The sequence below is a fragment of the Phasianus colchicus genome, chromosome 32 (genome assembly GCF_987193195.1).
Source record: "Phasianus colchicus chromosome 32, bPhaCol1.hap1.1, whole genome shotgun sequence".
In the NCBI taxonomy this organism is placed as follows: Eukaryota; Metazoa; Chordata; class Aves; order Galliformes; family Phasianidae; genus Phasianus; species Phasianus colchicus.
This window is the reverse complement of record NC_143467.1, coordinates 1,373,816-1,842,919: the sequence shown is the minus strand read 5'-3', so window position 1 is coordinate 1,842,919 and position 469,104 is coordinate 1,373,816. Positions and strand designations below refer to the sequence as shown.

At 59.4% G+C, this 469,104-nt stretch overlaps 9 protein-coding genes and 1 long non-coding RNA gene across 17 annotated transcripts in view; 7 read left to right on the top strand and 3 right to left on the bottom strand.

Moving 5' to 3' along the window:
• The first annotated feature begins 18,241 nt into the window (after nt 1-18,241).
• Nucleotides 18,242-58,914, top strand: LOC116241845 (cell adhesion molecule CEACAM5-like). Its single transcript, XM_090128073.1, has 8 exons — nt 18,242-18,506; nt 26,714-26,989; nt 30,709-30,966; nt 37,352-37,627; nt 45,560-45,820; nt 47,216-47,315; nt 53,028-53,091; nt 58,819-58,914. Exons 1-8 carry the CDS (start codon nt 18,353-18,355, stop codon nt 58,912-58,914), a joined length of 1,485 nt encoding a protein of 494 aa, XP_089984199.1. The 5' UTR covers nt 18,242-18,352.
• A 5,478-nt stretch (nt 58,915-64,392) lies between these two features.
• On the top strand, nt 64,393-106,551 carry BCL3 (BCL3 transcription coactivator). Its single transcript, XM_090128227.1, has 8 exons — nt 64,393-64,740; nt 67,743-67,938; nt 81,631-81,739; nt 89,075-89,282; nt 93,347-93,435; nt 94,283-94,360; nt 104,263-104,430; nt 106,301-106,551. The coding sequence occupies exons 1-8, from the start codon at nt 64,698-64,700 to the stop codon at nt 106,499-106,501; spliced, it is 1,092 nt and encodes a 363-aa protein (XP_089984353.1). The 5' UTR covers nt 64,393-64,697; the 3' UTR covers nt 106,502-106,551.
• A 3,218-nt stretch (nt 106,552-109,769) lies between these two features.
• Nucleotides 109,770-170,860, bottom strand: LOC116241116 (uncharacterized). The gene is made up of 22 exons (XM_090128072.1): nt 170,601-170,860; nt 167,214-167,538; nt 165,750-165,882; nt 163,260-163,426; nt 162,040-162,102; nt 160,595-160,728; nt 158,122-158,329; nt 152,476-152,638; nt 150,849-151,003; nt 148,672-148,816; nt 145,439-145,559; nt 143,014-143,056; nt 141,828-141,861; nt 138,272-138,372; nt 134,148-134,409; nt 132,126-132,207; nt 130,097-130,160; nt 125,700-125,873; nt 123,027-123,157; nt 118,533-118,650; nt 111,613-115,830; nt 109,770-110,255 (listed from the first exon to the last, which is right to left on the bottom strand). Exons 2-22 carry the CDS (start codon nt 167,250-167,252, stop codon nt 109,770-109,772), a joined length of 7,041 nt encoding a protein of 2,346 aa, XP_089984198.1. The 5' UTR covers nt 167,253-167,538; nt 170,601-170,860.
• An 18,514-nt stretch (nt 170,861-189,374) lies between these two features.
• On the bottom strand, nt 189,375-245,558 carry MEGF8 (multiple EGF like domains 8). Of its 3 annotated transcripts, none has more exons than XM_090128158.1 (18): nt 245,444-245,558; nt 243,325-243,593; nt 240,469-240,632; nt 236,380-236,586; nt 232,854-233,034; nt 228,774-228,862; nt 224,644-224,854; nt 222,402-222,582; nt 219,480-219,628; nt 216,235-216,348; nt 212,416-212,573; nt 209,976-210,080; nt 207,169-207,304; nt 205,176-205,339; nt 202,523-202,750; nt 199,229-199,444; nt 196,760-197,065; nt 189,375-191,887 (listed from the first exon to the last, which is right to left on the bottom strand). In XM_090128158.1, exons 2-18 carry the CDS (start codon nt 243,488-243,490, stop codon nt 191,516-191,518), a joined length of 3,147 nt encoding a protein of 1,048 aa, XP_089984284.1. In that variant the 5' UTR covers nt 243,491-243,593; nt 245,444-245,558; the 3' UTR covers nt 189,375-191,515. The 3 variants fall into 3 exon arrangements, with proteins under 3 accessions (XP_089984284.1, XP_089984285.1, XP_089984286.1); XM_090128159.1 differs by lacking the exon at nt 189,375-191,887 and adding an exon at nt 191,894-192,817; XM_090128160.1 differs by lacking the exon at nt 189,375-191,887 and adding an exon at nt 191,894-192,817 and having other exon boundaries at nt 196,793-197,065.
• Nucleotides 245,559-247,925: 2,367 nt separating this feature from the next.
• Nucleotides 247,926-326,984, bottom strand: NPHS1 (NPHS1 adhesion molecule, nephrin). Of its 6 annotated transcripts, none has more exons than XM_090128156.1 (24): nt 326,924-326,984; nt 318,973-319,006; nt 317,404-317,477; nt 316,174-316,290; nt 315,083-315,211; nt 314,415-314,499; nt 311,907-312,010; nt 309,415-309,536; nt 304,349-304,529; nt 300,282-300,439; nt 295,717-295,855; nt 293,866-293,990; nt 288,598-288,760; nt 271,836-271,973; nt 269,599-269,736; nt 266,596-266,717; nt 260,193-260,376; nt 256,874-257,021; nt 255,133-255,350; nt 253,094-253,205; nt 251,974-252,137; nt 250,429-250,649; nt 248,540-248,700; nt 247,926-247,995 (listed from the first exon to the last, which is right to left on the bottom strand). In XM_090128156.1, exons 1-24 carry the CDS (start codon nt 326,958-326,960, stop codon nt 247,938-247,940), a joined length of 3,132 nt encoding a protein of 1,043 aa, XP_089984282.1. In that variant the 5' UTR covers nt 326,961-326,984; the 3' UTR covers nt 247,926-247,937. The 6 variants fall into 6 exon arrangements, with proteins under 6 accessions (XP_089984282.1, XP_089984278.1, XP_089984283.1 ...); XM_090128152.1 differs by having other exon boundaries at nt 317,298-317,477; nt 326,924-326,974; XM_090128157.1 differs by lacking the exon at nt 326,924-326,984 and adding an exon at nt 326,208-326,405 and having other exon boundaries at nt 317,298-317,477.
• LOC149914030 (uncharacterized) lies at nt 296,455-301,358 on the top strand. Its single transcript, XR_016460762.1, has 2 exons — nt 296,455-299,242; nt 299,388-301,358. It is a non-coding gene; the product is annotated as an uncharacterized LOC149914030 (long non-coding RNA).
• Nucleotides 301,983-304,230, top strand: LOC149914029 (uncharacterized). Its single transcript, XM_090128052.1, has 3 exons — nt 301,983-302,010; nt 302,951-303,717; nt 303,771-304,230. Exons 1-3 carry the CDS (start codon nt 301,983-301,985, stop codon nt 304,191-304,193), a joined length of 1,218 nt encoding a protein of 405 aa, XP_089984178.1. The 3' UTR covers nt 304,194-304,230.
• A 782-nt stretch (nt 326,985-327,766) lies between the features above and the next one.
• LOC149914027 (uncharacterized) lies at nt 327,767-344,148 on the top strand. The gene is made up of 4 exons (XM_090128071.1): nt 327,767-328,027; nt 335,003-335,060; nt 338,022-339,539; nt 343,958-344,148. The coding sequence occupies exons 1-4, from the start codon at nt 327,782-327,784 to the stop codon at nt 344,146-344,148; spliced, it is 2,013 nt and encodes a 670-aa protein (XP_089984197.1). The 5' UTR covers nt 327,767-327,781.
• Nucleotides 344,149-345,238: 1,090 nt separating this feature from the next.
• On the top strand, nt 345,239-451,659 carry KMT2B (lysine methyltransferase 2B). Its single transcript, XM_090128070.1, has 34 exons — nt 345,239-345,949; nt 347,672-347,731; nt 349,997-350,132; nt 351,901-352,147; nt 355,639-355,694; nt 368,002-368,205; nt 370,175-370,266; nt 371,929-372,030; nt 376,677-376,790; nt 380,085-380,231; nt 385,564-385,659; nt 387,685-387,802; nt 391,124-391,252; nt 398,691-398,872; nt 400,673-400,762; nt 402,833-402,928; nt 404,123-404,202; nt 406,073-406,161; nt 409,134-409,222; nt 410,419-410,556; nt 412,714-412,872; nt 417,346-417,466; nt 420,029-420,107; nt 421,612-421,874; nt 426,197-429,200; nt 431,161-431,235; nt 433,267-433,334; nt 433,987-434,070; nt 435,419-435,493; nt 440,989-441,166; nt 442,809-442,916; nt 445,034-445,117; nt 446,336-446,465; nt 448,745-451,659. The coding sequence occupies exons 1-34, from the start codon at nt 345,593-345,595 to the stop codon at nt 449,018-449,020; spliced, it is 7,326 nt and encodes a 2,441-aa protein (XP_089984196.1). The 5' UTR covers nt 345,239-345,592; the 3' UTR covers nt 449,021-451,659.
• A 7,396-nt stretch (nt 451,660-459,055) lies between these two features.
• The window catches only part of LOC116240188 (myosin-7), a 22,949-nt gene continuing 12,900 nt past the window's right edge, over nt 459,056-469,104 (top strand). Inside the window, exons 1-16 of the mRNA XM_090128098.1 lie at nt 459,056-459,262; nt 463,831-463,974; nt 465,386-465,542; nt 465,676-465,703; nt 465,786-465,897; nt 465,975-466,067; nt 466,147-466,210; nt 466,631-466,729; nt 466,811-466,914; nt 467,001-467,139; nt 467,220-467,338; nt 467,412-467,561; nt 468,142-468,312; nt 468,417-468,726; nt 468,818-468,885; nt 468,959-469,046. Of these exons, the coding sequence (XP_089984224.1) occupies nt 459,056-459,262; nt 463,831-463,974; nt 465,386-465,542; nt 465,676-465,703; nt 465,786-465,897; nt 465,975-466,067; nt 466,147-466,210; nt 466,631-466,729; nt 466,811-466,914; nt 467,001-467,139; nt 467,220-467,338; nt 467,412-467,561; nt 468,142-468,312; nt 468,417-468,726; nt 468,818-468,885; nt 468,959-469,046 (2,053 nt within the window). The remainder of the gene's footprint in view (nt 459,263-463,830; nt 463,975-465,385; nt 465,543-465,675; nt 465,704-465,785; nt 465,898-465,974; nt 466,068-466,146; nt 466,211-466,630; nt 466,730-466,810; nt 466,915-467,000; nt 467,140-467,219; nt 467,339-467,411; nt 467,562-468,141; nt 468,313-468,416; nt 468,727-468,817; nt 468,886-468,958; nt 469,047-469,104) is intronic.

Genomic DNA, 469,104 nt, shown 5'->3' with positions numbered 1-469,104 from the left:
GGGGAGATATGGGGGGAGAGATGGGGCTGGGGGGTCAGAGATGGGGGGAGAGATGGGGCTGGGGGGTCAGAGATGGGGGTGGGGGGGAGAGATGGGGGGAGAGGTGGGGCTGGGGGGGGAGATGGGGGGAGAGATGGGGCTGGGGGGGTCAGAGTGGGGCTGGGGGGTCAGAGATGGGGGGAGAGATGGGGCTGGGGGGTCAGAGATGGGGCTGGGGGGGAGATATGGGGGGAGAGATGGGGCTGGGGGGTCAGAGATGGGGGGTGGGGGGGTCAGAGATGGGGGGAGAGACGGGGTGAGATATGGGGCTGGGGGGGCTGATATGGGGTGAGAGGTGGGGGGGTGAGAGGTGGGGGCACAGATGGGGTTGGGGGAGGTGAGATATGGGGTGAGAGGTGGGGGCTGATATGGGGCTGGGGGGGGGGATATGGGGTCAGAGATGGGGTTGGGGGGGAGATATGGGGTGAGATATGGGGCTGGGGGGGGGAGATATGGGGTGAGATATGGGGGCTGATATGGGGTTGTGGGATCAGGTATGGGGTGAGAGATGGGGTGAGATATGGGGCTGGGGGGGGAGATATGGGGTCAGATATGGGGGTGTGGGGTGAGAGGTGGGGCACGGGGAGAGAAGTGGGGGCTGATATGGGGCTGGGGGGGGAGATGTGGGGTGAGAGGTGGGGCTGGGGGGGGAGATGTGGGGTGAGATGTGGGGTGAGATATGGGGCTGGGGGTCAGATATGGGGTGAGAAATGGGGTTGTGGGGGGAGATATGGGTCAGAGATGGGGGCTGTAGGGCAGGCTATGGGGCAGGCTATGGGGCAGGCTATGGGGCAGATGATGGAGCTATGGGGCTGGGATGCAGTAATGAGGCACCCTGGGAGATCTATGGGGCTGGAATCTATGGGGCCGGGATTTATGGGGCCGGGATCTATGGGGCTGAGATCTATGGGGCAGGAGGGGGGGGTTGTGGGGCTCAGGGGCTGCAGTTATAAACCTCCCCCCCCCCCCCACCACCCCGCCCCAAAGGTGGGGCAATAAATGTGGGGCGGGGCTGGGGGGGCTGCAGGGGGGATGTGGGGCAGGGAACTGGGATCTATGGGGCAGGGAATGGGGATCTATGGGGCAGGGAATGGGGATTCTATGGGGCAGGGAATGGGGGTGTACTGGGGGATCTATGGGGCAGAGAACAGGGATCTATGGGGCAGGGAATGGGGATCTATGGGGCAGGGAATGGGGGGGAACGGGGGAATCTATGGGGCAGGGAATGGGGAAGCACTGGGGGATCTATGGGGCAGGGGACGGGGATCTATGGGGCAGGGAATGGGGGAGTAGTGGGGGATCTGTGGGGCAGGGATGGGGGAATCTATGGTGCAGGGAACAGGGATCTATGGGGCAGGGAATGGGGATCTATGGGGCAGGGAATGGGGGGGAACGGGGGAATCTATGGGGCAGGGAATGGGGAAGCACTGGGGGATCTATGGGGCAGGGGACGGGGATCTATGGGGCAGGGAATGGGGGAGTAGTGGGGGATCTGTGGGGCAGGGATGGGGGAATCTATGGTGCAGGGAACAGGGATCTATGGGGCAGGGAATGGGGATCTATGGGGCAGGGAATGGGGATCTATGGGGCAGGGGGTGTGGAAGTAGTGGGGGATCTATGGGGCAAAGGATGGAGATCTATGGGGCAGGGAACGGGGATCTATGGGGCAGGGGGTGGGAGCGTGGGGGTTCCATGGAAATGGATCTATGGGGCAGGGGGTGGGGGATCTGTGGGGCAGGGGGTGGGGAATGTATAGGGCAGGGGGTGGGGGATCTATGGGGCAAGGGGTGGGGGATCTGTGGGGCAAGGGGGAGGGGGATCTGTGGGGCAGGGAGTGGGGATCTATGGGGCAGGGAGTGGGGGATCTATGGGGGTTCCATGGAAATGGATCTATGGGGCAGAGGGTGGGGGATCTATGGGGCAGGGGGTGGGGGATCTGTGGGGCAGGGGGTGGGGAATGTATAGGGCAGGGGGTGGGGGATCTATGGGGCAAGGGATGGGGGATCTGTGGGGCAAGGGATGGGGGATCTATGGGGCAGGGAGTGGGGGATCTATGGGGCAGGGGGTGGGGGATCTATGGGGCAGGGGGTGGGGGATCTGTGGGGCAGGGGGTGGGGGATCCTGGGGGTTCCATGGAAATGGATCTATGGGGCAGAGGGTGGGGGATCTGTGGGGCAGGGGGGTGGGGGATCTATGGGGCAGGGGATGGGGGATCTATGGGGCAGGAGGTGGGGGATCTATGGGGCAGGAGGTGGGGGATCTATGGGGCAGGGGGTGGAGGATCTATGGGGCAGGGGGTGGAGGATCCTGGGGGTTCCATGGAAATGGATCTATGGGGCAGGGGGTGGGGGATCTGTGGGGCAGGGGGTGGGGGATCTATGGGGCAGGGAGTGGGGGATCCTGGGGGTTCCATGGAAATTGATCTATGGGGCAGGGGGTGGGGGATCTGTGGGGCAGGGGGTGGGGGATCTATGGGGGTTCCATGGAAATGGATCTATGGGGCAGAGGGTGGGGGATCTATGGGGCAGGGGGTGGGGGATCTATGGGGCAGGATTTGACTCCTGGGAACCCCCCTATGGGGCCCCCATAGTGCAATCTATGGGGCGGGGCACGGGGGGTCCCAGGGGATGTGGGGCAGAGGCAGTTTGGGCAATGAAGTGGGGCAGGGGGCAGTGGGGTGTGGGGCAGGGGGGTGTGGGGCAGGATGGCGTCCAATAGGGCCGAGGGGAGGAGGCTGTGGGGCGGCTATGGGGCAGTTGTGGGGCACAGGGATGGGGAAAGGAATCTATGGGGCAGGAGGTGGGTCTGGGGGGCTGTGGGGGAATCTATGGGGCAGGAAACAGGTGTGGGGGGCTATAGGGCAGTTGTGGGGCACAGGGATGGGGAGGAATCTATGGGGCAGGGAGATAGGGCTGGGGGCTGTGGGGCGGCTATGGGGCACAGGGATGGGGGGAGGGGATCTATGGGGCAGCTGTGGGGCGGAGGGATGGGGGAAGGAATCTATGGGGCAGGAGATGGGGCTGGGGGGTTGTGGGGCAGCTATGGGGCACAGGGATGGGGAGGAATCTATGGGGCAGGGAGATGGGGCTGGGGGCTGTGGGGCGGCTATGGGGCACAGGGATGGGGGGAGGGGATCTATGGGGCAGGAGGTGGGTCTGGGGGGCTGTGGGGCGGCTATGGGGCACAGGGATGGGGGGAAATCTATGGGGCAGGGAGATGGGGCTGGGGGGCTGTGGGGCAGCTATGGGGCACAGGGATGGGGAGGAATCTATGGGGCAGTTGTGGGGGAATCTATGGGGCAGGGAGATGGCGCTGGGGGCTGGGGGGCAGCTAAGGGGCATAGCAATGGGGGGGGAGGGGATCTATGGGGCAGTTGTGGGGCACAGGGATGGGGGAGAGGAGGATCTATGGGGCAGGAGATGGGTCTGGCTGTCTGTGGGGCAGCTATGGGGCACAGGGATGGGGGGAATCTATGGGGCAGTTGTGGGGCACAGGGATGGGGGGAGGAATCTATGGGGCAGGGAGATGGGGCTGGGGGCTGTGGGGCGGCTATGGGGCACAGCAATGGGGGGGAGGGGATCTATGGGGCAGTTGTGGGGCACAGGGATGGGGAGAGGAATCTATGGGGCAGGAGATGGGGCTGGGGGCTGTGGGGCAGCTATGGGGCACAGGGATGGGGAGGAATCTATGGGGCAGGGAGATGGGGCTGGGGGCTGTGGGGCGGCTATGGGGCACAGGGATGGGGGGAGGGGATCTATGGGGCAGGAGGTGGGTCTGGGGGGCTGTGGGGCGGCTATGGGGCACAGGGATGGGGGGAAATCTATGGGGCAGGGAGATGGGGCTGGGGGGCTGTGGGGCAGCTATGGGGCACAGGGATGGGGAGGAATCTATGGGGCAGTTGTGGGGGAATCTATGGGGCAGGGAGATGGCGCTGGGGGCTGGGGGGCAGCTAAGGGGCATAGCAATGGGGGGGGAGGGGATCTATGGGGCAGTTGTGGGGCACAGGGATGGGGGAGAGGAGGATCTATGGGGCAGGAGATGGGTCTGGCTGTCTGTGGGGCAGCTATGGGGCACAGGGATGGGGGGAATCTATGGGGCAGTTGTGGGGCACAGGGATGGGGGGAGGAATCTATGGGGCAGGGAGATGGGGCTGGGGGCTGTGGGGCGGCTATGGGGCACAGCAATGGGGGGGAGGGGATCTATGGGGCAGTTGTGGGGCACAGGGATGGGGAGAGGAATCTATGGGGCAGGAGATGGGGCTGGGGGCTGTGGGGCAGCTATGGGGCACAGGGATGGGGAGGAATCTATGGGGCAGGGAGATGGGGCTGGGGGCTGTGGGGCGGCTATGGGGCACAGGGATGGGGGGAGGGGATCTATGGGGCAGGAGGTGGGTCTGGGGGGCTGTGGGGCGGCTATGGGGCACAGGGATGGGGGGAAATCTATGGGGCAGGGAGATGGGGCTGGGGGGCTGTGGGGCAGCTATGGGGCACAGGGATGGGGAGGAATCTATGGGGCAGTTGTGGGGGAATCTATGGGGCAGGGAGATGGCGCTGGGGGCTGGGGGGCAGCTAAGGGGCATAGCAATGGGGGGGGAGGGGATCTATGGGGCAGTTGTGGGGCACAGGGATGGGGGAGAGGAGGATCTATGGGGCAGGAGATGGGTCTGGCTGTCTGTGGGGCAGCTATGGGGCACAGGGATGGGGGGAATCTATGGGGCAGTTGTGGGGCACAGGGATGGGGGGAGGAATCTATGGGGCAGGGAGATGGGGCTGGGGGCTGTGGGGCGGCTATGGGGCACAGCAATGGGGGGGAGGGGATCTATGGGGCAGTTGTGGGGCACAGGGATGGGGAGAGGAATCTATGGGGCAGGAGATGGGGCTGGGGGCTGTGGGGCAGCTATGGGGCACAGGGATGGGGAGGAATCTATGGGGCAGGGAGATGGGGCTGGGGGCTGTGGGGCGGCTATGGGGCACAGGGATGGGGGGAGGGGATCTATGGGGCAGGAGGTGGGTCTGGGGGGCTGTGGGGCGGCTATGGGGCACAGGGATGGGGGGAAATCTATGGGGCAGGGAGATGGGGCTGGGGGGCTGTGGGGCAGCTATGGGGCACAGGGATGGGGGCAATCTATGGGGCAGTTGTGGGGGAATCTATGGGGCAGGGAGATGGGGCTGGGGGTTGTGGGGCAGCTATGGGGCACAGGGATGGGGGGAGGGGATCTATGGGGCAGTTGTGGGGCACAGCGATGGGGGGAGGAATCTATGGGGCAGGAGGTGGGGCTGGGGGGCATCTGTGGGGCAGCTATGGGGCAGCTATGGGGCAGGTCTGGCTGTCTGTGGGACAGCTATGGGGCACAAACAACTGGCGTGTCTATGGGGCAGGTTGGGGTGTCTATGGGGCAGCTATGGGGCAGCTATGGGGCACAAAGAATTGGTCTGGGTGTCTATGGGGAGGACATAAAGTGTCTATGGGGCAGCTGTGGGGCAGCTGTGGGGCACAAACAACTGGTGTGTCCATGGGGCTGATATGGGGCACGTCTGGGTGTCTATGGGGCAGCTATGGGGCAGAACTGGGTGTCTATGGGGCAGCTATGGGGCACAAACAGTTGGGGTGTCTATGGGGCAGCTATGGGGCAGAAACAATTAGTGCGGCTATGGGGCAGCTATGGGGCAGAACTGGGTGTCTATGGGGCAGCTATGGGGCACAAACAGTTGGGGTATCTATGGGGCTGATATGAGGCAGCTATGGGGCAGAACTGGGGATCTATGCGGGGGCTATGGGGCAGCTATGGGGCAGCTATGGGGCACAAATAATTAGGACATCTATGGGGCAGCTATGGGGCAGCTATGGGGCACAAATAATTAGGACGTCTATAGGGCAGCTATGGGGCAGCTATGGGGCAGCTATGGGGCAGCTATGGGGCACAAATAATTAGGACGTCTATGGGGCAGCTATGGGGCAGCTATGGGGCAGAACTGGGTGGCTATGGGGCAGCTATGGGGCACAAACAACTCAGGTGTCTATGGGGCATCTATGGGGCAGCTATGGGGCAGCTGTGGGGCAGCTGTGGGGCACAAACAACTCAGGTGTCTATGGGGCAGCTATGGGGCAGCTATGGGGCAGCTATGGGGCACAAACAACTCAGGTGTCTATGGGGCAGCTATGGGGCAGCTATGGGGCAGCTATGGGGCAGCTATGGGGCACAAACAACTCAGGTGTCTATGGGGCAGCTATGGGGCAGCTATGGGGCAGCTATGGGGCAGCTATGGGGCACAAACAACTCAGGTGTCTATGGGGCAGCTATGGGGCAGCTATGGGGCACAAACAATTAGGATGCCTATGGGGCAGCTATGGGGCAGGACTGGGGGGCAATGGGGCAGCTATGGGGCAGCTATGGGGCATAGAACCCCTGTAGGGCCCCTATAGGACCCCGATACGGCCCCATAGATCCCCTATGGGACCCCATAGGGCCCATAGAATCCTATAGGGCCCCTATAAGACCCCACAGGACCCCCATAGGGCCCCATAGAAGCCTATAGAGCCCCATAGAACCACTATAGGGCCCCCTATAGGACCCCATAGGCCCCATAGAACCCCTACAGGACCCCACAGGACCCCTATAGGACCCCCACAGAGCCCCATAGAACCCCTATAGGGCCCCATAGGCCCCACAGAACCCCATAGGCCCCATAGAACCCCCATAGGGCCCTATAGAACCCCTATAAGACTCCACAGAACCCGAAAGGCCCCATAGAACCCCAATAGGGCCCCATAGGACCCCATAGAACTCCTATAGGACCCCATAGGCCGCATAGAACCCCTATAAGACCCATAGAACCCCTATAGGGCCCCATAGGCCCCATAGAACCCCTATAGCACCCCACAGGACCCCATAGGCTCCATAGAACCCCCATAGTACCCCATAGAACCCCTATAGGACCCCATAGAACCCCCATAGACCCCATAGAACCCCCATAGGGCCCCATAGAACCCCTATAGGACCCCATAGAACCCCCATAGGCCCCATAGAACCCCTATAGAGCCCCATAGAACCCCTATAAGACTCCACAGAACCCTATAGGCCCCATAGAGCCCCTATAGGACCCCACAGGACCCCACAGAACTCCTGTAAGACCCCATAGAACCCCTATAAGACCCATAGAACCCCTATAGGACCCCACAGAGCCCCATAGAACGCCTATAGGACCCCATAGGACCCCATAGAATCCTATAGGGCCCCATAGGCCCCATAGAACCCCCATAGGGCCCTATAGATCCCCTATAGGACCCCATTGAACCCCTATAGAACCCCACAGATCCCCATAGAACCCGTATAGGACCCCATAGAACCCCTATAGGACCCCATAGAACCCCTATAGAACCCCACAGAGCCCCATAGAACTCCTATATGACCCCATAGGCCCCACAGAACCCCCATAGGGCCCTATAGAACCCCTATAGGACCCCACAGGACCCCATAAAACTCCTATAAGACCCCATAGAACCCCCATAGGACCCCATAGAACCCCTATAGGACCCCATAGAACCCCTATAGGACCCCACAGAGCCCCATAGAACTCCTATATGACCCCATAGGCCCCACAGAACCCCCATAGGGCCCTATAGAACCCCTATAGGACCCCACAGGACCCCATAAAACTCCTATAAGACCCCATAGAACCCCTATAGGACCCATAGAACCCCTATAGGACCCCATAGAACCCCTATAGGACCCCACAGAGCCCCATAGAACTCCTATAGGACCCCATAGGTCCCACAGAACCCCCATAGGGCCCCACAGAACCCCTATAGGACCCCACAGGACCCCATAAAACTCCTATAAGACCCCATAGAACCCCTATAGGACCCATAGAACCCCTATAGGACCCCACAGAGCCCCATAGAACCCGTATAGGACCCCATAAGCCCCATAGAACCCCCATAGGGCCCTATAGAACCCCTATAGGACCCCATAGGACCCCATAGAATCCTATAGGGCCCCACAGAACCCCTGTAGGACCCCATAGAACCCCTATAGAACCCCACAGAGCCCCATAGAACTCCTATAGGACCCCACAGAACCCCTATAGGACCCCACAGGACCTCACAGGCCCCATAGACCCCTATAGGGCCCCATAGAACCCCTATAGGCCCCTATAGGACCCCCAGCCCCTCCCCCACCCCGTCCCGCTCCCACCTCTCCGCTCCACTCGGCTCCGCCCCCCTCCCCCCTCAAGCTACTTCCGGCCACGTGACGCCCTTCGCCCAATCCCCGCGCCGCAACCCGCCCCCCTCCCCGGTCCCGCCCCTCCTCCTCGCGCCGATTGGGGGAGAGGAGGGCGGAGAGGCACGTGACATCGCGTCGCCCAATGGCGGCCGGGCTACGCGCGTCGCCACGGCAACGGAGCCGGAAGTAAGGCGCCGAGCGCTGATTGGCGGAAAAGGGTCACGTGATGGGAGTTTTGGGGGGCTTTTAAGGGGTTTTGGGGCAATCTGGGGGCTTTGGGGCAATTCTTGCATTTTTGTAAGGGGGGCTTTTGGGGGATTTGAGGACATTTGAGGGGATTGGGGCCGTGTCCCATTGTGACCCCATAAGGACCCCTTGATGACCCCATAAAGGCCCCATAATGGCCCCATAAAGGCCCCATAATGGCCCCATAATGGCCCCATAATGGCCCCATAATGACCTCATAAAGGCCCCATAATGGCCCCATAATGACCCCATAATGACCCCATAATGGCCCCATAATGACCCGATAATGGCCCCACAATGACCCCATAACGGCCCCATAATGACCCCATAATGGCCCCATAATGAACCCATAATGACCCCATGATGTCCCCATAATGACCCCATAATGGCCCCATAATGGCCCCATAATGGCCCCATAATGGCCCCATAATGACCCCAAAATGACCCCAAAATGTCCCCATGATGACCCCATAAAGGCCCCATAATGACCCCATAATGACCCCATGATGACCCCATAGAATCCCCATAAAGTTCCCATAAAATCCCCATGATGTCCCCAGAAAGTCCCCATAAGGACCCCATAATTTCCTTAATGACCCCATAATGACCCCATAATGTCACCATGATGACGCCATAAAGACCCCATAAAGTCCCCATAATGTTCCCATAATGACCCAATGATGACCCCATAATGACCCCATAAAGTCCCCATAATGTTCCCATAATGACCCAATGATGACCTCATAATGACCCCATAAAGTCCCCATAATGATCCCAACGATGACCCCATAATGACCCCATAAAGTTCCCATAAAGTTCCCATAATAACCCCATAATGACCCAATGATGACCCTATAAAGTTCCCATAATGATCCCATAATGTCCCCATAATGACCCCACAGTGTTCCCATAAAATCCCCATCATGTCCCCATGATGACCCCATAAAATCCCTTTACTGCCCCCATAATATCGCCATAACATCCCCATAATGACCCCATAATGACCCCATTGTGTCCCCAAAAGTCCCCACCTATTTCCCCTATATTTCCCATATAACCACACAGAACCCCACATAACCCCATAGATTTCCCACAAAACCCCATATATTCCCATATAACCCCACACAACCCCATACATTTCCCATATAACCCCACAAAACCCCCTATATTTCCCATATAACCCCATACAACATCCTATATTTCCCATATAACTCCACATAACCCCATACATTTCCCATATAACCCCATATAACCCCCTATATTTCCCATACAGCCCCCTATATTTCCCATATAACCCCACATAACCCCACACAACCCCATACATTCCCCACATAACCCCATACAACCCCATACATTTCCCATATAACCCCATACAACATCCTATATTTCCCATATAACCCCATATAACCCCAGACAACCCCCTATATTTCCCATATAACCCCACATATTTCCCATATAACCCCACAGATTTCCCATATAACCCCACAGATTTCCCATATAAACCCATACAACCCCCTATAATTCCCATATAACCCCACATAACCCCATACAACCCCATATATTTCCCATATAACCCCCTATATTTCCCATATAACCCCCTATATTTCCCATATAACCCACCTATTTCCCATATAACCCCATACAACCCCCTATATTTCCCATATAACCCCATGTATTTCCCATATAACCCCATCTACTTCCCATACAACCCCATATAACCCCATACATTTCCCATATAACCCCACATAACCCCATATATTTCCCATATAACCCCACATATTTCCCATATAACCCCACACAACCCCATATATTTCCCATATAACCCCATACATTTCCCATATAACCCCATACATTTCCCATATAACCCCATCTATTTCCCGTATAACCCCATACAACCCCACATATTTCCCATATAACCCCCTATATTTCCCACACAACCCCCTATATTTCCCATACAACCCCACATATTTCCCATACAACCCCCTATAACCCCATACATTTCCCATATAACCCCATATAACCCCACATAATCCCTTATAACCCCCTATGTTTCCCATATAACCCCCTATATTTCCCATACAACCCGATACAACCCCATCTATTTCCCATATAACCCCCTATAACCCCATAGATTTCCCATACATTTCCCATATAACCCCACATAACCGCATACAATCCCATACATTTCCCATACAACCCCATACATTTCCCATATAACCCCACACAACCCCACATAACCCCATATAACCGCACATAATGCCTTATAACCCCGTACATTTCCCATATAACCCCACACAACCCCATACAACCCCCTATATTTCCCATACAACCCCCTATATTTCCCATACAACCCCCTATATTTCCCATATAACCCCCTATATTTCCCATATAACCCCACACAACCCCATACAACCCCATCTATTTCCTATATAACCCCCTATATTTCCCATACAACCCCACATAATCCCATACAACCCCACATATTTCCTATATAACCCCATAGATTTCCCATATAACCCCCTATAACCCCATACAACCCCATGTATTTCCCATATAACCCCACATAACCCCCTATAACCCCCTATATTTCCCATACAACCCCCTATATTTCCCATACAACCCCATATATTTCCCATATAACCCCACAGATTTCCCATATAACCCCACAGATTTCCCATATAACCCCGTATAACCCCATACATTTCCCACATAACCCCACATAACCCCACATAATCCCTTATAACCCCATAGATTTCCCATATAACCCCCTATATTTCCCATATAACCCCACATAACCCCATACAACCGCACATATTTCCCATATAACCCCATATAACCCCATACATTTCCCATATAACCCCCTATATTTCCCATATAACCCCATACAACCCCATATATTTCCCATATAACCCCACATAACCCCATATAACCCCACATATTTCCCATATAACCCCACAGATTTCCCATATAACCTCACATAACCCCACATAACCCCATACAACCCCACATATTTCCCATATAACCCCACATATTTCCCATATAACCCCCTATAACCCCATACAGTTCCCATATAACCCCACATAACCCCATACAACCCCACATATTTCCCATATAACCCCACATAACCCCATACAACCCCATAGATTTCCCATATAACCCCATAGATTTCCCATATAACCCCACAGATTTCCCATATAACCCCACAGATTTCCCATATAACCCCCTATAACCCCATACAGTTCCCATATAACCCCACATAACCCCACATAACCCCATACAACCCCACATATTTCCCATATAACCCCACATAACCCAATACAACCCCACATATTTCCCATATAACCCCCTATATTTCCCATATAACCCCATACAACCCCACATATTTCCCATATAACCCCACATAACCCCATATAACCCCATACAACCCCACATAATCCCATACAACCCCACATATTTCCCATATAACCCCATACAACCCCATATATTTCCCATATAACCCCACATAACCCCATATAACCCCATATAACCCCACAGATTTCCCATATAACCCCATATAACCCCACATAACCCCATATAACCCCACATAATCCCATATAACCCCACATATTTCCCATATAACCCCACATATTTCCCATATAACCCCACATATTTCCCATATTACCCCCTATAACCCCATACAGTTCCCATATAACCCCACATAACCCCTTACAACCCCACATATTTCCCATATAACCCCACATATTTCCCATATAACCCCCTATAACCCCATACAGTTCCCATATAACCCCATATAACCCCTTACAACCCCACATATTTCCCATATAACCCCACATAACCCCATACAACCCCCTATAATTCCCCTATAACCCCCTATATTTCCCATATAACCCCACATATTTCCCATATAACCCCACATAACCCCATACAACCCCACATATTTCCCCTATAACCCCCTGTATTTCCCATATAACCCCATACAACCCCATATATTTCCCATATAACCGCACATAACCCCATATAACCCCATATAACCCCACAGATTTCCCATATAACCCCACAGATTTCCCATATAACCCCCTATTATCCCATACAGTTCCCATATAACCCCATATAACCCCACATAACCCCATACAACCCCACATAATCCCATACAACCCCACATATTTCCCATATAACCCCACATAACCCCATATATTTCCCATATAACCCCACATAACCCCATACAACCCCCTATATTTCCCCTATAACCCCCTATATTTCCCATATAACCCCACATATTTCCCATATAACCCCACATAACCCCATACAACCCCACATATTTCCCCTATAACCCCCTGTATTTCCCATATAACCCCATACAACCCCATATATTTCCCATATAACCCCACATAACCCCATATAACCCCATATAACCCCATATAACCCCACAGATTTCCCATGTAACCCCACAGATTTCCCATATAACCCCTATAACCCCATACAGTTCCCATATAACCCCATACAACCCCACATATTTCCCATATAAACCCATGTATTTCCCATACAACCCCACATATTTCCCATATAACCCCCTATAACCCCATACAGTTCCCATATAACCCCACATAACCCCACATAACCCCATACAACCCCATAGATTTCCCATATAACCCCATAGATTTCCCATATAACCCCACAGATTTCCCATATAACCCCCTATAACCGCATACAGTTCCCATATAACCCCACATAACCCCACATAACCCCATACAATCCCACATATTTCCCATAAAACCCCACATAACCCCATACAACCCCACATATTTCCCATATAACCCCCTATATTTCCCATATAACCCCATACAACCCCACATATTTCCCATATAACCCCACATATTTCCCATATAACCCCCTATAACCCCATACAGTTCCCATATAACCCCACATAACCCCATATAACCCCATATAACCCCACATAATCCCATACAACCCCACATATTTCCCATATAACCCCATACAACCCCACATAATCCCATACAACCCCACATATTTCCCATATAACCCCACATATTTCCCATATAACCCCCTATAACCCCATACAGTTCCCATATAACCCCACATAACCCCTTACAACCCCACATATTTCCCATATAACCCCACATATTTCCCATATAACCCCACATATTTCCCATATAACCCCCTATAACCCCATACAGTTCCCATATAACCCCACATAACCCCTTACAACCCCACATATTTCCCATATAACCCCACATAACCCCATATAACCCCACATATTTCCCATATAACCCCACATATTTCCCATATAACCCCATACAACCCCATACAGTTCCCATATAACCCCACATAACCCCATATAACCCCATATAACCCAACATAATCCCATACAACCCCACATATTTCCCATATAACCCCACATAACCCCATACAACCCCACATATTTCCCATATAACCCCATACATTTCCCACGTAACCCCATACAACCCCATATATTTCCCATATAACCCCACATAACCCCATACAACCCCATATAACCCCACATATTTCCCATATAACCCCACATATTTCCCATATAACCCCCTATATTTCCCATATAACCCCACAGATTTCCCATATAACCCCACATAACCCCACATAACCCCATACAACCCCCTATATTTCCCCTATAACCCCCTATATTTCCCATATAACCCCACATATTTCCCATATAACCCCACATAACCCCATACAACCCCACATAGTTCCCCTATAACCCCCTGTATTTCCCATATAACCCCATACAACCCCATATATTTCCCATATAACCCCACCTATTTCCCATATAACCCCACACAACCCCATACAACCCCATGTATTTCCCATATTTCCCCCTATAACCCCCCCAACCCCCCCCCCCCATTTCCCATCACCCCCCTCTTCCCCCCCCCCCCCCCCCAAAGGTGCGGGGTGGGGGCGGGGCTCACCTTTGTCCCCTGGGTGGGGAGGGGGTGGGGGTTGGGGGGGGGGAGGGGGAGGGGCGGCCCGTGACCGGAAGTAGAGGAGGGACGGCGGCCATGGGGCAGCGTGCGGCTCACGGGGGGCCGGGGGGGGGCGTGGGGGGCGCAGGTGAGGGGGGGGGGGGGCTTTTTGGGTGGGGGGGGTGAGGGGTGTGGGGGGGGGCTTCTATGGGAGGGGTTGGATATGGGGGGGGTTATGGGGGGGTCTCCATTTGGGGGGGGAAATTGGGGGGGGGTCTCCTTTTGGGGGGGGAAAATGGGGGGGTCTCCATTTGGGGGGGTGGAAATTGGGGGGGGGTCTCCTTTTGGGGGGGAAATTGGGGGGTCTCCATTTGGGGGGGGATTTGGGGGGGTCGTCGTGGGGGGGGTGAAATGGGGGGGTATGGGGGGGTCTTCTATGGGAGGGGGGGATATGGGGGGGTTGTGGGGGGGGGTCTCCATTTGGGGGGGGGAAATTGGGGGGGGTCTCCTTTTGGGGGGGGAAATTGGGGGGTCTCCATTTGGGGGGGGATTTGGGGGGGTCGTCGTGGGGGGGGTGAAATGGGGGGGTATGGGGGGGTCTTCTATGGGAGGGGGGGATATGGGGGGGTTGTGGGGGGGGGTCTCCATTTGGGGGGGGAAATTGGGGGGGGTCTCCTTTTGGGGGGGGAAATTGGGGGGTCTCCATTTGGGGGGGGATTTGGGGGGGTCTTCGTGGGGGGGGGATGGGGGGTATTGGGGGGCTTCTATGGGAGGGGGGGATATGGGGGGGTTGTGGGGGGGGGTCTCCATTTGGGGGGGGAAATTTGGGGGGGTCTCCTTTTGGAGGGGGAAATTGGGGGGTCTCCATTTGGGGGGGGATTTGGGGGGGTCGTCGTGGGGGGGGGAAATGGGGGGGTATGGGGGGGCTTCTATGGGAGGGGGGATATGGGGGGGTTATGGGGGGAGTCTCCATTTGGGGGGGGCAATGGGGGGTCTTCTTGGGGGGGGAAATTGGGGGGTCTCCATTTGGGGGGGTTATGGGGGGGGTCTCCATTTGGGGGGGGTCTTTTGGGGGGGCGGAAATGGGGGGATATGGGGGGGTTATGGGGGGGTCTCCATTTGGGGGGGGATTTGGGGGGGTTGTTGTGGGGGGGGGAAATGGGGGGTATGGGGAGGGGGCTTCTATGGGAGGGGGGGATATGGGGGGGTCTCCATTTGAGGGGGGAGATTTGGGGGGTGATTTGGGGGGGTCTCCATTTGGGGAGGGGATTTGGGGGGGTCTTCGTGGGGGGGGGGAATGGGGGGGTATTGGGGGGCTTCTATGGGAAGGGGGGATATGGGGGGGTTATGGGGGGGGGTTCCACTTGGGGGGGGAAATGGGGGGGGTCTCCTTTTGGGGGGGGATTTGGGGGGGTCGTCGTGGGGGGGGGAAATGGGGGGTATGGGGAGGGGGCTTCTATGGGGGGGAGGATATGGGGGGGGTCTCCATTTGGGGGGGGATTTGGGGGGGGGATTTGGGGGAGTCTCTATTTGGGGGGGGGATTTGGGGGGGTCTTCGTGGGGGGGGGGAATGGGGGGGTATGGGGGGTTTCTCCATTTGGGGGGTGGAAATGGGGGGGATTCTCCATTTGGGGGGGGTCTTTGTGGGGGAGGGGTATTGGGGGGTACAGGGAGGGGTCCTCCAATGGGGGGGGGGGATTCTCCGTGGGGGGGGGGGGATATGGGAGGGGTCCCCAAGTTGGGGGGGGGTTCTCCGTTGGGGGGGAGATATGGGGAGTGGTCCTCCATCGGGGGGGATATGGGGGGGGGGGGACATGGGGGGGAATATGGGGAGGGGTCCTCCACGGGGGGGGGGGGGCTTCTCTGTGGGGGGGGGGGATATTGGGGGGGGTCCTCCATGGGAAGGGGGGTATATGGGGGGGGGAATATGGGGGGGAGATTTGGGGGGGGGCTATGGGGGGGGGGGTCCTCCAAAGGGGGAGGGATATTGGGGGGGGGGGGGGGATTTGGGGGGGGGTCCTCTATGGGAGGTGGGGAAATGGGGGGGGGGGTCCTCAGTGGGTTTGAGGTCATTGTGGGGATGTTGTGGGGTCCCCATTCACCCCCCCCCCATTTACCCAGCCTTCTACCCCCCCCCCATTTACTCCCCCAATTAACGCCCCCCATTTACCCCCCCCATTCAACCCCCATTTAGCCCCCTCCCCCAATTAACCCCCCCAATTAACCCCCCTCCCCTCCATTTACCTCCCATTCCCTCCCCAATTCCCCCCCCCACACGATTTCCCCCCCCCCTCCTCCCAATTTACCCCCCCAATTAACCCCCCCAATTAACCCCCCCAATTACCCCCCAATTAACCCCCCTCCCCCCAATTAACTCCCTTCCCCCTATTGCCCCCCATTCACCCCCCCAATTACCCCCCCAATTAACTCCCCTCCCCCCAATTGCCCCCCCCAATTAACCCCTATTCCCCATCATTTTCACCCCAATTAACCTCCCCCCCATTTACTCCCCAATTAACCCCCCACCCCCCAATTACCCCCTCAATTAACCCCCCCTCCCCCATTCCCCCCATTCACCCCCCAATTAACCCCCCTCCCCCTATTCCCCCCCATTCAGCCCCCAATTAACCCCCCAATCAACCCCCCATTCACCCCCCAATTACCCCGCTTATTAACCCCCCAATTAACCCCCCAATTAACCTCCCTCTCCCAATTACCGCCCCAATTAACCCCCCATTCACCCCCCAATTAGCCCCCCTGCCCCCAAATTAACCCCCCCAATTAACTCCCCAATGACCCCCTCCCTCTCCCAATTACCGCCCCAATTAACCCCCCATTCACCCCCCAATTAGCCCCCCTGCCCCCAAATTAACCCCCCCAATTAACCCCCCAATGACCCCCCAATTAACCCCCCTCCCCCAATTCCCAACCAATTAACCCCCCTCCCCCATTCACCCCCCAATTAACCCCCTCCCCCTACTCCCCCCCCCAAATTTACCCCACCAATTAACCCCTCAATTCCCCCCCCAATTAACCCCCCAATTAACCCCCTCCCCCCATTTACCCTCGCAATTAACCCCCCCGTCCCCCCCAATTAACCCCCCATTCACCCCCCATTCAGCCCCCAATTTACCCCCCAATTAACCCCCCACCTCCCAATTACCCCCCCATTCACCTCCCAATTAACCCCCCTCCCCCAATTCCCCCCAATTAACCCCCATTTACCCCCCAGTTAACCCCCCCCAATTAACCCCCCCAATTAACCCCCCAATTAACCCCCTCCCCCATTTACCCCCGCAATTAACCCCCCCTTCCCCCCAATTAAGCCCCCATTTACCCCCCAATTAACCCCCCAATTCCCCCCCCAATTAACCCCCCAATTAACCCCCTCCCCCCATTTACCCCCGCAATTAACCCCCCTTCCCCCCAATTAAGCCCACATTTACCCCCCAATTAACCCCCCAATTAACCCCCTCCCCCCATTTACCCCCGCAATTAACCCCCCTTCCCCCCAATTAACCCCCATTTACCCCCCCATTCACCCCCCAATTCCCCCCCCATTTACCCCCAATTAACCCCCCCATCCCCCCCCCAATTAACCCCCCAATTAACCCCCTCCCCCTTCCATCTCTCCACAGCCTCCCTCCTCCTCCTCCTCCTCCTCCTCACCCCCTCCCTCTCCCCCTCCCCCCCCACCACCACCACCTCCTCCTCCCCCCTCCCCCAATCCATCCTCCAGTCCCCCCCCGTCACCCAATCGGGTCAATCCGTCACCTTCACCCCCCACCCCCCACCCCCCCCCTCCTTCACCCTGTGTTCGTGGTTCCGTGCCGACGACACCGACGTCCCCAACGAGATCGGCACGCTCATCGCGGGTGACGCCGCCATGGTCCCCGGTCCGGCCTACAGTCGGAGGGAGGAGATGGAGTCCGACTGTTCCCTCAGCATCCGGGGGTTGGTGGGGGCCGACAGCGGGATTTACACCCTGCTCATCCGGGAACCGCAGATCAGAACGGCCAAAATCAACCTCGTCGTCTACGGTGGGTGCGAGTCTGGGTGTCAGCTCCCATGGGTGTCACCTGTATTGGGTGTCACCTCCCTTGGGTATCACATCTATTGGGTGTCAGCTCCCATGGGTGTCACCTGTATTGGGTGTCACCTCTACTGGGTGTCAACTCCCATGGGTGTCACCTCCGCTGGGTGTAACCTCTGTTGGGTGTCACCCCTATTGGGTGTCACTTCCCCTGGGTGTCAGCTCCCATGGGTGTCACCTGTATTGGGTGTCACCTCTACTGGGTGTCAGCTCCCATGGGTGTCACCTGTATTGGGTGTCACCTCTACTGGGTGTCAGCTCCCCTGGGTGTCACCTCTATTGGGTGTCACCTCTACTGGGTGTCAGCTCCCCTGGGTGTCACCTCTACTGGGTGTCACCTCCCCTGGGTGTCACCTCCCCTGGGTGTCACTGAGGCTGGGTGTCAGCTCCCCTGGGTGTCGTGGGGGCCGACAGCGGGATTTACACCCTGCTCATCCGGGAACCCCAGATCAGAACGGCCAAAATCAACCTCACCGTCTACGGTGGGTGCGAGTCTGGGTGTCACCTCCCATGGGTGTCACCTCTACTGGGTGTCACCTGTATTGGGTGTCACCTCTACTGCGTGTCAGCTCCCTTGGGTATCACATCTATTGGGTGTCAGCTCCCATGGGTGTCACCTGTATTGGGTGTCACCTCTACTGGGTGTCAGCTCCCATGGGTGTCACCTCCCCTGGGTGTCACCTCCCCTGGGTGTCACCGAGGCTGGGTGTCAGCTCCCATGGGTGTCACCTCTATTGGGTGTCACCTCCCCTGGGTGTCCCATCCCATGGCTGTCACCCCTATTGGGTGTCACCTGCGTTCGGTGTTACCTCCCATGGGAGTCACCTCCCCTGGGTGTCCCATCCCATGGGTGTCAGCTCCCCTGGGTGTCAGCTCTATTGGGTGTCAGCTCCCCTGGGTGTCGTGGGGGCCAACAGCGGGATTTACACCCTGCTCATCCGGGAACCGCAGATCAGAACGGCCAAAATCAACCTCGTCGTCTACGGTGGGTGCGAGTCCGGGTGTCAGCTCCCATGGGTGTCACCTGTATTGGGTGTCACCTCTACTGGGTGTCAGCTCCCATGGGTGTCACCTGTATTGGGTGTCAGCTCCCATGGATGTCACCTCCCCTGGGTGTCACCTCCCTTGGGTGTCACATCTATTGGGTGTCAGCTCCCATGGGTGTCACCTGTATTGGGTGTCACCTGTATTGGGTGTCACCTCCCCTGGGTGTCAGCTCCCCTGCGTGTCAGCTCCCATGGGTGTCACCTATATTGGGTGTCACCTCTATTGGGTGTCACCTCTATTGGGTGTCACCTGTATTGGGTGTCACCGAGCCTGGGTGTCAGCTCCCCTGGGTGTCAACTCTATTGGGTGTCACCTCTACTGGGTGTCAGCTCCCCTGGGTGTCATCTCTATTGGGTGTCACCTCCCCTGGGTGTCACCGAGCCTGGGTGTCAGCTCCCATGGGTGACACCTGTATTGGGTGTCAGCTCCCATGGGTGTCACCTCCCCTGGGTGTCATCGAGCCTGGGTGTCACCTGTATTGGGTGTCATCAAGCCTGGGTGTCAGCTCCCCTGGGTGACAGCTCCCCTGGGTGTCACCCCTATTGGGTGTCACCTCTCCTGGGTGTCCCATCCCATGGGTGTCAGCTCCCCTGGGTGTCAGCTCCCCTGGGTGTCGTGGGGGCCGACAGCGGGATTTACACCCTGCTCATCCGGGAACCCCAGATCAGAACGGCCAAAATCAACCTCGTCGTCTACGGTGGGTGCGAGTCTGGGTGTCACCTCCCATGGGTGTCACCTCTACTGGGTGTCACCTGTATTGGGTGTCACCTCTACTGCGTGTCAGCTCCCTTGGGTATCACATCTATTGGGTGTCAGCTCCCATGGGTGTCACCTGTATTGGGTGTCACCTCTACTGGGTGTCAGCTCCCATGGGTGTCACCTGTATTGGGTGTCACCTCTACTGGGTGTCAGCTCCCATGGGTGTCACCTCCCCTGGGTGTCACCTCTGTTGGCTGTCAGCTCCCATGGGTGTCAGCTCCCCTGGGTGTGGTGGGGGCCAACAGCGGGATTTACACCCTGCTCATCCGGGAACCCCAGATCAGAACGGCCAAAATCAACCTCGTCGTCTACGGTGGGTGCGAGTCTGGGTGTCACCTCCCATGGGTGTCACCTCTACTGGGTGTCACCTGTATTGGGTGTCACCTCTACTGCGTGTCAGCTCCCTTGGGTATCACATCTATTGGGTGTCAGCTCCCATGGGTGTCACCTGTATTGGGTGTCACCTCTACTGGGTGTCAGCTCCCATGGGTGTCACCTGTATTGGGTGTCACCTCTACTGGGTGTCAGCTCCCATGGGTGTCACCTCCCCTGGGTGTCACCTCTGTTGGCTGTCAGCTCCCATGGGTGTCAGCTCCCCTGGGTGTGGTGGGGGCCAACAGCGGGATTTACACCCTGCTCATCCGGGAACCCCAGATCAGAACGGCCAAAATCAACCTCGTCGTCTACGGTGGGTGCGAGTCTGGGTGTCACCTCCCATGGGTGTCACCTCTACTGGGTGTCACCTGTATTGGGTGTCACCTCTACTGCGTGTCAGCTCCCTTGGGTATCACATCTATTGGGTGTCAGCTCCCATGGGTGTCACCTGTATTGGGTGTCACCTCTACTGGGTGTCAGCTCCCATGGGTGTCACCTGTATTGGGTGTCACCTCTACTGGGTGTCAGCTCCCATGGGTGTCACCTCCCCTGGGTGTCACCTCTGTTGGCTGTCAGCTCCCATGGGTGTCAGCTCCCCTGGGTGTGGTGGGGGCCAACAGCGGGATTTACACCCTGCTCATCCGGGAACCCCAGATCAGAACGGCCAAAATCAACCTCACCGTCTACGGTGGGTGCGAGTCTGGGTGTCACCTCCCATGGGTGTCACCTCTACTGGGTGTCACCTGTATTGGGTGTCACCTCTACTGCGTGTCAGCTCCCTTGGGTATCACATCTATTGGGTGTCAGCTCCCATGGGTGTCACCTGTATTGGGTGTCACCTCCCCTGGGTGTCACCGAACCTGAGTGTCAGCTCCCATGGGTGTCACCTCTACTGGGTGTCAGCTCCCATGGGTGTCACCTGTATTGGGTGTCAGCTCCCATGGGTGTCACCTGTATTGGGTGTCACCGAGCCTGGGTGTCAGCTCCTCTGGGTGTCACCTCCCCTGGGTGTCACCCCTATTGGGTGTCACCTCTACTGGGTGTCAGCTCCCATGGGTGTCACCTCTATTGGGTGTCCCAACCCATGGGTGTCACCTCCCCTGGGTGTCAGCCCCCATGGGTGTTAGCTCCCCTGGGTGTCACCTCTGCTGGGTGTCACCTCTATTGGGTGTCAGCTCCCCTGGGTGTCAGCTCTCATGGGTGTCACCCCTGTTGGGTGTCACCCCTATTGGGTGTCACCGAGCCTGGATGTCAGCTCCCATGGGTGTCACCACCCCTGGGTGGCACCGAGCCTGGGTGTCACCTCCATTGGTGTCACCTCCCCTGGGTGTCAGCTCTCATGGATGTCACCCTTATTGGGTGTCACCTCTATTGGGTGTCCCATCCCATGGGTTCCACCTCTACTGGGTGTCACCTCCCATGGGTGTCACTTCCTTTGGGAGTCCCCTCCGCTGGGTGTCACCTCCGCTGGGTGTCACCTCTATTGGGTGTCAGCTCCACTGGGTGTCACCTCCATTGGGTGTCACCTCCCATGGGTGTCACCTCTATTGGGTGTCCCATCCCATGGTTGTCACCTCCAATGGGTGTGTAACCTCTATTGGGTGTCACCTCCACTGGGTGTCACCTCCCATGCGTGTCACCTCCACTGGGTATCCCATCCCATGGTTGTCACCTGCATTGGGTGTCACCTCCATTGGGTGTGTCGCCTCCACTGGGTGTCCCATCCCATGGGTGTCCACCTCTATTGGCTGTCACCTCCCATGGGTGTCACCTCCATTGGGTGTCCCATCCCATGGGTGTCACCTACTTTCGGTGTCACCTCCATTGGGTGTCACCTCTATTGGGTGTGTCATCTCTGTTGGGTGTCCCATCCCATGGGTGTCCACCTCCCCTGGGTGTCACCTCCCCTGGGTGTCACCTCCTTTGGGTGTCACCTCCATTGCGTGTCATCTCTATTGGGTGTCACCTACAACGGGTGTCGCCTCTATTGGGTGTCACCTCCCTTGGGTGTCACCTGCAATGGGTGTCGCCTCCACTGAGTGTCACCTCCCTTGGGTGTCACTTCCCTTGGGTGTCACCTCCGCTGGGTGTCACCTCCTCTAGGTGTCACCTCTACTGGGTGTCACCTCCATTGCATATCACCTCCATTGGGTGTCACCTCCCATGGGTGTCACTTCCAATGGTTGTCACCTGCCTTGGTGACATCGTGGTCACGGTGACTTATCAAGGTGACACAGAGGTCAGGGTGACGCTGTGTTCAGGGTGATGTCACCACTGGTGGTGATGTTGCGTTCAGGGTGACATTGTAGCCAGGGTGACAATGTCCCCACCCTGGTGACATCCTTATCGTGGTGACATATCAGGGTGACGTGGTGGTCATGGTGACATTGAGGTCAGGGTGACATCGTGGTCATGGTGGCACTCTTATCGTGGTGACATGGTGGCTGGGGTGACATGGTGGCCATGGTGACACTGGTCAGGGTGACATCATGGTCAGGGTGACGTGGTGGCTGTGGTGGCACCATGGTCAGGGTGATGTGGTCATTGTGACATTGTGGCCACGGTGACACTGTGGTCAGGGTGACATGGTGGTCATGGTGACATTATGGCCGTGGTGACACTGTGGTCAGGGTGACATGGTGGCTGTGGTGACATGGTGGCCATGGTGACGTGGTGGCCATGGTGACGTGGTGGCCGTGGTGACGCTGGTCAGGGTGACACTGTGGTCAGGGTGACATGGTGGTCATTGTGACATTATGGCTGTGGTGACACTGGTCAGGGTGACACTGTGGTCAGGGTGACATGGTGGCTGTGCTGACATGATGGCCATGGTGACATTATGGCCATGGTGACACTGTGGTCAGGGTGACACTGTGGTCAGGGTGACATGGTGGCCGTGGTGACATTATGGCCATGGTGACACTGGTCAGGGTGACACTGTGGTCAGGGTGACATGGTTGCCATGGTGACATGGTGGCCATGGTGACATTATGGCCATGGTGACACTGTGGTCAGGGTGACACTGTGGTCAGGGTGACATGGTGGCCGTGGTGACATTATGGCCATGGTGACACTGGTCAGGGTGACACTGTGGTCAGGGTGACATGGTTGCCATGGTGACATGGTGGCCATGGTGACATTATGGCCATGGTGACACTGTGGTCAGGGTGACACTGTGGTCAGGGTGACATGGTGGCCGTGGTGACATTATGGCCATGGTGGCACCGTGATCAGGGTGACATTGGTCAGGGTGACACTGTGGTCAGGGTGACATGGTGGCTGTGGTGACATGGTGGCCATGGTGACATTATGGCCATGGTGACACTGTGGTCAGGGTGACATGGTGGTCATTGTGACATTATGGCCATGGTGACACTGGTCACGGTGACACGGTGGCTGTGGTGACATGGTGGTTATGGTGACGCTGTGGTCAGGGTGACACTGTGGTCAGGGTGACATGGTGGCCGTGGTGACATTATGGCCATGGTGGCATCGTGATCAGGGTGACATTGGTCAGGGTGACACTGTGGTCATGGTGACATGGTGGCTGTGGTGACATGGTGGTCATGGTGACGTGGTGGCCATGGTGACACTGTGGTCAGGGTGACATGGTGGACATGGTGACATGGTGGTCATGGTGAAGTTGTGGCCATGGTGACGTGGTGGCCGTGGTGACGCTGTGGTCAGGGTGACATGGTGGTCATTGTGACATTATGGCTGTGGTGACACTGGTCAGGGTGACACTTTGGTCAGGGTGACATGGTGGCTGTGGTGAAATGGTGGCCATGGTGACATTGTGGCCATGGTGACGCTGTGGTCAGGGTGACATTGGTCAGGGTGACATGGTGGCCGTGGTGACATTATGGCCATGGTGGCACCGTGATCAGGGTGACATTGGTCAGGGTGACACTGTGGTCAGGGTGACATGGTGGCTGTGGTGACATGGTGGCCATGGTGACATTATGGCCATGGTGACAGTGTGGTCAGGGTGACACTTTGGTCAGGGTGACATGGTGGTCATTGTGACATTATGGCCATGGTGACACCGTGGTCAGGGTGACATGGTGGACATGGTGACATGGTGGTCATGGTGATGTTGTAGCCATGGTGACGTGGTGGCCATGGTGACACTGGTCAGGGTGACACTGTGGTCAGGGTGACATGGTGGGCGTGGTGACACCGTGGTCAGGGTGACATGGTGGCCATGGTGGCACTGGTCAGGGTGACACTGTGGTTAGGGTGACATGGTGGCCGTGATGACATTATGGCCATGGTGACACCGTGGCCAGGGTGGCATGGTGGCCATGGTGACATTGTGACCATGGTGACATTGTGACCATGGTGACATGGTGGCCATGGTGGCCACTTTGACCCACCATCCCTGTGGTGGTGACACCACGGTCGCAGTGACAGCCCTCCGTGTTGACACTCAGGTGCTGACGGTGACACCCAGGTGACGGTGACACAGAGGTGACAGTGACACGTAGGTAACGGTGACGCCCTCGGGGCGGGTGACACCCAGGGCACGGTGACACAACCCACATGATGGTGGTGACACCCAGGGACTTTGTCCCCAGCGATGTCCCTGTTGTCCCCTCCCAGTGATTGTTAACCCCAACGTCACCGTGTGGGTGTGGGGACAGTGGGAACAATGGGGACAATGGGGACAATGGAGACAACGACATGGGACAATGGGAAGTTGGGGACAAGGGTGACAGTGGGGCAGTGGGGTTATGGGGACAATGGGACATGGGGGCAGTGGGGACAATGGGGACAGTGGGGTTATGGGGACAATGGGGACAACGACATGGGGACAATGGGAAGTTGGGGACAAGGGTGACAGTGGGGCAGTGGGGTTATGGGGACAATGGGACATGGGGGCAGTGGGGACAATGGGGACAGTGGGGTTATGGGGACAATGGGGACAACGACATGGGGACAATGGGAAGTTGGGGACAAGGGTGACAGTGGGGCAGTGGGGTTATGGGGACAATGGTGACAATGGGGACAGTGGGGTTATGGGGACAAAGGTGACTATGGGGTTATGGGGTTATGGGGTTATGGGGACAATGGGACATGGGGACATTGGGACAGTGGTGACAGTGGTGACAATAGGGCGTGGGGACATTGGGGACAATGGGACATGGGGACAAAGGTGACAACGTGGACAATGGGGACAGTGGGACATTGGGGTTATGAGAACTATGGGACAATGGGGACAATGGGACATGGAGAATGTGAGACAATGGGATGTGGGGACAATGGGGACAGTGGGGTTATGGGGACAATGGGGACAACGGGACATGGGGACACTGGGGACAATGGGGACAATAGAGCATGGGGACATTGGGGACAACGGGACATGGGGACAATGGGGTTGTGGGGTTATGGGGACAATGGGACATGGGGACAGTGGGACGGTGGGACAATGGGGACAATGGGAGATGGGGACATGGATACAAAGGTGACAAGGGGGACAATGGGGACATTGGGGACAATGGAGACAATGGGATATAGGGACAGTGGAGACAATGGGACAATGGGGTACAAAGGTGACAGTGGGGTTATAGGGACAATGGGGACATTGGGACTATGGTGACAAGAGGGCATGGGGACATTGGGGACATCTGGACATGGGGACAGTGGGACAATGGGGACAATGGTGACAATGGGACATGGAGACAATGAGACAACGGGACACGGGGACAGCGGGGACAACGTGACAATGGGGTTATGGGGACAATGGTGACAATAAGGCATAGGGACATTGGGGACATCTGGACATAGGGACAATGGGACATGGAGGCAATGAGACGACGGGACACGGGGACAGTGGGGACAACGTGACAATGGGGTTACGGGAAAAACGAGACACGGGGACACGGGTACAAAGGTGACAACGGGTGACAATGGCGACACCCCCCCCCCCCGTGGCGGTGACCCCTTGGCACTGACAGCTCCGTGTCACCCCAGAGCTGCTGGTGATGCCGGAGGTGACGCCGGACGCGGTGTTGGTGGTGGAGGAAGACAACGTCACCCTGCAGTGCCACCCCCCCCCCGGCACCGTCACCACCTGGTGGCAGCGCGGTGACGCGCCGCTGTCCCCCGGCGGCCGCCTGTCGTTGTCCCCCGACAACCTGACGCTGACGGTGACGGCGGCGCGGCGCGGTGACGCCGGGTTGTACGGCTGCCACGTGGCCAACCCCGTCAGCAACAACCGCAGCCGCGATGTCAACGTCACCGTCGCCTGTGAGTGGGCTGATGTGGCACCGCTGTGGAGTTGTGGCACTGCCTGAGTGTGCTGTTGTGTCGTCGTGCTGCTGTGTCACTGTGTTGTTATGTCTTTGTGTCACTGTGTCGTTGTGTCATTGTGCCGTTGTGTTGTTGTGTCATTGTGTTGTTGTGTCATTGAGTTGTTGTGTCGTTGTGTTGTTGTGTCGTGGTGTCGTGGTGTTGTGCTGTTGTGTCATTGTGTCGTGTTGCTGTGCTGTTGAGTCGTCGTGTCATTGTGTCGTGCGGTTGTGTCATTGTGTTGTTGTGTCGCTGTGTTGTTGTGTCGTTGTGTTGTTGTGTCGTGGTGTCGTGTCGTTGTACCGTTGTGCCGTTGTGTCGTGTCGCTGTGCTGTTGAGTCGTTGTGTCATTGTGTCGTTGTGCCATTGTGTCATTGTGTTGTTGTGTCGTTGAGTTGTTGTGTCGTTGTGTTGTTGTGTCGTGGTGTCGTGTCGTTGTACCGTTGTGCCGTTGTGTCGTGTCGCTGTGCTGTTGAGTCGTTGTGTCATTGTGTCGTTGTGCCGTTGTGTCATTGTGTTGTTGTGTCATTGAGTTGTTGTGTCGTTGTGTTGTTGTGTCGTGGTGTCGTGTTGTTGTGCCATTGTGTCGTTGTGTCGTGGTGTTGTGTCATTGTGTCATTGTGTCATTGTGTTGTCGTGTCGTCGTGTTGTTGTGTCGTGCTGCTGTGTCACTGTGTTGTTATGTCTTTGTGTCACTGTGTCTTTGTGCCGTTGTGTTGTTGTGCTGTTATGTCATTGTGTTGTTGTGTCATAGTGTTGTTGTGTCGTTGAGTTGTTGTGTTGTGTTGTTGTGTTGTTGTGTCGTGGTGTCGTGTCGTTGTACCGTTGTGCCGTTGTGTCGTGTCGCTGTGCTGTTGAGTCGTTGTGTCATTGTGTCGTTGTGCCATTGTGTCATTGTGTTCTTGTGTTGTTGAGTTGTTGTGTCGTTGTGTTGTTGTGTCGTGGTGTCGTGGTGTTGTGCTGTTGTGTCATTGTGTCGTGTTGCTGTGCTGTTGAGTCGTTGTGTCATTGTGTCGTTGTGCCGTTGTGTCGTTGTGTTGTTGTGTCGTGGTGTCGTGTTGTTGTGCCATTGTGTCGTTGTGTCGTGGTGTTGTGTCATTGTGTCATTGTGTTGTCGTGTTGTCGTGTTGTCGTGTTGTCGTGTCGTGTCGTTGCGCTGCTGTGTCACTGTGATGTTATGCCGTTGTGCCGTTGTGCTGTTGTGTCATTGTGTCATTGTGTCATGGTGTTGTGTCGTTGTGTTGTTGTGTCGTTGCGCTGCTGTGTCACTGTGCCGTTGTGTTGTTGTGCCGTTGTGTCGTTGTGTCGTTGTGTCGTTGTGTCATTGTGTTGTGTCATTGTGTTGTCGTGTCGTTGTGTTGTTGTGTCATTGTGCTGCAGTGTCACTGTGTTGTTATGCCGTTGTGCCGTTGTGTCGTTGTATCATTGTGTTGTGTTGTTGTGTCGTTGCGCTGCTGTGTCACTGTGCCGTTGTGTTGTTGTGCCGTTGTGTCGTTGTGTCGTTGTGTCATTGTGTTGTGTCATTGTGTTGTCGTGTCGTTGTGTTGTTGTGTCATTGTGCTGCAGTGTCACTGTGTTGTTATGCCGTTGTGCCGTTGTGTCGTTGTATCATTGTGTTGTGTTGTTGTGTCGTTGCGCTGCAGTGTCGCTGTGTTGTTATGTCGTTGTGTCGTTGTGTCGTTGTGTCATTGTGTTGTGTTGTTGTGTTGTTGTGTCGTTGCGCTGCAGTGTCGCTGTGTTGTTATGCCGTTGTGCCGTTGTGTTGTGTTGCTGTGCCATTGAGTCATTTTGCTGTTGTGTCATTGTGTCGTTGAGTCGTTGCGTTGTGTCGTTGTGTCGTTGTGTTGTGGTGTCGTGTTGTTGTGCCGTTGTGTCGTTGCTTTGTGTTGTTGTGCTGTTGTGTCGTTGCGCTGCTGTGTCACTGTGTTGTTATGCCGTTGTGCTGCTGTGCTGTTGTGCTGTTGTTGTGTTGTGTCATTGTGTCGTTGTGTTGTTGTACCGTTGTGGTGGTGTTGTGTTGTGTCATTGTGTCATTGTGTCGTTGTACCGTTGTGGTGGTGTTGTGTTGTGTCATTGTGTCATTGTACCGTTGTGGTGTTGTGTTGTGTCGTTGTGTCATTGTGTCGTTATACCGTTGTGGTTGTTGTGTTGTGTCATTGTGTCATTGTGTCGTTGTACCGTTGTGGTGTTGTTGTGTTGTGTCATTGTGTCATTCTGTCATCGTGTCGTTGTACCGTTGTGGTGTTGTTGTGTTGTGTCATTGTGTCATTGTGTCGTTGTACCGTTGTGGTGGTGTTATGTTGTGTCGTTGTGTCATTGTGTCATTGTGTCATTGTGTCGTTGTACCGTTGTGGTGGTGTTATGTTGTGTCGTTGTGTCATTGTGTCATTGTGTCGTTGTACCGTTGTGGTGTTGTGTTGTGTCGTTGTGTCATTGTGTCGTTGTGTCGTTGTGGTGTTGTTGTGTTGTTGTGTTGTGTCATTGTGTCATTGTGTCGTTGTGTCGTTGTGGTGTTGTTGTGTTGTTGTGTTGTGTCATTGTGTCATTGTGTCATTGTGTCGTTGTGTCGTTGTGGTGTTGTTGTGTTGTGTCATTGTGTCATTCTGTTATCGTGTTGTCGTGTTGTGTCGTTGCGTTGTTGTGTTGTCGTGTCGTGTCGTGTTGTGTTGTTGTGTCATTGTGTTGTGCCGTTGTGCCGTAGTGCCCCCATGACCCCAATGTCCCCATTGCCCCCAATTCCCCCATTGCCCCCATTGACCCCATTGACCCCATCGCCCCCATTGCCCCCAATGACCCCATCACCCCCAATGTCCCTATTGACCTTCATGACCCCAATGCCCCCATTGCCCCCAATGACCCCATTGCCCCCAGTGTCCCCATTGACCTCCATGACCCCAATGTCCCCATTGACCCCATTGCCCCCGTTGCCCCCAATGTCCCCATCGCCCCCATTGCCCCCATTGCCCCCAATGTCCCCATTGACCTCCATGACCCCAATGTCCCCATTGTCCCCATTGACTCCATTGCCCCCAATGTCCCTATTGACCTCCATGACCCCATTGCCCCCATTGCCCCCAATGTCCCCATTGCCCCCAATGTCCCCATTGCCCCCAATGTCCTCATTGACCTGCATGACCCCATTGACCCCATTGACCCCATTGACCCCATCGCCCCCATTGCCCCCAATGACCCCATTGCCCCCAATGTCCTCATTGACCTCCATGAGCCCATTGCCCCCATTGCCCCCAATGACCCCATTGCCCCCAGTGTCCCCATTGACCTCCATGACCCCAATGTCCCCATTGCCCCCGTTGCCCCCATTGCCCCCATTGCCCCCATTGCCCCCATTGCCCCCAATGTCCCCATTGACCTCCATGACCCCAATGTCCCCATTGCCCCCGTTGCCCCCATTGCCCCCATTGACCCCATTGCCCCCATTGCCCCCAATGTCCTCATTGACCTCCATGACCCCAATGCCCCCAATGACCCCATTGCCCCCAATGTCCCCATTGACCTCCATGACCCCAATGCCCCCATTGACCCCATTACCCCCAATGTCCCTATTGACCTCCATGACCCCAATGACCCCATTGCCCCCAATGACCCCATTGCCCCCAATGTCCTCATTGACCTCCATGACCCCAATGTCCCCACCGTCTCCCCCCCTCCCCTGGCAGTCGGACCCGACGACGTCACCGTCACCCCCCCTGGTCCCCACCACGTCCCCGTTGGTGCCACCCTCACCCTGCTCTGCTCCGCCTCGGCCGCCCCCCCCCCCACCTTCTCGTGGCTGGGCGCCGCCGGCCGCCATGACGGCCCCAGCTGGGCCCTGGGTCCCCTGTCCCCAAACGAGGGGGGTGACATCGTGTGCCAGGCGCTCAACCCCTACAGCAACCACAGCCGCAACAGCTCCAGCGTCAGCGTCTGGGTTTGGGGTGAGTGTGGGGTCAGCGGGTCTTTGGGGTGCCTTTGGGGTGCCTTTAGGGTGCCTTTGGGGTGCCTTTAGGGCAGCATTTGCTCAAATGGGTTTGGGGTCCCTATGGGGTCATTGGCGCCTTTAGGGCAGTTTTAGGGGGTGATTATGGGGTCATTGGCACTTTTAGGGCACCTTTAGGGCATCTTTGGGGCATCTTTGGGGCACCATCTGGTCCAATGGGTTTGGGGTGAGTGTGGGGTCACCGGGTCTTTGGGGTGCCTTTGGGGCACCTTTAGGGCAGCATTTGCTCAAATGGGTTTGGGGTCCCTATGGGGTCATTGGCACCTTTAGGGCATCTTTGGGGCACAGTTTGGTCCAATGGGTTTGGGGTCCCTATGGGGTCATTGGCGCCTTTAGGGCAGTTTTAGGGGGTGATTATGGGGTCATTGGCACTTTTAGGGCACCTTTAGGGCATCTTTGGGGCATCTTTGGGGCACCATCTGGTCCAATGGGTTTGGGGTGAGTGTGGGGTCACCGGGTCTTTGGGGTGCCTTTGGGGTGCCTTTGGGGTGCCTTTGGGGCGCCTTTAGGGCAGCATTTGCTCAAATGGGTTTGGGATCCCTATGGGGTCATTGGCACCTTTAAGGCATCTTTGGGGCACCTTTAGGGCATCTTTGGGGCACAGTTTGGTCCAATGGGTTTGGGGTCCCTATGGGGTCATTGGCACCTTTAGGGCATCTTCAGGGCATCTTTGGGGCACCATTTGGTCCAATGGGTTTGGGGTCAGTATGGGGTCACCTGGTCTTTGGGGGGCCTATGGGGTGCCTTTAGGGCATCTTTGGGGCACCTTTAGGGCATCTTTGGGGCACCATTTGGTCCAATGGGTTTGGGGTGAGTGTGGGGTCACCGGGTCTTTGGGGGGCCTATGGGGTGCCTTTGGGGCACCTTTGGGGCACCTTTAGGGCATCTTTGGGGCACAGTTTGGTCCAATGGGTTTGAGGTCAGTATGGGGTCATTGGCACCTTTAGGGCAGTTTTAGGGCACCTTTGGGGCATCTTTGGGGCACCATTTGGTCACATGGGTTTGGGGTCGGTATGGGGTCACAGGAACCTTTAGGGCACTTTTAGGGCATCTTCAGGGCACCTTTAGGGCATCTTTGGGGCACTTCTGGGGCACTTTTGGGACAGCATTTGGTCCAATGCGTTTGGGGTCAGTATGGGGTCATTGGCACCTTTGGGGCATCTTTGGGGTGCCTTTAGGGCATCTTTGGGGCACCATTTGGTCCAATGGGTTTGGGGTGAGTGTGGGATCATTGGCACCTTTGGGGCAGCATTTGTTGTACTAGATTTGGGGTTTGGGGTCAGTATGGGATCACAGGATCCTTTAGGGCATCTTAAGGGCACCTTTAGGGCATCTTTGGGGCACAGTTTGGTCACATGGGTTTGGGGTCAGTAGGGGGTCATTGGCACCTTTAGGGCATCTTTGGGGCACCTTTAGGGCATCTTTGGGGCACAGTTTGGTCCAATGGGTTTTGGGGTCAGTATGGGGTCATTGGCACTTTTAGGGCACCTTTGGGGCACCTTTAGGGCTCTTTTGGGGCACCATCTGGTCCAATGGGTTTGGGGTGAGTGTGGGGTCACCGGGCCTTTGGGGTGCCTTTGGGGTGCCTTTGGGGCACCTTTAGGGTGCCTTTGGGGTGCCTTTGGGGCACCTTTGGGGCACCATTTGGTCACATGGGTTTGGAGTCAGTATGGGGTCATTGGCACCTTTAGGGCATTTTCAGGGCATCTTTGGGGCACCTTTAGGGCATCTTTAGGGCACCATTTGGTCCAATGGGTTTGGGGTGAGTGTGGGGTCACCGGGTCTTTGGGGGGCCTATGGGGTGCCTTTAGGGCATCTTTGGGGCACCTTTAGGGCATCTTTGGGGCACAGTTTGGTCCAATGGGATTGGGGTCAGTATGGGGTCATTGGCACCTTTAGGGCAGTTTTAGGGCACCTTTGGGGCATCTTTGGGGCACCTTTAGGGCACCTTTGGGGCATCTTTGGGTCACCTTTAGGGCATCTTTGGGGCATCTTTGGGGCACCTTTAGGGCATCTTTGGGGCACAGTTTGGTCATATGGTTTTGGGGTCAGTATGGGGTCATTGGCACCTTTAGGGCAGCTTTAGGGCATCTTTAGGGCAGCATTTGGTCAAATGGGATTGGGGTCAGTATGGGGTCACAGGAACCTTTGGGGCACCTTTAGGGCATCTTTAGGGCAGCATTAGGATACAGTTGGTCAAATGGGTTTGGGGTTTGGGGCGAGTTTGGGGTCACCAGCACCTTTAGGGCAGCTTTGGGGCACCATAAGTGCAGCATTTGGTCAAACGGATTTGGGGTTTGGGGTGACTATGGGGTCACAGGAACCTTTAGGGCAGCTTTAGGGCAGCATTTGGTGAAATGGCTTTGGGGTTTGGGTTCAGTTTGGGGTCACCAGCACCTTTAGGGCACCTTTGGGGCACCTTTAGGGCAGCGTTTGTTGTAATGGATTTGGGGTTTGGGGTGAGTATGGGGTCACAGGAACCTTTGGGGCACCTTTAGGGCACCTTTAGGGCAGCATTAGGATACATTTGGTCAAATGGCTTTGGGGTTTGGGGTGAGTTTGGCGTCACCAGCACCTTTAGGGCACCTTTGGGGCACCTTTAGGGCAGCATTTGGTCAAACGGATTTGGGGTTTGGGGTGACTATGGGGTCACTGGAACCTTTAGGGCACCTTTGGGGCACCTTGAATGCAGCATTTGTTGTAATGGATTTGGGGTTTGGGATGATTATGGGGTCACAGGAACCTTTGGGGCACCTTTGGGGCACCTTTGGGGCAGCGTTTGTTGTAATGGATTTGGGGTTTGGGGTCAGTATGGGGTCACAGAAACCTTTGGGGCACTTTTAGGGCATCTTTAGGGCAGCATTTGGTCAAATAGGTTTGGGGTTTGGGGTGATTATGGGGTCACTGGCACCTTTAGGGCACCTTTGGGGCACCTTTAGGGCAGCGTTTGTTGTAATGGATTTGGGGTTTGGGGTCAGTATAGGGTCACAGGAACCTTTGGGGCACCTTTAGGGCAGCATTAGGGTACATTTGCTCAAAAGGGTTTGGGGTTTGGGGCGAGTTTGGGGTCACCAGCACCTTTAGGGCAGCTTTGGGGCACCTTTAGGGCAGCATTTGGTCAAACGGATTTGGGGTTTGGGGTGACTATGGGGTCACAGGAACCTTTAGGGCAGCTTTAGGGCAGCATTTGGTGAAATGGCTTTGGGGTTTGGGTTGAGTTTGGGGTCACCAGCACCTTTAGGGCACCTTTGGGGCACCTTTAGGGCAGCGTTTGTTGTAATGGATTTGGGGTTTGGGGTGAGTATGGGGTCACAGGAACCTTTGGGGCACCTTTAGGGCACCTTTGGGGCACCTTTAGGGCAGCATTTGGTTCAATGGATTTGGGGTTTGGGGTGATTATGGGGTCACAGGAACCTTTAGGGCAGCTTTAGGGCAGCATTTGGTCAAATGGCTTTGGGGTTTGGGGTGATTATGGGGTCACTGGCACCTTTAGGGCACCTTTAGGGCAGCTTTGGGGCAGCATTTGGTCACCATTTGGTCAAATAGGTTTGGGGTTTGGGGTTTGGGGTGCCTATGGGGTCACAGAGCCTCTTTGCCCCATTTGGTCCCCGTCTGGTCGCCATTTTGTCCCCATTTTGTCCCCATCTGATCACAGTTTGGTCACCACTGGGTCACCATTCTGGCCCCATTTCCTCCCCCTTTTGCCCCCATTCTGACCCCATTTGCTCCCCACTTTTTCCCCACTTTCTCCCCATTTCTTCCCCATTTTCTCCCCATTTTCTCCCCATTCTGTCCCTATTGTCTCCCCATTTCCTCCCTATTCTTTTCCCCACTTCCTCCCCAATCTTTCCCCACTTCCTCCCCATTCTTTCCCCACTTCCTCCCCATTCTTTCCCCACTTCCTCCCCATTTTCTCCCCATCCTTTCCCCACTTTTTCCCCATTTCCTCCCCACTTTCTCCCCACTTTCTCCCCATTCTTCCCCCATTTTCTCCCCATTCTTCCCCTATTTTCTCCCCACTTTCTCCCCATTCATTCCCCATTTCCTCCCCTTTCTTTCCCCACTTTCTCCCCATTTTCTCCCCACTTCCTTCCCACTTCCTCCCCATTCTTTTCCCACTTTCTCCCCATTCTTTCTCCATTTCTTCCCCATTCTTTCCCCATTTCCCCATTCTTTCCGCATTTATTCCAAATTCTTTCTCCACTTTCTCCCCAATCTTTCCCCACTTCCTCCCCATCCTTTTCCCACTTCCTCCCCATTCTTTCCCCATTTCTTCCCCATCCTTTCCCCATTCTTTCCGCATTTTCTCCCCACTTTCTCCACATCCTTTCCCCATCGTCTCTCCACTTCCTCCCCACCCTTTCTCCACTTCCTCCCCATTCTTTTCCCACTTTCTCCCCACTTTCTCCCCATCCTTTCCCCATTTCCTCCCCATTCTTTCCCCATTTCCTCCCCATTCTTTCCCCACTTTCTCCCCATCCTTTCTCCACTTCCTCCCCATTCTTTCCCCACTTCCTCCCCACTTCCTCCCCATTCTTTCCCCACTTTCTCCCCATCCTTTCCCCACTTCCTCCCCATTCTCTCCCCACTTCCTCCCCACTTCCTCCCCATTCTTTCCCCACTTCCTCCCCACTTCCTCCCCATTCTTTCCCCTCTTCCTCCCCACTTCCTCCCCATTCTTTCCCCACTTCCTCCCCATTCTTTCCCCACTTCCTCCCCACTTCCTCCCCATTCTTTCCCCTCTTCCTCCCCACTTTCTCTTCATCCTTTCCCCATTTCTTCCCCATTTCCTCCCCACTTTTTCTCCATCCTTTCCCCACTTCCTCCCCATTCTTTCCCCACTTCCTCCCCACTTTCTCCCCATCCTTTCCCCATTTCCTCCCCATTCTTTCCCCATTTCCTTCCCACTTCCTCCCCATTTCCTCCCCACTTCCTCCCCATCCTTTCCCCATTTTCTCCCCATTCTTTCCCCACTTTCTCCCCACTTTCTCCCAATTCTTTCCTCTCTTCTTCCCCACTTCCTCCCCATTCTTTCCCCACTTCCTCCCCACTTCCTCCCCATTCTTTCCCCTCTTCCTCCCCACTTTCTCTCCATCCTTTCCCCATTCTCTCCCCACTTCCTCCCCATTCTTTCCCCACTTTCTCCCCATTCTTTCCCCATTTCCTCCCCATTCTTTCCCCATTTCCTCCCCACTTCCTCCCCATTCTTTCCCCTCTTCCTCCCCACTTTTTCTCCATCCTTTCCCCATTTCCTCCCCATTCTCTCCCTACTTCCTCCCCACTTCCTCCCCATTCTTTCCCCACTTCCTCCCCATTCTTTCCCCACTTCCTCCCCACTTCCTCCCCATTCTTTCCCCTCTTCCTCCCCACTTTCTCTTCATCCTTTCCCCATTTCTTCCCCATTTCCTCCCCACTTTTTCTCCATCCTTTCCCCACTTCCTCCCCATTCTTTCCCCACTTCCTCCCCACTTTCTCCCCATCCTTTCCCCATTTCCTCCCCATTCTTTCCCCATTTCCTTCCCACTTCCTCCCCATTTCCTCCCCACTTCCTCCCCATCCTTTCCCCATTTTCTCCCCATTCTTTCCCCACTTTCTCCCCACTTTCTCCCAATTCTTTCCTCTCTTCTTCCCCACTTCCTCCCCATTCTTTCCCCACTTCCTCCCCACTTCCTCCCCATTCTTTCCCCTCTTCCTCCCCACTTTCTCTCCATCCTTTCCCCATTCTCTCCCCACTTCCTCCCCATTCTTTCCCCACTTTCTCCCCATTCTTTCCCCATTTCCTCCCCATTCTTTCCCCATTTCCTCCCCACTTCCTCCCCATTCTTTCCCCTCTTCCTCCCCACTTTTTCTCCATCCTTTCCCCATTTCCTCCCCATTCTCTCCCCACTTCCTCCCCACTTTCTCCCCATTCTTTCCCCATTTCCTCCCCATTCTTTCCCCACTTTCTCCCCATTTCCTCCCCACTTTCTCCCCATCCTTTCCCCATTTTCTCCCCATTCTTTCCCCACTTCCTCCCCACTTTCTCCCCATTCTTTCCCCTCTTCCTCCCCATTCTTTCCCCACTTTCTCCCCATTTCCTCCCCACTTCCTCCCCATCCTTTCCCTACTTCCTCCCCATTCTTTCCCCACTTCCTCCCCATCCTTTCCCCACTTCCTCCCCACTTTCTCCCCATTCTTTCCCCACTTCCTCCCCGTTCTTTCCCCACTTCCTCCCCATCCTTTCCCCACTCCCTCCCCCCTCCCTCCCCACTCTCCCCCCTCTCCCTCCCCCCATTTCCCCCCTTCCCCCCCCACCTCACCACCCCCCACTCTCTGCCCCCCAGCCCTCCTCTCCACGCCATCCGTCGCCCCCCCGGCGGTTTCCCTGCGGGAGGAAGACAACGTCACCCTGCAGTGCCACCCCCCCCCCGGCACCGTCACCACCTGGTGGCAGCGCGGTGACGCGCCGCTGTCCCCCGGCGGCCGCCTGTCGTTGTCCCCCGACAACCTGACGCTGACGGTGACGGCGGCGCGGCGCGGTGACGCCGGGTTGTACGGCTGCCACGTGGCCAACCCCGTCAGCAACAACCGCAGCCGCGATGTCAACGTCACCGTGCTGTGTGAGTCGGGGCGGAGCCGCACCCCAGTGGGACCCTATAACCCCATTGGGACCCTATAACCCCATTGGGACCCCATAGGGACCCTATAACCCCATTGGGACCCTATAAGCCCATTGGGACCCCATAGGGACCCCAGAACCGAGTGGTGACCCTATAACCCCATTGGGACCCCATAGGGACCCTATAACCCCATAGGGACCCCATAGGGACCCCAGAACCGAGTGGTGACCCTATAACCCCGTTGGGACCCCATAGGGACCCTATAACCCCATAGGGACCCTATAACCCCATTGGGACCCTATAAGCCCATTGGGACCCCATAGGGACCCCAGAACCGAGTGGTGACCCTATAACCCCATTGGGACCCCATAGGGACCCTATAACCCCATAGGGACCCCATAGGGACCCCAGAACCGAGTGGTGACCCTATAACCCCATTGGGACCCCATAGGGACCCCAGACCCCATTGGAACCCCAGATCCCATAGTGACCCCATTGGGACCCTATAACCCCATAGGGACCCCATGACCCCATAGTGACCCCATAGGGACCCCAGACCCCATTGGGACCCCAGATCCCATAGTGACCCCATTGGGACCCAATAACCCCATTGGGACCCCATAGGGACCCTATAACTCCATAGGGACCCCATAACCCCATAGGGACCCCATAGGGACCCCAGAACCGAGTGGTGACCCTATAACCCCATTGGGACCCCATAGGGACCCTATAACCCCATAGGGACCCCATAACCCCATAGGCACCCCATAGGGACCCCAGAACCGAGTGGTGACCCTATAACCCCATTGGGACCCCATAGGGACCCTATAACCCCATTGGGACCCTATAAGCCCATTGGGACCCCATAGGGACATCAGAACCGAGTGGTGACCCTATAACCCCATTGGGACCCCAGACCCCATAGTGACCCTAGATCCCATAGTGACCCCATTGGGACCCTATAACCCCATTGGGACCCCATAGGGACCCCATTGGGACCCTATAACCTCATTGGGACCTCATAGGGACCCCATGACCCCATAGTGACCCCATAGGGACCCCAGACCCCATTGGGAACTCAGACCCTATTGGGAACACGTGGTGACCCCATAGTGACCCCATTGTAACCCAGACCCCATTGGGACCTCATAGGGACCCTATAACCCCATTGGGACCCCATAGGGACCCCAGAACCGAGTGGTGACCACATGACCCCAGAGGGACCCCATAGGGACCCCATGACCCCATAGTGACCACATAGGGACCCCAGACCCCATTGGGACCTAAGATCCCATAGGGACCCCATAGGGACCCTATAACCCCATAGGGACACCATAGAGACCCCATAGTGACCCCATAGGGACCCTATAACCCCATAGGGACCCCAGACCCAGTAGGGGCCCCATAGTGACCCCATTGGGACCCTATAACCCCATTGGGACCCCATAGGGACCCCATGACCCCATAGTGACCCCATAGGGACCCTATAACCCCATTGGGACCCTATAAGCCCATTGGGACCCCATAGGGACCCCAGAACCAAGTGGTGACCCTATAACCCCGTTGGGACCCCATAGGGACCCTATAACCCCATAGGGACCCCATAGGGACCCCAGAACCGAGTGGTGACCCTATAACCCCATAGGGACCCCATAGGGACCCCATGACCCCATAGTGACCCCATAGGGACCCCATAGTGACCCCATTGGGACCCTATAACCCCATAGGGACCCCAGACCCAGTAGGGACCCCATAGTGACCCCATTGGGACCCTGTAACCCCATAGTGACCCCATAGGGACCCTATAACCCCATTGGGACCCCATAGGGACCCCAGAACCGAGTGGTGACCCTATAACCCCATTGGGACCCCATAGGGACCCCATGACCCCATAGTGACCCCATAGGGACCCCAGACCCCATTGGGACCCCAGATCCCATAGTGACCCCATTGGGACCCAATAACCCCATAGGGACCCCATAGGGACCCCAGAACCGAGTGGTGACCCTATAACCCCATTGGGACCCCATAGGGACCCTATAACCCCATAGGGACCCCATAACCCCATAGGCACCCCATAGGGACCCTATAACCCCATTGGGACCCTATAAGCCCATTGGGACCCCATAGGGACCCCAGAACCGAGTGGTGACCCTATAACCCCATTGGGACCCCATAGGGACCCCATGACCCCATAGTGACCCCATAGGGACCCCAGACCCCATTGGGACCCCAGATCCCATAGTGACCCCATTGGGACCCAATAACCCCATTGGGACCCCATAGGGACCCTATAACTCCATAGGGACCCCATAACCCCATAGGGACCCCATAGGGACCCCAGAACCGAGTGGTGACCCTATAACCCCATTGGGACCCCATAGGGACCCTATAACCCCATAGGGACCCCATAACCCCATAGGCACCCCATAGGGACCCCAGAACCGAGTGGTGACCCTATAACCCCATTGGGACCCCATAGGGACCCTATAACCCCATTGGGACCCTATAAGCCCATTGGGACCCCATAGGGACATCAGAACCGAGTGGTGACCCTATAACCCCATTGGGACCCCAGACCCCATAGTGACCCTAGATCCCATAGTGACCCCATTGGGACCCTATAACCCCATTGGGACCCCATAGGGACCCCATTGGGACCCTATAACCTCATTGGGACCTCATAGGGACCCCATGACCCCATAGTGACCCCATAGGGACCCCAGACCCCATTGGGAACTCAGACCCTATTGGGAACACGTGGTGACCCCATAGTGACCCCATTGTAACCCAGACCCCATTGGGACCTCATAGGGACCCTATAACCCCATTGGGACCCCATAGGGACCCCAGAACCGAGTGGTGACCACATGACCCCAGAGGGACCCCATAGGGACCCCATGACCCCATAGTGACCACATAGGGACCCCAGACCCCATTGGGACCTAAGATCCCATAGGGACCCCATAGGGACCCTATAACCCCATAGGGACACCATAGGGACCCCATAGTGACCCCATAGGGACCCTATAACCCCATAGGGACCCCAGACCCAGTAGGGGCCCCATAGTGACCCCATTGGGACCCTATAACCCCATTGGGACCCCATAGGGACCCCATGACCCCATAGTGACCCCATAGGGACCCTATAACCCCATTGGGACCCTATAAGCCCATTGGGACCCCATAGGGACCCCAGAACCAAGTGGTGACCCTATAACCCCGTTGGGACCCCATAGGGACCCTATAACCCCATAGGGACCCCATAGGGACCCCAGAACCGAGTGGTGACCCTATAACCCCATAGGGACCCCATAGGGACCCCATGACCCCATAGTGACCCCATAGGGACCCCATAGTGACCCCATTGGGACCCTATAACCCCATAGGGACCCCAGACCCAGTAGGGACCCCATAGTGACCCCATTGGGACCCTGTAACCCCATAGTGACCCCATAGGGACCCTATAACCCCATTGGGACCCCATAGGGACCCCAGAACCGAGTGGTGACCCTATAACCCCATTGGGACCCCATAGGGACCCCATGACCCCATAGTGACCCCATAGGGACCCCAGACCCCATTGGGACCCCAGATCCCATAGTGACCCCATTGGGACCCAATAACCCCATAGGGACCCCATAGGGACCCCAGAACCGAGTGGTGACCCTATAACCCCATTGGGACCCCATAGGGACCCTATAACCCCATAGGGACCCCATAACCCCATAGGCACCCCATAGGGACCCTATAACCCCATTGGGACCCTATAAGCCCATTGGGACCCCATAGGGACCCCAGAACCGAGTGGTGACCCTATAACCCCATTGGGACCCCATAGGGACCCCATGACCCCATAGTGACCCCATAGGGACCCCAGACCCCATTGGGACCCCAGATCCCATAGTGACCCCATTGGGACCCAATAACCCCATTGGGACCCCATAGGGACCCTATAACCCCATTGGGACCCCATAACCCCATAGGGACCCCATAGGGACCCCAGAACTGAGTGGTGACCCTATAACCCCATTGGGACCCCATAGGGACCCTATAACCCCATAGGGACCCCATAACCCCATAGGCACCCCATAGGGACCCCAGAACCGAGTGGTGACCCTATAACCCCATTGGGACCCCATAGGGACCCTATAACCCCATTGGGACCCTATAAGCCCATTGGGACCCCATAGGGACCCCAGAACCGAGTGGTGACCCTATAACCCCATTGGGACCCCAGACCCCATAGTGACCCTAGATCCCATAGTGACCCCATTGGGACCCTATAACCCCATTGGGACCCCATAGGGACCCCATTGGGACCCTATAACCTCATTGGGACCTCATAGGGACCCCATGACCCCATAGTGACCCCATAGGGACCCCAGACCCCATTGGGAACTCAGACCCTATTGGGAACACGTGGTGACCCCATAGTGACCCCATTGTAACCCAGACCCCATTGGGACCTCATAGGGACCCTATAACCCCATTGGGACCCCATAGGGACCCCAGAACCGAGTGGTGACCACATGACCCCAGAGGGACCCCATAGGGACCCCATGACCCCATAGTGACCACATAGGGACCCCAGACCCCATTGGGACCTAAGATCCCATAGGGACCCCATAGGGACCCTATAACCCCATAGGGACACCATAGGGACCCCATAGTGACCCCATAGGGACCCTATAACCCCATAGGGACCCCAGACCCAGTAGGGGCCCCATAGTGACCCCATTGGGACCCTATAACCCCATAGTGACCCCATAGGGACCCTATAACCCCATTGGGACCCCATAGGGACCCCATGACCCCATAGTGACCCCATAGGGACCCTATAACCCCATTGGGACCCCAGACCCCATTGGGAACACGTGGTGACCCAATAGGGACCCCATAGGGACCCTATAATCCTGTGGTGACCCCATCACCCCATAGTGACCCCATGGTGACCCTATAACCCCATTGGGACCCCATAAGGACCCCATGACCCCATTGGGACCCCATAGGGACCCTATAACCCCATTGGGAACCCATGGTGACCCTGTAGGGACCCCATTGGGTCCCCATAATCCCATGGTGACCCCATGACCCCATAGTGACCCCATTGGGACCCCATAGAGACCCCATAACCACATGGAGACCTTATAACCCCATTGGGACCCCATCGAGACCCCATAAGGACCCTATAACCATGTGGTGACCCTATAACCCCATTGGGACCCCATAGGGACTCCACGACCCCATTGAGACCCCATGGTGACCCCATAGGGACCCCATAACTGTGTGGTGACCCTATAACCGCATAGGAACCCCATAGGGACCCCATAATTCCATGGTGACCCCATTGGGACCCCATAGTAACCCCATAGAGACCCCATAACCACATGGTGACCCTATCACCCCATAGTGACCCCATAGGGACCCCATAATCCCATGGTGACCCTATAACCCCATAGTGACCCCATGGTGACCCCATAACCACGTGGTGACCCCATGACCCCATAGTGACCCCATTGGGACCCCATAGGGATGCCATGCTGATCCCATAACCTCACGGTGACCCCATAGTGACCCCATAACCCCATAGTGACTCCATGACCCCATGGTGACCCCATAACCTCATGGTGACCTCATAGTGACCCCATAACCCTGTGTTGACTCCACGACCCTCTAGTGACCCCATAACCATATGGTGACCCTATAGTGACCCCATAATGATTCCATGACCCCATACTGGCCCCATAACCCCATGGTGACCCCTGGACCCCCCTTCCGTGACCCCATATCCTCACAGTGACCCCATAGGGATCCCATAACCCCATAGTGACTCCATGACCTCATAGTGACCCCGTAACCCCAAGGGGACCCCATGGTGACCCCTTGACCCCTTTTGTGTGACCCCATAACCACATGGAGACCCCATAACCACCTGGTGATCCTATAACCCCATTGTGACCCCATAGGAACCCCATAACCCCATGGTGACCCCATAGGGACCCCATAGGGACCACATAGGGACCCCATAACCACATGGTGACCCCATAACCCCATAGTGACCCTACAGCCCCATGCTGACCCCATATTTTCCCCCATGACCCACTGTAACCCCATGACCCCACATGACCCCATGACCCCAAGACCCCTTGAAATCTCATGACCCCACATGACCCCTCATGACCTCCCATGACCCGATGACCCCCCATAACCCCAAGATCGCACATGACCCCATGACCCCACATGACCCTACATGACCTCATGACCCCCCGTAACCCCATGACCCCAAATGACACCATGACCCCCTGTAACCTCATGACCGATTGTAACCCCATGACCTCAAATGACCCATGACCCCTTGTAACCCCATGACCCCACCTGACTTCATGACCTCACATGACTCCATGACCCCCTGTAACCCCGTGACCCCACATGACCCCAAATGACCCCATGACCCCCTGTAACCCCATGACACTCCATAACCCCATGACACCACATGACCCATGACCCCCAGTAACCCCAGGACCTCACATGACCCCATGACCCCCAGTAACCCCATGACCCCCATAACCCTATGACCCCACATGACCCCATGACCCCCAGTAACCCCATGACCCCCTGTAACCCCATGACCCCACGTGACCCCACATGACCCCATGACCCCCAGTAACCCCAAGACCCCACATGACCCCATGACCCCACATGACCCCATGACCCCCAGTAACCCCATGACCCCCAGTAACCTCAGGACCCCACATGACCCCATGACCCCCAGTAACCCCAAGACCCCACATGACCCCATGACCCCACATGACCCCATGACCCCCTGTAAACCCCAAGACCCCCCATAACCCCATGAACCCAAGACCCCATGACACCCTGTAACCCCATGACCCCACGTGACCCCACATGACCCCATGACCCCCAGTAACCTCAGGACCCCACATGACCCCATGACCCCCAGTAACCCCAAGACCCCACATGACCCCATGACCCCACATGACCCCATGACCCCCTGTAAACCCCAAGACCCCCCATAACCCCATGAACCCAAGACCCCATGACACCCTGTAACCCCATGACCCCACGTGACCCCACATGACCCCATGACCCCACATGACCCTATGACCCCACATGACCCCATGACCGCCTGTAACCCCATGACCCCCCATAACCCCATGAACCCAAGACCCCACATGACCCCCTGTATCCCCATGACCCCACGTGACCCCACATGACCCCATGACCCCCAGTAACCTCAGGACCCCACATGACCCCACATGACCCCATGACCCCCTGTAACCCCAAGACCCCCGATAACCCCATGAACCCAAGACCCCATGACCCCCTTTGGCCCCATGACCCCACGTGACCCCACATGATCCCATGACCCCCAGTAACCCCAGGACCCCACATGACCCCATGACCCCACATGACCCCATGACCCCCCATAACCCTGTGGCCCCACATGACCCCATGACCCCCTGTAACCCCAAGACCCCCGATAACCCCATGAACCCAAGACCCCATGACCCCCTGTAACCCCATGACCCCACGTGACCCCACATGACCCCATGAGCCCCAGTAACCCCAGGACCCCACGTGACCCCACATGACCCCATGACCCCCAGTAACCCCATAACCCCACATGACCCCATGACCCCCTGTAACCCTGTGACCCCCCATAACCCCGTGACCCCACATGACCCCCTGTAACCCCATGACCCTACGTGACCCCCCATGACCCCATGACCCCCAGTAACCCCATGACCCCCAGTAACCCCATGACCCCACATGACCCCATGACCCCCTGTAACTCCGTGACCCCCCATAACCCCGTGACCCCACATGACCCCCTGTAACCTCATGACCCCACGTGACCCCACGTGACCCCATGACCTCAGGTAACCCCAGCCTCCCCTCCCCCCGCAGACGGCCCGGACTCGGCCTCCATCTCCCCCCCCGGCCCACTATGGCTGCCGTTGGGGGCGGAGCTTACCCTGCATTGCTCCGCCCCTTCCGTCCCGCCCTCTGACGTCACTTGGAGGCGGGGCAACGAAACCTTGGGGGCGGGGCCGGAGCTGCACCTCGTCCTCTCTGACTCCGCCCACTTTGGGACCGTCAGCTGCCGGGCGACCAATCCCGCGCTGCAGCGATCGGCCGACGCCCACGTGGAGCTGCGAATGGGGGCGGGTCCGGGGCGGGGCTAAGCGGGGGGGGCGGGGCTTAACGAGGGGGCGGGGCTATGAGGGATGGGGAGGGATTTGGGGAGGGGCGGGGCTTAGCGAGGGGGAGGGGCTATGAGGGGCTTAGAGCGGGGGCGGGGTGAAGCGAGGGGGCGGAGCTAAGGGACGGGGCGGAGCTAAGGGAGGGGGCGGGGCTATGAGGAATGGGGAGGGACTTAGGAAAGGGGCGGGGCTAAACGAGGGGGTGGGGATTTGAGGAATGGGGAGGGACTTAGAGAGGGGGCGGAGCTTAGCGAGGGGGTGGGGCTATGAGAGATGGGGAGGGATTTGGGGAGGGGCGGGGCTAAGGTTGGGGGCGGGGCTATGAGGGATGGGAAGGGACTTAGGTAAGGGGCGGGGCTAAGAAAAGGGGCGGGGCTAAGCGAGGGAGGGGCTCAACGAGGGGGCGGGGCTTAGCCATGGGCGGAGCTATGAGGGATTGGGGGCTAAGAAAGGGGGCGGGGCTTAGCGGGGGGCGGGGCCTTCTGGGAGGGGGCGGGGCTATGCGGGACGAGGAGGGGCTTAGCGGGGGGGCGGGCGTAATGAGGAGGCGGGGCTTAGGGTGGGATGGGTGTAGCCAGGGGGCGGGGCTATGAGGGATGCGGAGCGATTTGGGGAGGGGGCGGGGCTTAATTAGGGGGCGGGACTTGGCGGGGGCGGGGACATTAGGGATGAGGAGGGGTTTAGCGATGGGCGGGGCTTAAACCGGGGGCGGGGCTTAGCCATGGGCGGGGCTATGAGGGATTGGGGCTAAGGAAGGGGGCGGGGCTTAGCGAGAGGGCGGGGCTTAGTTGGTGGTGGGCGGGGCGGGGCTATGAGGGAGTGGGGTCTCTGAAAAGGGGCGGGGCTTGGGGAGGGGGCGGGGCTATAAGGGATGGGGGCTTAAGGAGGGGTGGGGTCAGTAGGGATGGGAAGGACTTAGGGAGGGGGCGGGGCTTAGCGGGGAGGAATCCTCAGGGAGGGGGCGGGGCTATGCTGAACGGGGCGGGGCTTAGGGAGGGGCGGGGCTTAGCGGGGGGCGGGGCTTAGGGAAGAGTCGGGGCTATGAGGGATGGGGGGCTTAGGGAGGGGGCTAATGTGGCTATGTGGGAAGAGGCGTGGCTTTATGCCGAAGTGGGCGTGGCTAATGTAAAGGGAGGGGCGGGGCTTATGCGGAAGTGGGCGGCGTTATTGGAAAGGGGCGGGGCCTTAGGGGTGGGGTTTATTCAAAAGTGGGCGGGGCTTTTGGGTGATAGAATGGGAGGTGTTGTGAGAGGGGGCGGGGCTATGAGCGGAAGGGGCGGGGCTTGGTGTAAAGGGGGCGTGGCTTTGTGCTGTCACCCCCCCTCCCCTTTTCCTCATTTCCCCCCCATTTTTCTGCCAGGTCTGTCCGGGGGGGCGGTGGCTGGGATCGTACTGGGAGCACTGGTGGGACTGGGGCTGATTGTGGCCGGGGGGTTCCTGATATGGAAACGCCTGCACAGGTGATGATGGGGTGAAACGTGGCCCCAAATTGTCCCAAAATGGCCAAAAATGGCCCCTAAATGGCCCCAAATGTCACAAACCCATCAAAGATGGCCCCAAAAAGGCCACAGGTGGCCCCAAATGGCACCAGAATGGCCTGCAGTGCTCTGAAAATGGCCCCTTGTTGCCCAAAAATGGCCACAAAACATCCCAAAATGGCCCGAAAAAAGGCAGCAAATGTCTCAAAGCCGACCGAATTGGTCTCAAAATGAGCAAAAAAGGTCTGAAAATGGCTTCAAAATGGCCACAAATGGCCACAAATTGTCCCCAAAATGGCCACAAATGTCTAGAATCCACAAAAAAAGTGGCTCCAACTGTCCATAAAATGTCCACCAATGGCCCCAAATGGCCACAAAACATCCAAAAATGGCCACAAAACATCCAAAAATGGCCCCAAAATGAGCAGAAAAGTTCTGAAAATGGCTCCAAAGTGGCCCAAAATGGCCCAAAATGCCCCCAAAATGGCCACAAATGTCCCGAATGCGCTGAAAATGGCCCCCAAATGGCATCCAATGTCTCGAAGCTACAAAAAAAGCGGCTCCAGCTGTCCATAAAATGTCCATCAATGGCCCCAAATGGCCCCAAAACGTCCAAAAATGGCCCCCAAATGTCTCAAAACCGACCAAATCGGCCCCCAAATGACCACAAATTGTCTGAAAATGGCTTCAAAATGGCCCCAAAGGTCACAAAACCACAAAAAAATGGCACCAGAAAGGGCACAAATGGACCCAAATGGGCTCCAGGTGTCAGAAAATCATCAAAAATTGCCCCAAAACATCAACAGATGGCCCCCAAATGGCCCAACTCCACCCAAAATGGCCCCAAAATGTCTAACAATGGCCCCAGGTGGCCACAAATGGCCCCAATGTGGCCACAAATGTCACGAAGCCAGAAAAAAATGAGCTCAGAATGGCCACAAATGTCACAAATCCACCCCAAATGGCCCCAAAATGTCAAAAAATGCCCCAAAATGGCCACAAATGTCCCGAATGCACTGAAAATGGCCCCAAAATGGCACCCAATGTCTCAAAGCCCCCCAAAATTGTCTCCAACTGTCCATAAAATGTCCATCAATGGCCCCAAAACATCCAAAAATGGCCCCAAAATGGCCCCAAAAGTCTCAAAACCGACCAAAATGGCCCCAAAATGATCACAAAAGTTCTGAAAATGGCTCCAAAATGCTCCCAAAATGGCCCCAAAATGGCCACAAATGTCTCAAAACCGACCAAATTGGCCCCAAAATGACCACAATTTGTCTGAAAATGGCTTCAAAATGCACCCAAATGTCACAAAAGCACAAAAAAAATGGCACCAGAAAGGGCACAAATGGACCCAAATGGCCCCCAAACGTCCGAAAATTGCACCAAAATGGCCCCAAATGTCTCAACTCCACCCAAAATGGCCCCAAATGTCCACAAATTATCCCAAAACTGATACACATTTCCCCCAATTCCACCCCAATTTCCCCACTTCTCCCCATATTCCCCCTATTTCCCCCCAAATTTGCCCCAAATTCCCCAAATTTTCCCAATTATCCCCAAATCTTCCCTCATTTCACTGGATTTTCCCCACATTTCCCCCAAATGTGCCCCAATTTTCCCAATTTTTCCCTAATTCCCCCTATTTTCCCCCAATTGTCTCCAAATCCACCCCAGATTCCCCCAAATCTTCCCCCAGTTACCCCAAATCTGCCCCCCTGATTTTCCCTTAATTTTCCCCCAAAATTCCCCCCCAATTCTGCCCAGTTTCCTCCAAATCCATCCCAATTTCCCCCCCAGTTTTTCCAAATCCACACCAAATTTTCCCATTTCCCCCCCAAATCCCCTCTAATTTTCCCTAAATCCACCCTAATTCCCCCCAAATCCCCCCTAATTTTCCCTAAATCCACACTAATTCCCCCCAAATCCCCCCTAATTTTCCCCAAATCCACCCTAATTTCCCAAATCCCCCCTAATTTTCCCCAAATCCCCCCTAATTCCCCCCAAATCCACCCTAATTCCCCCCAAATCCACCCTAATTCCCCCCAAATCCCCCCTAATTTTCCCCAAATCCCCCCCAATTCCCCCCAAATCCACCCTAATTCCCCCCAAATCCCCCCTAATTTTCCCTAAATCCACCCTAATTCCCCCCAAATCCCCCCTAATTTTCCCCAAATCCACCCTAATTCCCCCCAAATCCCCCCTAATTTTCCCCAAATCCACCCTAATTCCCCCCAAATCCCCCCTAATTTTCCCCAAATCCCCCCTAATTTTCCCCAAATCCACCCTAATTCCCCCCAAATCCACCCTAATTTTCCCCAAATCCACCCTAATTCCCCCCAAATCCCCCCTAATTCCCCCCAAATCCACCCTAATTCCCCCCAAATCCCCCCTAATTTTCCCCAAATCCACCCTAATTCCCCCCAAATCCCCCCTAATTTTCCCCAAATCCACCCTAATTCCCCCCAAATCCCCCCCAATTCCCCCCAAATCCACCCTAATTCCCCCCAAATCCCCCCCAATTCCCCCCAAATCCACCCTAATTCCCCCCAAATCCCCCCTAATTTTCCCTAAATCCACCCTAATTCCCCCCAAATTCCCCCTAATTTTCCCCAAATCCCCCCTAATTTTCCCCAAATCCCCCCCAATTCCCCCCAAATCCACCCTAATTCCCCCCAAATCCCCCCTAATTTTCCCCAAATCCACCCTAATTTCCCCAAATCCCCCCTAATTTTCCCCAAATCCCCCCTAATTCCCCCCAAATCCACCCTAATTTTCCCCAAATCCACCCTAATTCCCCCCAAATCCCCCCTAATTTTCCCCAAATCCACCCTAATTCCCCCCAAATCCCCCCTAATTTTCCCTAAATCCACCCTAATTTCCCCAAATCCCCCCTAATTTTCCCCAAATCCCCCCCAATTCCCCCCAAATCCACCCTAATTCCCCCCAAATCCCCCCTAATTTTCCCCAAATCCACCCTAATTTCCCCAAATCCCCCCTAATTTTCCCCAAATCCACCCTAATTCACCCCCAAATCCACCCTAATTTTCCCCAAAACCACCCTAATTCCCCCCAAATCCCCCCCAATTCCCCCCAAATCCACCCTAATTCCCCCCAAATCCCCCCTAATTTTCCCCAAATCCACCCTAATTCCCCCAAATCCCCCCTAATTTTCCCCAAATCCACCCTAATTCCCCCCAAATCCCCCCTAATTCCCCCCAAATCCCCCCTAATTTTCCCTAAATCCACCCTAATTCCCCCCAAATCCACCCTAATTTTCCCTAAATCCCCCCTAATTCCCCCCAAATCCCCCCCAAATCCACCCTAATTCCCCCGAAATCCCCCCTAATTTTCCCCAAATCCACCCTAATTCCCCCCAAATCCCCCCTAATTTCCCCAAATCCCCCCCAATTCCCCCCAAATCCCCCCTAATTTTCCCCAAATCCACCCTAATTCCCCCAAATCCCCCCTAATTTTCCCCAAATCCCCCCTAATTCCCCCCAAATCCCCCCTAATTTTCCCTAAATCCACCCTAATTCCCCCCAAATCCCCCCTAATTTTCCCTAAATCCCCCCTAATTCCCCCCAAATCCCCCCCAAATCCACCCTAATTCCCCCCAAATCCCCCCTAATTTTCCCCAAATCCACCCTAATTCCCCCCAAATCCCCCCTAATTATCCCCAAATCCCCCCTAATTTTCCCCAAATCCACCCTAATTCTCCCCAAATCCCCCCTAATTTTCCCCAAATCCACCCTAATTCCCCCCAAATCCCCCCTAATTTTCCCCAAATCCACCCTAATTCCCCCAAATCCCCCCCAATTCCCCCCAAATCCCCCCTAATTTTCCCCAAATCCACCCTAATTCCCCCCAAATCCCCCCTAATTTTCCCCAAATCCCCCCTAATTCCCCCCAAATCCCCCCTAATTTTCCCTAAATCCACCCTAATTCCCCCCAAATTCCCCCTAATTTTCCCCAAATCCACCCTAATTTTCCCCAAATCCCCCCCAATTCCCCCCAAATCCACCCTAATTCCCCCCAAATCCCCCCTAATTTTCCCCAAATCCACCCTAATTCCCCCCAAATCCCCCCTAATTTTCCCTAAATCCCCCCTAATTCCCCCCAAATCCCCCCTAATTTTCCCCAAATCCCCCCTATTGTCCCCAAATCCCCCCCAATTCCCCCCAAATCCCCCCTGATTTTCCCCAAATCCACCCTAATTCCCCCCAAATCCCCCCCAATTCCCCCCAAATCCCCCCTGATTTTCCCCAAATCCACCCTAATTCTCCCCAAATCCCCCCTAATTTTCCCCAAATCCACCCTAATTCCCCCCAAATCCCCCCCAATTCCCCCCAAATCCACCCCAATTCCCCCCAAATCCCCCCTAATTTCCCCAAATCCCCCCCAATTCCCCCCAAATCCACCCTAATTCCCCCCAAATCCCCCCTAATTTTCCCCAAATCCCCCCTAATTCCCCCCAAATCCCCCCTAATTTTCCCCAAATCCCCCCTATTTTCCCCAAATCCCCCCCAATTCCCCCCAAATCCCCCCTGATTTTCCCCAAATCCACCCTAATTCCCCCCAAATCCCCCCTAATTTTCCCCAAATCCCCCCTAATTCCCCCCAAATCCCCCCCAATTCCCCCCAAATCCACCCTAATTTTCCCCAAATCCCCCCTGATTTTCCCCAAATCCACCCTAATTCCCCCCAAATCACCCCCAATTCCCCCCAAATCCCCCCTAATTTTCCCCAAATCCACCCTAATTCCCCCAAATCCCCCCTAATTCCCCCAAATCCCCCCTAATTTTCCCCAAATCCCCCCAATTCCCCCCAAATCCCCCCTATTTTCCCCAAATCCCCCCCAATTCCCCCCAAATCCCCCCTGATTTTCCCCAAATCCCCCCCAATTCCCCCCAAATCCACCCTAATTCCCCCCAAATCCCCCCCAATTACTCCCAAATCCACCCTAATTCCCCCCAAATCCCCCCTAATTTTCCCCAAATCCACCCTAATTCCCCCAAATCCCCCCTCATTTTCCCCAAATCCACCCTAATTCCCCCCAAATCCCCCCTAATTTTCCCCAAATCCCCCCCAATTCCCCCCAAATCCCCCCTAATTTTCCCCAAATCCCCCCTAATTCCCCCCAAATCCCCCCTAATTTTCCCCAAATCCACCCTAATTCCCCCAAATCCCCCCTAATTTTCCCCAAATCCCCCCTCATTTTCCCCAAATCCACCCTAATTCCCCCCAAATCCCCCCTAATTTTCCCCAAATCCCCCCCAATTCCCCCCAAATCCACCCTAATTCCCCCCAAATCCCCCCTAATTTCCCGAAATCCCCCCCAATTCCCCCCAAATCCACCCTAATTCTCCCCAAATCCCCCCTAATTTTCCCCAAATCCACCCTAATTCCCCCCAAATCCCCCCTGATTTTCCCCAAATCCACCCTAATTCCCCCCAAATCCCCCCAATTCCCCCCAGTTTCCCTCAATTCGCCCCCAATTCCCCCCAAATCCCCCCCAATTTCCCCCAAATCCCCCCAACTTCCCCCAACTCCCCCCAAATCCCCCCTATTTCCCCCAGTTCTCCCCCAAATCCCCCCCAACTTCCCCCCAAACCCCCAAATCTCCCCCAAATCCCCCCCCCCCCAATTTCCCTCCCCCCAATCCCCCCTCATTAACTCGATGCCCCCCCCCAGACCCCCACCTTCCCCGAAGACCCCCATGGGATCAGCTGCCACCAATGGGACCAGCGCTGCCACTGTGAGGAGCCCCCAAATCCCCCATTTTTACCCCAAATTTCCCCCGTATTTCCCCCTTACATCCCATTATCCTCCCCCCCCCCCTCAATTCCCCATTATTTCCCATTATCCCCCCCCCCAAAACCCCCACATCCCCCCAATTTCCCCCCATTTCCCCCCAGTGCCCCATCATTTCCCATTATCCCCCCCAATTTCCCCCATATTTCCCCCATATTTCCCCCAATTCCCCCATTATTTCCCATTATCCCCCTTCAATATCCCCAAATTCCCCGCAATTTCCCCATTATTTCCCCCACATTTTCCCAAATTTCCCCAGTTTCCCCTGTTTCCCCCAATTTCCCCATCATTTCCCATTATCCCCCCCAATTTCCCCCATATTTCCCCCATATTTCCCCCAATTCCCCCATTATTTCCCATTATCCCCCTTCAATATCCCCAAATTCCCCATTATTTCCCATTATTTCCCCCACAATTTCCCAAATTTCCCCAATTTCCCCTCAGTTTCCCCCAATTTCCCCATCATTTCCCATTATCCCCCCCCAATTCCCCCATATTTCCCCCATATTTCCCCCAATTCCCCCATTATTTCCCATTATCCCCCTTCAATATCCCCAAATTCCCCATTATTTCCCATTATTTCCCCCACAATTTCCCAAATTTCCCCAATTTCCCCTCAGTTTCCCCCAATTCCCCCATCATTTCCCATTATCCCCCCCAATTCCCCCATATTTCCCCCATATTTCCCCCATATTTCCCCCGATTCCCCCATTATTTCCCATTATCCCCCTTCAATATCCCCAAATTCCCCCCAATTTCCCCATTATTTCCCCCACAATTTCCCAAATTTCCCCAATTTCCCCTCAGTTTCCCCCAATTCTCCCATCATTTCCCATTATCCCCCCCCAATTTCCCCAATTTCCCCCATATTTCCCCTATTATTTCCCATTATCCCCCCATTTCCCCCCCATTTCCCCCATATTTCCCCCAATTCCCCCATTATTTCCCATTATCTCCCCCAATTTCCCCCATATTTCCCCCATTATTTCCCATTATCCCCCCATTTCCCCCCCTTTCTCCCATATTTCCCCCAATTCCCCCATCATTTCCCATTATCCCCCCCCAAATTCCCCCAATTTTCCCATTATTTTCCATATTTCCCTCACCTCCCTCAACTTCCCCGATTTCCCTCATATTTTCCCCAATTTCCCCATTATTTCCCCATATTTCCTCCTCAATATCTCTAATTTCCCCCAATTTCACCCCGATTTCCCCCGTATTTCCCCCCAATATCCTCAATTTCCCCCATTTCCCCATATTTCCCCATTACTTCCCCATCATTTCCCATATTTCCCCATTACTTCCCCAATTTCCCCCATATTTTCCCCAATTTCCCTCCATTTCCCCCAAATTTCCCCGTATTTCCCCCCCAATATCTCCAATTTTCCCCAATTTTCGCCCCAATATCCCCCATTTCCCCCAATTTTCACCCAAATTTCCCCCATTTCCCCATTATTTCCCATATTTCCCCCACCCCCCTCAACCTCCCCAACTTCCCTCATATTTTCCCCAATTTCCCCATATTCCCCCCCCAATATCCCCAATTTCCCCCATATTTCCCCCAAATTTCCTCCCCGTATCCCCGATATTTCCACCCCCACCCCCCAACCCCCCCAATTCCCCCATTATTTCCCATTATCCCCCCCATTCCCCCCATATTTCCCCAATTCCCCCATTATTTCCCCTTCCCCCCCAATTTCCCCCCAATTCCCCCATTATTTCCCATTACCCCCCCCAAAACCCTCAATTCCTCCCATTATTTTTCAGTTCCCCCATTATTTCCCATTATCCCCCCCCATTCCCCCCAAGCCCCCCCCAATTCCCCCATTATTTCCCAATTCCCCCCCCAATGTCCCCCAACGTCCCCATTGTTCCCCATTCCCCCCCAAGACCCCCCAATTTCCCCAATTTCACCCCAATTCCCCCCACTTTCCCCCCAATTCTCCATTATTCCCCATTCCCCCCCCCAAACCCCCCAATTTCCCCCCAATTTCCCCATTATTTCCCCCCAAAACCCCCAATTTCCCCCATTATTTCCCAATTCCCCCATTATTTCCCATTCCCCCCAATTCCCCCATTATTTCCCCTTCCCCCCTGAAACCCTCGAATTTCCCCAATTTCCCCCCCACTCCCCTCACTTTCCCCACCATTCCCCCCCCCAATTCCCCCATTATTTCCCATTCCCCCCCAAACCCCACAACGCCCCCAATTTCCCCCCAGTTTCCCCATTATTTCCTCCCAAAACCCCCAATTTCCCCCATTATTTCCCAGTTCCCCCATTATTTCCCCTTCCCCCCTGAAACCCTCGAATTTCCCCAATTTCACCCCAATTCCCCCATTATTTCCCATTTCCCCCCCCCAAACCCCCCCAATTCCCCCATTATTTCCCATTCCCCCCCCCTCAAACCCCCCAATTTCCCCACTATTTCCTCCCAAACCCCCAATTTCCTCATTATTTCCCCCCCAATTCCCCCATTATTTCCAGTCCCTCCCCCAATTTCCCCCCAATTCCCCCATTATTTCCCAATTCCCCCCAACCCCCCCCCAATTCCCCCATTATTTCCCAACCCCCCCCCAATTTCCCCCCAATTCCCCCATTATTTCCCAATTCCCCCCAACCCCCCCCAATTCCCCCATTATTTCCCAACCCCCCCCAATTTCCCCCCAATTCCCTCATTATTTCCCTTTCCCCCATTATTTCCCCCCAGTTCCCCCATTATTTCCCCTTCCCCCCAGAAACCCTCGAATTTCCCCAATTTCACCCCAATTCCCCCATTATTTCCCAATACCCCCCCAACCCCCCCCCAATTCCCCCATTATTTCCCCCCCAGTTCCCCCATTATTTCCCATTCCCCCCCAAACCCCCCAATTTCCCCACTATTTCCCCCCAACCCCCCCCAATTCCCCCATTATTTTCCAGTTCCCCCCCCAACCCCCCCCAGTTCCCCCATTATTTCCCATTCCCCCCCCCTCAAACTCCCCAATTTCCCCACTATTTCCTCCCAAACCCCCAATTTCCTCATTATTTCCCCCCCAATTCCCCCATTATTTCCAGTCCCTCCCCCAATTTCCCCCCAATTCCCCCATTATTTCCCAATTCCCCCCAACCCCCCCCCAATTCCCCCATTATTTCCCAACCCCCCCCAATTTCCCCCCAATTCCCCCATTATTTCCCTTTCCCCCATTATTTCCCCCCAGTTCCCCCATTATTTCCCCTTCCCCCCTGAAACCCTCGAATTTCCCCAATTTCACCCCAATTCCCCCATTATTTCCCAATACCCCCCCAACCCCCCCCCAATTCCCCCATTATTTCCCCCCCAGTTCCCCCATTATTTCCCAGTTCCCCCCCCAACCCCCCCAATTTCCCCACTATTTCCCCCCAATCCCCCAATTCCCCCATTACTTCCTCCCCAATTCCCCCATTATTTCCCTTCCTTCCCCCAATTTCCCCCCATTTCCCCCATTATTTCCCCTTCCCCCCAGAAACCCTCGAATTTCCCCAATTTCACCCCAATTCCCCCATTATTTCCCAATACCCCCCCAACCCCCCCCCAATTCCCCCATTATTTCCCCCCCAGTTCCCCCATTATTTCCCAGTTCCCCCCCCAGCCCCCCCAATTTCCCCACTATTTCCCCCCAATCCCCCAATTCCCCCATTACTTCCTCCCCAATTCCCCCATTATTTCCCTTCCTTCCCCCAATTTCCCCCCAATTCCCCCATTATTTCCCCTTCCCCCCAGAAACCCTCGAATTTCCCCAATTTCACCCCAATTCCCCCATTATTTCCCAATACACCCCCCGACCCCCCCAATTTCCCCACTATTTCCCCCCAATCCCCCCCAATTCCCCCATTATTTCCCATTCCCCCCCCAAACCTCCCATTTCTCCCCCATTCCCCCCCCCAATTCCCCCATTATTTCCCAATTCCCCCCCCCCAAACCCCCCCAATTTCCCCACTATTTCCCCCCACTCCCCCCAATTTCCCCATTATTTCCCATTCCCCCCCCACCCCCCCCAATTCCCCCATTATTTCCCCCCCAATTCCCCATTATTTCCCATCCCCCCCCCAATTTCCCCACTATTCCCCCCCCCCCAATTCCCCCCTTATTTCCCAATTCCCCCCTTATTTCCCATCCCCCCCCAATCCCCCCAATCCCCCCCAATTCCCCCATTATTTCCCATTCCCCCCCCCAAACCCCCCCAATTTCCCCAGTATTTTCCCCCACCCCCCCCAATTCCCCCATTATTTCCCATTCCCCCCCCACCCCCCCCAATTCCCCCATTATTTCCTATTCCCCCCCCCAATTTCCCCCATTATTTCCCCCCCAATTCCCCATTATTTCCCATCCCCCCCCCAATTTCCCCACTATTCCCCCCACCCCCCCCCAATTCCCCCCTTATTTCCCATCCCCCCCCCAATCCCCCCAATCCCCCCCAATTCCCCCATTATTTCCTATTCCCCCCCCAATTTCCCCCATTATTTCCCCCCCAATTCCCCATTATTTCCCATCCCCCCCCCGAATTTCCCCACTATTCCCCCCACCCCCCCCCAATTCCCCCCTTATTTCCCAATTCCCCCCTTATTTCCAATCCCCCCCCCAATCCCCCCAATCCCCCCCAATTCCCCCATTATTTCCCAATTCCCCCCCCCAAACCCCCCCAATTTCCCCACTATTTCCCCCCACTCCCCCCAATTCCCCCATTATTTCCCATTCCCCCCCCACCCCCCCCAATACCCCCATTATTTCCCATTCCCCCCCCACCCCCCCCAATTTCCCCCATTATTTCCCCCCCAATTCCCCATTATTTCCCATTCCCCCCCCACCCCCCCCAATTCCCCCATTATTTCCCATTCCCCCCTCACCCCCCCCAATTCCCCCATTATTTCCCCCCAATTCCCCATTATTTCCCATCCCCCCCCAATTTCCCCACTATTCCCCCCACCCCCCCCAATTCCCCCCTTATTTCCCATCCCCCCCCAATCCCCCCAATCCCCCCCAATTCCCCCATTATTTCCCAATTCCCCCCCCCCAAACCCCCCCAATTTCCCCAGTATTTCCCCCCACCCCCCCCAATTCCCCCATTATTTCCCAATTCCCCCCCCCAAACCCCCCCAATTTCCCCAGTATTTCCCCCCACCCCCCCCAGTTCCCCCATTATTTCCCAATTCCCCCCCCCAAACCCCCCCAATTTCCCGAGTATTTCCCCCCACCCCCCCCAATTCCCCCATTATTTCCCATTCCCCCCCCACCCCCCCCAATTCCCCCATTATTTCCCAATTCCCCCCCCCCAAACCCCCCCAATTTCCCCACTATTTCCCCCCACCCCCCCCCAATTCCCCCCTTATTTCCCAATTCCCCCCTTATTTCCCATCCCCCCCCAAACCCCCCCAATTTCCCCACTATTTCCCCCCACTCCCCCCAATTCCCCCATTATTTCCCATTCCCCCCCCACTCCCCCCAATTCCCCCATTATTTCCCATTCCCCCCCCACCCCCCCCAATTTCCCCCATTATTTCCCCCCCAATTCCCCATTATTTCCCATCCCCCCCCCAATTTCCCCACTATTTCCCCCCCCCCCAACTCCCCCCTTATTTCCCAATTCCCCCCTTATTTCCCACCCCTCCCCCCCCCAATTTCCCCCCTATTCACCCCAATTTCCCCCCCCCCAGGCGGACCCTCAATACTCCACCATCGTTTTCCCCCCGGGGGGGGCTCAGCCCCCCGCCCCCCCCCTCCCCCCCCCTCCTCCGTATACGCCGAAGTGAAAACCCGGTGACCCAATGGGGGGGTCCACACCGACCCCCCCCCCTCCCCTCCCCCACCCCATAGATTGTTTTTTTGTGGGGGGGGGGGGTGGGGTTATGAGGGTGCAGCTCTACACCCCCCCCCCCCCCCCACCCCCCATTTCTGGGCTGGCCCTGGATTTGGGTAGGGGGGATGTAGGAGGGGGGGGGGGGCACAATAAAATGAGGACATTTCTATGGGAGTGTGAATGGGTGTTGATTCCCCCCCCCCCCCCACAAACAGAGACCCCAAAATGGGACCCCCCCCCCTCCAATGTGACCCCCTTTATGCCCCCAAAACGGGACTCCCCCCCCCTCCCCACATTGGGACCTCCATATTGGACCCCCCCGCCCATCCTTGGGACCCCCTTTGTGTCCCCAAAATCGGACCCCCCCACTTGAGACCCCTCATATTGGGGACCCCCCCCCCCCCATGGGACCCCCTTTTCATTCCCATTTTGGGATCCCCCCTCATCAAAGCCCCCCCCCTTGGGACCCTCTTTGTGTCCCCAAAATGAGACCCCCCCCCCTTGAGACCGCCTTTGTGTCCCCAAAATGGAGCCCCCCCTTTCAGACCCCCATATTGGGAACCCCCCCCCAAAGGGACCCCCTTTGTGTCCCCAAAATGGGACCCCCCCTTGAGACCCCCTTTAAGTCCCCAAAATTGGACCCCCCCCATTTGGGACCCCTCATATTGAGGATCCCCCCCCACTGGGATCCCCTTGGTGCCCCCAGAATGGGACGCCCCCCCTTTGGGACCCCCTTTGTGTCCCCAAAATCGGACCCCCCCACTTGAGACCCCTCATATTGGGGACCTCCCCCCCCCCCCCCCCCATGGGACCCCCTTTTCATTCCCGTTTTGGGATCCCCCTCATCAAAGCCCCCCCCCTTGGGACCCTTTTTGTGTCCCCAAAATGAGACCCCCCCCCATTTGGGACCCCTCATATTGAGGATCCCCCCCCAATAGGACCCCCTTTGTGTCCCCAAAATGGGACCCCCCCACTTGGGACCCTAAACTGGGATCCCAAATTTGGACCCCCCCCCCACTCGGGACCCCCTTTGTGTCCCCAAAATGGGACCCCCCCTTTCAGATCCCTCATATTGGGAACCCCCCCGCCAAAGGGACCCCCTTTGTGTCCCCAAAATGGGACCCCCCCACTTGGGACCCCAAAATGGGACCCCCCCCAAACTGGGGACCGCCTTTGGGACCCTAAAATGGGACCCCCCCCTCCTTTCAGACTCCTCATATTGAGGATCCCCCCCCCCACCAATGGGACGCCCTTTGTGTCCCCAAAATGAGACCCCCCCCCCTGCAGACCACCTTTGGGACCCCAAAATGGGACTCCCCCACTTGGGACCCCCTTTAAGACCCCAAAATGGGACCCCCCCCCATTTGGGTCCCCTCATATTGAGGATCCCCCCCCACTGGGATCCCCTTGGTGCCCCCAGAATGGGACCCCCCCAATTTGGGACCCCCTTTGTGTCCCCAAAATCGGACCCCCCCACTTGAGACCCCTCATATTGGGGACCTCCCCCCCCACCCCCCCATGGGACCCCCTTTTCATTCCCGTTTTGGGATCCCCCTCATCAAAGCCCCCCCCCTTGGGACCCTCTTTGTGTCCCCAAAATGAGACCCCCCCCCTTGAGACCGCCTTTGTGTCCCCAAAATGGGACCCCCCCCCATTTGGGACCCCTCATATTGAGGATCCCCCCCCAATAGGACCCCCTTTGTGTCCCCAAAATGGGACCCCCCCACTTGGGACCCTAAACTGGGATCCCAAATTTGGACCCCCCCCCCCCACTCGGGACCCCCTTTGTGTCCCCAAAATGGGACCCCCCCTTTCAGATCCCTCATATTGGGAACCCCCCCCCAAAGGGACCCCCTTTGTGTCCCCAAAATGGGACCCCCCCACTAGGGACCCCAAAATGGGACCCCCCCCAAACTGGGGACCCCCTTTGATACCCCAAAATGGGACCCCCCCCCCCATTTGGGATCCCTTTCTGTCCCCATATTGAGACCCCCCCCCACCATTGGGACTCCCATATTGGGGACCCCCCATCGGGACCCCAAAATTTAACCCCCTCCCCCCTTTGGGACCCCCTTTGTGTCTCCATTTTGAGGACCCCCCCCTTCACAAGACCCCCTTTGACACCCCACAATAGGACCCCCCCCATTTGGGATCCCTTTGTGTTGCAATATTGAGACCCCCCCCCACCATTGGGACCCCCATATTGGGGACCCCCATCGGGACCCCAAAATGGGACCCCCCCCAATTTGGGATCCCTTTCTGTCCCCATATTGAGACCCCCCCCCATTTGGGACCCCCATATTGGGGACCCCCATCGGGACCCCAAAATTTGACCCCCCCCCACAATTTGGGACCCTGTCTGTGTACCACACCTTTGGGATCCTAAAATGGGACCCCCCCCATTTGGGACCCCCTTCGTGTCCCCATATTGAGGACCCCCCCCTTCACAAGACCCCCTTTGATACCCCAAAATGGGACCCCCCCCCCCCATTTGGGATCCCTTTCTGTCCCCATATTGAGACCCCCCCCCACCATTGGGACCCCCATATTGGGGACCCCCATCGGGACCCCAAAATGGGACCCCCCCCCCATTTGGGATCCCTTTCTGTCCCCATATTGAGACCCCCCCCCATTTGGGACCCCGATATTGGGGACCCCCATCGGGACCACAAAATTTGACCCCCCCCCCAATTTGGGACCCTCTCTGTGTACCACACCTTTGGGACCCTAAAATGGGACCCCCCCCCCCTTTGGGACCCCCTTTGTGTCTCCATTTTGAGGACCCCCCCTTCACAAGACCCCCTTTGATACCCCAAAATGGGACCCCCCGCCATTTGGGATCCCTTTGTGTTGCAATATTGAGACCCCCCCCCACCATTGGGACCCCCATATTGGGGACCCCCATCGGGACCCCAAAATGGGACCCCCCCCCAATTTGGGATCCCTTTATGCCCCCATATTGAGGACCCCCCCACCATTGGGACCCCCCCATTTGGGGGAAAATCCCCTGATTTTGGTGAAATTTCCCCAATTTTGGGAGGAAATCACCAATTTTCTTAAATTTTCCCCCAATTTCTGATCAAAAATCCCCAATTTTCAATCAAAATTGCACCAATTTGGGGACAAAATGCCCCAATTTCATCAAAAATGCCCCAACTTCGGGGGGAAAATCCCAAATTTCGAGGAAAAAGCCCCATTTTAGGGGACAAAACCCCTCATTTTGGTGAAATTCTCCCAATTTGGGGGAGAAAATCCCCAAATTTTGTTGAAAATCCCAAAATCAGAGGAAATTGCTCCAAATTTCTGAGGACAAAGCCCCCGAATTGGGTAGAAATTGCAGCAGTTTGTGGTGAAGAACCCAAATTTAGAGGAAAATCCCCAATTGTGGGGGGAAAAAACACCAATTTTTGGTGAAATTTCCCCAATTTGGGGAGAAAATCACCAATTTTCTTGAATTTTCCCCCAATTTCTGGTCAAAAATCCCCAATTTTCAATCAAAATTTCTTCCGTTTGGGGACAAAATGCCCCAATTTCATCAAAAATGCCCCAATTTGGGGGAGAAAATCCCAAATTTTGAGGAAAAAGCCCCATTTTAGGGAACAAAACCCCTCATTTTGGTGAAATTCTCCCAATTTGGGGGAGAAAATCCCCAAATTTTGTTGAAAATCCCAAAATCAGAGGAAATTGCTCCACATTTCTGAGGACAAAACCCCCGAATTGGGTTGAAATTGCAGCATTTTGGGGTGAATAACTCAAATTTAGAGGAAAAAATCCTCAATTTTGGGGGAAAAACCCAGTTTTGGTGAATTTCCCACAATTTGGGGGCAAAAAATACCCAATTTTGGGGGCAAAAAACACAAATTTGGTTGAATTTCTCCCAATTTTTGGTCAAGAATTCACAATTTTCAATCAAAGTTCTCCATATTTTAGGGAGAAAAACCCCAAATTTCATTGAATTTCCCTTAAATTTTCAGGAAAAAAAAACCCAATATTCAATAAAATCTCCCCAGTTTGGGGGAAAAGCCCCAAATTTTGTTGAAAATCCCCCAATTTTGAGGAAAATCCCCCAATTTTAGGAAGGCAAAGCTCCAAATTTGGGTGAAATTCCCCCAATTTGGGGGAGAAAATCCCCAATTTCGTTGCAAATTCCACAATTAAAGGGAATTGTCCCAATTTTGTGTCGGGAAAAAAACCAAACTCCCTGAAATCCCCCCAGTTTTGGGGAGAAATCCCAAATTTCATCAAAACCCCCCAAATGAGAGGAAATTGCCCCAAATTTCTGAGCTCAAAAACCCCCAAATTTCTTTCAAATTCCCACAATTTTGGGGGAAAATCCCCCAAGTTCGAGGAAAATTCCTCAATTTTTATAAAGAAAACCAACAAATTTCATTGAAAACCCCCCAATTTTGGTGAAATTCCCCCAATTTTGGGGCAAAATCCCCAAATTTCTTTGAAAATCCCCAAATTAGAGGAAATTGGCCCAAATTTCTGAGCTCAAAACCCCCAGATGGGGTTGAAATTGCAGCAGCTTGGGGTGAAAAACCCGAATTCAGAGGAAAAACCTCAATTTTCAGGGGAAAATCCCGCAGTTTTGGTGAAATTCCCCCAATTTTGGGGCAAAACCCCAAATTTTGTCAAAAATCCCCAAATCAGAGGAAACTGCCCCAAATTTCTGAGCTCAGAAACCCCCAAATTTCTTCCATATTCTCCCAATTTTGGGGGGGAAATCCCCAAATTTCAAGGAAAATTCCTCAATTCTCTGGAGAAAGAAAGAAAAAAACAAACCGAATTTCATTGAAATTCCTCCAATTTTGGGGCAAAATCCCCAAATTCTGTCAAAACCCCCAAATTTAACGAGAAATTCCCACCCATAGGGGAAAACGCCCCGAAATTTTGTAAAAAATCCCCAATTTTCGATGAAAACGGGATGAATTCGAGCCCCCGCCCCCGATTCCCGTTGGGGATCCCCGACCCCGTTGGTCCTCCGCCCATTTTTGGGTGGAAATCCCCCAAATTCGGGGAAATCCCCCCCATTTCCGCCGGGGATTCCCCTGCCGAGCCACGAGGCCACGCCCCCTCCCGCAAGCCACACCCCTTTCCTCTCCAAACCACGCCCACCACCCGGAAGCCACGCCTCTTAGCCGAAGCCACGCCCGCTTTACCGTCTCCACCAATCGGAAGCGGCGCCGTGCGCTCAAACCACGCCCACCTTCGCTTCGGCTCCGCCTCCAAAATGGGCGTGGCTCCGCCCCCGCCCCGCCCCCTCCCGGATTCCCCGTTTCGGTATTGGGGCGGAAAGAAATTCGGGCCCCCCCCCCCTCCTCTTCCTCCCCCCCCGCCCGGGAGAAAAACCAAAAAAACCCCATAAACCCCCTTAAAGGGGTCCGGGAGAATTGGGGGGGGGGGTGGGGGTCTGAAAGTGGGGGGGGGGGGGGCACTGCGGGGTCGCACCCATCGAGGCGCGGTGGGGGGAAGGGTGGGGGGGGGTCCCTATGGCGGAGGAGGGACCCATGGATCTGCGCTGCGCCCCCCCCCGGGGACCCCCCCACCCCGAAAGGTCTCTGCCTCTCCGGAAACGACGTTCGGCATTGAGGGGACCCCCCCCCGAAACCCCCGGTTCGCATTTTCCGACCCCCCCCATCACCCCTGGAAAGAAACATAAAGGGGGTGGGGGGGGGGACGGGGAATCGAACCCCCCCCCCCGAAGGGACCCCCACCGCTTCCGGGAGTCCTCCGATGGGGGGGGGAGGAGGAAGGACCCCCCCCACATTCTGCACAGGTGAGGAACCGTCGGGACTCCCATGACCCCCCCCCATAACCACCCCTCTATGGAACCCCCCTATAAGACCCCCCCCCCACTTGCGCCCCCCCCCCCCTTGGGACCCCTCCATACAGTAACCCCCCCCCCCCCCAAAAACCACCCCCTATAGGGATCCCCCCCCCCTTGGGACCCCCCCGGAACCCCCCTTATGGGACCCCCCCCTTGGGACACCCCCCATTGGTCCCCTCTATTGGACCCCCCCTTTAACCCCCCTATAGGAATGCCCCCCCCTTGGGACCTCCCCCCCCTTGGGACACCACTTTTTGGACCCCCCCCCCCTATGGGAACCCACTTCCCCCCCCTTTAGACCCCCCCCGGAACCCCCCCTTGGGACCCCCTCCTTAGGACCCCCCTTATGGGACCCCCCCTTCAACCCCCCTATAGGAATCCCCCCCCTTTAGACCCCCCCCCTTGAGACCCCCCCTTGGGACCCCCCCTATGGGACCCCCCGTTCAACCCCCCTATAGGAATCCTCCCCCTTGGGACCCCCCCTGGACACCCCCCCTTGGAACCCCCCCCAGAACCCCCCCCATGGGACCCCCCCTTCAACCCCCCTATAGGAATCCCCCCCTTTAAACCCCCCCCTGGACACCCACCCTTGGCCCCCCCCACGTGGGACCCCCCCCTATGGGACTCCCCCCTTCAACCCCCCTATAGGAATCCCCCCCCTTTAGACCCCCCCCTTGGGACCCCCCCCCATGGGACCCCCTCTTCACCCCCCCTATAGGAATCCCCCCCTTGGGACCCCCCCTGGACACCCCCCCTTGGAACCCCCCCCAGAACCCCCCCCATGGGACCCCCCCCATGGGACCCCCCCCCATGTGACCCCCCCTTGAATCCCCCCCTGTGGCCCCCCCCCCCTCGCAGGACCCCCCCCTTGAATCCCCCATTGTCACAACGTCCCATAACCCCCCCTTAGCCCCCCCCCCCATCCCCTACATCCCCCACTGCCCCCCCCCTTAAGCCCCCCCATGTGACCCCCCCCAATGGAACCCCCCCCCCCAAGGGACCCCCAACCCCATAGAACCCCCAGTGACCCCCATAACCCCCCCTCGACCCCCCCATGACCCCCCCCGAATTCCCTTTTCCCCCCCCCAGACCCTCATCCTCCCCCCATCCCCCCCCAAGACCCCCTCACAACCCCCCTTTTCCCTATGACCCCCCCCATAGACCCCCCCACGACCCCCCCCATATCCCTCATACCCCCCCCATAACCCCCAAAGACCCCCAGGACCCCCCCAAAGACCCCCCCCAAACCCCTATAGACTCCCATGCCCCCCCATGGCCCCCCCATAACTCCCTTATCCCCCCATAGACCCCCATGACCCCCCCCCACGACCCCCCCCACGACCCCCCACACCCCCCTTATCCCCCCCATAGACCAATATGACCCCCCCACGACCCCCCCATATCCCTCATCCCCCCCCATAACCCCCATAGAACCCCAGGACCCCCCCCACGACCCCCCCAAGCCCACATAGACCCTACAGACCCCCCCCACGACCCCCCCACACCCCCCTTATCCCCCCCATAGACCAATATGACCCCCCCACGACCCCCCCATATCCCTCATACCCCCCCCATGACCCCCATGACCCCCCCCACGACCCCCCCAAGCCCCCATAGACCCCCATGACCCCCCCCACGAGTCCCCCACACCCCCCTTATCCCCCCCATAGACCAATATGACCCCCCCACGACCCCCCCATATCCCCCTTCCCCCCCCCATAACCCCCATAGACCCCCATGACCCCCCCAAGACCCCCCCCAAGCCCCCATAGACCCCCATGACCCCCACATGGCCCCCCCATAACTCCCTTATGCCCCCATAGACCCCCATGACCCCCCCCACGACCCCCCCCACGACCCCCCACACCCCCCTTATCCCCCCCATAGACCAATATGACCCCCCCACGACCCCCCCATATCCCTCATCCCCCCCCCATAACCCCCATAGACCCCCGTGACCCCCCCACGACCCCCCCACATCCCCCTTATCCCCCCATAGACCCCATGACCCCCCCCAAGACCCCCCCCAAGCCCCTATAGACCCCCATGACCCCCCCATGGCCCCCCCATAACTCCCTTAACCCCCCATAGACCCCATGACCCCCCCACGACCCCCCCCACGACCCCCCCACACCCCCCTTATCCCCCCCATAGACCAATATGACCCCCCCACGACCCCCCATATCCCTCATACCCCCCCCCATAACCCCCATAGACCCCCGTGACCCCCCGCAAGACCCCCCCACATCCCCCATATCCCCCCATAGACCCCATGACCCCCCCCATGACCCCCCCCACGACCCCCCCACACCCCCCTTATCCCCCCCATAGACCAATATGACCCCCCCACGACCCCCCCATATCCCTTATACCCCCCCCGTAACCCCCATAGACCCCCATGACCCCTCCATATCCCCCATCCCCCCCCATAACCCCCATAGACCCCCATGACCCCCCCCACGACCCCCCCCAAGCCCCCATAGACCCCCATGACCCCCCCCCCACGACCCCCCCACACCCCCCTTATCCCCCCCATAGACCAATATGACCCCCCCACGACCCCCCCACATCCCCCTTATCCCCCCATAGACCCCATGACCCCCCGCACGACCCCCCCCACGACCCCCCACACCCCCCTCATCTCCCCCGTAGACCCCCATGACCCCCCCACGACCCCCCCATATCCCTCATCCCCCCCCCATAACCCCCATAGACCCCCATGACCCCCCCACGACCCCCCCAAGCCCCCATAGACCCCCATGACCCCCCCCAAGGCCCCCCCGTAACTCCCTTATCCCCCCCACAGACCCTCATGACCCCCCCACGACCCCCCCCATATCCCCCATAACCCCCCCATAGCCCCCCCCCCCAAATAATGGACCCCCCCTTCCATGAGACCCCCCCCTCCCCCCCAAAATTTAACCCCCCCCCCCTCCCCTCCCGAATTCCAGGCCTCCTGGAGGACTTCCCTCTGCCTCTGTTGCCGGGGGGGCCGTTGGCTTTCGCCCCCCCCCACCTTTTATCGTTGGGGGGGGGTCTCGATCTTCCCCCCCCCCCCATGATGGCGGCGTTGCCCCCCCCCCTCCCCGGTACCCAACTGGCCGCTGCCATCGCCGCCGCCACCAGGCAGGACGAGGATGGGGACACGTGAGTGGGACCCCCCCCCAAATAATGGACCCCCCCCCTTAATGAGACCCCCCCAATAATGGCACATCCCTGTGGACCCCCCCATAAACCCCCCCCCCCAAATAATGGACCCCCCTTAATGAGCCCCCCCGAAATAACAGCACATCACTATGGACCCCCCCAATAAACCCCCCCCCAAATAATGGACCCCCCTTAATGAGCCCCCCCGAAATAACAGCACATCCCTATGGACCCCCCCCATAAACCCCCCCCCCCCAAATAATGGAATCTCCCTATGGACCCCCCCCCAAACCCCCCCTCCCAAATAATGGGACCCTCCCCAATAATGGCACATCCCTATGGACCCCCCCATAAACCCCCCCCCAGATAATGGACCCCCCCCTTAATGAGACCCCCCCAATAATGGCACATCCCTATGGACACCCCCATAAACCCCCCCCCCAAATAATGGAATCTCCCTATGGACCCCCCCCAAACCCCCCCCCCAAATAATGGGACCCTCCCCAATAATGGCACATCCTTATGGACCCCCCCATAAACCCCTCCCCCCCCCAAATAATGGACCCCCCCCTTAATGAGAAGCCCCCAATAATGGCACATCCCTATGGACCCCCCCGTAGCCCCCCCCCAAATAATGGACCCCCCTTTAATGAGACCCCCCCCCCCCAATAACAGCACATCCCTATGGACCCCCCATAAACCCCCCCTCCCCAAATAATGAGACCCCCCCCCAATAATGGCACATCCCCATGGACCCCCCCATAAACCCCCCCCCCAATAATGGACCCCCCATAATGAGACCCCCCCCAAAAACAGCACATCCCTATGGACCCCCCATAAACCCCCCCTCCCCAAATAATGAGACCCCCCCCCAATAATGGCACATCCCTATGGACCCCCCCATAACCCCCCCCCCCAAATAATGGACCCCCCATAATGAGACCCCCCCCAAATAACAGCACATCACTATGGACCCCCCATAAACCCCCCCTCCCCAAATAATGAGACCCCCCCCCAATAATGGCACATCCCTATGGACCCCCCCATAACCCCCCCCCCCAAATAATGGACCCCCCATAATGAGACCCCCCCCAAAAACAGCACATCCCTATGGACCCCCCCATAACCCCCCCCAAATAATGGACCCCCCCCAATAATGGCACATCCCTATAGACCCCCCCCATAAACCCCCCCCCCCAAATAATGGACCCCCCCTTAATGAGACCCCCCAACAACAGCACATCCCTATGGACACCCCCATAAACCCCCCCCCCAAATAATGGACCCCCCCCCAATAATGGCACATCCCTATGGACCCCCCCGTAGCCCCCCCCCAAATAATGGACCCCCCCTTAATGAGACCCCCCCCCAAATAACAGCACATCCCTATGGACCCCCCCCAACCCCCCCCCCCAAATAATGGGACCCCCCCCCAATAATGGCACATCCCTATGGACCCCCCCATAAACCCCCCCCTGAAATAATGGACCCCCCCCTTAATGAGACCCCCCCCAAATAACAGCACATCCCTATGGACCCCCCATAAACCCCCCCTCCCCAAATAATGAGACCCCCCCCCAATAATGGCACATCCCTATGGACCCCCCCATAACCCCCCCCAAATAATGGACCCCCCCTTAATGAGACGCCCCCCCCAATAATGGCACATCCCTGTGGACCCCCCCATAAACCCCCCCCCCCAAATAATGGACCCCCCTTAATGAGCCCCCCCGAAATAACAGCACATCCCTATGGACCCCCCCCATAAACCCCCCCCCCCAAATAATGGAATCTCCCTATGGACCCCCCCCCAAACCCCCCCTCCCAAATAATGGGACCCTCCCCAATAATGGCACATCCCTATGGACCCCCCCATAAACCCCCCCCCAGATAATGGACCCCCCCCTTAATGAGACCCCCCCAATAATGGCACATCCCTATGGACACCCCCATAAACCCCCCCCCCAAATAATGGAATCTCCCTATGGACCCCCCCCAAACCCCCCCCCCAAATAATGGGACCCTCCCCAATAATGGCACATCCTTATGGACCCCCCCATAAACCCCTCCCCCCCCCAAATAATGGACCCCCCCCTTAATGAGAAGCCCCCAATAATGGCACATCCCTATGGACCCCCCCGTAGCCCCCCCCCAAATAATGGACCCCCCTTTAATGAGACCCCCCCCCCCAATAACAGCACATCCCTATGGACCCCCCATAAACCCCCCCTCCCCAAATAATGAGACCCCCCCCCAATAATGGCACATCCCTATGGACCCCCCCATAACCCCCCCCCCCAAATAATGGACCCCCCATAATGAGACCCCCCCCAAAAACAGCACATCCCTATGGACCCCCCCATAACCCCCCCCAAATAATGGACCCCCCCCAATAATGGCACATCCCTATGGACCCCCCCGTAGCCCCCCCCCAAATAATGGACCCCCCCTTAATGAGACCCCCCCCCAAATAACAGCACATCCCTATGGACCCCCCCCAACCCCCCCCCCCCAAATAATGGGACCCCCCCCCAATAATGGCACATCCCTATGGACCCCCCCATAGCCCCCCCCCAAATAATGGACCCCCCATAATGAGACCCCCCCCAAAAACAGCACATCCCTATGGACCCCCCCATAACCCCCCCACCCAAATAATGGACCCCCCCCTTAATGAGACCCCCCCCAATAATGGCACATCGCTATGGACCCCCCCATAACCCCCCCCCCCCAAATAATGGACCCCCCCCTTAATGAGACCCCCCCCAAATAATGGCACATCCCTATGGACCCCCCCATAACCCCCCCCCCAAATAATGGGATCTCCCGATGGACCCCCCATAAACCCCCCCTCCCCAAATAATGAGACCCCCCCCAATAATGGCACATCCCTATAGACCCCCCCCAAACCCCCCCCCCAAATAATGGACCCCCCCCTTAATGAGACCCCCCCCAATAATGGCACATCCCTATGGACCCCCCCAATAAACCCCCCCCCCAAATAATGGACCCCCCCTTAATGAGACCCCCCCCAACAACAGCACATCCCTATGGACCCCCCCCAAACCCCCCCCCAAATAATGGGATCTCCCTATAGACCCCCCCCAACCCCCCCCCCCAAATTATGGGACCCCCCCCCCAATAATGGCACATCCCTATGGACCCCCCCAATAAACCCCCCCCCCAAATAATGGACCCCCCCTTAATGAGACCCCCCCAATAATGGCACATCCCTATGGACCCCCCCATAACCCCCCCCCCAAATAATGGGATCTCCCTATAGACCCCCCCCAACCCCCCCCCCAAATTATGGGACCCCCCCCCCAATAATGGCACATCCCTATGGACCCCCCCATAGCCCCCCCCCCAAATAATGGACCCCCCCCTTAATGAGACCCCCCCCAAATAACAGCACATCCCTATGGACCCCCCCATAACCCCCCCCCCCAAATAATGGACCCCCCCCTTAATGAGACCCCTCCCATTAATGACCCATTAATGACCCCCACTGACCCCATTAATGACCCCATTAATTTCCCCCATTAATGACCCTATTAATGTCCCCCATTAACGACCCCATCAAGGACCCCATTAATTTGCCCCATTAATGACCCTATCAATGACCCCATTAATTTCTCCATTAACGACCCCATTAATGACCTCCACTGACCCCATTAATGATCCTATTAATTTCCCCCATCAAGGACCCCATTAATTTCCCCCATTAATGACCAGATCAAGGACCCCCATTAATGACCAGATCAAGGACCCCATTAATGACCCCATTAATGACCAGATCAAGGACCCCATTAATTTCCCCCATTAATGACCAGATCAAGGACCCCATTAATGACCCCATTAATGACCCCCACTGACCCCATTGATTTCCCCCATCAATGACCCCATTAATGACCCCATTAACGACCCCATTAATGACCCCATTAATGACCCCATTAACGACCCCATTAATGTCCCCCACTGATCCCATTAATGATCCTATTAATTTCCCCCATTAATGACCCCATTAATTCCCCCATTAACGGCCCCATTAATGTCCCCCATTATCGACCCCATTAATGATCCTATTAATTTCCCCCATTAACGACCCCATTAATTTCCCCCATTAACGACCCCATTAATGACCCTATTAATTTCCCCCATTAATGAACCCATACAGACCCCTTTAACGATCCCAATAATTTCCCCCATTAATTTCCCATTAACTTCCCCCCCATTAATTTCCCATTAATTTCCCCCATTAATTTCCCATTAATTCCCCCATTAATTCCCCCATTAATTTCCCATTAATTTCCTATTAATTTCCCCCATTAGTTTCCCATTAATTTCCCCCATTAATTTCCCATTATTTTCCCATTATTTTCCCCCACTAATTTCCCATTAACCTCCCCCATTAATTTCCCATTAATTTCCCCCCATTAATTTCCCACTAATTTCCTATTAATTTCCCATTAATTTCCCGTTAATTCCCCCCATTAATTTCCCACTAATTTCCCCCATTAATTTCCCATTAATTCCCTCCATTAATTCCCCCATTAATTTTCCATTAATCCCCTCATTAACCCCCCATGAACCCCCTCATTAATTAACCCCCCATTAATCCCCTCATTAATTAACCCCCATTAACCCTCATTAACGCCCTCATTAATTAACTCCCCATTAACCCCCTCATTAATTAACCCTCATTAACCCCCATTAATCCCCTCATTAATTAACCCCCCATTAACCCCCATGAACCCCCTCATTAATTAACCCCCCATTAATCCCCTCATTAATTAACCCCCATTAACCCTCATTAACGCCCTCATTAATTAACTCCCCATTAACCCCCTCATTAATTAACCCTCATTAACCCCCATTAATCCCCTCATTAATTAACCCCCCATCAACCCCCCATTAACTCCCTCATTAATTAACCCCCATTAACGCCCTCATTAATTAACCCCCATTAACCCCCATTAACGCCCTCATTAATTAACCCCCATTAACCCCCATTAATCCCCTCATTAATTAACCCCCCATTAACCTCCATTAACCCCCATTAATCCCCTCATTAATTAACCCCCCATTAACCCCCATTAACCCCCTCATTTATTAACCCCCCATTAACCCCCTCATTCATTAACCCCCATCAACGCCCCCATTAATTAACCCCCATTAATTACCCCCCATTAATTCCCCGTCCGTCGCTTCTCCCCGGCCGCCCGTCGCGCCCCCCCTGCTGCCCCCCCTCCCCCCCCCCCCCCGCGGGGAATCCCCGTTCCTTGGCGGGAACTCCCCACCCCGCGGCCCCGCCCCCATTGGCGGCCGCTTCGTGACGTCACCGCCGAGGCCACGCCCCTTACGGGAACTGCTCCGGAGTGGGCGGGGCTTCGGCGTGACCGGGAGTGACCCCGGGCGGACTCGGCGTCCCTATTGATTCCATTGTCCCCATTGATCCCGTTGTCCCCTACTGCCCCCAATGTCCCCAGTGTCCCCACTGATCCCACTGACCCCATTGTCCCCCTTGACCCCATTGTTCCCCAGCCTCCCCAATGTCCCCCAATGTCCCCCAATGTCCCCATTGTCCCCTACTGTCCCCAGTGTCCCCATTGATCCCATCGTCCCCATTGTCCCCCTTGACCCCATTGTTCCCCAGCCTCCCCAATGTCCCCCAATGTCCCCATTATCCCCTGCTGCCCCCAATGTCCCCAATGTCCCCATTGTCCCCAGTTCCCCATTGTTCCCATTGATCCCATTGTCCCCCATGCCCCCAATGCCCCCAATGTCCCCATTGTCCCCTACTGCCCCGAATGTCCCCAGTGTCCCCACTGATCCCACTGACCCCATTGTCCCCCTTGACCCCATTGTCCCCCTTGACCCCATTGTTCCCCAGTCTCCCCAATGTCCCCCAATGTCCCCATTGGCCCCTGCTGCCCCCAATGTCCCCATTGTCCCCACTGATCCCACTGACCCCATTGTCCCCCTTGACCCCATTGTTCCCCAGCCTCCCCAATGTCCCCCAATGTCCCCCAATGTCCCCATTATCCCCTGCTGCCCCCAATGTCCCCAATGTCCCCATTGTCCCCATTGTCCCCATTGTTCCCATTGATCCCATTGTCCCCCATGCCCCCAATGACCCCAATGTCCCCATTGTCCCCTACTGCCCCGAATGTCCCCAGTGTCCCCACTGATCCCACTGACCCCATTGTCCCCCTTGACCCCATTGTTCCCCAGCCTCCCCAATGTCCCCCAATGTCCCCATTATCCCCTGCTGCCCCCAATGTCCCCAATGTCCCCATTGTCCCCATTGTTCCCATTGACCCCATTGTCCCCCAGTGCCCCCAATGCCCCCCAATGTCCCCATTGTTCCCTACTGCCCCCAATGTCCCCAGTGTCCCCACTGATCCCACTGACCCCATTGTCCCCCTTGACCCCATTGTCCCCCTTGACCCCATTGTTCCCATTGACCCCATTGTTCCCCAGCCTCCCCAATGTCCCCCAATGTCCCCATTATCCCCTGCTGCCCCCAATGTCCCCAATGTCCCCATTGTCCCCATTGTCCCCATTGTTCCCATTGATCCCATTGTCCCCCATGCCCCCAATGCCCCCAATGTCCCCATGGTCCCCACTGATCCCACTGACCCCATTGTCCCCCTTGACCCCATTGTCCCCCTTGACCCCATTGTTCCTCAGTGCTCCCAATGTCCCCCAATGCCCCCCAATGTCCCCATTGTCCCCTGCTGCCCCCAATGTCCCCAATGTCCCCATTGTCCCCATTGTTCCCATTGACCCCATTGTCCCCCAGTGCCCCCAATGCCCCCACTGATCCCATTGATCCCATTGTCCCCTACTGCCCCCAATCTCCCCAGTGTCCCCACTGATCCCACTGACCCCATTTTCCCCCTTGACCCCATTGTCCCCCGTGTCCCCATTGTTCCCATTGCCCCCTGTGTCCCCACCGCCCACCACATCCCCCCCACATCCACCCCCATGTCCCCAATATCCCCCAATGTCCCTCAGGGTCCCCATGTGCCCCCAGGCCCCCCCCAATATCCCCCCATATCCTCCCAATCCCCCATACCCCCCCATACCCCCCAATATCCCCCCATATCCCCCAGTATCCCCCATATCCCCCAGTATCCCCCATATCCCCCAGTATCCCCCCAAATCCCCCAATATGCCCTCACATCACCCCATATCCTCTCAAATATCCCCCAATATTCCCCCACATCCCCCCCATATCCCCCCAATATCCCCCAATATCCCCCCATGTCCCCCCATATCCCCCACATCCCCCTATATCCCCCCAATATCCCCCAATATTCCCCCATATCCCCCCATGTCCCCCCAATATCCGCTCAATATCCCCCCATATCCCCCATATCCCCACAATATCCCCCCAATATCCCCCAATATTCCCCAACATCTCCTCCATATCACTCAATAACCCCCATATCCCCCCAGTATTCCCCCATATCTCCCCCATATCCCCCCATAACCCCCATATCCCCCCATATCCCTCCAATATCCCCCCATATCCCCCCAATATCCCCTCAATATCCCACCATATCCCCCCATATCCCCCATATCTCCCCCCATATCCCCCATATCCCCCTATATCACCCCGTATCCCCCCAAATCCCCCCATATCCCCCAACATCCCCCATATCCCCTCAATAACCCCCCATATCCCCCCAATATTTCCCTATATCTCCCCCCATATCCCCCAATATCCCCCCAGTATCCCCCAGTATCCCCCATATCCCCCCCTAATCCCCCAATATCCCCCAATATTCCCCAACATCGCCCCATATCACTGAATAACCCCCCATATCTCCCATATTCCCCATATCCCCCCATATCCCTCATATCCCCCCAATATTCCCCCATATCTCCCCCATATCCCCCATATCTCCCATATCCCCCCATATCCCCCATATCCCCCCAATATTCCCCCATATCTCCCCAATATCCCCCACATCTCCTCCCATTTTCACCCATATCCCCCCAATATCCCCCCAGTATCCCCCAACATCCTCCCATATCACTCAATAATCCCCCGTATTCCCCCCATATCCCCACAATATCCCCTCATGTACCCCCATATCCCCCCATATCCTCCCATATCCCCCATATCCCCCAATATCCCCCCTTGTAACCCCCATATCACCCCATATCCCCCCAATATCCCCCAGTATCCCTCGATATCCCCCCCATATCCCTCCCACATCCCCCAATATCCCCCCTTGTACCCCCATATCCCCCCATATCCCCCCATATCTCCCAATATCCCCCCTTGTACCCCCATATCCCCCCATATCCCTCAATATCCCCCCAGATCCCTCAATATCCCCCCAGATCCCCCAATATCCCCCAATATCCCCCCAGATCCCCCAATATCCCCCAATATCCCCCAATATCCCTCAATATCCCCCATATCCCCCAATACCCCCCAATATCCCCCAATATCCCCCCTTGTACCCCCATATCCCCCCATATCCCTCAATATCCCCCCATATCCCCCCCACATCCCCCCAATATCCCCCAATATCCCCCCAGATCCCCCCATATCCCTCAATATCCCCCCATGTAACCCCCATATCACCCCATATCCCCCCAATATCCCCCAGTATCCCTCGATATCCCCCCAAGATCCCTCCCACATCCCCCAATATCCCCCAATATCCCCCCTTGTACCCCCATATCCCCCCATATCCCTCAATATCCCCCCTTGTAACCCCCATATCCCCCCATATACCCTAATATCCCCCAATATCCCCCCTTGTACCCCCACATCCCCCAATATCCCCCAATATCCCCCCAGATCCCCCCCATATCCCTCAATATCCCCCCTTGTAACCCCTATATCACCCCATATCCCCCCAATATCCCCCCAGATCCCCCAATATCCCCCAATATCCCCCAATATCCCTCAATATCCCCCATATCCCCCAATACCCCCCAATATCCCCCAATATCCCCCCTTGTACCCCCATATCCCCCCATATCCCTCAATATCCCCCCAGATCCCTCAATATCCCCCCAGATCCCCCCCACATCCCCCCAATATCCCCCAATATCCCCCCAGATCCCCCAATATCCCCCAATATCCCCCAATATCCCCCAATATCCCTCAATATCCCCCATATCCCCCAATACCCCCCAATATCCCCCAATATCCCCCCTTGTACCCCCATATCCCCCATATCCCTCAATATCCCCCCAGATCCCCTCCACATCCCCCCAATATCCCCCAATATCCCCCCAGATCCCCCCCATATCCCTCAATATCCCCCCATGTAACCCCCATATCACCCCATATCCCCCCAATATCCCCCAGTATCCCTCGATATCCCCCCAAGATCCCTCCCACATCCCCCAATATCCCTCAATATCCCCCCAATATCCCCCCTTGTACCCCCATATCCCCCCATATCCCTCAATATCCCCCCTTGTAACCCCCATATCACCTCATATCCCCCAATAACCCCCAATAACCCCCAATATCCCCCCCAGATCCCCCCCAGATCCCCCCATATCCCCCAATATCCCCCAATATCCCCCCATATCCCCCCAGTATCCCTCCATATTCCCCCAGTACCCCCCATAACCCCTCAAGGATTCCCCCATATGCCCCCAATATCCCCCATGTGACCCCATGACCCCACGTGACCCCACAACCCCACGTAACCCCCTGACCCCACATGACCCCCTCTCCCCCCGTCCCCATTCCCCCCAATCTCCCCATATCCCCATAACCTCGTATCCCCACCTGACCCCATGACCCCTGTGTCCCCTGACCCCACGTGACCCCATGACCCCACGTGGCCCCATGACCCCACGTGACCCCTGACCCCACGTGACCCCCTGACCCAAGCTCCCATTCCACCCAATCTCCCCGTATCCCCATAACTTCGTGTCCCCACCTGACCCCATGACCCCGTGACCCTGTGTCCCTTGACCCAACGTGACCCCATGACCCCACGTGACTTCATGACCCCACATGACCACCTGACCCATGTCCCCATTCCCCCCAATCCCCATAACTTTGTGTCCCCACCTGACCCCATGACCCCATAACCCTGTGTCCCTTGACCCCACGTGACCCTATGACCCCACATGACCCTGTGACCCCACATGACCCCCTTAACCCCACGTCCCCATTCCCCCCAATCCACCTCTATCCCCATAACTCCCTGTCCCCCACACGAATCCCGACCCTGTGACCCTCGTGACCCTCGTGACCCTGTGACCTCTGACCCCCGATCCCATGACCCCTGTGTCCCCTGATCCCACGTGACCCCCTGACTCCACGTCCCCATTCCCCCAATCCCCCCGTATCCCCATAACTCCATGTCCCCATGTGACCCCCAACCCCATGACCCTCGTGACCCTGTGACCTCTGATCCCCGACCCCGTGACCCCTGTGTCCCCAGGCCCCACGTGACCCCATGACCCCCCGACCCCCTGTGTCCCCTGACCCCACGTGACCCCCTGACCCCTGTGTCCCCATTCCCCCAATCCCCCTCTATCCCCATAACTTAGTGTCCCCCACATGACCCCTGACCCCGTGACCCTCGTGACCCTGACCCCACGTGACCCCATGACTCCCTGACCCCACATAACCCCATGACCCCACGATCCCATGTGACCCCTTAACCCCATTCCCCCCAATCTCCCCGTATCCCCATAACTCCGTGTCCCCCACATGACCCCCGACCCCGTGACCCTCGTGACCCCGTGACCTCTGATCCCCGACCCCGTGACCCCTGTGTCCCCTGACCCCACGTGACCCCATGACCCCACATAACCCCACGTCCCCATTCCCCCCAATCCCCCCGTATCCCCATAACGTCGTGTCCCCACATGACCCCGACCCCGTGACCCCCGAGACCCCCCGTGACCTCTGACCCCGTGACCTCTGTGTCCCCTGACCCCACGTGACCCCACGACCCCACGTAACCCCACGTCCCCATTCCCCCCAATCCCCCCGTATCCCCATAACGTCGTGTCCCCACGTGACCCCGACCCCGTGACCCCCGTGACCCCCCGTGACCTCTGACCCCGTGACCCCTGTGTCCCCTGACCCCAAGTGACCCCATGACCCCACGTGACCCCACGTCCCCATGTTCCCCCCAATCCACCCGTATCCCCATAACGTCGTGTCCCCAACTGACCCCGACACCGTGACCCCATGTGACCCCTCGTGACCTCTGACCCCGTGGCCTCTGTGTCCCCTGACCCCACGTGACCCCATGACCCCACATAACCCCACGTCCCCATTCCCCCCAATCCCCCCGTATCCCCATAACGTCGTGTCCCCACGTGACCCCGACCCCGTGACCCCCCGTGACCCCCCGTGACCTCTGACCCCGTGACCTCTGTGTCCCCTGATCCCACGTGACCCCATGACCCCACGTGACCCCACGTCCCCATGTTCCCCCCAATCCCCCTGTATCCCCATAACGTCGTGTCCCCACGTGACCCCGACCCCGTGACCCCCCGTGACCCCCCGTGACCTCTGACCCCGTGACCTCTGTGTCCCCTGACCCCACGTGACCCCATGACCCCACGTAACCCCACGTCCCCATTCCCCCAATCCCCCCGTATCCCCATAACGTCGTGTCCCCACGTGACCCCGACCCCGTGACCCCCCGTGACCCCCCGTGACCTCTGACCCCGTGACCCCTGTGTCCCCTGACCCCACGTGACCCCATGACCCCACGTGACCCCACGTCCCCATGTTCCCCCCAATCCCCCCGTATCCCCATAACGTCGTGTCCCCAAGTGACCCCGACACCGTGACCCCATGTGACCCCTCGTGACCTCTGACCCCGTGGCCTCTGTGTCCCCTGACCCCACGTGACCCCAAGACCCCACATAACCCCACGTCCCCATTCCCCCCAATCCCCTCGTATCCCCATAACGTCGTGTCCCCCACATGACCCCCAACCCCGTGACCCCCCGTGACCCCCCGTGACCTCTGACCCCGTGACCTCTGTGTCCCCTGATCCCACGTGACCCTATGACCCCACGTGACCCCACGTCCCCATTCCAATCCCCCCGTATCCCCATAACGTCGTGTCCCCAAGTGACCCTGACACCGTGACCCCATGTGACCCCTCGTGACCTCTGACCCCGTGACCTCTGTGTCCCCTGACCCCACGTGACCCCATGACCCCACGTAACCCCACATCCCCATTCCCCCCAATCCCCCCGTATCCCCATAACGTCGTGTCCCCACCTGACCCCGACCCCGTGACCCCCGTGACCCCCCGTGACCTCTGACCCCGTGACCTCTGTGTCCCCTGACCCCAAGTGACCCCATGACCCCACGTGACCCCACGTCCCCATGTTCCCCCCAATCCACCCGTATCCCCATAACGTCGTGTCCCCAAGTGACCCCGACACCGTGACCCCATGTGACCCCTCGTGACCTCTGACCCCGTGACCTCTGTGTCCCCTGACCCCACGTGACCCCATGACCCCACGTAACCCCACGTCCCCATGTTCCCCCCAATCCCCCCGTATCCCCATAACATTGTGTCCCCACGTGACCCCAACCCCGTGCCCCCCCGTGACCCCCCGTGACCTCTGACCCCGTGACCTCTGTGTCCCCTGACCCCACGTGACCCCATGACCCCACGTCCCCATTCCCCCCAATCCCCCCATATCCCCATAACGTCGTGTCCCCACGTGACCCCGACCCCGTGACCCCCCGTGACCCCTCGTGACCTCTGACCCCGTGACCTCTGTGTCCCCTGACCCCACGTGACCCCATGACCCCACATAACCCCACGTCCCCATTCCCCCCAATCCCCCCGTATCCCCATAACGTCGTCTCCCCCACATGACCCCCAACCCCGTGACCCCCCGTGACCCCCGTGACCTCTGACCACGTGACCTCTGTGTCCCCTGACCCCACGTGACCCCATGACCCCACGTAACCCCACGTCCCCATGTTCCCCCCAATCCCCCCGTATCCCCATAACATCGTGTCCCCACGTGACCCCAACCCCATGCCCCCCCGTGACCCCCGTGACCTCTGACCCCGTGGCCTCTGTGTCCCCTGACCCCACGTGACCCCATGACCCCACATAACCCCACGTCCCCATTCCCCCCAATCCCCCCGTATCCCCATAACGTCGTGTCCCCACGTGACCCCGACCCCGTGACCCCCCGTGACACCCCGTGACCTCTGACCCCGTGACCCCTGTGTCCCCTGACCCCACGTGACCCCATGACCCCACGTAACCCCACGTCCCCATTGCCCCCAATCCCCCCGTATCCCCATAACGTCGTGTCCCCAAGTGACCCCGACACCGTGACCCCATGTGACCCCTCGTGACCTCTGACCCCGTGACCTCTGTGTCCCCTGACCCCACGTGACCCCATGACCCCACGTGACCCCACGTCCCCATTTTCCCCCCAATCCCCCCGTATCCCCATAACGTCGTGTCCCCACGTGACCCCGACCCCGTGCCCCCCCGTGACCCCCCGTGACCTCTGACCCCGTGACCCCTGTGTCCCCTGACCCCACGTGACCCCATGACCCCACGTAACCCCACATCCCCATTCCCCCCAATCCCCCCGTATCCCCATAATGTCGTGTCCCCACGTGACCCCGACCCCGTGCCCCCCCGTGACCCCCGTGACCTCTGACCCCGTGACCTCTGACCCGGCGCCGCGCAGGGCGCTGCACATCGCTGTAGCTCACGGCTCGGTCCCGGCCGCCCGGCTGCTCATCGCTCTGTTCCTGCGCGGCCGCTGCGCCATCGACGTCTACAACCGCCTGCGCCAGGTGGGCGCCGCATCGTGGGGGACGCAGAGGGACCTATAGGGGCCTATGGGGACACACTGGAACATATAGGGGCCTATAGGGACACACAGGGACACAGAGGGACATATAGGGGCCTATAGGGACATCTAGAGACCCATAGGGACGCACTGGGACCTATAGGGACACAGAGGGACACAGAGGGACATATAGGGGCCTATAGGGACGCACTGGGACCTATAGGGACACACAGGGACACAGAGGGACATATAGGGGCCTATAGGGACGCAGAGGGACATATAGGGGCCTATAGGGACATCTAGAGACCCATAGGGACGCACTGGGACCTATAGGGACACACAGGGACACAGAGGGACATATAGGGACCCATAAGGACGTGGAGGGACATATAGGGGACTATAGGGACGCACTGGGACATATAGGGGACTATAGGGACATCTAGAGAACCATAGGGACGCACTGGGACATATAGGGACACAGAGGGTCATATAGGGGCCTATAGGGACGCGGAGGGTCATATAGGGGACTATAGGGACGCACTGGGACATATAGGGACACATAGGGACACAGAGGGACATCTAGGGACACATAGGGACGCACTGGGACCTATATGGACATCTAGGGACACAGAAGGACATATAGGGGCCTATAGGGATGCACTGGGACATCTAGAGACCCATAGGGACGCAGAGGGACATATAGGGACCCATAAGGACGCACTGGGACATATAGGGGCATATAGGGACACAGAGGGACATATAGGGGCCTATAGGGACACAGAGGGACATATAGGGGCCTATGGGGACACGGAGGGACATATAGGGACACATAGGGATGTATAGGGACATCTAGAGACCCATAGGGACGCACTGGGACCTATAGGGACACACAGGGACACAGAGGGACATATAGGGGCCTATAGGGACACGGAGGGACATATAGCGGACTATAGGGACACAGAGGGACATATAGGGACACATAGGGATGTATAGGGACATCTAGAGACCCATAGGGACGCACTGGGACCTATAGGGACACATTGGGACACAGAGGGACATATAGGGACCCATAGGGATGCGGAGGGACATATAGGGGCCTATAGGGAAACAGAGGGACATATAGGGGCCTATAGGGACACAGAGGGACATATAGGGGACTATAGGGACACAGAGGGACATATAGGGGCCTATAGGGACATCTAGAGACCCATAGGGACGCACTGGGACCTATAGGGACACACAGGGACACAGAGGGACATATAGGGACCCATAAGGACGTGGAGGGACATATAGGGGACTATAGGGACGCACTGGGACATATAGGGGCCTATAGGGACACAGAGGGACATATAGGGGACTATAGGGACGCACTGGGACCTATAGGGACACACAGGGACACAGAGGGACATCTAGAGAACCATAGGGACGCACTGGGACATATAGGGACACATAGGGACACAGAGGGTCATATAGGGGCCTATAGGGACACAGAGGGACATATAGGGGACTATAGGGACGCACTGGGACATATAGGGACACATAGGGACACAGAGGGACATCTAGGGGCCTATAGGGACGCACTGGGACCTATATGGACATCTAGGGACACAGAAGGACATATAGGGGCCTATAGGGATGCACTGGGACATCTAGAGACCCATAGGGACGCAGAGGGACATATAGGGACCCATAAGGACGCACTGGGACATATAGGGGCATATAGGGACACAGAGGGACATATAGGGGACTATAGGGACACAGAGGGACATATAGGGGACTATAGGGACGCACTGGGACATATAGGGGCCTATAGGGACACAGAGGGACATATAGGGACACATAGGGATGTATAGGGACATCTAGAGACCCATAGGGACGCACTGGGACCTATAGGGACACACAGGGACACAGAGGGACATATAGGGGCCTATAGGGACACGGAGGGACATATAGGGGCCTATGGGGACACGGAGGGACATATAGGGACCTATAGGGACACACAGGGACACAGAGGGACATATAGGGACCTATAGGGACACGGAGGGACATATAGGGACACATAGGGATGTATAGGGACATCTACAGAACCATAGGGACGCACTGGGACCTATAGGGACACATTGGGACACAGAGGGACATATAGGGACCCATAGGGATGCGGAGGGACATATAGGGGCCTATAGGGAAACAGAGGGACATATAGGGGCCTATAGGGACACAGAGGGACATATAGGGGACTATAGGGACACACTGGAACATATAGGGGCCTATAGGGACACACTGGGACATATAGGGACACAGAGGGACATATAGGGGCCTATAGGGACATCTAGAGACCCATAGGGACGCACTGGGACCTATAGGGACACACAGGGACACAGAGGGACATATAGGGGCCTATAGGGACGCACTGGGACCTATAGGGACACACAGGGACACAGAGGGACATATAGGGGCCTATAGGGACGCAGAGGGACCTATAGGGGCCTATAGGGACACGGAGGGACATATAGGGGCCTATAGGGACACAGAGGGACATATAGGGGCCTATAGGGACGCGGAGGGTCATATAGGGGACTATAGGGACGCACTGGGACATATAGGGACACATAGGGACACAGAGGGACATCTAGGGACACATAGGGACGCGGAGGGTCATATAGGGGACTATAGGGACGCACTGGGACATATAGGGACACATAGGGACACAGAGGGACATCTAGGGACACATAGGGACGCACTGGGACCTATATGGACATCTAGGGACACAGAAGGACATATAGGGGCCTATAGGGATGCACTGGGACATATAGGGGCCTATAGGGACACAGAGGGACATATAGGGACACATAGGGATGTATAGGGACATCTAGAGACCCATAGGGACGCACTGGGACCTATAGGGACACACAGGGACACAGAGGGACATATAGGGGCCTATAGGGATGTATAGGGACATCTAGAGACCCATAGGGACACACTGGGACATATAGGGACACATTGGGACACAGAGGGACATATAGGGACCCATAGGGATGCGGAGGGACATATAGGGGTGTATAGGGACACAGAGGGACATATAGGGACCCCTAAGGACGCATTGGGACATATAGGGACACATAGGGACGCACTGGGACATATAGGGATGTATAGGGACACGGAGGGACATATAGGGACACATAGGGATGTATAGGGACATCTAGAGACCCATAGGGACGCACTGGGACCTATAGGGGCACACAGGGACACAGAGGGACATATAGGGACCCATAGGGACGCACTGGGAACTATAGGGACACATAGGGACACAGAGGGTCATATAGGGGCATATAAAGACGTGGAGGGACATATAGGGGCCTATAGGGACATATAGGGACATCTAGAGACCCATAGGGACGCAGTGGGACATATAGGGACACATAGGGACACAGAGGGACATATAGGGGCCCATAGGGACACACTAGGACATATAGGGGCCTATAAGGACGTGGAGGGACATATAGGGGCCTATAAGGACACAGAGGGACATATAGGGGCCTATAGGGACACACTGGGACATATAGGGACCCATAAGGACACACTGGGACCTATAGGGACGTATAGGGACATGGAGGGACATATAGGGGCGTATAGGGACACAGAGAGACATATAGGGACCCATAAGGACGCACTGGGATATATAGGGGCGTATAGGGACGCGGAGGGACATATAGGGGACTATAGGGACACAGAGGGACATATAGGGGACTATAGGGACGCACTGGGACATATAGGGGACTATAGGGACATCTAGAGAACCATAGGGACACACTGGGACCTATAGGGACACACAGGGACAAATAGGGACATATAGGGACACAGAGGGACACAGAGGGACATATAGGGGCCTATAAGGATGTGGAGGGACATATAGGGGCCTATAGGGACGCACTGGGACATATAGGGACCCATAAGGACACACTGGGACCTATAGGGACGTATAGGGACACACTGGGACATATTGGGGCCTATAGGGACGCGGAGGGACATATAGGGACCCATAGGGACGCACTGGGAACTATAGGGACACATAGGGACACAGAGGGTCATATAGGGGCGTATAAAGACGTGGAGGGACATATAGGGGCCTATAGGGACATATAGGGACATCTAGAGACCCATAGGGACGCACTGGGAACTATAGGGACACATAGGGACACAGAGGGACATATAGGGGACTATAGTGACGTATAGGGACATCTGGAAACCCATAGGGACACAGAGGGACATATAGGGACCCCTAAGGACGCATTGGGACATATAGGGACACATAGGGACGCACTGGGACCTATAGGGACACACAGGGACACAGAGGTACATATAGGGACCCATAAGGACACACTGGGACCTATAGGGACGTATAGGGACACACTGGGACATATAGGGGCCTATAGGGACACAGAGGGACATATAGGGGCCTATAGGGACGCACTGGGACATATAGGGGCCTATAAGGACGTGGAGGGACATATAGGGACACATAGGGACATATAGGGACATCTAGAGACCCATAGGGACGCACTGGGACATATAGGGACACATAGGGACACAGAGGGACACAGAGGGACCTATAGGGGTGTATAGGGACACAGAGGGACACATAGGGACACACTGGGACATATAGGGACACAGAGGGACATCTAGAGACCCATAGGGACACACTGGGACCTATAGGGGCCTATAGGGACACAGAGGGACACACTGGGACCTATAGGGGCATATGTATAGGGACATCTAGAGACCCATAGGGACACACTGGGACCTATAGGGACACAGAGGGACACATAGGGACACATAGGGACATTTAGAGACCCATAGGGACACATAGGGACATACAGGGACATACTGGGACCTTCAGGGACCTATAGGGACACATAGGGACATATAAGGACACGCTGGGACCTATTAGGGCATATAGGGACATAGAGGGACACATAGGGACGTATAGGGACACACAGGGACATATAGGGGTATATAGAGACATACAGAGACACATAGGGACGTATAGGGACATAGAGGGACATACTGGGACCTATAGGGGCATATAGGGACACATGGGGATGTATAGGGACATTTAGAGACCCATAGGGACATACTGGGATGCACTGGGACCTATAGGGATGTATGGGGACACATAGGGACATATAGGGACACACTGGGACCTATAGAGACGTATAGGGACACGTAGGGACGTATAGGGACATTTAGAGACCCATAGGAACATACTGGGACATTCTGGGACCTATGGGGACGTATAGGGACACCTAGGGACACACGTAGGGACACATAGGGACATACTGGGACATATAGGGACATATAGGGACCCATAGGGACTCATAGATACCCATAGAGATCCATAGGGACCTATAGGGACATATAGGGACCCATAGGGACATACTGGGACGTATAGGGACACATAGGGCCATATAGGGACACATAGTGACCTATAGGGACATTTAGAAACCCATGGGGAGACAAAGGGATCCATAGGGACCCATAGAGACCCATAGAGACATATAGAGACCCGTAGGGACTCATAGGGACACATAGGGACACACAGTGCCCTCTAGGGACCCATAGACCCATACCCCCCACATCCCCCTCTATCAGTCCCCAACCCCCCCATATCCCCCCATAACCCCTCATAGACCCCCCATATCCCCTTCTATTACCCCCCATATCTCCCCCATATCCTCGCATATCCCCCCATATTCCCCCCTAACCCCCCCCTAACCCCCCATATTCCCCCATAGACCCCCCCAAACCCCCCATATCCCCCTCTATCCCCTCCCAACCCCCCCATGTCCCCCCATATCCCCCCATTGCCCCCTCTATCACCCCCCACAACCCCCCATAGACCCCCCATATCCCCTTCTATTACCCCCCATATCCCCCCCATATCCTCCCATATCCCCCCATATCCCCCCATAGACCCTCCCATACCCCCCATATCCCCCTCTATCACCCCCCCAACCCCCCCATATCCCCCCATACCCCCCATAGCCCCCTCCATAACCCCCCATAACCCCCCACAATCCCCCATAGACCCCCCATATCCCCTTCTATTAGCCCCCATATCCCCCCATAGACCCTCCCATACCCCCATATCCCCCTCTATCCCCCCCCATATTCCCCCATATCCCCCCTCATTCCCCCTTTTCCCCCCATAGACCCCCCTTATCACCCCCCATATCCCCCTCTATTACCCCATATCCCCCCATAGACCCCCCATACCCCCCCCTATAACCCCCCCATACCCCCCCATATCCCCCCATTGCCCCCTCTATCACCCCCCACAATCCCCCATAGACGACCCATATCCCCTTCTAATACCCCCCATACCCCCCCATATCCCCCCATAGACCCCCCTAACCCCCCCCATGTCCCCCCCCCGCAGACCCCCCTGCACCCGGCAGTGATCACGTGCCACCCGCTGCTGGTTCGGCTGCTGCTGACCCACAGCTCTGCCCCACGGAGCCCACAGACCCCTGATATCCCCCCATAGCCCCCCTTATCTCCCCATAGACCCCCATAGACCCCCATATCCCCCCCATGGACCCCTATGGAGCCCCATAGCACCCCTATACCCCCCATATCCCCCCATATCCCCCTCTATCACCGCCCCCAACCCCCCCATATCCCCCATATCCCCCCATAACCCCCCACAACCCCCCATAGACCCCCCATATCCCCCCATATTCCCCCATATTCCGCCATGTCCCCCTCTATTACCCCATATCCCCCCATAGACCCCCCCAAACCCCCCATATCCCCCTCTATCACCCCCCCATATCCCCCCATATTCCCCCATATTCCCCCATATCCCCCCATATCCCCCCATGTCCCCCTCTATTACCCCATATCCCCCCATAGACCCCCCCAAACCCCCCATATCCCCCTCTATCACCCCCCCAACCCCCCCATATCCCCCCATATCCCCCCACTGCCCCCTCTATCACCCCCCACAACCCCCCATAGACCCCCCATATCCCCTTCTATTACCCCCCATACCCCCCCATATCCTCCCATAGACCCCCCCATACCCCCATATCCCCCTCTATCGCCCCCCATATGCCCCCATATCCCCCCATATCCCCCCATATTCCCCCATATCCCCCCATAGACCCCCCCATACCCCCCCATATCCCCCTCTATTACCTCCCGTATCCCCCCTATAACCCCCCATACCCCCCCATATCCCCCCATAGACCCCCCATACACCCCCTATAACCCCCCCATACCCCCCCATACCCCCCCATAGACCCCCCTAACCCCCCCATGTCCCCCCCCCCCCCCGCAGACCCCCCTGCACCTGGCGGTGATCACGTGCCACCCGCTGCTGGTTCGGCTGCTGCTGTCTCACGGCTCCTGCCCTTCCCTCCCCGACCGCTTGGGGCGCTGTGCCGCACACCTGGCCTGCGAGGGGGGGGCCGGGGGGGCGCGCTGCCTCCGGGAGCTGCTAAGGGGGGGGGGCGGCCCCGAAATGCTGAGGGCCAGGGATTACGAGGGTGAGGGGGCTTGGGGGGAGGGGCGGGGGGGGGGGGAAGTGGGGAGGGGGGGCAGTAATGGGGTGGGGGGGCAGTGGGGAGGGGCGGAGTAATGGGGTGGGGGGGGTGGGGGGGAGAATGGGGCTGGGGGGGCAGTGGGGAGGGGGGGGAGTATTAGGGTGGGGGGGGGAAGTGGGGAGGGGGGGAGTAATAGGGTGGGGGGGGATGGGATTGGGGGGGGGAGTAATGGGGTGGGGGGGGTGGGGGGGAGAATGGGGCTGGGGGGGGGGAGTGGGGGGGAGTAATGGGGTGGGGGGGGTGGGGGGGAGTAATGGGGCTGGGGGGGGCAGTGGGGGGGAGTAACGGGGTGGGGGGGCAGTGGGGGGGGGGAGTGGAGAGGAGGGGTAATGGGGTGGGGGGGGGAAGTGGGGAGGGGGGGAGTAATGGGGCTGGGGGGGCAGTGGGGAGGGGGGGGAGTAATAGGGTGGGGGGGGGAAGTGGGGAGGGGGGGAGTAATGGGGTGGGGGGGGTGGGGGGGAGAATGGGGCTGGGGGGGGCAGTGGGGAGGGGGGGGAGTAATAGGGTGGGGGGGGGAAGTGGGGAGGGGGGGTAATGGGGTGGGGGGGCAGTGGGGAGGGGGGGAGTAATGGGGGGGGAAGTGGGGAGGGGGGAGAATGGGGCTGGGGGGGGCAGTGGGGAGGGGGGGGAGTAATGGGGTGTGGGGGGGAAGTGGGGAGGGGGGGGTAATGGGGTGGGGGGGGAATGGGATGGGGGGGAGTAATGGGATGGGGGGAGTAATGAGGTGGGGGGGTGGTTTGGGGGGGGAAATGGGATTGGGGGGGGAGTAATGGGGTGGGGGAGAGTAATGGGGTGTGGGGGGGAAATGGGGAGGGGGTGAGTAATGGGGTGGGGGGGCAGTGGGGAGGGGGGGGGAGTAACGGGGTGGGGGGGCAGTGGGGAGGGGGGGAGTAATGGGATGGGGGGAGTGGGGGGGAGTAATGGGGCTGGGGGGGGCAGTGAGGAGGGGGGGGAGTAATGGGGTGGGGGGGGAAATGGGGAGGGGGGGTAATGGGGTGGGGGGGGAATGGGTTAGGGGGAGAGTAATGGGGTGGGGGGGGGAAGTGGGGAGGGGGGGAGTAATAGGGTGGGGGGGGATGGGATTGGTGGGGGGAGTAATGGGGTGGGGGGGAGAATGGGGCTGGGGGGGCAGTGGGAAGGGGGGGGAGTAATGGGGTGGGGGGGGGAAGTGGGGAGGGGGGGAGTAATAGGGTGGGGGGGGATGGGATTGGGGGGGGGAGTAGTGGGGTGGGGGGGGTGGGGGGGAGAATGGGGCTGGGGGGGGGAGTGGGGGGGAGTAATGGGGTGGGGGGGGTGGGGGGGAGTAATGGGGCTGGGGGGGGCAGTGGGGGGGAGTAATGGGGTGGGGGGGGTGGGGGGGAGTAATGGGGCTGGGGGGGGCAGTGGGGGGGAGTAACGGGGTGGGGGGGCAGTGGGGGGGGAAGTGGAGAGGAGGGGTAATGGGGTGGGGGGGGGAAGTGGGGAGGGGGGGAGTAATGGGGCTGGGGGGGCAGTGGGGAGGGGGGGGAGTAATAGGGTGGAGGGGGGAAGTGGGGAGGGGGGGAGTAATGGGACGGGGGGGGTGGGGGGCAGAATGGGGCTGGGGGGGGCAGTGGGGAGGGGGGGGAGTAATGGGGTGGGGGGGGGAAGTGGGGATGGGGGTAATGGGGTGGGGGGGGCAGTGGGGAGGGGGGGAGTAATGGGGGGGGGAAGTGGGGAGGGGGGGTGGTTTGGGGGGGGAAATGGGATTGGGGGGGGAGTAATGGGGTGGGGGAGAGTAATGGGGTGGGGGGGGTGGGGTGGGAGAATGGGGCTGGGGGGGGCAGTGGGGAGGGGGGGGGAGTAATGGGGTGTGGGGGGGAAGTGGGGAGGGGGGGGTAATGGGGTGGGGGGGAAGTGGGGAGGGGGGGTGGTTTGGGGGGGGAAATGGGATTGGGGGGGGAGTAATGGGGTGGGGGAGAGTAATGGGGTGGGGGGGTTGGGGGGGAGAATGGGGCTGGGGGGGGCAGTGGCGGGGAGTAATGGGTTCGGGGGGGTGGGGGGGAATGGGATTGGGGGTCAGTAATGGGGTGGGGGGAGTAATGGGGTGGGTGGGAAGTGGGGAGGGGGGGAGTAATGGGGTGGGGGGGGATGGGATTGGGGGGGAGTGATGGGGTGGGGGCGGTGGGGGGGGAGAATGGGACTGGGGGGGGCAGTGGGGGGGAGTAATGGGGTGGGGGGCGATAATGGGGTTGTTGGGGGAGAAGTGTGGGGGGAGTAATGGGGAGGGGGAGTAATGGGGTGGGGGGAGGAAGTGGGGGGGGGGAGTAATGGGGTGGGGGGGGAATGGGATTGGGGGGACAGTGGGGGGGAGTAATGGGGTGGGGGGTGGGGGGGGAATGGGGTTGGGGGGGAGTAATGGGGTGGGGGGGGTGGTTTGTGGGGGGGATGGGATTGGGGGGGGAAGTGGGGAGGGGGGAGTAATGGGGTGGGGGGGGAGTGGGGAGGGGGGGTAATGGGGTGGGGGGGGAGAATGGGACTTGGGGGGGCAGTGGGGGGGAGTAATGTGGTGGGGGGTGGTTTGGGGGGTGGGATTGGGGGGGGAGTAATGGGGTGGGGGGGGAAGTGGGGAGGGGGGGAGTAATGGGGTGGTTTGTGGGGGGGAATGGGGTTGGGGGGGAGTAATGGGGTGGGGGGGGAATGGGACTGAGGGGGGCAGTGGGGGGGTAATGGGGTGGGGGGGGAAGTGGGGAGGGGGGGGAGTAATGGGGTGGCGTTGAGGGGTGGTTTGGGGGGGTTAATGTATTTGGGGTGGGCTGTAGGGGGGGTAATGGGGTTGGGGGGGCATTGGGGGGGTTAATGGGGTATGGGGGGGATGGGGGGAAGATGAGGGATGTGGGAGGTGGGGGGGGCAGTGGGGGGGACGTGGGGTGTGGGGGGGGCAGTGGGTTGTGGGGGGGCTGTGGGGGGGTGTTAATGGGGTTTTGGGGGGGGTAGGGGGGGTGTGGGGGGGGGCAGTGGGTTGTGGGGGGCAGCGGGGGGGTTAATGGGGTTTGGGGGGGGCAGTAGGGTGTGGGGGGGGCGGTGGGGTGTTGGTGGGGGCTGTGGGGGGGGTGATGATGGGGTTTGGGGGAGGTAGTGGGGGTGTGGGGGGGCGGTGGGGTTGTGGGGGGGGCTGTGGGGGGGTGCTAATGGGGTTTGGGGGGGGTAGTGGGGGTGTGGGGGGGGGGCAGTGGGTTGTGGGGGCAGCGGGGGGGTTAATGGGGTTTGGGGGGGGCAGTAGGGTGTGGGGGGGGCGGTGGGGTGTTGGGGGGGGCTGTGGGGGGGGTGATGATGGGGTTTGGGGGAGGTAGTGGGGGTGTGGGGGGGCGGTGGGGTTGTGGGGGGGGCTGTGGGGGGGTGCTAATGGGGTTTGGGGGGGGTAGTGGGGGTGTGGGGGGGGGGCAGTGGGTTGTGGGGGGGCAGCGGGGGGGTTAATGGGGTTTGGGGGGGGCAGTAGGGTGTGGGGGGGCGGTGGGGTTGTGGGGGGGGCTGTGGGGGGGTGTTAATGGCGTTTGGGGGGGGTAGTGGGGCTGTGGGGGGAGGCAGTGGGTTGTGGGGGCAGCGGGGGTGTTAATGGCGTTTGGGGGGGTAGTGGGGGTGTGGGGGGGCAGTGGGGGGGTTAATGGGGGTTGGGGGGGCTGTGGGGTGTGGGGGGGCGGTGGGGTGTTGGGGGGGGCTGTGGGGGGGTGTTAATGGGGTTTTGGGGGGGTAGTGGGGGTGTGGGGGGGGGCAGTGGGTTGTGGGGTGGCAGTGGGGGGATTAATGGGGTTTGGGGGGGCTGTGGGGTGTGGGGGGCGGTGGGGTGTTGGGGGGGGCTGTGGGGGGGTGGTGTTAATGGGGTTTGGGGGGGGTAGTGGGGGGGTTAATGGGGGTTGGGGGGTTAATGGGGTGCCGTGGGGGGGGGGGGGGAAGGGGGGGCTGTGGGAAGATGAGGGATGAGGTCTGACTGACCCCCCCCCCCACTGCTGACCCCCACCCACCATTTTCGCCCCCCCCCCCCCCCCCAGGGCTGACCCCCCTGCACGTGGCTGTGAGCGCCGGCTCCCGCGAGAGCGCGGAGCTGCTGCTGCTGCACGGCGCCGACGTGGATGCGCCCGTAAGCGGGGGGCGGGGCTTCGCGGGAGGGGGGGGGCGGGGCTTTGTGATAGCTGGGGCGTGGATTGGGCGGGCCTTAGGGGGCGTGGCCTGAAAGGGGGTGGAGCCTTGTGGTAGGTGGGTGGGCCGTGGATTGGGAGGGGCTTAGGGGGGCGGGGTCTTGTGGTGGGTGGGGCGGGGATTGGGAGGGGCTTAGGGGGGCGGGGTCTTGTGGTGGGTGGGGCGGGGATTGGGCGAGGCTGAATGGGGGGCGGGGCCTTGTGGTGGGAGCGGCGTGGGTTGGGCGGGGCATGGATGGGGGCGGGGCCTGGCGTGGGCGGGGCTTAGGGGGCAGGGCGTGAATGGGGGCGGCGCCTTGAGGTGGGAGGGGCGTGGATTGGGCGGGACCTGGATGGGGGCGGGGCCTTCTGGTGGGAGAGGCGTGGATTGGGCGAGGCTGAATGGGGGGCGGGGCCTTGTGGTGGGAGGGGCGTGGATTGGGTGGTGCTTCGCGGGGGCGGGGCCTGGAGGAGGCGGGGCTTTGTGGCGGGAGGGGCCTGGAGGGGGGCGTGGCCTGGAGGGGGCGGGGATTCGTGGTGGGCGCCTGGGTGGGGGCGTGGCCTGTGTGGTCTGACGATGGATCTGATTGGGTGATGCCTGGGTGTGGGCGTGGCCTAAGTGTGGGCGCCGTCTGATTGGGCGTTGCCAAGGATGGGCGGGGCCTGTGGGGTGGGCGTGGTCAGGTTAGGGGCGTGGTCTAAAAAGGGGGCGGGGGCTTGAAGGGGGCGTGGCCTAGGGGACGTGCTGTGATTGGTGGGTGCGTTTTGGGGTAATTTTGTGAGGATTTGGGGTTTTTTGTTCCCCTGCAGGACACGAAGAGCGGCAGAACGGCGCTGCTGAGGGCCGTGGAGAGCAACAGCCTGGAGATGGCGGAGCTGCTGCTCAGGGTGGGGCATTTTGGGGCAAAATCCGGGGAAATTGGGGCTTTGGGGTCAGTTTGGGGTGAAATTCGGGCTTTTTGGGGTCAGTTTGGGGTGGATTTGGGGCTTTTTGGGGTCAGTTTGGGGTGGAATTGGGGCTTTTTGGGGTCAGTTTGGGGTGGATTTGGGGCTTTTTGGGGTCAGTTTTGGGTGGATTTGGGGCTTTTTGGGGTCAGTTTGGGGTGAAATTGGGGCTTTTTGGGGTCATGTTGGGGTGTAATTGGGATTTTTTGGGGTCATTTTGGGCTGAAATTGGGGCTTTTTGGGGTCTGTTTGGGGTGAAATTGGGGTTTTTTGGGGTCATTTTGGGTGAAATTGGGGCTTTTTGGGGTCATTTTGGGGTGAAATTGGGATTTTTTGTGGTCATTTTGGGTGAAATTGGGGCTTTTTGGGGTCATTTTGGGGTGGAATTGGGGCTTTTTGGGGTCATGTTGGGGTGAAATTGGGATTTTTTGGGGTCATTTTGGGCTGAAATTGGGGCTTTTTGGGGTCAGTTTGGGGTGGATTTGGGGCTTTTTGGGGTCAGTTTGGGGTGAAATTGGGATTTTTTGGGGTCATTTTGGGTGAAATTGGGGCTTTTTGGGGTCATTTTGGGGTGAAATTGGGATTTTTTGGGGTCATTTTGGGTGAAATTGGGGCTTTTTGGGGTCATTTTGGGGTGGAATTGGGGCTTTTTGGGGTCATGTTGGGGTGAAATTGGGATTTTTGGGGGTCATTTTGGGGTGAAATTGGGGCTTTTTGGGGTCAGTTTGGGGTGGATTTGGGGCTTTTGGGGGTCAGTTTGGGGTGAAATTCGGGCTTTTTGGGGTCAGTTTGGGGTGAAATTGGGATTTTTTGGGGTCATTTTGGGGTGGAATTGGGGCTTTTTGGGGTCAGTTTGGGGTGGAATTGGGGCTTTTTGGTGTCATTTTGGGCTGAAATTGGGGCTTTTTGGGGTCATTTTGGGGTGGAATTGGGGCTTTTTGGGGTCAGTTTGGGGTGGATTTGGGGCTTTTTGGGGTCATTTTGGGGTGGAAATTCGGGCTTTTTGGGGTCATTTTGGGGTGGATTTGGGGCTTTTTGGGGTCAGTTTGGGGTGAAATTGGGGCTTTTTGGGGTCATTTTGGGGTGGATTTGGGGCTTTTTGGGGTCAGTTTGGGGTGGAATTCGGGCTTTTTGGGGTCATTTTGGGGGGGATTTGGGGCTTTTTGGGGTCATTTTGGGGTGGAATTCGGGCTTTTTGGGGTCATTTTGGGGTGGATTTGGGGCTTTTTGGGGTCAGTTTGGGGTGGATTTGGTGCTTTTTGGGGTCATTTTGGGGTGGAATTGGGGCTTTTGGGGGTCAGTTTGGGGTGAAATTGGGATTTTTTGGGGGCTTTTTGGGTGAAATTGGGGCTTTTTGGGGTCAGTTTGGGCTGAAATTGGGGCTTTTTGGGGTCAGTTTGGGGTGAAATTGGGATTTTTTGGGGTCAGTTTGGGCTGAAATTGGGGCTTTTTGGGGTCACGTTGGGGTGAGATTGGGGTATTTTGGGGTCATTTTGGGGTGAGATTGGGGCTTTTTGGGGTCAGTTTGGGGTGTAATTGGGATTTTTTGGGGTCATTTTGGGCTGAAATTGGGGCTTTTTGGGGTCAGTTTGGGGTGGATTTGGGGCTTTTTGGGGTCAGTTTGGGGTGAAATTGGGATTTTTTGTGGTCATTTTGGGTGAAATTGGGGCTTTTTGGGGTCATTTTGGGGTGGAATTGGGGCTTTTTGGGGTCATTTTGGGCTGAAATTGGGGCTTTTGGGGGTCAGTTTGGGGTGGATTGGGGGTTTTTGGGGTCAGTTTGGGGTGGATTTGGGGCTTTTGGGGGTCAGTTTGGGGTGAAATTCGGGCTTTTTGGGGTCAGTTTGGGGTGGATTTGGGGCTTTTTGGGGTCATTTTGGGGTGGAATTGGGGCTTTTTGGGGTCAGTTTGGGGTGAAATTCGGGCTTTTTGGGGTCAGTTTGGGGTGGATTTGGGGCTTTTTGGGGTCAGTTTGGGGTGAAATTGGGGCTTTTTGGGGTCATTTTGGGGTGGATTTGGGGCTTTTGGGGGTCAGTTTGGGGTGGAATTCGGGCTTTTTGGGGTCATTTTGGGGTGGATTTGGGGCTTTTTGGGGTCAGTTTGGGGTGTAATTGGGATTTTTTGGGGTCAGTTTGGGGTGGATTTGGGGCTTTTTGGGGTCAGTTTGGGGTGGAATTGGGGCTTTTTGGGGTCACGTTGGGGTGAGATTGGGGTATTTTGGGGTCATTTTGGGGTGAGATTGGGGCTTTTTGGGGTCATGTTGGGGTGTAATTGGGATTTTTTGGGGTCATTTTGGGCTGAAATTGGGGCTTTTGGGGGTCAGTTTGGGGTGGATTGGGGGTTTTTGGGGTCAGTTTGGGGTGGATTTGGGGCTTTTTGGGGTCATTTTGGGGTGGATTTGGGGCTTTTTGGGGTCAGTTTGGGGTGGAATTCGGGCTTTTTGGGGTCATTTTGGGGTGGATTTGGGGCTTTTTGGGGTCAGTTTGGGGTGGATTTGGGGCTTTTTGGGGTCATTTTGGGGTGGAATTGGGGCTTTTTGGGGTCACGTTGGGGTGAGATTGGGGTATTTTGGGGTCATTTTGGGGTGAGATTGGGGCTTTTTGGGGTCATGTTGGGGTGTAATTGGGATTTTTTGGGGTCATTTTGGGCTGAAATTGGGGCTTTTTGGGGTCAGTTTGGGGTGGATTGGGGGCTTTTTGGGGTCATTTTGGGGTGGAATTGGGGCTTTTTGGCGTCAGTTTGGGGTGGATTTGGGGCTTTTTGGGGTCAGTTTGGGGTGGATTTGGGGCTTTTTGGGGTCATTTTGGGCTGAAATTGGGATTTTTTGGGGTCATTTTGGGGTGGAAATTCGGGCTTTTTGAGGTCATGTTGGGGTGGATTTGGGGCTTTTTGGGGTCAGTTTGTGGTGAAATTCGGGCTTTTTGGGGTCATTTTGGGCTGAAATTGGGGCTTTTTGGGGTCATTTTGGGGTGGAATTGGGGCTTTTTGGGGTCAGTTTGGGGTGGATTTGGGGCTTTTTGGGGTCATTTTGGGGTGAAATTGGGGCTTTTTGGGGTCAGTTTGGGGTGGAATTGGGGCTTTTTGGGGTCAGTTTGGGGTGGATTTGGGGCTTTTTGGGGTCAGTTTGGGGTGGAATTGGGGCTTTTTGGGGTCACGTTGGGGTGAGATTGGGGTATTTTGGGGTCATTTTGGGGTGAGATTGGGGCTTTTTGGGGTCATGTTGGGGTGTATTTGGGATTTTTTGGGGTCATTTTGGGCTGAAATTGGGGCTTTTTGGGGTCATTTTGGGGTGGAATTGGGGCTTTTTGGGGTCATTTTGGGGTGGAATTGGGGCTTTTGGGGGTCAGTTTGGGGTGAAATTGGGATTTTTTTGGGGCTTTTTGGGTGAAATTGGGGCTTTTTGGGGTCAGTTTGGGCTGAAATTGGGGCTTTTTGGGGTCATTTTGGGTGAAATTGGGATTTTTTGGGGTCAGTTTGGGCTGAAATTGGGGCTTTTTGGGGTCACGTTGGGGTGAGATTGGGGTATTTTGGGGTCATTTTTGGGTGAGATTGGGGCTTTTTGGGGTCAGTTTGGGGTGTAATTGCGATTTTTTGGGGTCATTTTGGGCTGAAATTGGGGCTTTTTGGGGTCAGTTTGGGGTGGATTTGGGGCTTTTTGGGGTCATTTTGGGGTGAAATTCGGGCTTTTTGGGGTCAGTTTGGGGTGGATTTGGGGCTTTTTGGGGTCAGTTTGGGGTGAGATTGGGGCTTTTTGGGGTCAGTTTGGGGTGGATTTGGGGCTTTTTGGGGTCAGTTTGGGGTGAAATTGGGGCTTTTTGGGGTCATTTTGGGGTGGATTTGGGGCTTTTTGGGGTCAATTTGGGGTGAAATTCGGGCTTTTTGGCGTCAGTTTGGGGTGGATTTGGGGCTTTTTGGGGTCAGTTTGGGGTGAAATTGGGGCTTTTTGGGGTCATTTTGGGGTGGATTTGGGGCTTTTTGGGGTCAGTTTGGGGTGGATTTGGGGCTTTTTGGGGTCAGTTTGGGGTGGAATTGGGGCTTTTTGGGGTCACGTTGGGGTGAGATTGGGGTATTTTGGGGTCATTTTGTGGTGAGATTGGGGCTTTTTGGGGTCATGTTGGGGTGTATTTGGGATTTTTTGGGGTCAGTTTGGGCTGAAATTGGGGCTTTTTGGGGTCATTTTGGGGTGGAATTGGGGGCTTTTTGGGGTCAGTTTGGGCTGAAATTGGGGCTTTTTGGGGTCAGTTTGGGGTGGATTTGGGGCTTTTTGGGGTCAGTTTGGGCTTAAATTGGGGCTTTTTGGGGTCAGTTTGGGGTGTAATTGGGATTTTTTGGGGTCATTTTGGGGTGGAAATTCGGGCTTTTTGGGGTCATTTTGGGGTGGATTTGGGGCTTTTTGGGGTCACGTTGGGGTGAGATTGGGGTATTTTGGGGTCATTTTGGGGTGAGATTGGGGCTTTTTGGGGTCAGTTTGGGGTGTAATTGGGATTTTTTGGGGTCATTTTGGGGTGGAAATTCGGGCTTTTTGGGGTCAGTTTGGGCTGAAATTGGGGCTTTTTGGGGTCACGTTGGGGTGAGATTGGGGTATTTTGGGGTCATTTTGGGGTGAGATTGGGGCTTTTTGGGGTCAGTTTGGGGTGTAATTGGGATTTTTTGGGGTCATTTTGGGCTGAAATTGGGGCTTTTTGGGGTCAGTTTGGGGTGGATTTGGGGCTTTTTGGGGTCATTTTGGGGTGAAATTCGGGCTTTTTGGGGTCAGTTTGGGGTGGATTTGGGGCTTTTTGGGGTCATTTTGGGGTGAGATTGGGGCTTTTTGGGGTCAGTTTGGGGTGGATTTGGGGCTTTTTGGGGTCAGTTTGGGGTGAAATTGGGGCTTTTTGGGGTCATTTTGGGGTGGATTTGGGGCTTTTTGGGGTCAATTTGGGGTGAAATTCGGGCTTTTTGGCGTCAGTTTGGGGTGGATTTGGGGCTTTTTGGGGTCAGTTTGGGGTGAAATTGGGATTTTTTGGGGTCATTTTGGGCTGAAATTGGGGCTTTTTGGGGTCAGTTTGGGGTGGAATTCGGGCTTTTTGGGGTCATTTTGGGGTGGATTTGGGGCTTTTTGGGGTCAGTTTGGGGTGGAATTCGGGCTTTTTGGGGTCAGTTTGGGGTGGATTTGGGGCTTTTTGGGGTCAGTTTGGGGTGGATTTGGGGCTTTTTGGGGTCATTTTGGGGTGGAATTGGGGCTTTTTGGGGTCACGTTGGGGTGAGATTGGGGTATTTTGGGGTCATTTTGGGGTGAGATTGGGGCTTTTTGGGGTCATGTTGGGGTGTAATTGGGATTTTTTGGGGTCAGTTTGGGCTGAAATTGGGGCTTTTTGGGGTCATTTTGGGGTGGAATTGGGGGCTTTTTGGGGTCAGTTTGGGCTGAAATTGGGGCTTTTTGGGGTCAGTTTGGGGTGGATTTGGGGCTTTTTGGGGTCAGTTTGGGCTTAAATTGGGGCTTTTTGGGGTCAGTTTGGGGTGTAATTGGGATTTTTTGGGGTCATTTTGGGGTGGAAATTCGGGCTTTTTGGGGTCATTTTGGGGTGGATTTGGGGCTTTTTGGGGTCACGTTGGGGTGAGATTGGGGTATTTTGGGGTCACGTTGGGGTGAGATTGGGGCTTTTTGGGGTCAGTTTGGGGTGGATTTGGGGCTTTTTGGGGTCATTTTGGGGTGGAATTGGGGCTTTTTGGGGTCACGTTGGGGTGAGATTGGGGTATTTTGGGGTCATTTTGGGGTGAGATTGGGGCTTTTTGGGGTCATGTTGGGGTGTAATTGGGATTTTTTGGGGTCAGTTTGGGGTGAAATTGGGGCTTTTTGGGGTCATTTTGGGGTGGATTTGGGGCTTTTTGGGGTCAGTTTGGGGTGGAATTCGGGCTTTTTGGGGCCATTTTGGGGTGGATTTGGGGCTTTTTGGGGTCAGTTTGGGGTGGAATTCGGGCTTTTTGGGGTCATTTTGGGGTGGATTTGGTGCTTTTTGGGGTCAGTTTGGGGTGGAATTCGGGCTTTTTGGGGTCATTTTGGGGTGGATTTGGGGCTTTTTGGGGTCAGTTTGGGGTGGATTTGGGGCTTTTTGGGGTCATTTTGGGGTGGAATTGGGGCTTTTTGGGGTCACGTTGGGGTGAGATTGGGGTATTTTGGGGTCATTTTGGGGTGAGATTGGGGCTTTTTGGGGTCATGTTGGGGTGTAATTGGGATTTTTTGGGGGCTTTTTGGGTGAAATTGGGGCTTTTTGGGGTCAGTTTGGGCTGAAATTGGGGCTTTTTGGGGTCAGTTTGGGGTGAAATTGGGATTTTTTGGGGTCAGTTTGGGCTGAAATTGGGGCTTTTTGGGGTCAGTTTGGGGTGTAATTGGGATTTTTTGGGGTCATTTTGGGGTGGAAATTCGGGCTTTTTGGGGTCATTTTGGGGTGGATTTGGGGCTTTTTGGGGTCAGTTTGGGGTGGATTTGGGGCTTTTTGGGGTCATTTTGGGGTGGAATTCGGGCTTTTTGGGGTCATTTTGGGGTGGATTTGGGGCTTTTTGGGGTCAGTTTGGGGTGGATTTGGGGCTTTTTGGGGTCATTTTGGGGTGGAATTGGGGCTTTTTGGGGTCACGTTGGGGTGAGATTGGGGCTTTTTGGGGTCATTTTGGGGTGAGATTGGTGCTTTTTGGGGTCAGTTTGGGGTGTAATTGGGATTTTTTGGGGTCATTTTGGGCTGAAATTGGGGCTTTTTGGGGTCCGTTTGGGGTGGAATTGGGGCTTTTTGGGGTCACGTTGGGGTGAGATTGGGGTATTTTGGGGTCAGTTTGGGGTGGATTTGGGGCTTTTTGGGGTCAGTTTGGGGTGAAATTGGGGCTTTTTGGGGTCATTTTGGGTGAAATTGGGGCTTTTTGGGGTCAGTTTGGGCTGAAATTGGGGCTTTTTGGGGTCAGTTTGGGGTGAAATTGGGATTTTTTGGGGTCAGTTTGGGCTGAAATTGGGGCTTTTTGGGGTCAGTTTGGGGTGTAATTGGGATTTTTTGGGGTCATTTTGGGGTGGAAATTCGGGCTTTTTGGGGTCATTTTGGGGTGGATTTGGGGCTTTTTGGGGTCACGTTGGGGTGAGATTGGGGTATTTTGGGGTCATTTTGGGGTGAGATTGGGGCTTTTTGGGGTCAGTTTGGGGTGTAATTGGGATTTTTTGGGGTCATTTTGGGCTGAAATTGGGATTTTTTGGGGTCATTTTGGGTGAAATTGGGATTTTTTGGGGTCATTTTGGGTGAAATTGGGGCTTTTTGAGGTCATGTTGGGGTGGATTTGGGGCTTTTGGGGGTCACGTTGGGGTGGAAATGGGGCTTTTGGGGTCAGTTTGGGGTGGATTTGGGGCTTTTTGGGGTCAGTTTGGGGTGAAATTGGGTCTTCTTGGGCTCCCTCACTACCCTCCTCTGTTCCCCGTTGCCCCATACCGACCCCCATTGACCCCCATTGACCCCATTGACCCCCATTGCCCCTTACCGACCCCCATTGACCCTCATTGACCCCCACTGTCCCATACCGACCCCCATTGACGCCATTGACCCCCATTGTCCCATACAGACCCCCATTGACCCCCATTGACCCCCATTGACCCCCATTGGCCCCCACTAGACCATACCGACCCCCATTGACCCCACTGACCCCATTGACCCCCATTAACCCCCATTGTCCCATATCGACCCCCACTGACCCCCATTGACCCCATTGGTCCCCATTGACCCCCATTGACCCCCATTGCCCCATACTGACCCCCATTGCCCCATATCGACCCCCACTGACCCCCATTGACCCCATTGACCCCCATTGTCCATACCGACCCCCATTGATCCCCACTGTCCCATACTGACCTTCATTGACCCCCATTGCCCCATACCGACCCCCATTGACCCCCATTGTCCCATACTGACCCCCACTGACCCCCATTGACCCCATTAACCCCCATTGATTCCCATTGCCCCATACTGACCCCCACTGACCCCATTGTCCATACCGACCCCCATTGGCCCCCACTGACCCCCATTGACCCCCATTGTCCCATACCGATCCCTATTGACCCCAATGACCCCATTGACTCCCATTGTCCCATACCGACCCCAATGACCCCCATTGATCCCCATTGAACCCCATTGCCCCATACCGACCCCCACTGACCCCCATTGTCCCCATTGACCCACATTGACCCCCATTGACCCCCATTGTCCCATACCGACCCCAATGACCCCCATTGATCCCCATTGTCCCATACCGACCCCCATTGACCCCCATTGACCCCATTGACCCCCATTGATCTCCATTGACCCCATTGACCCCCATTGTCCCATACTGACCCCCATTGACCCCCATTGTCCCATACCGATCCCTATTGACCCCAATGACCCCATTGACTCCCATTGTCCCATACCTTCCCCAAATGATCCCCAATGACCTCCATTGACCTCCATTGACCCCATTGACCCCCATTGCCCCATACCGACCCCCATTGACCCCCATTGTCCCATACCGACCCCAATGACCCCCATTGATCCCCATTGACCCCCATTGCCCCATACCGACCCCAAATGACCCCATTGACTCCCATTGACCCCCATTGTCCCATACCGACCCCAAATGACCCCATTGACCTCCATTGACCCCCATTGTCCCATACCGACCCCCATTGACCCCCATTGTCCCATACCGATCCCTATTGACCCCAATGACCCCATTGACCCCCATTGCCCCATACCGACCCCAAATGACACCATTGACCCCCATTGACCCCCATTGTCCCATACCGACCCCAATGACCCCCATTGATCCCCATTGACCCCCATTGTCCCATACCGACCCCCATTGACCCCATTGGTCCCCATTGATCCCCATTGACCCCCATTGTCCCATACCGACCCCCATTGACCCCCATTGGCCCCCCATTGACCCCCATTGGCCCATACCGACCCCCATTGACCCCCATTGACCCCATTGACCCCCATTGACCTCCATTGACCCCATTGACCCCCATTGTCCCATACCGACTCCCATTGACCCCATTGACCTCCATTGACCCCCATTGCCCCATACCGACCCCCATTGACCCCCATTGATCCCATTGACCCCCATTGTCCCATACCGACCCCCATTGACCCCCATTGACCCCATTGACCCCCATTGTCCCATACCGACCCCAAATGACCCCATTGACCTCCATTGACCCCCATTGCCCCATACCGACCCCCATTGACCCCCATTGACCCCATTGACCCCCATTGACCTCCATTGACCCCATTGACCCCCATTGTCCCATACCGACCCCCATTGACCCCCATTGACCCCATTGACCCCCATTGACCTCCATTGACCCCATTGAACCCCATTGCCCCATACCGACCCCCATTGACCCCCATTGACCCCATTGACCCCCATTGACCTCCATTGACCCCATTGACCCCCATTGCCCCATACCGACCCCAAATGACCCCATTGATCCCCATTGACCCCCATTGTCCCATACCGACCCCCATTGACCCCCATTGGCCCCCCATTGACCCCCATTATCCCATACCGACCCCCATTGACCCCCATTGACCCCATTGACCCCCATTGACCTCCATTGACCCCATTGACCCCCATTGCCCCATACCGACCCCCATTGACCCCCATTGACCCCATTGACCCCCATTGACCTCCATTGACCCCATTGACCCCCACTGACCCCCATTGACCTCCATTGACCCCATTGACCTCCATTGCCCCATAGCGACCCCCAATGACCCCATTGTCCCATACCGACCCCCATTGACCCCCATTGACCCCAATGACCCCACTGTCCCCCATGCTGACCCCCCCTTCCAGCACGGAGCCTCGGTGAACGCCCAGTCGTACGCCGGCTGCACGGCGCTGCACGCAGCTGCGGGGCGCGGCCTGGTGGGGGCGCTGCGGCTCCTCCTGCGAAACGGCGCGGATCTGGGGCTGAGGAACAACCACCACGAAACCGCGCTGGCGCTGGCGAGCAGCCGGCAGGTGGGGGGGGGGAGGGGAGGGGAGGGGAGGGGGAGGGGAAGGGGAAGGGAGAGGGGGTGAGGGAGAGGAGGTGGGGAAGGGGAAGGGGAAGGGGAAGGGGAAGGGGAAGGGGAAGGGGAAGGGGAAGGGGAAGGGGAAGGGGAAGGGAAATAGAAGGGGGAGGGGAAGGGGGAGGGGAAGGGGAAGGGGAAGGGGAAGGGGAAGGGGAATGGAAAGAGAAGGGGGAGGGGAAGGGGGAGGGGGAGGGGAAGGGAAGGGGAAGGGGGAGGGGGAGGGGATGGGGGAGGGGGAGGGGAAGGGAAGGGGAAGGGGGAGGGGGAGGAGGGGGGGAGGGGAGGGGGTGGGAAAGGGGGAGGGGGAGGGGAAGGGGAAGGGGATGGAGGGGGAAGGAGGAGGGGAAGGGTAAGGGGGAGGGTAAGGGGGAGAGGAAGGGAAGGGAAGGGGGAGGGGGAGGAGGAGGGGGAGGGGAGGGGGTGGAAAGGGAAAGGGGAAGGGGGAGGGGAAAGGAAGGGAAGGGGAAGGGGGAGGGGAAGGAACGGTAGGGAAGGGGAAGGGGGAGGAGGAGGGGGAGGGGAGGGGGTGGGAAAGGGGAAGGGGAAGGGGGAGGGGAAGGGGAAGGGGAAGGGAGAGGGGGTGAGGGAGAGGAGGTGGGGAAGGGGAAGGGGAAGGGGAAGGGGAAGGGGAAGGGGAAGGGGAAGGGGAAGAGAAGGGGGAGGGGAAGGGGGAGGGGAAGGGGGAGGGGAAGGGAAGGGGAAGGAAGGGAAGGGGAAGGGGAAGGGGAAGGGGAAGGGAAGGGGAAGGGGAAGGGGAAGGGGAAGGGGAAGGAGAAGGGGGAGGGGAAGGGGGAGGGGGAGGGGAATGGAAAGAGAAGGGGGAGGGGAAGGGGGAGGAGAAGGGAAGGGGAAGGGAAGGGGAAGGGGAAGGGGAAGGGGAAGGGGAAGGGGAAGGGGAAGGGGAAGGGGAAGGGGAAGGGGAAGGGGAAGGGGAAGGGGAAGGGGAGGAGAAGGGAAGGGGAAGGGGAAGGGGGAGGGGGAGGGGGACGGAAAGGGTAGGGGGAGGGGGTGGGGAAGGGGAAGGGGAAGGGAAGGGGAAGGGAAAGGAAAGGAAGAGAAGGGGAAGCGAAGGGGAAGGGGAAGGGAAAGGAAAGGAAAGGAAGGGGAAGGGGGAGGGGAAGGGGAAGGGGAAGGGGAAGGGGAAGGGGAAGGGGAAGGGGAAGGGGAAGGGGAAGGGGAAGGGGAAGGGGAAGGGGGAGGGGGAGGGGGAGGGGGAGGGGAGGGAGGGGATGCAAAAGGACCGGGGGAGCTGCAGTGTTCCTCGGGGTTGCAACGGGGGGGGTTGTGGGGGAGGGGTTTTTGGGGTGCGATGCAAAAGTTTGGGGGGGTGGGGGGACGTGGGGGGGTTGGGGTGTAGGGGGGGTGGGGAGCTTTGATGTGCAAAAGGTTTGGGGTTGCAAAGGTGGATTTTGGGCATGCAACGGGGGGAACTGAGTAGGAGGGGTTTTGGGGTGCAATGGGGGTTTTTGTGGGGGAGGATTTTGGGGTGCAATGCAAAAGTTTGGGGGGGCGGGGGGATGTGGTGGAGGTGGGGGTTAGGAGGGGTGGGGAGCATTAAAGTGCAAAAGGTTTGGGGTTGAAAGGTGCAATTTTGGGCGTGCAATGGGGGTTTTTGTGGGGGAGGATTTTGGGCTGAAATGCAGAAGTTTTGGGTTCGTTGGGATTTTGGTTCCGGGGGCTGCAGGGGGGCTGCAGGGGGGTTCGGATACGTGAGGTTTGGGGGTGCAATGAGACGCTGTGGGGCTGCAGTCGAGGCTTTTCTTCGCATGTCATTTTGGGGTAAAAACCCCCGATTTCCGATTTCCCCCCCCCCCCAGGTGATCGACATCCTCCGCGGCAAAGCGGCGGCCAATCAGAGCGCGGAACAAAGCAGCGCGCCCCGCCCCCTGCCGCGGGCTGACCAATGGGAGGAGGAGAAAGAGGAAGGGGGCGTGGCCGAGGGCTTCCAGCCCAAATCAGCCAAGCTCCGCCCCCGGGAGGGGCGTGGCCTCGTAGCCCCGCCCACCGCCAAGCATTAACCCCGCCCCTTCCGCCCCATAATAAAGAGATTTTGGGGTTATTTTGGGAAGTTTTGGGGTCGTTTGTGGTTTTGGGGGCCTCCCAATGGGGTCTCTATGGGTCTCTCTATGGGGGTCTCTATGGGATCTCTATGGGGTCTCTATGGGGCAGTTATGGGGTCTCTGTGGGTCTCTATGGGGTTTCTATGGGTCTCTCTATGGGTTTCTCTACGGGGTCTCTATGGGGTCTCTCAATGGGGTCTCTATGGGGGTCTCTCTATGGGGGTCTCTCTATAGGGTCTCTATGGGTCCCTATAGGGTCCCAATGGGGTCTCTATGTGTCCCTATAGGGTCTCTATGGGGTCTCTATGGGTCTCTATGGGGTTCCCGTGTGTCTCTATGGGTCTCTGTGGGGTCTCTATGGGTCTCTATGGGGGTCTCTCTATGGGGTCTCTATGGGTCCCTATAGGGTCCCTATGGGGTCTCCGTGGGGTCTCTATGAGGTTTCTATGGGGGTCTCTATGGGGTCCCCATGGGTCTCTATGGAGGTCTCTATGGGTCTCTATGGGGTCCCTATGGGGCAGTTATGGGGTCTCTATGGGTCCCTATGTGTCTCTATGGGGTCTCTATGGGGTCTCGCTAAGGGTCCCTATGGGGTCCCTTTGGGGTCTCTATGGGGGTCTCTCTATGGGGTCTCTATGGGTCTCTATGGGTCTCTCTTTGGGGTCTCTATGGGGCTCTCTATGGGGTCTCTATGGGGTCTCTATGGATCTCTATGGGGTCTCCCTATGGGGTCTCTATGGGGCTCTATGGGTTGCTATAGGGCAGTTATGGGGTCTCCATGGGGTCTCCATGGGGTTTCTCTATGGGGGCTCTATGGCTATGGGGTCGCTATGGGGTCTCTCTATGGGTCTCTATGGGGTCTCTATGGGTCTCTATGGGGTTCCCGTGTGTCTCTATGGGGTCTCTGTGGGGTCCAATGAGGTTTCTATGGGGGTCTCTATGGGTCTCTCTATGGGGTCTCTCTGGGGTCTATGGGGGTCTCTATGGGGTCTCTATGGGGTCCCCATGGGTCTCTATGGAGGTCTCTATGGGTCTCTATGGGGTCCCTATGGGGCAGTTATGGGGTCTCTATGGGTCCCTATGTGTCTCTATGGGGTTCCTATGGGGTCTCGCTAAGGGTCCCTATGGGGTCTCTATGGATCTCTATGGGGTCTCCCTATGGGGTCTCTATGGGGCTCTATGGGTTGCTATAGGGCAGTTATGGGGTCTCCATGGGGTCTCCATGGGGTTTCTCTATGGGGGGCTCTATGGCTATGGGCCTCTATGGGGTCTCTATGGGGTCTCTATGAGTCTCTATGGGGTCTCTATGGGGTCTCTATGGGTCTCTATGGGGTCTCTATGGATCTCGATGGGGTCTCTATGGGTCCCTATGGGGTCCCTATGGGGTCTCTATGCATCTCTATGCGTCTCTATGGGTCTATGGGGTCTCTATGGGGTCTCTATGGGGTCTCTATGGGTCTCTATGGGGTCTTTCTATGGGGTTCTATGGATCACTATGGAGCAGTTATGGGGTCTCTATGGGATCTCTCTATGGGTCTCTATTGGCCCCTATGGGTCTTGATGGGTCTCCTTTTGCTCTCTATGGGTCCCTATGGGTCCCTGTGGGGCTCTATAGGGTCTCTATGCATCTCTATGCATCTCTATGGGTCAATGGGGTCTCTATGGTGTCTGTATGGGGTCTCTCTATGGGGTCCCTATGGGTCTCTATGGGGTCTCTCTCTAGGTCTCTCTGGGTCTCTCTGGGGCAGTTATGGGGCCTCTCTATGGGGTCTCTATGGGTCCCTATGGGATCTCTATGGGGTTTTTCTATGGGGTGTCTGTGGGGTCTCTATGGGTCCCTATGGGTCTCTCTGGGTCTCTATGGGGTCTCTATGGGGCTCTATAGGGTTTCTATGTGTCTCTATGCATCTCTATGGGTCTATGGGGTCTCTGTGGGTCTCTCTGGGGTCTCTTTGGGGTCTCCCTATGGGTCTTATAGGGCAGTTATGGGGTCCCTATGGGTCCCTGTGGGTCTCTATGGGTCTCTATGGGTCCCTATGGGGTCCCTATGTGTCTCTCTGGATCTCCATGGGTCTCTATGGGTCCCTGTGTGTCTCTATGAAGTCTCTATGGGTCGCTATGGGGCAGTTATGGGGTCTCTGTGGGTCCCTATGGATCTCTATGGGGTCTCTATGAGGCGCTATTGGGTCTCTATGGGTCTCTATGGGGCAGTTATGGGGTCTCTATGGGATCTCTCTATGGGTCTCTATTGGCCCCTATGGGTCTTGATGGGTCTCCTTTTGCTCTCTATGGGTCCCTATGGGTCCCTATGGGTCCCTGTGGGGCTCTATAGGGTCTCTCTGCGTCTCTATGCATCTCTATGGGTCTATGGGGTCTCTCTCTGGGTCTCTATGGGTCTCTATGGGGCAGTTATGGGGCCTCTCTATGGGGTCTCTATGTGTCTAGAGATGGGGTCCCTATGGGTCTTATGGGGCAGTTATGGGGTCCCTATGGGTCTCTATGGGTCCCTATGGGTCTCTATGGGGCAGTTATGGGGTCTCTATGGGGTCTCTGTGAGTCTCTATGGAGTCTCTATGGGTCTCTATCGGGTCTCTCTGTCGGGCTGTATGGGTCGCTATGGGGCAGTTATGGGGTCTCTATGGGTCTCTCTATGGGTCTCTATGGGTCTATGGGGTCTCTGTGAGTCTCTATGGGGTCTCTATGGGGCTCTATTGGTCTCTATGGGTCTCTGTGGCCTCTATGGATCTCTATGGGTCTCTGTGGGGTTTCTATGGGGTCCCTATGGGGTCTCTATGGGTCCCTATGGGTCTCTATGGGTCCCTATGGGGTCCCTATGGGGTCTCTGTGGGGTCTCCATCTCCCCATATTCCCCATATCTCCCAATGACACCGCACTCTCCGCCCTCTTTTATTACTCTTTATTTATTACTTTATTCCCCCCCCCTCCCCTCATCTCATCGCTTTCCCCCCCCCTCCCCCACCCCCACCCCCACCCCCAGCCCCACCCCCAGCCCCCCTCCTCACCGTGACCAACGCCGACCCCAAAGCCGCCCTATGAGCCGCCCCTCCCCCCCCCGGCAGCTGCACCAAGACGGTCAGCACCGCGGCCACCCCGTCCTCCGTGGGCTCCAAGGTCACCGCCCCCACCCCGACCCCCACCCCGACCCCCCGCCTTTGGGGGGGGACCCCCACGGGACCCCCGCTGCGACCCCTGGAGGACCACGGCCCTACAACTCCTCCAACACCGACACCGAGACTTCCGCCAACACCTCCGACACCACCCAGACCTCCAACAGCTCCACCAACACCTCCAACACCACCCAGACCTCCAACAGCTCCACCAACACCTCCAACACCACCCAGACCTCCAACAGCTCCACCAACACCTCCGACACCACCCAGACCTCCAACAGCTCCACCAACACCTCCGACGCCACCCAGACCTCCAACAGCTCCACCAACACCTCCAACACCACCCAGACCTCCAACAGCTCCACCAACACCTCCGACACCACCCAGACCTCCAACAGCTCCACCAACACCTCCAACACCACCCAGACCTCCAACAGCTCCACCAACACCTCCGACACCACCCAGACCTCCAACAGCTCCACCAACACCTCCGACGCCACCCAGACCTCCAAGACCTCCAACACCTCCACCGAGACCTCCACCAACACCTCCAATAACTCCAACACCACCAACAGCTCCACCTACACCTCCAACAACACCTCCACCAACACCTCCAATACCTCCAACACCGACACCAAGGCCTCCACCAACACCTCCAACACCAGTACTGCCTCCTACACAACCAACAGCACCACCAACACCACCAACAGCTGCACCAACAGCTCCACCGCCTCCAAGACCTCCAGCACCACCAACACCGAGACCTCCGACACCAACCCCACCAACAACACCTCCACCAACACCTCCACCAACACCCCCAGCCCCACCAACACCTCCACCAGCTCCAGCACCACCAACCCCACCACCAGCACCACCACCACCTCCGGTCCCACCACCGCCAGAAGTCCCCACACCACCACCGGTCCCTCCAGCAACCCAACCACCACCAGTCACACCAGTCCCACCACCACCAGTCCCACCAACACCACCACCACCAGTCCCAGTCACACCAGTCCCACCACCACCAGTCCCACCAACACCACCACCACCAGTCCCAGTCACACCAGTCCCACCACCACCAGTCCCACCAACACCACCACCACCAGTCCCAGTCACACCAGTCCCAGTCACACCAGTCCCACCAGTCCCACCAGTCATCCCACCATCACCGCCAGTCCCACCAACCCAACCACCACCACCAGTCCCACCAGTCCCACCAGTCATCCCACCATCACCACCAGTCCCACCAACCCAACCACCACCAGTCCCACCAGTCCCAGTCCCACCAGTCCCAGTCCCACCAACCCAACCACCACCAGTCCCACCAGTCCCAGTCCCACCAGTCCCACCAGTCCCACCAGTCCCACCAACCCAACCACCAGTCCCACCAGTCCCACCACTCATCCCACCAGTCCCACCAGTCCCACCAACCCAACCGCCACCAGTCCCACCAACACCTCCAACCCAACCACCACCAGTCCCACCACTCATCCCACCATTCCCACCAGTCCCACCAGTCCCAGTCCCACCAGTCCCACCAGTCCCACCAACCCAACCACCACCACCAGTCCCACCAGTCCCACCAGTCCCACCAGTCCCAGTCCCACCAACCCAACCACCACCACCAGTCCCACCAGTCCCACCAACCCAACCACCACCAGTCCCACCAGTCCCACCAGTCCCACCAGTCCCAGTCCCACCAGTCCCACCAGTCCCAGTCCCACCAACCCAACCACCACCAGTCCCACCAGTCCCACCAGTCCCACCAGTCCCACCAGTCCCAGTCCCACCAACCCAACCACCACCAGTCCCACCAGTCCCACCAGTCCCACCAGTCCCACCAGTCCCAGCCCCACCAACCCAACCGCCACCAGTCCCACCAACGCCTCCAACCCCACCGCTCCCAATCCCACCACCCGCACCCCTACCGCCACCCACCCCCCCCAGCCCCCCAACCCCAACCCCGCCCCCCCAGCCCCCAACCCCACGCTCGAAGGCCACGGTGACGGTGGCGAAGGGCCGGGAAGCCATTTGTGTCATCTCCTGCAGATGCCGGCGCTGCTGCCGCCTGGCGTCCCAACCCTGCTTGGCCTTCCAGAGCAACACGCAAAGAGCCAGGAAGAGGAAAAAACACGAGAAGAAAACCGAGAAGAAGACAAAGAGGTCGATGTGGGCCTGATCCTGTCTGAAAAACAGCAATCCCTGAGCCGGGCCGTCGGAACCGGCCAACACCACCAGGTAGAAACGGGTGGATTTCAGAGGGTGAAGCTGGTGGGGGTAGGTGAGAACCAGGCGGTCCCGGATGTCACGGATCACCAGCGCCGGCCACGGGTCGCGCACCGTCACGTAGGTGACCAGGCCTGAAGCGCGTTCCTCGCGAAGGTAGGGGGCCGGGGGGGTGGGGGAAGGGGGCGGGGAGGGGGTGGTGGGGTCTGGAGATCGGAGGTGCCAGGGGTCGGGGGAGTCAGCGGTGGGGTGGTCGTAGACGTCGGGGGGGTCATCGTAGGGTTGGTCGTAGATTTTGGGGTGGTCAACGTCGGGGTGGTCGTCGTTGGGGGGGTCGTAGATGTTGGGGTGGTCAACGTCGGGGTGGTCGTCGTTGGGGGGGTCGTAGATGTTGGGGTGGTCAACGTTGGGTTGGTAGATGTTGGGTTGGTAGATGTTGGGGTGGTCAACGTCGGGTTGGTCGTAGATTTTGGGGTGGTCAACGTTGGGTTGGGCACCATTGGGGTGGTTGTAGATGTTGGGGTGGTCAACGTTGGGTTGGTGATCGTTGGGGTGGTCAACATTGGGTTGGTGATCGTTGGGGTGGTCGTAGGTGTTGGGGTGGTCAACGTTGGGTTGGTCGTCGTTGGGATGGTTGTAGATGTTGGGGGGGTCATTGTAGGGTTGGTAGATGTTGGGGTGGTCAACGTTGGGTCTGTAGGTGTTGGGTTGGTCACCGTTGGGGTGGAAGATGTTGGGTTGGCCACCGTTGGGGTGATTGTAGATGTTGGGGTGGTCGTAGATGTTGGGTTGGTCATCGTTGGGGTGGTCATAAATGTTGGGGTGGGCATCGTAGGGTTGGTAGATGTTGGGTTCAACACTGGGGTGGTCATCGTTGGGGTGGCCGTAGATGTTGGGTTGGTCTTTGAGGGGGGGGGCAGTGTTGGGTTGGTCATCGTTGGGTCTGTAGGTGTTGGGTTGGTCAACGTTGGGGTGGTAGATGTTGGGGTGGTCGTAGATGCTGGGTTGGTGATCATTGAGGTGGTCATAAATGTTGGGGTGGGCATTGTAGGGTTGGTAGATGTTGGGTTGGCCATCGTTGGGGTGATCAATATTGGGGTGGTCATGGTTGAGGTGGTCATAAATGTTGGGTTGGCCATCGTTGGGGTGGTCAACGTTGGGGTGGTCATCGTTGGGGTGGCCGTAGATGTTGGGTTGGTCTTTGAGGGGGGGGTCAGTGTTGGGTTGTTCGTCGTTGGGTCTGTAGGTGTTGGGTTGGTCATCGTTGGGTCGGTAGATTTGGGGCTGGTTGATTTTGGGGGGGTGAAGGTCGAGGGTCTGGTAGTCCGGAGAACGAAGGTCGGGGTGGTGGTGGTGGTCCCAGGAGTCGGGTTGGTCAAATTTGGGGGGGTGAACGTTGGGTTGGTCACCGTTGGGTTGGTCAACGTTGGGTTTGTAGACGTTGGGAGGGTCAGTAGTGGGGGGGTCGGTAATTGGGGGGTGGATGTTGGGGGGCTGGGGGTCCAGGGAGGCGACGTCGGGGCGGGTGGCGGTGGGAGAGGTGAAATGGGGAGATTTGGTGGTGGGAGAGGCGAAATGGGGAGATTTGGGGGTGGAAGGAGAACCAAAATGGGGAGATCTGGTGGAGGAAGAATCAAAGTCGGGAGATCTGATGGAAGAAGAGCCAGAACTGGGAGATCTGGTGGCAGAAGAACCAAAAGTGGGAGATCTGGTGACGGAAGAGCCAAAATTCGGCGATTTGGTGGTGGAAGAGTCAGAATTGGGCAATTTGATGGAAGAAGAAGAACCGAAATTGGGAGATCTGGTGGCAGGAGAGTCAGAATCGGGAGATCCGGTGATGGAAGAAGAACCAAAACTGGGAGATTTGATGGAAGAAGAACCAAAATTCGGAGATCCGGTGGTGGAAGAACCGAAATTGGGAGATTTGGTGGTGGAAGAAGAACCAAAATTCGGAGATCCGGTGATGGAAGAACCAAAAATTGGAGATTTGGTGGTGGAGGATCCAACGGTCGGGGGGGGAATGGTGGGAAGGTGGAGGTGCAGGAGGAGCTCATCAGGAAACTCCTCGGCGTCGGGATAATTAGCGGCCTCGGGGTAATTATAATCATTAGGAGAGCCGGTGTCGGGGTAATCGGTGCCAGGATAGTCGGGGTAATCAATATCGGGGTAATTAACATCGGGGTAATCAGCGGCAGCAGTCGGACGGGCGGCGCTGGGGGATCCGCTCCCAAATCCAACTTTTGGTGGCACAACGTTGGGAGACCCAGCCCCAAAACTGGGAGATCCAGCCCCAAATCTGGGAGATCCAGCCCCAAAATTCGGAGATCCAGCCCCAAAATTCGGAGATCCAGCTCCAAAATTCGGAGATCCAGCCCCAAAATTGGGAGCTCCACCATTTGGTGACCCAACGTTGGCAGATCCACTTCCAATGTTTGGAGATCCACCTCCAACGTTGCCAGATCCACCATTTGGTGACCCAACATTTGGAGCTCCACCACTTGGCGACCCACCATGGGCAGATCCACCATTTGGTGACCCAACGTTGGCAGAGCCAACATTTGGTGACCCAACATTGGCAGATCCAATATTTGGTGACCCAAAGCTGGAAGATCCACCATTCGGTGACCCAACATTCGGAGCTCCACCATTTGGTGACCCCACGTTGGCAGATCCAATATTTGGTGACCCAAAGCTGGAAGATCCACCATTTGGTGACCCAACGTTGGCAGATTCACCATTTGGTGACCCAACATTTGGAGCTCCACCATTCGATGACCCAAAGCTGGAAGATCCACCCTTCGATGACCCAACGTTGCCAGATCCACCATTTGGTGACCCAACATTCGGAGCTCCACCATTTGGTGACCCACCATGGGCAGATCCACCACTTGGTGACCCAACGTTGGCAGACCCGGCACCAAAACCAGGAGCTCTGCCATTCGGTGACCCAACATTCGGAGCTCCACCATTTGGTGACCCAACGCTGGCAGACCCGGCTCCGCCATTGGCTTCTCCCCCATCCCGAGACCCCCAGCCACCATCAGAACCACCTCCACTGTTATGGGCCGAACCAGAACCACCACCAGCACCACCATCAGCACCACCGTTACGGGCCGAACCGGCACCACCACCCCCATTATGGTCAGAACCAGCACCACCAGAACCACCAGTACCACCGTTACGGTCCGAACCAGCACCAACTCCACCATTATGGTCCAAACCAGCACCAGCACCATCAGAACCACCAGCACCACCGTTATGGACCGAACCAGCACCACCAGTACCCCCATTATGGACCGAACCACCACCAGCACCACCATTATGGACCGAACCACCACCAACTCCCCCATCATGACCCAAACCAGCACCAACTCCACCATTATGGTCCCAACCAGCACCAGCACCACCATTATGGACCGAACCAGCACCAACTCCACCATCATGGTCCCAACCAGCACCATCACCACCATTTTGGTCCCAACCAGCACCAGCACCCCCGTTATGCACCGAACCACCACCAACTCCACCGTTATCATCCAAACCACCACCGGCACCACCATTATGGACCGAACCGGCACCACCCCCATCGGACCCCCCCTCCTGACCCCCTCCCACCCCCCGGACCCTCACCAGGTGCCTCCCGGTGCCCGGCTCCACGTCCACCACAAAAGTATCGTAAGAGGTGGACACGTAAAGATCCACGGAACCGAAAGTGACGTCCAAAGTCACCCGGATGTCGACGTTGGTGAATTTGGGTTGGACCCCGAAAAATAAAGTTCGGGAAGCCCCCAAAGGGCGGCCGTGGGGGGGTGGGAAGCAGGCGTTGTGCGGGGAGGGGTCCAGGCAGTATTCCTGCTCCACCGCCAGCAGGCGGTAACACTGCCGGCCGCCGACCGGGTGGCCGTGGAAGGAATCGCGGCACTTGGAGCACTGCAAGGGGGGAAATGGGGGTTATGGGGGGGTTGTAAGGGGGCTATGGGGTGGGTATGGGGTCAGTGGGGGGTATGGGGTGGGTATGGGGTCAGGGGGGGGGATGGGGGGGGATGGGGTGGGTATGGGGTGGGGGATGGCCGTGGAAGGAATGGCGGCACTTGGAGCACTGCAGGGGGGGAGATGGGGGTTATGGGGGGGCTATGGGGTGGGTTTGGGGTTGGGGGAGGGGTATGGGGTGGGGATGGGGTCAGGGGGGGATATAGGATGGGTATGAGGTGGGTATGGGGTGGGGGGTGGCCGTGGAAGGAATGGTGGCACTTGGAGCACTGCAAGGGGGGAGATGGGGGTTATGGGGGGGTTATGGGGTCGGGGGGGGGTATGGGGTGGGTTTGGGGGCAGATATGGGGTGGGGGGTGGCCGTGGAAGGAATAGCGGCACTTGGAGCACTGCAAGGGGGGGAGATGGGGGTTATGGGGGGGCTATGGGGGGGCTATGGGGTGGGTTTGGGGTCGGGGGAGGGGTATGGGGTGGGTATGGGGTCAGGGGGGGGTATAGGGGCGGTATGGGGTGGGTAGGGGAATGGGGTGGGGATGGGGGCAGATATGGGGTGGGGGATGGCCGTGAAAGGAATGGCGGCACTTGGAGCACTGCAAGGGGGGAGATGGGGGTTATGGGGGGGCTATGGGGGGCTATGGGGTGGGTATGGGGTGGGTATGGGGTGGGTATGGGGTCGGGGGGTGGGTATGGGGTGGGTTATATGGGGTGGGGGATGGGGTGGGTATGGGGCGGGGGATGGCCATGGAAGGAATGGCGGCACTTGGAGCACTGCAAGGGGGGAGATGGGGGTTATGGGGGGGCTATGGGGGGGCTATGGGGTCGGAGGGTGGGTATGGGGTGGGTATGGGGTCAGGGGGGGGGATGGGGGGGGATGGGGTGGGTATGGGGTGGGGGGTGGCCGTGGAAGGAATGGCGGCACTTGGAGCACTGCAGGGGGGGAAATGGGGGTTATGGGGGGGCTACGGGGTCGGGCGGGGGGGTATGGGGTGGGTTTGGGGTCAGGGGGAGGTATGGAGGCGGTATGGGGTGGGTATGGGGTGGGTATGGGGTGGGGGGTGGCCGTGGAAGGAATGGTGGCACTTGGAGCACTGCAAGGGGGGAGATGGGGGTTATGGGGGGGCTATGGGGTCGGGGGGGGGGGTATGGGGTGGGTTTGGGGTCAGGGGGGTTATGGGGTGGGGATGGGGGCGGATATGGGGTGGGGGGTGGAAGGAATGGCGGCACTTGGAGCCCTGGGGGGGGAGATGGGGGTTATGGGGAGTTTGGGGGGGGTTCTGGGGTCAGGGGGCATGGGGGGGTCACAACCCCACAACAACACAAGTACACAACACAACAATACAGGCACACAACCACACCACACAACAACACAACACAACCACACAACCACACACAACACAACACAACAACACAAGCACACAACACAACCAACCACACAACACAACAACATGACACAACCACACAACACAACACGACACAACCACACAACACAACAACACAACACAACAACACAACACAACCAACCACACAACGGCACAACACGACACAACCACACAACTCCCCCCAGCCCCCCGGTTCCCACCTGGTTCCAGTAGCAGTCCCACAAACACGCAACCACACAACACGACACAACACAACCACACAACAACACAACACAATGATACGACACAACACAACCACACGACACAACCACACAACACAACCAACCACACAACCACACAACAACACAACACAATGATACGACACAACACAACCACACGACACAACCACACAACACAACCAACCACACAACCACACAACAACACAACACAGCGACACGACACAACACAACCACACGACACAACCACACAACACAACCAACCACACAACCACACAACCACACAACAACACAACACAGCGACACGACACAACACAACCACACGACACAACCACACAACACAACCAACCACACAACCACACAACACAACCACACAAGGACACAATGACACAACCACACAACGCCCGGTTCCCACCTGGTTGCGGTAGCAGTCCCACAACCACACAACACAACACAACCACACAAGGACACAACCACACAAGGACACAAGGACACAACGACACAACAACACAACCTGGTTGCGGTAGCAGTCCCACAACCACACAACAACACAACCACACAAGGACACAACAACACAACAACACAACAACACAACGACACAACCTGGTTGTGGTAGCAGTCCCACAACCACACAACACAACACAACCACACAAGGACACAAGGACACAACCACACAAGGACACAAGGACACAACCACACAACACAACCACACAAGGACACAAGGACACAAGGACACAACAACACAACGACAAAACCTGGTTGCGGTAGCAGTCCCACAACCACACAAGGACACAACCACACAAGGACACAAGGACACAACCTGGTTGCGGTAGCAGTCCCACAACCACACAACCACATAAGGGCAGAACAACACAAGGACACAAGGACACAACAACACAAGGACACAACCACACAAGGACACAAGGACACAACCTGGTTGCGGTAGCAGTCCCACAACCACACAACACAACACAACCACACAAGGACACAAGGACACAACAACACAAGGACACAACAACACAACCACACAACAACACAAGGACACAACCTGGTTGCGGTAGCAGTCCCGCCGCTCCCCGGCGCAGGCCGCGCTCTCGGTGTTGTTTTGGCACTGGCAGCCCGAGCCGTCGGCGCTGCAGGTGGCGGCGTGGCCGTTGCACTGACAGCTGGGGGGGGCACGGCCCTGTCAGCGGGCGGGGGGGGGGGGGGAGGGGGCGGGGGGGGGAGGGGGGGGATATTGGGGGGGTTTTGTGGGGATATGGGGGGTGGGGGGGGCATTGGGGAGCGATGTGGGGACGGGGGGGGGCATTGGAAGATGTTGGGGGGGGTGGGGGGACACGGGGGGCTGGGGGGGGATATTGGGGGGATGTTGGGGGGCATTGGGGGCTGGGGGGGGGTATTGGGGGTGGGGGGACATGGGGGGGATATTGGGGGGCATTGGGTGGGTGGGGGGATATGGGGGGGGTATTGGGGGGATGTGGGGGGGACATGGGGGGATATTGGGGGGCCTGGGGGGTGGGGGGGGGATATTGGGGGGATATTGGGGGGATATTGGGGGGTGGGGGGATGTGGGGGGGGCATTGGGGGGCATTGGGGGGGGTGGGGGGATGTGGGAGGGAGATGGGGGGATATTGGTGGGCCTGGGGGGCTGGGGGGGGATATTGGGGGGATATTGGGGGGCGGGGGGATGTGGGGGGGTATTGGGGGGCATTATGGGGGTGGGGGGACATGGGGGGGATATTGGGGGGATATGGGGGGGGTACTGGGGAGATGGGGGGGGATATTGGGGGGATATTGGGAGGTGGGGGACGTGGGGGGGGCATTGGGGGGCATTGGGTGGGTGGGGGGATATGGGGGGGGTATTGGGGGGATGTGGGGGGGACATGGGGGGATATTGGGGGGCCTGGGGGGCTGGGGGGGGGATATTGGGGGAATATTGGGGGGTGGGGGGATGTGGGGGGGGTATTGGGGGGCATTATGGGGGTGGGGGGACATGGGGGGGATATTGGGGGGATATTGGTGGGCCTGGGGGGCTGGGGGGGGATATTGGGGGGATATTGGGGGGTGGGGGGATGTGGGGGGGACATGGGGGGATATTGGGGGGCCTGGGGGGCGGGGGGGGGATATTGAGGGAATATTGGGGGGCATTGGGGGATGTGGGGGGGTATTGGGGGGCATTGGGGGGGGTTGGGGGGATATTGGGGGGGCTTTGGGGGGATATTGGGGGGCCTGGGGGGCTGGGGGGGGATATTGGGGGGCATTGGGGGGATGGGGGGATGTGGGGGGGATATGGGGGGACATGGGGGGCATGGGGGGCATTGGGGAGGATGGGGGGATACTGGGGGGGTTGGGGGGACATTGGGGGGGCTTTGGGGGGATACAGAGACATGGGGGAGACATTGGGGGGGATATTGGGGGGCATTGGGGGGGGGAGGATATGGGGAGGATTGGGGAACATTGGGGGGACATGGGGGGACATTGGGGGGCATTGGGGGTGGGGGGATGTGGGGGGGCTTTGGGGGGATACGGAGACAGGGGGGGACATGTGGGGGGGGCACTGGGGGGATATGGGGGGCCGGGGGGCCGGGGGGGGGCATTGGGGAGCGATGTGGGGACGGGGGTGGGCATTGGAAGATGTTGGGGGGGGTGGGGGGATGTGGGGGGGATGTTGGGGGGCATTGGGGGCTGGGGGGGGTATTGGGGGTGGGGGGACATGGGGGGGATATTGGGGGGCATTGGGTGAGTGGGGGGATATGGGGGGGAGATGGGGGGATATTGGGGGGCGTGGGGGGCTGGGGGGGGATATTGGGGGGATATTGGGGGGCCTGGGGGGTGGGGGGGGGATATTGGGGGACATGAGGGGATATTGGGGGAGGGGTTTGAGGGACAGGGGGGTGGGGGGGGGCATTGGGGGGATTTTGGGGGATCTGGGGGGCTGGGGGGGGATATTGGGGGGCATTGGGGGATATGGGGGGGAGATAGGGGGGATTTTGGGGGGGATATGGGGGAATATTGGGGGACATGGGGGGGCATGGGGGGCATTGGGGAGGATGGGGGGGGATTGGGGGGGCTTTGGGGGGATACGGAGACATGGGGGGGACGTGGGGGGGGCATCGGGGGGATATGGGGGGTGGGGGGGGGGCATTTGGGAGCGATGTGGGGACGGGAGGGGGATTGGATGATGTTGGGGGGGGTGGGGGGACACGGGGGGCTGGGGGGACGTGGGGGGGATGTTGGGGGGCATTGGGGGGGTGGGGGGATGTGGGGGGGATATGGGGGGATATTGGGGGAGATGGGGGGGACAAGGGGGCATGGGGGGCATTGGGGAGGATGGGGGGGGATTGGGGGGGCATGGAGACATGGGGGACATGGGGGGGACTTTGGGGGACATGGGGGGGTGGGGGATATGGGGGGGTGTGGGGGGATATTGGGGGGAATGGGGGGGTTGGGGGGGCTTTGGGGGGATATGGAGACATGGGGGGCATTGGGGGGACATTGGGGGGCACTGGGGGGGTGGGGGGACGTGGGGGGATATTGGGGGGATATGGGGGGGCATGGGGGGCATTGGGGAGGATGGGGGGGTACTGGGGGGGTGGGGGGGGATTGGGGGGGCTTTGAGGGGATATGGGGACATGGGGGGACATTGGGGAGCATTGGGGGGTGGGGGGATATTGGGGGGATATTGGGGGGCATTGGGTGGGTGGGGGGATGTGGGGGGGATGTGGGGGGGCATTGGGGGGATATGGGGGGGGTACTGGGGAGATGGGGGGGGATTGGGGGGGCTTTGAGGGGATATGGGGACATGGGGGGACATTGGGGGGCATTGGGTGGGTGGGGGGATATTGGGGGGATATTGGGGGAGGTGGGGGGGACATGGGGGGGATATTGGGGGGCATTGGGTGGGTGGGGGGATGTGGGGGGGATATTGGGGGGCACTGGGGGGATATGGGGGGATATGGGGGGGACATGGGGGGGACATAGGGGGGACATTTGGGGGGCATTTGGGGGATATTGAGTGGATATTGGGGGATATGGGGGGGATTGGGGGGGCTTTGGGGGATGGGGGGCATTGGGGGCAGTGGGGGGGTGGGGGGATGTGGGGGGATGTGGGGGGCACATTTGGGGGGCACTGGGGGATATCGGGGGATACTGGGGGAAGTGGGGGGCATGGGGGGCTTTGGGGGGATATGGGGGGAGGTGAGGGCGGCTATGGGGCGGCTGTGGGGCAGCTGTGGGGCAGCAAAGGGGCAGCTATGGGGCGGCTATGGGGCTGTTGTAGGGCAGCTATGGGGCGGCTGTGGGGCGGCTATTGGGCAGCTATGGGGCTGTTGTAGGGCAGCTATGGGGCAGCCGTGGGGCGGCCATGGGGCAGTTATAGGGTAGTTATGGGGCGGCTATGGGGCGGCTATGGGGCGGCTGTGGGGTGGCTATGGGGCAGCTATGGGGCGGCTATGGGGCGGCTATGGGGCAGCTATGGGGCAGCTATGGGGCGGCTATGGGGCGGCTATGGGGCAGTTGTGGGGCGGCTATGGGGCAGTTATAGGGTAGTTATGGGGCGGCTATGGGGCAGTTATAGGGCTGCTATGGGGCAGCTATGGGGCAGCCATGGGGCAGCCGTGGGGCGGCCATGGGGCAGTTATAGGGTAGTTATAGGGCAGCTATGGGGCAGCCATGGGGCAGTTATAGGGCAGCTATGGGGCAGTTATAGGGCAGCTATGGGGCAGCTATGGGGCAGTTATAGGGCAGTTATGGGGCAGCTATGGGGCAGCCGTGGGGCGGCTATGGGGCGGCTGTGAGGCGGCTGTGGGGCAGTTATAGGGCAGTTATAGGGCGGCTATGGGGCAGCCGTGGGGCGGCCATGGGGCAGTTATAGGGCAGCCATGGGGCGGCTGTGGGGTGGCTATGGGGCGGCTGTGGGGCAGCTATGGGGCAGCCGTGGGGCGGCTATGGGGCGGCTGTGGGGCGGCTGTGGGGCAGTTATAGGGCAGTTATAGGGTGGCTATGGGGCAGCCGTGGGGCGGCCATGGGGCAGTTATAGGGCAGCCATGGGGCGGCTGTGGGGTGGCTATGGGGCGGCTATGGGGCAGCTATGGGGCGGCTGTGGGGCAGTTATAGGGTAGTTATGGGGCAGCTATGGGGCAGCTATGGGGCGGCTATGGGGCGGCTATGGGGCAGCTATGGGGCGGCTATGGGGCGGCTATGGGGCGGCTATGGGGCAGCCGTGGGGCGGCTATGGGGCGGCTATGGGGGAGCCATGGGGTGGCTATGGGGCAGTTATAGGGCAGTTATAGGGTAGTTATAGGGCAGCTATGGGGCGGCTATGGGGCAGCTGTGGGGCAGTTATAGGGTAGTTATGGGGCGGCTATGGGGCAGCTATGGGGCGGCTATGGGGCGGCTATGGGGCGGCTATGGGGCAGCCATGGGGCAGCGATGGTGCGGCTATGGGGCAGGTATGGGGCAGCTATGGGGCAGTTATAGGGTAGTTATGGGGTAGTTATGGGGCAGCTATGGGGCAGCCATGGGGCGGCCGTGGGGCGCTCACCGCACGCAGCGGCCGTGCAGGAGGAAGAAGCCGTCCCTGCAGCTCTGGCAGCGCCGCCCCACGGAGCCCCGCGCGCAGCCCACGCAAACGGCCTCCGCCTCCAACGGGCCGAAACGCAGCCAGCGCCGCGCCTGCGCGGCACAGCGTGGGGACAGCGGGGACACGTGGGGACACAGAGGGACCATAGGAACCATAGGGACACACAGAGACACACAGGGACACACAGGGACCATAGGGACACATACGGACACATGGGGACACAGAGGGACCATGGAGACACATAGGGACACGTGGGGACAGATGGGGACACATAGGGACACGTGGGGACAGATGGGGACACATAGGGACACATGGGGACACGTGGGGACACATAGGGACACATGGGGACCATAGGGACACGTGGGGACACATGGGGACCATAGGGACACATACGGACACATGGGGACACAGACGGACCATAGGGACCATAGGGACACATGGGGACACATAGGGACCGTAGGGACACATGGGGACACGTGGGGACACGTGGGGACACATGGGGACACAGAGGGACACAGAGGGACACATGGGGACACATGGGGACACATGGGGACCATAGGGACACAGAGGGACCATGGGGACACATGGGGACACATGGGGACACGTGGGGACACATGGGGACACAGAGGGACCATAGGGACACATGGGGACACAGAGGGACACATACGGACACATAGGGACACATGGGGACACAGAGGGACACATGGGGACACAGAGGGACCATAGGGACCATAGGGACACATGGGGACACATAGGGACCGTAGGGACACATGGGGACACGTGGGGACACGTGGGGACACATGGGGACACAGAGGGACACAGAGGGACACATGGGGACACATGGGGACACATGGGGACCATAGGGACACAGAGGGACCATGGGGACACATGGGGACACGTGGGGACACATGGGGACACAGAGGGACCATAGGGACACATGGGGACACAGAGGGACACATACGGACACATAGGGACACATGGGGACACAGAGGGACACATGGGGACACAGAGGGACCATAGGGACCATGGGGACACATAGGGACACATGGGGACACGTGGGGACACGTGGGGACCAGAGGGACCACAGGGACCATAGGGACACAGAGGGACACGTGGGGACACATGGGGACACAGAGGGACACAGAGGGACACGTGGGGACACATGGGGACACAGAGGGACACATGGGGACACATAGGGACACAGAGGGACACATAGGGACCATAGGGACCATGGGGACCATGGGGACACATGGAGACACATAGGGACACATGGGGACACATGGGGACACAGAGGGACACATGGGGACACATAGGGACACAGAGGGACACAGAGGGACCATAGGGACCATAGGGACACATAGGGACCGTAGGGACACATGGGGACACATGGGGACACGTGGGGACACGTGGGGACACAGAGGGACACAGAGGGACACAGAGGGACACATGGGGACACATGGGGACACATGGGGACCATAGGGACACGTGGGGACACGTGGGGACACGTGGGGACACATGGGGACCATAGGGACACGTGGGGACACGTGGGGACACAGAGGGACACATGGGGACACAGAGGGACACATAGGGACACATGGGGACACATGGGGACCATAGGGACCATAGGGACACATAGGGACACGTGGGGACACAGAGGGACCATAGGGACACCATAGGGACCATGGGGACACATAGGGACCGTGGGGACCATGGGGACACGTGGGGACACATAGGGACACAGAGGGACCATAGGGACCATAGGGACACATGGGGACACATAGGGACACAGAGGGACCATAGGGACCATAGGGACCATGGGGACACAGAGGGACACGTGGGGACACATGGGGACAAATAAAGACCCATAGGGACCCATAGGGACCCCATAGAGACCCCATAGAGACCCATAGAGACCCCATAGAGCCCCACAGACCCCACAGAGATCCCATAGAGACCCACTGAGACCCCACAGACCACACAGACCCCATAGAGCCCCATAGAGCCCCACAGAGACCCCATAGAGACCCCATAGAGACCCATAGAGACCCCATAGACCCCATAGAGACCCCATAGAGACCCATAGAGACCCATAGAGACCCCATAGAGCCCCATAGAGACCCCATAGAGCCCCATAGAGACCCCATAGAGACCCCACAGACCCCACAGACCCCATAGAGCCCCATAGAGACCCATAGAGACCCATAGAGCCCCATAGAGACCCCATAGAGACCCCACAGACCCCACAGACCCCATAGAGCCCCATAGAGACCCATAGAGACCCATAGAGCCCCATAGACACCCACAGAGACCCCACAGACCCCACAGACCCCATAGAGCCCCATAGAGACCCATAGAGACCCATAGAGACCCCATAGAGCCCCATAGAGACCCATAGAGACCCCACAGACCCCATAGAGCCCCATAGAGACCCATAGAGACCCCACAGACCCCACAGAGCCCCATAGAGACCCATAGAGACCCATAGAGCCCCACAGACCCCACAGACCCCATAGAGCCCCATAGAGCCCCATAGAGCCCCATAGAGACCCATAGAGCCCCACAGACACCCACAGAGACCCCACAGACCCCACAGACCCCACAGGGACCCCATAGCGACCCCCAACCCCCCCGTACCCCGCTGGTGCTGAGCGGGAACCTGCCGGGGTCCTTTTGGGATCGCAGCAGCTCGGCGCGCCCCACGCAGACCCCGCTGCGCCCCATACAGAAGGAGCGGCACGGCCGGCACTGCGGGGCCGACCCCAAAATCGGCCCCACAAACAGCGGGCGGCAGCGGGAGCAGCGCGGGCCCTATAGGGGCAGAGAGCAAAGGGGAGGGTCATATAGGGCCGTGTAGGGTCTTATAGGGCCCTATAGGGGCAGAGAGGAAGGGTAGGGTCTTATAGGGCCATGTAGGATCGTATAGGGCCCTATAGGGGCAGAGAGCAAAGGGGAGGGTCATATAGGGCCGTGTAGGGTCTTATAGGTCCCTATAGGGGCAAAGAGCAAAGGATACGGTCATATAGGGCCGTGTAGGATCTTATAGGGCCCTATAGGGGCAAAGAGCAAAGGATACGGTCATATAGGGCCGTGTAGGATCTTATAGGGCCCTATAGGGGCAAAGAGCAAGGCATAGGGTCATATAGGGCCGTGTAGGATCTTATAGGGCCCTATAGGGGCAGAGAGGGGAGGGGAGGGTCATATAGGGCCCTATAGGGGCAGAGAGCAAAGGGGAGGGTCATATAGGGCCGTGTAGGGTCTTATAGGTCCCTATAGGGGCAAAGAGCAAAGGATACGGTCATATAGGGCCGTGTAGGATCTTATAGGGCCCTATAGGGGCAAAGAGCAAAGGATACGGTCATATAGGGCCGTGTAGGATCTTATAGGGCCCTATAGGGGCAAAGAGCAAGGGATAGGGTCATATAGGGCCGTGTAGGATCTTATAGGGCCCTATAGGGGCAGAGAGGGGAGGGGAGGGTCATATAGGGCCCTATAGGGGCAGAGAGCAAAGGGGAGGGTCATATAGGGCCGTGTAGGATCTTATAGGTCCCTATAGGGGCAAAGAGCAAAGGATACGGTCATATAGGGCCGTGTAGGATCTTATAGGGCCCTATAGGGGCAAAGAGCAAAGGATACGGTCATATAGGGCCGTGAAGGATCTTATAGGGCCCTATAGGGGCAAAGAGCAAAGGATAGGGTCCTATAGGGCCGTGTAGGATCTTATAGGTCCCTATAGGGGCAAAGAGCAAAGGATACGGTCATATAGGGCCGTGTAGGATCTTATAGGGCCCTATAGGGGCAAAGAGCAAAGGATACGGTCATATGGGGCCGTGTAGGATCTTATAGGGCCCTATAGGGGCAAAGAGCAAGGGATAGGGTCATATAGGGCCGTGTAGGATCTTATAGGTCCCTATAGGGGCAAAGAGCAAAGGATACGGTCATATAGGGCCGTGTAGGATCTTATAGGGCCCTATAGGGGCAAAGAGCAAGGGATAGGGTCATATAGGGCCGTGTAGGATCTTATAGGGCCCTATAGGGGCAGAAAGGGGAGGGTAGGGTCTTATAGGGCCCTATAGGGGCAGAGAGGGGAGGGTAGGGTCTTATAGGGCCGCATATGGGTGGATAGGGGCATATAGGGCCGTATAGGGGTGTATAGGGCCGGATAGGGGCATATAGGGCCGTATAGGGTCACATAGGGCCGGAAAGGGGTGTATAGGGGTGTATAGGGGCGGGTAGGGTCATATAGGGGTGTATAGGGTCATATAGGGGTGTATAGGGTTGTATAGGGGCATATAGGGCCGGATAGGGACGTATAGGGTCATATAGGAATGAATAGGGTCGGATACGGACATATAGGGTCATATAGGGTCATATAAGGGCATATAGGGACGTGTAGGGTCATATAGGGCCGTATAGAGGTGGATAGGGGCGGATAGGGTCATATAGGGCCGTATAGGGTCGTATAGGGTCGTATAGGGTCATATAGGGATGTATAGGGTCGTATGGGGTCATATAGGGCCATATAGGGGTGTACAGGGGCGGATAGGGTCGAATAGGGTCATATAAGGATGTATAGGGTCATATAGGGATGTATGGGGGTGTATAGGGGCGGATAGGGTCATATAGGGATGTATAGGGTCGGATAGGGGTGGATAGGGTCATATAGGGTTGTATAGGGTCATATAGGGATGTATAGGGTCATATAGGGGTGTATAGGATCATATAGGGGCGGGTAGGGCCGTATAGGGTCATATAGGGGTGTATAGGGTCGTATAGGGGCGGATAGGGACGTATAGGGTCATACAGGGACTTATAGGGCCACAGGGGGCCTTATAGGGTCATATAGGGATATATAGGAGCATATAGGGACGTATAGGGACGTATAGGGCCAAAGGGGGCATTATAGGGTCATGTAAGGTCATATAGGGACGTATAGGGCCATAGAGAGCCTTATAGGGTCATATAGGGCTTTATAGAGCCGTATAAGGGCACATAGGGCCATATAGGGTCATATAGGGATGTATAGGGTCATATAGGGGCGGATAGGGGCAGATAGGGGCATATAGGGTCATATAGGGACGTATAGGACCCTATAGGGGTGGGTAGGGCCATACTGGGTCATATAGGGCTGTATAGGGTCATATAGGGATGTATGGGGCCGTATAGGGGCAGATACGGATGTATAGGGTCATATAGGGGCGGATAGGCACCTATAGGGTCGTATAGGGGTGTATAGGGGTGTATAGGGGCATATAGGGTCATATAGGGACATATAGGGCCATAGGGGCCTTATAGGGTCATGTAGGATCATACAGGGACATATATGGGCATATAGGAGCATATAGGGCTATAGGGAGCCTTATAGGGTCATATAGGGGCATATAGGGTCCTGTAGGGCTATGGGGAGCCTTATAGGGTCATATAGGGTCATATAGGGTCCTGTAGGGCTATGGGGGGCCTTATAGGGTCATATAGGGTCATATAGGGTCCTGTAGGGCTATGGGGGGCCTTATAGGGTCATATAGGGTCATATAGGGTCCTGTAGGGCTATGGGGGGCCTTATAGGGTCATATAGGGTCATATAGGGTCCTGTAGGGCTATGGGGAGCCTTATAGGGTCATATAGGGTCATATAGGGTCCTGTAGGGCTATGGGGGGCCTTATAGGGTCATATAGGGTCATATAGGGTCCTGTAGGGCTATGGGGAGCCTTATAGGGTCATATAGGGTCATATAGGGTCCTGTAGGGCTATGGGGGGCCTTATAGGGTCATATAGGGTCATATAGGGTCCTGTAGGGCTATGGGGGGCCTTATAGGGTCATATAGGGGCATATAGGGACACATAGGGGCATAAAGGGGCACGCAGAGAAACCCCACAGATCCGCAGAGCCCCACAGCCACCCCACAGCTGCCCCACAGATCCCACAGCCGGACCCACAGCTGCCCCACAGCACCCCACAAATTCCTGCCCCACACCCCACCCCATATCCCCCCACACCCTGCCCTATAGCAGCCCCACAGCCGCCCCAAACCCTGCCCCACAGCACCCAGCCCCACACCTGCCCCATAGCTGCACCCATCAGACCCACATCCAGCCCCATAGCTGCCCCACAACTGCCCCATAGCTGCCCCAAATCAGACCCACATTCCCCCCATAGCTGCCCCATAGCTGCCCCAAATCAGACCCACATCCAGCCCCACAACTGCCCCACACCTGCCCCATAGCACCCAGCCCCACACCTGCCCCACACCTGCCCCCCATCAGACCCACATCCAGCCCCATAGCTGCACCCATCAGACCCACTTCCAGCCCCATAGCTGCCCCACACCTGCCCCATAGCACCCAGCCCCACACCCTGCCCCATAGCTGCCCCACACCTGCCCCCCATCAGACCCACATCCAGCCCCATAGCTGCACCCATCAGACCCACATCCGGCCCCATAGCTGCCCCACGCCTGCCCCATAGCTGCCCCATAGCTGCCCCCCATCAGACCCACATCCAGCCCCATAGCTGCCCCACACCTGCCCCATAGCACCCAGCCCCACACCCTGCCCCATAGCTGCCCCACACCTGCCCCCCATCAGACCCACATCCAGCCCCATAGCTGCCCCATAACTGCCCCACAGTGCCCAGCCCCACACCTGCCCCATAACTGCCCCACAGCTGCCCCCATCACACCCCATCCAGCCCCATAGCTGCCCCCCATCAGCCCTACATCCAGCCCCATAGCTTCCCCACACCTGCCCCATAGCTGCCCCAAATCCTGCCCCATAGCGCCCAGCCCCACAGCTGCCCCATAGCTGCCCCACATCCAGCCCCATAGCTGCCCCACAGCTGCCCCATAGCTGCCCCAAATCAGACCCACATCTGCCCCATAGCTGCCCCAAATCAGACCCACATCCAGCCCCACAGCTGCCCCACATCTGCCCCATAGCTGCCCCAAATCAGACCCACGTCCAGCCCCACAATTGCCCCATAGCTGCCCCCCACCAGCCCCACACCCAGCCCCACAGCTGCCCCACAGCTGCCCCACCTGAGTGTTATCAGCACAGCGCCTGCAGCGTCCATTGCGGTCACAGCGGCCAGGGCAGGGAGAGCTGAGGGACAGACACAGACCCATAGCGACCCATAGCGACCCACAGCGACCCACAGCGACCCATAGCGACCCACAGAGACCCATAGCGACCCATAGCGACCCACAGTGACCCATAGAGACCCATAGAGACCCACAGCGACCCATAGAGACCCATAGAGACCCACAGAGATCCATAGCGACCCATAGCGACACACAGCGACCCATAGAGACCCAAAGAGACCTCATAGGGTCCCCATTGAGAAACCCCATAGAGACCCCAAAGAGAAACCCCATAGAGAGACCCCACAGAGACCCCACAGAGACCCCACAGAGACCCCATAGAGACCCATAGGGACCCACAGAGATCCATAGAGACCCCATAGAGACCCATAGAGACCCACAGAATCCCATATGGACCCCGAAGAGACCCCATAGAGACCCATAGAGAGACACATAGATCCCCATAAAACCCCATATGGACCCCACACACCCCATAGAGACCCATAGAGACACATAGGGACCCCATATCTGCCCCATAGCGACCCATAGAGCCCCACTGAGACCGGGAGAGACCCCATAAAAACCCCATAGAGACCCATAGAGACCCCATAGAGACACATAGGGACCCACAGGAACCCCATAGACCCCATAGAGACCCCATAGAGAGACCCATAGATCCCCTTAGAACCCCAGATGGACTCCACTGACCCCATAGAGACCATAGGGACCCATAGGGACCCCATATCTACCCCATTGCGACCCATAGAGCCCCATTCCCATTAAGACCCAGAGAGACCCCATAAAAACCCCATAGAGACCCATAGAGACCCATAGAGACACATAGGGACACATAGGGACCCACAGGAACCCCATAACTGCCCCATAGAGACCCACAGAGACCCCATAGAGACCCATAGAGACCCCATAGAGACCCCATAGAGACCCATAAAGACGCCATAGAGACCCCATAGAGACCCATAGAGACACATAGGGACACACAGGGACCCACAGGAACCCCATAACTGCCCCATAGAGACCCATAGAGACCCCATAGAGACCCATAGAGACCCATAGAGACCCCATAGAGACCCACAGAGACCCATAGAGACCCCATAGAGACCCATAGAGACCCATAGAGACCCCATAGGGACCCACAGAGACCCATAGGGACCCCATATCTACCCCATAGCGACCCATAGAGCCCCATTCCCATTAAGACCCAGAGAGACCCCATAAAAACCCCATAGAGACCCATAGAGACCCATAGAGACACATAGGGACACATAGGGACCCACAGGAACCCCATAACTGCCCCATAGAGACCCACAGAGACCCCATAGAGCCCCATAGAGGCCCATAGAGACCCCATAGAGACCCACAGAGACCCCATAGAGACCCATAGAGACCCCATAGAGACCCATAGAGACACATAGGGACCCACAGGAACCCCATAACTGCCCCACAGAGACCCACAGAGACCCCATAGAGACCCATAGAGATCCACAGAGACACATAGGGACCCACAAGAACCCCATAACTGCCCCATAGAGACCCACAGAGACCCCACAGAGACCCATAGAGACCCATAGAGACCCACAGAGACCCATAGAGAGACCCCAAAGAGACCCATAGAAACCCATAGGGACACATAGGAACACATAGGGACCCACAGGAACCCCATAACTGCCCCATAGAGACCCACAGAGACCCCATAGAGCCCCATAGAAACCCACAGAGACCCCATAGAGACCCACAGAGAGCCACAGAGCCCCATAGAGCCCCATAGAGACCCATAGAGACCCCATAGAGCCACATAGAGACCCACAAAACCCCATAGAGCCCCATAGAGCCCATAGAGACCCACAGAGACCCCATAGAGACCCACAGAGCCCCATAGAGCCCCATAGAGCCCCATAGAGACCCCATAGAGCCCCATAGAGCCCCACAGAACCCCATAGAGCCCCATAGAGCCCCCAGGCCCCCTCACCTTGCCCCCTCCCCACACGTCCCCCCCCCCTCCTGGGGGCAGCGCAGGAATTTCCATTCTCTTCCCCCGTCGCAGCTCAGCCCTGTTTTGGGTGGGGGGTGGGAGGTGGGGGGGGGGGGGTGGGGTGGTGATGACGTCATCAGCGGGGTCCCAGACCCTTCATCACCCCCCCATCCCACCCCAAAAACCCCCTACAGCCCCCAAATCCCGGCCCCCGATCCCAGCCACCCCCCCGTCCCTCCCTTAAGCCCCGCCCCTTCCTTTAAGCCCCGCCCATTCCTCAAGCTCCACCCACTCCGTAACAGCCCTTCCTTTAAACCACGCCCCCTCTCTAAGCCACTCCCCTTCCTCAAGCCCCGCCCACTCCGCAGCACAACCCGACCTTTAAGCCCCGCCCCTTCCTCAAGCCCCGCCCACTCAAAAATCCCTCCTGTTAAGCCCCGCCCACTATACAACAGTTCGTTTAAGCCCCGCCCACTCCATAGAACAGCCCTTCCTTTAAGCCCCGCCCACTCCTTCAGCCCCGCCCACTCCATAGCACAGCCCTTCCTTTAAGCCACGCCCCCTCTTTATGCCCCGCCCACTCACAAACCCTGCCCTTAAGCCCCGCCTCTTCCTTAAGCCCCGCCCACTTCATAACCCAGCCCTTCCTCTTAGCCCCGCCCCTTCCTTAAGCCCCGCCCACTCCCTAACACAGCCCTTCAAGCCCCGCCCATTCGTCAAGCTCCGCCCACTCCATAGCACAGCCCTTCCTTTAAGCCACGCCCCTCCCTTAACACTGCCTTTCCTTTAAGCCACGCCCACTGTCCATAAGCCCCGCCCACTCCCTAACACAATCCTTCCCTTAAGCCCCGCCCCTTCCTTAGGCCCCGCCCCTTCCTCAATCCTTCCCCTTTTGCTTAAGCCCCGCCCACTCCAACGCACTGCACTTCCTTTAAGCCCCGCCCCCTTCCTTAAGCCCCGCCCCTCTACAGCAAAACCATTCCGTTAAGCCCCGCCCACTCTTAAACACAGCACTTCCTTTAAGCCCCGCCCCTTTATCAAGCCGCGCCCACTTCCAAAGCCCTTCCTTTAAGCCCCGCCCACTCAATAACACAGGCCTTCCTTTAAGCCCCGCCCCTTATATAAGCTCCGCCCACTCCTAAACGAAGCCCTTCCTTTAAGCCCCGCCTCCTTTCCTTAAGCCCCGCCCACTCCTTAACACAACCCTTTAAACTCCGCCCCACTCCTTTTGCCCCGCCCACTCCAGTTAACACTCCATCCTTAAGACCCGCCCCCACGCATAAGCCCCGCCCACTCCGCCATATCACTCCAAGCCACGCCCCTTCCATTAAGCCCCTCCCATTCTCCTAAGCCCCGCCCCCTCAAGCCCCCTATCCATTTAGCCCCGCCCACTCCAATCCAACGCCGCTCCCTGAAACCCCGCCCCCTTCCTTAAGCCCCACCCTCTCCTGTTTACACCCCCGCAAGCCCCGCCCACACTCATAAGCCCCGCCCACAGCCTCACACCTCATTTAAGCCCCTCCCCCTCCTTTAGCTCCTCCCATTCCGTTAAGCCCCGCCCCCCGCCTTAAGACCCGCCCTCTCCCTTATAAAACCATCAATTAAGCCCCCACCTCATTTAGCCCCTCCCATTCGGTTAAGCCCCGCCCCCCGACTCAAGCCCCGCCCTCACCCTTATACAACCGCCATTTAAGCCCCGCCCACTCTATTAGACCCTCCCATTCCGTTAAGCCCCGCCCCCATCCTTAAGCCCCGCCCATCCATACCACCCTCATTTAAGCCCCGCCCCACATTTTAGCCCCTCCCACTCCTTTAAGCACCGCCCCCTGCCTTAAGCCCCGCCTACTCTCACACAGCCCTCATTAAAGCCCCCCTCCTTTTAGCCCCTCCCCCTCCATTAAGCCCCGCCCCCTGCCTTAAGCCCCGCCTACTCTCACACAACCCTCATTTAAGCCTCCCTACTTTTAGCCCCTCCCCCTCCTTTAAGCCCCGCCCCCTGCCTTAAGCCCCGCCCCTCACCTGCCGCCGGCCCTGCCGGCCCGCCCTCCAAGCACCGCCCCCGTTGGCCCCGCCCCCCGGGCGGAGCGCACCAACCACAGCCCGGTATCCGCAGACAGGCGGCGCAATGCCCCGCCCCCTGGCAGCCGGCGGCACAAAGCTCCGCCCCGCGGCGCTCCGTTGGCTCCGCCCCCTGTCGATCATTCGGCTCCACCAATCGCCGCAGCCGACCGCAGCCCCCGCCCCCGGCGCAGCGCCACGGGGTGAAGGCGGGGCTCAGGCACTGAGGGGGCGGGGCCACAGGGAAGGGGGCGGGGTTTGAGAGGAGGGGGGAGTGAGGCAAAGGGGGCGGGGTTTGAGAGGAGGGGGCGGGGTTTGAGAGGAGGGGGCGGGGTTTGCGGAGAAGGAGGCGGGATTTGAGGGGAGGGGGGCGGGGTTTGAGAGCAGGGGGCGGGGTTTGAGGCGAAGGGGCGGGGTTTGAGGAAAGGGGCGCGGCCAGAGCGAAGGGGTGGGGCAAATAGGATGGGCGTGGTCAAAGCAGATGGGGCGGGGCCAGAAAGGAAGGGGGTGGAGCCAGGGAGGGGGGCGTGGTCAAAGAGGGGTGGGTTTGTGACGGAGGGGGCGGGGCCATTGAGAAGGGGGCGGGGTTTGAGAGAGGGGGCGTGGTTAGAGAAAGGGGCGGGGCCAAGGGCCCCATAGCCGCCCCACAGACCCCATAACCGCCCCATAGCCGCCCCATAACCATCCTACAAACCCCATAACTGCCCCATAGCCGCCCCATAACCACCCCATAACTCCCCCCAGACCCCATAACCGCCCCATAGCCGCCCCACACCCCCATAACCGCCCCATATTTCCCCCACAGACCCCATAGCTGCCCCATAACTCCCCCCCTCACCCCATAACCACCCCATAACCGTCCCCCAACCGCCCCATAACCACCCCCCAGACCCCATAGCCACCCCATAGCCCCATAGCTGCCCCATAGCCCCATACCCACCCCATAGCCGCCCCATAGCCATCCCACAAACCCCATAACCGCCCCATATTTCCCCAACAGACCCCATAACTGCCCCATAACTCCCCCCGACCCCATAACCACCCATAACTGCCCCATAGTCACCCCATAGCCAGCCCACAACCCCATAGCTGCCCCATAGCCACCCCATAACTCCCCCCAGACCCCATACCCACCCCATAACCACCCCATAACTGCCCCATAACCGCCACATAGCCACCCCACAACCACCCCCAGATCCCACAGCCGCCCCATAACCACCCCATAGCCACCCCATAACTGCCCCATAGCTGCCCCACAGCCATCCCACACACCCCATAACCACCCCATAACCACCCCCCAGACCCCATAGCCGCCCCATAACCACCCCATAACCACCCCATAACCGCCCCATAGCCACCCCACAACCACCCCACAACCACCCCATAGCCGCTCCATAGCTGCCCCATAGCCACCCCCCAGACCCCATAACTGCCCCATAACCACCCCACATCCGCCCCATAACCACCCCCAGACCCCACAACCACCCCATAACCACCCCATAGCCACCCCACACACCCCATAGCCACCCCATAGTCACCCCCAGACCCCATAACCACCCCATAACCACCCCATAGCCGCCCCACACACCCCATAACCACCCCATAACCACCCCCAGACCCCATAACCACCCCATAGCCGCCCCATAACCACCCCATAGCCACCCCACACACCCCATAGCCACCCCCTAACTACCCCACACACCCCATAACCACCCCACAACCACCCCCAGATCCCACACACCCCACAACCACCCCATAACCACCCCCCCAGACCCCATAGCCGCCCCATAACTGCCCCCCAGACCCTACATCCGCCCCACATCCGCCCCACACCCGCCCCACATCCACCCCACACCCACCCCACACCCGCCCCACAGCTGCCCCACATCCGCCCCACATCCGCCCCACATCCGCCCCACAGCTGCCCCACCTCCGCCCCACACCCACCCCACACTCGCCCCACACTCGCCCCACATCCGCCCCACACCCGCCCCACACCCGCCCCACATCCGCCCCACATCCGCCCCACATCCGCGCCACATCCGCGCCACATCCGCCCCACATCCGCCCCACATCCGCCCCACAGCTGCCCCACCTCCGCCCCACACCCACCCCACACTCGCCCCACACTCGCCCCACATCCACCCCACACCCGCCCCACACCCGCCCCACATCCGCCCCACATCCGCGCCACATCCACCCCACATCCGCGCCACATCTGCCCCACATCCACCCCACATCCGCCCCACATCTGCCCCACATCCACCCCACATCCGCCCCACACCCGCCCCACACCCGCCCCACACCCGCCCCACACCTGCCCCACACCCGCCCCACCTCCGCCCCACATCTGCCCCACCTCCGCCCCACATCCACCCCACATCCGCCCCATAGCTGCCCCACATCTGCCCCACATCCACCCCACACCCGCCCCACATCCGCCCCACCTCCGCCCCACAGCCGCCCCACATCCGCCCCACAGCTGCCCCACACCCGCCCCACATCTGCCCCACACCCGCCCCACATCTGCCCCACACCCGCCCCACATCCGCCCCACACCCGCCCCACATCTGCCCCACACCCGCCCCACATCTGCCTCACACCCGCCCCACACCCGCCCCACATCCGCCCCACACCCACCCCACCTCCGCCCCACCTCCGCCCCACATCCGCCCCACACCCGCCCCACATCTGCCCCACACCCGCCCCACATCTGCCTCACACCCGCCCCACATCCGCCCCACACCCACCCCACATCCACCCCACCTCCGCCCCACCTCCGCCCCACATCCGCCCCACACCCGCCCCACATCCACCCCACACCCGCCCCACCTCCGCCCCACACGCGCCCCACCTCCGCCCCACACCCGCCCCACACCCGCCCCACCTCCGCCCCACATCCACCCCACATCCGCCCCATAGCTGCCCCACATCTGCCCTACATCCACCCCACACCCGCCCCACATCCGCCCCACCTCCGCCCCACAGCCGCCCCACATCCGCCCCACAGCTGCCCCACACCCGCCCCACATCTGCCCCACACCCGCCCCACATCTGCCTCACACCCGCCCCACATCCGCCCCACACCCGCCCCACATCCGCCCCACACCCGCCCCACACCCGCCCCACACCTGCCCCACACCCGCCCCACCTCCGCCCCACACCCGCCCCACAGCTGCCCCACCTCCGCCCCACATCCACCCCACATCCGCCCCATAGCTGCCCCACATCTGCCCCACATCCACCCCACACCCGCCCCACATCCGCCCCACCTCCGCCCCACAGCTGCCCCACATCCGCCCCACAGCTGCCCCACACCCGCCCCACATCTGCCTCACACCCGCCCCACATCCGCCTCACACCCGCCCCACATCCGCCCCACACCCGCCCCACATCCGCCCCACACCCGCCCCACATCTGCCTCACACCCGCCCCACATCCGCCCCACACCCACCCCACATCCACCCCACCTCCGCCCCACCTCCGCCCCACACCCGCCCCACATCCGCCCCACCTCCGCCCCACAGCCGCCCCACATCCACCCCACAGCTGCCCCACACCCGCCCCACATCCACCCCACACCCGCCCCACCTCCGCCCCACACCCGCCCCACATCCGCCCCACACCCGCCCCACATCTGCCCCACACCCGCCCCACATCTGCCTCACACCCGCCCCACCTCCGCCCCACACCCGCCCCACATCTGCCCCACACCCGCCCCACATCTGCCTCACACCCGCCCCACATCCGCCCCACACCCACCCCACATCCACCCCACACCCGCCCCACCTCCGCCCCACACCCGCCCCACAGCTGCCCCACATCTGCCCCACATCCACCCCACACCCGCCCCACATCCGCCCCACCTCCGCCCCACAGCCGCCCCACATCCGCCCCACAGCTGCCCCACACCCGCCCCACATCTGCCCCACACCCGCCCCACATCTGCCTCACACCCGCCCCACACCCGCCCCACACCCACCCCACATCCGCCCCACACCCGCCCCACATCCACCCCACCTCCGCCCCACCTCCGCCCCACATCCGCCCCACACCCGCCCCACCTCCGCCCCACACGCGCCCACCTGCTGCAGGCCGTCGCTCCAGACGCAGGCGCCCTCCGCCCCATAGGAGCGCAGGCAGGAGGCGCAGGAGCGGCGCTGGGGGCACCGGGACGGGGGGGCGGCTGGGGGGCAGTTTGGGGTCACTTGTGGGGTGGGGCAGTTTGGGGGCACTTATGGGGCGGGACACTTGTGGGGTGGTGGGAGAGTTATGGGGTGGGACACTTGTGGGGTGGGACATTTGTGGGGTGAGAGACTTATGGGGTGGGACACTTGTGGGGTGAGTTATGGGGTGGAGAGTTATGGGGTGGGAGAGTTATGGGGTAACTTATGGGGTGGGGCAGTTTGGGGGCACTTATGGGGTGGGACACTTGTGGGGCGACTTATGGGGTGGAGAGTTATGGGGTGGGAGAGTTATGGGGTGGGACACTTATGGGGTGGGAGAGTTATGGGGTGAGAGACTTATGGGGTGGGACACTTGTGGGGCAACTTATGGGGTGGGACACTTGTGGGGTGGGACAGTTATGGGGTGGGACACTTGTGGGGCGACTTATGGGGTGGGAGAGTTATGGGGTGAGAGACTTATGGGGTGGGACACTTGTGGGGCGACTTATGGGGTGGGACACGTGGGGTGGGACAGTTATGGGGTAGGACAGTTATGGGGTGGGACACTTGTGGGGTGACTTATGGGGTGACTTATGGGGTGAGAGAGTTTGGGGTGGGACAGTTATGGGGTGGGACAGTTATGGGGTGAGAGACTTATGGGGTGGGACACTTGTGGGGTGGGACAGTTATGGGGTGGGACACTTGTGGGGCGACTTATGGGGTGGGACAGTTGTGGGGTGGGAGAGTTATGGGGTAACTTATGGGGTGGGACATTTGTGGGGCGACTTATGGGGTGGGAGAGTTATGGGGTGAGAGACTTATGGGGTGGGACACTTGTGGGGCAACTTATGGGGTGGGACAGTTGTGGGGAGGGAGAGTTATGGGGTAACTTATGGGGTGGGACAGTTATGGGGCGACTTATGGGGTGGGACACTTGTGGGGTGGGACAGTTATGGGGTGAGAGACTTATGGGGTGGGACACTTGTGGGGCGACTTATGGGGTGACTTATGGGGTGAGAGAGTTTGGGGTGGGACAGTTATGGGGTGGGACAGTTATGGGGTGGGACAGTTATGGGGTGAGAGACTTATGGGGTGGGACACTTGTGGGGTGGGACACTTGTGGGGCGACTTATGGGGTGGGACAGTTGTGGGGTGGGAGAGTTATGGGGTAACTTATGGGGTGGGACATTTGTGGGGCGACTTATGGGGTGGGAGAGTTATGGGGTGAGAGACTTATGGGGTGGGACACTTGTGGGGCAACTTATGGGGTGGGACAGTTGTGGGGAGGGAAAGTTATGGGGTAACTTATGGGGTGGGACAGTTATGGGGCGACTTATGGGGTGGGACACTTGTGGGGTGGGACAGTTATGGGGTAGGACAGTTATGGGGTGGGACACTTGTGGGGTGACTTATGGGGTGACTTATGGGGTGAGAGAGTTTGGGGTGGGACAGTTATGGGGTGGGACAGTTATGGGGTGAGAGACTTATGGGGTGGGACACTTGTGGGGCGACTTATGGGGTGGGACAGTTGTGGGGTGGGAGAGTTATGGGGTAACTTATGGGGTGGGGCAGTTTGGGGGCACTTATGGGGTGGGACACTTGTGGGGCGACTTATGGGGTGGGACACTTGTGGGGTGGGAGAGTTATGGGGTAACTTATGGGGTGGGAGAGTTATGGGGCGACTTATGGGGTGGGACACTTGTGGGGTGAGTTATGGGGTGACTTATGGGGTGGGACACTTGTGGGGTGAGTTATGGGGTGACTTATGGGGTGGGACACTTGTGGGGTGGGACAGTTATGGGGTGGGAGACTTGTGGGGTGGAAGAGTTATGGGGTGAGTGACTTATGGGGTGGGACACTTGTGGAGCGACTTATGGGGTGACTTATGGGGTGGGAGAGTTTGGGGTGGGAAAATTGTGGGGTGGGACACTTGGGTAGGACAGTTTGGGGTCACTTGTGGGGTGGGACACTTGTGGGGTGGGAGAGTTATGGGTTGAGTTATGGGGTGGGACACTTGTGGGGTGACTTATGGGGTGAGAGAGTTATGGGGTGACTTATGGGGTCAACTGGGGGGTGAGAGAGTTATGGGGTGGGACACTTGTGGGGTGGGACAGTTATGGGGTGGGAGAGGTATGGGGTGAGTTATGGGGTGAACTGTGGGGTGAGTGATGGGGTGAGTTATGGGGTGAACTGTGGGGTGAGTGATGGGGTGAGTTATGGGGTGAACTGTGGGGTGAGTTATGGGGTGAGTTATGGGGTGAGCTGTGGGGTGAGTGATGGGGTGGGACACTTGTGGGGTGGGACAGTTGTGGGGTGAGTGATGGGGTCAGCTATGGGGTCAGCTGGGCGGTGAGTTATGGGGTGAGATGTGGGGGACCCCATAAAACCCCATAGCACCCCATAGGGACCCCATAGTGCCCCATAGGGAACCATAGCACCCCATAGCGCCCCATAGTGCCCCATAGGGACCCCATAGCACCCAACAGGGACCCCATAGCGCCCCATAGGGACCCCTTAGCACCCCACAGCACCCCACTGTGCCCCACAGGGACCCTATAAGGACCCCATAGCACCCCATAGGGACCCCATAGGGACCCCATAGCACCTCATAGGGACCCCATAACACCCTATAGCACCCCAGAGCACCCCATAGGGACCCATAGCACCCCATAGGGACCCCATAGCACCCTATAGGGACCCCATAGCACCCTATAGCACCCCATAACGCCCCATAGGGACCCCATAGCACCCCATAGGGCCCCACAGCTCCCCATACAGACCCCATAGCGCCCCATAGCACCCCATAGGGACCCCATAGCACCCCATAGCGCCCCATAGAGACCCCATATCAACCTATAGCACCCCATAGCACCCTATAGCGCCCCATAGCACCCCATAGGGACCCCATAGCACCCTATAGCGCCCCATAGGATCCCAAAGGGACCACAAAGGGACCCCATAGCACCCCATAGTGCCCCACAGGGACCCCATAGCACCCCATAAGGACCCCATAGCGCCCCATAGCGCCCCATAGGGACCCCATAGCACCCCATAGGATCCCATAGAACCCCATAGCGCCCCATAGGAACCCCATAACACCCCATAAGGACCCCATAGCGCCCCATAGGGACCCCATAGCACCCCATAGGATCCCATAGCACCCCATAGGGACCCCATAGCGCCCCATAGCGCCCCATAGCGCCCCATAGGGACCCCATAGCACCCCATAGGATCCCATAGCACCCCATAGGGACCCCATAGCGCCCCATAGCGCCCCATAGCGCCCCATAGGGACCCCATAGCACCCCATAGGATCCCATAGCACCCCATAAGGACCCCATAGCGCCCCATAGAGCCCCATAGTGCCCCATAGGGACCCCATAGCATCCCATAGGATCCCATAGCACCCCATAGGGACCCATAGGGACCCCATAGAGACCCCATAGCGCCCCATAGCGCCCCCCAGCTCCCTCACCGTCCCGTCGCTGCTTCGGAGCCTCCATGGGTGCCTGGAATTGGGGTCAGAAACCCCAAAATCGGTCAACGAAGGAACAGAGCTCAGCGCCAAAACCCCACAAACCACCCCAAAACCACAAAACCCCACAAACAGCCCCAAAACCCACAGCCCCAAAACCGCACAAAGTTCCCAAAACCCCACAAACCGCCCCCAAATGCCAAAACCTGCCCCAAACCCCACAAAGTGCCCCAAAACCCCACAAATCGCCCCCAAACCCCACAAACTGCCCCAAGACCCACAAACTGCCCCCAAATCCCACAAACCGCCCCCAAACCCCAAAACCTGCCCCAAACCCCACAGACCCAAACCCCACAAACTGCCCCAAAACCCCAAAACCCCACAAACCGCCCCAAAACCCCACAAACCGCCCCAAAACCCCAAAACACCACAAGCAGCCCCTAAACCCACAAACCTGCCCCCAAAACCCCAAAACCGCCCCAAAACCCCACAAGCAGCCCCAAAACCCCACAAACCGCCCCAAATCCGCTCCAAAACCCCACAAAATTCCCCCGAATCCCAAAACATTCCTCCAACCGTCCCTCACCCCACAGATCCCCCTCACCCCATAACTCCTCCCCACCCCACAACCGTCCCTCACCCCATAGATCCGGCCCGCCCCATAGATCTCTCACCCCACAGATCCCCTCACCCCACAGATCCCTCACCCCATAGACCTCCCACCCCATAGATCTCTCACCCCATAACTCCTCCCCACCCCACAACTGTCCCTCGCCCCATAGATCTCCCACCCCACAGATCTCCCACCCCATAACTTTTACCCCACCCCATAACCGTTCCCCACCCCACAGATCTCCCACCCCATAGCTGTGCATCACCCCATAGATCTCTCACCCCATAGATTGCCCTCACCCCATAACCATCCCTCACCCCATAGATCTCTCACCCCATAACTCCTCCCCACCCCATATCCATGCCTCACCCCATAGATCCGGCCCGCCCCATAGATCCCGCTCACCCCATAGATCTCCCACCCCACAGATCCCCCTCACCCCACAGATCTCCCGCCCCATAACCACGCCTCACCCCACAGATTTCTGTCCCTGGCCCCACAGCTCCCCCACCCCACACCCGCGTCCCCCCCGCCCCACACTTATGGGGCGCCCCACACGTTTTGCCCACTCACCCCATTGGGGTCAGGGATTGGGGTCGGCCCGGCGCTGCAGTTCCTGTGGGGCAGAGCGGCTCATTTGCATCCCATTTGCATCTCATTTGCATCTCATTTGCATCTCATTTGCATCTCATTTGCATCTCATTTGCATCCCATTTGCATCTCATTTGCATCCAGCATCCCCATAGCGAGCCCCACAGCTCCTCCTGCCCCACAGATTGCCCCATAAGTCCCCAGCCCCATAGATTGCCCCATAAGTCCCCAGCCCCACAGATTGCCCCATATGTCTCCTGCCCCACAGATTGCCCCACAGCTCCCCCTGCCCCACACATCCCCAGCCCCACAGATCACCCCACACATCACCCCATATCTCCTCCTGCCCCACACATCACCCCATAGCCCCACAAGTCACCCCACAGCTCCCCCAGCCCCACACATCACCCACACATCGACCCCCAACCCCCCCAGCCCCACACATCGCCCCACACATCGCCTCCCCCCCCAGCCCCACACATTCCCCCGTACGTCCCCCAGCCCCACACATTGACCCACACATCATCCAACCCCTCTGCCCCACACATTGACCCCCAACTCCCCCAGCCCCACACATCGCCCCACGTATCCAACTCCCTCTGCCCCACACCTCACCCCACACATTGACCCCCAACCCCTTCTGCCCCACACATTCCCCTGTATCTCCCCCCCAGCCCCACGCATCACCCCACAGCTCCCCCTGCCCCACACGTCGCCCCATATCTTCCCAGCCCCACACATCACCCCATAGCTCCTCCTGCCCCACACCAACCCCACACATCACCCCATATGAACCCCAACTCCCCCAGCCCCACACATCCCCAAACGCCCCCCAGCCCCACACATCACCCCACACATTGACCCCCATCTCCCCCTGCCTCACACTTTGCCCCACAGCTCCCCCAGCCCCACACATCACCCCATAGCTCCTCCTGCCCCACACATCACCCCACAGCCCCATAAGTCACCCCACAGCTCCCCCCGCCCCACACATCCCCCAAATGCCTTCCAGCCCCACGCATCACCCCATAACTCCCCCTGCCCCACACTTTGCCCCATAGCTCCCCCAGCCCCACAGCTCACCCCACACATCACTGCCGCCCCACACATCACCCCACAGCTCCCCCTGCCCCACACATTGCCCCATATCTCCCCCAGCCCCCCAACTCACCCCACACATCCCCAAATGCCCCCCAGCCCCACACATCGCCCCATATCCCCCCCAGCCCCACAGCTCCCCCAGCCCCACAGATCGCCCCACACATCCCCACACATCTCCCCCTGCCCCACAGCTCCCCAGCCCCACACATCACCTCATAGCCCCATAACTCACCCCATATCTCCCCCTGCCCCACACTTCGCCCCACAGCTCCCCCAGCCCCACACATCACCCAACTCCTCTGCCCCACACATTCCCCAAAAGCCCCCCCAGCCCCACACATTGACCCCCAAACCTCCCAGCCCCACACATCGCCCCACACATCCCCCCATATCTCCCCTGCCCCACAGCTCCCCCAGCCCCACACATCGCCCCACACATCACCCACCCACCCCTGCCCCACACTTTGCCCCACAGCTCCCCCAGCCCCACAACTCACCCCACACATCCCCCAAATGTCCCCCAGCCCCACACATCGCCCCATATCCCCCCCAGCCCCACACATCGCCCCACACATCACCCCACACATCACCCACCCACCCCTGCCCCACACTTTGCCCCATATCCCCCCCAGCCCCACAGCTCCCCCAGCCCCACACATCGCCCCACACATCACTGCTGCCCCACACATCCCCCAAGTGCCCCCCAGCCCCACACATCACCCCACAGCTCCCCCTGCCCCACACTTTGCCCCACACATTCCACCAAAGCCCCCAGCCCCACACATCGCCCCACACATCCCCACACATCTCCCCCTGCCCCACAGCTCCCCAGCCCCACACATCACCCCATAGCTCCTCCTGCCCCACACATCACCCCACACTTCACCCCTGCCCCACACATCCCCCAAACGCCCCCCAGCCCCACGCTTTGCCCCATATCTCACCCAGCCCCACACATCACCCCACACATCCCCCAAACCCCACGGCCCCACTCATCGCCCCATAGCTCCTCCTGCCCCACACATCACCCCACACATTGACCCCCATCTCCCCCAGCCCCACACATCCCTCAAATGCCCTCAGCCCCACACATCGCCCCACACATCCCCACACATCTCCCCCTGCCCCACAGCTCCCCAGCCCCACACTTTGCCCCATATCTCCCCCAGCCCCACAACTCACCCCACACATCCCCCAAACGCCCCCCAGCCCCACACATCGCCCCATATCCCCCCCAGCCCCACAGCTTCCCCAGCCCCACACATCGCCCCATTCGACCCCCTCCCCACCCCCTCCCACTCCTCACCTGAGGGCGTGGCTTCGCTGTGGGCGGAGCTTCCGTAGCCCCGCCCCCTCCAGACCTCCGCAAACAAAGATGGCGCCGCCCAGCGCCGCCGCCGCCGCCGCCATGGGGGGAAACGGGGGGGCTGCGGGAAGGGGGCGGGGTCAGGAGGCCACGCCCCCACCAGAGGCCACGCCCCCACTCAGACCACGCCCTCCTACAAAGACGTCGCCCCCATCGGAGGCCACGCCCCCATCAGAGGCCAAGCCCCTCGTAGGCCACGCCCCCTGTGTGCCACGCCCTCACCAGAGGCCACGCCCCCAGCAGAGGCCTCGCCCCTCGTAGGCCACGCCCCCCGTGGGCCACGCCCTCACCAGAGGCCACGCCCCCAGCAGAGGCCTCACCCCTCGTAGGCCACGCCCCCTCATAGGCCACGCCTCCATCCGAGACCACGCCTTCCTCGTAGGGCACGCCCCCTATAGGCCACGCCCCCTATAGGCCACGCCCCCTACAGGACACCCCCTCTACCCCATAGGGATCCTTACCCATAGGACCCCCAACCCCATAAGAGCCCCCACCCCACAGGACCCCCGACCCCATAGAGATCCTTACCCCATAAGATCCCCCACCCCCTAAGACCGCCAACCCCATAGGGATCCCGACCCCATAGGGATCCTCACCCCATAAGACCCCCGACCCCATAGGGATCCTCACCCCATAAGACCCCTGACCCCATAGGGATCCTCACCCCATAAGACCCCCGACCCCATAGGGATCCTCACCCCATAAGACCCCTGACCCCATAGGGATCCTCACCCCATAAGACCCCAACCCCATAGGAACCCCCACCCCACAGGACCCCCATCCCATACGGCCCCTGACCCCATAGGGATCCTCACCCCATAAGACCCCACCCCATAAGACCCCACCCCACAGGACCCCTGGCCCCATAGGACTCCTGGCCCCATAAGACCCCCGACCCCATAGGACCCCCATCCCATAGCCCCCCCCACCCCACAGGACCACCACCCCATAGGGATCCTCACGTCATAGGACCCCTGACCCCAAAGGGATCCTCACCCCATAGGGATCCTCGGCCCCCACCCCATAGGGATCCTTACCCCATACGACCCCTGACCCCATAAGACCCCGACCCCATAGGGATCCTCACCCCATAAGACCCCCGACCCCACAGGACCCCCATCCTATAGGACCCCTGACCCCATAGGGATCCCCACCTCATAGGGATCCTCACCCCATAAGACCCCAACCCCAAAGGGATCCTCACCCTATAGAACCCCTGACCCCATAGGGATCCTCACTCCATAAGACCCCGACCCCATAGGGATCCTCACCCCATAGGACCCCCGACCCCATAGGGATCCTCACCCCATAGGGATCCTCACCCCATAAGGCCCCCGACCCCCCAGGACCCCCATCCCTTAAGACCGCGACCCCATAAGAATCCTTACCCCATAGGACCCCTGACCCCATAGGAGCCCCGACCCCATAAGACCCCGACCCCATAGGGATCCTCACCCCATAGGGATCCTCATCCCATAAGACCCCCGACCCCATAGGGATCCTCACCCCATAGGACCCCCGACCCCATAGGGATCCTCACCCCATAGGGATCCTCACCCCATAGGACCCCTGACCCCATAGGGATCCTCACCCCATAGGGATCCTCACCCCATAGGGATCCTCACCCCATAGGACCCCCGACCCCATAGGGATCCTCACCCCATAGGGATCCTCACCCCATAGGACCCCCGACCCCATAGGAATCCTCACCCCATAAAACCCCAGACTCCATAAGACCCCCGACCCCATAGGACCCCCGACCCCATAGGGATCCTCACCCCATAGGGATCCTCACCCCATAGGACCCCTGACCCCATAGGGATCCTCACCCCATAAGACCCCGGACCCCATAAGACCCCCGACCCCATAGGACCCCCGACCCCATAGGACCCCCGACCCCATAGGGATCCTCACCCCATACGACCCCCGACCCCATAGGGATCCTCACCCCATAGGGATCCTCACCCCATAGGACCCCTGACCCCATAGGGATCCTCACCCCATAAGACCCCCGACCCCATAAGACCCCCGACCCCATAGGACCCCCGACCCCATAGGACCCGTGACCCCATAAGACCCCCGACCCCATAGGGATCCTCACCCCATAAGACCCCTGACCCCATAGGGATCCTCACCCCATAAGACCCCTGACCCCATAGGACCCCTGACCCCATAGGGATCCTCACCCCATAAGACCCCGACCCCCAGGACCCCCACCCCATAGGACCCCTGACCCCATAGGGATCCTCAACCCATAGGACCTCTGACTCCATAAGACCCCGGCCCCATAGGGATCCTCACCCCATAGGGATCCTCACCCCATAAGACCCCTGACCCCATAGGGATCCTCACCCCATAGGACCCCTGACCCCATAAGACCCCCGACCCCATAGGGATCCTCACCCCATAGGACCCCTGACCCCATAGGACCCCCGACCCCATAGGACCCGTGACCCCATAGGGATCCTCACCCCATAGGGATCCTCACCCCATAGGACCCCCGACCCCATAGGACCCCTGACCCCATAGGGATCCTCACCCCATAGGGATCCTCACCCCATAGGACCCCTGACCCCATAGGACCCCTGACCCCATAGGGATCCTCACCCCATAGGACCCCCGACCCCATAGGGATCCTGACCCCATAAGACCCCCCACCCCATAGGGATCCTCACCCCATAGGACCCCTGACCCCATAAGACCCCCCACCCCATAGGGATCCCCACCCCATAGGGATCCTCACCCCATAGGACCCCTGACCCCATAGGGATCCTCACCCCATAAGACCCCTGACCCCATAGGGATCCTCACCCCATAGGACCCCTGACCCCATAGGGATCCTCACCCCATAGGACCCCTGACCCCATAGGGATCCTCATCCCATAGGGATCCTCATCCCATAAGACCCCTGACCCCATAGGAATCCTCACCCCATAGGACCCCCGACCACCACAGGACCCCCACCCCATAGGACCCCCGACCCCATAGGGATCCTCACCCCATAAGACCCCGACCAAAAAGGGATCCTCAACCCATAGGGATCCTTACCCCATAAGACCCCGGACCCCATAGGAATCCTCACCCCATAGGGATCCTCACCCCATAGGACCCCCGACCCCATAGGACCCGTGACCCCATAAGGCCCCGCCCCCCCGGCCCCCGTCCCCACTCACCGCCGCGCAGCGGCTGCCAGCGGCGCTGCCGGCCTCCCAGCAGCAGGGGGCGCTCACTGCGATCCTCCCCGAAGGCGCCGCGCCCGCCGAAGACGAGCAGCGTCCCGTCCGACGGCACGGCGGCGTGCAGCGCCAGCGGGGGCGCCTGCGGGACACGGCGGGTGGGCGGGGCGGCGCGGGGACCGCGGGGACCATAGGGAACATAGGGACCATAGGGGCACATGGGGACCATAGGGATCATAGGGACCATAGGGGCACATGGGGACCATAGGGAACATAGGGACCATAGGGATCATAGGGACACATAGGGACACATAGGGACACATGGGGACCATAGGGACCATAGGGATCATAGGGACACATGGGGACACATAGGGGCACATGGGGACCATAGGGACCATAGGGACCATAGGGACACATGGGGACCATAGGGGCACATGGGGACCATAGGGACCATAGGGACCATAGGGGCACATGGGGACCATAGGGACCATAGGGATCATAGGGACACATAGGGACACATAGGGGCACATGGGGACCATAGGGACCATAGGGACCATAGGGACACATGGGGACCATAGGGGCACATGGGGACCATAGGGACCATAGGGACCATAGGGGCACATGGGGACCATAGGGACCATAGGGATCATAGGGACACATAGGGACACATAGGGGCACATGGGGACCATAGGGACCATAGGGACCATAGGGACACATGGGGACCATAGGGGCACATGGGGACCATAGGGACCATAGGGACCATAGGGGCACATGGGGACCATAGGGACCATAGGGGCACATGGGGACCATAGGGACCATAGGGACCATAGGGGCACATGGGGACCATAGGGACACATGGGGACCATAGGGACCATAGGGATCATAGGGACACATGGGGACCATAGGGGCACATGGGGACCATAGGGACCATAGGGACCATAGGGACACATGGGGACCATAGGGGCACATGGGGACCATAGGGACCATAGGGACCATAGGGACACATGGGGACCATAGGGGCACAGAGGGACCATAAGGACCATAGGGACCATAGGGACACACAGGGACACAGAGGGAATAGGGACACACAGGGACCATAGGGACACATAGGGACCATAGGGGCACATTGGGACCATAGGGACACACAGGGACACATAGGGACCATAGGGACCATAGGGACCCAGAGAGACCCATAGGGACCCATAGGGACCATACGGACACTTAGGGACACATAGGGACCATAGGGACCCATAGGGGCACATAGGGACACATAGGACCCGTAGGGACCCATAGATACCCACAGAGACCCATAGAGAGACCCCATAGAAACCCATAGAGACCCCATAGAGACCCATAGAGACCCCATAGGCAGACCCCATAGGGACCCACTGGGACCCATAGGGACCCACAGGGACCCATAGGGACACACAGGGACCAATAGGGACACATAGGGACCCATAGAGACCCATGGAGACCCCATAGAGACCCCATAGGGACCCATAGGGACCCTATAGGGACCCATAGAGACCCCATAGAGACCCCAAGGACCCCATAGAGGCCCACAGACACACATAGGGACCCATAGGGACCATAGGGACCCATAGAGACCTCATAGAGACCCATAGGGACCCATAGGGACACGTAGAGACACATAGGGACATGTAGGGACCCATAGGGACCATAGGGGCACATAGGGACCACAGGGACCATAGAGACCCATAGAGACCCCATCAAGACCCATAGGGACCCACAGAGACCCATAGAGACCCATAGAGAGACCCATAGGGACCCCATAGGGACCCATAGAGACCCATAGGGACGCATAGGGACGCATAGGGAGACCCATAAAAACCCCATAGAGACACATAGGGACCCATAGGAACCCCATAGAGACCCATGGAGACCCCATAGAAACCCATAGAGACCCATAGAGACCCATAGGAGCCGATAGAGACACATAAAGACCCAGAGAGACCCATAGGGACTCCATAGAGACCCATAGAGACCCCATCGAGAGACCCCATAGAGACACCCCATAGAGACTCTTAGAGACCCCATAGAGACCCATAGAGAGACCCCATAGGAACCCGTAGAGACCCATAGAGAGACCCCATAGAGACACCCATACAGACCCCATAGAAACCCCATAGCTGCCCCCCCCCCCGACCCCATACCCGGCATCCCGGCTCCTGCAGTACCGCCTCCCACCGCAGGGGGGCGCAGTGCAGGCGGTGCAGCTCCCCGGAAGCGCCCAGCAGGGGCCGCCATCCGCCATAGACGAACACGGACCGCGAGGGGGCGTCGTAAACAGCCACGTGACCCAGGAGCGCTGCGGGGGGCGGGGCCAAGTCAGGGGGCGGGGCTATCAGAATGGGGCGGGGCTTCGTGTGTGGGGGCGGGGCCATAGAAGTGGGCGGGGTTTGTAAAGCGGCAATATCATGGGGCGTGGCTTTCGGCAAGGGGGCGTGGTCACGCAGGGGGCGTGGTCTAGTGAAAAAGGAGGGGTCTGGAGAAGGGGCGGGGCTTCAGTGGTGGGCGGATTAATGCAAATGAGGACTTCGAATGGAACGGGACTGTCGGAATGGGCGGAGCTTCATAAAGGGGCGTGGCTTGGTTGGGGGCGTGGCTTCGACAAGGGGCGGTGCTCCGATGGGCGGGGCCATGCAAATGAATGGCTTCCAAATGGGGCGGGGCCAGAACAAATGGCTGTGGCTTCAATAAGGGGGCGGGGCATCGTTGGGCGGGGCTATGCAAATGAAGGGCTTTAAATGGGGATGGGGCGTGGAAATGGGCGGGGCTTCCTAAGGAGGGGGCGTGGCCTGGAGTTGGGGTGGGGCTATTGTTGGGGGCGTGGTTTTCTGTAATGGTGGGGCTATAGGGGGCGGGGCTAGTTGGGGTGGGCGGAGCGACACCTGGGCGGGGCCTCATCAGGAGGCGGGGCCACGTGAAAGGGGCGTGACTACAGTGGTCCCCATAGAGAGACCCATAGAGACCCATAGAGGGACCCCACAGAGATCCCATAGAGACCCATAGAGACCCATAGGGACCCCATAGGGACCCCATAGGGACCCAATAGAGAAACCCCATAGAGACCCATAGAGAGATCCCACAGAGATCCCTCAGAAAGACCCATAGAGACCCCATAGACGCCATAGAGACCCATAGAGACCCCATAGAGATCCCATAGACACCCCATAGAGACCCATAGAGAACCCATAGACCCCATAGAGACCCATAGAGACCCATAGAGAGACCCCATAGAGAGACCCCATAGGGACCCATAGAGACCCCATAGAGACCCAGAGAGACCCCATAGAGCCCCATAGAGACCCCATAGGGACCCATAGAGACCCCATAGAGACCCAGAGAGACCCCATAGAGACCCCATAGGGACCCCATAGGGACCCCACAGGGACCCATAGAGACACCCCATAAAAACCCCATAGAGACCCATAGAGACCCAGAGAGACCCAGAGAGACCCAGAGAGATACCCCATAGAGACCCCACAGAGACCCATAGGGAGCCCATAGGGACCCCATAGGGACCCCACAGAGACCCATAGGGACCCCATAGAGAGACCCCATAGAGACCCAGAGAGAGACCCCATAGAGACCCATGGACAGACCCATAGAGAGACCCATAGAGACCCCATAAAAACCCCATAGAGACCCAGAGAGAGACCCCATAGAGACCCCATAGGACCCCATAGGGACCCATAGAGACCCATAGAGACCCATAGAGACCCCATAGGGACCCCACAGAGACCCACAGCACCCCACGCAGCCCCACAGAGCCCCCACCTGTAGGGCCGGGTCCCGGTGCCCACAGCTCTGCCCACTGCCCGCCCCGCAGGGCCCACAGCCGGCGGTTGACCCCCAGCTGTGGGTTGAAGCCCCCCAGCAGCAGCAGCCCCACGGCGCCCGCGGGGGTCAGCGTGTGGCCCAGCAGGGGGGGGGGCGGATCCTAGAGGGGGAGATTTGGGGTCACGGGGGGTCACGGGGGGTCGTGACCCCAAGGGATCCCAGTGTGCCCCATCGGACCCCCGTGGGACACCCAGAAACCCCACAGGACCCATAGGACACCAGAAGAACCCCACAGGACCCCCCTAGACCCCATAAACCCCATAGGACCCATAGGACCCCCATGGGACACCCAGAAACCCCACACGACCCATAGGACCCCCCACGAGCCCCATAGGACACCCATGGGACCCCCATAAACCCCACAGGACCCATAGGACCCCCCACGAGCCCCATAGGACCCCCATGGGACCCCCATAAACCCCACAGGACCCATAGGACCCCCCACGAGCCCCATAGGACACCCATGGGACCCCTATAAACCCCACAGGACCCATAGGACACCAGAAGAACCCCACAGGACCCCCATGGGACCCCCATAAACCACACAGGACCCATAGGACCCCCGTGGGACCCCCAGAAACCCCATAGGACCCATAGGACCCCCATGGGACCCCCAGAAACCCCACAGGACCCATAGGACACCAGAAGAACCCCACAGGACCCCCCTAGACCCCATAAACCCCATAGGACCCATAGGACACCCATGGGACCCCCATAAACCCCACAGGACCCATAGGACACCAGAAGAACCCCACAGGACCCCCATGGTACCCCCATAAACCCCATAGGACCCATAGGACCCCCATGGGACCCCCATAAACCCCACAGGACCCATAGGACACCAGAAGAACCCCACAGGACCCCCCCTACACCCCTTAAACCCCATAGGACCCATAGGACCCCCGTGGGACACCCAGAAACCGCACAGGACCCATAGGACCCCCCACGAGCCCCATAGGACACCCATGGGACCCCTATAAAACCCACAGGACCCATAGGACCCCCCACGAGCCCCATAGGACACCCATGGGACCCCTATAAACCCCACAGGACCCATAGGACACCAGAAGAACCCCACAGGACCCCCCCTGGACCCCATAAACCCCATAGGACCCATAGGACCCCCATGGGACCCCCATAAACCCCACAGGACCCATAGGACCCCCCACGAGCCCCATAGGACACCCATGGGACCCCCATAAACCCCACAGGACCCATAGGACACCAGAAGAACCCCACAGGACCCCCCCTAGACCCCATAAACCCCATAGGACCCATAGGACCCCCATGGGACCCCTATAAACCCCACAGGACCCATAGGACCCCCCACGAGCCCCATAGGACACCCATGGGACCCCCATAAACCCCATAGGACCCATAGGACACCAGAAGAACCCCACAGGACCCCCCCTAGACCCCATAAACCCCATAGGACCCATAGGACCCCCATGGGACCCCTATAAACCCCACAGGACCCATAGGACCCCCCACGAGCCCCATAGGACACCCATGGGACCCCCATAAACCCCACAGGACCCATAGGACACCAGAAGAACCCCACAGGACCCCCCCTAGACCCCATAAACCCCATAGGACCAATAGGACCCCCATGGGACACCCAGAAACCACACAGGACCCTTAGGACCCCCCACGAGCCCCATAGGACCCCCATGGGACCCCCATAAACCACACAGGACCCATAGGACCCCCATGGGATCCCCATAAACCCCACAGGACCCACAGGACACCAGAAGAACCCCACAGGACCCCCCCTACACCCCTTAAACCCCATAGGACCCATAGGACCCCCATGGGACACCCAGAAACCCCACAGGACCCATAGGACCCCCCACGAGCCCCATAGGACCCATAGGACCCCCATAAACCCCACAGGACCCATGGGACCCCCATGGGACCCCCATAAACCCCACAGGACCCATAGGACACCAGAAGAACCCCACAGGACCCCCCTAGACCCCATAAACCCCATAGGACCCATAGGACCCCCATGGGACCCCCATAAACCCCACAGGACACTTAGGACCCCCCACGAGCCCCATAGGACACCCATGGGACCCCTATAAACCACACAGGACCCATAGGACCCCACCAAATACCCCATAGGATCGTCATAAACCCCATAGGACCCATAGGACCCCATAGGACCCCCATGGGATCCCCATAAACCCCACAGGCCCCATAGGACCACAATACCCCCGCAGGACCCCCGCAAAACCCCCATGGGACCCCCATAAACCCCACAGGACCCATAGGACCCCCCCAAATACCCCATAGGATGCCCATAAACCCCATAGGACCCATAGGACCCCCATGGGACCCCCATAAACACCACAGGACCCATAGGACCCCCCCAAATACCCCATAGGATGCCCATAAACCCCACAGGACCCATAGGACCCCCATGGGACCCCCATGGGATCCCCAGAAACCTCACAGGACCCATAGGACACCAGAAGACCCCCCCCAGGACCCTCATAGGATCCCTATAAACCCCACAGGACCCATAGGACCCCCCACGAGCCCCATAGAACCCCATTGGACCCCCATGGGACACCCAGAAACCCCACAGGACCCACAGGACACCAGAAGAACCCCACAGGACCCCCCCTAGACCCCATAAACCCCATAGGACCAATAGGACACCTATGGGACCCCCAGAAACCCCATAGGACCCATAGGACCCCTATGGGACCCCCAGAAACCCCACAGACTCCCATAGGATCACAAAACCCCCCAGGACCCCCGCAGGACCCCCACGGGACCCCCCCAAATACCCCATAGGATCCCCAAAAACCCCATTGGAACCCCATGGGACACCCAGAAACCCCCCAGGACCCATAGGACACCAGAAGACCCCCCCAAGGACCCCCCCTAGACCCCATAAACTCCACAGGACCCCCACAGGACCCCCATAACCCCCCTACAGGACCATTTATGACCCCATAACCCCCACAGCACCCCTTCAAGGCCCCATAGAACCCCACACAACCCCATAACCCCCATACAGGACCCTTTTATGACCCCATAACCTCCACAGCACCCCTTCAAGACCCTATAGAACCCCACAGGACCCCATAACCCCCACAAGACCCCTCTAAGACCCCACAGAATCCCACAGGACCCCCATAGGACCCCCATAGTCCCCCTACAGGACCATTTATGACCCCATAGCCCCCCTACAGGACCCCTTCAAGACCCCATAGAGCCCCATGGGACCCCACACGACCCCATAACCCCCACAAGACCCCTCCAAGACCCCACAGAACCCCATGGGACCCCACACGACCCAATAACCCCCAAAAGACCCCTCTAAGACCCCATAGGACCCCCCAAAACCCCCATAGGCCCCCCATAGGACCCCACAGCCCCCCCTGAAGACCCCATAGAACCCCACAGGACCCCCATAACCCCCCGACAGGACCCTTTTATGACCCCATAGCCCCCCGCAGCATCCCTTCAAGACCCCATAGAACCCCACACGACCCCATAACCCCCACAAGACCCCTCTAAGACCCCATAGGACCCCACAGCCCCCCCTGAAGACCCCATAGAACCCCACAGGACCCCCATAACCCTCTACAAGACCCTTTTATGACCCCATAGCCCCCCATAGCACCCCTTCAAGATCCTATAGAACCCCACAGGACCCCATAACCCCCACAAGACCCCTCTAAGACCCCACAGAATCCCACAGGACCCCCATAAGACCCCCATAGTCCCCCTACAGGACCATTTATGACCCCATAGCCCCCCTACAGGACCCCTTCAAGACCCCATAGAGCCCCACACAACCCCATAACCCCCACAAGACCCCTCTAAGACCCCATAGGACCCCCCAAAACCCCCATAGGCCTCCCATAGAACCACACAGCCCCCCCTGAAGACCCCATAGAACCCCACAGTACCCCCATAACCCACCGACAGGACCCTTTTATGACCCCATAGCCCCCCGCAGCACCCCTTCAAGACCCCATAGAACCCCACACGACCCCATAACCCCCACAAGACCCCTCTAAGACCCCATAGGACCCCACAGCCCCCCCTGAAGACCCCATAGAACCCCACAGGACCCCCATAACCCCCCTACAGGACCCTTTTATGACCCCATAGCCCCCCACAGCACCCCTTCAAGACCCCATAGAACCCCACACGACCCCAAGACCGCCATAGGACCACTCTAAAACCCCATAGAACCCCACAGAATCCCATAACCCCCCCCAAGACCCCTCTAAGGCCCCATAGGACCCCACAGGACCCCCTTGAAGACCCCATAGAACCCCACAAGATCCCCATAACCCCCCTACAGGACCCTTTTATGACCCCATAGCCCCTCTACAGGATCCCTTCAAGACCCCATAGAACCCCACACGATCCCATAACCCCCACAAGACCCCTCTAAAACCCCATAGAACCCCACAGGACCCCCATAACCCCCACAAGACCCCTCTAAGACCCCACAGAATCCCACAGGACCCCCACAGGACCTCCATAGTCCCCCTACAGGACCATTTATGACCCCATAGTCCCCCTACAGGACCCCTTCAAGACCCCATAGAGCCCCACACAACCCCATAACCCCCACAAGACCCCTCTAAGACCCCATAGGACCCCCCAAAACCCCCATAGGCCTCCCATAGAACCACACAGCCCCCCCTGAAGACCCCATAGAACCCCACAGTACCCCCATAACCCCCCGACAGGACCCTTTTATGACCCCATAGCCCCCCACAGCACCCCTTCAAGACCCCATAGAACCCCACACGACCCCATAACCCCCACAAGACCCCTCTAAGACCCCACAGAATCCCCACAGGACCCCCATAGCCCCCCTACAGCACCCCTTCAAGACCCTATAGAACCTCACAGGACCCCATAACCCCCACAAGACCCCTCTAAGACCCCACAGAATCCCACAGGACCCCCATAAGACCCCCATAGTCCCCCTACAGGACCCCTTCAAGACCCCATAGAGCCCCACACAACCCCATAACCCCCACAAGACCCCTCCAAGACTCCACAGAACCCCATGGGACCCCACACGACCCCATAACCCCCACAAGACCCCTCTAAGACCCCATAGGACCCCACAGCCCCCCCTGAAGACCCCATAGAACCCCACAGGACCCCCATAACCCCCCTACAGGACCATTTACGACCCCATTGCCCCCCACAGCAACCCTTCAAGACCCCACAGAACCCCCCAAGACCCCCATAGGACCCCTCTAAGACCCCACAGAACCCCACAGGATCCCATAACCCCCACAAGACCCCTCTAAGACCCCACAGAATCCCCCAGGACCCCCATAGGACCCCTCTTAGACCCCACAGAACCCCACAGGACCCCCATAGGACCCCTCTAAGACCCCACAGAACCCCCCAGGACCCCCATAGGACCCGTTCAAGACCCCACAGAACCCCCCAGGACCCCCATAGGACCCCTCTAAGACCCCACAGAACCCCACAGGACCCCCATAGGACCCCTCTAAGACCCCACAGAACCCCCCAGGACCCCCATAGGACCCCACAGGACCCCCACAACTCCCCCCCCCCCCCCCAGCTCACACGGTGCTGCCGCCATTGCAGGCTGTGAAGGTGCAGCTCCCAGGAATCCCCCCCCACGTCCCCCCCCAGCAGCAGCCCCCCATGGATCACCATGGGGCCGCCGGGGGGCAGCAGGGCGGCAGCATGGAAGGCTCTGGGTGGGGGTCCAGGACCCCCCGTCGGACCCCCGGCCAACACCTGCGTCCAGCGCTGCGACCCTATGGAGAACCTATGGGGCAGCAAAGGGGAGGGGGAATGGGGGCAATAAGGGGGCGGGGCTACACGTTGGCCACGCCCCTTTATTGTGGCCACGCCCACAAGAACCCCCCCCACACGACCCCACAAGATCCCCCTCCCATATCCCCACCCCATAGACCCCCCCCCCCACAGATCCCATAGGGCCCCATATGACCCACAGACCCTATGGAGGATCTATGGGGCAGGAGGGTGGGTGTGGTCAATCAGGGGGCGGGGCTACACGTTGGCCACGCCCCCTATCGACATGGACACGCCCACAAGACCCCCCCCACGGCCCCCCTCTATAGAACCCCAATGGCCCCATATGACCCACAGACCCCATGGAGAACCTATGGGGCAGCAAAGGAGAGAGAGGGACAACAAGGGGGCGGGGCTACACGTTGGCCACGCCCCCATTTTAAAATGGCCACGCCCACAAGATCCCCCTCCCATATCCCCACCCCATAGACCTCCCCCCCCCCCAACAGATCCCATAGGGCCCCATATGACCCACAGACCCTATGGAGGATCTATGGGGCAGGAGGGTGGGTGTGGTCAATCAAGGGGAGGGGCTACACGTTGGACACGCCCCCTATCGACACGGCCACGCCCACAAGACCACCCCCCCACGACCCCCCTCTATAGAACCCCAATGGCCCCATATGACCCACAGACCCCATGGAGAACCTATGGGGCAGCAAAGGAGGGGGGGGGCAATAAGGGGGCGGGACTACACGTTGGCCACGCCCCTTTATTGTGGCCACGCCCACAAGAACCCCCCCACACACGACCCCTCCCCATAAACCCCCCTGCAGGGCCCCATATGACCCACAGACCCCATGGAGAATCAATGGGGCAGCAAAGGAGGCGGGGAATGGGGGCAATAAGGGGGCGGGGCTACACGTTGGCTACGCCCCCTATCGACATGGCCACGCCCACAAGACCCCCCCCCACGGCCCCCCTCTATAGAATCCCAATGGCCCCATATGACCCACAGACCCCATGGAGAACCTATGGGGCAGCAAAGGAGGGGGGGAATGGGGGCAATAAGGGGGCGGGGCTACACGTTGGCCACGCCCCTTTATCGTGGCCACGCCCACAAGTACCCCACCCACGTGACCCCTCCCCATAAACCCCCCTGCAGGGCCCCATATGACCCACAGACCCCATGGAGAATCAATGGGGCAGCAAAGGAGGCGGGGAATGGGGGCGACAAGGGGGCGGGGCTACACGTTGGCCACGCCCCCTATCGACATGGCCACGCCTACAATATCCCCCTCCCATATCCCCACCCCATAGACCCCCCCCCCCCACAGATCCCATAGGGCCCCATATGACCCACAGACCCCATGGAGGATCTATGGGGCAGGAGGGTGGGTGTGGTCAATCAGGGGGCGGGGCTACACGTTGGACACGCCCCCTATCGACATAGCCACGCCCACAAGACCCCCCCCACGGCCCCCCCATATAGAACCCCAATGGCCCCATATGACCCACAGACCCCATGGAGAACCTATGGGGCAGCAAAGGAGGGGGGGGGGGCCAATAAGGGGGCGGGGCTACACGTTGGCCACGCCCCTTTATCGTGGCCACGCCCACAAGTACCCCCCCCACACGACCCCTCCCCATAAACCCCCCTGCAGGGCCCCATAGGGCCCACAGACCCCATGGAGAACCTATGGGGCAGCAAAGGAGAGGGGGGGACAACAAGGGGGCGGGGCTACACGTTGGCCACGCCCCCTATCGACATGGCCACGCCCACAAGACCCCCCCACGACCCCAGCCCCATAAAAGGCCGGGTCTAAAAGTGGGCGTGGCCCCGAGAAAGGGGTGGGGCTACGAGGGGGCGGGGCTTTTCGTGAGGAGGCGGGGTCACTTAAGGGGTGTGGCTACAAATGGGCGGGGTTTTGTAAGAAGGTGAGCAGAGCTGTGGGGGGCGGGGCTATGAGGAAAAGGGGGCATGGCCAACAAAGGGGGCGGGGCTACTAGGGGTGTGTGGCATAAATGGGTGGGGTCTAAAATTGGGGGCGTGGTTTGAAAATAGGGGGCGTGGCCTAACAAAAGGAGAAAGGGAGGGAAGGGGTGGGGCAATGGGGGGTGGGCGGAGCCTGGCAGAAGGGCGGGGCATAGAAGAGGAACGTGGCCAATCACAAGGGGTGAGCCCAGGAGGGGGCGGGGCTAAAAAGTTTTAATAAAGGAATGGCCGAGGAAAGGGGCGTGGCTTCGAGTGGGGGGGCAGGAAGGGGGCGTGTCCTACCTGTATAGCGTTCCCAGCATGCCTTGCTGCAGAGACACGCCCCCAAAGAGCCAGAGGGCGGGGCCAAAGGGGGCGGGGCCAAGAGCCGGCAGCAGCGAATGGCCGAAGCGCTGCAGGAAGGGGGCGGGGCCAGGCTGGGGAAAAGGGGCGGGGTCACAGAGAGACACGGAGACATTGGGACACATAGGGACCCACAGCGACCCCATAGAGACCCATAGGGACCCATACAGACCCCATAGAGAGACCCCATAGAACCCCGTAGAGACCCATAGAGACCCCATAGAGCCCCATAGAGACCCCATAGAGACCCCATAGAGACCCATAGAGAGACGCCATAGAGACCTCACAGACCCCATAGAGACCCATAGAACTCCATAGAGACCCATAGAGACCCATAGAGACCCCAGAGAACCCCATACAGACCCATAGGGACTCATAGGGACCCATAGAGACCCCATAGAGACCCATAGGGACCCATAGAGACCCCATAGAGACCCCATAGAGACCCATAGAGACCCATAGAGCCCCATAGAGACCCATAGGGACCCATAGAGACCCATAGAGACCCATAGAAACCCATAGAGACCCATAGAGACCCATAGAAACCCATAGAACCCCATAGAGACCCATAGAGACCCACAGAGACCCCATAGAACCCCATAGAACCCCATAGAGACCCCATAGAGACCCCATAGAACCCCATAGAGACCCATAGAGACCCCAGAGAGACCCACAGAGACCCCACAGAGACCCATATAGGTCCCATAGAGACCCATAGAGAGACGCCATAGAGAGACCCATAGAAACCCCATAGAGACCCCATAGAGACCCATAGAGACCCCACAGAGACCCATAGAGACCCTGTAGAGATCCATAGAGACCCCATAGAAACCCCATAGAGACCCCACAGAGACCCATAGAGGTCCCATAGAGACCCATAGAGAGACGCCATAGAGAGACCCATAGAACCCCATAGAGACCCATAGAGCCCCGTAGAGACCCATAGGGACCCATAGAATCCCCATAGAGACCCATAGAAACCCACAGAACCCCATAGAGACCCATAGAGACCCATACAGACCCCATAGAGACCCCATAGAGACCCATAGAGACCCATAGAGACCCACAGAACCCCATAGAGACCCATAGAGACCCCATAGAGACCCCATAGAGACCCATAGAGCCCCGTAGAGACCCATAGGGACCCATAGGGACCCATAGAGACCCCATAGAGACCCATAGGGACCCATAGAGACCCATAGGGACCCATAGAGACCCCATAGAGCCCCATAGGGACCCATAGGGACCCCATAGAGCCCCATAGGGACCCATAGAGACCCATAGAGCCCCATAGAGACCCCATAGGGACCCATAGGGAGACCCCCCGCAGCCCTCCTTGCCCTGAGGCCGCACAGCGCCCCCCCGCGGCTCCTCCCCCCACTCACGGCTGCGTTTGCCTCCGCCCCCATTTCCTCCCATTCCAGGCTCCAATGCTCAGCGCAATCCGTCTGGGGGCGGGGCCGGAAGTGGGCGGGACCGGAAGTAGGCGGGACCGGAAGTGGGTGGGGGCGACAGCGGGGCGGGGTCAGGGCGGAGCCGCCCCATAACCGCACAGCTCCACCCCACAGCCGCTCCCCATAACCCCACCCCATAACCCCACCCCATAACCCACCCCATATCCCCACAACACTGCCCCATAGGTGGTCCCATAGATGCCCCCGTAGCCCCACCCCATAACCTACCCCATATCCTACCCCATATCCCACCCCATAGAGCCCCCCCATATCCCACCCCATAAACTCACCCCATAACCCAACCCCGTAACCCCACCCCATAACCCAACAAAAAACCCTGCCCCATAACCCCACCCCATATCCCACCCTATAATCCCACCTCACAACCCTGCCCCATAGCTCACCCCATAACCCTGCCCCATAGATGACCCCATAACCCCACCCCATATCCCACCCCATAACCCTGCCCCATGTCCCACCCACAACCCACCCCATAAGCCCCCCCATATCTCTGCCCCATATCCCGCCCCATATCCCACCCCATAAACCTGCCCCATATCTCACCCCATATCCCCCCATATATCCCACCCCATACCCCTGCCCCATAACCCCACCCATATCCCACCCAATAACCCCGCCCCATAACCCTGCCCCATATATCCCACCCCATAACCATGCCCCAAATCCCACCCCATATCCCCCCCATTGACCCTACCCCATAACCCCACCCCAAATCCCACCCCATATTCCCCCCATTGACCCCACCCCATAACCCCGCCCCATATCCCACCCCATAACCCCATCCCATAACCCCATATCTCACCCCATATCCTGTCCTATATCCTCGCCCCATATCCCACCCCATAACCCTGCCCCAAATCCCACCCCATACCCCACCCCATATCCCACCCCATAACCCTGCCCCAAATCCCACCCCATATCTCCCCCATTGACCCCACCCCATAATCCCACCCCACAACCCATCCCATAACCCCTCCATATCCCAACCCATATCCCCCCCATTGACCCCACCCCACATCCCACCCCATATCCCGCCCCATAACCCCACCCCAAATCCCCCCGTAACCCCCATTGACCCCGCCCACTTTTAAACCCCGCCCCCCTTCCCCCCCCAGGCCCCGCCCCCTCACCTCATTACACCCCTCCTCCTCCTCCCATTGGTCGGGGATGGGCGGTGGGGGCGTGGTCACGTCGGGCCACGCCCCGCAGTCGGCCCCGCCCCCCGGCCCCGCCCCGCAGAGCCGCACGGTGACGTTGAGCCCCGGGTCGGGAGCCTCGCTGTACACAGCCAGCAGCCCTGCGGGGACCCATAGGGAACAATAGGGACCCATAGAGACCCATAGAGACCCATAGAGACCCATAGAGACCCATAGAGACCCCATAGAGACCCATAGAGACCAATAGAGACCCATAGAGACCCCATAGAGACCCATAGAGACCAATAGAGACCCATAGAGACCCCATAGAGACCCATAGGGACCCATAGAGACCCATAGGGACCAATAGAGACCCATAGGGACCCAGAGAGCCCCATAGAGCCCCATAGAGACCCATAGAGACCAATAGAGACCCATAGAGACCCCATACAGAGCCCCATAGAGACCCAACAGAGACCCCATAGAGAGACCCCATAGAGACCCCATAGAGACACATAGAGAGCCCCATAGAGACCCCATAGAGACCCCATAGGGACCAATAGAGACCCATAGAGACCCCATAGAGAGACCCCACAGAAACCCATAGAAACCCATAGAGACCCATAGAAACCCATAGAGACCCCATAGAGACCCATAGAGAGCCCCATAGAGACCCCATAGAGACCCCATAGGGACCCCGTAGAGACCCCATAGGGACCCCGTAGAGACCCATAGAGAGCCCCATAGAGACCCCATAGAGACCCCATAGAGACCCATAGAGACCCATAGAGACCCCATAGAGACCCATAGAGACCCCATAGAGAGACCCCATAGAGACCCCATAGAGACCCCATAGGGACCAATAGAGACCCATAGAGACCCATAGAGACCCCATAGAGACCCCATAGGGACCAATAGAGACCCATAGAGACCCCATAGAGACCCATAGAGACCCATAGAGACCCATAGAGACCCCATAGGGACCCCATAGGGACCAATAGAGACCCATAGAGACCCATAGAGACCCCATAGAGACCCCATAGAGACACATAGAGACCCATAGAGACCCATAGAGACCCATAGAGAGACCCATAGAGACCCATAGAGACCCATAGAGACCCATAGAGACCCCATAGAGACCAATAGAGACCCATAGAGACCCCATAGAGACCCCATAGGGACCAATAGAGACCCATAGAGAGACCCCATAGAGAGCCCCATAGAGACCCCATAGAGACCCCATAGAGACCCCATAGAGACCCCATAGAGACCCACTGGGACCCACTGGGACCCACTGGGACCCACTGGGACACATAGGGACACATAGGGACACATAGGCAGACCCCATAGAGACCCACTGGGACCCACTGGGACACATAGGGACACATAGGGACACATAGGCAGACCCCATAGGGACCCACTGGGACACATAGGGACCCACTGGGACACAGAGGGACCCATAGGGACCCCATAGAGACCCCATAGGCAGACACCATAGGGACCCACTGGGACACATAGGGACCTACAGAGATCCGTAGAGATCCATAGGGACCCATAGAGACCCATAGAGACCAATAGAGACCCATAGAGACCCATAGAGAGACCCCATAGAGAGCCCCATAGAGAGACCTCATAGAGAGACCCCATAGAGAGCCATAGAGAGACCCCATAGAGAGACCCATAGAGAGACCCATAGAGACCCCATAGAGACCCCATAGAGACCAATAGAGACCCATAGAGACCCCATACAGAGCCCCATACAGAGCCCCATAGAGACCCAACAGAGACCCCATAGAGACCCAACAGAGACCCCATAGAGAGACCCCATAGAGACCCAAAGAGACCCATAGAGACCCCATACAGACCCATAGAGAGCCCACATAGACACCCCGTAGAGACCCATAATGACCCCATAGAGACCCCATAGAGAGACTCCACAGAAACCCATAGAAACCCATAAAGACCCATAGAGACCCATAGAGACCCCATAGAGACCCCATAGAGACCCATAGAGACCCCATAGAGATCCATAGAGACCCCATAGAGACCCATAGAGAGACCCCATAGAGACCCCATAGAGACCCATAGAAACCCCATAGAGACCCCATAGAGAGACCCATAGAGACCCCATAGAGACCCATAGAGACCCCATAGAGACCCCATAGAGACCCACAGAGACCCCATAGAGACCCATAGAAACCCCATAGAGACCCCATAGAGAGACCCATAGAGACCCCATAAAGACCCAGAGATACCCCATAAAGAGACCCCATAGAGAGACCCCACAGAGACCAATAGAGAGACCCCACAGAAACCCATAGGGACCCCATAGAGAGACACAGAGAGACCCCACAGAGAGAGACCATAGCGACCCCATAGAGACCCCCCAGAGACCCCATTGGGACCCCACAGAGACCCATAGCGACCCCATAGAGCCCCCACACCGCCACCCCACAGCCCCCCCCCCCCCCCCCCAGCGCTCACCTGAGCGTGCCACCAACATTTGGGGTCGGGTTGGCCCCCCCCCACAAAACGCCCCCAGCACTTTGGGGTCGCCCCGCAGCCCCCCCCCGAGCAGCGACGCTGGGATCCCATCGAAGAGGAAGGTGTAAACATCCTGGGGGGGGAACCCACAGCGTCAGCCCCACTGCGACCCACTGACCCCATAGGGACGCCATACAGCCCCATAGGGACCCACAGACCCCACTGGGACCCCATAGAGCCATATAGGGACCCATAAAAACCCACTGACCCCATAGGGACCCCATAGAGTCCCACAGACCCCATAGGGCCCCATAGGGACCCACAGACCCCATAGGGACCCCATAGAGTCCCACAGACCCCATAGAGCCCCATAGGGACCCACAGACCCCACTGGGACCCCATAGAGCCCCACAGACCCCATAGAGCCCCATAGAGACCCACAGACGCCATAGGGACCCCATAAAGCCCCATAGGGACCCATAAAAACCCACAGACCCCATAGGGACCCCATAAAGCCCCATAGGGACCCACAGACCCCATAGGGATCCCATAGAGACCCACAGACCCCATAGAGCCCCATAGGGTCCCACAGACCCCAAAGAGACCCTATAGAGCCCCATAGACCCCATAGAGCCCCATAGGGACCCACAGACCCCATAGGGACCCCATATGGACCCATAGGGACCCACAGACCCCAATGGAACCCCATATAGCCCTATAGGGACCCACAGACCACATAGGGACCCCATAGAGCCCCACAGACCCCACAGAGCCCCATAAATACCCACAGTCTCCATGGGGACCCCATAGGGACCCATAGGGACCCACAGACCCCACTGGGACCCCATAGAGCCCCACAGACCCCATAGAGCCCCATAGAGACCCACAGACCCCATAGGGACCCCATAAAGCCCCATAGGGACCCATAAAAACCCACAGACCCCATAGGGACCCCATAGAGCCCCACAGAGCCCCATAAAAACCCACAGACCCCATAGGGACCCCATTTGGACCCATAGGGACCCAATGACCCCATACGGACCCCATAGAGCCTTACAGAGCCCCATAGGAACCCACAGACCCCATACAGCCCCCATAGAGACCCCATAGAGACCCCATAGAGACCCCATAGGGACCCATAGGGACCCATAGAGACCCATAGAGTCCCATAGGGACCCCATAGGGACCCATAGGGACCCATAGAGACCCATAGAGACCCATAGAGACCCCATAGGGACCCCATAGGGACCCATAGGGACCCACAGGGACCCATAGAGACCCATAGAGACCCCATAGGGACCCCATAGGGACCCATAGGGACCCATAGGGACCCATAGGGACCCATAGAGACCCATAGAGACCCCATAGGGACCCCATAGGGACCCATAGGGACCCACAGGGACCCCGCAGAGACCCTTCCCCCCCCAATCCCCATAATGAGCCCAATTAATCCCCATTAATTACCTGACAGCCGCCGCCACCTTGGGGGCGGGGCAGCACCATGATGGACAGCGAGGGGCAGGGCGGGGGGGCGGGGCCAGGCGAGGGGGCGGGGCCAACGGAAGGGGCGGGGCCAACGGAAGGGGCGGGGCCAACATGAGAGGCGTTGTCCGAGGAGGGGGCGTGGCCAGGCGAGGGGGCGGGGCTACACGGCCTGTCCCCGCCCACCACCACCCATAGGCAGTGGGCGGGGCCGGGGGGCGGGGCCGAGCTGAGTGACAGCAGTTGGTCCCGCCCCCTCAGCCACAGCACCTTCCGGCCCGGGCAGATCCGGAAGCAGGGGGCGGGGCTAAGGGAGGGGTCAGAGGTCAGGGGGGGCGGGGCAACGGGGCACGGACACGCCCACAAAGCCCCGCCCCTTCCTCATTGGGGCCCCGGACCCCATAGGGCCCCGGACCCCATAGGGCCCCGAACCCCACACCCCATACGTCCTCCTTACCCCATAACCCCCCGTACCCACCCCATAACCCCCCATAACCCCTCCACACCCCATAACCCGCAATACCCCATAACCCGCAATACCCCATAACCCCCCATACCCCATAACACCCATAATCCCACACCCCACATAACCCCCCATAACCCCATACCCCATACCATCCCATATCCCACAACAATTCATACCCCATAACTCCCCATAACCCCCCCCAACCCATAACCCACAATACCCCATAACCACCCCATAACCCCCCATAACCCATAACACCTCATACCCACCCCATATCCCATACCACCCCATAACCCCCCACACCCCATAACCCACAATACCCCATAACCACCCCATAACCCCCCATAACCCCTCCACACCCTATATCCCATAACACCTCATACCCACCCCATATCCCCTAACACCCCATAACCCCTCCACACCCCATAACCCACAATATTTCCCATATATTTCCCACATACCCCCATATAACCCCATACAACCCCATACACTTCCCATACAACCCTGTATAAGCCCATATATTTCCCATATAACCCCATATAACCCCACACAAGCCCATATATTTCCCATATAACCCCATAACCCCAAACATTCCCCATAACCCCATACAACCCACATAACCCCACATGACCCCATACCTTTCCCAGGACCCCACATGACCCCATAACCCCACATAACCCCATATGATCCCACATAACCCCATACAATCCCATACAACCCCAAACAACTCCATATAACCCCATATAACCCCATACAACCCCGCATAACCCCACATGACCCCATACATTTCCCATAACCCCATAACCCCATATGACCCCCCATAACCCCATAACCCCACATGACCCCACATAACCCCATAACCCCACATGACCCCACATGACCCCATGGCTCCATATAACCCCCCATGACCCCATAACCCCATACATTTCCCATGACCCCACATGACCCCCCATAACCCCCCATCACCCCATAATCCCACATGACCCCATGACCCCCTATGACCCCCCATAACCCCATAACCCCACATGACCCCCAATAACCCGACACGACCCCATAACCCCACAAAACCCTATAAACCATGACCCCCATAATGCCATGACCCCATATGACCCCCAGAACCCCCCATGACCCCACATGACCCCATAACCCCACATGACCCCCCATGACCCCCCATGACCCCACGTGACCCCACACAACCCCATAACCCCGTATGATCCCACATGACCCCATAACCCCACATAACCCCATAACCCCACAGGACCCCACATGACCCCATGACCCCCCATAACCCCATGACCCCATAACCCCCCATAACCCCACATGACCCCATTACCCCACATAACCCCATAACCCCCCATAACCCCACATGACCCCATGACCCTCCATAACCCCATAACCCCACATCACCCCATAACCCACAACCCCCCATGACCCCCAATAACCCCATAACCTCACGTGTCCCCCACGACCCCATGTGACCCCCTACGTGACCCCACGTGACCCGCATGACCCCATAACCCCACATCACCCCATAACCCATAACCCCCCATGGCCCCCAATAACCCCATAACCCCCCATGACCCCATAACCCCACATAACCCCATAACCCCACATAACCCCACATGACCTCATAACCCCACATGACCCCACATGACCCAACATGACCCCATAACCCCCCATGACCCCCAATAACCCCATAACCCCCAACGACCCCACGTGACCCCACATGACCCCACATAACCCCCCATAACCCCATGACCCCCCATGACCCCCCATGACCCCATGACCCCCCATGACCCCACGTGACCCCACGTGACCCCATAACCCCATATGACCCCACATGACCCCACATAACCACATAACCCCACATAACCCCATAACCCATGACCCTGCATGACCTCACGACCCCACGTGATCCCACATGACCCCACATAACCCCCCATAACCCCATGACCCCCCATGATCCCCCATGACCCCCCACAACCCCGTATGACCCCCCATAACCCCATAACCCATAACCCCCCATGACCCCCAACAACCCCATAACGCCCCATGACCCCCAATAACCCCATAACCCCACGTGACCCCCCACGTGACCCCACGTGACCCCGCATGACCCCATAACCCCACATCACCCCATAACCCCCCATGACCCCCAATAACCCCATAACCCCCCATGACCCCACGACCCCACGTGACCCCACGTGACCCCATGACCCCCCATGAGCCCCCATGACCCCACACAACCCCATATGACACCACATCACCCCATAACCCCCCATGACCCCCAATAACCCCATAACCCCCTATGACCCTCCACGACCCCACGTGACCCCACGTGACCCCACATAACCCCCCATAACCCCATGACCTCACATGACCCTCCATAACTCCATAACCCCACATCACCCCATAAGCCCCCATGACCCCCAATAACCCCATAACCCCCCACGACCCCACAACCCCACATGACCCCACATAACCCCCCATGACCCATGACCCCATGTGACCCCACACAACCCCATAACCCCATATGACCCCACATGACCCCACATAACCCCATAACCCATGACCCCGCATGACCCCACGACCCCACATAACCCCCCATAACCCCATGACCTTCCATGACCCTCCATAACCCCATAACCCCACATCACCCCATAACCCCCCATGACCCCCAATAACCCCATAACCCCCCATGACCCCACGACCCCACAACCCCACATGACCCCACATAACCCCCCATAACCCCATGACTCCCCATGACCCCATAACCCCACATCACCCCATAACCCACAACCCTCCATGACCCCCAATAACCCCATAACCCCCCATGACCCTCCACGACCCCACGTGACCCCCCCACGTGACCTCCCCCCCCCCCGCCCCACGTGACCCCTCACCCGCTCCCCCTGCGGAATCCCGGCACGCAGCGCTGGCAGCGCGTCCCGCCCAGCGGGGGGGGGCAGCGGCACTTCCCGCTCAGCGGATGGCAGCGCTGCCCCCCCCAGCAGCGGCACCGCCGGCAGCCGCCAGGGGGCAGAGCGGAGCCGAAGTGGCGCGGGGAGCAGCGCTCGCAGCGGGGGCCCCACGTGCCGTCTGCAATTAATTACCGGGGTCATTAATTAATTAATGGATGGGGTTATGGGGTGATATGGGGTGATATGGGGTGATATGGGGTGATATGGGGTTATGGGGTCAATAGGGGCAGAGCGGAGCCGAAGTGGCGCGGGGAGCAGCGCTCGCAGCGGGGGCCCCACGTGCCGTCTGCAAGTCATTAATGGAGTCATTAATTAACGGACGGGGTGACTAATTAACGGGTTATGGGGTTATATGGGGTGATATGGGGTTATGGGGTCAATAGGGGCAGAATGGAGCCAAAGAGATGCAGGGAGCAGCGCTCGCAGCGGGGCCCCACGTGCCGACTGCAAGTCATTAACGGGGTCATTAATTAATGGATGGGGTGACTAATTAACGGGTTATGGGGTTATATGGGATTATATGGGGTGATATGGGGTGATATGGGGTTATATGGGGTTATGGGGTCAATAGGGGCAGAGCGGAGCCAAAGAGACGCAGGGAGCAGCACAGCGGGGGCCCCACGTGCCATCTGCAAGTCATTAATGGGGTCATTAATTAACGGACGGGATGACTAATTAACGGGTTATGGGGTGATATGGGGTGATATGGGGTGATATGGGGTTATGGGGTTGTGGGGTCAATAGGGGCAGAGCTGAGCTGAGGTGATGCAGGGGAGCAGCGCTCGCAGCGGGGGCCCCACGTGCCGACTGCAATTCATTACCGGGGTCATTAATTAATGGATGGGGTGACTAATTAACGGGTTATGGGGTGATATGGGGTGATATGGGGTGATATGGGGTGATATGGGGTTATGGGGTCAATAGGGGCAGAGCGGAGCCGAGGTGATGCAGGGAGCAGCACAGCGGGGCCCCACGTGCCGACTGCAAGTCATTAACGGGGTCATTAATTAACACGGTGATTAATTAATGGGTTATGGGGTTGTATGGGGTTCTACGGGGTTGTGTGGGGTTATGGGGTTGTATGGGGTTCTGTGGGGTTATGGGGTTGTATGGGGTTCTGTGGGGTTATGGGGTTCTATGGGGTTCTGTGGGGTTTTATATGGGATTTTATGGGGTTCTATGAGGTTGTGTGGGGTTTCTATAGGGTTGTGTGGGGTTATGGGGTTCTATGGGGTTCTGTGGGGTTATGGGGTTGTGTGGGGTTGTGTGGGGTTATGGGGTTCTATGGGGTTGTGTGGGGTTATGGGGTTCTATGGGGTTCTGTGGGGTTATGGGGTTCTATGGGGTTGTGTGGGGTTATGGGGTTCTATGGGGTTCTGTGGGGTTATGGGGTTCTATGGGGTTGTGTGGGGTTATGGGGTTCTATGGGGTTGTGTGGGGTTATGGGGTTCTATGGGGTTCTGTGGGGTTTTATATGGGATTTTATGGGGTTCTATGAGGTTGTGTGGGGTTTCTATAGGGTTGTGTGGGGTTATGGGGTTCTATGGGGTTCTGTGGGGTTATGGGGTTGTGTGGGGTTGTGTGGGGTTCTATAGGGTTATATGGGGTTGTGGGGGGTTATATGGGGTTATATGGGGTTATGGGGTTATATGGAATTATATGGGGTTGTGTGGGCTTGTGTGGCATTATATGGGGTTGTATGGGGTTATATGGGATTGTATGGGGTTGTATGGGGTTGTATGGGGTTGTATGGGGTTATATGGGATTGTATGGGGTTGTATGGGGTTGTATGGGGTTATATGGGATTGTATGGGGTTGTATGGGGTTAATGGGGTTATACGGGGTCATGAGGTTGTATGGGGTTGTATGGGGTTATATGGGATTGTATGGGGTTGTGTGGGGTTGTGTGGGGTTGTATGGGGTTGTGTGGGGTTGTATGGGGTTGTTATGTGGTTATGGGGTTGTATGGGGTTGTATGGGGTTCTATGGGGTTGTATGGGGTTGTATGGGGTTGTATGGGGTTGTGTGGGTTATGGCAGTGCCCTGGGTCACCAATAGGGTCAGTAATGGGGTCGGTATTGGGGTCACTAGTAGGGTCACTAATAGGGACATTAATAGGGTCACTAATAAAGTCACTAATGGGGTCACTAATAGGATCCCTAATAGGGTCAGTAATAGGGCCACTAATAGGGCCACTAATGGGGTCACTAATGGGGTCACTAAGAGGCTAATTAACGGGGCCGTTAATTAACACTCACGCAGACAGCGGTCGCAGTGCCCTGGGTCAGTAATGGGGTCGGTATTGGGGTCAGTAATGGGGTCAGTAATGGGATCACTAATGGGATCACTAATAGGGCCACTAATAGGGCCACTAATAGGGCCACTAATAATGGGGTCGTTATTGGGATCATTAATAGGATCACTAATAGTGTCACTAATGGGGTCACTAATACGATCACTAATAGGATCACTAATAGGGTCAGTAATGGGGTCAGTAATGGGGTCGGTATTGGGGTCATTAATAGGGCCACTAAGAGGCTAATTAACGGGGCCGTTAATTAACACTCACGCAGACAGCGGTCGCAGTGCCCTGGGTCAGTAATGGGGTCGGTATTGGGGTCATTAATAGGATCGCTAATAGTGTCACTAATGGGGTCACTAATAGGGCCACTAATAGGGTCACTAATGGGGCCACTAAGCGACTAATTAACGGGGCCGTTAATTAACACTCACGCAGACAGCGGTCGCAGTGCCCGGGGCCCCGCAGCGCACAGGAGCTGTGTGAGTGACAGCCGCACTGCAGGGAGCAGGGGGGCAGCGGAGGGCGGGCATCTCCATCTCCAGTAGCATTGTCGCGATTATCGCCGTTGGTGTCGCGATTATCGCCGTTGGTGTAGCGATTATCGCCGTTGTTCTCGCGATTACCGCCGCTATTGTCGCGATTATCGCCGTTGTTCTCACGATTATCGCCGCTGTTGTCGCGATTATCGCCGCTGTTGTCGCGATAGTTGCGAGCAGCTGGGGACAGCCAGCCCAGGCTGCAGACGCAGCTGTAATGGGGGGGGCCGCTGCAGCTGCCATGGCCGCAGCGCTGGGAGCAGCTGGGGGGGGATAAGTAATTAATCGGGGAGATAATTAATGAATGCGGGGAGATAATTAATGAATGGGCGGGGAGATAACTAGTGGTGGGTTGGGGGAGATAATTAGTGGTGGGGTGGGGGGAGATAATTAGTGGTGGGGGGGAGATAATTAGTGGTGGGGTGGGGGGGAGATAATTAGCGATGGGTTTGGGGGAGATAATTAATGGGCAGAGAGATAATTAGTGATGGGTTGGGGGGAGATAATTAGTGATGGAGGGGGAGATAATTAGTGATGGGGGGAGATAATTAGTGGTGGGTTGGGGGGGAGATAATTAGTGGTGGGGTGGGGGAGATAATTAGTGGTGGGGTGGGGGAGATAATTAGTGGTGGGGTGAGGGGAGATAATTAGTGATGGGTTTGGGGGAGATAATTAATGGGCAGAGAGATAATTAGTGATGGGTTGGGGGGAGATAATTAGTGATGGAGGGGGAGATAATTAGTGATGGGGGGAGATAATTAGTGGTGGGTTGGGGGGGAGATAATTAGTGGTGGGGTGGGGGAGATAATTAGTGGTGGGGTGAGGGGAGATAATTAGTGATGGGGTGGGGGAGATAATTAGTGGTGGGGGGGGAGATAATTAGTGGTGGGTTGGGGGGGAGATAATTAGTGATGGGGGGAGATAATTAGTGGTGGGTTTTGGGGGAGATAATTAGTGATGGGGGGGAGATAATTAGTGGTGGGTTGGGGGGGAGATAATTAGTGATGGGGGGAGATAATTAGTGGTGGGTTTTGGGGGAGATAATTAGTGATGGGGGGGAGATAATTAGTGGTGGGGTGGAGGAGATAATTAGTGATGGGGGGGGAGATAATTAGTGATGGGGGGAGATAATTAGTGGTGGGGTGGGGGGGAGATAATTAGCGATGGGTTTGGGGGAGATAATTAATGGGCAGAGAGATAATTAGTGATGGGTTGGGGGGAGATAATTAGTGGTGGGGTGGGGGGAGATAATTAGTGGTGGGGGGGGAGATAATTAGAGATGGGGGGGGAGATAATTAGTGATGGGGGGGAGATAATTAGTGGTGGGGTTGGGGGGAGATAATTAGTGGTGGGGTGGGGGAGATAATTAGTGGTGGGGTGGGGGGGAGATAATTAGTGGTGGGGTGGGGGAGATAATTAGTGAAGGGGTGGGGGAGATAATTAGTGGTGGGTTGGGGGAGATAATTAGTGGTGGGGTGGGGGGGAGATAATTAGTGATGGGTTGGGGGGAGATAATTAGTGATGGGTTGGGGGGAGATAATTAGTGATGGAGGAGGAGATAATTAGTGGTGGGTTGGGGGGGAGATAATTAGTGATGGGGAGGAGATAATTAGTGGTGGGGAGGGAGATAATTAGTGGTGGGTTGGGGGAGATAATTAGTGGTGGGGTGGGGGGAGATAATTAGTGGTGGGGGGGAGATAATTAGTGATGGGGGGGAGATAATTAGTGATGGGGTGGGGGAGATAATTAGTGATGGGGGGAAGATAATTAGTGGTGGGGTGGGGGGGAGATAATTAGCGATGGGTTTGGGGGAGATAATTAATGGGCAGAGAGATAATTAGTGATGGGTTGGGGGGAGATAATTAGTGATGGAGGGGGAGATAATTAGTGGTGGGGTGGGGGAGATAATTAGTGGTGGGTTGGGGGGGAGATAATTAGTGGTGGGGTGAGGGGAGATAATTAGTGATGGGGTGGGGGGGAGATAATTAGTGGTGGGTTGGGGGAGATAATTAATGGTGGGTTGGGGGAGATAATTAGTGGTGGGGGAGATAATTAATGGTGGGTTGGGGGGAAGATAATTAGTGGTGGGGTGAGGGGAGATAATTAGTGGTGGGGTGGGGGAGATAATTAGTGGTGGGTTGGGGGGGAGATAATTAGTGGTGGGGTGGGGGAGATAATTAGTGATGGGATGGGGGAGATAATTAGTGGTGGGGGGGGAGATAATTAGTGGTGGGTTGGGGGGGAGATAATTAGTGATGGGGGGGGGGATAATTAGTGATGGGGGGGAGATAATTAGTGGTGGGTTGGGGGGGAGATAATTAGTGATGGGGGGGAGATAATTAGTGGTGGGATGGGGGAGATAATTAGTGGTGGGTTGGGGGAGATAATTAGTGGTGGGGTGGGGGGGAGATAATTAGTGGTGGGGTGGGGGAGATAATTAGTGATGGGGGGGAGATAATTAGTGATGGGGGGAGATAATTAGTGGTGGGGTGGGGGGGAGATAATTAGCGATGGGTTTGGGGGAGATAATTAATGGGCAGAGAGATAATTAGTGATGGGTTGGGGGGAGATAATTAGTGGTGGGGTGGGGGAGATAATTAGTGGTGGGGTGGGGGGAGATAATTAGTGGTGGGGGGGGAGATAATTAGAGATGGGTTGGGGGGAGATAATTAGTGGTGGGGTGGGGGAGATAATTAGTGATCGGGGGGGGGGGGGGGGGGGGAGATAATTAGTGATGGGGGGGGAGATAATTAGTGATGGGGGGGGGATAATTAGTGGTGGGGGGGGAATGTCCCCATTGACCCCAGTGACCCCATTCACACCAATGACCCCAAAGTCCCCCTTGGCCCCAGTGACCCCAAAGACCCCAAAGACCCCAAAGACCCCAAAGACCCCACTGACCCTATTGTGTCCACCGACCCCATTGACCCCAATGTCCTCATTGACCCCATTACCCCAGTGACCCCAATGTCCCCAATGACCCCAATGTCCTCATTGACCCCAATGTCCCCATTGATCCCATTGACCCCACTGATACCATTAACCCCATTGACCCCATTGACCCCATTAACCCCAATGACACCGCTGACCCCATTGACCCGAATGTCCCCAATGACCCCAATGTCCCCATTGACCCCCGTGACCCCAGTGACCCCATTGACCCCAAAGTCCCCCTTGGCCCCAGTGACCCCAGTGACCCCACTGACCCTATTGTGTCCACCGACCCCATTGACCCCAATGTCCTCATTGACCCCATTGACCCCAGTGACCCCAATGTCCCCATTGACCCCATTAACCCCAATGTCCCCAATGACCCCAATGTCCTCATTGACCCCAATGTCCCCATTGATCCCAAAGATCCCATTAACCCCATTGACCCCAACAACCCCAATGTCCCCACTGACCCCCATGACCCCAGTATCCCCAACTTCCTCATTGACCCCATTGACCCCAATGACCCCAATGACCCCATTCACCCCAATGACCCATTCACCCCAATGACCCTAATATTCCCAATTTCCTCATTGACCCCGCTGACCCCAATGTCCCCATTGACCCCATTGACCCCAATGACCCACTGACCTCATTCACCCCAAAGATCCATTGACCCCAATGACCCCAACCACCCCAATGACCCCAGTGACCCCACTGACCCCATTCACCCCAAAGACCCACTGACCCCAATGACCCCAATATCCCCAATGTCCTCATTGACCCCATTGACCCCAATGACCCCAACGTCCCCATTGACCCCAATGACCCCACTGACCCCATCCACCCCAATATCCCCAATGTCCTCATTGACCCCATTGATCCCATTAACCCCAGTGACCCCACTGACCCCATTCACCCCAAAGACCCACTGACCTCAATGACCCCAACGTCCCCAATGACCCCAGTGACCCCACTGACCCCATTCACCCCAATGACCCACTGACCCCAATGACCCCAATATCCCCAATTTCCTCATTGACCCCACTGACCCCATTGACCCCATTGACCCCACTGACCCCATTCACCCCAAAGACCCACTGACCCCAATGACCCCAATATCCCCAATTTCCTCATTCACCCCATTGACCCCAACGTCCCCATTGACCCCAATGACCCCACTGACCCCATCCACCCCAATATCCCCAATGTCCTCATTGACCCCATTGACCCCATTAACCCCAGTGACCCCAATGACCCCATTCACCCCAAAGACCCATTGACCCCAATGACCCCAATATCCCCAATGTCCCCATTAACCCCACTGACCCCACTGACCCCAGTGAACCCAATGATCCCATTGACCCCAATGTCCCCCTGACCCCAATGACCCCATTCACCCCAATGACCCATTAACCCCAATGACCCTAATATTCCCAATTTCCTCATTGACCCCGCTGACCCCAATGTCCCCATTGACCCCATTGACCCCAATGACCCCACTGACCCCATTTACCCCAAAGACCCACTGACCCCAATGACCCCAACCACCCCAATGACCCCAGTGACCCCACTGACCCCATTCACCCCAAAGACCCACTGACCCCAATGACCCCAGTATCCCCAACTTCCTCATTGACCCCATTGACCCCAATGACCCCAACGGCCCCATTGACCCCAATAACCCCATTGACCCCATCCACCCCAAAGACCCACTGACCCCAATGACCCCAATATCCGCATTGACCCCAATGACCCCAATATCCCCAATGTCCTCATTGACCCCAGTGACCCCAATGACCCCAATGACCCCATTCACCCCAAAGACCCACTGACCCCAATGACCCCAATATCCCCAATGTCCTCACTGACCCCATTGACCCCAACGTCCCCACTGACCCCAGTGAACCCAATGATCCCATTGACCCCAATGTCCCCCTGACCCCACTGACCCCATTCACCCCAATGACCCATTAACCCCAATGACCCTAATATTCCCAATTTTCTCATTGACCCCACTGACCCCAATGTCCCCACTGACCCCATTCACCCCAAAGACCCACTGACCCCAATGACCCCAATATCCCCAATGTCCTCATTGACCCCATTGATCCCATTAACCCCAGTGACCCCACTGACCCCATTCACCCCAAAGACCCACTGACCTCAATGACCACAACGACCCCAATGACCCCAGTGACCCCACTGACCCCATTCACCCCAATGACCCACTGACCCCAATGACCCCAATATCCCCAATTTCCTCATTGACCCCACTGACCCCAATGACCCCATTGACCCCATTGACCCCACTGACCCCATTCACCCCAATGACCCCAGTATCCCCAATGTCCTCATTGATCCCACTGACCCCAATGACCCCAATATCCCCAATTTCCTCATTCACCCCATTGACCCCAATGACCCCAACGTCCCCATTGACCCCAATGACCCCAACGTCCCCGCTGACCCTATTGACCCCAACATCCCCACTGACCTCAATGACCCCAACATCCCCACTGACCTCAATGACCCCACTGACCCCATTCACCCCAAAGAGCCACTGACCCCACTGACCCCAATATCCCCAATGTCCTCATTGACCCCATTGACCCCATTGACCCCAATATCCCCAATTTCCTCATTGACCCCATTGACCACATTGACCCCAGTGACCCCAATGACCCCATTCACCCCAAAGACCCACTGACCCCAATGACCCCAATATCCCCAATTTCCTCATTCGCCCCATTGACCCCAATGACCCCAGTATCCCCAATGTCCTCATTGACCCCCCTGACCCCAATGACCCCAACGTCCCCAATGACCCCAGTGACCCCACTGACCCCATTCACCCCAAAGACCCACTGACCCCAATGACCCCAATATCCCCAATTTCCTCATTCGCCCCATTGACCCCAATGACCCCAACGTCCCCATTGACCCCAATGACCCCAACATCCCCACTGACCTCAATGACCCCAACATCCCCACTGACCCCAATGACCCCAACATCCCCACTGACCCCAATGACCCCACTGACCCCATTCACCCCAAAGAGCCACTGACCCCACTGACCCCAATATCCCCAATGTCCTCATTGACCCCATTGACCCCATTGACCCCAATATCCCCAATTTCCTCATTGACCCCATTGACCACATTGACCCCAGTGACCCCAATGACCCCATTCACCCCAAAGACCCATTGACCCCAATGACCCCAGTATCCCCAATGTCCTCATTGACCCCACTGACCCCAATGACCCCAACGTCCCCATTGACCCCAATGACCCCACTGACCCCATCCACCCCAATATCCCCAATGTCCTCATTGACCCCATTGACCCCATTAACCCCAGTGACCCCAATGACCCCATTCACCCCAAAGACCCAATGACCCCAATATCCCCAATGTCCCCATTAACCCCACTGACCCCACTGACCCCACAGACCCCACTGACCCCATTGACCCCAGCGCCCCACTCACGTCCGGCTGCACTCCTTGATCCCATCCCCCCGATACCCAGGGGGGCAGCGGCACCGGAAGCCCGCCGGGGTCAGCACGCAGCGCGCCATTGGGTGGCAGCCGGGGGGGGCGGGACTTCCGGTGGGGGCGGAGCTTCCATTATAAGCATCGATCCCGAAAAGGGTGGGGCTTCCAGAGGGGGCGGGGCTTCCAGAGGGGGCGGGTTTTTCATCATACAGAGCACTTCCGGTGGGGGCGTGGCTTCCATTATAAACGGCACTTCCGGTGGGGGCGTGGCTTGAGTAAGAGGCGCGGCTTTCTGATTGGTTGGAGCTCCCGGAGGGGGCGGGGCTGCAGTCGTGCCGCGGGCACTCGGTGAACGCCCACATGGGGTCACGTGACCCGGGCAGCACCGCCCCGCAGTGCGGGAAACCCGACGGGGAGGAGAAGTCACCCGGAACACAGCTGGGGGCAGAGGTCAAAGGGCACGGGGTCAAAGGTCAGAGACCCATAGAGACCCCATAGAGACCCATAGAGAGACACAGAGAGACCCAGAGTCCCATAGAGACCCATAGAGACCCCATAGGGACACATAGAGACACATAGAGACCCCATAGAGACCCATAGAGACCCCATAGAGACCCATAGAGACCCATAGAGAGACGAGACCCATAGAGACCCATAGGGTCCCATAGAGAGACCCATAGAGACCCCATAGAGCCCCATAGAGATCCATAGAGACCCATAGAGACCCACAGAGCCCCATAGAGACCCCATAGAGCCTCATAGAGACCCCATAGAGACCCACAGAGCCCCATAGAGACCCCACAGACCCATAGAGACCCATAGAGCCCCATAGACCCATAGAGAGACCCATAGAGACCCACAGAGACCCCATAGAGACCCCAGAGACCCATAGAGACCCATAGAGAGACCCAATGAGCCCCTATAGAGACACGTAGAGACCCCATAGAGACTCCATAGAGATACGAGACCCATAGAGACCCATGGAGACCTGTAGAGACCCACAGAGACCCACAGAGACCCCATAGAGACCCACAGAGACCCATAGGGACACATAGAGACCCATAGAGTCCCATAGAGACCCCATAGAGACCCATAGAGAGACACAGAGAGACCCCACAGAGAGAGACCACAGAGGCCCCATAGAGACCCATAGGGACCAATAGAGAGACCCATAGAGACCCATAAGGACCCATAGAGAACCATAGAGACCCATGGAAACCCCACAGAGAGACCCATAGAGAGACCCCATAGAGAGACACCATAGAGACCCCGTAGAGACCCATACAGACCCATAGAGAGACCCGATATACCCCATAGAGACCCATAGAGCCCCATAGAGACCCACAGAGACACATAGGGACCCCATAGAGCCCCATAGAGCCCCATAGAGACCCTATAAAGAAACCCATAGAGACCCATAGAAACCCATAGAAACCCCATAGAGACCTATAGTGACCCATAGAGACCCATAGAGACCCATAGAGACCCATACAGAAAGCCCATGAAGACCCCACAGAGACCCATAGAGACCCATAAAGAGACCCCAGAGAAACCCCATAGAAAGACCACAGAGACCCACAGAGACCCATAGAGAGCCATGGAAACCCACAGAGAGACTCCATAGAAACCCATAGAGACCCATAGAGAGACCCTATAGAGACCCCATAGAGATCCATAGAGACCCATAGAGACCCCATAGAAAGACGGCATAGAAACCCATAGAGAACCATAGAGACCCCATAAAGAGCGCCATAGAGACCCATAGAGACCCATGGAGACCTGTGGAGACCCATAGAGACCACATAGAGACCATAGAGACCCCATAGAGACCCATAGAGAGACCCATAGAGACCCCATAGAGACCCATAGAGAGAGACCCATAAGAGACCCCATAGAGACCCATAGAAAAACCCATAGAAAGAACCCATAAAGAGACCCCATAAAGAGACCCATAGAGACCCATAGAGAGACCCCATAGAGACCCATAGAGAGACCCATAGAGAGACCCCATAGAGACCCCATAAAGAGACCCATAGAGACCCATAGAGAGACCCCATAGAGACCCATAGAGCCCCATAGAGACCCCATAAAGAGACCCATAGAGACCCATAGAGAGACCCCATAGAGACCCATAGAGCCCCATAGAGACCCCATAGAGACCCCATAAAGAGACCCATAGAGCCCCATAGAGACCCCATAGGGACCCCATAGACACCCATAGAGAGACCCATAGAGAGACCCACAGAGAGACCCCATAGAGCCCCATAGAGCCCCACAGAGCCCCACAGAGACCCATAGAGACCCCATAGAGACTCCATAGAGACCCATAGAGAGACCCATAGAAAGAACTCATAAGAAACCCCATAGAGACCCATAGAGAGACCCATAGAGAGACCCAAAGAGACCCCATAAAGAAACCCATAAAGACCCATGGAAACCCCATAGAGACCCATAGGGACCCATAGGGACCCCATAGAGACCCATAGGGACCCCATAGGGACCCCATAGAGAGACCCACAGAGCCCCATAGAGACCCCATAGAGCCCCATAGAACCCCATAGAGACCCCATAGAGCCCCATAGAACCCCATAGAGACCCATAGAACCCCATAGAGACCCATAGAGCCCCATAGAGTCCCATAGAGACCCCATAGAGACACATAGAGACCCATAGAGACCCATAGAGACCCATAGAGACCCCATAGAAACCCCATAGAGACACATAGAACCCCATAGAACCTCATAGAGACCCCATAGAACCCCATAGAGACCCATAGAGCCCCATAGAGACCCCATAGAGACCCGTAGAACCCCATAGAGACCCCATAGAGACCCCATAGAGCCCCATAGAACCCCATAGAGCCCCATAGAACCTCATAGAGACCCCATAGAACCCCATAGAGACCCATAGAGCCCCATAGAGACCCCATAGAGACCCCATAGAGACCCATAGAGCCCCATAGAGACCCCATAGAGACCCATAGAGACCCATAGAACCCCATAGAGCCCCATAGAACCTCATAGAGACCCATAGAACCCCATAGAGCCCCATAGAGCCCCATAGAACCCCATAGAGACCCATAGAGCCCCATAGAGACCCCATAGAGACCCATAGAACCCCATAGAGCCCCATAGAGCCCCATAGAGACCCATAGAACCCCATAGAGACCCATAGAGCCCCATAGAGACCCCACAGAGACCCATAGAGCCCCATAGAACACCATAGAGCCCCATAGAGACCCATGGAACCCCATAGAGACCCATAGAGCCCCATAGAACCCCATAGAACCCCATAGAGACCCATGGAACCCCATAGAGACCCATAGAGCCCCATAGAGACCCCACAGAGACCCATAGAGACCCCATAAAGAAACCCATAGAGACCCATAGAAACCCCATAGAGACCCATAGGGACCCATAGAGACCCTATAGAGACCCATAGGGACCCCATAGGGACCCCATAGAGACCCATAGAGAGACCCCATAGAGCCCCATAGAGCCCCATAGAGCCCCATAGAGACCCATAGAACCCCATAGAGCCCCATAGAACCCCATAGAGACCCATAGAGACCCCATAGAGACCCCATAGAGACCCATAGAGACCCATAGAGCCCCATAGAGCCCCATAGAGACCCCACAGAGACCCATAGAGACCCCATAGAGACCCCATAGAGCCCCACAGAACCTCATAGAGACCCCATAGAACCCCATAGAGACCCATAGAGACCCATAGAACCCCATAGAGCCCCATAGAGCCCCACGGAGCCCCCCAGCCCCCCCCCCGCTCACCGGCCGGCCGCGGGCTCCCTGCTATCCCAGCACCAGCCACAGGTGGCGCTGCTGAGGCAGCTCTCGCAGCTCAGCATGGCGGCACAGCGCGGGCACTGCGCGCCGGGGGGGGCGCTGCTGTGGGGACAACGGGGAGCACAGAGACCCCATTGAGACCCCGCTGACCCCATAGAGACCCCATTGACCCCACTGATCCCATAGAGACCCCATTGAGACCCCGCTGACCCCATAGAGACCCCATTGACCCCATTGATCCCATAGAGACCCCATTGAGACCCCGCTGACCCCACACAGACACCACTGACCCCATAGAGACCCCGCTGACCCCATAGAGACCGCACTGACCCCATAGAGACCCCATTGACCCTACTGACCCCATAGAGACCCCATTGACCCCACTGACCCCATAGAGACCCCATTGACACCACTGATCCCATAGAGACCCCATTGACACCACTGATCCCATAGAGACCCCATTGAGACCCCGCTGACCCCACACAGACACCACTGACCCCATAGAGACCCCGCTGACCCCATAGAGACCGCACTGACCCCATAGAGACCCCATTGACCCTACTGACCCCATAGAGACCCCATTGACCCCACTGACCCCATAGAGACCCCATTGACACCACTGATCCCATAGAGACCCCATTGACACCACTGATCCCATAGAGACCCCATTGAGACCCCGCTGACCCCACACAGACACCACTGACCCCATAGAGACCCCGCTGACTCCATAGAGACCGCACTGACTCCATAGAGACCCCATTGACCCTACTGACCCCATAGAGACCCCATTGACCCCACTGACCCCACAGAAACCCCATTGACCCCACAGAGACCCCATTGACCCTACTGACCCCATAGAGACCCCACTGACCCCACAGAGACCCCACTGACCCTACTGACCCCATAGAGACCCCACTGACCCCACAGAGACCCCATTGACCCCACTGACCCCACAGAGACCCCACTGACCCCATAGAAACCCCATTGACCCCATTGATCCCATAGAGACCCCACTGACCCCACAGAGACCCCACTGACCCCATAGAGTCCCCATTGACCCTATTGACCCCATACAGTCCCCATTGACCCCATAGAGACCCCACTGACCCCATTGATCCCATTGATCCCATAGAGACCCCACTGACCCCACAGAGTCCCCATTGACCCTATTGACCCCAATACCCCCGCATCCCCCACGTCCCCCCACATCTCCCACATTCCCCATTACCCCATAAGCCCCATTACTCCCCATAACCCCCACATCCCCCATATCCCCCATATCCCCCACATCCCCCGTTACCCCATAACCCCCATAACCCCCATTACCCCCATATCCCCCATATCCCCCCACATCCCCCACATCCCCCACATCCCCCCATTACCCCCATTACCCCATATCCCCCATTACCCCTATATCCCCCATATCCCCCACATCCCCCATATCCCCCATTACCCCCACACCCCCATGACCCCATGACCCCCCATGACCCCGTGACCCCACATCCCCCATTACCCCTATTACCCCATTTCCCCCATGACCCCATGACCTCCATGACCTCCATTACCCCCATAAGCCCCATGACCCCCCTGTGACCCCGTGACCCCACACCCCCCACAACCCCCATATCCCCCACCCCCCAATCTCCTCCATGACCCCCACGACCCCCATGACCCCCCATGACCCCGTGACCCCACACCCCCCACATCCCCCATTACCCCTATTACCCCATATCCCTCACATCCCCCATATCCCCCATTACCCCCACACCCCCCATGTCCCCCCATTATCCCCATACCCCCATGACCCCCATGACCCCCCCGTGACCCCGTGACCCCACACCCCCCACAACCCCCATATCCCCCATAACCCCCCATCCCCCCCATAACCCCCATTACCCCACATCCCCCATACCCCCCCCACATCCCCCACATCCCCCCATTACCCCCATTACCCCATATCCCCCATTACTCCCATTACCCCCATATCCCCCACATCCCCCACATCCCCCATATCCCCCATTACCCCCCATGTCCCCCCATTACCCTCAAATCCCCCATGACCCCGTGACCCATGACCCCATGACCCCACACCCCCAACCCCCATATACCCCACCCCCACATGACCCCATGACCCCCATGACCCCATGAGCCCCCAATGACCCCCCACATCCCCCCATTACCCCATATCCCCCATTACCCCCATATCCCAAATAACCCCCACATCCCCCACATCCCCCATTACCCCATTACCCCCATACCCCCCATATCCCCCATTACCCCCATTACCCCATATCCCCTATTACCCCCACATGCCCCATAACCCCCACATCCCCCACATCCCCCATCCTCCCCATAACCCCACGACCCCCATATCCCCCATGACTCCCATGACCCCATGACCCCCATATCCCCCATGACCCCGAGACCCCCACGACCCCCCCGTGACCCCGTGGCCCCACACCCCCCACAACCTCCATATCCCCCACCCCCCCATCTCCTCCATGACCCCCACGACCCCCACGACCCCCATGACCCCCCCATGACCCCGAGACCCCCCACCCCCCACCTCCCCCATTACCCCTATTACCCCATTTCCCCCATGACCCCATGACACCCATGACCCCACGACCCGCATGACCCCATGACCCCCATGACCCCGTGACCTCCATGACCTCCAATACCCCCATAACCCCCCACGACCCCGTGACCCCATGATCCCCCCGTGACCCCACACCCCCCACAACCCCCACAACCCCCATATCCCCCACCCCCGCATGACCCCACGACCCCCATGACCCCATGACCCCCCCATGACCCCCCACATCCCCCATTACCCCCATTACCCCACATCCCCCATATTTCCCACACCCCCCATAGCCCCCCCACATCCCCCATTACCCCATATCCCCTATTACCCCCATAACCCCCACATCCCCCACATCCCCCACATCCCCCATATCCCCCCATATCCCCCCATATCCCCCACATCCCCCACATCCCCCACATCCCCCACATCCCCCACATCCCCCACATCCCCCACATCCCCCATATCCCCCACATCCCCCACATCCCCCACATCCCCCCACATCCCCCACATCCCCCATATCCCTCATATCCCCCCCATATCCCCCATATCCCCCACATCCCCACATCCCCCCTTTACCCCCATTACCCCCATATCCCCCATACCCCCCCCACATCCCCCATATCCCCCATTACCCCCACACCCCCCATGTCCCCACATTATCCCCATACCCCCATGACCCCATGACCCCCCACATCCCCCCATTACCCCCATTACCCCACATCCCCCATATTTCCCACACTCCCCATATCCCCCCCACATCCCCCATTACCCCATAACCCCCCACATCCCCCATCCCCCCCATAACCCCCATAACCCCCATTACCCCATAACCCCCATTACCCCACATCCCCCATAACCCCCACATCCCCCATTACCCCATAACCCCCATCACCCCCATCACCCCCATACCCCCCCATGACCCCCCCATGACCCCACACCCCCCATGTCCCCCCATTACCCCCATATCCCCCATTACCCCCACGACCCCGTGACCCCGTGACCCCGTGACCCCGCCCCCTACCCATCATGCCACGCGCGGCAGGCGCCGGTGGCGAAGCGGCCCAGGTAGGTGCCGAAGGCGAAGCAGCGGCCCAGCGAGCGGCACCAGGCGCACGGCCCCGCCTGCAGCACGCACTGCGAGCAGCTCCGCCGGCTGCCGCGCGGGGGGGCGGGGCGGATATGGGGCGGGAGGGGGGAAATGGGGGGATATGGGGGGATATGGGGGGGCGAAATGGGGCGGGGGGGGATATGGGGGAGGAAATGGGGGGATATGGGGCGGGGGGGGGGAAATGGGGGGGGAATGGGGCGGGGGGGGATATGGGGGGGGGGGGAGGGGGGATATGGGGCGGGGGGGATATGGGGCGGGGGGGGGAAATGGGGGGGAAATGGGGCGGGGGGGGATATGGGGGAGGAAATGGGGGGGGGAAATGGGGCAGGGGGGGAGATATGGGGGGGGATATGGGGGGATATGGGGGGGAGATATGGGGCGGGGGGGGAAATGGGGGGGGGGATATGGGGGGGATATGGGGCGGGGGGGGAAATGGGGGGAGAAATGGGGCAGGGGGGGGAAATGGGGGGGTGGAAATGGGGAGGGAAATGGGGGGGGGGGATATGGTGGGGTGGAAATGGGGGGGTGGGAATGGGGGGGGGATATGGGGGGGGAAATGGGGCGGGGGGGGATATGGGGGAGGAAATGGGGGGCGGATATGGGGCGGGGGGGGGATATGGGGGAGGAAATGGGGTGGGGGGGGATATGGGGGGGTGGGAATGGGGAGGGAAATGGAGGGGGAAATGGGGGGGAAATGGGGCGGGTGGATATGGGGGGGGCAGAAATGGGGCGGGGGGGAAATGGGGGGGGAAATGGGGGGGTTAATGGGGTGGGGGGGATATGGGGGAGGAAATGGGGGGGGTTAATGGGGTGGGGGGGGATATGGGGGAGGAAATGGGGGGGGGAAATGGGGGGGGGGAATGGGGGGGTGTAAATAGGGGGGGGAAATGGGGGGGGGATATGGGGCGGGGGGGATATGGGGGGGTGAGAATGGGGGGGTGGAAATGGGGCAGGGGGGGGATATGGGAGGGGAAATCGGGGGGTGGGAATGGGGGGGGATATGGGGGGGGAAATGGGGCGGGGGGGGAAATGGGGGGGAGAAATGGGGCGGGGGGGGGGATATGGGGGGGAAATGGGGCGGGGGGAAATGGGGCAGGGGGGGCATATTGGGGGGTGGAAATGGGGGGGGATATGGGGCGGGGGGGGGATATGGGAGGGGAAATCGGGGGGTGGGAATGGGGGGGGGATATGGGGGGGGAAATGGGGCGGGGGGGGATATGGGGCGGGGGGGGGAAATGGGGGTGGAAATGGGGCGGGGGGGGGATATGGGGGAGGAAATGGGGGGGGGGATATGGGGTGGGGGGGGATATGGGAGGGGAAATCGGGGGGTGGGAATGGGGGGGGGATATGGGGGGGAAATGGGGAGGGAAATGGGGGGGACAGAAATGGGGCGAGGGGGGATATGGGGGGGTGGAAATTGGGGGCGGGCGGCATAAATGGGGGGGATAGAAATGAAATGGGGGTGTGGAAATGGGGGGGGGAAATGGGAGGGGGAAAATGAGGGAGGGGGTGGAATTGGGGGGGTGGAAATGGGGGACGGGGTGGATATGGGGGGGGTGGAAATGGGGGGGTAAATGGGGGGGTGGAAATGAAATGGGGGGGTGGAAATGGGGGGATGGATATGGGGGGGTGGAAACGGGGGGGTGGATATGGGGGAGAGTGGATATGGGGGGAGGGTGGAAATGGGGGGGGGTGGAAATGGGGGGGGTAGAAATTGGGGGATGGATATGGGGGGGGATGGATATGGGGGGGGTGAATGGGGGGGGATAGAAATGGGGGGGTGGAAATGGGGGGGGGGTGGATATGGGGGGGGATGGGAATGGGGGAAGGAGGCATAAATGGGGGGGATAGAAATGAAATGGGGGGGGTGGAAATGGGGTGGGGGGGGATATGGGGGAGGGGGGGATATGGGGGGGGGGTATGGGGGAGAGAGGCATAAATGGGGGGGGATAAATGGGGAAGATAGAAATGGGGGGGATAGAAATGGGGGGGGAGATAAAAATGGAGGACGGAAACATTTGACCCCATATGACCCCCATGACCCCACAACCCCTATGACCCCATATGACCCTCTATGACCTCACAACCCCACAACCCCTACGACCCCCTACGACCCCATAACCCCCCACAATCACCTATGACCCCATATGACCTCCTATGACCCCCTACGACCCCATAATCTCCTATGATCCTCTATGGCCCCATATGACCCCATAACCCCATATGACCCCACGACCCCACAGCCCCCTATGACTCCATATGGCCCCTATGACCCCACGACCTCACAACCCCTATGACCCCCTATGACCCCATAACCCCACAACCCCATGACCCCATATGATCCCATATGATCCCACAATCCCCTATAACACCTTATGATCCCATATGACCCCACAACCTCCTATGACCTCATATGACCCCCTATGACCCCATGACCTCACAACCCCTATGACCCCGTATGACCCCATATGACCCCCTATGACCCCGTAACCACCAACAATCCCCTATGACCCCTTATGACCCCATATAACCCCATATAACCCCATATGACCCCATATGACCCCCTATGACCCCATGACCCCACAACCCCCAATGACCCCATATGACCCCCTATGAACCCTATGACCCCATATGACCTCTATGACCCCTATGACCACATGACTCCACATGACCCCTATGACCCCCTGTGACCCCATAACCCCCCACAACCCCCTATGACCCCCTATGACCCCATATAACCCCATACGACCCCATAATCCCATATGACCCCATATGACCCCCGATGACCCCATAACCCCGCACAATCCCCTATGACCCCTTATGACCCCACAACCCCATATGACCCCCTATGACCCCTATGACCCCATATGATCCCATGACCCCATATGACCTCTATGACCCCTATGACCACATGACCCACTATGACCCCTATCACCCCTACGACCCCACAACCCCAAATGACCCACTATGACCCCGTCTGACCCTTATGACCCCGTCTGACCCCTACGACCCCCATGACCCCATATGACCCCCATGACCCCACAACCCCAAATGACCCACTATGACCCCATATGACCCCATAACCCCCCACAACCCCCTATGACCCCATAACCCCATATGACCCCATATGACCCACTATGACCCCACCACCCCACAACCCCATGATCCCCTATGACCCCAATAACCCCATGACCCCACAACCCAAAATGACCCCATATGACCCCCTATGAACCCTATGACCCCATATGACCCCATGACCCCATATGACCCCATACGACCCCATATGACTCACTATGACCCCACAACCCCATATGACCCCCTATGACCCCACGACCTCACAATCCCCTATGATCCCATATGACCCATTATGACCGCATCACCCCATATGACCCCTATGACCCCACAATCCTAAATGACCCCATATGACCTCACAATCCCCTATAACCCCATATGACCCCCTATGACCCCACGACCCCACAGCCCCCTATGACCCGATATGACCCCCTATGACCCCATATGACCCCATATAACCCCCTATGACCCCATAACCCCCTACAACCCCTATGACCCCATATGACCCCCTATGAACCCCATGACCCCGTATGACCCCTACGACCCCCATGACCCCATATGACCCCCTATGACCCCTATGACCCCGTCTGACCCCGTCTGACCCCATGACCCCATACGACCTCTATGACCCCATATGACCCCCTATAACCCCATGACCCCACATGAACCCCTATGACCCCTACGACCCCCATGACCCCATATGACCCCTATGACCCCTATGACCCCATAACCCCATATGACCCCATATGACCCCATAACCCCCCACAACCCCCTATGACCCCACGACCCCACAACCCCAAACGACCCCCTATGACCCCATAACCCCCTACAACCCCTATGACCCCATATGACCCCCTATAACCCCATGACCCCACATGACTCCCTATGACCCCTATGACCCCTACGACCCCCATGACCCCATATGACCCCATGATCTCACAACCCCTATGACCCCGTATGACCCCATATGACCCCCTATGACCCCATAACCACCAACAATCCCCTATGACCCCTTACGACCCCATGACCCCATACGACCTCTATGACCCCTATGACCACATGACCCCCTATGACCCCTATGACCCCTATGACCACATGACCCCACATGACCCCCTATGACCCCTATGACCCCATATAACCCCCTATGACCCCATAACCCCCTACAACCCCTATGACCCCATATGACCTCTATGACCCCTATGACCACATGACCCCCTATGACCCCTATGACCCCACATGACCCCATGACCCCAGCCCACCTGCTGCAGATGAGGGGGCAGCCGCTGGGGTCCCGCACCGCCCCGTCCATCCGCCCCCTGCGGCTGCACACGAAATCGCCGGGCCGGGGGGTGGGCTGCCACTCACAGAACGGGTCCTGGGGGCACAAAGAGGGACCCCATAGCGACCCCATACAGACCCCATAGCGACCCCACAGCGACCCCATAGTGACCCCATAGCGACCTCCCGGGCTGGGGGGTGGGCTGCCACTCACAGAACGGGTCCTGGGGGCACAAAGAGGGACCCCATAGCGACCCCACTGCGACCCCATACAGACCCCATAGCGACCCCATACAGACCCCATAGCGATCCCACAGCGACCCCATACAGACCCCATAGCGATCCCACAGCGACCCCATAGCGACCCCATACAGACCCCATAGTGATCCCACAGCGACCCCATAGCGACCCCACAGCGACCCCATAGTGACCCCATAGCAACCCCATAGGGACCCCATAGCGACCTCCCGGGCTGGGGGGTGGGCTGCCACTCACAGAACGGGTCCTGGGGGCACAGGGACGGACCCATACCGACCCCACTGCGACCCCATAGCGACCCCATACAGACCCCATAGTGACCCCACAGCGACCCCATAGCGACCCCATACAGACCCCATAGTGATCCCACAGCGACCCCATAGCGACCCCATACAGATCCCATAGTGACCCCACTGTGACCCCATAGCGACCCCATACAGACCCCATATTGATCCCACAGCAACCCCATAGCGACCCCACAGAGACCCCATAGAGACTCCATAGGGACCCCATAGCAATCCCATAGGGACCCCATAGCAACCCCATAGAGACCCCATAGAGACCCCAGAGGGACTCCATAGGGACCCCATAGGAATCCCATAGCAACCCCATACAGACCCCATAGCGACCCAATAAAGATCCCATAGGGACCTCATAGGGACCCCATAGCAACCCCATAGGGATCCCATAGCGACCCCACAGCAACCCCATAGGGACCCCATAGTAACCTCCCGGGCCGGGGGGTGGGCTGCCACTCACAGAACGGGTCCTGGGGGCACAGGGACGGACCCATAGCGACCCCATACAGACCCCATACAGACCCCATAGTGATCCCACAGCGACCCCATAGCGACCCCACTGCGACCCCATAGCGACCCCATACAGACCCCATAGTGATCCCACAGCGACCCCATAGCGACCCCATAGTGACCCCATACAGACCCCATAGTGATCCCACTGCGACCCCATACAGACTCCATAGTGACCCCACTGCGACCCCATACAGACCCCATAGTGATCCCACAGCAACCCCATAGCGACCCCACAGAGACCCCATAGAGACTCCATAGGGACCCCATAGCAACCCCATAGAGATCCCACAGAGACCACATAGCAACCCCATAGAGACCCCATAGCGACCCCATAGGGATCCCACAGAGACCCCATAGTGACCCCACAGCGACCCCATAGGGACTCCATAGGGACCCCATAGTGACCCCATAGCAACCCCATAGGGACCCCATACAGACCCCACAGCAACCCCATAGCAACCCCATAGGGACCCCATACAGACCCCATAGCGACCCCGTACAGATCCCGTAGGGACCCCACAGTGACCCCATATGGACCCCATAGGGACTTCATAGGGATCCCATAGCGACCCCACTGGAACTCCATAGGGACCCCGTAGGGACACAGGGACCCCATATGGACCCCATAGCGACCCCACAGGGACACAGGGACCCCATAGAGACCCATAGGGAACACAGGAACACATACAGACACATAGGAACACATTGGGGACCCCATAGAGACCCATAGGGACCCATAGGGACCCCATAGAGACCCCATAGGGAACCATAGGGACCCCATAGAGACCCCACAGAGACCCATAGAGACCCCATAGGGACCCCACAGAGACCCATAGGGACCCATAGGGACACCCTCCCACGCGACCCCCATGACCCCCGCCCCACCCCCACGTGACCCCCCTCCCATGTGACCCCACCAACCCACGTGACCCCGTGACCCCAGGCCCCCCCACCCTCACGTGACCCCCCTCCCACGTGACCTCCCCCACCCACGTGACCCCCATGACCCCAGGCCCCCCCACCCCCACGTGACCCCCCTCCCACGTGACCTCCCCCACCCACGTGACCCCCATGACCCCAGGCCCCCCACCCCCACGTGACCCCCCTCCCACGTGACCTCCCCCACCCACGTGACCCCCATGACCCCAGGCCCCCCACCCCCACGTGACCCCCCTCCCACGTGACCTCCCCCACCCACGTGACCCCCATGACCCCAGGCCCCCCACCCCCACGTGACCCTCTTCCCATGTGACCTCCCTCCCACGTGACCTCCCCATAACCATGTGACCCCCCATAACCACGTGACCCCCCCACAACCATGTGACTCCCCAAAACCACAAGACCCCCCCCACCCACGTGACCCCCACAATTACATGACCCCCCCCACAACCACGTGACCCCCACTACCACGTGACCCCCCCACAACCACGTGACACCCCATAACCACGTGACCCCCCCACAACCACATGACACCCCATAACCACGTGACCCCCACAACCACATGACCCCCATAACCACATGACGCCCCATAACCACGTGACCCCCCCACAACCACGTGACCCCCCCACAACCACGTGACACCCCATAACCACGTGACCCCCCCACAACCACATGACCCCCCATAACCACGTGACCACCATAAACACGTGACCCCCCATAATACTTGACCCCCCCACAACCACGTGACCCCCCCAAAACCACGTGACCCCCACAACCACATGACCCCCCATAACCACATGACACCCCATAACCCCAAGACACCCCATAACCACGTGATCCCCCCACACCCACGTGACCGCGATAACCACGGGACCCCCCAAAACCACATAACCCCCCATAACCACGTGACCCCCCCAGAACCACGTGACACCCCCAGAACCACGTGACCCCCATAATACGTGACCCCCCCACAACCACATGACCCCCCCCACAACCACATGACACCCCATAACCACGTGACCCCACAACCACGTGACCCCCATACCACGTGGCCCCCCACCACGACACCCCACAACCATGTGACCCAGCCATAACCACGGGACCCCCCCATAACCACGTGAACTCCAACCACATGACCCCCACAACCACGTGACCCACCCATAACCACATGACCCCCACAACCACATGAACCCCATAACCACGTGACCCCCATAACACGTGACCCCCCCACAACCACATGACCCCCACAACCACGTGATCCCTATAACACATGACCCCCATAACCACGTGACCCCAATAACCATGTGACCCCCACAACCACGTGACCCCCATAATACGTGACCCCCCCCACAACCACATGACCCCCCATAACCACAAAACCCCCATAACCACGTGACCCCCTTAACCACGTGACCCCAATAACACGTGACCCCCCACAACCACATGACCCCCGCACAACCACGTGACCCCCCATAACCACGTGACCCCTATAAGACATGACCCCCCACAACCACATGACCCTCCATAACCACGTGACCCCCATAACCACATGACCCCCCCATAACCACGTAACCCCCAACCACATGACCCCCACAACCACGTGACCCCCCAATAACCACGTGACCCCCATAACAACCCCCCCATAACCACATACTTCCCCCATAACCACGTGACCCCCCACACCCACGTGACCCCCATAACTGCATGACCCCCCATAACCACGTAATTCCCCCATAACCACGTGACCCCCCCACAACCACGTGACCCCCATAACCACATGACCCCCATAGCCACGTGACCCCCCCACACTCACGTGACCGCGATAACCACGTGACTCCCCAAAACCACAAGACCCCCCCAATAACCACGTGACCCCACAACCACGTGACCCCCACAACCGCATAACCCCCCCACAACCACGTGACCCCCACAACCACGTGACCCCCATAACCACATGACACCCCATAACCACGTGACCACCATAACCACGTGACCCCCCATAATACTTGACCCCCGCACAACCACATGACCCCCATAATACGTGACCCCCCCACAACCACGTGACCCCCCCATAACCACATGACACCCCATAACCACGTGACCCCCCCACAACCACGTGACCGCGATAACCACGGGACCCCCCAAAACCACATAACCCCCCCTATAACCACGTGACCCCCCCAGAACCACGTGACACCCCCAGAACCACGTGACCCCCATAATACATGACCCCCCCACAACCACGTGACCCCCCCACAACCACATGACCCCCCATAACCACATGACACCCCATAACCACATGACACCCCATAACCACGTGACCCCCCACAACCACGTGACCCCCATAACCACGTGACCCCCCACAACCATGTGACCCCCCCATAACCACGTGACCCCCAACCACATGACCCCCACAAACACGTGACCCCCCACAACCACGTGACCCCCACAAACACGTGACCCCCCACAACCACGTGACCCCCATAACCACATGACACCCCATAACCACGTGACCCCCACAACCACATAACCCCCCCACAACAACGTGACCGCGATAACCACGTGACTCCCCAAAACCACAAGACCCCCCCATAACCACGTGACCCCCACAACCACGTGACCCCCACAACAACTTAACGCCCCCCATAACCACGTAATTCTCCCATAACACGTGACCCCCCCAACACATGACCCCCCCCACACCCACGTGACCCCCACAACCACGTAATTCCCCCATAACTCGTGAGCCCCCCCCACACCCACGTGACCCCCCCCACACCCACGTGACCCCCACACACCCACGTGACCCCCCCACAACCACGTGACCCCCACAACCACGTGACCCCAACCACGTAATTCCCCCATAACTCGTGAGCCCCCCACACCCACGTGACCCCCCCACACCCACGTGACCCCCACAACCACGTAATTCCCCCATAACACGTGACCCCCCCACACACCCACGTGACCGCGGTAACCACGTGCCGCCGTACCGCGGCGCACTGCCCGCACTCCACGTGCTCCTCGCACGCCGGACACTCGTTGGGTCTCAGCACCAACCTGGGCCCCTCCTCTCCTCGCCGCCCCCCCCCGCACAGCCCCTCCCCCCCGGGGGCGCTGCGGGACACGCAGGAGGAGCTGGGGGGGCACCAGGCGCAGCTCAGGTCCGCCAAGCAGCGGCCGCACGACGGCAGCCGAGAGCAGCCGCCGGGGGGCGCCAACGAGCCCGACGTGCGGTGCGGCTCCAGGAAGAAGAAGGAGATCTCCTGCGTCACGTGATGGGGGGGAAGGTCACGTGACGGGGTGCCCTTGGGGGTAGAGGGACCCCAGAGACCCCAAAGAGACCCATAGAAAAACCCCATAGAGAGACCCATAGAGCCCCATAGAGACCCATAGGGACCCATAGAGACCCATAGGGACCCATAGAGACCCCATAGAGACCCATAGAGACCCCATAGAGACCCATAGAGACCCCATAGAGACCCCATAGAGACCCATAGAGACCCATAGAGACCCCATAGAGACCCATAAGGACCCCATAGGAACCCCATAGAGAACCCAGAGAGAGACCCCAAAGAAAGACCCAATAGAGACCCCATAGAGATCCATCGGGACCCATAGAGACCCATAGAAAAACCCCATAGAGAGACCCATAGTGACCCCATAGAGACCTCACAAAGACCCCATAGAGACCCCATAGAGAAACCATAGAGACCCATAGTGACCCCATAGAGACCCCATAGAGACCCATAGGGACCCATAGAGACCCCATAGAGACCCCATAGCGACCCCATAGAAACCCATAGAGACCCCATAACGCCCCCCCCCACCCCATAGGGACCCCATAACTCCCTCCCCACACCCCATAACGCCCCCCCCACCCCATAGCGACCCCATAACGCCCCCCATCACCCCACAGAGACCCCCCTAACCCCATAGCGACCCAATAACAACTTCCCATAACCCCATAGAGACCCCATAATGGCCCCCCCACCCCATAGGGACCCCATAACGCCCCCCCCCCCCTCCACCCCATAACGCCCCCACCACCCCACAGACCCCCCCTAACCCCATAGAGACCCCATAACAACTTCCCATAATCCCATAGAGACCCCATAACGCCCCCCCTACACCCCATAGAGACCCCATAACGACTCCCCCACACCCCATAACGCCCCCCCACCCCCTAGAGACCCCATAACGCTCCCCCATCACCCCACAGAGACCCCCCAGGACCCCATAAAGACCCCCCATAACGACCCCCCCTCTGACCCCATAGGGACCCAATAACGCCCTCCCCACACCCCATAGAGACCCCATAACGACCCCCCCACACCGCATAACGCCCCCTCCACCCCATAGGGACCCCATAACGCCCCCCCCACACCCCATAACGCCCCCCCACCCCATAGAGACCCCATAACGCCCCCCCACACCCCATAACGCCCCCCTACCCCATAGGGACCCCATAACGCCCCCCCTCCACCCCATAGCGACCCCATAACGCCTGCCCCCACCCCATAACCCCCCCCTCCACCCCATAACGCCCCCCACACCCCATAGAGACCCCATAACGACTCCCCCACACCCCATAACGCCCCCCCGACACCCCATAGCGACCCCATAACGCCCCCCCCACCCCATAGGGACCCCATAACGCCCTCCCCACACCCCATAGAGACCCCATAACGACTCCCCCACACCCCATAACGCCCCCCCCACCCCATAGGGACCCCATAACTCCCTCCCCACACCCCATAACACCCCCCCCACCCCATAGAGACCCCATAACGGCCCTCCCACACCCCATAGCAGCCCCCCCACCCCATAGGAACCCCATAATGACCCCCCATCACCCCATAGGGACCCCATAACACCCCCCCACACCCCATAGAGACCCATAACGACCTCCCCACACCCCATAACGCCCCCCCCACCCCCTAGAGACCCCATAACGCCCCCCCATCACCCCACAGAGACCCCCCAGGACCCCATAAAGATCCCCCATAACGACCCCCCTGACCCCATAACGCCCCCCCCCACCCCATAGAGACCCCATAACGGCCCTCCCACACCCCATAGCGGCCCCCCCACCCCATAGGGACCCCATAACGACCCCCCATCACCCCATAGAGACCCCATAACGCCCCCCCACACCCCATAACGCCCCCCTACCCCATAGAGACCCCATAACGCCCCCCCGACACCCCATAGAGACCCCATAACGCCCCCCCCCCACTCCCTAGCGACCCCATAATGCCCCCCCCCACCCCATAGAGACCCCATAACACCCCCCCCACCCCATAGCGACCCCATAACGCCCCCCCCCCCACTCCCTAGCGACCCCATAATGCCCCCCCCCACCCCATAGAGACCCCATAACACCCCCCCCACCCCATAGCGACCCCATAACGCCCCCCCCCACTCACGCTGCCCCCCGGCACGCCGGTGCGATCCCACACCAAGGTCAGCTCGCTGCTGCCCCCGTTACTGAACCCCAAATCGTCTTGGGGTTCCCCCCCGCTGCGCCCCTCCACCTGCAGGGCGTAACGACCCCGGGGGGGGGACAGCAGGGCCCGACCCCCCCCCCGGACCAGGGGCCGGGTCTGCCGCTCCTGGGGGGCGGCCCAGCGGCCCACTTCTTCCTATGGGGTGAAAAAGGGGGGGGGATATTGGGGTCGGGAAGCCATGTAAGGACTGACCCCAAATCCACCCGACCGCCGTGACCACGTGACCTCACATCGCCCACCCCCCCCACGTGACCCCTGACCTCCCGTGGCCCCACGCCCCCCCCATGTGACCCCACCACGTGACATGACCTCTGACCCCATGACCCCACCCCACGTGACCCCTGACCTCCCCAGACCCCACGCCCCCCCCATGTGACCCCACCACGTGACCACATGACCTCTGACCCCATGACCCCACCCCACGTGACCCCTGACCTCCCCAGACCCCACGCCCCCCCCATGTGACCCCACCACGTGACCACATGACCTCTGACCCCATGACCCTACACCCCAAGTGACCCCTGACCTCCCCTGACCCCACACCCCCCATGTGACCCCACCACGTGACCCCATGACCTCTGACCCCATGACACTACACCCCATCTCCTGACCTCCTCTGACCCCACGCCCCCTTGTGACCCCACCATGTGACCACATGACCTCTGACCCCATAACCCCACCCCCAAGTGACCCTTGACCTCCCCTGACTCCACACCCCCCATGTGACCCCACCATGTGACCCCATGACCTCTGACCCCATGACCCCACCCCACGTGACCCCTGACCTCCCCTGACACCACACCCCCATGTGACCCCAACACGTGGCCACATGACCTCTGACCCCATGACCCCCCCATGTGACACCTGACCTCCCCTGACCCCATGTGCCCCCATGTGACCCCACCACGTGACCACGTGACCTCTGACCCCATGACCCCACCCCAAGTGACCCCTGACCTCCCCTGACCCCACGCTCCCCCAAGACCCCCCCATGTGATCACTGTGACCCCATGACCTCGTATCACCCCTGACCTCCCCCAACCCTACACCCCCATGTGACCCCATGACCTCTGACCCCATGACCCTACACCCCACATGACCCCTGACCTCCCCTGACCCCTCACCCCCCCGATGACCTCCCCATGTGACCATGCTGACCCCATGACCTCGTATCACACCTGAGCTCCCCCAACCCTACACCCCCCCATGTGACCCCACCACATGACCCCATGACCTCTGACCCCATGACCCCACCCCAAGTGACCCCTGACCTCCCCTGACCCCACGCTCCCCCAAGACCCCCCCATGTGATCACTGTGACCCCATGACCTCGTATCACCCCTGACCTCCCCCAACCCTACACCCCCATGTGACCCCATGACCTCTGACCCCATGACCCTACACCCCATGTGACCCCTGACCTCCCCTGACCCCTCACCCCCCCGATGACCTCCCCATGTGACCATGCTGACCCCGTGACCTCGTATCACCCCTGACCTCCCCTGACCCTACAGCCCCATGTGACCCCACCACGTGACCCCACGCTATGGGGTGCTATGGGGTGCTATGGGGAGCTATGGGGCTCTATGGGGTGCTATGGGGTGCTATGAGGCTTTATGGGGCGCTATGGGGTGCTGTGGGGTGTTATGGGGTGCTGCGGGGCTCTATGGGGTGCTATGAGGTGCTATGGGGTGCTGTGGGGCGCTGTGGGGTGCTGTGGGGTGTTATGGGGTGCTACGGGGCTCTATGGGGTGCTATGGGGTGCTATGAGGCGCTATGGGGTGCTGTGGGGCGCTATGGGGTGCTGTGGGGTGCTGTGGGGTGTTATGGGGTACTACGGGGCTCTATGGGGTGCTATGGGGTGCTATGAGGCGCTATGGGGTGCTGTGGGGCGCTATGGGGTGCTATGGGGTGTTATGGAGCGCTATGGAGCTCTATGGAGTTTCTATGGGGTCCCTATGGGTCCCTATGGGGTCTCTGTGGGTCTCCATGGGTCTCTATGGGTCCCTATGGGTCTCTATGGGGTCTCTGTGGGTCTCCATGGGTCCCCATGTGTCGCTATGGGTCTCTATGCGTTCCTATGGGTCTTTATGGGGGCTCTATGGGTCTCTATTGGTCCCTATGGGTCTCTATGGGTCTCTTTGGGGTCTCTAGGGATTTCTATGGGGTCTCTATGGGTCTCTATGAATCTCTATGGGGTCTTCCATATGGGGTCTCCATGGGTCTCTATGGGTCCCTATGGGTCTCCATGGGTCCCTATGGGTCTCCCTGGGTCCCTGTGGGTGTCTATGGGTCCCCATGGGTCTCTATGGGTCTCTATGGGATCCCTATGGTTCTCTATGGGTCCGCATGGGGTTTCTCTGGGTTCCTATGGGTCTCTATGGGTCCCCATGGGTCCCTATGGGTCCCTATGGGTCTCTGGGTCTCTATGGGTCTCTATGGGTCTCTATGGGTCTCTGTGGGTCCCTATGGGTCCCTATGAGTCTCTGTGGGTCTCTATGGGTCCCTATGTGTCCCTATGGTTCCCTATGGGTCCCTATGAGTCTCTATGGGTCTCTATGGGTCCCTATGGGTCTCTATGGGTCCCTATGGGTCTCTTTGGGTTTCTATGGGACTCTATGGGTCTCTATGTGTCCCTATGTATCCCCATGGGTCTCTCTGGGTCCCTATGGGTCCTAATGTGTCCCTATGGGTCGCTGTGGTCCCTATGGGTCCCCATGGGTCTCTATGGGTCTCTCTGGGTCCCTATGGGTCCCAATGTGTCCCTATGGGTCTCTTTGGGTCCCCATGGGTCTCTATGGGTCTCTGGGTCCCTATGTGTCTCTATGGGGTCTCTATGGGGTCCCTATGGGTCCCTATGGGTCTCTATGGGTCCCAATGGGTCCCTATGGGTCTCTATGGGTCTCTGTGGGTCTCTATGGGTCTCTATGGGTCTCTATGGGTCCCTATGGGTCCTAATGTGTCCCTATGGGTCGCTATGGGTCTCTATGGGTCCCCATGGGTCCCTATGGGTCTCTATGGGGTCCCTATGGGTCCCTATGGGTCCCAATGTGTCCCTATGAGTCCCTATGGGTCTCTATGGGTCTCTATGGGTCTCTGAGGGGTCCGTATGGGTCCCTATGGGTCCCTATGGGTCTCTCTGGGTCCCTATGGGTCCCTATGGGTCTCTGTGGGTCCCAGTGTGTCCCCACGGGGTCCCTGTCCCCCCCTCACCATTTCGGGCTCTCCAGGCCCCCTCCCCACTTTGGCCACGACGTCCCTCAGCCGTCGGATCCGCGCCCAAACTTGTGGGGTGGGGGTGGGGGGGTTTCCGTGGGCCGGGGGGGTTTTGGGGTCCTGGGGGGCTCCGAGGAGGGGGTGAAGGAACCCCAAATACTGCAGCCACACCTCGCCCCCCCCCGGGGGGGTCAACGTCACCGTGCTGCTGCGCACGATGGTCACCTGGGGGGCACAAAGAGGGGGGGGGGGAGACCCCAAAAAGTCAGGCATTAATTGCCCACCCCCCCTCAAAAGGGTCGTGTCCCCCCCCCCCCCCAGCACTGGGACCCCTCCCCATATGAGCATCCCAAAACTGGGACCCCCCATTTGCACCACCCCCCCCCCCATGGGACCCCAACACTGGGAACCCCCCCTTTATGGTGACCCCCAAACATTGAGACCCCCCCCCTCTTTAGGGACCCCAATATTGGGATCCCCCCCATACTGGAACCCCCATATTGGACCCCCCCCCTTTTATTGGGACCCCCACATTGCCCCCCCCCCCCGGATATGGGGACCCCACATTGAACCCCCCCATATGGGACCCCAATATTGGGACCCCCCCCATATATTGACCCCAAACATTGAGACCCCCCCCCTTTAGGGACCCCAATATTGGGACCCCCCCCCCCCCCACTGGAACCCCCATATTGGACCTCACCCCCATACTGGGACCCCCCCCATATGGGAGCCCCCAAACTGGGACCCCCCCCATTATGGGAACCCCCACTTTGGACCCCCCCCCCCCTTTATTGGGACCCCACATGGGGACCCCCCCCCATTATGGGAATCCCAACACTGGGACCCCCCCATAGGGACCTCAATATAGGGACCCCCCCCTTTATGTGGACCCCAATGTTGGGGCCCCCCCCCCCCCATACTGGAATCCCCACATTGGACCCCCCCTCATATTGGGACCCCTCCATATGGGGACCCCCACTTTGGAAGCCCCCCCCCCTTTATGGGGACCCCCCCCAATATGGGAACCCCAACAGTGAGACCCCCCCATAGGGACCCCAATATTGGGACCCCCCCCACACTGGAACCCCCCCCCCTTTATTGGGACTCCCACGTTGGACCCCCCCCCCATGATGACCCCAAAGTTGGGACCCCCCCCATATATTGACCCCAAACATTGAGACCCCCCCCCCTCTTTAGGGACCCCAATATTAGGACCCCCCCCATACTGGAACCCCCATATTGGACCCCACCCCTTTATTGGGACCCCCACATTGGGCCCCCCCCCCCCCGGATATGGGGACCCCACATTGAACCCCCCCATATGGGACCCCAATATTGGGACCCCCCCATATATTGACCCCAAACATTGAGACCCCCCCCTTTAGGGACCCCAATATTGGGACCCCCCCATCTTTTGGGACCCCAACACTGGGACCCTCCCCCTCTATGGGGACCCCAAAGTTGGGACCCCCCACCCATATGTTGACACCCACATTGGACCCCTCCCCCCATTTATGGCTTCCCCAATGTTGGACCCCCACCCAATTCATTAGGCCCCGCCCCCTTGCCGTTAGCCCCTCCCCTCCACCTTCTCAGCCCCGCCCTCTTCCTTCAGGCCACGCCCCTTCCCCGTTTAATCCCAGCCCCCTCCGTAGGCCACGCCCCCTCCAATCAGGCTCTGTTTTTTCTTCTGCCCCCTTGGCCACGCCCTCTTCCTTAAGCCCCGCCTACACCCTTCAAGCCCCGCCCCTTTTGTCAGGCTCCTCCCCTTTCTTCGGAACCCGCCCATTTTAGCCCCACCCACTCCTCTACGGACTAGCATTCAGGCCACGCCCCCCTCCACAGGCCCCGCCCACTTCCCTTAGCCCCGCCCATTTTATTTGCCCCGCCCCTTATCTCAGGCCCCGCCCCTCCCTTCAAACCCCGCCCCTTTCCTTTTCCCAGCCCTTCCACTTCAGTAGCCCGATTGGCCCCGCCCCCTTCTCTCAAGCCCCGCCCCTTCTATCAAGCCACGCCCCCTTTTAGTCCTAGCCCTAATTGGCCACGCCCCTTTCCCATGACCCCGCCCCCTTCTCTCAAGCCCCGCCCCTTTATGCAGACCCCGCCGCTTTCCTTTAACCCCGCCCCTCCCTTCAGACCCCTCAATTACCTTTTGGCCCCGCCTTCTCCCTTCCGGCCCCGCCCCCCTCTCCTGGCCACGCCCACTTTCTTTATCGCAGCCCATTGTGTCAGCTCCCCCATTGACTCCGCCCCTCTTCAGACCACGCCCACTTTTCTTTAGCCACGCCCCCTTTTCTATCCCAGCTCCTCCATTTGGGAATGGAATGCCCGTTTCCATTGACCCCGCCCATTTTCTATAACCCCGCCCCTCCCTTCAAGCCCCGCCCCCTTTTCAATCCCAGCTCCACCATTAGAGAATGCCCGTCTCCCTTAGCCCCGCCCCTTTTCCATAGCCCCGCCCCACCTCTCAGGCCCCGCCCCTCTCTTCAAGCCCCGCCCCTTTTAAAATCCCAGCCCTTCCATTTGGCACCTCCCCCTCTGCCCCGCCCCTTCTCTCAAGCCCCGCCCCTCCCTTTACCCCTCACCCACTACCAGTAGCCCCGCCCCCTTCTCCCAGGCCCCGCCCCCTCCCCGTAGCCCCGCCCACCTTGTCGGGCTGGGAGTCGTTGCGGGGTGTGAGGAAGGTGAGGAGGTGCAGCCCTGGCGGGATGTCCTGCTCCTTGCACTGCTCCAGCGACGTCAGCAGCTGCGCCTGCGGGCCCCACCACCCATGGGTGCCCCCCACCCGGCCCATGTGGCACCGGGACGCCTCTGGAGGGGAGAAAGGGGGGTAATGGGGGGTTATGGGGTGATATGGGGCTGGTATGGGGTCATACAGGGTGATTGGGGTGATATGGAGGGATGGGTTCCCACCCACCACCCATGGGTGCCCCCCACCCGGCCCATGTGGCACTGGGACGCCTCTGGAGGGGAGAAAGGGGGGTAATGGGGGGTTATGGGATGATATGGGGGTGGTATGGGGTCATACAGGGTGATAGGGGGTGATATGGGGGTGGTATGGGGGGATATGGGGAGATGGGTTCCACCCCACCACCCATGGGTGCCCCCCATCCGGCCCATGTGGCACCGGGACGCCTCTGGAGGGGAGAGAGAGGGAAGTTATGGGGGGGTTATGGGGTGGTATGGGGGTGGTATGGGGTCATACAGGGTGATTGGGGTGATATGGGGGGATGGGTTCCCACCCACCACCCATGGGTGCCCCCCACCCGGCCCCTGTGGCACCGGGACGCCTCTGGGAGGGAGAGAGAGGGGAGTTATGGGGGGGTTATGGGGTGGTGTGGGGGTGGTATGGGGTCATACAGGGTGATAGGGGGGGATATGGGGTGACAGGGGTGATAGGGGGTGATATGGAGGGATGGGTTCCCCCCCACCACCCATAGGTGCCCCCCCACCCAGCCCATGTGGCACCGGGACGCCTCTGGGGGGAGGGAGAAAGGGGGGCAATGGGGGGGTTATTTGGTGATATGGGGCTGGTATGGGGTCATAGGGGGTGATATGGGGTGATGTGGGTGATAGGGGGGATATGGGGTGATATGGGTTGATATGGGGTGATGGGTTCCCCCCACCACCCATGGGTGCCCCCCACCCGGCCCATGTGGCACCGGGACGCCTCTGGGGGGGAGAGAGAGGGGAGTTATGGAGGGTTATGGGGTGATATGGGGTCATACAGGGTGATAGGGAGTGATATGGGGTGATTGGGGTGATATGGGGAGATGGGTTCCTCCCCACCACCCATGGGTGCCCCCAGTGTGGCCCATGTGGCACTAGGACACCTCTGGGGGGGGCGTCCTCCCCTCCCCCCTCCACCATAACCCCGTCCTTTTCCTCGACGCCTACTTCCGGCCGGGACACGACCCCATTTGTGGGCCAACCCCGCTCAACTTCCGGCTCTAACTCCGCCCCTTTCTTCATTTAGCCCCGCCTCCTTCTGGCCATAACCCCGCCCCTTTACCAGCATTAACCCCCCCCCTTCGGACCGTAGCCCCGCCCCTTTCTTGGAGTAACCCCGCCCACATGACGCCGTAGCCCCAACCCCTCACACCGTAACCCCGCCCCTTCCTTGGAATAACTCCGCCCACATCTGACTGTAGCCCCGCCCCCTCACACCATAACCCCGCCCCTATTCCTAGAACAGCCCCACCCATTTCCTGCATTAACCCCGCCCCTTTCCTGGAATAGAATAACCCCGCCCATTTCCCGCGCTGTCGCCCCGCCCCCTTTCAACATAACCCCGCCCATTTCCCATCCTAACTCCACCCACACCCGGGCGTAGCCCCGCCCCCTTTCCGCAATAACCCCGCCCACAGTCCGCCGTCGCCCCGCCCATTTTTTGAATAGCCCCGCCCATTCCCCGTTCTAACCCCGCCCACACCCGCCGTAGCCCCGCCCATTTTTGAATAGCCCCGCCCATTTCCTGTACTAATCCCGCCCACGCCCGAGCGTCGCCCCGCCCCCTTACCTGCATTAACCCCGCCCCCACCCCGCCGTCGCCCCGCCCATTTTTTTTTAAATCGCCCCGTGCATTTCCCGGGCTAACCCCGCGCAGTATCCGGCCGTAGCCCCGCCCCTTCCGCTCTCACCGTCCAATGGCAGGCAGGTGTCGTTCTGCACGCACCAACCGAAGGCGCCTCGGCGGCCGCGCGGGGCGCTGAACACGAGGCAGGACGAGCAGTCGGACAGCAGGCGGGGCAGCGCCGCGCAGCGCGGCGGCGGGCACTGCGGGGGGGGGGGGGGTTAATTGGGGGGGGGGTCCACGGGGGGGGGGGGGGGGGAGGACACCCATAGGTGGGGGGGGGGGGGGCAAAGGGGAGGGGCTCCATAGGTTGGGGGGGGTCATAGGTGGGGGGGGGCAAATGGGGGGGTGGGGGACCCATAAGTGGGGAGGGGGGGGGGAATGGGGGGGGTTCATAGGTGGGGAGGGGGGACGTAAGTGGAGGGGGGACCCATAAGTGGGGGGGGTTAAATGGGGGGGGGTCCATAGGTGGGGGGGGTCATAGGTGGGGGGGGGCAAATGGGGGGGTGGGGGACCCATAAGTGGGGAGGGGGGGGGGAATGGGGGGGGGGGGTCCATAGGTGGGGGGGGGGCCATAGGTGGGAGGGGGAAACATAGGTGGGGGGGGGGAAATGGGGGGGGGGGGTTCATAGGTGGGGGGGAGGGGGGAAATGGGGGGGGTTCATAGGTGGGGGGGGGGGCAAATGGGGGGTTGGGGGACACATAGGTGGGGGGGGGGACATAAGTGGAGGGGGGACCCATAAGTGGGGGGGGGGGGGGAAATGGGGGGGGGGCCATAGGTGGTGGGATGGGGTTCATACGTGGGGGGGGGGACCCATAGGTGGGGGGGAGGGGGGAATGGGGGGGGGGTCATAGGTGGGGGGGACATAGGTGGGGGGGGGCAAATGGGGGGGTGGGGGACCCATAAGTGGGGAGGGGGTGGGAAATGGGGGGGGGTTCATAGGTGGGGGGGGGGCATAAGTGGGGAGAGGGGGGTCCAATAGGGGGGGGATATGGGGGGGGATATGGGGGGGGGGGACACCTATAGGTGGGGGGGGGACCCATAAGTGGGGGGGGTTAAATGGGGGGGGGGTCCATAGGTGGGGGGGGACACATAGGTGGGGGGGGGGAATGGGGAGGGGGTTCATAGGTGGGGGGGGGGCAAATGGGGGGGTGGGAGACCCATAGGTGGGGGGGGGGGGACATAAGTGGAGGGGGGACCCATAAGTGGGGGGGGTTAAATGGGGGGGGGGGTCCATAGGTGGGGGGGGGACCCATAGGTGGGGGGAGGGGGGGGAAATGGGGGGGGGGTCATAGGTGGGGGGGGGACGACACAGGTGGGGGGGGGACCCATAAGTAGGGGGGGGGGCAAACGGGAGGGGCTCCATAGGTGGGGGGGGCGCTGTAATTGGGGGGGGGGTCAAGGGTGGGGGGGTGGGGGACCCATAAGTGGGGGGGGGGAGGAAATGGGGGGGGTCCGTAGGTGAGGGGGGGGACCCATAGGTGGGGGGGGCTGTAATTGGAGGGGGGGACCATAGGTGTGGGGGGGCACATAAAGGGGGAGTGGGACCCATAAACGTGCCCCACAGCCACCCCATAGCCACCCCATAGCCCCCCCCACCCCACAGCCACCCCATAGCCCCCCTCACCCCACAGCCACCCCACAGCCACCCCCCCCACCCCATATCCACCCCCCATGCCCCACAGCCACCCCATAGCCCCCCCCCCACCCCATAGCCACCCCACAGGTATCCCCCCCCACCCCATAGCCCCCCACACCCCATAGCCACCCCACAGCCACCCCATCGCCCTCCTCACCCCACAGCCACCCCACAGCCACCCCCCCCACCCCATAGCCACCCCATAGCCGCCCCCCACCCCACAGCCCCCCTCACCCCATAGCCACGCTCCCAACCCCACAGCCAACCCCCCCACCCCACAGCCACCCCCCACACCCCATAGCCACCCCATAGCCACCCCACAGCCACGCCCCCCACCCCACAGCCACCCCACGGGTATCCCCCCCCCACCCCATAGCCCCCCTCACCCCACAGCCACCCCACAGCCACGCCCCCCACCCCATAGCCACCCCATAGCCACGCCCCCCACCCCACAGCGACCCCATAGCCAACCCCCCACCCCATAGCCACCCCATAGCCACCCCATAGCCACGCTCCCCACCCCACAGCCACCCCATAGCTGCCCCCCACCCCACGGCCACCCCCCCACCACATAGCCACCCCATAGCCACATCCCCCACCCCACAGCCACCCCATAGCCATCCGCCCCCACCCCACAGCCACCCCACAGCCACCCCCCCCCACCCCATAGCCACCCCATAGCCACCACCCCCACCCCACAGCCACCCCATAAGCATCCCCCCCACCCCATAGCCACGCTGCCCACCCCACAGCCACCCCATAGCCCCCCTCACCCCACAGCCACCCCATAGCCATCTGCCCCCACCCCACAGCCACCCCATAAGCATCCCCCCCACCCATAGCCACCCCATAGCCATCCCCCACCCCACAGCCACCCCACGGGTATCCCCCCCCCACCCCATAGCCCCCCTCACCCCACAGCCACCCCACAGCCACCCCCCCCACCCCACAGCCACCCCATAAGCATCCCCCCCCACCCCATAACCACCCCATAGCCACGCCCCCCACCCCATAACCACCCCATAGCCCCCCCCCACCCCACAGCCACCGCATAGCCACCCCATAGCCCCCCCCCACCCCACAGCCACCGCATAGCCCCCCTCACCCCACAGCCACCCCATCACCGCCCCCCACCCCACAGCCACCCCATAGCCCCCCTCACCCCACAGCCACCCCATACCCCCCCCCCACCCCACAGCCACCCCCCCCAGCCCCCCGCCGCCCCCCATCTCACCCCTCCTCCCGGGGGGGGCCGCCTGCACCCCCCCTGGCACCAGGAGCACTGCGGGTCGGCGGAGCAGGGGCTGCGCTGGGGGTGCGCCGAGCAGGGGTCGGGGTGCTGGGGGGTGCAGGGGGGGCATCTGTAGGGCCGCCACCCCACAGACCCCGTAGGTACCCTACAGACCCCAAACGTGGGGCTGGGACCCCCCATAGATCCCCCACATTTGTGCCTGGGACCCCCGGGACCCCTTCAGGACCCCCAGATGTGGGGTGCGGACCCCCAGGACCCCCCATGTGCCCCCAATATGGGATTAGGGACCCCCAGGACCCCCCAAGACCCCCATAGATGGGAAAAGGGACCCCCAGGACCCCCCATGTGACCCCAAATGCGGGTGTGGGACCCCCAGGACCCCCACAGGACCCCCCACAGATGGAAGTAGGGACCCCCAGGACCTCCCATCTCCCCCCAAATGTGGGTGTGGGACCCCCAAGACCCCCCATAGCCCCCCAAATTTGTGCCTGGGACCTGCAGGACCCCCCATAGCTCCCCCAAATTTGTGCCTGAGACCCCCGGGACCCCTCCAGGATCCCCAAATGTGGGTGTGGGACCCCCAAGAGCCCCCCAGGACCCCCATACCCCCCAGATTTGTGCCTGGGACCCCCGGGACCCCTCCAGGACCCCCAAATGTGGGTTTGGGACCCCCAAGAGCCCCCCAGGACCCCTCAAAGATGGAAGTAGGGACCCCCAGGACCTCTCATGTCCCCCCAAATGTGGGTGTGGGACCCCCAGCACCCCCAGGACCCCCCATAGCCCCCCAAATTTGTGCCTGGTACCCCTGGGACCCCTTCAGGACCCCCAAATGTGGGTGTGGGACCCCCAAGACCCCCCATAGCTCCCCAAATTTGTGCCTGGGACCCCCGGCACCCCCCAGGACCCCCCATAACCCCCCAAATTTGTGCCAGGGACCCCCGGGACCCCTTCAGGACCCCCAAATGTGGGTGTGGGACCCCCAGGACCCCCCCAGGACCCCCCATAACCTCCCAAATTTGTGCCTGGGACCCCCAGGACCCCTCCAGGACCCCCCATAGCCCCCTAAATTTGTGCCTGGGACCCCCAGGCCCTCTCATGTCCCCCCAAATGTGGGTGTAGGACCCCCAGGACCCCCCATAGACCCCCAGTTTGTGCCTGGGACCCCCGGGACCCTTTCAGGACCCCCAAATGTGGGTGTGGGATCCCCAGGACCCCCCATAGCCCCCCAGATTTGTGCCTGGGACCCCCCCCAGGACCCCCATAGCCCCCCATATTTGTGCCTGGGACCCCCAGGACCCCCCCAGGACCCCCCATAGATGGAAGTAGGGACCCCCAGGACCTCACATGTCCCCCCAAATGTGGGTGTGGGACCCTCCAGGACCCCCCATAGCCCCCCAGTTTGTGCCAGGGACCCCCCAGGACCCCTCCAGGACCCCCAAATGTGGGTGTGAGACCCCCCCAGGACCTCCTATGTCCCCCCAAATGTGGGTGTGGGACCCCCAAGACCCCCCATAACCTCCCAAATTTGTGCCTGGGACCCCCAGGACCCCCCATAGCCCCCCAAATTTGTGCCTGGGACCCCCGGGACCCCTCCAGGACCCCCAAATGTGGGTGTGGGACCCCCAGGACCCCCCCAGGACCCCCCACAGATGGAAATAGGGACCCCCAGGACCTCCCATCTCCCCCCAAATGTGGGTGTGGGACCCCCCAGGACCCCCCATAGCCCCCCAAATTTGTGCCTGGGACCCGCAGGACCCCTCCAGGACCCCCAGATGTGGGTGTGAGACCCCCCCCAGGACCCCCCATAACCCCCCAGATTTGTGCCAGGGACCCCCGGGACCCCTTCAGGACCCCCAAATGTGGGTGTGAGACCCCCCCAGGACCTCCTATGTCCCCCCAAATGTGGGTGTGGGACCCCCAGGACCCCCCATAGCCCCCCAAATTTGTGCCTGGGACCCCCGGGACCCCCCATAGCCCCCCAAATTTGTGCCAGGTACCCCCAGGACCCCTCCAGGACCCCCAAATGTGGGTGTGGGACCCCCAGCACCCCCCAGGACCCCCCATAGCTCCCCCAAATTTGTGCCTGGGACCCCCAGGAACCCCCCCAGGACCCCGCATAGATGAAAATAGGGACCACCAGGACCCCCCATGTCCCCCCAAATGTGGGTGTGAGCCCCCCAGGACCCCCCCAGGACCCCCCATAACCCCCTAAATTTGTGCCTGGGACCCCCAGGACCCCCCCAGGACCCCGCATAGATGAAAATAGGGACCACCAGGACCCCCCGTGTCCCCCCAAATGTGGGTGTGAGCCCCCCAGGACCCCCCCAGGACCCCCCATAACCCCCCAAATTTGTGCCTGGGACCCCCGGGACCCCTCCAGGACCCCCAAATGTGGGTGTGGGACCCCCCCCCCATCACTCACCCCCTGTGGGACGTCCTCCAGCACGGAGCCGGGCACCTTGAAGGCTATGAGATCCCCCCTGGCCACGCCGCTGAAGCCCCCCACCACCAGCAGCAGGCGGCCCCCCAGCACCGCCGACACGTGGGCAACACGACCCCCACCTGGGGGGGGGGGGAAATCTATGGGGGGGGGAAGAGAGGGGGAAATGGGGGGAAATCAGCCCCAAATTGGGGGAAATGGGGGGAAATCAGCCCCAAATTGGGGGAAATGGGGGGGAATCAGCCCGAAATTGGGGGAAATGGGGGGGGAAATGGGGGGAAATCAGCCCCAAATTGGGGGAAATGGGGGGAAATCAGCCCCAAATTGGGGGAAATGGGGGGGAATCAGCCCGAAATTGGGGGAAATGGGGGGGAAATCAGCCCCAAATTGGGGGAAATGGGGGGAAATGGGGGGGAAATGGGGGGAAATCAGCCCGAAATTGGGGGAAATGGGGGGGAAATCAGCCCCAAATTGGGGGAAATGGGGGGGAAATGGGGGGAAATCAGCCCCAAATTGGGGGAAATGGGGGGAAATGGGGGGGAAATGGGGGGAAATCAGCCCGAAATTGGGGGAAATGGGGGGGAAATGGGGCAAAAATTGGGAGAAATGGGGGGAAATCAGCCCGAAATTGGGGGAAATGGGGGGGAAATGGGGGGAAGAGAGGGGGAAATGGGGGGGAAATCAGCCCCAAATGGGGGGAAATGGGGGGAAATCAGCCCCAAATTGGGGGAAATGGGGGGGAAATGGGGGAAATAGGGGGGAAATGGGGGGGAAATGGGGGGAAATCAGCCCCAAATTGGGGGAAATGGGGGGGAAATGGGGCAAAAATGGGGAGAAATGGGGGGGAAATCAGCCCGAAATTGGGGGAAATGGGGGGGAAATGGGGGGAAGAGAGGGGGAAATGGGGGGGAAATCAGCCCCAAATGGGGGGAAATGGGGGGAAATCAGCTCCAAATTGGGGGAAATGGGGGGGAAATGGGGGAAATAGGGGGGAAATGGGGGGGAAATGGGGGGAAATCAGCCCCAAATTGGGGGAAATGGGGGGGAAATGGGGCAAAAATGGGGAGAAATGGGGGGGAAATCAGCCCGAAATTGGGGGAAATGGGGGGGAAATGGGGGGAAGAGAGGGGGAAATGGGGGGGAAATCAGCCCCAAATGGGGGGAAATGGGGGGGAAATGGGGGGAAATCAGCCCCAAATTGGGAGAAATGGGGGGGAATCAGCCCCAAATTGGGGGAAATGTGGCAAAAATGGGGCAAAAATGGGGAGAAATGGGGGGAAATCAGCCCGAAATTGGGGGAAATGGGGGGGAAATGGGGGGGAAATCAGCCCCAAATGGGGGGAAATGGGGGGAAATGGGGGGAAATCAGCCCCAAATTGGGGGAAATGGGGAGAAATGGGTGGAAATCAGCCCCAATTTGGGGGAAATGGGGGGGAAATGGGGGGAAATCAGCCCCAAATTGGGGGAAATGGGGGGGAAATGGGGGGGAAATCAGCCCCAAATTGGGGGAAATGGGGGGAAATGGGGGGAAATCAGCCCGAAATTGGGGGAAATGGGGAGAAATGGGTGGAAATCAGCCCCAATTTGGGGGAAATGAGCCCAAAATGGGGGAAATCGGCCCCAAGGTGGGGGAAATGGGGCAAAAATGGGGGAAATGGGGCAAAAATGGGGGAAGTGGGGGAAAAATGGGGGAAATGGGGAAAAAATGGGGGAAGTGGGGGAAAAATGGGGGAAATGGGGAAAAAATGGGGGAAATGGGGAAAAAATGGGGGAAGTGGGGGAAAAATGGGGAGAATTCAGCCCCAATTTGGGGGAAATTGGGAAGAAATGGGGGGAAATGGGGCAAAAATGGGGAAAATGGGGGAAAAATGGGGAGAATTCAGCCCCAAATGGACCCAAATCGGGGGAAATTGGGAACAAATGGGGGGAAATGGGGAAAAAATGGGGGAAATCAGCCCCAAATTTTGGGGAAATGGGGCAAAAATGGGGGAAATGGGGCAAAAATGGGGGGAAATGGGGCAAAAATGGGGGAAATCAGCCCCAAATTTGGGGGAAATGGGGCAAAAATGGCCCCCAGTTGGCCCAAATCTATGGGGCACCCCACACATCTATGGGTCGCCCCAGACCCCAATCTATGGGTCACCCCCCACCAAAACCAATCTATGGGTCACCCCACACATCTATGGGTCCCCCCTCAACCCAATCTATGGGTCACCCCACATCTATGGGTCACCCCACACCCTATGGGTCACCCCACCCCCCCCAAGACCCCAATCTATGGGTCACCCCACACATCTATGGGTCACCCCCCCCCCGAAACCAATCTATGGGTCACCCCACCCCTAAGGCTCAGCCCCCACCCAATCTATGGGTCACCCCACACCTATGGGTCACCCCACACCCTATGGGTCCCCCCTCAACCCAATCTATGGGTCACCCCACATCTATCGGTCACCCCCCCCCAGACTCCAATCTATGGGTCACCCCCCACCCAATCTATGGGTCACCCCACATCTATGGGTCACCCTCACCCCCCAGACCCCAATCTATGGGTCACCCCACATCTATGGGTCACCCCCCACCCAATCTATGGGTCACACCCCCCCCCCCCAAGACCCCGATCTATGGGTCACCCCCCGCAGATCCCAAACTATGGGTCACCCCACATCTATGGGTCACCCCACCGCCCCAAGACCCCAATCTATGGGTCACCCCACATCCATGGGTCACCCCACACCTATGGGTCACCCTCACCCCCCAGACCCCGATCTATGGGTCACCCCACATCTATGGGTCACCCCACACCTATGGGTCACCCCACCCCCCCAGATCCCAATCTATGGGTCACCCCACATCCATGGGTCACCCCCCCCCCCAATCTATGGGTCACACCCCCCCCCCCCCAAGACCCCGATCTATGGGTCACCCCACATCCATGGGTCACCCCCCACCCAATCTATGGGTCACCTCACATCCATCGGTCACCCGCCCCCCCCCCCCAAGACCCCAATCTATGGGTCACCCCACATCTATGGGTCACCCCACCCCCCCCAAGACCCTGATCTATGGGTCACCCCACACCTATGGGTCACCCCACACCTATGGGTCACCCTTCCCCCCCAGATTCCAATCTATGGGTCACCCCACATCCATGGGTCACCCCCCGCAGATCCCAATCTATGGGTCACCCCACAGCCATGGGTCACCCCCCACCCAATCTATGGGTCACCCCACATCTATGGGTCACCCCCCCCCAGATCCCAATCTATGGGTCACCCCACACCCTATGGGTCACCCTCACCCCCCAGACCCCAATCTATGGGTCACCCCACATCTATGGGTCACCCCACACCTAATCTATGGGTCACCCCATCCCCCCAAAGACCCTGATCTATGGGTCACCCCACATCCATGGGTCACCCCACACCTATGGGTCACCCTCACCCCCCAGACCCCAATCTATGGGTCACCCCACATCCCCACCCCCCCAGACCCCAATCTATGGGTCACCCCACATCTATGGGTCACCCAGCCCCAAAACCAATCTATGGGTCACCCTCACCCCCAAGACCCCAATCTATGAGTCACCCCACATCTATGGGTCACCCACCCCCCAAAACCAATCTATGGGTCACCCTCACCCCCAAGACCCCGATCTATGGGTCACCCCACACCTATGGGTCACCCCACATCCATGGGTCACCCCCCACCCAATCTATGGGTCACACCCCCCCCCCCAAGACCCCGATCTATGGGTCACCCCCCCCCCCCACAGATCCCCCCCCCACTTGTGGGGCTCACCAGCTCCGGGTGTCAGCGTGGGGCCGGGCACCCACTGGTGGCAGCCCAGGTGGTAGAAGAAAATCCCGTCCCCGTAGCACCGCTCCTGCTGGTAGTGCTGGTGGACGCTGCCCCCTGCGCCCCACAAGTGTGGGGTGGGGTGGGAACGTGTGGGGCGGGGGCACAAAGTGGGGGGTGGGACCCACATCTATGGGGCTGGGAGCCCAGAGTGGGGGGTGGGAGCACAAAGTGGGGGGTGGGACCCACATCTATGGGGCTGGGAGCCCAAAGTGGGGGGTGGGACCCACATCTATGGGGCTGGGAGCCCAGAGTGGGGGGTGGGACCCACATCTATGGGGCTGGGAGCCCAGAGTGGGGGGTGGGAGCCCAGAGTGGGGGGTGGGAGCACAAAGTGGGGGGTGGGACCCAATCTATGGGGCTGGGAGCCCAAAATGGGGGATGGGAACCCAGAGGTGGGGTGGGAGCCCAAAGTGGGGGCTGGGACCCACATCTATGGGGCTGGGACCCCAAAGTGGGGGCTGGGAACCCAGAGGTGGGGTGGGGGCACAAAATGGGGGTGGGATCCAAATTATGGGGCTGGGACCCACATCTATGGGGCTGGGAACCCAGAGGTGGGGTGGGGGCACAACGTGGGGGGTGGGACCCAATCTATGGGGCTGGGAGGCCAAAATGGGGGATGGGATCCAAACTATGGGGCTGAGAGCCCAGAGTGGGGGGTGGGAGCCCAAAGTGGGGGCTGGGAGCCAATCTATGGGGCTGGGAGCCCAGAGTGGGGGCTGGGAGCCAATCTATGGGGCTGGGAGCCCAAAGTGGGGGGTGGGACCCACATCTATGGGGCTGGGACCCCAATCTATGGGGCTGGGACCCCAAAATGGAACGTGTGGGTTGGGAGCCCAAAGTGGGGGGTGGGACCCAAACTATGGGGCTGGGACCCACATCTATGGGGCTGGGAACCCAGAGGTGGGGTGGGGGCACAACATGGGGGGTGGGAGCCAATCTATGGGGCTGGGAGGCCAAAATGGGGGATGGGATCCAAACTATGGGGCTGGGAGCCCAGAGTGGGGGGTGGGAGCCCAAAGTGCGGGCTGGGACCCACATCTATGGGGCTGGGACCCCAATCTATGGGGCTGGGAGCCCAGAGGTGGGGTGGGGGCACAACGTGGGGGGTGGGACCCACATCTATGGGGCTGGGAGCCAATCTATGGGGCTGGGACCCCAAAGTGGGGGGTGGGACCCACATCTATGGGGCTGGGACCCCAAAGTGGGGGGGGGGAAGGGACCCCAAAGTGGAGGGTGGGACCCACATCTATGGGGCTGGGAGCCCAATCTATGGGGCTGGGACCCACATCTATGGGGCTGGGACCCCAAAGTGGGGGCTGGGAGCCCAGAGTGGGGGATGGGACCCACATCTATGGGGCTGGGAGCCCAGAGTGGGGGCTGGGAGCCAATCTATGGGGCTGGGAGCCCAAAGTGGGGGGTGGGACCCACATCTATGGGGCTGGGACCCCAATCTATGGGGCTGGGACCCCAAAATGGAACGTGTGGGTTGGGAGCCCAAAGTGGGGGGTGGGACCCAAACTATGGGGCTGGGACCCACATCTATGGGGCTGGGAACCCAGAGGTGGGGTGGGGGCACAACATGGGGGGTGGGAGCCAATCTATGGGGCTGGGAGCCCAGAGTGGGGGGTGGGACCCACATCTATGGGGCTGGGAGCCCAGAGTGGGGTGTGGGAGCACAAAGTGGGGGCTGGGACCCACATCTATGGGGCTGAGAGCCCAGAGTGGGGGGTGGGAGCCCAAAGTGGGGGGTGGGACCCACATCTATGGGGCTGGGACCCACATCTATGGGGCTGGGACCCCAAAGTGGGGGCTGGGAACCCAGAGGTGGGGTGGGGGCACAACGTGGGGGGTGGGATCCAAATTATGGGGCTGGGACCCACATCTATGGGGCTGGGAGCCCAATCTATGGGGCTGGGACCCACATCTATGGGGCTGGGACCCCAAAGTGGGGGCTGGGAGCCCAGAGTGGGGGATGGGATCCACATCTATGGGGCTGGGACTCCAATCTATGGGGCTGGGAACCCAGAGGTGGGGTGGGAGCACAAAGTGGGGGCTGGGAGCCAATCTATGGGGCTGGGAGCCCAAAGTGGGGGGTGGGACCCACATCTATGGGGCTGGGAGCCCAAAGTGGGGGGTGGGACCCAAACTATGGGGCTGGGACCCACATCTATGGGGCTGGGAACCCAGAGGTGGGGTGGGGGCACAACGTGGGGGGTGGGAGCCCATCTATGGGGCTGGGAGCCCAAAGTGGGGGGTGGGACCCACATCTATGGGGCTGGGACCCCAATCTATGGGGCTGGGACCCCAAAATGGAATGTGTGGGTTGGGAGCCCAAAGTGGGGGCTGGGACCCACATCTATGGGGCTGGGACCCACATCTATGGGGCTGGGACCCCAAAGTGGGGGCTGGGAACCCAGAGGTGGGGTGGGGGCACAACGTGGGGGATGGGAGCCAATCTATGGGGCTGGGAGCCCAAAGTGGGGGCTGGGACCCACATCTATGGGGCAGGATCCCACATCTATGCGGCAGGGACCCCCACCTATGGGGCAGAGTCCCACCCGACGGCTCTGTGCCCCACATCTATGGGGCAGGGACCCCCATCTATGGGGCTGGGACCCACATCTATGGGGCAGGATCCCACCCAATGGCTCTGTGCCTCCATCTATGGGGCAGGATCCCCACATCTATGGGGCAGATTCCCACCCAATGGCTCTGTGCCCCACATCTATGGGGCAGGATCCCCAGCTATGGGGCAGGACCCCCACTTATGGGGCAGGACCCCCACCTATGGGGCAGGACCCCCACTTGTGGGGCAGGGACCCCCATCTATGGGGCAGACCCCCACTTATGGGGCAGGACCCCCATCTACGAGCCTGGGACCCCCATCTATGGGGCAGGACCCCCACTTATGGGGCAGGACCCCCACTTGTGGGGCACGACCCCTGCTTATGGGGCAGGACCCCCACTTGTGGGACAGGGACCCCCATCTATGGGGCAGACCCCCACTTATGGGGCAGGACCCCCATCTACGAGCCTGGAACCCCCACTTATGGGGCAGGCCCCCCACTTATGGGGCAGGACCCCCATCTATGGGGCAGGATCCCACATCTATGAACCTGGGACCCCCATCTATGGGGCAGACCCCCACTTATGGGGCAGGACCCCCACGTGTGGGGCGGCCGTACCGAACAGCACCATGTAGCGGCCGATGCGTTCGGCGCTGTGGAAGCCGGTAGGGGGCGCCGCTCCGGAAGCGCCGTCCCGGAAGCGCAGGGAGCTCCAATGGCGCCGGGTCACGTGGTACAGATCCGTGCTGTTCGTGCGGGAGCTGAACCTGAAGGGCGGCACGGCGCACAGCACGCAGGGTCACGTGGGGACCATAGAGACACCATAGAGAGCGTAGGAGGGCCAGAGAGCGGACATAGAGCGGCCATAGGGATACGTGGGGACCATAGAGAGGATATGGAGTGGCCATAGAAGGGCCATAGAGGGGCCACAGGGATACGTGGGGACCATAGAGAGGACATAGAGAGCCATAAGGAGGACACAGACAGCATAGAGAGGCCATAGAGAGGCCATAAGAATACATGGAGACCATAGAGAGGACATAGAGTGCCCATAGAGTGCCATAGAGAGACCATAGGGATACATGGAGGCCATAGAGAGGACATAGAGAGCATGGAGAGACCATAGAGTGGCCATAGGGAGGCCATAGGGATACATGGAGACCATAGAGAGCGTAGGAGGGCCAGAGAGCGGACATAGAGCGGCCACAGGGATACGTGGGGACCATAGAGAGGACATAGAGAGACGATAGAGGGGCCTTAGGGATACGTGGAGACCATAGAGAGGCACAGAGAGGCCATAGAGACCCCATAGCGACCCACAGAGACCCCATCAGTCAGTCCCCCAGCTCCCCAAGTTTCCCCCCAGCCCCACAACTCAGCCCCAAAACCCCCCAGCCCCATAACTCAGCCCCAAACGCCCCCTCCAACCCTATAATCCAGCCCCACAACTCAGCCCCAAACGCCCCCAGCCCCACAACTCAGCCCCAAATACCCCCAGCCCCATAACTAAGCCCCAAACGCCCCCTCCAGCCCTATAATCCAGCCCCCCCAAGTTCCTCTCCAGCCCTATAATCCAGCCCCAGAACTCAGCCCCAAACGCCCCCAGCCCCCCAACTCAGCCCTAAAACCCCCCAGCCCCACAACTCAGCCCCCAAGTTCCAAACGGCCCCCAGCCCCACAACTCAGCCCCCCAAGTTCCCCCTCCAGCCCTATAATCCAGCCCCATAACTCAGCCCCCAAACGCCCCCCAGCCCCATAACTCAGTCCCCAAGTTCCCCCCCAGCCCCAAGTTCCCTCTCCAGCCCTATAATCCAGCCCCATATCTCAGACCCCAATCGCCCCCAGCCCCACAACTCAGCCCCAATCGCCCCCAGCCCCAAGTTCCTCTCCAACCCTATAATCCAGCCCCATAACTCAGCCCCCAAATCTCCTCCCAGCCCCACAACTCAGCCCCCAAACGCCCCCAGCCCCACAACTCAGCCCCCCAAGTTCCTCTCCAACCCTATAAGCCAGCCCCACAACTGAGCCCCAAACGCCCCAGCCCCACAACTCAGCCCTAAACGCTCCCAGCCCCACAACTCAGCCCCCAAGTTCCAAATGGCCCCCAGCCCCATAACTCGGCCCCCCAAGTTTCCCCTCCAACCCTATAATCCAGCCCCACAACTCAGCCCCAAACACCCTTCAGCCCCAAGTTCCTCTCCAACCCTATGATCCAGCCCCATACCTCAGACCCCCAAGTTCCCCCTCCAACCCTATGATCCAGCCCCATATCTCAGACCCCAAACACCCCCCAGACCCCCAACTCAGCCCCAAACCCCCCCAGCCCCATAACTCAGCCCGCAAATATCCCCCCAGCCCCATAACTCAGCCCCCCAAGTTCCCCCTCCAACCCTATAATCCAGCCCCACAACTCAGCCCCAATTGCCCCCAGCCCCACAACTCAGCCCCAAACACCCTTCAGCCCCAAGTTCCTCACCAACCCTATAAGCCAGCCCCATAACTCAGCCCCCAAATCTCCTCCCAGCCCCATACCTCAGACCCCCAAGTTTCTCTCCAGCCCTATAATCCAGCCCCACAACTCAGCCCCAAACACCCCAGCCCCACAACTCAGCCCCCAAATGTCCCCAGCCCCACAACTCAGCCCCCCAAGTTCCTCTCCAACCCTATAATCCAGCCCCAGAACTCAGCCCCAAAATCCCCCAGCCCCACAACTCAGCCCCCCAAGTTCCCCCTCCAACCCTATAATCCAGCCCCATACCTCAGACCCCAAACACCCCCAGCCCCACAACTCAGCCCTAAACGCTCCCAGCCCCACAACTCAGCCCCCCAAGTTCCAAATGGTCCCCAGCCCCCCAACTCAGCCCCAAACGCCCCCAGCCCCACAACTCAGCCCCCCAAGTTCCTCTCCAACCCTATAAGCCAGCCCCATAACTCAGCCCCAAACGCCCCCCAGCCCCACAACTCAGTCCCAAACGCCCCCCAGCCCCACAACTCAGCCCCAAACGCCCCCCAGCCCCACAACTCAGCCCTAAAACCCCCCAGCCCCCCAACTCAGCCCTAAACGCTCCCAGCCCCACAACTCAGCCCCCAAGTTCCAAATGGCCCCCAGCCCCACAACTCAGCCCCCCAAGTTCCCCCTCCAACCCTATAATCCAGCCCCATAACTCAGCCCCCAAACGCCCCACAGCCCCATAACTCAGACCCTAAATATCCCCCAGCCCCATAACTCAGCCCCAAACGCCCCCTCCAGCCCTATAATCCAGCCCCCCAAGTTCCTCTCCAGCCCTATAATCCAGCCCCACAACTCAGCCCTAAACGCTCCCAGCCCCACAACTCAGCCCCCCAAGTTCCAAATGGCCCCCAGCCCCCCAACTCAGCCCCAAACGCCCCCAGCCCCACAACTCAGCCCCCCAAGTTCCTCTCCAACCCTATAATCCAGCCCCACAACTCAGCCCCAAACCCCCCCAGGCCCCCAACTCAGCCCCCAAACCCCCCCAGCCCCACAACTCAGCCCCCCACCCCCCCCCCCCCGTGACCCACCTCGCGGAGGAGGGCCTGACCCCCCCATGCAGGACGAGGCTGCGGCCCCACGGATCCCAAATGCAGGAGTGCCCCGCAGCCGCCGGCGCCCGGCCGCCCCACGGCTCCACGCGCTCCCAAAACGCCGACCCCAAATGGAAGCGGAACAGCAGCGCCGAAACCGCGTCCGCATCGCTGCGCCCTGCGGGGTCACGGGGTCACGGGGTCATGGGGTCAGTGGGGGCAATGGGGTCAGCGGGGTCATGGGGTCAGTGGGGTCACAGGGGTTATGGGGTCAGTCGGGGCAATGGGGTTAATGGGGTTATGGGGTCAGTGGGGTCATTGGGGGCAATGGGGTCATTGGGGTCAGTGGGGTCATTAGGGTTAATGGGGTCACAGGGGTTATGGGGACAGTGGGGTCAATGGGGTCAGTGGGGGCAATGGGGTCAGTGGGGTCATTGGGGGCAATGGGGGCAATGGGGTTATGGGGTCAGTGGGGGCAATGGCGTTAATGGGGGCAATGGGGTCAGTGGGGTCATGGGGTCAGTGGGGGCAATGGAGTCATTGGGGGCAATGGGGTCAGTGGGGGCAATGGGGTCAGTGGGGTCACAGGGGTCAGTGGGGGCAATGGGGTCAGTGGGGGCAATGGGGTCAGTGGGGTCATGGGGTCAGTGGGGGCAATGGGGTCAGCGGGGTCATGGGGTCAGTGGGGTCACAGGGGTTATGGGGTCAGTCGGGGCAATGGGGTTAATGGGGTTATGGGGTCAGTGGGGTCATTGGGGCAATGGGGTCATTGGGGTCAGTGGGGGCATTAGGGTTAATGGGGTCACAGGGGTTATGGGGACAGTGGGGGCAATGGGGTCAGTGGGGTCATTAGGGTTAATGGGGTCAATGGCATTATGGGGTCAGTGGGGTCACAGAGGTTAATGGGGGCATTGGGGCCAGTGGGGTTAATGGGGTAATGGGGTCATTGGAGTCAATGGGGATGTTGGGGTTAATGGGGTCATTGGGGTCAATGGGGTCAGTGGGGTCATGGGCTCAGTGGGGTTATGGGGTCACAGGGTCAGTGGGGTCATTGGGGTTAATGGGGTCATTGGAGACAATGGGGTCACAGGATTAATGGGGTCACGGGGGTCAGTGGGGTCACAGGGGTTAATGGGGTTAATGGGGTCAGTGGGGTCAATGGGGTCATTAACCCATAAGCCCCCCCGTATTCCACCTCCCAGCCCTCAATTACCCCCCTCGCCCCCCCCCAAATACCCCCCTCCCCCACCCCCCACCCCCCAATCCCCCTAAGCGCCCCCCCAGCCCCCCCACCCAAATACCCCCCTCCCCCCCCAGCCCTCAATTCGCCCCCTCCCCCACCCCCCATCCCCCAATTACCCCTCTCCCCCCCACCCAAATACCTTCCTACCCCCCCACTCCCCAAATACCCCCCTCCCCCCCCTTCCCCACCCCCCCAATGCCCCTAAACGCCCCCCATCCCCCCCCCAAATACCCCCCCATCCCCCAATTAACCCCCTCCCCCCCACCCAAATACCCCCCTACTCCCCCCACCCCCCAAATACCCCCCCCACCCCTCAATTCCCCCCCTGCCCCAGCCCCCCAGCGCCCCCCACTCAAATACCCCCCTCCCCCATCCCCCCCATCCCCCAATTACCCCCCTCCCCCACCCAAATACCCCCCTCCCCCCCCAGCCCTCAATTTCCCTCCTCCCCCACCCCCACCCCCGAATTCCCCCCTCCCCCACCCCCCCAATCCCCCTAACCCCCCCCCAGCCCCCCCCAAATATCCCCCTACCCCCCCACCCCCCAATTACCCCCCAATATCCCCCCCCACCCCTCAATTCCCCCCCTCCCCCACCTCCCCAGCCCCCCCCACTCAAATACCCCCCTCCCCCACCCCCCATCCCCCAATTACCCCCCAATATCCCCCCAACTCTCAATTCCCCCCCTCCCCCCCACCCAAATACCCCCTTATCCCCCCCCACCCCCCAAATACCCCCCTCCCCCACCCATCCAATCCCCCTAAACGCCCCCCCAGCCCCCCCACCCAAATACCCCCCTCCCCCACCCCCCAACCCCAATTACCCCCCAATATCCCCCCCCACCCCTCAATTCCCCCCCTCCCCCACCCCCCATCCCCCAATTCCCCCCCGCCCCCCCACCCAAATACCCCCCTACCCCCCCATTTCCCCCTCCCCCACCGCCCCAATCCCCCTAAACCCCCCCCATCCCCCCCCCCAAAAAAAATCCCCCCCCACCTCCGCTGACGTAGAGCCACTCTCCGACCACGGCGGCTCCGTGAGCGGCGCGGGGGGGTCCGAGGGGGGGCCGGCGTGGCTGCAGTTCCGTCCATCCCCGCTGGGGGCGGTAGAGCCACACGTCCCTCGCCAGCGCCCCCCCCCGCAGCTCCCCCCCGAAAACCACCATGGCGTCGCGCCAGCGGCACGCCGTGTGCGAGTGGCGGGCGGCCTGCGGGGGGGGGGGCAAAGGGCAAAGGTCAAGGGGGTCAGGGGTCATGGGTAGGGGGGGGTCGAGGGGGCAGGGGTGGGGGGTGGGGGATCTGGGGTTCAGGGGTCAGGGATGGGGGGTGGGGGATCCGGGCTTCAGGGGTCAGGGGGGGGTCAGGGGTCAGGGGTGGAGGGGTCGAGGGTCAGGGATGGGGGGGTGGGGGATCCGGGGTCAGGGGTCAGGGGTCAGGGGTGGGGGATCAAGGGTCAGGGATGGGGGTCAAGGGGGGATCAAGGGTCACGGATGGGGGATCCAGGGTCAGGGGTCAGGGATGGGGTTCAGGGGGGGTCAGGGGTCAGGGGTGGGGGTTGGGGGGGGTCAAGGGACAGGGATGGGGGTCAGGGGGTAACGGGGAGGGTCAGAAGGGGGGTGGGGGGTCAAGGGTCAGGGGTCAGGGATGGGGTCAGGGGTGGGGGGTCGAGGGGCAGGGATGGGGGGTGGGGGATCCGGGGTCAGGGGTCGGGGGTTGGGGGGGGGGGTCAGGGATGGAGGGCAGGGGGTAACGGGGTCAGGGGTCAGGGGTGGGGGTCAGGGGGGGTCAGGGGTCAGGGGTGGGGGTCAGGGGGGGTCAGGGGTGGGGGGAGTCGAGGGTCGGAACGGGGGTGGGGGATCCAGGGTCAGGGGTCAGGGGTGGGGGAAGTCGAGGGTCAGGGATGGGGGTTGGGGGGTCAAGGGTCAGGGATGGGGGTCAGGGTTGGGGGGGTCAGGGGTCAGGGATGGGGGTCAGGGGTCAGGGGTAGGGGTCGAGGGGGCAGGGATGGGGGTGGGGGGTCAAGGGTCAGGGGTCAGGGATGGGGGTCAGGGGTGTGGGGGTCAAGGGTCAGGGACGGGGGGTGGGGGATCTGGGGTCAGGGGTCAGGGATGGGGGTCAGGGGTGTGGGGGTCAAGGGTCAGGGATGGGGGGTGGGGGATCTGGGGTCAGGGGTCAGGGATGGGGGTCAGGGGTGTGGGGGTCAAGGGTCAGGGATGGGGGGTGGGGGATCTGGGGTCAGGGGTCAGGGATGGGGGTCAGGGGTGTGGGGGTCAAGGGTCAGGGATGGGGGGTGGGGGATCCGGGGTTCAGGAGTCAGGGATGGGGGTTGGGGGGGGGGGTCAGGGATGGAGGGCAGGGGGTAATGGGGTCAGGGGTGGGGGGGTCAAGGGTCAGGGGGGGGTCAGGGGTCAGGGGTGGAGGGGTCGAGGGTCAGGGATGGGGGGTGGGGGATCCGGGGTCGGGGATGGGCGTCGGGGGGTCAAGGGTCAGGGGTGGGGGGGGTCGAGGGGGCAGGGATGGGAGGTGGGGGATCTGGGGTCAGGGGTCAGGGGTGGGGGTCAGAGGTGGGGGGTTCAAGGGTCAGGGATGGGGGTCAGGGGGTAACGGGGGGGGGTCGATGGTCAGGGATGGGGGATGGGGGGTCAAGGGTCAGGGGTCAGGGATGGGGTCAGGGGGGGTCAGGGGTAGGGGGGGTCGAGGGGGCAGGGATGGGGGGTGGGGGATCCAGGGTTCAGGGGTCAGGGATGGGGGTCAGCGGTGGGGGGTCAAGGGTCAGGGATGGGGGCTGGGGGATCCGGGGTCAGGGGTCAGGGATGGGGGAGGAGTCGAGGGTCAGGGATGGGGGGTGGGGGGTCAAGGGTCAGGGATGGGGGTCAAGGGGGGATCAAGGGTCACAGATGGGGGATCCAGGGTCAGGGGTCAGGGATGCGGGTCAGGGGGGATCCAGGGTCAGGGATGGGGGTTAGAGAGGGGTCAAGGGTCAGGGATGGGGGTTGGGGGTAACGGGGGGGGTTGACAGTCAGGGATGGGGGGTGGGGGATCTGAGGTCAGGGGTCAGGGGTGAGGGTCAAGGGTCAGGGATGGGGGGGTGGGGGATCCGGGGTCAGGGGTAGGGGTCAGAGGGTAACGGGGGGGGTCGACGGTCAGGGATGGGGGGTGGGGGGTCAAGGGTCAGGGGTGGGGGGTCGAGGAGGCAGGTATGGGGGGTGGGGGATCCGGGGTCAGGGGTCTGGGATGGGGGTCAGGGGGAGGTCACGGGTCAGGTGTGGGGGGGTCAAGGGTCAGGGATGGGGGTCAGGGGGTAACGGGGGGGGTCAGAGGGGGGTGGGGGGTCAAGGGTCAGGGGTCAGGGATGGGGTCAGGGGTGGGGGGTCGAGGGGCAGGGATGGGGGGTGGGGGATCCGGGGTCAGGGGTCAGGGGTGGGGGTTGGGGGGGGGGTCAGGGATGGAGGGCAGGGGGTAACGGGGTCAGGGGTCAGGGGGGTCGAGGGGGCAGGGATGGGGGGTGGGGGATCTGGGGTCAGGGATGGGGGTTGGGGGGGGGTCAAGGGTCAGGGATGGGGGTCAGGGGGTAACGGGGGGGGACGGAGGGGGGGTGGGGGGTCAAGGGTCAGGGGTCAGGGATGGGGGTCAGGGTTGGGGGGGGTCGAGGGGGCAGGGATGGGGGGTGGGGGATCTGGGGTTCAGGGGTCAGGGATGGGGGTCAGGGGTGGGGGGTCAAGGGTCAGGGATGGGGGTCAGCGGTGGGGGGGTCAAGGGTCAGGGATGGGGGTGGGGGATCCGGGGTTCAGGGGTCAGGGATGGGGGTCGGGGGGGGGATTAGGGGTGGGGGGGTGGGGGATCCGGGGTCAGGGGTCAGGGGTGGGGGGAGTCGAGGGTCAGGGATGGGGGTCAGGGGGGGGTCGGGGGGTCAGGGGTCAGTGGTGGGGGTCAGGGGGGGATCAAGGGTCAGGGGTGGGGGTCAGGGGGGGGTCGGGGGGTCAGGGGTCAGTGGTGGGGGTCAGGGGGGGATCAAGGGTCAGGGGTGGGGGTCAGGGGTGGGGGGGTCAAGGGTCAGGGATGGGGGTCAAGGGGGTAGGGGGTAATGGGGGGGTCAGGGGTGGGGGATCCAGGGTCAGGGGTCAGGGGTGGGGGTCGAGGGGGGGGTCAAGGGTCAGGGATGGGGGTCAGGCGGGGTCAAAGGTCAGGGATGGGGGTCAGGGGTGGGGGGTCAAGGGTCAGGGATGGGGGGGTGGGGGATCCGGGGTTCAGGGGTCAGGGATGGGGGTCAAGGGGGGGTCAGGGGTCAGGGATCCAGGGTCAGGGGGCAGGGATGGGGGTCAGGGGTGGGGGGGGTCGAGGGTCAGGGATGGGGGATCCGGGGTCAGGGTTGGGGGTCGGGGGGGGGTCAAGGGTCAGGGATGGGGGTCAGGGGTCAGGGATGGGGAGTTAGAGGTCAGGGACAGGGGTCTGAGACCAAGGATGGGGGTTGGAGGTCAGAGCTGGAGTCAGAGGTCAAAGGTCAGGGAGTCACGGGGGTCAAGGGTCAGGGATGGGGGGAGGGGGGCCCAGGGTTAGGGCTGGGGGTCAAAGGTCAGATGTGAGGTCAGAGGTCAGGGCTGGGGGTCAGAAGTCAGGGCTGAGGGTCAGAGGTCAGGGCTGGGGATCAGAGGTCAAATGTGAGGTCAGAGGTCAGGGCGGGGGTCAGAGGTCAGGGCTGGGGGTCAGAGGTCTGAGGTGAGGTCAGAGGTCAGGGCTGAGGGTCATAGGACATTGCTGAGGGTCAGAGGTCCGGGCTGGGGTCAGAGGTTAGACGTGAGGTCAGAGGTCAGGGCTGGGTTTCAGAGGTCAGAGGTGAGGGTCAGAGGTCAGGGCTGAGGGTCAGAGGACATTGCTGAGGGTCAGAGGTCAGGGCTGGGGTCAGAGGCCAGGGCTGGTTGTCAGAGGTCAGGGCTGGGGGTCAGAGGACATTGCTGAGGGTCAGAGGTCAGGGCTGGGGGTCAGAGGTCAGGGCTGAGGGTCAGAGGTCAGGGCTGGGGGTCAGAGGTTAGATGTGAGTTCCGAGGTCAGGGCAGGGGTCAGATGACATTGCTGGGGGTCAGAGGTCAGGGCTGGGGTCAGAGGTCAGAGGTCAGGGCGGGCGCTGACCGGCGCGGGGCGCTGCAGGATGCGGCTCCAGGAATTGGTGCTGAAGTTGAACATCACCAGATCCCCCAATGGGGCGCCCAGGGCCTGCCCTAAAAACGGACCCACAGACCCCACTGATCCCATAGGGTGACCCACACACCCCATACAGACACACACACCCCATAGAAACACATGGCGCCCCATAGAGACCCACAGACCCCATAGGAACACACACAGCCCCATAGATCCCATAGAGACCCACAGACCCCATAGATCCCAGAGAGCGACCCACAGATCCCATAAATCCCATAGCAACACACAGCAACCCACAGACCCCATAGAGACCCACAGACCCCATAGATCCCACAGACTGACCCACACACCCCATACAGACACACACACCCCATAGAAACACATGGCGCCCCATAGAGACCCACAGACCCCACAGATCCCATAGACTGACCCACAGACTCCATAGAGACCCACAGACCCCACAGATCCCATAGACTGACCCACACACCCCATAGAGACCCACAGACCCCATAGATCCCAGAGAGCGACCCACAGATCCCATAAATCCCATAGGAACACGCAGCGCCCCATACAGACCCCATAGAGACCCCATAGAGACCCACAGATCCCATAGGAACACACGGTGCCCCATACAGACCCACACACCCCATAGAGACCCACAGACCCCATAAATCCCATAGGAACACACAGCACCCCATAGAGACCCACAGACCCCATAGAAACACACAGCGCCCCATAGACCCCATAGAGTGACACACAGACCCCATAGAGACCCACAGACCCCATAGGAACACACACAGCCCCATAGATCCCATAGAGACCCACAGACCCCATAGATCCCATAGGGTGACCCACACACCCCATAGAGACCCACAGACCCCATAGATCCCATAGGAACACGCAGCACCCCATAGAGAACCATAGATCCTATAGATCCCATAGAGACCCACACACCCCATAGAGACCCACACACCCCATAGATCCCAGAGAGTGACCCACAGATCCCATAAATCCCATAGGAACACACAGCCCCATAGAGACCCACAGACCCCACTGATCCCATAGGGTGACCCACACACCCCATACAGACACACACACCCCATAGGAACACGCGGCACCCCATAGGAACACACAGACCCCATAGATCCCATAGGGTGACCCACACACCCCATAAATCCCATAGGAACACACAGCAACCCATAGAGAACCATAGATCCTATAGATCCCATAGAGACCCACACACCCCATAGAAACACATGGCGCCCCATAGAGAGCCACAGACCCCATAGAGACCCACAGACCCCATAGATCCCAGACACTGACCCACAGACCCATAAATCCCATAGAAACACGCAGCACCCCATAGAGACCCACAGACCCCATAGGAACACACAGCGCCCCATAGACCCCATAGAGTGACACACAGACCCCATAGATCCCAGAGAGCGACCCACAGATCCCATAGAGACCCACACACCCCATAGGAACACGCGGTGCCCCATAGAGACCCACAGACCCCACAGATCCCATAGAATGACCCACAGACTCCATAGAGACCCAGAGACCCCATAGATCCCATAGGGTGACCCACACACCCCATAGAGACCCACAGACCCCATAGATCCCAGAGAGCGACCCACAGATCCCATAAATCCCATAGGAACACGCAGCGCCCCATACAGACCCCATAGAGACCCCATAGAGACCCACAGATCCCATAGGAACACACGGTGCCCCATACAGACCCACACACCCCATAGAGACCCACAGACCCCATAAATCCCATAGGAACACACAGCACCCCATAGAGACCCACAGACCCCATAGAAACACACAGCGCCCCATAGACCCCATAGAGTGACACACAGACCCCATAGAGACCCACAGACCCCATAGATCCCATAGGGTGACCCACACACCCCATAGAGACCCACAGACCCCATAGATCCCAGAGAGCGACCCACAGATCCCATAAATCCCATAGGAACACGCAGCGCCCCATACAGACCCCATAGAGACCCCATAGAGACCCACAGATCCCATAGGAACACACGGTGCCCCATACAGACCCACACACCCCATAGAGACCCACAGACCCCATAAATCCCATAGGAACACACAGCACCCCATAGAGACCCACAGACCCCATAGAAACACACAGCGCCCCATAGACCCCATAGAGTGACACACAGACCCCATAGAGACCCACAGACCCCATAGGAACACACACAGCCCCATAGATCCCATAGAGACCCACAGACCCCATAGATCCCATAGGGTGACCCACACACCCCATAGAGACCCACAGACCCCATAGATCCCATAGGGTGACCCACACACCCCATAAATCCCATAGGAACACACAGCACCCCATAGAGACCCACAGATCCCATAGGAACACATGGCACCCCATAGAGACCCACAGATCCCGTAGATCCCATAGGGTGACCCACAGATCCCATAAATCCCATAGCAACACATGGCGCCCCATAGAGACCCACAGACCCCATAGATCCCATAGGGTGACCCACACACCCCATAGAGACCCACAGACCCCATAGATCCCAGAGAGTGACCCACAGACCCCATAAATCCCATAGGAACACGCAGCACCCCATAGAGACCCAGAGACCCCATAGGAACACACAGCGCCCCATAGACCCCATAGAGACCCACAGACCCCATAGATCCCATAGGGTGACCCACACACCCCATAGAGACCCACAGACCCCATAGATCCCATAGGAACACGCAGCACCCCATAGAGAACCATAGATCCTATAGATCCCATAGAGACCCACACACCCCATAGGAACACACGGCGCCCCATAGAGACCCACAGGTCCCATAGGAACACACAGACCCCATAGATCCCAGAGAGTGACCCACAGACCCCATAGATCCCATAGGGTGACCCACACACCCCATAGAGACCCACAGGCCCCATAGGAACACACAGCACCCCACAGACCCCATAGAGTGACCCACAGATCCCATAAATCCCATAGGAACACACAGCACCCCATAGAGACCCACAGATCCCATAGGAACACATGGCACCCCATACAGACCCACACACCCCATAGATCCCATAGACTGACCCACAGACCCCATAGAGACCCATAGACCCCATAGGAACACACAGCACCCCATAGACCCCATAGAGACCCACAGACCCCATAGGAACACGCGGTGCCCCATAGATGCCATAGAGTGACCCACAGATCCCGTAAATCCCATAGGAACACACAGCAACCCATAGAGACCCCATAGCCACCCCATAGCCCCCCAGCCCTATAACCACCCCATAACCACCCCATAACCGCCCCATAACCACCCAGCCCCATAAGGACCCCATACCCACCCCATAAGGACCCCATAGCGACCCCATGCCCACCCCATAACCGCACTCACCCCCGAAGACGTAGAACCCCCCCATGTGGGGCAGGACGACCCCATAACCACCCCATAACCCCATAATGACCCCATAAGGACCCCATACCGACCCCAGAACCCACCCAGCCCCATACCGACCCCATAAGGACCCCATAGCAACCCCATAACCCCACTCACCCCTGAAGACATAGAATCCCCCGGTGTGGGGCAGAACGACCCCATAACCACCCCATAACCGCCCCATAACCCCATAAGGACCCCATAAGGACCCCATAAGGACCCCATAGTGACCCCATACCGACCCCATAGCCACCCCATAGTGGCACTCACCCCCGAAGATGTAGAACCCCCCAGTGTGGGGCAGGACGACCCCATAACCACCCCATACCCACCCCATAACTGCTCCATAACCACCCCATAACTCCCCCAGCCCCATAGCCACCCCATAACCCCATAGTGACCCCATAAGGACCCCATAGCGGCCCCATAACCGCACTCACCCCCGAAGACGTAGAAGCCCCCGGTGTGGGGCAGGATGACCCCATAACCACCCCATAACCGCCCCATAACCCCATAACCACCCCATAACCACCCCATAACCCCATAACGACCCCATAAGGACCCCATACCGACCCCATAGCGACCCCATAGCGGCCCCATAACCGCACTCACCCCCGAAGACGTAGAAGCCCCCGGTGTGGGGCAGGACGACCCCGGCTGCTCCCACCCTGACCCCAAAAACGTCGTCGCCGTCACTTATGGGGTGCCAACGGCCGCCGCCCCCAAAACCCCAAACGTCCACCTGGCAGCTGCGCCCCACAAATCCGGGGGGGCACTCGCAGCGCCCCGTACCCTAAAAGGGGGGGCGGTTATGGGGTGGGGGCACCCGCAGCCCCACGCATCCCAGGTCCGACCACATAAACGTCCCAGACCCCAAATCTGTAGGTGGAAACCCCACAGATCCCATAGATCCCAGCTCTGACCCTATAAACACCCCAGACCCCAAGTCTGTAGGTGGAAACCCCACAGATCCCATAGATCTCCAGGTCCGACCCCATAAACGCCCCAGACCCCAAGTCCATAGGCGGAAACCCCACAGATCCCAGATCTGACCCCATAAATGCCCCAGACCCCAACTCTGTAGGGTGGACACCCCATAGATCCCATCGGTCCCAGCTCTGACCCTATAAACATCCCAGACCCCAAGTCTGTAGGTGGAAACCCCATAGATCCCAGGTCTGACCCTATAAACATCCCAGACCCCAAGTCTGTAGGTGGAAACCCCATAGATCCCAGGTCTGACCCTATAAACATCCCAGACCCCAAGTCTGTAGGTGGAAACCCCACAGATCTCAGGTCTGACCCTATAAATGCCCCACACCCACATCTTATAAGGTGGAAACCGCATAGATCCCAATTCTGACCCCATAAATGCCCCAGACCCCAACCCTGTAGGGTGGACACCCCATAGATCCCATAGATCCAACCCCACAAACGCCCCAGACCCACATTCTATAGGGTGGAAACCCCACAAATCCCACGGATCCCAGATCTGACCCTATAAATGCCCCAGCCCCCACCCCATAGCCTCCCCCCCCCGACCCCATAAATTCCCTTTCCTATGGCTCTGGGGTCCCCAAATCCCCCATCTGTGGGTCTGGGACCCCAATATTGGGGTCTGGGGTCCCCATCACTCCGTTCTATGGGGCTGGGAGCCTCACATCCCCTCTCAAACCCCAAAATCCCCCCCCAGACCCCCACATCCCCCCCAAATCCCCCATATCCCCCCCCCCAGACCCCCATCTCCCCCATAACCCCCCCCCAAACAGCCATATCCCATAAATGCCCCCATATCCCCCTTTGGACCCCGAGATCCCCCCCCAAATCCCCCATAACCCCCCCCCAAGACCCCCACATCCCCCCCCCAGAACCCCACATCCCCCATAACCCCCCCCAACACCCACATCCTCATGTACGCCCCCAAACCCCCCCCTCAAACCCCCATATAACCCCCCAGACCCTAAAGACCCCCCCCCACCCCCATAACCCCCCCCTCAGACCCCCACATCCCCCAAAAAACCCATAACCCCCCCCCAGACCCCATAACCCCCCCCAGACCCCCATATCTACCCCCAGATCTCCCCCCACATCCCCCCCCAGACCCCCATGTCCCCCCCAGACCCCCACATCCCCCCTCAAATCCCCCCATCCCCCCATGTCCCCCCCCCTCAGAGACCCCATATCCCACCCCCAGAACCCCGTATCCCCCATAACCCCCCCCAAACAGCCACATCCCATATATACCCCCAAACCCCCCCCTCAAATCCCCGTATACCCCCCCAGACCCTAATAACCCCCCCATGCCCCCATAACCCCCCCCAGACCCTAATAACCCCCCCAGGCCCCCATAACCCCCCCCAGACCCTAATAACCCCCCCCAGACTCCCAGATCCCCCCAAAATCCCCCATAACCCCCCCCAGACCCCCATATTTACCCCCATATCCCCCCCAACCCCCCCCACCCTCCCACACACCCCACTATCTCCCCCCACAACCCCCCCCCAGACCCCCAGACCCCCCCAACCCCTCCCAGACCCCCACATCCCCCCCCAGGACCCCCACGTCCCCCCCAAAACCCCCACATCCCCCCCTCAGACCCCCATATTCCCCCCCAATATCCCACCCCAGACCCCCACATCCCCCCCCAGACCCCCATATCTACCCCCATATCCGCCCCGGATGCCCCACACCCCCCCCAAACCCCCATCCCCCCGTCAGACCCCCCCAAGACCCCCACATGCCCCCCACACCCCTCACATCCGCCCCCCAGACCCCCAGATCCACCCCAAAGCCCAGTATCTCCCCTCACCCCCGCTATATCCCCCCCCCACCCCCATATCTCACCCCAGACCCCCAAAGCCCCCCTCAGACCCCCCCCCAAACCCCCATGTCCCCCTACAGACCCCCACATCCCCCCCAGACCCCCATATCTTCCCCCATATCCCCCCCTGACGCCCCCCACCCTCCCTCACACCCCACTGTCTCCCCCCACATCCCCCCCCAAACCCCACACCCCCTTCTCAGAGCCCCCCAGACCCCCACATCCCCCCCAAAACCCCCATATCTCCCCCCACACCCCCTATCCCCCCCCCCAGACTCCCATATCCCCCCCCCAAGACTCCCACATCCCCCCCCCAGACCCCCACTCATCCCCCCGCCGACCCCCATATTTACCCCCATATCCCCCCCGAAGCCCCCACACCCTCCCTCAGACCCCACTATCTCCTCACACACCCCCTGTATCCCCCCCCAAACCCTCACACCCCCCCCCAATCTCCCCCAGACCCCCACATCCCCCCGTCAGACCCCCATATCTACCCCCATATCCCCCCCCAACCCCCCCACCCTCCCTCACACCCCACTATCTCCCCCCACACCCCCCCCAAACCCCCCCCCAGACCCCCACATCCCCCCCGACTCCCCACACATCCCCCCCCACTCCCCCTATATCCCCCCCCCACCCCCCATATCTCACCCCAGACCCCCACATCCCCCCCCAGACCCCCATATCTACCCCCATATCCCCCCCCAACCCCCCCACCCTCCCTCACACCCCACATCTCCCTCCACATCACCCCCCAGACCCCCACACCCCCTCCTCAGACCCCCCCCAGACCCCCATATCCCCCCCAGACCCCCATATGTACCCCCATATCCCCCCCAACCCCCCCCACCCTCCCTCACACCCCACTATCTCCCCCCACACCCCCCCAAAACCCCCACATCCCCCCAATCTCCCCCAGACCCCCACATCCCCCACATCCCCCCCCAGACCCCCATATCTTCCCCCATATCCCCCCCTGACCCCCCCACCCTCCCTCACACCCCACATCTCCCCCCACAACCCCCCAAACCCCCACACCCCCTCCTCAGACCCCCCCAGACCCCCACATCCCCCCCGACTCCCCACACATCCCCCCCCACTCCCCCTATATCCCCCCCCCACCCCCCATATCTCACCCCAGACCCCCACATCCCCCCCCAGACCCCCATATCTACCCCCATATCCCCCCCCCACCCCCACCCCCTCCCTCACACCCCACATCTCCCCCCGCACCCCCCCCCAAACCCCCAGACCCCCCCCCCTGACCCCCCCCAGACCCCCATATCCCCCCCTCTCCCCCCCCCCCCCCCTTACCTGGTTGCAGACCCCCGGATGCGGACAGCCATCGGGGCAGTGGGCTCTGCCGCAATCCGGCCCCCCCCAGCCGGGCTGGCAGTGGCACAAACCCTGGGGGTCGCAGCGCCCGCGCCCCCTGCAGCCCCCCGGGCAGCGGCTGGACCGGAAGTGACCCGAAAATCCCCCCAGGTTGTAATTGGCGTCACTGAACAGCTGCACCAGCATCTGGGGAGGGGGGGGACACAGGGGGACCGTAGGGACCATAGGGACCCATAGGGACCCATAGGAACCTATACGGACCCATAGGGACCCATACGGACCCATAGGGACCCATAGGGACCCATAGTGGCCATAGGGACCCATAGGGACCATAGGGACCCATAGTGGCCATAGGGACCCATAGGGACCCATAGTGGCCATAGGGACCCATAGGGACCCATAGGGACCATAGGGACCGTAGGGACCCATAGGGACCCATAGGGACCATAGGGGCCATAGGGACCCATATGAACCCATAGGGACCCATACAGACCCATAGGGACCCACAGGGACCACAGGGACCCGTAGTGGCCATAGGGACCCATAGGGACCCATAGGGACCCACAGGGACCCACAGGGACCTGTAGGGACCACAGCGACCCATAAAGACCCATAGGGACCCCATAGGCACCACAGGAACCATAGAGACCCCATAGGAACCCTTAGGGACCCAAAAAGACCCATAGGCACCATAGGGACCCATATGGACCCATACGGACCCATAGGGACCATAGGGACCCATACGGACCCATAGGGACCCATAGGGACCCATACGGACCCATAGGAACACATAGGGACCCATAGTGGCCATAGGGACCATAGGGATCCATAGTGGCCATAGGGACCCATAGCGACCTATATGGACACATAGGGACCCATAGGGACCATAGGGACCCATAGGGACCCATAGGGACCCATAGAGACTCATATGAACCCATAGGGACCCATAGGGACCCATAAAGACCCATAAAGACCCATAGAGACCCCATAGAGACCCCATAGGCACCGATACGGATCATGGAGACCCCATAGGAACCCTTAGAGATCCATAAGGACCCATAGGCACCATAGGAATCATAGAGATCCCATAGGAACCCACAGGGACCCATAAGGACCCATAAGCACCGTAGGGACCATACAGATCCCATAGGAACCTTTAGGGACCCATAGGGACCATAGAGATCCCATAGGAACCCATAGGGACCCCTAAGGACCATAGGGACACATAGCGCCCCATAGAGACCATAGGGACCCCTAGGAACCCATAAAAACCCATAGAGACCCATAGGCACCATAGGGACCATAGAGACCCCATAGAAACCCATAAAAACCCATAGAGACCCATAGGCACCATAGGGACCATAGAGACCCCATAGGCACCATAGGGACCATAGAGACCCCATAGGCAGCATAGGGACCATAGAGACCCCATAGGGACCTTTAGGGACCAATACGGACCACAGTGACATATAGCGCCCCATATGAACTATAGGGACCCCTAGAAACCCATAGAGACCCATAGGGACTATAACAACCCATAAAGACCCACAGAGAACCCATACGCATCCCTAGGGACCATAGAAACCCCATAGAAACCCTTAGGGACCCAGAAGGACCCATAGGCACCACAGGGACCATAGAGACCCCATAGGAACCCATAGGGACCCATAAGGACCCATAGACACTGTAGGGACCATACAGATCCCATAGGAACTCTTAGGGACCCAGAAAGACACATAGGCACGATAGGGATCATAGAGACCCCATAGAAACTCTTAGGGACCCATAAGGACCATAGGGACACACAGCGCCCCATAGAGACCATAGGGACCCCTAGGAACCCATAGAAGCCCATAGAGACCCATAGGGACCCATAGGCACCATAGGGACCCATAGAGACCCCATAGGCAGCATAGGGACCATAGAGACCCCATAGAAACCCATAAAAACCCATAGAGACCCATAGGCACCATAGGGACCATAGAGACCCCATAGGAACCCATAGGGACCCATAAGGACCCATAGGCATCATAGGGATCATAGAGATCCCATAGGGACCCATTGGGATCATAGGGACCCATAGGGACCATAAAGATCATAGGGACCTCGTAGGGACTCATGGGGACCCATAGAGAACCCATCGCACCCCATAAGCACCCATAGGGACCCATAGGGACCAGAGAAAGTATAGGAACCATAGAGCCCCATAGGGACCCACAAGGGTCCATAGACCTATAGAGACCCATAGGAACCCATAAGAACCATAGGGACCCATAGGGACCCATAGAGACCCATAGAACCATAAAGATCATAGGGACCTCATAGAGAACCATGGGGACCCATGGGGACCATAGGGACCCATAGGGACCCATAGAGACCCCATAAGGACTCTTAGGGACCCATTGGGACCCATTGGGATCATAGCGACCCATAGGGACCCTAAGGATCATAAGGACCTCATAGGGACCCATGGGGACCCATAGGGACCCATAGGAACTATAGGAAGTCATAGGGACCCATAGAGACCCATAGAGACCCATAGAGACCCATAGGGACCCCATAGAGATCTATAGGGACCCACAAGGACCCATAGGGACCCAGACACCCATAAAACCCCATAGGAACCCACGTTGCCCCCATAAAACCCCATAGAAACCCACAGAGCTCCACCCCTTCCCCCGTCCTTTCTCCCTTAGCCCCGCCCCTTTTGCCATAGCCCCGCCCCCTTGCATGCCCACCCCCCTTCCATTGGCCCATCCTCCCTTAGCCCCGCCCCTTCCCTTAGCCCCGCCCTTTCTGTAACCCCGCCCCTTTACATGCTCGCTCCGCTTCCATTGGCCCTTCCCCCTAGCCCCGCCCCCTTCAGGTAGCCCCACCCCTAAACCCGCCCCATCCATTAGCCCCACCCCCTTTCCCTTAGCCCCGCCCCTTCACATACTCCCTCCCCTCCCATTGGCCCATTCTCCCTTAGCCCCGCCCCTTTCCCTTAGCCCCACACAGTAACCCCGCCCCTTCACATGCTCATTCCCATCCCATTGGCCCTTTCACCCATAGCCCCGCCCCCTTCTCATGCCCACTCCCCTTCCATTGGCCCATTCTCCCTTAGCCCCGCCCCCCTCCTGTAGCCCCTCCTCCTCATTTAGCTCCGCCCCTCATTTAGCTCTGCCGCTTCACATGCCCACTCCTCTCCCATTGGCTCTTTCTCCCTTGGCCCCGCCCCTTCCCTTAGCCCCGCCCCCTCCTGTAACCCCACCCCTTCACGTGCTCACTCCCATTCCATTGGCCCTTTCATCCATAGCCACGCCCCCTTCCGATAGGCCCATCCCCTCCTGTAGATCCGCCCCTCCCCTAGCCCCGCCCACTTTCCCATAAGCACGCCCCTCCACCTGTCCCCACCCCTTTCATTGGCCCTTCCCCCTTAGCCCCGCCCCCTCCTGTAACCCCGCCCCTTCGCATGCCCCCCACGCCTTCCATTGGCCCTTTCTCCCTTAGTCCCACCCCTTTCCCATAGCCCCGCCCCTTCCCATGCCCACTCCCCTTCCATTGGCCCTTTCTCCCTTAGCCCCGCCCCTTTCCCGTAGCCCCGCCCCTTTCCCACATCCCCGCCCCTTCGCATGCCCCCAACGCCTTCCATTGGCCCTTTCTCCCTTAGCCCCACCCCTTTCCCATAGCCCCGCCCCTTCTCATCCCCACTCCCCTTTCATTGGCCGTTTCTCCCTTAGCCCCGCCCCCTTTCCCGTAGCCCCGCCCCTTTCCCATATCCCCGCCCCTTTGCATGCCCCCTACCTTTTCCATTGGCCCTTTCTCCCTTAGTCCCACCCCTTTCCCATATCCCCGCCCCTTCTCATGTCCACTCCCCTTCCATTGGCCCTTTCTCCCTTAGTCCCACCCCTTTCCCTTAGCCCCGCCCCTTCGCATGCCCACTTCCATTGGCCCTTTCCCCCTTAGCCCCGCCCCCTTTCCCGTAGCCCCGCCCCTTCTCATCACCACTTCCCGTTCCATTGGCCCTTTCTCCCTTAGCCCCACCCCCTCCCGTAGCCCCGCCCCCTTTCCCGTAGCCCCGCCCACCTGCCCCGAGGCGGCCTCCAGCAGCGGTGGGGGCGGGGCGTTGCCACTGAGCGCAGCCAATAGGCGCCCGCGGGGGGCGGGGCCATCGAAGACAAACAGGAAGTCGAAGCCGCACTCCGTCTCCACTTCCGTCAGCGTCAGCAGCACGCGCTGCCCGGGGGTGGCTGGGGTCAAAGGTCAGGGGTCACCAGGTCTGGATGGGTCACCCCACTGACACCCCCACCCCATATCTGACCCCAGATGCACCCCCATATCCCCCTCTTAGCCCCCATATCCCCAATATCCCCCCATGACCCCCCCCCAGACCCCCATATCCCCCCCCATAACCCATTATCCCCCATAACCCCCCCACATCCCAATACCCCCCCTCCATAACCCCCCCCAGACCCCCCATATCCCCCCCATATCCCCCCCATATCCCCAATATCCCCCCATAACCCCCACAGACCCCCCATATCCCCAATATCCCCCCCACAACCCCCCCCAGATCCCCCATATCCCCCCTTCCCCCCCCCAGACCCCCATATCCCCCCCATATCCCCAATATCCCCCCCCTTAAGGCCCCAGACCCCCATGTTCCCCCCATATCCCCAATATCCCCTCATAATCCCCCCAGGCCCCCATATCCCCCCCCTCACCCCCCAGACTCCCATGTCCCCCCAATATCCCCCATAACCCACCCCATAACCCCCCCAGACCCCCATATCCCCCCCATATCCCCCCATAACCCATTATCTCCCATAACCCCCCCACACCCCAATATCCCCCCTCCATAACCCCCCCCAGACCCCCCATATCCCCCCCATATCCCCAATATCCCCCCCATAACCCTTCCAGACCCCCATATCCCCCTCAGACCCCCATATCCCCAATATCTCCCCTATAACCCCCCCATAACCCCCCCAGACCTCCATACCCCCCCCACATCCCCAATATCCCCCCCCTTACCCCCCAGACCCCATATCCCCCCCATATCCCCAATATCCTCCCCCCATATCCCCAACATCCCCCCCATAACCCCCCCATATCCCCATTATCCCCCCATAACTCCCCCAGACACCCCATATCCCCCCCATATCCCCAATATCCTCCCATAACCCCCCCCAGACCCCCAATATCCCTATGGTCCCTATGGGTCTCTATGGGGCCCTATGGGTCCCTATGGGTCTCTATGGGTCCCTATGGGGTCTCTATGGGTCTCTATGGGTCTCTATGGGTCCCTATGGGTCCCTATGGGTCTCTATGGGTCTCTATGGGTCCCTATGGGTCTCTATGGGTCCCTATGGGTCCCTATGGGGTCTCTATGGGGTCTCTATGGGTCTCTATGGGTCTCTGTGGGTCCCTATGGGGTCTCTATTGGTCTCTATGGGTCCCTATGGGTCCCTATGGGACTCTATGGGTCTCTATGGGGCCCTATGGGTCCCTATGGGTCCCTATGGGTCTCTATTGGGCTCTATGGGGTCCCTATGGGTCCCTAATGGTCCCTATGGGTCCCTATATGTCCCTATGGGTCTCTACGGGTCTCGATGGGATCCCTATGGGTCCCAATGGGTCCCTATGGTCCCTATGGGTCCCTACGGGGTCCCTATGGGGTTTCCATGGGGTCTCTCTATGAGATCTCTACGGGTCTCTATGGGTCTCTATGGGTCCCTATGGGGCTCTATGGGTCCCTATGGGTCCCTACGTGTCCCTATGGTCCCTAATGGTCCTTATGGTCCCTATGGGTCCCTATGGGATCTCTATGGGTCCCAATGTCTCCCTATTGGTCCCTATAGTCCCTATGTGTCCCTATGGTCCCTATGGGTCCTTATGGATCCCTATGTGTCCCTATGGGTCCTTATGGATCCCTATGTGTCTCTATGGGTCCCTATGGTCCCTAATGGTCCCTATGGGGTCTCTATGGGATCCCTATGGGTCCCTAATGGCCCCTATGTGTCTCTATGGCTCCCTATGGCCCCTAATGGTCCCTATGGGTCCCTATGGGGTCCCTATGTGTCCCTATAGGTCCCTATGGGTCCCTATGGTCTCTATGCGGTCCCTACGTGTCCCTATGGTCTCTATGGGTCCCTATGGGTCTCTTTGTCTCCCTATGGTCCCTATGTGTCTCTATGGGGCCTCTAGGAGTCCCTATGTGTCTCTATGGGTCCCAATGTCTCCCTATGGGTCCCTATGGGTCCTTATGGGTCTCTATGGGTCCCTATGGGTCTCTTTGTCTCCCTATGGTCCCTATGTGTCTCTATGGGGCCTCTAGGAGTCCCTATGTGTCTCTATGGGTCCCAATGTCTCCCTATGGGTCCCTATGGGTCCTTATGGGTCTCTATGGGTCCCTATGGGTCTCTTTGTCTCCCTATGGTCCCTATGTGTCTCTATTGGGCCTCTATGGGTCCCTATGGGTCTCTATGGGTCCCTATGGGGTCTCTATGGGTCCCAATGTCTCCCTATGGATCCCTATGGGTCCCTATGGTCCCTATGTGTCTCTATGGGTCTCTATGGCTCCCTATGTGTCCCTATGGGTCTCTATGGGTCCCTATGGGTCTCTATGGGTCTCTGTGTCTCCCTATGTGTCCCTATGTGTCTCTATGGGTCCCTATGTTGTCTATCAGTCCCTATGGGTCCCTATGTGTCTCCATGGGTCCCTATGGGTCTCTATGGGGTCCCTATGTGTTCCTATGTGTCTCTATAGGTCCCTCTGGTCTCTATGGGTCTCTTCGTCTCCCTACGGGTCTCTTTGTCTCCCTATGGGTCCCTATGTGTCTCTATGGGTCCCTATGGTCTCTATGGGGTTCCTATGGGTCCCTTCAGGTCTCTGTGTGTCCCTATGGTCCCCACGTGTCCCCACGTGTCCCCACGGCTCACCGTGCAGCACCCAGATGCACTCCCCCATGACGGAGTAATTCCCGGCGCCGTCACTCAAAGCGCCGCTTCCTTTCAGGCTCCACCTCTTTCCGGTGCAAGCCCCGCCCACCGCCCCGCCCACCGCCTGCACCAGCACGAGCCACGCCCACAAAAGGGGCGGGGCCATGGCGCCGGCGGGCGGGGCTTAGGGAGGGCGGTGGCCGAGGGGGGCGGGGCTTCGCAGCTCGTGGGCGTGGTCTTCTCGGAGTGGGCGGGGCTTCCAATTGGAGCTGGAAAAGGGGGGAGGGGTCAGGGAGCTCGGCCCCATAGCGGGGTCCTCCTGCCCCATAGCGAGGTCCTCCTGCCCCACAGCGTGCCCCATAGCAAGGTCCTCCTGCCCCATAGCGGGGTCCTCCTGCCCCATAGCATGCCCCATAGCAAGGTCCTCCTGCCCCATAGAGAGGTCCTCTTGCCCCATAGCGTGCCCATAGCAGAGTCCTCCTGCCCCATAGCGGGTCCTCCTGCCCCATAGCGGGGTCCTCCTGCCCCATAGCAAGGTCCTCCTGCCCCATAGCATGCCCCATAGCAAGGTCCTCCTGCCCCATAGCGAGGTCCTCCTGCCCCATAGCGAGGTCCTCCTGCCCCATAGCGCGGTCCTCCTGCCCCACAGCGTGCCCCATAGCAGGGTCCTCCTGCCCCATAGCATGCCCCATAGCAAGGTCCTCCTGCCCCACAGCAGGGTCCTGCCCCACAGCGTGACCCATAGTGGGGTCCTCCTGCCCCATAGCGTGCCCATAGCAGAGTCCTCCTGCCCCATAGCGGGCTCCTCCTGCCCCACAGCAGAGTCCTCCTGCCCCACAGCGTGCCCCATAGCGGGGTCCTCCTGCCCCATAGTGTGCCCCATAGCGGGTCCTCCTGCCCCATAGCGCGGTCCTCCTGCCCCATAGTGTGCCCCATAGCGGGGTCCTCCAGCCCCATAGCGTGCCCCATAGTGGGGTCCTCCTGCCCCATAGCGGGGTCCTGCTCCATAGTGTGCCCCATAGCAGGGTCCTGCCCTATAGCGGGGTCCTCCTGCCCCACAGCGTGCCCCATAGTGGGGTCATGCCCCATAGCATGCCCCATAGAGTGGCCCTGCCCCACAGCAGGTCCCATAAAAGGTTCCAGCCCCATAGAGGGGATCTGCCCCATAGCCAGCCCCATAGTAGGAGCCCCAGCCCCACAACCAGCCCCATAGGGATCTATGGGATCCCAGCCCCACAACCAGCCCCATAGTGATCTATGGGGAGCCCAGCCCCACAACCAGCCCCATAGGAATCTATGGAGGCCCAGCCACACAACCAGCCCCATAACTGCAGCTACAGCCCCACAACCAGCCCCATAACTGGAGTCCCAGCCCCACAACCAGCCCCATATCTGGAGCTACAGCCCCACAACCAGCCCCATAGGGATCTATGGGATCCCCAGCCCCACAACCAGCCCCATAGGGATGCATGGATCCCCAGCCCCACAACCAGCCCCATAGGAATCTATGGAGGCCCCAGCCCCACAACCAGCCCCATAACTGGAGCCCCAGCCCCACAACCAGCCCCATAGGGATGTACGGGATCCCCAGCCCCACAACCAGCCCCATAGGGACCGATGGAGGCCCAGCCCCACAACCAGCCCCATAGCGATCTATGGGGAGCCCAGCCCCACAACCAGCCCCATAACTGGAGCCCCAGCCCCACAACCAGCCCCATAACGATCTATGGGATCCCAGCCCCACAACCAGCCCCATAACTGCAGCCCAGCCCCACAACCAGCCCCACAGGGATCTATGGGATCCCCAGCCCCACAACTGGAGCCCCAGCCCCACAACCAGCCCCACAGCGACTTAAGGGGATCCCCAGCCCCACACGGATCTCCTGCCCCATAGCGCGCCCCATAGCCGAGCCCCACACCGCTCCCCCAGCCCCCCCCCCCCATGGGGCAGCGCCGCTCTGGGGTCTCTATGGGGCGCGATGGGGCCGAATCCCCACTGGAATCTACGGGAGCCGTGGGGCTGCGGGGTCCCGTGGGGATTTATGGGGCGCTTATGGGGTTCCATGGGGCGCTTATGGGGTTCTTTGTGTCTCTATGGGGCCGCCCCACAACTCCTCACCGCTCCGCACGGCGTTGGAGGACTCCGGAGCACAGAGACGCGCGGGGTAGAGCGGCACCGGAAGGGGCGGAGTCACGCTGGAGACACCGCAAAGAGGCGGAGCGAAAAGAGGAAACGAGCGGCCAGAGCGGCGCCACCGACCATAGAGACGGGGAGACAGAGCGCCGCCCGCGGTCCTCCACGGCGCTGCATTGGAGTGAAGGGGTCCGGAGGGGGCGGGGCTTTGATGAAGGGGCGGGGTTTGACAGAAGGGGCGGGGCTTGTGGAAGGGGGCGGGGCTTGGGGGAAGGGGCGGGGCTTGGGTTGAATGGGGCAGAGTTCGGGGATTCTATGGGGCAGAACTTGGGATCTATGGGGCACAGATTGGGGATCTGTGGGGCAGAGTTTGGGATTCTATGGGGCAGAGTTTGGGATCCTTATGGGGCAGAATTTGCGGTTCTATGGGGAACAGTTTGGGGATCTATGGGGCAGAACTTGGGATCTATGGGGCAGAGATAGGGGATCTGTGGGGCAGAGTTTGGGATTCTATGGGGCAGAATTTCGGGATCTATGGGGCAGAATTTGGGATCTATGGGGCACAGATTGGGGATCTATGGGGCAGAATTTGGGATCCTTATGGGGCAGAATTTTGGGATCTATGAGGCAGAATTTGGGGTTCTATGGGGCACAGTTTGGGATTCTATGGGGCACAGATTGGGGATCTATGGGGCAGAATTTGGGATCTATGGGGCATAGTTTGGGATCCCTATAGGGCAGAGCTTGGGATCTATGGGGCACAGATTGGGGATCTGTGGGGCAGAGTTTGGGATTCTATGGGGCAGACTTTGGGATCTATGGGGCACAGATTGGGGATCTATGGGGCAGAATTTGGGATCCTTATGGGGCAGAATTTCGGGATCTATGGGGCAGAATTTGGGGTTCTATGGGGCACAGATTGGGGATCTATGGGGCAGAATTTGGGATCTATGGGGCATAGTTTGGGATCCCTATAGGGCAGAGCTTGGGATCTATGGGGCACAGATTGGGGATCTGTGGGGCAGAGTTTGGGATTCTATGGGGCAGAATTTGGGGTTCTATGGGGCACAGATTGAGGATCTGTGGGGCAGAATTTGGGGTTCTATGGGGCACAGTTTGGGATCTATGGGGCAGAATTTGAGATCTATGGGGCACAGTTTGGGATTCTATAGGGCAGAACTTGGGATCTATGGGGCAGAGATTGGGGATCTGTGGGGCAGAGTTTTGGATTCTATGGGGCAGAATTTGGGATCCTTATGGGGCAGAATTTCGGGATCTATGGGGCAGAATTTGGGGTTCTATCGGGCACAGATTGGGATCCCTATAGGGCAGAGCTTGGGATCTATGGGGCACAGATTGGGATTCTATGGGGCAGACTTTGGGATCTATGGGGCACAGTTTGGGGATCTGTGGGGCAGAGTTTGGGATTCTATGGGACAGAATTTGGTATCCCTATGGGGCAGAATTTGGGATCTATGGGGCACAGTTTGGAGGATCTATGGGGCAGAATTTGGGGTTCTATGGGGCAGAATTTAGGATCCCTATGGGGCAGAATTTGGGGATCTATGGGGCACAGTTTGGGATTCTATGGGGCAGCGGTGAGGGGCTCCTATGGTTCCTATGGGGCAGATTTGGGGTCTCTGTGGGGCAGCACCTCGTGGGTTGCAGAGCACTTGTGGGGCACTGAGATATGGGGCTGCTATGGGGCAAGTGCCCTGTAACCCACAGAAGTTATGGGGCGGCTATGGGGCAGCTATGGGGCGGCTATGGGGCACCTATGGGGCAGCTATGGGGCAGCTATGGGGCAGCTATGGGGCAGCCATGGGGGAGGTAGTGGGGTGTGAGGGAGACCCATAGAGACCCATAGAGACCCATAGAGACCCCATAGACCCATAGAGATGCATAGAGATGCATGGAGACCCCATAGAGACCCCATAACTGCCCCATAGCGACCCATAGAGACCCAATAGCGCCTCATAGAGACCCCATAGAGATCCATAGGGACCCACAGAGACCCCATAACTGCCCCATAGAGACCCATTGAGACCCATAGGGACCCATAGAGACCCATAGAGACCCATAGAGCCCCATAGAGCCCCACAGAGACCCCATAGGGACCCATAGAGACCAACAGGGACCCATAGGGACCCCATAACTGCCCCATAAGACCCATAGAGACCTCATAGAGAGACCCCATAACTGCCGCATAGAGACCCATAGGGAGACCCCAAAGAGACCCCAGAGAGACCCACAGAGACCCCATAGACCCATAGAGATGCATAGAGACACATAGAAACCCTATAGAGCCCCATAGAGACCCCATAGAGACCCAGAGAGACCCATAGGGACCCATAGAGACCCCATAGAGACCCCATAGACCCATAGAGACCCCATAGACCCATAGAGCCCCATAGAGCCCCATAGAGACCCATAGAGACCCATAGAGCCCCATAGAGACGCCATTAATGAAGGCTGTTAATTAGGCGCAGTTTATTGGGGCGGGCTCACACCAATTCCCCCCGGAGGTGAAAGGGCAGCTGCAGACACAAGGGGGGGGGGGGGGGGGGGGGATTTAGAGACCCCAAATCTCCCCCAAAATTGAGACCCCCACCCCCCCCACCCCACTAAAAGGGGCGGAGACCCCAATTCCCCCTCCTCCCCCCCCCCCAAGTAATTAAGGGGGTTGGGGGGGGTAATTAAAGACCCATTCCTATAATTGAAACCACCCCCTATAATTGCGACCCCCTCACCCAAATTGAGACCCCCCCCCAAATTGAGACCCCCCCCCCACCAAAAGGGTGAAGGACCCCAATCCCCCCCCCTGCAAACCCCCAAATCAATCCCATAATTAAGACCCCCCCCAAGGAAATGGAGATCAGCCCCCCCAAAATTAATGGGGGCAATGAGACCCCCAGTGCCCCCCCCAAAATTAATGGGTCTGGGGGCTGGGGGGGGTAATTAAAGACCCCCAAATCACCTCCAAAATTGAGCCCCCCCCCCAAATTAAAAGCCGCCCCCCCCCCACAAAAGGATCAACCCCCCCCCCCCCCAAAAAAAAAAGGGGGGGGGGTCGTTTCTCACCTCCTCCCCCCCCCCCATTCGACCACATCCTCGTAGTGATGGGGGACCGCGGGGGGGTCCCATTTTTGGGAGTCCTCCCAAATTGGGGGGGGGAAGTCCTCCAAAGTGGGGGGGGCGACGTCGCCGGGGGGGGGGAGCGGCCACGATCCCACGGAGCTCAGCTGGGGGGCGGGGGGGGGGGGGGAAATGTGTGTGGGGGGGGGGGGGGATGTGGTGCACCCCCAAATTTCAACTCCCCCCCCCCAATAAATAAATAAATGGGTCTGGGGGGGTCACAGAACCTCCAAAAATGGATCTGGGGGGGGGGGGGGGTCAGAGGACCCCCCCAATAAATAAATGGGTCTGGGAGGGGGGGGGGGCAAAAAATAATGGGTTGGAGGACCTCCCCCCCTAAATGTGCCCCCCCCCCAATAAATAAATGGGTCTGGGGGGCTGGGGAGGGGGGGGCACGAAAAATAATGGGTTGGAGGACCCCCAAATGCCCCCCCCCAATAAATAAATGGGTCGGGGGGGGTCACAGAAACCCTAAAAATGGTCTGGGGGGGGGACATTGGAAACCCCCCCCCCCCCCAATACATAAATGGGTCTGGGGGGACATTTGACCCCCCCAGCACAAAATAAATGGGTCTGGGGGGGGGCAGGGGACCCCCCAATAAATAAATGGGTCTGGGGGGGGGCAGGGGACCCCCCCCACAAAAAAATAAATGGGGCTGGGGGGGTCACAGGAACTATAAAAAATGGGTCTGGGGGGAGGGGACAGAGGAAACCCCCTTGATTTGCCCCCCCCCCCAATAAATAAATGGGTCTGGGGGGGGGGGCACAAAAAAAATAATGGGTTGGAGGACCCCCCCCCCTTCAGATGCCCCCCCCCAATAAATAAATGGGTCTGGGGGGGCGGGGGGGGCAAAAAATAATGGGTTGGAGGACCTCCCCCCCTAAATGTGCCCCCCCCAATAAATAAATGGGTCTGGGGGGCTGGGGAGGGGGGGGCACGAAAAATAATGGGTTGGAGGACCCCCAAATGCCCCCCCCCAATAAATAAATGGGTCTGGGGGGGTCACAGGAGCTATAAAAAATGGGTCTGGGGGGGGGGACAGAGGAAACCCCCTTGATTTGCCCCCCCCCCCAATAAATAAATGGGTCTGGGGGGCTGGGGAGGGGGGGGCACGAAAAATAATGGGTTGGAGGACCCCCAAATGTCCCCCCCCAATAAATAAATGGGACTGGGGGGGGCAGGGGACCCCCCCCCAAAAAAAATAATGGGTTGGAGGACCTACAGATGCCCCCCCCCCCCCCCCCCTCAAAAATAAATGGGTCTGGGGGGGGGGTCAGAGGACGGCCCTAATAAATAAATGGGACCCCCCTCCCCCCCCCCAAAATAATTATGGGTTGGAGGACCCCCAAATACCCCCCCCCTCAATAAATAAATGGGACTGGGGGGGGGAGGGGACCCCCCCCATCTTCTCCCCCCCCCCCCCAAAATTATAATGGATTGCAGGACCCCCAAATGTCCCCCCCCCAAAAATAAATGGATCTGGGGGGGGGTCACAGAATCCTTAAAAATGGGTCTGGGGGGGGGGGGTCAGAGGACGCCCCTAATAAATAAATGGGACCCCCCTCCCCCCCCCCAAAATAATGATGGGTTGGAAGACCCCCAAATGCCCCCCCCCAATAAAAATAAATGGATCTGGGGGGGTCACAGAACCCCCTTCCCCCCCCCCAAAAAAAAATATGGGTGTGGGGGGTCACAGAACCCCCAAAAATGGGTCGGGGGGGGGGGGGAACAACGTCACCCCCCCTCCATGGGTCACGTGACACTCCCCCCCCCCCCCATACCCCCCCCATCGTTCCCACTGCCCCCCCATTTCCCCCTCCCCCCCCCCCCTCACCTCCACGCTCTCTTCTCCCGTCCCCTCCTGGCTCCGCCCCTTTTCCTCGGCCCCGCCCCCCCACTTCCGCTTCCGCCTCAGCAAGGCTCCGCCCAACGCTCCGTTCCCCAACAGCAGCAGCGCCCCCACGGCGCACAGCGCCCCCACGAGGGCTGGAGGAATGGGAAGCGCCGGGGGGGGCGGGGCTTCGCCTGGGGGCTGCGGCCAATCCTGGGGCAGATCTGCGCGGGGGGAAGGATTGAACATCACTTCCGGTTTGATCAACACTTCCGGTGTCGTCCGTCCACCACCCGTTCCTGTTTCACTTTCACTTTCGAACCCCCATTTCCCGTTCCGAGCCCGACTTCCGGTTCTGACCCCAACTTCCGGTTCTGACCCCAACTTCCGGTTCTCACCCTGATTTCCCGTCTCACCCCCCCTCCATTTCCGTTAACCCCCTCCACTCCTTTCCCACTTCCCCTCCCTCCACATCTCCTATGGTCGGCACTTCCACGTCCCATTTCCTGTCCGAATCTGCCACTTCCGTTCCGCGGGGCTCAACTTCCGGTTTCACTTTAGAACATCAGATCCACTCTTAGTTTCACTTTTGCAGCCTTAGTTATGCATCGACTTTCAGTTTGCAGCTCCTCCTTTTTTACTTTCACTTTCATTTCCGGTTCTGAGCCCGACTTCCGGTTCTGAGCCCGACTTCCGGTCCTCACCCCGATTTCCCATCTCACCCAGCTCCATTTCTGTTAACCGCCCCTCCCTTCCCACTTCCTTTTCTCCCCTCCTGCCCCATGGTGGCAATTCCACCTCTCACCCCCCAACTTCCTGTCCCAATCTGCCACTTCCTTTCCTCTGGGTCTGACTTCCGGTTTCACATTGGAACCACAATTCGATTTTCAGTTTCACTTTCTGACCTCACTTCTGGATCGACTTCTAGCTTGTCGCCCTCCATTTTCACTTTCATTTTCACTTTCACTTCCGACCCGCAACTTCCGGCTCTGAACCCAACTTCCGGTCCTCACCCTAATTTCCTATTCCACCCACCTCCATTTCCCTTTACCCCCCGCACGCCTTTCCCGTTTCCTCACCCCGCCCCGTGCCCCATGTGGGCACTTCCAACCCCCACCCCCCACTTCCTGTCCCAATCTGTCACTTCCGTTCCGCGTGGTGTGACTTCCGGTTTCACTTTCCCTTTGGAACCGCAATTCTGCATTTAGTTTCACTTTTACTTCCTCTCATCTGGAACGGCCTCAAGTTTGCCCACTCCCCACTTTCACTTTCACTACCGCCCCCCGGCTTCCGGCTCAGATTCCAACTTCCGGTTCCATCCACCTCCATTTCCATTCACCCTCCCCGCACGTGCCCTAAGGCATCCCCTCCACCCCAACTTCCCGCCCCACCCCCTCCACTTCCTGTCCCTTCACGGCCACACCGGAAGTTATGTCCATTCACTCCCCCTCCCCCCCCCTTCCCCGTAACCCCTGCCCCTCACGTGCCCTATAGCATCACTTTCACTCCACGCCCTCAACTTCCGGTCCCGCCCCCTTTCCCACATACCGGAAGTGGTGGCCGTGATGGCCACGGGGGCGCTGTCCCCCCGAGCGTTGCGCGCGGTGATGATGACGTCATAAGTGGTGGACGGGAGGAGGCCGCTGACGGTGAGGGCGGGGTCAGGAGCCAGGAAGGCGGCGGGAGGGGGCGGGGCGCCGGGACCCTGAACTCTGAGGGGAGGGGCCGGAAGTGATGTCGGCGCGGGCCGGAAGTGGGTGAGAAAATTGAGGAGAAAGCGAAAGCGAGAAGTAAATGACGGGGATCGGACCGGAAGTGGGTGGGGAAGGGCTATAGAGAGACCGGAAGTGGACGTTCTAAGTGTCCGGAAGTGAGGGGAGATTACCGGAAGTGGATGGGGGAGGGCTATAGGGAGAACGGAAGTGAGGAGTTCGAAGGGACCGGAAGTAGTGAGGAAGAGGGGGAGAATGGGAAAATGAAAGTGAGACATAAACGAAGGGCATCGGGCCGGAAGTGGGTGGGGGAAGGCTATCGGGAGAGCGGAAGTGGGGGCGTTTCGAAGGGACCGGAAGTTGGGGGAGAGGACCGGAAGTGTTTGGGGGAGGGCTCTAAGGAGACCGGAAGTAGGAGGGTTTAAAGGGACCAGAAAAATGGGATGAATGGGAAAGTGAAAGTGAGAAATAAATGAGGGGGATCAGACCGGAAGTGGGTGAGGGAGGGCTATATAGAGATCGGAAGTGGTTTCTAAAGAACCGGAAGTGGGGGCAGAAGACCGGAAGCGGGTGGGAGAGAGCTATAGGGAGACCCCCCCCCCCGTTTTTAGGACCTCCCCCCCATTTCATCCCGCCTCCCCCACTTCAGACCCCCCCCCCCCCATTTTAGGACTCCCCCACATTTGAAGCCCTCCCCCCTCCCCCCCCCATTTTTGGACACCCTCCCCCCCCCCCATTTCCCTCCCTCCCATTTTTGCCCCCTCCCCCCCGCCCCCATTTTTGGACACACCCCCCCCCCCCACATTTCCCTCCCTCCCACTTTTTGTCTCCCCCCCATTTTTGGAACCCCCACATTTTTGTATCTCCCTCCAATTTTTGCCCTCCCTCCCCCCTATTTTCAACCCCCCGCCCATTTTTGCCTCCCCCCCCCAATTTTTGCCTCCCCCCCCCCCCACCTGACAACGAAGCTCTGCTGCAGCCCCCCCCCAAACCCGGCCCTCCATTCCAGGCTCAGCGATGTGGGGCTGCTCTGCAACACGCGAACATCGCGGGGGGGGTCCGGCCGGTCTGCAGGACCAGTATGGACCAGTAAGGACCAGTAGAAACCAGTATGGACCCGTACGGGCCGGTATGGACCAGTGCTCCCAGTCCCCCTTCAATCCCATTCCCATTCTCTCCCAGTGCTCCCAGTTCCATTCCCATTCCCTCCCAGTTCCTCCCACTGCTCCAAGTCCCATTTCCAGTCCCTCCCCGTCCCACCCAGTCCTATTCCCAGTATAAACCAGTATGGACCAGTATTGGGCAGTAAGGACCAGTGTGGACCAGTACGGGCCACTATGGACCAGTATACACCAGTATGAACCGGTGTGGACCAGTACAAACCAGTATGAACCAGTATGGACCAGTACGGACCAGTACGAACCAGTATGAACCAGTATGAACCAGAACAAACCAGCCTAAACTAGTATGAACCAGTACATACCGGTATGGACCGCTATGAACTGATATGAACCAGGGCAAACCAGTATGAACCAGTATGGATCAGTATGGACCCGTATGAACCAGTATAGACCAGTATGGACCAGGATGAACCAGTATAGACCAGTATGGACCAGGATGGACCAGTATGAACCCAGTCCACAGGAGTTCCCCACTGGGATCTCCCAGTGTGGTCTCCCAGTCCCCCCTCAGTCTTTCCCAGTCCCTCCCAGTCCTTCCCAGTCCTTCCCAGTCCCAGTCCCAGTCCCCTCCCAGTCGATCCCAGTCATTCCCTGTGCTCCCAGTGTGGTCTCCCAGTGCTCCCAGTGCTCCCACTGCCACCCCAGTCCCATTCCAACTCCCTCCCAGTCCCTCCCAGTTCCTCCCAGTCCCTCTCAGTCCCCCCCATTCCCACTCCCTCCCAGTGCTCCCAGTTCCATTCCCATTCCCTCCCATTCCTTCCCAGTGCTCCCAAGTCCCCCTTCAATCCCATTCCCATTCCCTCCCAGTGCTCCCAGTTCCATTCCCATTCCCTCCCAGTTCCTCCCACTGCTCCAAGTCCCACTCCCAGTCCCATTCCCAGTCTGTCCCAGTGCTCCCAGTTCCATTCCCATTCCCTCCCATTCCCTCCCAGTGCTCCCAGTTCCATTCCCAGTCCCTCCCAGTCCCACACCCAATCCCCCCCAGTTCCACCCAGTTCCACTCCCATTCCCTCCCAGTGCTCCCAGTTCCATTCCCATTCCCTCCCATTCCCTCCCAGTGCTCCCAGTTCCATTCCCATTCCCTCCCAATCCCTCCCAGTGCTCCCAGTTCCATTCCCATTCCCTCCCCTTCCCTCCCATTCCCTCCCAGTGCTCCCAGTCCCATTCCCTCCCAGTGCTCCCAGTCCCATTCCCTCCCAGTGCTCCCAGTCCCATTCCCATTCCCTCCCAGTATTCCCAGATCCATTCCCTCCCAGTCCTCCCAGTTCCCCCCCATTCCCCTCCCTTTCTCTCCCATTCCCTCCCAGTCCCATTCCCATTCCCTCCCAGTGCTCCCAGTTCCATTCCCAGTCCCTCCCATTCCCTCCCAGTGCTCCCAGTCCCACTCCCAGTCCCTCCCAGTGCTCCCAGTCCCATCCCCATTCCCTCCCAGTGCTCCCAGTCCCACTCCCAGTCCCTCCCAGTGCTCCCAGTCCCATCCCCAGTCCCTCCCAGTGCTCCCAGTCCCATTCCCACTCCCTCCCAGTGCTCCCAGTCCCTCCCATTCCCTCCCAGTGCTCCCAGTCCCATCCCCAGTCCCTCCCAGTGCTCCCAGTCCCATCCCCACTCCCTCCCAGTGCTCCCAGTCCCATTCCCACTCCCTCCCAGTGCTCCCAGTCCCACTCCCAGTCCCTCCCAGTGCTCCCAGTCCCATCCCCATTCCCTCCCAGTGCTCCCAGTCCCATCCCCACTCCCTCCCAGTGCTCCCAGTCCCATTCCCACTCCCTCCCAGTGCTCCCAGTCCCACTCCCAGTCCCTCCCAGTGCTCCCAGTACCCGCCAGTTGCAGCCTCATCTCCCTCCTGGCCGTCCCCCTGGCGCTCCTCGCCACGCAGACGAAGCTCCCCAAGGTCCGGTTCCGGTGCTCCCAGTTTCGATACTGGTCCCAGTTTGGGGAGGGGGCGGCACGGCGCTGGGAGCGCTCCAGGCTGACGTTGGTGACCCTGAGGACGCTGCTGCTCCACGGCGCCTCCCGCCACTGCCTCCAGTGGTACCTGGGGAACTGGGAGTACTGGGACGGACTGGGAGGGACTGGGAGTTGGGGCGGGGGGGAACTGGGGGGACTGGGAGGGAATGGGGGGGAACTGGGAGGACTGGGAGGGAATGGGAGGGATTGGGAGGGGGGGTGGGGAGGAATTGGGAGGACTGGGAGGGACTGGGAGGGAATTGGGGGGAACTGGGAGGACTGGGAGGGACGGGGAGGGATTGGGAGGGGGGGCGGGGGGGAACTGGGAGGACTGGGAGGGACTGGGAGGGAATTGGGGGGAACTGGGAGGACTGGGAGGGACTGGGAGGGACTGGGAGGGGAATGGGGGGGACTGGGCGGGACTGGGAGGACTGGGAGGGAGAGCGGGGGGAACTGGGAGGACTGGGAGGGACTGGGAGGGGGAATGGGGGGGAATTGGGAGGGAACGGGAGGGACTGGGAGGGAATTGGGGGGAACTGGGAGGGACTGGGAGGGCCTGGGAGGGGAATGGGGGGAACTGGGAGGGAATGGGGGGAACTGGGAGGACTGGGAGGGGAATGGGGGGAACTGGGAGGGACTGGGAGGGACTGGGAGGGGAATGGGGGGAACTGGGAGGACTGGGAGGGACTGGGAGGGACTGGGAGGGGAATGGGGGGAACTGGGAGGGACTGGGAGGGACTGGGAGGGGAATGGGGGGGAACTGGGAGGACTGGGAGGACTGGGAGGGACTGGGAGCACTGGGAAGGGGAGCAGGGGGGAACTGGGAGCTGGGAGGGAATGGGAGGGACTGGGAGGGGAATGGAAGGGACTGGGCGGGACTGGGAGGTAATGGGAGGGAGAGCAGGGGGAACTGGGAGGACTGGGAGGGACTGGGAGGACTGGGAGGTCTGGGAGGGGGAGCGGGAGGGGAACTGGGGGGACTGGGAGGGACTGGGAGGGGAATGGGGGAGAACTGGGGGGGACTGGGAGGACTTCGAGGGACTGGGAGGTAGAGTGGCTGGGAACTGGGGGGGACTGGGCGGGACTGGGAGGACTGGGAGGGGGAATGGGGGGAACTGGGAGGACTGGGAGGGACTGGGGGGAACTGGGAGGGACTGGGAGGGACTGGGAGGGGGAATGGGGGGGAACTGGGAGGACTGGGAGGACTGGGTGGGACTGGGGGGAACTGGGAGGACTGGGAGGGACTGGGAGGGGAATGGGGGGGAACTGGGAGGACTGGGAGGGAGAATGGGGGGAACTGGGAGGAACTGGGCCTGGACTGGGACAGAGCTGGGGTGGAACGCTGATCCCGGCTAAATCTGATTGGTTCCCTTTGTGCCCAACTAAATCTGATTGGCTCCCGCTGACCCCAGCTGGCTCTGATTGGTTCCCGTTCACCCCAACCAAATCTGATTGGCTCCTGCTGACCCCAGCTGGCTCTGATTGGTTCCTGTTGACCCCAACTAAATCTGATTGGCTCCTGTTGACCCCCAACTGGCTCTGATTGGTTCCCGTTCACCCCAAGTAAATCTAATTGGCTCCCGCTGACCCTGCCAGGCTCTGATTGGTTACCGGTCGCCGTCGGGCGGCAGTGATTGGCCGTAGTGCTCCCAGCTCAGCTCCACAGGCGGAACCCCCCGCGCTCGGCACCGCAGCTCCGCCACCTCGGCGCCATCCGGCACCGCCACCACCTCCGTGTCGTCCTCCAGCTCGGGGCCGTCTGGGGTCAGGGGTCAAAGGTCAGGGGTCAGGGGGGTCAAGGAGGGCACCGTGGTGTCCTCGTAGGTGGGAGACCCCAATGGATGAACTCTGCGAGGTCCCCCGTGATGGCCCCAATAATGACCCCAAAAACGAGCCCAGTGATGTCCTCCATGATGGCCCCCAAGATGGCCCCCATGATGTCCCCATGATGTCCCCAACAATGACCCCCAAAACGACCCCAAAGATGTCCTCTATGATGTCCCCATGATGTCCCTAATGGATGTCCTCCATGATGTCCCCAATAACGACCCCAATTATGACCCCAATGATGTCCCCATGGATGTCCCCAATGATGTCCTCCATGATGTCCTCCATGATGTCCCCATAGATGACCCCATAGATGTCCCCAGTGATGTCCCCATGGATGTCCCCAATGATGTCCCCAGTTGTGTCCTCCATGATGTCCTCCATGATGTCCCCAACAACGACCCCAATAATGACCCCAATAATGTCCCCATAGATGTCCCCAATTGTGTCCTCCATGATGTCCCCAACAACGACCCCAACAATGACCCCAAAAACGACCCCATGATGGCCTCCATTATGTCCCCCCATGATGTCCCCATAGATGTCCCCAATGATGTCCCCATGATGTCCTCCATGATGTCCCCATGGATGTCCCAACAGATGGACCCCAATGATGTCCCCATGATGTCCCCAATTATGTCCTCCATGACGTCCCCATGATGTCCCCAACAACGACCCCAACAATGACCCCAATGATGTCCCCATGGATGTCCTCCATGATGTCCCCATAGCTGTCCCCATAGATGTCCCCATGATGTCCCCATTGATGTCCCCAATGATATCCCCATAATGTCCCCAACAATGACCCCAATAATGTCCCCAATGATGTCCCCAGTTGTGTCCTCCATGATGTCCCCAAAGATGTCCCCATGGATGTCCCCATGATGTCCCCATGATGTCCCCAACAACGACCCCAATAATGTCCCCAATGATGTCCCCATGGTTGTCCCAACAGACGGACCCCAATGATGTCCCCATGATCTCCCCAACAATGACCTCAACAATGACCCCAATGATGTCCCCATGGATGTCATCCATGATGTCCCCACGATGTCCCCAACAACGACCCCAACAATGTCCCCAATGATGTCCCCATGGATGTCCTCCATGATGTCCCCGTGATGTCCCCATTGTTGTCCCCAATGATGTCCCCAACAATGACCCCAATAATGTCCCCAATGATGTCCCCAGTTGTGTCCTCCATGATGTCCCCAATGATGTCCCCATGGATGTCCCCATGATGTCCCCATGATGTCCCCAACAACGACCCCAATAATGACCCCAATGATGTCCCCATGGATGTCCCCAATTATGTAGTCCATGATCTCCTCCATGATCTCCTCCATGATGTCCCCATGATGTCCCCAGTGATGTCATCCATGACGTCCCCACGATGTCCCCAACAACGACCCCAACAATGACCCCAATGATGTCCCCATGGATGTCCCCATAGATGTCCCCACTTCGGTCCCCACAGTGTCCCCATATCCATCCCCACAATGTCCCCATCCCCCTCCCCCTAGCGTTCCCATTTCTGTCCCCACAGCGTCCCCATGTCCATCCCAACAATGTCCCCATGTCCAACCCCACAATGTCCCCATGACTGTCCCCACAATGTCCCTATGAATGTCCCCATGTCCACCACCACAATGTCCCCATGTCCGTCCCCACAGTGTCCCCATGTCCGTCCCCACAGTGTCCCCATCCCCTTCCCCATAGTGTCCCCATTTCTGCCCCCCCATGTCCGTCCCCACAATGTCCCCATAACCATCCCTACAGCGTCCCCATGTCCGTCCCCCCAGCATCCCCATGTCTGTCCCCACAATGTCCCCATATGCATCCCCACAATGTCCCCATGTCCATCCACATAGCGTCCCCATTTCTGTCCCCCCACAATGTCCCCATGTCCGTCCCCACAGTGTCCCCATGTCCATGCCCACAGTGTCCCCATCCCCCTCCCCACAGTGTCCCCATTTCTGCCCCCCCAGCATCCCCATGTCCATCTCCACAATGTCCCCATGTCTGTCCCCACAATGTCCCCATGCCCCTCCCCACAATGTCCCCATGTCCATCCCCACAGTGTCCCCATGTCTGTCCCCATAGTGTCCCCATATCCATCCCCATAATGTCCCCATGTCCATCCCCACAATGTCCCTACGAATGTCCCCATGTCCCCACAGTGTCCCCATTTCCATCCCCACAATGTCCCCATGTCCGTCCCCACAATGTCCCCATATGCATCCCCACAATGTCCCCATGTCCATCCACATAGCGTCCCCATTTCTGTCCCCCCACAATGTCCCCATGTCCATCCCCACAGCATCCCCATGTCCGTCCCCACAGCGTCCCCCTCTCCAACCCCACAGTGTCCCCATTTCTGTCCCCCCAGCATCCCCATGCCCCTCCCCACGATGTCCCCATGTCCATCCCCACAATGTCCCCACGTCCGTCCCCACGATGTCCCCATGTCCGTCCCCACAGCGTCCCCATGTCCGTCCCCACAGTGTCCCCATTTCTATCCCAACAGTGTCCCCATGTCCGTCCCCACGATGTCCCCATGTCTGTTCCCACAGCGTCCCCATGTCCGTCCCCACAATGTCCCCCTCTCCAACCCCATAGTGTCCCCATTTCTGTCCCCCCATCCATCCCCATGCCCCTGCCCACAATGTCCCCATGTCCATCCCCACAATGTCCCTATGAATGTCCCCATGTCCATCCCCCCAGCGTCCCCAAGTCCATCCCCACAATGTCCCCATGTCCGTCCCCACAATGTCCCCATGTCCATGCCCACAGTGTCCCCATCCCCCTCCCCACAGTGTCCCCATTTCTGCTCCCCCAGCATCCCCATGTCCGTCCCCACAATGTCCCCACGTCCGTCCCCACAATGTCCCCATATCCATCCCCCCAGCATCCCCATGTCCGTCCCCACAATGTCCCCATGTCCGTCCCCACAATGTCCCCATGTCCGTCCCCACAATGTCCCCATATCCATCCCCCCAGCATCCCCATGTCCATCCCCACAATGTCCCCATGTCCGACCCCACAGCGTCCCCAGGTCCGTCCCCACGATGTCCCCCTGCCCGCCCCCACGCCCCCCACTCACATCTGACCACCATCCTGACGATGGCCCGTGCCGAGGGCGCGACCCCATTGTCCACGCGGCACTCGTAGGGCCCCGCCAGCTCCCTGCGAGCTCCCAGCACCCGCAGGCGGCCCCGTGGGGCGAACCCCACAGCCTGCAGCCCGGGGGGCAGCGGCCCCGGAACGGCCCCGTCGGCTGCCTCCTGCTGGGGAACCCCGTTGTGGCACATTCAGTCCCCATCGGGACCCCATGGGGAGCCCATAGCCCCACTGTGTCCCATTGGGATCCCATAACCCCATTGTGTCCCATTGGGACCCCATTGGGACCCATAACCCCATTGTGTGCCACTGGGACCCCATAACCCCATTGTGTCCCATTGGGACCCCATTGGGACCCATAACCCCATTGTGTGCCACTGGGACCCCATAACCCCATTGTGTCCCATTGGGACCCCATTGGGACCCCAGAAACCCATTGTGTCCCATTGGGACCCCATAACCCCATTATGTCCCATTGTGTCCCATCGGGACCCCATAACCTCATTGTGTCCCATTGTGTCCCATTGGGACCCCATTGGGACCCATAACCCCATTGTGTGCCACTGGGACCCCATTGGGAGCCCATAGCCCCACTGTGTCCCATTGGGACCCCATAACCCCATTGTGTCCCATTGTGTCCCATTGGGACCCCATAACCCCATTATGTCCCATTGTGTCCCATTGGGACCCCATAACCTCATTGTGTCCCATTGTGTCCCATTGGGACCCCATTGGGACCCATAACTCCATTGTGTCCAACTGGGACCCCATAACCCCATTGTGTCCCATTGGGACCCCATTGGGACCCCAGAAACCCATTGTGTCCCACTGGGACCCCATGGGGAGCCCATAACCCCATTGTGTCCCATTGTGTCCCATTGGGACCTCATTGTGTCCCATTATGTCCTATTGGGACCCCATAACCCCATTGTGTCCCATTGGGACCCCATTGGGACCCATAACCCCATTGTGTGCCACTGGGACCCCATAACCCCATTGTGTCCCATTGGGACCCCATTGGGACCCCATAACCCCATTATGTCCCATTGTGTCCCATTGGGACCCCATAACCTCATTGTGTCCCATTGTGTCCCATTGGGACCCCATTGGGACCCATAACCCCATTGTGTGCCACTGGGACCCCATAACCCCATTGGGTCCCATTCAGTCCCCATCGGGACCCCATGAGGAGCCCATAACCCCATTGTGTCCCATTGGGACCCCATGGGGAACCCATAATCCCACTGTGGCCCATTAGGACCCCATTGGGACCCCATAACCCCATTGTGTCCCATTGGGACCTCATAACCTCATTGTGTCCCATTGGGACCCCATTGGGACCCCATAAACCCATTGTGCCCCATTGTGTCCTATTGGGACCCCATAACCCCATTGTGTCCCATTGGGACCTCATTGGGACCCCATAACCCCATTGTGCCCCATTGTGTCCTATTGGGACCCCATAACCCCATTGTGTCCCATTGGGACCCCATAACCCCACTGTGTCCCATTGTGTCTCCATTGGGACCCCATTGGGACCCCATAACCCCATTGTGTGCCACTGGGACCCCATAACCCCATTATGCCGCATTGTGTCCCATTGTGCCCCCATAATCCCATTTACCCCATAAGCCAATAGCACCCTATAGACCCCACATAACCCCATATCTCCCCATAGAACCCCATATCCCCCCATATCCCCCCATATCGCCCCATATCCCCCATAGAGACCCCATATCCCCCCATAGAACCCCATATCCCCCCATATCCCCCCATATCCCCCATATCCCCCATAGAGACCCCATATCCCCCCATATCCCCCCATATCGCCCCATATCCCCCATAGAGACCCCATATCCCCCCATAGAACCCCATATCCCCCCATATCCCCCATATCCCCCACACCCCCCCATAACCCCATAACCCCCGATATCCCCCCATATCCCCCATATCCCCCACACCCCCCCATAACCCCATAACCCCCGATATCCCCCCATATCCCCCACACCCCCCATATCCCCCATAACCCCATATCTCCCCATATCGCCCATATACCCCCATATTCCCCATAGAGACCCAATAGGGACCCCATATCCCCCCATATCCCCCATATCCCCCCATATCCCCCCATATCCCCCATATCCCCCATATCCCCCACATCCCCCATATCCCCCATATCCCCCATATCCCCCATATCCCCCACATCCCCCATATCCCCCATATCCCCCATATCCCCCATATCCCCCATATCCCCCATATCCCCCATATTCCTCATAGAGACCCAATAGGGACCCCATATGCCCCCATATCCCCCCATATCCCACCATATCCCCCCATAGAGACCCCATATCCCCCATATCCCCCATAGAGACCCAATAGGGACCCCATATCCCGATATCCCCCATATCCCCCCATAACCCCATATCCCCCATAACCCCATAACCCCATAACCCCATATCCCCCCATATCCCCCCATATCCCCCATATCCCCCATATCCCCCCATAACCCCATACCCCCCATATCCCCCCATATCCCCCATACCCCCCATATCCCCCCATAGAGACCCCATATCCTCCATATCCCCCCATATCCCCCATATCCCCCCATATCCCCCATAGAGACCCAATAGGGACCCCATATCCCCCCATATCCCCCCACACCCCCCATAACCCCACACCCCCCATAACCCCACACCCCCCATAACCCCATAACCCCATAACCCCATAACCCCACACCCCCCATAACCCCATAACCCCATAACCCCATAACCCCACACCCCCCATAACCCCATAACCCCATAACCCCATAACCCCATATCCCCCATAACCCCATAACCCCATTTCCCCCATAACCCCATATCCCCCATATCCCCCCATATCGCCCATATCCCCCCATATTCCCCATAGAGACCCAATAGGGACCCCATATCCCCCCATATCCCCCAAATCCCCCCATAGAGACCCCATATCCCCCATATCCCCCACACCCCCCATATCCCCCATAACCCCATACCCCCCATATCCCCCCATATCCCCCATATCCCCCATATCCCCCCATATCCCCCATAGAACCCCATATCCCCCCATATCCCCCACACCCCCCATAACCCCATATCCCATAACCCCATAACCCCATATCCCCCATAACCCCATAACCCCATAACCCCATAACCCCATAACCCCATATCCCCATAACCCCATAACCCCATAACCCCATATCCCCCACACCCCCCATAACCCCATATCCCATAACCCCATATCCCCCATAACCCCATAACCCCATAACCCCATAACCCCATATCCCCATATCCCCATAACCCCACACCCCCCATAACCCCATAACCCCATAACCCCATATCCCCATATCCCCATATCCCCATAACCCCATAACCCCATATCCCCCCATATCCCCCATATCCCCCACACCCCCCATAACCCCATAACCCCATATCCCATAACCCCATAACCCCACACCCCCCATAACCCCATAACCCCATAACCCCATATCCCCCATAACCCCATAACCCCACCCCCCCCATATCCCCCATAACCCCATAACCCCATAACCCCATAACCCCATATCCCCCCATATTCCCCATAGAGACCCAGTAGGGACCCAATATGCCCCCATATCCCCCATATCCCCCCATGTTCCCCATTGAGACCCAGTAGGGACCCCAAATCCCCCCATATCCCCCCATATCCCCCCATATTCCCCACAGAGACCCAACAGGGACCCCATATCCCCCATATCCCCCCATATCCCCCCATAGAGACCCCATATCCCCCCATATCCCCCATATCCCCCATATCCCCCATAGAGACCCAATAGGGACCCCATATCCCCCCATAGAACCCCATATCCCCCCATATCCCCACATAGAGACCCCATATCCCCCCATATCCCCATAACCCCATAACCCCATAACCCCATATCCCCCATATCCCCCCATAACCCCATATCCCCCACACCCCCCATATCCCCCATAACCCCATAACCCCATAACCCCATAACCCCACACCCCCCATAACCCCATATCCCCATAACCCCACAGCCCCCATAACCCCATAACCACATAACCCCACACCCCCCATAACCCCATAACCCCATAACCCCATATCCCCCATAACCCCATAACCCCATAACCCCATAACCCCATAACCCCATAACCCCATATCCCCCATAACCCCATAACCCCATAACCCCATAACCCCATATCCCCCCATATCCCCCCATATCCCCCCATATTCCCCATAGAGACCCCATATCCCCCATATCCCCCCATGTTCCCCATTGAGACCCAGTAGGGACCCCAAATCCCCCCATATCCCCCCATATCCCCCCATATTCCCCATAGAGACCCAACAGGGACCCCATATCCCCCATATCCCCCATAGAGACCCAATAGGGACCCCATATCCCCCCATAGAACCCCATATCCCCCCCTATCCCCACATAGAGACCCCATATCCCCCCATATCCCCATAACCCCATAACCCCATAACCCCATACCCCCCATATCCCCCCATATCCCCCATATCCCCTCATATCCCCCCATATCCCCCCATATTCCCCACAGAGACCCAGTAGGGACCCCATAGAACCCCATATCCCCCCATATCCCCCCACATCCCCCACATCCCCCATATCCCCCATATCCCCGATATCCCCCCATAGAGACCCCATATCCCCCCATATCCCCCATAACCCCATAACCCCATAACCCCATATCCCCCATAACCCCATAACCCCATAACCCCATATCCCATAACCCCATAACCCCATAACCCCATATCCCATAACCCCATAACCCCATAACCCCATATTCCCCATAACCCCATAACCCCATAACCCCATATCCCATAACCCCATAACCCCATAACCCCATAACCCCATATCCCCCATAACCCCATAACCCCATAACCCCATATCCCATAACCCCATAACCCCATAACCCCACACCCCCCATAACCCCATAACCCCATAACCCCATATCCCATTTCCCCCATAACCCCATAACCACATAACCCCATAACCCCATAACCCCATATCCCATAACCCCATAACCCCATAACCCCATAACCCCATATCCCATAACCCCATAACCCCATAACCCCATATCCCCCATAACCCCATAACCCCATAACCCCATATCCCATAACCCCATAACCCCATATCCCATTTCCCCCATAACCCCATAACCCCATAACCCCATATCCCATTTCCCCCATAACCCCATAACCACATAACCCCATAACCCCATAACCCCATATCCCATAACCCCATAACCCCATAACCCCATAACCCCATAACCCCATATCCCCCATAACCCCATAACCCCATAACCCCATATCCCATAACCCCATAACCCCATAACCCCACACCCCCCATAACCCCATAACCCCATAACCCCATAACCCCATAACCCCATATCCCATAACCCCATAACCCCATATCCCCCATAACCCCATAACCCCATAACCCCATAACCCCATAACCCCATATCCCCCATAACCCCATAACCCCATAACCCCATATCCCATAACCCCATAACCCCATATCCCATATCCCCCATAACCCCATAACCCCATAACCCCATATCCCATTTCCCCCATAACCCCATAACCCCATATCCCATAACCCCATAACCCCATATCCCATAACCCCATAACCCCATATCCCATAACCCCATAACCCCATAACCCCATATCCCATAACCCCATAACCCCATAACCCCACACCCCCCATAACCCCATAACCCCATAACCCCATAACCCCATAACCCCATAACCCCATATCCCATAACCCCATAACCCCATATCCCCCATAACCCCATAACCCCATAACCCCATAACCCCATAACCCCATATCCCCCATAACCCCATAACCCCATAACCCCATATCCCATTTCCCCCATAACCCCATAACCCCATATCCCATAACCCCATAACCCCATATCCCATAACCCCATAACCCCATATCCCATATCCCCCATAACCCCATAACCCCATAACCCCATAACCCCATATCCCCCATAACCCCATAACCCCATAACCCCATATCCCATAACCCCATAACCCCATAACCCCACACCCCCCATAACCCCATAACCCCATAACCCCATAACCCCATAACCCCATAACCCCATATCCCATAACCCCATAACCCCATATCCCCCATAACCCCATAACCCCATAACCCCATAACCCCATAACCCCATATCCCCCATAACCCCATAACCCCATAACCCCATATCCCATTTCCCCCATAACCCCATAACCCCATATCCCATAACCCCATAACCCCATATCCCATAACCCCATAACCCCATATCCCATAACCCCATAACCCCATATCCCATAACCCCATAACCCCACAGCCCTACCAGCCTCCCCCACCGCAGGCTCTCCCTGCCCATGGGTTTCCCTTCCGCCTCGCACAGCAGCTCTGCAGAGCCGCCCTCCTCCACCAGCACGGGGTCCGGCGCCCGCAGGATGCGGGGGGGGTCTGCGGGGTCAGAGGTCACGGGGGGTCAGAGGTCATGGGGGGTCAGAGGGCAAGGGGGTCAGAGGGCAAGGGGGGTGTGTGGGGGGGACGGTCTATGGGGTGATATGGGGTGATAAGGAGTCTCTGTGGGTTTCTATGCGTCTCTATGGGTCTCTATGGGGCTCTATGGGGTTTCTATGGGTCCCTATGGGGCTCTATGGGGTTTCTATGGGTCCCTATGGGGTCTCTATGTGTCTCTATGTGTCTCTATGGGTCCCTATGGGGCTCTATGGGTCTCTATGGGTCTCTATGGGGTTTCTATGGGTCTCTATGGGGCTCTATGGGGTCTCTATGTGTCTCTATGGGTCTCTATGGGGCTCTATGGGTCTCTATGGGTCTCTATGGGGTCTCTATGGGGCTCTATGGGGTCTCTATGTGTCTCTATGGGTCTCTATGTGTCTCTATGTGTCTCTATGGGTCTCTATGGGGCTCTATGGGTCTCTATGGGGCTCTATGGGTCTCTATGGGTCTCTATGGGGTCTCTATGGGGCTCTATGGGGCTCTATGGGGCTCTATGGGTCTCTATGTGTCTCTATGGGTCTCTATGGGTCTCTATGGGGTTTCTATGGGGTCTCTATGGGGTCTCTATGGGTCTCTATGGGTCTCTATGGGTCTCTATGGGGCTCTATGGGGTCTCTATGTGTCTCTATGGGTCTCTATGGGGTTTCTATGGGTCCCTATGGGGCTCTATGGGTCCCTATGGGGTCTCTATGTGTCTCTATGGGTCTCTATGTGTCTCTATGGGTCTCTATGGGTCTCTATGGGGCTCTATGGGGTCTCTATGTGTCTCTATGGGTCTCTATGGGTCTCTATGGGTCTCTATGGGGCTCTATGGGGCTCTATGGGGTTTCTATGGGTCTCTATGGGCCTCTATGGGTCTCTATGGGTCTCTATGGGTCTCTATGTGTCTCTATGGGGTCTCTATGGGTCTCTATGGGCCTCTATGGGTCTCTATGGGGTCTCTATGGGTCTCTATGTGTCTCTATGGGGTCTCTATGGGTCTCTATGGGTCTCTATGGGGTTTCTATGGGGTTTCTATGGGTCCCTATGGGGCTCTATGGGGTTTCTATGGGTCTCTATGGGGTCTCTATGTGTCTCTATGTGTCTCTATGGGTCTCTATGGGTCTCTATGCGTCTCTATGGGTCTCTATGGGTCTCTATGGGGCTCTATGGGGTCTCTAAGTGTCTCTATGGGTCTCTATGGGGCTCTATGGGTCTCTATGGGGTTTCTATGGGTCCCTATGGGGTCTCTATGGGGTCACTATGGGTCCCCATGGGTCCCTATGGGTCCCTATGGGTCTCTATGGGTCTCTATGGGGCTCTATGGGTCTCTATGGGTTTCTATGGGGTTTCTATGGGTCCCTATGGGGCTCTATGAGTCTCTAGGGGGCTCTATGGGGTTCTATGTGTCTCTATGGGTCTCTATGGGTCCCTATGGGGCTCTATGGGTCTCTATGTGTCTCTATGGGTCCCTATGGGGTCTCTATGGGTCTCTATGGGGTTTCTATGGGGTCCCTATGGGGCTCTATGGGTCTCTAAGGGGGGGTTCTATGGGTTTCTATGTGTCTCTATGGGGCTCTATGGGGTTTCTATGGGTGTCTATGGGGCTCTATGGGGTTCTATGTGTCTCTATGGGTCTCTATGGGGTCTCTATGGGGTCTCTATGGGTCCCTATGGGTCTCTATGGGGTTTCTATGGGTCTCTATGGGTCTCTATGGGTCTCTATGGGTCTCTCTATGGGGGTTTCTATGGGCCTCTATGTGTCTCTATGGGTCTCTATGGGGCTCTATTGGTCTCTATGGGTCTCTATGGGGTTTCTATGGGTCTCTATGGGTCCCTATGTGTCTCTATGGGGTCTCTATGGGTGTCTATGGGGTTTCTATGGGGTCTCTATGGGTCTCTATGGGTCTCTATGGGGTCTCTATGTGTCTCTATGGGTCTCTATGGGGTTTCTATGGGTCTGTATGGGGTCCCTATGGGTCTCTATGGGGTTTCTATGGGCCTCTATGTGTCTCTATGGGTCTCTATGGGGCTCTATGGGTCTCTATGGGTCTCTATGGGGTTTCTATGGGGCTCTATGGGTCTCTATGGGGTTTCTATGGGGGGTGTGGGTCTCTATGGGGCTCTATGGGGTCTCTATGGGTCTCTATGGGGTCTCTATGGGTCTCTATGGGTCTCTATGGGGTTTCTATGGGTCCCTATGGGGCTCTATGGGTCTCTATGGGTCTCTATGGGGTCTCTATGGGTCCCTATGGGGCTCTATGGGGTCTCTATGGTTCTCTATGGGTCTGTATGGGGTCCCTATGGGTCTCTATGGGGTTTCTATGGGGTCTCTATGTGTCTCTATGTGTCTCTATGGGTTCCTATGGGTCTCTGTGGGTCTCTATGGGGTCTCTATGTGTCGCTATGGGTCTCTGTGGGGTCTCTATGGGTCCCTATGGGTCCCTATGGATCTCTATGGGGTCTCTATGTGTCGCTATGGGTCTCTGTGGGGTCTCTATGGGTCCCTATGGGTCCCTATGGATCTCTATGGGGTCTCTATGTGTCGCTATGGGTCTCTGTGGGGTCTCTGTGGGGTCTCTATGGGTCCCTATGGATCTCTATGGGGTCTCTATGTGTCGCTATTGGTCTCTGTGGGGTCTCTATGGGTCCCTATGGGTCCCTATGGGTCCCTATGTGTCTCTATGGGGTTTCTATAGGTCCCTATGGGTCTCTATGGGGTTTCTATAGGTCTCCATGTGTCCCTATGTGTCTCTGGTTTCTCTATGGTACCTCCGTATCTCCCCATATTCCCCCCCCCTGCAGTTCCCCTCCCGGCCGCCAGGTGTCGCTGCCCGCTCACAGTGCACGACGAGGCGCACGGCGGCGCTGCCGCTCCCCTCGCTGTTGCTGCAGCTCAGGCCGTAGAGCCCCGCGTCCCCCCGCGTCGCGTTGGCCACCAGCAGCGCCGTCCCGCGCAGCCGCAGGCGAGCGCCCTCTGCTGGTGGGACGGGGAATTGACTCTACGGACCAGTATGGACCAGTATGGACCAGTATGGACCAGTATGGGGATGTATAGGTTAGTACGGACCAGTATGGACCAGTATGGGGATGTATAGGTTAGTATGGACCAGTATGGGGATGTACGGACCAGTACAGACCAGTATGGGGATGTATAGGTTAGTATGGACCAGTATGGGGCAGTATGGACCAGTATGGACCAGTATGGAGATGTAAGGGTTAGTACGGACCAGTATGGACCAGTATGGGGATGTATAGGTTAGTATGGACCAGTTCGGGGCAGTATGGACCTGTATGGACCAGTATGGGGCAGTGGGGACCAGTATGGACCAGTATGGACCAGTATGGACCAGTATGGGGATGTATAGGTTGGTATGGACCAGTTCAGGGCAGTATGGACCTGTATGGACCAGTATGGGGCAGTGGGGACCAGTATGGACCAGTATGGAGGAGTATGGACCAGTATGGGGATGTATAGGTTAGTATGGACCAGTATGGGGCAGTATGGACCAGTATGGACCAGTACAGATCAATATGGGAATGTATAGCTTAGAATGGACCAGTATGAACCAGTATGGACCAGTATGGACCAGTATGGACCAGTACAGACCAGTGTGGGGATGTATAGGTTAGTATGGACCAGTACAGACCAGTACAGACCAGTATGGGTCAATATAGGTTAGTATGGACCAGTACAGGGCTGTATGGGCCAGTGTGGTTCATTATGGGCCGGTATGGACCAGTGTGGCCCAGTATAGACCAGTACGGACCAGTACAGACCAATATGGGTGGGTACGGATCAGTGCTGGTCAATATGGGTTTGTATGGGGCAGGATGGGTCTGTATGGACCCTCCCAGTCCGTCCCAGTCCGTCCCAGTCCCCCCATATCCCCCCATATCCCCCCATGCCCCCTCCCAGTCCATCCCAGTCCCTCCCAGTCCCCCCATATCCCCCCCATACTGCCTCCCAGTCCCCCTATATACCCCCATATCCCCCCCCATATCCCCCCCATGCCCCCTCCCAATCCCTCCCAATCCCTCCCAGTCCCCCCATATCCCCCCCATGCCCCCTCCCAGTCCGTCCCAGTCCGTCCCAGTCCCTCCCAGTCCCCCCATAACCTCCCATATCCCCTTCATATCCCCCCCATACCCTCTCCCAGTCCGTTCCAGTCCCTCCCACTCCCCCCATATCCCCCCATATGCCCCCCATGCCCCCTCCCAGCCCCCCCATAACCTCCCATATCCCCCCCATACCCCCTCCCAGTTCCTCCCAGTCCCTCCCAGTCCCCCCATATCCCCCCCATACTGCCTCCCAGTCCCCCCATAACCCCCCATATCCCCCCCATACCCCCCCCCAGTCCCTCCCAGCTCCCCCATATCCCCCCCATACCCTCTCCCAGTCCATCCCAGTCCCTCCCAGTCCCCCCATAACCTCCCATATCCCCTTCATATCCCCCCCATACCCTCTCCCAGTCCATCCCAGTGCCTCCCAGCCCCCCCATAACCCCCCATATCCCCCCCGTACCCCCTCCCAGCCCCTCCCAGTCCCTCCCAGTCCCCACATATCCCCCCCATATCCCCTCCCAGTCCCTCCCAGTCCCCCCATAACCTCCCATATCCCCCCCATACCCGCTCCCAGTCCCTACCAGCTCCCCCATATCCCCCCCATGCCCCCTCCCAGCCCCTCCCAGTCCCTCCCAGTCCCCCCATATCCCCCATACCCCCTCCCAGTCCCCCCATATCCCCCCGTATCCCCCCATAACCCCCCATATCCCCCCCATATCCCCTCCCAGCCCCTCCCAATCCCCCCATAACCCCCCATAACCCCCCATACCCCCTCCCAGTCCCCCCATATCCCCCCATATGCCCCCATATGCCCCCATATCCCCCCCATATCCCCTCCCAGTCCCTCCCAGTCCCTCCCAGTCCCCCCATATCCCCCCATAACCCCCCATATCCCCCCATATCCCCTCCCAGTCCCTCCCAGTCCCCCCATATCCCCCCATATCCCCCCATATCCCCCCATATCCCCCCCATACCCCCTCCCAGTCCCTCCCAGTCCGTCCCAGTCCCCCCCACCGTCTCTCAGCTGCGTCCCATCGCGGCTCCAGACGCAGCTCTGCGTTGGGGGCTGGGCTCTGACAGCGGCGCTCAGCTCCGCCCCTCCCCCCTCCAGGACCACCATGGGCTCAGCGGGCAGCGACACCAGCGGGGGGTCTGGGGTCACGTGGGGTCACGTGGGGTCGCGTGGGGTCGCGTGGGGTCGCGTGGGGTCGCGCGGGGTCAAATGGGGTCACGTGGGGGATATGGGGTTTATGGGGTCATGTGGGGTCAAATGGGATCATATGGGGTCAAGTGGGGTCACGTGAGGTCACGTGGGGTCGCGCGGGGTCAAATGGGGTCACGTGGGGGATATGGGGTTTATGGGGTCATGTGGGGTCATGTGGGGTCAAATGGGATCATATGGGGTCAAGTGGGGTCACGTGAGGTCACGTGGGGTCACGCGGGGTCATGCAGGGTCAAGTGGGGTCATGTGGGGGACATAGGGTCATGTAGGGTCATGTTGGGGATGTGGGGTTTATGGGATCAAATGGGGCCATGTGGGGTCAAATGAGATCATATGGGGTCAAATGGGGTCACGTGGGGTCACGCGGGGTCACGTGGGGGATATAGGGTCACGTAGGGTCATGTCGGGGATGTGGGGTCAAATGGGGTCATGTGGGGTCATGTGGGGTCAAATGGGATCATATGGGGTCAAATGAGGTCAGGTGAGGTCACGTGGGGTCACATGGGGTCACATGAGGTCACGCGGGGTCATGCAGGGTCAAGTGGGGTCATGTGGGGGACATAGGGTCATGTAGGGTCATGTTGGGGCTGTGGGGTTTATGGGGTCACGTGGGGTCATGTGGGGTCATGTGGGGTTACGTGGGGTTCCGTGGGGTCACATGGGGTCACGCGGGGTCAAATGGGGTCACGTGGGGCACATAGGGTCATGTAGGGTCATGTTGGGGATGTGGAGTTTATGGGGACATGTGGGGTCATACAGGGTCAAATGGGGTCATATGGGGTCAAATGGGGTCATGTGGGGTCACATGAGGTCACTCGGGGTCACGTGGGGTCATGTGGGGGGTATAGGGTCACGTAGGGTCATGCAGGGGATATGGGGTTTATGGGGTCGTGTGGGGTCAAATGGGATCATATGGGATCATATGGGGTCAAATGGGGTCACGTGGGGTCATGCAGGGGATATAGGGTCATGTAGGGTCATGTAGGGGATGTGGGGTTTATGGGGTCACGTGGGGTCACGTGCGGTCATGCGGGGGATATAGGGTCATGTAGGGTCATGTAGGGGATATGGGGTTTATGGGGTCATGTGGGGTCAAGTGGGGTCATATGGGGTCGTGTGGGGTCAAATGGGGTCACGTGGGGTGCATGGGCTGTGGGGTTCTTATGGGGTTCTTATGGGGTTGTTATGGGCTGTGGGGTTGCGATGGGGTTGTTATGGGGTACTTATGGGGTTGTGATGGGGTCAGTGATGGGGTTGTTATGGGGTTGTGATGGGCTGTGGGGTTGTGCTGGGGTTGCTATGGGGTCAGTGATGGGGTTCTTATGGGCTGTGGAGTTCTTATGGGGTTCTTATGGGCTGTAGGATTATTATGGGGTTCTTATGGGGTTCTTATGGGGTTCTTATGGGCTGTAGGGCTATTATGGGGTTGTGATGGGGTTCTTATGGGGTTGTTATGGACTGTGGGGTTGTTATGGGGTTGTTATGGGGTTCTTATGGGCTGTGGGGTTCTTATGGGGTTCTTATGGGGTTCTTATGGGGTCAGTGATGGGGTTGTTATGGGGTTGCTATAGGGTCAGTGACGGGGTTCTTATGGGGTTCTTGTGGGGTTGTGATGGGGTTGCTATGGGGTGGTCATGGGGTGGTTATGGGGTGGTTAAGGAGTGGTTATGGGGTTGCTATGGGGTTGCTATGGGGTGGTTATGGGGTGGTTATAGGGTTGCTATGGGGTGGTTAAGGGGTGGTTATGAGGTGGTTATGGGGTGGCTATGGGGTTGCTATGGGGTGGCTATGGGGCTGCTGTGGGGTTGCTATGGGGTTGCTATGGGGTCGCTATGGGGTGGTTATGGGGTGGCTATGGCGTTGCTATGGGGTTGCTATGGGGTGGTTAAGGGGTCGCTATGGGGTGGCTATGGGGTGGCGATGGGGTTGCTATGGGGTCGCAATGGGGTCGCTATGGGGTGGTTATGGGGTGGTTATGGGGTGGTTATGGGGTCGCTATGGGGTGGCTACGGGGTTGCTATGGGGTGGTTATGGGGTGGTTATGGGGTCGCTATGGGGTCGCTATGGGGTGGCTATGGGGTGGTTATGGGGTCGCTATGGGGTGGCTATGGGGTGGTTATGGCGTTGCTATGGGGTTGCTATGGGGTGGTTAAGGGGTCGCTATGGGGTGGCTATGGGGTGGCGATGGGGTTGCTATGGGGTCGCTATGGGGTCGCTATGGGGTGGTTATGGGGTGGTTATGGGGTGGTTATGGGGTCGCTATGGGGTGGCTACGGGGTTGCTATGGGGTGGTTATGGGGTCGCTATGGGGTGGTTATGGGGTGGTTATGGGGTCGCTATGGGGTCGCTATGGGGTGGTTATGGGGTCACTATGGGGTCGCTATGGGGTGGCTATGCGGTGGTTATGGGGTCGCTATGGGGTGGTTATGGGGTGGCTATGGGGTCGCTATGGGGTGGCTATGGGGTGGCTATGGGGTGGCTATGGGGTGCTGTGGGCTCAGCGCTGGGGTTATGATGGGGTCGCTATGGGGTGGTTATGGGGTCACTATGGGGTCGCTATGGGGTGGCTATGCGGTGGTTATGGGGTCGCTATGGGGTGGTTATGGGGTGGCTATGGGGTGGTTATGGGGTTGCTATGGGGTGGCTATGGGGTGGCTATGGGGTGGTTAAGACGTCGCTATGGGGTGGCTATGGGGTGGCTATGGGGTGGTTAAGACGTCGCTATGGGGTGGCTATGGGGAGGCTATGGGGTCGCTATGGGATCACTATGGGGTCGCTATGGGGTGGCTATGGGGTGGTTATGGGGTTGCTATGGGGTGGTTATGGGGTTGCTATGGCGTTGCTATGGGGTTGCTATGGGGTGGTTAAGGGGTCGCTATGGGGTGGCTATGGGGTGGCTATGGGGTCGCTATGGGGTCGCTATGGGGTGGCTATGGGGTGGCTATGGGGTCGCTATGGGGTCGCTATGGGGTGGCTATGGGGTGGTTATGGGGTTGCTATGGGGTGGCTATGGGGTGGCTATGGGGTGGTTAAGACGTCGCTATGGGGTGGCTATGGGGAGGCTATGGGGTCGCTATGGGATCACTATGGGGTCGCTATGGGGTGGCTATGGGGTGGTTAAGACGTCGCTATGGGGTGGCTATGGGATCACTATGGGGTGGCTATGGGGTGCTGTGGGCCCAGCGCTGGGATTATTATGGGCTGCAGACGTACGGCGCAGCTGCAGGCGGGTCTGGGCGCTGACGGTGACGCCCAGCCGCTCGGCGCTGGCCCTGCAGGCGACGCTCAGCCCCGCGTCCTCGGCGCCGACGCGGAGCCGCAGCGAGGAGCGCGACTGCCAGCCGCCGAACGGCGCGGGGAGCGCCGGCAGCGCCAAGCCGGGCAGCCTGCGGGCGCAAGGCATTGTGGGGTGGGGCACCCGGGGCATTGTGGGATGGATGGGGGGGAGTGGGGGGGGTGACCCGGGGCATTGTGGGATATGGGGGGGGATTGGGGGAGGGGTCACCCGGTGCATTGTGGGATATGGGGGGGATTGGGAGGGTGTGTGACCCGGGGCATTGTGGGATATGGGGGGGATTGGGGGGGGGGGTCACCCGGGGCATTGTGGGATATGGGGGGGATTGGGGGATGAATGGGGGATTGGGGGGGGGTGTGACCCGGGGCATTGTGGGATATGGGGGGATTGGGGGGTGTGTGACCCGGGGCACTGTGGGATATGGGGGGGATTGGGGTGGGGCACCCGGGGCATTGTGGGATATGGGGGGGGATGGGGGGGGTGACCCGGGGCATTGTGGGATATGGGGGGGGATGGGGGGGGTGACCCGGGGCATTGTGGGATATGGGGGGGTGTGACCCGGGGCATTGTGGGATGTGTGACCCGGGGCATTGTGGGATGGATGGGGGGGAATGGGGGGGTGTGACCCGGGGCATTGTGGGGTGGGGCACCCGGGGCATTGTGGGATATGGGGGGGATTGGGGGGGGGGTCACCCGGTGCAATGTGGGATGGGGGGGATTGGGGGGGGTGTGTGACCCGGGGCATTGTGGGATGGATGGGGGGATTGGGGGGGGGGGGGGGTGACCCAGGGCATTGTGGGATATGGGGGGGAATGGGAGGGTGTGACCCGGGGCATTGTGGGATGGGTCACCCGGGGCATTGTGGGACATGGGGGGGATTGGGGGTTATGTGACCCGGGGAATTGTGGGATATGGGGGGGATTGGGGGGGGGTCACCCGGGGAATTGTGGGATATGGGGGGGATGGGGGGATGTCTGACCCGGGGCATTGTGGGATGTGTGACCCATGGCATTGTGGGATGGATGGGGGAATGTGGGATGTGTGACCCAGGGCATTGTGGGATGGGTCACCCGGGGCATTGTGGGATGGGTCACCCGGGGCATTGTGGGATGGATGGGGGGATTGGGGGGGGGTGTGACCCGGGGCATTGTGGGATATGGGGGGGATTGGGGGGGGTGTGACCCGGGGCATTATGGGATGTGTGACCCGGGGCATTGTGGGATGGATGGGGGGATTGTGGGATGTGTGACCTGGGGCATTGTGGGATATGGGGGATTGTGGGATGGATGGGGGGAAACGGAGGGGATGTGTGACCCAGGGCATTGTGGGATATGGGGGGGACTGGGGGGTGTGTGACCCGGGGCATTGTGGGATATGGGGGGGATGGGGGATGTGTGACCCGGGGCATTGTGGGATGTGTGACCCGGGGCATTGTGGGATGGGTCACCCGGGGCATTGTGGGATGGATGGGGGCATTGGGGGGGGGGTGACCCGGGGCATTGTGGTATGGATGGGGGGATTGGGGGCTGGGGGGTGACCCAGGGCATTGTGGGATGGATGGGGGATTGTGGGATGTGTGACCCAGGGCATTGTGGGATGTGTCACCCAGGGCATTGTGGGATATGGGGGGGATTGGGGGGGGTGTGACCCAGGGCATTGTGGGATGTGTGACCCAGGGCATTGTGGGATGGGTCACCCGGGGCATTGTGGGATATGGGGGGGATTGGGGGTTATGTGACCCGGGGAATTGTGGGATATGGGGGGGATTGGGGGGGGGGGTCACCCGGGAATTGTGGGATATGGGGGGGATGGGGGGATGTTTGACCCGGGGCATTGTGGGATGTGTGACCCAGGGCATTGTGGGATGGGTCACCCGGGGCACTGTGGGATATGGGGGGGATGGGGAATGTGTGACCCAGGGCACTGTGGGATGGATGGGGGAATGGGGGGGTGTGACCCGGGGAATTGTGGGATATGGGGGGGAATGGCGGGGTGTGACCCGGGGCATTGTGGGATGTGTGACCCAGGGCACTGTGGGATGGATGGGGGATTGGGGGGTGTGTGACCCGGGGTATTGTGGGATGGATGGGGGGATTGGGGGGGTGTGACCCGGGGCATTGTGGGTTGTGTGACCCAGGGCACTGTGGGATGGATGGGGGATTGGGGGGTGTGTGACCCGGGGTATTGTGGGATGGATGGGGGGATTGGGGGGGTGTGACCCGGGGCATTGTGGGTTGTGTGACCCAGGGCATTGTGGGATGGGTCACCCGGGGCATTGTGGGATATGGGGGGGAATGGGGGATGAATGGGGGATTGGGGGGGGGTGTGACCCAGGGCACTGTGGGTTATGGGGGGGAATGGGGGGGTGTGACCCGGGGCATTGTGGGATGGGTCACCCAGGGCATTGTGGGATAGATGGGGGGATTGTGGGATGGGTCACCCGGGGCATTGTGGGATATGGGGGGGATGGGGGGATGTGTGACCCGGGGCATTGTGGGATGGATGGGGTAATGTGGGATGTGTGACCCAGGGCATTGTGGGATGGATTGGGGAATGTGGGATGTGTGACCCAGGGCATTGTGGGATGGGTCACCCGGGGCATAGTGGGATGTGTGACCCGGGGCATTGTGGGATGGATGGGGGGATTGGGGGGGGTGTGACCCGGGGCATTATGGGATGTGTGACCCGGGGCATTGTGGGATGGATGGGGGGATTGGGGGGGGTGTGACCCGGGGCATTGTGGGATATGGGGGGGATTGGGGGAGGGGTCACCCGGTGCATTGTGGGATATGGGGGGGATTGGGAGGTGTGTGACCCGGGGCATTGTGGGATGTGTCACCCAGGGCATTGTGGGATATGGGGGGGATTGGGGGGTGTGTGACCCGGGGCATTGTGGGATGGATGGGGGGATTGGGGGGCTGTGACCCGGGGCATTGTGGGATGTGTGACCCAGGGCATTGTGGGATGGGTCACCCGGGGCATTGTGGGATATGGGGGGGATGGGGGGATGTGTGACCCGGGGCATTGTGGGATGGATGGGGGAATGTGGGATGTGTGACCCAGGGCATTGTGGGATGGGTCACCCGGGGCATTGTGGGATGGGTCACCGAGGGCATTGTGGGATATGGGGGGGATTGGGGGGTATGTGACCCGGGGAATTGTGGGATATGGGGGGGACTGGGGGATGAATGGGGGATTGGGGGGGGTGTGACCCAGGGCATTGTGGGATGGATGGGGAATTGTGGGATGTGTGACTCGGGGCATTGTGGGATATGGGGTGGATTGGGGGGTGTGTGACCCGGGGCATTGTGGGATATGGGGGGGATAGTGGGATGTGTGACCCGGGGAATTGTGGGATGGATGTGGGATTGTGGGATATATGGGGGATTGTGGGATATGGGGGGGATTGGGGGATGGATGGGGGATTGGGGGATGTGTGACCCGGGGCATTGTGGGATGGATGGGGGATTGGGGGATGTGTGACCCAGGGCATTGTGGGATGTGTCACCCACGGCATTGTGGGATATGGGGGGGATTGGGGGCTGTGTGACCCAGGGCATTGTGGGATATGGAGGGGATTGGGGGCTGTGTGACCCAGGGCATTGTGGGATGTGTGACCTGGGGCATTGTGGGATATGGGGGATTGTGGGATGGATGGGGGATTGGGGGATGTGTGACCCAGGGCATTGTGGGATGTGTCACCCGGGGCATTGTGGGATGTGTGACCCGGGGCACTGTGGGATGGATGGGGGATTGGGGGATATATGGGGGATTGTGGGATATGGGGGGGATTGGGGGATGGATGGGGGATTGTGGGATGGCTGACCCAGGGCATTGTGGGATGTGTGACCCAGGGCATTGTGGGATGGATGGGGGATTGGGGTATGCAGTGGGGCGCAATGGGGACAATGGAGGTGCAATGGGGCATTGCGGGACACAGTGGGGCACCATAGGGCACAATGGTGACACAATGGGACACAATGGGACACAGTGGGGCACAATGGGACACAGTGGGGGACAATGGGGCACAATGGGGGACAATGGGACACAGTGGGACACAATGGAGCACAATGGGGCACAATGGGACACAATGGGACACTATAGGGCACAATGGGGCACAATGGGGCGCAATGGGACACAATGGGACACTATAGGACACAATAGGGCACACAATGGGATACAATGGGGACAAAGGGACGCAGTGGGGCGCAATGGGGCGCAGTGGGGCGCTATGGGGCGCTATGGGGCACAGTGGAGACAATGGAGGTGCAATGGGGCACAATGGGGCACAATGGGGCACAATAGGGCACAGTGGGGCACAGTGGGACACAATGGGGCACAATGGGGCACTATGGGACACAATGGGGGCACAATGAGGCACTATGGGACACAATGGGACACAATGGGGCACAATGGGGACAAAGGGACACAATGGGACGCAGTGGGGCGCAATGGGACACAATGGGACACAATGGGGCACTATAGGACACAATAGGGCACACAATGGGATACAATGGGGACAAAGGGACACAGTGGGGCACAGTGGGACACAATGGGGCACAATGGGGCACTATGGGTGCAATGGGGGCACAATGGGACATAATGGGACACAATGGGGCACAGTGGGGACAATGGGGCACTATAGGACACTAAAGGACACAGTAGGGCACACAATGGGACACAATGGGGACAAAGGGACGCAGTGGGGCGCAGTGGGGCGCAATGGGACACAATGGGGCACAGTGGGGCACAATGGGGCACAAAGGGACTCAATGGGACACAGTGGGGCACAATGGGACACAATGGGACACTATAGGACACAATAGGGCACACAATGGGACACAATGGGGACAAAGGGATGCAGTGGGGCACAGTGGGACACAATGGTGACACAGTGGGACACAATGGGACACAATGGGGCACAATGGGGCGCAATGGGACACAATGGGACACTATAGGACACAATAGGGCACACAATGGGACACAATGGGGACAAAGGGACGCAGTGGGGCGCTATGGGACACAGTGGGGACACAATGGGGCACAATGGGGCACAATGGGTGCAATGGGGGCACAATGGGACACAATGGGACACAATGGGACACAGTGGGACACAATGAGACACTATAGGACACAATAGGGCACACAATGGGACACAATGGGGACAAAGGGACGCAGTGGGGCACAGTGGGACACAATGGTGACACAGTGGGACACAATGGGACACAATGGGGCACTATGGGGCACAATGGGGACACAATGGGACACTATAGGACACAATAGGGCACACAATGGGATAGAATGGGGACAAAGGGACGCAATGGGACACAATGGGGCACTATGGGACACAATGGGGCACAATGGGTGCAATGGGGGCACAATGGGACACAATGGGACACAATGGGACACAGTGGGACACAATGGAGCACAATGGGACACAGTGGGACACAATGGGGCACAATGGGGACACAATGGGGCACTATGGGACACAATGGGGCACAATGGGGGACAGAGGGACACAATGGGGCAAGGGTGGGGCGCAATGGGACACAATGGGACACAGTGGGGACACAATGGGGCACTATGGGACACAATGGGACACAGTGGGGCACAATGGGGCACTATAGGACACAGTAGGGCACACAATGGGATACAATGGGGACAATGGGACAGAATGGGGCACAGCGGGGCACGATGGGGCACAGTGGGACACAATGAGACACTATAGGACACAATAGGGCACACAATGGGATAGAATGGGGACAAAGGGACGCAATGGGACGCAATGGGGCACTATGGGACACAGTGGGACACAATGGGACACAATGCGGCACTATGGGGCACTATGGGGACACAATAGGACACAATGGGATACAATGGGGACAAAGGGACACAATGGGGCGCAGTGGGGCGCTATGGGGCACAGTGGAGACAATGGAGGTGCAATGGGGCACAATGGGTCACAATGGGACACAATGGGGCACAGTGGGGACAATGGGGCACAATGGGCACTATGGGACACTATGGGACACTGGGGACAATGGAGGCACAATGGGGCACAATGGGACACAATGGGTGCAATGGGACACAATGGGACACAGTGGGGCACAATGGGGCGCAATGGGGGCACAATGGGGCACAATGGGGCACAATAGGACACAATAGGACACAATGGGACACAATGGGACACAGTGGGGCACAATGGGACACAGTGGGACGCAATGGGACACAATAGGGCACACAATGGGACACAATGGGGACAAAGGGACACAATGGGGTGCAGTGGGGCGCAGTGGGGCGCTATGGGGCACAGTGGAGACAATGGAGGTGCAATGGGGCACAATGGGTCACAATGGGACACAATGGGGCGCAATGGGACACAATAGGGCACAATGGGGCACAATGGGGGCACAATGGGACACAATAGGGCACAATGGGGCGCAATGGGGCACAATGGGGCACAATGGGACACAATGGGACACTATAGGACACAATAGGGCACACAATGGGACACAATGGGGACAAAGGGACACAATGGGGCGCAGTGGGGCGCAGTGGGGCGCTATGGGGCACAGTGGGGCACAGTGGGGCACAATAGGGCACAGTGGGGCACAATGGGACACAATGGGACGCAATGGGGCGCAATGGGGCCCTATAGGACACAATAGGGCACTATAGGACACAATAGGGCACACAATGGGACACAATGGGGACAAAGGGACGCAGTGGGGCACAGTGGGACACAATGGTGACACAGTGGGACACAATGGGGCACTATGGGGCACTATGGGGCGCAATGGGGCGCAATGGGACACAATGGGGCACAATGGGGGCGCAATGGGGCACAATGGGGGCGCAATGGGGCACAATGGGGGCACAATGGGGCGCAATGGGACACAGTGGGACACAGTGGGACACAATAGGACACACAATGGGACACAATGGGGACAAAGGGACACAGTGGGACACAATGGAGCACAATGGGACACAATGGGACACAATGGGACACAATGGGGCACAATGGGGCGCAATGGGACACTATAGGACACAATGGGGCACACAATGGGACACAATGGGGACAAAGGGACGCAGTGGGGCACAGTGGGACACAATGGTGACACAGTGGGACACAATGGGGCACTATGGGGCACAATGGGACACAATGGGACACAATAGGGCACAATGGGGCGCAATGGGGCACAATGGGACACAATGGGACACAATGGGACACAGTGGGGCGCAATGGGACACAATGGGACACTATAGGACACAATAGGGCACACAATGGGGACAAAGGGACGCAGTGGGGCACAGTGGGACACAATGGTGACACAGTGGGACACAATGGGACACAATGGGGCACAATAGGGCACAATGGGTGCAATGGGGGCACAATGGGACACAGTGGGGCGCAATGGGACACAATGGGACACTATAGGACACAATAGGGCACACAATGGGACACAATGGGGACAAAGGGGCGCAGTGGGACACAATGGCGCACTATGGGACACAGTGGGACACAATGGAGCACAATGGGGCACAATGGGACACAATGGGACACAATGGGGCACTATGGGGCACTATGGGGACACAATAGGACACAATGGGATACAATGGGGACAAAGGGACACAATGGGGCGCAGTGGGGCGCAATGGGACACAATAGGACACAATGGGACACAATGGGGCGCAATGGGGCACAATGGGACACAATGGGGCACAATGGGGACACAATGGACACTATAGGACACAATAGGGCACACAATGGGACAGAATGGGGACAAAGGGACACAATGGGGCGCAGTGGGGCGCTATGGGGCACAGTGGGGCACAGTGGGGCACAGTGGGGCACAGTGGGGCACAATAGGGCACAGTGGGGCACAATGGGACACAATGTGGCACAGTGGGGCACAATGGGGCACAATGGGACACTATAGGACACAATGGGACACACAATGGGACACAATGGGGACAAAGGGGCGCAGTGGAGCGCTATGGGGCGCTGTGGGGCGCAGTGGGGCGCAGTGGGGCGCTATGGGGCGCTATGGGGCGCAGTGGGGACCCGTTGTTGCCCACGTGGTTCCTCTGACGTCCCAGTGCAGGGTGGGGGCGGGGCGGGCGCTGCTGGTGCTGCAGCTCAGCTCCACCAAAGTGCCGGGACGGGGGGACGGCGGGGACACCGAGATGGACACCGACTGCGGGGGGACTGCGGGACGCACGGACACGGTGGGACACACGGACACATAGGGACCCATTGGGACACCACTGAGACCCACAGAGACCCCATAGGGACCAGAGGGACACATAGGGACCCATAGGAACCACATAGGGTTGCATAGGGACCCATAGAGACCCCATAAGGGACCATAGGGACTCATAGGGACCCATAGAGATCATAGGGGCACACAGGGACCCAGAGAGACCCCATAGGGACCATAGGGACCCATAGGAACCCCATAGGGACCCATAGGGACCATAGGGACCATAGGGACCCATAGGGACCCATAGAGACCTCATAGGGACACACAGGGACCCAGAGAGACCCCATAGGGACCATAGGGACCATAGGGACCCATAGAGAGCTGTAGGGACCCATTGGGAACTTACAGAGACCCATAGAGACCCCATAGGGACACCATAGGGACCCATAGAGATCATAGGGACACACACGGACCCATAGAGACCCATAAGAGACCCATAGAGACCCCATAGGGACCCATTGGGACCTTACAAAGACCCATAGAGACCCCATAGGGATGCATAGGGACCCATAAAGACCCGTAGAGACCCATAGGGACCCATAGGGACCCCATAGAGATCATAGGGGCACACAGGGACCCATAGAGACCCCATAGGGACCCCATAGGGATGCATAGGGACCCATAGAGACCCATAGAGATCATAGGGGCACACAGGCACCCAGAGAGACCCCATAGGGACCATAGGGACCCATAGGGAACCCATAGGGATGCATAGGGACCCAGAGAGACCCCATAGGGACCCATAGGGACCCATAGAGACCCCATTGGGGCCATAGGGACCCATAGGGACCCATAGAGATCATAGGGGCACACAAGGACCCATAGAGACCCATAGAGACCCCATAGGGACCCATAGAGACCATAGGGACACACAGGCCCATAGCTCCTCCCTACCCCATACCCACCCTATAACCCCCCCATAACCCCTCCCTGACCCCATACCCACCCATACCCACCCCACAACTCCTCCCGACCCCATATCCACCCCATGACCCTATAACCACCCCTGACCCTATAACCCCCCCACGACCCTATAACCACCCCTGACCCTATAACCCCCCCACGACCCTATAACCACCCCTGACCCTATAACCCCCCCCACGACCCTATAACCACCCCTGACCCTATAACCCCCCCCACGACCCTATAACCCACCCCATGACCCTATAACCACCCCACGACCCCATACCACCCCATGACCCCATACCCCTCCCACGACCCTATAACCCACCCCATGACCCCATACCCACCCCATACCCACCCCACAACCCCTCCACGTCCCCATACCCCCCCCACGACCCTATAACCACCCCTGACCCTATACCCCCCCCCATGACCCTATAACCACCCCTGACCCTATACCCACCCCATGACCCCATACCCCCCCCATGACCCCATACCCCATACCCACGACCCCACACCCCCCCATACTTCCCCCATACCCACCCCATAACCCCTCCCTGACCCCATACCCCCCCCACGACCCTATAACCACCCCTGACCCTATAACCACCCCACGTCCCCATACCCCCCCCATACCCACCCCACAATCCTTCCCTGACCCCATACCCACCCCACGACCCCATACCCACCCCATACCCCCCGCACGACCCTATAACCACCCCTGACCCTATAACCACCCCATACCCACCCCATACCCACCCCACAACCCCTCCCTGACCCCATACCCCCCCCATGACCCTAAAACCCCCCCCACGACCCTATAACCCCCCCCTGACCCTATACCCACCCCACGACCCTATAACCACCCGTGACCCCATACCCATCCCACGACCCCACACCCCCCCCACGACCCTATAACCCCCCCCACGACCCTATAACCACCCCTGACCCTATACCCCCCCCGACCCTATAACCACCCCACGACCCCATACCCACCCCATAACCCACCACAACCCCTCCCTGACCCCATACCCACCCCACGACCCCATACCCACCCCACGACCCTATAACCAACCCTGACCCTATAACCACCCCATGACCCTATAACCCCCCCATGACCCTATAACCACCCCTGACCCTATAACCCCCCTCAAGACCCTATAACCACTCCTGACCCTATAACCACCCCTGACCCTATAACCCCTCTCATAACCCTATAACCACCCCTGACCCCATACCCACCCCACGACCCCATACCCCCCCCATGACCCTATAACCACCCCTGACCCTATAACCACCCCTGATCCTATAACCACCCGTGACCCTATAACCCCCCCCTGACCCTATACCCACCCCCCGACCCCATACCCCCCCCTGACCCTATACCCACCCCATGACCCTATAACCACCCCACGACCCCATACCCCCCCCATCACCCCATACCCCCCCCATGACCCCATACCCCCCCCACAACCCCACAACCCCTCCCTGACCCCATACCCCCCCCACGACCCCATATCCCCCGCATGACCCTATAACCCCCCCCATGACCCCATACCCCCCCCACGACCCTATAACCACCTCTGACCCTATAACCACCCCTGACCCTATAACCACCCCCTGCCCCTATAACCACCCCTGACCCTATAACCACCCCTGCCCCTATACCCACCCCTGCCCCTATAACCACCCCTGCCCCTATACCCACCCCATGACCCTATAACCACCCCATGACCCTATAACCACCCCACGACCCTATAACCACCCCACGACCCCATACCCCCCCCATACCCACCCCACAACCCCTCCCTGACCCCATAACCCCCCCCATGACCCTATAACCCCACCCCATGACCCTATACCCCCCCCTTGACCCTATACCCACCCCCCGACCCCATACCCCCCCCTGACTCTATAACCACCCCTGACCCCATACCCCCCCTGACCCTATAACCACCCCTGACCCTATAACCCCCCCCATGACCCCATACCCCCCCCATGACCCTATAAGCCCCCCTGACCCCATACCCCCCCCATGACCCTATAACCACCCCTGACCCTATACCCACCCCATGACCCTATAACCACCCCATGACCCTATAACCACCGCTGACCCTATAACCACCCCATGACCCTATAACCCCCCCCATGACCCTATAACCACCCCTGACCCTATACCCCCCCCGCGCCTATAACCACCCCTGACCCTATAACCACCCCACGACCCCATACCCCCCCCCATACCCACCCCATAAACCCTCCCTGACCCCATACCGCCCCCCGACCCCATATCCCCCCCATGATGCTATAACCCACCCCACGACCCCATACGCCCCCCACGACCCCATACCCCCCCCACGACCCTATAACCACCCCTGACCCTATAACCCCCCCCCTGACCCTATACCCACCCCACGACCCTATAACCCCCCCCTGACCCCATACCCCCCCCGACCCTATAACCCACCCCACGACCCCATACCCACCCCATGACCCCATACCCCCCCCACGACCCTATAACCCCCCCCACGACCCCATAACCCCCCCTGACCCCATACCCCCCCCCTGACCCTATAACCCCCCCTGCCCCTATACCCCCCCCACGACCCTATACCCCCCCCGACCCTATAACCCCCCCCACGACCCCATACCCACCCCACGACCCTATAACCAACCCTGACCCTATAACCACCCCATGACCCTATAACCCCCCCATGACCCTATAACCACCCCTGACCCTATAACCCCCCTCAAGACCCTATAACCACTCCTGACCCTATAACCACCCCTGACCCTATAACGCCTCTCATAACCCTATAACCACCCCTGACCCCATACCCACCCCACGACCCCATACCCCCCCCATGACCCTATAACCACCCCTGACCCTATAACCACCCCTGATCCTATAACCACCCGTGACCCTATAACCCCCCCCTGACCCTATACCCACCCCCCGACCCCATACCCCCCCCTGACCCTATACCCACCCCATGACCCTATAACCACCCCACGACCCCATACCCCCACCATCACCCCATACCCCCCCCATGACCCCATACCCCCCCCACAACCCCATAACCCCCCATGACCCCATACCCCCCCCACGACCCTATAACCACCCCTGCCCCTATAACCACCCCTGACCCCATAACCCCCCCTGACCCTATAAGCCCCCCTGACCCCATACCCCCCCCATGACCCTATAACCACCCCTGACCCTATAACCACCCCATGACCCTATAACCACTGCTGACCCTATAACCACCCCATGACCCTATAACCCACCCCATGACCCTATAACCACCCCACGACCCTATAACCACCCCACGACCCCATACCCCCCCCATACCCACCCCACAACCCCTCCCTGACCCCATACCCCCCCCACGACCCCATATCCCCCGCATGACCCTATAACCCCCCCCATGACCCCATACCCCCCCCACGACCCTATAACCACCTCTGACCCTATAACCACCCCTGACCCTATAACCACCCCCTGCCCCTATAACCACCCCTGACCCTATAACGCCCCCCATGACCCCATACCACCCCTGATCCTATACCCACCCCTGCCCCTATACCCACCCCTGCCCCTATAACCACCCCTGCCCCTATACCCATCCCTGACCCTATAACCACCCCACGACCCTATAACCACCCCACGACCCCATACCCCCCCCATACCCACCCCACAACCCCTCCCTGACCCCATAACCCCCCCCATGACCCTATAACCCCACCCCATGACCCTATACCCCCCCCTTGACCCTATACCCACCCCCCGACCCCATACCCCCCCTGACCCTATAACCACCCCTGACCCTATAACCCCCCCCATGACCCCATACCCCCCCCATGACCCTATAAGCCCCCCTGACCCCATACCCCCCCCATGACCCTATAACCACCCCTGACCCTATACCCACCCCATGACCCTATAACCACCCCTGACCCCATACCCCCCCCACGACCCTATAACCCCCCCTGATCCTATAACCCCCCCCACGACCCTATAACCACCCCTGCCCCTATAACCACCCCTGCCCCCATACCCCCCCTGACCCTATAAGCCCCCCCCCAGCTCACACATGACGCTCAGCCTGGTCCGTGCCGCCGGCCCGCCCCGCAGCGCCCCCGCCTGGCAGCCGTAAACGGCGCCGTTGTCGCTGGGGCTGAGCAGCAGCTGCAGCTCCCGGCTGCTCACCGCGCCCCCCACGTGAGGAACGCCGTCCTTCAGGGGGCGGCCATCCTAAGGGGGGGGGGGGGGGGTCAGAATTGGGGGGGTGGGGGGGGATTGGGGGGATTTGGGGGGGTATGGGGGGGATATGGGGGGGAATGGGGGGATATTGGGGGGATTTGGGGGATCTTGGGGGGATATTGGGGGGATATTGGGGGGATATGGGGGGGAATGGGGGATATTGGGGGTATTGGGGGGGTATGGGGGATATTGGGGGGTTTGGGGGGTGATTGGGGGGGATATTGGGGGTATTGGGGGGGTATGGGGGATATTGGGGGGTTTGGGGGGTGATTGGGGGGGATATGGGGGGATATTGGGGGGAATGGGGGGTTTTGGGGGGGTATTGGGGGGGATATGGGGGGAAATAGGGGGATATTGGGGGGGTATTGGGGGGTTTTGGGGGGGGATTGGGGGGATATGGGGGGATATTGGGGGGGAATGGGGGGATATTGGGGGGATTTGGGGGGGTATTGGGGGTATTGGGGGGAATTGGGGGGTTTGGGGGGGATATGGGGGGATATTGGGGGAATGGGGGGTTTTGGGGGGGGTAATGGGGGGATATGGGGGGAAATAGGGGGATATTGGGGGGGTACTGGGGGGTTTTGGGGGGGGATTGGGGGGATATGGGGGGATATTGGGGGGGAATGGGGGGATATTGGGGGGATTTGGGGGGGTATTGGGGGGGATATGGGGGGATATTGGGGGGTTTTGGGGGGGTATTGGGGGTATTGGGGGGATATTGGGGGATTTGGGGGGGTATTGGGGGGGTATTGGGGGGGAATGGGGGATATTGGGGGTATTGGGGGGGTATGGGGGGATATGGGGGGATATTGGGGGGAATGGGGGGATATTGGGGGGATGTGGGGGGATTTGGGGGAATATTGGGGCGGAATGGGGGGATATTGGGGGGGAATGGGGGGATATTGGGGGGATATGGGGGATATTGGGGGGTTTTGGGGGGGTATTGGGGGATTTGGGGGGATATTGGGGGGGAATGGGGGGGAATATTGGGGGGATATTGGGGGGTTTTGGGGGGGAATGGGGGGATATTGGGGGATTTTGGGGGCATTTGGGGGGATATTGGGGGTATTGGGGGGGTATTGGGGGGAATGGGGGGATATTGGGGGCTTTTGGGGGGGTATTGGGGGGGATATGGGGGGATATTGGGGGGATATTCAGGGTATTGGGGGGTTTTGGGGGGGTATTGGGGGGTAGTGGAGGGGTATTGGGGGGGATTGGGGGAATATGGGGGGATATTGGGGGTATTGGGGGGATATGGGGGGGAATGGGGGATATTGGGGGATATTGGGGGAAATGGGGGAATATTGGGGGGATTTGGGGGGGTATGGGGGGGGAATGGGGGGAATGGGGGGGATATTGGGGGGGAATGGGGGGATATTGCGGGGATTTAGGGGGGAATGGGGGGATATTGGGGTGGAATGGTGGGATATTGGGGGACATTGGGGGGATATTGGGGGCAATGGGGGGATATTAGGGGGATATTGGGGGATATTGGGGGAAATGGGGGAATATTGGGGGGATTTGGGGGGGTATGGGGGGGGAATGGGGGAATGGGGGGGATATTGGGGGGTTTTGGGGGGGTATTGGGGGTGAATGGGGGGATATTGGGGGATATTGGGGGGGTATTGGGGGAGAATGTGGGGATATTGGGGGCATATGGGGGGGATTGGGGGGGAATGGGGGGGAATAGGGGGATATTGGGGGGATATTGGGGGGAAATGGGGGGGTATTGGGGGTGATTGGGGGTATTGAGGGGAATTGGGGGGTTTGGGGGGATATTGGGGGGGTATTGGGGGGGAATGGGGGGGAATGGGGGGTTTGGGGGGGGATTGGGGGGGATATGGGGGGATATTGGGGGGGAATGGGGGATATTGAGGGATTTTGGGGGGGATTTGGGGGGATATTGGGGGGTTTTGGGGGGATATTGGGGGTGAATGGGGGAAATGGGGGAATATTGGGTGGATTTGGGGGGGTATTGGGGGGATCTTGGGTGCGATGGGGGCATATTGAGGGATATTTGGGGGTATTGGGGGGGAATGGGGGGATATTGGGGGATCTTGGGGGGGATCTTGGGGGATCTTGGGGGGCTTTGGGGGGATATGGGGGAGATATGGGGGGGAATGGGGGGATATTGGGGGGATATTGGGGGGTTTTGGGGGGAAATGGGGGGATATTGGGGGGATTTGGTGGGATTTGGGGGAATATTGGGGTGGAATGGTGGGATATTGGGGGACATTGGGGGAATATTGGGGGCAATGGGGGGATATTGGGGGGATATTGGGGGATATTGGGGGGAATGGGGGGATATTGGGGGGATATGGGGGATATTGGGGGGTTTTGGGGGGTATTGGGGGATTTGGGGGGATATTGGGGGGGTATTGGGGGGGAATGGTGGGGAATGGGGGGATATTGGGGGTATTGGGGGGATATGGGGGGATATTGGGGGCAATTGGGGGATATTGGGGGGATATTGGGGGATATTAGGGGGGAATGGGGGGGTATTGGGGGGGTATGGGGGGATATGGGGGGATATTGGGGGCAATGGGGGGATATTGGGGGGATATGGGGGATATTGGGGGGTTTTGGGGGGGTATTGGGGGATTTGGGGGGATATGGGGGGGTATTGGGGGGGAATGGGGGGGAATGGGGGGATATTGGGGGTATTGGGGGGATATGGGGGGATATTGGGGGCAATGGGGGGATATTGGGGGAATATGGGGGATATTGGGGGGTTTTGGGGGGGTATTGGGGGAGGAATGGGGGGGAATGGGGGGATATTGGGGGGATTTGGGGGGAATTGGGGGGTTTGGGGGGATATTGGGGGATATTAGGGGGGAATGGGGGGATATTGGGGGATATAGGGGGGATATTGAGGGATATTGGGGGGATATGGGGGATATTGGGGATATTGGGGGGGTATGGGGGGATATGGGGGGATATTGGGGGTATTGGGGGGGTATTGGGGGGCTTTGGGGGGGAATGGGGGGTTATTCGGGGTATTGGGGGGATATTGGGGGATATTGGGGGGATATTGGGGGGACATTGAGGGATATTGGGGGGATATTGAGGGATATTGGGGGCATATTGGGGGGTTTTGGGGGGTTTTGGGGGGGAATGGGGGGGAATGGGGGGATATTGGGGGATTTTGGGGGGATTTGGGGGGATTTAGGGGGATATTGGGGGTTATTGGGGGGGTATTGGGGGGTTTTGGGGGGGGATTGGGGGGATATGGGGGGATATTGGGGGGTATTGGGGGTGAATGGGGGGGTATTGGGGGGTGTTGGGGGGTGTTGAGGGGATATTGGGGGCATATTGGGGGGCAATGGGGGGATATTGGGGGGTTTTTGGGGGGGTATTGGGGGATATGGGGGGCAATGGGGGGCTTTGGGGGGATATTGGGGGAATGGAGGATATTGGGGGGCTTTGGGGGGGAATGGGGGCTTGTAGGAGGGATATTGGGGGGAATAGGGGGCAATGGGGGGATATTGGGGGATATTGGGGGGATTTGGGGGGATATTGGGGGGGAATGGGGGAATATTGGGGGGCTATGGGGGGAATTGGGGGAAATGGGGGGATATTGGGGGGGCAATGGGGGGATGTTGGGGGGCTTTGGGGACACTCTGGGGCTTGGGGGGCTATTGGGGGACTCTGGGGGCTACTGGGGGGCTTTGGGACCCATCGGGGTTCTTTTGGGGTGGCTCATTGGGTTCCATAGGGATCCATTGGGGTCCCATTGGGGTCCTTTTGGGGTCTCATTGGGGTCCCATTGGGGTCCTTTTGGGGTCTCATTGGGGTCTTATTGGAGTCCTTTTGGGGTTCCCAAGGGGGGTCTTATTGGGGGATCCCATGAGGGTCCCATTGGGGTCTTATTAGGGTCCTTTTCAGGTCTCATTGGGGTCCTTTTGGGGTCCCATGTGGGTCTTATTGGGGGTCCTTTTGGGGTCCCATTGGGGTCCTTTTGGGGTCCCATTGGGGTTCCCAAGGGGGGTCCTGTTGGGGGTCCTTTTGGGGTCCCATTGGGGTCCTTTCAGGGTCCCATGGGCGTCTTATTGGGGGATCCCATAGGGGTCCCATTGGGGGTCCTTTTGGGGTCTCATTCGAGGGTCCCATAGGGGGTCCTATTGGGATCCCTTTGGGTTCCCAAGGGGGGTCCTGTTCAGGGATCCCATAAGGGTCTCATTGGGGTCCCATTGGGGGGTCCCTTTTTGGGGTCCCATTGGGGGTCCCATCATGGGGTCCCATTGAGGTCCCATTTGGGATCCCACTGGGGGGTCCCATGGGGGTCTTATTGGGTGTCCCATTGAGGGGCCCATTGGGGATCCTTTTAGGGTCCTTGGGGGCCCCATTGGAAGTCCTATTGGGGGGTCCCATTGGGGGGGGTCCCTTTTTGGGGTCCCATTGGGGTCTCATTGGGGGGTGCCTATGGGGGGTCCCATAGGAGTCTCATGGGGGTCCCATTTGGGGGTCCAATTGGGGTCCATTTTTGGGGTCCCATTGGGGGGTGCCACTGGGGGATCCCATATGGGGTCCTTTTTGGGGTCCCATTGGGGGTCTCATTGGGGGGTCACATAGGGGTCTCATGGGGGTCCGTTTGGGGGGTCCTTTTTTGGGGTCCTATTGGGGGGGGTCCAATTGGGGATCTGACTGGGGGCCCCATATGGGGTCCTTTTGGGGTCCCATTGGGGTCTCATTGGGGGGTCCCATAGGGGTCACATTGGGGGTCCTTTTTTGGGGTCTTACTGGGGGGTCCCATAGGGGTCCCATGGGGGGGGTCCCATAGGGGGGTCCCCACTGGGGGTCGCATAGGGGGGGTCGCATAGTGGGGTCCCATAGGGGGGGTCGCATAGGGAGGGTTGCATAGGGGGGGTCCCATAGGGAGGGTTGCATAAGAGGGTCCCCACTGGGGGTCCCATGGGGGGGTCCCATAGAAGGGGTCCTATAGGGGGGGTCCTATAGGGGGGTCCCATAGGGGGGTCCCGACTGGGGTCCCGTAGGGGGGTCGCATAGGGGGGTCCCATAGGGGGGTCCCCACTGGGGGTCCCATAGGGGGGTCCCATAGGGGGCTCCCCACTGGGGGTCCCATGGGGGCCCCTCACCTTCGTCCACACGAGGCGGGGCGCTGGGTGCCCCCCCCGGGCGTGGCACAGCAGGCGCAGGCGGACCCCCGCCCGGAAGGTGGCGTTGGGGGGCGGGGCTTCGAGCCACACTTCCTGCGGGGGGTCTGCGAGGGGGGCGGGGCTTCCATCAGGCCACGCCCCCACCCCCCAGCCAAACCGCGCCCCCTCCTCCCAGGCCACGCCCCCCCTCCCAATCCCTCCCATTGCCCCCCCACAGCCCCTCCCAGTCCTTCCCAGTTCCTCCCAGTGCCCCCCATATCCCTTCCCAGTCCCTCCCACATCTCCTCCCAGTCCCTCCCAGTTACCTCATATCCCCTCCCAGTCCCCCCCACGTGGCCGCCCAGTCCCTCCCAGTCCCTCCCAGTACCCCATCCCACCCCTCCCAGTCCCCCCATATCCCCTCCCAGTCCCTCCCAGTCCCCCCCAGTCTCCCCATATCCCCTCCCATCTCCTCCCAGTCCCCCCATATCCCCTCCCCATTCATTCCCATCCCCTCCCAGTCCCTCCCAGTACAACCATATCCCTTCCCAACCCCTCCCAGTCCCTCCCAGTCCCCCCATATCCTCTCCCATCACCTTCCAGTACACCAATTTCCCCTCCCAGTCCATTCCAGTGCCCCTTCCCACCCCTCCCAATCCCCCCCATCCCCTCCCAGTCCCTCCCAGTCCCCCTATATCCCCTCCCATCCCCTCCCAGTACACCCATATCCCCCTCCCAACCCCTCCCAGTTCCTCCCAGTACTCCCATATCCTCTCCCAGTCCCACCCAGTCCCCCCATATCCCCTCCCATCCCCTCCCATCCCCTTCCTGTCCCTCCCAGTATCCCCATATCCCCTCCCAGTCCTTTCCAGTGCCCTTTCCCACCCCTCCCAGTCCCAGCCAGTCCCCCCATATCCCCTCCCATCCCCTCCCAGTCCCTCCCAGTCCCTCCCAGTCCCCCCATATCCCCTCCCAGTCCCTCCCAGTCCCCCCACATCCCCTCCCACCCCCCCCCCAGTCCCTCCATCCCCTCCCATCCCCTCCCAGTCTCCATCCATCCCCTCCCATCCCCTCCCAATCCCTCCCAGTCTCCTCCCATCCCCTCCCAGTCCCTCCCAGTCCCCCCATATCCCCTCCCATCCCCTCCCATCCCCTCCCAGTCCCTCCCAGTCCCCCTACATTCCCTCCCACCCCCCCCCAGTCCCTCCATCCCCTCCCAGTCTCCACCCATCCGCTCCCATCCCCTCCCAGTTCCTCCCAGTCCCTCCCAGTCCCTCCCAGTCCCTCCCATCCCCTCCCAGTTCCTCCCAGTTCCTCCCAGTTTCCTCCCATCCCCTCCCACTCCCCCCCATCCCCTCCCAGTTCCCCCACATCCCCTCCCATCCCCTCCCACCCCCCCCAGTCCCTCCATCCCCCCCCATCCCCCCCCATCCCCTCCCATCCCCCCCATCCCCCCCATCCTCTCCCATCCCCTCCCAGTCCCTCCCATCCCCTCCCACCCCCCCCAGTCCCTCCATCCCCCCCCATCCCCCCCCATCCCCTCCCATCCCCCCCATCCCCCCCATCCTCTCCCATCCCCTCCCAGTCCCTCCCATCCCCTCCCACCCCCCCCCAGTCCCTCCATCCCCCCCCATCCCCCCCCATCCCCTCCCATCCCCCCCCATCCCCCCCCATCCCCTCCCATCCCCTCCCATCCCCTCCCAATCCCTCCCATCCCCTCCCACCCCCCCCCAGTCCCTCCATCCCCCCCCATTCCCCCCCATTCCCCTCCCATCCCCTCCCATTCCCTCCCCCACCCCCCCCCACCCCTCCCACTCCCTCCCTCCCCCTCCCCCCCCCCATTTCACCCACGCGTGACCCCCAGCACGACGCTGGCACTGCGGCTCCCCATGCCGGGGCTCAGCGCCTCGCACAGCAGCGCCCTCCCGTGGTCACGGCGGTGCCCCACGAGCGTCACGTTGGACACCGACACCGAGCCGCCGCCATCGGCCTGGGGGGGGGGGGGAAAGAATGGGGCACAGTGGGGCACAGTGGGGCACTATGGGGACAATGGGGCACTGTGGGGCACTATGGGGCACTATGGGGACAATGGGGCACTAAGGGGCACTATGGGGCACTATGGGGCACTATGGGGACAATGGGGCACTATGGGGACAATGGGGCACTGTGGGGCACTATGGGGCACTATGGGGACAATGGGGCACTAAGGGGCACTATGGGGCACTATGGGGACAATGGGGCACTATGGGGACAATGGGGCACTGTGGGGGCACTATGGGGCACTATGGGGCACTATGGGGACACAGTGGGGCACTATGGGGCACTATGGGGCACTATGGGGACAATGGGGCACTATGGGGCACTGTGGGGCACTATGGGGACACAGTGGGGACAATGGGGCACTATGGGGCATTATGGGGCACTATGGGGACAATGGGGCACTATGGGGCACTGTGGGGCACTATGGGGCATTATGGGGCACTATGGGGACAATGGGGCACTGTGGGGCGCTATGGGGCACTGTGGGGTACAGTGGGGCACTATGGGGCACAGTGGGGCACTATGGGGTACAATGGGGACAATGGGGCACAATGGGGCATAATGGGGACAATGGGATGCTATGGGAACACAATGGGGCACAATGGGGACAGTGAGGCACTATGGGGCACTATGGGGCACTACAGGGACAATGGGGCACTATGGGGACACAATGGGACACAGTGGGACACAATGGGGCACTATGGGGACAATGGGGCACTGTGGGGCACTGTGGGTCACTATGGGGACAATGGGGCACTGTGGGGCACTGTGGGTCACTATGGGGTACTATAGGGACAATGGGGCACTGTGGGGACACAATGGGACACAATGGGACACAGTGAGACACAATGGGGCACTATGGGGCACTATGGGGATAATGGGGCACAATGGGGACACTATGGGGACACAGTGGGACACAATGCGGCGCTATGGGGCACTTTGGGGCACTATAGGGACACAATGGGGACAATGGGGCACTATGGGACACAATGGGGCACTATGGGGACAATGGAGCACTATGGGGCACTACGGGACACTATGGGGACAATGGGACGCTATGGGGCACTATGGGGCACAATGGGACACTATGGGGCACTATGGGGCACTATGGGGACAATGGGGCACTATGGGGCACTATGGGGCACTATGGGGACAATGGGGCACTATGGGGCATTATGGGGCACTATGGGGAGAATGGGACACAATGGGGCACTATGGGGCACTATGGGGTACTATAGGGACAATGGGACAGTATGGGGCACTATGGGGACGCAATGGGACACAGTGGGACACAATGGGGCACTATGGGGCACTGTGGGGCACTATGGGGACAATGGGACACGATGGGGCACTGTGGGGCACTATGGGGCACTATGGGGACAATGGGACGCTAAGGGGCACTACAGGGACAATGGGGCACAATGGGGACACAGTGGGACACAATTGGGACAATGGGACGCTATGGGGACAATGGGGCACAACGGGGCACTATGTGACACTATGGGTCACTATGGGGCACTATGGGACACTATGGGGCACTATGGGGCACTATGGGGCACTATGGGACACAATGGGGCACTATGGGGCACATGTGGGGCACTATGGGACACAATGGGGCACTATGGGTCACTATGGGGACAATGGGGCACTATGGGGCACTATGGGGCACAGTGGGACATGGGACACTGTGACACTACAGAACACTATGGGGACAATGGGGCACTATGGGGACACAATGGGGCACAATGGGTCACAATGGTGACAGAGAGGTGACACAGAGGTGACACAGAGGTGACACGGAGGTGACACGGAGGTGACACAGAGGTGACACAATGGGGCACAATGGGCACAATGGGACACAATGGGTCACAACGGGACACAATGGGTCACAATGGGACACAATGGGGCACAATGGTGACACAGAGGTGACACGGAGGTGACACAATGGGGCACAATGGGGACAATGGTGACACAATGGGTCACAACGGGACACAATGGGTCACAATGGGACACAATGGGGACAATGGTGACACAGAGGTGACACGGAGGTGACACAATGGGGCACAATGGGGCACGATGGTGACACAGAGGTGACACGGAGGTGACACAGAGGTGACACGATGGGGCACAATGGAGCACAGTGGGGACAATGGTGACACAATGGGGCACAATGGGTCACAATGGGACACAGAGGTGACACAGAGGTGACACAGAGGTGATACGGAGGTGACACAGAGGTGACACAATAGGGCACAATGGGGACAATGGTGACACAGAGGTGACACGGAGGTGACACAATGGGGCACAATGGGCACAATGGTGACACAATGGGGCACAATGGTGACACAACGGGACACAATGGGTCACAATGGGGCACAATGGTGACACAGAGGTGACACAGAGGTGACACAGAGGTGATACGGAGGTGACACGGAGGTGACACAATGGGGACAATGGTGACACAATGGGGCACAATGGGACACAATGGGTCACAATGGGACACAATGGGACACAGAGGTGACACGGAGGTGACACGAAGGTGACACGGAGGTGACACAATGGGGCACAATGGTGACACAATGGAGCACAATGGTGACACAATGGGGCACAATGGTGACACAGAGGTGACACGGAGGTGACACAGAGGTGACACAATGGGGCACAATGGGGACACAATGGGGCACAATGGTGACACAACGGGACACAATGGTGACACAGAGGTGACACGGAGGTGACACAGAGGTGACACAATGGGGCACAATGGTGACACAATGGGGCACAATGGTGACACAGAGGTGACACGGAGGTGACACAGAGGTGACACAATGGGGCACAATGGGGACACAATGGGGCACAATGGTGACACAACGGGACACAATGGGTCACAATGGGGCACAATGGGGCACAATGGTGACACGGAGGTGACACAGAGGTGACGCAGAGGTGACACGGAGGTGGCACAATGGGGCACAATGGGGTCAATGGTGACACAATGGGGCAGAACGGGACACAATGGGTCACAATGGGTCACAATGGGTCACAATGGGGCACAATGGTGACACAATGGTGACACGGAGGTGACACAATGGAGCACAATGGGGCACAATGGTGACACAGAGGTGACACGATGGGGCACAATGGAGCACAGTGGGGACAATGGTGACACAATGGGGCACAACGGGACACAATGGTGACAGAGAGGTGACACAGAGGTGACACGGAGGTGACACAATGGGGACAATGGGGACACAATGGGGCACAATGGTGACACAACGGGACACAATGGGTCACAATGGGACACAATGGGACACAATGGTGACAGAGAGGTGACACAGAGGTGACACAATGGGGCACAATGGGTCAAAATGGTGACACAATGGGGCACAATGGTGACACAGAGGTGACACGATGGGGCACAATGGAGCACAGTGGGGACAATGGTGACACAATGGGGCACAACGGGACACAATGGTGACAGAGAGGTGACACGGAGGTGACACGGAGGTGACACAATGGGGACAATGGGGACACAATGGGGCACAATGGTGACACAACGGGACACAATGGGTCACAATGGGACACAATGGGACACAATGGTGACACAGAGGTGACACGGAGGTGACACAATGGGGCACAATGGTGACACAATGGGGCACAATGGAGCACAATGGTGACACAATGGAGCACTATGGGTCACAATGGGGCACAATGGTGACACAGAGGTGACACAGAGGTGACACAATGGGGCACAATGGGGCATGATGGTGACACAGAGGTGACACGGAGGTGACACAATGGGGCACAATGGGGACAATGGTGACACAATGGAGCACAATGGGACACAATGGGACACAATGGGACACAATGGTGACACAGAGGTGACACGGAGGTGACACAATGGGGCACAATGGTGACACAATGGTGACACAATGGGGCACAACGGGACACAATGGGGCACAATGGGACACAATGGGGCACAATGGTGACACAGAGGTGACACGGAGGTGACACAGAGGTGACACAATGGGCACAATGGGACACAATGGTGACACAACGGGACACAATGGGGCACAATGGGACACAATGGGACACAATGGTGACACAGAGGTGACACGGAGGTAACACGGAGGTGACACAGAGGTGACACAATGGGGCACAATGGGCACAATGGTGACACAATGGGGCACAACGGGACACAATGGGTCACAATGGGACACAATGGGTCACAATGGTGACACGGAGGTGACACGGAGGTGACACAATGGGGACAATGGTGACACAATGGGGCACAATGGGGCACAACGGGACACAATGGTGACAGAGAGGTGACACAGAGGTGACACGGAGGTGACACGGAGGTGACAGGTGCCACCCACCGGTGCCACGCTGGTGTCGCCGTGCTGCAGCTCGCGCCCCCCCAGCCACCAGCGCAGCTGCACTGGGGGGTTACTGGGAGCACTGGTGCACGACAGCGTCAGCGTCCCGTTCTCTGCCACCGTCGGGACCCCCGAAATCGTCACCTCCGACGGAAGGTCTGCGGACCAGTATGGACCAGTAGGGACCAGTATGGACCAGTATGGGGCAGTACGGGGCAGTATGGACCAGTAGGGACCAGTAGGGACCAGTATGGGGCAGTATGGGGCAGTATGGACCAGTATGGACCAGTAGGGACCAGTAGGGACCAGTATGGGGCAGTATGGGGCAGTATGGACCAGTATAGGCCAGTATGAGTCAGTATGGGGCAGTATGGACAAGTATGGACCAGTATGAGTCAGTGTGGACCAGTATGGGCCAGTATGGACCAGTATGGACCAGTAGGGACCAGTATGGGGCAGTATGGGCCAGTATGGGGCAGTATGGACCAGTATGGGCCAGTATGGGCCAGTATGGGGCAGTATAGGTCACTATGAACCAGTATGGACCGGTATGGGGCAGTAGGAGTCACTATGAACCAGTATGGACCAGTATGGACCAGTATGGGGCAGTATGGGGCAGTATAGGTCACTATGAACCAGTATGGACCAGTATGGGCCAGTATGGGGCAGTATGGGCCAGTATGGGGGTAGCATGGGGCAGTATGGGTCAGTATGGGCCAGTATAGGTCACTATGAACCAGTATGGGCCAGTATGGACCAGTATGGACCAGTAGGGACCAGTATGGGGCAGTATGGGCCAGTATGGGGCAGTATGAGTCAGTATGGGCCAGTATGGGCCAGTACGGGGCAGTATGGGGCAGTATAGGTCACTATGGACCAGTATGGACCAGTATGGGGCAGTATGGACCAGTATGGACCAGTATGGGGCAGTATGGGGCAGTATAGGTCACTATGAACCAGTATGGGCCAGTATGGGCCAGTATGGGGCAGCATGGGTCAGTATGGACCAGTATGGGGTAGTATAAGTCACTATGGACCAGTATGGACCAGTATGGGGCAGTATGGGGCTATATAAGGCACTACAGACCAGTATAGGTCACTGTGAACCAGTGTGGACCAGTATGGACCAGTATAAGTCACTATGGACCCGTATAGGTCACTGTGAACCAGTATGGACCAGTATAAGTCATTATGGACCAGTATGGGCCAGTATGGGGCAGCATGGGTCAGTATGGACCAGTATGGACCAGTATGGGGTAGTATAAGTCACTATGGACCAGTATGGACCAGTATGGGGCAGTATGGGGCTATATAAGGCACTACAGACCAGTATAGGTCACTGTGAACCAGTGTGGACCAGTATGGACCAGTATAAGTCACTATGGACCCGTATAGGTCACTGTGAACCAGTATGGACCAGTATAAGTCATTATGGACCAGTATGGGCCAGTATGGGGCAGCATGGGTCAGTATGGACCAGTATGGACCAGTATGGGGTAGTATAAGTCACTATGGACCAGTATGGACCAGTATGGGGCAGTATGGGGCTATATAAGGCACTACAGACCAGTATAGGTCACTGTGAACCAGTGTGGACCAGTATGGACCAGTATAAGTCACTATGGACCCGTATAGGTCACTGTGAACCAGTATGGACCAGTATAAGTCACTATGGACCAGTATAGGTCACTATGAACCAGTATGGACCAGTATGGACCAGTATGGACCAGTATGGGGCAATATAAGTCACTATGGACTGGTGTGGGTCACTGTGAACCAGTATGGACCAGTATAAGTCATTATGGACCAGTATAGGTCACTGTGAACCAGTATGGACCAGTATGGGGCAGTATGGACCAGTATGGACCAGTATAGGTCACTGTGAACCAGTATGGACCAGTATGGACCAGTATAGGTCACTGTGAACCAGTATGGACCAGTATGGACCAGTATGGACCAGTATGGGGCAGTATAGGTCACTATGGACCAGTATAGGTCACTGTGAACCACTATGGACCAGTACGGACCAGTACAGCCCAGTATAACCCAGTACAGCCCAGTATAACCCAGTGCTCCCAGGCCACCCAAGTGAGGTCTCCCAGTCCCTCCCATTCCCTCCCAGTCCCTCCCAGTCCCTCCCAGTCCATACCAGTGAAGTCTCCCATTCCCTCCCAGTCCCTCCCAGTCCCTCCCAGTCCATACCAGTGAAGTCTCCCATTCCCTCCCAGTCCATCCCAGTCCCTCCCAGTCCATCCCAGTGAAGTCTCCCAGTCCATCCCACTCCCTCCCACTCCCTCCCAGTCCTCTCCAGTCCCTCCCAGTCCCTCCCATTCCCTCCCAGTCCCTCCCAGTCCATCCCAGTCCATCCCAGTGAGGTCTCCCAGTTCTCCCACTCCATCCCAGTCCCTCCCATTTCCTCCCAGTCCATCCCAGTGAGGTCTGCTGGTCCCTCCCAGTCCATCCCAGCCCCTTCCAGAGCCCCCCAGTCCATCCCAGTCGATCCCACTGTGGTCTCCCAGTCCCTCCCAGTCCATCCCAGTGAGGTCTCCCAGTGCCTCCCATTCCATCCCAGTCCATCCCAGTAAGGTCTCCCATTCCCTCCCAGTCCCTCCCAGTCCCTCCCATTCCCTCCCAATCCCTCCCAGTCCCTCCCATTCCATCCCAGTAAGGTCTCCCATTCCCTCCCAGTCCCTCCCAGTCCATCCCAGTCCATCCCAGTGAGGTCTCCCATTCCCTCCCAGTCCCTCCCATTCCCTCCCATTCCCTCCCAGTCCCTTCCAGTCCTTCCCAGTCCCTCCCAGTGAGGTCCCCCAGTCCATCCCAGTCCATCCCAGTGAGGTCTCCCAGTGCCTCCCATTCCATCCCAGTTCATCCCAATAAAGTTCCCATTCCCTCCCAATCCCTCCCAGTCCCTCCAGTCCATCCCAGTGATGTCTCCCATTCCATCCCAGTCCATCCCAGTAAAGTTCCTATTCCCTCCCAATCCTTCCTAGTCCCTCCCATTCCCTCCCATTCCCTCCCAGTCCATCCCAGTGAGGTCTTCCAGTTCTCCCACTCCATCCCAGTCCGTCCCATTCTCTCCCATTCCCTCCCAATCCCTCCCAGTCCCTCCCAGTCCATCCCAGTCCCTCCCAGTACCTCCCATTCCCTCCCAGTCCCTCCCAGTCCCTCCCATTCCCTCCCAATCCCTCCCATTCCCTCCCAGTCCCTCCCATTCCATCCCAGTCCATCCCAGTCCCTCCCAGTCCCTCCCATTCCCTCCCAGTCCATCCCAGTCCCTCCCATTCCCTCCCATTCCCTCCCAGTCCTGTCCAGTCCCTCCCATTCCCTCCCAGTCCATCCCAGTGAGGTCTTCCAGTTCTCCCACTCCATCCCAGTCCGTCCCATTCTCTCCCAATCCCTCCCAGTCCCTCCCATTCCAGTCCATCCCAGTGAGGTCTCCCAGTCCCTCCCATTCCCTCCCGGTTCCTCCCAGTCCATCCCAGTGAGGTCTCCCAGTTCTCCCACTCCATCCCAGTCCATCCCATTCCTTCCCAGTCCATCCCAGTGAGGTCTCCCAGTCCCTCCCAGCCCCTCCCAGTCCCTCCCATTCCCTCCCAGTCCCTCCCATTCCCTCCCAGCCCCTCCCAGTCCCTCCCAGTCCCTCCCATTCCCTCCCATTCCCTCCCAGTCCCTCCCAGTCCCTCCCATTCCATCCCAGTAAGGTCTCCCATTCCCTCCCAGTCCCTCCCATTCCCTCCCAGTCCCTCCCATTCCCTCCCATTCCCTCCCAGTAAGGTCTCCCATTCCCTCCCATTCCCTCCCAGTCCCTTCCAGTCCTTCCCAGTCCCTCCCAGTGCCCCCCAGTCCATCCCAGTCCATCCCAGTGAGGTCTCCCAGTGCCTCCCATTCCATCCCAGTTCATCCCAATAAAGTTCCCATTCCCTCCCAATCCCTCCCAGTCCATCCCAGTGATGTCTCCCAGTGCCTCCCATTCCATCCCAGTTCATCCCAATAAAGTTCCCATTCCCTCCCAGTCCCTCCCAGTCCCTCCCCTTCCCTCCCAGTCCGTCCCCGCCCCCACTCACAGCACACCCTGATGGTGACACTGGCGCTGCCCGCCCCCCCCGCGTCGCTCCGGCTGTGACACCGCAGCGTCACCCCGTCGTCCAGCCGGGTGACCGTCAGCACCAGGCGGCTGCGGGACTGCGGGGCAGCGCCACCCAGCGGCCAGTCCGAGAACCACGGGGAGGGCAGGGGGACGCCGTCCTGGAATTGGGGGGGGGAGGGGGGGAGTGGGGGGGGGAGTGAGGGGCAATGGGGGGGGAAATGGGGGGGATGGGGGGATGGGGGGAGTGGGGGGCAGTGGGGGGGATAGGGGGGAGATGGGGGGAATGGGGGAGTGGGGGGCAGTGGGGGGAATGGGGGTTATGGGGGGATGGGGGGCAATGGGGGGAGATGGGGGGATGGGGGGGAATGGGGGGGATGGGGGGGATGGGGGGAGATGGGGGCAATGGGAGGGATGGGGGGAGTGGGGGGCAATGGGGGGAGATGGGGGGAGATGGGGGGAGATGGGGGGAATGGGGGAGTGGGGGGGAATGGGGGGATTGGGGGGCAGTGGGGGGCAATGGGGGGCAATGGGGGCAATGGGGGGATGGGGGGCAATGGGGGACAATGGGGGGGATGGGGGCAGGTGGGGGGGATGGGGGGAGTGGGGGGCAATGGGGGGGGAAATGGGGGGATGGGGGGGAGTGGGGGGCAATGGGGGGGATGGGGGGAGTGGGGGCAATGGGGGGGATGGGGGGGATGGGGGGAGATGGGGGCAATGGGAGGGATGGGGGGAGTGGGGGGCAATGGGGGGAGATGGGGGGAATGGGGGAGTGGGGGGGAATGGGGGGAATGGGGGGATTGGGGGGCAATGGGGGGCAATGGGGGGGATGGGGGGAGTGGGGTGCAGTGGGGGGGAGAAAGGGGGGAGTGGGGGCAATGGGGGTGATGGGGGGAGTGGGGGGCAATCGGGGGCAGTGGGGGGAGTGGGGGGGATGTGAGGAGTAAGGGGGAATGGGGAGAAAATGGGGGGATGGGGGAAGTGGGGGGGAATGGGGGGCAATGGGGGGGATAGGGGGGAGTGGGGGGGAATGGGGGTGATGGGGGAATGGGGGAGTGGGGGGCAATGGGGGGGATGGGGGGGATGGGGGGAGATGGGGGCAATGGGAGGGATGGGGGGAGTGGGGGGCAATGGGGGGAGATGGGGGGAGATGGGGAGAAAGGGGGCAGTGGGGGCAATGGGGGTGATGGGGGGAGTGGGGGGAGATGGGGGGAATGGGGGAATGGGGGAGTGGGGGGGCAGTGGGGGGGAATGGGGGGGAAATGGGGGGGATGAGGGAAGTGGGGGGGAATGGGGGGCAATGGGGGGGAGTGGGGGGGATGGGGGGAATGGGGGACAATGGGGGGGATGGGGGGAGTGGGGTAGAATGGGGGTGATGGGGGGAATGGGGGGAGATGGGGGCAATGGGGGGAGATGGGGGGAGATGGGGGGAATGGGGGGAGTGGGGGAGAATGGGGGGCAATGGGGGGCAATGGGGGGAGATGGGGGGATGGGGGAAGTGGGAGGGAATGGGGGGAATGGGGGGATTGGGGGGCAATGGGGGGCAATGGGGGTGATGGGGGGAGTGGGGGGCAATGGGGGACAATGGGGGGGATGGGGGGAGTGGGGTAGAATGGGGGTGATGGGGGGAATGGGGGAATGGGGGAGTGGGGGGCAGTGGGGGGCAATGGGGGGCAATGGGGGTAATGGGGGCAATGGGGGGATGGGGGGCAATGGGGGGGATGGGGGGAGTGGGGGGCAATGGGGGGAGAGGGGGGGATGGGGGGAATGGGGGAGTGGGGGGCAGTGGGGGGGAATGGGGGGAAATGGGGGGAGATGGGGGGAATGGGGGTTATGGGGGCAATGGGGGGATGGGGGGCAATGGGGGCAATGGGGGCAGGTGGGGGGGATGGGGGGAGTGGGGGGCAGTGGGGGGGAAATGGGGGGGAAATGGGGGGATGGGGGAAGTGGGGGGCAGAGGGGGGGAGAAAGGGGGGAGTGGGGGCAATGGGGGGGATGGGGGGAGTTGGGGGGAATGGGGGTGATGGGGGGAATGGGGGGATATGGTGGTGATGGGGGGAATGGGGGGATATGGGGGGAATGGGGGAGTGGGGGGGAATGGGGGGGAAATGGGGGGAGATGGGGGGAGATGGGGGGAATGGGGGGAATGGGGGGGAAATGGGGGGAATGGGGGGTGGGAGTGATGGGAGGAATGGGGGGAATGGGGGGGTGGGGGGGATGGGGGGAGTTGGGAGGATGGAGGGGAAATGGGGGGCAATGGGGGGGGATGGGGGGAATGGGGGGAGTGGGGGGGAGTGGGGGGGAAATGGGGGGATGGGGGGCAGTGGGGGTTATGGGGGGTAATGGGAAGGAATGGGGGGGCAGTGGGGGGGGAATAGGGGAGAATGGGGAGGAAAGGGGAGAGTGGGGGGCATGGGGGGAAGGGGGGGATGGGGGTAATGGGGGATATGGGGGCAATGGGGGGCAGTGGGGGGATGGGGGGCAGTGGGGGGCAGTGGGGGGATGGGGGTGATGGGAGTTAATGGGTGGGAATGGAGGCAATGGGGGGTGGTGGGACAGCAGGGGCACCAGTGCTCCCAGTGCTCCCAGTGCCCCATCCCAGTGCTCCCAGTGCCCCCAGTGCCCCCAGTGCCCCCAGTGCCCCCAGTGCCCCATCCCAGTGCTCCCAGTGCCCCCAGTGCCCCCAGTGCTCCCAGTGCCCCCAGTGCCCCATCCCAGTGCTCCCAGTGCCCCCAGTGCTCCCAGTGCCCCCAGTGCCCCCAGTGCCCCCAGTGCTCCCAGTGCTCCCAGTGCTCCCTCCCAGTGCTCCCAGTGCTCCCAGTGCCCCCAGTGCCCCCAGTGCTCCCAGTGCCCCCAGTGCCCCCAGTGCTCCCAGTGCTCCCAGTGCTCCCTCCCAGTGCTCCCAGTGCTCCCAGTACCATCTCCCACCACTCCCAGTTCCCCCTCCCAGTGCTCCCAGTTCCCCCTCCCAGCCCTCCCAGTGCTCCCAGTATCTTCTCCCAGTGCTCCCAGTTCCCCCTTCCAGCCCTCCCAGTGCTCCCAGTACCCACTCCCAGTGCTCCCAGTATCTTCCCCCTCCCAACCCTCCCACCACTCCCAGTGCTCCCAGTGCCCCCAGTACCTTCTCCCAGTAATCCCAGTTCCCCCTCCCAGCCCTCCCAGTGCTCCCAGTACCATCTCCCACCACTTCCAGTGCTCCCAGTGCTCCCAGCACCCACTCCCAGTGCTCCCAGTTCTCCCTCCCATCCCTCCCTGTGCTCCCAGTATCTTCTCCCAGTGCTCCCAGTTCCCCCTCCCAGCCCTCCCAGTGCTCCCAGTACCCACTCCCAGTGCTCCCAGTTCCCCCTCCCAGCCCTCCCAGTGCTCCCAGTACCTTCTCCCAGTGCTCCCAGTTCCCCCTCCCATCCCTCCCAGTACCCCCAGTACCATCTCCCACCACTCCCAGTGCTCCCAGTGCTCCCAGTATCTTCTCACAGTGCTCCCAGTTCCCCCTCCCAACCCTCCCAGTATTCCCAGTATCTTCTCCCCGTGCTCCCAGTTCCCCCCCCCATCCCTCCCAGTGCCCCCAGTACCATCTCCCACCACTCCCAGTGCTCCCAGTTCCCCCTCCCAACCCTCCCAGTGCTCCAAGTACCCACTCCCACCACTCCCAGTTCCCCCTCCCAGCCCTCCCAGTGCTCCCAGTTCCCCCTCCCAACCCTCCCAGTGCTCCCAGTACCTTATCCCAGCCCTCCCAGTTCCCCCTCCCAGCCCTCCCAGTGCTCCCAGTACCATCTCCCACCACTCCCAGTGCTCCCAGTTCCCCCTCCAATTGCTCCCAGTGCCCCCAGTATCTTCTCCCAGTGCTCCCAGTTCCCCCCCAGCCCTCCCAGTGCTCCCAGTGCTCCCAATACATTCTCCCAGTGCTCCCAGTACCATCTCCCACCACTCCCAGTGCTCCCAGTTCCCCCTCCCAACCCTCCCAACCCTCCCAGTGCCCCCAGTATCTTCTCCCAGTGCTCCCAGTTCCCCCCCAGCCCTCCCAGTGCTCCCAGTGCTCCCAATACATTCTCCCAGTGCTCCCAGTACCATCTCCCACCACTCCCAGTGCTCCCAGTTCCCCCTCCCAACCCTCCCAACCCTCCCAGTGCCCCCAGTATCTTCTCCCAGTGCTCCCAGTTCCCCCTCCCAACCCTCCCAGTGCCCCCAGTATCTTCTCCCAGTGCTCCCAGTTCCCCCTCCCAACCCTCCCAGTGCCCCCAGTATCTTCTCCCAGTGCTCCCAGTTCCCCCTCCCAGCCCTCCCAGTGCTCCCAGTATCTTCTCCCAGTGCTCCCAGTTCCCCCTCCCAGCCCTCCCAGTGCCCCCAGTTCCTACTCCCAGTGCTCCCAGTTCCCCCTCCCAGCCCTCCCAGTGCTCCCAGTACCATCTCCCACCACTTCCAGTGCTCCCAGTGCCCCCAGTTCCTACTCCCAGTGCCCCCAGTATCTTCTCCCAGTGCTCCCAGTTCCCCCTCCCAGTGCTCCCAGTGCTCCCAGTACCATCTCCCACCACTCCCAGTGCTCCCAGTGCCCCCAGTATCTTCTCCCAGTGCTCCCAGTTCCCCCTCCCAACCCTCCCAACCCTCCCAGTACTCCCAGTATCTTCTCCCAGTGCTCCCAGTTCCCCCTCCCATCCCTCCCAGTGCCCCCAGTACCATCTCCCACCACTCCCAGTGCTCCCAGTGCCCCCAGTACCTACTCCCAGTGCTCCCAGTTCCCCCCCCCAACCCTCCCAGTTCTCCCAGTTCCTCCTCCCAGCCCTCCCAGTTCTCCCAGTTCCTCCTCCCAGCCCTCACAGTGCTCCCAGTTCCCCCTCCCAGCCCTCCCAGTGCCCCCAGTGCTCCCAATACATTCTCCCAGTGCTCCCAGAGCTCCCAGTACCCACTCCCAGTGCTCCCAGTTCCCCCTCCCAACCCTCCCAGTGCTCCCAGTTCCCCCTCCCAACCCTCCCAACCCTCCCAGTGCTCCCAGTATCTTCTCCCAGTGCTCCCAGTTCCCCCTCCCATCCCTCCCAGTGCTCCCAGTACCTTCTCCCAGTGCAAACTGGGCGGCGGGTTGCCCCCCCTGGCCACGCACAGCAGTCTCAGTGTGTCCCCCAGCTTCACCTGAGGCGACTCCAAGCCCTCGATGGTGGGCGGCTCGGGGGGAACTGGGAGCACTGGTCAAACTGGGAGGCACTGGGAGGGCCCACAGCCCCCCCCCGGGGGTGCAGGGATGGGGGGGGATGGGGGATACTGGGGAAACTGGGAGTACTGGGAGGGCTGGAGGGCTTTTGGGGATTGGATTGGGGTCAGTGGGGGGCACTGGGATGTACTGGGATGTACTGGGAGGTACTGGGAGGTGATACTGGGAGGGCCTGAGGTCTTCATGGGGGTGGGACTGGGGAAACTGGGAGGGACTGGGAGATACTGGGTGATACTGGGAGGGCAGAGGATGGCATAGGGGATACTGGGAGGGGAATAGGACATACTGGGAGGCACTGGGAGGTACTGGGAGGTACTGGGAGGTACTGGGAGGTGATACTGGGAGGGCCTGAGGTGTTCATGGGGGAGGGACTGGGGAAACTGGGAGGGACTGGGAGATACTGGGGGATACTGGGGGATACTGGGAGGTACTGGGCAGGCAGAGGATGGCACGAGGGGAGACTGGGAGGGGAATGGGAGGAACTGGGAGGAACTGGGAGGTACTGGGAGGTACTGGGAGGACCTGAGGATCTGATAGAGGTGGGACTGGGAATACTGGGAGATACTGGGAGATACTGGGAGGGCTGGAGGGCTTTGTGGGGATTGGATTGGGGTCAGTGGGGGGCACTGGGATGTACTGGGATGTACTGGGAGGTACTGGGAGGTGATACTGGGAGGGCCTGAGGTCTTCATGGGGGTGGGACTGGGGAAACTGGGAGGGACTGGGAGATACTGGGTGATACTGGGAGGGCAGAGGATGGCATAGGGGATACTGGGAGGGGAATAGGACATACTGGGAGGCACTGGGAGGTACTGGGAGGTACTGGGAGGTACTGGGAGGTGATACTGGGAGGGCCTGAGGTGTTCATGGGGGAGGGACTGGGGAAACTGGGAGGGACTGGGAGATACTGGGGGATACTGGGGGATACTGGGAGGTACTGGGCAGGCAGAGGATGGCACGAGGGGAGACTGGGAGGGGAATGGGAGGAACTGGGAGGAACTGGGAGGTACTGGGAGGTACTGGGAGGACCTGAGGATCTGATAGAGGTGGGACTGGGAATACTGGGAGATACTGGGAGATACTGGGAGGGCTGGAGGGCTTTGTGGGGATTGGATTGGGGTCAGTGGGGGGCACTGGGATGTACTGGGATGTACTGGGAGGTACTGGGAGGTGATACTGGGAGGGCCTGAGGTCTTCATGGGGGTGGGACTGGGGAAACTGGGAGGGACTGGGAGATACTGGGTGATACTGGGAGGGCAGAGGATGGCATAGGGGATACTGGGAGGGGAATAGGACATACTGGGAGGCACTGGGAGGTACTGGGAGGTACTGGGAGGTACTGGGAGGTGATACTGGGAGGGCCTGAGGTGTTCATGGGGGAGGGACTGGGGAAACTGGGAGGGACTGGGAGATACTGGGGGATACTGGGGGATACTGGGAGGTACTGGGCAGGCAGAGGATGGCACGAGGGGAGACTGGGAGGGGAATGGGAGGAACTGGGAGGAACTGGGAGGTACTGGGAGGTACTGGGAGGTACTGGGAGGACCTGAGGATCTGATAGAGGTGGGACTGGGAATACTGGGAGATACTGGGAGATACTGGGAGGGCTGGAGGGCTTTGTGGGGATTGGATTGGGGTCAGTGGGGGGCACTGGGATGTACTGGGATGTACTGGGAGGTACTGGGATGTACTGGGAGGTGATACTGGGAGGGCCTGAGGTCTTCATGGGGGAGGAACTGGGGAAACTGGGAGGGACTGGGAGATACTGGGGGATACTGGGAGGGCAGAGGATGGCATAAGGATACTGGGAGGGGTCTGGGAGGTAACTGGGAGGAACTGGGAGATACTGGGGGATACTGGGAGGGCAGAGGATGACACAAGGATACTGGGAGGTAACTGGGAGGTACTGGGATGCACTGGGGGATACTGGGGGATACTGGGAGGGCAGAGGATGGCATAAGGATACTGGGAGGGGACAGGGAGGTAACTGGGAGGCACTGGGGGATACTGGGGGATACTGGGAGGGCAGAGGATGGCATAAGGATACTGGGAGGGGAGGGGGAGATAACTGGGAGGTACTGGGAGATACTGGGGGATACTGGGAGGGCAGAGGATGGCATAGGGATACTGGGAGGGGACTGGGAGGTAACTGGGAGGAACTGGGAGGCACTGGGGGATACTGGGAGGGCAGAGGATGATACAAGGATACTGGGAGGTAACTGGGAGGCACTGGGAGGTACTGGGAGGATCCAGGGACACGAGGTGAAGGAACAAGGCAGGGACGGGGGGTTACTGGGCTGAACTGGGCTGAACTGGGACGAACTGGGGCACTCACAGAGGATGCTGACGGTCAGGCGGGTTTCCTTGGGGGCCCCCCCAGCTTCGTTGGTGGCCGAACACAGCAGGGGCTGCCCGTGGGAAACGCGGCGGGGGGCCACGCTGCCGGCAGAATGGGGTCAACTGGGAGGGACTGGGACGGACTGGGAGGGACTGGGGTCAACTGGGAGGGACTGGGACGGACTGGGAGGGACTGGGAGGGAATGGAGTCAACTGGGAGGGACTGGGATGGACTGGGAGGGAATGGGAGGGGATGGGATGGGACTGGGAGGGAATGGGGTCAAGTGGGAGGGACTGGGAGGGACTGGGGTCAACTGGGAAAGACTGGGAGGGGATGGGATGGGACTGGGATCAACTGGGAGGGAATGGGGTCAACTGGGAGGGAATGGGGTCAACTGGGAAGGACTGGGAGGGGATGGGATGGGACTGGGAGGGACTGAGAGGGGATGGGGTCAACTGGGAGGGACTGGGAGGGACTGGGAGGGAATGGGAGGGACTGGGATCAACTGGGATCAACTGGGAGGGACTGGGGTCAACTGGGAGGGACTGGGAGGGGAGGGGAGGGGATGGGACTGGGAAGGACTGGGAGGGAATGGGGTCAACTGGGAGGGACTGGGAAGGACTGGGATCAACTGGGATGGGACTGGGAGGGACTGGGATCAACTGGGATGGGACTGGGAGGGACTGGGAGAGATTGGGAGGGAATGGGAGAGATTGGGAGGGAATGGAGTCAACTGGGAGGTGATGGGAGGGAATGGGGTCAACTGGGAGGGACTGGGAGGGAATGGGATCAACTGGGAGGGACTGGGATCAACTGGAAGGGACTGGGAGGGACTGGGGTGAACTGGGAGGGATTGGGATTGAGTGGGAGGGACTGGGAGGGACTGGGAGGGAATGGGGTCAACTGAGAGGGACTGGGGTCAACTGGGAGGGACTGGGAGGGAATGGGGTCAACTGGGATCAACTGAGATCAACTGGGATCAACTGGGAGGGACTGGGGTGGGACTGGGAGAGACTGGGAGGTGATGGGAGGGAATGGGATCAACTGGGAGGGAGTGGGGTAAACTGGGAGAGACTGAGAGAGAATGGGAGGGACTGGGAGGGACTGGGGTCAACTGGGATCAACTGGGAGGGACTGGGAGGGGATGGGATCAACTGGGAGGGACTGGGGTCAACTGGGAGGGACTGGGAGAGAATGGGAGGGACTGGGAGGGACTGGGAGGTGATAGGATGGAATGGGATCAACTGGGAGGGACTGGGGTCAACTGGGAGGGACTGGGAGGGGATGGGAGGGGATGGGATCAACTGGGAGGGACTGGGAGGGACTGGGATGGGATGGGATCAACTGAGGTCAACTGCGAGGAACTGGGAGGGAAATTGAGGGACTGGGATCGATTGGGATCCACTGGGAGGGATTGGGAGAGACTGGGAGGGACTGGGATCCACTGGGAGGGACTGGGAGAGACTGGGAGGGACTGGGAGGGACTGGGATGGAATGGGATGGGACTGGGGGGGACTGGGATCAACTGGGAGAGACTGGGATGGGATGGGACTGAGAGGGACTGGGGTCAACTGGGAGGAACTGGGATGGACTGGGATGGGCCAGGCTGGGCCATACTGGTTCAGATTGTCTCATACTGGGTGACAGTGGGCTGTACTGGTCTGTACTGGACCATACTGGTCAGTTGGTGCATACTGGTCCATACTGGTCTGTGCTGCTCTGCACTGGTGCACAGTGGTCTGTAGAGACCTATACTGGTCTGTACTGGTCTATACTGGTCTGCACTGGTCTGTTTTGATCTGTGCTCATCTATACTGGTCTATACTGCTTTATACTGGTTTGCATTGGTCTATACTCATCTATACGGGTCTAAACACCTCTATACTGGTTTATACTGGTCTGTTCTCATCCATACTGGTCTACACTGGTCTGTTCTGATCTGTGCTCATCTATACTGGTTTATACTGGTCTACACTGGTTTGTACTGGTCTATACTCATCTATACTGGTCTAAACTCATTTATACTGGTCCATACTGGTCTGTTCTCATCCATACTGGTCTATAATGGTCTACTCTGATCTGTGCTCATCTATACTGGTTTATACTGGTCTACACTGGTTTGCATTGGTCTATACTCATCTGTACTGGTCTAAACACCTCTATACTGGTCTATACTGGTCTGTTCTCATCCATACTGGTCTATACTGGTCTATACTGGTCTGTTCTCATCTATACTGGTTTATACTGGTCTACACTGGTTTGCATTGATCTATACTCATCTATACTGGTCTGAACTCATTTATACTGGTCTATACTGGTCTGTTCTCATCCATACTGGTCTATACTGGTCTACTCTGATCTGTGCTCATCTATACTGGTTTATGCTGGTCTACACTGGTTTGTATTGATCTATACTCATCTATACTGGTTTATACTGGTTTGTATTGGTCTGTACTCATCTACACTGGTGTATACTGGTGTATACTGGTGTATACTGGTGCTCACCGGACTGTGACCTTTGTGGTGCTCAGCCGGGGGTCGCTGTCATCCTCAGTGACGTGGGATGAGACCTCAGGCAGCGCCTCCCCCCCTGCCCCCAAAATCGCCCACATTCACCCCAAATCTGTGCCCAAAAACCGCAGCTCTGACCCAGGCCACCACAGCCCCGCCCCCTTCACCAAAGCCAGCAGCTGATTGGCTGATCACAGTCAAGCCCCGCCCCCTAGCCCCGCCCCCACCCCCCGATTGGCCACCCACCTTTAAGCCACGCCTCTTATCCCGCCCCCTCACCCAACACCAGCTGCTGGTTGGCCGCTCACAGCCAGGCCCCGCCCCCAACCCCCCCACCGGTTGGCCGCCTCCCATAGGCCACGCCCCCAACCCAACAACCCCACCAATTGGCCAGCCTCCCTTAGGCCACGCCTCTTATCCCGCCCCCTCACCCAACACCAGCTGCTGATTGGCTGCTCACAGTCAGACCCCACCTCTAGCCCCGCCCCGCCCCCCCACCCAACACCCCCCACCGATTGGCTGCTCCACGTAGGCCACGCCCCCTACCAATTACATCCACAGATTGGCCAGCCGACCCCTAGGCCCCGCCCTTTGCCCCACCCCCATCCCCCAACGCCACCCAGCGATTGGCCGCCCCCCTCCCTGAGTCCCCGCCCCCTCACCCAATTCCAGCCGCAGATTGGCTGCCGGCCTGGCCCCGCCCACTCGGCACCGCACCTCCAGCTCCACCCCCTCTCGCCATGGAAGCTCCGCCCCCTCGGGCAGCTCCAGCACTGGATTGGCTGGGGGCACTGGGGGGGGAGAGACCAGTATGGACCAGTATGGACCAGTAGCCCCCAGTATGGACCAGTAACCCCCACTACCGACCAGTAACTCCCAGTTCAGACCAGTAACGCTCTCTCCAGCTCCCTCCCAGACTCTTCAGGTCCACCCCCTTCCTTCCCAGTAGCTCCCAGTCCCCCCCATTTCCCACCCAGTCCCTCCCAGTATCCCCCATTTCTCACCCAGTCCCTCCCAGTATCCCCCATTTCCTTCCCAGTCCCCCTCAGACCCTCCCCAATTCATCCCAGTCCCTCCCAGTATCCCCCATTTCCCACCCAGTTTCCTCCCAGTCCCCCCCCACTCACCTCCAGTCCATCCCAGTGCCCCCCTTCCCTCCCAGTTCCCTCCCATTCCCTCCCAGTCCATCCCAGTGCCCCCCGTTCTCTCCCAGTCCCTCCCAGTCCCCTTCCAGTCCCTCCCAGTTTCCTCCCAGTGCCCCCCATTCGCCCCCATTCCCTTCCAGTCTCTCCCAGTCCCTCCCATTCCCTCCCAGTTCCCTCGCATTCCCTTCCAGTCCCTCCCCATCCTTTCCAGTACTTCCCAGTCCGTCCCAGTGAGGTCTCCCAGTCCATCCCAGTCCTTTCCAGTCCCTCCCAGTCCATCCCAGTGAGGTCTCCCAGTCCCTCCCAGTCCTTTCCAGTCCATCCCAGTCCATCCCAGTGAGCTCTCCTAGTCCCTCCCAGTCCCTTCCAGTCCTTCCCAGTCCCTCCCAGTCCTTCCCAGTCCCTCCCAGTGCCCCCCAGTCCATCCCAGTGAGGTCTCCCAGTTCCTCCCATTTTCTCCCAGTCCATCCCAGGGAGGTCTCCCAGTCCCTCCCAGTCCCTCCTAGCCCCTTCCAGTCCATCCCAGTCCATCCCATTCCTTCCCCATCCCTCCCAGTGAGGTCTCCCAGTGCTCCCAGTCCCTCCCAGTCCACCCCAGTGCCACCCACCCATCACTCTGAGCAGTGCAGGCCGTGACCCAGCCGTTCCGTTCCCATCTCCTGCCTGGCACTGCCAGACGCCGTCGTCGTCCAATCGCGCGGCCATGATATGCAAATGATGCTCACCTGGAGGGGAGGGGCCTCGCCGTGACCACGCCCCCTCGGCAAGCCACGCCCACCGACCCGCCCATAAACCTTCTGCCACGATTTAGCCCCGCCCCCTCACTCCAATTGGCCGAACCCTCCTGGGACAGAGCACATTAGCCCCACCCCCTTCATCTGATTGGCCCCACCCTCCTTAGCCCCGCCCCCCTTAGAGACTCCCAATCAGCCCCGCCCATTATTCCTATTGGCCCCACCCCATAGACGCGCCCCCTTTGGCCCCGCCCCTTGCATCTGATTGGTCCCATCCCTTGACCCACCCGCTTAGCCCCGCCCCCTTATTCACCTAACCCCACAATGCCATTTGCCATGGCTTAGCCCCGCCCCACCCGCTTAAGCCCCGCCCCTTTGTCCCCATTAGCCGCACCCTTTTTGCATATTAATTAACCCAGCCCCTCAGCCCCACCCTATTAAGCCCCGCCCCTTCATCTTTATAACCCCACCCCTTTCCAATGCACGGCCAATTGGCCGCGCCCCTTTAAGCCCCACCCACTTCCTGCATTAAGCCACGCCCCCTTTCTGCAATCCCATCTCTTCGGCCACGCCTCCTCAGCCTGTGGCTCCGCCCCCTTTCTGTTCTCCCATTCAGCAATGCAGCCTTTAGCCACGCCTACTTTGTCTCTAGCCACGCCCCCTTTTCCACTATCCCATTCAGCAACGGCTCCTTTGGCCACGCCCCCTTTGCCTGTAGCCACGCCCCTTTCTGTTCTCCCATTCCGCAACTTCTCATGTAGCCACGCCCCCTTGACATTTAGCCACGCCCCCTTGGCATTTAGCCACGCCCCCTTTCCACAAACCAACCAAACATCACTCTTATGGCCACGCCCCCCGCCGCCTTTAACCACGCCCCCTTCCTACTGCCCCCCTCAAGCCACGCCCCCTTTGCCTGCTGACATCACCCATTGGCCGCGCCCCTTCCTTCCCCGCCCAATCGCCTCTCTCCCCTCCCTTTAGCCCCGCCCCTTCTGCACCTTTCCCCGTATCGCCGACCAATCGGTACCGCGGGTGGGCGGGGCTTGGCAGCGCTCCCAGCAGCAGCCCCCCCCGCGCCCACTGCACGGCCACGCCCCCACGCACGGCGCAGCGAAGCTCCGCCTCCTTCCCCAACGCCACGCTGCCATTGGACGGCTCCTCCAGGAAGGGCGGGACCGCTGTTGTGAGGATGTGGGGGCGGGGCTTAGAGGAGGACACGCCCCCTTTCTGCCCCGTGGCCACGCCCACTGCGCTCCCCCCCACCCTGCCTCCGTTTCCTCCCAGTTCCGCCCCAGTCCTTCCCAGTCTCCACCTCTTCCCTCCCAGTAAGTCCCAGTGATCCCCAGTTCAGCCCAGTATCTTCCCCAGTCCCTCCCAGCTCCCACCAGTCCATCCGAGTGTACCCCATTCCCCTCCCAATCCCTCCCAGTATCCCCCATTCCTCTCCCAGTCCTTCCCAGTATCCCCCCAGTCCCACCCAGTTCCTCCCAGTTCCCCCCCCATCCCTCCCAGTTCCCTCTCCGGTCCCTCCCAGTATCCCCCAGTCCCTCCCAGTTCCCCCATAGTCCATCCCAGTCCCTTCCAGTATCCCCCCCACTCTCCCCCAGTATTCCCCATTCCTCTCCCAATCCATCCCAGTTCCCTCCCAGTCCCTCCCAGTAACTCCCATTCCCCTCCCAATCCCTTCCAGTCCCTCCCAGTCAAACCCAGTATCCCACTTTCACCTCCCAGTCCTTCCCAGTATCCCCCCAGTCCCAACCAGTTCCCCCCTCAGTCCCTCCCAGTATTCCCCCCCCCAGCCCCCCCAGTCCCTCCCAGTATCCCCCATTCCACTCCCCATCCCTTCCAGTAACCTCCCAGTCCCTCCCAGTATACCCGAGTCCCTCCCAGTCCCTTAACTATCCTCCCAGTTCGCTCCCAGTTCCCTCTCAATTTCCTCCCAGTATCCCCCATTTCCCCTCCCAGTTCCCTCCCAGCCCTCTCAATTCCCTCCCAGTCCCTCCCAGTATCCCCCAGTCCCTCCCACTCCCCCATAGTCCACCCCAGTCCCTCCCAGTCTCCCCCATTCCCCTCCCCATCCCTTCCAGTATCCTCCCAGTTCCCTCCCAGTCCCCCCCAGTCCATCCCAGTCACACCCACCACCCCACTTTCACCCCCCATCCCTCCCAGTTCCTCCCAGTATCCCTCATTTCCCCCCCAGTCCCTCCCACTCCCTCCCAGTCCCTCCAGTATCCTCCCAGTTCCCTTCCCCAACCCTTCCAGTATCCTCCCAGTCCCTCCCAGTATCCCCCATTTCCCCCAAAACCCATCCCAGTCCCTCCCAATCCATCCCAGTATCCCCCATTCCCCTCCCAGTTCCCCCCATCTCCCCCCCCCGTGACTCCTGGCCAATCACAGCAAAGCCCGCAACGCCTGGCCACGCCCCCATCCCGTGGCCACGCCCTCTGGAGACCACGCCCCCACCACACTCACGTGACCGCGATCCCTTCTTGACCACGCCCCCACCCCAAACCACGTGACCGCGATCCCTTCCTGACCACGCCCCCACCCCAAACCACGTGACCACGCCCCCTTCTTGACCACGCCCCCAACCCCGCTGGCCACGCTCCCTCGTGGCCACGCCCCCTTTCACTTAGCCCCGCCCCCACCGCCGTGGCCCCGCCCCCCGCTCACCTTTGACCCCAACCAGCAGCAGAGCCAGGAGGAGCTGAAATACAGAGGGGGGCTCAGCAACCCCAAAAAACCCCCGAAATCACCCCAAAATTCTCCTTAAAATCCCATAAAATGACCCCAAATGACACCAAATATCCCATAATTCCCCCCCAAATCCCATAAAATGACCCAAAGTGACCCAAAATTTCCCATAATTCTCCTCAAAATCCATAAAATGTCCAAAAAATGACCCAAATTTCCCACATTTCGCCCCCAAATCCCATAAAATGATCCCCAAACGACCCAAAACTTCCCATAATTCTCCTCAAAATCCCATAAAATGGCCCCAAAATGACCCAAATTTCTCACATTTCGCCACAAAATCCCATAAAATGACCCCAAATGACACAAATTTCCCCCAAAATCCCATAAAGTGACCCAAAATTTTCCCCAAAATCCCATAAATTGACCCCAAATTACCAAATTTTCCCCAATTCTCCCCAAAATCCCACAAAATGACCCCAAAGTGACAAAATTTCCCCCAAAATCCCATCAAATGACCCCAAATGACCCAAATTTCACCCAATTCTCCCCAAAATCCCATAAATTGACCCCAAATGACCCCAAATTCTCCTCAAAAACCATCAAATGACCCAAAATGTTTCCCCAATTCTCCCCCCCCAAATCCCATAAAATGACTCCAAACGACCCAAAATATCCCATAATTCTCCCTGAAATCCCATAAAATGCCCCCAAATGACACAAATTTCCCACATTTCTCCCCAAAATCCCATAAAATGATCCCAAATTTCCCATAACTCTCCCCCAAATCCCATAAAATGTCACCAAATGACCCCAAATTCCCCCAAAATCCCATAAATTGACCCAAAATTTCCCATAATTCTCCTCAAAATCCATAAAATGACCCCAAACGACCCAAAATTTCCCATAATTCTCCTCAAAATCCATAAAATGACCCAAAAATGACCCAAATTTCCCAAATTTCCCACATTTCGCCCCAAAATCCCATAAAATGACCCCAAATTTCCCATAACTCTCCCCAAAATTCCATATAATGACCCCAAATGACCAAATTTTCCCCCCAAACCCCATAAATTGACCCCAAATGACCCAAATTTCACCCAATTCTGCCTAAAATCCCATAGAATGACCCCAAAAGGACACAAATTTCCTCCAAAATGCCATCAAATGCCCCAGAACGACCGAAATCCTCCCCAAAATCCCATAAAATGACCCCAAAAGGACACAAATTTCCCCCAAAATCCCATAAATAGACCCCAAATGACCCAAATTTCACCCAATTCTCCCTAAAATCCCATGAAATGACCTCAAAAGGACACAAATTTCCCCCAAAATCCCATAAATTGACCCAAAATGACCCAAATTTCCCCCAATTCTCCCTAAAATCCCATAAAATGACCCCAAATGACCCAATTCTCCCCCAAAATCCCATAAAATGACCCCAAATGACCCAAATTTCACCCAATTCTCCCCAAAATCCCATAAAATGATCCCCAATGACCCAAATTTCCCCCAAAATCCCATAAAATGATACCAAATGACCCAAACTTTCCCCAATTCTCCCCCAAATCCCACAAAACGATCCCAAAATGACCCCAATTCCCCCCAACTCTCTCCAAAATTCCATACATTCACCCCAAAATGACCCAAATTTCTCCCCAAATCCCATAAATTGACCCCAAAATTCTCCCCAGAATTTCCCATACTTCTCAAAATCCCATAAAATGACCCAAAATTCCCCAAATCCTCCCCAAAATGCCATAAATTGACAGAAAATGACCCAAATCTCTCCCAATTCTCCCCAAAATCCCATAAAATGACCAACAGTGACCCAAATTTCCTCCAAAATCCCATCAAATGCCCCAAAATGACCCATTTTTCCCCCAAAATCCCATAAAATGACCCAAGTTTCCCCCAATTCTCCCTAAAATCCCATAAAATGACCCCAAATGACCCAAATTTCCCCCAATTCTCCCTAAAATCCCATAGAATGACCCCCAAAGGACCCAATTTTCCCCCAAATCCCATAAAATGACCCCGAATGTCCCAAATTTCTCCCAATTCTCCCTAAAATCCCATAAAATGACCCCAAGTGACCCAAATTTCCTCCAAAATCCCATCAAATGCCCCAAAAGGACCCAAATTTTCCCCAAAATCCCATAAAAAGATCCCAAATGACCCAAATTTCCCCCAAAATCCCATAAAATGACCCCAAATGACCCAAATTTCCCCAATTCTCCCTAAAATCCATAAAATGACCCAAAAATGACCCAAATTTCCCCCAAAATCCCATAAAATGACCCCCAAATGATCCAAAATTCTCCTCAAAATCCATAAAATGACCCCAAATTTTCCCCAATTCTCCCAAAATCCCATAAAATGACCCAAAATGACCCAAATTTTCCCAAAATCCCATAAAATGATCCCAAATGACCCAAATTTCCCCCAATTCTCCCCAAAATCCCATAAAATGACCAACAGTAACCCAAATTTTCTCCAAAATCCCATAAAATGGCCCAAAATAACCCAAATTTTCCCCAAAATCCCATAAAATGATCCCAAATGACCCAAATTTCCCCCAATTCTTACCCAAATCCCATAAAATGACCCCAAAATGACCCAAATTTCCCCCAAAATCCCATCAAATGACACCAAATGACCCAAATTTCACCCAATTCTCCCCGAAATCCCATAAAATGACCCACAGTGACCCAAATTTCCTCCAAAATCCCATAAAATGCCCCAAAAGGACCCAAATTTTCCCCAAAATCCCATAAAATGATCCCAAATGACCCAAATTTCCCCCAAAATCCCATAAAATGACCCAAGTTTCCCCCAATTCTCCCCAAAATCCCATAAAATGACCCCAAATGACCCAAATTTCCCCCAATTCTCCCTAAAATCCCATAGAATGACCCCAAAAGGACCCAATTTTCCCCCAAATCCCATAAAATGACCCCGAATGTCCCAAATTTCTCCCAATTCTCCCTAAAATCCCATAAAATGACCCCAAATGACCCAAATTTCCCCCAAAATCCCATAAAATGACCCCAAATGCCCCAAATTTCCCCCAGTTCTCCCCCAAAATCCCATAAAATGACCCCAAAACGACACAAATTTCCCCCAAAATCCCATAAAATGACCCAAAATGACCCAAATTTCCCCCAGTTCTCCCCCAAATCCCCCCCAAATCCCATAAAATGACCCCACAGTTGCCCCCCCCCCACATTTGCCCCCCAGAACTGCCCCCAATTGCCCCACCAGCCCCTATTTGCCCCCCCCAGCCCCCCATATCTGCCCCCAGCCCCCCAATCTGCCCCCCCAGTTCCCCATCTGCCCCCCAGCCCCAATAACTGCCCCCCCACGCCCCCTTATTTGCCCCCCAGCCCCATATCTGCCCCCCCAGCCCCCCCCATATCTGCCCCTCTGCCCCTATTTGCCCCCCAAGCCCCCCCATATCTGCCCCCAGCCCCCCAATCTGCCCCCCCCAGTTCCCCATCTGCCCCCCAGCCCCAATAACTGCCCCCCCACTCCCCCTTATTTGCCCCCCAGCCCCATATCTGCCCCCCTGTCCCCTTTTGCCCCCCCAGATCCGCCACCAATTGCCCCCCAGCCCCCTTTTGCCCCCCCAGCCCCCCATATCTGCCCCCCCAGCCCTCATATCTACCCCCCAACCCAATTAACAGCCCCCCCAGCCCCCATTTACCCCCCCACATTTCCATATCTGCCCCCCCTCTTTTACTTACCCCCCCAGAACTGCCCACATCTGCCCCCCCAGCCCCTATTTGCCCCCCCCAGCCCCCCATGTCTGCCCCCAGCTCCCCCATCTGCCCCCCCAGTTCCCCATCTGCCCCCCAGCCCCAATAACTGCCCCCCCACTCCCCCTTATTTGCCCCCCAGCCCCATTAACTGCCCCCCCAGCCCCCATTTACCCCCCCAGATTTCCATACCTGCCCCCCCTCTTTTACTTAACCCCCCCAGAACTGCTCCCAATTGCCCCCCCAGCCCCTATTTGCCCCCCCAGCCCCCCATATCTGCCCCCAGCCCCCCAATCTGCCCCCCCCAGTTCCCCATCTGCCCCCCAGCCCCAATAACTGCCCCCCACTGCCCCTTATTTGCCCCCCAGCCCCATATCTGCCCCCCCAGCCCCTATTTACCCCCCCAGAACTGCCCCCAATTGCCCCCCACCCCTATTTACCCCCCAGCCCCCCATATCTGCCCCCCCAGCCGTCATATCTCCCCCCCAGCCCCATTAACTGCCCCCCCAGCCCCCATTTACCCCCCAAGCCCCCCATATCTGCCCCCCTCTTTTCCTTAACCCCCCCAGAACTGCCCACATCTGCCCCCCCAGCCCCTATTTGCCCCCCCAGCCCCCCATATCTGCCCCCCCCAGTTCCCCATTTGCCCCCCAACCCCAATAACTGCCCCCCACTGCCCCTTATTTGCCCCCCAGCCCCATATCTGCCCCCCCAGCCCCTATTTACCCCCCCAGATCCACCCCCAATTGCCCCCCAGCCCCCTTTTGCCCCCCCAGCCCCCCATATCTGCCCCCCCAGCCCTCATATCTCCCCCCCAGCCCCATTAACTGCCCCCCCAGCCCCCATTTACCCCCCCAGATTTCCATATCTGCCCCCCCTTTTACTTAACCCCCCCACAATAACTGCCCATATCTGCCCCCCCAGCCCCTATTTGCCCCCCCCAGCCCCCCATATCTGCCCCCAGCCCCCCAATCTGCCCCCCCCAGTTCCCCATCTGCCCCCCAGCCCCAATAACTGCCCCCCCACTCCCCCTTATTTGCCCCCCAGCCCCATATCTGCCCCCCCAGCCCCTATTTACCCCCCCAGAACTGCCCCCAATTGCCCCCCACCCCTATTTGCCCCCCAACCCCCCATATCTGCCCCCCCTCTTTTACTTAACACCCCTCCAGAACTGCCCACATCTGCCCCCCCACTCCCCCATATCTGCTCCCAGCCCCCCTATCTGTCCCCCCAACCCCAATAACTGCCCCCCCACTCCCCCTTATTTGCCCCCCAGCCCCATATCTGCCCCCAGCCCCTATTTACCCCCTCAGATCCGCCCCCAATTGCCCCCCACACCTATTCGCCCCCGAACCCCCCAATTGCCCCCCAGCCCCCTTTTGCCCCCCAGCCCCCCATATCTGCCCCCCCAGCCCTCATATCTCCCCCCCAGCCCCATTAACTGCCCCCCCAGACCCCATTTACCCCCCCAGATTTCCATACCTGCCCCCCCTCTTTTCCTTACCCCCCCAGAACTGCCCATATCTGCCCCCCCAGCCCCTATTTGCCCCCCCAGCCCCCCCATATCTGCCCCCAGCCCCCCTATTTGCCCCCCCAGCCCCCCATATCTGCCCCCCCAGCCCCCCTTATCCACCCCCCAATCCCCTCTTTGCCCCCCCCAGCCCCATTAATCCCCCCCCCAGCCCCCATTTACCCCCCAGCCCTCTCTATGCACACCCCCCCCAACACCCCCCAGTTCCCCCAGTTGCCTCCATTCCGCTCTCAGCAGCCAAACTGGGGGAGGGTGGGTTGGGGGGGGGGGAGGCAGATCATAACCCCCCCCCTCCCCCCTCCCGGAAGTGTTTTCTCGACGCTGATTGGCTGCTGTGGAATGCGGGGAATGCGGGGGGGGGGGGGGGGACAGGGATGGGAAATGGCACAGCTGGACGTGTGACAACGGGGGGGGGGCTGCAGTGCCACCATGGGGGACCCTAATGGCCCCATAATGGCCCCCATTCAACCCATAGACCCCATAATGGCCCCCACTGACCCCAATGGCCCCATAATGTCCTCCAATGACCCTATAATGACCCCCAATGTCCCCATAATGGCCCCCAGTGACCCCAGTGTGCCCCAATGACCCCATAATGACCCCCAATGTCCCCATAATGGCCCCCAGTGACCCCAGTGTGCCCCAATGACCCCATAATGACCCCCAATGTCCCCATAATGGCCCCCAGTGACCCCAATGTCCCCCAATGACCCCACAATGTCCCCCATTGTCCCCATAGTGGTCCCCAGTGAACCCAATGTCCCCATTGACCCCAATGTCCCCCAGTGACCCCATAATGTCCTCCAATGGCCCCATAATGGCCCCCAGTGACCCCAATGTCCCCCAATGACCCCATAATGTCCCCCATTGTCCCCATAATGTCCCCCAGTGACCCCAATATCCTCCATTGACCCCAATGTCCTCCAATGGTCCCATAATGGCCCTCAATGTCCCCATAATGTCCCCCAGTGACCCCAATATTCGCCAGTGACCCCAATGTCCCCCAATGACCCCATAATGTCCCCAATGACCCCATAATGTCCCTCAATGTCCCCATAATGACCCCCAGTGACCCCAATGTCCCCATCGACCCCAATGTTTCCCAATGACCCCACAATGTCCCCCAATGTCCCCATAATGGCACCCAGTGACCCCAATGTCCCCATTGACCCCAATGCCCCCATTACCCCCATTGCCTCCATTCTCCCCATTACCCCCAATGTCCCCCATGCCCCCATTGCCCCCAATGCCCCCATTACTCCCATTTGCCCCATTGCCCCCATTCCCCCCAATGCCCCCAATGTCCCCATTGCCTCCATTACCCACAATGCCCCCGATGCCCCCATTACTCCCGATGACCCCAATGCCCCCATTGCCCCCAATGCCCACAATGCCCCCATTCCCCCCAATGCCCCCATTACCTCCATTGACCACATTACCCCCAATGCCCCCATTGTCCCCAATGCCCCCATTACTCCCATTGCCCCCAATGTCCCCAATGCCTCAGTTCCCCCATTCCCCCCATTTCCCCCAATGTCCCCATTGCCCCCAATGCCCCCAATGCCCCCAATGCCCCCATTACCCCCAATGCCCCCATTACCCCCTATGTCCCCCATTGCCCCCATTTCCCCAATGACCCCAATGTCGCCATTACCCTCAATGCCCCCAATGCCCTCGTTACCCCCATTACCCCCAATGTCCCCATTACTCCCATTACTCACAATGCCCCCGATGCCCCCATTACCCCCAGTGTCCCCCATTACCCCCAATGCCCACAATGCCCCCATTCCCCCCAATGTCCCCATTACCCCCAGTGTCCCCCATTACCCCCAATGCCCCTGTTACTCCCATTACCCCCAATGTCCCCCATTGCCCTTCCCTTCACCCACCCCCGCTCCCACCGGCTGGGTGCTGCGGGTTCCCACCCTACTCAGTTCGTTGATTCGTGTTCCCTGCTGTCAGGCACAGATCTCCCCAGGTTAAGCACAAAGACCCCCAAAACAGCCATGGCAGCGGAGATCAGGAAATAAAAGGTGTTATCCAATTCTAATGCAGAAACAGCATTTGATTCTCACACCCCCAATGGCCCCATTGCCTCCATTGCCCCCAATGCCCCCCCAATGCCCCCATTACCCCCATTGCCCCCATTACCCCTATTACCCCATTGCCCCATTACCCCAATGTCCCCAATGCCCCCATTGCCCCCATTACCCACATTACCCCAATGTCCCCATTGCCTTCAATGTCCACATTACCCCTATTACCCCATTGCCCCCATTACCCCCAATATTCATAACACCCCCATTAACCCCATTGCCACCATTACCCCCAATGCCCCCATTCCCCCCACTGTCCCCATTGCCTCCATTACCCCCAATGTTCCCAATGCCCCCATTGCCCCCAATGTCCCCATTACCCCCAATGGCCCCAGAGACCCCAATATCCCTGTTACCCCCATTTCCCCCATTACTCCCAATGTCCCCAATGTCCCCATTGCCCCCAATTTCCCCAATGCCCCCATTGCCCCCAGCGCCCCCATTGCCCCCAGCGCCCCCATTACTCCCATTTTCCCCAATCTCCCCATCAGCCCCATGTTTCCCATTCCCCCCAATGCCCCCATTGCCCCCATTCTCCCCATTACCTCCATTGCCCCCAATGTCCCCCCCCAGGTCCTCCATTTCCCATCACCCCTCGCGCCCCCACCGCCCTCCCCCCATTCCTCCCAAGATGGCGGCGCCCGCAGCCCTCAACTTCCGCTCCTGCCCCTCCACTTCCGCCCCTAGTCCCTCCACTCAGCCCTTCCCAAGATGGCGGCGTCCACAGCCCTCCACTTCCGCTCTTCCCCCTCCACTTCCGCCACCACTCCCCTATTCCCCCACAGCCAAGATGGCGGCGCCCATGTCCCTCCACTTCCGCTCCACCTCCTCCACTCTCCTCCCCTCGCCTCCCACTTCCGCCTCTCGCCCTCCACTTCCTCCACTCCCCCTCCCACTCTCCCCACCCAAGATGGCGGCGCCTACGTCCCTCCACTTCCTCTCCTGCCCGTCCACATCCGCCCCTCCCCCTCCACTGCCTCCTATCTCCCCTATTCCCCCACACCCAAAATGGCGGCGCCCACATCCCCCCACTTCCGCCACCGCTCCCCTATTCCCCCACACCCAAGATGGCGGCGCCCATGTCCCTCCACTTCCGCTCCACCTCCTCCACTCTCCTCCCCTCACCTCCCACTTCCGCCCCTCCCTCTCCACTGCCTCCCCTCCCCCCTATTCCCCCGCACCCAAGATGGCGGCACCCACATCCCCCCACTTCCGCCACCATACCCCTATTCCCCCCGCACCCAAGATGGCGGCGCCCACATCCCCCCACTTCCGCTCCAGCCCTTCCACTTCCTCTCCTCCCCCACTCCACTTCCGCCCCTCACCCCTCCGCTTCCGTTCCGACCCCCTTCCACTTCCGCCGCCCGCCCCGCCCCTTCCGCCCCCTCCCTCCTCTCCCCAAGATGGCGGCGGGCGGCTCTCCCGCCGCTCCCCCTCCCCCCCGCGGCCGTTTCCCCGCTCGCCCCCCCCGCGGTCCGTCCCGCCCTCAATGCCCCCCCCGTTTACGGGCACCCCTCGGTGCCGTTTCCGGTACCGGAAGCGGGAGAGGAGCGGATCCGGGCCAAGATCCGGCGCTTCGAGCTCTGCTGGGCCTCACGCGGGGCCTGGGGAGGCTGAGGGAAATGCTGAGGAGCGCCAGGAGGGCGGCGGTGAGCGGGGGGGGCGGGGGGGGTGGGGGGTCTGGGGGGGATTTTGGGTCTGGGGGGGGTTTGGGGTTTAGGGGGGGATTTGGGGTCTGAGGGAGGTATGGGGCCTAGGGGGGGATTTGGGGTTTTAGGGGGGGATTTGGGGTCTGAGGGAGATATGGGGTCTGGGGGGGATTTGGGGTTTAGGGGGGGATTTGGGATCTGTGGGAGTTGTGGGGTTGAGGGGAGGATTTGGGGTCTGGGGGGGATTTGGGGTTTAGGGGAAGATTCGGGGTCTGGGGGGGATTTGGGGTCTGGGGGGGATTTGGGATTTTGGGGGGGGATTTGGGGTCTGAGGGAGTTGTGGGGTTGAGGGGAGGATTCGGGGTCTGGGGGGGGGGTTGGGGTTTAGAGGGGGATTTGGAGTGTGAGGGAGTTGTGGGGTTTGGGGGGAATTTGGGGTTTAGGGGAAGATTCGGGGTTGGGGGGGGATTTGGGGTCTGGGGGGGACTTGGGGTTTAGGGGGGGATTTGCGGTCTGAGGGAGTTATGGGGTCTGGGGGGGATTTGGGGTTTAGGGGGAGATTTGGAGTGTGAGGAAGTTGTGGGGTTGAGGGGAGGACTTGGGTTCTGGGGGGGATTGGGGGTCTGGGGGGGATTTGGGGTTTTAGGGAGGATTTGGGGTCTGGGGGGGATTTGGGATTTTGGGGGGGATTTGGGGTCTGAGGGAGTTGTGGGGTTGAGAGGAGGATTTGGGGTCTGGGAGGGATTTGAGGTCTGGGGGGGGTTTTGGGGTTTAGGGGGGGATTTGGGGTCTGGGGGAGTTATGGGGTCTGGGGGGGATTTGGGGTTTAGGGGGAGATTTGGAGTGTGAGGAAGTTGTGGGGTTGAGGGGAGGACTTGGGTTCTGGGGGGGATTGGGGGTCTGGGGGGGATTTGGGGTTTTAGGGAGGATTTGGGGTCTGGGGGGGATTTGGGATTTTGGGGGGGATTTGGGGTCTGAGGGAGTTGTGGGGTTGAGAGGAGGATTTGGGGTCTGGGAGGGATTTGAGGTCTGGGGGGGGTTTTGGGGTTTAGGGGGGGATTTGGGGTCTGGGGGAGTTATGGGGTCTGGGGGGGATTTGGGGTTTAGGAGGGGATTTGGGGTCTTGGGGGGGATTTGGAGTCTGAGGGAGTTATGGGGTTGAGGGGAGGATTTGGGGTCTGGGGGGGGACTTGGGGTCTGGGGGAGTTATGGGGTCTGGGGGGGATTTGGCGTCTGGGGGGGGATTTGGGGTTTGAGGGAGTTATCGGGTCTGGAGGGGATTTGGGGTTTAGAGGGGGATTTGGGATCTGAGGGAGTTGTGGGGTTGAGGGGAGGACTTGGGGTCTGGGGGGGATTTGGGGTTTGGGGGGGGTTGGGGTTTAGGGAGGGATTTGGGGTTTGAGGGAGTTGTGGGGTCTGGGGAGGATTTGGGGTTTAGGGGGAGATTCGGGGTCTGGGGGGGATTTGGGGTCTGGGGGGGATTTAGGGTTGAGGGGGGATTTGGGGTCTGGGGGGGATTTGGTGTTTGGGGGGGGGGTTGGGTTTGGGGGGATTTGGGGTTTGAGGGAGTTGTGGGGTCTGGGGGGAATTTGGGGTTTAGGGGAAGATTCGGGGTCGGGGGGGGATTTGGGGTCTGGGAGGAATTTGGGGTTTAGGGGAGGATTTGGGGTCTGGGGGGGATTTGTGGAGTTGAGGGAGGAATTTGGGGTCTGAGGGAGTTGTGGGGTTGAGGGGAGGATTAAGGGTCTGGGGGGGATTTGGGATTTTGGGGGGGATTTGGGTTTTAGGGGGGTTTTGGGGTCTGGAGGGAATTTGGGGTCTGAGGGAGTTGTGGGGTCTGGGGGCGATCTGGGGTTGAGAGGAGGATTTAGGATCTGGGGGAGTTGTGGGGTTGAGAGGAGGATTTGGGGTCTGGGGGGGGACTTGGGGTTTAGGGGGGGATTTGGGATCTGAGGGAGTTGTGGGGTCTGGGGGGGATTTGGGGGTTTAGGGGGGGGATTTGGGGTCTGAGGGAGTTATGGGGTCTGGGGGGGGATTTGGAGTCTGGGGGGGGATTTGGGGTCTGAGGGAGTTATGGGGTCTGGGGGGGATTTGGGGTTTAGGGGGGGTTTGGGGTCTGGAAGGGATTTGGGATCTGAGGGAGTTGTGGGGTCAGGGAGATATTTGGAGTCTGGGGGGCATTTGGGGTCTGGGGGAGTTATGGGGTTGTTGGGGTCTGAGGTACTTATGGGGTCTGGGGGAAATTTGGGGTTGGGGGGGTCTGAGGTATTTGTGGGGCTGTGGGGGGGGATTTGGGGTCTGGGGGCGGGATTTAGGGTTGGAGGGGTCTGAGGGAATTATGGGGAGGGGGGGAGTTATGGGTCGGGGGGGATTTGGGGTCGGGGGTTTATGGGGTCTTAGGGTGGGATTTGGGGTTGGGGGGGTTTGGGGTTTGAAGGATTTATGGGGCTGTGGGGGGGTTTGGGGGCTGGGGTTGATATGGGAGGATTTGGGATCTGAGGAACTGATGGGGTTGAGGAGAAGGTTGTGCGGCTAGGGTGGGGATTTGGGGTTTGAGGTTTTTATGGGATTGTGGGGAGGATTTGGGGTCTGGGGTCATTATGGGGCTGAGGTGGATTTGGGGTCTGGGGGGGGGATTTGGGGTCTGAGGTACTTATGGGGCTGCGGGGGGATTTGGGGGCTGGGGTCGTTATGGGGTGGAGGAGAAGATTTGGGGTTTGGGGTCATTATGGGGTCTGGGGGGGGGAATTTAGGGTATGGGTTCCTTATGGGGCTGAAGGGGGGGGCGTTGGAATCTGAGGTATTTATGGGGCTGGGGGGGATTTGGGGTTGGAGGTAGTTATGGGGCTGAGGGGAGGGTTGTGGGGTTGTGGGGCTGGGAGAGGATTTGGGGTCTGAGGCTTTTGTGGGGCTGGGAAGCACTTATGGGGCTGGGAGATACTTATGGGGTGAGCAGGTGCTTATGGGGCCAGGAGGTACTTATGGGGCTGAGCTACTTATGGGGTGAGGAAGTATTTATGGGGTTAAGGTAATTATGGAGGCAGGAGGCACTTATGGGGCTGGCAGACACTTATGGGGCCAGGGGTTACTTAAGGGGCTGGGAAATATTTATAGGGTTAGCAGTTAATTATGGGGCAGAGTTACTTACGGGGTGGGCAGGCACTTATGGGGGTTTTGAGGGACTTGTGGGGCTGAGGTACTTATGGGGCCAGCAGGTACTTATGGGGCTGGAAGGACCTTATGGGGCTGACGTACTTATGGGGTCAGGAGCTACTTATGGGGTGGCGGGCACTTATGGGGCCAGGGGGTACTTATGGGGCTGGGAAGTATTTATAGCGTCAGTAGCTACTTATGGGGCTGAGTTACTTATGGGGTGGGGAGGCACTTGTGGGGCTGAGGTACTTATGGGGCTGGAAGGAACTTATGGGGCTGGAAGGAACTTATGGGGCTGACATGCTTATGGGGTCAGGAGCTACTTATGGGGTGGCGGGCACTTATGGGGCCAAGGGATGCTTATGGGGCTGGGAAGTATTTGTAGGGTCAGCAGTTACTTATGGGGCTGAGGCACTTGTGGGGCTGGAAGGAACTTATGGGGCTGGGAGGTGCTTATGGGGTTAAGATGCTTCTGGGGTCAGGAGTCACTTATGGGGCCGGGAGTCACTTATGGGGCTGAGGTACTTGTGGGGCCAGGAGGAACTTAACGTGTCGCTGTCGCGTGTTTCCATGTCACGCGTGTCCCCACCGCGTGTCACGTGTCACGTTCGCGTGTCACACGTGTGTTCCTGTGTGTCCCCATGCTGTGTCACACGTGTGTGTCACGTGTGTGTCACGTGTCCCCACGTTCTGTCACACGTATGTTACATGTCTGCGTGATACGTGGTCACGTGTGTGCAGCGTCCCCCTGTCTCGTGTTTCCATCTCACGCGTGTTGTGTTGTGTCACACGTGTGTCTGTGTCTCGCGTGACTGCGTGTGATATTACACGTGTTCTCATTGCGTGTCACTGTTACATGTTGTGTTGTCATGTCACGTGTCCCCGTGTCACATCACATGCGTGTCACGTGTTCCCATCCCATGTTACTGCATCACACGTGTCGCGTGCTCCCATGACACCATCACGTGTGATTTTCTCGTGTCACGTGTCTGCATGTCGTGTTGTTGTGTCATGTGTGTTACGTGTTCATGTGTGTCATCGTGTCACGTGTGTTGTTTCCCCACGACACACATGTTCCCGTTGCACATGTGTTGTGTCATCACGTCACATGTGTCCCCGTGTCACGTGTGCTCGTGTCACGTCATGTGTGTCTCCGTGTCGTGCCATGACGTGTGTTCTTGTGTCTTGTGTTCTTATGTCACGTATGTCGTGATGTTACGCATGTCCCCATGTCATGCGTGTGTCTATGTCACGTGTTTCCATGTCATGTTATGTCACGTGCTTTTATGTCATGTGTGTCCCCATGTCACAGGTGTCCTTGTGTCACGTGTTCCTGTGTCACGTCATGTGTGTCTCCGTTACACATGTGTCCCCATGTCATGTCACATTACGTGTGTCCCGTGTGTCCCTGTGCCGTGTATCCCCATGTCACGTCATGTCACGTGTGCCTGTGTCATGTGTTTCTATGTCACGCGTGTCCCCATTTCACGTGTGTCGTTGTGTCGTGTCCCCATGTCATGCATGTCACCATGTTACACGTGTCATTTGTCACGTGTTCCATGTGATATCACGTGTGATCTCATGTCACGTGCGTTTCTATGTCATATAGCATCACGTGTGTTTTTGTGTCACGTGTCTTCATTTCATGTGTGCTCTTGTGCCACGTGTTCCCACGTAGCGTCATGTATGTTCGCACGTCACGTGTGTCCCCACACACATATTGCTATGTCATGCATGTTTCCATGTCATGTGTGTCCCGGTATCACGTGTCCCCATGTCACACGTGTCTTTGTGTCACGTGTTCCCATGTCACGTGTGTGCCCACGTTACTCGTGTCCCCGTGTCACGTGTGTCCCCACGTCATGTCACACCACGTGTGTCCCCGTGTCACGCGTGTCACGGTATCATGTGTGTCCTTGTGTCACGTGTCCCCGTGTCCCATCACACGTGTGTCAACATGTCCCCGTTGTGTGTTCCATGTCTGAATGTGACATCCGTGTCCCCGCAGTGGGCGGGGCCTGAGAGAAGGGGGCGTGGCTTATGGGTGTTCATGACGGGGGCGGGGCTTGTGGGGTGGGCGTGGCCTATTGGTGGGCGTGGCTTACGGGAGCACCGATTTGGGGGCGTGGCTTGCGGAATGGGCGTGGCTTATGGGAGTGAGCATCACGTGGGCGGGGCTTATGGGGGCGGGGCTTAAGGGAGAACAGATCGCTGGCGGTGGCGTAATGAGGGGCGTGGCTTACGGAGGGGGCGTGGCTTACGGAGGAGGCGTGGCTTAAGGGATGAAGCTTTCTGTTTCTGGGCGGGGTTTCGGTAGTGGGCGTGGCTTAAAGGAATACGGATGCTGGGGGCGTGGCTTGAAGAAGGGGCGTGGCCTACGGGGGCACGGCTTCGTGAAAGGGGCGTGGCTTCATGCAGTGGGCGTGGCTTATGGGAGAACTCGTGAGGTGTGGCCGACATAGTGGGAGTGGCTTATGGAGGGGGCGTGGCCAACGGGGGCACAGCTTAATAAGGAGTGTTGTATGGAGGGGGCGTGGCTTATGGGGGCGAGGCTTTCAGAGGGCGTGGCTTGTAGAGTGACGGCCCTGTGGGCGGGGCTTAGCGAGGGGGTGTGGCTTAGGTAGTGGGCGTGGCTAAAGGGAGTATCCTCGGTGGGGGCGTGGCTTGATGGGGGCGTGGCCTACGGGTCATCGCTTGAGAATGGGGCGTGGCTTCATGCAGTGGGCGTGGCTTGTGGGTGGGGTGTGTCTTATGGGGGCGTGGCTTAAGAGGGAGGGATTGCTTTATGTGTAGGGCGTGGCTTACGGATGGGGGCATGGCTTATGGAGGGGGTGTGGCTTATGGAGGGGGCGGGGCTTGATGACTCAAGCATTCTGACCTGGGTTTCTTGGGTGGGCGTGGCTTAGTGGGCGTGGCTTAAGGGGTAATGGGTGGCGGGGGCGTGGCTTATGGAGGTGTGGCTTATTGGGGAGTGGATTTAGGGGCGTGGCTTAGTGATGGGGGCGTGGCTAATGGTAGAGCGGCTTGGTGGGCGTGGCTTTTAGAGGGGGCGTGGTTTCTGTGGATAACATGGGCGTGGCTTAACGAGGGGGCGTGGCCTACGGGGCATGGATCGCGAAGGGGCGGGGCTTAATGCAATGGCCGTGGCTTATGGAGGGGGCGTGGCTTGTAGGAGCGTGTATTGGGGCGTGGACTTTTGGAGGCGTGGCTTAATGAGGGTGTGTCGTATTTGGGGGGCGTGGCTTCCAGATGGGGGCGTGGTTTACGAGCCGGGGGCGTGGCTTACGTTGGGCACGGCTTATGGGAGAATGGATCGATGGGCGTGGTTTATGAAGGGGGCGTGGCTTATGAAAAGGCGCACCTTATTGGCTGAGGTTTATGTGGGCGTGGCTTACGGAGGGGGCGTGGCTCATGAAAAGGTGCACCTTATTGGCTGAGGTTTATGTGGGCGTGGCTTAGGAAGGGGGAGTGGCTCATGAAAAGACGCACCTTATGGGCTGAGGTTTATGTGGGCGTGGCTTAGGGAGGGGATGTGGCTTATGAAGGGGGCGTGGCTTATGAAAACATGCATCTTATTGGCTGTGGGTTATGTGGGCGTGGCTTGAGGAGGGGGCGTGGCTTACAAAAAGGCACACCTTATTGGCTGCGGATTGTGTGGGCGTGGCTTGGGAGGGGGCGTGGCGTGTGAAGGGGCGTGGCTTATGAGAAGGCTCACCTTATTGGCTGAGGTTTATGTGGGTGTGGTTTAGGGAGCGGGCGTGGCTTGCGGAGCGGGGGGGCGTGGCCTGCGGTGGGCGTGGCTAACCGTGGCTCCGCCCCCAGGTGCCGTTGCCGGGTTTCCTGCCTGACGAGCTGGCGGCGCCGCGGAGGTCGAGGAGAGGTGAGTGGCACGTGTGTGACACGTGTGTGACACGTGTGTGTGACACGTGTGTGTGACACGTGTGTGTGACGTGGCTGTCCCCAATACATGTCTTGAGTGTTTCCTCCATGTTCCTAGCGTGTCCCCTGTACGTCCCCAACGGGTCCCCAGCTTATCCCATGTGTGTCCTTAACGTGTTCCCAACGTGTGTCATGCGTGTCCCCAACGTATTCTTTGTGTGCCCTTAACGTGTCTCACATATGTCCCCGTCTTGTCCCCATGTGTCCGTAACGTGTTTCCAACATGTGTCACGTGTGTCCCCAACTTGTGGTCCGTGTGTCCTTAACGTGTCCCCAACATATCTCACACGTGTCCCCATCTCGTCCCCATGTGCTCTTAACGTGTTCCCAACGTGTGTCACGCATGTCCCCAAAATGTTCCATGTGTGTCCTTAACGTGTCCTTAATGTGTGTCACGCGTGTTCCCAACTTGTGCTCCGTGTGTGTCCTTAACGTGTTCTCTACGTGTGTCACATATGTTCCTATCTTGTCCCCATTTATCATTAACATGTTCCCAACGTGTGTCACGCATGTCCCCAAAATGTCCCATGTATGTTCTTAACATGTCCTGAATGCTTGTCACGGGTGTCCCCAACTTGTGCTCTGTGTGTGTCCTTAACGTGTCCCCAACGTGTGTCACGCATGTCACCATCATGTTTTTTGCGTGTCCTTAACGTGTTCCCAGCATGTGTAAGGTTTGTCCTCAACACGTTCTTTCTGTGTTCTTAACACGTTCCTAACACGTCTTTCACATGTTCTTCACATGCGTTCTGAGTGTCCGCAGCGTGTCCCCATGATGTCCCTTGTGTGTCCCCAATGCGTGCCTTGCGTGTCCCATGCGTGTCCCCAACATGTCTCCAATGCCTCTCTATTCTGTGCTCTGCGTGTTTCTAGCGTGTTCTTAGCATGTTTTGTGCGCATCGTTAGCACATCACCAACGTGTTTCCTGTGTGTTCTTAGTGTGTTTCTAACGTGTCTCACGTGTGTCCCCAATGTCCATCCTGAGTGTCCCCAACACGTCCCCAACGTGTCCCTCGTGTGTCCCCAACGTGTCTGCAACATGTCCCCAGCATGTGTCATGTGTGTTCTCAACACGCTCTCCATGTTTCCAGTTCATGTTTTATGTATGTTCTCAGTGCATTTCATGGATGTCCCGTGGGTCACACGTGTGTCCTAACGCGTGTCCTTAACATGTGTCCCCTGTGTCCTCTCAGTGTGTCCCCAACGTGTCCCCAACATGTCCCCAATGCGTCTCCAACGTGTGTCACGTGTGTCCTTAACGTGTGCTCAGTGTCCCACGTGTGTTCCATGCATGTCCCACACTTGTACCCTGCGTGTCCCCAGCGTGTGTTTTGCATGTCCCTAACGTGTGCCCTGTGTGTCCCTTGAGTGTCCCCAGTGTGTCACCAACACGTGTGCTGTGTGTCCCCAACATGTCCCCAACGTGTCACCGACATGTGTCCTGCGTGTCCCACGTGTGTCCCCAACGTGTCCCCAGTGTGTCCCACGTGTGTCCCCTCAGTGTCCCCAACGTGTCCCCAGTGTCCCCCCAACTTCCCCAATGCCCCCGATGTGCCCTAAATGTGCCCCCAGTGTCCCCAAGGTGCCCCCAATGATGTCCCCAACACCCCCACCTTGTCCCCAACATGTCCCCACTGCCATCCCCAACTCCCCCCTTCACTAACCCCCCCCCACGTGTCCCCAAGGTGCCTCCAATGTCCCCAAGGTGTCCCCAAAGTGTCCCCAACATCTCCAATGTGTCCTCAACATTCCCAATGATGTCCCCAGTGTGTCCCCAATGTCCCCAAGGTGCCCCCAATGTGCTCCCAGTGTCCCCAGTGTGTCCCCAAGGTGCCCCCAATGTGTCCCCAGTGTCCCAAATGTGTCCCAAACGCCCCCACAATGCCCCCAGTGCCCCCAACATGTCCCCAATGTCCCCAAGGTGCCCCCAACGTGCCCCAGTGTCCCAGATGTGTCCCAAATGCCCCCTAATGCCCCCAACGTGCCCCCAATGTCCCAAATGCCCCCCCCAGTGTCCCAAATGTCCCCACAACGTCCCCATTGTGTCCCCCAATGTCCCCAAGGTGTCCCCAGTGTGTCCCCAGTGTCCCAAATGTGTCCCCAATGTGCCCCCAATGTCCCCAGTGTGCCCCCCCAGTGTCCCCAACGTGCCCCCATTGTCCCTGCAATGCCCTCAGTGTCTCCATGGTGCCCCCAAGGTGCCCCCAGTGTCCCAAATGTGTCCCAAATGTGTCCCAAATGCCCCCCCCCAATACCCTCAACGTGCCCCCAATGTCCCCAGTGTGTCTCTAGTGTCCCAAATGTGTCCCAAATGCCCCCCAATGTCCCCAGTGTGCCCCTATTGTCCCTGCAATGCCCCCAATGTCCCCAGGGTGGCCCCAGTGTGTCCCAGATGTGTCCCAAATGTGTCCCAAATCCCCCCCCCAATGTCCCCAAGGTGCCCCCAACATGCCCCCAACGTGTCCCCAGTGTCCCAAATGTGTCCGAAATGCCCCCCCCAATGCCCCCAACATGCCCCCAATGTCCCCAACGTGCCCCTAGTGTGCCCCCAGTGTCCCAAATGTGTCCCAAATGCCCCCCCAATCTCCCCAACGTGCCCCCAGCATCCCCAAGGTGCCCCCAGTGTCCCAAATGTGTCCCAAATACCCCCCCACAATGCCCCCAACGTGCCCCCAGCGTCCCCAACGTGCCCCCAACGTCCCCAAGGTGCCCCCAGTGTCCCAAATGTGTCCCGAATGCATCCCAAATGCCCCCCAATGTCCCCAAGGTGCCCCCAGCGTCCCCAAGGTGCCCCCAACGACGTCCCCAACACCCCCCACTTATCCCCACCATGTCCCCACTGCCATCCCCACCCCCCCTTCCTCCTTTTCACCAACCCCTTTCCCCCCACATCTCCCCCCAGCTTCCACCCCATCCCCCCATCACCCCCCGCCTCCCCCCGACGGCGACGACGACGACAGCAGCGACGACAGCAGCAGCGACGACGACAGCAGCCCAGCAACCAACACCAGGGCCACCACCAGGGCCACCACCAGAGCCACCAGCAGGGCCACCAGCGGGGCTACCAGCAGGGCTACCAGCAGGGCTACCAGCAGGGCCACCCCGAGGCTGAGCCCCAGATCCGGCACGGTGCTGAGGAGGCTGAGACAATTTGTGATGCCTCTGATCAGCGCCCGTTCGTCGCGTCCCATCCGACCCCCCCGCAGATTTGTCACCGACGGGGACACGGGGAGGGGGGTGGCGCCCCTCGGGGACAAAGGGACAGAAGGGGGGGGTAACGGGGTGGGTGATGCCGGGGGAGCTGAGGGGGTGGGTGGTGGTGATGATGGGGGAGGGGGGGTTGGGGACAAGGTGACACGCGGTGGTGGCACTGCGAAGGGCGTTGGGGACAGGAGGGGGGGGGTTGGGGACAAGGTGATGCGTGGTGGCAGTGTGAAGGCCTTTAGGGACAGTAGGGGGGGGGTTGGGGGCAAGGTGACACGTGGTGGCGCTGTAAAGGTTGTTAGGGACAATAATGGGGGGGTTGGGGACAAGGTGACGCGTGGTGGCACTGCGAGGGCCATTGGGGACAATAAGGGGGGGGTTGGGGACAAGGTGACACGTGGCGGCACTGCGAAAGCCATTGGGGACAATAAGGGGGGGGTTGGGGACAATAGGATGGTGTTTGGGGACAGCGTGACACGCGTTGGTGGCACCGCAGAGGGCGTTGGGGATAATGGGGGGGGGGTTGGGGACAAGGTGACACACGGTGACAGCCCTAAGTGTGTTGGGGACAGGCAGGCGGTGCTTGGGGACAACAGGATGGTGCTTGGGGACAAGGTGACATCCTTTGGTGGCACTGCAGAGGCCACTGGGGACAGTCAGGTGGTGCTTGGGGACAAGGTGACACCCGTCGGTGACAACCCGAAGCGTGATGGGGACAACAGGGTGATGCCAGGGGACAAGGTGACATCCTTTGGTGGCACTGCAAAGGCCATTGGGGACAGTCGGATGGCGCTTGGGGACAAGGTGACACCAGTTGGTGACAGCCCAAAGCACAGCGGTGACAACAGGACGGCTGTTGGGGACAACGTGACGTCCGTCGGGGACAGCCGGATGGTGCTTGGGGACAAGGTGACACCCGTGGGGGACAACACAAAGGGCGCCGGTGACAAGGTGACAACCCTTGGTGGCACTTCAGAGCCAGTTGGGGACAGTCGGATGGCGCCTGGGGACGAGGTGACACCGCTTGGGGACAGCCTGAAGGGCAGCGGTGACAGCAGGACGGCTGTTGGGGACAATGTGACACGGATTGGGGACAATGTGACACGGATTGGGGACAGCAGCACAGCCCTGGGTGACAGCCTGCAGGACGGCGGTGACAACGGGACGCCAGCGGGTGACACCACAGTGGCAACTGGGGACACCGCAGAGCCAACAGGTGACACCAGAACCCCCCCAGGTGACCCCACAACCCCCCCCAGGTGACACTTTGACCCCCCAGGTGACACCGAAGCCCCCCAGGTGTCACTTTGACCCCCCCCAGGTGACCCCATAGCACCCCCCAGGGTGACACCAAAGCCCCCCAGGTGACCCCATAACCCCTCCAGGTGACACCAAAGACCCCAGGTGACATTCTGACCCCCCCAGGTGTCACCAGAACCCCTCTGGGTGACCCTATAACCCCTCCAAGTGACCCCATAACCCCCCCAGGTGACACCAAAGCCCCCCAGGTGACACTTTGACCCCCCAGGTGACACTTTGGCCCCCCAGGTGACCCCAGAACCCCCCCAGGTGACACCAAAGCCCCCCAGGTGACACTTTGACCCCCCAGGTGACACTTTGGCCCCCCAGGTGACCCCAGAACCCCCCCAGGTGACACCAAAGCCCCCCAGGTGACACTTTGACCCCCCCAGGTGTCACCAGAACTCCTCTGGGTGACCCCATAACCCCCCAGGTGACACCAAAACCCCCCCAGGTGACCCCATAAACTTTCAGGGTGACCCCATAACCCCCCCTAGGTGACCCCATAACCCCCAAGGTGACACTTTGACCCCCCAGGTGACCCCATAACCCCTCTAAGTAACCCCATAACCCCCTCAGGTGACACCAAAGCCCCCCAGGTGACCCCATAAACTTTCAGGGTGACCCCATAACCCCCTCCAAGTGACCCCATAACCCCCAAGGTGACACTTTGACTCCCCCAGGTGACACTGTGACCCCCCCGAGCTGATCCCATAACCCCCCCAGGTGACGCTTTGACCCCCCCAGGATACCCCACAACCCTCCAGCTGACCCCAAATCCCCCAGATGACCCCATAACCCGTCTAGGTGACACTAAAGGCCCCCAGGTGACCCCATAACCCCCCCAAGTGACCCCATAACCCCCCCCAGGTGACATCAAAGTCCTTCATATGACACTGTGAGCCCCCCCAGGTGACACCATAATTCCTCTGGGTGACCCTATAACCCCCCAGCTGACCCCATAACCCCCCCCATATGACCCCAAACTCCCCCATCTGACCCCATAAGCCCCCAGGTGACCCCATAGCCCCCCCAGGTGACACTTTGTCACCCCAGGTGACCCCATAGCCCCCCCAAGTGACCCCAACCCCCCCCATATGACCCCATAAGCCCCCAGAGAACCCCACAACCCCCCCAGTCTGATACTTTCCCCCCACAGCTGACCCCATAGCCCCCCAGGTGACCCCATAGCCCCCAGGTGACCCCATAACCCCCCCAGGTGACACCAAAGCTCGCCAGGTGACACTGTGACCCCCCCAGGTGTCACCAGAACCCCTCTGGGTGACCCCATAACTCCCCAGGTGACACCAAAGCCCCCCCCAGGTGACCCCATAAACTTTCAGGGTGACCCCATAACCCCCCCTAGGTGACCCCATAACCCCCCAGGTGACGCTTTGACCCCCCCCAGGATACCCCACGACCCTCCAGCTGACCCCAAATCCCCCAGATGACCCCATAACCCCTCTAGGTGACACTAAAGGCCCCCAGGTGACCCCATAACCCCCCCAAGTGACCCCATAACCCCCCCCCAGGTGACATCAAAGTCCCTCATATAACACTGTGAGCCCCCCCAGGTGACACCATAATTCCTCTGGGTGACCCTATAACCCCCCAGCTGACCCCAAACTCCCCCATCTGACCCCATAAGCCCCCAGGTGACCCCATAGCCCCCCCAGGTGACACTTTGTCACCCCAGGTGACCCCATAGCCCCCCCAGCTGACCCAAACCCCCCAGATAACCCCACAACCCCCCCAATCTGACACTTACCCCCCCCAGGTGACCCCATAGCCCCCGCAGCTGACCCCAAACCCCCCAATCTGACCCCATAAGCCCCCAGAGAACCCCACAACCCCCCCAGTCTGACAATGCCCCCCACAGCTGACCCCAAACCCCCCAATCTGACCCCATAAGTCCCCAGAGAACCCCATAGCCCCCCCAGTCTGACAATTCCCCCCCCAGCTGACCCCATAGCCCCCCCAGGTGACACTTTGTCACCCTAGGTGACCCCATAACTCCCCCAGGTGACCCCAACCCCCCCCAGCTGACCCCAAACCTCCCAGATAACCCTACAACCCCCCCAGTCTGACACTTCCCCCCCCCCCAGGTGACCCCATAGCCCCCCCCAGGTGACACTTTGTCACCCCAGGTGACCCCATAATCCCCCAGCTGACCCCAAACCCCCCCAATCGTACCCCATAAGCCCCCAGAGAACCCCACAACCCCCCCAGTCTAACACTTTCCCCCCACAGCTGACCTCATAGCCCCCCCAGGTGACCCCATAGCCCCCAGCTGACCCCATAACCCCCCCCAGGTGACACTTTGTCACCCCAGGTGACCCCATAACCCCCCAGCTGACCCCAAACCCCCCTATCTGACCCCATGAGCCCCCAGAGAACCCCATAGCCCCCCCAGTCTGACAATTCCCCCCCCAGCTGACCCCATAGCCCCCCCAGGTGACACTTTGTCACCCTAGGTGACCCCATAACTCCCCCAGGTGACCCCAACCCCCCCCAGCTGACCCCAAACCCCCCAGATAACCCTACAACCCCCCCAGTCTGACACTTCCCCCCCCCAGGTGACCCAATAGCCCCTGCAGCTGACCCCAAACCCCCCAATCTGACCCCATAAGCCCCCAGAGAGCCCCACAACCCCCCCAGTCTGACAGTTGCCCCCCACAGCTGACCCCAAACCCCCCAATCTGACCCCATAAGTCCCCAGAGAACCCCATAGTCCCCCCAGTCTGACAATTCCCCCCCCCAGGTGACCCCACAGCCCCCCCAGGTGACACTTTGTCACCCTAGGTGACCCCATAACTCCCCCAGGTGACCCCAACCCCCCCCAGCTGACCCCAAACCTCCCAGATAACCCTACAACCCCCCCAGTCTGACACTTCCCCCCCCCAGGTAACCCCATAGCCCCCCCAGGTGACACTTTGTCACCCCAGGTGACCCCATAACCCCCCAGCTGACCCCAAACCCCCCAATCTGACCCCATAAGCCCCCAGAGAACCCCTCAACCCCCCCAGTCTGATACGTTTCCCCCACAGCTGACCCCATAGCCCCCGCAGCTGACCCCAAACCCCCCAATCTGACCCCATAAGCCCCCAGAGAACCCCACAACCCCCCCAGTCTGACAGTTGCCCCCCACAGCTGACCCCAAACCCCCCAATCTGACCCCATAAGCCCCCAGAGAACCCCATAGCCCCCCCAGTCTGACAATGCCACCCCCCCCAGGTGACCCCATCGCCCCCCCAGCTGACACTTTGTCACCCCAGGTGACCCCATAGCCCCCCCAGTCTGACAGTTGCCCCCCACAGCTGACCCCAAACCCCCCAATCTGACCCCATAAGCCCCCAGAGAACCCCATAGCCCCCCCAGTCTGACAATTCCCCCCCCCAGGTGACCCCATAGCCCCCCCAGGTGACACTTTGTCACCCCAGGTGACCCCATAGCCCCCCCAGTTGACCCCAAACCCCCGGATAACCCCACAACCCCCCCAATCTGACACTTCCCCCCCCCCAGGTAACCCCATAGGCCCCCCAGGTGACACTTTGTCACCCCAGGTGACCCCATAACCCCCCAGCTGACCCCAAACCCCCCAATCTGACCCCATAAGCCCACAGAGAACCCCACAACCCCCCCAGTCTGATATGTTTCCCCCACAGCTGACCCCATAGCCCCCGCAGCTGACCCCAAACCCCCCAATCTGACCCCATAAGCCCCCAGAGAAGCCCATAGCCCCCCCAGTCTGACAGTTGCCCCCCACAGCTGACCCCAAACCCCCCAATCTGACCCAATAAGCCCCCAGAGAAGCCCATAGCCCCCCCAGTCTGACAGTTGCCCCCCACAGCTGACCCCAAACCCCCCAATCTGACCCCATAAGCCCCCAGAGAACCCCACAACCCCCCCAGTCTGACAATTCCCCCCCCCAGGTGACCCCATAGCCCCCCCAGGTGACACTTTGTCACCCTAGGTGACCCCATAGCTCCCCCAGCTGACCCCAAACCCCACAGAGAACCCCACAACCCCCCCAATCTGACACTTTCCCCCCCCCAGGTGACCCCATAGCCCCCCCAGATGACACTTTGTCACCCCAGGTGACCCCATAACCCCCCAGCTGACCCCAAACTCCCCTATCTGACCCCATAAGTCCCCAGAGAACCCCACAACCCCCCCAGTCTGACAATTCCCCCCCCCAGGTGACCCCATAGCCCCCCCAGGTGACACTTTGTCACCCCAGGTGACCCCATAGCCCCCCCCAGCCGACCCCAAACCCCCCGGATAACCCCACAACCCCCCCAATCTGACACTTTCCCCCCCTCCCTCCCCCCCCAGGTGACCCCACACCACACCAATGGCCTCCAGCCTCTTCCTCCCCTCCCTCCTCCTCCTCCTCCCCCTCCCCACCTCCGTCCCCCCCCCCGGCCTTCGTCGCCCCGCGCCGCTCCATCCTCCGCCAGGCCACCTTCCATTGGACGTCCCCAAGCTGTCACCCCCCCCCCCAGGACCCCCCAACGGGGAGGTGACAATCGGCGACGGCGCAGTGACACCGGAGGACCCCAAACCATCCCTCCAGGACCCTCGGGGGACCCCAATTAACCCCCGACAACAACGCCGGGTGACGATTGGGGACAACGCGGATGTCCCCAATCCCGTGACTCTCAATGACCCCAAAGCTACTTTTGGGGACCCTAAAAGACACAACGGGGTCCCCGCGCCCCCCACCCGCCGCCCCCCTTTGCTGCGTGCCCCTCAGTTCACCCCCAGTGCTGCCCACCTACGGATCTACCAGTCCCTGAGGGATGGGGACACCGAGAGCCCCGGTGTCACCGCTGTCACCGCCGACGGGGTCCCCGAGGGTCAGCAGAGGCGTCACCTCCCCCCCGCCAACCATCTGATGCTGCCCCATTTCGGGATGGAGGGCGGGGGGGGGACGGCGGTGGGGGCACAAAGGGGGGCTTTGGGGGCATTGGGGACAGCAAGGGGGGATTTGGGGACAGCAGGGGGGGATTTGGGGATGCAAAGGGGGGATTTGGGGACAGCAGGGGGGGATTTGGGGACACCAAGGGGGGATTTGGGGATGCAAAGGGGGGATTTGGGGACACCAGGGGGGGATTTGGGGATGCAAAGGGGGGATTTGGGGACAGCAGGGGGGGATTTGGGGACACCAAGGGGGGATTTGGGGACAGCAAGGGGGGATTTGGGGATGCAAAGGGGGGATTTGGGGACACCAAGGGGGGATTTGGGGACACCAGGGGGGGATTTGGGGACGCAAAGGGGGGCTTTGGGGACACCAAGGGGGGATTTGGGGACAGCAGGGGGGGATTTGGGGATGCAAAGGGGGGCTTTGGGGACACCAGGGGGGGATTTGGGGACACTAAGGGGGGATTTGGGGATGCAAAGGACGGCACTGGGGGCATCAAGGGGGGATTTGGGGACAGAAAGGGGGGTTTTGGGGATGCAAAGGATGGCATTGGGGGTATTGGGGTCACCATGGGGGGCTTTGGGGACACAAAGGGGGGCTTTGAGGGTATTGGGGACACCAAGGGGGGATTTGGGGACAGAAAGGGGGGCTTTGGGGGCATTGGGGATGGCGTAGGGGGCATAAAGGGGGGCATTGGGGATGCAAATGGGGGCTTTGGGGGCATCGGGGATGGCATAGGGGGCAGTAAGGGGGGCTTTGGGGGCACAAAGGGGGGCTTTGGGGACATTGGGGACACCAAGGGGGGCTTTGGGGGCAGCGTTGGGGACAGAAAGGGGGGCTTTGGGGCCATTGGGGGCATTGGGGATGGCATAGGGGGCGCAAAGGGGGGATTTGGGGACAGCAAGGGGGGCTTTGGGGACAGAAAGGGGGGCTTTGAGGGCATTGGGGACATAAAGGGGGGCTTTGGGGGCAGCATTGGGGACATAAAGGGGGGCTTTGGGGTCGCTAAGGGGGGCTTTGGGGACGGAAAGGATGGGGTTGGGGATATGGGGGGCAGAATTGGGGACATTGGGGACAGCAAGGGGGGCTTTGGGGACGTAAAGGGGGGCTTTGGGGGTGTTGGGGACATAGGGGGGGGCTTTGGGGATGGCAGTGGGGGCTTTGGGGGTATTGGGGACACAAGGGGGGGCTTTGGGGGTATTGGGGACACCAAGGGGGGCTTTGGGGACACGAAGGAGGCGGATGGGAGCGTTGGGGACGTGGAGGACAACGTGGGGGACGAAGGGGGGGGCGACGGGGGGGGGGCTGGGGGCGGGGGGGCCGCCGTGCTGAGCATGGACCGAGTGTACAGCCTGCTGAGCAGGGCCAAGGTGCAGCTCTACCACATCGACCAGAGGAACAAGGTGAGGGGGGGCTGGGGGGGGCAGGGGGGTTGGGGGCGACAGAGGGGTGGGGGGGGCGGGGGGGACGGGGGGTGAGGGGGGACGGGGGGTGAGGGGGGGCTGGGGAGTGCAGGGGGGGATGGGGGTTGTGGGGGACAGAGGGGTGGGGGGGACGGGGGGGTGATGGGGGGCTGGGGGGGGCAGGGGGGGTGAGGGGGGGGACAGAGGGGTGGGGGGGCTGGGGGGGACGGGGGGGTGAGGGTGGGGGGGGCAGGAAGGTGGGGGGAGCAGGGGGGCCAGGGGTTGAGGGTAGGGTGGGGTGGGGGGGTGAGGGGGGGCTGGGGGGGCAAGAGGGGTGAGGGTGGAGGGGTGCAGGGGGGGACAGGGGTGGGGGGGCGGGGAGGTGGGGGGTGCAGGGGGGACAGGGGGGTGAGGGGGGGCTGGGGGCGGCAGGGGGGGACGGGGGGGATGAGGGTGGGGGCGGCTGGGGGGGGACGGGGTGTGAAGGGGGGCTGGGGGGGGCAGGGGGGGTAGGGGGGTGGGGGGCTGAGGGGGGGCTGGGGGTGCAGGAAGGGACAGAGGGGTGGGGGTGGGGGGGTGCAGGGGGGGACAGAGGGGGGAGGTGGGGTGGGGGGGACGGGGGGGTGAGGGTGGGGGGGCATCAGTGGGGAGGGGGGTGTGGGGATGTGGGGGGACATATGGGGGCATTTGGGGGGATGGGGGGATATGGGGGGGCGTGGGGGCGCATCTGGGGGTGTGTGGGGACGTATGGGGACGGGGGGATGTGGGGGCATATGGGGTATGGGGGAATGTGGGGACATAGGGGGATGTGGGGACGTGGGGGGACATATGGGGGCATGGGGGGACATATGGGGGCATGGGGGAAGTATGGGGACACATGGGGACATATGAGGACATGGGGGGACATATGGGAACGTATGGGGACGTATGGGGACATATGGGGACATGGGGGGACATATGGGGGCATAGAGGGACGTGGGGGGACATGACATGGGGACATATGGGAACATAGGGGGACATTTGGGGACATATGGGGACAGGGGGGGACATGGGGGGAGATATGAGAACATATGGGGACATAGGGAGACATGGGGACGTATGGGAACATATTGGGACATGGGGGGACGTATGGGGACATGGGGGGACATATAGGGATGGGGGGACATTTGGGGACATAGGGAGACATATGGGGACAGGGGGATGTGGGGACGTGGGGGGACATATGGGAACATATAGGGGCATAGGGGGATATGGGGACATATAGGAACATATGGGGACGTGAGGGGACATATGGGGACATGGGGGGACATATGGGGACATGGGGACATAGCGGGGTGTAGGGGAACATATGGGAACACGTGGGGACATGTGGGGACATATGGGGGGCGTATGGTGACATATAGGGGCATAGGAGGACATGGGGGGACGTATGGGGACATTTGGGGATGTATGGGGACATATGGGGACAGGGGGTGGAGATGAGGATTTGGGGTTGTGGGGATGGGGGGTGTGGGGACATCATTGGGGACATCATTGGGGACAGGGAGATGTGGGGATTTGGGGACGTATGGGGACGTGGTTGGGGATATGGGGTCGGTTGTGGGGACGTGTGGGGACATATGGGGCTGCGGTTTGGGATGGGGATGTGGGCTCTCTATGGGGTGCTGTGGGGTCTGTGGGGTTTGGGACCCCGATGTCACCGCTGTCCCCAACCCCCCCCAGGTGTCACCGGGGCTGAAGGAGGAACCTGAAGACCCCACGTGGGAACCCAGAGACCCCCAGGTGAGTGGGGGGATCCATATGGCCCCGTATGGCCCCACATCCCCCCTTGTCCCCCCTGTGTCCCCCCTGTCCCCATGTCCCCCCACATCCCCATGTCCCCCCACAACCCCATGTCCCCATACGTCCCCCCCATGTCCTCCACGTCCCCATATGTCCCCCTTGTCCCCATGTCCCCCATGTCTCCCCATGTCCCCATATGTCCCCCATGTTCTCATACGTCCCCCCATGTCCCCTCACATCCCCCCATATCCCCACATCCCCCCACAACCCCCATATCCCCCCATATTCCCCCACGTCCCCACGTCCCCCCACGTCCCCCTACGTCCCCATATCCCCCCATGTCCCCACGTCCCCCCCATCCCCCCACATCCCCCCACGTCCCCCCACATCCCCACGTCCCCCCGCAACCCCCATATCCCCCCATATCCCCCCACGTCCCCATATCCCCCCATGTCCCCCCCCATCCCCCATATCCCCCTCATATCCCCCCCATGTCCCCCCCTTCCCCCACATCCCCCCACAACCCCCCATATCCCCATATCCTCCCCCATCCCCCCATGTCCCCCCACGTCCCCCCCCATCCCCCATGTCCCCCCACGTCCCCATGTCCCCCCACATCCCCCATATCCCCCCACGTCCCCCCATCCCCCCCATGTCCCCATGTCCTCCCCCAACCCCCATATCCCCCCCATGTCCCCCCTTGTCCCCACATCCCCCCATATCCCCCCACGTCCCCATGTCCCCCCACATCACCATATCCCCCCACGTCCCCCCCTTCCCCCACATCCCCCCACAACCTCCCGTATCCCCTCACATCCCCATATCCCCCCACATCGCCCCATATTCCCCCACATCCCCGCCTTCCCCCACGTCCCCCCACGTCCCCCATATCCCCCCATGTCCCCATGTCCCCCCACATCCCCCCATGTCCCCACGTCCCCCCCCATCCCCCATATCCCCCCGTATCCCCCCACATCCCCCCACGTCCCCCCATGTCCCCCCATATCCCCCCACATCCCCCCACGTCCCCCCCCATCCCCCATATCCCCCCACATCCCCCCCATCCCCCATATCCCCCCACATCCCCCCCTTCCCCCACGTCCCCCCACATCCCCCCACGTCCCCATATCCCCCCAAGTGCCCACATCCCCCCATCCCCCCATATCCCCCCACGTCCCCACGTCCCCCCACGTCCCCATATCCCCCCCGTCCCCCCCCTTCCCCCACATCCCCCAACATCCCCCCCATCCCCCATATCCCCCCACATCCCCCCATGTCCCCACGTCCCCCTCCATCCCCCATATCCCCCCATATCCCCCCTTGTCCCCACATCCCCATATCCCCCCATCCTCCCACGTCCCCCCATGTCCCCCACAACCCCCATATCCCCCCCATGTCTCCCCACGTCCCTATATCCCCCCTTGTCCCCACATCCCCCCATCCCCCCATATCCCCCCACGTCCCCCCACGTCCCCATATCCCCCCCATCCCCCCCCTTCCCCCACATCCCCCAACATCCCCCCCATCCCCCATATCCCCCCACATCCCCCCATGTCCCCACGTCCCCCTCCATCCCCTCCATCCCCCCATATCCCCCCTTGTTCCCATATCCCCCCTTGTCCCCATATCCCCCCTTGTCCCCACGTCCCCCTCCATCCCCCATATCCCCCCATATCCCCCCATATCCCCCCATATCCCCTCTTGTCCCCATATCCCCCCTTGTCCCCACGTCCCCCTCCATCCCCTCCATCCCCCCATATCCCCCCTTGTTCCCATATCCCCCCTTGTCCCCATATCCCCCCTTGTCCCCACGTCCCCCTCCATCCCCCATATCCCCCCATATCCCCCCATATCCCCCCATATCCCCTCTTGTCCCCATATCCCCCCTTGTCCCCACGTCCCCCTCCATCCCCCATATCCCCCCATATCCCCCCATATCCCCCCTTGTCCCCATATCCCCCCTTGTCCCCATATCCCCCCATGTCCCCACGTCCCCCTCCATCCCCCATATCCCCCCATATCCCCCCATATCCCCCCTTGTCCCCATATCCCCCCTTGTCCCCATATCCCCCCATGTCCCCACGTCCCCCTCCATCCCCCATATCCCCCCATATCCCCCCTTGTCCCCATATCCCCCATGTCCCCACGTCCCCCTCCATCCCCCATATCCCCTCTTGTCCCCATATCCCCCCTTGTCCCCATATCCCCCCACGTCCCCCCACGTCCCCCCACGCCCCCCCCACCCACCCGTGTCCCCGTCCCCAGGTGTGGCTGGGTCCCCGGATCAAACACGTGTGCCGTCACGCCGCCGTGGCTCTGGGTCGGTCCCGTGTCACCGTCCCCGAAAGCGTCCCCAGGCTGAGCGCCCTGCCTGCTGCTGGGGATGGGTCTGCACCCGAGGGTAGGGGGGGGGACCTGGGGATGGGGGGGGGGCAGGGGGGGTGGGGGGTGTGGGGGGAGATGGGGGTGTGGGGGAGGGAGGGGGGAATGTGGGGGGCAGGGGGGTGGGGGGGAGGATGGGGGATGTGGGGGGGGAGAGGGGGGGATATATGGGGGATATGGGGGTGTGGGGGGGATATTGGGGGCAGGGGGATGTGGGGGGGGATGGAGGGTGTGGGGAGGTGGGGGGCAGTGGGACATGGGGGGGGAGAGGGGGTGGGGGGGATATGGGGGGATATGGGGGGGATGAGGGGTTTGGGGGGGGCAGGGGGTGTTGGGGGGGATATGGGGGACAAGGGTGGGCATATGGGGGATGTGGGGGGGGGATGGAGGGTGTGGGGAGGTGGGGGGCAGTGGGACATGGGGGGGGAGAGGGGGTGGGGGGGGATATGGGGGGATATGGGGGGGAAGGGAGTGGGGGGGGGATATGGGGGGGATGAGGGGTTGGGGGGGGCAGGGGGTGTTGGGGGGGGATATGGGGGACAAGGGTGGGCATATGGGGGATGTTGCGGGGGGATGGAGGGTGTGGGGGGTGGGGGGTGTTGGGGGGATGGGGGATATGGGGGGAATGTGGGGAATTGGGGGGCAGGGGGATGTGGGGGGGGAAGGGGGTGTTGGGGGGGGCGGGGGTTGTGGGAGGGGTTGGGGGGCAGGAGGGGTGTGGGGGGGGGCAGGAGGGATGTGGGGGGGTCCATTGCTCCCATTGCCCTCATTACCCCCACCTCTCCATCCCCCATCATTGCCCCCCCGTTGCCCCCCACTCTCTCCCATTAACCCCCATATTCCCCCATCCCCCCATTACCCCCATCCCTCCATTAACCCCCTTATGCCCCCCCATTAACCCCCATCACCCCCCCATCACCCCCCCCATTACCCCCCCACATCCGCCCCCATTAACCCCCATATCCCCCCATCACCCCATTACCCCCCATCACCCCCCATATCTCCCCATCATCCCCCCATTAACCCCCCCATTAACCCCCTTATCCCCCCCATTAACCCCCTTATCCCCCCCAATTAACCCTCCCCCATTACCCACCCCCCGCATTACCCCCCATATCCCCCCCATCACCCCCCATTACCCCCCATATCCCCCCCATTAACCCCCCCCATTACCCCCCATATCCCCCCGTCACCCCCCCATTACCCCCCCTTTACCACCCATATCCCCCCCCATTAACCCCCCCATTAACCCCCTTATGCCCCCCCACTATAACCCCCCCCATTACCCCCCATCCCCCCCCATTACCCCCATATCCCCCCCCATTAACCCCCATATCCCCCCATCCCCCTCCCATTAAGCCCCCCCACATCCCCCCCCATTAACCCCCTTATCCCCCCCCAATTAACCCCCCCATAACCCCCCATATCCCCCCCATTACCCCCCATATCCCCCCCATTAACCCCCTTATCCCCCCAATTAACCCTCCCCCATTACCCACCCCCCCCATTACCTCCCATATCCCCCCATCCCCCCCCATTAACCCCCTTATGCCCCCCCCATTACCCCCCACATCCCCCCCCATTAACCCCGTTATCCCCCCCAATTAACCCCCCCCATTAACCCCCATATCCCCCCCCATCCCCCCCCATTACCCCCCATATCCCCCCCCCATTAACCCCCATATCCCCTCCCATTACCCCCCATATCCCCCCCCCATTACCCCCCATATCCCCCCCCATTAACCCCCATATCCCCCCCCCATTAACCCCCATATCCCCCCCCCCAGACTCCTCGTCCGGTTCGTCCTCGGACCCATCTCGTCCCAAACGTCCCCGTTCGGACGTTCTGATTGGCCGTTCCATTTGCCGATCGGGTTCGGTTCATTCCGGAACCGCTCGGCGCACCCGGAAGAACCGCCGGGCCCGGTGCGGCCGGTGCCGCGGCTGCCGGAAGTTGCAGGACTGCGGGCTGTGCCCCAACTGCCGGGACAAACCCAAGTTCGGCGGGCCCAACACCAAGAAGCAGTGCTGCGTGTGAGGGCGGGCGGAAGTGGGGGGTCCTGCCATGGGGGGGGCGTAAAGTGGGGGGGGGTCTTGGAATGGGGGGGCCCTGAAATGGGGGGGTCATAAAAATATGGGGGGGGGCCTGAAATGGGGGGGGTTATAAAGTATGGGGGGGTCATAAAGTGGGGGGGGGTCCTGAAATGTGGGGGGGTCCTGGAATGGGGGGGTCATAAAAATATGGGGGGGGTCCTGAAATGGGGGGGGGGAATAAGTATGGGGGGGTCCTGGAATGGGGGGGGGGTCCTGGAATGGGGGGGGGGTCATGAAGTGGGGGGGGGGGGCATAAAGTGTGGGGGGGGTCCTGAAATGGGCGGGGTCATAAAGTGGGGGGGGGGGTCCTGAAATGGGGGGGGTCATAAAGTGGGGGGGGGGGCATAAAGTGTGTGTGGGGGTCCTGAAATGGGGGGAGTCACAAAAATATGGGGGGGTCCAGAAATGGGGGGTGGGGGAATAAGTATGGGGGGCTCCTGAAATGGGGGGGGTCATAAAGTATGGGGGGGTCCTGAAATGGGGGGGCCCTGAAATGGGGGGGGGTCATAAAGTGTGTGGGGGGGCCTGAAATGGGGGGGGGAATAAGTATGGGGGGGCCTTAAAAGGGGGGGGTCCTGAAATGGGGGGGGGCACAAAAATATGGGGGGGTCATAAAGTGGGGGGGGTCATAAAGTATGGGGGGGTCCTGAAATGGGGGGGGGGGTCATAAAGTGGAGGGGGGTCCTGAAATGGGGGGGGGTCCTGAAATGGGGGGGGTCAAAAAGTGTGGGGGGGATCATAAAGTGGGGGGGGTCCTGAAATGGGGGGGGGTCATAAGGTGGGGGGTGGGGGCATAAAGTGTGTGGGGGGGGTCCTGAAATGGGGGGGGGGGTCCTGAAAAGGGGGGGGAATTAAATATGCGGGGGGTTCATAAAGTGTGGGGGGGGAGTCCTGAAATGGGGGGGTCATAAAGTATGGGGGGAGTCCTGAAATGGGGGGGTCCTGAAATGGGGGGGGGTCATAAAGTGGGGGGGGGTCCTGAAAGGGAGGGGGTCCTGAAATGGGGGGGGGGGGGTCACAAAAATATGGGGGAGGTCCTGAAATGGGGGGGGAATAAGTATGGTGGGGTCCTGAAATGGGGGGGGTCAAAAAGTGTGGGGGGGTCATAAAGTGGGGGGGGGTCCTGAAATGGGGGGGGTCACAAAAATATGGGGGGGGTCCTGAAATGGGGGGGTCCTGGAATGGGGGGGGTCACAAAAATATGGGGGGGGTCCAGAAATGGGGGGGGGGGCACAAAAATATGGGGGGTCCTGAAATGGGGGGGTCCTGGAATGGGGGGGGGTCATAAAGTATGGGGGGGGTCCTGAAATGGGGGGGGGGTCATAAACTGGGGGGGGGGGCATAAAGTGTGGGGGGGTCCTGAAATTGAGGGGGGTCCTGAAATGGGGGGGTCATAAAGTGGGGGGGGGTCCTGAAATGGGGAGGGGGTCCTGGAATGGGGGAGGGTCCGGAATGGGGGGGGGTCCTGAAATGGGGGGGGGGGTCATAAAGTGTAGGGGGGGTCCTGAAATGGGGTGGTCATAAAGTGGGGGGGGGTCCTGAAATGGGGGGGGGGTCATAAAGTGGGGGGGTCGGGCATAAAGTGTGGGGGGGGTCCTGAAATGGGGGGGGTCATAAAGTGGGGGGGGGTCCTGAAATGGGGGGGGGGGTCATAAAGTGGTGGGGGGGGGCATAAAGTGTGTGGGGGGGTCCTGAAATGGACGGGGTGGGTTCTGAAAAAGGGGAGGGGGGGCCCGAAATGGGGGGGAGCTGAAATGGGGGGGGGCTGAAATGGGGGGGGGGGCTTCTATAAATGGGGGGGGGTCATAAAATTGGGGGGGGGGCATAAAATATGGCATGGGGGCTGAAATGGGGAGGGGGCATAAAAATGGGGGGGGGCTATAAAATATCGGGGGGGGGTCCTGAAATGGGGGGGGGAGTCATTAATTAAAGAGGGGGGTTGAAATGGGGGGGGGGCATAAAATAGGGGGGGTGAGAAGATATGGGGGGGTCCTAATAATGGGGGGGTCATAAAATATGGGGGGGGCAATAAAATGAGGGGGTTCCCAAAATGGGGGGGGGGATCCTAAAAATGGGGGGGGGGATCATAAAATATTGGGGGGGGGCAGGAATGGGGGGGGTCCTAAAAATGGGGGGGGCCATAAAATATTGGGGGGGCAGGAATGGGGGGGGGGTCCTAATAATGGGGGGGGGGCATAAAATGAGGAGGGGTCCCAAAATGGGGGGGGGTTCCTAAAAATGGGGGGGGGGTCATAAAATATTGGGGGGGGCAGGAATGAGGGGGGGGTCCTAAAAATGGGGGAGGGACATAAAATGGGGGAGGGGCATAAAATGAGGGGGGGTCCCAAAATGGGGGGGGTCCTAAAAATGGGGGGGGGTACAAAACATGGGGGGGGGGCATAAAATGGGGGGGGGATCCTAAAAATGGGGGGGGGGGTCCTAAAATACGGGGGGGGGGCAGGAATGGGGGGGGTCCTAATAATGGGGGGGGGCACAAAATATGGGGGGGGTCCCAAAGTGTGGGGGGGTCCTAAAAATGGGGGGGGGGGGCTAAAAGTGTGGGGGGGTCATAAAATATTGGGGGGGGGCAGGAATGGGGGGGGGGTCCTAAAAATGGGGTGGGGACATAAAATGGGGGAGGGGCATAAAATTGAGGGGGGCATAAAATGAGGGGGGGTCCTAAAGTGGGGGGGGTCCTAAAAATGGGGGGGGTCATAAAATATGGGGGGGGGAGCATGAAATTGGGGGGGGGGCATAAAATGAGGGGGGGTCCCAAAATGGGGGGGGGATCCTAAAAATGGGGGGGGGGGGCTAAAAGTGTGGGGGGGTCATAAAATGAGGGGGGGGGCAGGAATGGGGGGGGGTGTCCTAAAAATGGGGGGGGGACATAAAATGGGGAAGGGGCATAAAATTGGGGGGGGGGGCATAAAATGAGGGGGGGTCCCAAAGTGGGGGGGGTCCTAAAAATGCAGGGGGGCCATAAAATATTGGGGGAGGGGGCAGGAATGGGGGGGTCCTAATAATGCGGGGGGGGGCACAAAATATGGGGGGGGGCATAAAATATTGGGGGAGGGGGGGTCCCAAAATGGGGTGGGGTCCTAAAAATGGGGGGGGGGGGCATAAAATATTGGGGGGGGGCAGGAATGGGGGGGGGGAGTCCTGAAAATGGGGGGGGGGACATAAAATGGGGAAGGGGCATAAAATTGGGGGGGGGCATAAAATGAGGGGGGGTCCCAAAATGGGGGGGGGGGATCATAAAAATGGGGGGGTCATAAAATATTGGGGGGGAGGGGCAGGAATGGGGTGGGGGTCCTAAAAATGGGGGGGGGGAATAATATGAGGGGGGGTCCCAAAAAGGGGGGGAGTCCCAAAAATTGGGCGGGGGGGCCTAAAAGTGACCCCCCCCCTTTTTTCTTCCCCCCCCCCTCCAGGTACCGGAAGTGCGACAAAATCGAGGCGCGTAAAATGGAGCGAATGGCCAGGAAAGGTGAGCGGGGTTTATAGGGGATCCTATATGGGGTTATGGGGTTTATAGGGGATCCTATATGGGGTTGTGGGGTCTTATAGGGGATCCTATATGGGGTTATGGGGTCTTATAGGGGATCCTATATGGGGTTATGGGGTCTTATAGGGGATCCTATGTGGGGTTATGGGGTCTTATAGGGGATCCTATATGGGGTTGTGGGGTCTTATAGGGGATCCTATATGGGGTTATGGGGTCTTATAGGGGATCCTGTGTGGGGTTATGGGGTCTTATAGGGGATCCTATATGGGGTTATGGGGTCTTATAGGGGATCCTATATGGGGTTATGGGGTCTTATAGGGGATCCTATGTGGGGTTATGGGGTCTTATAGGGGATCCTATATGGGGTTATGGGGTCTTATAGGGGATCCTATGTGGGGTTATGGGGTCTTATAGGGGATCCTATATGGGGTTATGGGGTCTTATAGGGGATCCTGTGTGGGGTTATGGGGTCTTATAGGGGATCCTATATGGGGTTATGGGGTCTTATAGGGGATCCTGTGTGGGGTTATGGGGTCTTATAGGGGATCCTGTGTGGGGTTATGGGGTCTTATAGGGGATCCTGTGTGGGGTTATGGGGTCTTATAGGGGATCCTATATGGGGTTATGGGGTCTTATAGGGGATCCTATATGGGGTTATGGGGTCTTATAGGGGATCCTGTGTGGGGTTATGGGGTCTTATAGGGGATCCTGTATGGGGTGATGGGGTCGTGTAGGGGATCCTGTGTGGGGTTGTGGGGTCGTATAGGGGATCCTGTGTGGGGTGATGGGGTCTTATAGGGGATCCTGTGTGGGGTGATGGGGTCTTATAGGGGATCCTGTATGGGGTGATGGGGTCTTATAGGGGATCCTATATGGGGTTATGGGGTCTTATAGGGGATCCTGTATGGTGTTGTGGGGTCTTATAGGGGATCCTGTGTGGGGTGATTGGGTTTTATAGGGGATCCTGTATGGGCTGACGGGGTCTTATAGGGGATCCTGTATGGGGTGATGGGGTCGTGTAGGGGATCCTGTGTGGGGTTGTGGGGTCTTATAGGGGATCCTGTATGGGGTGATGGGGTCTTATAGGGGATCCTGTATGGGGTGATGGGGTCTTATAGGGGATCCTGAATGGGGTTGTGGGGTCTTATAGGGGATCCTGTGTGGGGTGATGGGGTCTTATAGGGGATCCTGTATGGTGTTGTGGGGTCTTATAGGGGATCCTGTGTGGGGTGATGGGGTCTTATAGGGGATCCTGTATGGGGTGATGGGGTCGTGTAGGGGATCCTGTGTGGGGTTGTGGGGTCTTATAGGGGATCCTGTGTGGGGTTGTGGGGTCTTATAGGGGATCCTGTGTGGGGTTATGGGGTCTTATAGGGGATCCTGTGTGGGGTTGTGGGGTCTTATAGGGGATCCTGTATGGTGTTGTGGGGTCTTATAGGGGATCCTGCGTGGGGTTATGGGGTCTTATAGGGGATCCTGTATGGGGTGACGGGGTCGTGTAGGGGATCCTGTATGGGGTTGTGGGGTCTTATAGGGGATCCTGTATGGGGTTATGGGGTCGTGTAGGGGATCCTGTGTGGGGTGATGGGGTCTTATAGGGGATCCTGTATGGGGTGATGGGGTCGTGTAGGGGATCCTGTGTGGGGTTGTGGGGTCTTATAGGGGATCCTGTGTGGGGTGATGGGGTCTTATAGGGGATCCTGTATGGTGTTGTGGGGTCTTATAGGGGATCCTGCGTGGGGTTATGGGGTCTTATAGGGGATCCTGTATGGTGTTGTGGGGTCTTATAGGGGATCCTGTGTGGGGTTGTGGGGTCTTATAGGGGATCCTGTATGGGGTGACGGGGTCTTATAGGGGATCCTGTATGGGGTTATGGGGTCGTGTAGGGGATCCTGTGTGGGGTTATGGGGTCTTATAGGGGATCCTATATGGGGTTATGGGGTCTTATAGGGGATCCGGTATGGGGTGACGGGGTCTTATAGGGGATCCTGTGTGGGGTTATGTGGTCTTATAGGGGATCCTGTGTGGGGTTATGGGATCTTATAGGGGATCCTATATGGGGTTATGGGGTCTTATAGGGGATCCTGTGTGGGGTGATGGGGTCTTATAGGGGATCCTGAATGGGGTGATGGGGTCTTATAGGGGATCCTTTATGGGGTGATGGGGTCTTATAGGGGATCCTGTGTGGGGTGATGGGGTCTTATAGGGGATCCTGTATGGGGTGATGGGGTCTTATAGGGGATCCTGTATGGGGTGATGGGGTCTTATAGGGGATCCTGTGTGGGGTTATGGGGTCTTATAGGGGATCCTGTATGGGGTGATGGGGTCTTATAGGGGATCCTGTGTGGGGTTGTGGGGTCTTATAGGGGATCCTGTGTGGGGTTATGGGGTCTTATAGGGGATCCTGTATGGGGTGATGGGGTCTTATAGGGGATCCTGTGTGGGGTTATGGGGTCTTATAGGGGATCCTGTGTGGGGTGATGGGGTCTTATAGGGGATCCTATGTGGGGTGATGGGGTCTTATAGGGGATCCTGTGTGGGGTTATGGGGTCTTATAGGGGATCCTGTATGGGGTTGTGGGGTCTTATAGGGGATCCTATATGGGGTTATGGGGTCTTATAGGGGATCCTGTATGGGGTTATGGAGTTTATAGGGGATCCTATATGGGGTTATGGGGTCTTATAGGGGATCCTATATGGGGTTGTGGGGTCTTATAGGGGATCCTGTATGGGGTTATGGGGTTTATAGGGGATCCTGTATGGGGTTATGGGGTCTTATAGGGGATCCTGTATGGGGTTATGGGGTCTTATAGGGGATCCTATATGGGGTTGTGGGGTCTTATAGGGGATCCTATATGGGGTTGTGGGGTCTTATAGGGGATCCTGTGTGGGGTTGTGGGGTCTTATAGGGGATCCTATATGGGGTTATGGGGTCTTATAGGGGATCCTGTGTGGGGTTATGGGGTCTTATAGGGGATCCTGTGTGGGGTGATGGGGTCTTATAGGGGATCCTGAATGGGGTTGTGGGGTCTTATAGGGGATCCTGTGTGGGGTGATGGGGTCTTATAGGGGATCCTGTATGGTGTTGTGGGGTCTTATAGGGGATCCTGTGTGGGGTGATGGGGTCTTATAGGGGATCCTATATGGGGTTGTGGGGTCTTATAGGGGATCCTATATGGGGTTATGGGGTCTTATAGGGGATCCTATATGGGGTTGTGGGGTCTTATAGGGGATCCTGAATGGGGTGATGGGGTCTTATAGGGGATCCTGTGTGGGGTGATGGGGTCTTATAGGGGATCCTGTGTGGGGTGATGGGGTCTTATAGGGGATCCTGTGTGGGGTGATGGGGTCTTATAGGGGATCCTGAATGGGGTGATGGGGTCTTATAGGGGATCCTGAATGTGGTTATGGGGTCTTATAGGGGATCCTGTGTGGGGTTATGGGGTCTTATAGGGGATCCTGTGTGGGATTATGGGGTCATGTAGGGGATCCTGAATGGGGTGATGGGGTCTTATAGGGGATCCTGTGTGGGGTTATGGGGTCTTATAGGGGATCCTATATGGGGTTATGGGGTCGTGTAGGGGATCCTGTGTGGGGTGATGGGGTCTTACAGGGGATCCTGTGTGGGGTTATGGGGTCTTATAGGGGATCCTGTATGGTGTTGTGGGGTCTTATAGGGGATCCTGCGTGGGGTTATGGGGTCTTATAGGGGATCCTGTGTGGGGTTGTGGGGTCTTATAGGGGATCCTGTATGGTGTTGTGGGGTCTTATAGGGGATCCTGTGTGGGGTTATGGGGTCTTACAGGGGATCCTGTGTGGGGTTATGGGGTCTTATAGGGGATCCTGAATGGGGTGATGGGGTCTTATAGGGGATCCTGTGTGGGGTTATGGGGTCTTATAGGGGATCCTGAATGGGGTGATGGGGTCTTATAGGGGATCCTGAATGGGGTTATGGGGTCTTATAGGGGATCCTATATGGGGTTATGGGGTCATGTAGGGGATCCTGTGTGGGGTTATGAGGTCTTATAGGGGATCCTGTATGGTGTTGTGGGGTCTTATAGGGGATCCTGCGTGGGGTTATGGGGTCTTATAGGGGATCCTGTATGGGGTTATGGGGTCGTGTAGGGGATCCTGTGTGGGGTTATGGGGTCTTATAGGGGATCCTGAATGGGGTTATGGGGTCTTACAGGGGATCCTGTGTGGGGTTATGGGGTCTTATAGGGGATCCTGTATGGTGTTGTGGGGTCTTATAGGGGATCCTGCGTGGGGTTATGGGGTCTTATAGGGGATCCTGTGTGGGATTATGGGGTCATGTAGGGGATCCTGAATGGGGTGATGGGGTCTTATAGGGGATCCTGTGTGGGGTTATGGGGTCTTATAGGGGATCCTATATGGGGTTATGGGGTCGTGTAGGGGATCCTGTGTGGGGTTATGAGGTCTTATAGGGGATCCTGTATGGTGTTGTGGGGTCTTATAGGGGATCCTGCGTGGGGTTATGGGGTCTTATAGGGGATCCTGTATGGGGTTATGGGGTCGTGTAGGGGATCCTGTGTGGGGTTATGGGGTCTTATAGGGGATCCTGAATGGGGTTATGGGGTCTTACAGGGGATCCTGTGTGGGGTTATGGGGTCTTATAGGGGATCCTGTATGGGGTGATGGGGTCTTATAGGGGATCCTGAATGGGGTGATGGGGTCTTATAGGGGATCCTGAATGGGGTTATGGGGTCTTATAGGGGATCCTATATGGGGTTATGGGGTCATGTAGGGGATCCTGTGTGGGGTTATGAGGTCTTATAGGGGATCCTGTATGGTGTTGTGGGGTCTTATAGGGGATCCTGCGTGGGGTTATGGGGTCTTATAGGGGATCCTGTATGGGGTTATGGGGTCGTGTAGGGGATCCTGTGTGGGGTTATGGGGTCTTATAGGGGATCCTGAATGGGGTTATGGGGTCTTACAGGGGATCCTGTGTGGGGTTATGGGGTCTTATAGGGGATCCTGTATGGGGTGACGGGGTCTTATAGGGGATCCGGTATGGGGTGATGGGGTCTTACAGGGGATCCTGTGTGGGGTTGTGGGGTCTTATAGGGGATCCTGTATGGTGTTGTGGGGTCTTATAGGGGATCCTGTGTGGGGTGATGGGGTCTTATAGGGGATCCTGTGTGGGGTGATGGGGTCTTATAGGGGATCCTGTATGGGGTGATGGGGTCTTATAGGGGATCCTATATGGGGTATGGGGTCTTATAGGGGATCCTGTATGGGGTTTGGGGATCCTGTATGGGGTGTGGGATCTTATAGGGGATCCTATATGGGGTGTGGTGTCGTGTATGGGGTTATGGGGTTGTATAGGAGATCCTATATGGGGTGTGGGGTCTTGTAGGGGATCCTATATGGGGTGTGGGATCGTATATGGGGTTATGGGGTCGTGTAGGGATATTATATGGGATGTAGGGTCATATATGGGGTTATGGGGTCATATATCGGATCCTATATGGGTTGTGGGGTCTTATAGGGGTTATGGGGTCGTGTAGGGGATCTTGTATGGGGTGTGGGGTCTTATAGGGGATCCTATATGGGGTGTGGGGTTGTATATGGGGTTATGGGGTCGTGTAGGGGATCCTATATGGGATGTGGGGTCTTGTATGGGGTTATGGGGTCAGGGAGATCCTATTGGGGGCAGTGGGGTCAGGGGGATCCTATATGGGGTTATGGGGTTGGGGGCTATATTGGGTTATGGGGTCAGGGGAGGTTATGGGGTCAGGACGGTTATGGGATTGGAGGGGTTATGGGGTGTCAGGGGTTATGGGGTCGGGGGGGTGTTATGGGGTCTGTGGGGCCCTGTGGGGCTGTATGGGGTCTGTGAGGAGATCCTATAGGATGTTATGGAGTCTGTGGGGTTCTGTGGGGCATTATGGGGTCTGGAGGGCCCTATGGGGCGTTATGGGGTTTGTGGGGCCCTATAGGGTTTGTGGGGCCCTATGAGTTCATATGGGGCATTATGGGGTCTGCGGGGCCCAATGGGGCATTATGGGATCTGTGGGGCCCTATGAGGTGTTATGGGGTCTGTGGGGCCCTATGGGGTGTTATGGGGTCTGCAGGGCTCTGTGAGGCCCTATGGGGCTTTATGGGGTCTGTGGGGCCCTATAGCGTCTGTGGGGCCCTATTTGTTCATATGGGGCATTATGGGGTCTGTGGGGCCCAATGGGGCATTATGGGATCTGTGGGGCCCTATGGGGTGTTATGGGGTCTGTGGGGTTCTGTGGGGTGTTATGAGGTCTGCAGGGCTCTGTGAGGCCCTATGGGGCTTTATGGGGTCTGTGGGGCCCTATAGGGTCTGTGGGGCCCTATTTGTTCATATGGGGCATTGTGGGGTTTGTGGGGCCCTACGGGGTGTTATGGGATCTGTGGGGCCCTATGAGGTGTTATTGGGTCTTTGGGCCCTATGGGGCATTATGGGATCTGTGGGGCCCTATGGGGTGTTATGGGGTCTGTGGGGCCCTATAGGGTCTGTGGGGCCCTATTTGTTCATATGGGGCATTATGGGGTCTGTGGGGCCCTATGGGGCTTTATGGGATCTGTGGGGCCCTATGGGGTGTTATGGGGTCTGTGGGGCCCTATGGGGCCTGTGTGGCCCTATGAAGTGTTATGGGGTCTGTGGGGTTCTATGGGGCATTATGGGGTCTGTGGGGCCCTATAGGGTCTGTGGGGTCTGTGGGGCCTTATTTGTTCATATGGGGCATTATGGGGTCTGTGGGGCCCTATGGGGCTTTTTGGGGCCCTGTGGGGCCTGTGAGGCCCTATGGGGCTCTATGGGGTCTGTGGGGCCCTATGGGGTGTTATGGGGTCTCTGGGGCCTTATGGGGGGTTATGGGGTCTGTGAGGCCCTATGAGTTAATACGGAGCATTATGGGGTCTGTGGGGCTGTATGGGGTGTTATGGGGTCTCTGGGGCCGTATGGGGTGTTATGGGGTGTTATGGGGTCTGTGTAGCTCTTTGGGGCCCTATGGCTCGATATGGGGTCAGGGGGGCCATATGGGGCCACGCAGGATTTCTGTAGGATCTCTATGGGGCTGTGGGGGTCTCAGGGCCACCAGCAGCGCTCAGCAGGGCCGTGTGCTGCCCCGTGTCCCCTCCCCCCCCCCAGGTGTCCCCACCCCCCCCCCATGTCCCCTCCCTCCCCCCCAGTTGTCCCCACCACCTCCCCATCTTCCCTCCCTCCCCCCCCAATTGTCCCCTCCCCCCCCAGGTGTCCCCAGCCCCCCCCGTGTCCCCTCCCTCCCCCCCCCAGGTGTCCCCACCCCCCCCCATGTCCCCTCCCTCCCCCCCAGTTGTCCCCACCCCCTCCCCATCTTCCCTCCTTCCCCCCCCCAATTGTCCTCTCCGCCCCAGGTGTCCCCACCCCCCCCAATGTCCCCTCCCCCCCCCATGTCCCCCCCCCCCCCAGTTGTCCCCACCCCCTCCCCATCTTCCCTCCTTCCCCCCCCCCAAATTGTCCCCACCCCGCCCAGGTGTCCCCACCCCCCCGTGTCCCCTCCCTCCCCCCCCCCAGGTGTCCCCTCCCCCTCCCCGCCCCCTCCCCCCGGCCGCGTGGTCGCAGAGTGGGGACGGAAGGGACGGGGACGGAGGTATGGGGGGGGGGTTATGGGGTCGGGGGGGGTTATGGGGTCGGGATTGGGGTTATAGGGTGGGTTATGGGGTCGGGATTGGGGGAATGGGGGGGTTATGGGGTTGGGGTGTCGGGGTATGGGGTTGGGATTTGGGGTGGGTTATGGGGCTGGGGTTGGGGTTATAGGGTGGGTTATGGGGTCGGGACTGGGGGGATGGGGGTTATGGGATGGGGGTGTGGTGGTATGGGGTTGGGATTTGGGATGGGTTATGGGGTTGGGGTTGGGGATTTGGGGTGGGTTATGGGGTTGGGATTGGGGATTTGGGGTGGGTTATGGGATTAGGATTGGGGATTTGGGGTGGGTTATGGGGTTGGGATTGGGGTTATGGGGTGGGTTATGGGGTCGGGATTGGGGGGACGGGGGGGGTTATGGGATGGGGGTGTGGTGGTATGGGGTTGGGATTTGGGGTGGGTTGTGGGGCTGGGGTTGGGGTTATAGGGTGGGTTATGGCGTTGGGATTGGGGGGATGGGGGGTTATGGGATGGGGGTGTCGGGGTATGGGGTTGGGATTTGGGGTGGGTTGTGGGGTTGGGAGTAGGGTTATGGGGTGGGTTATGGGGTTGGGCTGTGGGGGTATGGGGTTTGGATTTGGGGGGGTTATGGGGTTGGGATTGGGGTTATGGGGTGGGTTATGGGATCGGGATTGGGGGGATAGGGGGTTATGGGATGGGGGTGTGGGGGTATGGGGTTGGGATTTGGGGGGGTTATGGGATTGGGGTTGGGGATTTGGGGTGGGTTATGGGATTAGGATTGGGGTTATAGGGTGGGTTATGGGGTCGGGATTGGGGGGATGGGGGGGTTATGGGGTTGGGGTGTCGGGGTATGCGGTTGGGATTTGGGGTGGGTTATGGGGTTGGGATTGGGGATATGGGATGGGTTATGGGATGGGGGTGTGGAGGTTGGGGTTGGGATTTGGGGGGGTTATGGGGTTGGGATTGGGGATATGGGATGGGTTATGGGATGGGGGTGTGGGGGTACGGGGTTGGGATTTGGGGGGGTTATGGGATCGGGATTGGGGGGATGGGGGGGTTATGGGGTTGGTGTGTAGGGGTATGGGGTTGGGATTTGGGGGGGTTATGGGGTTGGGATTGGGGTTATGGGGTGGGTTATGGGATCGGGATTGGGGGGATGGGGGGGTTATGGGGTTGGGGTGTAGGGGTATGGGGTTGGGATTTGGGGGGGTTATGGGATTGGGGTTGGGGATTTGGGGTGGGTTATGGGATTAGGATTGGGGTTATAGGGTGGGTTATGGGGTCGGGATTGGGGGGATGGGGGGGTTATGGGGTTGGGGTGTCGGGGTATGCGGTTGGGATTTGGGGTGGGTTATGGGGTTGGGATTGGGGATTTGGGATGGGTTATGGGATGGGGGTGTGGAGGTATGGGGTTGGGATTTGGGGGGGTTATGGGATTGGGGGATGGGGGGAGTTATGGGGTTGGGGTGTCGGGGTATGGGGTTGGGATTTGGGGTGGGTTGTGGGGTTGGGATTGGGGATATGGGGTGGTTATGGGGTTCGGTTTGGGGATTTGGGGTGGGTTTGGGATTAGGGTGTGGGGGTATGGGGTTGGGATTGGGGTGTGGGGTTATGGGATTGGGGCTAGGGATTGGGATCGGGGTGTAGCGTTTGGGGATATGGGGTTGGGGTGTGGGATTGGGGATATGGGGGGTTTATGGGATTGGCGTGTGGGGGTTTGGGGTTGGGGTGTGGGGATATGGGGACACCATGGAGATATGGGGACCCTATGGGGCACAGTGGGGCACTATGGGGACACAGTGGGGCACTATGGGGTCACTATGGGGTCCCTGTGGGGTCAGTGGCACTATGGGGCACTATGGGGACACAGTGGGGACTGTGGGACACAATGGGGCACAATGGGGTTATAGGGTCCCAATGGGGCACAGTGGGGTTATAGGGTTCCAATGGGGCACAATGGGGTTATAGGGTTCCAATAGGGCACAATGGGGTTATAGGGTCCCAGTGGGGACACAGTGGGGTTATAGGGTCCCAATGGGGGCACGATGGGACACCATAGGGATACAATGGGGCACAATGGGGTTATAGGGTCCCAACAGGGCACAGTGGGGTTATAGGGTTCCAATGGGGACACAATGGGGCACAATGGAGTTATAGGGTCCCAATGGGGTACAGTGGGGTTATAGGGTCCCAATGGGGTACAGTGGGGTACAGTGGGGCACAATGGGATTATAGGGTCCCAGTGAGGGCACAGTGGAGTTATAGGGTCCCAATGGGGACACAGTGGGACACAGTAGGGCACAATGGGTTTATAGGATCCCAACGGGGCACAGTGGGGTTATAGGGTCCCAGTGGGGGCACAGTGGGGCACAATGGAGTTATAGGGTCCCAATGGGGGCACAGTGGGGTTATAGCGTCCCAATGGGGCATAATAGGGCACAGTGGGGTTATAGGGTCCCAATGGGGGCACAATGGGGTCCCAATGGGGACACAATGGGGTTATAGGGTCCCAATGGGGCACAGTGGGTTTGTAAGGTCCTGATGGGGACACAGTGGGACAATGGGGTTATAGGGTCCCAATGGGACACAGTGGGGCTATAGGGTCCCAATGGGGACACAGTACGGTTATAGGGTCCCAATGGCGGCACAGTGAGGCACGTTAGGGTTATAAGGTCCCAATGGGACAGAGGGGGGGTTATAGGGTCCCAGTGGGGGCACAGTGGGGCACAGTGGGTTTGTAGGGTCCCAATGGGGGCACAATGGGACACCATAGGGACACAATGGGGCACAATGGGGTTATGGGGTCCCAATGGGGACTCAGTGGGGCACAGTGGGGTTATAGGGTCCCAGTGGGGTCATGATAGGGACACGATGGGGTTATGGGGACCCAATGGGGACATGATGGGGCACAATGGGGTTATGGGGTCCCAATGAGACTCAGTGGGACACAGTGGGGTTATGGGTCCCAATGGGGGCACAGTGGGGAACAGTGGGGTTATAGGGTCCCAATGGGGACACGATGGGGCACAATGGGGTTATGGGGTCCCAATGGGACTCAATGGGGCACAGTGGGGTTATAGGGTCGCAATGGGGACACGATGGGTCACAGTGGGGTTATAGGGTCCCAGTGGGACACAGTGGGGAACAATGGGGTTATGGGGTCCCAATGGGAGCACAGTGGGGAACAGTGGGGGTATAGGGTCCCAGTGAGGGCACAGTGGGACACAGTGGGGTTATAGGGTCCCAATGGGACTCAATGGGACACAGTGGGGTTATGGGGTCCCAATGGGACACAATGGGGTTATGGGGTCCCAATGGGGACACGATGGGGCACAATGGGGTTATGGGGTCCCAATGGTACACATTGGGGTTATAGGGTCCCAATGGGACAGAGTGGGGTTATAGGGTCCCAATGGGACTCAATGGGACACAGTGGGGTTATAGGGTCCCAATGGGACACAGTGGGGTTATGGGGTCCCAATGGGGACACGATGGGGCACAATGGGGTTATAGGGTCCCAATGGGACTCAGTGGGACACAGTGGGGTTATGTGTCCCAATGGGGGCACAGTGGGGAACAGTGGGGTTATAGGGTCCCAATGGGGACACGATGGGGTACAATGGGGTTATGGGGTCCCAATGGGACTCAATGGGGCACAGTGGGGTTATGGGGTCCCAATGGGACTCAATGGGGCACAGTGGGGTTATAGGGTCTCAGTGGGACACAGTGGGGAACAATGGGGTTATGGGGTCCCAATGGGAGCACAGTGGGGAACAGTGGGGGTATAGGGTCCCAGTGAGGGCACAGTGGGACACAGTGGAGTTATAGGGTCCCAATGGGACGTAATGGGGTTATAGGGTCCCAATGGGACACAGTGGGGTTATGGGGTCCCAATGGGACACAGTGGGGTTATGGGGTTCCAATGGGGACACGATGGGGCACAATGGGGTTATAGGGTCCCAATGGGACACAGTGGGGTTATGGGGTCCCAGTGGAGACACGATGGAGCACAATGGGGTTATCGGGTCCCAATGGGACACAATGAGGTTATGGGGTTCCAATGGAGACACGATGGGACACAATGGGGTTATAGGGTCCCAATGGGACACAGTGAGGTTATGGGGTCCCAATGGGACACAGTGGGGCACAATAGGGTTATAGGGTCCCAATGGGATACAGTGGGGTTATAGGGTCCCAATGGGACGTAATGGGGTTATAGGGTCCCAATGGGGCACAGTGGGGTTGTAGGGTCCCAATGGGACACAATGGGGTTATGGGGTCCCAATGGGGACACGATGGGGCACAATGGGGTTATGGGTCCCAGTGGGACACAATGAGGTTATGGGGTTCCAATGGGGACACGATGGGGCACAATGGGGTTATAGGGTCCCAATGGGACACAATGAGGTTATGGGGTCCCAATGGGACACAGTGGGGTTATGGGGTCCCAGTGGAGACACGATGGAGCACAATGGGGTTATCGGGTCCCAATGGGACACAGTGGGGTTATAGGGTGCCAATGGGACTCAGTGGGGTTATGGGGTCCCAATGGGACACAAAGGGATTATAGGGTCCCAAAGGGGGCACATTGGTGCTGTGTGTCCCCAATGAGGTCCCAGCAGTCCCCCCCCCTCTCTTCCTGCCCCCCCCCCAGGTCGGGGCCCCCCCCGCACGGCTCCGTGGGACTCGGAGGACTCGGCAGACGAAGGGGGGGAGGCGGTGACCTCAGGTGACCCCGGGGGTCCCGAACCCCCCCGGAGATCGGAGCGCAGAGCTCTGCGACCCCGGCTGCGCCACTGCGAGGAGGCGGCGTCGCCTGCGGGATCCGACGGGGAGGCGGCGGGAGCGCCCCCTAGCGGTGAGGAGGACTGTGGGCTTACATGGGGTTCTATGGGGAGAGATGGGCAGCGCCCCCTAGCGGTGAGGACTGTGGGCTTACATAGGGTTCTATGGGGAGAGAAAGGCAGCGCCACCTAGGGGCGAGGAGGACTGTGGGGTTACATGGGGTTCTATGGGGAGAGATGGGCAGCGCCCCTTAGCGGTGAGGAGGACTGTGGGCTTACATGGGGTTCTATGGGGAGAGATGGGCAGCGCCCCCTAGCGGTGAGGAGGACTGTGGGCTTACATGGGGTTCTATGGGGAGAGATGGGCAGCGCCCCCTAGGGGAGAGGAGGACTGTGGGCTTACATAGGGTTCTATGGGAGACGGAGGGAGCGCCCCCTAGCGGTGAGGAGGACTGTGGGCTTACATGGGGTTCTATGGGGAGAGAAAGGCAGCGCCCCCTAGGGGCGAGGAGGACTGTGGGGGGTGTATGGGGTTATATGGGGATGAATGGGGATAAACGGGGGTGTATGGGGTTATATGGGGTCATATGAGGATAAACGGGGTTATATGGGGTTATATGGGGGTAAATGGGGGTGTATGGGGTTATATGGGGTCATATGGGTATAAGTGGGGGTGCATGGGATTATATGGGGATATATGGGCATATATGGGGATAAATGGGGGTGTGTGGGGTTATATGGGGTTATATGGGGATATATGGGGTTATATGGGGTTCTATGGGGATAAAAGGAGGTGAATGGGATTATATGGGGAGGCGGAGGGAGCGCCCCCTAGCGGTGAGGAGGACTGTGGGGTTACATGGGGTTCTATGGGGAGAGAAGGGCAGCGCCCCCTAGGGGAGAGGAGGACTGTGGGGGGTGTATGGGGTTCTATGGGGATGAATGGGGGTGTATGGGGTTATATGGGGTCATATGAGGATAAATGGGGGTGCATGGGGTTATATGGGGTTATATGGGTTTTTATCGGTATAAATGGAGGTGTACGGGGATATATGGGGTTATCTGGGGATTAATAGGGGTGTATGGGGTTCTATGGGGATAAACGCGGGATATGGGGGTATATGGGGTTATGTGGGGAGGCGGAGGGAGCGCCCCCTAGCGGTGAGGAGGACTGTGGTGTTACGTGGGGTTCTATGGGGATAGAAAGGCGGCGCCCCCTAGCGGTGAGGAGGACTGTGGTTGTATGAGGTTCTATGGGGAGACGGAGGGAGCGCCCCCTAGGGGCGAGGAGGACTGTGGAGGGTGCATGGGATTGTATGGGGTTCTATGGGATTCTGTGGGGTTCTATGGGATTATATGGGGCTGTATGGGATTTTATGGGGTTCTATGGGATTATTTAGGGTTATATGGGGATATGGAGGATATTATGGGATATGGGGCGGCAATGGGGACTTCATGGGGTCGGGTGGGGATATTATGGGATATGGGGACTTTATGGGGGGGATATTATGGGATATGGGGGGGCAATGGGGACCTTATGGGGTGGGGGGGGATATTATGGGATATGGGGACTTTATGGGGGGGATATTATGGGATATGGGGCGGCAGTGGGGACTTTATGGGGCTGGGGGGGATATTATGGGATATGGGGACTTTATGGGGTGGGGGATATTATGGGATATGGGGGGCAATGGGGACTTTATGGGGTGGGGGGGGATATTATGGGATATGGGGGCATTTAGGGGGGGGGATATTATGGGATATGGGGCAGCAATGGGGACCTTATGGGGTGGAAGGGGGGATATTATGAGATATGGAGGCATTATGGGGGGGGGGGGATATTATGGGATATGGGGGGGCAGTGGGGACTTTATGGGGTTGGGGGGGATATTATGGGATATGGGGACTTTATGGGGGAGGTATTATGGGATATGGGGACCTTATGGGGTGTGGGGGGGGGGCGGTGATGACGGGGGGGCACTGTGGGGTGGGGGGACACACGGAGGTTATCCCCCCCCCCAATTTATGTCTCCCCCCCCCCAGAGGTGCCCATGGAGGCGGAGGAGCCCCCCCGACCCCGCAGGGCCCCCCTGCAGCCCGTCCTGCAGCTGAGGGCAAGGAGAGGACTGGATAAGGTGGGGGGGGGCGTCAATGGGGGGGGGGGGGGCACCGATATGGGGGGGGGGGGCAGTTATTTGGGGGAGGGGGCATCAATGTGGGGGGGGGGCACCAATATGGGGGGGGGGGGGCATCAATGTGGGGAGGGGGCATCAATGTGGGGGGGGGCACCGATATGGGGTGGGGGGGGGCGTCAGTGGGGGGGGGGGGCACCGATATGGGGGGGGGGGGCAGTTATTTGGGGGAGGGGGCATCAATGTGGGGGGGGGGCACCGATATGGGGGGGGGGGCAGTTATTTGGGGGAGGGGGCATCAATGTGGGGGGGGGCACCGATATGGGGGGGGGGGGCAGTTATTTGGGGGAGGGGGCATCAATGTGGGGGGGGGCACCGATATGGGGGGGGGCAGTTATTTGGGGGAGGGGGCATCAATGTGGGGGGGGGGGCACCGATATTGGGGGGGGGGGAAGTTGTTTGGGGGGGGGGGCATCGATGTGGGGGGGGGGTCCCAGTTATTGGGGGAGAGGGGCATCAATGTTGGGGGGAGCATCAATGTGGGGGGGGGGGGGTTCCAGTTACTGGGGGGGGGGGCATCAATATGGGGGGGGGTCCCAGTTATTGGGATGGGGCATCAATATGGGGGGGGCAGTTATTTGGGGGGGGCATCAATGTGGGGGGGGGTCCCAGTTATTGGGGGGGTCATCAATATGAGGGGGGGGGCAGTTATTGGGGGGGGTGTCAATGTGGGGGGCAGTCCCAGTTATTGGGGGGGGGGCATTAATATGGGGGGGGCAGTTATTTGGGGGGGGGCATCAATATGGAGGGGGGTCCCAGTTATTGGGGGGGGAGGGGCATCAATATGGGGGGGCACCAATGTGGGGGGGGGGCATCAATGTGGGGGGGGCAGTTATTTGGGGGGGGTGTCCCAGTTATTGGGGGGGGAGGAGCATCAATATTGGGGGGGGGCATCATTGGGGGGGGGCAGTTATTTGGGGGAGAGCATCAATACGGGGGGGGCACCAATGTGGGGGGGGCATCAATATGGGAGGGGGGCCAGTTATGGGGGGGGGGGGCATCAATATTGGGGGGGGTCCCAGTTATTGGGGGGGGCACAAATGTGGGGGGGGCAGTTATTTGGGGGGGGGGTCCCAGTTATTGGGGGGGAGGAGCATCAATATGGGGGGGGGGGCATCATTGGGGGGGGGGGCAGTTATTTGGGGGAGAGCATCAATATGGGGGGGGGTCCCAGTTATGGGGGGGGGCATCGATATGGGGGGCTGTTGATATTGGGGGGGGGTCCCAGTTATGGGGGGGGGCATCGATATGGGGGGCTGTTGATATTGGGGGGGGGGTCCCAGTTATTGGAGGGGGGGGCATCAATATGGGGGGGGTCCTCATTATGGGGGGGGGGGTTCCAGTTGTGGGGGGGTTACGCCAATATGGGGGGAGGGGGGAGGGCGCCCTATTATGGGGAGGGGTCGCAGTTGTGGGGGGGGGGGCACATTGATGGGGGGGGGGGGAACCAATTGTGGGGGTGGGGGTCACAGTTTGGGTCTGGGGTCCCATTTTTTGGGATTGGGATTCTTTTTTTTTGAGGGGGGAGCGGGGAACGGAAAGGTTGGGGGGCACCCCCGGTTGGGGGTACCCTCTGATCCCCCCCCCCCCCCACCCTAATTTCAGGAGTGGGGGTCCCCGGGCACCCCGGCCCCCCCCCCCCCCAACGGCTGGTCGGGCAAAGCGCGGCCCAGCGATGGCGTCCATCGCCTGCGTGTCGACTTCAAGGTGGGGGCAACGCCGGGACCCCCCCCCAGCACCCTGACCCCCCCCTCAGCACCCTGACCCCCCCCCAGCACCCTGACCCCCCCCATAGCACCCTGACCCCCCTATAGCACCCTGACCCCCCCCCATAGCACCCTGACCCCCCCATAGCACCCTGACCCCCCTATAGCACCCTGACCCCCCCCCAGCACCCTGACCCCCCCCCATAGCACCCTGACCCCCCCATAGCGCCCTGACCCCCCCCTCAGCACCCTGACCCCCCCCATAGCACCCTGACCCCCCTATAGCACCCTGACCCCCCCCCATAGCACCCTGACCCCCCCCAGCACCCTGACCCCCCCCCATAGCACCCTGACCCCCCCATAGCGCCCTGACCCCCCCCTCAGCACCCTGACCCCCCCCCAGCACCCTGACCCCCCCCCATAGCACCCTGACCCCCCCCTCAGCACCCTGACCCCCCCCCTCAGCACCCTGACCCCCCCCCAGCACCCTGACCCCCCCCCATAGCACCCTGACCCCCCCATAGCGCCCTGACCCCCCCTCAGCACCCTGACCCCCCCCCATAACACCCTGACCCCCCCTCAGCACCCTGACCCCCCCCCAGCACCCTGACCCCCCCTCATAGCACCCTGACCCCCCCCCCAGCACCCTGACCCCCCCCATAGCACCCTGACCCCCCTATAGCACCCTGACCCCCCCCATAGCACCCTGACCCCCCCTCAGCACCCTGACCCCCCCCATAGCACCCTGACCCCCCCATAGCACCCTGACCCCCCTATAGCACCCTGACCCCCCCTCAGCACCCTGACCCCCCCCATAGCACCCTGACCCCCCCATAGCACCCTGACCCCCCTATAGCACCCTGACCCCCCCATAGCACCCTGACCCCCCCCCCAGCACCCTGACCCCCCCCATAGCACCCTGCCCCCCCCATAGCACCCTGACCCCCCCCCCAGCACTCTGACCCCCCCCTCAGCACCCTGACCCCCCCCGTAGCACCCTGACCCCCCCCGTAGCGCCCTGACCCCCCCCCAGCACCCTGACCCCCCTCCATAGCACCCTGACCCCCCCCCAGCACCCTGACCCCCCTCCATAGCACCCTGACCCCCCCCCAGCACCCTGACCCCCCCCTCAGCACCCTGACCCCCCCCATAACACCCTGACCCCCCCATAGCACCCTGACCCCCCCCTCAGCACCCTGACCCCCCCTCAGCACCCTGACCCCCCTATAGCACCCTGACCCCCCCTCAGCACCCTGACCCCCCCAGACCCCAGTGACCCCTCCCCATAGCACCCTGAGACCCCATAGACCACCCCATAGCACCCTGACCCCATAGAGTCCCCCCATAGCACCCAGAAACCCCATAGACCCCCATAGACCCTCTTGTAGCACCCAGAAACCCCATAGACTCCCCCTACCCTATAGGCCCCCCCATAGTACCCAGAAACCCCATAGACCCACCCTGTAGCACCTAGAAACCCCATAGACCCCCCCCAGACCCCATAGACCCCCCCATAGCACTCATAGAGCCCACCCTATAGCACCCAGAAACCCCATAGACCCCCCCATAGCAGCCTGAGACCCCATAGACCCACCCCATAACACCCTGACCCCATAGACCCCCCCATAGCACCCAGAAACCCCATAGACTCCCCCGTACCCTATAGGCCCTCCCATAGTACCCAAAAACCCCATAGACACCCCCAGACCCATAGACCCCACCCTATAGAACCCAGAAACCCCATAGACCCCCCCAGACCCCATAGACCCCCCCCATAGCACCCAGAGACCCCATAGACACCCTCATACCCCATAGCCCTCGCCCTATAGCACCCAGAAACCCCATAGACGCCCCCAGACCCTATAGCCCCCCCCATAGCACCCTGAGACCCCATAGACCCACCCCATAACACCCTGACCCCATAGACCCCCGCATAGCACCCAGAAACCCCATAGACCCCCCCAGACCCCATAGACCCCACCCTGTAGCACCCAGAAACCCCATAGACCCTCCCAGACCCCATAGACCCCACCCCATAGCACCCAGAAACCCCATAGACCCACCCCATAACACCCGGACCCCATAAACCCCCCATAACACCTGGACCCCATAGACCCCCCCGTAGCACCCAGAAACCCCATAGACCTCCCCAGACCCCATAGAGCCACCCTATAGCACTTAGAAACCCCATAGACCCTCCCATACCCCATAGAACCTTACAGACCCCATAGAGCCCACCCTATAGCACCCAGAAAACCCATAGACCCACCCCATAACACCCAGACCCCATTGACGCCCCCAGACCCCATAGACCCCACCCCATAGCACCCAGAAACCCCGTAGACCCCCCTAGACCCCATAGGTCGCCCCATAACACCCAGAAACCCCATAGAGCCACCCTATAGTACCCAGAAACCCCATTGACCCCCCCAGACCCCATAGGCCCCCCCATAGCACCCAGAAACCCCATAGACCCCCCCAGACCCCATAGACCCACCCTATAGCACCCAGAAACCCCATAGACCCCCCCAGACCCCATAGACCCCACCCTATAGCACCCAGAAACCCCATAGACGCCCCCATACCCCATAGAACCTTCCAGACCCCATAGAGCCCACCCTATAGCACCCAGAAACCCCATAGACCCCCCCAGACCCCATAGCCCCCACCCCATAGCACCCAGAAACCCCATAGACCCACCCCATAACACTCAGAAACCCCATAGACGCCCCCAGACCCCATAGACGCCACCCCATAGCACCCAAAAACCCCATAGATCTCCTCCCCCCCCCCATCCCATAGCACCCTGACCCCCCTGGGTTATGGGGTCTGGGGTGGGGGATTTATGGGGTCAGGGTGGTTATGGGGTCTGGGGGGTCTGGGGGGGAGTCTATGGGGTGTGTGTGGGGGAATCTATGGGGCTGGGGGGGTTATGGGGTCTGGGGGGGGGCGATCTGTGGGGTTTGGGGTGGTTATGGGGTTTTCGGGGTGATTACGGGTCTGTGGGGTGGTTATGGGGTCTGTGGGGGGGCTGTGGGGTCTGTAGGGTGGGGTTATGGGGCTGGGGGGGGTTGTGGGGTCTGTGGGGTGGTTATGGGGTTGGGGGGTGGTTATGGGATCTGTGGGTGGGATCCATGAGGTTTGTAGGGTGGTTATGGGGTCTGCGGGGTGTTTATAGGGTCTGTGGGGTGGTTATGGGGTCTGTGGGGTGTTTATAGGGTCTGTGGGTGGTTATGGGGTCTGTGGGGTGTTTATAGGGTCTGTGGGGTGGTTATGGGGTCCATGGGTGGTTATGGGGTGTGGGGGTGGCTATGGGGTCTGGGGAGGTATGGAGTTTATGGGGGGGATCCATGGGGTCTGTGGAGGGGTTATGGGGTCTGTGGGGGGTTATGGGGTCTGTGGGGGGTTTATAGGGTCTGTGGGGGGTTATGGGGTCTGTGGGGTGTTTATAGGGTCTGGGGGTGGCTATGGGGTCTGGGGAGGTATGGAGTTTATGGGGGGGATCCATGGGGTCTGTGGAGGGGTTATGGGGTCTGTGGGGGGTTATGGGGTCTGTGGGGGGTTTATAGGGTCTGTGGGGGGTTATGGGGTCTGTGGGGTGTTTATAGGGTCTGGGGGTGGCTATGGGGTCTGGGGAGGTATGGAGTTTATGGGGGGGATCCATGGGGTCTGTGGAGGGGTTATGGGGTCTGTGGGGGGTTATGGGGTCTGTGGGGGGTTTATAGGGTCTGTGGGGGGTTATGGGGTCTGTGGGGTGTTTATAGGGTCTGGGGGTGGCTATGGGGTCTGGGGAGGTATGGAGTTTATGGGGGGGATCCATGGGGTCTGTGGAGGGGTTATGGGGTCTGTGGGGGGTTATGGGGTCTGTGGGGGGTTTATAGGGTCTGTGGGGGGTTATGGGGTCTGTGGGGTGTTTATAGGGTCTGGGGGTGGCTATGGGGTCTGGGGAGGTATGGAGTTTATGGGGGGGATCCATGGGGTCTGTGGAGGGGTTATGGGGTCTGTGGGGGGTTATGGGGTCTGTGGGGGGTTTATAGGGTCTGTGGGGGGTTATGGGGTCTGTGGGGTGTTTATAGGGTCTGGGGGTGGCTATGGGGTCTGGGGAGGTATGGAGTTTATGGGGGGGATCCATGGGGTCTGTGGAGGGGTTATGGGGTCTGTGGGGGGTTATGGGGTCTGTGGGGGGTTTATAGGGTCTGTGGGGGGTTATGGGGTCTGTGGGGTGTTTATAGGGTCTGGGGGTGGCTATGGGGTCTGGGGAGGTATGGAGTTTATGGGGGGGATCCATGGGGTCTGTGGAGGGGTTATGGGGTCTGTGGGGGGTTATGGGGTCTGTGGGGGGTTTATAGGGTCTGTGGGGGGTTATGGGGTCTGTGGGGTGTTTATAGGGTCTGGGGGTGGCTATGGGGTCTGGGGAGGTATGGAGTTTATGGGGGGGATCCATGGGGTCTGTGGAGGGGTTATGGGGTCTGTGGGGGGTTATGGGGTCTGTGGCGGGTTATGGGATCTGTGGGGTGGTTATGGGGTCTGTGGGGTGGTTATAGGGTCTGTGGGGTGGTTATGGGGTCTGTGGGGTGTTTATAGGGTCTGTGGGTGGTTATGGGGTGTGTGGGTGGTTTTGGGGTGCGCTGACGCCGCCCCCCCCAGGAGGACTGCGCCCTGGACAACGTGTGGCTCATGGGGGGGCTGAGCATCGTCAGCTCGGTGCCCATCACCGCCCCCCTCGTCTGCCTGCTGTGCGCCAGCAAGGGGCACCACGAGGTCAGCACCCTACAGCCCGACCCTACAGCCCGACCCTACAGCCCGACCCTACAGCCCGACCCTACAGCCCGACCCTACAGCGGGGACCCTACAATGGGGACCCTACAGCCCGACCCTACAATGGGGACCCTACAGCCCGACCCTACAGCAGGGACCCTACAATGGGGACCCTACAGCGGGGACCCTACAGCAGGGACCCTACAATGGGGACCCTGAAATGGGAATCCTAAATGGGGACCCTACAATGGGGACCCTACAGCGGGGACCCTAAAATGGGGAACCTACAACGGGGACCCTACAACGGGGACCCTACAGCGGGGACCCTAAAATGGGGAACCTACAACGGGGACCCTGAAATGGGAATCCTAAATGGGGATCCTAAAATGGGGACCCTACAGCGGGGACCCTACAACGGGGACCCTGAAATGGGGATCCTAAAATGGGGACCCTACAACGGGGACCCTACAGCGGGGACCCTGAAATGGGGACCCTACAGCAGGGACCCTACAGCAGGGACCCTACAATGGGGACCCTGAAATGGGGACCCTACAGCGGGGACCCTAAAATGGGGAACCTACAACGGGGAGCCTACAATGGGGACCCTACATCGGGGACCCTAAAATGGGGACCCTACAACGGGGACCCTACAGCAGGGACCCTACAGCAGGGACCCTACAATGGGGACCCTGAAATGGGGACCCTACAGCGGGGACCCTACATCGGGGACCCTGAAATGGGGACCGTACAACGGGGACCCTACATCGGGGACCCTGAAATGGGGACCCTACAGCGGGGATCCTACAGCGGGGACCCTAAAATGGAGACCCTGAAATGGGGACCTTGAAATGGGAATCCTAAATGGGGACCCTACAACGGGGACCCTGAAATGGCGACCCTACAATGGGAACCCTACAGCGGGGACCCTAAAATGGCAACCCTACAACAGGGACCCTAAAATGGGAATCCTAAATGGGAACCCTACAGTGGGGACCCTACAGCGGGGACCCTGAAATGGGAATCCTAAATGGGGATCCTAAAATGGGGACCCTACAACGGGGACCCTGAAATGGCGACCCTACAATGGGGACCCTACAACGGGGACCCTAAAATGGGAATCCTAAATGGGGACCCTAAAACGGGGACCCTGAAATGGGAATCCTAAATGGGGATCCTAAAATGGGGACCCTACAGCGGGGACCCTACAACGGGGACCCTGAAATGGGAATCCTAAATGGGGACCCTAAAACAGGGACCCTACAACGGGGACCCTAAAATGGTAACCCTACAATGGGCACCGTACAACGGGGACCCTAAAATGGGGACCCTGAAATGGGAATCCTAAATGGGGATCCTACAATGGGGACCCTAAAATGGGGACCCTACAACGGGCACCCTAAAACGGGGACCCCAAAGTGGCAACCCTAAAACGGGGACCCTAAAATGGGGACCCTGAAATGGGAATCCTAAATGGGAACCCTAAAATGGGAACCATAAACGGGGATCCCAAAATGGCAATCCTAAAATGGCAACCCTAAAAAGGGGAAACCCAGTGTCCCCAAGCCCGCCATGTCCCCAGCGTCCCCATTGTCCCCAATGTCCCCACTGACCCCAACGTCCCCATTGACCCCATTGACCCCAATGTCCCCAATGTCCCCATTGACCCCAATGTCCCAAGTGTCCCCATTGACCCTAACAGCCCCAATGTCCCCATTGACCCCAGTGACCCCAATGTCCCCATTGACCCAAACATCCCCAACGTCCCCAACGTCCCCAATGACCCCAACGTCCCCATTGACCCAACATCCCCATTGAGCCCAATGTCCCCATTGACTGCAACGTCCCCAATGTCCCCATTGACCCCAACGTCCCCAATGACGCCAACATTCCCATTGACCCCAATGTCCCCATTGACTGCAACGTCCGCAATGTCACCATTGACCCCAATGTTCCCAATGTTCCCAATGTCCCCAATGGCCCCAACATCCCCATTGACCCCAGCGTCCCCAATGACCCCGATGTCCCCATTGACCCCAACGTCCCCATTGACCCCATTGGCCCCAACATCCACATTGACCCCAATGTCCCCAATGTCCCCATTGACCCCAACGTCCCCATTGACCCCAACATCCCCAACGTCCCCATTAACCCCAACGTCCCCATTGACTTCAACATCCCCATTGACCCCAATGTCCCCAATGTCCCCATTGACCCCAACGTCCCCATTGACCCCAACATCCCCAATGTCCCCATTGACCCCAGTGACCCCAATGTCCCCATGGACCCCAACGTCCCCAACGTCCCCAACGTCCCCATTGACCCCAATGTCCCCATGGACCCCAACGTCCCCATTGACCCCATTGTCCCCAATGTCCCCAACATCCCCAATGTCCCCAACATCCCCATTGACCCAAACGTCCCCATTGACCCCGATGTCCCCATTGACCCCGATGTCCCCATTGACCCCATTGACCCCAACATCCCCATTGACCCCAATGTCCCCAACGTCCCCGTTGACCCCAACATCCCCATTGACCCCAACATCCCCATTGACCCCAACATCCCCAATGTCCCCATTGACCCCAACGTCCCCATTGACCCCAATGTCCCCATTGACCCCAACATCCCCAACGTCCCCAACGTCTCCATTGACCCCAGTGTCCCCATTGACCCCAACATCCCCAATGTCCTCAACATCCCCATTGACCCCGATGTCCCCAATGACCTCAACATCCCCAGTGACCCCAATGTCCCCATTGACCCCAACATCCCCATTGACCCAACATCCCCATGGACCCCAACGTCCCCATGGACCCCAACGTCCCCAATGTCCCCAACATCCCCATTGACCCCAACGTCCCCATTGACCCCAACGTCCCCAATGACCCCAACGTCCCCATGGACCCCAATGTCCCCAATGTCCCCATTGACCCAACGTCCCCATTGACCCAACGTCCCCATTGACCCCAACATCCCCATTGACCCAACGTCCCCATTGACCCCATCGTCCCCATTGACCCCAACGTCCCCAATGTCCCCATTGACCCCAATGTCCCAAGTGTCCCCATTGACCCTAACACCCCCAATGTCCCCATTGACCCAACATCCCCATTGACCCCATCGTCCCCATTGACCCAACATCCCCATTGACCCCATTGACCCCAACATCCCCATTGACCCAACGTCCCCATTGACCCCAACATCCCCATTGACCCAACGTCCCCATTGACCCCATCGTCCCCATGGACCCCATCGTCCCCGCTGACCCCACTGTCCCCGCTGTCCCCCCGCCCGCAGCTGGTGCTGTGCCAGGTGTGCTGCCAGCCCTTCCACGCCTTCTGCCTGGCCGCCGGCGAGGCCCCCGGGCCGGGGCAGGCAGAGCGCTGGTGCTGCCGGCGCTGCAAGGCCTGCCATGTGTGCGCCAGGAGGGCGCGCGCCGCCAAGGTAAGGGGGGGGGTTTGGGGTCGTGGGGGCTGTGGGGTCGGTGGGGTCAATGGGGACATTGGGGTCAGTGGGGGCATTGGGGTCAGTGGGGGCTTTGGGGTCGTGGGGGCTGTGAGGTCGGTGGGGGCTTTGGGGTCAGTGGGGGCTTTGGGGTCAATGGGGACATTGGGGTCAGTGGGGGCATTGGGGTCATTGGGGGCTTTGGGGTCGTGGGGGCTGTGGGGTCGGTGGGGTCAATGGGGACATTGGGGTCGGTGCGGGCATTGGGGTCAGTGGGGGCTTTGGGGTCGGTGGGGACAGTGGGGACATTGGGGTCAGTGGGGACATTGGGGTCATTGGGAGCTTTGGGGTCAATGGGGACATTGGGGTCAGTGTGGGCATTGGGGTCAGTGGGGTCAGTGGGGACACTGGGGTCGTGGGGGCATTGGGGTCAGTGGGTGCTTTGGGGTCGTGGGGGCTGTGGGGTCGGTGGGGTCAGTGGGGGCATTGGGGTCGGTGTGGGCATTGGGGTCAGTGGGGGCTTTGGGGTCGTGGGGGCTTTGGGGACATTGGGGTCGGTGCGGACATTGGGGTCAGTGGGGGCTTTGGGGTCAGTGGGGACATTGGGGTCGGTGGGGGCATTGGGGACATTGGGGTCAGAGGGGTCAGTGGGGACATTGGGGTAGTGGGGGCTGTGGGGTCGGTGGGGTCAGTGGGGACATTGGGGTCGGTGGGGGCATTGGGGTCAGAGGGGTCAGTGGGGACATTGGGGTTGGTGGGGGCTTTGGGGTCAATGGGGACATTGGGGTCGTGGGGGCATTGGGGTCGGTGGGGGCATTGGGGACATTGGGGTCAGTAGGGACATTGGGGTCATGGGGTCGATGGAGGCAGTGGGGTCAATGAGGGCTGTGGGGTTGGTGGGGGCTTTGGGGTCATTGGGGCATTGGGGTCAGTGGGGACATTGGGGTCAGTGGGGGCATTGGGGTCAGTGGGGTCAATGGGGACATTGGGGTCGGTGCGGGCATTGGGGTCAGTGGGGGCTTTGGAGTCGTGGGGGCTGTGGGGTCAGTGGGGGCTTTGGGGTCATTGGGGTTGTGGGGTCTGTGGGGTTGGTGGGGGCTTTGGGGTCGTGGGGTTGGTGGGGGCTTTGGGGTCATGGGGGCATTGGGGTCGGTGCAGGCATTGGGGTCAGTGGGGACATCGGGGTCGTGGGGGCATCGGGGTCGGTGGGGACATTGGGGACATTGGGGTCGGTGGGGGCATTGGGGTCAGAGGGGTCAGTGGGGACATTGGGGTCGGTGGGGGCTTTGGGGTCATTGGTGGCTTTGGGGTCAATGGGGACATTGGGGTCAGTGGGGGCAGTGGGGTCATGGGGTCAGTGGGGACATTGGGGTCATTGGGAGCATTGGGGTCGGTGGGGGCATCAGGGACATTGGGGTCAATGGGGGCATTGGGGTCAGAGGGGTCAGTGGGGACATTGGGGTCGTGGGGGCATTGGGGTCGGTGGGGGCATTGGGGACGTTGGGGTCATTAGGGACATTGGGGTCATGCGGTCGATGGAGGCAGTGGGGTCAATGAGGGCTGTGGGGTCGGTGGGGGCTTTGGGGTCGTGGGGGCTTTGGGGTCGTGGGGGCTTTGGGGTCATGGGGGCTGTGGGGACATTGGGGTCAGTGGGGGCATCGGGGTCGTGGGGGCTGTGGGGTCGGTGGGGGCTTTGGGGACATTGGGGTCAATGGGGTATTGGGGTCAGTGGGGATATTGGGGTCAGTGGGGGCATCGGGGTTGGTGTTGGCATTGGGGTTGGTAGGGGCATCGGGGTCGGTGGGGGCATTGGGGTCATGGGGTCGATGGAGGCAGTGGGGTCAATGAGGGCTGTGGGGTCAGTGCAGGCATTGGATCGGTGGTGGCATCAGGGACATTGGGGTCGGTGGGGGCATTGGGGTCAGTGGAGTCAGTGGAGGTATTGGGGTCGTGGGGGCATTGGGGTTATGGGGTCAGTGAGGTCGATGGGGACATTAAGGTCATGGGGACATTGGGGTCATGGGTTCATGAGTTCATGGGGTCAATGGGGACAGTGGGGACATTGGGGTCAGTGGGGGCACTGGGGTCATGGGGTCAGGGGGGACTTTGGGGTCAGGGGGCATTGGGGTCATGGGGTCGATGGGGACATTGGGGTCAGTGGGGTCATTTGTGTCAATGGGGCCTTTGGGGTCAGCAGGGCCCTTGATATCAGTGGGGACATGGGATCAGTGGGGTCAGTGGGGTCAATCTATGGGGCCATCGGGGTTTTTGGTGACCCCATACCCCATATCCCCTATATCCCCCACATCCCTATAACCCCATATTCCCATATCCCCTATACCCCCCATATCCCCATACCCCATAACCCCATATCCCCCATAACCGCATACCCCATGTCCCCCCTATCCCCAAAATCCCCATAACCTCATAACTCCACACCCCATATAACCCTATACAACTCCATACAACCCCCTATAACCCCACACCCCATACAACCCATACCCCATATAACCCCACATAACCCCAAATAACCCCATATAACCCCAAATAACCCCATATAACCCTGTAACCCCCTATCCCATATCCTCTTTAACCCCATAACCCCATAACGCCAAACCTCCTGTAACTCATAACCCCATATAACCCCATACAACCCCATATAACCCCACACCCCATACGACCCCATATAACCCCATACAACCTTATACAACCCCATACAATCCCATAACCCCACACAACCCCACACAACCCCACACAACCCCATACAACCCCACATGACCCCATACAACCCCATATAACCCCATTACCTCATACAACCTCATATAACCCCATACAACCCCATACAACCCCATAACCCCATACGACCTCATAACCCCATACAACCCCACACAACCCCATACGACCCCATATCCCCCATAACCCCATACAACCCCATAACCCCATAACCTCATACAACCCCACATAACCCCATACAACCCCATATGACCCCATATAACCCCACATAACCCCATACAATCCCATAACCACATACAACCCCATAAACCCATAACCCCATAACCCCATATGACCCCATACAACCCCATAACCCCATACAACCCCATATAACCCCACATCCTATAACCCCACATAACCCCATATAACACTATATAACCCCATACAACCCCATAACCCCACACAACCCCATACAACCCCACATGACCCCATATGACCCCACATAACCCCATGACCCCATATAACCCATATGACCCCATGACCCCATATGACCCCATGACCCCACATAACCCCATACGACCCCATAACCCCACATAACCCCATACAACCCCCCATGACCCCATATAACCTCACACAACCCATATAACCCCATGACCCCATATAACCCCATGACCTTGCATAACCCCATATAACCCCACGCCCTATAACCCCACACAACCCCATACAACCCCACATAACCCCACACCCCATAACCCCATGCAACCCTATAACCCCATACGACCTCATATAACCCCATACGACCCCATATAACCCCACATAACCCCACATAACCCCATACAACCCCATATGACCCCATATAACCCCATATGACCCCATATAACCCCATAACCCCATACGACCCCATAACCCCACATAACCCCATACAACCGCCCATGACCCCATACAACCCCATACAACCACATAACCCCATAACCCCACACAACCCCATATAACCCTATACATCCCCATAACCCCACATAACCCCATAACCCCATACAACCGCATGACCCCACATAACCCCATGACCCCATACGACCCAATAACCCCATACAACCCCATAAAACCCCATAACCCCATACAACCCCATAAATCCCCACACAACCCCACATAACCCCACACAACCCCCCATGACCCCATATAACCCGATGACCCCATATAACCCCGTAACCCCACACAACCCCATAACCCCATACAACCCCCTGACCCCACATAACTCCATATGACCCCACATAACCCCATGACCCCGCATAACCCCCTGACCCCACGTAACCCCATGTCCCCACATAACCCCATGACCCCACACAACCCCATAACCCTACATAACCCCATGACCCCACATGACCCCATGACCCCACATGACCCCACATGACCCCATATAACCCCCTGACCCCACATGACCCCACATAACCCCATAACCCCACATGACCCCATATAACCCCATAACCCCATATGACCCCACATGACCCCCTGACCCCACATAACCCCATATGACCCCATACAACCCCATGACCCCACATGACCCCACATGACCCCATGACTCCACATGACCCCTCATGACCCCACATGACCCCACATGACCCCACATGACCCCATACAACCCCATGACCCCATATGACCACACATAACCCCATGACCCCACATGACCCCCTGACCCCACATGACCCCGTGACTCCACATGACCCCACATGACCCCCTGACCCCACATAACCCCATGACTCCACATAACCCCCTGACCCCCCATGACCCCCTGACCCCACATGACCCCATGACCCCACGTGACCCCATATGACCCCATATAACCCCACATAACCCCATATGACCCTATATAACCCCATACATCCCCATAACCCCATGACCCCACATAACCACATGACCCCACATGACCCCATATAACCCCATAACCCCATATGACCCCCCATGACCCCATGACCCCACGTGACCCCACATGACCCCACATAACCCCACATGACCCCATATGACCCCACATGACCCCATGACCCCACATGACCCCATAACCCCACACAACCCCATGACCCCACATGACCCCATGACCCCACATGACCCCACATGACCCCGTGACCCCACATGACCCCACATGACCCCATGACCCCACATGACCCCACGTGACCCCACGTGACCCCGTGACCCCACATGACCCCATGACCCCACATGACCCCCCATGACCCCGTGACCCCACATGACCCCATGACCCCACGTGACCCCATATGACCCCATATAACCCCATGACCCCATATACCCCCACATAACCCCATATGACCCTATATAACCCCATACATCCCCATAACCCCATGACCCCACATAACCCCATGACCCCACATGACCCCACATGACCCCATATAACCCCATAACCCCATATGACCCCCCATGACCCCATGACCCCACGTGACCCCACATGACCCCACATAACCCCACATGACCCCACATGACCCCACATGACCCCTATGACCCCATGACCCCACATGACCCCAAAACCCCACACAACCCCATGACCCCACATGACCCCACATGACCCCGTGACCCCACATGACCCCACATGACCCCACGTGACCCCACCCCGCAGCCATTGCTGGAATGCTCGCGCTGCCGCCGCTGTTTCCACCCCGCCTGCCTGGGGCCAACGCCCCCCCCCCGCCCCCCCCGACGCCGCGGGACCTGGGTGAGTGGGGGGGGGTGGAGACCCCCGTGATGGGACCCCTGGGTGACACCCCCCAGTTTGAGCCCCCCCCCCCCATTTTGGGGCCCCCATCTGAGACCCCCCCCAGTTTTGAGCCCCCCATTTCCTGCCTCATTTTGGAACCCCCCCCCCAACTTTTGGGACCCCCATTTGAGCCCCCCCCCCCCATTTTGGGACCCCCATTTCCTGCCTCATTTTGGAACCCCCCCCCAACTTTTGGGACCCCCATTTGAGCCCCCCCCCCCCCATTTTGGGACCCCCATTTCCTGCCCCATCTGAGCCCCCCCCCCCATTTTGGGACCCCCACCTGAGACCCCCCCCCCCACTTTTGAGCCCCCCATTTCCTGCCCCATTTTGGACCCCCCCCCCCATTTTGGGACCCCCATTTCCTGCCCCATATGAGACCCCCATTTAGGGACCCCCCCCCCATTTTGAGACCCCCCCTTTGATTCCCCATTTTGAGACCCCAATTGAGACCCCCCCCACTTTTGGGACCCCCATTTCCTGCCCCATTTTTGAGACCCCCCCCCCAGTTTTGGGACCCCCACCTGAGACCCCCCCCCCACTTTTGTGCCCCCCATTTCCTGCCCCATTTCAGACCCCAATTGAGACCCCCCCCCATTTTGGGACCCCCATTTCCTGCCCCATTTTGGAACCCACCCCCCCAACTTTTGGGACCCCCATTTGAGACCCCCTATTTGAGCCCCCCCCCATTATGGGACCCCCATTTCTGTCCTCATTTTGAGTCCCCCCCCCCACCAGTTTTGAGACCCCCCCCCATTTTGGGACCCCCATTTCCTGCCCCATTTGAGCCCCCCCCTCAGTTTTGGGACCCCCTTTTTGAGCCCCCCCCCCTCCATTTTGGACCCCCCCCATTTTGGGACATGGGGGGGGTCAGTTTTTGGGATGCCCCTTCCCCAATTTGGGGTCAGGTTTTTGGGTGCCCCCTCCCCTGATTTAGGATCAGGTTTTGGGATGCTCCCCCTCCTCTATTTGGGTTCTCATTATGGGGTTTTTCTCCCTCAATTTGGGGTCAAGTTTTGGGGTGCCCCCTCCCCATTATGGGATCTCATTATGGGGTGCCTCCTCTCCCAATATGGGGTCAAGTTTTGGGATGCCCCCTCCCCCTATTTGGGGTCTCATTATGGGATGCCCCCTCCCCCAATTTAGGGTCAAGATTTGGGATGCCCCCTCTCCCAGTTTGGGGTCTCATTATGGGGTTTTTCTCCCCCAATTTGGGGTCAGGTTTTGGGGTGCCCCCTCCTCATTATGGGGTCTCATTATGGGGTGCCCCCTTCCCCAATGTGGGGTCAGGTTTTGGGGTGCCCCCTCCCCCGATTTGGGGTCTTACTATGGGATGCCCCCTCCCCAATTTTAGTGTCAGGATTTGGGATGCTCATCCCCCAATATGGGGTCAGTTTTTGGGGTGCCCCCTCCCTGAATTTGGGATCTCATTGTGGGGTGCCCCCTCCCCCAATATGGGGTCAAGTTTTGGGATGCCCCCTCGCCCGATTTGGGGTCTCATTATGGGGTGCCCCCTCCCCCAATTTAGGGTCAGGATTTGGGATGCCCCCTCCCCATTATGGGGTCTCATTATGGGGTTTTTCTCCCCCAATTTGGGGTCAAGTTTTGGGGTGCCCCCTCCCCATTATGGGGTCTCATTATGGGGTGCCCCCTCCCCCAGTTTAGGGTCAGGTTTTGGGATGCCCCCTCCCCTTATTTAGGGTCTCATTATGGGTTGCCCCTTCCCCCAATTTAGGGTCAGGATTTGGGATGCCCCCTTCCCCATTTTGGGGTTTTATTATGGGATGCTCCCTCCCCCAATATGGGGTCAGGTTTTGGGATGCCCCCTCCCCCAATTTAGGGTCAAGATTTGGGATGCTCCCTCTTCCAATTTGGGGTTTTATTACAGGGTGCCCCCTCCCCCAATATGGGGTCAGTTTTTGGGGTGCCCCTTCCCCTTATTTAGGGTCTCATTATGGGGTGCCCCCCCCTCTGACCCCATAGCTGTGCTGGGGCTGCTCGCGGTGCCGCAGTTGTGGGGCCACGCCGGCCCAGGGGGGGGACCCCGAATGGGACCCCGAAGACGAGCTGTGCCCCCCCTGCGCCCTCCTGCGCCGCACCAGTGAGTTGGGGGGGGGTTATGGGGTCTGGGGGGGCTCTATGGGGTCTGTGGGGTCTTTATGGGGTCTGTGGGGCCTGTGGGATCCCTATGGGGTCTTTGGGGTCTCTATGGGGTCTCTGTGAGGTCTGTGGGATCCCTATGGGGTCTTTGGGGTCTCTATGGGGTCTCTGTGGGGTCTGGGGTTTCTGTGGGGTCTGTGGGGTCTCTAAGGGGTCTGTGGGGTCTCTATGGGGTCTGTGGGGTCTCTATGGGGTCTCTGTGAGGTCTGTGGGATCCCTATGGGGTCTGGGGGGTCTCTATGGGGTCTCTGTGGGGTCTGTGGGGTCTGGGGTTTCAGTGGGGTCCGTGGGGTCTCTGTGGGGTCTGTGGGATCCCTATGGGGTCTTTGGGGGATCTATGGGGTCTCTATGGGGTCTGTGGGGGATCTATGGGGTCTCTGTGGGGTCTGTGGGATCCCTATGGGGTCTGTGGGGGATCTATGGGGTCTCTATGGGGTCTGTGGGGGATCTATGGGGTCTCTGTGGGGTCTGTGGGATCCCTATGGCATCTTCGGGGTCTCTATGGGGTCTTTGTGGGGTCTGTGGAGTCTGTATGGGGTCTCTGTAGGGTCTGGGGTTTCTGTGGGGTCTGTGGGATCCCTATGGGGTCTATGGGGTCTCTGTGGGGTCTGTGGGGTCTCTGTGAGGTCTGTGGGGTCTGGGGGCTTTCTGGGGGGCTGGGGGGCTCTATGGGGTCTATGGGGTCTTTATGGGGTCTGTGGGGCCTGTGGGATCCCTATGGGGTCTTTGGGGTCTCTATGGGGTCTCTGTGGGGTCTGGGGTTTCTGTGGGGTCTGTGGGGTCTCTAAGGGGTCTGTGGGGTTTCTGCGGGGTCTGTGGGGTCTCTATGGGGTCGCTATGGGGTCTGTGGGGTCTGTGGGATCCCTATGGGGTCTGTGGAGTCTCTATGGGGTCTCTGTGGGGTCTGGGGTCTCTGTGGGGTCTGTGGGGGCTCTGTGGGGTCTATGGCTTCTTTATGGGGCCTGTGGGGTCTTTGTGGGGTCTGTGGGATCCCTATGGGGTCTTTGGGGTCTCTATGGGGTCTCTGTGGGATCTGTGGGGTCTCTGTGCGGTCTGTGGGGTCTGGGGGCTTTCTGGGGGGCTGGCGGGGCTCTATGGGGTCTATGGGGTCTTTATAGGGTCTGTGGGGCCTGTGAGATCCCTATGGGGTCTTTGGGGTCTCTATGGGGTCTCTGTGAGGTCTGTGGGATCCCTATGGGGTCTGTGGGGTCTCTATGGGGTCTCTGTGGGGTCTGGGGTCTCTGTGGGGTCTCTGTGGGGTCTCTATGGGGTCTCTGTGGGGTCTGGGATTTCAGTGGGGTCCGTGGGGTCTCTGTGGGGTCTGTGGGATCCCTATGGGGTCTGTGGGGGATCTATGGGGTCTCTATGGGGTCTGTGGGGGATCTATGGGGTCTCTGTGGGGTCTGTGGGATCCCTATGGGATCTTTGGGGTCTCTATGGGGTCTCTATGGGGTCTGTGGGGTCTGTGGGATCCCTATGGGGTCTGTGGAGTCTCTATGGGGTCTCTGTGGGGTCTGGGGTTTCTGTGGGGTCTGTGGGGGCTCTATGGGGTCTATGGGATCTTTATGGGGTCTTTCGGGTTTCTGTGGGGTCTGTGTGGGGTCTGTGGGATCCCTATGGTGTCTGTGGGGTCTCTATGGGGTTTCTATGGGGTCTGTGGGTTGTGGGGTTTCTGTGGGGTCTGTGGGGTCTCTGTGGGGTCTGTGGGGTCTGGGGTCTCTATGGGGTCTGTATGGGGTCTCTATGGGATCTGTGGTGTCCCTATGGGGTCACTATGGGGTCTGTGGTGTCTCTGTGGGGTCTCTATGGGGTCTGTGGTGTCCCTATGGGGTCTGTATGGGATGTGTGATGTGTGGGGTCCCTATGGGGTCTGTATGGGGTCTGTTGGGTCTCTGTGGGGTCTGGGGGGGCTCTATGGGGTCTCTATGGGTCTCTGTGGGGTCTCTATGGGTTCTATGGGGTCTGAGGTCTCTATGGGATCTGTGGTGTCCCTATAGGGTCTGTATGGGGTCTGTGGTGTCTCTGTGGGGTCTCTATGGGGTCTATGGGGTCTGTATGGGATCTGTGGTGTCCCTATGGGGTCTCTGTGGGGTCTGTATGGGGTCTATGAGGTCTCTGTGGGGTCTGTGGGGTCTCTGTGGGGTCTCTATGGGGTCTGTATGGGGTCTGTTGGGCCTCTATGGGGTCTGGGGGGTCTCTATGGGGTCTCTATGGGGTTTATGGGGTCTCTATGGGGTCTATGGGGTCTGGGGTCTCTATGGGATCTGTGGGGTCTCTATGGGATCTGTGGGGTCTCTATGGGGTCTGTGGGGTCTGGGGTTTCTTTGGATCTGTGGGGTCTCTATGGGTCTCTATGGGGTCTCTTTGGTGTCCCTATGGGGTTTCTATGGGGTCTATGGGGTCTCTATGGGTTCTATGGGGTCTGGGGTCTCTATGGGATCTGTGGTGTCCCTACAGGGTCTGTATGGGGTCTGTGGTGTCTGTGGTGTCTCTGTGGGGTCTGTATGGGGTCTGTGGTGTCTGTGGGGTCTCTATGGGATCTGTGGGGTCTATGGGGTCTGTATGGGGTCTGTGGTGTCTGTGGGGTCTCTATGGGGTCTATGAGGTCTGTATGGGGTCTGTGGTGTCTGTGGGGTCTCTATGGGGTCTATGAGGTCTGTATGGGGTCTGTGGGGTCTCTATGGGGTCTATGGGGTCTGTATGGGGTCTGTGGTGTCTGTGGGGTCTCTATGGGGTCTATGGGGTCTCTGTGGGGTCTCTATGGGTTCTATGGGTTCTATGGGGTCTGTGGTGTCTGTGGGGTCTCTATGGGTTCTATGGGGTCTATGGGGTCTGTATGGGGTCTGTGGTGTCTGTGGGGTCTCTATGGGTTCTATGGGGTCTATGAGGTCTGTATGGGGTCTGTGGTGTCTGTGGGGTCTCTGTGGGGTCTCTATGGGTTCTATGGGGTCTATGAGGTCTGTATGGGGTCTGTGGTGTCTGTGGGGTCTCTGTGGGGTCTCTATGGGTTCTATGGGGTCTATGGGGTCTGTATGGGGTCTGTGGGGTCTCTATGGGGTCTATGAGGTCTGTATGGGGTCTGTGGTGTCCCTATGGCGTCTCTATGGGTTCTATGGGGTCTGTATGGGGTCTGTGGTGTCTGTGGGGTCTCTATGGGTTCTATGAGGTCTGTATGGGGTCTGTGGTGTCTGTGGGGTCTCTATGGGTTCTATGGGGTCTGTGGTGTCTGTGGGGTCTCAGCCCGTAACCCCCCTCCCCCCAGGCAGCTGCTGCCCGCTGTGTGGGCGCTGTTGTGAGGGGGGGTCTCCCCCCCCCCCCGGGGGTCCCCAGCGCCTCCTGCGCTGCCAGCGCTGCCAGCGCGGCGTCCATGCGGCCTGCGAGCGCCTCAGCGGTCAGTGGGGCGGCGGGGTTTGTGGGGTCAGTGGGGTCTGCGGGGTTTTGTGGGGTCAGTGGGGCGGCGGGGTTTGGGGGGTCAGGGGGGTTTGTGGGGTCAGGGGGGTTTGTGGCGTCAGTGGGGCTGCGGGGTTTTGGGGGGTTTATGGGGTTTTGTGGGGTCAGTGGGGCGGCGGGGTTTGGGGGGTTTGTGGGGTTTGTGGGGTCAGGGGGGTTTGTGGGGTCAGTGGGGCTGCGGGGTTTTGGGGGGTTTATGGGGTTTTGTGGGGTCAGTGGGGGCTGCGGGGTTTTGGGGGGTCTGTGGGGTTTGTGGGGTCAGGGGGGTTTGTGGGGTCAGTGGGGCTCTGTGGGGTTTTGGGGGGTTTATGGGGTTTTGTGGGGTCAGTGGGGGCTGCGGGGTTTTGGGGGGTCTGTGGGGTTTGTGGGGTCAGGGGGGTTTGTGGGGTCAGTGGGGCTCTGTGGGGTTTTGGGGGGTTTATGGGGTTTGTGGGGTCAGGGGGGTTTTGGGGGGTCAGTGGGGCTGCGGGGTTTTGTGGGTTCAGGGGGTTTGTGGGGTCAGTGGGGCGGCGGGGTTTGGGGGGTCGGGGGGGTTATGGGGTCGGGGGGGTTATGGGGTTTTGGGGTCAGTGGGGCTCTGCGGGGTTTTTGTGGGGTCAGTGGGGGCTGCGGGGTTTTGGGGGGTCAGGGGGGTTATGGGGTCGGGGGGATTTGTGCGGTCAGGGGGCTCTGCGGGGTTTTGGGGGGTTTATGGGGTTTGTGGGGTCAGGGGGGTTTTGGGGGGTTTATGGGGTTTTGTGGGGTCGGGGGTTTATGGGGTCAGTGGGGTCTGCAGGGTTTTGGGGGGTTTATGGGGTCTGCAGGGTTTTGGGGGGTTTATGGGGTTTGTGGGGTCAGTGGGGTCAGTGGGGTTTGTGGGGTCAGGGGGCTTATGGGGTCAGTGGGGTCTGCGGGGTTTTGTGGGGTTTATGGGGTTTGTGGGGTTTTGTGGAGTTTATGGGGTTTGTGGGGTCAGGGGGGTTTTGTGGGGTTTATGGGGTTTGTGGGGTTTTGTGGAGTTTATGGGGTTTGTGGGGTCAGGGGGGTTTTGTGGGGTCGGGGGGGTTTGTGGGGTCAGTGGGGTCTGCGGGGTTTTGTGGGGTCGGGGGGGTTATGGGGTTTTGTGGGGTCAGTGGGGTCTGCGGGGTTTTGTGGGGTCAGTGGGGCGGCGGGGTTTGGGGGGTCAGGGGGGTTTGTGGGGTCAGGGGGGTTTGTGGCGTCAGTGGGGCTGCGGGGTTTTGGGGGGTTTATGGGGTTTTGTGGGGTCAGTGGGGCGGCGGGGTTTGGGGGGTTTGTGGGGTTTGTGGGGTCAGGGGGGTTTGTGGGGTCAGTGGGGCTGCGGGGTTTTGGGGGGTTTATGGGGTTTTGTGGGGTCAGTGGGGGCTGCGGGGTTTTGGGGGGTCTGTGGGGTTTGTGGGGTCAGGGGGGTTTGTGGGGTCAGTGGGGCTCTGTGGGGTTTTGGGGGGTTTATGGGGTTTTGTGGGGTCAGTGGGGGCTGCGGGGTTTTGGGGGGTCTGTGGGGTTTGTGGGGTCAGGGGGGTTTGTGGGGTCAGTGGGGCTCTGTGGGGTTTTGGGGGGTTTATGGGGTTTGTGGGGTCAGGGGGGTTTTGGGGGGTCAGTGGGGCTGCGGGGTTTTGTGGGTTCAGGGGGTTTGTGGGGTCAGTGGGGCGGCGGGGTTTGGGGGGTCGGGGGGGTTATGGGGTCGGGGGGGTTATGGGGTTTTGGGGTCAGTGGGGCTCTGCGGGGTTTTTGTGGGGTCAGTGGGGCTCTGTGGGGTTTTGGGGGGTCAGGGGGGTTATGGGGTCGGGGGGATTTGTGCGGTCAGGGGGCTCTGCGGGGTTTTGGGGGGTTTATGGGGTTTGTGGGGTCAGGGGGGTTTTGGGGGGTTTATGGGGTTTTGTGGGGTCGGGGGTTTATGGGGTCAGTGGGGTCTGCAGGGTTTTGGGGGGTTTATGGGGTCTGCAGGGTTTTGGGGGGTTTATGGGGTCTGCAGGGTTTTGGGGGGTTTATGGGGTTTGTGGGGTCAGTGGGGTCAGTGGGGTTTGTGGGGTCAGGGGGCTTATGGGGTCAGTGGGGTCTGCGGGGTTTTGTGGGGTTTATGGGGTTTGTGGGGTTTTGTGGAGTTTATGGGGTTTGTGGGGTCAGGGGGGTTTTGTGGGGTTTATGGGGTTTGTGGGGTTTTGTGGAGTTTATGGGGTTTGTGGGGTCAGGGGGGTTTTGTGGGGTCGGGGGGGTTTGTGGGGTCAGTGGGGTCTGCGGGGTTTTGTGGGGTCGGGGGGGTTATGGGGTTTTGTGGGGTCAGTGGGGTCTGCGGGGTTTTGTGGGGTCAGTGGGGCGGCGGGGTTTGGGGGGTCAGGGGGGTTTGTGGGGTCAGTGGGGTCTGCGGGGTTTTGGGGGGTTTATGGGGTTTTGTGGGGTCAGTGGGTCGGCGGGGTTTGGGGGGTTTGTGGGGTTTGTGGGGTCGGGGGGGTTTGTGGGGTCAGTGGGGCTGCGGGGTTTGGGGGCTTTATGGGGTTTGTGGGGTCAGGGGGGTTTGTGGGGTTTTGGGGGGTTTATGGGGTTTGTGGGGTCAGGGGGGTTTATGGGGTCAGTGGGGGCTGCGGGGTTTTGGGGGGTTTATGGGGTTTTGTGGGGTCAGTGGGGCTCTGTGGGGTTTTGGGGGGTCGGGGGTTTTGTGGGGTCAGTGGGGTCTGCGGGGTTTTGTGGGGTCTGCAGGGTTTTTGTGGGGTCAGTGGGGCTCTGCGGGGTTTTGGGGGGTCAGGGGGGTTATGGGGTCGGGGGGGTTTGTGGGGTCAGTGGGGCTCTGCAGGGTTTTGGGGGGTTTATGGGGTTTGTGGGGTCAGGGGGGTTTGTGGGGTCAGTGGGGTCTGCGGGGTTTTGTGGGGTCAGTGGGGGCGGCGGGGTTTTGGGGGGTTTATGGGGTTTGTGGGGTCAGGGGGGTTTATGGGGTCAGTGGGGCTCTGTGGGGTTTTGGGGGGTTGCTGGGGGTTATGGGGTTTTGTGGGGTCAGTGAGGCTCTGTGGGGTTTTGGGGGTTTTATGGGGTTTGTGGGGTCAGCGGGGCTCTGCGGGGTTTTGTGGGGTCCGGGGGGTTATGGGGTTTTGTGGGGTCAGGGGGGCTCTGCGGGGTTTTGTGGGTTCGGGGGGTTTGTGGGGTCAGTGGGGCTCTGTGGGGTTTTGTGGGGTTGGGGGGGGTTGTGGAGTCTGGGGGGGGGTTGTGGGGTCAGTGGGGTCGGGGGTTTATGGGGTCAGTGCGGCTGTGGGTTTTTGTGGGGGCTGCAGGGTTTATGGGGTCAGTGGGGCTCTGTGGGGTTTTGTGGGGTTTATGGGGTTTGTGGGGTCAGTGGGGCTCTGCGGGGTTTTGTGGGGTCGGGGGGTTGTGGGGTTTTGTGGGGTCGGGGGGGTTTGTGGGGTCTGGGGGGCTCTATGGGGTTTTGGGGGGTCAGGGGGGTTTATGGGGTCGGGGGGGGTTGTGGGGTCAGTGGGGCTTTGTGGGGTTTTGGGGGGTCGGGGGGGTTGTGGGGTCTGGGGGGGCTGCAGGGTTTGGGGGGGCTGCGGGGTTTTTGTGGGGTCAGGGGGGTTTATGGGGTCGGGGGGGGTTGTGGGGTTTTTGTGGGGCTGTGGGGTTTTGTGGGGTCGGGGGGTTTATGGGGTCAGTGGGGCTCTGTGGGATTTTTTGGGGTCGGGGGGGTTTATGGGGTCAGGGGGTTTGTGGGGTCAGTGGGGCTGCGGGGTTTTGTGGGGTCAGTGGGGCTCTGTGGGGTTTTGTGGGGTTGAGGGGGTTTGTGGGGTCTGGGGGGCTGTGGGGTTTTTGTGGGGTCAGTGGGGCTCTATGGGGTTTTGTGGGGTCGGGGAGGTTTATGGGGTCGGGGGGGTTTGTGGGGTCTGGGGGGGCTGCGGGGTTTTGTGGGGTCGGGGGGGTTTATGGGGTCGGGGGGGTTGTGGGGTCGGGGGGGGTTTTATGGGGTCGGGGGGGTTTGTGGGGTCAGTGGGGCTGCGGGGTTTTGGGGGGGCTGCAGGGTTTTTGTGGGGTCGGGGGGGTTTTCATGGGGTTGGGGGGGTTTTATGGGGCTCTGTGAGGTCACTGGGGTTTCTATGGGGTCTGTGGGGTCTATGGGATTTCTATAGGGTCTGTGGGGTTTCTATAGGGTCTGTGTGGTTTCTGTGGGGTCTTTATGGTGTCTTTTGGTTCAATGGGGTCTCTGTGGGGTCTCTGGGGTTTTTGTGGGGTCTCTGGGGTCTGTAGAGTCTGTAATAGGGTCTGTGGGGTCTGTGAGGTCTCTGTGAGGTCTGTGGGATTTCTGTGGGGTCTATGGGGTCTCTATAGGGTGTGTGGGTTTTGTGGGGGTTCTGTGGGGTCTGTGGGGTTTTTATGGGATCTGGGGGCCTGGGGGGTTTCTGTGGGGTCTGTATGGGGTTTTTATGGGGTCTGTTGGTTCGATGGGGTCTCTGGGGTTTCTGTGGGGTCTGTGGGGTTTCTGTGGCCTTCGTGGGGTCTCTACGGGGTCTGGGGTCACTGGGGTTTCTGTGGGGTCTTTATGGGATCTTTTGGTTCGATGGGGTCTGTGGGGTTTCTGGGGGGTCTGGGGGTCTCTATGGGGTCTGGGGGGTTTGTGGGATCTCTGTGGGGTCTCTATAGGGTCTCTATAGGGTCTTCTGGTTTGATGGGGTCTCTGTGGGGTCTCTGGGGTTTTTGTGGGGTCTGTGGGGGCTCTATGGGGTCTGTGGGGTTTCTGGGGGGGCTGCGGGGTTTTTGTGGGGTCTGGGGGGACTGGGGGGGGTTCTGTGGGTCTGTGGGGTCTCTATGGGGTCTGTTGATTTGATGGGGTCTCTCTGGGGTCACTGGGGTTTCTATGGGGTCTGTGGGGTCTGTGGCATCTCTGTGGGGTGTGTGGGGTCTCTATGGGGTCTTTGGGGTGCTTTTGGGTTCTGTGGGGTTTCTGTGGGTTCTGTGGGGTGTGGGGGGGGATATGGGGGTTTGTGGGGCTATGAGCGGGTTATGGGGTCAGTGTGGGTCTGTAGGGTGGGTTACGGGGTCAGTGTCAATCTATGGGCGGGTTATGGGGTCGGTGTGGGTCTGTAGGGTGGGTTATGGGGTCAGTGTCAATCTATGGGTGGGTTATGGGGTCAGTGTGGGTCTGTAGGGCCCCCCTGTCCCTATGGGTAATTTGTGGGATTCTATGGGAACACCTATGGGTGGTTTATGGGGTCAGTGTCGGTCTATGGGCGGGTTTTGGGGTCAGTGTTGGTCTATGGGGGATTTATGGGCTCAGTGTCAATCTATGGGGGATTTATGGGGTCAGTGTGGGTCTATGGGGGATTTATGGGCTCAGTGTCAATTTGTTGGGGATTTATGGGGTCAGTGTTGATCTATGGGGATTTATGGGGTCAGTGTCGGTCTGTGGGCAGGTTTTGGGGTCAGTGTTTGTCTATGGGGGATTTATGGGGTCAGTGTTGACCTCTGGGTGGGTTATGAGGTCAGTGTCAATCTGTGGGGAGTTTATGGGGTCAGTGTTTGTCTATGGGGTGGGTTATGGGGTCAGTGTTCATCTGTGGAGGGGTTATGGGGTCGGTGTTTGTCTATGGGGCGGGTTATGGGGTCAGCGTCGATCTGTGGAGGGGTTTGGGGGTCAGTGTTGGTCTATGGGGGATTTATGGGGTCAGTGTCAATCTGTGGGGGATTTATGGGGTCAGTGTTGGTCTATAGGGTTTATGGGGTCAGTGTTAATCTGTGGGGGATTTATGGGGTCAGTGTCAATTTATGGGGGAGTTTTGGGGTCAATATCAATCTATGGGGGATTTATGGGGTCAGTGATTTATGGGGTCAGTGTCAATCTATGGGTGGATTTATGGGGTCAGTGTCAATCTATGGGGGATTTATGGTCTATGGGGGATTTACGGGATCAATGTCAATCTATGGTGGATTTATGGGGTCATTGTTGATCTATGGAGGATTTATGGGTCAGTGTTGATCTATGGGTGATTTATGGGGTCTGCGTCAATCTATGGGGGATTTATGGGGTCAGTGTCAATCTGTGGTGGATTTATGGGGTCATTGTTGATCTATGGAGGATTTATGGGGTCAATGTCGATCTATGGGTGGATTTATGGGGTCAGTGTCGACTTATGGGGGAGTTATGGTCTATGGGGGATTTACGGCATCAGTGTCAATCTATGGGGGATTTATGGGGTCAGTGTCGATCTATGGGGGATTTATGGTCTATGGGGGATTTACGGCATCAATGTAAATCTATTGGGGATTTATGGGGTCAGTGTTGGTCTATAGGGGTTTATGGGGTCAGTGTCGGTCTATGGGGGAGTTATGGTCTATGGGGGATTTATGGGGTCAGTATCAATCTATGGGGGATTTATGGGGTCAGTGTCAATCTATGGGGGATTTATGGTGTATGGGGGATTTATGGGGTCAATGTCAGTCTTTGGGGGATTTCTGGGATCAGTGTCAGTCTCTGGGGGATTTATGGGATCAGTGTTGATCTATGGGGGATTTATGGGGTCAGTATCAATCTATGGGTGGATTTATGGGGTCAGTGTCGACTTATGGGGGAGTTATGGTCTATGGGGGATTTACGGCATCAGTGTCAATCTATGGGGGATTTATGGGGTCAGTGTCAATCTATGGGGGATTTATGGGGTCAATATCAATCTATGGGGGATTTATGGGGTCAGTGTTGGTCTGTGGGGGTTTATGGGCTCAGTGTCAGTCTGTAGGGGATTTATGGGGTCAGTGTTGATCTATGGTGGATTTATGGTCTCAATGTCAGTCTATGGGGGATTTATGGGTTCAGTGTCAATCTGTGGGTGGATTTATGGGGTCAGTGTCGATCTATGGGGGATTTATGGTCTATGGGGGATTTACGGGATCAATGTCAGTCTATGGGGGATTTATGGGGTCAGTATCAATCTATGGGGATTTTTGGGGTCAGTGTCAATCTATGGGGGATTTTGGGGGTCAGTGTCAGTCTATGGGTGGATTCATGGGGTCACTGTCAATCTATGGGGGATTTATGGGGTCAGTGTCAGTCTATGGGGGATTTATGGTCTATGGGGGATTTATGGGGTCAGTATCAATCTATGGTGGATTTATGGGCTCAATGTCAGTCTATGGGGGATTTATGGGGTCAGTATCAATCTATGGGAGATTTATGGGGTCAATGTCAGTCTATGGGGGATTTATGGGGTCAGTATCAATCTATGGGTGATTTACGGGCTCAGCGTCAATCTATGGGGGATTTATGGTGTATGGGGATTTATGGGGTCAATATCAATCTACGGGGGACTCACGGTCCCAATGTCGCTCTATGTGGGATTTCTGGTGTCGCTCTGTGGGGTTTCCGTGCTCAGTGTCGTTCTGCCCCCCCCTCCCCCCCTCCCCCCCCCCAGACGAGGGCTGTGAGCTCCTCCTGCGGGCGCCCCCCGGCCGTGGCTACGAGTGCCGTGGCTGCGCGGGCGGCGGTGCAGCGTGGCGGAGCGGCCTGCAGGCGGCGCTGCGGAGCGGAATGAGGGCCGTGCTGGGGGCGCTGCGCTGCTCCGCGCAGGGGGCGGCGCTGCTGCCCTGCCGCCAGGTATGGGGCGGGGGTGGGGAGGAAGTGGGGTGGAAGCGGGGTGGAAACGGGGCAGGAGTGGGGAGGAAAGGTGGAGGAAGTGGGGAGGAAGAGGGGCGGAAACGGGGAGGAAGTGGGGCGGGAGTGGGGAGGAAACGGGGAGGAAGTGGGGTGAAAGTGGGGAGGAAGTGGGGTGGAAATGGGGAGGAAGTGGGGAGGAAGCGGGGAGGAAGTGGGGTGGAAGCGGGGAGGAAACAGGGAGGAAGTGGGGAGGAAACAGAGGAAGTGGGGAGGAAGTGGGGTGTAAATGGGGAGGAAGTGGGGCAGAAGCAGGGAGGAAGTGGGGAGGAAGCGGGGTGGGAGTGGGGAGGAAGCAAGGAGGAAACGGGGTGGAAGTGGGGTGGAAGCGGGGAGGAAACAGGGAGGAAGTGGGGAGGAAACAGAGGAAGTGGGGAGGAAGTGGGGTGTAAATGGGGAGGAAGTGGGGCAGAAGCAGGGAGGAAGTGGGGAGGAAGCGGGGTGGGAGTGGGGAGGAAATGGGGTAGAAACGGGCAGGAAGTGGGGAGGAAGCAGGGAGGAAGTGGGGAGGAAGAGGGGAGGAAGCGGGGAGGAAATGGGGAGGAAGTGGGGCAGGAATGGGGAGGAAATGGGGTAGAAACGGGCAGGAAGTGGGGAGGAAGCGGGGAGGAAATGGGGAGGAAGTGGGGCGGAAGCGGGGAGGAAATGGGGAGGAAACGGGAAGGAAGTGGGGAGGAAACAGGGCGGAAATGGTGTGGAAACAGGGCAGAAGTGAGGAGGAAATGGGGCAGAAAGAGGGTGGAAATGGGGAGGAAGTGGGGCAGAAATGGGATGGAAATGGGGCGGAAACGGGGTGGAAATGATGTGGAAATGGGGTGGAAACAGGGCGGAAACGGGGTATGGGGTTGATGGGGTTGTGGGGTTATGGGGGATATGGGGTATGGGGTTATGGGGTGGAAATGGGGTATGGGATTATGGGGTTGTGGGGTCAGAAATGGGATCAGAAATGGGGTCAGAAATTGGGTATGAGGTTACAGGGTATGGGGTTATGGGGTTGTGGGGTCAGAAATGGGGTTTGGGGTTATGGTTATGGGATATGGGGTCAGAAATGGGGCGTGGGATTATGGGGTGGGGGGATATGGGGTTATGGGGTGGGGGTATGGGGGGGTTATGGGTTGGGATATGGGGTGTGGGATTGGGGCAGGGGGAGGGGGGATATGGGGTGGGGGATATAGGCTCAGAAATGGGGTGGGGGGGGATATGGGGTGGGATGTGGGGTTGGGATGTGTGGGGTTTCACTTTGGGGTAGGGGGTTTATGGGGTGGAGGGGGGGGGATTATGGGGTTTTACTATGGAGTGGGGGGGGGGGGTTATGGGGTCAGGGGAGGGGGTTTATGGGGTTTCACTCTGGGGTGGGGGTGGGTTATGGGCCTGGGGGGGTTATGGGGTTTCGCTATGGGGTGGGGGGGGATTATGGGGCTTTGCTATGGAGTGGGGGGTTATGGGGTCTGGGGGGGTTTTTGGGGTTTCGCTATGGGGTGGAGGAGGGTTATGGGGCCTGAGGGGGATTATGGGGTTTTGCTATGGGCTGGGGGGAGGTTATGGGGTTTCATTATGGAGTGGGGGGGAGTTATGGGGTCGGGGGGGGGATTATGGGGTTTCAGTATGGGATGGGGGGGGGTTATGGGGTTTCGCTATGGGGTGGGGGGGTTATGGGGCCTGGGAGGGGTTATGGGGTTTATCCATAGGGTGGGGGGGGTTCAGTTATGGGGTGCTGACCCCCCCCCCCCAATTAAATTTCAGTGCCCCCCCGGGGGGCCGAAGCTGCACTGTGGGCCCTGTGACCTCGGCGCCGTGGGGGCTCTGCTGGAGGGGGGGCACTACGGAACTGTGGTGAGGGGGGGGCAAATGGGGGGGGTCTCATATGGGGGGGGGTCCCATGGGTTGGGGGGGGTCTGGTGGGTGGGGGGCACCCAGGTTATGGGGGCTCTTATATGGGGGGGGGGGCTGTTACATGGGGGGGGCTTCATAAGGGGGGGGGTTCATATGGGGGGGGTCTTATTGGGGGGGCACCAGATGGGGGGGGGTCTCATATGGGTGGGGGGGTCTTATATGTGGGGGGGGCACTCAGAAAGGGGGGGTCTCATATGGGGGGGGGTCCCATGGGTTGGGGGGGGTCTAGTGGGTGGGGGGCACCCAGGTTATGGGGGCTCTTATATGGGGGGGGGGGCTCATATTGGGGGTTTCATATGGGGGGGGTCTTATTTGGGGGGGCACCAGATGGGGGGGGGTCTCATATGGGTGGGGGGGTCTTATATGGGGGGGGCTTCATATGGAGGGGTTTCATAAGGGGGGGGGGGGTTCATGGGGGGGGGGTCTTACTTGGGAGGGGGGTCTTATTTGGGGGGGCACCAGATGGGGGGGGGGTCTCATATGGGAGGGGGTCTTATATGGGGGGGGTCTCAAAAGGAAGGAAACCAAATGAGGGGGGGGGGCTTAAATGGGGAGGGGGGGGGGTCGCATGGGTGGGGGACACCCAGATAAAGGGGGTGGGGGGGGCACCCAGGTGGGGAGGGGTCCCATTCTGGGGGGGTCCAGGTGGGGGGATCACATGCAGCTGGGGGGGGGCACCTAAATGGGGGGTGGGGGATAAATGGGGGGGGGGTCCCATGGGTGGGAGTGGGGCAGCCATATTGGGGGGGTCCGATAGTTGGGGGGGTCCCAAAAGGGGGGGGGGGTCCACTATTGGAGGGGGGGTCCCACATTGGGAGGGGGGGTCCCACATTGGGAGGGGCTCCTATGGGTGCTGGGGGGGTCATGTACTTGGGGGGGGGGGGGGCATATTGAGGGGGGTCCCAAATGGGGGGTGGGGGTCTCCCATGGGTGCTGTGGGGGGGTCTTATACGGGGGGGGGGGGCCCATAATGCGGGGGGGGGGTTCCTATATTGTGGGGAGGGGGGGTCCCTTGAGTGCTGGGGGGGTCCTATATGGGGGGGGGGGTCCCAAATGGAGGGGGGGGCCCATATTGGGGGGGTTCCACATGGGGGTGCTTCCCTATTGGGGGGGGGGTCCCATATTGAGGGGGGGGTTTCAGATATGGGGGGTCCCATATTGGGGGGGCTCCCCTACTGGGGGGGGTCCCATGTTGAGGGGGGGTCTCACATGGGGGGGGGGGGCCATATTGGGGGGGGTCTCACATGGGGGGGGGTCCCAAATTGGGGGGGTTCCACATGGGGGGGCTCCCCTATTGGGGGGGGTCCCATGTTGAGGGGGGGGTCTTATGGGTGCTGGGGGGGGGGTCCCATATTGAGGGGGGGTCTCACATAGGGGAGGGGGTCCCATATTGGGGGGGTTCCACATGGGGGGGCTCCCCTATTGGGGGGGGTCCCATGTTGAGGGGGGGGTCCTATGTTGAGAGGGGGTCCCATGGGTGCTGGGGGGGGGTCCCATATTGAGGGGGGATCTCACATGGGGGGGGGGTCCTATGTTGAGAAGGGGTCCTTTGGGTGCTGGGGGGGGGTCCCATAATGGGGGGGTTCCACATGGGGGGGCTCCCCTATTGGGGGGGGTCCCATATTGAGGGGGGGTCCCAAGTTGAGGGGGGGTCCCATGGGTGCTGGGGGGAGGCCATATTGAAGGGGGGTGTCACATTGGGGGGGGGCCATATTGGGGGGGCTCCCCTATTGGGGGGGGGTCCCATGTTGAGGGGGGGTCCCATATTGGGGGGGTTCCACATGGGGGGGCTCCCCTATTGGGGGGGGTCCCATATTGAGGGGGGGGTCCTATGGGTGCTGGAGGGGGGTCCCATATTGAGGGGGGATCTTACATGGGGGCGGGGGGTCCCATATTGAGGGGTCCTGTGAGTGGGGATGGGGGGGGGGTTACATTTGGGGGGGGAGGTTCCAATTGTGGGGGGGGTCCCCCTTTTTTTTTGGGGGGGGGTCCCAATGCTGTGCGTTGCAGCAGGGCTTCAGTGAGGACGTGGTGGGGGTGCTGCTGAGGGGGGGGGCCGGGGGGGACCCCCCCCCGGAGGATGGAGCTCGAGAGCTTTTCATTCAGGTACTGGGGGGGGGGGGGGGCTTCAAATTGGGGGGGGGGGCACCTAATTTTTTTTGGGGGGGGGAGGAGGCACCCATTGTGAGGGTGGGACCTCGATTTGGGGGGGGGGCACCGATATTTTTCGGTTGGGGGGGGGGCAGCACCCATTGGGTTACCCATGGTCCGGGGGGGGGGAGCTATTTTTTTTGGGGGGGGGGCACTCAGTGGGGGGGTGGGACCTCAATTTGGGTGGGGGTCTCATATTGGGGTTACCCATATTATGGGGGGGGGGCACCCATTGTGGGGGTGGGACCCCAATTTGGGGGGGGTCTCACATTGGGGTTAGCTGTATTCTGAGGGGGGGCACCCAGTGGGGGGGCGGGACCCCTATTTTGGGGGGGGGCACCCATTGGAGGGGGTGGGACCCCGATTTGGGGGGAGGCACCTATTTCTTGGGGGGGGGGCACCCATTGTGGGGGTGGGACCCCTATTTTTGGGGGGGTCGCATATTTCTGGGGGGGGGGGCAATCATTGGAGGGATGCAACCCCAATTTGGGGGGGGGTCTCACATTGGGGTTAGCCGCATTCTGAGGGGGGGGCACCCAGTGGGGGGGTGGGACCCCAATTTTGGGGGGGGCACCTATTTTTTTTGGGGGGGGGGCACTCAGTGGGGGGTGGGACCCCAATTTGGGGGGGGTCTCATATTGGGGTTACCCATAGTCTGGAGGGGGGGGCATCCATTAGTGGGGGTGGGACCCCAATTTGGGGGGGGGGCACCAATTTTTTGGGGGGGGCACTCAGTGGGGGGGTGGGACCCCAATTTGGGGGGGGGCACCTATTTTTTGGGGGGGCACTCAGTGGGGGCATTGGACCCCAATTTGGGGGGGGTCTCACATTGGGGGTAGCCGTTTTCTGAGGGGGGGGCACCCATTAGTGGGGCTGGGACCCCTATTCTGGGGGGGGGGGCACCCATTGGAGGGGGTGGGACCCCAATGTGGGGGGGGGTCAACTAATTTTTTTTGGGGGGGTCAACACCCATGGGGTTACCCATAGTCTGGTGGGGGGGGGGGTGGACCCCAATGGAGGTTATAGGACCCTAATTTGGGGGGGGGGGGGGGGGGGAATTCTTAGTGGGGGGGTCGGCTGCACCCATGGGTGCCCCCCCCCTTATATATTGTGCCTCCCCCCCCCCAAAATTGTGCCCCCCCCCCCCAGCTGATGCTCGACGCCTTCCCTTGGTTTGATGTCCGAGACCCCAAACGTTGGCGGCCCCCCGGGAGCGGGGGGGTCCCCAAGTTAGTGGGGGGGGGGCACAGAAAGGGGGGGGGGCGTTTTGGGGGCCCTGGGGGGGGGGGATTATGGGGTTTGGGGGGGGGTTGAGGGGGTCCTGGGGGGGCATTTGGGTTGGGGGGGGGGAATTTGGGGGTCCTGGGGGGGGGGGCTGGGAGGTTCCTGGGGGGGGCATTTGGGTTGGGGGGGCGTTTTGGAGTCCTGGGGGGGGGATATGGGGTTTGGGGGGGGGTTGAGGGGGTCCTGGGGGGGCATTTGGTTGTGGGGGGGTGGAATTTGGGGGTCCTGGGGGGGTTTTGGGGAGTGGGGGGCATTTGGGTTCCTGGGGGGGGGAGGAATATGGGGTTGGGGGGTCATGGGGGGGTTGGGTGGGATTTGAGGGGGTCCTGGGGGGGCATTTGGGTTGGGGGGGGGGAATTTGGGGGGGGTGGGGGGCATTTGAATTGGGGGGGGGGGATTTTGGGGGTCCTGGGGGGGGAATTTGGGGGTCCTGGGGGGGGGCTGGGGGGTCCCTGGGGGAGGAATTTGGGTTGGGGGGGCGTTTTGGGGTCCTGGGGGGGATTTGGGGGGGGGGTTGAGGGGGTCCTGGGGGGGGATTTGATTTGGGGGGGGGATTTTGGGGGGTTTGAGGTGGTCCTGGGGGGGCAATTTGGGGGTCCTGGGAAGGGGGGGGGGTCATTTTGGTTGACGGGGGGCGTTTTGGGGGTCCTGGGGGGGGGATATGGGGTTGGGGGGGGGGTTGAGGAGGTCCTGGGGGGGTATTTGGTTTGGGGGGGGGTGGGAATTTGGGGGTCCTGGGGGGGTTGTGGGGAGTGGGGGACATTTGGGTTTGGGAAGGGGGGGCAATTTGGGGTCCTGGGGGGGGTGGGAGAAATATGGGGTTGGGGGGGGGGCTGGGTGGGTCCTGGGGGGGTGGGGGGTATTTGGGTTCCTGGGGGGGGGAGGAATATGGGGTTGGGGGGTCATGGGGGGGTTGGGGGGGATTTGAGGGGGTCCTGGGGGGGCATTTGGGTTGGGGGGGGGAGTTTGGGGGGGTGGGGGGCATTTGAATTGGGGGGGGGGGGGATTTTGGGGGTCCTGGGGGGGGAATTTGGGGGTCCTGGGGGGGGCTGGGGGGGCCCTGGGGGAGGAATTCGGGTTGGGGGGGCCGTTTTGGGGTCCTGGGGGGGGGATTATGGGGTTGGGGGGGGGTTGAGGGGGGCTTGGGGGGGAATTTGGGTTGGGGGGGGGTGGAATTTGGGGGTCCTGGGGGGGGGCTTGGGGGCATTTGGGTTGGGGGGGGGGAATTTGGGGGTCCTGGGGGGGGTCTTTGGGTTTTGGGGGGGGGTCTTTTGGGGTGGGGGGGTCTAAAGGTGATATTTGGGGCCTGGGGGGGGCATTGGGGTTTATGGGGGGGGGATTTGAGGGTTCTGGGGGGGGGTCTTTTGGGGGGCGTTTCTAATGGGGATATTTGGGGCCTGGGGGGGTTATGGGGGGGGTCTTTGGGTTTGGGGGGGGGGATTTGGGGGTCTGGGGGGGTCCAAAGGGGATATTTGGGGCCTGGGGGGGGGCATTGGGGTTTATGGGGGGGCGATTTGAGGGTCCTGGGGGGAGTCTTGGGGGGGGGGGGGGGTTCTAATGGGGATATTTGGGGGCTGGGGGGGGGCATTGGGGATGGGGGGGGGTTGAAGGGTCGAGGGGGGGGGGGAATTGGGGGGGGGTCTAAAGGGGATATTTGGGGCCTGGGGGGGGTCTTTGGGTTTGGGGGGGAGGATTTGGGGGTCCTGGGGGGGGTCTTTGGGGGGGGGGGGGGGGGTTCTAATGGGGATATTTTGGGGCCTGGGGGGGGGTGTTTCTGGGTGCCCCCCCCATACTGATATTATTGCCCCCCCCCAGCGGGTTGCTGCCCCACGCTGTGCTGCCCCCCAGCACCGATCACACCTACGCGCAATGGAGGCTGGAGCCCCCCCCCGGGACCCCCCCCGGTGAGTGGGGGGGGGGGGCACCAAGAATATCTGCCCTTTTTTTGGGGGGGGGGGGGGCACTTCTATACGTGTCCTTATGGGGATCCTTTTTTTTGGGGGGGGGGACCCCAGTATCTCTTTTGAGGGGGGGGGTTTCTATACGTGTCCATATAGGGACCCATTTTTTTTTTGGGGGGGGGGGCACCTCAATGTCTGCCCCTTTTTTGGGGGGGGGCACTTCTATATGTGTCCTTATGGGGATCGTTTTATTTATGGGGGGGGGGGCACCTCAATATCTGTTCCTCTTTTGAGGGGGGGGCACTCGTGTCCTTATGGGGATCCTTTATTGTGGGGGGGGGCACCTCAATGTCTGCCCTTTTTTGGGGGGGGGGCACTTCTATATGTGTCCATATGGGTCCTTATGGAGGTCCTTTATTTTGGGGGGGGGGCACCTCAATATCTGTTCTTCTTTTGAGGGGGGGGCACCCATGTGTGTCCTTATGGGGATCCTTTTTTTTTGGGGGGGGCACCTCAATGTCTGCCCCTATTTTTTTGGGGGGGGGGGCACTTCAATACGTGTCCATATGGGGACCCCTTTTATTTCTTTTTTGGGGGGGGGGGGGGACCTCAATATCTGTTCCTGTTTTGGGGGGGGGGGCACTCGTGTCCTTATGGGGATCCTTTATTTTGGGGGGGAGGGGGGGGGGCACTTCTATACGTGTCCTTATGGGGACCCTTTTATTTATGAGGGGGGGGGCACCTCAATGTCTGTTCCTCTTTTGAGGGGGGGGCACCCATGTGTGTCCTTATGGGGATCCTTTATTGTGGGGGGGGGCACCTCAACATCTGTTCCTGTTTTGGGGGGGGGGGGGGGCACTCATGTGTCCTTATGGGGATCTTTTTTTGGGGGGGGGCACCTCAATGTCTGCCCCTTTTTTGGGGGGGGGGCACTTCTATACGTGTCCATATGGGGACCCCTTTTTTTGGGGGGGGGGCTTCACCCCAAAGCCTCCCCCCATGACGTCCATTTGTGGGGGGGGGGCCCCAATTTTTCCTATGGGGGTCCTTTTTTTGGGGGGGGGGGGGTCACCCAATAACCCTCCATAGGATCCCTTTGTGGGGGGGGGGTCACCCAATAACCCCCCATAGGATCCCTTTGTGGGGGGGGCCCAATCCCAGTCCTCTGTGATCTCTTTATTTTTTGGGGGGGGTCACCCCAACATTTTCCTTCTGGGGATCCTTTTGAGGGGGGGGCCACCCCGATTTCCTCTATGAGAATCCTTTTTGGGGTGGGGGGGGGGCCACCCTGTGGGGCTGGGTCCGAATTTAGGGTGCTGACCCCCCCATGGGACCCCTTTTTTTCGGGGGGGGGGCACCCCATCACCCCCCATAGGAGTCGTTTTTTGGGGTGGGTCCCATTTTTGGGGTGCTGACCCCCTTCATGGGACCCATTTTTTGGGGGGGGGGCACCCCATCACCCCCCATGGGACCCATTTTGGGATCTGGGGGGGCCACCCTGTGGGGTTGTGTCCCAATTTAGGGTGCTGACCCCCCATGGGACCCCTTTTTTGGGGGGGGGGGCACCCCATCACCCCCCATAGGAGTCATTTTTTGGGGTGGGTCCCATTTTTGGGGTGCTGACCCCCTTATGGGACCCTTTTTGGATCTGGGGGGGGTGGGGTGTCACCCTGTAGGGTCAGATCCCAATTTAGGGTGCTGACCCCCCCATGGGACCCCTTTTATGGGGGGGGGCGCACCCCATCACCCCCCATAGGAGTCGTTTTTTGGGGTGGGTCCCATTTTTGGGGTGCTGACCCCCTTATGGGACCCTTTTTGGATCTGGGGGGGGTGGGGTGTCACCCTGTAGGGTCAGATCCCAATTTAGGGTGCTGGCCCCCCCATGGGACCCCTTTTATGGGGGGGGGCGCACCCCATCACCCCCCATAGGAGTCGTTTTTTGGGGTGGGTCCCATTTTTGGGGTGCTGACCCCCTTCATGGGACCCATTTTTTGGGGGGGGGGCACCCCATCACCCCCCATGGGACCCATTTTGGGATCTGGGGGGGCCACCCTGTGGGGTTGTGTCCCAATTTAGGGTGCTGACCCCCCATGGGACCCCTTTTTTGGGGGGGGGGGCACCCCATCACCCCCCATAGGAGTCATTTTTTGGGGTGGGTCCCATTTTTGGGGTGCTGACCCCCTTATGGGACCCTTTTTGGATCTGGGGGGGGTGGGGTGTCACCCTGTAGGGTCAGATCCCAATTTAGGGTGCTGACCCCCCCATGGGACCCCTTTTATGGGGGGGGGCGCACCCCATCACCCCCCATAGGAGTCGTTTTTTGGGGTGGGTCCCATTTTTGGGGTGCTGACCCCCTTATGGGACCCTTTTTGGGATCTGCGGGGGTGGGGGGTCACCCTGTAGGGTCAGATCCCAATTTGAGGTGCTGACCCCCCCCATGGGACCCCTTTTTTTCGGGGGGGGGGACACACCCCATCACCCCCCATAGGAGTTGTGTTTTGGAGTGGGTCCCATTTTTGAGGTGCTGACCCCCTTCATAGGACCCATTTTTTGGGGGGGGGGCACCCCATCACCCCCCATGGGACCCATTTTGGGATCTGGGGGGGCCACCCTGTGGGGTTGGGTCCCAATTTAGGGTGCTGACCCCCCCATGGGACCCCTTTTTTTGGGGGGAGGGTGGGTGCACCCCATCATCCCCTATGGGACCCATTTTAGGGTTGGGGGGGGGGGCCACCCTGTGGGGTTGTGTCCCAATTTAGGGTGCTGACCCCCCCATGGGCCCCCTTTTTTTCGGGGGGGGGGCACCCCATCACCCCCCATAGGAGTCATTTTTGGGGTGGGTCCCGTTTTTGGGGTGCTGACCCCCTTCATAGGACCCATTTTGGGATCTTGGCGGGGTGGGGGGTCACCCTATAGGGCCGGGTCCCAATTTGGGGTGCTGACCCCCCCCACCCCCCCTTGTGCCCCCCCCCCAGGCCTGGCGTTGCCCCCCGAGGATTGCAGCAGCGCGGTGGACGAGCGGCAGTGCGCCCTGTGCCTGCAGTGTGGGGATGCCCCCTCCCAGGTGATGGCAGCACCCATGGGTGCTCCCCCCCCCCACCCCGGGGTGGGTGGCAGTTGGGGGGGGGGGGTCGTCTGGGTGGCATTTTGGGGGCCTGGGGGTCTCACCTGTGGGTCCCTTGGGTGGTGTCATTGGGGATCCCTTGGGTGCCACCTAGGGGTCCCTTGGGTGTCATTTGTGTCCTGGGGGGACGGGGGTCTCCTGGGGGACCCTTGGGTGGTGTCATTGGGGGTTTTTTGGGTGCCATCTAGGGGTCCCTTGGGTGTCATTTGGGTCCTGGGGGGGGTGGGGTCTCCTGGGAGACCCTTGGGTGGTGTCATTGGGGGTTCCCTTGGGGTCCCTTGGGTGTCATTTGTGTCCTGGGGGAGGGGGGGGGTCTCCTGGGGGTCCCTTGGGTGTTCCCTGGGTGTCACTGGGGCCCTTGGGGGTCCCTTGGGTGCCACTTGGGTGTCATTGGGTGTCATTTGTGTCCCTTGGGTGCCACCTGGGTGTCACTGGGGTCCCCTGGGGGTCCCTTGGGTGCCCCTGGGGGTCCCTTGGGTGTCATTTGTGTCCTTGGGTGTCCCCTTTGGGTCCCGTGGGGATCCCTTGGGTGCCACCTAGGGGTCCCTTGGGTGTCATTTGGGTCCTTGGGTGTCCCTTGGGTGCCACTTGGGTCTTTGGGTGTCATTTGTCTCCCTTGGGTGCCAACTGGGTGTCACTGGGGTCCCCTGGGGGTCCTTGGGTGCCACCTGGGGGTCCCTTGGGTGTCATTTGGGTCCTTGGGTGTTCCTTGGGTGTCTTTGGGTGTCATTTATGTCCCTTGGGTGTCACCTGGGTCCCCTTGGGGTTTTCTGGGGGTCCCTTGGGTGCCACCTGGGTGTTCTTGGGTGTCATTGGGGATCCCTTGGGTGTCTTTGGGTGTCTTTGGGTCCCCTTGGGGTCTTCTGGGGGTCCCTTGGGTGTCACCTGGGTGTCCCTTGGAGGTCCCTTGGTGTCATTTGGGTCCTTGGGTGTCCCTTGGGTGCCACTTGGGTGTCTGTGTGTCATTTATGTCCTTTGGGTGCCACCTGGGTGTCCCTTCGGTGTCATTTGGGACCTTCGGTGCCCCTTGGGTGCCCCTTGGATGCCATTTGTCCCCACCTGGTGCCCTTTGGGGACCCCCTTTGGGTGCCCCCCCCCCCTCCCGTTGCTGACCCCCCCACCCTTGGGTGCTGCAGGAGGCGGGCCGGCTGCTGTACATCGGGCAGAACGAGTGGACCCACGTCAACTGCGCCGTCTGGTCGGCCGAGGTGTTCGAGGAGAGCGATGGGTCCCTGCGCAACGTCCACGCCGCCGTCGCCCGCGGGCGCCAGATGGTCAGCGCCGGGGTGGGGGGCACCCATGGGTGCTGGGGGGGGGGGGCTGCGGTGGGGGGGCTGGGGGAGAAGGGGAGGGGAGCACTTGAGGTGGGGATGCAGGAATGCGGGTTGGCTCTGAGAGGAGAGTGGGGTCTGTGGGTGGTGAGTGGGCACCTATGGGTGCTGGGGGCACCCAAGGGTGCTGTGAAGGTGGGGTGCTGGGAAGGGGTCAGGGTGCTGAGGGAGAAGGGGAGGGGAGCACTTGAGGTGAGGATGCAGGAATGCGGGTTGGCTCTGAGAGGAGAGTGGGGTCTGTGGGTGGTGAGTGGGCACCTATGGGTGCTGGGGGCACCCATGGGTGCTGGGGGGGTGGCGGTGGAGGGGCTGGGGAGGGGTCAGGGTGCTGGGGGAGAAGGGGCGAGGAGCACTTCAGAAGAGGGGATGCAGCAATGGGGGTTGGCTCTGAGAGGAGAGTGGGGTCTGTGGGTGGTGAGTGGGCACCTATGGGTGCTGGGGGGCACCCATGGGTGCTGGGGGGGGTGGTGAGGGCGCTGGGGGAGAAGGGGAGGAAAGCACTTGAAGTGGGGATGCGGAAATGCGGATTGGCTCTGAGAGGAGAGTGGGGTCTGTGGGTGGTGAGTGGGCACCTATGGGTGCTGGGGGCACCCAAGGGTGCTGTGAGGGTGGGGGGCTGGGAAGGGGTCAGGGTGCTGAGGGAGAAGGGGAGGGGAGCACTTGAGGTGGGGATGCGGAAATGCGGGTTGGCTCTGAGAGGAGAGTGGGGTCTGTGGGTGGTGAGTGGGCACCTATGGGTGGTGGGAGGCACCCATGGGTGCTGGGGGGGTGGCGGTGGAGGGGCTGGGGAGGGGTCAGGGTGCTGGGGGAGAAGGGGCGAGGAGCACTTCAGAAGAGGGGATGCAGCAATGGGGTTTGGCTCTGAGAGCAGAGTGGGGTCTGTGGGTGGTGAGTGGGCACCTATGGGTGCTGGGAGGCACCCATGGGTGCTGGGGGGGGACTGGGGGTTGGGGAGAGGTCAGGGTGCTGGGGGAGAAGGGGAGGGGAGCATTCGAGAAGGGGGGATGCAGTAATGGGGGTTGGCTGAGAGGAGAGTGGGGCACCTATGGGGGGTAAGAGGGCACCTATGGGTGCTGGAGGCACCCATGGGTGCTGGGAGAGGCAGGGGGCTGGGGAGGAGTTGGGGTGCTGGGGGAGAAGGGGAGGGGAGCACTCAAGAAGGGGGGGTGCAGTGATGGGGGTTGGCTCTGAGAGGAGAGTGGGGCACCAATGGGGGATGGTGGGGCACCTATGGGTGCTGGGGGGGGTGGTGGGGGGCTGGGGAGGGGTCAGGGTGCTTGGGGAGAAGGAGAGGGGAGCAATGGGTGCTCACTCGAGGTGGGGAGGCACCGATGGGGGTTGAGAATGGCTGGTGAATGAGGCCCAAGGGTGGTGAGTGGGGCACCTATGGGTGCTGGGGGGCACCCATGGGTGCTGCGGGGGGACTGGGGGTTGGGGAGAGGTCAGGGTGCTGGGGGAGAAGGGGAGGGGTGCAGTGGGTGCCCACCCAAGAGGTGAGGATGTGCTGATGGGTGTTGATAATGGGTGGTCAGTGGAGCACCCATGGGTGCTGGGGACCCATGTAGGTGCCACCCACGGGTGCTGGGGGGCACCTTTGGGTGCTAGGGACACCTGTGGGTGTGCGGGACCCCTGGGGGGGCTGCCACAGGGTGTGAGGTGTCATCTCTGGGTAAGGGGGCCACCTATGGGTGCTGCCTATAGGTGGTAGGGGGCACCCATGGGTGTTGGGGTGGGGAGGGTGGTCCTTCTGGATGCAAGGCTTCACCTCAGGGTGCTGGGAGGCACCCGTGGGTGCTGCTACCAGCAGACGGGGTCCCAGCTCTGGTCCAATTTCCCCCTCCCTCCCCTTCCAAGCACCCATGGGTGCCTCATCCCCTAAAGGAACCTTATCCCCCCCATTGTAGTTCTCCACCTTGGGAGCACCCATGGGTGCCCCATACCCCATAGTAACTCCCTCCACCCCCAATCCTTTAGGGACCCCCCACCCCACTTCACACCTCACTTTGAACCCCTCCCCCTTCCCACCTCCCTCCCTTCGTGGGTCCGCACCTCAGGCAGCACCCATGGGTGCTGACCCCCCCCCTCGCCCCCCCCCCCCAGCGCTGTGAGCTGTGCCGGCGCCCCGGGGCGACGGTGGGCTGCTGCCTGGCCGCCTGCGTGGCCAACTACCACTTCATGTGCGCCCGCCGGCGCCGCGCCGCCTTCCAGAGGGACAAGAAGGTTTTCTGCCAGCGGCACACGGCGCTGCTGGACGGCACCGTGAGTCGGGGGGGTCTTATGGGGGTCCTATGGGGGGTTATGGGGGGTTATGGGGGTCCTGTGGGCGGTTATGGGGGGCTATGGGGGGTTATGGGGTCTTATGGGGGGGGTTATGGGGGGTTATGGGGTCTTATAGGGGGGGTTATGGGGTCTTATGGGGGGTTATGGGGGTCCTAGGGGGGGTTATGGGGTCTTATGGGGGGTTTATGGGGGTCCTGTGGGGGGTTATGGGGTCTTACAGGGGGGTTATGGGGGTCCTATGGGGGGTCATGGGGGTCCTGGGGGGGGTTTATGGGGTCCTATGGGAGGTTATGGGGGGTTATGGGGTCTTATGGGGGGTTATGGGGGTCCTGGGGGGGGTTATGGGGTCTTATGGGGGGTTATGGGGGTCCTGGGGGGGGTTATGGGGGTCCTGGAGGGGGTTTATGGGGTCTTATGGGAGGTTATGGGGGGTTATGGGGAATATTGGGGGGTTATGGGGGTCCTGGGGGGAGTTATGGGGTCTTATAGGGGCGTGATGGGGGTCCTATGGGGGGTTATGGGGGTCCTATGGGGGCTTATGGGGTCTTATAGGGGGGTGATGGGGGTCCTGTGGGGGGTTATGGGGTCCTATGGGGGGTTATGGGGTCTTATGGGGGGTTATGGGGTCCTAGGGGGGGTTATGCGGTCTTATATGGGGTTTTGGGGTCTTATGGGGGGTTATGGGGGTCCTATGGGCGGTTATGGGGGCTTATGGGGTCTTATGGGGGGTTATGGGGGTCCTAGGGGGGGTTATGGGGTCTTATGGGGGGTTATGGGGGATTATGGGGGTCCTATGGGGGGTTATGGGGTCTTATGGGGGGTTATGGGGGTCCTGGGGGGGGTTATGGGGGTCCTATAGGCGGTTATGGGGGTCCTATGGGGGGTTATGGGGTCCTATGGGGGGTGATGGGGGTCCTTGGGGGGGTTATGGGGGATATTGGGGGGTTATGGGGGTCCTATGGGGGGTTATGGGGGATTATGGGGGGTTATGGGGGTCCTATGGGCGGTTATGGGGTCTTATGGGGGGGTTATGGGGGGTTATGGGGGTCCTATGGGGGGTGATGGGGTCCTATGGGGTCTTATGGGGGGGGTTATGGGGGTCCTGGAGGGAGTTATCGGGTCTTATAGGGGGGTTATGGGGGTCCTGTGGGGGGTTATGGGGGTCCTGGGGGGGTTATAGGGTCTTACAGGGGGGTTATGGGGGTCTTGGGTGGGGGTATCGGGGGGTTATGGGGGCTTATGGGGGGTTATGGGGGTCTTATGGGGGGGGTTATGGGGGTTATGGGGGTCCGATGGGGGGTGATGGGGTCTTATGGGGGGTTATGGGGTCTTATGGGGGGTTATGGGGGTCCTATGGGGGCTTATGGGGGTCCTATGGGCGGTTATGGGGTCTTATGGGGGGGTTATGGGGGTCTTGGAGGGGGTATGGGGTCTTATAGGGGGGTCATGGGGGTCTTGGGAGGGGGTATTGGGGGGGTTATGGGGGGTTATGGGGGATATTGTGGGGTTATGGGGGTGCTGGAGGGAGTTATGGGGTCTTATAGGGGGGTGATGGGGGTCCTATGGGGGGTTATGGGGGTCTTATGGGGGAGGTTATGGGGGGTTATGGGGGTCCTATGGGGGGTTATGGGGTCTTATGGGGGGTTATGGGGTCTTACAGGGGGGTTATAGGGGTCCTATGGGGGGTTATGGGGTCTTATGGGGGGTTATGGGGTCTTATAGGGGGGTTATGGGGGTCCTGTGGGGGGTTATGGGGTCCTATGGGGGGTGATGGGGGTCCTGTGGGGGATTATGGGGTCTTACAGGGGGGTTATGGGGTCCTATGGGCGGTTATGGGGTCTTATGGGGGGTTATGGGGGTCCTAATGGGGGTTATGGGGTCTTATGGGGGGCTGTGGGGGTCCTATGGGGGGTTATGGGGGTCCTATGGGGGTTATAGGGGTCCTGGGGGGGTTCTGGGGTCTTATAGGGGGGTCATGGGAGTCTTGGGGGGGGGGTATGGGGGGTTATGGGGTCTTATGGGGGGTTATAGGTGTTCTATGGGGGGTTATGGGGGTCCTATGGGATGTTATGGGGGTCCTATGCGGGGTTATGCGGTCTTATATGGGGTTTTGGGGTCTTATGGGGGGTTATGGGGATCCTATGGGGGGTTATGGGGGTCCTGAGGGAGTTGTGGGGTCTTATAAGGGGGGGTTATGGGGGTCTTGGGAGGGGGTATGGGGGGGTTATGGGGGCTTATGGGGGGTTATGGGGGTCCTGAAGGGGATGATGGGGTCTTATGGGGGGTTATGGGGTGCTGTGGGGTGCTGTGGGTCCCTATGGTGTTCTGTGGGTCCTTATGGGTTTCTGTGGGTCCCTATGGGGCGCTATGGGGCGCTGTGCATCCCTATGGGTTCTATGGGGTTCTGTGATTCTCTATGGGTTCTGTGGGTCCCTCTGGGTTCTGTGGGGCGCTGTGGGGTGCTGTGGGTTCTGTGGGTGCCTATGGGTTTGTGTGGGTCCTTATGGGGTTCTTTGGGTCCCTATGGGTTCTGTGGATCCCTATGGGTTCTGTGGGTCTCTATGGGTTTCTGTGGGTCCCTATGGGGTTCTATGGGGTGTTACGGGGTCCTATGGGTTCTGTGGGTCCATATGGCTTTTGCGGGGCACTATGGGGTGCTATGGGGCGCTGTGTGTCCCTATGGGTTCTATGGGGTTCTGTGGGGCGCTGTGGATCCCTATGGGTTCTGTGGGGCGTTATGGGGTTTCTGTGGGTCCCTATGGGGTTCTATGGGGTGTTATGGGGTCCTATGGGTTCTGTGGGTCCCTATGGGTTTCTGTGGGTCCTTATGGGGTTCTATGGGTCCCTCTGGGTTCTGTGGGTCCCTATGGGGCGCTGTGGGTCCCTATGGGGCACTATGGGGCGCTGTGCATCCGTATGGGTTCTGTGGGGTTCTGTGGGGCCCTATGGGTTCTATGGGTCCCTCTGGGTTCTGTGGGTCCCTATGGGGCACTATGGGGTGCTGTGTGTCCCTATGGGGTTCTGCGGGGCTCTGTGCGTCCCTATGGGTTCTGTGCGTCCCTATGGGTTCTGTGGGTCCCTATGGGTTTCTGTGGGGCGCTATGGGGTTTGGTGGGTCCCTATGGGTTCTGTGGGGCGCTGTGGGGTGCTGTGCATCCCTATGGGTTCTATGGGGTTCTGTGATTCTCTCTGGGTTCTGTGGGTCCCTCTGGGTTCTGTGGGGCGCTATGGGGTGCTGTGGGTCCCTATGGGGCGCTATGGGGTGCTGTGTGTCCCTATGGGGTTCTGCGGGGCTCTGTGCGTCCCTATGGGTTCTGTGGGTCCCTATGGGTTTCTGTGGGTCCTTATGGGATTCTGTGCGTCCCTATGGGTTCTGTGGGTCTCTATGGGTTCTGTGGGTCCTTATGGGGTTCGGTGGGTCCCTCTGGGTTCTGTGGGGCCCTATGGGTTCTGTGGGTCTCTATGGGTTCTGTGGGTCCCTATGGGTTCTGTGGGGTGCTAGGGGGCACTATGGGGTGTTATGGGGTCCTATGGGTTCTGTGGGTCCCTATGGGTTTCTGTGGGGCGCTATGGGGTTTGGTGGGTCCCTATGGGTTCTGTGGGGCGCTGTGGGGCACTGTGCATCCCTCTGGGTTCTATGGGGTTCTGTGAGTCTCTATGGGTTCTGTGGGTCCTTCTGGGTTCTGTGGGTCCCTCTGGGTGCTGTGGGTCCCTATGGGGCACTATGGGGTGCTGTGCGTCCCTATGGGTTCTGTGGGTCCCTATGGGATTCTGTGGGTCTCTATGGGGTTCTATGGGGTGTTACGGGGTCCTATGGGTTCTGTGGGTTCTTATGGAGTTCTATGGGGTGTTATGGGGTCCTATGGGTTCTGTGGGTCCCTCTGGGTGCTGTGGGTCCCTATGGGGCGCTATGGGGCGCTATGGGGCACTATGGGGCGCTGTGCATCCCTATGGGTTCTATGGGGTTCTGTGATTCTCTGTGGGTTCTGTGGGTCCCTCTGGGTGCTGTGGGTCCCTATGGGGCGCTATGGGTTCTGTGGGTCCCTATGGGGTTCTGTGGGGCACTATGGGGTTCTATGGGGTGTTATGGGGTCCTATGGGTTCTGTGGGTCCCTATGGGTTCTGTGGGGCGGTATGGGGTGTTATGGGGTCCTATGGGGTTCTGTGGGTTCCTATGGGGTTCTATGGGGTGTTATGGGGTCCTATGGGTTCTGTGGGTCCCTCTGGGTGCTGTGGGTCCCGATGGGGCGCTATGGGTTTCTGTGGGTCCCTATGGGGTTCTGTGGGGCGCTATGGAGCGCTGTGCATCCCTATGGGTTCTATGGGGTTCTGTGATTCTCTATGGGTTCTGTGGGTCCCTCTGGGTGCTGTGGGTCCCTATGGGGCGCTATGGGGCGCTGTGTGTCCCTATGGGGCGCTATGGGGCGCTATGGGGCGCTGTGGGTCCCGCAGGAGCTGGTGCAGGACGGGGAGTTCGCGGTGCTGCGCCGGGTTTACGTGGATTTCGCCGGGATCAACTTCAAGAGGAAATTCCTGGGGGGGCTGGAGCCCAGCAACGTCCACATGATGATCGGTCAGCATTCCTGGGGGGGGAATGGGGCAGCTATGGGGCGGGGGGGGCTGTGGGGTGCATAGGGGGGATAGAGGGGCAGCTATGGGGTGGGGGGGGGCTGTGGGGTGCATAGGGGGGATGTGGGGTGCATAGGGGGGATAATGGGGCACCTATGGGGCGTGGGGGGGGCCTGTGGGGTGCATAGGGGGGATAGAGGGGCAGCTATGGGGTGGGGGGGTCCTGTGGGGTGCATAGGGGGGATGTGGGGTGCATAGGGGGGGATACAGGGGCACCTGTGGGGTGGGGGGGGGTCCTGTGGGGTGCATAGGGGGGATAATGGGGCAGCTATGGGGCGGGGGGGCTGTGGGGTGCATAGGGGGGATATTGGGGCAGCTATGGGGCGGGGGGGGGCTGTGGGGTGCATAGGGGGGGATACAGGGGCACCTGTGGGGTGGGGGGGGTCCTGTGGGGTGCATAGGGGGGATAGAGGGGCAGCTATGGGGCGGGGGGGGGCTGTGGGGTGCATAGGGGGGATATTGTGGCATCTATGGGGCGGGGGGGGGGTCCTATGGGGCACATATGGGTCGGGGGGGGCCTGTGGGGTGCATAGGGGGGAAATGGGGCACTTATGGGACTTATGGGGTGGGGGGGGTTCTGTGGGGTGCATAGGGGGGATATTGGGGCATCTATGGGGCGGGGGGGGGGCCTGTGGGGTGCATAGGGGGGATAGAGGGGCAGCTATGGGGCGGGGGGGGTCCTATGGGGCACATATGGGGTGGGGGGGGCCTGTGGGGTGCATAGGGGGGATGTGGGGTGCATGGGGGGATAATGGGGCACCTATGGGGTGGGGGGCTTCCTATGGGGTGCATAAGGGGGAAATGGGGCACCTATGGGGTGGGGGGGGGGGGTCCTGTGGGGTGCATACGGGGGATGTGGGGTGCATAGGGGGGATAATAGGGCACCTATGGGGTGGGGGGGGGTCCTGTAGGGTGCATAGGGGGGATATTGGGACATCTATGGGGCGGGGGGGGGTCCTATGGGGCACATATGGGGGGGGGGGGGGTCCTGTGGGGTGCATAGGGGAGATGTGGGGTGCATAGGGGGGAAATGGGGCACTTATGGGACTTATGGGGTGGGGGGGGGGTCCTGTGGGGTGCATAGGGGGGATAGAGAGGCACCTATGGGGTAGGGGGGGGGGGTCCTGTGGGGTGCATGGGGGGGATGTGGGGGCGATGTGGGGTAGAGGGGGGTGCTATAGGGGGATTTAGGGTGTTAGAGGGGAGCTATAGGGGGGCTATGGGGCGGAGGGGGTGCCCAGGTGGGATTTGGGGTGCTGTAGGGGGGATTTGGGGTGCTATAGGGGGGATATGGGGGGGCTGTGGGGTGGGGGAGGGCACCCAAGGGGATTTGGGGTGCTATAGGGGGGTTATAGGGGCGATGTGGGGCAGGGGGGGTGCTATAGGGGGGCTATGGGGCGGAGGGGGGTGCTATAGGGGTGCTGTGGGGTGGGGGAGGGCACCCAGGGGGGATTTGGGGTGCTATAGGGGGGTTATAGGGGCACTATAAGGCTGCTATGGGGCAGAGGGGGGGGGACCAAGGGGGATTTGGGGTCTCTCTATGGGATCTCTATGGGGTCTCTCTGTGGGGCTCTATGGGGTCGTTCTGGGGTCTCCCTATGGGGTCTCTATGGATCTCTATGGGGTCTCTTTGTGGGGTCTCTGTGGGTCTCAGTGGGGTCTCTTTATGGGGTCTCTCTATGGGGTCTCTATAGGATCTCTCTATGGGGTCTTTATGGGATCTCTATGGGTCTCTATGGGGTTTCTATGGGGTTTCTTTATGGGGTCTCTATAGGTTTCTCTATTATGGGGTCTCTATGGGGTCTCTGGGGTCTCTTTATGGGGTCAATATGAGGTTTCTATGGGGTTTTTTAATGGGGTCTCTATGGGTCTCTATGGGTCTCTATGGGTCTCTATGGGTTGCTATGGGTCTCTGTGGGTCTTTGTGGGTCGCTATGGGTCTCTATGGGTCGCTGTGGGTCTCTATGGGTTGCTGTGGTCTCCATTGGGTCTCTATGGGTCACTATGGGTCGCTGTGGGTCTCTATGAGTCGCTATGGGTCTCTATGGGTCTCTGTGGGTCTCTGTGGGTCTCTATGGGTCGCTATGGGTCCCTGTGGGTCTCTATGGGTTGCTATGGGTCCATATGGGTCTCTATGGGTCGCTGTGGGTCTCTGTGGGTCGCTATGGGTCTCTGTGGGTCTCTGTGGGTTGCTATGGGTCTCTATGGGTCTCTGTGGGTCTCTATGGGTCTCTATGGGTCTCTGTGGTTCGCTATGGGTCTCTATGTGTCTCTATGGGTCGCTATGGGTCTCTATGGGTCTCTGTGGGTCTCTGTGGGTCTCTATGAGTTGCTCTGGGTCTCTATGGGTCTCTATGTGTCTCTATGGGTTGCTATGGGTCGCTGTGGGTCTCTGTGGGTCTCTGTGGGTCTCTGTGGGTCTCTATGGGTCTCTGTGGGTCGCTATGGGTCTCTATGGGTCGCTATGGGTCGCTATGGGGCAGCCCACCCCCCGCTCCCCCCACAGGCTCCATCCGCATCGACAGCCTGGGGGCGCTGACTGAGCTGTCGGAGTGCGGCGGGCGGCTCTACCCTGTGGGGTACCAGTGAGTGCCGGGAACTGGGGGCACTGGGAGCACTGGGAGGCACTGGGAGGCAGTAGGGGTCATACTGGGAGGGACTGGGCCATACTGGGAGGGACTGGGAGGCAGTATGGATCCATACTGGGGGCGCTGGTCCGTACTGGGAGGGACTGGGAGGCAGTAGAGGTCCATACTGGGAGGGACTGGTCCATACTGGAAGGCACTGGGCCATACTGGGAGGGACTGGGAGGCAGTAGGGGTCCATACTGGGGATGCTGGTCCAAACTGGGAGGCAGTGGTCCATATTGGAGTGGACTGGGAGGCAGTAGGGGTCCATACTGGGAGGGACTGGTCCAAACTGGGAGGCACTGGTCCATATTGGAGTGGACTGGGAGGCAGTAGAGGTCCATACTGGGAGGGACTGGTCCATGTTGGGGTGGACTGGGAGGCAGTAGGGGTCCATACTGGGGATACTGGGCCATACTGGGAGGGACTGGGCTATACTGGGATGGACTGGGAGGCAGTATGGATCCATACTGGGGGCGCTGGGCCATACTGGGATGGACTGGGAGGCAGTATGGATCCATACTGGGGGCGCTGGGCCATACTGGGATGGACTGGGAGGCAGTAGGGGTCCATACTGGGAGGGACTGGTCCATACTGGTCTGCACTGGTCTGACTGGTCCATAGTGGTCCATACTGGTCTGACTGGTTTGTACTGGTTTGTACTGGTCCATACTGGTCTGACTGGTCCATTCTTGTCGGTACTGGTCTGTACTGGTCTGACTGGTCCATACTGGTCCATACTGATCTGACTGCTTTGTACTGGTCTGACTGGTCCATACTGGTCCATACTGATCTGACTGCTTTGTACTGGTCTGACTGGTCCATACTGGTCTGTATTGGTCCATACTGGTCCGTAATGGTCCATCCTGATCTGACTGGTCTGTACTGGTCCATACTGGCCTGTACTTGCTGGTACTGGTCTGTACTGGTCTGACTGATCCATGCTGGTCCATACTGGTCCGTACTGGTTCTTACTGGTCCATACTGGTCTGACTGGTCTGTAGTGGTCCATATTGGTCCATACTGGTCCATACTGGTCTATAACTGTCCATACTGGTCTGACTGGTCTGTATTGGTCCATACTGGTCCGACTGGTCCATACTGGTCCATGCTGGTTTGTACCGGTCCGTACTGGTCCGTACTGATCCGTACCGGTCCGTACCGGTCCGTACTGGTCTGTACTGGTCCGTACTGGTCCGTACCGGTCCGTACCGGTCCGTACTGGTCCGTACCGGTCTGTACTGGTCCGTACTGGTCCGTACCGGTCCGTACTGGTTCGTACTGGTCCGTACTGGTCCGTACTGGTCCGTACCGGTCTGTACTGGTCCGTACTGGTCCGTACCGGTCCGTACTGGTCCGTACCGGTCCGTACTGGTCCGTACTGGTCCGTACTGGTCCGTACTGGTCCGTACCGGTCCGTACCGGTCCGTACTGGTCCGTACTGGTCCGTACTGGCCTGCAGGTGCCGCCGGCTGTACTGGAGCACCCGCGATGCGCGGCGCCGCTGCTGGTACCGCTGCCGCATCCTGGAGCATCGCCCCCCGCCCGGCCCTGGGGGGGGCGCCGCGCCCGGAGACCCCCAGGAGGAGAACAGAACCATCGCCCACGGCCCCCAGGGTGGGTGGGGGGACCCCCGGAACCACTATGGCCCTTCCAGGACCTTTAGAACCCCTATGACCCCCCGTGGGATCCCCAGGATCCATATGACCCTTCCAGGACCTTCATAATCCACATGACCCCCTTCCAAGCTCTTTAGAACCCATATGAACCTTTCAGGACCTTTATAACCCATATTACTCCCCCAGGACCCCATAATCCATATAGCCCTTCCAGGACCTACATAATCCATATGAGCCCCCCTGGACTCGCAGAACCCCTATTGCCCTTCCAGGACCTTTAGAACCCCTATGACCCCCCCCTGGAACCCCCAGGATCCATATGACCCTTCCAGGACCCTTTATAACCTATATGACCCCCCCAGGACCCCCACAATCCATGTGACCCCCATTCAAGCCCTTTAGAACCCATATAAACCTTCCAGGACCTTTAGAACCCCTGTGACCCCCCCCCAGGACCCCCAGGATCCATATGACCCTTCCAGGACCTTCATAATCCATATGACCCCCTTCCAAGCCCTTTAGAACCCATGCGAACCTTCCAGGACCCTTTAAGAACCTCTATGACCCTTCCAGGACTTTTAGAACCCCTATGCCCCCCCCCCCCCCCCCCCAAGACCCCCAGGATCCATGTGACCCTTCCAGGACCTTTAGAACCCATATGACCCCCCCCAGGATCCGTTTGACCCTTCCAGGACCCTTTTATAGCCTATATGACCCCCCCAGGACCCCCACAATCCGTACAACCCTTCCAGGACCTTTCATGACCCCATATGACCCCTTCCCCCCCCCCATTAAGATGCCTTTTGGGGGGGGGTCAGAATGGAGGGGGTCTCATTTTGGGGGGGGGGGGCACCCCTGGGTGTCACGTGACCACCCCCCCCCCCCCAATAATCTGAGGGACCCCTCCCCAACCCATGGGTTCCATTTGGGGGGGGGTCCCTATTTGGGGGGGGGGGGTCCTTAGGTTCCCATTTTGGGGTGGGGGGGCACCCTTGGGTGTCACATGACCCCCCCCCCCAAATAATCTGAGGGACCCCTCCCCAACCCATGGGTTCCATTTGGGGGGGGGGGTCCCTATTTGGGGGGGGGTCCCTATTTGGGGGGGGTCCTTAGGTTCCCATTTTGGGGTGGGGGGGGGCACCCTTGGGTGTCACATGACCCCCCCCCCCCAAATAATCTGTGGGACCCCTCCCCAACCCATAGGTTCCATCTGGGGGGGAGGGTCCCTATTTGGGGGGGGTCCTTGTGTTCCCATTTTGGGGTGGGGGGGGGGCACCCTTGGGTGCCACCTGACCCCCCCCCCCCCCAAAAAATCCCCAACAGGTGGCAGCAGCGGGGCCCCCCCCAGCCCCCCCCGGACCCCTCCCCCCCCGGAGGCACCCAGACCCCCCCCCAGCTCTCGCCCAGCCCCCCCCAGGACCCCCGGCTTCTCCCCCACCCGACGGCCCCCCCCAGGAAGTTCCTCACGGCCGCTGCCCTCACCTGGTGGGTGGGGGGGGCGGGGGGTGTGGGGTCGGGGGGGGCATTGGGGTCAATGGGGCATGTGGGGTCAATGGGGGATGTGGGGTCGGGGGGGATATGGGGTCAATGGGGGATATGGGATCAGGGGGGGATATGGGATCAGGGGGGGATATGGGGTCAGGGGGGGATGTGGGGTCGGGGGTGGATGTGGGGTCAGGGGGGATATGGGGTTGGGGGGCATTGGGGTCAATGGGGGATGTGGGGTCGGGGGGGGATGTGGGGTCAGAGGAGGATGTGGGGTCAGGGGGAGGCATTGGGGTCAATGGGGGGGGATATGGGATCAGGGGGGGATATGGGGTCGGGGCGGGATGTGGGGTCAATGGGGGATATGGGATCAGGGGGGGATATGGGGTCAGAGGGGGATGTGGGGTTGGGGGGAGATATGGGGTCAATGGGGGATATGGGGTCAGGGGGGATGTGGGGTCGGGGGGGGCATTGGGGTCAATGGGGGATATGGGATCAGGGGGGGATATGGGGTCGGGGGGGGGATGGGGGGTCAGGGGATGTGGGGTGGGGGGGGATATGGGGTCAGAGGAGGATATGGGGTCAGGGGGAGGCATTGGGGTCAATGGTGGGGGATATGGGATCAGGGGGGGATATGGGATCGGGGGGATATGGGGTCGGGGGGGGATGTGGGGTCAGGGGGGGCATTGGGGTCAATGGGGGGTATGGGGTCGGGAGGGGATATGGGGTCAGAGGAGGATATGGGGTTGGGGGGGATATGGGCTCGGGGGGGGGATGTGGGGTTGGCGGGGGATGTGGGGTGAGGGGGGATATGGGGTCAGTGGGAGATATGGGGTCGGGGGGGGATGTGGGGTGGGGGGGGCATTGGGGTCAATGGGGGATGTGGGGTTGGGGGGAGATATGGGGTCAATGGGGGATATGGGGTCAGGGGGGATGTGGGGTCGGGGGGGGCATTGGGGTCAATGGGGGATATGGGATCAGGGGGGGATATGGGGTCAGAGGGGGATGTGGGGTCAGGGGATGTGGGGTGGGGGGGATATGGGGTCAATGGGGGATATGGGGTCGTGGGGGGGATGTGGGGTCAGAGGGGGTGTGGGGTCGGGGCAATGTGGGGTCAGGGGAGCATTGGTGTCAATGGGGAATATGGGATTGGGGGGGATATGGGGTTGGGGGGGATGTGGGGTCAGAGGGGGATGTGGGGTTGGAGAAGGATATGGGGTCAGGGGGGGATGTGGGGTTGGGGGGGGATGTGGGGTCAATGGGGGACATGGGGTCAGTGGGGGATATGGGGACAGAGGGGAATGGGGGATGTGGGGAAAATGGCGGATATGGGATCAATGGGGGCTTTGGGGTCAATGGGGACACTGGGGGATATGGGGTCAGTGGGGGCATTGGGGTCAGTGTGGGATATGGGGTCAGTGGAGGTATTGGGGTCAGTGGGGTCAATGGGGAACACAGGGGACGCGTGGGGTGGGAAGGGGAGATTTGGGGCCATTTGGGGCCGTGTGGGGACGGATGGGGACCTGGTGGGGGGGGCGCAGTCAGCCCTGGGGCAGCACAGTGACATCTGTGTCCCCTCTGTGCCCCCCCCCGTGTCCCCCCATCTCCCCCCACACCCCCCCAAATCCCCCCCCATCCCCAATATTCCCCCAAACCCCCCGTTACCCCCCCACATCCTCAACCCCATAACCCCCAAACCCCCCCATACCCCCCCACACCCCCCATATCCCCCCCATATCCCCCGTTATCCCACATCCCCCCCACCCCCAATATTCCCCCAAACCCCCCCGTTATCCCCCCCATCCCCCCATATCCCCCCACACCCCCCATAAATCCCCTATATCCCCCCCGTTATCCCCCCACATCCCCCCCCACACCCCCCATAACCCCCCCCATATCCCCCACATAACCCCCATACTCGCCCCCCCCCACACCCCATATTCCTCTTCTCATACCCCCCCATATCCCCCCCCACCCCCATTATCCCCCCACACACCCCCCATTCCCCCCCCATGTCCCCCCATATTCCCCCCCATCCCCCCCCATCCCCAATATTCCCCCATACCCCCCCCACACACCCCCCATCCCCCCCATGCCCCCCCATATCTCCCCCCACCCCCCCCCACCCCCAATATTCCCCCAAACCCCCCCGTTACCCCCCCACATCCCCCCCATCCTCCCCCCACCCCCCCCATCTGCCCCCCATCCCCAATATTCCCCCATCCCCCCCATTCCCCCCCATGCCCCCCCCATGCCCCCCCACATCCCCCCCTATCCCCCCCCACCCCCAATATTCCCCCATACCCCCTCATTATCCCCCCACATCCCCCCCCCATCCCCCCCCACACCCCCCATTCCCCCCCCATACCCCCTCCACATCCCCCCCATACCCCCCACATCCCCCCCCACCCCCAATATTCCCCCAAACGCCCCGTTACCCCCCCACATCCCCCCATAACCCCCAAACCCCCCCGTACCCCCCCACACCCCCCATAACTCCCCCCCATCCCCTCCCATCCCCCCCCATATCCCCCCGCATCCCCAATATTCCCCCATACCCCCCATTATCCCCCCTCATCCCCCCCCATTCCGCCCCCATGCCCCCCCATATCCCCCCACACACCCCCCATACCTCCCCCATCCCCCCCATCCCCAATATTCTCCCATCCCCCCCACACACCCCCCATCCCCCCCCATGCCCCCCCATATCTCCCCCCACCCCCCCCACCCCCAATATTCCCCCAAACCCCCCCGTTACCCCCCCACATCCCCCCCATCCTCCCCCCACCCCCCCCATCTGCCCCCCATCCCCAATATTCCCCCATCCCCCCCATTCCCCCCCATGCCCCCCCCCATCCCCCCCCATCCCCCCCACACCCCCCATTCCCCCCCCACACCCCCCCACACCCCCCCATACCCCCCCCCCATGCCGCCCCCCCCCAGGCCGCACCCCCCCAGTCCCTCACCGGATCCTCACCGTGGGTGACCCCGATTTCCCCCCCCCCCGGCGCTGCCGCCCCCCTTTGTCCCCCGCCGCCGCTGCCCCCCCTGGAGCCCCCCGCGCCCCCCCCCGCCGCGTCCCCAACGTCCGCCCGCAGCCACCGTCACCCGACGTGGGACAGATGTCACCCCATGGGCCACCAACGTCATCCGGTGGGCCACCGACGTCACCCAACGGGCCACCGTCGCTCTTGGGACAGATGTCGCCTCACGGGCCGCCGGTGTCGCCCTATGGGCTACCAGGCTCACCCAGCGGGCCACCGGTGTCATCCAACGGGCCACCGTCGCTCTTGGGACAGATGTCACTCAATGGGCCACCAGCGTCACCCAGCGGGCCACCGGTGTCATCCAATGGGCCACCGTCGCTCTTGGGACAGATGTCACCCAATGGGCCGCCGATGTCACCCGGTGGACTACAAGTGTCACCGAATGGGCCAGTGTCACCCAATGGGCCACCGATGTCACCCAGTGGGCCGTCGGTGTCACCCAGCGGGCCACCAGTGCCACCCAACGGGCCAGTGTCACCCAGCAGGTCATCAATACCACCCAACAGGTCATCAATGCCACCCAGTAGGCCAGTGTCACCCAGCGGGCCACCAGCGCCATCCAACGGGCCACCAGTGTCACCCAACGGGTCATCAACGTCACCCAACAGGCCGCACAGGCCACCAGTGCCACTCAATGGGCCAATGTCACCCGATGGGCTACCAGTGTCACCCAATGGGTCAATGTCACCCAACGGGCCACCAACGTCACCCTATGGGTCATCAACGTCACCCAACGGGCCACCAATGCCACCCAACGGGCCAATGCCACCCGATGGGCCACCAATGTCACCCAATGGGCCAATGTCACCCAACAGGCTGTCAGTGTCACCCAACGGGCCACCAATGCCACCCAGTGGGCCAATGTCACCCATCAGGCCACCAGTGTCACCCAGCAGGCCACCAATGCCACCCAACGGGCCAGTGCCACCCAACGGGCCAACGCCAGCCCTGAGGAAGCCACCCCCAATGGAACCGTGGCCACCAACAGTGCCACCATCAGAGCTGCTGTCCCCAGGAGGTGTCCCCGTGGATGTCCCCATGGATGTCCCCATGGGTGTCCCCATGGGTGTCCCCAAGGCCGATGGTGGCCGGCGCAGCGCCCGCCACGGCCGCGCCATGCTGAGCTCATCCCTGCGCCCCACGGCTCCGCCCCACGGCACCGAGCAGCCCCACATCCAGCAGCTGGACGGGGTGGACGATGGGGACAAGGGACAGGGGGGACAAGGAGGTGACACCGAGGACCTCCCGTCCGACATCGTGGAGTTCGTCCTGCGCAACATGGCGGGCGCCAAAGGCGGCATGGCGCCCGGCGCCAACGGGGACAGCGCCTGGGGGGCGGGAGGGGACGGCAGGGGACAAGCGGTGGGGACACGGGGTGGGGGTGGCGGGGGGGGCAGCCGGAGCCGTGGGGGTGGCACCCGTGGAGGTGACACCTGGAACCGTGGGGGTGGCACCCAAGGAGGTGTTGCTCATGGAGATGTCGCCAACGGAGGTGGCACCCGCGGAGATGTCACCTGTGGAGGTGGCACCTGGAACGGTGGAGGTGGCACCCATGGAGATGTCACCCATGGAGGTGGCATCTGGAGCCATGGAGGTGGCACCCATGGAGGCGTTGGTCATGAAGATGTCACCAACGGAGGTGGCACCCATGGAGATGTCACCCATGGAGATGTCACCCATGGAGATGTCACCCAGAGCCACGGAGGTGGCACCCAAGGAGGTGTTGCTCATGAAGATGTCACCAACGGAGGTGGCACCCATGGAGGTGGCACCTGGAACCACGGAGGTGGCACCCATGGAGATGTCACCCAGAACCATGGAGATGTCACCTGGAGTCGTGGAGGTGTCACCCACGGTGGTGTCAACCATGGAGAGGTCACCCACAGAGATGTCACCCATGGAGATGTCACCCAGAACCACGGAGGTGTCACCCGGAGCCATGGAGGTGTCACCCACGGAGGTGTCACCCACGGAGGTGTCACCTGGAACCACGAAGATGTCAACCATGGGGATGTCACCTGGGGGAGCGTCACCCGTGGAAATGTCACCCAGAGCCACGGAGATGTCACCTGGGGAGGTGCCTCCTGGGGTGATGTCACCCACGGAGGTGTCACCCGTGGAGGTGCCACCCAGAACCAGGGAGATGTCACCTGTGGAAGTGTCACCTGGGGAGACGTCACCCAGAACCACGTCGGTGATGGCCACAGAACCGGTGGAGGTGTCACCCGTGGAGGTGTCACCCATAACCACGTCACTGATGGCCATGGGGCCTGTGGAGGTGTCACCCATCACGATGTCACCCGTGGGACCACCGTGGATGGCAGTGCCACCCACCTGAATGGCACCCCGAGCTACGGCGATGTCACCAATGTCACCCAACACGGTGTCACCCAACATGGCATCACCCATCAGGGCGTCACCCATCATGGCGTCACCCAACATGGCGTCACCAGTGTCACCCATCACGGTGTCACCGAACACGGCGTCACCCATCATGGTGTCACCAACGTCACCCATCACGGCGTCACCCATCATGGTGTCACCCAACATGACATCACCCATCACGGTGTCACCCATCATGGTGTCACCCAACATGGCGTCACCCATCATGGTGTCACCAGCGTCACCCATCACGGTGTCACCCATCATGGCCACACCCAACATGACGTCACCCAACATGGCGTCACCCATCACAGTGTCACCCATCATGGTGTCACCCATCACGGCATCACCCATCACTGTGTCCCCCATCACGGTGTCACCCATCACGGTGTCACCCATCACGGCGTCCCCTCCGCGTCCCCAGAGGGGCCACCAAAGCGGCACGGTGATCTGCCAGGACCTGGGGGCAAGAGGGCACGGCTGGAGGCCACCAGCAACGGGGACAGCGCGGCCACCGGGTGAGTGCCAGCGTCACACTTGGGCGCCCGCCAGACTGGGACCCTCCCAGTTGGGCACCCGTTATACTGGGACCCTCCCAGTTCGGTTCTCATCACACCGGGATCCGCCCAGTTGGGTGCTGTTCGTACTGGGACTCTTCCAGTTGGGCACCCGCCATACTGGGATCCTCCCAGTTGGGTGCTGACCATACTGGGACTCTCCCAGTTGGGTGCTCACCATTGTGGGACCCTCCCAGTTGAGCACCCACCATACTGGGACTCTCCCAGTTGGGCACAAGCCATACTGGGATAATCCTAGTTGGGCGCCCACCATACTGGGACCCTCCCAGTTAGGTTCTCATCATACTGGGATCCTCCCAGTTGGGTGCTGACCATGCTGGGACTCTCCCAGTTGGGTGCCCACCATACTGGGACCCTCCCAGTTGGGCGCCCACCATACTGGGAGCATTCCAGTTAGATTCTCAACACACTGGGATCCTCCCAGTTGGGTGCTGACCATGCTGGGACTCTCCCAGTTGGGTGCCCACCATACTGGGACCCTCCCAGTTAGGTTCTCATCACACTGGGATCCTCCCAGTTGGGTGCTGAACCAGACTGGGACCATCCCAGTTCGGTGTTGACCATACTGGGACTCTCCCAGTTGTGCACTCACCATACTGGGACCCTCCCAGTTCGGTTCTTATCATACTGGGACCGTCCCAGTTGGGTGCTGTTCATACTGGGACCATCCCAGTTGGGTGCCCACCATACTGGGACCATCCCAGTTGGGTGCCCACCATACTGGGACCATCCCAGTTGGGTACCCATTATACTGGGATCATCCCAGTTGGGTGCCCACTAGACTGGGGTCCTCCCAGTTGGGTGCTGTTCATACTGGGACTCTTCCAGTTGGGTTCTGACCATACTGGGATCATCCCAGTTGGGCACCCATTATACTGGGACCCTCCCAGTTAGGTTCTCATCATACTGGGATCCTCCCAGTTGGGTGCTGACCATGCTGGGACTCTCCCAGTTGGGTGCCCACCATACTGGGACCCTCCCAGTTGGGCGCCCACCATACTGGGAGCATTCCAGTTAGATTCTCAACACACTGGGATCCTCCCAGTTGGGTGCTGACCATGCTGGGACTCTCCCAGTTGGGTGCCCACCATACTGGGACCCTCCCAGTTAGGTTCTCATCACACTGGGATCCTCCCAGTTGGGTGCTGAACCAGACTGGGACCATCCCAGTTCGGTGTTGACCATACTGGGACTCTCCCAGTTGTGCACTCACCATACTGGGACCCTCCCAGTTCGGTTCTTATCATACTGGGACCGTCCCAGTTGGGTGCTGTTCATACTGGGACCATCCCAGTTGGGTGCCCACCATACTGGGACCATCCCAGTTGGGTGCCCACCATACTGGGACCATCCCAGTTGGGTACCCATTATACTGGGATCATCCCAGTTGGGTGCCCACTAGACTGGGGTCCTCCCAGTTGGGTGCTGTTCATACTGGGACTCTTCCAGTTGGGTTCTGACCATACTGGGATCATCCCAGTTGGGCACCCATTATACTGGGACCCTCCCAGTTAGGTTCTCATCATACTGGGATCCTCCCAGTTGGGTGCTGACCATTGTGGGACCCTCCCAGTTGGGCACACGCCATACTGGGACCATCCCAGTTGGGTGCTCACCATACTGGGACCATCCCAATTGAACACCCACCATTGTGGGACCCTCCCAGTTCGTTGCCCACCATACTGGGACCCTCCCAGTTGGGCAGCCACCATACTGGGACCATCCCAGTTAGGTTCTCATCACACTGGGATCCTCCCAGTTGGGTGCTGACCATACCGGTCCCCTCCCAGTTGGGCGCCCACCATCCCAGCTCCCTCCCAGTTCCCCCGCGGCTTCTCCCAGTGCTCCCAGTTTGAGGAGCTGACTGGGAGCCGCACGGCTGACCGCTGCCCCCCCGCAGCCTCGTCCCGATGCCGCCGCCGCTGCGGGACCCCAAGGAGGAACCCGAGGAGCTCAGCGACGGCGGCAGCGCGGGGTGAGACCCCCCCCATGGCCACCAACCCCTCCATGGCCACCAACCCCCCCAGTTTGGCCACCAACCCCCCTTATAGCCCCCCAACCCCCCCTATGGCCCCCCAACTCCCCCATGGCCACCAACCCCCCCTATAGCCCCCCAACTCCCCCCCATGGCCACCAACCCCCCCAGTATGGCCACCAACCCCCCTCCATAGCCCCCCAGCTCCCCCCCATGGCCACCAACCCCCCCTATAGCCTCCCAACTCCCCCCCATGGCCACCAACCCCTCCATATGGCCACCAACACTCCCTGTAGCCCCCCAACTCCCCCTATGGCAACCAACACCCCCATTATGGCCACCAACCCCCCCTATAGCCTCCCAATGTCTCCCATGGCCACCAACCCGTCCTGTAGCCCCCCAACTCCCCCCCATGGCCACCAACCCCCCCATTATGGCCACCATCCTGCCCTCCATGGCCACCAATCCCCCCACTATGACCACCAACCCCCCCCATAGCTCCCCAACCCCCCCCCCCCCCCCCAGTGACCATTAACCCCCTCATGGCCACCAACCCCCCCATTATGGCCACCAACCCCTCCATGGCCCCCAACCATCCCCCCCATGACCACTAATGCCCCCAATGGCCACCAACCCCTCCATTATGGCCACCAACCCCCCCCATGGCCCCCAACCAACTCCCCCATGGCCACCAATGCCCCCAATATGACAACCAACCACCCCCCATGGCCACCAACCCCCCCATTATAGCCACCAACCCCCGCCCCCATGGCCACCAACCCCCCCCATTATGGCCACCAACCCCCCAGTATGACTACCAATCCCCCCCTATAGCCCCCCTACTCCCCCCCATGGCCACCAACCCCCCCATTATGGCCACCAACCCGTCCCCATTGCCCCCAACCAACTCCCCCATGACCAGCAATCCCCCCAATGGCCACCAACCCCCCCATTATGGCTCACATCCTCCCCATTATGGCCACCAACCTGCCCCCTATGGCCACCAATCCCCCCAATATGACCACCAACCCCCCCCACCCCCATGGCCCCCAACCCCCTCATTATGGCCACCAACCTGCCCCCCATGGCCACCAATTTCCCCAACGGCCACCAACCCCCCCATTATGACCACCAACCCGCCCCCCATGGCCACCAAGTCCTCCAGTATGACCACCAACCCCCCCCATAGCCCCATAACCTTCCCCCCCGCCATGGCCACCAAGCCCCCCATTATGGCCACCAACCTGCCCCCCATGGCCACCAATCCTCCCAATATGACCACCAACCCCCCCCCCATAACCACCCCCCCCCCCCCATGACCACCAATCCCACCAATGGCCACCAACTCCCCCATTTATGGCCACCCCCTCCTCCCTCCCCCTCCTTATGGCCACCAATCTCTCCAGTATGACTACCAACCCCCCCATAGCCCCCAGCTCCCTCCCCCATGGCCACCAATCCCCCCCACGATGACCACCAACCCCCCCCGTAGCCCCCACCCTCCCCCCCTCCCCATGACCACCAACTCCCCCATTATGGCCACCCCCCTGTCCTCCCCGCCACTTTATGGCCACCAATCCCTCCAGTATGACCACCAACCCCCCCATAGCCCCCTACCCCCCCCCCCCATGGCCACCAATCCCCCCCACGATGACCACCAACCCCCCCCCCCCCCCCCCCTCTCGTAGCCCCCCACCCACCCCCCCCTTATGGCCACCAATCCCTCCAATATGACCACCAACCCCCCCCAACCCACCCCCCTCAGCCCCCCATAGCCCCCCAACTGCCCCCCTCCCCATGACCACCAACTCCCCCATTATGGCCACCAACTCCCCCCCCTCCGCATGGCCACCAACTCCCCCATTATGGCCACCCCCCTGTCCTCCCCCCCACTTTATGGCCACCAACCCCCCCACAGTCCCCTACCCCCCCCCCATGGCCACCAATCCCCCCACGATGACCACCAACCCCCCCCCGTAGCCCCCCACCCTCCCCCCCCTTATGGCCACCAACTCCCCCCCCCCCCTCCAGGTCGCCCCCCGGCTGCAGCCCCCCCCCGAATGATGGCACCGTGGAGCCGCCGTGGGCTGTGTGTGCAGGTGGGGGGGGGGGGGGGGCACACATGGGTGATATTCATCGGGGGGGGGGGCACACGTGGGTGGTATTAATTGGGGGGGGGCACATAGAGGGGATATTAATTGGGGGGGGGGCACACATGGGTGGCATTTATGGGGGGGGGGGCACACATGGGTGGTATTTATAAGGGGGGGGGTAACTATGGGTGATATTAATATGGGGGGGGCACCTATGGGTGGTATTTATATGGGGGGGGCACACATAGGTGATATTAATTTGGGGGGGGGGGCACCCATGGGTGGTATTTATATGGGGGGGGCACACGTGGATGGTATTTATATGGGGGGGGGCACACATAGGTGATATTAATTTGGGGGGAGCACACGTGGGTGGTATTTATAAGGGGGGGGGGCACACGTGGGTGCTATTAATTTGGGGGGGGGGCACACATGGGTGGTATTTATGAGGGGGGGGCACACATGGGTGATATTTATGGGGGGGGGGCACACGTGGGTGGTATTTATAAAGGGGGGGGGGGGTGAGTGGTGCCCCCCCCCCGTGCACACAAACGAACCCCCCCATCCCTTCTCATAATTCCCTCCCCCCCCCCCCAGGCGGGAGCTCAGACGACGAGGTGCCCCCCCCCCCGCCCCCCCCCCGGCTGCACCCCTCCCCCCCCGCCCCCCCCCGGCCGCCCCCATCTGCGCTTTGAGATCAGCAGCGAGGATGGGCTGAGCGTCTGCGCTGACAGCATCGAGGGTGAGCGGCTGGGGGGGGCGCGGGGGGGGCACCGGGTTGGGGGGGCATCGGGGGGGGGGGCAGGGAGGGGCGTTGGGTGGGGGGAGAGGGGGGGGAAGGGGGTGGGGAGGGGGGAATGGGGGCTGGGGGGGGGCAATGGGGGGATGTGGGGGGGGGGATATGGGGGATATTGGGGTGGGGGGGGGACGTGGGGGGGCAATGGGGGATATTGGGGGATATTGGGGAGGGGGGGTGGGGAAAATGGGGGCGCATGGGGGGGCCAAGGGGGTATGGGGACGATAGGGGACATTGGGGGGGCATTGGGATGGGGGGCACATGGGGGGGCAATGGGGGATATGGGGAATATTGGGGTGGGGGGGGACATGGGGGGGCAGTGGGGTATGGGGGGTATTGGGGGGGGACATTGGGGAGGGGGGGTGGGGAAAATGGGGGCACATGGGGGGGGCAAGGGGGTATGGGGGCAATTCGGGACATTGGGGGGGGCAATGGGATTGGGGGGGCAGGGGGGGCAATGGGGGATATATTGGGGGGGGACATGGGGGGGGTTGGGAAAAATGGGGGGGACATTGGGGGGGCGTGGGGGGGTATGGGGGTAAGGGGGGGCATTGGGGGGTAAATGGGGATGGGGGGGACATTGGGGGGGCAAGGGGGTATGGGGACAATAGGGGATTTTGGGGGGGGGACATGGAGATGGGGGGTGGGGGGGGATTGGGGGCAATGGGGGCATTGGGGGGGCAATGGGGGAGGGGGGGTCATGGGGGGGGAGAATGGAGATGGGGGGACATTGGGGGGGGCTGTTGGGATGGGGGGGGATAATAGGGGATATGGGGGGGGGGACACATGGGGATGTGGGGTTGGGGGGGGATATGGGGGGGCATGGGGGGGAGGATTTGGGGTCGGGGGGTTATTATGGGATGGGGGGGTAAAGGGGGGATATGAGGGATATTGGGATGGGGGGGGACATGGGGGGGCAATGGGGGTATGGGGGATATTGGGGGGGGGACATTGGGGACGGGGGGGTTGGGGAAAATGGGGGCAATGGGGGGGGACGTGGGGGGGGTAGGGGGGTATGGGGACAATAGGGGCAGTTGGGGACATTGGGGAGGGGGGGTTGGGGGGGGGGCAATGGGGGGAGGGGGGGTCATGGGGGGGGAGAATGGAGATGGGGGGTCATTGGGGGGGGGGCGTGGGGATGGGGGGGGGGCAATAATAGGGGATATTGGGGATGTGGGGTTGGGGGCGGATATGGGGGGGGAGGGTTTGGGGTCGGGGGGTTATTATGGGATGGGGGGGGGGGGTAAAGGGGGGCGCAGAGCCTTGCTGATGCTGCCCCCCCCCCTCCCCCCAGAGGCCTGGAGGGCGGTGATCGAGAAGGTTGAGGACGCCCGCGCCCAGGCCAGGCTGGCACAGCTCTGCTTTGCTGGTGAGGGGGGGGGGCTATAGGGGGCTATAGGGGGCTATAGGGGGGCTATGGGGGTCCTATGGGGGTCCCATAGGAGTCTATAGGGGTTTTGTAGGGGTCCTGTAGGGGTTTATAGGGGTTTATGGGGGGTTTTGTAAGGGTCCCATAGGGGTCCCATAGGGTCTATAGGGGTTTTGTAGGGGGTCCTATAGGGGTCCCATAGGGGTTTATGGGGGTTTTGTAGGGGTCCCATAGGGGTCTATAGGGGTCCTATAGGGTCTATAGGGGTTTTGTAGGGGGTCCTGTAGGGGTCCCGTAGGGGTTTGTGGGGGTTTTGTAGGGGTCCCATAGGGGTCCCATAGGAGTCTATAGGAGTCCTATAGGGATCCCATAGGGTCTATAGGGGTTTTGGTCCCATAGAGGTTCTACAGGGGTCCCATAGGAGTCTATAGGGTTCCCATAGGGGTCTGTAGGGTCTATAGGGGCTTTGTAGGGGTCCTGTAGGGGTTTATAGGGGTTTATGGGGGGTTTTGTAAGGGTCCCATAGGGGTCCCATAGGGTCTATAGGAGTTTTGGTCCCATAGAGGTTCTACAGGAGTCCCATAGGAGTCTATAGGGTTCCCATAGGGGTCTGTAGGGTCTATAGGGGTTTTGTAGGGGTCCTATAAGGATCCCATAGGGGTCCTATAGGAGTCCCATAGGAGTCTGTAGGGGTTTTGTAGGGGTCCCATAGGGATTCTGTAGGGGTCTGTAGGGGTCCTATAGGGTTCCCATAGGGGTTTGTGGGGGTTTTGTAGGGGTCCCATAGGGGTCCCATAGGAGTCTATAGGAGTCCTATAGGGATCCCATAGGGTCTATAGGGGTTTTGGTCCCATAGAGGTTCTACAGGGGTCCCATAGGAGTCTATAGGGTTCCCATAGGGGTCTGTAGGGTCTATAGGGGTTTTGTAGGGGTCCTATAAGGATCCCATAGATGTTCTACAGGAGTCCCATAGGAATCTATAGGGGTTTTGTAGGGGTCCCATAGGGGTCTATAGGGGTCCTATAGGAGTCCCATAGGAGTCTGTAGGGGTTTTGTAGGGGTCCCATAGGGATTCTGTAGGGGTCTATAGGGGTTCTGTAGGGGTCCCATAGCGGTTTATGGGGGTTTTATAGGGGTCCCATAGGGGTCTATAGGGATCCTATAGGGATCCCATAGGGTCTATAGGGTCTATAGGGGTTTTGGTCCCATAGAGGTTCTACAGGAGTCCCATAGGAGTCTGTAGGGGTTCTGTAGGGGTCCCATAGGGGTCTATAGGGTCTATAGGGGTTTTGTAGGGGTCCTATAAGGATCCCATAGGGGTCCTATAGGGGTCCCATAGGGATTCTGTAGGGGTCTATAGGGGTGCTATAGGGATCCCATAGGGGCTTATGGGGGTTTTGTAGGGGTCCCATAGGGTCTCATATGGGGTTTTAGGGTCCCATAGGGGTTACAGGGTCCCATATGGGGTTATAGGATCCCATATGTTGGTTTTAGTGCCCTGTAAGGATCCTGTGGCCCTAAAGACGTTCTAGGGTCCCTTAGGGGTTTTAGGGCCCCCTAGGGGTTATAGGATCCCATATGTGGTTTTAGGGCCCCATAGGGGTTCTGTGGCCCTATAGAGGTTATAGGGTCCCATATGGGGTTTTAGGACCCCATAGGGGCTATATGGCCCCATACGGGGTTTTAGGACCCCACATGGTATTATAGGGTCCCATAGGGGGTTTAGGACCCCATAGGGGTTATAGAGTCCCATACAGGATTTTAGGACCCCATAGGGGTTATAGGGTCCCATATGGGGTTCTGGAGCCCCATAGGGGTTATAGGATCCCATATGGGGTTTTAGGGCCCTATAGGAGTTCTGTGGCCCTATATAGGTTATAGGGTCCCATATGGGGTTTTAGGACCCCATAGGGGCTATACGGCCCCATACGGGGTTTTAGGACCCCACATGGTGTTATAGGGTCCCATAGGGGTTATAGGGACCCATACGGGGTCCTGGAGCCCCACAGGGGTTATAGGGTCCCATATGGGGTTTTAGGGCCCTATAGGAGTTCTGTGGCCCTATATAGGTTATAGGCTCCCATATGTGGTTTTAGGGCCCGATAGGGGTTCTGTAGCCCTAAAGACGTTATAGGGCCCTGTATGGGGTTTTAGGACCCCACAGGGGTTATAGGTTCCCATACGGGGTTTTAGGGCCCCATGGGGGTTATGGAGTCCCATACAGGATTTTAGGACCCCACAGGGGTTATAGGGCCCCATATGGGGTTTTAGGGTCCTATAGGAGTTCTGTGGCCCTATATAGGTTATAGGGTCCCATATGGGGTTTTAGTGCCCCACAGGGGTTATAGGGTCCCATATGGGGTTTTAGGGCCCCATAGGGCTTCTGGAACCCCATAGGGATTGTAGGGTCCCATATGGGGTTTTAGGGCCCTATAGGAGTTCTGTGGCCCTATATAGGTTATAGGGTCCAATATGGGGTTTTAGTGCCCCATAGGAGCTATAGGGTCCCATATGGGGTTTTAGGACCTCACAGGGGTTATAGGGTCCCATATGGTGTTATAGGGTCCCATAGGGGTTATAGGGTCCCATATGGGGTCCTGGAGCCCCGCAGGGGTTATAGGGTCCCATATGGGGTTTTAGGATCCCATAGGGGTTATAGGGCCCCATATGGGGTTCTGTGGCCCTATATAGGTTATAGGGTCCCATATGGGGTTTTAGTGCCCCACAGGGGTTATAGGGTCCCATATGGGGTATTAGGACCCCATAGGGTTTCTGGAGCCCCACAGGGGTTATAGGGTCCCATATGTGGTTTTAGGGCCCCATAGGGGTTCTGTGGCCCTATAGAGGTTATAGGGTCCCATATGGGATTTTAGGACCCCGCAGGGGCTATAGAGTCCCATACAGGATTTTAGGACCCCATAGGGGTTATTGGGTCCCATATGGGGTTATAGGGCTCTATAGGAGTTCTGTGGCCCTATATAGGTTATAGGGTCCCATATGGGGTTTTAGTGCCGCACAGGGGTTATAGGGTCCCATATGGGGTTTTAGGGCCCCGTAGGGGTTCTGGAGACCCATAGGGGTTATAGGTCCCATATGGGGCTTTAGGGCCCCATAGGGTTTCTGTGGCCCCATAGGGGTTATAGGGTCCCCTATGGTGTTATAGGGTCCCATATGGGGCTTTAGGGCCCTATAGGAGTTATGTGGCCCTATATAGGTTATAGGGTCCAATATGGGGTTTTAGTGCCCCATAGGAACTATAGGGTCCCATATGGGGTTTTAGGATCCCACAGGGGTTATAGGGTCCCATATGGGGTTATAGGGTCCCATAGGGGTTATACGGTCCCATAGGGGTTATAGGGTCCCATACAGGGTCCTGGAGCCCCACAGGGGTTATAGGGTCCCATATGTAGTTTTAGGGCCCTGTAAGGGTCCTGTGGCCCTAAAGACGTTATAGGGTCCCTTAGGGGTTTTATGGCCCCCTAGGGTTTCTGGAGCCCCACAGGGATTATAGGGCCCCATATGTGGTTTTAGGACCCCATAGGGGTTCTGTAGCCCTAAAGATGTTATAGGGTCCCATATGGGGTTTTAGGGCCCCATAGGGGTTCTGGAGCTCCATAGGTGTTATAGGGTCCCAAATGGGTTTTTTGGGCCCCATAGGGCTTATACGGTCCCATACGGGGTTCTGGAGCCCCTCAGGGGTTATAGGGTCCCATATGGGGTTCTGGACTCCCATAGGGTTTATAGGGTCCCATATGGGGTTTTAGGGCCCCATGGGGGTTCTGTGGCCCCATAGGGGTTATAGGGTCCCATATGGTGTTATAGGGTCCCATATGGGGCTTTAGGGCCCTATAGGAGTTCTGTGGCCCTATATAGGTTATAGAGTCCAATATGGGGTTTTAGTGCCCCATAGGAGCTATAGGGTCCCATATGGGGTTTTAGGACCTCACAGGGGTTATAGGGTCCCATATGGTGTTATAGGGTCCCATAGGGGTTATAGGGTCCCATATGGGGTCCTGGAGCCCCGCAGGGGTTATAGGGTCCCATATGGGGTTTTAGGATCCCATAGGGGTTATAGGGCCCCATATGGGGTTCTGTGGCCCTATATAGGTTATAGGGTCCCATATGGGGTTTTAGTGCCCCACAGGGGTTATAGGGTCCCATATGGGGTATTAGGACCCCATAGGGTTTCTGGAGCCCCACAGGGGTTATAGGGTCCCATATGTGGTTTTAGGGCCCCATAGGGGTTCTGTGGCCCTATAGAGGTTATAGGGTCCCATATGGGATTTTAGGACCCCGCAGGGGCTATAGAGTCCCATACAGGATTTTAGGACCCCATAGGGGTTATTGGGTCCCATATGGGGTTATAGGGCTCTATAGGAGTTCTGTGGCCCTATATAGGTTATAGGGTCCCATATGGGGTTTTAGTGCCGCACAGGGGTTATAGGGTCCCATATGGGGTTTTAGGGCCCCGTAGGGGTTCTGGAGACCCATAGGGGTTATAGGTCCCATATGGGGCTTTAGGGCCCCATAGGGTTTCTGTGGCCCCATAGGGGTTATAGGGTCCCCTATGGTGTTATAGGGTCCCATATGGGGCTTTAGGGCCCTATAGGAGTTATGTGGCCCTATATAGGTTATAGGGTCCAATATGGGGTTTTAGTGCCCCATAGGAACTATAGGGTCCCATATGGGGTTTTAGGATCCCACAGGGGTTATAGGGTCCCATATGGGGTTATAGGGTCCCATAGGGGTTATACGGTCCCTTAGGGGTTTTATGGCCCCCTAGGGTTTCTGGAGCCCCACAGGGATTATAGGGCCCCATATGTGGTTTTAGGACCCCATAGGGGTTCTGTAGCCCTAAAGATGTTATAGGGTCCCATATGGGGTTTTAGGGCCCCATAGGGGTTCTGGAGCTCCATAGGTGTTATAGGGTCCCAAATGGGTTTTTTGGGCCCCATAGGGCTTATACGGTCCCATACGGGGTTCTGGAGCCCCTCAGGGGTTATAGGGTCCCATATAGGGTTCTGGACTCCCATAGGGTTTATAGGGTCCCATATGGGGTTTTAGGGCCCCATGGGGTTTCTGTGGCCCATAGGGGTTATAGGGTCCCATATGTGGTTTTAGGGCCCCATAGGGGTTCTGTGGCCCTATAGAGGTTATAGGGTCCCATATGGGATTTTAGGACCCCGCAGGGGCTATAGAGTCCCATACAGGATTTTAGGACCCCATAGGGGTTATTGGGTCCCATATGGGGTTATAGGGCTCTATAGGAGTTCTGTGGCCCTATATAGGTTATAGGGTCCCATATGGGGTTTTAGTGCCCCACAGGGGTTATAGGGTCCCATATGGGGTTTTAGGACCCCATAGGAGTTCTGTGGCCCTATATAGGTTATAGGGCCCCATACAGGCTTTTAGGAACCCCATAAGGCTTCCGTGACCCCCGAGGGGTCTTTGTGGCCCCCCCAGCTGACCCCCCCCCCCCGCCCCCTGCCCCATAGGGATGAACGGCGCCCGGCTGCTGGGCATGCAGCACGAGGCCGTGCTGTTCCTGGTGGAGCAGCTGCCCGGCGCCGGCGCCTGCGGCTCCTATCGCTTCCGGTACCACCCCAGGGGGGACACCCAGCGCCCGGCGCCGCGGAACCCCTCCGGCTGCGCCCGAGCTGAGCTCTACGTCAGGTGGGGGATGGGGACGGTCTATGAGGGGTCTGGGGGGTGATGGGGGTGATGGAGGGGTGATGGGGGGTGATGGAGGGTGATGGAGGGGTGATGGAGGGGTGATGGGGGGTGATGGGGGGTGATGGGGAGGGTCTGTGGAGGGTCTGGGGGTGATGGGGGGTCTGTGAGGGTGATGGGGGGTGGTGGGGGGTGGTGGTGGGGTCTGGGGGGTCGGAAGCCATCCGGCTGCGCCTGAGCTGAGCTCTACATCAGGTGGGAAAGGGGGGGGGGGGGGATGGGGGGTCTATGAGGGGTCTGGGGGGTGATGGAGGGGTGATGGGGGGTGATGGGGAGGGTCTGTGGAGGGTCTGGGGGGTGATGGGGGGGTGTCTATGAGGGGTCTGGGGGGTGATGGGGGGGTCTGGGGGGTGATGGAGGGTGATGGGGGCTCGGAACCCCTCCGGCTGCGCCCGAGCTGAGCTCTACGTCAGGTGGGAGGGGGGGGGGGGATCGGGGGGGGCTGGGGGGTGATGGGGACGGTCTATGAGGGGTCTGGGGGGTGATGGAGGGGTGATGGGGGGTGGTGGGGAGGGTCTGTGAGGGGTCTGGGGGTGATAGGGGGTGTCTATGAGGGGTCTATGAGGGGTCTGGGGGGTGATGGAGGGGATCTGGGGGGGTGATGGAGGGGGGCCTGGGGGGTGATGGAGGGTGATGGGGGGTGATGGGGGGTGATGGGGAGGGTCTGTGGAGGGTCTGGGGGTGATGGAGGGGGTCTGGGGGGGGATGGGGGGTCTATGAGGGGTCTGGGGGGTGATGGAGGGGTGATGGGGGGTGATGGGGGGGTCTATGAGGGGTCTGGGGGTGATGGGGGGTGATGGGGAGGGTCTGTGGAGGGTCTGGGGGGTGATGGGGGGGTCTATGAGGGGTCTGGGAGGTGATGGGGGGGTCTGTGGGGTGATGGGGGGTCTGGGTCTGTGGGGCTCTATGGGTGATCTGGGGGGTGTTCAGGGGGGGGTCTGGGGGGTGATAAGGGGGTTTATGGGGGGTCAGGGGAGTGTTGGGGGGGTCTGGGGGGCTCTATGGGGTTCTGTAGGGCGCCTATGGGGGTTTTATAGGGTATCTGTGGGGTTCTGTAGGGTGTCTATGCGGTGCTATGGGGTTCTGTGGGGCTCTGTGGGTTTCTATGGGACTCTGGGGTTCTGTGGGGTATCTATGGGGTTCTGTAGGGTGTCTATGGGGTTCTGTGGGGCTCTGTGGGGTGTCTGTGGGGCTGTGTGGGGAATCTGTGGGGCTCTGTAGGGTGTCTGTGGGGTTCTGTGGGGCTCTATGCGGCTCTGTGGGGTTTTGTAGGGTGCCTGTGGGGGGGTCTCTGGGGAATCTATGGGGAATCTATGGGGTTCTATGGGGCTGTGTAGGATATCTGTGGGGCTCTGTGGGGTATCTATGGGGCTCTATGGGGCTCTGTAGGGTATCTGTGGGGCTCTATGGGGTTTTGTAGGATATCTGTGGGGCTCTATGGGGCTCTGTAGGATATCTGTGGGGTCTATGGGGTATCTATGGGGCTCTATGGGGCTCTGTAGGATATCTATGGGGCTGTGTGTGTCTCTGTGGGGCTCTGTATGTGTCGCTATGGGGCGCCCCACTGATTTCCCCCCCCCCATAGGAAATGCACCTTCGACATGTTCAGCTTCCTGGCCTCCCAGCACCGCGCTCTGCCCGAGGGCCGCCCCCCCCACGACGAGGAGGACGACGTGCAGCTCAAACACACCCGGTGACAGACCCCCCCCAGCCCCCCACCCCCACCCATAGGTGCTCCCCCACCCATAGGTGCCCCCCCCCCAAACTCCCCCCCCCTCCCATAGATCCCCCACCATTATGCCCTCCCACCCATAGGTGCCCCCCCTATAAGCCCCCATAGATCCCCCACCCCCCCATAGGTGCCCCCCAGTGTGCCCCCCCCACTCATAGATTCCGCCCCCCCACCCATAGGTGCCCCCCAATGTGCCCCCCCCCCAAAAATCCTCCCCCCACCCATAGGTGCCCTCAACCCCCCCCCCAGCTCAAACACACGCAGTGACAGATCCCCCCCCCACCCCCCCAAATCCCACCCATAGGTGCCCCCCCCCCCCAGATCCCCCACCGTTGTGCCCTCCCACCCATAGGTGCCCCCCCTATAAGCCCCCAGAGATCCCCCCACACACCCATAGGTGCCCCCCCCAGCTAGAAATCCCCCCCCCACCCATAGGTGCCCTCAACCCACTCCCCCCCCCAAGCTCAAACACACCCAGTGACAGACCCCCCCCCCCCCACCCATAGGTGCCCCCCCCATAACCCCCCGTAGATCCCCTCCCCCCCCACCCATAGGTGCCCCCCCTCCCATAGATCCCCCACCGTTGTGCCCTCCCACCCATAGGTGCCCCCCCTATAAGCCCCCATAGATCCCCCACCCCCCCAATAGGTGCCCCCCAATGTGCCCCCCCCCACTCATAAACCCCCCCCCCACCCATGGGTGCCCTCAACCCCCCCCAGCTCAAAACCACCCGGTGACAGACCCCCCGCCCACCCCCCCCCAAACCCCACCCATAGGTGCCCCCACCCCCTCCCCTCAATGCCCCCCCCCACCCATAGATCCCCCTCCATTGTGCCCCCCCCACCCATAGGTGCCCTCAAACCCCCCTCACCCCCCCAAATCCCACCCATAGCTGCCCCCCCCACCGATAGGTGCCCCCCCCATGTTACCCCCCATAGAAACACCCCCCCACCCCCATAGATTCCCCTCCATTGCGCCCCCCCACCCATGTGCTCCCCCCCACCCAAAGGTGTCCCCCAATACCCCCCCATTGACCCCCCATAGAGACCCCCACCCCCCCAGACCCCCCCCCATAGAGCCCCATAGACTCCCATAGAGCCCCCACCCCCATTGACCCCCACTAGAGACCCCCACCCCCGAGACCCCCCCCTTGACCCCCCCCATAGACCCCACAGAGACCCCCCAAACCCCAGCTCCCCCCATAGAGCCCCATAGGCTCCCATAGAGCCCCCACCCCCATTGACGCCCCCATAAACGCCCCCCCCACAATGCCCCCCCCACAATACCCCCCCCATAGAGCTCCCCCCCCCCCAAAGGCCCCCCCCATACGACCCCATAGAGCCCCCCACCCCCATTCACCCCCCATAGCGACCCCCACAGACCCCCCCCTTACCCACATTCCCCCCCCTTTTTTTTGAGGGGGGGTCCCTATGGCAACCCCCCCCCCCCTCTTTTTGCCCCCCCCCCCAGCCGTGCCACCAGCCTGGAGCTGCCCATGGCCATAGAGACCCCCCCCATTGACCCCCCCATAGAGACCCCCACCCCCCCAGACCTCCCCCCATAGAGCCCCATAGGCTCCCATAGAGCCCCCACCCCCATTGACCCCCAATAGAGACCCCCACCCCCAATACCTCCCCATTAACCCCCCCATAGACCCCATAGAGACCCCCCACCCCCAATACCCCCCCATAGAGCCCCATAGACCCCACAGAGCCCCCAACCCCATTGACCCCCAATTGAGACCCCCACCCCAAATACCTCCCCATAGAGACCCCCCCCAAAGGCCCCCCATAGAGCCCTATAGACCCCATAGAAACCCCCCACCGCCCCAGACCCCCCCCCATAGAGCCCCATAGGCTCCCATAGAGCCCCCACCCCCATTGACCCCCCCATAAAGCCCCCCCCCATAGAACCCCCCCCCCCAAAGGCCCCCCCATACGACCCCATAGAGCCCCCCCCCCTCCATTCACCCCCCCATAGGGACCCCCACAGACCCCCCCCTTCCCACATTCCCCCCTTTTAGGACTGGGGGGGGGGGGTCCCTATGCCAACCCCCCCCCTCTTTTTGCCCCCCCCAGCCGTGCCACCAGCCTGGAGCTGCCCATGGCCATGCGTTTCCGCCACCTCAAGAGAACCTCCAAGGAGGCGGTGGGCGTCTACCGGTGGGTGTCCTGTGCCCCCCCCCCAAAAAAACCCCCTCCCCCCCCCACCACCATGTTACCTCCCCCCCTCCCCCATTTCACCCTCCGTGTCACCCCCCTGTGCCCCCCCCCCCTTCGTCACAACCCCCCATCAGCTCCATGTCCCCCCCCAAGGACACCCCCCAAGTCATCCCCCCCCATCACCCCCCCACATCACAACACCCCCTTCAGGTCACCCCCCCCACACCCCATTTCACCCCCCCCATCTCACCCCTCCATCTCACCCCCCCATGCCCCCCCCACCCCATTTCACCCCCCCATATCCCCCCATATTCCCCCATATCCCCCCATAGACACCCCATATTCCCCCCATATTCCCCCATATCCCCCTATAGACACCCCATATACCCCCATAGAGACCCCATATCCCCCCATATTCCCTCATATCCCCCCATATCCCCCCATAGACACCCCATATCCCCCTTATCCTCCCCTATGCCCCCATACCCCCGATACCCCCCACATCCCTCATAGTCCCACAACCCCCATATTCCCATAGACACCCCATATCCCCCCATATCCCACCATATCTCCCCATATCCCCCCATAGACACCCCATATTCCCCCATATTCCCCACAGAGACCCCATATTCCCCCATATCCCCCCATAATCCCCCATATCTTCCCATAGACACCCCATATTCCCCCATAGAGACCCCGTATTCCCCCATACCCCCCATATTCCCCCATATCCCCCCATGGACACCCCATATTCCCCCCATATTCCCCCATATCCCCCTATAGACACCCCATATACCCCCATAGAGACCCCATATCCCCCATATTCCCCCATAGAGACCCCATATCCCCCCATATCTCCCCATATCCCCCCATAGACACCCCATATTCCCCCATATTCCCCATAGAGACCCCATATTCCCCCATATCCCCCCATATTCCCCCATATCTCCCCATAGACACCCCATATTCCCCCATATCCCCCTATAGACACCCCATATCCCCCCATAGAGACCCCATATCCCCCATATTCCCCCATAGACACCCCATACCCCCCCATATCCCCCCATAGAGACCCCATATTCCCCCATATCCCCCACATCCCCCATATGCCCCCATACCCCCCACATCCCCCATACTACCCCATACCTCCCATATCCCCCCATCCCCCCACCCCCCCCCACGACCCCCCATGACCCCCCATGTTCCCCCCCCCCCCAGCTCTGCCATCCACGGCCGGGGGCTGTTCTGCAAGCGGAACATCGATGCGGGCGAGATGGTCATCGAGTACTCGGGGATCGTCGTCCGCTCCGTGCTGACCGACAAGAGGGAGAAGTACTACGACAGCAAGGTGGGGGCTGGGGGGCGCCGTGGGGGGCTGGGGGGCACAAAGGGACACTGTGGGGCATAATGGGGCACTATGGGGCGCTATGGGGCATAATGGGGCGCTATGGGGCACTATGGGACAATATGGGGCACTATGGGACACAATGGGGCTCTATGGGGCACCATGGGGCACAAAGGGACACTATGGAGCATAATGGGGCGCTATGGGTCATAATGGGGCACTATGGGGCATAATGGGGCACAGTGGGACACTATGGGGCACTATGGGACACTATGGGGCATAATGGGGCACCGTGGGACACTGTGGGGCACAAAGGGACACCATGGGACACTATGGGGCATAATGGGGCGCTATGGTTCATAATGGGACACAATGGGGCACTATGGGGCACCATGGGACACTGTGGGGCACTATGGGACACAGTGGGGCACTGTGGGACACAATGGGGCATAATTGGGCGTTATGGGGCATAATGGGACACAATGGGGCACTATGGGGCATAATGGGGCGCTATGGGACACTGTGGGGCACAAAGGGACACTATGGGGCATAATGGGGCACTATGGGACACTATGGGGCACAGAAGGACACTATGGGGAACTGTGGGGCACCATGGGGCATAATGGGGCACAAAGGGACACTATGGGGTACTATGGGACACAATGGGGCAGTGTGGGCACTATGGGGCGCAGAGGGACACTATGGGGCACCATAGGGCACAAAGGGACACTGTGGGGCACCATGGGGCACTGTGGGGCACTATGGGGCACAAAGGGACACTATGGGGCACTATGGGGCACAGTGGGGCAGTGTGGGCACTATGGGGCGCAGAGGGACACTATGGGGCACTGTGGGGTATATTGGGACACAGTGGGGCACTATGGGGCACAAAGGGACACGATGGGGCACAAAGGGACACTGTGGGGCGCCATAGGGCACAAAGGGACACTGTGGGGCACCATGGGACACTATGGGGCACTATGGGGCACTGTGGGGCACCATGGGGCATAATGGGGCACAATGGGGCACTATGGGGCACCATGGGACACTATGGGGCACAATGGGGCACCATGGGGCGTAATGGGACACAATGGGGCACTATGGGGCACCATGGGACACTATGGGGCATAATGGGGCACTGTGGGGCACAAAGGGACACTATGGGGCATAATGGGGCACTATGGGACATAATGGGACACTATGGGGCACCGTGGGGCACCATGGGGCACAAAGAGACACCATGGGGCACTGTGGGGCACAAAGGGACACTGTGGGGCACTCTGGGACACAATGGGGCATAATGGGGCGCTATGGGGCAATGTGGGACACTATGGGGCGCTATGGGACACAATGGGGCACTAGACATTGGATTCTCCAGGCCCCCACCCCATATCGATGTCCCCACCCCATCGATGTCCCCATGCCATGACGGTGTCCCCATCCCAAAGACGTTGGGTTCTCCTGGCCCCCACCCCACAACGATGATATCCTACCCCAAGACGGTGTCCCCATCCCACAATGATGTCCCCACCCCACATCGATGTCCCCACCCCATGACGGTGTCCCCATCCCAAAGACGTTGGGTTCCCCAGCGTCCCCACCCCACAACGATGTCCCCACCCCAATACTGTATCCCCATCCCACATCGATGTCCCCACCCCACATCCATGTCCCCACCCCACAACCATATCCCCACCCCATCGATGTCCCCATCCCATGACGGTGTCCCCATCCCAAAGACGTTGGGTTCCCCAGGCCCCCACCCCATATCAATGTCCCCACCCCACATCGATGTCCCCACCCCACGACGGTGTCCCCATCCCAAAGACCTTGGGTTCCCCAGGTCCCCATCCCACATCCATGATATCCCCACCCCACATCGATGTCCCCACCCCATTGATGTCCCCATCCCATCGATGTCCCCATCCCATGACAGTGTCCCCATCCCAAAGATGCTGGGTTCCCCAGGTCCCCACCCCACAACGATGATATCCTACCCCAAGATGGTGTCCCCACCCAACATCGATGTCCCCACCCCACATCCATGTCCCCACCCCACATCCATGTCCCCACCCCATCGATGTCCCCACCCCATGACAGTGTCCCCCTCCCAAAGACGTTGGGTTCTCCAGGCGCCCACCCCACATCGATGTCCCCACCCCACGACGGTGTCCCCATCCCAAAGACGTTGGGTTCCCCAGGTCCCCACCCCACATCCATGATATCCCCACCCCACATGGATGCCCTCCCCCCACTCTTTTTTACACCCCGCCCCCCCGCAGGGCATCGGCTGCTACATGTTCCGCATCGACGACGCGGAGGTGGTGGACGCCACGATGCACGGCAGCGCCGCGCGTTTCATCAACCACTCCTGCGAGCCCAACTGCTACTCGCGGGTCATCCACGTGGAGGGGCACAAACGCATCGTCATCTTCGCCCTGCGCCGCATCCTGCGGGGCGAGGAGCTGACCTACGACTACAAGTTCCCCATCGAGGAGCCCGCGGCCAAGCTGCCCTGCAACTGCGGGGCCAAGCGCTGCCGCCGCTTCCTCAACTGAGGGAAGGGGGGGGGGGGGTGGAGGAGGGGGGTCTTTGTGGGGGGGGGTGGGGGGGTCGGCGTTGGAAGCGTTTGTCGATCGGCGGGATCGTCCGGTGGTCGTTGGGATCAGCCGTTGGTTAATGGGGTCGTCCAGTGGTCGTTGGGATCAGCCACTGGCTTATGGGATCGTCCAGTGGTCGTTGGGATCAGCCACTGGCTTATGGGATCGTCCAGTGGTTAATGGGAGTGCCCGTTGGTTAATGGGATCGTCCAGTGGTCGTTGGGATCAGCCACTGGGTTATGGGATCATCCAGTGGTTAATGGGAGTGTCCGTTGGTTAATGGGATCGTCCGGTGGTCATTGGGATCAGCCAGTGGTTAATGGGATCGTCCAGTGGTTAATGGGATCATCCAGTGGTCATCGGGATCATCCCTTGGTTAATAGGATCGTCCAGTGGTCATTGGGATCATCCGTTTATTTATGGGGTCATCCAGTGGTCATTGGAATGAGCCACTGGATTATGGGATCATCCAGTGTTTAATGGGATCGTCCAGTGGTCATTGGGATCAGCCATTGGCTTATGGGATCGTCCAGTGGTCATTGGGATCATCCATTGGTTAATGGGATCATCTGATGGTCATTGGGATCATCCATTGGTCATTGGGATCATCCGTTTATTTATGGGATCGTCCAGTGGTCATTGGGATCATTCATCAATCAGTGGGATCCTCCATTGTTTAATGGGATCACCCAGTGCTAATGGGAATGTCCATTGGATAATGGGGTCGTCCAGTGGTCATTGGGGTCGCCCATGGGTTAATGGGATCATGCAGTGCTAATTGGGATTGTTCATCAATCAGTGGGATCACCCAGTGGTCTTTGGGATCATCCGTTGTTTAATGGGATCGTCCGTGGGTCGTTAGGACCATCCAGTGATTAATGGGGTCATCCGTTCATCATTGGGATCATCCATTGGTCAGCGGGGTTGTCCGTCAATCATTGGGGTCATCTGTTGATTCTGGGGTCGTCCCTCAGTCTTTGGGATCATTTGTGAATTAATGGGATCCCCCATTGATCATTGGGATCGTCCCTCGGTCTTTGGGGTCAGCCATCAATTAACGGGATCCCCCATTAATCACTGGGATCATCCATTGATCATTGGGATCATCCATCTTTTGGGATCGCTCATCAATGGAAGCCCCTATTAATCACTGGGATCACTCGTTAATTAATGGGATCCCCCTTGATAACTGGGATCATCCATCAATTTTTGGGATCAGCCATCAATTAATAGGATCCCCCATTAATCACTGGGATCCCCCATCAATTAACGAGGTCCCCCATCAGTCATTGGGATCGCCCATCAATTAATAGGATCCCCCACTGACAATTGGGATCACTCAGTAATTAACGGGATTCCCCATTAGTCACTGGGATCATGCATCGATCATTGGGATCGTCCATCGTTCTTTGGGATCGCTCATCAGTGGGATCCCCTATTAATCACTGGGATCAGCCATCAATTAACGGGAGCCCCCATTAATCATTGGGATCATCCATCGTTCTTTGGGATCAACCATCAATTAATGGGATCCCCCATTAATCATTAGGATTGTCCATTGTTCTTTGGGATCAAACATCAATTAATGGAATCCCCCGTTAATCATTGGGATCGTTCATCAGTCTTTAGGATCAACCATCAATTAATGGGATCCCCCACTGATCACGGGTTGTCCATCATTCTTTGGGATCGGCCATCAATTAGTGGGATCCCCCATTAATCATTGGGATTGTCCATCAGACTTTGGGATCGGCCATCAATTAATGGAATCCCCCGTTAATCATTCGGATCGTCCATCATTCTTTGGGATCAGCCATCAATTAGTGGGATCCCCCATTAATCACTGGGATCGTCCCTCGTTCTTTGGGATCAGCCATCAATTAATGGGATCCCCCATTAATCATTGGGATCGTCCATCAGACTTTGGGATCGGCCATCAATTAATGGGATCCCCCATTAATCATTGGGATCGTCCATCGTTCTTTGGGATCGGCCATCAATTAATGGGATCCCCCATTAATCATTGGGATCGTCCATCGTTCTTTGGTGTCAACCATCAATTAATGGAATCCCCCGTTAATCATTAGGATCATCCATCGTTCTTTGGGATCAGCCATCAATTAGTGGGATCCCCCATTGATCACGGGTCGTCCCTCAGACTTTGTGATCAGCCATCAATTAATGGGATTCCCTATTAATCACTGGGATCGTCCATCATTCTTTGGGATCGGCCATCAATTAACGGAACCCCCCTTTAATCATTGGGATCATCCATCATTCTTTGGGATCAGCCATCAATTAATGGGATCCCCCACTGATCACGGGTCATCCATCAGACTTTGGGATCGGCCATCAATTAATGGGATCCCCCTTTGACAATTGGGATTTCCCCCCCCCCCTTTGGGATTTCCCGTCGCCCCCCGCTCTGTAGATACTGTACAGCCCCTTTGTAGACGTCGGGATTTTTCTATGCACTTTTGGGGACGGATTTGGGGTTTTTTGGGGGGGGGGGTTATTTTTTTCTGGTTGGTTTTGGGGTTTTTTGTTTTTTATTTAAGGTGGGGGCGGAGCTGCCCCAAATAAAGAGAAACTTTGGAGAGCGGTGTGGGGTCACTGGGGAGGGGGGGGACATGGGGACATTGCACCATGGATGGGACCCCAATCCTACAGCGTTGACCCCAAATCCCACAGGTGTTGACCCCAAATCCCACAAATGTTGACCCAAATCCCACCAATATTGGACCAAATCCCACAAATGTTAACCCCAAGTCCTACAGCATTGACCCCAAATCCCAATGCGTTGACCCCAAATCCACAATATTGACCCCAAATCCCACAGATGTTGACCCCAAATCCCACCAATATTGGCCCAAATCCCACAAATATTAAACCCCGATCCTACAGCGTGGACCCCAAATCCCACAAATGTTGACCCCAAATCCCAAAGCATTGACCTGCAAATCCACAATACTGACCCCAAATCCCAATGCATTGACCCCACATCCACAATATTGACCCCAAATCCCACAAATGTTGACCCCAAATCCCACAAATGTTGACCCAAACCCTAGAAGTACTGACCTCAAATCCCACCATTTTAAACCCAAATCCCACATTGACCCCAAAACCCACAAACGATGACTTCAAATCTCACAGCGTTGACCCCAAATGGTGACCCCAAATCCCACCAGTGTTGACCCCAAATCCCAATAATGTTGACCCCAAATCCTCAAAGTAATGACCTCAAATCCCAGAATATTAAACCCAAATCCAACAACGTTGTCCCCAAATCCCATAAATGTTGACCCCAAAACCCAATGATGTTGACCCAAATCCTAGAAATACTGACCCCAAATCTCACAGCGTTGACCCCAAAACCCCAAAATAACGACCCCAAACCCCACAATATTAAACCCAAATCCCACCAATGTTGACCCAAATCCCCAAAAAATTGACCCTAAATCTCACCGCTTTGGCCCCAAATCCCCAAAATGGTGACCCCAAATCCCAGAAATGCTGACCCACATTATGGGAAATTTCCCCAGTTGGGGGAAATGACGGAAAAAATGGGGGAAATTGGGAGAAAAGAAGGGAAAAATGGGGGAAATGAGGGGGAAACGGGCAAATTGGGGGAAATCGTGGAAAATAGAGGAAAATTGGGAGGAAATAAGGTGAAAAAAATGGGGGAGATGAGAGAAATGGGGGAAGTAAAGGGAAATTGGGGGAAATTGGGAGGAAATGAGGTCAGAAATGGGGGAAATTGGGAGAAAAAAGGAAATGTGGGGAAAATGGGAGAAAAGCCGGGGAAATCATGGGGGAAATAAGGGGAAAATTGGGAAATTTGTGGGGAAATGGGATCAAAAATAGGGGAAATGTGGGGGAAATTGGCTGAAGATTAGGGAAAATGAAGGAAAAAGGAGGAAATGAGGGGAAATAATAGGGGGAAAATTGGGAAATTTGAGGGGAAATGGGGTCAAAATGGGGGGATTTGGGAGAAAGAAGCAGGGAAATGAAGGGGAAATCAGGTGAAAAATGGGGAAATAGGAGAAAAATAGAGGAAATAAGGGAAAAAGTGGGAGATCTGCAGGAAATTGTGGTGAAAAATGGGGAAAATTGGGAGAAATTAGGGAAATGAGGGGGAAATGAGGGGGAAATTGGCTGAAATGAGGGAGAGATTGGGAAAATATGGGGGAAATGTGGGGAAAATGGGGAAAACTGGGGTCAAAAGGGGGAAATGGGAGAAAAAATAGAGGAAATGGGAGAAAAAATAGAAGAAATGGGAAAAATCGGGAAATTTGGAGGAAATTGTGGTGAAAAATGGAGAAAATTGGGAGAAATGAGGGAAACGTGGGGGAAATGTGGGGGAAATGAGGTGAAAAATTGGGGAAAATGGGAAAAATAGAGGAAATAAGGAGAAAATTGGGGGAAGTTGGGAAGAATTAGGGGAAAACGGGAAAATTTGAGGAAAGAAGGAAAAACTGGGGGAAATAATGGGGAAATTGGGGAAAAGAAGTGAAAAATGGAGGAAAGTGTGGGGAAATGTGGTAAAAATGGGGGAAATTTGGAGAAAAAAGGGAAAACTGGGGGGAAATGAGGGGAAAATGAGGGGGAAATGAGAAAATGGGGAAATAGGAGAAGAATTGAGGAAATAAGGGAAAAATTGGGAAATGTGGAGGAAATTGTGGTCAAAAATGGGGAAAACTGGGAGAAATGAGGGAAACGTGGGGGAAATGAGGGGGAAATGAGGGGGAAATCGGAAGAAGTTGGGGGGAAATGGGGGAAAATTGGAGGAAAGAAGTGAAAAATGGGGGAAATAATGGGGAAATTGGGGAAAAGAAGTGAAAAATAGGGGAAAGTGTGGGAAATGTGGTAAAAAAAAGGGGGAAATATGGGGAAAAAAAGAGAAACCTGGGGGAAATGAGGGGGGAATGAGGTGAAAAACGGCTGAAATGAGGGAGAAATTGGGGAAAATGGGGGGAAAATTGGGGTCAAAATGGGGAAATGGGAGAAAGAAGTGAAACATGGGGGAAATTTGGGGGGAGATTTGGGGGAAATTCGAAAACTGGAGGAGATGAGGGGAACCCGGTGGGAAACGGAGGAAAAGCGTGGGGGGGGGGAGGTGGAAATTCGAGGGGAAATGAGGGGAAAAAGGGAAAAAACCCCAAAAGGGCATTGAGGGGGGGGTGGGAGGCTGCCCTATATGGCCATATATGGGCAGAAGAGGATCGGCTTTGGGGGGGGAAATCCCAAAAATAGCCCCCCGGGGGGGGGGGACACACAGGGACAAGGACAGAACCCCCCCCCTCCCACCCCACACCTGTCCTTTGTCCGTCTGTCCTCCCCCCCCCCCCCCCCGCGATCCTTTTGTCTGCTCTCATCCGTCCCACTATAGAGCTGGGGGGAGGGGGGGCGAGGGGCCCCTATGGGGTCCTATAGGGTGCTGGGGAGGGGCGGGGGGGTCCTATGGGGTGTTATGGGGGGTATGGGGTTCTTATGGGGTTCTATGGGGTTCTAAGGGGTTCTATGGGGTCCTATGGGGGGTGTGGGGTTCTTACGGGGTCCTATGGGGTGCTATGGGGGGGTATGGGGTTCTTATGGGGTCCTATGGGGTTCTATGGGGTGCTATGGGGGGTGTGGGGTTCTTATGGGGTTCTATGAGGTTCTATGGGGTGCTATGGGGGGTGTGGGGTTCTTATGGGGTTCTATGAGGTTCTATGCGGTGCTATGGGGGGTATGGGGTTCTTATGGGGTCCTATGGGGTGCTATGGGGGGTATGGAGCTCCTATGGGGTCCTATGGGGTGCTATGGGATGTTATGGGAGCTATGGGGTTATATGGGGTCCTATGGGGTTCTGTAGGGTCCTTTGGGAGGGGGGGGGGTCCTATGGGATGCTATGGGGGCTATGGGGTTCCTATGGGGTCCTATAGGGTGCTGTGGGATCCTGTGGGGGGCGGGGGAGTCCTATGGGGTGCAATGGGGGGTATGGGGTTCTATGGGGTCCTATAGGGTGCTGTGGGGGATGGGGGGTTCTATGGGGGATATAGGGGGTATGGAGTTCTTACAGGGTCCTATAGGGTCCTATGGGGTGAGGTGGTCCTATGGGGTGAGGTGGTCCTATGGGGTCCTGGGAGGTGTGTGGGGGGGGGATTCTATGGTGTTCTATAGGGTCTATGAGGGGGAAGACGTGATCCTATGGGGTCCTATGGAGTCAGGGGGAGCTATGGGGTCGTATAGGGATTGGGGGGCTCCTATGGCAGGGAATTGTCCATATATGGGGCAGGGGGATCTCCCTATGGGGCAGGGGGGTTTCTATGGGGCAGGGGCGTCCATATGGGGCAGAGGAGTGTTCCTATGGGGCAGGGGGATCCCTATGAGATTGGGGGCTTCCTTATAGGGCAGGGAAATCACTATGGGGCAGGGGGGTCCCTATGGGGGAGGGGGTGTCCATATGGGGCAGGGAGGTCTCCCTATGGGGCAGGGGGGTTCCTATGGGGCAGGAGGGTCCCTGTGGAGCAGAGATGCCCCTATGGGGCAGAGAGGTGTTCCTATGGGGTTGGGGTCTCCCTATGGGACAGGGGGGTGCCCCAATAGGGCAAGGGAGTCCCTATGAGGTTGGGGGCTCCTATGGGGCATAAGGGTGTTTCTATGGGGCAGAGGGATCCTTATGGGGTATGAGGGTCCCCATATGGGGCAGAGTGATCCCTATGGGGTTGAGGGTCTCCTTATGGGGCAGGGGTGTCCCTATGGGGCAGAGCGGTGTTCCTATGGGGCAGGGATCTCCCTATGGGGCAGGGGGTTCCTGTGGGGGAGGGGGGGTCCCTATGGGGTTGGGGTCTCCCTATGGGGCAGGGGGGTGCCCCAATGGGGCAAGGGAGTCCCTATGAGGTTGGGGGCTCCTATGGGGCAGAGGGGGGGTCTCTATGGGGCAGAGCAGTGTTCCTATGGGGTTGGGGTCTCCCTATGGGACAGGGGGGTTCCTATGGGGCAGGGGAGGGTCTCCCTATGGGGTTGAGGGTCTCCTTATGGGGCAGGGGTGTCCCTATGGGGCAGAGCAGTGTTCCTATGGGGCAGGGGTCTCCCTATGGGGCAGGGGGGTTCCTGTGGGGCAGGGGGGGTCCCTATGGGGTTGGGGTCTCCCTATGGGACAGGGGTGTCCCTATGGGGCAGAGCAGTGTTCCTATGGGGTTGGGGGCTCCTATGGGGCAGAGGGGGGTGTCCCTATGGGGCAGAGCGGTGTTCCTATGGGGTTGGGGTCTCCCTATGGGGCAGAGGGGCCCCTAAGGGGTAGGGGGAGATGTGGGGGGGGGGAAGGGGGGGGTGGTGGGTCCGTGTGGCCCCGCCCCCTTCGATGACGTCATTTTTTGGGGAAGGGGGGGGGGATAAAAGGAGCCCCCCCGGCACCGACAGCAGCAGAGACTGCAGGTGGGAGTGAGGAACTGGGAGTACTGGGAGGGGGGACTGGGACGGACTGGGAGGGGGGACTGGGGAAATTGGGAGGGGATACCGGGAGACTGGGAGGAACTGGGATGAAACTGGGAGGGACTGGGAGTGTCTACAGGGAGACTGGGAGAGGATGTGGGGAGACTGGGAGGGGGAAACTGGGAAACTGGGAGGGACTGGGAGGAAATATGGGGAAACTGGGAGGGACTGGGAGTGTCTATAAGGAGACTGGGAGGGACTGGGAGGGGAAACTGGGGAACTGGGAGGGACTGGGAGGAGATTTGGAGAGACTGGGAGGAACTGGGATGAAACTGGGAGGGGTTCTTGGGAAACTGGGAGGGACTGGGAGGAAATATTGGGAAACTGGGAGGGACTGGGAGTGTCTGTAGGGAGACTGGGAAGGGATAGAGAGAAACTGGGAGGGACTGGGAGGAGATCTGGAGAGACTGGGAGGGACTGGGAGGAAACTGGGAGGGACTGGGAGGGATTAAGATTGTCTATAAGGAGACTGGGAGGGACTGGGAGGATACTGGGGAGACTGGGAGGAACTGGGAGTGTCTATAGGGAGACAGGGAGAGGATGTGGGGAGACTGGGAGGGGATACTGGGAAACTGGGAGGGGGGCTGGAGAAACTGGGAGGGACTGGGAGGAAACTGGGAGTGTCTATAAGGAGACTGGGAGGGACTGGGAGGGGATCTGGGGGGACTGGGAGGGACTGGGAGGAAACTGGGAGGGACTGGGAGAGGATAAAGGGAAACTGGGAGGGACTGGGAGGAAACTGGGGAGGACTGGGAGGGATTAAGATTGTCTATAGGGAGACTGGGAGGGGATGTGGGGTAACTGGGAGGGACTGGGAGGGTCTATGTTTGGACTGGGAGAGGGGACTGGGATGAACTGGGATGAACTGGGAGCTCACAGCGCTGTCCTGGACCAGAATTCACGGAGTGAGAGAGAACAGAGGTGAGGGGAACTGGGAGTGAACTGGGAGCACTGGTGCCATACTGGTGCCATACTGGTCCTTACTGGTGCCATACTGGCCCTTACTGGCCCTTACTGGTGCCATACTGGTCCTTACTGGTGCCATACTGGCCCTTACTGGCCCTTACTGGTGCCATACTGGTCCTTACTGGTGCCATACTGGCCCTTACTGGCCCTTGCTGGTGCCATACTGGTCCTTACTGGTGTTACTGGCATCTGACTGGTGTGCCTCGTGCCTGACTGGTCCCTCACTGGTTCCTTTACTGGTTTTACTGGTCCCTTACTGGTCCCTTACTGGTGTAACTGGTCCCTTATTAATGTAACTGGTCCCTTACTGGGGCCTTACTGGTCCCTTACTGGTCCCTTGCTGGTGTAAATTGTCCCTTACTGGTGTGACTGGTCCCTTACTGGTCCCTTACCAATGAAACTGGTGCCTTACTGGTCCCTTACTGGTCCCTTACTGGTCCCTTACTGGTGTCACTTCTCCCTTACTGGTCCCTTACTGGGGTCTCTGATTCCTTACTGGTGTGACTGGTCCCTTATTGGCCCCTTACTGGTACCTTACTGGTGCCTTACTGGTGCCTTACTGGTGTCACTTCTCCTTTACTGGTGTCACTGCTCCCTTACTGGTCCCTTACTGGTCCCTTACTGGTGTGACTGGTCCTTTATTGGTCCCTTACTGGTTTGACTGGTCCCTTACTGGTCCCTTACCGGTCCCTTACTGGTGTGACTGGTGCCTTACTGGTCCTTTACTGGTGTCACTGCTCCATTACTGGTCCCTTACTGGTGTGACTGGTCCCTTACTGGCCCCTTACTTCTCCATTACTGGTCCTTTACTGGTGTAACTGGTCCCTTACTGGTCCCTCACTGGTATGACTGGTCCCTTATTGGTCCCTTACTGGTGTAATTGGTCCCTTACTGGTGTGATTGGTCCCTTACTGGTGTTACTGGCCCCTTGACGGCCCCTTACTGGTGTTACTGGTCCCTTACTGGTGCTACTGGTCCCTTACTGGTGTGACTGGTCCCTTACCAGTCCCTTACTGATGTAACTGGTCCCTTACCGGTCCCTTACTGGTGTGACTGGTGCCTTACTGGTGCTACTGGTCCTTTACTGGTGTGACTGGTGCCTTACTGGTGCCTTACTGGTGTGACTGGTGCCTTACTGGTGTGACTGGTCCCTTGCCGGCCCTTTACTGGTCCTTTACTGGTCCCTTACTGGTGTGATTGGTCCCTTACTGGTCCCTTACTGGTGTTACTGGTCCCTTACTGGCCCCTTACTGGTGTGACTGGCCCCTTACTGGTGTGACTGGTCCCTTACTGGTGTTACTGGTCCCTTACTGGTGTGACTGGTGCCTTACTGGTGTGATTGGTCCCTTACTGGTGTGACTGGTCCCTTACTGGTCCCTTACTGGTGTGACTGGTCCCTTGCCGGCCCCTTACTGGTGTTACTGGTCCCTTACTGGTGCCTTACTGGTCCCTTACTGGTGTTACTGGCCCCTTACTGGTGCGACTGTTCCCTTACTGGTGTGACTGGTCCCTTACTGGTCCCTTACTGGTGCATCTGGTGGCAGCGCCATGCCGTCCCCGTCTCCGGACCTGGCGGAGTTCGGCGAAGCCGCGCCGTTCCTGCGCAAATCGGAGCAGGAGCGAATCGCGGCGCAGACGCGGCCGTTCGACCTGAAGCGCGACATCTTCGTCCCCGACGAGCGCGAGGAGTTCGTCAAGGCCACGATCGTCAGCAGGGAGGGGAGCAAAGTCACCGCCCAGACCGAGCACGGCAAGGTCAGCCGGCAGGGGGGCCGGGACACCACCCGAAATTGGGCGGCGCCGGGCTCTGTCGGATGCGGGGTGGCACAGATCTGACCCCGAATGGGCGGAATTGGACAAAAATCTGCCCCCAAATGGCCAAAATCTGACCCGAAATGGCCAAAATCTGACCTGAAATGGCCAAAATCTGCCCCCAAATGGCCAAAATCTGACCTGGAATGGTCAGGATTGGGATTTGTTGCTCACAGAATGGCACAGATTTGACCCAAAATGGTCAGAACTGGATCAAATCTACCCCAAAATGGCCAGAATTGGACAAAATCTGCCCCCATATGGCCAAAATCTGACCTGAAATGGTCAGAATTGGGGCTTGTCGGTCACAGAATGGCACAGATCTGACCCCAAATGGTCAGGATTGGACAAAATCTGCCCCCAAATGGCCAAAATCTGACCCAAAATGGTCAGGATTGGCGCTTGTCGGTCACAGAATGGCACAGATTTGACCCAAAATGGTCAGAACAGGATCAAATCTGCCCCCAAATGGCCAAAATCTGACCCGAAATGGTCAGGATTGGGGCTTGTTGGTCACAGAATGACACTGATCTGCCACAAAATGGTCAGAATTGGACAAAATCTGCCCCAAAATGGCCAAAAGCTGACCTGAAATGGTCAGGATTGGACAAAATCAGCCCCCAAATGGTCAGAATTGGACAAAATCTGACCTGAAATGGACAAAATCTGACCCAAAATGGTCAGGATTGGGATTTGTCAGTCACAGAATGGCACTGATCTGACCCCAAATGGTCAGGATTGGACAAAATCTGCCCCCAAATGGCCAAAATCTGACCTGAAATGGCCAAAATCTGACCCAGATGGTAAGAATTCGACAAAATCAGCCCCAAAATGGTCAGAATTGGGTTTTGTCGGTCACAGAATGACACTTATCTGCCCCAAAATGGCCAGAATTGGACAAAATCTGACCTGAAATGGCCAAAATCTGACCCAAAATGGTCAGGATTGGGGCTTGTCGGTCACAGAATGGCACAGATTTGACCCAAAATGGTCAGGATTGGGACTTAACAGCCAAAAAATGGCACGGATTTGAACCAAAATGGTCAGAATTGGGTTCTGTCAGTCACAGAATGGCAGAGATCTGACCCCAAATGGTCAGGATTGGACAAAATCTGCCCCCAAATGGCCAAAATCTGACCTGAAATGGTCAGGATTGGGGCTTGTTGGTCACAGAATGGCACAGATCTGACCCCAAATGGTCAGAATTGGACAAAATCTGCCCCCAAATGGCCAAAATCTGACCTGAAATGGCCAAAATCTGAGCCCAGATGGTCAGGATTGGACAAAATCAGCCCCAAAATGGTCAGAATTGGGGCTTGTCGGTCACAGAATGGCACAGATCTGACCCCAAATGGTCAGAATTGGACAAAATCTGACCTGAAATGGCCAAAATCTGACCTGAAATGGCCAAAATCTGACCTGAAATGGTCAGGATTGGGGCATGTCGGTCACAGAATGGCACAGATCTGACCCCAAATGGTCAGAACTGGATCAAATCTGCCCCCAAATGGCCAAAATCTGACCCAGAATGGTCAGGATTGGGATTTGTTGCTCACAGAATGGCACAGATTTGACCCAAAATGGTCAGAATTGGGAGTTAACTGCCCCAAAATGGCACAGGTCTGACCCAAAAAGGTCGGAATTGGACAAAATCTGCCCCGAAATGGTCAGGATTGGGGCTTGTCGGTCTCAAAATGACCCAGATCTGCACCAAAATGGTCAGAATTGAACCAAATCGGCCCCCAAATGGTCAGAATTGGACAAAATATGCCCCAAAAATGTCCAAAATCTGACCAGAAATGGTCAAAATTGGGTTTTGTCGGTCACAGAATGGCACAGATTTGACCCCAAATGGTCAGAATTGGCACTTATCAGCCCCAAAATGGCCCAAATTTGCCCCAGGATGGTCAGAATTGGGACTTGTCAGTCACAAAATGGCCCAAATCTGCCCCAAAATGGACAGAATTGGACAAAATCTGCTCCAAAATGATCAGAATTGGCACTTATCAATCCCAAAATGACCAAAATCTGACCCAAAACGGTCAGAATTGGGGCTTGTTGGTCACAAAATGGCACAGATCTGCCCCAAAATGAACAGAATTGGGACTTATCTGCCCCCAAATGGCCCAGATCTGCCCCAAAATGGTCAGAATTGGATGAAGTCAAGCCCCAAAATGGTCAAACTGGGACTTATCAGCCCAAAATAGCCCAGATCTGCCCCCAAAAGGTAAGAATTGGCACTCATGGGTCCCACAATGGTCAGAATTGGACCAAATTTGCCCCCAAATCACCCACATCCACCCCCAGATGGTCAGAATTGGACCAAATCCACCTCAAAATGGTCAGGATTGGCATTTATCAGCCCCAAAATGGCACAGATTTGCCCCAAAATGGCCAAAATTGGGACTTGTCAGCCCCTAAATGGTCAGGATTGGACCAAATCCACCTAAAAATGGTCAGGATTGGCTGTTATCAGCCCCAAAACGGCTCAAATCTGCCCCAAGATGGTCAAAATTGTCCCAATTCAGTCTCAAAATGGACCAAATCCGTTCCAAAGTGGTCAGAATGGCCACTTATGAGACCCCAAATGCCCCAAATCTGCCCCAAATGCTCACGTTAGGCCCAAATCCCCCACAAAATGGTCAAAACCAGCACCCAAATGATCAGAATTGGCACAAATCTGCCCTATAATGCCCCAAGGCAGTCCAAAATTGCTAAAATTGCCCCAAATTGGCCCAAATCAGCCAAAAAATTGTCTCATCTCAGCCCCAAAATGGTCTAAATTGGCACATATCTGTCCCAAAATTGTCACATTTGGCCTGAATCTGCCCTCAAATGGCCATAATCAGCCCCAAAATGGTCAACATTGTCCCTTATCAGCTCCAAAATGAGCACAAAATGGTCAAAAATGGTCCACGACAGCTCAAAAATATTCAAAATTGGCTCAGATCCGCCCCAAAATGGCCATAATCAGCCCCCAAATGGGCAAAACTGGCCCAAATCAGCCCCAGATGGTCAGAATTGGCCCAAATGGGTCCTGAAATGGACAAAATCAGGTCCCAAATGGTCAAAATCGGAGCAGATCATCCCCAAAATGGTTATAATCAGCACCAAAATGGGCAAAATTCACCCAGTTCCATCCCAAAATGGACAAAATCTGCCCCCAGATGATCTCAAGTTGTCCTGAAATGCTCCAAATCAGCTCCAAAATGGCCCAAATCAGCCCCCAAATGGATAAAATCGACAACAAAATGGCAAAAATTGGCCAAATCAGCCCCAAAATGGTCCAAATCGTCCCTGAAATGGCTAAAGTCAGCTACAAAAGAGCAAAATCTGCCCCAAATCTGGCCCCAAATGGCCAAAATCTGGCCTGAAACGATCAAAATCAGCCTCAAAATGTCTGCAGTCGGTCCTGACTCACCCCCAAAAAAGCCCAAAATCGCCCCCAAATGTCTCTTCCGTCACCTTTGGGACACCTGGAACCTTCTTCAAAATCCCATCGGATATTTGGTGCCTAAATACCCTTTTCATCACTTTTGGTCCACCCAGAACCCCCAAAATACCTTCTCCAAACTCCTATAGGGCATTTAGAACCCCAAGCACCTCCTCCATCACCCATGGGACACCTAGAACCCCCAAAATAACTCCTCCAAAATCCCATAGGATGCTTTAATCCCAAATCCCTTTTCTGTCACTTTTGGGAACCTAGAACTCCAAATATCTCCAAATATAAACCCCCGATATTCTCCAAAATCCCATAGGATATCCAGACCCCAAACACCTCCATTGCTCATGGGACACCCAGCCCTCAAATATGCCTTCCATCACCTCTGGGATACCTAAAACCCCCAGAATACCTTATCCAAAATCCTATTGGACATCTAGAACCCCAAACACCTTCTCCGTCACCCATGGGACACCCAGTACCCCAAATACTTCCTCCATTATCCATGGGGCTCCTAGAACCCCCAAAATAACCCCTCCAAAATCCCATAAGACACCTAGAACCCCAAATACCTTCTCCACCAATCCCATAGGATATCCAGACCCCAAACACCTCTTCCATCACCCATGGGACACCTAGAACCCCAAATGCCTTCTCCACAATCCCATAGGATATCCAGACCCCAAATACCTCCTCCATCACCCATGGGACACCTAGAACCCCAAATACCTTCTCCACAATCCCATGGGATATCCAGACCCCAAAGGCCTCTTCCATCACCCATGGGACACCTAGAACCCCAAATACCTTCTCCACAGTCCCATAGGATATCCACACCCCAAAGGCCTCTTCCATCACCCATGGGACACCTAGAACCCCAAATGCCTTCTCCACAGTCCCATAGGATATCCAGACCCCAAACACCTCCTCCACCACCCGTGGGACACCTAGAACCCCCCCCAGGTCCCTTCCCCCAAACCCCACAGGGCACCCTGACCCCATTGCTGTCCCACAGCCACCCCTACCCCCACCCCACAGCTTCCTCCCTCCCTTCCTTCCCACGCAGACGGTGACGGTGAGGGAGGACCAAATCATGCAGCAGAACCCCCCGAAATTCGACCGCATTGAGGACATGGCCATGCTGACGTTCCTCCATGAGCCCGCCGTCCTCTACAACCTCAAGGAGCGCTACGCCTCCTGGATGATCTACGTGAGTCTTCCCAGCAGCCCCTGGGGTGACCCCACAACCCATAGGGTGACCCATAAGGTGACCCTACAACCTATAGGGTGGCTTCTTGGTGAAGATCTGAGTGGTTACCTCATTCCCGGAGAGTTCGGGGTGCCTCGGATGTTGCAGTAATCTTTCAGAGCTCTTGGGTCACCTGGAACTGGGATGTCCCATCTCCGGTCCCGTTAGATCACCTAGAACCCAGGCATTCCATCTCAAGATCTTTTGGGACATCTAGAACCGAGACGGCCCTTATCCAGACCTTGTGAGACACCTAGAGCTGCGATGAGCCATGACCAGGCTCCTTGAGATACCTAGAACCAACATCTCAAGACCCTTTGGGCCACCTAGAAGTGGGTTGCCCCATCTCTAGACCCCCTGAGACACCTAGAATCAAGATTTGAAGGCCCTTTGGGCCACGAGGAAATGGGAAATCCCACCTCCAGATCCTTTGGGTTACCTAGAACTGGGATGTCCGTTGTTCAGACATCTTTGCAACTCCAAGAACCAGGATGTCCCATTTGGAACACCTCAGAGAACTCCAGACCCATTGGGGCACCTAGAACCAGGATGTCCCGACTAGGACCGAGAGCTCCACACTCATTGGCCACCTAGAACCATGGATGTTCCACTAGGAATGCCTAGGACTGAGTGATCCAAACTCATTGTTCCACCTAGAACCAGGATGTCCCATTAGGACCAAGAGCTCCAGACCCATTGTTCCACCTAGAACCAGGATTTCCCAGTAGGACTGAGAGTCTTGAACCCACTGGGCCACCTAGAACCAAGATGCCCCACATGGAACGCCTAGAACTGAGAGCTCCAGACCCATTGGTCCACCTGAAACTGGGATGTCCCTGTAGGACCAAGATCTCCAGGCCCATTGGGCCACCAAGAACCAGGATGTCCCAGTAGGACTGAGAGCTCCACGGCCATTGGGCCACCTAGAACCGGGGATGTTCTGCTAGGAATGCCTAGAACAGAGAGCTCCAAACTCATTAGGCCACCTGGAACCGGGTTGTCCCATGAGGGCTGAGAGCTCCAGACCCATTGGTGCACCTAGAACCAGGATGTCCCAGTAGGACTGAGAGCTCCACAGCCATTGGGCCACCTAGAGCCAGGGATGTTCTGCTAGGATATGCCTGGGACTGAGAGCTCCAAACTCATTGGGCCACCTAGAACCAGGATGTCCCAGTAGGATCAAGAGCTCCACACCCACTGGGCCACCTAGAACCGGGGACATTCCTCTAGGAAGGCCTAGGACTGTGAGCTCCAGACCCATTGACGCACCTAGAACCAGGATGTCCCAGTAGGACCAAGAACTCCAGACCCATTGATGCATCTGGAACCAGGGATGTCACCTGGTGACCCTGACCCCCATCTTCTTCCCCAGACCTACTCGGGTCTCTTCTGTGTTACCGTCAACCCCTACAAGTGGCTGCCGGTCTACAACGCTGAGGTGGTGGCCGCCTACCGAGGCAAGAAGCGGAGTGAAGCTCCTCCTCACATCTTCTCCATCTCAGATAACGCCTACCAGAATATGCTGACGGGTAGGGATCTCCCCCAGAGGCATCCTCAGCCCCATAACTTCACCCCCATCCCCTTTTTTGGGAGGCTCCGAGGTGGTCCGTGGGGTGGGAGGTGCAGCTGTGGGGCCTGATGTCTCTCTTCTCATCCCACCAGATCGGGAGAACCAGTCCATCCTCATCACGTGAGTTCGACCCCGTGTCTGGAGGGTGATCCCCAACCCCCCTCACCCCAAAACTCACTCTCATCACCACCCAAACCCCCAGCGGAGAATCCGGGGCGGGGAAGACCGTCAACACCAAAAGGGTCATCCAATACTTCGCTGTCATTGCTGCCATCGGCGACCGCGGCAAGAAGGAGACGGGGACACCGGGGAAGGTGAGGACACGAGGGGACATTTCAGCTTCTGTCCATTTATCTGTCCGCCGTTTTGACTCCCATTGGCCTCTCCCCAGGGGACCCTGGAGGATCAAATCATCCAGGCCAACCCTGCCCTGGAGGCCTTCGGCAACGCCAAGACCGTCCGCAACGACAACTCGTCGCGATTTGTGAGTGGTGGGAACGTTGGGTGGGGGAAGGGTGGGGAGGGGGAGGTCAGCCCACAACCTGACATCGGGGTCCTCGTAGGGCAAGTTCATCCGGATCCACTTCGGGGCCACCGGGAAGTTGGCATCGGCTGATATCGAGACCTGTGAGTGGGGCGGGGGACACAACCTTGGTGGTGTCCATGAGTTATGGGAACACCCCCTTCTTCTCCTCACTATTTTCTCACTCCCCATCTGCCCATCTTCTCCACCACCCACCCATCTCTCCACCCATCTTCTCTCCCACCCATCTTCTCCCCCACCCATTTTCTGCCCCATCCATCTTCTTTCCATCCATCTTCTCCCCCACCCACCCATCTTCTCCCCCATCCATCTCCCTCACCCACTCATCTTCTCCCCCATCTATCTTCTCCCCATCCATCTTCTCCCCACCCATCTTCTCTTCCACCCACTTTATCCCCCACTGATCTCCTCCCCCACCCACTTTTCCCCCCCACCCTCCCACCTTCTCACCCATTTCCCCCTCCCTCCCACCCACCCCACAACCTTCTCTCCGTCTTCCCCAGACCTCCTGGAGAAGTCGCGGGTCATCTTCCAGCTGAAAGCCGAGAGGAACTACCACATCTTCTACCAGATCCTCTCCAACAAGAAGCCCGAGCTTCTGGGTGAGCTCCTCCCCCACCCTTCTGCCAGATGGACACCCCACAACCATGGGCGGCCGTCCCAACCCCGCCGTCTCCCTGCAGAAATGATGCTGGTGACCAACAACCCCTACGACTACGCCTTCATCTCCCAAGGAGAGACCACGGTGCCGTCCATCGATGACGGCGAGGAGCTGCTGGCCACGGATGTGAGCTGGAGGAACACGGGCAGCACGGTGGGAAGCTGCCAGGAGAAGACCCCCCGATCCCAAATTTTCCCAATTTCTCCCCGCAGAGCGCTTTTGACGTGCTGGGCTTCACCCAGGAGGAGAAGAACTCCATCTACAAGCTGACGGGAGCCATCATGCACTTCGGGAACATGAAATTCAAGCAGAAGCAACGGGAGGAGCAGGCGGAGCCGGATGGCACCGAAGGTCAGCTCCATTTCAGCAGTGGAAAAAACGGGTGAGCCCCACAGCTTCCCACCCTCATCTCCCATTTTCTGTGTCCCCAGAGGCAGACAAGTCGGCTTACCTAATGGGGCTGAACTCTGCCGACCTCCTCAAGGGGCTGTGCCACCCCCGGGTGAAGGTGGGCAACGAATACGTCACCAAGGGGCAGAACGTCCAGCAGGTAACGCAGCAGGCCACCCTTCGTCCACCTGTCCTCTTTTGGAGCCCCGGTGTCACCACGGTCCCTCCTTCAGGTGATCTACGCCGTCGGGGCCCTGGCCAAGGCCGTCTACGAGAAGATGTTCAACTGGATGGTGACCAGGATCAACAACTCGCTGGAGACCAAGCAGCCTCGCCAGTACTTCATCGGCGTCCTGGACATCGCTGGCTTCGAGATCTTCGATGTGAGCATCTGGGGGGAAGGGCTGGGGGTGCTGTGGGGGTGAGCCACCGGGGGGATGTGACGGAGCCGTGGGTTGACCCCACAGCAGGTGCTGAGTTGGTCTTGTTGACCCACTTGGATGTTGCGTTGGCTCCATAGGGTGTCCAGGTGATCTCAGTGATCCCGTTCAACGCTCTGTTGACCCCACTGGGGCTCCAGTTGATCTCACTGACCCCACTAGGACCACTGGACATCCCACTGACCCCACTAGGTCCATAGTTGACTTTGTTCATCCCACTGGACATCCCACTGACCCCACTGGGTCCCCCACTTGACCTCACCTCTCACACTGGGCATCCCATTGATTCCATTGAGTCCCCAGTTGACCTTGTTCACCCCACTGATCCCAATGGGTGCCTAGTTGACCCCAGTGGGTGCCTAGTTGACCCTATAAATCCTGTTTTACCCTGCTGAGGGCTGAGCTGACCTCTCTGACCCATGGGGTGTCCTGTCAAACCCACAGATCTCTCTGACCATCGGCTGAGCCCAGTGACCCCCCAGGGCCTCACGCTGAGCTCAGCATCTCGCTCTTCTCTCCGCAGTTCAACAGCTTCGAGCAGCTCTGCATCAACTTCACCAATGAGAAGCTGCAGCAGTTCTTCAACCACCACATGTTCGTGCTGGAGCAGGAGGAGTACAAGAAGGAGGGCATCGAGTGGGAGTTCATCGACTTTGGCATGGACCTCCAGGCCTGCATCGATCTCATCGAGAAGGTGCCTCCTCCCCTGCAGTGATTTGGGGACGCTTACCCACACAGAGCTCGTGGGGACCCCAGAAGGGGTCAATAGGAGCACCGACCAAATCTTGTCCTGTGCAGCCGATGGGGATCATGTCCATCTTGGAGGAGGAGTGCATGTTCCCCAAGGCCACGGATATGACCTTCAAGGCCAAACTCTTTGACAACCACTTGGGGAAATCGGCCAACTTCGGGAAACCCCGCAACATCAAGGGAAAGCCAGAAGCTCACTTCGCCCTCATTCACTACGCGGGCACGGTGGACTACAACATCATCGGCTGGCTGCAGAAGAACAAGGATCCTCTCAACGAGACGGTGGTGGGGCTCTACCAGAAGTCAGCCTTGAAGCTCCTTGCCAATCTCTTTGCCAACTACGCCGGAGCCGACGCGCGTAAGCAGCGCCATTGACTCACGCAGAGTGGAGAACCCATGATCCAAACCCTGAACGACCCCATCCTTTTTTTTTTTTTCTCATCCAACAGCTGTGGAGAAGGGGAAAGGAGCCAAGAAGAAAGGTTCCTCCTTCCAGACTGTCTCAGCCTTACACCGGGTGAGGACAGTGGGATCCATCAGACATGGGGGGACCTTGGTAGATCTCGCTCACACATCCTCATCTCCTCCAGGAGAATCTCAACAAGCTGATGACCAACCTCCGTTCTACCCACCCCCATTTTGTCCGCTGCATCATTCCCAATGAGACCAAGTCTCCTGGTAAGCCTACAAAACAATTTAGTGGGGTCAGACGGGGCCCCGTAACGGCAGCCAAAGG

Excerpts from the sequence above, each read along its gene's own strand:
- LOC116241845 (XM_090128073.1), top strand. The coding sequence starts at position 18,353 with ATGGTCCCCGGTCCGGCCTACAGTCGGAGGGAGGAGATGGAGTCCGAC. Across the intron at positions 45,821-47,215 it reads GGAGCTGCGAATGGGGGCGG|GTCTGTCCGGGGGGGCGGTG; the intron begins GTCCGGGGCGGG and ends TTTTTCTGCCAG. Across the intron at positions 53,092-58,818 it reads ATGGGACCAGCGCTGCCACT|GCGGACCCTCAATACTCCAC; the intron begins GTGAGGAGCCCC and ends CCCCCCCCCCAG.
- BCL3 (XM_090128227.1), top strand. The coding sequence starts at position 64,698 with ATGGGGGGGGGAGGAGGAAGGACCCCCCCCACATTCTGCACAG. Across the intron at positions 93,436-94,282 it reads GCGCCGACGTGGATGCGCCC|GACACGAAGAGCGGCAGAAC; the intron begins GTAAGCGGGGGG and ends GTTCCCCTGCAG. Across the intron at positions 94,361-104,262 it reads TGGCGGAGCTGCTGCTCAGG|CACGGAGCCTCGGTGAACGC; the intron begins GTGGGGCATTTT and ends CCCCCCTTCCAG.
- LOC116241116 (XM_090128072.1), bottom strand. The coding sequence starts at position 167,252 with ATGGTGCTGCCCCGCCCCCAAGGTGGCGGCGGCTGTCAG. Across the intron at positions 163,427-165,749 it reads AATGTTGGTGGCACGCTCAG|GGCTGCTGGCTGTGTACAGC; the intron begins GTGAGCGCTGGG and ends GGGTCCCCGCAG. Across the intron at positions 130,161-132,125 it reads ACGTGTGGGGAGGGGGCAAG|CTCTCCCTGCCCTGGCCGCT; the intron begins GTGAGGGGGCCT and ends TCTGTCCCTCAG.
- MEGF8 (XM_090128158.1), bottom strand. The coding sequence starts at position 243,490 with ATGGCCCCGCCCCTTTTGTGGGCGTGGCTCGTGCTGGTGCAGGCGGTG. Across the intron at positions 240,633-243,324 it reads GTGCATCTGGGTGCTGCACG|CCACCCCCGGGCAGCGCGTG; the intron begins GTGAGCCGTGGG and ends CTTTGACCCCAG. Across the intron at positions 224,855-228,773 it reads TCCTGCAGCGCCCCGCGCCG|GCCGCCCGCCACTCGCACAC; the intron begins GTCAGCGCCCGC and ends CCCCCCCCGCAG.
- LOC149914029 (XM_090128052.1), top strand. The coding sequence starts at position 301,983 with ATGGACCAGTATGGACCAGTATGGACCA. Across the intron at positions 302,011-302,950 it reads GTATGGACCAGTATGGACCA|GTCTCCCATTCCCTCCCAGT; the intron begins GTATGGGGCAAT and ends CATCCCAGTAAG. Across the intron at positions 303,718-303,770 it reads TTCCAGTCCATCCCAGTGAG|GTCTCCCAGTTCTCCCACTC; the intron begins GTCTCCCAGTCC and ends CATCCCAGTGAG.
- NPHS1 (XM_090128152.1), bottom strand. Across the intron at positions 312,011-314,414 it reads ACCACAAAGGTCACAGTCCG|CGTGGCCCCCCGCCGCGTTT; the intron begins GTGAGCACCAGT and ends TTCTGCCGGCAG. Across the intron at positions 250,650-251,973 it reads CATCACGGCCACCACTTCCG|ATCTGCCCCAGGATTGGCCG; the intron begins GTATGTGGGAAA and ends CCCCCCGCGCAG.
- LOC149914027 (XM_090128071.1), top strand. The coding sequence starts at position 327,782 with ATGGCGGCGGGCGGCTCTCCCGCCGCTCCCCCTCCCCCCCGCGGCCGT. Across the intron at positions 335,061-338,021 it reads GCCGCGGAGGTCGAGGAGAG|CTTCCACCCCATCCCCCCAT; the intron begins GTGAGTGGCACG and ends ATCTCCCCCCAG. Across the intron at positions 339,540-343,957 it reads GGACACCGCAGAGCCAACAG|GTGACCCCACACCACACCAA; the intron begins GTGACACCAGAA and ends CTCCCCCCCCAG.
- KMT2B (XM_090128070.1), top strand. The coding sequence starts at position 345,593 with ATGGGGGGCAGAATTGGGGACATTGGGGACAGCAAGGGGGGCTTTGGG. Across the intron at positions 431,236-433,266 it reads AGCGACGGCGGCAGCGCGGG|GTCGCCCCCCGGCTGCAGCC; the intron begins GTGAGACCCCCC and ends CCCCCCCTCCAG. Across the intron at positions 445,118-446,335 it reads GAGGCGGTGGGCGTCTACCG|CTCTGCCATCCACGGCCGGG; the intron begins GTGGGTGTCCTG and ends CCCCCCCCCCAG.